The sequence below is a fragment of the Anoplolepis gracilipes genome, chromosome 16 (assembly GCF_047496725.1).
Source record: "Anoplolepis gracilipes chromosome 16, ASM4749672v1, whole genome shotgun sequence".
NCBI classification, from domain to species: Eukaryota; Metazoa; Arthropoda; class Insecta; order Hymenoptera; family Formicidae; genus Anoplolepis; species Anoplolepis gracilipes.
The window spans coordinates 6,469,656-7,046,371 of NC_132985.1; the positions used below are offsets into that span (position 1 = coordinate 6,469,656).

Consider the following 576,716-nt stretch of genomic DNA (forward strand, 5'->3'; position numbering starts at 1 on the left):
GGTGAGTGCCACATAACCCGACGCCTCTCGTACATAGAGCGACGGGTATGCGTAAATGCATTTCCCTCTCGTTAAAAAAAATATTTAAACATAAAAAATGTATAACGCTTCTAATAAATAAAACTATTTCGAAATCGATAAAATATAAGAATCATATAAAAATTAAAACAGATCTCCGTTTCGCGGAATCGACAGTATTTTTATATATCAATATGTACATAAAAAGTCTTGAAACATAATCGGTTCATTAATAAGATTTTTAAATATAGCGCACCGCGAAATATAAAAAATGTCTAACATTTAAGTAATAAGATATATTGCAAAAATATTGCGATTGTTCGCATGACATAATGCGAAAATCATATAAATTTCTCCTCTAGACGATCATACAATATAAATGTGAAATAATTGATTATTACTGCTAATGAATAAAACTCTTTTCAACTCTTAAAACTCGATTCTTTAACAAGGTAAAAGAAATGCAGTTCACAAGTAATAACATATCTCTTAATTTCTTATTTTCATTTCTTATTAGGAGAATATATTTCGCAAAAAGGTATGCTGCAGTAGTTATTATGCACATCGAACAATAATAATATGCCGTCAAATATTTTAGAAAATTCCTCTCTGAATTATTAGAAAATATTTTGCGAGAAGAGATCGTGAAATAATTCAGTTCAGGCGGTACGCTAGGAAATTTTTATTCTGAGTTACTAGGAGAATATATTTCGCAAAGAAGGTATCGCTCTGCCGCCGACCTTGCCTGTAGCGATACCTTCTTTGCCAAATATGTTTTCCTAATCATTCAGAAGCGAATTTTCGAGCGTTTTAAAATACATTACTGCTTATGAAGTACATTGCCGATATCTATGTAAAATATTTTATTAATAAAAATTGAACTTTGGAGGGTATTAGAAGATACATATTATTAATCGCGTACAAGTATATGTCAATTGCATAATCGACATTAATACATATATATATATATATATATATATATATATATATTACTTCATAATATATGTATATATATATACTATATATATAATATATATATATATATATATATATATATAATATATATATATATATTATATATACTATATATATATATATATATATTACTTCATAATATATGTTAAAGTAAAAAAAGATCACGCGCAGTTACAATTAATAATATGTAATAAAATATTAATGAATGTATATGTTTCGTACTTTTGAGATCCACAGTTATGGATCTAGCACGGACACGAACCATAATTTGTGGATCTAGCACGGACGCGAACCGCTGGAAAGTCGATCCAGCTAGCGCCACTGTACCGCGGTGAAAATAGGTTCCCTCAAAAACGGCTTCATGGCGCCTCTCAGGCTTCTCTCTGGCAACACATACAATTTTACCGACAAGATTTTTAAAACAACAGGGTTAAAATCTCGGCTAGGCAGGGTTCGAGTCTTTGCTAAGTTGAATCGGAGAGAAATCTGAGAGAGGTCAAGCTGCCGTTTTTCATAAGACGCTTTTTCCTTGCAGTCGTTAGTGTCAACTGGATTCATTTTAGAGCGGGTAGAACTAAATGGTCAGATTCATTTATCGGTGCCACATGGTTCCTCTCAGGTTTCACTCTGCTAATTGGTTTGGATTTCTGCTGAATGGAATTTGAGTTTTTACTAAATAAAATGCGAAACGCTTTTTAAAAAATTATTCTACACATTTAATTAAATAATTTATTTTTCACTTGTTGTTTTTTTGTGCTATCGAGTGTTATAATTGTTATTTGTACAAAAAATATACTTTTCTAAAAAATACTTTTATTATAGTATATATACACGTATATTATTTTAATATCACGTTAATTCATTATTTATTATTATAATTTCAAATTTTATATATATATATATATATATATATATATTTTTTTTTTTTCAAATATATAGGTACCTTTAGTATTAATTCTATGTGATATTAATTCATTTAAACTGAATTGGGAATGTTAAAAAATATATAAACGAATAGAATAATAAATCATAACAAAGTTTTTCATCGATATATAAATACTTTGTCGAGTTTGGCAAACAATTTTTTAGTCGTGCTCTTGACACCAGATGTACGCATTGTCGAAAAGTCGCTGCCACGGCGATGAGGCTTCCAAATTCCACTCTGTTGGTTTCCAAGGCCATTGCCACATTTGCGTACACCTCTCCGGATGCGGCATCATCGCCAGATGTCGACCGTTTTTAGAGCAAACAGCGGCTATGCCATTTGTACTGCCGTTCGGATTCATAGGATACTGTTCAGTAGGGTTGCCGTAATCGTCCGTATATCTATATAAAATATAAAAATAATTATATTATATATTTTCATTTATTTTAATTATATATTTTTAAAATATCTTTCTCTAAAATTAAACTTTAACAAAAATTCAAATGTCTTACAATGATAATTTTTTTTCTTCTTTTATATATATTTTCGTGAAAAAGATCGTCTTTTCTACGCAACAACTCGCGTAATAAATTAACTGATCAGAAAGAAAATCATTCACTTGTTTGAATTATATTACATCAGAATATAAAAGCGTACCTGATTGGTAAGCAGTTATTTTCCTTGAGAGATTCTAGAACTTCCTCGCGGAAAGTGAACCTGCCCTCTCCATGAGCTACCCATATGCCAAGAATGCTATTCTCCATTCCTTTTAACATAATCGACGGCGAGTTCTCGATCTTAACTGTGCTCCACCTACATTCGAATCTCTCGGAAAGATTATGATCCAAATAAATTCCGCCGCCTGTATTTTTTTCAATATCTTCGTCACCCACCCATCCTAGCAGACTCATCAATTGACAACCATTACACACTCCCAGACTGAAAGTGTTTTCGCGAGCGACGAATCGCCGTAACTGCTCACGTAGAGATGGATGGAAGAGGAAGCTGGCTGCCCAGCCCTTGGCTGAACCACAGACGTCAGCATAGCTGAACCCTCCGGGGAAAATGACACCTCTGAAGGTATCCAAGGTGACATAGTCCTTCAGCAGATCTTGCATTGTAACGTCCCAAACTTCGAAGCCAGCTTGCAATAGAGAAGCGACCATCTCTCTGTCTCCGTTGATACCTTCTTCTCTTATCACGGCTACTTTGATATTCTTTGGCAGATTCTTTAGTAACCAATGAGACTTGAAAAGATCGAAATTCAAATGGTAAGCAGGAACGGTTCGCTCCCGTAGTTTAGAGAATTCCTCTAAGGCACACGTGACGTTTGTCTGATGACACTCCAGCTGGTAACTGGTCTCTTCCCAAATGGTCATCGAATCGATTACCGTAGTTTTTAGCGCGACAAATCCATGCACCTTGACGACCACTTCCGAGTTCATTCCGAAGCCCGCGGATTTCCCGATCAAGTACACGGGGACTTTGTAGCGCTGAAACATGCCCATCGCTTCATCGTGATGTTTCTCGTCGACTTCCAGTATCCAGCCAACCTCCTCGGCAAACAAAATGTTAATGGCAGATGCAGTCTTGTGAGTTATGTTGACATTTATCCCTGAGATTCCGGCAAAGCACATCTCTAGGAGGCATGTGATCAGTCCACCGTCGCTGACGTCATGACCGGCGAGGACTTTTTCGTTGGCGATTAATTGTTGCGTGGCGTCGAAGGCGTTTCTGAAAGTCTCCGCGTCTTCAACATCCGGCACGTCGTCGCCCAATTGACTGTAAACTTGAGACAGAGCCGTCCCACCGAGCCTACTCTTCCCGCGAGACAAATCAACAAAGAGCAAGTAACTCTGCCGTCCCGCAGCGGGACCCTTGAGGTCCGGGGTGATCACTCGGCGAATGTCTGGACATGGCGCGTAGCAGGACACGACGAGAGTACCGGGTGCCTTGACAACATCACCGTCGACCCGCGTGGCCATGCTGAGTGAGTCCTTGCCACCGTCAACCGCGACTCCGAGTTCCTTCATCAGCGAGCACATCGCCGAGCAGGCCTCGTAGAGGGCCGCACCTTCGCCCAGGAGTTTCGCCGGCCACATCCAGTTGCCGCTGCACTTGACGTCTTGCAGACTCGTGATACGCGCGAACACCAGGTTGCTGAGAGCCTCAGCAACTGTCATTCGAGCACCGGCCGCTTCGTTCACCAACCCCTTGATCGGCTGCTCGCCGATGGACGTCGCGATGCCTTCTTTGGAAAAGTATGAAACAGCCACCACTGCAACGTCCGCCAGAGGAGTGTGTAATGGACCGACACACTGTTGCTGGGCCACTAAGCCTGTCACGCAACGGTCCACCTTATTCGTTAGATACCTGAAAGTACAATATTTTGTCAGTGTTGATTTTTTTAATAATAAACGAAAAAAATAATATAAATTATTAATAAGGTTTTTTTTCTTTCAAAAATAGAAACGCATGTGGCAAATGGGAGGAACCCTAGTTTACGGAGAAATAATGAAGTTCTATTATAGAATGTAATGATGAAATAAAATATACCGCTTGCTAGCCACCGAAGGTAACCGAAGAACTCTGTCCAAGGCGCTGCGAACTGTTAATTCATCGGGCAAGTTCATGGGAAGCCTCTGCGGCGATATCGTATCCAGGTTGAAAATTTTACGGGGCATTTTTCCAAGAATAACTTCTAACTCCAGATTCACCGGATACTTGCTGTCGTCCAGGTTATCGTCTTTATCTTCAAAGTACCTTGACACCTGTTTACGATCCTCCTCTTCGGAAACGATGATCTTTCCGTTTCCAGTAACAGTGCCGACGAAATTGATGGGGCACTTTTCACGCGCGGCGATTCTCTTCAGTAAATCCTCGTCCTCCGATTTGCATAGAATCGCGTTGCTCTCTTGATACTCCGCGCCCCAGAGTTCTAACGTACTGATACTGGGGTCGCCGAGGTCGAAATTCTTAGTAAAGATGACGGCACCAGCAGGCTCCACCAGTTCCTTGAGGACGTTACCGTTACCGCCAGCGCCCTGATCGTGGATACTGAGGATCGGATTATCGTCACCCATTTCCACGCATGCACGCACCAAGCGATTTAATTTCTGCTCCATTTCAGGATCGCCACGCTGTACGGCACCAAAGTCCAGTTCGATGCTGTTGTCACCCTGCACCTCCACAGAACTCGCCGAACCACCACCTACGCCGATTCGATAAACGGGTCCACCGATCTTGACCACCTCCATTCCTCGTTTTGCTGGAACCTGACAAAATATAGTAAATAATATAACACTATGTTTTTTCAAATAAAAAATTAATTGATAATAATAATTTATAACAATTATTATTATAATAATTATTAATTATTATTAATAGATAATTATATAATAATAATAATCCCCACAAAATGACAAAAATAAAAAATTTCTTTGAAATTTTAAATATAATATATATATAATTATAATAATTTATATATATGTAGATTTTAAGTTAAACACACATGTGAAGATTAGTACATTCATTTATACTTATAATAAACAATTTTTCAAAAATTCCATAAAAATATGTTATCAATATATCAAATATAATGGTAAGAAAAAACAAAAATTAATTATTTATTTCAATGCGTAATGCAAACAAAAATGTGATTTCTTACTTTTAACATTATGACTCAATATGATAGTAATAAAGAGCAAGAAATGATTAACATGATTTATAAAAATTAATAATTAATAATCCAGAGATAAACGTTTTAACAGAATTAATTGTTGTAAAAGATAGGGTATCCGTGCAATACTTAAATCCAAGAATCTTGCCTTATTAGTAAAATTTGCGTCCATCGTTCCTAATCCTCCACTAAACATTATAGGCTTGATCCATTCTCGTCTAATTCCCGCGTGATTAGTCGCTCCATAAGAACGCGCAAAGCCAGACACAACAGGCTCCCCAAATTTGTTCCCATAATCGGAAGCGCCATTACTGGCTTCGATTATTATCTCTAACGGCGATGCCATGTTACTGGGATAAACTGCATCCTTATCCTCCCATGGCAAATCATAGCCTGAGACAGAAAAATAGAGATAATGTATCGAAAACAATTCAAATAGTTAAATATTTAAATAAAATTCGAATAGCTAAATATTTAAGTAAGAGTAGTCTTTTAATAAATAGGATATCTGATAACTGTGTAATCACTTATTTATAATCTGTGAAAAAATCAGCATTATATACAAGAATTGAGATTTAATTTAGTTTGTTATAATTATAAAAATATAATTATACCTGAAATATTAAGATTGCCAACACTGTAACCTGCAGTGCCTGCTATGTAATTTCCTCCTCTGCCAATTCCTTGAATGTCTCTTAATCGCCCTCCGGTACCCGTCGTTGCACCACTATTGCAATATTATATCATATTAATACATAAGAATAATAATAAATAATAATAAATAATAAATTAATCACTCATGAAATAAGCTGATAAATGATTAACATATAACAAATAAAAAAAAAGAAAAAATTAAAAATCCTACAGATTAACTCAAAATTATAAATTAAAATATCTTAGATTTAAACTGTTTCAAGTGTTTCAAATTTGTTATTAATATCATTTAAAAGGTTTAAAGCTCTCATATAATTTTTTAAAAAGATACAAAAACACATAGCATGCACATATGATTATAAGTATTCATTTCTTAGTTTAACTCTTTTGAAATTTTATTTATTCATTATGTAAATTTACCTAAAAGGTGCCACACCAGTCGGAAAGTTGTGCGTTTCCGCTGTAAAAATGAGATGCTGCTTGATGGTTTCCAGATAAAAATTGCTACACTTGCAGGTTTCTCGAGGACGCATAACAGGGATTTGAAATCCTTCTATAGCACTGCTATTGTCGCTAAATTTAATCACATTGTTCGGATTTGAATAATTTTGCGTATCTATAATCATGTCGATCAAGGATTTTTCTTCTTCTTTGCCGTCCAAAATAATGCGTCCCTTGAAGAACCAGTGACGACTATGTTCGCTATTAGATTGAGCAAGGTCAAAGCACTCTACGCTTGTTGGATTGCGTTTTAATTTTTCAAGAAATAATTTTGTGTAAAAGTCTAAATCCCAGTCGTCAAATGCCAAGCCTGCAAAATAAATTTATAGAATAAAAGAATTGTACAATTTGACAACAGAGACAAAAATTAGAACAAATTATTCATAGAGGGTGAAAATTTGCACTCCCATCCGCTAACATGATAGAAATATAAATTGTACAAATTCTTCATCACTTCCGAGAATTAGATTTATTTAATTTCTGCCATTCATTTTTGAGCTCTTCTCTATTTTTATAATAATAATATATTTCTTAAATTTTACTTTAACAGATATAATTTTTTGCTTTTAATTGAAAGTCTTAAAAGCCTTTAAACTAAATTTTCTTTAACCACACTACTCACCTAATTTCAAATTAACTTCTTCCAAAGCTTTCCTGCCTTCTTTCATTAAATCAACTTCAAACCACTTCTCTGGTCTAAAGCCATGATCAAATGTTTCGATGGATTTTACATATCTGCATTCTGTCATTCTGTCTCCCAGTACATCTACAATCTATGGAATAATATGTGTAATGTTATTTCAAATAAAGCAGATTAATTATATATTAAGTAAATTTAATAGTTTCAATCACACATCACTGTCAAGAAAATATAAAAAATACACACATACTTTGCTTTCTACTTTCTTGTCAATTGCTCCTTTAAACTTGATGCAATACCTGGTTGCCACTTCTATTCTCGTGACTTTATTCAATTTCACAGATTTACAAATGGAAACTACATTAGTGGAAAATGCTGTTGAGAAGTTCAACCTATAGCAGCAGAAAATTGTCTTATTATAAATATAATATTATTATATTTTGTTAAATGTAATAATTAAAATAAAATAATTGTTTTATAACAAATAAATGAAGAATTAATTTTTGGAGCAAAAAATTAAATAATTATTAATATGAATTTTTTACCTGGGTCCAATTTCAATGACAATAGCATGATCTGGAGTATTTTTGAACACGCTGTCATATTGCAAGCATTTTGCTTCGAAAGGAGGGGACAGGATCCACTTTAATATCCTGATTTCCTCTTCCTGGAGCGGTTCTGTGACTTCCACGTAATAACACAATTCTGTCTCGAGATCGGTCACCGAGGTCTCGATTTCCGACACCCTGTGTAGTTTGCTCCTCAGCTGACCCGCCTTCAATCCGGGAGCCTTGTAGAACCTCAAGATCTCGCACATGTTTCAAATGGAGGTACAATGATGAGAGTGGGAAAGAGACGCTGATAAATTTGTACGACAGACATGCAGGAACTATTCAAGATTAGGGACCCCCAGCTGCGATGTTGCTTTTTCTATCTCGTTACTCGACGATAAATGAAGATGCTATCGCGTAAACTACTTTGCAAGAGATGTTTGTTATCATTCATTATGATTTTCTAAGTGTTATCCATTCTCACATTGAGAAAAAAAAGGGTCAACATGATAGGACAGTAGATTACAAAACCAAGCCAATGACTTGCCCTCCCTGCATAATAATTCGATCAGCAGGTCAATTCAACATTTTTCGCGCTACTTTTTTTTTAAATATATATATATATATATATATATATATATATATATATATATATAATTTATTCTTTTAACATATAACCATTCAATTTAATTTACTTCTTTTAATTGAATTAAATTCTGGCATAAATAAAATTTTAAAGTAAAAACAAAATTCGAAAAAATTCTTATTTATAATTATTGCGATAATCAAAAATTATATATTTTATATATTTAAAATTAAATTAATATATTTTTGATTATCACAATATAATTATAAATACTATTGCATAATAAATTTTTTTTATTAAGTTATATTAAAAATACGAGGTTTAAAAAATGTTTTCAAAACTTTTTTAAAATTTTATTTGTGCCAGAGTCTTACTTTTTAATTAAAAGAAATTAATTAAGTTATATGTTCGCGTAAAAAAATTACGTAATTTATCATATATTTTATAAAAGGTTCTGGTAAATTCTTAATATTTCCATATTTATGGAAAATTAATGGTAAAAAGACAAAGAATTGAAAAATTTTATGAAAGAAAAGTTCAAAAATCAAAGAATTGAAATGATTTCAATGTCTAAAGAGAATATGTATAATGTATGTACGTATGATGACGAAAAGGTCATTGATTGCTATCGTTTGTTTGTCGTTTTGTGACGCTCGTATAAGGCAAACTGTGTCAGTAATTGCTTCACAATTGCTTCATCGACGTTGAAAATATAATATAAGGTTATCATGAAGTCAAAAGAGAGGTAACGTCTTTAAATATAACACATCTGAGTTTTATAAATTAATATATATCAATATAAATTTAATTAATTAATGTATCTATAAAATTAAAAAGCCATATATATATATACTAGTGAGCCATAGAAAACTAACATAATTTTTGTAAATACTATATATATATGCATATATAAAATTGTTACAGCATATAAAGTATTATATCGTCATAAGAATTAAGCGTTTCTTTTTTATATTTGATGTTTTTTTCAATTTTTTTTTTCTTAATATGTCAATAATTTTTCATGATAGGTTTTGTACATGTAAACAAGAGGAGTTACACAATTCGATAATTGTTTTAATACAATAATAATAATAATAATAATAATAATAATAAAATATTATCCAATAATGTTATTAAATATTTTATACATATATAATAGTATCGCATTTGTAATGGTTTTTTATCTTATCATTAAAAATTATTAGTGTTTCATAGTGGCAAAGATTTTATGTAAGTAGACGAGTCCTTTATATACGCAATTTCTATAATAAGGAAAAGAAAGGAAAATACACAGAAGTTTTTCATATTTAATCATGCTAATAAAATTTAAATTTTATTCGCAGAAAGAATTTCGTTTAACTTTCTTTGATTTTTTTTTCTGTATGTTCTTTTTAAAAATTCAGCACGTTTGTAAATATTCCAAGATTCAGCCATACTTATCAATCGTCTCGGATCATGGTGTGAAAAGTAAGGAAATTGCGAGTAAAAGTGCAAATAAGCAATTAAATTCACATAAATGTTGATTATCTATTTGCTGATAAAATTAATATAATTTATGAAACAGATTTAAAAAATAAATATGTCCAAAAATTATGTAAATGTGACATAAAATATAGATATATATATATCATAATAGCTGTGTTAATACTAATCATGCTCTATTAGATCAGCGCAAGAAAGATCTATTGTGTTTTTTAAATAACGCTAGAGATGGAATTACTCAGTTTTAAATAATTGGTTATCAATATATTTTTCGCATCACAATTTTTTTTCTTAAAAATTTTGCGGACTTAATATTATTTAAAATATTTTAATTGAAAAATAAGAAAATCTTTATATCTGACAATAATCTGAATGCGATGCAGGACGTATGTTTTATGTCTCTATTTATAATTTATATGCTTTATTAAATTACAATGATTTCAATGATAAAAAGTCACTTACATAAATATTAGATGCAAAGAATATGCATTTTTTTCAATATCGCTAACTTCAAGTATTTTAGAATAATTTTGTTTCATAAGAACAATACTGGTTACAGAGATCAATGTTACATTGTAAAGATAATTTGTTATACTTTAATATAACATCAAATTTATTAAGAATATCCCCAAAAAATATATGATTGATAATATACTTTATAATTTAATTAAATTACTGAAAGAATTAGTTCATTTACATTCAACATTTTTGTCAAATGATTAATTTTTTAAATCTTTAGGTTTTTAAATTTTTAATTTGAAAATATTTAAATTTTAAAATCCTTATTACTCTAGGATTTGTAGGTATTTTTAAATCGTAAAGCTTTGTTCTTTAATTATTTTACAAAATCATTTATTTAACAAATAATAAAAGGGAAAAGAGAGGGAGCCTATCAAAATTTTAAATCTTCATAAAAAAATAATTTTTTAAATCGTAAAATGAATAAAATAACAAGATTATGCTAGTGATACACATTTATCTGAGACATATTTTGAGATATCCTGCATGAATTTGCACGAGCGTCTCACGCGTGTGTGTGTATGTGTGTGAAATTTATTTAAGTACGTAAACTACTGTCTACTTTATAAAAAATTGTATGTTTATACTTCTAGATTTTTGGATTCTTATATTCTAGAATCCTTGTATCCTTAAATTGTTTAATTATTAGATTTTTAGAGAAAGTAGATTTAAAAATCTTAGATGCTAAGATAATTTCAAGTGTTTCGCACTTGAATTGTGGAAACCATATTTTGTGCAAAACTTTGAAATTTGACAACTTTTTTTTTTTCATCAACAAGTTAATCGTCTCAAGACTTCTTTCATCTGGTTGACAAAATTCTTTTATAGATATTCTATGAATATCAAATACATTTTATAATCACCACTTGTAAACAGCAGCTTTTAATTTTGTAAAAATGTTAGAAAATCGCACTTTTTATGTGATTTCTCTTAATTTCTCGCAAAAGGAGATTTTCCTACATTTCTGGTATGAAAAATCGAATATTCACAAGCTATCAATAATTTCCATTTTACTATTTTTGAAATAATCGAGATGTGAAATCCAGATTTATATGTTGCAACACATTGATTTATGCACGAAAAACTCGAAAAAATTAACAATAATTAATTAATAATAATTATATTAAAGTATACAGATTCTTCGCGCATAACTTCGCTATCCATCTTTGCACGTACATATAAATCGGACTTCTTAAATAATAATAATAATATAATAATATAATAATAATAATATAATATATAATAATAATATACAGGACTCGCAATTCGCAAAATAACAACGTAATGATGTACAAAAAGTTGCGTCTGATAGATTAGTGCAGATTATGTAAATCTATTTACATAAAATCTTTGGCAAAATCTCATCCATATTTTGGTGAATACACAGGAATGAAACAAAAGTTAATCAGCTGTTTTATTTTCATAAAAACTTTTGAAAAATTTAACAAAAAATAGCATGCATGATATATAACATCTTAATTAATCGATATTTATTGTTAAAAAGATACATGATTCATGAAACATGATATCTAATATAATCATTATTCATTACATTATATTAATAATAATTATATTACTCACATACACATATATATATATATATATATATATATATATATATATATATATGCATATACTAATCATGTTCAGTAATCTGAATTAAGTCGATATATTGTTCAGTACATCAGCAAACGCTTTTCTTCCGTAATTTCTCTTATCTTGAAGGATTATTTTGAAGGAACTTTATATGTAAACAATCTATACAAATTTGGCAGGACATGAAAAATCACATTGCATAAGAAATATGCTTTCGGCGTTTTACAAAGTAATATAAAAAAAGATCATCTAGAAAAAGAGATAATTTGTTGAACACAGATTTGTAGTATATATCGTATTTCATAATTTATTTCTGTATGCATTGAATCGATCTATTGAAAGTGGTAACAATATATAACTACATGTTGTCATTGATATATTTTTCCCAAAAATTTTATCAGATAAATAAAACAGCTAATGACTTGTTCCTCTCTTCTGTATATATATATGTAGCATTATTATCCGCAGTAAAGAATTATATGTCTCACACATGTATATATGTATCGTCCGCGTTTTTCAGTTTGTTTTTCTACAAATAATTCTGATCTCTTTCGGTATATGAGAACGTTCCAGCACCGCTCATGAAATGCACCAAGATCAAGAAGGATATGATCAACGGAAAGTATCCTCAGTTGTGTTTCAACCGACACTGTCGCCCATCATTTCAGTTTCTCCTTCAGGCTTCAGATTTTCCGTATTCGAATCTCCAATCGTTTCTCCGTGTGCATCGACGAACTCCTGTTAATATGTAATAAAGTATATTACAAAACGTAATATAAAAATATATATAAGAAATTATATAAAATAAAATAAAATAAAAAAATATATAAAAAATTAAGAATGTTATAGACTAATCATAGTCTATTATTCGTTTTGACCTAATCTACCTTTTCAAAATTGCTCGAGTGTGATCAATCAATTGGCCTACTGTTTACTGTGTAAGAAGTTCTTTCGTGTATGTCTCTGATGTCTAAGATTCCCAGGCTCTCACTGCAGCCACATTGGATTATAAATAAAGTCAGATTGTGTGTGTATGTTGTGTGATGGTAAACATAAATTATTTTGTTAAATTTTTTTTATATCAGATAGAATAAATCTATAAAATCTACCTCTCTTCACAGAGGTGGAGCAGTTCATGAATTAATTGTCATAGATTTGGATAAATGTCATAAGGCCAACTTTCGCTGGAAATCTAAGACATATACACATTGAATTATACATGCATTTACTAATGAATAAAGCTGAAACGAGAGTGTTTGTGGTATATTTTACTTATTTATACCATCATTGTGAATGGTAAAAAATTTTATGTGATTTTTTTATTTGATTCTGTAATAATCTAGTATTATTTATTGATTATAATATAAAGAAATGGGAGATTAAACTGTCATTTCATAGCAGAATTTAATAAATGGATGATAGAAATATTTTTGCAAATTGTTGGTATTATTGCAAATGTTGTTTGAAAACGCTATATAAAACTTTTTAAAAGTTATATAAAATAACTAAATATCAAAAAAATATATAATTATAAATATTACATAATTCGTAAATTATATAAAGTAGATGTAATATATCAAATATAATTAATTTACTGACAATAAAAGATATCTCTGAAAAGGGTCAATAACATTTCCAGTCATTTCCTTTACTATTAACTTTGATGAAACAGAGTAGTTTTATATTCTATCTATTAAACAAGAAAATAACTTTGAGAATAATTACAAAAACAGTTTCTATACTTTTTATATAAATAATACTTAAAATATACATTATAGTTTCTGTTAATTCATTGAGTAATGAATATAAAAATGCAATTTAATGCAACAAGTATATTTAATGCAAAATAAAATATGATAAAGTTAAAAAATCTTTCTTACATCACGAATGGTATCATCGGTGCAACTGTCTTGATGTGCGACATCATCTGTAAAGACAACATATTGTACATTATTGGACTATTTTATAATGATTTAAATACATTTTCTTTTTAATATGTTTCAAATTTATCAACGAACTATTAAGGGAAAGATAAACTGTGTTTGAGATACCTATCATATTTTTATAAAGTTATTACATAGACATATTGCAATTTTTAAATAATTTTAGGGATAAAATTAAAATAAATGGAGTACTAACCAGTCGCTGTTTGTGTGTGAGTTGTCGTAGTTATCACTTCCGAAAATTCACGGCGCTGTACGTCGGTGTCAAGTGCATGTATTCGCTCTCTACTTCTGCGCAATTCTTTTCGTAATTTTTCTCGCTCTTCTTCTCTCTCCTTTATGATTTCCTGCAATTCACATAAATTTAATAAAATAATGAAAATTTAAATAAGCCAGATAGAAATAAACTCTGTTTATTTAGCAAGTAATGTAACTGTTTATTTTAGTTGTGTTTTCTTGCCATTTTCACAATTAAATGTGTATTCTAGTTTTGGAAGAAAAAAAAAAGATGCAAACACACATAATAAATGCAACCAAAATATAAGAATGTAGATCATAATTCTGCTATAGAACAAAAATAATATGAAAATATTTTATATGTTTATTTTCTACACAGAAAACATATAAACATAAACACACACAAACACTGTCTCAATCTTTTTCAATAAAATAAAATTAAACTATTGCAAGAATTATATTTTATATATACATATATTAAGTGGTAATTTAAGAATAATTAAGATTTTGGGGAAAAAAGTCTTCAATTTTATACATAATATCAAATATTTATAAAAAAAACGATAATAGAGTCACGAGTGTGTGTAAATGATCTTTTTACATAAAAGTTAGATCAAATATTTATAATATAACTTCTCCGTCTTCTTTCTCTTACAAGAAAAATTGTTTAGATCAGAGAAAGAAAATTTGCTTTATAATTGCTTTGTTGTTAGTAGCATCTTTTTAAATGTATTCTGTTTTTATACTTGTATCTATACTGTTATTTACCAAGAGTTGTGACAGTTGGGAGAGCTGGGACGTAAGATAATGACACATCGGATGCATCACCCCCATAATCGATTGTTGAGGATGCGAATGATTTCGTAGTGTAGGACAACCGGTAGCTTCACACGCAGCGGGAGATGATAATGTTGATGCTCCACACGATGCAAATATCGTTTCCGTTTCGCTTACATTTAATGCGGAGTTCAACATCCCCACTAAATGATCAGCTGTAGGCAAAGATAAAATGTTGCTGCAGTGAGTGTAAATTTTTTTTATTCTCCCTCTTTCTCCATATAAATTATTAAATAAACTGCTAATTACATTAGTAATACTATTAGTAATATATGCTGTAATATAAAATTATATATATTTTTGTGCATTTTAATTAAATAAATAAAAATTAGTCAATTTTCAAGTCTTCTTTGAGATTTATCATTTTTTATGTATTTCTGCTTTCGACAATATATATTAATTTAAATTCAAACGTCCTGTTTGGTAAAATATATATTTTTCTTTAAAATATTTATTATTATTTATTTTTTAAAGTATTAAAAGACTTCAAAAAAAAGTTTGCCTCTTAATCATACTTTGGCTAATAGCAGCAAGTATAAGTTCAGCGGGTTCTTTTTCTACAGCAGATGGTTCAGATGCTATATCTGCCACATGCTCGAAATCTTCTTTAGGAATATTTAATATATCTGCCATTAACACGTGCTTCTCAAGCAGAGCCTGTTTGATTATTTCATCCTTACGTCTCAGAGACTCTGAAAAATATCAAGTGTCTATAAATATTTTTTATTATTATTAAATTGTGTCTTGTTTCAATAAAATTGCAGGAGTGCAAATTCTTTAGATTTTATGTTGAAAATTATTAATTGATAAATATATAGATTTGATATACAATATACTCGACACCATAATTATATTAGAGTCTATATAATTGCAATAATTTTTGCAATATTATTCAAATTATGTGTAGTAAAAATTATATGAAATGTCAGCAATACTTAATAATTTTGTTTTAAAAAGAGTTAAAATAATTTAAAATTAAATTAAAAAAGAAGCTTTACCTATTGGTGTAAGGACTGGCTCTGCAATGTGCACTGGTGGTACCTCTACATGAACTTCCAGTGGATCTATTAATGAGAGCTGAGTGCACGTGACCATTCGTAATGGCTCTGCTACACCTATATGTACAAAAAAAAAGTATGAGCCATCTTAAAAATAAATTAGTTATTTTATTATTAATTTATTATTATTATAAACTATTAGAAAAAAAAGGTTTTGTATTATATATATAAACATTTTTTTAATTTATAAGTTAAAGTTTCCGATTCTATATTGTAGATATATTTAATTGAGAAGCATTTTTTATACTATATATCTCGAAATAAATAAATGTAACGTAAAAAACCATTTACAAAAATTTTTACAAAATTTGCATTAAATATAAATGTAAGACTATTTCTTCAGTTCCTGAATTAATGTTTGCAGTTGCCAACTGTGATAAGCTGTCCAACTTTTATTGGATAATCAACATTTTTAGATATTACAGTAATGTTTTACTCAAAGTACAACCTGTGATTGGCGACTCAACAGTCGATTGCTGTTGCATCCGTTGTTGCGTTTGTTCAGTCGTGGGAGTTTCCGTAGTTGTGGTGGTTTCCGGAGTAGTCTCCTCGTCTTGCTCCTGCATACCGGCAGCAGCGTTTTGTCCAAGCTCCCTCGATTCTCTATTCTGTGATTGAGCCTTCTCGATTACGCTGTCTGCTTCCGAAGGCGATCCGTCCTCCATCGTATTTGTCGGTTCCTCCGGGAGCATAGTAGGCGGCGTTGGTCTTCTACCCTGGCGATCGCGCGCCTTATAAGCTTCCACGGCCTCGGAGATGTGCTTGCACCACAGTTTGCGCTCCGCGGAAGACGGCGCCACCAGATTGTACATCTGCGCGCCGTTCTGGGAAGTATTGACCAGGTAGAGCGAGTCCTTCTCGGCGGCGTTGTGTCGTACGAGTACGGTGGACAGCTTGACGATCGGACTGAGCACGGAATTGCCCGCCTGATTGGTCGTGTTGATAAACTTAAGCAGATACTTGTCGTCCTGTCGATGCAGGAAGAAGATCGTATCGTCCAGCAATACCACATGCAGATCCACTGGCTTTGGTACCGAGCGATTCTGCATCGATCGATTCGGTTCGGCCCGCCGCCACTGCAACGGTCCCTCGTAGATCAGCTTACGCTTTGTGATGTCGAGGTGCTTGAACTCCTGCACGGTCGGGTGATCGAATTTGTCGAAGGCCGATCGATCGATCGTACGTTGGATCTCCTGGAGTCGCTGATGGTCCTCAGCCTCCCTCACTGCCTGGTTAACACGACTTAATATCTCTTTGCTGCGCTCGAGACTACGTAACACGGCCGCCTTCTCTCTCTCATCACTGTCCGGAGTGTATTTGGCGAGGTTCTCGAATAGCAGCGGGTACTTGGTGAGTCGCAGCATACCGGTAGGTATATAATCCTTCAACTGAAGTCGGCGACACAGCGGATTCGCTTCGACCTCGTTCAGGAAAGCGTTCAGCTTGGAATCCTTACGTCGACGGTCGCGCAGAGCGTCCAGAGCAACTTGTTGCTTGGCACAGTAGGCCGACGCGGTCCTCTCGAATGCCTCGCCGGCCTCGCCGTCGAACATTTCTAGCAGAAGTTCGCCCACGTTGCCCACACATGGGTTTTCCTTCTTCTTTCGCTTCATCGACTGATTGAAACGCGAATGGATCATCAGCATCTCGTCCAGATTAGAGAATAGCAGCTGAATCTGATCCAACGGCAGCACTTGGGACTCCAATAAAGGTTTGTGGAAGACGTGCGAGAGCACTTTCAACGCGCGAACGTGAGAGCGTTCGGTGTGAAATAATTCTGGGAAGAGATTTTATATATTTTTTTTTTATTAATGTGGCTTCTCATATCGATTTTAAGAATAAGATTATTATTTATTTACCATTAATAACATCCTGTCTCTTTTTCTCGGAATTGCTAAGCTGTGCAAGAACGTCCTCGGTGACAGCCTGACTCCAATCTGGCGGATCGGCTTCGACGTCAACATCACTGTCCCACGAGGTTGAAGCGCTTGCCGCCGATGTGGTGGGATGTACCTGTTCCAGGCTGGTACTGGGACTATCCAGACTCCTGGTCGACAGGCTGCTGTTTGACGAACTGCCGGCCGAATTCCCAGGGAAGATTCCGGAAGGCTCGCAATCGCTGGAACCGACTCTATAGTCAATCGTTAGCAATTTATGCATTTTTCTATCAACTAATTGTAACAGTTTAGTATCTTTCGACGTAGTTCGCACTATCATATCGATTTTACCAGTAGGATATACTTGACATTTGTGAAAGAAGCCATAAAGAACCTCTGATGTCGCTAGATCTTAAAAATTAAATTCTCTTTTTTCTAGTTCTTGGCTTTTCGAGAAACTTGTTTTAAGAGTTTCATATATATGGACGTTAAAAAATACAATAAATTCAGAAATTTTTTCCGTCATAATATATTTAAAATTTGTTTCTTATTTCTTATATCAAATATTACAAATTAATTCACATTTTTTTGGCTAACTTGTAATTTTATTTTTATATAATCTTTGATATATATATATAGAAAATATAAGAAAATTTTGATATTCTTCTCAACAGAAATAACACTTTTATTATCATCTTTTTTTTTACTTAGAAAAGAAAAAAAAACAGAAATAATAAAGAACTTTTAATTTAATTAATAAATAATTTTTTACTTCATTAGAAACAACTGCTATGTTTTTTTCTAAACTAGGGTGTGTATCAAATCAAATCTTGTAAAAAAAAAAGGCTTAAAAATTCCCTGAGCCTCCAGATATTTTCGTTCAAAATTTGAGATAAAAATATTAAAAAATTTTTTTTATATTTAATTGTCTTTAAAATAAATTTTTTTATCGCATGCATTTTCTAATATTTTTACTCATACAAAGGAAAAAACAGCCAAGTTTTAGGCTAGATTTGTAAATGTTCTGGAAAAAAAAGAAAGAAAAAATTAAATAATTTTTGTAAGATAAGCAATTTTTATTTGCATAGAATTTTAATTTTTTTTTATCATTAAAAATTACAAAAATTCTGTACTGCATATTCAATATTTTTGTTAAAACATCAAGTATATTTTAAACACATAATTTTCTTAGCTGGCTGATTGTTTAGAATATTGAATGACAGCAAAATTATCAAAGAATTTTTGAAAAAAATTTCTGAATCCTAATAAAATCCCATGAGGTTTCCTTGATTTTCCAGACACAAAAGAAATCCCTGAGAATTCCAAAAAATTGTTTTTCCCCGCGCAATGAGTATTGGAAAAAAATAAAGTACCTTTCGGACCTCGTACGTCGCTCATTAAGACAGCGCAGATGATCGCGCGCAGCGATGGTAGTGGTGGCAGCGTCGTCACTCGGGGAAATAAGTATTTCGGCAATGCTTTCGTCAGCGTCCGAATAACTCTTGAGGGTGGCGGCGGCATCAGCTGACCGATCCGAACGTGGGGTTGCCGCCGCCGCCACCGGCTCGGGATCGTCGGGGCTCTCGTTATCGTGAGAGACAAGACGAGGGCGGACGCGTCGCGAACTGTGTTGCCTCATTTTTTTTTATACTCCCTTTTAGTCCTCCGAGGGCTTCATCGACACGTCACGAAACACGAAGAGTGTTCACACGTTTTGCCCGTGCAATTATGCATTCAGCATAAATATTCGCGATTTATACGCTACTATAATATTTTAGATTAAATTTCACACATTCATGAAATAATACCGTTTTTAGATGAGATATTTAAAATACTTAGATTAATGGATTGATAATAAAACAGCAAGATTTGAAAGGTCACTGGTTCAATATTGAAGACTCTATAACAGTGCAGTGACATTTTCAATCTAAATTGTCTGTGAGGTAACGTTCCCAATAAAAAGAGACCTTTAAAAGAAATACAAAATGTGCAGGGAATAGTCACGAGTTGTATATCTTTCTTTTTAATACATTTGATAGAAATTTTTTCATAAAAAATGTTAACAGAACCTAACATTGAGAGAATAATAATTAATTTTTAATAAATGTCATAGAATTTTTTAAAGAACTTTTTTGATATATAATAAATATTACTCTTATTAATATTTTAAATATTTATTTTAATATATAATGTGTGTCTTATTATTTAAACAATTTTCTGCTTACATAAAAAAATCAATTATAAAAAGGTTTTAAAGCTTTATAAAGAAGCTATTTATATTAATAACTATTAATTTTTATATGTTTATTTTTAAAATAAACTAATTAAATTAAAGGCTCTTGATATTATTGAATAATAAAATTGAAACAATTAGGCAATAAAAAACGTGAAATAATTTCAAACGATAATTCAATTAATTATTTATTCATGATCCATACGTTTCGGACGACTCCTTTCGGGGCTATTTCAGTGATTTAAAGATAAAACAATTATATAAGATAATATAAAATTAAAAATAATACAAGAACTGATAATAAAATTACTATATATACATTTTCATCAAGATATTCATTATGTAACTTATCTCAGCCGATCCTCACATGACTAATGCAAGAAGCCTCCTAAACGGTACAAGACATGAGGAGAGCTGCACTAATGAAAATAAAGGGTATTTTCAAACTGTCAAGAGTAAAATTTTAAATAAATTTTCGATAAACTAAGGGCAACTTACTCAGACCGGGAAGAACAGCAAAGACAAGACAACCAATATAGAAATGATAGAATATAACGAATATTTCGAATAAACGTTCAATGTCAAAAAAACATAAACGACAAAATAATGGATTCCAATATACAAAAAAAATGTATTAAAACAATGTCATATCAAATCTTCGAAACGTGGATCATGAATAATTAATTGAATTATCGTTTGAAATTACTTCACGCTCTATATCCACGTCGGTTCTTTATTGCCTAATTGTTTTAATTTTGTCTTATTTTTGTCCCATGTTATTTATCTTGATTATAAAGAAAAGATTGTAACAAACTAAAGAAGAAAATCGATTTTATTCAATAATTAAAGAATTTATCAATTATTTAATAAAATTATTCTTTTGCATTAATATAGATAATTTCATTAATATCTTGTAAAATCATTAGCTTTCAAATTTTAATAAATTTCTTTTTTATTATTATATGTATGAATCACCAGAAAAGTTATAAATTTATGGTTACTGGAAGGCGAGACAGATGAAATCATGAATGGAATAAATATTAATAATAAATATTAAATAATATATTATAATAATAATGTATTAAATATAAAATTAATATATATATATATATATATATATATATATATATATTAATATTAAGTAATATATTATTCTCATTCATTCTTACTTTATGGATAAAATATTAATATTGATAATATTAGACTTTTCACTTGATTCTGCAACGTTAAATCTTTTTAATATGTTTATCGAATGTTTCTAATGATGAATCAATAACAAAAGAATCTCAAATTAAAAAGCAAAATATTCATGTTTATCACAAATTTTAATTGATCAGTAATTTCAGTTTAATTTAATCCTAGTCTTCGTTTAATCCAGTTTCATTTTAGTCTGCTCTAGTCCAGTTCTCTCTATTTTCGAAGTTTATTAGAACTTTCTGTCATTTTATGACACACCAAAGTGTTATAAAAGTTGTTGTGTTTTTTTAGCGTCAAAATAGTCAAAACAACGTCATTAAATCGTGCCGCGAAGGAGTTATCAAAATTGTGCCTCCATAAATGATAAGAAAGTTTTTAAATAAGCATATATTTATGCAAGATATGCAAATTTCTAGGCGGAAGCTAAAGGCACTCAATAATACATATATAAAGAAAGAATCTCTCTCTCTCTCTCTCTCTCTCTCCCTCTCTCTCTCTCTCTCTCTTTTTTAAGCAAGCGCATTTTGCACTAGTGTGTCTAAAAAATCCATGGCCAAAGAATTGCGTTTAGTAAAAGACACGCTGTACAATCGTATTGATTCGAGGGTATCGATCGCTTCGGAAATAAAAGCCAAGACATATCCGTGCTCTGACATCATTCCATTTACCAGCGTGCACCCATATTAGAGGAACCTGATAAAAACGGATCTTTTTTTTTCCCGTTCATACAATCTCTTATCGATTCTTTAAAATAGGACTAAAATAAAGCGAGAGAGCTCTCTCGTAAAAGTCTTCAGCCTACGAGTATAATCGCACAGCATGAAATTTTAGATTTTTTTTTATTGTCAATTAACATGATGTGTTTTATTTTCTTAAATAAAAATTGCGTTTATTTATCCATATAAATCTATATAATTCATTATATTTATCTTCTATGATTACGGAAAGAGAGAGAGAGAGAGAGAGAGACAGATACAAAGGTCTCTTTAATTTTCTTCATTCAATCGTGATTTATATAACCTTGATTATTATATAATAAAAACAATTTTTTTTTAAATCTAAATTCCTCGTTTTTCTTTTTCAAGATGCGATGCATTTTGAGCTTAATGTGGAAAATGTGGAATAAAATTTCAATTCTTGTGTCATAAGTGTGATCTCACTTTAATTAAAAAAATAAAATAAAATAAAATAAAATAAAATAAAAACGTTTCATATAATTCAAATTTTTTAACCACACGCTTAATCTACGTGCACAATAATTTTATAAAGGCAACTAAGTACATAATAATTAAGTACAAAATAAAATAAGTTTCATATTTTTCATAGAATTAATCCAACAGAAAATATTAATCATTTTTTATATAATATTTCTGATATGTATTTCAAGAGGGAAATAATATAAAAATAAAATAAATTATATATTTTTTAAATGTGATAAAAAAATAATATCTAGTGTACGTAGCGTTTCTTTTCCTTCTTTTTTTAAATCGTCTTGAGATGTTCAAAATGTGAAAGCAAACACCGTGCAACAAGTACCGATAGACTTGTCATTCACCAAACGAAATTACGAGCATTATTATATACACGAGTTCTCTGGCCGCAGTATAAATAACCGCGTGTATCATACAGCCTTTTGCAATTTTGTCATGAGTTTCGAAATACGCTATTTATTAGTGTAATATTAATCCTCCCATATCGATTACTAATACTTGGAAAATGATAATCGTGCATATCTTTCGAATTTAAATATTTAGCCGGACGTGCCTCAAATTACTTCCTTAATTGACTTTCAGAGATAAAAATGAAAAGCTCTACAGTGTTTTAGTCGCGATGTTCGATTTAAAAATATTCTCGCGCTGATCAAATCAGAATTAATTTGGAATAAAGTAACAAATTTTGTCTCGATAAAAAAAAAAAGTTTTAGAAAAGATAAGAAAAATAGTTTTTAACGACAGAAATTTTTTTAGGATTTTTAAAATAAATTGTTATTAGTAATTTTTTTTAAAGCTGAGACATGTGCTTATTTTGAAATAAAAAAAAAAAAAAAAAAAAAAAAAAAATCAAACAAAAGATGGAAATACTCTTCAATGACGTCTGCGAAAATTTATTATTTCTATATTAATAACGATTATAAATTAGCAACGAGAGCTTCTCGATCAATTATTTACTCAACATTTACTTTCCATTGCAAAATTCTAAATTTCAGCAAGCATATATACAGAGTGAGTCATTGCAAACAGAACACTTGCATATCTCTCTTAGGTCTAAAGATACGACAAGATGTATAAGGCATAACTGAAATGGAAGATTCTAAGCTTTTTTAATAAACATTCTAACACACATGTACAAGCTGAATGTATATAAAATAATTTTATACCTTAAATAGATCTCTGTCCCCCCTCCCTTCTTGTATAATTTTAAATTTCTGTGTTATTTTCGTATTTATAATTTGGGTGATATAATTACAGCTTAATCATGTCAAATGATATGTGTACATCAGCTGTAATGTAAAAAGTGCAAGGAATAAAAATCCGTGAAATTCTAAAAGAAACATTGATTATTGAGAAAAAAAATAGCCATCACGTTTATATTCTTCCTAAATTAAAAGATATTTAAAATATTTTTAAGGAGATTTAACTAGTGTTAGTTGTCTATAAAAAAAAATCCAAGAGAAATTTTCAATTAGTAAGCTTTTTAAGACTGAAAATCTTTAATAATCAAATCGTGTTGTCATTAAACAATCATATCGCTTTAAATCTTCCCGGAATCTGCGATCATAGTTTCCTTTAATTTTATTAATCCACAAATCTTCCCAAAGGGCGCACAGTTTTTTTTTTTTTTTTTAATTAAAAAACGAACAGAAGGAACGGCGTTGATTCATATTGACTCGGAAATTGAGTCAGCAGGAGCCACTGGATGCGAATCGAAAACTGCATGAGAATTGAAATCGGTAAATTTAGAACGACTTTTACCGTCGGCAATAATTAAGAAAGAGATTACAAAAGCGAGGCGCACAAAAGCAGAGAGTCTCCGGACGAGAAGTGCTTTGGACGTAAGACGTCGGGTCGAATTTTCTGGCTTGCCAAACGGAAAAAGCGGCCGTTTCAAAAGCGTTCCGAAAGCGTGGGTGTTTCGTGCGCTGTCGAAGCTACGCAATAGCCATCCGCGGAATTGAACGTCACACTGAAGGCCTTCCGAACGAAAGCTCTGTATACACCTTCGTACGACAAGAAACGAGTCTGCGCTCTCTGCACGTGTTCATTATGGAAAACTGATGGGGGAGGTGGGGCGGGGAAGGGGGGAGGGGGGGGGAGGGCCGACGCTGCCAAAAATTCGTCCATCTGCGTTTCGTACGACTTTAGCTTTCACGCGGAGCTTTCAAGCCTAGGTCTAATCACTCCCCGGTTCAACAGCTCCATTTTTAACAGCTCGGTCCAATTCATCGTCGAACTCGAATTTCACCACGACTTGCTTCCCCGATCGATAATATGATAGTGCGAACATTTTACGCGCTTTTTACACGCGTGACGAGTTGCACTGAAAACAGTTTCGAATTTTTTTTTTTTTTTTAGCCGTTGCATACTTTTCGCACTTGGAATTTTAAATAAACACATTCAGAGAGAAAAAGAGTAAAAGGAAAAAAATAATTTGATCTATTTAACTGTACATCGATACTGTCTAGTTTGTCGATAAACAAGACACTTGTCATTTGTCAGCTGTAAAATTGTTTGTTACGACACACCTCGTATTTCTATCATGACAGTAAAAATTAATATTATTATGATTTATAATATTATCTTGATTTTTCAAAATGGTCTATAATAATACAGTTTTGTGCATTAAAAACTTGTAGCCTTTTGCCACAATTAATTATCACACAAGGAACTTAGTGTATCTTAATCGATGCATAATCAAATAAATGCATATCACTGTCATATATTCAACATTATATTTTCGGAAATTATGTAATCAATGAAAAATGATATAATCAATAAAAAAAGATTCTATATTTTTCACTCTTTATGTTTTTTTTTTTGCAAAAATTCTGAACTGTAGCACTTCATCGATTATATCATTTACTTGATACCATTATATTTTTAAGTCTGAATAAATATAAAAGTTTGTTAAAATATGAAAAACTTATATGTAACTCCGTTAAAAAAAAAGAATAAATATTATTATAAATAATATTTCTCTCCTTTCAGAAAAATTGTAAAACGTATAAAAAAAATGTATTTATATCACTTTATATGTAAATGTCACATAAATACGTATATTGCTTAATGTTTCACATTTTACTGTGAATAATGTGTAGCGAGAAATGCTTTTTATGGAATATACCTCATGGTATTTGCTACAAATTAAATAAACGACGTTAATTAGGTTAATTGATCTTAAATTATAAATCAAATGAGACATCAATTTAATAAATTAGTTCAGTTAATGCAATAAATAATGGAATTTAACTACGTCGTAATTATCTTAATTTGATCATTTGTAAGAGATGTATTTGTGAAACGTATCAATTTTTTTTTTAAAACGCGGTATACGAGAGATTTTGAGAGATTAAAATTCTTGCTTCCTCACCATAGCCATAACAAAACTTATAGCATTCGAAATATTGAACCAGTTCTTTTCTACAGATCGAAATTAATTAATTTCGTTGTGTGTCAGCCTTTTCCCTTCCCACTTATGTTGGATAATTTTTAATAGATTGAAAAAGTATATGCAAGAAATTCTATTTAGCTCGATAAGATATTATATAAATACCTATTTTATATCAAGCACAAGTTATAAAAAAAGCTAATTTCTTGCAAAAACAAAGTCCTATTTTTCGTTTCTCATTTTAATTTAAAGATAAACAGTAAATATAGGAAAATGCAATAGCATTGTCTTAATCATTACATCTTAGTATCGCATGATTTTTTAAGCTCTATTTATAATCAAACGCTCGAGAACAGTTGTGTTCATATATATAACACTATAAATATTTATTATAAAAAATACTCACTTTGTTTTCGAGAGATTCGGATCGCTAGTCTTCCTCTTTTCTCTTAGTTGCCGCTGCAAGTGAAAAAAATATGCAAATTTTAATTATAAGTTTACTCAAGTTATATATAATTATAGCAGTTTCACTTCTAAACATGTACTAGCGCATAATATTCGTGTTTAATACATTTTTCGCGATAAATTTCTCTCGGAGTATCGAAGGAATATTTTACAATTTACAATCTCTTAATTTCAGTAATTAAGACAAAATAATAAAATAAGAGACTACAAAATATTTTTCGTTTCACAATAAAAAATATTTTAAAAGTTTATATTTTAATATTAATATTTTAAAAGCTTATATAATAATATTCGTTTATTACAGAAAAAATTGAACATGTGTGCCTCTATGTAATAAAATTAGTAAGAGAGATAGTGTCCAAATTTAGGACACACGCGTTATTTTATCGGGTTTCTACCCGTCAATGGATAGTAAAAATTACTAAGATAATTTTTTTAAACAAAAAATTCTAACATGATAAAATCGAGATATGCAGACATATTTGTATGGTATGTAAAAATAGATTGTTAAATATATTATATGTCTGATTTAAATAAAATTCTTTGCATTATATACGGTTTTTGATGAATTAAAAGTGTAATAAAAATTCAATATTTTTGAATTGTAGTATTATATAATAATTGAATTAGCTTTAATAAATAATGTACTTTTAGTTACCTTATGGTGTATCCGCTCCTTGTAACTTTCAGACCTGTTGATGTTTGACGTCTTTGGCTTACTGGAAATATTTTGCTGGACCCTAAGTAATCGTAATTAACAAAGCGTAAATCTTTTTACTGTCCACGACGCAAACAAATCGGACACATAAAGTAATGAATATTCATTATCAATATACTCGCGATATTGTTACGTAAATAAATAATGATCTGAAAAGTAAACAATTTTTGAGAACATTACGTACTAAGGGAAATTCAAATAGAAGAAAAATTCTAATTAAATTTAGAATCTAAAAATGCAGAAATTCATAAATTCTAATGGTTCAGTCGCAATTCAATGCTTCGTGAGATTATGTGGACAGAATATAAAAAACAAAACACATACATATATACAGCATATGATACAAAGAGTGCCCGGAAAGTAATATGTATATACATTTTCTAAGCTTCTTAAATTTATGAATAATTTCTGTCATCTGATAAAAGTATAAAATCATCGAATAAAAGTATAATTTTCGCACACACCTTGAACATAATGATGGATAATATCAGAATAAGAATAGAATAATTTGTCTGATCCGCCGCAATCAAGCTGCAGAGTGATATTACAAAGACTCGCGTATTTTATGAAACTTCATATGAAAAAATAAATGATTTAAAACTATGACATGTACTCAATCTATTTAACAATATTCAGGATAAAATAATAAATAAGAAATAATTATATATTATAAATGAGAAATGATTTTAGTAACAAATAATCTCTTCTTTTAAACTTTTCTTTATCCGATTCTGAAATATATTCTTTTTCTCAACTATCTGTTTAATATGATTTAATATCTAATCAATATTAATTATTGAGATATTAAAAAAATAACTATTAAGAAAATATTAATTTAATTAAAAAATAAATAGTTAAAAATTCGTAAATAAATCACATAATTTACAATATTTAAATAAAATTTTCAGACATGATAAAAATAAATCCTTGTATTACTTTCTAGGCACGCCTTGTAAATTCGATAAAAATATCTATATTTTTGAGTCAATAGATCTACGAAAGTTAGTTTATAAAATTGGAACAAATAAAATATATAAAAACATAATCAATTTAAAAATCTAAAGACATTATATACATTAATTAAAACAAACGATTGTACAATGATTAATTATTAAACTTGGGAAAATAAATAAATATATATTAATATGTTTTGTAAAGCAATATTTTTGTGCAAAATTAGCAATATGAATAGAAAAATAAATAAACAGACAAATATGTCACTATCTATTATAGATACATACATCTCGGAAATATCTTCTCGTGATGAAGGATTGTCCATGTTTTCGGTATCGTTAGCTCCTAAACCAGAAATTCGTGCCCTTTCGCAACTGCTGCGAGCATTTCCGGCTATGCTTGAGCGCTGTTCTCCTAGAATTACAAATTACAACGCAGAGTTGAAATTGAGATTGTAAACAAAAATATTATAATATAGATACACAGTTTTTAATTAAACGTTATTGCTCAATTTGTTTATTATAATTGCATGTTATTATATAATAATCTTGAAAATTTCTCTTAATTCTAACGTATGTGTGTATGAGATTATCAATTAACTTATTATTGCCGGCAGTATCTTATATCGTATCTACAGGAATATTTCACGTACAAATTATTTAATTAAAGTCACACATACACTATATATTGTTTTATACACATATTTTTTCCACTAGTTGAATTTTTTTGTATATTTCTAGTTAATGTGTAATTCTTTTTTTCGTATGTCAATAAATTTAATAATTAAAATTTACAACTTTATTAAACGCATTATTGTACTTTATCTCTTAACATTATTACACTTATTATTACTTGTTATACATTCTTTTGTACAATTTTCTCATTCTTCGTAGTTATAAATTTTTCTTATATATAACAAATAAAAATGTGTGTGTGTGAAAGAAAAATACAAGCACTATTTACTGTTTGCCAAAGTTATTTGACAAATCATATGATGGCAGGAAGCAGAAAAAGAAACAGAAGACAACAGAAAGACAAACGCGCGAGCAAAGATCTGGTGGAAGACTGATTTGTTCAAAGCTCGGTTATTCCGCGAGATAATACACTGATATTATTGACAGCGATATATTAACAAGGTCATATTATCCAATAAAGAACGCATTCAATTTGACATTTTTCTCATGTTTAATTACTTAGGTATAATTATGATAGTTCTGCTTATTAATTTTGAAAGTGTTGTAAAAATAATATTTTATAAGAATAATTATTATTTAAAATTAAAATTATTATTTCTTATTTATAAAAATAATTATTATTATCAAGAGACGCAGTAACCTCTCGCGTTTAAATATATATAATAACGCTCCCACGGAAGGAATACGAACAGTTATTACTGACTATAAAATTGATAATGATCATAATTTTGATGAGATGGAAATTTCAGACACTAAATGCATCTATAAAAGATTAATTTCGAAAATGATACATATTAAAAGACAACAAACGATGTCAATTTATAAACTGACACAACGGATTTAATCTTATGTATACAGAGATAGTAAATAAGTTTTCAAAACTGATTGTAAATGTCAAACTCGAGAATAAAAACGATCATATATTTATGTATATCACCTTCAAATGTCAGTTGTCAAATGATTCTACTAACTAATCTCATATACTAAGAACTTGTGCAACTCTTCGTTTAATTTCCTGATGCTAATATAATTAATTAATTATATATAAGGTACATTTTTCTTTCACTAACTTAGCAATTATCTTTGTTATGCGTTCTTTTTGATTAAAAGATTAATCTTTTAATTCTAGGACTTTTACTTTGACATATAAATCTGAATTATTTGCATAATAAACTTTTTGATAAACTTGTGATAAACGCATTGCAATGATAAATAAATATTCATCATACTATCTTTTTTTAAATTGGACGACCTAACAGATTTTAATTTAACTTACGACATTAATTTTGATTGATTATTTGTGACTTCTTATTAACTTTATCTAGTTCTTATCTTCATATTACCGTTATGTTTATTAATGTTTATTTATTCATATAGTTTTAATTACTGACATTCATTTTAATAATTAATTAACTTTATGACTAACTAGTTTTTATTTATTTGTACTGCACTTGAAAATGGTTCAAACAAAGGACCGAAATTATTGCGTTGATTTTGTAATTACTTGATTTATTTTAATATAAACTCATGCGCTTTAATTATCGCGCTGGCTTTAATTTGCTCTTTTTTTATTGTACTTCCTTTATTATTCGGAATATTAATTCTAAAAAAATGTTTATATGATTATTAATAATAATAAAATTCTCCATGACAGTAATGTTACTGCATATTTATTATAAAAATAAATATATAAAAAAGAATTTAAAGGAATAAAAGGTTTTTTCGATCCTAATTTAAGAATAACTATTTTTTTTTAAATAAAGTAATTTTAAAAAAGAAGTTGTACTAAAAAAAAATAGTTAAATTTTTGCATGCATTAATACCACGATAAAAACAATTGATTAACTTCTATATATTGTAGATATATATTTTAAAATGTAAAAGCTAGAAATTTATATTTAGTTGAATAAATATAAACATTATAGATGCTGCACTTTATTTATATTTTATTTATTACATTTTTGTTGTTTTAATTGTATAAGATTGCATTTAAAGTTTCAGTAAAAAAAATATTTGTTAAATTTTATCTATTCTAGTTTTAATTAAGAAATTTCATTTTATTATTTGTTTAAAACAAAAGTAAGAAAAAACAAGAAAAAGATAATGAGTGAAAGAGAAAAGAAAAAGACTCACCATTTTCTCCATCCGTTAGTGTACCAGAATCGTCTTCATTTCTTTTGATTTTATCTACTGTAAAATAAAACAAAGTAATAGATTTTTTTCAATAAAAATAAAGATAACGCAATACAAGCCAAAATTTTGATATTAGTGTGCAAATATCTTTTTATTAAAACCTTATTATTTTAAATTTTTTATATAGAATACTTTGAAATCGAAATTTTCCAATGTTATTGTGATAAGTTTTAGCTATTATTTTCACAAAAGAAGGAAACAGTTTACGAATGTAAAAATGCAAAACATAAATAATTTCAATTTTTAGAAAATGTGAAAAATGTTTGACTAAAAAAAATTTGATTTTAAGAATATTTTTTTTCCTATTAAACAATTATATGTATTAGCATTAGAAGAGAGAGGCTAGAATTAATGGTCGAGATATTCCAAGAAAAATAATTTTTTCTTATTTTAATAGATTATTTATTTGCACACGAATTTATTAGCATTTTGGCACATATTGTTTTTATTCACATTAATTTTTAATTAACGAGCTATAAATTTTATTGTTTTATATAATCTAAAACTGCACGTGACTCTAGTTTTGAAGTTTAACTTTGTTATGTGAGAAGTTCAATGTATAAAACAATATTTATTTTTAGCAAAAAATACATGCGCGCGCATACATGGCAAAAAGCCATATTGCAATAACTAATAATCAAAAATATATATATATATATAAAAATTAAGCATTTACACACGTGAAATAGTATGGTGTTTATATATATATATATATATATATAATCAAAAGTTTAAAATATTCGATAAATCTATTGTTTTTGTCTGCCGATAATTAATATTTATTGTAAATGGATCCGATTTAAATAAAAATGGAAAACTGATCTTACAATGTAATATATGGTTCTGAGAATGATGGTGATGATGGGATGGGGGTTTCCTCTCCGGTCGAATCTTCTCCATCAGTTTACTGATTCTGTCATTGGCTCTTTCTTTTCGTACCAAAGGACCCGGGCAATTTTCCTCTACTACGCGAACACATTGTCGATGTACGCTGAGAGAACAATCTGTCAATCAATTAATGAACAATTATTATATATATTGTATATGTAATATCATTATATTATGTATATAAAGAAAACTATATCAAATATATCGAATTATATAAGTTTCAAAAGGAGAAAGAAGTTAATTTCATTATGTCGTAATAATAAAGCAAAAGTATCAAAAAAAGAAAGACTAAAGTAATATTTGATTTTAAAATTTTGTACCATAAACTTTTTTTCGATAAAAAGAAATCAATATTAATTTTTATATAAATAATAAAGAAAAATAAAGAAAGTAAATTTGTGAGAGAATTGGTCTCGTGTACATTGAATATAATCTTTTAAGTATTATTTTAAAATTTACAATTTTGTTCATCTTTTATTTTTATAAATTATTAATTAATTTAAAAATCTATTCTTTATTAACAAAAAAGAAGAGATCAATAATCTTAATAATTTTAAGTAATTCAAAATGAAAGATTTTTAAAAACAAATTTTCAATAACAAACTTTGCTTGAATAACTAGCATTTCTCTTATATCGTTAATCATAATACTGTATACCGAGTATGTTTTCTATAATGATTTCAAAATCAGTAATTTATGAAATAAATAATGAATAATTCATAATATAAATAAATGTAAATAACAATTGCATTCCTTTACTATTACAGGAGGAACATATATTTGATTCATAAAAAATGCTAGAGAAAAATCTATTTTTCGGAGTTTTGTAAATATATCATTATAAATTTTACGTACCACTACACAAATATCCTTGAGGACCGATACCACCAATGATAAGTTGACAATGATTGCAGTAAGTTATCGTGAAGTATTGATGTGCCACAAAATGATGTCCTCTGATCGTCATTTTACGCGTTTTTCCAGTAAGCAGCCGTGCTTTAATGTTGGATTTGTCTTTCGCGACGAAAGTAGGCACCCGATCGGACCACACCGGTCGCAATTGAAATATCTTTATCAATATCGTAGCCAGACCAGCTGCCGTCGTGAATAGCCGCAAATCCACTTGTTCCTTCTCTATATCTTCTCTGAAATTTTGCATAATTTTTCCGCATATTATTATTTGACGCAATAATGTACATTTTACAAAAATTAATAAAATATATATCTTAAGATATTTAGTTTTTTTTTTTATTTATTACTCATCACTCAGTTTCTATTGCACGTCAATTAAAATCTAAGCACCAAACAAACAATTGTAAATCTTGATTTTCAAATTTAAATATTGATTAAACATTTGTTTTGATTGTAAAATATTCTCTCTCACTCATCAAATATGATATTATAGTTTATATAATATATTACACTATATTCTGCTTTTTATAAACATATAAAACACCTTTAATTTAATATTGTGTCTCATTAAAAAAAATCGTTAAAATTCTAGGCAAAATAATCTTACAAATAAGGTTCCATCTTTGGCAGCAAATATGTCTCAATAATTTTTGTTTCACGTGCTTTGTCAGATATGCTCTCATCGAGTGAAATATCGGTCGGACCAAAGATCGTGGCCAATCCTGCAGTTCTTTTTTGCTGGAAATGTGTCAATTGTTCGTTCAATTCTTCCTTCGCTCTATTACGTGCCTTCCAAAATATCTGTAAAAAAATATTAAAATTTTGTCATTAAATTTATTGTGTTTGTTAAACTTAAAAGAAAAAATTGTCAATACTTAGAGTTTAAACTCTATTGTGCAAAATAAAAAGCGAGTTTTAAGAAAAAACGATTCTACTTTTGTAGGACAAATTATTTAGATTTTCATGTATGTTTTTGAGATGAATAAATTGTGTTGAAGTTTTCTGACATTTTTCACAACAAATAAAATTAGTTTACTCAATACTTTAACATACCTTTCTAAGAATTTCTTCTTTATCAAATTCTTTCAAGAGAACATCATCTATTTCATTCGCAACATTTTCATCTACATTATGCAGACGTAATGGCTAAAATAAAAAGTATTATTTATTACATCAAAATCAACATTTAAGTACAAATATCAAAAATAATAAGAATTTGAATTTTGTTTAATAAGATAAAGGATCCTTAGAATACACATTTAGATTGTAAAATTGTTTTATAAACAAGGTAATTAAAATATATACAAACTCTAATTACATATTACAAAAGATTATTACAATCATAAATATAAAGAACGTAAAATAAAAAAATATGTGTAAAAAGAGAATTACAAATAATTCTAAGATTTTTTTTTTATTATTTATCAAATGAAAGACTTACCGCACCAGGTACTAGAAAACTAGAATGAATCTCGTATGCCCATTTTCTCATTTCTTTGGCATTTCCCTCCTTGTATAAATCCGTTATCAAATAAAATAACTGCAAAAATATATTAATAAATGTTTTATAATTTACATTTTTACATATAATTTTATACACAATTGCGTGTTATATCTTTAGGTATAATAAATAATCAATAATTATACGTACCAGGCTAGAAGGATCGCTATTAGATAAAACGTAATTAATAAATACAGAAAGATGTGCATGATGTCCCCACAGCCTGGATAAAGATTGGAACGGTCCGTGATCTTCTAACTGACCCTGAAAATATTAAAAAGTCAACATCTGAAGTTCTTGTTGGAAAGTATTTCATACACAAATTTTTAAATAATATCTTACAATTTCTTGGTCGCTAACATCATCTTCTTCCATTGACATAATTGGCTGTTGGAACGCTGGCAATCCAGGAATGATATCAGTTGCAAGTGCCTATTACAAAAAAGTTCTTTTACAAAGAAATACATAAAACAGCAAAAAATAATATTTACATAATAATTATTATTTTATATTGTTATATATAGATTAAAATTTATTTTACTTATTGAAAGTAAAATAAAAAAATTAATACCTTTTTATTTAAAATTCTCAAGTCTACCATACTCTTGTAAAAAATTATCAATTAAAACATATATACAATATGTATTAAACTCGTAAAAAATATAAATGTTCAAGGTTTCTGATCCCTTATTGATTACATAAAAGTGCAAAAATTAAGTAAATTTTAATAGTGCAAGACTTTTTATAATTTTTATAGTTTTTCTTGCATCTACAGTCATAACATCTAATATGATCAAAGTCAAGAATAAATAAGAGCTTAATAAGTGATATAAATTAAAATGTATAAAATATTTACATCGTTTGGTGTAGATGAAAAGATATCTTGTCCTAAAATGGGGGCTGGATATGGTGGCGGGGGTGTCCCCGGTGGTGTAATACGCGGTAGTTCATTGATATCGATATCATTGTGTCTGATGTGTCTCGGAGGTGATAGATCATTCATTGATTCTGATGCGATCAAGCGTCTACTAGCTTCTGACGGAGATATCGCTGTAGTTCCTAATTGTTCCGGACTTGATTTTGTTCGCTGGTGTTTGGAAAGCGCGTTTGAGGCGCTCAAATTGGCATCCTGGGAAAACTGAAAATTATATGTATAAAATGCATTACGCAAATAATTATTAATATATCTATGTATATAAAATTATTTTTCATAAAAATATTTATATAATTAAATTTCATTACACATAAGATCAATACTTATTAAGCTCTAATTTATATTTCTTTAATAAAACATTTAGAATCCTTTCTTAATTTTAATTTTCAGTTTACTAGAGTTTACGTGTTTGAATTACAAAAGTAGATTGTAAAAAATTATTTAATTAATTATAAATAATCAGTGTGTAAGTTAATCTTGAACACTCTGTGAGGTGAAAACTGACAGTCAGTTTTAAAATCTAGAATTTTCAAACTCTTAGATTTTTCCTTCACTATCTTATTATGTACGTATATTTATCAGCGCAAAATATAAAACAATGGGTATTAATGTAATCGGTATCGGATGATTAGGCTACTTACAGAGTTAGGAATACTGTGACTGACGGTTGAGGGCATTAAATGAGTCAACAGATGTCGGTCCAGCTCCGGCTGGGTTGTATTTTGCGTGTTCGCGGAGGGTGGAGGTCTGGGAGGCAAAGGCGGTGGAGAGAGACTTTGCATGGATAAGGATTTACGCGACGGCAGTGGGGGTGGCACGTCTGCGCCACTGCCGTTATTTGAGAGTAGGTAATAGCCCGAGGAGCACGAGGTGTTTGTTACCAACGAGCAAAGCTGTAAGACACAACAAAAGATTGCTGTTACCGAAAAGGCAAAGCTGTAAGACACAATGATGGGTTAGCAAAAGTGGGCGAAAGCTTCGGTGCATTCATGGTAGATCGATATACAGGTTGATTTGTTGTCGATGGTACAACTGAGAAAGAGATCATTAAAAAAAAGATGTATAAAATAAAATTTTTTTCCTATTTATTTTGTTTTCAAAAAAATCAATTTTGTGTGTGAAAATTGAAAATTAATATACTATTATTAAAAATTAATATAATAATTAATATATTTGTCGCTACTAATATGTCATATTGTCACAAAGTTTAGACAATTCTCAACTATCTTGTAACATATATCTGTCTAATGTATTTAATAATGGTTGTTAAAATATATAAATAAGAATATTAAAAATCTTTTATGAAAAAAATAACAGATTAATAAATTATATAATATTTAATATTTATATAATAATAAAATATTAATTGTATAATAAAAATAAGAGAATTAAATTAAACAATTAAAATTTGACAAATTATAAAATTGTAAAATATTAAGATTATTTCTACTTTTTTTTAAAGTAGAGTGTATTATATTTTTATTCATATTTTGAAACATAGAACTCCAGCCATTGAAATAAATTTGACCTATAATTCAGATTATTAAAAGTAATATAACATAAACAAAGAAGATATTTATTTTTCGATTTTTTGAAAATAAAATTTTGTATAAAAAGAAAAAAAAAAAAATTTTACATTTACGAAAAATGTTTACATTCAGAATTACTAACTTTCCAGTTGTACCTTATAACAGACCACTCTGTATTAACCCATTTGCCACATTGATAAGATTAAATGTCAAATTTACAGGCGTTTTCTTAGAGCCTTGGCTATAAAAATATACAGAATACGAACAAAAGAACACTAGCTCGGGATTTGAGTAAGAAATTCAATTCTTAGTAAAAAGTTCAAATAAACATATAATTATTATTCCTTATTGCTCCTATTAAAAGATTTTGAATTCTATATTTCTTGTGATTGTTTTATTTATCATACAAAATATAAATCATACGAGATATAGATATGTTATTATTTATTAGAATTAAAGATATAAAAAATTTTTTTCATACTATGTAAAAAATGACACATTAAAAAAAAATGTTTGAAATTTTTTAGTGATAATATTTTATGAAAGCATTTTAAGATATATATATATATATATATATATATATATTATCATATGTGTGTGTGTGTGTGTGTGTGTGTGTTTTACAAAATGCTATGTTACATTTACTTAATCTGATTAAATTATCAAACTTTTTTGTCATCACCAAAATAATATCGATAAATGCATTCATTAATTTTCAGTAATAACAACTACACGTTATATTGCATATAGTTTTTTAATAAGCGCGTATTTATTTATAGATATATATTTATTGGAACTTCTTAATTTAAAATTAATTTTTGTCTTTAATTTTACAAGCTAATACTTTTTCATTTAATTACAACCTGTATTTTCGAATTCTTAGATGCATTAGATACCCAGATAACCTGTCGAGAACAGATTTTGCAAAGTGTCCGCTACAAATTTCGTCGGCAAGATGGCTACGAATTTGATACAGGATTTGGCAATGCAATGCTGGCAGAATACCGATAGAAAAGTTCGACGTCACAAAAATCAAGCAGATTTTAACATACTTGCAACACAAGTTTAATACAAATTAATGGCAGTTTCTGCCAAGCAACTTAATGCTGTTGATACAAGGTGTCTACTCAAATTTTGTAAAAAAATTCCCTAGGAGTTTCATTCAAAATTCCAAATAAAGAGAATATAGAGTGAAATTTTCTAAAATAAATTTATGTGTTTTTTAATGTTTCTTACTCACAATATGAAGAAAAAAACACAAAGACACTCAAGTTTCAAGTATTACATTTATAAATGTATTGAAAAAAAAAAAAAGATTAAACTTTTTAAGAATTTTTAACTTTCATAACATTTTCATTTTTTATTACTAAACATTAAAATAAAAAGTTTTTACTGCATTTTCAATATTTTAAGATATTGAACATATAAACAGAAATAAATATATACAGGGTGTCCTGATAAAGCTGGGCAATCCACATAGGCATGCGTAGAGGAGATAAAAATAACCCCATAAATTCCTATAAAATTTTTTTCTATAATGCATTTCTACTGAGATATTCGTCTCTAAAAATTAAATTTGAGAATCGTTTAATAACTTTTATATTACTTTTTAGATCTTAATAATGTATAAGAACTTTTTTTATTAGTATTTAAGATCTTTAAAATAGTGTGATAGATTTTTTTATATCATCTCAGAGAACCAGAATCGGATCACCTGTAAGTGTTTTAACTTACAAAAGTTTAAGATCTACAAAGTAATATAAAACTTATTTAAGAAAAATGATTCTCAAATTTAAACTTTAGAGACAAATGTCTCGGTGGAAATGCATTATAGAAAAGAAATTTTATAGAAACTTATGGGGTTGTTATCTGCTCTACATGCCCACGAGTGATTGTCCACCTTTACCAGGACATCCTGTATATATAATTTACAGTATTAAAGTAAAATTATTATAGAGAGATTTTTTTTATAAATTTCCTGAGAATTGCAGAATTTTTGTTTTTCCAGAGAGTATACACCTTGTACAATTGTTGGTATACTGCCAACATTTCCCTTACTAAATTGGTTAACGTTCCTATCCAATAAAGGTGCATGACAGATAGTACTAATGTTTTGAAGAAACTTGACGTACGAGGGAACGGTCTAGAGAAACGCGAAATGAATATATGCAGACCTGATCGTTACTCGTGCTAATTGCTGTGAGCTGTTCTTGCAGGGTGCGCACTCTTCTTTCGGCACCCGCTAGCTCTGTCTGTAGAGTCGTGACGTTGACGTTTCCGCTACCAGTGCCAGCCTTCGCCAACTCGCTCCGTAACTTATCTACATAACTTTGTTCCTTCTCCAACATAAGCTGGAATGTGTGAACTCTTTGTGTCTCCAATTGTCGCTTCTTTTCAAGCTGTAAAAAAATAAGGATAATAATTTGTTAATTTATATATTTCGTAAATATATATAAATATATAAATTAATTATATAGAAAAATAAAATTAATTATATACATAAATTAATTATGTAATAATTGCATGATTTATTTGAACTTTGAATCATATAGTTTTTGCTTATTAAAATGTTACTTTATAAAATATTTCTGCATTTTCTCTTTCTGTTACTAAGGTGTTTTAAGTATATTATAAATATGTTTTAAAAGAGATTATTGCTTAATTTCATTAATAGTTTTAAAGTAAGTTTAGCAATATAGTTATCAACCATCATTATAGATAAAAATAAATTCATAAACTGTTAATTACTAGAAACTAGCATGCATACTAGTCATGAATATCTATATCTATGACGTTGGTTCGCTAGCAGTTAGCAAAACTATATAATTAAATAAACTATGTTTCATATGTACATTTATACATTTAACTCTGATCTAATGCAATTTAATAAATTTATTTTCCTTATTTGAGTAGTATGTACACGTAATAAGTATAAACTGCGCGTTCCATTCGGAAAGAGAAAGGAATCGATACTGCCTTCTCTTTCCTCAACATAAAAGTTAAAGAGAGATAACGACACTCGGGAGAGATTACGTTCTCGAATATCTGCAGACACGTCGCTTACGATTAAGATAGGGAGCGTATGGTCTCTAGATTATTACATTTATAATTCGAGCCAAAATATATCTCCAACAGTTATAGCGTCTTCTCTTCATCTCGTTCAATAACCTCCTTCACAATAGCTCGCACTTATATGACTGAAGAAACCGGAAGGTACCGGACTGGAGGAGGAGGGGGGGGGCACACTCTTCTACTTACATCGACTGGTTGTGGACCCGTGATTCGAGCATTACACGAGGCACCACCCGCGGGTGCGGTCGACGCTCTGTGAAGAGAGATGGTCGTCTGCGAGGGTGACATGTTTCCGGCCGCCGACAAGCTGACTGGACGCTGATGCTGCTGCTGACTCGCCGCAGCAGCAACTACTCCGACTTGAAGACCGGAAGCTGTCGTTGCTGTTGCTGTCGCTGTCACTGCTACCGCGCTGCTCGTCGCCACTGGTTTCTGTTGCACTGTTAATACCACTTGCGTCGATGCTGCAACAAAATTGAATGAATCCTCTCAGACATGCTGTATCATACGTATAAAATACATAAATAAAAAATAAACTTTTGATTTACAACGTTTTAATCTTATCACATTCAGCCCTCCACTTTTTCATATTCTTTGCTTTCTTTTTTTTTATTTTTCATAGTGTTTTGTATTATTTTCTTGTCACTCACTTTAATATTATATACACATCTCATCCAGCGATTTATCTTATTTGGAATAATTTTATATAAAGCAAAAAGATTATTGTAAATTATTGTAATATTAATTTGTCACAATGCCATTGTTGTATATTGATAAAGCACACTGTGACAACAAGGTTTTTTTCTTTGTGTAAGATTAGATCCAAAAAGAAAAGGACCGAGTATAAAGTATTTTTTTTCTTTCTCGCTAACACTCTAGATATATTTAAAGAAAAAAATTCCAAGATAAATTCTATTTTTTTAATGTTTGTAAAAAAATATAGTCTTTATGATTGTATTAAATTGTTTATTTATTATTCTATTTTTCTGTCTTTTGTTTCAATTTTCTAATAAGCATATAGCTAAAATTTTAAAATATAGAAATTATTAAATTTACTCTTTATTACAAAATTATCCTCTAATATTAGTACAGCTCTAATATTAGTACAGTTCAAAAATAAAACAAAAATTTTCAAATTCAATTTATATACAATCTAATAAATAAATGTAATATGTTACAAGAGAGTGACATATGAAATACTAAAATTATTGCAAGCAAATAAAATCACTGTCCACAATATAACATTATTGAAAAATATTGTATAAATGATAAACACGCGTCAGAAAATAAACTTGAGTCATCTCTGACATAAGTTTAGAGACACACACATGAGCGTATATACATATATATATATGTATACATATTTATACAAAGTATTTCCATTGTAAAGTTAACAATTACCAGACACAACTTAAATACCATATGTCAACAATTAAAAATTAAAAAAATGTGTTTTAAGCCACGAATCATGCCGCACACAGTATTACGTGATTCTGAGATATATCTATAAAACATACACGTATAAATACGATGTTAAAAGCTCATGTATGCATACGTCACACGTCTGTCCGTGGTCGAGGTGGAATAGACGACTGACACGGTCACTGCTATAAACTTGCATGCTTACATCATTGAAAATGAGTCTTATACTTTGAATTTTCGTGTGTGTATATGTGTATTTGTGTGTGTGTGAGGTTGTGTAAAATCCCGACGTACAATAATTCTTTTCATAAGAAAATCTTGATTAAAAAAAAAAAAAAAAAAAAAAAAAGACACTTATATAACTCCTTCCTTATTATTCACAAAATAAATAATACTTATAAATATTAGGATATTCCCAATAATATACATAAAATCTTCTAATATGTAAAACTACAATATATATAAAAAGATATAGAATTATATAATAATTATAAAATACACACAAATATTTCTTTCTAAAATATAGTTCATTCTATGTACATTTCATACATTACAATATTATAAACACATATCTTGATAATAGAAAGTAAAAAGGGAAAAATATTATACACCCATAAACAGTACCTCGCATCAATAATATATCTCAATCTAATAAAACAAAGATTAAAGAAAAACAAAAAATACTTACATTTTATGAGGTGGACCACATCCGTGTGTGTAGACTGCATCACGTTGACTCCATTAACCTTTAATAAAAATAAAGAAAAAAAAAACTCATCACATCATATGTATTTGAATAATAAAGTTATATTATTTTTAATTTCTATAATTCTTGATTTTTCTTTCTTTCTCTCTTTCTCTCTCAAAGAATTGCATTTTAAGCAATTTAAATATTAATAAAATTCTATATGCACATGAAATAATTAATAATCAAACTTCTATATTCTTTATGCATTTTTACTTTGTTCTAATGCTATTTCACATTTTCATGATTTTATGATCTTAAAAGAAATCATAGAATAAATGTTGCTGTGTGCATAATTAATGTTAATTAATTATATACATTATGTTTATGCCTTAAATTTTTGGAAAATAATAATCATTTAAAAATAGACTATCTCGTATATGGTATAAACTTTCAAAAAACTTACAATTTTGTTCATATTTTCAAAAAAAACCAAAAAAGAAAATAAAAAACTTCTGCAGCATGGCACACTGAAACATTACTCCAAGAATATTATTCTTTATATGCAAAATTAAAACATTTAATAATCTTATTAAAATTCAATATATCTATACAGATTATTGTACAAGTTAAAAACTTGACAATGTTAAAATATTATTGAAATTTGTTTATGATCTGATAATGTAGATTATTTTATAATATATTTATATATGCCACAAAAAGTTGTGACAACCACTTGTGTATTATAATAACAAAAGGATTGAGTAAAATCCTTAAAATTTATTCAAAACAATTTATTACCCATAGTCATATTTAAAGTTTAAAATCCTATTTCAGTTTTTGTAATTGTTCAAAAACTTGATTTACATTTTGACATTTCTGTGCCGGAAAAGAAATCTAAATTAACCGAAGGATCTTACCATGTAAAATCTGGATATAAATTTCGAAGGATTCACAATATACATATATATCTACAAATATGCTATTGGCTGTAATGATGTAATGCAAGAAACAACACGAGCACAAGATAAAAACAATCTACATGCAATTATATACATCGAGTGTTCCAATGTATAAAAGAAACTTTTCCACAGTGTAAATATAAAATTGTACACAGCTATAATGAGAGATAATTGAAGTAAATAACACGTATTAAAGGAAAAGTAATCAACAATCTAATAATTAAAAAGACCTTTGCTATTCCTTCCTATTAAATTTCAATAATTAACTCATTTTTATTCACCTTGATTATCTTATCACCCGCATGAAGACCGGCTCTTGCTGCTGCACCACCTGCAAAAATCATATTGCATACTTGTAAACAATCAAAGTCTGTATATGTAAAATTAAGGTAGATTCGAAAATAAGGGTTTCTGTTTTATTATAACTTTTATTTTCATCTTATGCACAAATTGAATTTATTTTATTAAAATAGAAACTAATAACTACTTTTTAACAATTTCAAAAAGATTGTCCCATCTTGGCACGACTTTGAAGATTTTCTTTTTTGGATAAATATCCAGCTCTTGATGTTTAAATTATTCTGTACTCCTATCAAGAAGACAATTCAAAAAGAAAGCGCTTCTCTCTAGAGACTTTTGTAATTACTTGATTAAAATATTACAAAGTATACTACAGCCTGGATCTGAGAGCTGTCATTTTTGACAATTTCGAATCTTTGAAGTTGTCAAAAATAATAGGTCTAGTTTGCACTGCTAAAGAAACACCTTGAAAGACGATTTCCAACTAATGCAACAATACGGTTCAAACAACATCAAGAGCCGGATCTTTACCAATAGAGAATATCTTCAAACTTCAAAGTGAGATCAATTTTCTTGAAGCCTGATATTAAAAAGTAGTCATTATTTTATATTTTAACACAGTAAGTGTCCAATTTGTGTCTAATAAGTGGTAAGTAAAAGAGGGAACCTTTCTGATCCACCCTAATACATTAATAATAATAATAATCATATATGTGTTAATAATATTATGCAAATGTTAATGCAACTGGAGTCTTAATGCAAACCTTCTTTGACAGACTGAACGTAGACCGGGTTGTCGCCGGAAACTTTCATTCCGAATCCAGCATCGTCCTTGTATATAACAAGAGTGGCGATAGGTGCTGGTTCAATGGCTCCACCACTGATGGCGCCTGCCTGACCAGCCCCGACGCTGCGTCGCAGCGCTGCCGTTCCATTCATCCCTTCTTTGAGCTCCACCCCGCCTCACCTCTGTTGCTACCGACCTGTGATAATTCTCACAATATATACAGAACATTTTTTCAACAAGCGTACAAGATAAACAATTCATTAGGCATGTTATATCGATTTAAAAAAAAAAAAAAAAAAAAAGAGGAAAAAGAAACGATGTATCAAAGATCCTATTTTAAAGAATACTTTGATCAAACTCTAATTTGTGAGATAATAATTTAACGTGAATTTAAAAAATTATCAATTTTATTGTTTGATATAAGCTTAATTAATCGGTGATTAATTCATTAGAGTATAGAATTGTCTAATGTAATTCCTAATTTTGTCTCTCTTTCTACAACACATGTATTAAATTAATAATTCTATTAAAATTAATTTTTGTTTATTTATTTGAAGTGGCATTAATATTGAATACTAATGTATATAGCAAGAATGGAAGAATAATAAAGCAATAAAGATAGCAACAAATCAATACAAATTATCTCTGACAAGTCAAAGCTAAAATATGAAATAAAAATAGAATTAAAATAAATGATGGAAAAATATTGGTTTCTTTTTTTTTTTAGAAAAGTTCAAGTTTGGCTGTCAAAACCAGTACAAGCCATGGGCACAAGTATTTGTGTCATATAATACTTATATCTCTCATACAGTTATTTATGTTTATTCTCCTCTTTCATGAAGATCTGAATAAAGATTTTAATCTTTATTCAGATCTTCAGTAGATTGGCAATTATATAATTAACGAACAATTAATTGCCAATCTAAATAAAGGTCAAAACTGTAGTTCCATTACAGAGCACAAATTTACATAGTACTATATGAGAGGTGTATTTTAAATACTATATAGCATAAATACTTAATTCATGAGTATATACTAATCCACATCTCTTTCTTTCATCCTTTCTTTTTCCCAAAAAAAAAGAAAAAAAAAGTATATTCTTACAATATATTTTATATAAAGCAAAAATTTTCAAGATTTTAAGCTCTTTGATCTATGTACATTTAAAACAGTAAAAGCACATGTATAATGTCAAAATATTTATAGATAGCCAATTACTTAATAAAAATATATTATGTTATAAGTAAAAATAAAATAAAAGCAATAATATGTTTAATATATTTAATGTGTTGTCTTGTCTATATCAAACTTATTTACAAAGAATTGCATTTTTCGAATATTTTATGAAATGCAATAAGTAATTTTATTTTAATTTTAAATCTTCTTTTTTCAAAAATTATTTTAAGCCTATAAATTTAGTATTACGTTAATAAATTAATTCATGTATGTGTAATTATTTAAGAATTGTTTTATATGTGTGTTTATATATATATATGCATGTATCTGTATTTTTTATTCAAAATAACTTGCTGTGAAATAAATTGTTACATTATTTTTTACATTTGTTACAAAATACACTGTATATACATCTTTCTAGATTTATATAGCAATTGTAAAAAAAATAGAAAATTGCAGAAAAGTAGAATAAAGTAGTTCTTCCTGATATATTAAATTTATCTAGTAATTGATATAATAATTTAAATAATTGGCAATTTTAAAATATATATACACACAAATATTATAAACCTTAAAAATCTAGTACAATCTAATACATTTTTTAGTAATTTTAAAAATTGAAAAAAAAAAAAAAAACAATATTGCAGAGCATTATATATATATATATATATATATATATATATATATATATATATATATATATATATATATATACAGGAGTGTTATACTTTAACATAAAACATTATATATATTTAACATTGTACTAATTGCAAAAATATATCATTTTTAGTTTAATCACACCCTATAGACATAAATAATATTTGTCTGTTATATTATAATATTCTAGAAAAATTTTGTAATGTCAAAACATATTGTACCTTTTGTATAATAATTATAATAAAAATTTTTTAAATGTTATTAAGAGAATGCTATAGATACTGACAGATTGTTATTATAACTTTGTAACAAAAATGTTTCAATAAGAATATTTAACAAGATGCCCATACAAGTATGATACATTTTGTCCACGAGAGCTTTCCAACAAAAAAACACAGGTAGACACAATGTCATGCAATCGACTTACAAATAAAAAAATTTTTTAATTTTAAACATTTTTTTATTTGATAACCATTCATGCAACATTTTGCCTATATATATTTTTTCGTGAAAGACTCGTTATTTATTCCTACATATTTATAATCATTGTGTATATACACACACGTATATATATATATAAATATGACACACATATAGAATTATATTCAAGCCATTTATTACACTTTATTTCAAAAAAGCTAGTATATAAGCTTTAAAAATCAACAAGAGATACATTTTCTTTTGCTTCATAATATAATTATTTTGCACATTAGATTTTCTATAATTTAATTTCCAAAGTTGTAATATTCAAAATATGATATAGTAAATAAATAATCTATACATACAAAATGATGAGTGTGATGCGAAGAAAGAAATTTTATTCTATATACAAATATTTTCATAGTAGAAATTATTTGACTGCTACACACACACACACACATACACACACACACACACACATTACATAGTTGAAAGAAATTACAAATGTCACGTTTAAATAACATGTGTCATTTTTCCATTAGAAATTATAAATATGTACAACAAGCTTAAAAAAAAAAAAAAAAAAAAAAAAATACGACATAAAAATATTAATTTAAAAAATTGCATAAAGTATTCAAGAATGTAGTGATATTAAATATTCAAAAATCTCGATATAGCAAGAAAATAATGAAAACGAGATTTAGAGCTCTTGGAATTAGAACGTCTCGCGGGAACAGGTCTCTGAAAATTATACATTTCAAAAATCAGTAATATGTGCGTGTGCGAGGGATATAAGCAAGGTCAACAAGACGCGCGAGGTGCTCGGTCAACTGTCGAAAAGGAACGCGTAAACGACAAAAAAAATTGATTACAAAGTAAAAAAAAAAAAAAAAAAGAATGTACGACGTGGGTGCGATTACCTTTCATTTAATCTATACTTGACGGCAGCGAGCAAACACTAATAAGAAGCTTCAACAGGAGACGACGGACGAGGCGAGATGAGGATGAGACGAGACGAGACGAGACGAAACGAGACGAGACGGAACGAGATGGGGCGAAAGGAGACGAAAGGAGACGAGAGAAGACGAAACGAGACGACGCGACCCACGACACAAGACGAGAGACGAAGGGATGGTTTATCTCGTAAAATAAAAGAAAAGAAACCAGGGTGCCGTCGATGCGCGCGCAAGAATCCCTCCGTCCGAGAGCGAGACAGGCCCAGTAAATATTGTATCACGTTGTCACAACAAAAGGACACTCGACGAACATGGCTGGTGTGACGGGCAATCGTTCCGCCTTTCACGCGCACAGCATCCACACCGCGGGGCGTTGCAAGTAACGATCCAGGAAGCCGATCCCGGATGCCCGAGACGCGAGACTCGCGAGAAGCAGCGGCCCGCGGGGCCGCTACGCGAACGAACGGAGCGCGACTTCTTTCGCGAAATACGCATCGATCTCGAGGAGGAATTACGCTACTAACAAGTGACAGCCATCTTAGCGATGCACAAGCCACTACCACAGTACACGGGATGTCATTATGGCGGATTCACATCGCGCTCCACCGCCGACGCCTTGACAGCCAATGGGAAGCGCCAATTGTAACTGACATGTTTGTCCCTAGAAAATGAACTCTTTTATTGGCTACCGTGGACGTAGAACTCAAACTTTTTCACTAAATCTATCGACAGACCTGTTATATTTTTATATTTTTGACAGTTGTGTCAAATGTAAATTTTACAAAAATTTCTCATGATAGTAACCAATCAGATAGCCAAGCGCGTGCCCGCTTTAGAGAGAGAGAGAGAGAGAGATCTAATATCTTATTGGTTATTTTGTTCCCTTCCAGAATTCAAAGGGGACAAAATAACCAATGAGATACTAGCAAAAGAGACAGACAGAGGCCTCAGGTGTAGTATCTCTCTCTCTCTCTCTCTCTCTAAACCGGGTGCGCGTTTGGCTATCGCGATGCTCAGTCCATTCTATATGTCGATGGCATGTATATATTCCTTACTATGCCTATGGGTGCGACATAAATTCGAATTTTTTCAAATTTTTCACAATCAAATAACATTAATTATTCATCGAATCGTTCTTGATCATTAGAATTATTTTCATAACTTTTATATTACTAAAATTAAATTAAAAATATAAAAGCATAATTATATATTTTTTCATAAAAATAACTATATGTTTTCTTTATACCATAAATTGATTTCTTTCGTTATCATTCTGTGCATAAAAGTATTGAGATAATGTAATTGAGAAATAAATATTTGATGAGATATATATTTTTATTTATAATTTATGTAAAATTATGTTAAATTAAAGTATAAAATATCTCGTAAATTGATTAATTTTTGACCCTTATAACTTTTTACGCCAAATATTGCGAGGAATCAATTTATATTTATATATAAAAATTTTTTATATATTTAAATGATCAGGATAATTCTACTTAAAAAAACTAAATTTTTTTACATGATCTTGGCATTCATATTCAAAATCAAATTAATATCTATCCTTTTTTTCTCCTTCGAATCAAATAAAAACATTTTTTTTTAAGATTCCTTCATTTCCATATATTCAATTATATATTATTATTATTTAAAATGAAACACTTTGTATATATCTGTAATTTTAAATTTACGGTTACTTTTACATATAATCACACACAAGATAAGAGTAGAAAAAATTTTAATTAGAGAAAAACAAATTTGATATAATTACGGTAAATATAAGGTATGTATATGTTAAACATAAATATATGTATGCAATGTTACATAAATAATTAAAAGAACAAATATATTGAACGTTTCCATTTCTTTCGAGCCATTATTTAAAAAAGGATAAAAAAAATCGTAAGGTAATGTAATGTCCAAATTAGGTCCGCCAACAAAATGATATCTGGATGGCTTTGAAATGTCATAAAAATTGACGTGAGAAATAATGTTAATACGCAGGATGTCTGTGCAATTTTTTGGCGAGCATTTTGGCCAACTAATATCCTCTTCCTTGCCAAACGTAATGCCAATGCCCAATATTTTGTAATTTATTAAGCTTTTCGGCTCCGACAATTTCGAATAAAGGACATCCAAGTGCATGGACGTAAGTAATCCTGAACACAGGATTTGTTTCCCGATTGTATGCGCGGAGACAACACTTTGCGGTATCCTATCGAACATGATCCGCAACCAGTCGGTTGTGTCTTTCTTCACGACATTACCCAATTTGGAAACATAAGCGTTGTTACTCGCATTTAGCAAAGAGTCCATCATCAAGAGACGCATAGTCAGATTCTGTAGTTCCATGCAAGATAACGCGGTGAAATTTTTTATTAATAAACTGGCAGAGCATCTCAATTTAACATCTTCACCGAACGCAATGATATGCCTGTTGATTCGATCGCACTCTCCATTTTTCCCAGCCAAGGGCAATGTGAGAAATCCATTAGTTTTGTTGAAGAAGATCTCGTCGCTTTTATTAGCACGAGAAGTGCCAGAAATGATGGGTTTACCCATTATATAGCCAGGATTTCCGCTACGAGCAAAAGCTCTTGTTTCATTTGCATCTATCCAATTGTATTGGACCTCGAAATATTGATAGAAAGCGTGAGAAGTATCGGCTATATCGAAATATGCGTCGATATTGCTGATACCAGCGGAACCATTATGAGTGATTACATATTTCAGGCTCTTTACAATATTGATACAGGTAAAGTTCGTGCAAAGGCTTGTTATCCTGGTTCCATTGCATTCGGAAAATGAGTTTTGACAGTAATGACTCCTCACTGACAAACAAATATTACTTTGACATGCCTAAAAACACAATTTTTGAAATTAATTCTAGTAAATGTACAGTAAAATTTATCATTAATTTTATCAACAATTGTTTTCAAATTCTTATTCTATTATTGCAATAATAATAACAGAGTGAAAAAATATAAATTTCTTAATATATTATTAATAATAATTTATACAAATTTTTTCTCTCTTAAGTTTATATTTCATACAAGATAATATTATATACACATTATCAAATTGTGTTAGTATAATGTTGTGTACTATAATATAGTACATTTACCAATTTCCTCTAAAATTTTTAAAAATTTGAAAAAAAAGTATTAATTTATAAATTTGATTTATATGAAATGTATTCGTTATATGCATATTTTAACACATAAATCTTTTTATTTTAAAACTATACCTGTTTACGAACGAATGTGTCGTTAAATAATGGTAGAGACTTAATAACTGTAAAATTATTGAATGTCGTGGTGAACAAATATCGATTCATATTTGTCAAATTATTTTGTATGCACGCGCTTTTCCAATTTTCCAAATACCTTAAAGTCTTTTTAAACGAACATATTCCAGTAAATCCAGATTGTAAGAGATCTGAAACAATATATATTTCATTAATAAATGTTATATAATAATTTATATGCTCGGTAAAATAAAATTGCACGTGCGCGATTCCATATTATTTGACAAATGTTCTATTTCAAAATAATGTGGGGTAGAAGTTGAATATATATGTTGAGAAAATCTCAAAATAAAAATATATAAGACAAAGGCTTTAATTAATCAAATATATTTATTCGTGTTATACATTATTTATATAAATTAAAATAATTTTTAATAATAAAGACTAATAAAAGAGCCAGGAACAGTGCATAATCAATTTGAAACTCTCTCTTGCATAATTTATTTATAGATCATTTACACTAGATTTTGAGAAATGTAAATCTTTCTAATTTAAGGTTTTAAATATCCTCGAGAAATTGCCTCAAGCGAGAATTGATAGATACGAATATAAAGATATAAATGTTATCTTACGAGAAGATAAACTGAATATTAAGACGCGAAAAACTTGTATTTCTCACTTTTTTGGTTGATTGTTCTCGACATTATTCAAACTTCAAAAGAAATTTCGATTTAGAGAGAATTTTTTAAAAGTAGGCTTGAATTGTTTATAATAATTTATAATAGTTTATAATTGAAAAAAAAATCAGATTAATTTCAAAATTCTTACAATTAAATGCACATCATTATAATTGCATCTTTAATTTTTCGAGTTCATTATTATGACAAATATTATGATAATTAGAGCTTTTATCACCGAATCTGCTCCTTCTTCTTTCTCTTTTATTTGTTATTCATAAAAATAGCCGTATCATATTTTTAATATAATATACTTATTACCTATTGTTTCAATAGATTTATTATGTAATTTCCACAATATATCTCCATGTTGATAAGATTTAGACAAATTGTACTTGGGTAATCCTATATTATCTTTCAGTTTCCATTTATATTTTTTCTCTACCATTTTCTGCAGATCTTTTTCACTGTTTAGTTTCTGAAATAAAAAATATTAATAGTAATAAATTAAAAATTTATATGTAACATCAGAGAAAGTTAAAATTATATTTTCTGTTATCAATGTATTAGACAATTATATAAAAGATTTTACAAATTTTGGATTATATTAATAGTAATCAAGTATAAAATATAATGTTTTTTTTCTTTATATAATTTATTAGAATCCATATTAAATTCGCCTTAGAAAGTGAAATATTTTGGCCAACAAAAATTGTTCAGCAAAAAGTATCCATTTTTCTTTAAAAGAAATTGATTAGTAAATCAAATTATTCTTCTAAAAGCAAATATTTTTTATTAATTTTTTATTAAAAAATGTATGACTTTAATTATCCTTTATTAAAGTATGTACGACAGTGCAATTAAGTTACAAGATGTAAGAGCTTTGTAAGAGTATGTAAAAATGAAGAAGAGACCTTTAAAAAAACTATTTTATTTGTATGTAATTTACTTACTAAGTCGTTGTCGGCGTTATATGTTGATGGCAGATTGTCATATAAAATGCAAAATAAATTATTTCCCAATTTTTCAAGAATAAAAGCTGTGTTGTTTCGTTGTATGAAATTACGATTGTAACAATACCGACTGTCGTAAAGCTCTACATGATAATTTTTACAGTGCGAAAAAGCAGACAAATGAAACTGATTGCAATCTCTGTCGCAGCAGCAATTGATATCACAGGAAAATTTCTGTACAAATAAAAATGGAAGATTATAAGATAATAAAATCATAATAGAAAGCTAATCCTTATAAATATTGATCAATTCTTTTTTAAAAAATATCTAATATTTCTTTATATTATATATACAATCATTATTAATATTAAAATGTAAATTAAAATAATTATACTAAATAGAATAAATAATACTAAAATATTTCTTTCATTTATGTAATACATAATTCGATATTTTATAACAAAATCAAATATTTATATATGTGCCTACAATCAAATTACACTCGCATATTTCTTTTTCTTCGAGTATGAGAACGTCATCGTCAACCGGATGTACAGCTGGCGAAGATGTTGTCATTAAAGTTGATTCCAATTCTTGTTGCTCCGTTACATTTATTCTTGAGGATGTTATCTCTACGGGAATGGCAGTGGAGAATGAATTATTCTCTTCTATATTATTTGATGAATCTTCGAAATAAGATGGATTTTGCGTGTATGTAGTTGAATCTACTGATTCGCCGCAATCTGTATCATTTACACAGCTTAATGTATCTTCAATTTTTGTTACATATGCCATATTGATACATGCTAGAAATAGCATTAGCGAAAAGAACATTTTGCTGCAATAAAATATATTGATACTGTTCAAATATATTATCGCAAAATAATTATTTGAAACATCTCTTCTTTTTATACAAATGAAACATTATTTTTCATAATTTTAATATTATTTCTAGAATTCTGCTTTTTATAATTAAAAACCGACTGGTTATTGTATGTAATTTGTAATTGTCTTCACAATTGTCAGTTTACAGCTGGCATCCGAATTTATCGAAATTTCTTGCCAGAATATGCAAATTAACGATTATTGTTCCCACACTTTGTGTAAATATTTCAAATCTATCTAATGTGTTGATCAAAACACTTGGTGACTTCAATTGCAAAGTTCGTCCCAAGAATTTGTCATACAGTCTGTCTTTCCACGTACCTATACAAAAATTATTATACTGACAGAATAATAATAATAAGTTATTATGCAAAATTAAAAAATTGTTTCAAATTGTGCATACCAATAGGTTTCCACGTGTGACATTCTAATACGTGCAAGCCAGGAGATAATGGGACATTGTGTACCCCATACGAAAGAAATAGTATCCTTCCATAATTATCTCTACAAAACACTTGCAATAATAATTTCGGAGAATTTTGTAAAGTCTGAGTTGTATAATGCAAGTCTATAGGATGATCCCAGACCGGATTATTAGTATAAATATCGCAACTCTCTTGTGTTTGTCCCTCTTCTTGTCCTGATACAATTTTCCAACCATTACCTAAGCAGGTAACAATAAAGGTATTTCTTCGTATATTTAATAATTATTTCTAAAATTATGAGACTGTTTATCTTACCAACATAAAAATTCCACTTGCAGAGTAGATGTGATTGTTTAAAATTCTTCGCAGACGAAATGTGCCCAATTATATGCAATTCGGCCATGCCATAAAATCATACTGCTATGACTTATAAAATTAAAAAAAAATAGGAAATTATTTATAATAAATCTATCCACTAATTGTAAGATTTTGACTAAAGAAGATTTGCAGGGCTCGCATGAAAGATGAGATTACTTTGAATTTTGTAAAATGTCACCTGTAGAATCAAGAGAAATCAGTTTTAAAAAACATAAAATTTCCTGTAAAAATATTTGTAATAATACTCATATACGATGAAAAGTAAATGTAAATATTAATACAATTATAAATTAAAGATGATGTTTTTTACTGTCATTCACATAAATACCTATATATATATATATACATATATACATATATATTTATTTTATTTAAGAGATAACTTCTATTTCGTAAAAAAAATTTGAACTTTTTAAAATGGTATCTTAAAATCAAATTTTTAATTTTTATCTAAAAATTTTGTCTTCAGGAATGTATAAAAGATAATGTTTCCAAAAAGTTTGAGTTCTTTTTTAGTTTTAAGTTCTCGAAATTTATATGTTTTAAAAAAATAATATAAAATCATTAACTGATTAAGTGATTCGTTTCGCGCACATCAATTTCGAAAAAATCCTTTTAAGAAAAATGATTTGAATTGTATTGAGTTTAATGTTTTTAGTTTTTCTTTGATGTAATACATGGCGAATTTTTTATAATCTTAAATCCTCAATAAATACAGGTACATGTGGATGCATGAAAATTTATAAAGATTCAATGATATATATATTTTCTTGAAAAAAAATGAAAGAGAAAAAAGTATTTCAGAATAACAAAACAATAATATAAAGCAAGTGTTTTACAAAAACAAAAGATTTACAGATGTATATTTATATTGAAACTTGACGTTTCTAAATTTGACATGTGTGCAAATGTTGCAATAATTGCTTTATAAATACATAATAAAATATAAAAGAACTACCTTGAAGCGTTTTATGCATATTTTTATGTCTATATAAATATATATAAAATTACAGTCACTAAATCATATATATATATATCGAACTCTCTATGTGCACTATATAGAGTATTCAGTAATATTACATAAAGACATTCACTGAGAAATAAATGAATTGTATGATAAAATAATATGTTTTTAATAAAATGTCTTTGTATAAAAATATTCATTATTACCAATTTTTCCAACAAACTGCGAAAAGAAATTGCTTTTATAATGTATTGTTTTAAACTTTTAAGATCTTTGTCGGAATGAAATTGTTAAATTATATTTATCCACAGCAACAGTATTTTGTTTCACATTTTTGACTATCATTCAATTTATAAGATAGCTGTATTTCTTTTTAACTTGATATTAAATTAATGATGTAGAAAAATAAATTGAAACATAACTAACAATGAGATTATTTTATGCAAAGTATTTTAAATCTTTCCAATAAAATTCTACAATCAAAATGATTTTTACAAATAAAATGATCGAATCCTTCTACTTCACGACCGAACGTCTGACCGATGCACGATCACGATGCACACTCCAATTCCAATGTTGACACATGTGTCGTTATGACTACCAATTAGTAACAACAGATGCTTGTTCGCTTTGTTTGCCATTCGACACTCAAATTCTTAGATTTCTGCTTGGTTAATCAAAGTGTTCTCAGTACTTAGTCTCAAAATAAATACACATTTATCTACATTTCTTTACAGAGCTCTGTAGCAGAAAACTCATAATTAAACACAATGTCACATGACTGGCTGTTAAATAGAAAATAAACGTGTGTTCGGAACTTTAAAAATTCATAAATATATATTCGTTGAATGTTTATGATAAATTATCGTAAAATCAAGGAAGGGGAAGAGGGAGATATTTGTAATATTTAATATTGAATATAAGGGACTAGAGATTATTTTAGAGAATCTTTGACATTAAACATGTGTTAAAAAGAAAGTTTAAATTGAAACATTTGTGGAATTCAGAGATGGGCATTATTCGAATGTATTCTTATCTAGCTTGATATATTATAAAATTTTATTTGTATTATTTGTACTATTCACTACTCGTATTATTCAATTTGCATTATTTTCTATTTGTGATATCTACTATAGTTTTTATCATGTATATTTTATAAGATTTCCTTTTTTATTTAGTTTCTTTTGTCATTTTTCTAATATCTTTTAAAAATAAAATGTTTCCAATAATAAATATGCAGTAGCTTTATTTATCACAGTTATATAAATAATCGTTATTTGTATAAAATGATTATTATAATATTTGAGAATGTGTGCGATAATATTGTTCATATAAAAAATAATAAAAAGTAGTAAGGACATTAGTGAAATAATTATTTAAATAAAAACTTATTTAAATAATTATTCAATCGAATAATTTTTGAGTAAAATTTGTCATTTATAAACAAATTATCCTTTATCTCTATTATTCGAATAAAATTTTGCCCGTCTCTGGTAGAAATCTGACATTTGCGATAAGTGTCGCACAAACTTATATCGAAAAATCTCAAATAAAAAGTGTGATATATATATATATATATATATATATATATATATATATGAGAGGGAGTTATCAAAATGTTATCAAAGAGCTTGGTTAATTCCATTTAATTATATTTTACTCCAAAACTATGTCATGAAGAGCGCAGTATGCGTTATTTTATTTTATTTTCTGAAAAAAAATACACACTGACTTAAATGGCAAACATGTCATTAGCTGTCGCCCACACACAATTCTTGTTTTTCTCGTTTCTGTCACTACTTAATTGTAATTTTTGTATTCCTTTCGTCTCTCTTTCTCTCTCTCTCTTTCACACAGCCATTCATTCAACATTGCTACTTCTCTTTTCTTCAATCAGATCATTCAACTGTTATATGCTTAAAGTTTAGTTAATGATATTCATTAACTAAATCGTTTTTTAGTTAATGATTGTTAAGATTATTGTAGGATTATTAATTAGTAATCATTAGAATATAATATAATTGATGTACACATGTATCGTTGCGTGTCTATAATGGAGAATGTATGAATACCGGGATCCTTGGATTCGAACATTTATATATTATTATTTGGAGAGAAAGTCATCGATTTTTAGATATTTGCGTTTTTTTTTTGTTTCGTTAATTTCATTACAATTTTCTTAAAATTCTCGCGTTCTCTAAAATTCATAGGTAACAAATATCCGTATCCATATGTTTCGCGAACTTTTTATTAGGTCCATGAAATTTCTAGGTCCTTGGATTAAAAATCCTCGACTCTTTAAATAGCTAGAGCCTCGAATCCTTGGATCCTTGTATTCTTAGATTCTTGGATCCGCGAATCCTATGATTTTTTCAGTTTTCGAATAATTTTTGCATCCCATCCTCTCCTTTACATTTTTCTATGTTTCCTTTCCGATTGGAAGTATGTTTATGTACATTATTCGTAATTCATACTACACGTCTCATTTTTTTTAACCGCTCAAACATGACGTAATGTCCGCCGCACGTATTTTCCATACGCGTGTATCACGCATTCATTTCATAATTTTATACGCGCGCGCACGTTTATGACGTGTGTGTGTATGTGTGTGTGTGTGTGTGTGTGGTGTATGTGTGTACGTGCGCTCGCGCATAAAAGTATGTTTCTCTCATGTACACAAGTCAATTTTCATATATATTATATATATATATATATAGTGTGTGTGTGTGTGTGTATATGTGTGTGTGTGTATAATATGTATACATATATGTATAAAACGTTCCAAATAGAAATAATATTTGCCGACTAAATAATTCGGGCAAAAATTTCGTTACTTTTTTTTTCTCTTTCTTAAAAACGTACAACAATAATTCAGTCTAATACGTTCCAAAGCACCAATTTATAATTATAGTCGACCATAAATATTTTTTTTTTTTTTTTTAAATCTCTCGCCACATCGAGAAGCATATCAATAAATTTTCCATCCGTTTACTTTTTCACTAAAAGAGACTAAAATCGAATTGCACCTAATGCAAATATAGAACTCATGTCGAAAGTCGATGAAGAGCTTTCTCTTTCTTTCCTTTTCTTTTCTTTTTTTTTTTTTCTTTCTTTCTTTCTTTCTTTCAATCGTCCGTCCGTGTGATTAAATTTTCTGCACGTAAATTAATGAATACGCTCGTAAATATAAACGCACTTCTTCTGAATGTAATGAAAGAATGCATCAAAGGTTCATGAGATATCGTGGATTTTCCGCAGCAGGAATTTATACCAAGGATGTGGTCAAGCGTTTCTAGTATCGCCGAAATATGCGGTGGATATCGAGAAAGATTTAGCATCAAGAAATTACACGATCTTAAGGAGATTTAAGGAAATAAGAGTCCAACGATACTAAAAGATCTGTGCGCTCATGTATATCGTTTTTCGATTAATTATGTGCGTGCGCTTGTATCATTGTGTTCCCCCTGTAAGTATAAACGTGAATGTTTTTACATGAAAGTACTAGTAGTAGTATAGCGGTAATAGAGTAATAATATGATAGTAGAGTGTAATAGCGATAGAGTATCTCAATAATAATAATAATAATAATAATAATGATAATGATAATAATAATAATAATAATAATAATAATATGTAGCGGTATTCGCGCGTATAAAGTCTAATATTAGTCATAGTTAACAGCAGTAGTCGTCGTAGTTAATAATAATCGTAGTAAGAGAGTTTCATGCAAGCAACAAATGACAATTTGCAAGGCTGACACCGAATTTCGTTTTTCATTTGATAATTCCTGGATGCTAGCCGATAATTTGCGACACAGACACTTGCCAAGTGCAAAGATTTATTTTTTTTCCTTTTTCCTTTTTAGTGCGAAAAAAGCGACCGAAGTTTCTCAGGGATCTCAAATTTTTGTTTTTTCCTTCAAGGGTCTCCCAAGATGACTTTTAAGATATTAAATACATTTTAGATCCTAATAGTAAACCGAAGAAACTGCGACAACAACAACAACGTACCAAGTCATTATAACTGAATCAAGTCATCGTTAAATTTTGAATAATTTTTTCCCCAAATTATATTTGTATTTTTTTTTTTGGAGGGGAAAAAGAAAGACTTTCTCGATCGAGTTTGTAATAGAATATAATATAAATGTGTTCCATCTGCGAAGTGTCTTGGCCTGGTTGTCATCTCAAGATCTTCGATCGCGTTTACAATTTTTCCGATAGACAAGATGAACAGACACAGAGATATGAGGCGCGTAAAAATGTTTAGTGCACTTAACTGATTACGAATGTGAGCGCATATTTGTGTATATACATGTGTGAATATATCCATATATTAAATATATATAAATATATATATATATATATATATAAATATATATATATATATATAAATATATAATATATGGATGTATTACAATTTTTAAAAAAACACAGAAACTCGATTCTACACTTGGCAGTATTCTGAACAATCGCCCAACAGGCGTTTAATTGTTTCACTTTATCGCGCTTTGTTTTTTTTTTTGTCTCACATGCGGTTCTTAAATCTCGAAAAAGATGACAACATCTCAACAAGACGAGAATGACGTAGACGGTAAACGTCCTTGGCAGTGATCGTAGAATTGCGTGTTCATTTTTGTCGTTTCTTATGCCATTTTTCGATCGCTTTATTAAATTGTGTTTTCGTGTCATGCGATTTTTTTAACAATCTTTTTCTTGCAACTAAGCAGCATGTAATATTATAAGCATCGTTAAGTTCGAGGAAAGTAAAGCGAGATTAGCTGGAACGCGTTTTATGTAATATAACTTGTCGCATAGCTTGGATTCCTATATCCTTGGATTGTTAATATTCTTTAAATTCATGGTAATCAAATTACAAAGTTATTTTATTGAATCCTGAGATATTTAATTTCTTTTTTGTTTTCAAGTTCTTAGATTTCTTGAGTTTGAAAATCTTTTACTTTATTTAACTATAATTTTTTGAGATCCTTGAAGTATGTCAATTCTTTCGATTCTTGAATTCTTGTACCTGCTAGATTCTTTTTTTCTTTTTTTCTTTTTTTTTTTTTTTTTTTTTTTTAAATAGTGAGTAAGAGAAATAATTATTCAAAATTTGTTTTATCACAATATTATTTAAATTATATTATTTTTTTAAATTATTATATTATTTAAATTATAATATTATTAAAAAAATATTTGTCAAAATACTAGATAATATAGAGAAGACAAATTTTGACTCGAGTTTTATCTTACTTTAATTTTTTACAATCTTTTCTAGTGAAATAGTTTTGTTATTACTTTTATATACATTTATAATGTATATGTATATGTATATGTATATATATATATATATAAATTACATAAATATATATGTATATATATGACTGTATATATATATATATATATATATATATATATATATATATATATATGTATATGTACATATGAAATGTATTACATAGATATACATATACATACGCGTTAATTTTCGTTCGCATTTAACTAGCGAAATATTTACTACACAATAAAATTGCATATAAGTAGTATATGTATGAGAAGTATTTTATACTATCAGGAATCTATTAAATTCAGATTTGAAAAATAAGAATCGAAAGGACTAAAAAATTAAATATTTGTGAATTCAAGGATTTAATTATTCGAGGGATTAAGAATCCGAGAATCTTGGAATCCAAGAATCTAAGAATTCGAGTATGTCGAGGATTCAAACTCTTAAGAATAACGGGAGCCTTAAAAATCTAAAGATCCAAGAATCCAAGAATTCTTTGTCATCGTTTGTATTCATTCTTTAATTCTAATCATTAGAGATTAAGTGTGTTATTATATTCTGTTATGATTTCTGCAAACTATAAGAACTTTTTGCACAATTCTTATTTAACTCTCATCTTACAATCCTCGCGTTTTATAATTATTATTTTTTTTCAAAATGTTCTATCAACTATAGCCATTCTTAATAATTTACTTTCGCAGTCTATTCTTTATGTCTCCCACCTATCTTGCCCTTTCTCTTTCACTCACTCACGCACTCTCTCTCTCTCTCTCTCTCTCTCTCTCTCTCTCTCTTTCTCTATCTTTCTTTTTTCTCTATCTTCATCGTTATAACAACAATGCGCCAAACTCGCTTGATTTCACTTACAATTTTCATAGCAAGTGCTTTTTCTTTTTCATTAAAAGATTAAGACGGACGGTTAATTTTCACGTATTTTTCTTTATTTTCTGTTTGTGGTGAGCCGATATCCGCTGCTGAAGGCACAAGGCTTTGCACTAGAACTCGGTCACCTAGCTCATTCATCTACGACCTACTACCAAACTAGCCTCGCGTTCTTATAGAAATAAGATTTATGGAAGATTTAAATCTCAAGCGGGAGCATATATATATATATATGTATATTTATAACACATTGATTAATCAATATTTCAACAAAAATATCATAAATATAAACTTTATAAATTTTGATAAAACTATTTAGACAAACATTTTTTTCAACCTTATTTTTTTAATAATATATATTCTATAACTATTTCAATTTTTACAACATAAAAAATATATACATAAAAGAATTTATTTTTGAGAACCTAATAAATATAACGTAAAACATTTTAACAATGATAATAATAAGCAAGTAACTAATTATTCTTTTAAAAGTGCAGCCGCTCGAGAATTAATTCAAGTCAACGAATTTCATCACTTTTGTTTTACTGTACTTCTTATATTTTATTGTATTTCTAAATAATCGATCGCCACGTCGGTTTCTCTCGCTCGATTGCTTTCGTTATTTCCATCAATTTGGAATGAAAGGTGATCGATTTGTCTCAAGCGTAATCATGTATCATGCGTCATTTCTTAACTATCTTATAAAATTTAATCTTCGATTGTTTATAACGAATGGAGGAAGCCGACTTTAAATTTCGATTTATTCCATCGAAAATTGTGTAGCGCAAATAGTAAATAACATTCGACAAAACAATTCTGAAATTTTTTAATTTCTTGAATTCATCGATTCTCAGATTCTTAACATTCCTTCAAATCGTAATTTTTTTTCCAGATAATAGCATATAGAATAGATCACACACACAGACACACACCCACTCATACGCATACACAAAAGTGCGTGCACACAAATAAAACGTAATAGATGCGATAAATCGTAAATTATTATTATACATCATTCGCTGTACAATTTTCGACTCAATAAACGATAATTCAAAATTGGTTTACTCTATTTACTTAAAATATATATATATTTATATATCTTTTCCTTAATAAAAAAAATATTATGTATTCCCATATTTCTGTTTGAGAACAATCGGAGTGTCTTATATCAGTTGCCCCATAAAAAAGACATCATATTCTTCACGAATATCGTTATATTTCCTCGCATATCTTTGTAGGACGTCCCGCATATATACATATATATTTCATTTTTATATATTTTAAAAACATATTTTTTGTTAAAATTTTAGCATAAACGGTGTATGTGAAAAAATAAAAATAAAAAAAAAAAAGAAATATTATAATACATGACATAAAATATTCTTCTGTGCCTTCTGCATTACTTATTTTACGAATATTGTATTTTCGTAAAAAAAAGTAATACATATCAAACAGTTATCTGTGTTTTATAACATTTAAACATGTTATATCCCGTAAAAAATATATATCTCGCGAAAATAATTTCATTTTTCTAGCCTTTTTATCTTTTTTTTTTTTTAGGGGGGAAGGGGACGTCCTAAACATTTTTATGATCTGTATTAGTAAAAATATTAATATATAGAATTCCAAGACGCGTTATCCTGCTGCGGTGTAGATCCTTTTCAACCTTTGACTCTAATTTTCTGGCCTTCGCTCTAGTCTCTCTCTCTCTCTCTCTCTCTCTCTCTCTCTCTCTCTCTCTCTCTCTCTCTCTCTTTCTTTACGTCCGCGCACACATGCATGCTCCTCTCGCACTCTCTCCCTCTCTCTCTATATGAACAATGTATATGCTAGCAAGATATATTATGCTGTATGTGTATGCGTGATATAGACTCTATGGTATTGTTATGTATCGTTTTCTTTCTTTAACTTTGCGCTCCATTTGTGCGACGCTGCTCAACAGCGAACACTTTACAGGCTTTATTTCATCTTCGCTCTCTGTTTACAGTCAAAACTTGGGAGAATATCGTATTACTGTTGACTAAAGATTTTAATTCTCGAACTTTCTTTTTTTTTATTATTATTTTTGCGAGCGGTATCGCCGATTACTTAAATAATTACTCTTCACCACATTATCACGATTCTTCTATTCTCACCCTGTTACTATATCCTTCTATTTCTTTCCCTCTCTTACATTAACCACACTTGTCACTATTCATTTTTCTTATGACAAATGTGATTCATCCAATATATCAATACCTTATATCATATAATACATTACATTTACATATCGATTGTATGTAAGGATGTATCCAGGTAGGAGACATAGCGATAAAATGTAAATTGCAGGTAGCTTTCTTTATATATCTTCATTCTCTGTACTGTTCTCTATGTATCACAGCCTGGGCCGCGCCACTGCCTTCTCTCACAACAGCGTATAATCCTTTGCTCTTGTTGATGCTTCCTCTCCCGCTCCAGGTCGAAATGCACACGTTTCCAATATGCAGGGCTTTTTCTTCGTCCTCGAGCCGGCCCTAAATGACTCGCGTGGATTTACTTACGCGAGTATCAGAATATATGTGACTTTGCGAGCAAGAGAAAGTACCGGTACGGCTGGCTCGTGGCTCAAAGTGAGCAACTCGATTTAAATAGAATCTTTGATAGATGAATACTATGGAGGTTAAAGATTTTAATAGATAGATAGCTAGATTTCTCCAAAGATCAGTTTCTATGGATCATACTGATTTGATATCACGTTCAAGTTGTTGATGTTACGGATCTTTGGTAGAGGCTAAAGCCTCAATTCTCTGAATCCTCGTTTCGTGGTACTATGTGGATCAACTCTTTTATCACAGGTGTTTTTTTTCTTTTTTTTTTAAATTGTGTATATCCTCATTAATACATTCTCATCATTTGCATCATTTTTATAAATCCTTGATGCAATTCTCTCTTTCACAGTTTCACATCCGCATATCTGAATCTGTGGAATTACGATTCGTTTTGCGTCACACGCGAGTGCAGGGCCGGCTTTATGCTTATTTTTACATCCTAACCATATAAAGATCGATTATTCCAGGATGATACCTAGAGGTGATCGATCATCGAGAAAGAACAAATGATCGTAATGAATCTAGAACAGCGTCTGATACAATATGTTGACTTGCGACGGTGAGGCAGTGGCATAGTGGTGCACTAGTACAAGAGTCGCGCAGGCCGTTTTCCACGTCCATGCGTCCATCGACGCCGTTGTTGCTGCTGCTGCTGCTGCTGATGCCGCTGCCGCTGCTATTACGACGTCAAAAGATTTGTTCAGCCGACCGGCGCAATTGCCGTTAATCGGCGACTGGGAAACTAGGGCGCTACGTCCCAGATTTCGGCGAGGAAAACTGGCAGCTTCTTGTTCTTAAATTTCAAGTTCAAGCACATCTCACTGTTTTGATTGCCAAGAGTTCTAAGTTCGGTTAAAACTGACAGGAGCTTAGCGAAGATTAAACTGGACTTTGGCCGACGATTATCCACGTACGCTTTCAGCGTCTTCAAATAGATCTCTTGAAGCTTCTCCACCTTTCTGCTTTCCAACAGACTGGGTCTTTCTGTAAAGCAATAATTATTATTAAATTTTAATTATGTGAAATAATAGAAATAATGAGATTGGCACACTCAAATATTATTATTGCGTATGTGTTCCTCAATTGATAAAAGACAGGAGGTCTCATTAAATAATGAATTTCATTAAAAGATGTCATCAATTCTCTCCACACATTTTCCGTAGAATATTTAATATATTATATTTTACAACTAAGTTTAACTTTAACTTATCTTTATAACTAAGTTTTATATTTAAATTCTGTAAAAATGTAGAATCTACATACAATTAATAGTTTTATGACTTATCCTTCATCAGTTATAAAATGCTTAATTTATGAGAAAAGTTCTCTTAAATCGTTAATTGCTCAGCAATTATTGAGGGCTACGTATTTTTATAAAAAAAAAGATAGACTTCAGTTTTTTATCAAAGAATCCGAGAATATTAAGAAATAAGGAAAACAATCATTTTTTTAGATAAAATATTGAATAATAAAGAATATAATGTCTCACAATTTGCTTCTTTAATTTGATATATAATTGATGACAAAAATTATTAAAATTAAAGTTTTAAATGTATATAGTTCTATAAAGTGACAAGATATATTGCATATAAAATATAAAGATTATACAAGAACAAAGGAGTGTACTTATAAAGTTAGTAAAATGAGTTAGTAAAATAAATAAAACGAATACATATCTAAAACTTTTTTAATTCTTCATTTTAGAGAAAAAAATTTTTAAATATTGCATATACTTGTTGCAATCAATTAAAATCTTTTATATATATATATATATATATATATATATATATATATATATGTATGTATATAAAATTTATACATGTATATAAAGATATGTAGAACAAAATTTAAGCATCATTTTTAATTTTGCTGCAACTATTTAGGATCGTTATCTTTTACAATTAAAAAAAAAAAAGATGGTCGTTTCAACCTTTTAAAAATTTAAAAAAAATAACGTGTTGAATTCATTTAGAAATAAAAGATGGACATTCAAAAAGAAAAAAAACTTTTAATATAAAAGATTAAAAAAGAATATTTTTTCAAAAATTCTTTCTCTTTTTAACATTCTTGTTATTTTCATATTATCTAGTATATAATTTAAAAAAATATTTTGTTTTTGTTTTTCACAGTAACAAATGTATAAATCACTCCATTCGAGTGCGTATATGTACAAAAAGCGAAGATTTTTTTCTGTCGCGATATTAGAGCGTTAAGCTAAATAAAAATATCGATTTATAAAATAGTTTTTATAATACAATACTAACGCATTGAGTGAATTAAAATTGTTATTCTGTAAAATATTTTTATATAAGAATAAATTTCTGTCCTTTTGCTAAGGCACTGTTTATTTGTAAAATATAAAGATTATTGAAAGAGATTTTAAAGAAAAGAAAGAAATGATTATTGATGATATTTTATACCATTATATATGAACATCTCTTTTATGGACATATTTAAAATCTAATATATATTGGAAGTTAAAGCCTAATTGTGGTTAATCGCTAAATTATTTTAACTATTTATTTATATAACGATATTTGATCATGATAAATATATAGACGGACCTGAGAAAATGACGATAGCGGTGAGTAAAGCGTACTCGGCATTGTTGACCCTCATAGTATACATTTGACGGCAGAATCGTAAAAGATCCTCGATGGTGTCTCCCATTCCGGCGACATTATAGCTCTGACGCGTGTATGGTTGATTGTTGGCAAAAATGATGCTATCGGTTTGCACGTCGTACTTTCTTGCCATTCGCAGCATCATCACTTCACTGGAACATGCCTTCAACAGGGTAATCTGATCTTCGCGCATCAGCTCGTTGAAGCCGGGTAACCTCTTCGAGAACTCAACGATCAATTGAACGGTCAGAATTGTAATTTCAGTGATGTGCCTGAAACTGTAGTCACTCGGGTCTTCGCCTTCCATTGGTGTATTCTGAAAGAGATCAAACGCGTTACGTTAAATGATAAATTGCTTATCGTACTAATCGTTAAACACATGAAATTAAAAATCTGTACAGGACCTAACATAATTTATATAATTAGATATAAATTGATATATACATATACATATTTTTATTTAAAATTGCAGCCTAGATTTTTGTAAATTCAGTTTTTTTTTTTTTTTTTTTTATAAAAAGTCTGCAATGAACGTATAAGAAAATTAATAATAAAAGATAGAAGGATTTATAGGCAATACATGCAGTCTACAAGAGGCAGAATACATACGGTAATCCTTTTCAGATCGTCTTCGCTTGGTTGCTCAAATTCACATTGAAAAGCTACGAGCCTATTTATTAGTTCCTCTTGTTCAGGACTAACAGGCTTGACACAACTATGACAGCTGACAGGAGTGAGAATGCCACTACTTCCAGACATGGACAACGATTCGGATTCCGCTGGCTCGACTTTTAAGCTCATCTGGTCACCCATTCCGGCGCTGCCTGGTGAACCATTCATCGTCGTACTGTTTGGTTTGTCCTTTTCCTGCACAACAACACATTATGATATAAGTAAATGATAAGAAAGTAAAGGTACCAAAAAAATCATAAAAATAGGAAATTAAATATTTAAGTGATTTCGCATGCAATTTAAATTTTTATTCTAAAGCAGTGGAATTAAATAATTTATTTTCTTTCTACTCGTTCTAATTTTTTATATAGATTTAATACAATTTGGCTTTTAAAATTGAACATTTTAATATTTTTTCCAAAATATTAACTATTTACATAAAGCTTTGAGGCAAAGTATAAGTGTTATAAGAAATTAAAAATATTTATAAAGGAAATTTCTTTGAAAAAAAAAAGAAAAAAAATATAACGACACCTCCTCAAAAGGGACATTGTATAATATAAAATATTTGATGGTTGTGTGTTCTACCTTCTGCGCTTTCTTCTCCTTTCTCTTTACCGCACATTGGTACTCGGGTACAACGCATTCCGGTCTCATACCGACCGTCAGGCATTTCTTCAGTCTGCACTCCTGACACTTACGGCGCATATACATGTCGATTTCGCAGCCGTTGCCATACTTGCACTGGTATACAGCGTTCCTGGTGATGCTGCGTCTGAAAAATCCTTTGCAACCCTCGCACGTCAGGGCGTTGTAGTGATAACCAGACGCACGATCGCCGCATACAAGGCACAATTCTTCCTGTTGCCGTGGGGTAGGTCCTTTCCTTTTCTTTGAGTCACATCCTTCACTACTACCACCGCTTCCACCCCCGCTGCCACCGCCACCTCCGCCGCCATTACCCCCGGAATTATTTCCATAGCCGTTTATTGAACCCGACTGAGACAGTTCGTCCCTACCTGAAATAGAAAATATAAGTTTATATTAACAACAGATATAAATATGTTTGATTGAGGCAATTATATGTTTGTTGCAGATTATATGTTTATTGCAATTATCAATAAGTGTAAAATCTTCTTTTTTTTCCTCTTTAATATAAATTAAATAATAGACATTTTCCCTAATTGATTTTGTTGCTCATATATAATAATGTGAATAGAAATTGATATACTGGGGTATATTTTTGATGAGAAAATATTATATCCAACAATAAAGTTCTCAAATACTTGCAAATTTTAAATTAACTTACACACATTACATACATTAAATTTGAAATTAATTTATATTGTTCTGTAGTATATTATAACAATTAATTACAATTATTAATTCATTATAATATTTTGACAAACAAATTAAATTGATAAAAGTTCTACGTGAAAACACAACTTTGAAATTTCGCAGGTTATTAAAAGCCAACGCCAGGATGTATGTCAGTTTCATAAATAATAAAGTTTTCCTATAAAATCGATTTCTCGTGCATAGGGCATTGAAATTTCTTATGTCAAGTAATATAAATTAAATCTCATTTTTGAAATTCTAATTTGTCCCTCTTTATTCTTCTGGAGAGGATATTAATATTAATAATATTTTGCTCATGGATGTAGTATTATAATTTTTAATGTGTATATTATATATATATATATATATATATATATATAATTTTTTCATAAACATTTACAGACTTTCTAGTTGGTGTCTTACAAATAATAATCATATACATTTTTAAGTAAATATAAAGCTGAATTAATCCATAGTAATCCACCAATGTAATAAAAACACTTAAATAAATTAAATAAATTATTTCTAAATAACTAATTTTTTTTTCAACGCAAAAACATATTTTAATATATTTATTTTATATATTTAGGCATTGGCTTTTGAAAAAGATATTTAAACTTTTTCCAAGCAATTATATTATTTTTTTTATACAATTATAATCTTATATATTATTAGTTTTCTGTTTATAATATTAATTTAAAAAATAAGATTATATGATATATTATAATAATAATTAAAAAATTAAGATTAAGTGTTTTACTAGAGATTGATAACGTATAATATTATATATATAATGTATATGTAATAGCCAAAATATCTCATGTCGAATATTACTATTACTCGAAAATGGCAATTGTAATATCTACTAAGATATCTAATAAGAACATATATGCGTAGCAACTCTCCCTTCCTATCAACTAGATAGACGAACAGGTTTCCGTAACCTTTATAGCGATATCGTTACGCGTCTCTATTACCTCTTTTATCTATTTCCATTCGCCGAGTGAGGCGTAGGCAAGTTAGAAGTCATGGTCGGTGAAAGTATGAACACACAACTACAGATATATGTATATGTTTCGATACATAAAACATACATATATATATATATATATATATATATATATATATATATATATATATGCACGGTTGCATTAAGTATAAACAGTGCCTACCTATATATATATATACATATACAAACATATGTAAATACGTGAGGCCAGGGAGCTTGACAACAATATACTATCTTACAAAAAAATCAGGGTTATTAAAATTAGAAAGAGACAGGGAGATATTTTTGATCAGATCTCTGTGTGTGTCTCTCTCTCTCTCTCTCTCTCTCTCTCTCTCTCTCTCTCTCTCTCTCTCTCTCTCTCTCTCTTTACACACATTAGATAGCATCTGAACTAAAAACATTTCTCATCGGATATTTAACGATAAAAGCGAGCTCCTTTGGAATATGCTTTGGTTTTATTTATTAATTCAAATTAAGTTGCGAATTTTATTTTATCTTTCTCAAATAAAGTGGAGACGCAGAGAGAAGCGTGCATGTGTAGCCAATGTTTTTGACTATGATACTATAATGGTATCAGCCAATCAGCGAATCCCTGACAAAGATAGCAATCCACGCACAACGTGTATGTACGTGTCCTTTTCTATGAATTGGGTCATTCCCCCACCCTTGAAGGCTCACTTGTCAGTATGTTATGGAGCTCAATGTCTGCATGCGGGCGGATAAAAATTGACTGATGATAAAGTCAGCCTAAACTAAATAATCGTGCTATTTTTATCATAATCGATTACTGTCTGTATATATTACTATTTATCTGTTTTTTTTTTTAATTGTAAAATATAAACGCATATTACAGAAAATCTTTCTGTACCACAAACATTTAATCTAAACTGTATAAGTCACAAATATAATAAGGGATGAGCATAAATTATTTATAAATTCAATTCAAAGTACCTTTTTGTCCATTTTTTATATGGTATTTCGGTTACTATTTTTTTTTTTTTTCAAATCATTAAATCATCTCCCTTTAAGATTCTCTCTCCTCTTTCTTATTCTCTTTCCCTATCTCTCTCTGTTAAAAATTATTAGTTTACTCTTCAGTGATTCATGATTTTTATATTCTTGGAATTTCTTATAGCCTATATAATCTTTACAATTAAATAATATATTGATAACTTGCAAGATAAATAATAAATTGAGAAAAAAATATTTATAATTGTGTATTTTTTTCTTGCATTGTTCATTTCCATCATACATTATTTTTATAACGATAGATTTTCTTTCACTTTAAAGTTAGTTTTGGTCTAATGAAGACATCGAAACAAGGCACAAAGACCTTTATAATGCATTTCGCATAATTAAATATAATGACAAGTAATTCTGTAAAAAACTAAATTTCACATAAAAAGGAAATAGAGGTAACAAAAAAATTATTCTTCGGTTATAATCAAAATTAAAACTTCGACAGAACTTTAAAAATGTTTCTCAAAGTTTGACGAAGTAATAATATTATTAAAACTTATAAAAGTACAATTAACATAACGATCTCTTTTCCTTTACAATAAAAAAAAAAAAAAAAAAAAAAAAAAAAAAAAAAAAGAGTTATCCCACAACATATTATTATCTCATAACAATGAACTGTTCATCTCGACATTAATCGAACTATCTGTCAGGTGTTTTCTGCAAGTGATAAGAAGATAAATATTTATTGGAAAATAATAAAAGGAGCGAATAGAACCGAGGCGATTATTAGTACGCGAGCTTGTAGAATGCAAATTATTCGCAAGGTAATTAATAAATATTTCGGAAGCAGACTCGAATGCAAATTTCGAGTTTTACGATCGGCAACTGCGCGTGTGTTTCTAGACTACAAGCCCAGAAAGACTCGACGCGCGAACTCGACGCACGGTTGCTGGCTTCAATATTCCTCAGCAAGGTTTCCATGTTGGTTAGTACCTCTCTCTCACGACATAGCAGTGAGCGGCCTTGACTCTGGCTCTCTTGGTGAATATCTATACAAGCGGACACACACAGCCACTCGTGTCCTCCTTGTTCTCTTGTCTTACCTAACAAATGGCGAGTTTTTCCCTCTCTATTTCTCCCACCGCATCGCACTGTGCTGAGAGACGAAAGCTAAAACAGGCCAGTGAACACTGCCTCGTTTCCTTCCAGAGATCAGAGGAGATGGTAGACTGGTTAAGCGAGCGTGCGAAAAGAGGAAATGGAAAGACGTAGACGTAAACCCGTACGAGGCGGAGAAAAAAAAAGAAACAGATTCACGTGTTGGAATCCTTGGAAAATATCTACACGCTAGACGAATTTATAGATTAATGATATATTGCTTCCTACAGAGAATAAATATTGGAAAGAAGAAGCAGATGAAGGGTGTTTTTGTAACCACCAAGTCCCTTCTTGGCAGAAGCTGAAGAAATAAAGAAATATATTGCTTCCTACTGATTTTTTTTTTTTTTTTTTTTTCTTCAATTTTACGAAAGTCACAAAGCATTAATTTATTTCTGTCAATGGGAATGTTACAGTACCAAGATCACCGAAAGGTCTTACACCTGATATCTGTGACACATCAACAGGTTTGTTTTATTGAACTATTTGTTTTCAACGAAAACATGAGAAAAAGTAATAATTTGACGTATAACTTTTGAAATTTTAACATTCAATATTTTAGTTCAATTGAATATCCGAATATTAGATATTCAATAAAAAGATGTTAAATAATCTATTACAAATGTTTCGGTTTACTTGTATGCATAATATTTAATTTGTCAAAAGCTTTCTATTTTTTAATAACAGTTAAAAACATCTTAACATAAATCTGTTGACGTTTTCAGAAATAATAAAATGTTAACATATTAGCAAACTTTTAATTTTACAAGGAATAATGTTATTACGACCAGCCTCTATTTGGGATATACTTTGTATGATGAATTTTCTAAAAGTGATGTTAACAAACTCTTGTCAAGGGACTTAAGATTTATGAAGTTATTGAGTAAGAATATAAGCAAGTGGAGTTGGAAAAACATTTTAAATTTAATGATTAAAATGTTTAAGATTTTTAATTATTTTCTTTTTATAAAAGAATATACATTAGCATTTATGATATAGGATACAATTGTTTAAACTTTTCACTTTTAACTTTCTAATATAATCTCAATATAATAAAATAATCAATAATCAAAATTCTTGAGAAAAATACTTTATATTATAAAATAACCATCATATATCAATAACTGTCAACGTCGAGTATAAGTGTTCAAAAAGAATTGAGCTCGTATTCGATTGGCAATGTAATTGTGATTGCAGAGAATAATGATCAATTCTCTTTGCCAATTTGAATTAAACCGCATTGTCCAAAAGTCTGCTTGACTTTTACCTTGAATTTACTTCATGACATTTTGTTAGCAAAATATTATATTCTACCGAGTATTTTGCCGATAGTATGATAATAGTGTGTCAAATCTGTTGCTTTTCTGCTTTTGTAGCGCAAGAATCATGCAAAATCTGTTCTTGATAAGCTTGGCTCTGTCTAGGAAATTTAATAATACCGAGCCAATTTTCAAGTACTTTATAGTATCATTAAATTATATTGACCCCCTTCTTGTCTTACAAATAGACATGTGCAAATGAGATTTCCATTAATCTGACATTCTTAGAAGAAATTAAATTTGGATGTATAACATTGGTAATTTATTAATTATTCCAAATTTATTGTTCCTAAGAATTAATAGAAAATTTATGTTATATTAAAGACTATGATACTGACTTAACATTGTATATTTTCACTTCTGAAAAACATGGTGTATTAAATAAATAGCAAATATAACGAATAAATAAACAAACAAATATACTAGAATTAATTGCCATCGAGTTTTTTAAAGGCACATTATTTTAGAATTTAATGCTCGCAAAATAAGTTTGTGGAAGTGGTACATCTCGAGAGTATTAATTCGAGAAAGAATTAATATCAAACTCGAGTAATTAGTTGCTTGAATTAATGTAATTTATTCTTGTAACAATATGAGCGTTGAAGAGGACTTTCAATTATTTTACGAACAAATATTTTAGAAATTAAGATATTTCGGTAACAATTATAATTCGGAAAACAATTTGAGATGTCAATTGTCACTTATCTTCTTTTAACTATTTTATTATTATATTGATTATAGATTCTGATGTTTTGATGCGTCTATATATACAATATATATATATAAATTTAATATTTTTCAAATCTGTAACTTATCTTTAAATAGTTAATTAGCAATTTATTCTGGTATATTTATTTTTTACCTACGATTTATTATAAATGTTTTCCGGAAATGGAGGTATATTTAAGTCAATATTATCTTTAATATTCATTTCTTCTTAATTGATAAGAACAAGTTTAGGTAATATGGATTAACAATAAATTATAATTTAATTATGTCATATATACATTCAAATTTAATTTCTCACAGTAGACATGTCGGGATAAAGAATTAGAATTAAAATGTCCTTTTAATTTTGATAGAGCTTTTTGATATGTTTTATAGAAAATTCAAAATAAGTATGATACACATACATACAATATGTGTGTATATATATATACACACACACACACACACACACATATGTATATATATTTTTACAGAAGTATTTAGTAGCATGTTTAGAAATTGAGATAATTGAAGCTAATTGAAAGCATATCGATTTTGATCGATGAGTATCATCGAAACTGATTTATGAATATTTATATAAAAAGGTTTTTTTATTATTATTATTTTCATTACATTTAGATTTTTAAATGCCACAAAATTGTATCTGTAACATTATTATCATAAATTTTGTAAAGAAAAAGCATTTTAAAAACGTGAATTTATTCATGTAAAAAACCATGTTTTATTAAGTTAATTTCGCGCAATCATTTTAAATGTAAATGAGCTGTAAACGTGATTGCGTACTCTTTACACGATTTTATAAAGATCAAGTGAGTTTTTTAGCTACATTTAAAAATTTTTTAAATTGTCAAAACGTACATAATGAGTCCAATAATTACTCACGCAAAGATATAATATTATAATATTAAATATTAATATTAAATATTATAATAATATTATAATATTAAAATTCCATCATCAGGAGGATCGATTGAATTTACCTTGGATCGAGACAGGAAACGGTGAAGCTCGATGATTGTTATTTGTTAATTCCGCGGTGTTGGTGGTGACAGTACGATAGTGATTAGTGTTCGGTTGTGTCCTAAGATCGACACCCCGATGACAATCTAAATCCCAAAGTTGGGGATTCTCTTCACGCACCGGGGCGCTCGAATCCGCTTGAAATCTCGACGAGTACGTATCGCTACTCGACACTTCCGGACTAGATTCCTGAAAACTTCCGGCATATCTTTTGATGAATCTGCTGTTAAACCCAATTGGTGGTCCCCGTGGCATTGTCTGCAGCATCTCACCGTTCTCCTTCACCTTTCAATATTTCTTTTCACCGTCTATTATTTAGTATCAAACTTCGATGTTTCGCGATCAATATTGAAAATCGTCCTTAATAAACACGCCATCCAGAAGGCAATTATGAGTGAATATAATGAATCACATATGGATTATTGTTCCGAGTTCTTTGCATCCTTCACGGAATCATCACTTTTTCTTTCGTGTAAAATCCTGAAGAAAAGGATCAAATATTGAAAATCCAGCTTCTATCCAAAGTTTCTCCCACATTTGTTCAGTTTCGCGTACAACACTCCGCGAATAGGAGAATTACATGAGTTATATATGAATGGATTTTAGAATACATAAATATATATTCGAACAGCAAAAAAGAATAAATTGTAGAATACAACAATTTAAGTATACAAGAATCAGATAAAATTCTTATTTCTTTCTCTGAAGAAGATCTAAAGGGTCAATTTTAAAAGAGTCGAAAGACGTAAAACTTCGAGCATATCGTATAATTCGTTCTTATATTCCATCAAAAAGTTCTTTTAGAAAAAGAAGCAACAATTTTATGAAAGATAAATCAAGAAATGTTTGATCAAACCTCTTATATAATGCCAATTATAAAAAGATAAAGAAAACAAAGGATATGTAATAATATCAATATATAACGCGTCTTATGGAACAATTGACAAATTTTGATTAGATTATTAAGAAATAAAATTTCAACAAACATTATTATCTGACGCTACTTTTTAATTTGCAAAATAAATGACTTCAAATTTTAATCATTGTTTAAGATTTATAAAATTTATTGGTGTGTGTGTGTGTGTGTGTGTGAAGCTAGCGTATCATTTTGTGGAAACTCATAAATAATTAAGAGTTCTGACTTTATTTTCAATAGTTCTGGCGATTAAAGCAAGATCTTACCTTCACGCAGCATCTTACCTTTTTCAGGATATAATAATTAATTAAAAAATTATCTAATTATTTTAAAAGTCAGAACTCTTTTGGAAAGGCATTGTACAAGCCCAGAACTATATGAGAACTGTTTTATATTAAGCAGAACTTTTGATAATCGACCGACATCTCACCTCGATATCTGTATCTATGGGACTCCTTGTTTTTTATTTTACCTTAATTAATATTTTCCTGCTTTTAGATGGCAGAACTCTTTTTAGAACTCATTTAGAACTATAGATCTTTTAATTTTCTACAATTACTGACAGCAAACATTTTTTTGCTTTAATCGCCAGAACTATTTGTTTAAATTATCAGGAACTCTAGAACTATTGAAAATAAGGTCAGAACTCTTAATTATTTATGAGTTTCCACGAAATGATACGCCAGCTTCACACACACACAATTTATTGTTATACCTAGTTAATTTAAGTCAGCTGAAAAAGTACTTTATAATAATGATATTCGCATTTATCTTCGAATGTTTTCCAAGATGCTTTAAATGTCAGTGTTAAATAAACTTTAATTAATTTTTTCCAGATTATTATAATGAAATCAACGAACGAAGTGATTTTACTCACATGGGAGTTTAATAACCCACCATTCCACGTCATTATATAATTAGTAAGATTCAGAAATTGATGCTGAGATTGAATTCTAAAGTTTGAATAGAAATAAGAACGATGTTGAATTTCTTATATTTTCATTTATAAAATTTGATGAGGTGGACAAAATATTAAGCGTGTCTTATTTCTGCTTAATTGTCAGTAATGTTTCGGAAAAAAAGATATAATAGAAAAAAGAATATAATATAAAATTTTTCCAATTTAAGCAAATAAAAAGTAATTGTTTTATTTGACTGCATGTAAATATATTAGGCTCGATTTTGCATATATATATATATATATATATATGTATATTATTTAATTATCATCTAATATGATTTCGATTTTTTTAAAAGAACGTAAAAATTTGAAAATAATGTAGATTTTTTAATATTATTTAGATTATTTTTCTAAATATGCTTCGCGTAAGTTTTAATTGTATAATTTCTTGTATTAAGATATTTCTAACGTATAAGCAAATGCACGCATATGTAGATTCGATACAAGGCAGACTAAATAATAGGCAATTAAAAATTTTATGTTTTACACGTACACACATTTTATAATTAAATGTTATACAAAACTTTGTATAATATTAAGTATATAAAATTAATATTAAGTATATAACTTTGCATAATATTATATAAATATATAATTTAACTGAATAAGTACAATGTATAAAATTCTACAAGAAAATTTTATTAAATATTTTATAAAGTAGTATATTAATTGTATATTAATATTACATATTAAAAATAAAAATTTTAAATGATTATATCAAAAATTAAATACAGTTTAAGGAAAAGAATTGTAAAATTAAAAGATTTGATTTCTGCGTATGATAAACATGTGTATTATATACAAATATCTATATATTTTTGTGTGTTCGTGTGTTGGATCGATTATTAAAATGATTTTTAATAATAATATTTATTTGTATTTTAAATATATTAGATTTTTTAAATTTTACTAATTATATAAAGACTGGCCCATTGAGTTTTGAAAATGTTAGAAATTCTTTGCGAAAGGGACTTTCAGTCCAAAACTTCAAAAAATAAACCATCAGAGAATATTTTATATTTTAATTTAATATTATTATAAAGCTTTTTAGCAACATATTTTGTGCTCAGTTTTACTATAAATGAAAAAATAAATATCCCGAGCAGATATATCATCATAAATAATCATATACATATCTAATTAAGATCAATGTTTTCTTAATAAAAAGATGATGAATATAATAACATAATTTCCAAATAAAAGTAATTAAAAAAAATTTGTATGCGATTAATTTTCAAGAAAGCTAATTAAAAATATATATCAAAATAATATAATCAATTTCAAACAGAATTTTAACAAAATTTTAATTTAATAAAAACAGTTATAAGAACGTATAAAATTAAAAATTGCGGTTAATAATGATCTTTCTTAGAGTTTCGTATCAAATCAATTTGAAAACTCTACGTCAAATTGATAAAAAAAAAAAAAAAAAAAGAAATATATATTTTAAAGAATCTCCGATTACATTATGGAATATAACTCTGCATAATTTATATATTATGACTATTCCGTAAAAATGTTTAGAGACACTTGAAAACTCATGCGTAAAATTGTCATGAATCACAAAATATTCCCACATGAATGTAACGAGCATAAAGTATTAAAGTAAAATAAAGTAAGTAAGAGTTATGCCAATGAAAAAAAGAGAGAAATGTGAACAAATATGCAGCTTGATTGATATATATTATAAAAAGGTTGTAAGAAAAATAAAAGGCAAGAGAACACTTGCACTATTTTCAAATAACGGCAAGTAGATTTGACCGCGATCTCTCCTCGTGGAAGTTGTGTAAGATAGAATATAAGGAAAGTACCGGGGTCAGCATCTTTCTTCGCTCTACTTTTCCATTTATGATTGAACATCTTTACCATTCGTTCGAATTTGTCGTTATTCTTTCTTCCTATCTCTATTATTTTTCATATATCTCTTTTAGAAAAAATTATCTGCGTACGTTTTATCACGTGTATTATATTATTTTTAATATTGCTTTTTATTACTTCAAATAATATATCCATTTTTATTTATATGGAAAAATCGACATATAAGTGTTGATTATTAGAATCATCTTCGTACATTATAAATTGAAAGTTTTCTTTAAAAAATTTTCCAAATATCACAAAAATATTCTACAGTTATCTGGTACGTGCTCGTTTATCCATATCGCTCTCTATTTATCTTTCTTTATGTTTTTTCCACTTTAGTATCTCTTTTATTGTTTTTCTTGTAAAATAAAAAGTGTAATATTACGAATTTCAGATTTCAAATATTCATAAAATACAAGTAAATATAAAAATTTAAGAGAGAAATAATACAAAATAAAATTCTAACAAAAATGTATAATAAAATATATCAATAATAAATACAAAACAAATTTCGAAAATAATACAAACACACTGGCGCAAATTATATATTATTATTTCTATACTCTGGTTATAATTATGTATCGAATATCAATTGAAACGGAAGTGAATGCGAAGTGAAACAGAAATGAATGAAAGAACGGCAAACGAGCAACTGCTTTTTTCTCGAGTATTCGGGTCAGTCCAAAGATTCTAAGCGAAGCAGCTGCTGCTGCTGCATCATCGCGTGCAGTGTGTACGTGTGTCTATTAGTGGGGGTGTGGATGCATTAACACACGCACATAGACACGCAGGTAGACACATTCTAGGTAGACACGCGCTAAAACATGGCGGCAAACTCATCATCATGTATCACGGTTTCTGAACCAGCAACAATATCGGCGTCTCTCGTCGTAGAATATTTGACAAACCAGAGTTGGCCACGTATAATTACTATTTTCAACATTTTAAGGCCATCTTTAAATTACCTCTAATTGTTTTTGCGGAATGTTTACAATATATATAGATTATGTAGAAGACATTCCGTTATAATCGGCGATTTTAAAGTATAGATTTTTTGACCTGAGATCTATCTTTACCAGTATGGGGTTTCTTTGATCTGAGATCTTTACCCAGTATAGGATTTTTTGACCTGAATTCTTTACCAGTATTGACCAGCATTTTGACCTGAGGCTCTCAAACTGATCTGTTAAAAATTCTATAAAGATCATTATTAAGCCGCTATTTTTAACAATTTTGTTATACCTTTCATTTGAAATTTTTAAAAATTTTTTAGATTTTTTTAAAATTCATACATGATTCACTGATCCTTTTTCTGCGATTGTTAAAGAACCCTCTGTACTTGGTTATAATTCTTTGTAAATATTTGGATACCTTGGTACAAACGCGAGAGGGATTACATTGTGACGTACACAAATTTACTATTGCTCGTGTATACACATGCACATGCACACACATGTACGTGTATCGATCAATCGACATTCACTGACGCAATAATATTCATCGGAATTGCAAACTGTAATGGACACACACGAGCGTCAAAGTCGCAACACTGACGGTTCACCTTCGACTGAAGCCAGGCGGATCGCACGAATCGCTCACTCGAGAGAACGAGTAGAGTGGACGGACACAAGGGAGAGCTAGCGGGCACCAGTGGCAGCGGTTTGCCGATGCTGGAGCTGGAGTGGATTCGTCTTTGGAACTTTCACTGTCAACGCGCATCCCACGCTGTGGTATGCTTTTCGTGCCTAAATAAATTTTCTCTCTCTCTCTCTCTCTCTCTCTCTCTTCTACTTATGTGTACGTGCGTGTTTCCTAATACTCATTCCAATACTGTTTCATCTCATAATAGGAATTTGGGTCCTCTGAATCTCGTCGATTTAATTAATTACAATAGCAATTTGTCGTCTCTTTCTCTAAATTCTGGGGATAAACTGAAAATGGAGTTAATTAATATTAATGTAATATAGGAATCTCTGTGAGATTCCTAAAAGGTTACTTCTTCATTGATTCCTTAACATCTGGCTTAGAGATCTAAGTTGAATTAATAATGTAAGAATTTTCGATCTGTGTGCTAAAGTTTGCAGCAAATATACCTACTGCATTTTTTGATATCATTTTCCCTAAAGTTTAAAACGCAACTTTGGGCGCGCGTACATTTTTACGAGGTTTCTTAAATCATTTAACGTAACCGTTAGGTTTACACCTTCTCTAGTTTGGTTTTGAACTAGAAAATCAACAACTCTTGAAAAAAAAAAAAAAAAAAAAAAAAAACTTGTCAAGAACACCCTGGTAGGGATAACTAATCCATCTGACGTCATCCACCTGTTACATACTGCGCGCAAAATTGGCGAGTGAATATAAGGCAACTTGTACGTACACACACACGCACACATTCTGTGCGAGAATGCGTTGCGCATGTCAGGATAGAGTTACGAACGCGGGGGAGCATTGAAACGGGGCTGAGAGCTACTATCTAGCCGGGGGCTACCGGGGTGGGTCATGGTCAGCGAAAGGAGGACAACCCTCGGTGTATCCAGTTGCAAGCCTGGGTCGACCGTGCCGTAAAAAGAATATTTTGGGACCATGTGTGTCGAGGATTTTCTGCCCGAAACGTAAAAATATGACAAAAGATCGTTTGACTGTTCCGGTTTTGCTCAACCGCTCGCTAGATTAGTAGTGGTGGAATTTTTCGTGTCCCTTTGAATTCGTGCAGTTAATGTATACTAATAGTCTCTCACTCATTCATTTTCCTCTTCTTTTCGTTTAAATTATTGGACCTTATCTCTTACAGCGCCTGTTATAAAGTACATTTAAACTTACGAATTCTTTGACCAATTTCGAACTTTTTCCTTTACAAAAAATACGTATTTTTTTTAATTATAAATAATTAAAAATAAAAATAAAAGTTTTTGAAAACTTAATTTCAAAAAAAAAAAAAAAAAAAAAAAAAAAAAAGGATTAAAATTATATCCTCAATTTTTAGTAGATTTTATTAGAACTGTAATTTAAACTTAGTCTTAATTAATAAAAAAAAAAATCCGAAATATATTATAATTTTATATACAATAATAAGTATAATATGTGGTACTTTATTTCCTAATCTTTTCTTTTTCATAAATATGTACGTTCTTGACACGTGAAACGGTTGTCTCTCGAATAATCAAATTGCAAATATATGTATATTGTAATATACATTTTTTGATATTGAATGGCATGTATAAAAAGTTATTTACAAAAGGGAGTTGTTGAAATATGAGAAATAATGAAATAAAACAACGTACGGTCAACAGTCGGGAATAAAAAAATGCATTCAATCTAAAAATCGAACGTGCAAATGAAGGTAAACATTAATCGAGTATCAATTCATATTGATACACATAAAAATGACACAATCAGTATATTTTGTCATGTTTAATTTTCTGGACAATTATTTTCGTCGTCTAATTAGTAACTCTCAAACAACATTCATACGAGATATAAACCAGGATTATATATAATTTGCATTTTAAGGAATATAATTCATAAAACAAACAATTTCCGCGATACATGATGAGAATATGCGTTCACTGATACATGTTAACAAGTCCCTCTTATTATGGCTGGGAAGAACGCATGTTTAGTATTTTCGCACAAAAGATTCAAATCAAATTGTTTATGGTAATTATGAATAATAAATAATTATATATGCAAAGAAAATAAATATTATAAATATACATTTTTTAACAAGTATAATTAATTTAATCGAGAAAATATTTATATAAAAAAAGATGAACAAGATTAACAAAAACAAGTAAAAAATCGAACTATATTTTAAATAAATAAATAAATAAAAGGAGAAGTAATAAAAAAAAGCTACAAATTCTAATGTAAATACAAAATCCACGAGGTGAGAATGTAATTGAAATTTAGATTGGTTTGAATAAGCAAAAAAGCAAGTTAAAGTAAATATTATTTATATTTATATTATAAATATTAATAAAGTAAATTAAAATATAAAACCCATTAGATAAAAGTATATAATAGTTAATAGATGAAAATATATGTTATCTAAATATGCAGTTAAAAAACAACCATTTTTATATTTTCTACTTAATATGTAAGTGGATTAATCGGTATTATCGTTTTGGTTTCCAAATAACAAAGAAGATATTGTAAAAAACTAACACTTCTTTCTCATTCATACAAATTATATCGTTTAATGAAATCAAAAGCGTAGAGAGAGAGAGAGAGAGAGAGAGAGGGAGGGAGGGAGGAAGAGAAAGACGCTTGTTTAGTTCGCCGTATTTATATAAAATTATTAAAAAAGAAAAAGATCTAAAAATTTACAGACAGCCAAGTTTTCTATTTTTAAAATTTTCTCGTCACGAACCACCTCCGTAATAACATAATTCATCTTCTTAAACCTTCGGAAATTAAACTTTTTTTAGCTTGTTCTCTTGTCATTTTATATTTGTCATAATACACACCCACGATATAGAAAATGGAGAGAAACTTCAGAATCCAGGAGATTGTTTTGTTCGAATGCATTAAGAATACCAAGATTCAATTTCGCCCACATAAATAAACAAAAGATATCAAGTTAACAACGCATATAGGCTCCGCAAAAGCAATCAATTAATAAAGGTGAATTTAAAATGATTGACATTAAAATAAAAAACAACATGAAACACAAAAAAGTAAAATTCAAATTTAGTTTAAAATTATAATATATATTTTTTTTTTTTTTTTTTTTCCCGTTGTTTCCGGACAAGTTAATTTGCAGACATATTATCTGGATAATTTTTATCCATTCCCGTATTATGCATAATCTTTGAGAAATTCTCTGATTCTTTTTATCTGACAAATCACATCGTATATACACGCGCATGTTCAATCAGTATTCCGTCTTTAGGATCCTTGACATCTGCATCCTCCTTTTCTTTCGCTCGTTTCCCCTCTCTCTCTCTCTCGCTCTCTCGCTTTTTTCCCTACTGAGAACGCACAATTCTCTCACTCGCTCGCTCTCTTAATCAAGATTCTCGGCTCAAGGCCGAGTGTGGGCGCGGGAGGCACACCCGAGAACGTTAATGCACAACTTTGATCGACGATCCGCACGATGACGCTGACGTTAGCGATTCTGTTGCAATTAATTACGACAATATGATTTCAATGAAAATGGTAATGTGTGGGCTATAACGTCACACTTCATACATACAAGATCACAGAAGGTCAATTATGTGTATTCAAAGTTCCTGCATTAAATATAAAAAATTATTCTGAAATATAAATATATATATATATATACTTTTTAATTAATTATAATTAAGCAATTTATGAATGTAATCATTTTTTGCTGACGAATTGATATTTTATAAAGTTTAAAGATCATATTAAATGTATTATGATAAAACTAAACATTATAATACATTTTAGAAATCATTAATTTTATATTTTCATATTTTTAGTAACATTTATTAGGTTTTACAATATAATTTAAAAAATCTTTCTGTATCTCTAGATTTTATAAATTAGAAAATTTTTTCTTAACAATTAATCAGCAAATCTATTTTCTACGTGTTAAAATAATCGGATCATGATACGTTGAAAATAATCGCAAGACATTACCAATCTAAATTTTTAAATCATAAATACGTTTATAAATCTTTCCAACATTCATAAAGAAAATTGGAGATATTATATTACACAATTATTTTATAAAATTTAATAAGATCATATTAAATGTATTATGATAAAACTAAACATTATAATACATTTAGAAATCATTAATTTTATATTTTCATATTTTTAGTAATATTTATTAGGTTTTTTAATATAATTTTAAAAATCTTTCTGTATCTCTAGATTTTATAAATTAGAAAATTGGAGATATTGTATTACACAATTTTTCACATTCTTTCCTCACTTATTCAAATCAAAATAATAGTGATATTTTTTTACGTTTGTGTATAGTCGCTTATAAAAAATTTAATCTACACATTCTAAATATTGAAAATCTTCATATTGAATCTACATATTAAATATTTTCACAAAATTCGATTTTCATTAAATTGAAAATAATGAAAAAAAATACGAGAATAAAAGGATCTTAAGAATCCAAAAAGTCAAACATTCAGACAAAACTATTTCAAATTGACATGTAAGATTATTTGAGAATAATGTTTAAATTTCTAAATATAACCATTAATTATTTGTATAAAAAAAAAAATTACATTTTTAAACATATAATATATTATATTCATTTTTTTTGGTTCTTTATATTTAAAACATTATTTATTATAATTAAAAATTATAACAAATTTACTTAATACTTTCTCGTACTTAACAATTGAATCGTATGTTGGTTGGTTGGTTAAAACTTTAAACAACAATTTTTTTTTAACGTTCAAACAAACATTGTGAGACATCGTTTTGTCCGATATATGAACGGGCGGATGGTATTAGAACGCGAAGTCTATCGCGGCTGATGGCGAGCAAACCGGACACGATTACAGAATCTCGTGAAGCTTCGTTGAACACTGCGAGGCCTCCGACACGCATCGAGGCTTCATCGTTTCTTTTGCTCGCTCTCACTCTTTCTGTGCAACTCATTTTTGTTTCCAAGCTGCTACATAAGCACTAATTCGAGTTACATGCTTCTAGAGTTATCTGGTTGAAAGTTTCAAGAGACATACGGTAGTGTCTCGTGCTAAAAGTCACATGAGTAACAATATTGCGAGATGGACTATGTATCTTATTTATACTCGATCCGTCCGAGTTAAGAGTATACATCTCAGATTATCAGATCTCAGTTCACGACTAACGCGATTGAATTCTTAATAGGCTTAATCGATAACCTGGCTTTCAATTCTATAAAGAAAGAATCAATTTTATCATCTGTGTATAATACTCTATGCGCAAGAATATTACGATGTAAAGTCTGTAAATGTAGAATTTTTTTTTTTTTTTTTTAATTCTATAGTTTTCTATATTTTTTTGAAAAGCGTCTTGGTCATTATTTTGAACAAACGTACTCTTATAATTTCCAACAAAATTCTGCTAATGATCGATATTATATGTCGATCGTAATCCAATTGAAATCAGAGTGCAGTTTAAATCATAATTCAATTCGAAATTATTTATCAGATTAATAAATTTTGAATTTAATCATCTTGTTGTTATGATCTACATCTGTGTATGAATGTTATTTATTTATATTATACAATAGCAGAGTAAAGTATCAAGAATTAATTACATACATATGAACGTAATATGAATTTTCGTTATTGATACGAATAGATTAGCAAATAATTTATGGAAAATATAACTTTTTTATTTATCACGTATCATATCTTGAAGAGACACGGTTTAGTTTCATATATGTTATTTCTACAGTATAGAATATGTCATTAAAAGTCAAAACTTTTCCTGCTATATAATGAATTATAAAAGAATCATTAATGAGACACTATTAATGTTTTTTTACTAAAATGCAGATATCGAATGGTGGTAAAAAATCTACATAATTTCTTGCTCCTGACAGTATATGTAATTCGATGTGCTGTCAATTAGTAAGAGTATTATTAAATAATTTAATTGAAATGTAGACTTTCTAATCGTAAAAAGTATAGCAAAGTAATTATATATATAGAGTGAGAAAGAAAGAGTAATAACATTGGCAAAGAGAATTCTACCGTCGTATTTTGTATATTGTGTACATGTACATATATACATATATTTTATATGTAATATATTCTCATAATTTTAAATCTTTTTAGAAAAAAGCGCCGCACATAGTGAGCACGTGCACATATGTTTTGAACAATTTTGTGTCACGTATTGTGGAATTCAGTTTAATAACGTTATTGGAATAAAAAAATATATTCGAATTTAAAAAAAAAAATTGGAAATTATAAAATAATAAATTAAATAAAAATTATTCGGAAAATTGTCTGTGTAAAACAATATCAAAATTATATTTTTTAAAACAATGTAAAATGTTATACGAAATATTATATGTTAAAAAAGAGAGTACGTTTATAAAATGCACGGCTACAATTAAATATCAATAATCCTAGTGAAATATATAACACATTACACGAACATTATATGTAATACTATTCATCAGGTAAATCAAAAAGGTAAAGCATTTTGTTTACGCAACGAAATGTATTAATTATAAATACTATAAATGTCTCTTCCACTTCATATCTTGAAATATCATTACATCCTAAAACAGAATGATAAAGATACTATTTCAGAGAGATTGTCCGGCGGATAAAATGTTTGTATTTGATACAATTGTTCTTTATTCTCAAATATATACAAACGCACCATCTTACATTTATCCTCCATCATTTATACTGTAAAGCGAAATTTTCTTTTCTAATAAACTTGTAATGAAATTTGACAACATAAACAAAGGCATTAATTTTTTGCGCTTTACAACCGCAGCATATATAAATAAAATACAACAACGTTTAAACTCCATATTCCCCTAAAACTGCAAATTATTTCTCAAATATTTAAAAAAATAAATATTAAAAATTTCCTTCGCGTGTTAAATAGAAAAAAAAAAAAAAAGATAATCGCATAAAAAGGAGTTTCTAAAAATTGTTGCATTTATATAATCGGGATCTTAATTCTCTTGTATAACTGATAATTTCTGTGTATAATTGAGATGTACGAGAAACGTTGCTTGATATCGATTTCGACATTGAGAAGAAATTGCAACGGGCAATGTCACAAGGCGACGAGGAGCTCGTCGGGCCGAGTTAAGTGGCCGAACAAGAGGTAACTCTATCGAGGACAATGCTCCTTCTCAAGGATATCCACTCTTCTCGATAGAGTCGAGAGAGACAATCGCGAGATCGGGAATGCTAACGCACACATGCCAAATTTATTCATTGACAAGATTCGTGATCTTAACAGGAAAACGAGAAGCATAATAGATACGTCTCAAGATTTACTAAGATTGCATTTATATACATCTTGAAGAATATATGTGATGTCCAGCGTATAGTCGGCGGAAAAAAGCTCTTGTATTCTTTGTTTCTTTTTCTTTAGGGAAAATATTTCTTCACGCTTGTTATTTTAACGGGTGCGTAGAAATATACTTTATTTTATCTTTTTTTTTTTCAAATACGTGAAACGTCTTTTCAATATTTTCTCTGACATATGTTAACAGTATTAACATGCATGATAGATATTTTTTTATTATAAAAGAGAAAAAACAAAGGGAGAAGGCCTGAGGGGGATCTCATCCGGTCAGCTGACACAGTAGTCGATAAGAGCGTAATAATAAGACGGTATCATGTATAAAAGGTGTGAATGCCACCTGACATCAAATCTCAGGAATTTTTGCAGATTATTGAAGAAGAGATAGTCGAGTAGCGACATAGTGGCGCCATCTACTTTTCGTGATAAAAATGACAAAAGTTCTTGGAATATGACAACAGATGGCGTGCATCGTGTTATCAGATGCTATATATGTATATAAAAAAATAAAAAAAAAAAAAAAAACACTGGAATGCGCTTATCCATATATTTTTCGTATAGAGAAAAAGAAAGTTGAGAGAAAGAGAGTCGCAGGGAGTAACCGTGTTTTTAAAGCGCATGCGCACTGAGAGCCTTGTAGAGACCTTGTCAAAAATTCAAGCAAATGTACATTTTGATAAACCGTCTCGTCTGGTTTAGACATTTATATTCCATTACAAGGTCCTCATCGTTAAAACATTATTCTTATTCTCTCGGGCATTGACTCACATAAGGAATGGCGAAAAAGCTTCCTGTCATCGAATTTATTTTTAAAACAGGGTCTCGTTAATACATTAACGAATGTAAACAATTGTTTATTTACTAATATGTAATGCAGATTTCCTGAATATGATTAAAAATAAAATGACTTTGATTCCTCCCCTACCCTTGCGTTCTTCTTGCAACTCTTATAATCTGCAACATTTTACTTCTTGAAACAGAGAGTACTCACCTATTTTACCGTTGGGACTATATGGATCGTAACTGCCTGTGCTCATGGGACTCGCGTATCCATTATTGCTAACTTGCTGTTGATGCGGACTGGAGTGCGCTACAGGAGGTTGCTCCGGCAACTGCTGTTGAGAGGCAGAGGTATAGACCACGTGCTGACTATGCAGAGAACTCTGCGGTGATTCCGGACTGTTTGTCGTCAGCCAATCGTCCGCTCTTGTCGTCTTATTGCTATTGCCGATACCGGCGAAGAGGCTACTTCCGGTACTGATCGGTCCAGCAGCCAAAGCGGGCGACGTCGACGTCCCCGCCAGGTGATCGGGTCTCTCGGACTTAACTGTCAAAGATGCGGCACCGCTGACAACGGAGGCGATCGCGGCAACGCTTGCAGCAGCGGTGCCATTAGTGGTGTCGAGACTCGAGTCGCCACTGGTGTCCATGCTGGAGGTTGTCGTTTCTGTCGTCGTCGTCGTGGTGGTTGATGAATTAATTGTTCCTTTTAACCTGGATGAGGCTGCCAGGACGACATCCCCCGTAACAATAACCTCCGACCCTTCATTATATCGCGCTGCTACGTTGCCACTTATTAAACTGGCCACCGTGACGGGAATCTTACTTACAACAGTCCCGTGATATTAAATGCTTTTTCTAGAGACTTTTTTTTTATCGTTTATATAGTTTTGAATTTGCCTAATTATAACTTATCTTTTTCTTAATTGCTTTTCTCAGTGATAAAACATATTTTTTTTCGGTAAAAGTTTGCCGTATTGCAAATTCAATCCTTAATTCTTTCATTTAAAGAATAAGAAAAGTTCGTGTCGATATATCGATCGTTGAAAAATCTTCAAAGGAAGAAATCAATGATTTCATATCATATTTGATATTAAATTAATCAATCGATTTCAGAGATTGAGATTTATATTGATGAAAAAGTTAAGTAATCACAGCCTTTTTTTTTATCGCCTCTTGACGCGATAAAATGCGCGAAAGTTTGCTGTAACTTCATAGTTGAAGTCGTTGCCTGCTACTGCCTCGAGATATCTGCACAACACAAAAGAAATAGATTCCTTAGTTGACATCATTGCTCGACATGATTCAACTGTTATTATTTAATTATGCTTTCAGTTTAAAAAATTCTCAAAAAAAAAAAAAAAAAAAAAAAAATAGATTAATCGACAAATAATTTTTATTTATGAGGTTTCAACAAAAAACAATCTTTTTATATATACAAATATAACATTTTTAATATTTAATTATTTTTAATAATTTTGTTTTAATTTTTCATCTTATATTCGAAAACACAATCAAATTTTTTTATATTTTTTTTTTTTCAATTTGCAAGACAAGTCACTTCAATATACACATATGATATATATACATCTGTGTGTGTGTGTGTGTGTGTGCGTGTAGGGACAATCAAGTAAATATTTACATCGGGAGTACTCGAGGTCATAATCTTGACAACACTGTCAATGTCAAGATCATTCGAATGACTCTTAAAGCAAATATTTACCAAAATTTGCTGACAATTGTAATGTTGTTTTGTTTTGAATAAAAAAATGATTTTTATTCGTGTTACCGTTTTATGTAATTGCTTTTTTACAATTTTGTCTACCCTTTTTGTATTTTTTACATATTCAGTTGTAACTTTAATTTGTTTTTTTTTTTTCTTTTATATTAAAATGTTACTTTGCTTTTTTTGTCAATATTGTTCTCGCTCAAACTTGGCAAATAATTTTGATTGTCTTCGATAGCACTCGAGGAAAAATTATGGCTGAATCAAAACTGAAGAGAAATATATAGGAAAAGAAAAATAGAGATGAAACGGCTGAAGAAGAAAGTTATAAAAGGGAAAGAAGAAAGATAAATAAGAGAAAGAAAAAAAAAGAGGAGACAAGAGAAGCAAGAGAAAGATTACGAGGCAAGGACAAGGACGAAAACAGAAGAAATAGAAATAGGAGCCAACGATGGTGCTGGAATACCGGGAATCGAAGCAGGAGGAGGGAGAAAGAAGAAGGGGTAGTCGAACAAAAAAAAAAAAAAAAAAAAAAAAAAAAAAAATATATATTGAATATTTGACGGAGAAGTTACATTCCATTAAAAAAGTAATGGTGTATTATTCGAATAGTACTTGAAAACCATACAAGTTTCGTATTATCGATCTAGTTACCCGTTTTCCTCCATTTCTCCCCTCATCCCCTCGCGACAGGATTCAGTGCGGAGGAGGCACCTAACCTTCGATGACCTAACCCTGACCCACCCTATTGGTCGACATGGCAATCCGTTCCTTTCCATTTTACACTAATATTTAACATCGTGATAATCTTTAACCTTTAATTTTTTTTACTCCAGATATTTATTAACACAATTCCTAGACTCTGGATATCATACAAATGAATTTGTATCGCAGAGGACTATTGTGTAATGTATTGTGATACTACAAATAAACAAGTGTTGTGAATGATTTGAAGATAAAATACATAGATAACAATACGTCATCCTTCAACTAAAATTGTTTTTCATAAATAAAATAAAATAATTTATTTTGAAAATTAATTTGCGAAAATACTTGCGACAATTAAAAAAATTATCAGAGAGTCGAAATTTTTCGGGCAAAAATTCTAAAATACATGTAATATTTCAGAATCTAAACTCTCTCCCGATTCCCTACAGTTATCTATGAGTTTTGTAAACTGTCCTACATTATATAATACAATTTCCGCGCGCTTATTCGTATATATTTCTCGAACAGAACCGCGATTATGCGCAAGCGTGATATTTCTGGGCCACCTTATACATACATCCACACATCTATAGATGGTCTTTTTCTCTCGTCTCACTCTCTCCTGGTAACTAGGGCATCGGATCGATTCTGCAACGGCGACACAGACGCCACCATCACTACTGACACTACTAACGCCATCACCACTAACACCACTACTATCACCACCACCATCATCATCACTACTATTACAACATCATCAATATCATCATTATCGTCACTATCATTATCATCGTCGATTATTGACATCAAAACTTGACGTGATATTGGTTCGATATCTTGATCAAATTTACGAAAGTATGAACAAACCAAGGGTTTAGATTCCCCTCCCTCAGAAGAATCAAACGGATTTTAAAAGGGTTCTTTTGACAGCATGAATAAAGTTATTTTCAATCTTATTTCAATTAAATTAAGACCTATTTAAATTAAATCTCACGAAATTAATATTCACAATTTTGCGATAGAAAATCGCAGCGAAGATAAAAAATTTTTAATATAAATGTAATATTAAAATCTTGAAGTATTTAGGGCACGTAATTTGCACTAATTTAAGAGTAGTTTCTTGCACATGTGTGTGAAAAAGGAAGTAGAAATATTTTTTTTACGCAATTGAGAAAAAAAGTAATAAAAAAATGTTTAAAAAATGTGAAACAATGTTTACAAATATAAGTAATATACATTAACTACATATTTCCTTTTTAAATCTTACGTTATATATTACAAGGACTTTATAAGTTATCTAAATCAATACAAAAATTTAACGACTATCTCAAGGATTTTTTAAAAAAGAAGTCTATCAAATGTTTAAGAATTTTTAAAATATTTTTCTATATATTTTTATCTTCTCCTTTAGATATATTTATTCTAAAGTTATTTTTTCCCTATAAATATATTTTAAATATGCTTATATAAAATCGTAAACTTTTAAATTTTCATTTGTAGTTCATTTTAATGGAAATACATATATTGTATTATACTTTTCTAAGTTAAGACACTCTCGACGGTGAAACGTGGTACCTAGTTCATACCTATACATATATATACCGATTTGACCTAAATGCAAAATTTGTTCTTGATCTTTACAAATGTATATTATTACTTTGATACTATAAAAATTTTTACAACCAAGGAACTCTCTATGCTTTTATAGATGATACCAGAGAAGCAACAACAATCTCAGAATGCCAGGATTTTGCCTACAAATTTTATGTCCAATAATAAGCTACACAAAACGAAAACAATGAATCAAATAAAAAAAAATATATATATATACATGCATATATATATATATATATATATATATATGCATGTGTAAAGCGTCTAGCAAAGAGAAGGCGACTGTGCTCTAGTTGCAATGCGCATGCACTCTGCGTGCGAAAGTCAGCGAGCAACGACGTAACCATCACGGCTGACGCCGACGCCGACGCCGACGCCGATGCCGACGCCGACGCCGACTCTGACGCTGACCCAGACGCCAACACTGATGCTAATGTCGCCAGGGCGCAAGAGAGAAATCGATTTCCGTTCTATCGTAGATTCGCTTTTTAGTGAGACCATTGACTACATTTATTTACTAAATGTATCGGTACATAAACAGTATTTATAATCGAGAACAGTCACAGCTTAGTTTCAACCTTCAATTAGCGATATAATTTAGTGATATATTAGCGTATGATTCTTCTTTAAATAAAAAGAAAGGTTTAAAATTTTGGAAGCTTTTATGTCGCTGTAAAAATATTGTTTTATTTTTATATTCTTTTTATTCCTTATTATTATTATTATTATTTGAAGATTCTTTTAACTTATAAAAAATTAAACAAAACAAATTAATTACTTTGATTTATGGTTAGAATAAAATATAGTTACAGTTGTATAATTATATAATAAATAGTTGTAATAAAAATAAATTATATATAAATTACAATTTTTACAAGAAATAATAATAAATTGACATAAAAGAAAAATCAGTTTTAATAAAAATACAGTAATAAATCAAAGTAATTAGTTTTGTTTAATTTTTTATAAGTTGAAAGAATTTTCAACTAATAATAATAAGAAATAAAAAAAATATAAAAATAAAACAATATTTTCACAGTGACATTTAAAAGTTTCCATAATTTTAAGCTTTTTTTTCAACAGTATCAATTAAACAGACATTAATGAAACTAGAATATTAATTGACTTAATATAATGATGGAATTGTTAAAAAAATATTAAAATCAAATAAAAAATGTGAAAATGAGAACATATTTTATTGGAAAGTCTAAAGTTAATCGTATACAAAATGGAACTATCAAATCAGACAATAAAAGATTATGTCAGCATTTTTAATTAGTATTAGCTTTGATCGCTTTATAAAAAGCATTGTAATCTGAGAGAGCAAACACACACACACGCAAAATTTGTGTAAATTAAAAGTAAGTACACAAGAAGTTATTAAATTAAACTGTTTAAAAATTCCACTCAGAATTTGAAATTCAAAAATAAAAATCTAATTATTGTACATTTCAGATTGTGCTACGAGAATTATTCAATATAAATTGTTTGTAGAAACTTATATTTCTCTATTAAATACATGCTTTACTATTTATGTGTTTTCATATATTTTATGTATCTTTTATTTTGAAAAAGTCAACCTTAAATATACTATATGTAATGCATATACCAAATATATAATATATGTGATCTTGCATATAAAAATAAAAAATTTAATTAATTTAAGAAAGTAAGAATCTCCAAGAAACTAATAGAAATATTCAAAAACTCAAGAATACAAAAATCTAAGAATCCAGACAAAATTGTAAAGGAAATAAGTCGCAAGTGTATTTTATTTGTACGTGGTACAGAATCTTCATTGAAAAATAATCATATGAATGTACACTGACTCCTTGGAAAAACATGAAAAACCTAGAATTCTCAGAGGAAATTCTCTCTTTCTGTCTTTTTTTTTTTTTTAATACCTGAAGAAATTATGGAATTTTATTGGAACTCAGGGAATATTTAAAAAAATTCTCTCTTTGATAATTTTGCTCTTACTGTAAATTATAAATATATATTTATCTCTGTTTATATATTCAAATTTTAACAAATTATTGAATATGCAGTACACATTCTTTATTTTAATTTTTATTAAATAAATTGAAAATGTTATGAAAGTTAAAAATATTTACCTTAACGAAAGCTATTCAACGTTTTGAGTACACTCGTAAATCTGACAGTTGAAACTTAAATGGCTTTGTGTTTTTCATGTGTGTGAAAAGTATTAGAAAATGTGTACAGTAAAAAAATTTATTTTAGAAAACTATACCAAAAATCTTTAAAATATTCTCTTTATCGGGAATTTTGAACGAAAATACCTGGAAGGTCAGGTGATTTTCAGGGAATTTTTCTGAGTAGACATCATGATAACAAGTTATCTAAAAATCAAGTATGTAATCAAGATTAGAAGCATCTAGAAATGTGTGAATGCGCTACAAGTTTGATCCCATAGGAATGTAGTTGGCCATGAGTGGAAAGATGCACGAGGAAAAAAAGACGAGGAAGAGTAAAGAGGAATAGTCTATGTTTCGCCGTTTTCCGTCAGCAACTACGAGCAGCGAAAGTAAGAACCAGCGGTCATAATCGGCCTTGAACCTAGCAACAGGATCGATGATCTCATCCCCGAATGCGTTCTAACTAAACATGTTAACTTGGAGAAATTTGCGCATGAGCATCATCATGTGAGAAATTAGTATTCCACGATTGATTATTTATTGGCGATTAATTGTTATTGTATATGCAAACATTAACGAATTATATAATTTAAAAAAGACTGTAAAACAAAGAGTTGTGTAAGAAATTCAGAACAGTAAACAGAGAACTGATAAAAATAAAAGAATATTTTAAAAATATTATATAAAATAAAAAAATATGTGAAATTAATTAACTATTAATAGCTGATTTAAGCAATTCTTCCGAGAAAAAAATAGTATAATATGATCAAATGTAAATATGCATAATTATAATTATGACAAGGTCGGATATATATAATTTGATGTGATCATACGTCATCATATCTTTTCATAACTAATTAGGTATATTTACATCTGCTCATGTTGTACCATTTTTTCTCGGATCAGATTAATCTGGCAGGATTGAAAATAAATTCTATATATTAAATAAAATTATATTCATTTTACAAATAGCATATATTGGATAGTTTAAAAATACATATGGATATACGCAAGAAGAATACCCAATCGTAATTTACTACCTAAAAATTTTTTCTTTCGTGAATTTCCTCTATAAAACTGTATTGCAGTACAATGAAATGCTTTTAGCCTCAGCGACAGAGACGAGTGTGTGCATTGTTTAAATATGACAGTATATTCGCCTCATATCGCGTCATGTTGCGTTGCACCGAGCATTTGTGAAAACTGAAGTAAAACAAAAATAATATACATAACAGAGATGCAAAAGATAAATGTAAAATCATAATCAGACTGCTTTTCAACGAAGGAAAAGAGATTGGAAAACTTGATATTTTTTTCCTTTTTTCATTGAAATAACATTTATCTAGTTCACTCAAGTTACCATAACATGCTCCCCTCCCTCTTTTTTCATTCACGTATAAAACATACTGTATGCAAAATATTTGTTGGCAATCATTTGTTAGAATCTGTTGTACTTAAGTATTGTTCGCCTACTTGTCGCATGATATAAATGTAGACATATATAACTTAAGATAAGTTAATGATATTATGGTATGTGTCATTTAAAAACTATTGGCGTTGTAACATGCATTAAAAAAAAGCATTTTTTTATGAATTAAAATTTAAGGTTGAATTTTAAGGTGTATAAAAATTATATATTAATTATATTATTAATTCTCCTAGGTCACATATGGGTCACAATGTCCTGTCGCTGTCTCCAAGTGATTGAAAAAAATTTACATACATTTCTTGACATTTGTAAAAAATGGTCATGTAAGCTAAACTTAAAAGATAAATAAACTAAGGTTAAAAAGATAAATTTTAAACTCTTTTTATTAAGGCTTTTGGAATATTCTATTGTTAAAATATCGATATAAAGTCAAGATGACCCATAAGTGACCTTTAGGGGTTAATATGCGCGTCGCGTCATTCGTGAAATGTTTTTTCTCTCACAATATCAATAACTTGTCAAAGGAAAATGTAACAGAGAGAACTTCTCAGTTCGATTTAGTAGAGTCTTACGTTATTGCAATGGTAATTCAACTTTCGGCAACCTTCTATACACAAATGACAAGAGAAATTAATAGATTTAACAATAAAAGCTTATTTATTAAAGATTAAAAAGAACATAATACCTAATCGTTGTTAATTAAACAAATAATGGACTAATAATTTATTTTTGGAATTTGGTTTTCATAAAAAATTTACTACACATTACATGATAAACTCCAAACTTAGAGAATATCGGAAGAGATAAAGGAGAATGAAGCTATTAGGAATAAGTAATAAGCATTCATTAATAATGATGTACGTTAAAATTTAATGGCATGAATACAAGATAGGAATGTGTGCGATAAAATGAACAAATTTACAGCGTTCATCTCCGAAAAGTCGAAGTTCAACAATCCGAAAGTTTACGTTAACTGGCTATAGCAGAAAACAAACTTGCTATTTCCAGCACATAAGAGGAACGAATCGCTCCAAGGATTCTTGCTTGTATAGCCTCGATCGATAACATGATCTTACCTGTTCCATCCACTCGCACTTTCGCGAAACGAAAGAGAAAGAGGGACCGGTTTTCCATATCGGCCATAACGGATGTGAATGTGGACAACTTGGCCGTGCTAAGTGTATGCCAGCAGGTTGGCTTTCTAACTTGCAGTGCAACCATTGTATCTCAATATTTATTGTCCGTGTAATATATGTATATAGTTAACTTTTGTATAAATAAAAACGATTGTATATAAATGTGTAGAACGATATAGATATATATATATATATAAATAAAAAAATAGATCAATGTATTTTTACGGTGGGAATTTAATAAATTCACGTTTGGGGTAAAATCGCTTCTTTATAACATATTATAATAGTATAATATATATAAATAAATATATATTTGTGTGCCTGCAATTCTGTTTACGCAATACTGATCATTGAGGGGAAAAAAAAGAAACTGCAGTAATAGTTTCAAATAGATAAGTTGAATCGAGTTGAAACAAAACGCTATACAGTGTGCATGTGCCGACAATATAGCTAGGAGGATATTGATTTTCAGATATAAATAGTCTGTAGTATCTATTATTCAAAATGCTCTCAACCTTGTTGGGTTGATAGTACTAGCCGGTGATGCTCAACAAGAGATTTTTTTAAAGAATTTAAATATAATAAAAAAAGAAAAAAAAAAAAAAAAAACTAAGGAAGTATACAATTCCAAAATTTTTACAACGATTATTTTTTGGACTATATAAAGGAAAAGAGATTTAGAATGTTGATAAAATTATTATTACGTATATATATATATAATATATTATATGTGTATAAAATTTTCTAAAAATAAAGGAGCAATTTTGGAATAATACTGGCAAATAAATTACGGTTAAATAAAGAATTCGCAATAATAAGAAAATATAATTAGAGAGATGAGAGAAATAAATAGAAAAGTAAAAAGGAAAAACGGAGGTAAATTAATGATGAAAAGAATTGATAACTTCTTTTATCAATCAGCAATAATCCCGCACTAGAGAAAAACATCTTCGTAATAATCTATCTTTTTGAAAAATTCTTTCAACAATCATTTCTGGATATGTGTGTTTTGAAGAGAGGGTCATTATAATTTTCTGCGTTTATTGTATATTTAATTCAGAATAAAAATACTTTTAATTTGTTTACTTGTGAAATTGCGTGCGGTAAAAGTTTGTTGATTTTGATTTTTGGGAAAACAGGAGAGGAATATTCTTGGAAAACAAAAATTAACCAACTCTCTGCCCACAGTACGAGCTGTCCAATTGTTGTGCATTTGCATAAACGCAATTACGCACACGATACTGTCATCTGCGCCTGTTATTACATGATTTGCTTATTATAACATAACAGAGGGAACGTGACATTTATGTTTGTGAAAGTACGCATGGTACGCCGAAATATCAAAAATTAATAAAGATTAAAGATTTAAATTAAAAAATTTCTACTATAAAATCTCTAATATTTTATATGACCTTTTCTGTAAAACACACACTGGTCAGAAATTGTTGTTGGAAAAAATTTTCAAGCTAGATTATTATGAAGATGTTTTTTTAGTGCTGAATTTTTGCTGGTTTATGACAAAAGAAGTTACCAATTCTTTTTTTCATTGATTTATCTCCGTTTTCTTATTTATCTCTCATCTCTCTAATTATATTTTTTTATTCCTCACTTAATTGTAATTTATTGTATTCGCCAGCATTATATTCCAAAAATATATTTCATATATTTTCATATATAGGTTTTAGAAAAATGTTGCTTGATAATAGCCAAATAATAATGTTTCTTATTGCTTTTAAATTACAAATTTACATTTTTACTACCAATATACACCTAGCTTTCCTATACAAAAAATTTTAGTTTTATTTATCAACCCTTACTCCGTATTGTTATTATTTTTGGCACCGTCTAACTGCACAGGTGGGTCAGTGTATTTTCGATAAGTTTATTAATATGTAAAAGTGTTTTAAAAAAAAATCTGAAAAAATGTATATACCTTCTTTGAACATTCCAAACAAAGACTAAAATAATGAATTTGAAAAATAATTTACTTAAATATATTACTTTATGATTATTTGTTTTCGAGAAATTGACGTTGTTAGAAAAATCACAGACAAAAATGATCCATCAGTACGGAGTAAGGATTAATTAATTTGGAATGAGAGAGATGCTAATACTTTAATATCAGATTTATTAAGTTGAAATATTTTGGAAATGTATGGGAAATATATGCGTTTAGATGGGGCGCTCTCGACAAAGTGCACATGTAAATGGCATTATTGATGATATTGGTGCAGTCTGGCAAGAAAAGAATTACATCCAAGCGAAGAGTGGGAGAGAAAGCAAGTATAGCCAACTATCTAGGTCAGAAAACAAGTGTCGCAACTCGCGACGAATATGCTGTTGGTACGCGAATAAGCGCGTACGTTTACATCTACGCGTGATCAGCAAAACGATCGCATCGAGTCACTATGACCCCTAACTATTAAAGTGTTCAAATGTCATAATAATTATACATAGTCATCTAATGCAATATATATTATCAAACTTAAAATATATTGTAGAACACACACACACACACAACACACAAAATAATATATTGTAAAAGACGTATAATAATAATAAAATAATAAATAATATAATAATAAAAAAACCTTGTACAAAATGTTTTAATAAAATATACAGTACATAAAATATGTTTTTAAATTAAGATACATAAATTGCTTGATTGACATGAATCGTGAATATATCGAGTCTAGAATGAATTTAATCGGAAATGTCTGTTCAGCTGTAAACGTGACATTTTATGTAATATTATTCTGTCTTTTGCATTTTTGGTCATGTATTGCACTTTTGTCTTTATTCTCCTACTATTTGGTAAAATTATAATTTCGCTAATGAACTCTATGTCTGTATAATCAATGTGAAATAGTGTACACGTACATGTATGTATATAGTGAAAAAGAAAAAATTTATTAGTTTATTTTCTGTGAAATTTGAGTTAGTTTTAGCTAGTCAAGAATAAAGATATCGAAAAGTCAACCGTATAGTTCTTAAATAATTTTGTATTTTACATTTGTAGTAAGAATCTCAAACGTTCACAAATTTTTATAAATATATATATATAAGTCTGTAAAAAATTGTATAATATCAAATTAATATAATATAATACATCTCTAAATCTTATAATAATAATATTATATAATTAAATATATATATATATATATATATATATATATACAAATTTAGTATTATATACAGTTTTCTCTAATTTTAAAAGTGCCTTTTTATTATTTAATTTACTGACATTAAGTTTGTCTTCTTCTTTTTTTAACAAATCAAAAATAATATATAAATAATATAAATAAATATAAATAAAATTTGAAAAAGGTCAATATCATGAAATTTAAAGAAATACGCTAATCAATATCCTGTATGTATATTTATGTATGTATATTTAAAGATACGCTGATGATATTTTCACTTCTATTACAATGACTAATGTTTTTCTCCAGATTCAAAATATTTCAAGTGCTATTTTTCGTACTACTAATTCAAACGATGAGTTACTTAGTCCTCCTTCACGAAAACCATTTGAAATGCAAGCAATGTGCTCACGCACGCGCCCAAAGAAAAGAACGCGAATGAAATAGTCACGTAAACAACGGACAATGACTTCACATTGTCCTCGCGCCAAACAATTCTCGTGGATCCGTTATTTCTGACAGAGAACTTCGGTTTCTTTTTCATATTAATTTCAAAGTAGAATGTAAATAATATCAAATAGAAATGCACCAAATTTCAAAACCAACTTGCAACTTCATCTCGATGTACGAGTTAAATAAACCAAAAAATTATTCAGACATTTTCTTTTCAAAATTACAAAAAAGGATATATTTAAAAAAAAATTCTATTGATTATAATTGAGTATTTTATATATAGGCGTCGTATGTATGTGTGTATATATATTTATATATATATATATATATATATATATATATATATATGTTTTATGTATATAAAGTTGCAGAGCTAAAAGAGAATTTAATTTTAAGGCTAAAGGAATCTATTTAAATCTGCTTTTGTAAAGCATCTCATGTTTAAAGTTTAAATGTTTGTAAAGCATCATATGTTTAAAAATTGTAAGTTTTGTCAACAGGTTTAATTGCACACATCCCCAAAATTTCTAATATAAATTTCAGAAATAATTCGCGCGAAAAAAAAAAAAGAAACAAATTTATTAAACACAGCATTTGATTTTAAGTAAATGCTTAATAGTTTTCTGTGCTTAAAAATAGTAACGTGAAATATATTGGCACGCGATATATCAAAGTCAGCATTGCAATATTTGACATTTTCTCAATTTCAACATTTTTAGTATAATTTTAAAGTCGCATTTTAATAAAATTGGCAGTATGTAATGAATAAATCCCGAATATATAATACATATATATAGATATACCATCAAGTAGAAATTACATCAAAATCAGTGAACTTACAAAAACTTTTCTGTATTTCCATTACATTCTCTTTTTCCACTTCTCTTCAATCTTTATCGTTTTTTTTTTATCATTTATTTATTTATTTTTTTTACTTTTATATGTTATCAGTTAATTAACTCATTGCGCCACTGCTCTCTATTATCATTTAATATTACCATTAACTATAATAATTATTATTATTAATAGATTAATATTATTATTTTTCTTATAATTATTATAATTGTAATGATTATTATTACTGGTATTATTGTTATTGTTGCTGTTACTATTATTATTATTATTATTAAACACGTTATTATCGTACAGTTTTCTTATAAATATATTTATGCGTAAGTACTCTATCTAGTCTCTCTCTCTGTCTCTCCCTCTCCCTCTTTCTTTCTCGTTACCCTTGTTTCTATTATTACAACGCTTCGCTTCGCTCAGTTGCTTTTTATCGCGCGATCGATGGCGAGTCGCTGCTCTTCGACAGGGTCTGGCCTCTCACGGAAGGTCACAAGTCGTTATCATCTTCTCGAGTTTCTCCGCTTATAAGTCATATTGCCCTGATTTGCACATTCCCCCCTCCCCCATCTCTGCTGACCACGTAACCTTCCCCACAAATTTATCAGCTTCCGTGAAAAATGTGTTTTTTATAAACAAAATACTTAAATATTATAAAAAAAATATATTTTGTCAGATTTCTTTATGCACATAAAGTTTATATTATATATACCAAGTCATATATTTTTCCACATATTTGGAAAAAAAAAAAAAAAAACTTGATTTTACGCCTCTTTATTTTTTTGTCGATTCTTTTTTTCTTTTTTTTTCAATTGTGGATAGAACTCTTGATAACTTTAAGCTTAAATTAATGTTCTGCATTGAAAATGAAATTAGAATTCAAAATTAAATAAATAATAAGCTTTCGCAACGAGTAAAGCTCTATTCTAAAGTTATGATAGAGAGACTGAGCATTTCCTTTATTTAAAAATTTTTCCTCAATCTTATCCACGTGTAGTATAGAATGAAATATTACGGGTACAATTTTGAGTTATGAAGGATATAAACAAAAGTTTCATGTTAATAATTTGATGTATATAACCATATATAGTCATGAGATAAAATATGAATAGTGAAAACAACATAAGAAGAAAATTTTAATTTAGAGAAAAGTGTCTGTTTTAGAATAAAGAAATTTGTATTTTTATCTTTAAAACATATGTCAACTTTGAACTTCATATACAAGGTGACAATTAGAAAGTAGCTGAAATTATTCGACTGTTATTTAAAAACAAATTAACAGAATTTAAAAAAAACCGTTTTGAATACAAGTCACTTATAAATTTTATTTAATATAAAAATTATATAAAGTATTTTAATATAATTAAATTTTACATAAAAAAAAAAATGGTAGGCAACATTTAATTACTTTATATAATTTTGTATTTTGTTAACAAAATTGACAGATTTCTTGTACTCAAAATAGTTCGATTTTAAAAATTTTATCCATATGTTCCCAAAATAACAACAATAGTTTCAGCAATTTTAATTGTCACCCTGTATGCAATTTTTTAATTGTTACCTGTAAGTCTCTAATACAGACAAACTGTGTCTATATACATTGTCCGCGAGCAACGTACGCGAACAGTAGGTACATGAATGTCTGCAAACTCTGTACGCGAACAAATATTTTGTACGCGAATAGCGTTTTTCGCTCGAAATGAAAAACACCGGACAAAAATCCATAGGTAAGAACGTATTCGCAAATAAATGTTTTTTTTTTTTTTTTTTTTTTTTTTTTTTTTTTTATCAAGCAGTAATAATTGTGTTCTCCAATCAGACAGTTTCCTAAAAAGACATACGAAAAATATCGTCCAAGAAAATATCGTTCAGTGAATGCTGACATTTACGAATTATTATACGCAGATTGTATGTATAAATATATATAAATATATATATAGATATACAGATAATAAGATAAAAGTATTATTTGACTTCAGCATCGTTTTATCTAATAAAGTTTCATATAATAATTGAAATATAATAATAATAATAATGTAAATACATTAAATGAAATACAAATCAATCATCACCCGATTCAATAAAATGTGCTAAATATGTTGACCTTTTATTTTACGCGAAAAATACAGAGTGATAAGAGTAATGAATTTTACTTCGTACAAACAGTTTAATGCTAAATCTACGCACTCTATGCACATTTTATAAAACATAAACAAAACATAATAGTAGATTTTGTTTGCTTTGCAAAATAAAGTTCACTATTTATTGCCCCATTATATTTTACGCATAAAATGATGTTTTCAGCATCCATCGTACGATGTTTTCCTTGTGAAGCGAAATTCATCACATCGTGATAAGACAAACACAAATGTATATATGTATACAATTATAAAAATAATAATACAAACAAGAATAACGAAAAACACTTAACATTTTCGTATTTATATCTCTAAAACTGAAATTTGATTAAAACAATATTAAAATTAATCAGTATTCTTATCTTCACATGAATGTATCGTGTCAAGGTTATCAAAAGTATGTTTGCCTCTTCTTCTTATGTAAATAAATAAATGCCAAATCGATTCCTTGATCCAAGAATTCGCCTCTCAATATCGACATCAATTTAGACACACAGCTCGTTCTTTCTTATTAATTTTCTATATGCATATAATAGGAATATTTTAAACATTCTTTCGAAACTATAAGCTTTTCTTTATCATAAAGTGTCAAAAAAAAAAAAAACATGAGATTTCAAGACTGATATTTATATAAAGCAGCAGTTGTCAGTCACGTACCCTTTACATTAAATTTTCTAATTTAACATAATTTTTTATTACTTAAAATACTGTAAAAGATGCATATATTCAAAAATAATTTCTAAATGTTTAAACATTAAAAAAAAATTATTTTTGCACCATAATGGTATTATTAAGATTTTTATTGTTGAGGATCTGAAAAATCTGCTATTATTTAATCATACGAGTCTAGAACTTCTTTCAAAGAATAAATTTTTTTTTTTTTTTTAATTTGAACGGATTCAGTATCCGCGACTCGTTTAGCTGTCAAATAATCTAGTGTGTTTCTTAATGTCTGCGATGAATTTTTTTAAAGATGTAATTTATATTTTTTTCTCCCTTTTTTATATTCCCATTTACATATAATCTGTAGAGGAATTTTTCAAGAGTAACTTTTTTCAGTTGGTTTTTATTAAAGCTCGAGTTTTTGCATCTAAAACGCTGTTTATTCTCCATCGTAAAATATGAATGAAATTAAAACACCCGATCGAAAAGGATTAAGGAATGTTTGCAAACTTTAACGGACAGAAAGCCACAACATAATTATTGTTTTTCTGAGTCATCGAGCATGTTCATAACGATAAGCAGAAGTGACAAAGAAAGTAGATTATTAGAGTTGAAAAAAAAAAAATTTATTAACCCTTTGAGTCACGAATTTTTCTAATTGTCAGTATTTTGTAAAATTTGGTATATAAGGGTTTTTGGGGTCGCTGATTACAGAAATTTTACTTCCGCCATATTGGATCCCTATATTAAATTTTTTTTCCTTTAGATTCAGATTTTGCGATCTAAAAAAACCTTCAGAGAAAAAATTTAAAAAAGAATACAACTGTTACTTTCAATTTAGAACAGAAAATATTGTTTTTTATATATTTTTTATCAAAAAGAAAAAAGGATTTAACAAAAACAACACGGTGGAAAATTCTAAAAAAATTCTGAAAAATACTTTAGAGTGTACTAAGATTATAAAAAAATTGCCGTATTTATTGTCATAATAGATTAGTAGAAAATACATTTTTTCGTAAAAAAGGACTAATTTTGACAGTTTGTTTATATATGGTATTTTTGCAATTAACAATTAATGACTGTTGCAATTTTTTTTACACTTATTGATGTTCTGGAGATTCTGCAGAAACAAAAAATCCGGTATTTATTGATAAAAAAGTAGTTAAAACAATAAAAAAAACTACGAAAAAAAAGGTGGGTCTCTGGGTGACCCAAAGGGTTAATATTTATATTAACAGGTTAACAGTCAAACGAAATTTACGATTTCTTGATACAACCCTTAATCAATCACGCGAATTACGTGAGTATCACTGATTTACAGTTAGCACCTCGAGAGAATTTTCAGTGCGCTTATTAAATAGTAATTTCCATTTCCCTTGTCACTTCTCACGATTTTTCAGTAAGCTGCCAACACTATGTCCCTCATTTTAATTCTCCTTGTACCGCAATATGTTTTCCCATTCGACATCGTCTGCGCTTTATCTCCGGCTGTTCTCGAGAAATGTTCGGTCAGATGTGCTAGCAATGCGACAACGACGTAGTTGGTAGTGGTAGTGATGATGAATAGAGGTGGTGAGAGAGGGTGATGGTAGTGGTGGAGCTAGTGATGGTGGTGGTAATGTTGGTGAGGATGGTAGTGGTAGTAATAACGGCAGTGGTGGTAGTGGTTGGTGTAGATGGTGGTGGTAATGGTGATGGCTGTGGTGGTGGTAGTAATGATGGTAGTGGCAGCCAGTGATGGCAGTGACGGTAGCGGCCAGAGATGGTTGTAGTAGTAGTAATGGACGGCTGTAGGTTGTGTAGTGGTGATGGTGATGTGTGCGATGACGGTGGTGGCACAGAGAGACAGACAAAACGGACACAATGTTTTCGCTTTGGTCAATAGTGACCGAGGGAAAGCGTCGCGTTCGCATTGCAATACATGATTATTACAGTCATCCGTAAAAACATGCGACACTACAGACTCGGCATGGCACATAGCGAGAATATAGGGCGACTGTAGACAGCTGACACAAATGCAGAATTTACGAACTGACTTCTTCAGTTGATAATAATACGGAGTGTTAAAAATGAACATGTCACAGAAATTGGCCTTTTTTTTTTTTTTCTAATATTCCGAAGATGTCAAAGTCATCAAGTTTTATGGTAGCAAAAAGTGTCAATACTGATAATTGTAGTCTGTATACTATTTACAATTTTGTTTGCAATTAATAAAACAGTAGCTTTCGGTATCCCAAAATATATATATAAAATCACATCAATTTTTACTCTGCTATAAATATCGGATTTTTTTAATAATTTAAGAGACATTTGTACAAAAATGTCACTCACACACATATACATATGTCCCATACATATATACTGCGAATTTATCTATAAAAAAAATCAATTATTATTAATCGATGAATTATAATATATTAAAGATTTTTAATAAAATCTGTACATTAATATTGATAGAATTATTTCGAAATAAAATCAATTTTCATAAATAGAAATTTATAATTTTTTATCATATTGAAATTTAAATTCAAAACCAGGTACATCTTTTCAAGAAATGTAGACTCGGCATCATAATGCCTTCCAGTTTCAGTTTAGACATTTTTCAGTTGCATCATATCTAAATATATATGTATTGTACATTATATGATTTAGAATAGTTTGACAATTTGACACATTTTTAAGTGTTTGCATAAAATGAAAGACAAAACACACCCAAATAAAGCATAAAAAATTAATAAGTTATACAATACTAAATTAATTAAAATATAATATATAATAAAATAGTTTTGAGTAAAAACAAAAAGAAGAAAAATATATAATTTTAGGTTTTTAATCAATCATAATACATAAATATATTTAGACACGTGTTCGGTTGAAGAATGTTCGAACTTGAAGCTAGAAGAGAATAAATTACGAGTAACGTGTATATGATATCCTATATCGAAAATATGTACGTTCTCGCGAGATGTTTCTGGTTCGAAAGCGACACGACATATCAATAATTGGATCGCGATCGTCGCAATCGCGGCTATCGAGCATATAGCGAGCACGCGGTCACTCGCTCCGTTCTTGCGGTGAGTCAATGTGTGTATGTATATGCGAGAGCTAAAAATGATACGTTGCACGGGGAGTGACGTCATGACGAGTCAGCTCCTCGGCCGATGATCGACACGGCGTGGCGTGCGCGCGATGTGGCGACGAGTACATACGTGTATATGCGAATATTTACGTCAAACACTGATACCAAATTTGCAGCAAGTTGGAGAAAGAGAGAACATTTCGTCAAACTGTCGTTATTAAATTCTTGCGAACTGACATCTAATTGTAAAACTGCACCCTGCATGTAGGTTTAAATCTTAAATATTTTAGAGCTTTCTGACAGGGTGTCTACTGAAAAATCTTGTAAAAAAAATTCCCTAATTTTCTTGGTTATTTTTGTTTAAAATTTCAAGTAAAAAGAATATTTTCAAGACTTTTTAATACAACTTTCTCTAAAATAAATTTTTTTATTATATGCATTTTCGAATGTTTCATGAGAAGGAAAAACACCGAGCCTCTTAAGTTTCAATGCTAGATTTATAAATGTACTACAAAAACTGAATAACTTTCATAATTTTTCTATTATATAAAATTTTAATTTCTTTATTCATTAAAAGTTACAAAGAGTATTTGATGTAATGACTGTATGTACTTCATATTTAATATTATGTCGAGATATTAAACATATAAACAAAAAAATATATATACATATATTTATACAGGACAAACTGAGACGTCAAGTTCACGTTGTCTTACTTCATCTGCCGACGATTTTTTAAGCATTTCTTTTGCTATACTTTAAGAGTTTCACAATAGTTATACAAAAAGTTCTATATATATGCGTAAAAATTATTAGAATATTAATTAAACAATTAAATTGTTAAATTAAATGCTAGTCATATTTCGAGAATTCTATAGATTATCGAGACTTTGTGTTATTCTGTAGTTACTTTTAATTTTTAGAATTATTAAAATTTTTATCGAGACATTGATCGTATTTCGATAGTTCTATCGACTTTAATGACATTTCATGTCAATCTATAATCACTTTTAACTTTTAGAGAAGGTCTATGAGTAATTATGAGATTTTTATGCGTAAAAATTATTACAATATATTTATTAAACAAATTAGATTAGCTGAGACACCAAACATACAAATACTGATTGTGAGATGAGACGCTAGTTATATTTCGAATGTTCTATCGACTTTAAAATCAGATTTTGTGTTATTTTTTTTTTGTGTCGTTCTGCAATCGCTTATACTTTCTGAACAAAGTTCTAAATATGCGTAAAAATTGTTAGAATATTTATTAAACAAATTAGATATCGAAACGCCAGTATAACATGAATCTCATTTACGTCCACTGTCTCGGGCGATCTTATTTATATAATTATCTAATATATAATATTCTAATTATTTTTACGCATAAAACTTTTTGTAAAACTATTGCAGCATTATCAAGTGCTTAAAACTTGGCAAGAATGCTAAAAAAAGAATTGACGTGTCGAAGGACAAAGTGAGAGACAGTGTGAACAATCTGGTGTCTCAGTTTGTCCCGATTTTTTCCCAGTTTACTCTTTTAATAGCCAGCACTATTTGTTCAATCTATATACCAAGAATTCTAAAATTATTGAAAACATATGCACAATTCATTTATCATAGACGAGTGGAGATACGAGCGTCTCAGTACGTTCGGTATCTCAAACGATTTAATTGTTTAATATTCTAATAATTTTTATAGATAGAACTTTTTGTAAAATTATCGAAGAATATATAAAATTTTCAAGCACTAAAAATCTGATACGAAAAGATAAAAAAAATCTTTAACAAACAAAGCAAGACACAGTAAACTATCTCAGCTTGTCTCGAGCCATTCTTTTTGTTTAATAGTCAGAACTATTTGTTTAATTTTATCAAGAACTCTAGAAAAATACTTTATTAAAAATAAAGCCAAAGCTCTCAACAATTAATGAGTTTCCACGAAGTGAGACGCCAGTTTTACATATACAACTGACTGTTTACAAGATGAAAAGTAAAATTATCAAAAAAGGAATTTTCGAAAAAATTCCCTGAATCCCAATAAATTCCATGAGATTTCCCTGATTTTTCCAGATACAAAAGTTTGTATAAATAGCAAGACGTAAACAAATTTTTAAATAGAAAATAATTGCTGTGTAACAATGATAAAATATTAATCATTTTATTTTAGGCTGTTTGCCACCACACTAGAAATAATGTGTAAAAAATAAGGTTTCTCTGGCAAAGATTTTTTTTAACTTGATAACAATTTTTTTTCTAGAATCACTTAAAAATCCTAACAATTCTTTTAGAAGCATAAACCTTTTCGAAAAGTTATGTAAATATATAATCGATAATGCACCAAAATAATTTTGTGATTTAAACGTGATATGCTTAAATATATTTTAGTGTGATTGCATTTTTAAACCATATCGAAGCATGCGTGTTATAAAATACGGTCAATGAATCATAACTTATGAGTCTTGGAAACTGATAAGATGATGCATTATCACGCAGTGCCTTTGATATTAACATCAAAATTCAAATAAGTTAACGATCGAGTAATTTCTAGAGAGAGGTAGAGAGAGAGAGAGATCTTGATACTATATCAATTTTTTTAAACAGTTTATTTTTATTTAAAAAAATATATAAAAAAGATATAAATATTCAATGTGTATGTATTCTGCTATTTTTCATTCATTTCTTTTTTATATATCTTTTTTTTTATTCTTCGTATTAACAATTTTATATTTTTTTTTTACTTAATATATTCTTTTTTGTCCTTGATAACATGTTAGCTAATTCTTAATTTTTGCTGATCAAACAAAAATTTAGACAAACTACTTTATAAGAGAGAGAGAGGAAAGAAATGTATAGCTACATTCATTAACATTCATGCATAACGTATATTATTTATAATGTAATTCAGATATATTTTGAATATAAATCTTTGCGGTTTCTAACTATTTTTTAAACAAACTTTGCAATGCTTAGCACTGTAAATGCACATACTATTTAGTACAGTACTTTTTCAAAATTATTTAAATTATGTATTTACTACATTTTGCTTTTACAGTATTTTTACTTGTGTCATACATAAACGCAATGTGAATATAAATATAACTTTGCAGGAAAATATATCTATAGCAATGTGTCATTATCAATGTAACAAATATGTTTAAAATGTCATGCATATAATGGGTTAAGAGAATGTGTAATTTATGATAAGCACAATATATTAAATATATATATAAATTTATGATAAGCATAATGATCAGTCATTCTGTATACAGAATTTAAAAAAAATTTCATATTTTGATGAAATAAAATAAAATTCAAATAAATTTTTGATGACATTAATACTTGACATTGAATAAAGACAAAATTGGTTTCTTTTACGTAAAGGACGAATTTATTATTCGTTCATTAAAGTGTTAAAAATTTATTTCTGATCGCAAATCTTGACTTCGTCCTTTATTCATTGTTAGTTTTTAACGTAAAAAATTTATTGCTTCTATTTCTTTTAATCCTAAAATATATTCTATAATTAATACACACTTTTGCAACGTACCATATATAAGAATTAAAAGTTGTCTGTTATTTACTCTACAATTCAGTGCTGATATTTTTTTAAATATTATTTTTTGATAGCACTATTAATTTTGAGATTGGAGCGAGAAAATAGCAATAAAAATTATAGTATTACATGTATATCTAAACTTAATTTCTCATAATCGAGAACTCATAAATTAACGTAGAGGTAGCTTAATATGCCTACATTTCATCTTCACGTTTACTTTATTTTTCAAACAGATATGATAACAATTAATACAGAAAAATATATTTGTTTTAAGATATTTTCTCGAATAATAATATAAAATATAAAAAGTAATTATCTTCCTCGACAAAATATGTAAATCTTTTAATTTTCAAGTCAAGAAATCATTCTCAAGAAATAAAAAATAAAAAAATGAATTTTTAAAAATCTTTCTTACAACATAAATAAAATTTAAATATGTTGCTGCAAATCGAGCACTGATCATATACAAAATCATTTTCTTTAAGCATCATTATATATATTTTACTTTAATGTACAAATTAACAAAGAAACATAAAAAAACAATATAAAAAAGTATATACAAAAAATTATTCTTTAAGGTTTCAATTTTTATAACATCAGATGCTATTTCTATTTTATTAAATGGGATTTCTCAATTTCCACAGCTTAAATTTTACTTTTTACTTCTTATCTGTATGTAAAATAAATAAATATAAAAAAATATAGAAAATTATATCTTCAAAGCAACAAATAATTTTCTTTTATTTTTTATATTTATTTATTTTACATACAGATAAGAAGTAAAAAGTAAAATTTAAGCTGTGGAAATTAATATCTAATAAACTAATATCTAATTAAATTTCTGTTAATATAATTGTTGATCCACATGAGATTATAGTTGATTATTTAATCTACAAATCATCTTTTTCTTAGGGTTTTTATAAAATTGAATTATACTATTATTATTGCAAAATTACTTGATGTTTTAAAAAAATATAAATAAAAATTAGCAACTATTATATCACTTTGATGTCTCAGGTTCTTGAAGTTATATTTGATAATTTTTCGGGCAATAGTTTACATGTAATTTTTTTAACAAGATTAAGAAATATTTGATTTAATTTATGAATAGAAAAATTACTTGAAACTAATATTATCATAAATATTTGATGTAGAATAATTTATATTAATTAATAGTGTATTATTGTGCGTACTACTAGTATACGAATTATTATGCGTGCAAAATCCTCCCAAATACATTGCACAATCAATGTATACATTTCTAATCGGTCATTGCATCCCAATCTTTTCGAGTATTTGTACAAACATCGTAAGACACGAGTATATATAACGTAAACTCGTTAAAGGAAAATATTTCTCGTGAATTCTTCTCAAATTTATACACTTATATAAACTTATTAAAGATTAATAATTTTTATATGCTTGAGCGTAAGAATACAAATGGGCATAAAAATAGGCTCATACAATTTTAAATTTCTTAATTATTATTAAAAATAAACGAGAGAAAGAGAGAGAGAAATGTTATTTCGCACGATTGTTCGATATCGTTAAATCGATGCGTTAATAATTTTCAACGATTGCGATTGTTTTGCCAATTCAACGACCGTTTTGTGTATCTTTGCCAACAATAAATTTTCAGACATCTTGAACGTCAACGAATTGTATCTCGCATTTGTGCGATCGGAAAGTTCTCGTGCGACGCGTCCTCGCGCGAAGGTCGCGCCTTCGTGCGAGTGAATAGCAAATGTGCGAGAGAGAGAGAGAGAGAGAGAGAGAGAGAGAGAGATGCAGAAAGAAAGGAAAAGAGGTGGGAGAAAAAGGAGGAAAGATAGAGAGAGAAAGCTGAATCAATCTTTCCATATATAATATCGATACAACGACTTCTAATCTCCGATTTCAGAATTCAGATAATTGTCTGCTTAAGTAACTCTTATTCAAATATACAATAGGTATATTTGGAATGTGTGTGTGTGTGTATATATATATATACATATATATATGTCACAAGTGTGTACAATTTATTAGAAATTGAAAGGTGGGTACTCACACATAACAAGATAGCGTAGAAATTTTAGGCAGGATTTTCCGGTCCTCGAATTCTCTCCGATGGCACTCTCATATGCACTTACACACGTGTAACACGTCACTTATTTGCTCTTTTCTTTTATACCGCACCACGTATATACGCAGGGATACGCAGGATGAAAAAGCGCGAAATTCGGGTAGGTATATCGGATCCCCTGAAGAGAGAAGCAAAGAGAAAATAGTCGCGAATCCACAAACAACGTCTGTTTAGCCTCGCCTCTCGCGAAAGCGCGACTGATCGCTGTCTTCGTTGCACTCTTTACCATTCGTCACCGTCCGAACATATTCGTCTCTTACTCTCTCTCTTTCTCTCCCTCTCCCGCATCTTATCACCCATCCACTTTCAATTCTCTCTCTCTCTCTCTCTCTCTCTCTCTCCCTCTCTTTCTCTCTTTCTCCCCTTTTTTATCGTCTCTCTGCCCCCTTTACTTTCTTTTTCGTCCGAGCCTTTATCCTCTTTTCCATCTTTTTCTAGTCTCAAAAGCGCATTTCTGTCTTCGATTGTCCAAAGAGGATGGAGAACCGTGTTACGTACGATAAAGAGAGACAGACTGATAGACAAACAGAAAAGGATAGTAAGTAGAGACAGACGGAGGGAGAGGAAGAGGAAGAGGAAAGGGAGAGAGGGAGAGAGAGAGAGAGAAAGAGAGAAAGAAAGAGAGAGAGACGCACGTTAATTTGACGAGAAACAATGCTATAAAGAAAGGACGTTCTTCTTCGAAGAAAATGCAATGACACACGCACGTCACAAACTCCAATTCGACCGCTATGAGTACAAGCACGCGACTGCAGTGTTCGTACATGCTACGGAGTGACTCGCGACTCTGCCATCGACTTCGACGGTGGCGCTGCCGGTGGCGGCAGATGGAAGCGGCGCGCGCCAAATTTGATCGTCCCGTGAAGGAAGGGAAACTGACGTGACATTGCCATCTGACATTACCGTTGTCACACAACGATCAAAATAAATGCTCTTATTTATCGCGTGAAAAGCACACGATTAGGAATTTTATTCCGTCAAGATTAAAGGTTGAAGAGAAAAAGCAAAAATAATAATGAAATCAAATAAATTCTTTGATAGTATTTTTATAATTTTAATTATCGATTGCCACACCACAATCAAAATAAATATTCTTATTTATCGCGTAAAAAGCACACGATTAGGAATTTTATTCCGTCAAGATTAAAGGTTGAAGAGAAAAAGCAAAAATAATAATGAAATCAAATAAATTCTTTGATAGTAATTTTATGTTTTTAATTATTAATCGGAATTAAAAAAGGCCATTGAAAATAAAATCTAATAGTCAAGTTTATTCTGGAACTAGTTTTTTTTCCCACCTTTCGAAATCGCTTCTCAATTCCTATTATTCTGTTCTAATGGCACATGTGTAGAATGAAAATGTTATCAGGGTTTCTTTGTCTATCTCATGCTACGCATGTTAAATGTTAATGTGATAACGTGAAATGACTTAATGCATGAAGGTAACATTAGCTGCCAATGTGAACAAATGTAATTTTGATTTCTAACGTAAGAAAGACGAGTTGACAAGTTATACCGACTTTATTAATTTATTTCGATTAATCTCAATAAAATTACTAATATAGTTATATATTCTAACATCTTTTATGAGCTTTATTATTTACAATTTTATAAGATTCTCTCTCTCTCTCTCTCTCTCTCTCTCTCTCATACCTTCTTTTAGGGACAATTATAGAAAATAAAATATAATAGCAAAATTAAATGTCTTTATATAATTTTCTATGTGTAACAATATAATAATAAAATCGAGAAATTATAAATATATAATCTAAAGGCTAATAAATAATATATTTGTCATTGTAATCTTTAAAGAACATTAATATTACAAAAAATAGTATTTTAATAAGAGATCAATTATAAGAGTATTTACGGTTATCAGACTCAAAGTAAAAATAGTTTTATAACTACAATAGAAAAAATGCGTGATAATAGTAATTTGCGCTTGTTTAACATTGCAAATACAATAAAATTAACAAGACCTTTATTCTTTAAACACTCGTTATGTTCATAACAATAGGTATACATGACTACATAATGGCAAAGTCATCAAAATTATATTCTTGTTAGATCAAATTTTATGGCAGTCAAAAAATGTCCATTTTACTATATCTATCAAAGTTTTATATGTGTCTTATTTTCTTTCTATACTAATAAAAATCTAATGTTATTTAATATTAACATGGTTTCAAGGCATTATCAATGCAAGTAAAATAAAATGTATAAATATTCCTTATTAAAAATTGATATAAATCTTATTTATATATATGATGATTTTTATTCAAAAAATATATATCAGTGAAAGATTGAAAAAAAATTGATATGTCCTTAAAAAGTGTTTAAAAACTTTGTTTATAAATAACTTTTCGTTATCATTCATTAATTATTCAATTAAGGCACGAAAATTAAAAAGGCACTTTATCTCTCTCATTGCACTTTCTTACGAAGTTATTTTATAGTTAGTTTATATCAGTTTATGCATTTTGATTTAAAAAATTCCAATTATCCAGAGTATATAAATAAATTAAATATTATATAAGTATTCAGATTAGATAAATAAACTTTTGATATTAAGTTTTTAAAATTGCAAAATAAAACTTATTTTTTTATCTTCTCATTGCACAATTATTAAAATATTTTGCAAAATTTTTTAATAAATAAAAAAAATTCGATTATATATATAGTCACAGTTTTGATATGTATAATATTGATCAAAACTGTTTGGCATCACTACATATATGTGATAGTGCTATGACATAAGGGGCAAGCATTTATATTAACTACGTCGCGTTCTGTTGCAACGTGATGTCTACAAACGGTGCAGATCCACGCGATACTGAGATCCATCAGCGGTTTGCCTGAGATAATGCAAGCCGGGAACCTGGTGGAGCAATTAGGACACACGATGCACCAATCGGGTACCAGGGTCTCGCAGTTGACGCATTCTGCTTTATTATTGCGGCAGTCCTTCGGGGTGTGCTTGGTGAAGATGTTCACCGCCAGTTCTTCGTACTCTTCTTTTTTCGCTTCCGAGATCGTCTCGAGCCCCTCCAATTTTATAAAGGCCTTCGAACAGGTAGCAAACGCGTGACTAACGGCGCTTGATAATGCCAATAGACAATAAATGTCTTCTACCTCTAGAATATCCTCATAATCTCTCAACCGTAGGGCCGTCTTCATCGCGGCGTCGAAATTGCCGTCGTATAATTGTCTGTGTGCAAGCAAAAAGAAGTGATACGCTTCGGCACCTCGCCAGGCATTTTCTATGATTTTGGTATCCTCGTTGCTTTCAGTGAGGCCCATAACGATGTTGCTGCGACCGCCCTTTATCGCCGGAACGCTGTTGATATGATCCTCAATCAGTAACGCTGCGAGAACATATATCTTTTTAACGCGCAAAGGATGCGACTTGGACTTGGCTTGTTCCTCGGCAAGACGAAACAGTAATTTAGCCGCTTCCAAATTATAGTTGGCTTTCTTGTACAGCTCGATCGCCTGAAGACGTTTGCCATTTGATAATAAGTGATTAGCGTATTTGTTTAGTAACTCACCAATCTGCGCCATTTTGTAAGTTTTCGCCAGATCAACGGCTTGATCCCAGTGATTCAGACGCACGCATGTATCCACGGCAAGTTTCACATCGCCGTATTTGATATAGGCTGCCACTGCTTGCGAACTCATCCCTACCGAAGCCAACATTCTTGCTACGGTTTTCAGGATAGGACTCTTGTCCGGCAACTGATCCACTGTTGCCGCCAGTTGATGGAAATCCTCCAATTTGTAATAACATTGAATAAGTTTCTCCAGATTCCTACCCTTCTCGTAGTATTCCTTCGCGCTCTCCCAATTTTGTCTTTCGGCAAAGTGATCGGCAATCTTGTTGTACGCGTGCTCCATCTGCTTGTCCGAACCTCCGATGCCCATCTTCATCAGCTGCACCACTCGGAAGTAGTCACCTAGTTTCTGACGCAATGCAATCGCCAAGTCTCTTCTGTCTATGTCTAAATACAGTTTCTCGGCCTCGTCGTAATTGCCAAGAAACGCTGCTACTTCGGCCTTCTTCAACTGGTCGTTATGCACATTCTGCAAACGTTTGATAAACTGTATACCTAGATAATCTGTGCATCTTACCATAGCGTTTTCTGCCGTTTCTAAATCAAGCTTCATCAACGCGGATTCAGCCAGTAAACGCCACAGACGTGGATGAGGATTATCTTGGATGAAATTATTGGCCTCCTTCAAACCTACTTTGGCCAACAACTCTCTCGTGTCTCTGAGAGATTTTACTTCCAAATCGACAATCAATTCTTTTCGCGTCTCCTCGGGTTTCAGCATGAGATCATCTAGTAAAACGCAACGTATCTCCAAATCTTGGAATGCACAAATGTATCCGGAGCAGGCTATAGGCTCTTCAGGGTCCAGCCCTCTCAAAACATACATTCTAGTCTTCTCCATAATCGCCAAGAGCGCGGGATTGTCTTGTGCCCAACACATGGCCCATACATCCTTTCTCTCAAATTTGGCTACATCTTCGTTCGCGTCTCCGTCTCGCGAATTGGGCGTTTTTTGCGGATCCAGATCCAACATGGTGAGAATACCGTTAGCATCCATGATGGAGACACGCGTAGAGTCACAATTAATGGCGAGTCTGTGTAATCTACGCGCTGTATTGTATCTATTCATGAGCGTAACTTGTGGCAAGGAATATCGTTGGATCATCCCCGATTCTCTGCCAACTAAAAGAACTTTCTCAGTGGCGTAAATACAACAAATTGGGTCCATGCTAGCTTTCGTGCTGATGGGAGTCTCGAATGTACCGTCTTTGTCTAAATCCTGAATAACTTCTGTCACGCCGGTCGGCGTTTCGTCCACATGATAGATCTTGTATTTGCGCATTCTGCTGGGGTGTAACGTTGAATTACGGGGCGTGCGAAAGTGCCATACCAGGAAATTATTTTTGGACGCAGCCATAACCATGTTGCCAGTCATAGTGAGATATAATGGCTCTAGATCCATGAATTTTGAATCTATCGGTGTAGCAATAGTGTTACAAACGAGCAAAGCGAATTGTTCAGTAGCTTGAGTAGGATCGTTTCTCACGGAGAGCACGCAATGCTCCCCGTATGAGGCTATCGATATCAAGGAACGCACATACTTAGTGCAACACGTGTTGTTGCTCGTGTTCCAGAAAGTCACGCAAATGCCATCCTTGTTGACCTTCTCGTTTGTGAAAACAACCGTGTTACTGAAATAAGTCCATTTGTAATCCAGACGAATATTTGCGAAATATATGTGCGAGTCGACAGATAAGGCGACTCTGAGAGAAGCTTTCTCCCAAGTACAACACGTTACTTCTTTGCCTGGTATCTTCAAAGTCCTCACGTGCTCGCCAAATGGTGTATAAAACTGTATGACATTCATGTCCTTTGTTTCTCCATTACTGAGTAACGGCATCATACCCGTTACCGCCAATAAGGAGCCGCAACTGTTCCAGCAACACCACGAAGCAGTCACACCAGTTTCCATCATAATCGGGTTGTCGTCATTGGTATCTCGCATTAATTGTATCATGCCATTGCGATAGCAGATAGCAAGAGTAGGGCAGTCTATTGCAACGTAACCATTTCTTCCGTCGTACCATTGTAGTGCCACTATGATCTGAAACTGAGAGGTATTGAATGAAGGTATACTCAGTTTTGTTAGGAATACACCTTGATTATTGTAGAGATGAAGTTCCCCGTTTTTTAAACCGAATAGAAGTAATTTTCCATCCGGAGACCATTGTACGGCAGACAGGGATACATTTTTCAGTTCTTTACCCCAGATCCTGTTACCATCGACAGAACCGACAATCACAGCTCCATCTTCATAGACTATACATATCTTTTGACCATCGCAACTCCACGCCATTCCTTTTACTACAGACTTGTTGCGATTGTTTATCATTTCTTCATACCACGACCCTTTGTACAGCATCCAAACAATTATAACTCCATTTTGATCACTCGAGGTCAACTTCTGATGCGCTTCATTCCATGTAACCACTTGAACATGACCGTTGTGGCCCTCTAGAGGCTGATTCATGCTCAAATTACTTGCCGCAGCCAAGCCTCGAGCTTTTCCTCCACTATGTGAGCTATTAACATTGGAATCCACTCGTAACACCTTCAACAGACCATCCTCTCCTCCGACAGCAATGTACCCATCTCTTTGATTCCATGCTATGCAGTTTAATCGGAAGTTGTTTGGTATGGAGATTTTCTTACTTAGATATACAAACATTGCTGGTTTATGTCAGTTATGTTTTCGACAATTTTTGCACAGAATTCGACGCATTGGGCTCTGAAATCAAAATATCATATTTTAATGTAATACATTAATTTTCTCATAATAATTATGTTAATTTTATAATTTTATAAGAAGCGATTTGTAAGCGAAAGAATTCAAAGTAAGCTTTCAGGATAATTTATTCACATTGTTACAAAAGAAGTTTCGTACTTTATTACGAAAAGTGTCACTCGATAAATAAACAGTTATAGTTTTATACTTGACACAGCACTCTTGATAGGACCATCATAACAGTAAACACTACATATTGTCAAGTTTTCCTTAGCAACGCGGACAATGTGTGTTCATACGTAGATAGGCTATGGCTGTCATAAATTGGACATTGGACGCAATGTGAACCCGCCATAAGTCAGGTGAAGACGCAGCTTATCAAAATTAATTTTTCGAACTTTCGATTGCAATTATAATTGTTGATTATTGTTGGTCGAATTTTAACGTTTGTTTGATTATTAATTTAATTATTATTAACAAAATAAATATGAGTGTAAAATTACCCAATAGAAATTTATTTTGTTTTTTTTTTTTTTAATTATTATAAGTCAAATTGATCGAGATTAAATTGTTGGTTTTAATTTGCTTTCAAAAATAATTGTCAATGGTCTAAGGATAATTCTCAATCGTACTGCGCATGCGCAGCATGCTACTAAAATTATAAAAATAATTAATTTCACATAACGGCTGGTCATCTTCAGTAGCACCTCGTCGGTGCCTAACCTGATCTTGGTTGGTGTGGTGTATCTGATTTAAATACGGAGCCTTTTATCCACAACTGCGCCATCAATTTCGTAATTTATTATGACTCCGATATTTTACAAATAAATATTTAACTGTCATTTTTATGGAAATGACTCATTTTAAGACGTAATATATGCACGATTTCATTCTTGCAATTCCATTCTGGATGGACGTTTGGTCGACGTAGCTGGCATCGACTCTATTGTCACCTGAGAGAAAGCTTGAAAGGTTTTAACGGACAAATTTCATGAACATTAAACTCTCGTGGTTTCTATTTGTGAAATTGTGAAGTAAAGATCATTGCACAATATGCGTTGCACGACCTGCAATGAAAAATTTTGGAACATGATTCTGAGACACGAGAGATAGATTAGAAATTTTATTAGTAGGTACTCTATTAATTTATTATATATTATTAATTTATTAATTATACTTTCTATAAATATTAATTTATTACCTATAAAACAATTTAATTACAATCTTGTTTTTACACAAGATTGTAATCTTACGCATAGATGAGATATTAATTTAAAATACGATAATTTTTATCGTCACAATTATTTTAAGCATAACAGATAAATCAAAATTTTACAGGTTCAAATTGATTTGTTCAAGTAGACAAGCACTTTGTTGGATGAGATTATATGTGGATAAAATGATGCACTACGGGTCATGGAGTCAATATCAAACAGTATTGAATAATCATCAATACACATATGTCGACACAATGCCATTTTATCAACATCGTGATCACGAACGTCATCAATTAAATGAGGAGGAAAACGAGCAGGGTGGTGATGAGACACATGACACAATGACGCCTGCTACTTCTGGAGAACGTAGTTCTAGCGCAGATCTGTTTAGATTAGAATTTGCAGCCGCTCAATGGTCTAAGTTAGTCTCCAATGCGGAAGGCCTATTTACAAAACTCATGACAAATAATATCTTGCCACACACCGAACAAGATCAAATTGAGCAGTGGCTGTGCATGAAACAAGAGTACGAGGAATGTATAGCCAGCGATGAGACTACTAGTTTGCAAGGATATACAGAGAATACAAGGAGATCGTTGGAACGTATTGAGGAAGTAACCGAAACTGATGAGAAAACGGATGAATCTGCGAATCAAGTAAAACTTAAGCTTAATTCCAATTGTACCTCCAGTTCGGAGAGCGAACTATCCGAGGCCGAAGAGGACGAGGACGAAGACGACGAAGAAGATCAAAGTGATGTAAGCTCAGAAAGTCCAGATTTTTTAGAAAAACTGGATGAATTTATGAATAAGTTTAAAATAGAGACAGATATAATTGTCGGCTCTAAAAAGGACGATTTTAGAGAAACAAACATTGGGCTTACATCTCCTCCGGTGACAAGATCCGTGAATAATAATTATGTACCAGTAATTCGTCCTATTCCGTTAAGGAATCCAAATTCTAGGAGAAATTCTATGCTTCCTGGTTCTGACATGTGTAATGAGGTATTAGTCTTCAACGACAGTTTGAAACCTTGTCCGAATCAAATCCTTGAGAACCACACGTCAGAATATACCAAGCCATGTGTGTTAAATAATCGTGAATCGGACATTAACATTAATGATAATGTTATAAACGATAATTTCCTTGCGATACAAAATGACAATTCACCAGATTTGTTACTTGATACTCTGAAAACCTCAGAGATATCTGAACCCATTAAAGAATTGAAAGCCCTAACATTAAATAATGAAGCGAAGCAAACACAAGTGAAGAGGATTCAATCAAATTTGGATGGAGCGCATAAACGTATCGAAGAACTGCAGACGACAATTAAGATTAAGCAACGTTTTATAGCGGATATGATTAAGAATTCTGATACGCGAACTAATGCGAAGCAAAAGTTCCAACGTAAACGTAGTAAACTGGAAGAAGAGTATTATAATACAAGAACGCAATTAGCGCAGGCAGAAAATGCTTCTATGTATAGAGAGCCTGAAGAGAAATCGCACAAGAAAGAAATTGAACTAATGAAAAATATGGCGATAAATTACGAGAAACGACTGATGGATATTGATATGATAAAGCAAATTGCAGGTGATTCGGCGAAAAAAGTTTTGGAGCTTGAAGCTTCACTGAATACTTCCAAGAAGCAGATGGATAAATTGAAACGGCAACTAAAACGGGAAGAGGAGCGTAAAAAGCAATTGGAGGAAGAACTTGCAAAGGATCAACAGAAGATTCGCGAGCTCGAGGAGAAGTACAACTTGACTGCTTCCAAGTTGAAGGAAATGCAATCGGAGAGCGAGGATGAGAAACATAATACAAAGTCGAAGATTGATTGCGTGGATAAGAAGAAGAACTTGTTAGATGTAAATGCCAGGATATCTCATTTGGACCACATTTTGAAAGAAAAATCTATGGATTTGGAAAGAGCCGCCGACACAGACGAGAAGGAGGCGCTACGGCACGAGATTAGAAATTTGAGGCACACCCGGGACTGTTTGGTGGACGAGAAATGCGATTTGGATGAAAAATTTCAAAAGGAAAGGACTCTGACTACGGTCGAGGAACGTAAATTGTTGGAATGCGGTGAAACCATCGAGGCCATCGACGCAATGATTGAGCACAAAAACGAAATGATCTGCGGACGTAAAGACTTCGACGAGGGTCAATCTCAACGCGAGAAGGGCGAGAGGATGCTAATGGAACGCTTGAAGAAACTCTCTCACGGTGAAATAATAACGTTATTTATGAAGTACTTTCGCAAGGTAATTGACTTGAAGGAGAGCTCGAAAAATCTAGAGGTTCAGATAACGGAGCTGGAGGCGCACATCGCGAATCAGGATTGGCGGCTGATGGAGGCCGAAAGGCGAATGGTCCTGATGCAGAGGCAGTACGAGGACAAGTTGCATCATGTGTTCAGGCACTTTGCGGAGGAGACAAGTAGCTCCGGTCACGATAGATTGGACAAGGATTCCACACTCGCGAGGTACAAGAAGGAGAACAGGACTCTGAAGAAGCGATTGGCGGACGTCGAAACTCTCCTCAAAGGTACGACACCACCGCGTACAGCTAGTCCTTGTAGAGCTCTTCAGCAGGGATTAAAACAAATCGCGCCGACCACTACTCGCTCGACAACCAAGGTAACGAGGCAGCGAAACAAGCTGATAATTCAAAAGACGACCGACTGCGACAAAAAGAAGAAGTGAGCTTGTTAAGAAACGTTAGTTTCTTTTTTGTTGCATTTTGATAGTGATTTGTACAAATCTTTTTTATTATACACTTGTTTTATATATCCTATATTTCTACTCAGTATCTTTACATAAGTATTCAAATGCAACAGACTGTATAGAATTAAGTTTCTCCTTTTTAAATTGCAGTGAAAAAAATAATCTTATAATTTATATAAATTATATAATGTGTGACAAGTTTTAGGCGTGAACAGTAATTACTTATTCTGTATTTTTGTAGAATATCAATTGTTATGTCATAAGAACATATTAACTTAACACTTTGCCAGATGTACCAGTACGTCAATATTGGTACATTTGTGTCAAGAAATTAGATAGATGTTAACATTAGATATTTGTTTATAGGCAACTAATTAGTTTGGCGATAATTACACTCGTTAAGAGGTGAAATTCATATTTACAGAGACGGATCTACTATGTACATTTAATTGCATGCAATTTACCCACGTTGTATTTATTACAGGGTATACGTAGCCGTAATTCCAAGCTCATAACTATTAATATTTAAGAAAATAATATCCAGGAATCTCGTTCGCAAGCTGTACTTGCATGCTGCTTGTAATATCGTATTATTATTAGCAACTAAGCATCACGTTCATGACGTAGTGAGATATGGCATGATTGTTTCGTGACAGGAAAGGTTGATGCTTACACGTCTTGCGAATAGCGATGCTCAATTATATACATTAAATAATAGCATTTGAATTAATTTTAGCCAAGTAATTCTTAAATGCGGATGCGACGCAATCAAGAAATTATAATATTATTTTACTTGTGATTAGGCCATCAAAAATCTAGTTATTGACTAGCAGTAAATCTGATTATAATAGAATGGAGTCCTATAATATCGCCGATTCTGCCCATCAATTGCATTTTTTGAACGCGACTATTGATACAACACGCATAATATCTCGTTACACGTCCAATTATGTTAATATTGATTATATATTGGAGAGATACACATTCGAGATGAACATTGATCTCCGTATTATTAGTTCTGTCGAATTATTTGTCAAATTATTATATTTATTTTATATATATCATTTGTGACGAGTCTACTCATGAATTTTCCTTTTCTTTTATGTACTTGAAACTTTAAGTATGTCACTTTTACACAAATTATTCTAGATATATAAAAGAATCTGTTTTAAACATATTTTATTTATATTTTATAAGTGAAGGAGAGAAGGAAAGAGAGAAAGAGAGAGACAGGAAAGATGTATGTATATTATATATATATAAAATATATAATATATAAGAGAGATTATATGTACTTTATGATGTTAGGAACTTGTAAAAGCGAAGTGATTAGAGAATTAATTTTGTCAAATGTATAGAATAGTCTTGATTGTTTGGCATAACATTAGTCACATATGATTCTAAGTTAATTAATTAATTAAGATATCCACTTCCAATATAATTTATTGTAATTTTGTAAATAAATTGATGCTATGTATATATATATATATAAACTCTCGTTTTTTCCTAACTGGTTAATTTCTCGAACACATTAATAATCTATTATAAAACAAATATTTATCACAAATTTGTGTTCTTTTATTAAATATGATATTTATAGATCTGTGTCATCCAGATTAAATATAATATAATTAGTGAAGGTGTAATGGCTTTAGGCTTTCTAAATTAAAATAAATGTATTTTATGGTTTTGATATAAATATATAAGGTGTTTCATATACCTCTTGGAGTGTCTTTTAATTAATAAATTTAAAAAGTCAAAAATTTTGAAATGTTTTAATTTTTCAAAGTTCTTGACTTTTGAAATTTATAAATTAAAGATATAAATATATAAGATGTTTCAAACATCTATCAGAGTGTCTTTTAATTTATAAATTTATAAATTTAATTTATAATTTTTATATATATTTATAAATTTATAAGTTAAAAATATAAATCAATAAGATGTTTCAAACATCTCTATCGGAGTGTATTTTAATTTACAAATTAATTTATAAATTAAAAGACCCTCCGATAGATATTTGAGACATTTTATTAATTTTTATCAATATATTGCTTTATTAAGACAAATAATAATCTCTTATCAAACTTTTGTTAAGGAAAAACTAAAGTCATGAAATGACAGATATATAGGACTGAACAAATACATCCAGATTTCGAAGTGTACACAGAAAAAAAGTAAGTGTCAAATCAAAACTTATATACTCATATAAACGCGTTCATTGTTTCATATATACGCAACAATTTATAATCTTCATAGAAGAATTTAAAAATCTTAAATTTCAACAATATTATAATCTTATTTCAATATTACAATTGTCATTTCAAGAATAAAATAATTATTTTAACTCTAAGAAAATTATAATCTTCGATTTGGACATGTGTTATTTTTCTATCCAACATTTTTTCCTTTCCATTCAAGAAAATTATTTTTAAATAACAAGAATATATTTTTTTTAGTTGAACTACATAAAATATCTTCATCCAAGCAGATTTTTTTTATTTAACGCAATATAATCTCATTTGAAGATTACATTTTGAAATTAAAGATATTGTCAAAGTAAGAATATTCTTTTTTTCTGTGTATTTACCAGTAATATCATATGTTTCACTCTCAAACTGTTATCAAAATTGATGGGATAAAGTCAGGCAAAGGGAAACGTAAATGGACCTCTGCAGCATCGATATCTATACTCAGGATGACGAATCGGGCGATCAACCACGTTTCCGAACGTGCGAATGCGCACACTATATATCAATATGCAAATCGTCGTCCCAAATTTGCGCTTGCTAAGTGGCCGAGAAGTATATTTCACGGTACAATGGCCACGAATTGGTAGCTGCATCCTGAAGACGCGCATAATTTCCTGACGTGTTTGGTACCGATGATCGATCCGAGATCAATTCTTATATAGTGTGTCCAGCACCGTTATCATGCTCGGCACGCGTGAAAACAGGATGATCCAGATTTCGAAAGAATACGAGACACTACATTGTGTGTTGGACCGCATCATCGGACACAATAGCGGAATTGAACTCTATTTTTTTGTATTATTTTTGTATTATTTATAGACGATGATCTTCTCGTCCGTATCGCTTTTATTCGCGCATATAAAGACACAAACAGCCTGAATTCTTTCCGCATTCAATAAATAAAAGTCTTTATGTAATCCCTATGTTATGATAAGACTAAGCCGTTCAACAGCTTTTTACGCTTGTAACTTTTTTCCTTTTACAGGAGCTCCTGCGATCGCGAATTTCCGATCCTCCGATAAATTTCAAATTTAATGTCTACGCGATCAGCTGGTGTGTCAATTAAATTATACCAATGCAGATTCGAAGTGTATTCCTTATTTTGGTTTGCTCTCATGTTTTTTTTTTTTTTACTATGAATCGGTCTCATTATGTGTATGAGTGTGTAATAATACGTGAATCTTAAGAGGAGCGGATATCTTTGAAGCAAAAAATGGGTGTGCTAAATATGTATAAATGAATTAATTATTTAGTATTATACTAGTTTCTGCATGGATTAACAAGATTTTTTTGATTTTATTATGATTCAACTCACATGCGAAATTCAAGATGCTATCAATGGCATTCTTTTTCTTTAATTATTTTTTGTTGATTAAACTTCTGAAAGAAGCCAGAAAAATTTTATTGACAAAGCGACGGTAAAAATATAAATTTTCGGCTCTTTTCAATTTTCATTTACATGACAAGTAGACTTTTTTGGCAAAGTTTATGTTTAGTTGTACAGAAATTAATTACAAATAATTAAAACAATTTTTTTGACATCTATATTTGTTCTTGAAAAAATCGTGGTAAACAAAAAATTTATTGCTGTATATCTTATTGAATAAACTTTCTTGCAATTTCAAATATCTCAATTTTTTGTCTAAATTTATGTGAAAACTAATACTATAATAAATAAATTTTATATTTATATTTGTCGAGCAATTTTTTGCATTTTTTGCGGCTTCAAAATATTCATTCCCTTAAGCTATTAAATCAATTATTTTGCTTATTGAATCAAATAGTATAAATGCCTGTACAATCTATTAAATAATTATCCGACTTTGGCAATATAACGAACACTGCCGTACTGTAATTTCGTATTCTCAACAAAGCTAATTTATATTTTGATTCCTAATCTTGGAGTTATCTTTATTTTGGGATGACTTTCGCTAATTGCTTGTTTTGTTTGCAGGAGTTTATTTATAATTAAATTTATTTATAATTATTTTTACGTTCCATTATAATGCACGTGCACTTAAATCTCTGCGCGTTTCTTTTTGCTCGCGTATATGGCCTCTCTTTCTTTTAATTTTAATTATTTTTAGTGAACTCGTGCCTTTGTCCAATTTAATTCAACACTATTACATTACTCGTTAATATTTCTTACATTGCTTCAGCGACCCTTATAAGTATTACATATACAGTGCCGGCCAAAAATATATCACCTTTTAGTATTTTTGAGTATAATTTTATTCAAAGTGCATGGATATTTATAATATCATAATATATGTTTTGATAGTAAATACAACTTAGCGAATAAAATATTTTTCATAAAATAATATAAAAACTTAATTTTAATAATATAAAAAATTAATTTTATAAGTAAGTAAGTTAAATTAAATTTATGCTCAAAAATCCTAAAGGTGATATATTTTTGGTCGGTACTGTAAGTAACAAGTCTTTTCTCTTTTCTTAAAACAGGCCATTTCCGCGTGGGAAAAAATGTTTCACGGAAGAGCCGCATTAATTGAGTTTCGAGAAAAGTGGACGAGAGCACGGCAGGGTAAACTCGAGATTCGAAATTCGAAATGACAGAGAGAATTAACTTTCGCAATTTTTGTACACGCACGACTCGTCAAGGGACTGTCACGAGATCGTCGGATTTACTTTAATAATTCACGACTTGTCGATGCCATACATTTTCCCTCGAGAAACATGATGTTTATCGTTCATTCAAACATCAGTTATATTGTAATTATCTTTTTACATGTGTTTTCACGGGAGGTGGAATAATATATATGTACGTGCATAAGAAATGCAATCGTCAACGATATGGACTGAGTAAATCGCACGTCCGCGTATACTATAATTTACATCAGGTAATTACAATCGTAACACGATATTATTGTCTGAACCGGAATGTAAAATCTTCGTATCATGACGCATCTCGAGACTCTCGAAATTTCACGGGTCCACCGGAGCAATGATCCAATTTACAATTCAAAGGATACTAAAATACCGACTTTCAGCACACAAAGTATTTCTTTCGTGATGAATAATGCGAATTCCAAGAATTTATTTGCGGCACGGTATTTTCTTAAATTTAAATCGCTATTAATTATACATCATCTCTTCCAATTTATATATTACAGGGATATTACTAGCTTTTGTATAGCTAAATAATAATTATTTATAAATTATAATAAATTTATAAATAATAAATAATTATTATTTATAAATTATATAACTCAACGGAAAAGAAAGATATTTACAATGTGCTTGAATTTCTTTAAATTCTTGCATTTTGTATTAATACAAATTATTTTTTATTATCTTATTTTTTTTATAGATATGACAAACATGTGTTTTTGACAAACTATCTTACGGAATTTTATTATTAAAATTCTTATATACGCTTTATCTATGATGTTGAAAGAAGCATCTTCAACCAGTTTCCGTAGTGTAGTGGTTATCACGTGTGCTTCACACGCACAAGGTCCCCGGTTCGATCCCGGGCGGAAACATTTTTTGTCGTTTCACGCAATTTTTTTTTTTACAACTTACAATTTTATATATTTTTATATACTAGATCTTTAAGAGCGTTTTTTTTATGCTAAAAATAATTTTAAGCGTGCTCATTAATTACAGAGCTTGGCTCTTATTTGCCATTTTCATTATTTTTGTATTTAATCTCTACGAGCCTCTTCTATTCGTTTTATATATTTTTCTTCATCCAATGCCTTGTAAGTTGCGTAATTTACAATAATAATAGAGTGTCCTTATATTTTTCAAATGCATTTTATACATATATATGTTATATATGTTCAAGCACACATACTAATGAGACGATTTTAACGAACGTGAGTTCAAGTTGTCAGGATGGCCGAGCGGTCTAAGGCGCCAGACTCAAGGTTCACACCTTCTCGGTCAAGACCGAGTTTTCCGAGCTTTCTGGTCCTCTCTGAGGGCGTGGGTTCGAATCCCACTTCTGACAAATTCTTTTGCACTTAACAACATTATAAATAAATAAGTGTTAATAATTTTGTTAAAAGAAATTTTTTGTTGCAAAATGTTTTGTATTTTATTTGCATTTTTTTTATTAAGAAAAAAATTTTGTGAGTGATAACTGATTTTTTTGGACATGATGTATCTTATTTGTCGGAAATACGATATTTATTTGGGCAAATTTTTTATATATTGATTAATTTTAATATATATTTTATCGTATGTATGTAAGTTATATGGATCATTGGAACAGTCACAAGCAAGTGTCAGGATGGCCGAGCGGTCTAAGGCGCCAGACTCAAGGTTCGTAACCTTCTCGGTTCAAGACCGAGTAGATGGGCGTTCTGGTCCTCTCTGAGGGCGTGGGTTCGAATCCCACTTCTGACAAAATTTTTGCATATAATATGTTTGCAATTATTATTTTTGCGTCAATAATCGATAAATACGCGATCAAAAGCAATAAATTAATCGCAAAGTATATATTAGTTAATTTTTGTCAGTTCGATTCCCTCTATGAGATCAATATTTTTTGTTCAAAAAAACCTTTTTTTTTGTCTTTTATAATATATATTTATGTATATAATATTTATCGCATATATATTACATTCATAGTTATTATAATTGTTCACATAATAATTATATTGCTACAGATATAAGATAAAATAATTTTATTTATTATTATATTATATTACAGTCTTTTCTAATGGATTTTTGCAAGATTTTTACAATATAGTATTATAGAAAATTAACGACATAATATTTTTAATATATAAAAATATTTATAATATATCAATTTTTATATCTGATGTACAGTTAGTTCAATACTTCTTCAACTTTCAAGAACACGCTTTCATAATCCGGTATGGTCTAGTGGCTAGGATACCTGGCTCTCACCCAGGAGGCTCGGGTTCGATTCCCGGTACCGGAATTTATTTTTTTTTTTCATGTAAAAGAAATTATATTTTACTTTTATTTTTAAATGTGTATAAGTATTATAATTTTACAATTATATATAACAGTGTAAAAGTTATATATTAAAAGTCTTGTAACAATTATTTTCAAGTATTTTCCGCTCTTACCGGCCGTGAATCACAAAAGCATCGTTATATAAATCCAACACGATACTGCTATAAAATATAATGTGTGTAAATCGTCTTACAGTAAAACACACATCATTAAATTTGCAGGTTGCAAGTCGCTTATTTCCTTAAGTGGAAAAAAATGATAGATCATTTTAGACGCTTGTCAATCGCGACTTGGTAAATTATTCCCGTATATTTGCCTCTGTTATCGTAGAGAGCAAAACAATCTGTCAAGCGACTGAAACGAATCGAATCAGGAGATTGCGGGGAAGTCGTATTGCGATGCAATTACCGGTACTTTAGTAAATTATCGACAGGGAGGAATAAGCGAGGGAAACGACGCACGTGTGTCGCGACGTGCGGGAGAGTCTATAATTCGAAGGAACGACAATAAAATCGTGCGTACGGTTTATCATGGGTGATTTTTCGAGGGGAGCGAAAGTATTAATTCAAACAACCCTCGATGCAACGCTTAAATATATACGCCGAGGAGGCTGCCCACGCGACATAGGTGACCTCTTATGCCCTAGCACGTGTCGCTTATCTGTCATACGAAGTAGAGTCGCAGAGAAATGTCACGAAGGAAAGCCGGCAGCCTTTTGAAGCAATTCCGAAAATTAAATTCTTTGCACATCACTTATCTCAGGTGAGAATCTTATTAGATATTTACTTTTTATTCTATTTTTTATATTATATTATTACACATGGATGTGATTCGATTATTTTTATAAAATTTTTAAAAAATATATAATATTTTTTTAAATAATAATAATTGTCTCGCGTTAATCGATTAATATTGCGATTTACAAATTTTATGAATTAATTTCAAAATTCGTTTCGCTTGTTTATATCATCCCTTAACATTTTACGTTCATCAGGTACGTCGGCTTATGGGCTCTTGACTCCGATTCGTCCACATTGTCGAAATGTTTGTACTTCGTGTATAACAAATTTGTTCTGATAATTATGTTCATCTTCATGGCGACTCTGCTGGCTGACATTTGTGCAAACTTCAACGATCTGTCGATCTTTACGAACGATGGATGCATCTTTGCCGGGATCTCTGTCGTGTTCTTTAAAGTAATGATCTTCCAAATTCGTCGTGAGCAGATCGTACAATTGCTCCGTGAGTCTGTCGACGGCTGCGAACAACTCTGCAAGTTTCCCGGTAACTGAAGAATTACTGTTTTCCGTGTAACAAATATTTAAATAAACCAAATTCATGGAATTTTGATAGAAAAATCCAGAAACCTTCACGGAAAATATGTTGTGTGTAAATATTTCGGAATTTTCTATTTTTATGTGTATCATCAAAATTGTGTAATTCTTAAATTGTGTAATTCTTAAATTAATATTAAATTATTATCTATACAAAAGATATGTATAAAATGTTATATAAACTGCTGTAAGGGTCCAGTCTACCCTAATTATATGAAATATTTATTTTTAGAAATTTTTTTCAATTGATCTTTGTGACGTTTTATTTTTTTATCGATGTTTAAGTATTTTATAAATCTTGGATATTTAACTTTTTTTATTCAACGTAAAATTTTATTTTTTTAAAAATATTTTAGAAAAATATTAAATATTAATTTTTTAAAATTCTAATTAGGGATCATTCAGCATTCCAAAAATATCTTACGCAATAAAAGATTGAGTTTTTTTAATTTCAGACAATTACATGAGAAATAATATATTACATCATCATTCTTGAGCATGTTACACACAGAACAAAAAATATCCAGGACTGACAAATATTGATAAAACCATACAAAACGTTAAAAAGATTAATTTTTAAAATTCTTCAAAAAAAAAAAAAAAAACAATTTCTAAAAATCATTTTTCTTCATATTGCTAGACTAAAATTTTAAGTCACATATAAATGTATAATCTCTGTTAAGTAAACATGATGACAGGACAGTGCGTAATTTCTCGGTTTAATGAGATCCGTCTGGCGAAAGGGACAGTGCAAAAGGGCCATCTTTCAGTCTGTCGAGTTCTCCGTTAATTCAGAACCACTTGAATAATTTTTTCCTCTGTCAGTCCTTGTCGCGATTTATCTCCTTGACACGCTATTAAAGCGTTCACTCGCGCAGAATTACTCGACAGTTTGCATAATCACGCTTGATATATACATCTGCGGTGACACGTGACGTTTCTTTGAAACCGTATATCATGTTTCACTAATTCTAATATCGCATCGCAGAAAACCCCACACCAGCAATATTGACCATGACTAAGACTGTACTTTCCCCTTGAATCCTTATCGTCTCGTCCGGTCCGTGAACTCCATCTGAAATGCATTATTTCAATTAATTTTTCTTCCCATATTTATGCTGCTAACTACGCGATTATAATTGACTGATATTTTTCTTTATTTAATTACATTACTCAAGTTGGCCCCGAGGATGAAATTCTGAAGAAGTACCTGCTGTACTCTCGCGTGATCTTTTACGGGTTCAGCACGATAGCCGTTTGTCTCATGATCGGCCTGCTCTTCCTCGTGCCCGTGGAGGACGGCGGACTTCCGGTGAGGGCGCAGTACCCCTTCGACACGACCAAGTATCCGGGGCACGCAGTCGGCTATTTCGTCGAGGCCTGCACGGTCTCCTTTGGATTGACCGCCATCATGGGGATAGACAGTCTGCATGCCTTAAACCTTTGCAATCTGTTTCTCGTGCAGCTGGAAATCTTGAGCGAGCACTTCAAGAGTTGCGGCAGCAACTACGGGATGATCGACCAACGAGAGGCTTTAGACGCTCGTTATAAGATATCATCTACGGTGGAGGAAAGGAATGGCAAAAGAGATAATTACAAGCTGGACGAGATCCGTCGTTGCAGCAGTGACGACTTTGTCAAGCGGTTCAGGAGATCTATCCGCCACCATCAACGTCTGCTCGCTGTAATAGACGACTTCAACAAGGTCTTCAGCTCCAGCATGTTCGTTCAGATGGTCTCGAGCACCTCGATGATTTGCCTAACCGGCTTCCAAGCCGCTTTGGTAAGCCATGATAAGTCAAAGTGCCGTCAGATCGTGATTAGAGGCTCACTTCTTTTTTCAGCCTAACCAGGCTGAGGGTCAGAGCTCCAACACCTACAAGTTTTTGATATACCTGATGGCGGCCTTCTCGCAGCTTTTCTTCATCTGTTGGGTAGGGAATGAAGTGACACACCAGGTGCGATTATAAATATATTGTATTTTTTTCATTAATTATTTATGTCACTTTGAATTATAAGACAGATGACATAAATCATATGATGTATTTTAATGTCATATCAAGTACATGATCGGAATATTTTGTATTTATATTAAAACGATAAAAGTGTAACATTTACTCTCATGCTCACCATCCAGTATTAATATAATGTAATCAAGGAAAAGTTAGAAAGTTAATACGATATAAATTACATTTTAATATACATATATATGCAATCTCTTTGAGAAATTACAACCTATAATTAACACGATTCGTTATTAATTTCGGAATACATGTAATTAACTTTCTCATCGCATTGAATTAATAATCTTGTAGAGCGCTTCGCTGACGCAAAGTCAATGGTTCTCGGGATGGAGTGATGAACTTTCCGCTAAAACCGGACGTCTGATAAATGTATCCATGATATTAGCAAAAAAAACGATAAATCTAAAAGCGGGTGTCTTCTACGTCTTATCTATGGAAACATTCATCGCGGTGAGTTCATATTGAAAAGATGCAACTATGACCTTTTGTACGCTTAGACCGGTATATCGCGTGATACGACGAAAAAGTTTAATATCGCGATAATTAAACGCAATTAAAATCATCCGATCATAGATGCTCAGCGAGCACACACAAAATTTAATTTATAGAGATTGAAACGGATTTTTCTCTCACGCGATCACACGGACTTTCCATCTGCGAAATTTAGCTTTGATTTAGCGAGATATTAGTAAAAAAAAGTATGATTTAAAGATTCGAGATAACTTACACTGTAAAAAATTGCCTGAGAGTTTAATGACACTGTAAAAAATAATTGGAGACAAAAAGTTTTTATATAAACATACCTACACAGAAAAAAGAATATTCTTATTTTGACAATATCTTTAGTTTCAAAATGTAAATCTTGAAATGAGATTATATTGCGTTAAATAAAGAAAATTTGTTTGGATGAAGATATTTTATGTAGTTCAACTAAAAAAAAATATATTCTTGTTATTTAAAAATAATTTTCTTGAATGGAAAGGAAAAAATGTTGGATAGAAAAATAACACATGTCCAAATCGAAGATTATAATTTTCTTAGAGTTAAAATAATTATTTTATTCTTGAAATGACAATTGTAATATTGAAATAAGATATAATATTGTTGAAATTTAAGATTTTAAAATTCTTCTAAGAAGATTATAAATTGCTGCGTATATATGAAACAATAAACGCGTTCATATATGAGTATATAAGTTTTGATTTGACACTTACTTTTTTTCTGTGTACACTTCGAAATCTGGATGTATTTGTTCCGTCCTATATATTTGTCATTTCACGACTTTAGTTTTTCCTTAACAAAAAGTTTGATAAGAGATTATTATTTGTCTTAATAAAGCAATATATTGATAAAAATTAATAAAATGTCTCAAAAATCTATCGGAAGGTCTTTTAATTTATAAATTTATAAATTAAAATACACTCCGACAGAGATGTTTGAAACATCTTATATATTCATATCTTTAACTTATAAATTTATAAATATATATGAAAATTATAAATAAAATTTATAAATTCATAAATTAAAAGATACTCTGATAGATGTTTGAAACATCTTATATATTTATATCTTTAATTTGTAAATTTCAAAAGAACTTTGAAAAATTAAAACATTTCAAAATTTTTGACTTTTTAAATTTATAAATTAAAAGATACTCCGAGAGATGTATAAAACACCTTATACATTTATATCAAAACCATAAAATACATTTATTTTAATTTAGAAAGCCTAAAGCCATTACACCTTCACTAATTATATTATATTTAATCTGAATGACACAGATCTATAAATATCATATTTAATAAAAGAACACAAATTTGTGATAAATATTTGTTTTATAATAGATTATTAATACGTTTGAGAAATTAACCAGTTAGAAAAAACAAAAATTTATATATATATATACATAGCATCAATTTATTTACAAAATTACAATAAATTATATTGAAAGTGGATATCTTAATTAATTAATTAACTTAGAATCATATGTGAGTAACGTTATGCCAAACAATTAAAACTATTCTATACATTTGACAAAATTAATTCTCTAATCACTTCGCTTTTACAATTTTCTAACATCATAAAGTACATATAATCTCTCTTATATATTATATATTTTATATAATATACATACATACATCTTTTTTCTATGTACCGTTCAAATTTTTTGATAGAATTTTCAAGAAGAATGTCTGAATTTTCAGACGTTCTCTTGTATTTTTAGTAAAATAACTTTGATGATTAAAACAGATTGTCTGAAATTACTTTCAGACATTCAAATATGAAAGGAGGGTGGGCAAAATGTGCTGATTTTTGCTCAGAAAGTGTAATTATTTATATCATAGTTTAGTTTTATAATTTGTTTTACTAAAAACTAAAGAAACATTTTAGAAATGCTAAATTTAACATAGTAAAATCAATATAATATAAAAATTAGAAAATAAATAATCAATTTTATAATTTTATGAATAATTATTCAAGAATCTTAAGTCTTATCAGATATGCAGCTTATAAAAATAATTAAATCTTGAGGCAAGAACTTTGAAAACACAAAAAGAGATATTTCGACTTTATAAAACATTAGCGAACCCGATCAACCAAGAAACTGACAAGATTAAAATTCTGATGACGAATAAAACGAGACGCTATACAGTATAATGCGAAAAGTAATATAATAAAATAAGGCTCCAGGCAAAGGTCTACTATAAAAAACTTAACTGTAGGCCCTTAGGTGGAACCTCTATGGTAGTAAAGTAAAAGTCCATTTTAAGATATTTAAAACTGTACAATGTATATATAGTTGCATCTGATGAAGCTTAAGATTCTTTGAATAAATAAATTGACTATTTATTTTTTAATTTTTATATTATATTGATTTTGCTATGTTAGATTTAGCATTTCTAAAATGTTTTATTTTAAAGTGTTTCTTCAGTTTTCAGTAAAAAGAAATTATAAAACTAAACTATAATATAAACAATTAAATAATTGCAACAAAATCGAAACTAATGGAATTAATATTAAAAATGACTTATTTCGACCATTTAAGGCGAATTTTGACCACTTTCCCACGGACTTGGACCAATAAAACGGATATTTTCGTATTCAGCAGTTCAAAAACTATAAGAAAATATATCTAATTTACCTTACACTTTCTCCTTCTTTCAGACAAAAATGTGTCTAAATTCTTCAATTCTTTATATCATTTATATTATATTTTTTACTTTAATTTTTGATATTATATTTTTTACATTATCAAGTCATTAATAAATTATTATATTGATGTGTTATATGTTCGTATCGATGCTGTGCATGTGTGACTTTTTTTTTTGAAAGACGATTCTGCTTTTCCTTACTTGCGGCAGTGCCAATATTTGTAAGAATATCGGAACAAGAAATGAACGTCTCACAAGTGATCGTTATGAATAATATAATATTCCGTAACAATCTGAGAAGAATAAAGAGAACAAAATCTCTCGCAAAGAGAGGCGATACGCGTCTCCGCCCATCCGTTGTGAACAACCATATATTAAATCGATGGCCGTGCGATTGTCCGATAGTAAAATGCCTAGAGACAAAACGTCAAAGTATAAACTTTTAATGGTCGAGCACTCGTCCGTATTCTCTAGTATTCACCTATGTATTCGAAATAATTTATAATCGATCAACTTTGAAAGTGTGATGTAATCGCTACATAATTGCTCCATTAGATTTTTTATAATTTCGTATAATTTCTTACAATTAATTTTTTTTATCGTGCATTTGTCAGTCGCAATTTTCCCGCTATTTAAAATCGACAATTCATCTCGAACATCTTTTGTAGATCCTGAAAGGCTCGTATTCCTTCTTCGCTCTGCTGAGCACCATGCAGTCAGATGGCAATCAGTGAATCCCTCGACTCTAGTTATCGCGTAGCAACTTCTGAAGTCGAGCACTAGTGAAGTGTATATTGGAGTAACACCGAGTAAAAACCGGCTGCAACACGTGCATCGCTGATTCAGAACACTGAATTTATGTACCATTATCATTACGAGGTTTGTACAAAGTATATCGAATATCTTGTTTAAATTTCGTCAAATGAAGTTGTTGGAATATAAGAGAAAATTGATATCAATGAAGACTTGAATATTTAAAATTACAATTTTTAGAGAAACAATTATAGAAACTATTATAATAATTAACATATGTAGCCTTACGATTAATAGTAGGGAAATATTTTAATTGATATATCTTTTTAATTTTAGATATTTCCTCGGCTTATTAAAATAATAATATCGGACACTCTGATAGAATAATGTCCCTCCAATTTGTGTAATAAAAGTATATAAAAAATATATAGTATTGTATATATTATACAAGAGGAAACGTGATTGAATTTTTCACAACTTATCGTTATTCATAATTTATAGTTGAGCTATTTATTAGCGATGAATGTAAGTCGCACAGATTTTGCGAAACACGTCTTGACTTCGCTGACTGTTCAGTGTTAGAATCACCGGAAGACCGTGGAACAGGTTGGCGACAGTTTTTACGATTATGGATCCGCCGAAAACAGGATCCTATTCTCGAGTCGTCAGGCTTCAACGGCGACAACTTGACCAACCAATTACAATTGTAGTTGTCGGATCTGACCGCTGGCTGCTACTCTCGCCGTGAATTATCAGATAGTGATCAAGATTGATAGCGATCAAAATCCGTATAGCTTGGTCGATCCAGTCGAGTCTGATTGTCAAGCATATCTTGTGCACGTGCATAGGTGAATGCACAGGAAGTGATCGCTCTAATTTTTTTTTTTTTTTTTTATAATTATCTTCTAAGTATAAGATTGAAATTTTCAAACAATTCGAAACACTTGTCTATATTATTCTTGATAAAACTTACTTTAGACAATCTATAATTTGCGATCAAATCTAAAAATAAAATCCTATTTATAATTTTATATGTCACAAGTGTCACATTAATTGTATCCTGATATATATTTTATACATATATTGCAATTTAATTTACATGTGTGATTAATATTTCTACATTAATATATTAATATATCTATAAAATTAATATTTTATTTTAGATTTTGCAAATTATAGTTTAAGATAAGTAGGCTTAAGAAAAAAGGATTTGAATCAACTGGCCTTTTTTTTACAATAAAATTTCATAAAATAAGTCACATGTGGAGATAATAATATATTTTGTATTAATTACGTTAATAATTGTTTAATAAAAAGTAGTTTGTATAATTTTAATTAATATTGTTTGAGTAAAGCCAGTTCATTTAAATTCTTTTCTTTTACCAAGCACTTTGTGTAATCACTGATTGCGACAAAGTTGGAATTTCAAACCATTTCCCATAAAATCTGAGGCCGTATAATTTACGCCATAGCACATGATCGCGAGGACAAAAATCGAAAATGAAATTAGCTTTCCTATCGCGATTCTTAATGAACTTAATTAAACCCACTTTGCACGCGCGCGATTAATCGTCGCTTTTGACACGCTTAATTAAGTATTCGTGGTCGGTGTTCGTCGCGATTCATCGATAAACACCGGCGCTTGATAACTCATGGAAATCGTGCAGATCCCCGTGGGTAGGACCGCCTTATTCTCGACTTGCAAATAAAATACACGTGGACACTATCGCAGGGAGAGATCGACACGACGGCTGGTTAAATCCCGAAAATCCAGTTGCGATCTCTACGACCTCAACTTGCGATATACAAGGTCATAATTTAATCTCTCCAGTATTAAATATTTATACTGAAGAAGTCTACTTTATTTATGCACACACGCATAGGTACAAACGCACGCAGATCTCTCTTATTTTTCTAATTTTTTTCTCTATTTATTATATAAATTATATTTAAAATTATTTTTTTTAATTATTTCATTTTTTATTGTATATGTAATTTTATATACGAATATTTTTTTCAATTTTATCAATTCTATTTTAATGTACAGTATATATAAAAGTGTATAAAAATAACTTATCATTTTATATTATAAAAAAATAAAAAAAGAATTCTATATATATTATAGAACAATAAGAAAAATATTATATACATATATTTGTATAATTATATATATAAAATAAAAAAAATAATTAAAGTAAAATAATTTTAAAGATATAATGTTTTTTCTTTCTTTAACAAGTTCAAGAAATTAAGCCTATATAAAAAGCACGTGCTGTTTGCTAGTTTTTTCAAGAAATTATTTTCTTCTTTAAAAAATTCTGAGCAATATTGTGTTTAATCATTGTGTTGAATTATGATTACACAAAAAAAAAAAAAAAAAAAAACAAAAAATAAAATAAACGCGATAATTTTTTCAAACAAATTCAGTTTTCGTGCCTCGAGATACATAAAATATAACTTTTATATATATTTTTTAACATTATTATTAATTAATGATATTTTTTAATTTGTCAAAATATATAAATTTAAAGAAATCCGTAAAGTGATTCGAATACTTATTAACGAAAAATTGAGATTTAAAGAAACTTTATTCGTAAATACCTAAGTAACTAAATAATCTCTTGATGAATGCAAAATAAAACTCTGTGCAACAAATGAATTTCCATAAAGAGCATAAAAAGAACGATGATGAACTTTTAATAAACATTTTTAATAATAATGGAAGTTTACGATAAAAGGAAATATCCAATACAAAGAGAATATCAAACGCAAGCAATTTGACATTGCACTTTAATAATATATCTCTTAATATTTCAACAATATTTATTCTTTCGTTAACATTTTAATAAGTTCCCGCGTGGATAAGAAATTTTTCTGCTTAATTTTCCTGCACGAAATAAAACATTTTTCATATGTATTACGTCACGTGTCGCGAGACGCGACCGCGTGTTGCTGACGTCAGTGTCTGACGTCTGACAGTGCGTGCATCGTGCATAAGAGAAGCTCTCCTTTAAGTAGGTCATCATTGAAGCTATCTCCTTTATTTCCGCGCGTTACCGAGGTTAGTGTCTGATAGTTTACGGTGCACAGTATTTGTGATCACTGCAAAGTCTTCGAATTGTGCGTAGAAACGAGTATCGAAAGGACTGAATATTAAACGGACAATCGTTGTGCTAGTTAAGTGATTCGCGCCGCCATAAGCGAATCTGGTATCAGCTGATATCTATCAACTAAACGTAAGTAATTCCTAATGCTTTTAACAGTGCGTTTTGCATGTAATTTGTAGGCGAGAGAAATCTCCACTTGCTTATTTGCTTGTGGAAGAAAATCCAATTAATCTCCGATTAATATTAAATTTAGATTCATTTGAGATAAAATTCATCTCTATCTAAAATTAAGATTCTAGTAATTCTTTTTATTGATTTTCTTTTCTTTCTGCGGCCAATATTTTGCTTATTTAAAGCAAGCATATCGTTAAAAAAATTGAGACACGGGGGATCGGTTATCATACACTCATCTGTATCGCAGTAAACAGGGGATTAAGCGGTAGCCAACGGCAATTAACGAAAGACCGGGTCTTGATTATCACCTGTTTCTGGTCGAACGGAACTTCACCTTCGTAGATGCAGACTTCCAGAGGAGGAGAGGAGGCTGGCGATAATACGTACCTTGGGATGTGTGCATGATTATTATGAGCGAAAAGGGAGAGAGAGTGCCCTGGAGCACTTTGCGAGTGCACCACGAGTGCGTTTTTCTCGACGTGAACTAAAAATTCTCGACGGCTCTCTCGGAGGGGAGGTTCAGAAGTCAATCAGCGTGTCCGCTAATATCTTCCGTTTCACGGGCATTTGTTACGACATCTTTTTCAAATGGTGCATCGCGTGATTATAGCCCTCGTGCAAGTGGAATTTATCGGCCGACGCGACCATCCGCTTATATCGCATGATGTGTAATTGAATTTTTTTAAATCTTGCTTATACGCACGCTTGGACCGGCCTACGCAATATATCGCGTTGCTAGTTTCATGAATGATTAAATTGATGTTTATATATAATTTAGATTTAATTAAATTTTATATGTTTCTCACACAATTGATTTTATAAATTATATTTAATTAAAAAACACTCATTTCATTAAATCATTAGATTTAATTTATGTTTAAATTATATTTAATTGAAAACATTTTTCTTGCGTAACTGATTTATATAATTTTTGAATTATATAAATTATATAAATATAATTTATATAATTTATATAATTTTAACTGACATATATAATTTTTTTTTATATATAGAATATATCTTTTTTTTGTATTTTATACAAACAAATTTTTGTACATACACATTTGTTATGCGATGGCATTTATATATAATACAAGAAAATATGTTATTTATATATTTTCAACTTCTGCTTCATTTTTGTGGATACGACCTTTCTTACAGATTTTAATCATGATAAATTAATCGCGTGAAAATGATTCTTGGACGATCGACATTTCAATTTATCAGCACGAATTGATAAGGAAATTATTGTACATTGTCCTCGATTTCTTACGCAAAGCGGTTCTCATGCACTGCGATAATACTTATCTAGTTTTACTTGTATCCCCGGAATTACATTTCACCGATATTTTTAATCTTTAAACCGATTTATATTATTTTACAAATAATTTTTATAACTTACATGATTTCTTGTGGAACCCGTGATTATCGTTATTTTGGAAAAATTATAGATGACACAGACATTAATTATAAATACACATATAAGTTATATTTGTTTCTATATTTAAATAATTTTATTTTTATTGGTAAATATATTTTATATTTTTGCAATATATTCCATAATATCGTACGTTTTTTGGAATTCACATAAATGCAGAAAGAATGTAGGATTTTAAGAACTCATTTATATATAAAATTAATATCTAATACAAGAAAAGGTTCATGAATTTAACATTGCGCAAAACACTTTTAATCTTTTTTTTTTAAATATAAAATTAATAATTAATCTGTAAGTTTTAAAATAAAGATTTGCCCTGTAGAACAAGCTTAATCTCAAAACCGTAATTGTTATCTTATTTCAAAACTAACTCTTTATATTAATCGTATTTTTACAGTAACCGATAATTTTATAAAACTGTACAAAAAGATTCATGAAAATGAAAATTTTAATTCTACAGAGCAAATATTTACTTTAACTTACAAACTAATTATTAATTTTATATTTTAAAATACAAATTCATAATTCTCGAAAAGTATTAACTTTTGATAGATGATCCTAGAGCTCTGTTTTAACTCCAAGCCGAAGTTTATTCCGCGATAACGTGAGAGGTGCAAATTGTACGTATATAGTATACAACGATCGGCCAATTAACTCGTGTACAATGACGTTGATATATTGGCGCGAACATCAGCAAAGTCGTTTGACACATTACTCCATTCAGTACGTTCAATATAAATATTCTGGTTAATATTTTCGTGTCACCAAGTATAATTTATAATTAAAATGTAAATCGAGGCGGCGCGAAAATGCAACTCATTCCCTTCATTACTTATTCGCGAGTCAATATTATAATGTTACAAAATGTACAGCATACATACCAATTAAGTAATTAGTTAACATCGATAAATGATGTCAGGAAGAATTCAAATTGGAAAGCTACTTTTACATCTGCAAAATGTGTCAAACAATGACACACATTGCACGGGGCTTTCAATTAATTGTTAGATTAATGTTACAAATTGAAAAATATTGTTTCTAATAAATATTATAATAATTTCTGTTGCTCTACGTTATTAATTATTAATTCAAAAGCGGGCTAATTTAATTAGGTTTACAATTAAAAACGAGATTATAAAATGTATGTAATATACCCGTCATATATATTTATTATATTTATATATAAAATATATATATATATATTTATTTTATATTTAAATTTTTAATATACATATTATATTATTTTATATATGTAAATATATATATAATGTTTTGACAAATTTAAAGTTACTTCTTTCTCAACTAATCTAAAATTTTATTAGATAAGATCGTTTTTTTCACATTCTTTTTTTACATTTTCTCTTTTAAATTAAATATTTTATATTTCTTTCTTAAATTCAAATTTCCTGAAGTTCTAGCTACGTATGGCTAAACTATGTGCTTTCGTACGTATGGTACTTGTCAGTTGAAAATCTAATCCTTCTCTAGGCAATGAATCGCTCACTTAAGCATTAAGTCTGACATTCGTCTCTTCGTGCAGTCCAATGAACTTCAACTACATTTCAGGTTTCGTGTAAAGTGGTAAACGTAACACCGGTGGTTCTGTCAATCACCGCGAGATACTTGGCATTATGCGCGAGACAGCAAAGTGGGCATACGCCTTCAAAGTCGAGCCAGTCACGCATAATGGACTCTATCTCGTTTTCTCGCGCGATGCGAGAGAGACGAGACGTCTGTGTTCCACCTCGCATTTCTCTGGCTCTCGCAAATCCCGCCGGCGTTCGCTTCCTAGACAGATGGTCGCTTTGCCACATGTTGCCTAACTGTAGACTGCCTTTAAGTACCATTCCTGCCGGTGGTATCGAATACTTCTTGCCGGTGATCATTGTGTAGCATCTTACGGCTAACGTTGCATGAGTTTCACGTTTGCGTCAAGTTCTACCGTGGAAAATGCGACCGTTCAAGATCGTTTCCGGTATATCTTCTTATATATGTAAAGAGATTAAGAAAATATTTATGTATATATTTTTGATATAATTTTATCAGATTTTTATCATAAACGTGATAGTCTCTTCTTTTTCAAATATCGATATTTTGCGAATCTAGATATATTTATTTTATAATTTGTCAAGGTGTATATATCAGCTGATTTGTTGTTCATCCTAAAACATTGCTTTATAAAGTACTTAAGAATGTTTAGTACCTATTTTTAAAAATATAGGAATTTAATAATTTAAAATTTGCACAGACTGTTCTGATACATGTTCAGAGACTTATAAAAAAACCTGGAGTTGATTCACTGAAGCAATCAAAAGTTATAAGGATTTTAATTTCCAATGAATTTACCCGTCGATATTATTATAAATATAATTATTTTGTCGAGCTAATTATAAGTAAAAGTATTAATATAATTATAAATATAATTATTTATATAAATAAGTATAAAAATAATTATTTCTGTCCTTTTTAGCCCTTAAATTGATACGATTACAGATTTTCTATCTTATAAAAAACCTGTGATCGTGTTGCTTTAAGAGCTAAAATAGATAGAAATAATAATAGGAATTTATTCAAAATTTGCAAAAGTATAGTTTAAATATAGAGGAAATATTTGATCACATAATTTTGGTCAAGTACTGACTAGTTCAAAAGATATTGAATATAATTTTCTCAATTTCGTCCTATTATCCGAGATGACATATTATTTATTGTGAAAACGTGGCAACATAACATTCAGCTGAGCCTTCTTTTGACATTTTAAATAATATATTTTTTCATCTGAAGAAGCCTCTATATACAAACGTGTAAGCGAGAAGCGACTAGGCCTCATATGTCAATTTGCAATTTAACCAACTTATAAAAAATTACTATATTGCCACATTTCATTCTTCTCGGGGAAATGACAAATTATTAAAATTATCAAAGAAATAGTTAAAAATCTTCTATATTTTGTCATTATTCGCTATTATAATTTTTATTCTGACATTTTAAATTACTCTGTACGAGTAAATTCTTTTATTTTTATAATTCAAATTTTGTGCTGTAATGTTGAAATCGAGATACCGTCAATGATAAAAGTTTCTCACTATAATTTAAGAAACACAAAAATTCTCCGAAAAAAAAGCAACAGAAGTTAGAAAATACATTTCTACACTCTAGCTATGAATAAATAATAAGATTTTATGCAATCTTTATAATAATCATATACTAAGATATATGAGAAAAGTATATATTCGTCAATTTCGATTACTTTTGCTCCGATTGTAGGTGCTAAACATCCTTAACGCTTTATGAAATAATTTTATCAATGCCAAATATTCTATTTAAAAATTTTTTAATTTTAATTTATTATTAAATAATTTATTATTATTATTGATTATTAAATATGGGTACATCGTGGGTTTTCACTCTAAATTATTCGAATCATACATCTATTGCACCTTTTATACATGCCATTTGTTTTTTAATATTTAAATTATTTGATCCGTCAATTTGTACATTACTTAATCAATTATTCAATACAATAAATCAAAATTTTCAGATTTTATTCTTTCTTAAATGACAGTCATGCGGTGCGGTTATTTATACGCGGTCGTTCCCTTGTCATTCCTGCGGCGAAGCTCGAACAGGTAGCGAGTAGCGAGACACATTCCATGTGTCATCCCATTACTCTTCGGGAAGAACGCGAGAAGAACCGAGAAACACCAGATGATCGTTCTTTACGACTGTTACAATTACCGATCATTAGTTTGTACGATTAATTAACTCTCACGATTAACGACTTAAGAGAGATAACAGGTTTTTTTATCCAAATACATGTGTATTTCGTGCGATATAATTATTAAAGTAAGAATCAAAGTAATATAGAGAGGGATTATTATAGGATCGTTATTTTATTACAACGTTTATTGATAATAATTATTTTCAGTGAATGTTTACGTTAGTATATTTTTCTCAATAATTTTAATTTTGACATATATATGTTATCAATTATGACGTTAACAATAAGTAAAAGATTTAGCAGTCGCTCATTGTTTATTAAAAAATTATCATAGTAATTCAGGTTCAGGTAAATCAACATTTAAATCTAGAATAATTAATAATAAAAATTCCATACTGAACAAAATTTATATGGTTATTATTATTCATATTATATATATATATATATATATATATATATATATATATATATATATATATGCACATTTATTGTTAAACAAATATCAAATTTTATTATTACAAAAAATGTACATAAATATATTGTAACTCGAGAAGCTACTACTAAAGTATTCACACTCTATTGCATTGGCACGTATCATTTAATATTAGTAATGATATTAAATGACTCATATATAATGAGCTCATTTGATGTGTTGAATAGTGTGTTTGCCTGTTTTTGCAATATTTCATATTTTATTTAAAGTTAAATTAGATTAAAATTTAATTAAATTTCGAGAGAACCGTGCAAAATATCGCGTAAACGTTGCTCAACGCATTCAATGCATTTAATCGGTATTTAAGACTTATAAAGCTTGTTTAATTGGTACCGCGTTGATGAGCTGACTAAGATAACTTAGCTCGATTTTCGTGTGATAAAAGAGGTCGGTCCCTCCATTTTTATCCATCAGAAATGGGTTTCCTTTCTCTCTTCTCACGTCTACCGTCTACCTGTCATTATGATATCTTATAACACTCTAGGTGTCTTGTAACGAATCGTGCCTAAGTAAAGAATTCGTTCTGAGATGAGAGTCGAGGTGAATGGTGAATCCTATTCAATCTCACCGAATGGTTTGCACGTATGATTGTAATGAACTATATTTTCGTGCCACGGATTCAATCGAGAATTTGAGAAAAGGAAGGGGTCTGGAAAATATCTGGAAACGGCGTAATAATCTCGAAATATAAAATGTATTTATTATTTATTTGTATACTTACGGAATTATCTTCGCAATTATGTGATGATTTTTTTCCTTTTTATGCCTCATTAACTATATTTATATTATTTTTTACATATTAAAAATTTATAATTATTTAGATTATTATTATATATTTATAATTAGGCTTATACATTTAATAAACAAAAATTAAATTTTTATTTATTTATAAATGTTTTATTCATGTCTTTTATTCAGTGTTTTATAAAGCTTATATATAAAAACTTTTCGAAGAAATTACATACGTTTTTTAGTAAATATACATATATATTTAAAAACAAATAAATTCAATTCTATGCGCACAATAATTTTTTTTTGCAATATTAATAATTTTAGGCACTATTTTAATATTTAAATATATTTTTATAATTATATTTAAAAAATAAAAAGTTTAAGTTAAAAGTATATAATAAAATAGCTTAAATAATATTTATATTACATATCAATTTGTAATTATGTCCTTGAAATGGAGAAAAATTAAAAATGAAAAAAATTATTAGTAAATACTTAACTGTGGAATATAATAATTACTCAATTATTTATGATATATACATGAGAATACACACTGTAAAATAGAAATTAATATTAATGATGTATCACTTGGTCACTTAGTGTATTTTCTCAAATATTTACGCAAAATACATACACAAGAAAAAGCAATTTAGAATATATAAGATTATATCATTTTGATAAATTTAATATTAAATATATTCGAATTGATGAAATAACGAAAAATAAATAAAAAAAAAGAAGAATTAAATAAAATTGTAACTATATAAAAACTACTTTTTTAAATTATGTGTAAATCTTTCATTTAAATTTTAAAAAATTTTTAAATTCTCTTTATTCATATTTCATAAATGATAAAATCAAAAGGCAATGTCTATACATTAATGTGTGAAACAAAAATGAATTTGTATTTATAAATATATTAAATAAGATTTTTTAAAATATTTTATTGCATCAGATTTTTCCTATTTTTTTCAAATAGAATTGACATCTTGTCTTATACAGTCTTTCACAGTTAAACATATAAAGTGGTGCAAAAAAATGTTGCAAGGAAATTTTCAGATACGAAATTCAATAAGCTATCAAACATGGTTTCGATACCAAATGATAATCTCTCATTACATATTACTTTCACCTCTCGTCACGGTAACTAAACAATGTATGCGAGCGTTTTATGATCCGTTAAGGATTTAAAATCACTTTGACGCCAGCAAGAGATAGGCGTGCTTTCCATATTATATCAGCAACCAGGTATAGTGCGATATAAGAAAGTCATAAATGCACTTTCGGACGCGACAAAATAACGTTCGACATTATTTCGGATAATTCACAACCCACTTTTGCGCGAGAATCTCCAATAATTAGCGCACGTCATGCTATAAATATCTTCGGCGACGGATTGCATTAACGGGACACCGTAAAACGCAGCAGGGGAAGCATCATAGTCGAAATTTTAATAACGGTTAATAGCGATTAAATTCCGGGGCGGAGGGGGGGGGGTGAACTTATGGATTAAAACCTCCTCCTGCGTGCATGCGAGAGCGCACGAGCGGGCAATTTTTCACTTATCTCGCACATTTCATCTAACGGAGACATAAATCCGACGTTGAGACCCGGCGTCGTTTGTACATATACACTGCCGCGTTCCTTCAAGTGGTTCGCCCGCGAAATACGGTCGTACCCTCTTTTTCGTAATACGTGTCCCATGGACCGGCCGCATCCTTCCTCGTTCGTCTCCGCACTTTCGTCGTATTTCGACTTTGCTCGAACGCGATTCCTGCACGCGATTCCGCGAGTTTAACACCCGAAAATACGACACTCTCGGGAAATACCACGCGCAGATTTAAAAGAATGTTTAGCATCTACAATCGGAGCAAAAAGTCGTCGAAATTGACGAATATATACTTTTCTCATAATATATCTTAATATATAATTAGTATAAAGATTGCATAAAATCTTATTATTTATTTATAGCTAGAGTGTAGAAATGTATTTTCAAACTTCTGTGGCTTTTTTCGCAGAATTTTCGTGTTTTTTAAATTATAATGAGAGACTTTTATCATTAACGGTACCTCGATTTCGACATTACAGCACAAAATTTGAATTATAAAAATAAAAGAATTTACTCGTACAGAGTAATTTAAAATGTCAGAATAAAAATTATAATAGCGAATAATGACAAAATATAGAAGATTTTTAACTATTTCTTTGATAATTTTAATAATTTGTCATTTCTCCGAGAAGAAAGAAATGTGGCAACGTGGTAATTTTTCATAAGTTAATCAAATTGCAAATTGACATATGAGGCCGAGTCGCTTCTCGCTTACACGTTTGTATATAGAGGCTTCTTCAGATGAAAAAATATATTATTTAAAATGTCAAAAGAAGGCTCAGCTGAATGTTATGTTGCCACGTTTTCACAATAAATAATATGTCATCTCGGATAATAGGACGAAATTGAGAAAATTATATTCAATATCTTTTGAACTAGTCAGTACTTGACCAAAATTATGTAATCAAATATTTCCTCTATATTTAAACTATACTTTTGCAAATTTTGAATAAATTCCTATTATTATTTCTATCTATTTTAGCTCTTAAAGCAACACGATCACAGGTTTTTTATAAGATAGAAAATCTGTAATCGTATCAATTTAAGGAATAAAAAGAACAGAAATAAATATATTTATACTTATTTATATAAATAATTATATTTATAATTATATTAATACTTTTACTTATAATTAGCTCGACAAAATAATTATATTTATAATAATATCGACGGGTAAATTCATTGAAAATTAAAATTCTTATAACTTTTGATTGCTTTAGTGAATCAACTTCAGGTTTTTTTATAAGCCTCTGAACATGTATCAGAACAATCTGTGCAAATTTTATTAAATTCCTATATTTTTATAAAATAGGTACTAAACATCCTTAAGGGCCCAGTCTACTCTAGCGGTATGAAAAATTAATAATTTTTAGGAATTGTTTTTGAGGAATATTAGAAATTGAGTTTTTGATACTTTACATATTCATAGTTTTATTGATAATTAAATGGATCGTTTAGTATTTTTCAATCTGGAATATTTAATTCTTTTTTATTTTTTAATTTTTTTGTTCAGTATCGAGCTTTTGCGCGTAGCGTTTTCAAAAATGCATAGTTCAGCGATGATGACATGCTGTTCCTCGTGTTTGAAATAAAAAAATTCTATCTAGTATTATTCCATTTAATTTTAACTGGAATAAAAAAAAGTCATTTAGTCTTATTTTGTTCAACTGAAATGAAAAATTCCGTTTAGTTTTATTAAAAAAAAAATTAACAACTAACAAAGTAGTGCCATTTTAAAATTACATGTTTTAATTTGGCTGAAATTTATTCATTTCTTGAAAGTTAATTATTCCGCAGAATATTTTTGGATATTAAACCTAATAAAAAAATAATAAAATAGTGTTATTTTAAAATTAGATGATAAAGTAGTATTATTTTAAAATAGAGTTTTAATTGTGCTGAAATTTATTTATCTCTTGAAGCCAGAAAAATATTAAATAAAAAAATGAAATAAAATATAATCAGTATAATGTTATTCTGCTTTTTGGTCCGAAATGAAAAACCTCTAGTTCTATTACATAGGATATTTTTAGGATATTAAATCTAATTTTATTAAAAAACTGAAAAATAACAAAGTAATTTATTTTAGAATTAGATATTTCAATTTTGCTAAAATCTGTTTATTTCTTAAAGGTAAAAAGAGTATTAAATAATTTTTTAAATTCTAAGTAGATTTAGTATTAAATTATAATCTAATTAAATTCTAATTAGATTTTGTGTTAAACAAAAAAGCTAAAAATCCAGGATTAAAAAATATTGATGTATTGTTTAAATATCGACAAAAACATAACACGAGCAATTTTTAATATTCTTCAAAAAAAAATCTTAAAAATTCTCAATTTTTTTATACTGTTAGAGAAGACTCTTAGGCTAGATTCTTAATAAAGATACAAGGAAGGCGGACGAGATTAACCGGCGGTAACGAATTTTTGACGACGATAAGCGCGCGTACATCCTCCTTCTGCTCTCTTGTTCTGTCCTTAATCTTATCCCGAAAATTAACAGTCCACGCAAGATGGGCGCGGACAAACCAAGGGCGGAAGCGACGACGAAAAAGAAAAAGGAAAAAAAAAAGAAAAGTAAAGACAGATCGCATCCCGTCCCGCGCGCGACGGTGACAAATTGCCGCATCTCCTACATCTTGCATTAAAAAAAAGAAAGAAAAAGAAAAAGAAAGAGATCCGACATCCCCTGTAGCCGCTGCGTTTCCATGTGGGACACGAATTCGCACTTTCTCGGCACGCGGAAGGGAAATAAAAAAGTGACAGAGGCGCGCGCGCGCGCGCGCGCTCGCGAGAGGTGGAGGACTCGTTATTGTGCATAAATCTCTCAGATTACTCGAGATTTATGGCTTTTTCGTACATACAAGCCGTATACGGTGCTGCCTTGCGTTCAGCCGCTTCCTCGCCGCTTCTTACGCGCTCTTTCCCTATCATCCTCCGACCTCTGGACCCCGGCTTCTTTTCATCCGCGCGCGAACGTAAGTCTTCTTACGACAGGAGCGACTTTAAATGACGAACGGAGCCGTTTAATTTATAATGTATATGTCAAGTGTTTGTACCGGTGCGACAAGTTATAAGAGCAAGGATTAGAGATGCTTACAAGAAAATTAAACAGGTTTAAGATTGTCGGTCATGCGTTTTATATATATATATATATATATATATATATATATATATATATATATATATATATTGCTTTTTAATATTTAACTAGATATTTAAATTATTTTTAAATTTAGATTATTTAAATAGAAAAATAATTGGGAAAAAAATAGGCATCAAGAGCTGAATGACAATTGTTATGTAATGGAAAAAGAAGGATAATAAAAATAAGTAATTAAAGTTGAAAATAAAAATAATAATTAAAAATTAAAATTAATAAAATTATGTTTTTTAATTTCAATATTGTTAGCCTATATCTATGGAACACGAATATACTTTCTATTTTTATTAATTTTAATTTTTAATTCTTATTATTTTTATTTTCAACTTTAATTACTTATTTTTATTATCCTTCTTTTTCCATACATAACAATTGTCATTCAGCTCTTGATGCCTATTTTTTTCCCAACTATTTTTGAATTTATGTAGAGCTAGATTAATACACGATTTTATTTAAATAGATTAATATTTAAATAAATAAAATAGATAAAATTGCACTTGTAGCTTTATTTTATGAATATCCCTCCTATATGTATATATTAAATGGCTTATATTTTTTTTTTCACTCGTTTTCATCCCCGAGAAGCTTTATACAAGACAAATATCCTTATTTAGTTTTCTTTTCCAAACAATGATGAAAATTCCTAAATAATCTTTTTGTGCTGCACTTATTTCTATTCTAAAAATTATACTCGCCTTTTGTTTTTCTTCTCATCGAGGAATCTCTATTTAAACAATTCTTTTTTATTGCAGCCTTTTTGATTGATCGAAAATACTGTGATTAAAGCTTACTATTACGAGGCGTTTGATCCAAATCTAATAAATTCACTTGCGAAATAATTCTCTCTTTCTCTCTCTCTCTTTCCCGAGAAATCTTTTCAAAGAGACCGACAATGAGCCTAAAGCTTGACCGCGACCCCAATATCTTTTTTTTTTTTTTTTTTTATATATTACATATTCGAATGACCCTCGTCCTTTGACATGGGGGAGGGGGGCGGGGGATCATCGTTTATCGCATTCCGGTAAATTCCGACTTAAAATCCGACGAACGTTATCACGGCGTTAAATTTCAATCAATTTTAGGGAGGGAAATAAAGCGACGAAAAGTCATCGCACGGTTTATCGGGGTTATATCGGGAATGCTTTCGCGAAAGAGAGGAGGGTCGATTATCCATTAATTACTTTCCGGGTGGCCGATTTTTGTATACCAATATATTCTTACCTTCCCTCTTTCTCTCTCTACTGACGAAAGCCATCTGCATAGCCGGTTAAACGAATGAAAACTGTACCTCTAATTGCACGGCGGGTGGGCCCCGGGTGCCCCCCCCTCCCCCTCGTCGAACATTGACGCTTCTTCTGCGCCCCCGCTCTTGTTCCCCTTCAAATGGCCTGCCAATATTATCGCAGGCCGTGGAATTTGATTTTACGTCAATATTCATAAGTTGCGATCGGGACGGGGAGACGTCATTAAAACGCCCATGAAATTATCAGGGGGCACGTTGTAATTACTTTAAGGTCTTATTGCAATCTCATAAACGACGTGCTGCGATGACACGTCCACCGGTGAACTTTCGTCAGATCTTTTGAAAAAATACAGTATGTTTAATATATATATATATATATATATATATATATATATATATATATATATATATAGGCGGACATAAAATTTTTTTTAAATTTTTTAAAGCTGCGAATGATTATGGTTAATTGTCCCTATAGTAAAAGTAATAGTTTTTATTTGATAGGCTTAGGTAAAATGATTGTATAAAAGAAATTAAAGTAAACATTAAGAGAGATATGACACACTGTAAAAATTGTCGAAGAATTCAGATACATTTTTGTCTGAATTTTCAGATCTGAGTGTTTGAAACTAATTTTAGATAATCGCTCTTAATCGAAGTCATTTTTAAGTTTAGAAGAATGTCTGAAAATTTAAACACTCTTCTGAAAATTTTGTTAGAAAAAAAACAAATTACATTGCATATATTTAAAAAAATTAGGTGTCAAAGAAAAGTACAGAAAAAAATGCATATAACGTTAATATTTTTAAAGTATGTGCCAGTATTCTTGTAATTAGCACGAGATGAGTACAGTCATTTCATTTTATGAACACGACTGCCTTCTTCTATGGGTATCGCGAGGGGCAGCTGGAAATTTCGGCAGATTTATGAGACATTACTGAGTTTCTCGAATATTATGTAATTTCATTGAGATTTTATGATTCCCAAAGAAACTTGTTAATATTTATTCAAAGCATAAACAGCAAGAGATTGACAATAATTTATATACCCTTACAGTGTGTTGTAAAGCCAGCGAAACGTTTTACATAAATGATAATTTGCGTACATTTTAAAGAAGCAAAATTTAAGACTTTTATTATTCGACATTAACACTTCACGCCACTGGACTTTGCAATTAGGATGAAAATTTCATCACTGATGCAAATTAATCCAGATTGGAAAGGCTGAGCAAGAATGCTTTGTTACGCTCTGTCGTGCTGGATGAATGGTTACGTGTCGATCCATGAACGACGAGATGGTCACATTTATTTTCCCAGCTAGCACGGTCAAGGTGGCACGAGTCGTGCGAAAGTCGACCTCCTTTCGAATGTGTTTTCACAGCACACTATGTAATCTATTTGCATATTCTACTTTGACAAGTTTGTCCGATCAGCTGTTTCCTCGAAAAAAGTGACAAATTTTTTTAACACACACTGTAAACAATTATCTAAGAATTTAGATACATTTTTGTCGGAATTTTCAGGTTTGAGAGTCTGAAACTAATTTTAGACAATCTCTCTTAATCAGAGTCATTTTTAAGTTTCAGAAAAATGTCTGAAAATTCAAACACCCTACTGAAAATTTTGTTGGAAAATTCGGACAGTGTGTCTGTAAGAAAACTTTAGACACTTTGTTTGCAGTTTATGGTAATAATTTACTTCAGGCAAAATGTCAAAAATTTTTTTACAAATTATTCGAATTTTTAGAAGAATGTTTGAATTTTCAGAAAAATGACTGATGATTGTCCTGAGCATTAAAGTCATTTTTAACATATACATATCAAAAATTGCCGAAGAACTCAGATATATTTTTATCTGAATTTTTAGATTAATATAAAATAAATAATTCTAAAAGTAATTTTAGACAATCTGTTGTAATCATCAGAGTCATTTTTTAAATTTTTAGAAAAATGTCTAAAAATTCAGACACTTTTCTGAAAATTCGGATAATGTGCTATAAAAAAAACTTCATATTTTGTCTGCAGGTTTATTACAATAATTTACTTTAGTATCTGAAATTTCATAGAGACACACTGTCCGAATTTTCAGACAGATTTTTAGAAAAATGTTTCAATTTTTAGACATTTTTTCTTTTCAGAGAAATAACTCTGATGATTGTTTTAATCATTAAGGTAATTTTTAATATACATTATAAAAAACCGAAGAATTTAGACACATTTTTATTTGAATTTTTAGATTTGTGTGTCTAAAAGTAATTTTAGACAATCTGTCTCAATCATCAGTCATTTTTTTGAAAGTTTAGAAAAATGTCTAAAAATTGTCTGCAGTTTTATGGCAACAATTCACTTTAGGCAAAGTGTCTGAAATTTTCATACGGACACACTGTCCGAATTTTTAGAAAAATGTTTGAATTTTTAGACATTCTATTCTTTTCAGAGAAATAACTCTGATGACTGTTTTAATTATTAAGATAATTTTTAATATACATTGTAAAAAAACCGAAGAATTTAGACACATTTTTATTTAAATTTTCAGATTAGGTCTTTGAAAATAATTTCAGACTACCTGTCAGAATTATTTTTCACAAAAATTAAAAGTTAGGCATCCAGAAAAAAATTCAGTGTACCTGAATTTTAAGACAATTTAAAAATAATTGAATAAGAGACTATCATTGAGCAATTCAATAATACCTTTCCTCGACCCATGTATCCGACTCGGACGCGATGCGCGTAACGCGCACCGGAATAAGGAAGTGCTTCCTCTCGCTCTCCGGCGCAGGTGCGACGAGGAAAAAACGACTCGTTGCTAGTCGCTGAGAGAGACAGAGACAGAAAGAGAGAGAGAAAGAGAGAGAGAGAAATAACTGTGTGCAATAGCGCGGTTAGAAGAGGAGGCCGGAGAGCAAGAGTGGCGCGAGAGCCACGGAAGAGCGAAGGGAAGGAGTCGCGGGAGCGAGCGAGAGACGACGGAAGAGCGACGAAGAAACAGCTGTTCTCTTGGCAAGGACGAAGACGGCGGCGGCGGCGCTTCGTGTCGTAGGCACCTCTCTTGTGTGGTGCCTCTCGCAGCCACAAACTACCCGACCATCACGCTGCACGGATCCACCACGAAACTCATCCTACTGGTCTCTCTCTTGGTCTACCCCGCCACGCGACACCTGTCAAAGTCCTGTCAAAATACTACTCGTTCGCGCTCCGATCCCTTCGCCACCCTTTTCGCGGGATCGCAACTCGGCAATCAATCACGGAGATGGATCTTTGGAATTGATGGATCACACGCACGCCGATCGAAATTCTGCAGAACTTCGGACGAGACGGCGTGATTTTCTAAATTCTCGCATGCGCCATCGATAATGGGGGATTGAAGTGAAGAAAAGAGATTTGAGAAGAGCGTGCTGATATTGAAACGGAAGCGTGATGGATCCGGTAAAATAGAAAAAGAGCCAAATCTGTTGAGAGATGTATTTTGAATTTTATTGAAAATTATCATCGTATCGTATCGAGATTATTGCTTTCTTTAGCGAGAGAAGGAATAAAAGGAGATCCGAATTGCTATGTTTACATAAAAAAATTTTCAACAAGCATTAAAAATAGAAAGGATAATTCTTTTCACGAAATAATTTGTACTCTTTTTATACGAAGGAGACCTGATATTTTACTACAATTTGACGTAATATATTCATACATCTTGGATCTATTTAAACTCTTATACAAATAAAAATAGAAGAAAAGAAGAAAAGTACTTTGCAAGAATAATCTATTTTTCATCGTCAAATCAGTTCGCCTTTTGGACAAAGTTCAGCCATAAATGTTCGATTATGTCAACGAAACGCAACTTTTTCGTATTTCGCGGAAAATGTACAAATCCTGCTATTGTAATTGAATATTTTCTCGTCGAAAAGTGCAACGTATAATTCATCTTTCATGCTGTTTTCAAAGACTTACACGTAAACATTAAACGAGTATTTGAAGATAAATGTCGCGATGTAAAGTAGCTTTTATAGAATCACGTTCGTGTTAAGATACCGTTAATTGACTAGTGTGTTGGACTATTGACAATTAATAGAAAAATTGTGAAGGAACATGTGAATTAAATCTGAAAATTAACCGGCGTAACTGTTGAGATGCTGAATCTAAAAGAAACTGCAACCCGCGCTCATTATCGTTCCTGACAAACGTCGTCCACGTGCTGCAAAGATCATTGATCATCTGGCTGTAGTGTCTAAAACGGCTGATGAAACTTACCGCATGGCCTGTCACATCCAGCTGACATTTAACAGGTTAGTGTTAGGTAGTCATCTTCCAAGATTTTTCTGACCTATGTCCTCGAGATATATATTATACTGGGAAAATAAAAGTCGCTGCAAAATAGTACTTTATTTATCGTCAACTTTATACATATTTGACAGAGGTATATATTTAACTTGGGCAATTTTTTACAGCGTATATTTTACATGTATATAAAAAAATTTATATATATATAAAATTGCCTAGAATTCAGGTACATTTTTGTCTGAACTTTCAGCTCTGGGTGTCTGAAAATAATTTCAGACAATCTGTCTCAATTGTTAGAGTTATTTTTCTGAAAGATAAAAAAAGTCTGAAAATTCAGACACTCTTCTGAAAATTTGGACAGTGTGTCTGTAAGAAAATTTCAGACACTCTGTCTAAATTTTCAGACATTCTTCTAAACTTTCAGAAAAATAACTCGGGAGATTAAGATGGTTGTATGAAATTATTTGAAACACTTGGATCTGAAAATTTAGACAAAAATGTGTCTGAATTCTGAAGCAATTTCTTAGAATTATTTTTGTAAAAGATAAAAAAAATATCTGAAAAGTCAGACACTTTCTGCAAATTTGGACAGTGTGTCTATAAGAAAATTTCAGACACTCTGTCTAAATTTTCAGACATTCTTCTAAACTTTCAGAAAAATAACTCGGGAGATTAAGATGGTTGCATGAAATTATTTGAAACACTTGGATCTGAAAATTTAGACAAAAATGTGTCTGAATTCTTAAGCAATTTTTAGAATTATTTTTGTAAAAGATAAAAAAAATATCTGAAAAGTCAGACACTTTCTGCAAATTCTGTCTGAAAATTTGGACAGTGTGTCTGTAAGCTCTAAAATTATTTATTATTTCGTATAAACATATATCAGCCGCATGTGTACAATTGAAATTTGTAAGTCTTCTGCATATATGGTGAGCTACCGACAATAATTAGAACTTACCATCACAATTTGCGCTTCCAGATTGACATGCGATTGATCGTCTCCAATTACGATACCGTTATCAATCATTTCGAAATATTGCGCACTCATTATTTCGTATCAGTTGGCGAAATTTCGAGTGATTATTCCGATCATTCAAAACCGTTTTGATTCCAATTGGTGGCCCGGTTCAAGGCTAACAGCAAGAATTTCTTTTACTATCATGCAATGTTCTTCCAATATATACATTTTTTAAAATATTTTTTTTTTAAAAAAAGTTTAATATATATATATATAATAAATAAATTTTTGAAAACATATTTAAAGTTAGCGAATAATATACAAAAATTTTTATCGAGTTAGACAATAATTGTTGCAGTAAATCAGCCGCTTTGTTTCTTTTATTCAGACTATCTGTTTAATTTAAGCAAGTGACATTAATCTTTTCTATGCCTATTTAGTTTGCTTCAAAGATCTCATAAAATCTTGAATGTAACTTCAATTTGAATTTTATGCAGCGGGGTTTTCTTAGACAAAGATGAAAAATAAAATAATACATATTTTCGTTGAGTAATTTTTTCATAATTTTAATAGCATTTTTATATATCAGGATGCTAAAAAAACTTAAATAATTTATAGCTTAATTAACGTACTTTAATTTAAATATTGTACATATATCGGGATGGATAATTATCTCTCTTGTAAGATATGGACGTACATAAATCTCTTCTTCGAATGTTCGATTGATTTGCTCTTTGATTGATTTAGAACTTCTTCCTTGAGACATTTAGAGAATTGTATAGCATATACGCTTGATCGATGATTGTAAAATTCTTGATTTCAAAATTCTGGTTGTCACTCTTCAAACTTATCTCGCTGTAACAGCGTAAAACAACGTTAAGGCTATAACAGTAATATTCATTTTCGATGGCTCTTTAAACGTATAATTTTAATTTTTCGAAACTTGTATAACATGATAACACAGTTGTTGCGTTGTATTTTGTTTATTTATTAATTAAAAAATATATATTTAAAAGATAATTTAAAAATATATATATTTAAAATATATTATAAAATAAAAAAATATATGTATATTTTAAAAGTTTTATATAAATATATTTTCAAATTTATAAATAAATAATAAGTAATTTTTGCTGGTGGATTTTAAAATTAATTTTAAACTTGTACTTTGTTTATTTATTAATTAAAAAATATATATTTAAAAGATAATTTATAAATATATATATTTTTAAAATTTTATATCAATATATTTTCAAATTTATAAATAAATAATAAATAATTTTTGCTGGTGGATTTTAATATTAATTCTAGAAATTCAATACGCACCTGCATTGGCTGAACTTATAAAACCAGTTCAATTGTTTGTCTGCTGTATATATACATTTTTTAACGTTTCTTTTACATTCGGACTTTTATATTTCATTGTGATTCTTAATTATCAAATGAAGTAGGTCGTACTTTATTAGGCTATTATTCTGAATAGAGCGAAGAAGAAAGGAATAGAGATACTGCGCAAAAATCTCTTTAGTAATTATTTCGAAACCGGATCGATGACGATGACAAGTGTGTCGATACCCGGGGTTGTATCGAATACCAAGTATTCTATCAGTCATCCAATCTTTGCTTAATTAGCGTATCTTAAATCCGTTTTAAAATAACACACTTTGCGCTAACTACAACAGATTCTTGAAAGGTTTACGATGATGTCGTATTTTTACCAGTTCGTAAACTTTTTTTCTCGCGACGAATGTGGGAACAACTTCTGATTTCCGATTGCGTAGAAATGGCCTTGCAAGGCCATGTAGAGCTCGGGAAACTTGTCTACGTACACACCCACTTTATTCTCGTGGAACAAGATGAGATATATATTGTGGTACCAGGTCGTGATCTCAGCTGAAGAACAAGGTATAATCGTGCTTCCTTTAGTCCGATAGAACAGATGGCCGTCTCGCGTCTATGCTCCAATTCCCTCGATCACGATCACTTTTTGCTCCTTTTCGTTCATTTTCCGTCCGTTCTTACAATGTAATATCGTTCTTGATATATCTCCTCGATAAACGTAATTATTGAAATCGAAAGTTTGTCAGATTGTTTGCCTAATAAAAGTAGTTAATTATAAATATATAATTAACAATATGAATCTATATTGATATATTTTATTTATATTTTTCGTTTATCTTGTTTTTTTTTTTAATTTCTTAATATTATTAATTTTTTTATAGTGTTACAAATTGGTTTGTTTCGACTTAAACTATTATATACAAATATTTAATATTTATATTTAATATTTATAATTTATAATATTTAATAATTTATTTGGAAAAGATCGGGTAAAGTGGGGTGAAAGAATTCTTTTATGATACACCGTCGATTTTGTTCTTTGCAAAATGAAAAAGCAATTATCGAAAAGAAAATTCTAGACACTTTGTCTGCAGTTATTTTTTACAGTGAAAATTGCACAAGAATTTAGACACATTTTTTTCTAAATTTGCAGATCTGAATGTCTGAAAGTAATTTTAAAAAATCCATCTTAATCATTAAAGTCATTTTTTCTGAAAATTAAAAATGTTGAAAATTCAGTCTAAAAATTTAATGTATCTGGAAGAAAATTCTAGACACTTTGTTCGCAGTTATTTTTTACAGTGAAAATTGCATAAGAATTTAGACACATTTTTTTCTAAACTTTCAGATCTGAGCGTCTGAAAATAATTTTAGAAAATCTTAATCATCAGAGTTATTTTTCTGAAGGTGCAAAAGAGTGTCAGAATTAAATCACTCTTCTGAAAATTTGGCAGGGTGTCTGTAGGAAAATTCTAGACACTTTGTCTGCATTTACTTTTTACAATGTTTATAGCATTTTTTTTAATGCAGCAAACATAAATTTCAATAAAATTCACAAATCTGTAATTAACGATATATATCTATTGGTATATTTCATTTAAATTTCTTATTCCGCTCTCGTCTTTTCCAAATTTCCTATGGTATCATTAGTTCATTTCGACTTAAGCTGTTTATAAGTGTTTTATCATTACGAGTAGTATTCAATAATCTTGGAGAAAGATCAGGCAAGCTGATAAAAATATTCATATACATATAATTTAAGGAAAGGGCTATAATTCCTCCCCCTCTCTCTCCGCATTTTGAAAGAAATCTGTAATCCATCATATTTGCTGTAATGCGGTAATTTCACGTCATCCTGTGTACTTACCCGAATATGCGTAGTTTCCAAATTATCCTCGATTTACTTTTATCAAGTACCTACGCGCGCACACATGTCCATGCATTAAGCTCTTCGCGACCATATAAAGTATAAACGTCAGCGCGCGTCGAATGGCGGTTATTTTTGCCGAAAAATGTTAATCGTCCGAGAAAGGAGGCAGGCATAAGAGAGAGAACAGTTAAAGGCGGTTGGTCGCGAACGGCTGTCGTTCTCTCTTGAACCCGCAATCAAATTTTTGGCCAGCGAATCGCTCTCCGCCAAGGACCTCGTTAAAATCGCCAGCTGCCACGGTTCCGTTGATCCCTCGAGCTTTTTTCCTTCCTTTCTCTCCCAACCACCGTGGCGTGTCTCCGTTTTCGCGCCAGCTCCTCTCTCTCTCTCTCTCTCCTCCTTTAATTTTAAATGCGACTGCGTCCGCGCATCACGTATAACACGAAAACCCACCTTCTGCTCACGAATACCGGGCGTCCATCCATCAATCGATGCCGCCGGTCGAATCGTATACTAATTTATCGCGAGGCACGCAATTAGCCGAATTTAAAGGCCCCTTGTTATGGATGTCTCGCGTGGTTCCCCGTTGCTCCTTATTCCTTTTCCAGGAGAAATCTTTTTTACGCCGAGATTGCATTTGCAACGCGTTTCTTTTATTCCAGGGGGACACCCAACGGGGAAACATTGTAACGATCGCTGACGATTTATCGTCCGGAGTATCCGTATCTTTTGTCTTGCGCGATTCTGAACGCACGGAGCGTATATATATATATATATACTCTTGAATAGATTTCACGGTCTTTTCGTGGGAATTCGCGGGACCGTAAAAAAGCGACACAGAAAAGCGCATCTCAAACTCTCTCTCTCTATCTCTCGTCTTGGCCGATGCGATAGAGTACGACGTGCATTCCATGGCTTTGTGATTTTTTTACTTTGCGCTTGATCGCTTACGGCAAAACTGGCGTTTATTATCGGGGCGAGGGGGCAGAGGGGGGCCTTGTCAGACTGTCTCGCTACAAGAGATGTATTGTGATACTTTTACGGTAATAGATTGATTATTTGAGCCGATTTGTTTCTCAAATTATGCAAATTGAATTTAATTTTAATTTTAAAACATTGTACGAAGAACAAATTTAAGGATGTTTAGCACCTATAATCGGAGCAAAAAGTAGTCGAAATTGACGAATATATAATACTTTTCTCATATATCTTAGTATATGATTATTATAAAGATTGCAAATAAAATTTTATTATTTATTCATAGCTAGAGTGTATTTTCGAACTTCTGTTGCTTTTTTTCGGAGAATTTTCGTGTTTCTTAAATTATAATGAGAAACTTTGATCATTGACGATACCTCGATTTCAATATTACAGCACAAAATTTGAATTATAAAAATAAAAGAATTTACTCGTACAGAGTAATTTAAAATGTCAGAATAAAATATGTAATAGTGAATAATGACAAAATATAGAAGATTTTGAACTATTTTTTTGATAATTTTAATAATTTGTCATTTCTCCGAGAAGAAAGAAATGTGGCAACATGGTAATTTTTCATAAGTTGGTCAAATTGCAAATTGACATACAAGGCCTAGTTGCTTCTCGCTTACACGTTGTATATAGAGGCTTCTTCAGATGAAAAAATAGATTATTTAAAATGTCAAAAGAAGGCTCAGCTGAATGTTATGTTGCCACGTTTTCACAATAAATAATATGTCATCTCGGATAATAGGACGAAATTGAGAAAATTATATTCAATATCTTTTAAACTAGTCAGTACTTGACCAAAATTATGTGATCAAATATTTCCTCTATATTTAAACTATACTTTTGCAAATTTTTGAATAAATTCCTATTATTATTTCTATCTATTTTAGCTATTAAATCGCGACACGATCACAGGTTTTTTATAAGATAGAAAATCTGTAATCGTATCAATTTAACGGCTAAAAAGGACAGAAATAGTTATATTTATACTTATTTATATAAATAATTATATTAATACTTTTACTTATAATTAGCTCCACAAAATAATTATATTTATAATAATATCGACGGGTAAATTCATTGCAATTTAAAATCCTTATAACTTTTGATTGCTTCAGTGAATCAACTCTAGATTTTTTTATAAGTCTCTGAACATGTATCAGAACAATCTGTGCAAATTTGATTAAATTTCTATATTTTTAAAAATAGGTACTAAACATCCTTAATTTTGAATAAAAGATGTGTTGAATTTTATTTAAATTGTCACGGGACAGTTTTTTTGAATTACTTTAGAAAGGAAAGTATTTTATTAATATAAATTTTATTACAAGCACTAAATATATTTTTTGTCATTTTATTTTATTTATAAAATAAAATGTAAAATTAACTGACACAATATGCTGGGATATCATTTTGGCAATTAGACTCTTTTATCTAAAACAGACCATTTTATTGCTAATTAACAGTATAAGTTTAATTAAGTTATGATAATTAACTTCTTACGCTTTATTTCATATTCGTTATACTTACGAAATTTTACAGTAGCCCTTAGGGAGACTTGGAAAGTTCCTAATTAGAATCATATTTCATCATCGTAGTTTTATCGCGAAATCGTGGAAGCGTCACATTTTTACAAGGACTAAATCAGACAACCTCACGCATTTTTGCATTAATCATGATACGTTATTTCTTTTCGGTGCGTAAACTCGTACAAAGTTATTCTCTGCTGATTTCTATGCGAGAACTATAATTGGCAATTCTGAAGAAATAAAAAGACACCAGAACAATTCACATCGCGCGGATTACATTCGATTCATTTAATACGTTCGATTTAAATTTTTCTGACACAAACATATTGATTGCAATAAGAAGTCAAAAGCTTGAATATAAATTTATCGCTTGTCAGATTGGAAAAGAAGATGATACGCGGATATTACTTTCATCATCTTTTGAAAACATGAAAGTAGATGGCGATCAACTATTTGAATAGTCACTCAAATTAAAAGATGATCTATTTATCTTGAAGAATGTTATTGTTCCTCCTTCTTATAAATATATCCTTATATTATTTTGCTTCTAAAATTAAATATCTTATATATATATATACTTGTAAAATATTTACAAAAATATTTGATAATTAATTATAATCTTGTCCAAAAATTTTTAAAAATATTTACTATGTTGCATTTTTAATTTATTTGAATAAAAAATAAATCATTTTTATAATTTCCTTTTTTTTGTATTTTTTTAAAAATAATTAAAAAGCATTTTTTAAGACATATTTAAAATAAATGATCAATTATGTTTGACAATTTTTAATCTTTAACAGCTAAAAAAAAGAAAATTAAATGTCACAATTAGCGATACGTAAAAAAGTGACGTAAGATTTTTCGAATCAATAAAAATCTATATTACTTTTATTAAAACTTATTATTACTATTATAACTTAATTAATTTACTAACATTAGCATGTGTATATTATTTTTAATCAACTTTGCGTGCTGCATTAAATCTTATATCATATTTTATACCCACCAAAGAAGTATACATATATATACATAAAGTAGGTACTTTTTCTGTAATTTTTATTGCATTCGCGATATTATAAAATCACGGCGATATTTATCCTTATAATTAATGGCTTGCCTAATCTTCCTTGTTTTTTATACGTCAAAGTACCTCGCTAAATGAGAGATCATTATCCTTACTGGATTCGAAACGACATCTGCTACGTCACGGGATCATTATCGCGCTTGCCACGTATGTTTCGCATCATATTATATATTCGGCGATTTTATCGCGCGTGACAATATGTCTTCTTTAAGATACGTCAGATGACGGAGTGTGAGGTATCGCTGACCCGACCCTCGTACTCTCGGAGATTTATGGGATTCGAAAAAAAAGTCCAGGCACCGCGGCATAATTTTCAACGGTTATTATTCATCGGATACCGACTTCTGGTAGTCGATTCCTGCTTCATATTAAGCGTTCACCGACGCAATTTGTCATCCTGTGCGTGCGTGTTGCTGAAGCGCCAGACCCGCGATTCTGGAAGCTCGAATAAATTATGTATCCTGTACAATCCAGGTCATCACTTCAATTCGGATTAGGAGGACAGCATAGGAACTATATCGGAAAAAGAATTCCTGCCTTTTTATCATCGATTGCCAGAAGTAACGGAAATGCTTTCACTCATTAGGCCAGCGACTTAATTGCGTGCTCGATATAATTGACGAAGAGGCGTAATGGCATCTTACTTACCTTGCGAGTTTAATGACTTATTATTAATAAGTGGCAAGCTGAGAGCGAGGATAATTCTATATAAATTTTGTCGTCGGTATCTTCAGTGGAATTATACGTAATAAGCCGTAATCGATTCAAGTGTGATTACAAAATCTGATATTAATGGATCACGAGGTACATGAGGTCAAAGTCAGTCAAGATAATTGTGAGGAATGGATGACTTTATTTAGCGAATGCTGAAAGTGTTTCACGATATTAAGCTCGTAATAACAATTATATTTTATCATTTAATGACAACTATAAAAAATTGCTTTCTTCATGTATATATAAAAATTATATAATTGTACAATTTTTCATAAACATTAAAATAAAATTAATATCAAAATTATTGTGAAATAAAATATATATATATATATATATTACAATTTTATAATTATATTTTAATACAATTATTATTCTGTTATTACATGATAGAATAGCGTCACGCTTACTCTTCGCTGTCATTATTAATCTCGGCATCATTATCGCGCGTTATATTTTATATCTAACAAAGTGTATCGTTTATATCTATAATTAGAATTTTACTAATTAATCATTAAATGTTGCCTTTAGTCAGCCGAGTATCTATATATAATCTCTCTTGGATATATATTTTAATGATTCAACAAATTACTTGTTTACCACGAAATTTCTCACGATTTCTATTTTTTATGCTTTAAATAACGGAAAATAGAAAGTCTACCTTTGACACTTTCGCGTTCGCGAGGATGAAATTGCCATTAGGCAGTAACAATGATGATGTAAATTGACCCTTTGGCGGGCCGAAATTCTTTCTTCAATATTTCAATGAGTAGTTCTTACAACATCGCGATTATACGTAGTTAAATATGAATTATATAGTTGCAGGACGAAAAAAATCCTACAAAAAAACGTGCTCATCTGCTCTCGTGTAATTACATGTTCATTATTACTGCGCCGCATCGGAAAAATCTACCGCAACGAGAGAGAGAGAGAGAGAGAGAGAGAGAGAGAGAGAGAGAGAGACTGAGAGAGGGGAGGGGGGAATTAAAGATCGTATCGACGGGCCTTCGAAAACTCGATGATTGATTTCGTTTACTCGCGCGATATCGGGCTCCGGGATACGCATGCAACGACCGGTACCAAGTAATTACAAAATTGTGATTTACGGTGAGTAATTACAAAGTTGGCTACCTCGGTGATGGATTAATTACCAGAGTTATTACGACGTTCTTTCCGCGCGCGCGCGCGAGTTTACGGGAAGGAAAGCGCCCAGGTTCTCGTGACATGCTATTAACCCCGACCCATTGCAAGGCTTAATCTTGGTCTTGTTGCACTACGGAATTTCACTGACGCGCGGCGCGCGCATTATTTTACACATGGGACAGCTAACGAGACGTTTCAATCGTGATGAAGCTCGCATAAAGATGTCGAGGGGTCTCAAAGAGATGACGCGAAATGTATGAGAGAAAGAATGAAAAACTATTTAGCGAAAATTGTATGCGTTTATATGAAAGATAAGTATTGAATGAATCACGGCGGAGACAATCGTAATGAAAAAAAAAATTCTTATAATTTTCTAGACAATTTTAGGAATTTTTCTTAATTTAAATTCATGAAGAATTTAAAAAAAATCAGATTTTTTAAAAATAATAAAATAAGATATGCGAGAATATTTTACATTTATACGTATGAGAAATTCTTTGAAAATTTATTTACGAGAAAAATATGAAATATCTCCGTATTACGCAGAATATTTATATTTTAAATTTTAATGTGTTTTATTTAGTGGGATATTTTTTAATCTACGATTTATCAGCTTTTATATTTTGCCCTGTCTTTGAGTGCATTTCATTTAGCGATTTGAATATTTAATCACGTTATTATGATGTTACGAGGGAAATATTTCGCGAAAATTGAATAGGTTTTTGCATTCATAAAGGACGAGATAAAAATATGGCAGCTATAAACATCATCATTTTACTGAGAATCAATTTACTTGCTTTATCTAACAAGTCATCTTCTAAACAAATTTATCTACCGAGATTGCATCCACCTTTCGCGCAAAACTTTTTCTCCTGCCCTTTCGTCGTTCCTGCTTGCAAAGTACCGTCGTGAATTGATTAACTGACGGCGATTAATTAATCACGCGCCCAAGCATAAGAACACCGCCGGTTCGAGTTAGTTTCGCAAGTCTCTCTGCGAGCACGCGCGTTCGCTCTTCTGGTAGCTTTGATGAATCAACGAGATTTCACGTGCCGGCCATTAAAACGTAAGCTTAATCGTAAGGTCTCGAGATGCGTGAGTTGCTCACTTAACGGGTGCTCGCCATATGGGGGGGGTATTATTAAGTCACGGTTAGGGCTTTCATCGGTAGGACTCTTCCCCCTTCCCCCTCCCCCCCCCTCCTCCTACCGCCCTCGCTCGATTTAGCTCTTCGGATTCAACGTGAATGAGGGGAAAGCGAGGTTTCAATTGGCACGATCAAAGAATGACGCTCGTTAAGTCGCCCATAATTGCGGCTCTCTGTCGCGGCTGCAACATGTGCAGGAGACAGTGAGGGATGCATAAGGTATTATACTTTATGGTACTTGACAGTCTCACCGAAGGCTGATTGAAAAAGACGCGTGATTAATGATGAAACGAAATGTCGTATCAACGTTGCTGATGGATTACGATCGGTGGAAATGTATTTAATGAGAATACGAGATCAGCGAAATGCCAGTATCTTTAACGCGCTGCAAATATACATATATTATGGCGGGAACACATTTTTACGAAATATATCGTTTCTCCGTGTTTGCAAGTGCGTACAGCATGACGGTAACATGCAGTTATCTTTACAAATTATTCCATGCTGTTCTACAAGAAAGTAACAAGTGCGAATTATGAAGAAGAAAAAGTGTGATATAGAAAAACGTAGGGTAAAATAATTCTATTGATATATAATTTATACACACACATATTATTTTAATGCAATAATTTCTTAATAGTAAATTATTTTTATAAATAAAACTGTTGTAAAACAGATAACATAAAAGAGAGACAACGTAATAATTCATAATAATAATCTTTAAGCTAATAATAATAATAATAATAAATTTAATATTAATTAATTTTTAATAATAATAATCTTTATTGTATAATTTGGTACATTAAATTGTGTGAGCGATGATGGATAAGCGCTGGTAGCAACAAAGGGCGGAGCGATATGACAGCTGTCAGCTGATATGATGTCCGACTCGTACATACATAAAGAAATACGTAAGTGTGTGAGTAAAACTGAGAGAAGACAAATGTATGAGATATCAATTAACACAAAATAACTAACGAAAGTCTTAAGGATGTTTAGCACCTACAATCGGAGCAAAAAGTAATCGAAATTGACGAATATATACTTTTCTCATATATCTTAGTATATGATTATTATAAAGATTGCAAATAAAATCTTATTATTTATTCATAGCTAGAGTGTAGAAATGTATTTTCGAACTTCTGTTGCTCTTTTTGGAGAATTTTCGTGTTTCTTAAATTATAATGAGAAACTTTTATCATCGACGGTAGCTCGATTTCAACATTACAGTACAAAATTTGAATTATAAAAATAAAAGAATTTACTTGTACAGAGTAATTTAAAATGTCAGAATAAAAATTATAATAGTGAATAATGGCAAAATATAGAAGATTTTGAACTATTTCTTTGATAATTTTAACAATTTGTCATTTCTCCGAGAAGAAAGAAATGTGGCATCGTGGTAATTTTTCATAAGTTAATCAAATTGCAAATTGACATATGAGGCCTAGTTGCTTCTCGCTTACACGTTGTATATAGAGGCTTCTTCAGATGAAAAAATAGATTATTTAAAATGTCAAAAGAAGGCTCAGCTGAATGTTATGTTGCCACGTTTTCACAATAAATAATATGTCATCTCGGATAACAGGACAAAATTGAGAAAATTATATTCAATATCTTTTAAACTAATCAGTACTTGACCAAAATTATATGACCAAATATTTCCTCTATATTTAAACTATACTTTTGCAAATTTTGAATAAATTCCTATTATTATTTCTATCTATTTTAGCTATTAAATCGCGACACGATCACAGGTTTTTTATAGGATAGAAAATCTGTAATCGTATCAATTTAACAGCTAAAAAGGACAGAAATAGTTATATTTATACTTATTTATATAAATAATTATATTAATACTTTTACTTATAATTAGCTCCACAAAATAATTATATTTATAATAATATCGACGGGTAAATTCATTGCAATTTAAAATCCTTATAACTTTTGATTGCTTCAGTGAATCAACTCTAGGTTTTTTTATAAGTTTCTGAACATGTATCAAAACAATCTGTGCAAATTTTATTAAATTTCTATATTTTTAAAAATAGGTATTAAACATCCTTAAATTAGGTTTTAATCACTTTGTTAATTATCACCTTGCTCGGTTTTACATTTTTTTTTCTGGACAACAGTTATTTCTCCATCTGCCCGTAAATCCTGAAGTTTCGCTCGCCCAGCTAATTCGTTATCTGTTATTCTCTCTCGGCGGAACCCCTTTCGTTTTCTTCGTAGTCGTAGCTTCGTATAATAAAGTATGCATTTACACATCGGGACTAGACTAGTTGAAACGGAAAGTGTGCGCGCTCATGGAATGAGCCATATTTTACGATCGTGTTATCTCGAAATGAATCTTTGTTCACAGATGTTTCGACGGAACTATTAGGATATTTTTTAATATTCAATATAACAGAAATTTCTAAAAATAACTGTTCTTATTTATATTTTCTCATAAATGATGTCAGCTCAGTTTTAATTAAGAGAGTAGATTTTTTATTTTATCTTTTACCATCAAGTTCCGACACATGGCATTTGCATATCTGCAATTCTGAAGAAAAGATTCTTTACATTCTTTTTGTCATCACTTGTACAGCGCGAAAGTTTATGTTTCCTCGAATGGTTTATGTATCCGTTTTCACAAGCAAGAACAGGAGCTCGTAAAAAAAAAAAAAAAAAAAATCCGAGGGAATTAGCGCACGTCACGGCGCGATGATCAATCGAACACGCACATGTGCGCTTTTTTATATCTGGCACGCACAGATACCGGCGAACGCATAATTGCCGCGTACACGCGTGGGATTCGCTATGTTGTATATTATGTAATATATACCTGGAACGCGCTCATTATCTCGATCGACGGCTGCAAGTGAATTTCCGCACAATTAGATTCTGCGTATAAAACTAATCGTGTTTAACTTTAATAAAAAAAAAAAAAAAAAATATTTGGTCTCTTCGATTTTTTAATCACGCAGAATTTTAGGAGGCATTTTGTCCAAATTGTAGACAGCGAACTGAAGAAGAATAATTTAATTTAGATTCGAGTAAATGTTAAATCTCGAAATAGAAATGTCAAAAAAAACCAAATGCTTTTCGTTTTTCATGAAATATGGTTTATTCTAAAATATTCTTTTTCATAATTTTTTTTTTATATATGTATTTTCTTAACATCTTTATTAATAAGCTTCCTCCGTTCACAATTCACAAATGTAAGCATGAACTAAAAACTAATTTGCCGCAAAAGTCTCATTTATGGATTGAAATTATTTTCGAAAAAAAATAATTTAAAAAAAATTTAAAAGCTTTCATTTTTTTATTACATTAAAAAAATAATCCAAAAAATCCTAAATTTTTTTTCCTAATAAAAAACCCAATTTTTTCGCATCTCCATCTTCAAAATATTTTACTTTTTTAAAAAATGCGTAGATATATACTCTTAATTTTATATTCTGTGTCTCAATCTTTTATAAAAAAAAAAAAAAAAAAAAGTAAAACCCTATCAAGACGTTTTCTTTAAAGAGACTTTCGTCGAGGAGTAGCCGAATCGATAATTACGATCGAAGGGAGTGGGGATCGTGTTAGCAGTCGCGGAATGAAGTTATTTCGGGCGGAGATCCGCATCGACAAAACGAAGGTTATTAAATACGAGATGAGAGAGAGAGAGAGAGAGAGGGAGGGGGAGAAGGGGAGAAGACGTAGCTACTCCAATAAAAACGAAACCGAGTCTCTATTTCTCTTTTTTTCCTCGCAGCTTTAATAAGGCGCGGAGCGTGAATAATGCGGATGCAACCGCACTAGAATTAATATATACGCAAAGGAAGCGTCATGGCCACGTGGGCAGGGGCATAAATATTAATTAATGGACCATTATTATGCCGGCATAGTGAGTTTTACTATGGCTGGATGAGTCCGCGCGTGCTACCGTTGCTGCTCCGTCGTCGTCGATATATAATAAAGTGTTAATATCGATGATATATAAAAAAAATGTCGTCGATATATATAATAAAGTGTTAATATCGCGAGAAGGAAATTTTTTTTTAATCGCATCCCATGTCGGCGACATCGAATCGTATTCGCCATAATCGGATAAATATATTCTGTGGAAACGCGTTGGGATACGCATTGAATTATTCAATGTTGGGGGAATATCGGCTGATTAATTAGTCAAGATTAGGTATTGATAAAATTACCGATTCAATGTCATCAATATTTTTTGATTATATTGAACTACCGTAGCAAAAGGTGTCTTTAAGAGAATTTAGTGAATATGTTTTCAGAGGTCTTTAAATATCATTTTCATTCAATATTTATAATCTGTTTGCAATACAAGTGCATTTTTTTTTGTGCATAAAAATATTTAAATAATTATTAAGATTTAATGACTTAAGTGGCTGAAGAGGTACCAGTAGTGCCGAAACGTATCACAATATTTTATGTAATCATTGAAGAAATATACTACAGTCTACATCCAAAAACCTGTGTTCGGTTTAGCTTTCATTGACATTCTTAATTTTTCGGTACAATAATTAAATAAAATATTTAAATAATTACAAATTTTGTAGTGAATATTTGTAAAATATAATACGTATATATAATTATTACTTATTGAATAAAATCATGATTTCTCTTATGTGTTATTTCGCTTCATTAATATGTTTCACGATTATAAAAATTATATTATAATTTTTACAATCATATTTATTAAATATTAATAAATATATATAAACATGATAATAAAGGCATATCTTTTTACAGCAAAAATACGCAAAGAGAAGGTTTGGTTAATATAGGTTGTTATATTTATTATATTTTATTGTGTCTTTTCACGGTTAAAAACAATATATCGACATTTATTCTCGCTTAACAATGATGCTCGGTACCCGTTACGTCCATTTCGCCACGCAATTTCATCGGCCGAGGATTGTTCCGTTGATTGAATAAAGGAGGACACATCTCTCTACGGCATTGGTTCCGTGTTAGCAGTAACACTTCCTAGAGTTAAGGCCGCATTACCGATGTCAAATAAATTAGCGTACACAGAGCCGGGGAGCAATCGAGAGGTACACACCTAAGATCGCAAACAGCCCCGTGGGCCAACTAATTTGTGACGTGTCACGTAGCCGCGTCAGCGATGCACAATTTGCTTCTTGCGACCAATCGCTAAATTGCTCTTCATCATCCGGCCGTGAGTTGAAAGCCGATCGATACATTAAGTCGCGATGGTATTCAAACGGTATTTTCGATCATTCTGTGACAATAATGTCGGAATAAACGTGATTTATACCGTGATTATACCGTTCTAAGCGATGTTTATGTATTCAAAATTAAGTAGAAAATGTGACGTTTCCTTAGCCTTTTATAATTTAATTTTCAAGAATTTCTTAATTATCACTGTAAAAAATTCAGACAAATTTTTGTCGAAAGAGCAAACAAGTTAGAATTCAAATTTCAGGCAAGCTGTCTTAATCATCAGTCATTTTCCTAAAAATGTAGAAGAATGAAAATTCAAATATTCTGAAAAGACACTTTGTCTGAAATTATTTTTGACAAGAAATGACTGATTGAAACTTCAGACAAATATAGAATTTTCAGACAGAATGGAAAAAAAAGAAAATTTTTAGAAGAATGCCAGAGTTTTTAGATATTTTTCTGAACTGTCAGAGAAATGACTGATGATTAAGATAATTTTACAAAATTACTTTCAGATATCCAGGTCTGAAAATTCAGATAAAAATATGTCGGAATTCTTAGGTAATTTTTTAATATTACACAGAAAAAAAGAACATTCTTATTTTGATAATATCCTTAGTTTAAAAATGTAAATCTTGAAATGAGATTATATTGCGTTAAACAAAAAAAATTTGCTTGGATGAAAACATTTTATATAGTTCAACCAAGAAAAATATATTCTTATTATTTAAGAATAATTTTCTTGAATGGAGAGGAAAAAATGTTGAATAGAAAATAACACATGTTCAAATCAAAGATTATAATTTTCTTAGAGTTAAAATAATTATTTTATTCTTGAAGTGACAATTGTAATATTGAAAAAAGATTATAATATTGTTGAAATTTAGGATTTTTAAATTCTTCGAACAAGATTATAAATTGTTGCGTATATATGAAATAATGAACGCGTTCATATGAGTATATAAGTTTTGATTTGACGCTTACTTTTTTCTGTGTAAGAATAATTATATTTGAATGAAATATAAATATTGATAATTTATGAAGAAACATTATCAAGATTTTTTAAGGATGTTTAGCATCTACAATCGGAGCAAAAGTAGTCGAAATTGACGAATATATACTTTCTCATATATCTTAATATATGATTATTATAAAGACTGCAAGAAATCTTATTATTTATTCATCGCTATATTATTTATTTATCACAAAGTTTGAATTATAAAAATAAAAGAATTTACTCGTACAGAGTAATTTAAAATGTCAGAATAAAAATTATAATAGTGAATAATGACAAAATATAGAAGATTTTTAACTATTTTTTTGATAAATTTAATAATTTGTCATTTCTCCGAGAAGAAAGAAATATAGCAACATGGTAATTTTTCATAAGTTGGTCAAATTGCAAATTGATATGAGGCCTAGTCGCTTCTCGCTTACACGTTTGTATATAGAGGCTTCTTCAGATGAAAAGATATTTAAAATGTCAAAAGAAGGCTCAGCTGAATGTTATATTGCCACGTTTTCACAATAAATAATATGTCATCTCGGATAATAGGACGAAATTGAGAAAATTATATTCAATATCTTTTGAACTAGTCAGTACTTGACCAAAATTATGTGATCAAATATTTTCTCTATATTTAAACTATACTTTTGCAAATTTTGAATAAATTCCTATTATTATTTCTATCTATTTTAGCTCTTAAATCAATACGATCACAGGTTTTTTATAAGATAGAAAATCTGTAATCGTATCAATTTAAGGGCTAAAAAGGACAGAAATAATTATATTTATACTTATTTATATAAATAATTATATTTATAATTATATTAATACTTTTACCTATAATTAGCTCCACAAAATAATTATATTTATAATAATATCGACGGGTAAATTCATTGGAAATTAAAATCCTTATAACTTTTGATTGCTTCAGTGAATCAACTCCAGGTTTTTTTTATAAATGAACATGTATCAGAACAATCTGCGCAAATTTTATTAAATTTCTATATTTTTAAAAATAGGTACTAAACATCCTTAAAGTTTATTTAAAGTCTTTTCATCGTATTCTGTTTGAAGGCGAGTTAAAGTCAAGTTTAAATACGTCATCATCAGCGAATAAATCGAATATAAAAGTTAGCAATAGCGAAGGTAGAAAATATTATAAGAGGCTTCGTGGAGCGTAAACGGCGAATTCCTTGGACTCTGGACGTGCCGCCAGTATAATTTCCGTGCCGTTGTAGACGGGATCCGATTGGCAGATTGCCAAGACTTCCGCGGCGTCCATAAGTTAGATTTAACCATTTCTTGCCTTTGCGGAATGTCATGCGCGTGCTACCGGTAGCCACAATCACTCGGAACATCGCGATGTGTCGTCGTGATTGCGGCACCTGTTACGGAGAATTCTCTAATTCTCTAATAAATATTCGAAAAAATTTCATTCGCATAAAGAGACGACACCGCCGTATTTCCCGAACGGCCTGAAAAGAGAGGATTCATTAATTATCGCGTCGCCTACTTGCTGATGTCCCTCTTAAAACTCGCGTTCTAATTAACGGCGGTATATTTTGTCGATTTAACTAATGAATTATTTCTTATACGTTTGTTTACCCCGCGTTTTTTTTTTTACTAATTTATAAATTACTAATAAAGTATTATTAAACGAGAAATGCAAATTTTTGTAAAAGTCGCGGTGGATGCATACAAGTAATAATTAAACTGGCTCCAAGTTGAAGTCAGGAAACCGTAAAGGAAAATACACACGACACTTTGAATTTTTTTCACACGATAATAAGCATTAACAAGGTAAATCATTAAAATCATATATATCCAACGTAATGAGACGTAGGATTTACATGGGATAAACATCTTTGATAGTCGTATAAATTCCGAATAAAAAGTAAAACAGTTATCTGGGGCGGCTTAACGGTCGAGTGGCAGGAAAAAAATGGCATCACATTTCATTTCGTGTGTAAGTTATCGTTATTTTTTTTTTCACCCAGAGGCGGCCCTAGTCGCAGCTTGTGAAAGAAAAGAAAATTAAACTATAGCAGACCAAGTTAGTAAGAGCGAACGTGTGCGTTCGATCGAGCGTGTTTATTTCTCGATTAGTACCGGTCATCAGTACCGGAACGAGATTATCTTGGAATAGGAACTATCTCCCACCTTGATATTCTTCGTATTCTATGATCAGAGTTAAATTGGCTTTCGTAGATTTTCGTTATTAGCCTTCGTGGATCACTTTTTCGTGATTGCACCTTAGACGCACAGATATTTGACAAATCAGCTGATTTTGACATTTCTATTGCACAGCTGATTGATTTTATTGTTTCCCTCTTTTTCTGTCTTACGTGTGAATATTATGTAATATGAGTCAGCTAATTTAACGAGTTATAAAATGTTAAGAATTTATTTTTTTCTTGAATAATAATTTAAATGATTAATTAATTAATTGATTGAAGTAAAATTATAAATCTAAAATTTTCACATATTTAAAAAAATAAGACTGATTTTTGTTTTGATATAGTATTTGTGAAACTAAAGTTTATTCGTTACTTGTCTTGTAAAAATAACAAATGGCAGATTGAAACGTGTGCAATTTAAAATTCATATCATTGGCAAACTTTGATCACTTATAATTCAAAAATTATTATAGTCCCAATATTTTAGATATTTTTCATTCCGTTTTACCTTTTGAATACACTACTAAAATATTCTATGAAAGTTGTGATATTCTGTATAACAAATGTATTAAAAATTAAGCAAGTGAGAAAAAGGGAGATCTTTAATATAAATCTGCCGTTCGAATTTGGCGATTGATCCTGTCCGCATCAATTAACATCGCATTCAGAATTAAAGTTGTTCCGGCTTTGCGACAAAATATATTGATCGTGTTTCGTGTTAACAAGTTTCGTTTCACCATCCTTGTTCGTTTGAAGTATTATGACTAGAGTTGTTTCATTCGGTTGAATCTCGGTGATTTAATGGATAAATATTCTCTTTTGGAGAAATATCTCTTGAAGAAGCGGAACGACAATGTTATCACGTTTTTGTGAGAGTGATTGAAAAATGTTAAATTTATTCCGAGAATAAGATTTACACATGCATACTTTTTAAAGATTCATATTACCGCGTAAATGGCTAAGAAAATTCTTTATAATTAAAAAAATAATTTGCATAAGTCGATTCTTTACATAGTTCCTTTGATCAAAAAGGAATTTGTATTGAGGATTATACCGTCGTAAATAATCGACGTCCATTGTATCGTACATTGTATCTAATTATATCAAGGTTTTATAACGACACTTTTTATGTAAAGCTTTTAGAATTAATGAATGATACCGTACGCTTGTTCATATCTATTCTATGCTGAATGTAATTGCTACTTAATTTCTCATTTGGACTCCAAAGGAGAAGCTCTCTTTTCATCGTCTACAAAAAATCGACGCGGGTGATCGGCTCGGGTGTTTTATATCACGGCACGTGTGTGTTTCGGCTAATTTTTCTTTTTTTTTTTTTTCCATCCATGCCACACGCGAAGAGAAACACATTCTCTCTCGAGATTCACGGTGTTTTAACGACCGTTAAAATCTACCGGATCCCGAGCGAATTCCTGAGCAAATTCGGCGACATCGTTAAAGAGTCGTCTTTTGATTATCGCTTAATAAAAAATGCCCGTCAACAACAACAACGTGGTAGTCGAGATAAAATTCACGTGAGAACCAGGACCGTCTTTTAGTCGAAGATCTTCCTTTCTCAATACACAATAGACTACCGGTTTAGAAAACCAGGGGAAAAAAATGGCCTAGTGCTCTCGAAAACATGCAAGTAGAGCACTTAATAATACGGTTCATTTGTGTTTGAGATGTCAATTGTGAACGATTTGTTACGTCGGTATTAATCTCGAGCAGGCAATTCACATCTTTAAGAATGTTTAGTACCTATTTTTAAAAATATAGGAATTTAATAAAATTTGCACAGATTGTTCTGATACATGTTCAGAGACTTATAAAAAAATCTAGAGTTGATTCACTGAAGCAATCAAAAGTTATAAGGATTTTAAATTGCAATGAATTTACCCGTCGATATTATTATAAATATAATTATTTTGTGGAGCTAATTATAAGTAAAAGTATTAATATAATTATTTATATAAATAAGTATAAATATAACTATTTCTGTCCTTTTTAGCCGTTAAATTGATACGATTACAGATTTTCTATTTTATAAAAAACCTGTGATCGTGTCGCGATTTAATAGCTAAAATAGATAGAAATAATAATAGGAATTTATTCAAAATTTGCAAAAGTATAGTTTAAATATAGAGAAAATATTTGATCACATAATTTTGGTCAAGTACTGACTAGTTCAAAAGATATTGAATATAATTTTCTCAATTTCGTTCTATTATCCGAGATGACATATTATTTATTGTGAAAACGTGGCAATATAACATTCAGCTGAGCCTTCTTTTGACATTTTAAATATCTTTTCATCTGAAGAAGCCTCTATATACAAACGTGTAAGCGAGAAGCGACTCGGCCTCATATGTCAATTTGCAATTTTTAAAAAATTACTTATAAAAAATTATCATGTTGCTACATTTCTTTCTTCTCGGAGAAATGACAAATTATTAAAATTATCAAAGAAATAGTTAAAAATCTTCTATATTTTGTCATTATTCACTATTATAATTTTTATTCTGACATTTTAAATTACTCTGTACGAGTAAATGCTTTTATTTTTATAATTCAAATTTTGTGCTGTAATGTTGAAATCGATGTACCATCAATGATAAAAATTTCTCATTATAATTTAAGAAACACGAAAATTTTTCGAAAAAAAACAACAGAATCGAAAATACATTTCTACACTCTAGCTATGAATAAATAATAAGATTTCATGCAATCTTTATAATAATCATATATTAAGATATATGAGAAAAGTATATATTCGTCAATTTCGACTACTTTTTGCTCCGATTGTAGATGCTAAACATTCTTAATAGCTTTGGATGTTAAATGGATTTTTAAATAAATATTTTGCAGAAGAAAAATATGTATAAGATAATTAATTGACTGGCTTTATCGAATATTTGACAAATCACGTGCATTGCCTTTAAAATATTTCAGAGACAACTTTGTTTTCGTTTTCCACCATCTTGATTAACGAGTGGAGAACTCCTCCATTTTTACGAAATTTTCAACAAGAAATACACCTGCGAGAGCGAAACCAGCCCTGCTGGGAATGGAAAAAGGAACAGTGATATCGGTTATAGGCCTGGGGAGCATGTCAGTGTCGCGATTACAAGACATGTAACGCCGCTTTAATTAATGCATTGACACGAACGTGGAAATTGCAGGCAGTAAACGGTGCTGGACTTGTTCAGGTCCGCCATGTTTCTCGAGGATTTATGTCGACGGTACGCGTGGACGGAAGGGCTCGAAAATTAAAAATTCCTCCGCGCTTGTCATCCGGGTCATCAATTTCCAGTATCGTAAAATTGCCCGTCTTCGGCACCGATGACAGATAAGTCGTAATATTTCGTCAAAAAATTCCGAAATTCAGCGTTAAACGATCATCTCGATCGCCGAGATCTAAAGAAATCGGCGCAGGAATCGGTGTTGATATGTTTATTACACGAAAACAAATCCAATAGTGGAAAGTTGGTCGAATACCGTAATAATCTTAGGAATCTAATTTTAGGAATCATGTATCTTATTTTACTTAGGAACGAACTGTCCGTTAACTGAATAAAAAAGACATTCACTCTGGGTGGATGTTTTCTAACTATTCCGTTACACGACACTATCCCAAAGTTAATGATTTATTTATTCTGCATACTTAGAATATTATCTATTGTATCTAATTATTCCGTTACACGACACTATCCCAAAGTTTAATCATTCTTTTATTCTGCATATTTAGAATATTGCATAACATTCTAATGTCGATTTTCTTACATCTATATATAATTTGTACATGTGTGTAAACGATTTATCTATTCAAGCAAAAATTGATTTTTAGAATTTTTTTGATGTATTTAATTAATATTTGAATATAATATATTATTATATATTTATTATATTTATATATGCCTATTAATATCTATTATAATATTAATTTAATATAATATTTTTTAATATTATATATAGAGAGATTTGATTTTTTTTTCGATAAATATCCACTTCCGTAACATGTTTATAAGTGCATAATTCTACGATGTAACATATGCTATAACTATTTGAAATGTAAAATTTGATCTAGTTTTATTCTATATAGTATTTACGCAATAATGAAAGTAATTGTATTAGAAAAAAATTGAAACTTATCAAAATAGCGTCATTTTGAAATAAAATATTTACTTTATTTAAATTTTTTGAAAATCGGAAAATTATTAATTATTATATTTTTTAATTTTTATTAAATTTAGCATCCCAAAAAGAGTGCTTTTTTTTTTAACTCTGACATTAAATTCTTTTTGTATTCTAATTTCTTTATAAAAAAAAATATATATATATTTTTTCCTAAGATTTCTTCGAAATCTCTCTTTTTCATTCTTCCTATTTTCCATAAATTTTGAGATTTTAAGCATATATGTGTACCTCATGAATATGATAATAATTTCTAAGATATTTATTGGCTCTGATCGCGCGCGGTCCTGATACAAACTGTCGTCGTAATAAGCGGCGAGATCGCTTAATTCGGCCGTTCGGAAATTGCGCCTCGTACGCAGGTGTACGCAGCTATTCAGCGAATGTGACCGGGACTATTAAGCAAATCGTCGTTAGGAAGGGGACGAAGAGACAGAGAGAGCGCAGGTAATCGCTCACTCAATTAGTCTCGTGATAAACTTCTCACGCTCGCGCAAGCGACGCGGCTCATTACTGATCGGTACAAAATTCATCTGGGCGTCGTTTATGCTCTCGCTTGGCAATGATTAAGGGTAGTTAAGGATCCAATTTACTATAGAAGTATGAAAAATTGACGATTTTTAAGAATTTTTTTTAAGGAATATCAGAAATTGATTTTTTCGCGTTTTTATATACATATACTATATTTTTATTGATATTTAAATATTTTTTTTGTTAAAAAAAGCTAAATTCAAGATTTAAAAATAAACATCAATAGTACTAAATCTAATTAGAATTTAATATTTTTAATATTTTTTAGAAATTTAATATTTAATATAAAAATTTTAAATTTAATATATAATAGTTTTTTGACCTTTAAGAAATGAATAAATTTTAGCAAAATTGAAATATATACTTTTAAGATGACCAATTTATTATTCTTTAATTTTTTTAGTGAAATTAAATTCAGTATCTATATTCTAAAAATATCCTGTAATCAAGTTTTTTCATTTCAGACAATTAAACAAAATAAAATTAGACCAATTTTTTTCATTTCATTTTTATTTAAAAATTTTCCGACATTTAAGAAATGAACAAATTTCAAAATTAAAAATCTAATTTTAAAGTAACACTACTTTGTTATTTTTTAATTTTTTCATACAAAATTAGGTTTAATGTCTCAAAAATATCCTATAGAATAAAACTAGACTGAGTTTCTTCATTTCAGACAATGAAATGGAATAAAACTAGGGCGAGTTTTCTTATTTTATTTTATCGTTTAATATTTTTCTGACCTTCAAGAAATGAATAAATTTTAGTAAAATTGTTAATTTTAAAATGACATTACTTTATCATTTTTCAATTTTGTCGAGTAAAATTAGATTTAGTGTCTCAAAAATGTCCTATAGAATAAAACTAAACAGACCTTTTTTATTTCATTTCTTATTTAATTTTTGACGATCTTTAAGAAATGAAAAAAATTTAAGCAAAATTGAAATGTTTAATTTTTAAAATTAATAAAATATATAAAATATCCTACGGAATAAAACTAGACATAATTTCGTCATTTCAGACTGCCTAAAGGCTTGTATCAAACAAAAAGTACCTAAATATCCAACATTTAAAAATACTAACATATTGTTTAAACATCGCTAAAATTATTTATAAAACTTTAAGAAGATCAATTTTTAATATTCTTAAAAAAATTCTAAAAATCGTCAATTTTTTATATTTGAGTAGATTGGATCTCCAGATCTTTTATATCGCTTTTTTTAACCGTATCAGCGTTGATGTAGCCTCGGGTTGTGATGCCCTGTTATCTCGGCAAACGAGGCAGAGGGGTCTGTAAGGAGGCACGGATTATCCGTTAACTAAGGAATATCTTCTTTAAAGTCACCTGCCTCGTTACGCGTTCATCACTATAGCGGATCTACGTATCGGGTGTGCAATCTTATTGCAGGTCGCGCGCCACGAGAATTACACTCGATCCTTCCCCCCTTTTTGAGATGATCCGATAAGATCGCATACCTCGTTCGAACAACGAAGTAATTTCGACATGTGGTAGCTTAATAAAGACCTTCCCCTGGGAACAAATGATAAATAAGCTCGTCATTTTCCTCGTCTAATAAGGAATCTCGCGGATGCCGCGTAATTTGCATCGCTTTTTTTTTTAACCGTATCAGCGTTGATGTAGCGTAATTTGCATAATTAATTTCGTTTTTTAATGCTACGTTGTATTTGCCATGCATTTATTTGTTAGGAAATTCAAGGCGTAATGTTAGAATGAAAAATTTGTCCCTTTACTTTTAAATATAAATGCGAATTTGTTATATGATAGGAATAAGATTGTATTTTCTTTTTATTTTTTTTTTTTTTTTTTACCAAATTTTGTTTTCATACCATTCGATATTACTCGCGTCGAAATAAGCAGTGGAAGATTAAAAAAGAAACAGATAATCATACACTCGGAGCGCAAACAACACGTTCGCGAAAGGCCGGGATGGCCTATAATCCTCGACTCCTCTCCGCGAATTTACGACCGGCTGTATCGATTGGTAGCGACCATAAATATCGTTGATCGAATCCACGTATATTGAAAATACGAACGTAAGAAATAATAAAAAAAAAATATATATATATATATATACACACGTGATACCTGTGTGTTCGGACACGATGCGATACATATTTGAAATCTTTGTAAGCTGTAACACTTTTGACATTCTTGCCTCTTTTCATCAAAAGCTGCAACAGCACTTCCTTGATTTTAAGAGATGAAATTTTTCAGATGGGTTAACTTTTTCTTCTTTTATACTATTTTTTAAAAATTTCTAGATATCAAAATGATAGATATTTTTAAAAAATTTATAGATATCAAAATGTTATCATTATATTAGTTTTATATATATTATATCTTATATAATTATATATATACATATTGATTGCTTGTATTTTTTAATTTAACTTGTTATTATATTATTATGTTATTTGTCTTTCTCTTATATTAGTATCATTTTTTTCTCTTTCTTTCGATTTTATCATATTTATCTTAACAACTTTATTTTATGTACTTTTTGTTCATTTTCTGTACTATAAACAATTTAATCCAAAGTTATATGAATTATATATAATTCATATAACTTTGGGATGATTTTTTTTATAGTACAGAAAATTATTAATTATTAAATTTTTTATATTTATTAGATTTAGTATTAAAAGTGTATTTCTTTAGAAACCACTTTTTTGGATTTTTCATTTCATTCTCTGTATCATAAAAAATTTATCCCAAAATTATATGAATTATGTATATAAAATTTAATAATTATAATTCTTCAAAAAAATTAAAAAAATTTGAACAAAATTGAAATATTCGAGATATGTGCGATCGATGAACTATGTACGATACGTTCGATGATATATGCATCCTATGGAGTTCGAACCTTCCCTCCCCCCCTCCCACCCCTGGTCATCTCTTCCTCTTCTGCTCATACATGTATGTCCTGTTGGTTCTCATCGTGGATGCATGTAATGACACCAAACGATCGCGAATGCGTTAACCCCGGACGCGGTACGCGAGCCACGTGGATTGGTCGATCGACGTCGAGTTGCCCTGACCAATCAGGAAATTATCTCGTCGTTCGTGATCGGCGATGCAGGAGGGCCGTCGATCTCTCGAAAACGGGAACGCATGCGATCGGCATACGGAGAGAATACGGAGGTGACGTGAAGGGACTGTCCGTGGAACGACCGCTTGTGGGAACGTGATCTTAAAGGGATAATTTTTTGATTAAGGTATCTGTTTATCCTAAGAAAAAATTGAGAATTTTTAGGAATATTTTTCAAGAATATTAAAAACTGATTCTTTTGACGCTTTTATTATCGTCAGTATTTATTAATATTGGATGTTTGATTTTTTTTTCAATAAATATCAACTTTATACTTAACGTATTGAAAAGTACATAATGTCCGTAATGTAACTTGCCGTTCCTCGTGTAATTGTTTGAAATGTAAAATTTTGACCTAATTTTATTCTGTAGAATATTTATGGAATATTGAATAATATTTTATTAGAAAAAAATTTGACAAATGTCAAAATGTCAAATGTCAAAGTGTCATTTTGAAATATTTTAAATTTGTTCAATTTTTTTAATTTCTTGAAGATTGGAAAATTATTAAATTTTTTATTATTTATCCGATTTAGCATTCCAAAAAGTAGTTTCTTTAGCTCTAGCATCAAAGTGTGCCGACATACGAAATATTCTCGATATTATATTTTTCTCAACACATAAAAATGTATTCAATATATGATTATTTAATTTCAGGATGAATTTATTGAAACATAGGAAATGAACAAAGAAGTAAAATTAAACTATTTGTAAAATTTTATTTCTCGAAATCAGGAAAATATTGTAGCTCCTACTGAAAAGAAACGAGAAAACTGTCAGAAGTGATTTCAAATAAATATTTAATATCAGAGTTTAAACAAAACCAACTTATCATTTATTTCCGTATCCTATATTTTTATAGATATAATTTTTTATAAAATCTCGACATCACCGGAAGTTTATCCTTTAAATGGCTGAACGATTCTTTTATTATATCTCGCACGCTCCACTTTACACGTTCGCTTATAAGCGCAAGTAAACTGTTACTTTCATCGTTCTACTCGTCCGAGTCGCTTTCATGAGCTATGATTTACGGTTAATAGACAGAGATCGCGTGCTCGCACGCGTACATACGGCGTGGAAAAACAAACCGACCAGTCGGATGCAAATTGCGCGACCACAGCGGGGACCACGCAGGTCCTCGAGTATAGAGAGGAAGATAAACGCACGCCGGATCTCCTTCGGCGCTTCCACGACCCGAAGGGGAAACATCTGACCGAGAGTTAAATGCAAACCGAGTCATTTTCCAGTTACGCATGCCTGCATGGCACGCATAATATTTTGCGCATTCCAAGAGAAAGAGAGACGGAAAATGATCATTTGCTTTAGCTTTAAGGATGTTTAGTACCTATTTTTAAAAATATAGGAATTTAATAAAATTTTAAACAATGGGTTAATTAAAAACGACCTGACTAGCCAAAATTATTCAATTTATTTACACGACGTTTCGACCATATGGTTGTGGTCCTTTTCAAGTGTAACTACAAAGAAAATAAATAACGGATCAAACATTGATATATGGATACAATTTTTACCGGATTTAAGCCAAACAATACAACATAATGGCGTTAATATTAAATATGTCACTTAGTTAAAAACAATGGTTATTAATTTTGAGATGAACACAAACAAGGAGACACGTCATGTCAGCATGAGTTTTTAATCGAAACAGTTTCGTTTAAAAACTCATGCTGACATGACGTGTCTCCTTGTTTGTGTTCATCTCAAAATTAATAACCATTGTTTTTAACTAAGTGACATATTTAATTATTCCATCATTAAGTTCTACCTTTAAACATGTCCCATTGGATTCTTTCTTCTCTTTCTTAATTTACGTGTGAGTAGACTAGTTTTATAACGCCATTATGTTGTATTGTTTGGCTTAAATCCGGTAAAAATTGTATCCATATATCAATGTTTGATCCGTTATTTATTTTCTTTATAGTTACACTTGAAAAGGACCACAACCATATGGTCGAAACGTCGTGTAAATAAATTGAATAATTTTGGCTAGTCAGGTCGTTTTTAATTAACCCGTTGTTTATAATTAAATACTAGCGACTTTAATAACTTATAATTTTAATAAAATTTGCACAGATTGTTCTGATACATGTTCAGAGACTTATAAAAAAACCTAGAGTTGATTCACTCAAGCAATCAAAAAGTTATAAGGATTTTAATTTCTAATGAATTTACCTGTCGATATTATTATAAATATAATTATTTTGTAGAGCTAATTATAAGTAAAAGTATTAATATAATTATAAATATAATTATTTCTGTCCCTTTTAGCCGTTAAATTGATACGATTACAGATTTTCTATCTTATAAAAAACCTGTGATCGTGTTGATTTAAGAGCTAAAATAGATAGAAATAATAATAGGAATTTATTCAAAATTTGCAAAAGTATAGTTTAAATATAGAGGGAATATTTGATCACATAATTTTAGTCAAGTACTGACTAGTTCAAAAGATATTGAATATAATTTTCTCAATTTCGTCCTATTATCCGAGACGACATATTATTTATTGTGAAAACGTGGCAACATAACATTCAGCTGAGCCTTCTTTTGACATTTTAAATAATCTATTTTTTCATCTGAAGAAGCCTCTATATACAAACGTGTAAGCGAGAAACGACTAGGCCTCATATGTCAATTTGCAATTTGACCAACTTATGAAAAATTATCATGTTGCTACATTTCTTTCTTCTCGGAGAAATGACAAATTATTAAATTTATCAAAGAAATAATTAAAAATCTTCTATATTTTGTCATTATTCACTATTATAATTTTTATTCTGACATTTTAAATTACTCTGTACAAGTAAATTCTTTTATTTTTATAATTCAAATTTTGTGCTGTAATGTTGAAATCGAGGTACCGTCAATGATAAAAGGTTCTTTAAGAAACACGATAATTCTCCGAAAAAAAGCAACAAAAGTTCGAAAATACATTTCTACACTTTAGCTATAAATAATTAATAAGATTTTATGCAATCTTTATAATAATCATATATTAAGATATATGAGAAAAGTATATATTCGTCAATTTCGACTTTTTGCTCCGATTGTAGGTGCTAAACATCCTTAAAGTTGAGTCAATCAACAATTAGAGTTAATTAGATTATGTTATTCTTTAAAAAATCATCCTTTTCTTTAGATCAAAATTTTTTCCTATACATGATATCAGAAATAATTTATCTAACAAGCATTAATAATTTTATTTTTTTATATATACTTTTGTAAATACTTTTAATTAATTAATATTAATTTAATATATATATTTATTATACTTTTTAATTTTAATTAAATTAATTTTATATTATATATTTTTGTAAATAAGAGAAGGGAATTAAAAATAACTGAGAGAGTAAATTAATGATAAGATAATATTAAAATTCAATTAAAAATTAAATTAAATTAAATAAAAGAAAATTAAATTGAAAATTAATTAAAAATGAAACTGGGAAAAAGACTTTGAATTTATAGCTGTCTATATTGCAAGGAAAATAAATAAGCTTGAATTATATAAATACTACTAGTATTGCTGGAAGATTACAGATTACAATATGGATATGCTGTAGAACGATAAGAAATTTTGTTAGAAGCTTTGCATAAATAAACGTGGAAATCGATGAGATTAGTATAATTCTTGGTGTATATACCGGTCTAGAGTTGAGGGACCGTTTGGGCTTCTCTTCTCGTGAGAACCGAAGGCGCGCGGCCTCGAGGGGTTGACGTGAATTTCCATAACGCGTCCGTTAGTAACCGTCGTCGATTGCGGATAATTGGTCGCGGATACATACGTCGCTCGGGAGAGACGACTCCGTTTTGCGTTTCCGTAGAGGTGCCCGGAGGATTTTTTCCAACGGCGGGATTGCGGGTAATAATAATCGGCGGCATGGTTGAAAACCGCAAACGCTGGTCTCCGCCACGCGTCTTGTATCCATCTTTCTTCCAGCAGGTGCTTCGCAGGGATTTTTGCGTCGGCTGAATTACGGATAATCAACTTGTCCCCCCAGCTGCTACGTAAACGTTCTAGCCTTTTGCCGACCGCGCTAATTTGGCGGGATCGGACGATCGGCGATGCGGAAAGCCGGACTTTTCACTCGATCTGCTTGAACGCATTACGTAATTCGGTGGTGTGTTATTGCGGAAAATATTCGCTGACATATACCGCACAATCGGGGCCAGGGTGCAATCAGTAACACGCAACATGCTGTAAACCGATGTAATGACAGATACCGCGATTTAAATATGTAACTGTGATAATTTCGATGATTTCTCGTTTATCAAGATTTTCTTTTTTTTTTTTAGAATTCTTTTCACTCTGAATGTTAAAAAGCATTATTTTTTTTAACAATTGTATTTAAACAATTCTTTTTAACAATTATTATGTATTTTACATTTATCGATTTATAAGTATTTTTGTGCGTATATTTTTTATTTATATATTTATTTTAACTTTTTGTCAAGTATATCAGATTTAATATAATTTAAATTTTGTAATTTATATATATTAAATTTTTATAATTTTTTTTTATTCTAAAGAAATATTTCAATGTTTTTCTTTTTAACTTAATTGTTGCATTTTTTAAATGTCTTTTGCCCCCCCCCCCCCTCTCCAAAATTTATTATAATATAATAATATGTATTTTGACTTTGTTAAGTGTATATCAAATTTAATACAATATAAATTTTAAATATATATAGGGTAAAGAGAACCTTTCCCATTTTGCGATTTTCGCAATAATTATTGAGAAATTAATTAAAAAATATCGACCAATTCGTGTGAGTATTAGCACGTGGCGAGAAAAGTCAGCTCGCTGTCACGTGGTTTTGTTAGTCGATATTTTTAAATTAATTTCTCAATAATTATTGCGAAAATCACAAAATGGTAAAGGACTTTTCTGTTCAGTTTAATACGCTCTATCTACACACGAGCGTTGATTCAATCTTTACCGGGCACCCTGTATATAAAACTCAATGCAAAAGATTTTATCCAAAATATATATATAAAATATGTACAATATATATATAAAATACAACGCAAGAAATTTTCTCTTATTCGACGCTCAAGTTGGAAATCTTTACGCCACATTAGCACCTCCATCAAAGGCTCGTACACATTATCTTCTCTTCACAGTTATAATTGGAAGTTAGATATCGACACAGTTAAATCCAGCCCACGGCGGAACCATGCGTCCGTTTGTGTATCGTTCCCTCGCGCAGCCGGATCGAATATAATTGACGGTTGAGATTCGCGTTACTCACTTTCATCGGCGCTTCGAGCGATCGTTTTATAGCGCAATGTCGGACATTCCCTCGGCGACGGTATTGTGAACAGCCGTGCAAATATTTCTTCCACTTCAGAGTGCCGCACGTGGTGGTCCCCGGAGGCTTCCCCCCTTTTCTCTCGCTTTCTTCCTCATCCTGTCACATCGGATGGTTATTCCTTCTTCCCCTTCCTCCCCCCCCTCCCCGCTCCCCGAAGTACCTGCAATGCTTACCGATCCTTCTTCCGATCTGTCTTCTCGAGATTAGCCTAGACTTTTTTTTTATTCGTTTTATTATACCAGAGATATTATTATACAGGATAGTCGCAATTAATCACGATCGTAAATTTTACTGTAAAAAATAACTGCAGAATTTTCAGATGTCTGAATTTTTAAACATTTTTCTGAACTTTTAGTGATCTGATGATAATTGAGACAGATTGAAATTATTATCAGACACTTGGAGCTCTGAAAATTTAGGCAAAATTGTATTTAAATTCTTACAGTGTCTGATTACTTTTATAAGAATGCAGAGTATCAATCTCGGTATATAATTATTAAATTAATTATAATTATTAAATCTCAAAGTCGAAATAATTAAAACCTTTTACTTCTTCTAACCTGAATTGCAGTTGGAACGCGTGATTGGAAAGTAGTTTGAAACACTCCGTATATGACGTTCAGACATCCCTGAGATCCTCATTAAAATACCTTCGTTAAATTAAAACGAATGGTGACTCAACGAGAATTCGAGCGGACATTATAAGTAATTCGTCAAAATGCTTTGGAGGTTCAAGAAATTCGATTTTTTTCCTGAAGAATATATCTTTCAAATTTTATTGAAAAATTCGCAAAATTGATTTTCAAAATTGATGTGACGGGTAGCTTGAAAACTATTGATTTCTTAAAATTTCTTATAACTTCATTTTTCAAAATAAAAGCTAACATTTTTTTTTTATACAGACTCTACGTAGAATTAACAAATTAATAATTAATATTTTTCAGACCTTCAAGAAATAATTAAATTTCAGCAAAATTAAAATATCCAATTTTTACCAAAATGACACTGATAAAATATCCAACTCAAAAAACCATGTTTCGCGATTTTAATGCGATCGAGACACGCAGTTGAATCCTATAAATCTTTTTCACATTTAACAAATGAATAGAATTGAATCCTTCAAAATTTCAGATGGATAATTTTTACATCTCAATTCGAGAGATCCGCAAATCGTCATCACGATTACAAAATCAGCAGTTAAACAATTAAACTGGACACTGCAAAAAAAAAAAATAATTGCAGATGAAATGTCTAAAATTTTCTTAGACGGACTGAATTTTTAGATATTCTTCTTAACTTGTAGACAAAAATTATACCGCCTTAAAGTTGCGAAAAATATGAAATTGAAATATCTTCAAGTTCACGACAGAACTACAATATTTCTAAATCTGACAGAGAACTGAATTCTTAGTGGAGCAATCAGAACTCTGATTATTTTGAAAATTGTTGATAATGATTTTATGCCAATTTTACATATGTCCAGATTTGAAAATTCAGACAAAAAATGAATTTCTTACAGTAAACTTTAAATTTAATTATCTTCGGCTTCGCTATTTCTAACTGTACGCTTAATTAAATAAAACGTGATCCAACTCGTTAGCAATCTACGATGAGCATTATATCACTATGAACGAATGGAGAGATGTTGATGATTCCTAACGACATTTCTTTCCAATGATAGCGCGCTTGTTATAGACGATTTATTGGCCATAACGATATTTCGACGACTCTATTGAATTAATGACGACCTTTCGAGCTTGATTCTTGCTGGCTGTATTTATCAGCGATCGTCCGAGACTATCGCGACTATCGCGTTGGAGGGTCGGAGCGAACGTGGAAGGTGGAAGCCGAAGGTTCCGTGGTCGACTCGTAAATCTCCCAGCTCATAAAAGTCCGGGTCATGATGGTCAGGTATGTCTTAATCGAAGAATCCCTCCGAGAGTCGAATTACGAGCGAGGCAATTTCACGGAAAAGTGAAATCACTGTTGGACGAGAGTCGAGGTGACTCCTTTTTATGTCTAATTGATATGGATAATTCGACGCTTGCCTTTAACGTTTGCATCGCGAAGACGATAAGAATTATATTGATGGCCTGGTGTTTCAAATGATAATCAAAAAGAAATTTATTGAATGAAAAATATCTTTTTTTTCAAGGGCCCAGATTATAGCCGTATAAAAAAATCGATAATTTTTAGGAATGTTTTATCAAATTTTTTTATTACTAATTGACCTTTTGACATTTATTGATGTTTTACGTTTTTTAAATATTATTTTTTAAATATTAATAAAAACTCGATTTTTGAAAAAAGACTAAAATTAAGAAATGGCCTTTTTAACATGTTCCATTCGAGATTCAATCATCAAACTCTTAGAGAATATTCTTTTTATATGTCTCAATACTCTCAAATTTTTTCAATTTTTTCGAGTTGGTGCAACATAGAATAAAAAAAATAAAAATCCTCTCATTTATTATTTTTTGATAGTAAGACGTAAAATTATTTATTTTTTTTGCAATAATTATAATAATTGTAATAGTAATAATTACACTGCAAAATAGAAATATTTTTTATGCAAAAACAATTTTCACAAATACAACTTTTAAATTGCTTTTGCATTAAACATATTTCCATCCTGCAGTATAATTAGAACTATTACAATTATTATAATTACTATTATAATTATTACAAAAAAATAAATAATTTTCCATCTTATATTATCAAAAAATAATAAAAAAGAAGATTTTCCATTTCTTTTATCATGTTGCACACACTCGGAAAAATTGAAAAAATTTGAGAGCATGGAGACATATAAAAAGAGTATTCTATGAAAGTTTGGTGATTGCCTCAAATCTCGAAAGGAACATGTTAAAGAAGTCACTTCTTAATTTCAATCTTTTTTTAAAAATCGAGCTTTTGTTCGAGATTAATAAAAAAATATTTTTTTTGTGTCTTTTGTTGATAAATGTTCAAAAAAATCGATATGGGATAATTTTAAATATTTACAGAAAAGAAAAATAAAAACTGAAAATGACGTTTTTCTCGATAACCCAGAATATAATAGAGTGAGGAAGCTGAATTTTTGAGGAAAATTTTGTTTTACAGTGAGAATATGACAGACTAAATGTTATTTGAAAGCTCGTCGGGGGCATTTTTAGTATGCTTATCCAGCTATAGCCTTTAATTATTTCTTGAAGGTCTGAAAAATATTAATTAATAATTTTTTAATTCTATATAGAGTTTGTATGAAAAAATGTTATCTTTTATTTAAAAAAAAATTAAAATTATCCAGTTTTCACGCTATCCGTCACATCAATTTTGCGAATTTTTCAATAAAATTTGAAAGACATGTTCTTCAGGAAAAAATCAAATTTTTTTGAACCTCCAAAATAGACTGAACCCTTAATCGGATTCTCATCTTAATTTCTCCCGTCATCGTCGGAGATGTAACGGTCGAAACCGCCGGTTGTCGGTTTCCGCATCGTGAAAAATCCGACGACCCGGTACGGATTCCGCGTCGGGACCCATTAGCGAACGACAGGAGAAAACGTTAATAACGTTTCCAGGAAAGGTCCCGTACGCATCCTCGTGGCGGGACTCGTCCCTCTTCATCATCATCATCATCATCATCATCATCATCGACGTCGCCTTCGCGAACGGTCGTTCCTTTTTATCTGACGAAACGGTCCTTCATTTACACGCGGCCGCTGGCCATTAAATTGCCGGTCGGGATATGACAACCGTCCGCCCCCCCTTCCTCCCCCCTTCCCCCTCCCACTCTTCTTCTTCTGTCGGGGAACCGAGCGCGAGTTTTGGCACCTTCGCAAAATAAAAACGTGTGAAGGCGATTACCCCGATACGAGATAAGTGATTTCAACTGGGCAATTTGAGAGACGTTAAAAGCACAGAAATGGACGAAAAAATGGCGGTGTCAATGAAAGATTTCTTGCCGTCCGTGTATATTCCTTTGCCGGCCGAATCGTGTAATTTGATTGTAATTTACGCTAAGGATGAATTACAAGGCTCATCATGCAAACCGTAAACGAGTTTTGGTGCAAATACACCGCTGAATCACAGAGAGATGCACTTAAGTATCGCGAGCAGCCGTGTATCAAACAGTAATTGCAACGCGACTAGTTCATTTTTGTACTTTTTTCTTTTTTTTGGTCTTGATGCAATATAACTTTGGGAAATTTTCGATTTTTCTCATGCGATTATTTTATTTATTTCCTCTTAATTTGGACGTTAAGGATGCTTAGCACCTACAATCGGAGCAAAAAGTAGTCGAAATTGTCGAATATATACTTTTCTCATATATCTTAATATATGATTAGTATGAAGATTGCAAAAAATCTTATTATTTATTCATCGCTATATTATTTATTCATCACAAAATTTGAATTATAAAAATAAAAGAATTTACTCGTACAGAGTAATTTAAAATGTCAGAATAAAAATTATATAATAGCGAATAATGACAAAATATACAAGATTTTGAACTATTTCTTTGATAATTTTAATAATTTGTCATTTCTCCGAGAAGAAAGAAATGTGGCAACATGGTAATTTTTCATAAGTTGGTCAAATTGCAAATTAACATATGAGGCCTTGTCGCCTCTCGCTTACACGTTTGTATATAGAGGCTTCTTCAGATGAAAAGATATTTAAAATGTCAAAAGAAGGCTCAGCTGAATGCTATGTTGCCACGTTTTTACAATAAATAATATGTCATCTCGGATAAAAAAGACGAAATTGAGAAAATTATATTCAATATCTTTTGAACTAGTCAGTACTTGACCAAAAATATGTGATCAAATATTCCCTCTATATTTAAACTATACTTTTGCAAATTTTGAATAAATTCCTATTATTATTTCTATCTATTTTAGCTCTTAAATCAACACGATCACAGGTTTTTTATAAGATAGAAAATCTGTAATCGTATCAATTTAACGGCTAAAAAGGACAGAAATAATTATATTTACAATTATATTAATACTTTTACTTATAATTAGATCCACAAAATAATTATATTTATAATAATGTCGACAGGTAAATTCATTGGAAATTAAAATCCTTATAACTTTTGATTGCTTCAGTGAATCAACTCTAGATTTTTTTATAAGTCTCTGAACACATATCAGAACAATCTGTGCAAATTTTATTAAATTCCTATATTTTTATAAATAGGTACTAAACATCCATAAGCGTTTTCTATTGCATAACTATATTTTTTATAACATTTGTGAGAAATTAACACATGGCAAGAATTTAGAGAGATGTGTTTGATTGCGAGGGATTCTGAAATATTAGTTTTTAGCGGGGACGTGTTTTTCGATGAATCGATGATCTCAGGCGGGAGATTTATCCCTCCGTCATTCTTGTTATCTTGCTTGGCTGTGAGATTAAAAAATTTTCCGCAGAAATTATTATACGCAAGAATATCGAATGTATTCATCGTACGGTACTCCGTACAATGTATCAAACGTTCAGTCTTATGCGCTTACTTTAAGCAGCGATGATCCTCCGAATGTATTCGTCTTTGCGTCGTTGCTGCGATTTGTCACGAGAATTCCGTAAAAGATTCTCACCTTTCTCGCATTAATTTCGACTGTTCCCAATCGAACATTTCTATTATTAATATCTCTACCTTGTCCCGCACATTAATTATATACAACATAATCTATCAATAGAAATTTTCCTTGGATTTTCTACCGCTTAATCAATTTTTGATAATATTACATTGATCTCAGAGTTTTGAATTTAAAAATTAATTATTCCAATTTAATATATTTTGAATCTTGTTCGGAAAAGATTGATTCGAAAAGATTAGATTTATAAGTAACTAATAAATAAATATAATTATTAAATTTAATTAAAGTGGAATAATAAGAAGGATTAGAATAAATAATAGAATAATTAGAAATTAATTATTAAATTAATTAGATATACTCTTTAAAATTAATTACAAAATTAATTAAAGTAAACACGATTATGTTTCGTGTATTTTTGATGTTTCTCAGTTTCGAGAAAACATTTGTACCATTGTACACCTTTATCTTGTTTTCTATTAATTATACAATATACAGTGTAAAATATAACTACAGATAAAGTGTCTGAAATTTTCTTGCAGACACAAAATCTATCCAAAATTTTGGACAGAATTTTTCAGAAGAGTGTTTGAATTTTTATTTTTCTGAACTTTTAGAAAAATCACTCTGATGATTAAGACAAATTGTCTGAAATTACTTTCAGAACCAAGTCTAAAAATTCAGACAAAATTATGTTTGAATTCTTAAGGAATATTTATAGTGTAATAGGAAATGTGTTAGACTCTCTGGAATTAATTACGAATAATTACGATGTAAATACGAGAAGCTTGCGGATGTAATACAAGCCTCATTTTCTTATATCGGTAATCATGACACTTTCTTCTCGTTTCACACACGTGTGTATCTCGTTAGCAACACGTGTAAATCTCTCATTGTCAGTGTCTTGTAGAATTCTCCCATCCTGCTAGAAAATAACGCAAAGCGGATTCACAGATTTACGCGTTCACCTAGACTGGCATTATCATCTATCAGGACATCATCATCATCATCATCTATCATACATGTATCGCTAAATTAAACCCACCCAGCGTGATAGATCGCGAATGAGAAGGGCGGAATTGTAATTCGTGTAATTATGGGAGCGATTACATTTGCAATTTGCCTGGCGATTCGAAACGATTCTTGCGTGATTTTTGCGATTTAACTAGACCACACAGTGAAATCATCGTTCGAAATCGATCGATAGAGATAACGCGAGATTCGATAAATCATAAGTATATTGATACTTCCAAGAGAAAGATAGAAAGTTATCCACAATTTAATCTATGTTGATGATAAGTTAATCAAACGATACTTCCAATTGATCAGTCTATCGAGGATCTATAGAAATGTGAAACGTCTAATTTCAGATACGTGTTATTATCTCGCGTGACGCGAGAGATTCGCTGATTAATTAGATTTGACTTAACGAGGCTTGATGATCTTAATGAGGCATTAATTCTAACGCAAAAGATACAACGGTTTTTTCGGTAAATAAATCACTGGTGAGTAAGTGTAATAGATCTTAACGCGGTGTAAATTATTGAAGCACTTTCTTATTTTATATCTTTTTTTATATATAAACTAGGTAAATTTTTCCGAATTAAAATTAAGAATCTTTTCTCATACAATGTTAAATAACACTATATAATATATTGCAATCATAAAAATAAAAAATATTATTTCGCTACTCGTCATATTTTGGCCTAAAGGTTTTTAAGGATGTTTAGCACCTACAATCGAAGCAAAAAATAATCGAAATTGACGAATATATACTTTTCTCATATATCTTAATATATGATTAGTATAAAGATTGCAAATAAAATCTTATTATTTATTCATAGCTATAGTGTATTTTCGAACTTCTGTTACTTTTTTTCGGAGAATTTTCGTGTTTTTTAAATTATAATGAGAAACTGTTATCATTAACGGTACCTCGATTTCAACATTACAGCACAAAGGTTGAATTATAAAAATAAAAGAATTTACTCGTACAGAGTAATTTAAAATGTCAGAATAAAAATTATAATAGCGAATAATGACAAAATATAGAAAATTTTTAACTATTTCTTTGATAATTTTAATAATTTGTCATTTCTTCGAGAAGAAAGAAATGTAGCAACATGGTAATTTTTCATAAGTTGGTCAAATTGCAAATTGACATATGAGGCCTAGTCGCTTCTCGCTTACACGTTTGTATATAGAGGCTTCTTCAGATGAAAAGATATTTAAAATGTCAAAAGAAGGCTCAGCTGAATGTTATGTTGCCACGTTTTCACAATAAATAATATGTCATCTCGGATAAAAAAGACGAAATTGAGAAAATTATATTCAATATCTTTTGAACTAGTCAGTACTTGACCAAAAATATGTGATCAAATATTCCCTCTATATTTAAATTATACTTTTGCAAATTTTGAATAAATTCCTATTATTATTTCTATCTATTTTAGCTCTTAAATCAACACGATCACAGGTTTTTTATAAGATAGAAAATCTGTAATCGTATCAATTTAACGGCTAAAAAGGACAGAAATAATTATATTTATAATTATATTAATACTTTTACTTATAATTAGCTGCACAAAATAATTATATTTATAATAATATCGACAGGTAAATTCATTGGAAATTAAAATCCTTATAACTTTTGATCGCTTCAGTAAATTAATTCCAGGTTTTTTTATAAGTTTCTGAACATGTATCAGAACAATCTGTGCAAATTTTATTAAATTCCTATATTTTTAAAAATAGGTACTAAATATCCTTAAGATGACACAAAGACTGTAGAGCCAAAGTAAATTGTTTACATAAACATATTGTCCTCAATTGTAATTATTTATGCATTACACATATATTCATTTGGAGAGAATTATTACTATAGAGATATTAAAATATTTTTGTATTTTTAGATAAAAAAAATTTTATCTTATTACAATATTTTAATTTTGCAAAATAAATCCATCTAATTAGAAATTACAACTGCGGCTGTTATTAGGATTATTGAATAAGAAATATTGTGGTTTTCTAATTTACGGTAAATTTAGCAACACGACTATTGTGGTGGTGTGGTTGTTGAGAAAGTTTGACAACAAGCTTGAATTGCTTTGATCGCGGGAGCAAAACCGCAAGATTCTCCAGCAACTATTATATAGCCACGAACTATGCTACAGTAAGCTAACTAGGACTGTAAATTTTATAGGAGTCAGTACAGTTTGAAGTCTTTAAATTTTTCTTTTTTTAGTACTCCATCCTTTTATAAAATAAACAATGCAAAGTATATAATCACAAATTAAAAACAAAATTGTGTTTTTTTTAAATAATACACACAACTGATTCTAAAAATAGTATTTATACCATCTATCTCCGCCTGTGTAATAAATTTCAATGGCTTTCACAGCTCTATAGTCGGTTTAAATCTCTCCTCTGCGAGTTCTCGGTTTGGAAGAAACTAGTGGTTTTGTTCTCTCGCAGCTAATAATATATTACGCGGAGCGTGGGCTGGACAATACGTCAACGATTAGAGCTACGGCTGAGGATGATAAATCTAAGCCTTTTCCTTTTCTTTCTCGTCGCACGTAAGGAAGATGCATACGCGGGACTTGCTATACCTCTCGTTGCATAGCTTACCGCTATGGCAACGTCAACCTGTTCATGCGTGTCGTTGTTCATGTGTGTAAAAGCGAGAACCTACAGATCTTGAAATGCAATTTCTGCATGCGAACGCCGAGCGGATTCCTCGTAGGAAGAATCACAATCGATTTATAGGATTTATAGTTACCGGACTCTCCGAGGTAACTTAAAATCTCAAATTGTGAAATTATTATTATAAATTTAAGGGAGAGAAATATTATAAATTTTTAATATTTATTAGTACAAAAAATTGTACCTTTCTTTTTGAACTTTATTGTAAAAAATTGCTTAACAATTCAGACGTATTTTTTGTCTAAATATTGAGATCTGAGTGTCTGAGAAGAATTTCAGACAATCTGTCTTAATCCTCAGAGTCATTTTTTTAAAAAGAATGTTTGAAAATTCAGAAAATTCATGCAGTTATTTTTTACAGTTTTTTATTATAAAAATATGACTGACTGAAACTTCACAAAGTAACTGAATTTTTCTTACAGATACACTATCTGAATTTTCTAAAAATTCGAGCACTTTTTTGACTTTTCAGAAAAATGACTCTGATTAAGACAGATTGTCTAAATTATTTTCAGACACCCAGATCTGAAAATTCAGACAAAAATATCTGAATTCTCAGGCAGTTTCTTACAGTTACTGTTAATTTAAGAAATAATTTTTGTTTCGTTTTTTTGTTGAAATATTTTCCGCTACTGCAAAACATCTTAGCCTTCTACAGGTCTTCACCTGCTTGTATTCTCCATCGAATAGCTACGGTGAGTACGTGCGTTTGTAGCAGTCTGTACGATGATGATGCCGCAAAATGCTCGCGGACGGTGAGCGACGAGTGTGCACAGGGGGTCTATGAGGATAATGACCGAGTAGGATAATTCCTAATCCTTGGGGCACAAATATCCCTCTTGGCGAGAGTCTGACCGGTGTACGTGAGAACGATTTGAGGTTCGTTGGAATATGATTTCACTGTCGGAGATGAAGTACTTGAAAATGATACAAAAACCTCACTTTCGGTAAGTCGTTAACTTTGTAACGTAAAAAAATTCCCGTATCTCCGATAATATTATCAGAGACGAGCGAATATATTATAATATGTTATAAATAAATATTAAAATATAAATATAAATAAATCTATTATAAATAAATGCATATAATAAATTATAAATGTATATTATAAGAAAGAAATGAGACTTTACGAAATATCATAAGATATAATTATAATATTACAATATATAATGTCTAAAGTAAAAGAAAAATGAAAAAAGAAAGGAGATTTAAGGATGTTTAGCACCTACAATCGGGGCAAAAAGTAGTCGAAATTGACGAATATATACTTTTCTCATATATCTTAATATATGATTATTATACAGATTTAACTATTTCTTTGATAAATTTAATAATTTGTCATTTCAAATTAGTACAAATTCAGTACTAATTAGATCAGTTTTTATTTTTCATTTTTAATGGTTTTTATTACGATAGTTGAATATTAAGTTAGCAGGACCACATTTTTTTTTTTTTTTTAATTGGCACGGGGTACAAATTAGTACAAATTCAGTACTAATTGTATCTGTTTTGTTTCATTTATTTTTAAAATTTTTTCTTTTCGTCCTGCTAGCTTAATATTAAGTTAGCAGCGCCACGATTTTTTCCGAATTGGCATGGGGTACAAAATTATTTTTGGTGGTAGAAAATAGTACAAAATAAGTACTAAATAATCCATTAGGTCCCATTTGATTTTGCCCTGCGATTTGGTCCTGCCAGCTTAAGAGAGCTGATATTCTTACGTGTAGTTTATCATAAGAGTTAATCAATTATGTTAACAATTGCTAATTATAAAGATTATAATTAGCTAATCGTATTTTAAAGAATAATACGGTTCATATAAAGTACGCATACCTATTCCTTCGAATGTCGCCGTACATATGACAAGAGCAACAGCGAGCTACGTCTGTAAAGGTCGAGCGCCGAACACCGTGTGACGATGTAAGATAACAAATTCCTTATGCCTATAAAATAATATACGTAGGTATGCCTTTATATCCTTTGTAAAAAATAGTGACGCGTCCTTGTTTGTATCCTTGGTATGCGTGACGTAGGAAGACACGGCATAGGACATAGTGGTGGGAAAGGACCGCCGCGCCGCGTCGCGCAGAAAGCAGAGAGCCGAGAAAATTATTATTGTTCAGCCAACGCTCGAGAGTTAACAAGTACGTATTCGACATACATATGTCGTTTATATCAATAAAGTTTTTCTGCCTCATTGTCAGTAGCTTTTGATATACGATCTATCTGATTCTTTTGTAAAGCTAGTTTTACTTACAACACCTTTCGTTCTCGAGTTTCGAATTAATTTTATTAATAAATGAGTGTATTACAATTTTTCGCTTCATCATTTGATCCTGCGATTCGTATTATCTCGAAATGATTAATATATTACATCATCTCAATCCGCGAAAAAGCATCTAAGGTATATTTAAAGATTATTATTAGAGAAATATGTGTCGCCCGTAATAAAATAATAAAATTAATAGTTAATAATATTAAATGGAAATGGCGAGAAGTATTGCTATGATATATTCGAACTAAGAATCGCAACTAGATACTAGATATGATGAAAATCATAAAAATTAAACATACTTAGCATCATACGTTTTCAGATTTCCTCCGATTTGCATGTAAATGTAATTTTCAGATTAAACGTATAATAATATACAAATTAGCTCTGTTAAGCTGGCAGGACCAAATTAGCAAAATCAAATGGGACAAAATCTAATGGATTATTTAGTACTTATTTTGTACTATTTTCTACCACCAAAAATAATTTTGTATCACCGAAAATAAATTTGTCCTCAATGAAAAAAAATTATTTTTTATTTTTTAAGCGTTTTTATTACGATAGTTGAATATTAAGTTAGCAGGACCACAATTTTTTTTTAATTGGCATGGGGTACAAAAATTATTTATTTGATTTTGCTGATTTGGTCCTGCCAGCTTAAGAGAGCTCTCTGAACATGTATCAGAACAATCTGTGCAAATTTTATTAAATTCCGATATTTTTAAAAATAGGTAAACATCCTTAATATAAATGTCGTGTAAAAAATACATATAATTCCAAATTGATTTTGCGACAGAATTATTCCAAGAAGAAGGTCCTTCTCGGCAACAGCATTCGCGAAGTAAGATTGGAAATGTAGGTTCCACTGATGTATGAGATTGATAGCAGAGTTAAGACAGAAACGAAGCCAAACACTTGTCTTTCTTCAAGAGCAGGTCTCTCGCACGTGCGGAAGTATGGGAACGATAATAGCATCAGAACGTTAGGTGGCGACAATCGAGGAGTATATCGCGGAGAACTCACTCGGGAATGCGCCATCGTGGCCAGACAATACCGCTTTGGTACTTCTAATCCTTGCGGTGGTACAAGCTCGCGCAAACAGATCCCCGTCGCGACTACGTCCAGATGCAATGTAATCGCCTGCATTTGTAATCGTCTCGCTTCCGCCATTAGCGCCGAGTGCTTTGCAGCAGACGAGCTCGCTTTTAGAATCCGCATGAACAAGTCGAGCACTGTTCATGCACTCCGAGAGTCGCTAAAGGATTCCTCCCCCCCCGCCCACCCCCCTCGACTCCCCCATGGCAGGCTTTTTTCTCGTTTTGTCGCGCTCTTCCCGGAGTGAGCAGAAACGAGGGCGATTATCTTCTGAGACACATTTTTAAGTACTAGATCCCAGATTTACTGTCGCGAGGTTCATAAGAATTCGCGACGACAAGAGAAAAATATTTAGAGTACTTTTTTTTATATAAAATTAAATTTGTGTTTAAATTAAAGCTTAATTTATATTTTTTGAACATTTTTTTTAGTATTATTATTTTATATTTTTATTTATTATTATTTATTTTATATTATATTTATTATTAATTATTTTGGTTTAATCTTGAAATATTGTTATTTTTTTCATTATTATGATATTTCGAAAGATGAAAACTTGCATTTATATCTTTTTAAAATATAAAATTGAATATATATTGTTCAAATAATTTTCAATTATCTTCATTTAGCGTTGGTTCTCTAATTCTGATTTGAATTTACATTTGATTTAAATTTAAGAATACATCTGAATAGCAGTACTATTTGATAAGCTCGTAAACTTCTCTCTCTCTCTCTCTCTCTCTTTCGTCACGTTTGAATTAATTATACATGAAAATATTCTCACTCGTGGAGTTTATTTATAATACGTTTGATCTTCGAATCGGAATTTGCTATTTTTAGCCGATAACCTTTCGGGTTTATTATCTTCGAGATCAACATATTACACGTTACATTCGACCGTTAAATTCGGCGAGCGTTTAATGATACGAGTACTATCCTGACGATGTCGCATCTAAGATCCGTGACTCTCGGTCAGACATTTGCATCGAGTTTCGATTAATCGCCGACGTACTTTCGCGTCTATTTGGTCGAGATACGTTACGATCAATTATTTCGAACATCGATATACTTATGCAGGAGGATCAAAGCTGCCCGACCCGTAATTGACGCTCGTCCGACCTCCCACGACCTCCTCGTCCCTTTAGTCAATTATATTCCGCGTGCGTTGACGAGCTTTCGACGATATTTTTTATCCCATGAGGTACCAAAATTCGTCTCAGCCGAGGAATCCACCTCCAAGGAGCTTTCACCTGAAGGCTCTCCCTCTGGTCGATGTATAAATATAATTAAATCCAGTCTTTTATCTGCGTCATCTCTCCCCCTCCCATCCTCTCTTCATCGTGAGCCTAATTATCGCCAGTTACGAGATGTCACTTCACCTTTCGAGATTTATATAGAAGTCGCGCTGGACTTGTCAGTTAAATGGCTTTTCATCCGCGACAAATATTATCGAGCGAAATTTACGACGACGTTACTTTATCAGCCATGTCGAATGTTTACTTTCGTCGTCGTGAGAGTCATTTCATGATTACTATTACGACAGGAGTCATCGGAGGGAAGAAGAGAGAAAAACGTTGTTGCCTGCTTTCTTGCCAAAAGTAACGAGCGATATTATTCGTGCTCTGGCCTCGGGACTCTCTCGAGATTCAGCGGTCGACTAATTCGCGATGAGAGATCAGCATGATTTAAACGCCACGTCAGCCTCGAAGGTATCCCTGCTGATGTCCGATACAAGTCAAATACGGTCAATGATGCATCTCTGCAGCTTCCATCTCCATTACAAATTAGTCGGACTCGGCACAAAGGCACCGTACGCCATTCCAGAAGGATATTCTCGAGTGCACGCACACGCACGCACGCACGCACGCACGCACGCAGGTACGCATGTACGACGTGTACAAACGGATACGGCCGTTTAAGCCGGCGGTTATATGGAAAATTGATGATCGGATAGGATTTACAAGGGACCCGATCGAGGAACAGATGAGCCTAAGATTGATGTGTGTGAACTCGCGTCTTTGGATTTAGCCCAGGAAGAAACTTTGGGTACACGCGATCAATGAAAGCGCGTCTTATCAAAGCTTCGAAACAATGTGAAAAATAAACTGCTGACGAAATGTTTGAAGTTTTCTTACAAAGGCTATCCGAATTTTTAGACAGAATTTTCAAAAGGATGTCAGAATTTTTATTTAACAATAAGTTGAAATATTCTTTAGAAAAATGACTTCTTATCGTCAGACAAAAATGTGTTTGAATTCTCTCAGACAATTTTTTTACAGTAAAAAGAAACTGCAGACAAAGTGTCTGAAATTTTTTACAGACATATTTTTCAAATTTTTAGACAGAATTTTTAGAAGAGTGTTTGAATTTTTATTTAACAATAAGTTGAAATATTCTTTAGAAAAATGACTTCTGATGGTTAAGACAGATTGTCTTTGATGTTACTTTTATTTAGATAAAAATGTGTTTGAATTCTCAGACAATTTTTTTACAGTAAAAAATTTTCATTGCAAAATAAACTGCAAAGTGTCTGAAATTTTTTACAGACATACTTTCCAAAATTTTTAGACAGAATTTTCAGAAAAGTGTCTGAATTTTTATTAAAGTTTAAATATTCTTCTGAACTTTTAGAAAAATGACTCTGAGGATTAAGACAGATGATTGTCTTTGATGTTACTTTTGTTTAGACAAAAATGTGTTTGAATTCTCAGACAATTTTTTTACAGTAAAAACTTTTCATTGTAAAAAAAAACTGTAGACGAAGTGTCTGAAATTTTTTACAGACATACTTTCCAAAATTTTTAGACAGAATTTTCAAAAGAGTGTCTGAATTTTTATTAAAGTTTAAATATTCTTGTGAACTTTTGGAAAAATAACTCTGATGATTAAGATAGTTTTGTTTTTGATGTTACTTTTATTTAGAGTTGAAAATTCAGACAAAAATGTATTTGAATTCTTAGACTATTACAATAAAAATTGTTTATTGTAAAAAATAACTGCAGACAAAGTGTGCCTGAAATTTTTTACAATCCAAATTTTTAGACAGAATTTTCAGAAGAGTGTCTGAATTTTCAGATATTTTTTTGAATTTTCAGTAAAATGACCTTGATGATTAAAATAGATTGTCTGAAATTATTTTCAGACACTTAGATCTGTAAATTTAGACAAAAATACGTCCGAATTCTTAGGCAATTTTTTTCACAGTACTTGCGTTATCTATTACTGTCGAGAAGTTCAAATAAATTAAGTCTATAAATTTTTTGCCTCTGATCCATTAAAAAGTATATTTTGCTCATAGATTGTTAAATTCTGTCCGTTTTGATCGATCTTTCAATATTCCAAATACAAATATCAAGAACATTAATCTGCAAAATATATTAGCCTGCATAAATTTCAGGAGAAAATTAAAGTGTCAAAAATGCGTTTGACAGATGTTCTTGACTTGTCAAACTTCTCTAAACGCACGTTATAATTATTACTATCTTAGTGACAGCTACTCAATTATTCTTCGATCGTTAGGGCGCGAAGGTTTTGAACCGAAGCTTCGAACAGCGAGCAATAACTGGTGGAAGGCTGGTGTTTGCGATTAAAAGCGATCCTGCGTTGCTTCTAATGAACATCGATCTACCGTAATTACTCTCGAAGCGCGCGTGCACTTGGTGGAATGCATCCACGGTTAGAGGATGATCCTCAGCCGCGAATACATCATCGCAACTTCCATATCATCCCCGGTTAGATGTTTTTTTTTTTCTTTCCGCGATGTAAGTAACTACTTGACAAGCGTAAAAAATTTAAGCAAATATGCACTCAAAGATCTTCTCGCGGATCACATTGGGAAGCATTAAGGCGATCAGTCATAGTCACTCTTGACCGTTCGAGCCTCCCTCATTAGTGTCAATGTTATTGAAGATTATGGAGAGATTATTCCATATGATAGAGAGTCATTTAGGATCAATTTGTACCACCTTCGATCAGGGCAGACGGATAAAATTTAGGGATAAATGATAAATTACTAAAGTAGAATTAATTGATTCAATTCTATAAACAATTAAAAGTTTTATAAAAAAGGATTGAGCGATTAACTCTTGATGTCTGAAAGTATTTTTAGATATACTTAATCATCAGAGTCATTTTTCTAAAAGTTCAGAAGACTATTTGAACTTAAATAAAAATTCAGACACTCTTCTGAAAATTTTGTCTAAAAATTTTGGAAAGTATGTCTGTAAAAAATTTCAAACACTTTGCAGTTTATTTTACAATGAAAACTTTTTACTGTAAAAAAATTGTCTGAGAATTCAGACACATTTTTGTCTAAATTAAAGTAACATCAAAGACAATCTGTCTTAATCCTCAGAGTCATTTTTCTAAAAGTTCAGAAGAATATTTAAACTTAAATAAAAATTCAGACACTCTTCTGAAAATTCTGTCTAAAAATTTGGAAAGCATGTTTTTTAAAAATTCAGACACACTTTGTCCGCAGTCATTTTTTACAGTGAAAAGTTTATCGTAAAAAATTGCCTGAGAATTCAAATACATTTTTGTCTGAATTTTTAACTCTAGATAAAAGTAACTTCAAAGACAGTCTGTCTTAAATCCATCAGAAGTTATTTTTCTAAAGAATATTTCAACTTATTATTAAATAAAAATTCAAATACTCTTTTTAAAATTCTGTCTAAAAATTTGGAAAGTATGTCTGTAAAAAATTTGGAGACACTTTGTCTGCAGTTTTTTTTGACAATGAAAACTTTTTACTGTAAAAAAATTGAGCGCTCTAAAAATTTTATTTCTTATTCTATTAATCATGCAATTTCTGCACGATTTTTTTTGTTACATAAATAACAATTTTTTATAATTTTGTAAAAAATTATTTAAAAAATCCGAAAAAAACACATTTAATAAAATATATGAATTTAAAGGAAAATTTTTATAATTTGAAGAAGATTATTTGCATTACCAGTTCCTACGCTTTACATAAGATCGTTTGTGTATGTATGTATTAGGCGAGAAAGGTTAATGACAACTTCACAATCGGTTAATTATCATATTTTCATTTTACATGATGACAATAATCGCTTTTGTTCGACAGAAGAAATATTCATGAAAGTCAAAGTTTAATAACATATGTAGTCCTCTTTCTTTCTACACATGTTTGCTCGCACGCATTATCATTCAATGCGTAATGATAATGCGCGATGTGCGTACCGGTTTATGCCATCGTTCGAAGAGAAACACCGATTATTGCACTCGTATAACGAAATGAGAATATGGCGGCCGCAAAAAAAGAAAAAAAAACCAATGATGACGCAAAATAACACGCGATTTCGCGATAATATCTTAATTCATCGCAAGCACACCCTGGATACACGAAAGTCATTTCGACACGCGGTCCCGTGTACCCAATTACGTACAGTTAAATGGAATGACGCGTGCTTTGTCGATGCTCCCGAATGGGATTTCGGGGAGATGATGCTGAGGAATCGAGGGTGTCGAGTCAGCGTGTTTGGCCATTAAAGTTCGCACCCCGCAACGCCATCGATCAAAATATAAATCGCTCGCCTCGCGAGAGCTCCGGAGAGCTCGGTATCACCGAACTTCATCGTGTTAACTTCATAAGCGGAGGATCGCATAAGTGGTTCCCGGAATAATTTACGAGCGTGCCCTTTTCGAGTGCCGTGTCCGGTTGTCGACGGATAATGATGAATAAGTACTACAACGGCGGCGCTTATTGAACTGTTAACTTTCGAATAGCGAGAGAAAAGGAGAATCTCGATGAGTCGATTAATATTGTTGATGAGAAAAAAAAAATAATAGAAAAAACTTGGCATATTTATAAGCTCAATATATACATGCGCTAACAAAATTAGTCTCTTTAATACTAGACATAATGTAGACATCATTAACATATCATGACTGATTGATAATTTTCAATTATCTAATGCTGCGATAATAAGTTTGCTTATAAAATGTTTATTTTAAATATTTATATAAATTAATATTTAAATAAATAATTATAATTCATATTTAAGGATGCTTAGCACCTACAATCGGAGCAAAAAGTAGTCAAAATTGACGAATATATACTTTTCTCATATCTTAATATATGATTAGTATAAAGATTGCAAATAAAATCTTATTATTTATTCATAGCTATAGTGTATTTTCGAACTTCTGTTACTTTTTTTCGGAGAATTTTCGTGTTTTTTAAATTATAATGAGAAACTGTTATCATTAACGGTACCTCGATTTCAACATTACAGCACAAAGGTTGAATTATAAAAATAAAAGAATTTACTCGTACAGAGTAATTTAAAATATCAGAATCATAATAGTGAATAATGACAAAATATACAAGATTTTGAACTATTTCTTTGATAATTTTAATAATTTCTCATTTTTCCGAGAAGAAAGAAATGTGGCAACATGGTAATTTTTCATAAGTTGGTCAAATTGCAAATTGACATATGAGGCCTAGTCGCTTCTCGCTTACGTTTGTATGTAGAGGCTTCTTCAGATGAAAAAATATTTCAAATGTCAAAAGAAGGCTCAGCTGAATATTATGTTGCCACGTTTTCACAATAAATAATATGTCATCTCGAATAATAGGACGAAATTGAGAAAATTATATTCAATATCTTTTGAACTATTCAGTATTTGACCAAAATTATGTGATTAAATATTTCCTCTATATTTAAACTATACTTTTGCAAATTTTGAATAAATTCCTATTATTATTTCTATCTATTTTAGCTCTTAAATCAACACGATCACAGGTTTTTTATTAGACAGAAAATCTGTAATCGTATCAATTTAAGGGCTAAAAGGACAGAAATAATTATATTTATACTTATTTATATAAATAATTATATTTTTAATTATATTAATACTTTTACTTATAATTAGATTCACAAAATAATTATATTTATAATAATATCGACGGGTAAATTCATTGTAATTTAAAATTCTTATAACTATTAATTGCTTCAGTGAATCAACTCCAAGTTTTTTTATAAGTCTCTGAACATGTATCAGAACAATCTGTGCAAATTTTATTAAATTCCTATATTTTTAAAAATAGGTACTAAACATACTTAAAAGATTATAAAAATTATTATTAACAAATAGTGTAATGTTTGAAATGTTGGAGAACAAAAGCAAAAAAAAAAGATTTTATGTAAATCAATAATTTATTTTTAAAATAAAAAAAGAATTACGTCTAATAATGATTGTGTAATTTGATAAACGTATTTTGTTTTAAATACTTGTATAAATCTTCCCTTTTTTCTTGTTTATATATGTTTTATATATATATATATATATATATATATATTTTCTATATTTTACTTAATAAATAAATATTATTATATAATTCTTTGATTTTATAATGATTGTAATGTCAAATTTTTATTAGACTTATGCAACACAACAGAATAATCTTGATGCATGAACTTTGAGATGAAAGAACATTTAAGATTAGCAAAAAACAGGTATTAATTATACATTAATTATAATAATAATTAAATTATATACGCGGATTTTTTTAAATACTATCTACAAGAAATGATCGAGCAGGACAGAAACATCTGTAAAAATAGGGTAGTCGATTTGAGATAAAATATAAAGTGCATATGTTCTATAGTACAAGGACAGATATTCTTAAATAAATCATTAAAAATGTTTTCCCTTAATTTTATTTTTTTTTTTTGCACACATTTATTTCGTTTGCACGATACTTCTCTCTACTTAATATTTGTACCGACAAGATGCTCGCAGTGAGAGAGAAGACGGTCGTTTCAGATCTTAAACATCCACACAGATGTAGTCAATACAGATTTAGCGAAATGAAAATATGAATGAGAAATCGTGGCCATTTATTTAAAGTATTTACTAAAGTACAGCATATATAAAAAAGATGTAAACAGCAATACTTTCCCGTATCTTTTCAAGCAATGTTATTACAATTATCTTTCGTACACTTTCGTACTAATCAAAAACACATATATACTTTCTGCTTGATACATGAAAAAGATATTTCACCATTTCTTACCTCCTGAAGAGTAATAAAATATTCTTATCTGTCGCATTTAGTAAATAGTTAATTGGAAAACGCGACAACAGTCTTGAAATGTTGCATAGAAAAAATAAAAAAGGATAAGCTGTAATCTTGATTTGCCAACAAACATTTTCTGTGAAATATAATTACTTTCTCTTTTAATACATATATTTATTAGCGTTTTTGGAAAATTTGTACGATTGCAAATATTAAAATTAAGAGTTTGATTTTCTCAGATTTATTTATTATATTAAAAGATTTTTTTTTCGAATGTAGAAGTGGTGCAAACTTTAAACAAACTGTATAGTCACATGCAGATAATAACAATTAATATTATAATTTAAAAAACAGAAAAATATTGAATTCTAAAAATAATGTATATATTTTTTGTGTCAAAAAGTTCAAGGATCCTCTCGGGAGGAGAAAAATTTGATTTTAAATTTTGGCTAAAATTGTCTAGCACTCTGTATATTTCTCTTTTTCTGCATTCATAAAATATTTGTCACTTGAAAAAAATCCCAAAAAGACGAAGAAAAAATGATGGGAGAGAAGTTTCTTGAAAATTTGTCGAATTTATTTCGAAACTGACTGTTTATTGGCGAACAAATGTGTGATCGTTTCGACCGACGATGACGATGATATCGACAAGGGTGATCGATGGATGAATCGCGCAAAGATGGTCCTATCGAACGCGTTGAAACGATGGAGAGGGAGAAGGGGTGCTAGAACGGGCAGGGGCCCCGATCTCGGGGTTCATTGCCACCGATTGCGAGGGGGCCGATCGGCCGAGCGGGTACGACCGTTAAATATTACGTTCCCGTTCATTTACATACTTACGTGTGCATGCGTGCGTTATAAGGGTGCGGTCGCCGGCGACGCATTATAATTTAGCGCGCGCGCATAAGCGGCGATGATGACCGGTCGGCCATCGATAACGAATGGGGGAAGAAGGGTGATTGAATAAACAGTGTTTAACCCTTCGCACGTCGGGACGATTGTTGCACGGAGGCGGTGAAGAGGTGCGTTTCTCGGTAACTTGCTATCGGTCCCAAGAATCTGTGCTCCGATGCTCCCGATGGCGGTGGAATCGAGAAGCCTGGAAAAAGTGCATAAGCAAAAATGCCTTACTTGTACATGTTTAATTATTTCATAATAAATAATTGTTTTGTCTCATATCAAGGGTTCAGTCTAGTTTGAAAAATTAATGGTTCCTTTTAAATATTACAAGTTGACGTTTAACCTTTTGACGTTATACAATATATTTTTATACATCAGTATTTTTAAGTCTTAGATATTTAGATATTTTTTTTTCTCTTAATACCAGCCTATGTGGTTTTTAGAAATGCATAGTTTGATTGTATGACATGTTCAATGTAAAAAATAACTGCAGGCTAAGTGTCTGAAGTTTTCTTTTCTCAGACACACTGTCCGAATTTTTGGATAGAATTTTCAGAAGAGTGTCTAAATTTTCAGATATTTTTTTGAACTTTTAGAAAAATGGTTCTTAAGACAGGTTGTCTAAAATTACTGTCAGATATGAAAATTCAGACAAAAATATGTCTGAATTCTTAGGCAATTTTTATATTGTTCCTCATGTAATTACCTGAAATAAAACAAACTCGATTTAATTCTGTAGGATGTTTTTGGGGTGTTAAATTTAAATTAGAGATTTTAAAAAATTACTATTTTTCTTACTGTTAAGAAATAAAAAATTTTAGCAAAACATGAGATATTTAATATTATTAGAATTTTTTATTACCTTTATAAAATGACACTACTTTGTTTTTACCAATTTTTTAAAAATAAAATTAGGTTTAGAGTATCCCAACAAAAAAATATCAAAGTTTTAAAATACTTGTACTGTTTAAACATTAACAGAAACATTTAAAACGCCTAAAAGATTGTTATTAATTTTGATGACGTTTAAAAAAAATTTCTAAAAATCATGAATTTCTCGTACTGTTAAAGTAGAAACTTTTAAGGATGTTTAGCACCTACAATCGGAGCAAAAGGTCGAAATTGACGAATATATATTTTTCTCATATATCTTAATATATGATTAGTATAAAGATTGCATAAAATCTTATTATTTATTCATAGCTAGAGTGTAGAAATGTATTTTCAAACTTCTGTTACTTTTTTTCGGAGAATTTTCGTGTTTCTTAAATTATAATGAGAAACTTTTATCATTGACGGTACCTCGATTTCAACATTACAGCACAAAATTTGAATTATAAAAATAAAAGAATTTACTCGTACAGAGTAATTTAAAATGTCAAAATAAAAATTATAATAGCGAATAATGACAAAATATAGAAGATTTTGAACTATTTCTTTGATAAATTTAATAATTTGTCATATCTCCGAGAAGAAAGAAATGTAGCAACATGGTAATTTTTTATAAGTTGGTCAAATTGCAAATTGACATATGAGGCCGAGTCGCTTCTCGCTTACACGTTTGTATATAGAGGCTTCTTCAGATGAAAAGATAGATTATTTAAAATGTCAAAAGAAGGCTCAGCTGAATATTATGTTGCCACGTTTTCACAATAAATAATATGCCATCTCGGATGATAGGACGAAATTGAGAAAATTATGTTCAATATCTTTTAAACTAGTCAGTACTTGACTAAAATTATGTGATCAAATATTTCCTCTATATTTAAACTATACTTTTGCAAATTTTGAATAAATTCCTATTATTATTTCTATCTATTTTAGCTCTTAAATCAACACGATCACAGGTTTTTTATAAGACAGAAAATCTGTAATCGTATCAATTTAAGGGCTAAAAGGACAGAAATAATTATATTTATACTTATTTATATAAATAATTATTATTATAATTATATTAATACTTTTACTTATAATTAGAGTCACAAAATAATTATATTTATAATAATATCGACGGGTAAATTCATTGGAAATTAAAATCCTTATAACTTTTTGATTGCTTCAGTGAATCAACTCTAGATTTTTTTATAAGTCTCTGAACATGTATCAGAACAATGTGTGTAAATTTTATTAAATTCCTACATTTTTTAAAAATAGGTACTAAACATCCTTAATTGTGAACAAACAAAATTCGCTTAAAGTGAAAGAAGGGAAAAGCGCACTTTCTTACATCTTACATTCTTTGCACTCTTCACGAATAAACTGTCAAATCATCGAACTGGCCAATAAATATTATTCTTGGTTCCCGTCACCTTCTTCACCATGCGACTCTTCCATACGCAGGTGTATTTAGACAGTTCTCTCGTGTTCTCAGGTGTATTTAAACAGTTCGCGTATGGGTTTACACAGCGCGCCTCGCGACTTGCTAGGAACAATTCTGTGCGGCTCCTAAAGAAGTAAGTAGATAGGTGGATAGGGATTGTGTTCGAGTATGGAGACGATTTGTTTGCACCTGTCGGATTGTCGTGAGACATAGGGAGGTAGCCGACGCGGAATCCCAGAGTTGGCTCGAATCAAAACCATAAAACAAGCTAGCTCGAAGAACTGTCCCCGAATAGGCGAGGGATTTTTAAATATTGAAGGGCCTCCTCTCTAACGGCAATCAAAGTGTCACCGCGACCACTGTCACCATATGCGATAAATAATAGCGGATAAATAGACACTAGGTTAAAAGACTAACGCGGTTCCATTGGAATCTTTTTTCAGCGTTTCTTTAAGTCGTACTTTTCATTCAAACATAGCCGTCAATTGTGTGATATCTTGATCGGCTGTAACTTTAGATGGGATTTAAAAAGTCTCAGATATAAAGTCTAAGACTATAAAAAATTGCCTGAGAATTCAGATACATTTTTGATTTGAATTTTCAGATCTAGATATAACTTCAAAGACAATCTGTTTTAATCATCAGAGTTATTTTTCTAAAAGCTCAGAAGAATAATTGAATAAATAAATTCAGACACTCTTTTGAAAATTCTGTCTAAAAATTTGGAAAGTACGTAAAAAATTTTAGACACACTTCTGTCGCACTTATCTTTTACAATAAAATTGCCTAAGAATTCAGACACATTTTTGTCTAAATTTTCAGATCTCGGTGTCTGAAAGTAATATTTAAAAAATCTGTTTTAATCATCAGAGTTATTTTTTTGAAAGTTCAGAAAAATGTCTGAAAATTTTCAGCCACTCTACTGAAAATTCAGACTGTTGAAAATGTCTAAAAATTCGAACAGTGTGTCTGTAAGAAAACATTAGACACCTTGTCTGCAGTTATTTTTACAAGAATTAATTTCCACGGTTAGTGCACCTTTTCCTATAATTTTTTGATTGAAAAAAATGAAGGACATATTTAACGCGTACCTCGGGTCCTGATTCGTCGAAAACACGCTTTCGTTTCTCGTGTAACAAGCGCTGCAAGGTTGAATAATGCATGCATATGTTGGACGGCAGCCATGCACAATTTTTGTTGGGTGGATCTCTCGGATGAGAGACGCCCGTTTAATTTATGTACGTTTAATGTTTTTGATGGGAGGGGATCCTGCGCGCGTTTTTTTCGAGTTCCGCCTGGAACTGGCTTTATCAGAAGTTAAGCGGCGCGCACTAATTTGTATGATTGGATCATAAATCGCGAAATGCGAAACCGCTGCCCTAGCTCGCGCGGGGCCCCGGCCCTGTGTGTGTCTCGGACCCATAATTCCATCGGTTTAAATTCGCCATTACGGTCTGTTTATCGCCACCCCGATCGCGTTAAATCATGAGAGCGATCACGCGTTCGTTATCCGAATTATGCTTGTACTTTCACATTAAATTAATTAACATCGACGTATTTATCGCGTACTCTTCCGTCGTTCGAGAAAATCATACGCAAAGAACAATGTTCGTCGAATTTTGCAAAGTGAAAAATATTAAACATTAATCCTTGGCGTTTTACTTTGAGCTTTTTTTTTTAACTGCGGGAGCATCATTTACCACCTGAGCTGATATATAGCAAAATTGCATGTATAAGTAATGTCGATGTTTAATTCAGTATCGGTTTTTTGGTGTTTAAGGTCTACTATAGTACGTAAAAAATTTTTAAGAATTTTTTTTGAAGAATATTAAAAATTGATTCTTTTTTACATTTCACGCATGGTTTTTTTTTTTTTAAACAGCACTGAAAGGTATTTAGAAGAGATCAGTTTCTAATATTTCTCAAAAAAATTCCTAAAAATTGTCAATTTTTATTTTTCACTTTTGAATATTTAACTTTTTTTTAATCAATGATGCGAACTTTTAGCATGTTTAGGAATGCATAGTTTGAATGTGTGACATATTGCTGCTCGTATAATTGTCTAAAATGAATAGATCTAGCTTTATTCTGTAATATCTTTATGGGACACTGAAAATAATTTCATTAGAAAAAAATTAAAAAGTAACAAAGTTGTGTGCTTTTAAAATTTGATATTTTAATGTTGTTAAATTTGCTTTCTTGAAAGTTAGAAAAATATTAATTATAAATTTGTTTTATTAATTATAAGTTATATATTTTTTTATTAATTATGAATTATGTTAATAATTAATTTTTTAAATTATATTTAATTTTCGTATTTCTTCTAAAAAAATATTCTCTTTTATTTAAAAAAAAAATAAAAATAAAAATTATTCGATCCATTAGTTTTCAAGATATCCGTCACATCAATTTTGAAGATAGTGTTTTGAGAAAAACGCATTAAAAATTTTACAAACCCGTTTGCATATTCACAGGTTATTTTATTCAAAGCCTTACTTTTAAATTTTAGCTTTTTTTTATAACTCTATCAATTTTGCGAATTTTTCAATAAAATTTGAAAAACATTCCTCAAATATTATACTTTTAAAAAATATAAAAACACTGATTTTCGGATTCTAAAATAGACTGAACTTTTAATCGACTTGCGCTCGTTAATTCTGCGTTGATTTCGTTCTTCATTAAATCAATAAAGCATGCACATCTTCTCTTGGGATAGCGTCAGATTCGTTTCTTGGGAGAATTTGATATGATTTATCGACGTATTTGGCGTTGCTTATAACTATCAATTTTTCAAATTTTTCAATAAAATTAGAAAAACATTTTCCTCAAATATTATACTTTTAAAAAATATAAAAACACTGATTTTCGGATTCTAAAATAGACTGAACTTTTAATCGACTTGCGCACGTTAATTCTGCGTTGATTTCGTTCTTCATTAAATCAATAAAGCATGCACATCTCCTCTTGGGTTAGCGTCAGATTCGTTTCTTGGGAGGATTTGATATGATTTATCGACGTGTTTGGCGTTGCTTTTAATTCGCTTTCGAGACGACGACGAGACGCGGGACGGAAGTGCGTGATCCGAGACGGACGCACGTAGCTGGTTGCAGGCGGTGCAGCAAGATTCTGACTTGATTTGCGATATGGCCGGCTCGCAGTATTATTATGGACTGTAAAGCATTCGCCAAGCTCGAAAAATCGACGGCACCACGAGCAAGGCGGGATATTCGACCGTTTCTGCTTGCGAAGGCCCGTTCAGATTCGACAGACTGTATACGCCAAAGCGAAAAAGAGGGATAATAAATTTGGCAAACAGTATCATATCTAGGGCAAGATCTACTTGGCTGGGGGATATTGAAAAAGGAAAAAGAAAATATTAAGACTCTCTGTCCGCACACATCGCATATCAATGTCAATGTAAATAAAAAGTTATCTCGATGTCTCTTTCGTCTTATAACGTATATAATTATCAGAATTCTTTTCTCTCGCATTCTTTCGATAACGTATCTCTGTACTTGTACAATATAAGACGCCTATCACGTAGAATACTTGTATGTGTAGAACATATATATATATATATACTAAAAATAAGAGATGCTATTGTAGTATCATTTTTTAAAAAACATATTTTTTAATATTGCATAATTTTGATATTATTGTGTTATTTATATTATTTATATTTATTGTGTTATTATATTATATGTATATTTTAGTTATTTTGTTATATATCATTTTATTATTTTGTTACATATTTTATTTTTATAATACAGTAATTATAGTTATAATAATCGTTAAACCTAATATATCGAGGAATGTAATGTTGTATCTAAATCTATCTAATTTTGAGTAATATTTGTTATATTTTTATATATTTTAAATTAGAAATGTACCAAAATATTTTTTGGAAATTGTCCTTGTTCGGAAAAATTGACAATAGAGATTCTCTTTTTCCGATTAAAATGTCAGGGGAGATGGAAGGATAATAGATCTGTTACAATCGTGATAGAGATGGCACTACCGATATTCGCATTCGTGACGTTATAAAGTAGCAGGTGCAATCGTGAATTGGCAGCTTTCACACGGATGCAATATTGTCCGATCGAATCTCGATGCTAAACAAATCAGTCCGGGTCATCGGCATCGAAAATCGCATTGAGCGAGATTGCAAGTCGGCCGGCGAAGAAGTACCTGCGAAGTCAACGGCGGCTTTGCCTTATTAAAGGGACCGAAAGAAGCGAGAGATAGCGAGAGAACTCTTTTGCTTTCTCGTGTGAACGTGCGTGAACGAAGTCCGGTGAAAAGGCAGGCGGAAGTTAATCTCACGTTGTGAGCAGAAACATTATCGGGCCAATTATCGATTTTGACATATTTATAACAGTTTAAAACAAGCCACGGAATTAAGTTATACAGGTCTTAAAAAGTATATTTACCGTAAAAATTGCCTCAGAATTTACAAATATTTTTGTCCCAATTTCTAGATCTGAATGTCTGAAAGTAATTTCTTAATCATAGGTATTTGTCTTAATAATTAGTCATTTTTCGAAAAATTTAAGAAACTGTCTGAAAATTCAGACATTCTTCTGAAAACTCAAATAATGTAAGAAAATTTCAAATACTTTGCCTGCAGTTATTTTTTACTGTAAAAAATTGCCTAAGAATTTAGACACATTTTTGTCTAATTTTTTTTGTTTATTTGAGAGTAATTTTAAACAATCTGTCTTAATTATTAGAGTTATTTGTTTTGAAAGTTGAGAAGAGTGAAGAATTCAGACTCTCTTCTGAAAATTCTGTTTGAAAATTCGAATAATGTAAGAAAATTCCAAATACTTTGTCAGTTATTTTTTACTAAAAAAATTTCCCAAGAATTCAGACATATTTTTGTCTGAATTTTCTGTGTGTTTGAAAATAATTTTATAGACAATTTGTCTTAATTATTAGAGTCATTTGTTTGAAAAATCAGAAGAATGTCTGAAAATTCAAACACCTTTCTGAAAATTCTGTCTGAAAAACAGTGTGTTTGTAAGAAAACTTCAAACATTTTGCCTACAGTTCTTTTTAGAAAAATGACCTGAAAATTGTTCTGAAAATTTTGTTTAAAAATCTGGATAGTGTGTCTTAATAATTAGTAATTTTCTAAAAATTTAAGAAACTGTCTGAAAATTCAGACACTCTTTTGAAAATTTAAATAATGTACGAAAATTTCAAATACTTTGTCTGCAGTTATTTTTTACTGTAAAAAATTGCCTAAGTGTTTAGACAAATTTTTGTCTAAATTTTCAGATCTTGTAATTTTAGGGAATCTTAAGCATCAGAGTCATATTTTCTAAAAATTTAGAAAAATTACTGAAAATTCTTCTGAAAATTTTATTTGAAAATTCGGATAATGTGGCTGTAAAAAAACTTCAGACTTTGTCCGCAGTTATTTTTTAAAATGATTTGACGTTATTGTATATAATAGTTGTTTCGCAAACTTTTTTAAAGCTAAAAAAATATATAAATATAACTGTTTCTGTATCTTCAAGAATTTTCATTAAACAGCAATTTGTAATCTTTTTTTGTATGATTCTGTAATCACTCATGTCGCAATCATTTGATCTATGTACTTGTCCGCTACTAGTGAAGCGTATCAAGCGTACATACGTCAGATTTATCCTTCAATACCACATTGTTTTAACGGTACAGGATGTAAAATCGTTTCGACTAGCATCTAATTTCTTATACGTTTATTCACCTGCATATTCATTAATTACACGATATTTATTTTGCTTTTACTAATTTCATTTCATACTGAGAATATAAATATTTCGCCAGATGGATATAAATTAGCATCCTCTCGGATTTCTCTCAGGTTTAATATTAATTAATGAAATTATTGCACACATATACAAATTAGCTGTGGAGTTTGGTGAGTAACGTAATTTGTAAAATACTTTCCGATGACATTTGTTCGACATTGTGTATCGATGCAATAATTTTTGCTCGTTTGACAGTAATTCTAAACGACGTTTACATAAATAGCTTCTGTAAAAAATGACAGCTCTATTCGATATACGAGTGGCTTCTGTCTCATAACTTAATACACCGTTAGCTAATACGATCCTCGGAAGAAATCAGGGGACACCGAATTTATGAGTGTGAGAGAGGAGGGCAAAAGAAATGGAGAGAGAAAGAGAAAGAGAGAAATATATATTATATATTTTTATATATACAATTTAAATATCATTACATATATATTTATTATATTTTTCTATATCATTTTTATATATAATTACATATATATTTAATTTAATTTATATATATTTATATATAATATATTTAATTTAATTTATATATTTATATATATATTTTATATATAATTACATATTTATTATATATTTATTTAAATATAAAACATAGTAAATTTGTTCGTACAACGCGACAATTAGCCGAGAAAACAGGCGTGAATGGGAGAAATAACGATACGGTCTTTATTTTCTTTTTTTTTCTGCCAGTCCTTCGATTTTAATATTAGCGTCATTCTCTCCGCAACAACGTATTTAATTGTAAGAAGGATTTATAAAATAACGGTACGAGAGAGTATATACAGTGAACTGCACGACGTCTCGCATAGAAGTATATTATCGCAGATGGTTGAGGAGTCTTTGTATCGGAATTTTTAAATCCTCCGCTCTCGGAGGATACAGTAACCACACATTGCACCTCATCGGCACCTACTTAATCTCTGTCTCGAATAATCGTCCGTATATCCACAGCCAATTTCGGACGTTCCGCTTGCTGACGCGTGCTGTTTTATCTCGTGACGTGTCAATGGTCTACGTGCCATTTGTGGAATCGCTTCGCGATTTTACGCTTATTATTGGCTCAACTTCCGTCTATAATATTTTTTTTTTATAAGTAAAGAGCTAATTACCACTATTATAGTTTATTCCTTCGGGCGTTTGTTGTTTTTCAATTTGATAACATTTTGATGAATTTCGATTAACTTGCAAGAATCAAATAGAGGTAAGTAAATAAATAATAAATAAATAATAATACAATAAATAAATAGCATAATAATAATAATAATAAATAACATAATAATAATAAATAATAATTCTAATAAATAAATTTTGGATAAATAAATACATTTTTTATCAATTATCGACTTTGACATATTTATAACATTTTAAAACAAGCCACAAAATTAAGTTATATAAGTCGTAAAAAGTATATTCACCATAAAAATTGTCTAAAAATTTACAAATATTTTTGTCTCAATTTCTAGATCGGGATGTCTGAAAGTAATTTCTTAATCACAGATATTTGTCTTCATAATTAAAGTCATTTTTCTGAAAGTTTAAAAAACTCTCTGAAAATTCAGACACTCTTTTGAAAATTCGAATAACGTAAGAAAACTTTAAATACTTTGTCTGCAGTTATTTTTTACTGTAAAAAATTGCTTAATAATTTACAGACATTTTTTTCTCAATTTTTTTGTCTGTCTGAAAGTAGTTTTAAACAATCTGTCTTAGTTATTAGAGTCATTTGTCTGAAAGCTCAGAAAAATGTCTGAAAATTCGAATAATATAAGAAAATTTCAAATACTTTGTCAGTTGTTTTTTATTGTAAAAAAATTGCCTAATAATAAGTAAATAAATTTTGGATAAATAAATAAATTTTAAATAAATAAATTTTTGGATAAGAAAATTTTTGAATAAATAATGCGATAAATAAATTTTGGACACATTCATCTTTAAATGCAGATAGTCGCACCTTCTATGTAAATCAAGGAGATGTGTCATCAGTACAGCGTGTTAAGACGAAATCACGCGGGGAATCCTGACACAAGACTCGTAAAATCCGGCACACTAAAGCGCTTAAGCGATGAGATGGGGGAGGAAGGGGATTAAGACGAATTTTTATAGCATCCCATCTTGCGATACGACTCACTCGGTCCTGGATTGTCGCGCGGGTCCTTTATCGTCGTTAAGAGCCTCGTCCTTTTTCTCTTCTTTCTCTTTTTTCCTCTCTTATAACCGACCGATATGGCGGGCGAAAAAAAGCAGAGAACGAGGAGACGACAAGGGGGCTGCCGTGACGACGAAACGACATCGACGCTCCTCTTGAGGCCGCAAAATTACAGCGTAAAACCCTCAAGGGGAGTACAAGGCCCCGTCACGATTAATTAAATATTATTGTAAAAACCGTTTTACAAAATAGTGTTACTTTAATCTGTCGAAAAAATTATTTTAGTTTAAAAAATCTATCATATAAATATTTTAAAAAATTTGTTGCGTAAAATAGTTGGTTAAATTTTCTCTAAAAAAATAATGATATAAAAAATCAACTAAGATTTTAAATTGAAATGACGGAAAAAACTGTTAGTTTAATTTATACAAAACAGTGTGATATTAGTTTAAAAGAATCTGTTGTAAATATCTTAAAAAATTTGGTGTTTTAATTTTCTACGAAAATAATAATATTAGAAATTAAAAATTTACCGAGAAATGAAAAATTAATACAAAAGATCCTGTGTTGCGATTAATCAGACTGTCATGCGCAGTCTCTAACGCGTTGAAGATGAAGGCTTGCGTGCTGCTGAAGATCAGTAGGTACGCTAAATGTTCGCCGCTGACGTGTAAAGTAACGCTTGTAGTTGATTTCACGTGCTTTTATTCCTTCAGGGCGGTTGAATCGACTTGGATTTCGTGAGAGAAGTGTAACACGCCTCGGGCCAGCTGTCCAGAATTTCGAGGCCGCAAGAACGCGCGTGAGTCTTCGGAGGATCTTGTATTTCACGAATTCATCGTTTAACTGACGCGGACTCTGAGATATCGATAATGATTCTGATAATAATTTGCGGTTGTACAGATCCTTGCGAGAGATTCTCTTAGACAGGAGACAGGTGGTTACATCGGCCTTTCCTCTCTTTCTCTCTCTCTCTCTCTCTCTCTCTCTCTCTTTCTCTTCTTCTTCTCTCTTCTCTGCTGATGCCATCACAAATGGCGAAGGTGTTGTATTGGATGGCAATTTTTTGCTGTTTATCGTATAATCAAAAACTTATAGAATATCATCGACAGATGTCTAACAAAACGAAATGTCACGTCAAACAAGAGTCATGTCGTGTCAAACACGAGTTTCGCTCACTTATCGGGGTGGAGCAACAGATTTCTTTGGAATTTTAATTAATAATAAATCATTATATTGTATGCGGCCAACTTTCAAAATCCTTCCATGAAAGTTGGCATATTTTATAATTAAAGTAAAATTTTATTTATAAAACATGTCGAAATATCTTATATTCTTATTCGGACTTATATTTAGTCTTACGGTCAGTCTTATAGTCAAAAAATATTGAATTTAGAAAAGCGAGAATTATATTAAAAATAATATATAATATTCTACAATATTCTATAATTATAAATAAATCGTACAATCAGTAGATTTGATGCATTTAATTATTTTTACAAAACAGAGGGCATTATATAATAATGTGTGATATATAAAAGAATTTTTTCGAGTTTGCAATATGTCAAAATGATTATTTTGATAGCGTTTTTAATATTCAACACTCCGGCCAGGATTCACTTGCAATATGTTATAAAAAAATTGTAATAATTAATTTTTTAATATACTATATAACACATAAATAATAAAACTTATTAATAATGGTAATTATTAAAAAATTATTAATTAATTATGATTATATTCTAGTGATATATTGGAATAATAAAACAGGTGAAATACCCGAATCACGCGAGTGCAACATGCTAGTTTTCGCTACATAAATTACGATTATAACATTTGTTATGTACGGTATTCGTTGCGAGTGGTTATATTCAAGATCCATTATAATCACTGTCGATCGACGCGGTCGGCTGGTCCGAGCTTGAAAGGGGCTCTTAAAACACGCGATCAACTCTCGCAAGATTGATGCGGTAGCCGGCAATATTGCCGTTGCACGCCCACAATTTGTCGGTCGGGTATTTATCGTAAACGTCTCTTTAACAATGTAACGCGCTGTCCGCTTCTACATCCACGAGGATCCAGAGTGCGTAAATCTTGGAGTACGGACCGACAGATATTCGCAATAAAATGAAATTAGGTATCGAAATTTCGACGACGAAACTCGCACTCGACCTGGCGCTGCACTTAACACGTATACGTTATGCAAATCACAAAATCCGAGCAAACGTGCATAATATGCAAATCGTATCGAGACCGAATGTCAATGCACGTCGGCTCCACGAAAGTCGACACGAGATCGGATTATGTCGAAATGACTGATATATCTTTGTGTTAGATAATCTCGAAAAAGTTTAGACTTATATTATTCATGTAATTTCAAAGAGTTGTAAATAGTTTTTATTAAAAAATAGAGAAGAAATATTTTATTTAATTATATATATATTTCTTTTGTTAAATTTATATTAAATTAAATTATTAAATTTAATTATTTATATATTTTTTATTAAATTTTATATTAAAAGGAGAAAAAAATAGAGAGTTATATATTTTATTATATAAATCCTGCGTCAATTTATATACACATTCCTATGTTTTTTCAATATGAAAATAAAAATAAAATATAGAAATAAATAATAAATAATGTATGTGTGTATGTTTAAATGTGAAATGTTTTAAGCTTATGAAGATGTTGTCGTCGTAAAAGAAAGAAAGGTCGAGAGACTGTACTCACGGGACGAAAGTTCAAACGTACATTTCGAGCGCATCTGTCATCATAGGCGTAAGATGACCGAGAAATTGATTCTGTCAGAATAAGAAATTAATATCTCCATCATCGTCGAGATGGAATTCAATCATCTTCCGTCATAATGAAAGAGTGTCATTAGTTATTTAAATTCCTAGCAATTCGCGTGATAAAGATTTAATAGACAATTCCAAATGGCTTTTTCGTTCGTACACCGTGTCTTTGGAATGTCTACAATTTGTTGGAATAAAAATATCGCTTGAAAATTTGGAAGATTTTTACAAGTCTTAAATATTGTGAGAAATTGTCTGAGAACTCAGACACATTAAAAAGTTATGATGGGCTAGATAGCTCAATCTTAAGCTATCTAGCCATTATAAAAAATTGCACTTACATAAATAAAAGCAAAAAATTAATAGTACACAAATTTTTTGCTATTTTTTTGCTATATTTTTACTCACAAAAATATTTCTATTGCTCCAACTGTTAAAAACTTAAGCTGCACACGGTACGATTTTTCATACTAAATCGTATACGAGACATTTAATTAACTGTCATACTGTTATGCAACTTGAAATTATGTGTGTTGCGTGCTACTATACGTCCTAGTATGCTAGTTTTGGTGCCTTTTTTTACCACGTGATTTCTTGCTAGCTGTAAACGATAATAACGATAATAACTGTCAAAACCGCGAAAAATTAAAATAACCAAATAATTTTAGACAAAGTGTCTGAAGTTTTCTTACAGACACTGTCTCGAATTTTCAGACATTCTATTGAACTTAAGAAAAAAAAAAAAAATGACTCTGATAATTAAGACAGATTGTCTGAAATTACGCAGATCTCAACATTCAGGTAAAAATGTGTCTGCATTTTTAGGAAAATTTTTATACTATTCCAAAAAAACGTATGCATTTCTTCTCTTTTTCTTTTCACAATAAATGATTTAAAATCGCGACGTTATCATTGATGGGATTAAGTTAATAGACACATTCTTTGGAAACCAAAACACGATATAAATACCGAAGGAATTTACAGCCTGAGTCTCCACTAATTTTGACGCGCTTTCTTAATTAAGGGAGAAATCCGTGTTTAACGATATTATTTAGAAGCGAGGCAGGTGGGGGGGGGTGGAGGGACGAGACACGATTTATCGTTATTATCCCTAATTGACCAGCGTTTATGTTTTATTAAACTCTTGTACACCGCCGTGACTTGCGATTGAAATCATGCGTAAGTAAGTGCGTTCAACGAGACGCGTTCGCACGACGCATATCCGTCACGTACGAGCGAAGACACCTTTCGCGGTCGTCCGTCTTGAGAAACAGGTTGCCTTGGGAGGTACAACGACTCGAAGAAACACGGGATTCTGAGCCGAAACGAGCGAAAAAGGGGAAAAAAGGCCCCGAGACCGGGTAAGACGAGAAAGAGAGAGAGAGAGACAGACGCGGAAAACGTATTACGCATAGTAACGATCTATTTAAAAGCGGACACCGGCAAAGGCCGCCGGCAATTAATTAGACACTTTTGGACAATTTAATTATCAACTTTTACGAGCCGTGCGCGAAAAGCCGACGCCTTCCGCGATCGAATCTCGAAAGGAATGCCGAAATAATCGTGGATATCGGCAGGAATCCGGAATAAAAGACCTGCGCGTAAATAAAAATGCAACCTCTTTAATTGCTCGGCGACAATTCTCCTGCTCGGTTAAGGAAGGAAAAGAGTCTGTCGAAAATAAATAAAATTACGATCTATGGATAACTTGGCGAAATAAAAATCAATTTTATAATACATTCCAGGAATATCTGTAACGATAAAAAGGCGTATTTTACGAGACACGAGAAACATTTTCGTATATTCTTATGTATGTACGATAATAGGTTGCCAAATTTCACATTTTCATCGTTGTAAAATAAAAAAAAAAAAAAAACAAAATAAGAAACACGAGAAATAGAGAGGATAAATAAAAGAATTAACAGTTGTCAATATATTATATTATTGTTGCGTTTTTTTGTTGATTTTAATTAATTTTTAAAATTTATTCATCTCCGTACTGTCATTCATTTACAAGCATTTGCGCAAAAAATGTGACACTCTTTTATTGAACTATAAGAACACAAGGAACTTAGTATTCATTTTTCAACGTCATTGATCGCTAATCAGACGCACAGAAAAAGTGCAACAATAAATCTCAAAATTCGACTTGAACAAACACGCTTCACGGATTTTCATCATTTTTTTTTTTTTATTATAAATGCTTGATTAGACGTCGAGATTCGATAACGTAAAATCGCATACATTATGTTCCCGTGCGTATGCAACATTTCGGAGCTCGCGCGCAGTCATCAAACCTCGTATCAATGCCATCGGGACATAAATTCTTATTCGCGATCTATTCCGCTAACGGGAGAGATGCAAATTTTTACTTCTCGTTTATAAAATTTTAATGCTCGGAGGCGGTTGGTTGCAATAAACACCGCAGTATAACGATAACATTTATAATAATAATACCGTAATAATGATAATAGATGTTTGACAAATCAACATTTCAATCAATTATTTAGCCATTTTGATTCCCAAGAATTATCATTTTTCAAAAATATAGGATTCTTCTCAGAAAAAATATTTTGCAGGACATTTGTGTTTTTAAGTATAATTGCGGGATTTATTTTTTTTAGTAGATTAAAAACTTGACACAGTTTAGTTTTAAATTAATTGGCTAAGAGTTCAAATACATTTTGCCTAAATTTTCAAATCTGGATATCTGAAAGTAATTTCAGATAATCGGTCTTAATTATTAGAGTCATTTTTCTAAAAGCTCAGAAGAATATTTGAATAAATAAATTCAGATACTCTTTTGAAAATTCTGTCTAAAAATTTGAAAAGTACGTAAAAAATTTTAGACACACTTCTGTCTGCACTTATCTTTTACAATAAAATTGCCTAAGAATTCAGACACATTTTTGTCTGAATTTTCTGTGTGTTTGAAAATAATTTTATAGACAATTTGTCTTAATCATCAAAGTCATTTTACTGAAAATTTAAGAGAATGTCTGAAAATTCAGACACTATTCTGAAAATTTTATTTAAAAATTTAGACAATGTGTTTGTAAAAAATTTCAGACACATTTTGTCTGCAGTTAATTTTTACGGTTAAATTATCTAAGCATTCAAACATTTTTGACTGAATTTTCTGAATTTCTGGAAAGTAATTGTAAACAAAATCTGTTAATTATCAGAGTTATTTTTCTAAAGAAGTGAAAGAAAAATGTCTGAAAATTTAGATACTTTTCTGAAAAATTTTATCTGAAAATTCGGACAATGTCTGTAGAAATACTTTGTCTATAATTTCAGTCAATTATTTTTTTTCTTTCGTTACAGATAATTAGTACCTAAGGAATTATTTCCAGCGACTCGCATTTAGGTTCGAATTTTTTCCTAATTTTCTACCTTGCTGGTAAAAATCAAAATGCTTATTGTTGTGTTAAATTCACAAAAGAGACGAAATTCTTTCGTATCGCGGCCTTTAAAAGGCGCCGGTTCATATTTCGATGCACTGAGGAGAACCGAAGGAATCGCACGGAATACTAATAAATGTACCGCTCTTTTCGTGGCGGCGGTAATTGCGAGGGCAAAACGCGAAAACGCCGCTATTAACATCGGGTTCGCGTGTATTTATGCGATAACGGGGTTTCTCGCTTATACCCTGTGTATGTTACAATCGCCGTCGTCGGTTTTGGGGTTTCGGATCCTGGTCTCGAATTTGCGCCCGTGTCTGCGCGTCGGTAATTTAAGCATGATAATTTTTGATACGTCGAAACACACCGCTATTTTTATGCCGAAATTGATTCCTGGTCCTCCCATGCGATATTAATTCTACTACTTTTTCTTAAAATCAACTGTGTATTTTTTACACCAATTAATTCTTCTTATTATTTTGCTCGTAAAAGTATAGAGGTGAGATAATCAAAAATAAATATTTTACAAGCTATTTCCTAGTTTACGTGAAATTATAATGTATATCTCATAAAATATTCAATTTTTAGCTATTATGCTGAATATAAGAAATAATTATTATAAAAAATAATAAGGTGATTCTATTAAAAAAAATTAAAATTTAAAAAATTTTTGTACTACATTTTTTTATAAAATTTTTTTGTTTTCGAGAAATATAATAATTTTTTTTCTCGTAGCAGCAGTCAAGATAGTACCGTCAACTCGCCTCACTTTTAACGTTTCTTAAAAGTAAAATTTGCATTTGAGTATGATTGAGTTTCGTTATCTAATTAGATTATATCGATTAAATTACTGTTTACGGTGATGTGATGACTCGTTTATCGAAAATTTCATTTTTGTCGCGGTGATTTCTTCGTAAAATTAAATTAATTAATTATAAATACTCTCGAGCTTTATTTCAAATAACAATCAACCCGAATTGGTTTTTTTAATCTCAGATTTATAAACACATATTTTCTCTGACGCGTAGTAGGCTCCATAATCGAATCTTTTCGAAACCTATCTATAAATTCCACGCATGTTGATGAAAAACTGGCTTCTTCGACATTGATGTCACCACCTCTAGAAATCACTGCTTTCTATCATTATTCAGCTATCATTTTGTTTATTGACCGTGACTGTTGGCACTTACGAAATAACTCGCGCGTATGACATACGAACGCGTACTTACGCAGTTCGCACCATCTAAATCACTGTAATTTGTCGGTTGAAAATATGCAGGTACATGTACAAATTGGTCGAATTGCACGGCACGTTGAGCGCGGGAATGACGCATTTCTCCTTATTTCTAAATTTTAGACGCAATTCGAGTCGCATAAAATTATAGAAATTACTTGGATAAAAAATGAAACGTGTATTACGTTCTTGACACTTTCGTATCTTTATTATTTTATATCGATATCGCCGCTCGAAAAGGTGAATAATATTCTACTAAACTTGTCTGCCTGATTAAAAGATAAGTAGTAAAATCTTTACCAGCAAAATGTTGCTTTAGGCAAGAGTTGTGATAACATCGTTTCACATCGTTAGGTACGTTATTGATTAATGTTATTCAAAGTTCCCGTCAAATAATATTATTAAATTAATTATTACGGGTTTAATCTACTTTAAAGAATCATCATTTTTTTATTTTTTATGAAAGTATAATGTCTGAAGAATATTTTTCAAATATCTATATAAAACTTGAAACACGTTTATCTCAAACATTTTTTTTTTTCAAAGTTGACGTGATAGATATTTTGAAAATTAATAGATTAAATAATTTTATTTCTTTTTAAATAATAAAGATTTTTTTAGAGATACTAACAAGAATATAAAAAAATTAATAATTAATATTTTTCTGACACTTTCAAGGAATGAATAAATTTCAGCAAAATTGAAATACATTATTATATATGAATAAATAAATAAATAAATATTATTATATATAAATAAATTTCAGTAAAATTGAAATATATAATTTTAAAATGACACCACTTTGTTATTTTTTTCTAATAAAATTAGATTCAGGGATATTCCATAAATATTCCTGCTGAATAAAAGTAGCTCGAGTTTATTTATTTCAGATAATTGCACGAGGAATAACGTTGTTACATTGTCACATCACGCATTTTTAAGGATGTTTAGCACCTACAATCGGAGCAAAAAGTAGTCAAAATTGACGAATATATACTTTTTTCATATATCTTAATATATAATTATTATAAAGATTGCATAAAATCTTTATAATTTATTATTTATTCATAGCTAGAGTGTAGAAATGTATTTTCGAACTTCTGTTGCTTTTTTCGGAGAATTTTCGTGTTTCTTAAATTATAATGAGAAACTTTTATCATTGACGGTACCTGGATTTCAACATTACAGCACAAAATTTGAATTATAAAAATAAAAGAATTTACTTGTACAGAGTAATTTAAAATGTCAGAATAAAAATTATAATAGTGAATAATGACAAAATATAGAAGATTTTGAACTATTTCTTTGATAATTTTAATAATTTGTCATTTCTTCGAGAAGAAAGAAATGTGGCAGCATGGTAATTTTTCATAAGTTGGTCAAATTGCAAATTGACATATGAGGCCTAGTCGCTTCTCGCTTACACGTTGTATATAGAGGCTTCTTCAGATGAAAAAATAGATTATTTAAAATGTCAAAAGAAGGCTCAGCTGAATGTTATGTTGCCACGTTTTCACAATAAATAATATGCCATCTCGGATAATAGGACGAAATTGAGAAAATTATATTCAATATCTTTTAAACTAGTCAGTACTTGACCAAAATTATGTGATTAAATATTTCCTCTATATTTAAACTATACTTTTGAATAAATTCCTATTATTATTTCTATCTATTTTAGCTCTTAAATCAACACGATCACAGGTTTTTTATAAGACAGAAAATCTGTAATCGTATCAATTTAAGGGCTAAAAGGGACAGAAATAATTATATTTATACTTATTTATATAAATAATTATATTAATACTTTTACTTATAATTAGATCCACAAAATAATTATATTTATAATAATATCGACGGGTAAATTCATTGGAAATTAAAATCCTTATAACTTTTGATTGCTTCAGTGAATCAACTCCAGGTTTTTTTATAAGTCTCTGAACATGTATCAGAACAATCTGTAAAAAATTTTATTAAATTCCTATATTTTTAAAAATAGGTACTAAACATCCTTAAGTCATAAACGTTGACTATAATGCTTTACCTTTACAACATCATGCCATTTCGTTTTTTGCATAGGGAAAAGATTATAAAGTTTACATTACCTCTTTTTAAAACGAATTACAGCTCTTTTCCTGCGATCGTCTCGCTAGATTAGTGTCTCGCGAGATTAGATGCTGGGTGAAAAAGCGCAGAAATTCAGGCTAGGTCTCACGTGACGTTTACCGGAGAGTAAAGAGCCGTCCCGCGCGACCGCAGGTATATCATATTATATGTATCGTACTTTGAATCTTCTTGGCGGGCATAATGCGCGCTTTAGAGGACGTCGTTATGTCTCGCGCGAGCATCCATATAAATTGCATGCGCACGCGCGTGCGCACGAGACCGAACCAATAGAGCAAGAAACACCGGCGGGCTTAGGAACTTGACGTTATGCGCAATCGAGCTGATGGCACGCGTAAGATAACACGTGTGTTGCACGCGTTGCAACGTGCGGAACGCAACCCGACGTGCGGGACGCGAATCGAACGTGTGCATCTAGTGCAGGTGCCGACGGACTTTAAAGAGGTACATGCATATATTGTACATACGAAGAAGTCTCGTACTTCCTGCAACGCCAAGTCGCGCTTACCGTTGTTTAGCGTAATTTCCCGTAAGCGCTCTTACAAATAAACACTGCAAAAAATTCCTTAAGATTCAGATATATTTTTGTTATTGAATTTTTAATTGTCTGAATGTAATTTCGGACAATATGTTTTAATTATTAGAATTATTCTTCCGAAAGTTTAGAAGAGTGTCTGAAAATTCAGATATTCTTGGAAAATTTGAACGATGTGTCTGTAAGAAAACTTTAAACACTTTGTCTGAAGTTTCACTCAATCATTCCTTACATTTGTAAAAAATAACTGCGGACAAAATGTCAAAAACTTTTTTTTACAATTTATTTGAATTTTTAGACACTCTTCTGAAAATTCAAACATTTAAAAAAAATTCTGTTGGAAAATTTGGACAGTGTGTCTGTAAAAAGCTTTAAACACTTTGTCTGCAATTATTTTCTACATTAAATATAATCGAGACATTTGTGTGTGTGCGTGCGTGAGACGATAATTAAATTATAAATTTTTTCACGATGACTAAATTGAGAAAAGATAGACAAATCATGACGACGTGATAGGCTGACTGGCACCTTTCTATTTTATCTCAACTTTGAACGTGTTATACGGTAAATCGGCAATAAACAGATTTCGGCAGTCAACAGATGTATCAGCATCTCATTAAAGTGTCGATTAGAGTATCCGAATTTAACGCTCATGAATTTTTGAAACACTAGTGACGCACTCATGTTTAATATATGTATTTACGAGCAGCAGTTGGCGTTTACGATTTATAGCCATTCTGACCATATAACTATATTTTTTATGATCGACTACATAAAATCCATCAATTTTCTCCTTCCAGGTATCTTGGGTATTCGTTCGATCATCGAGAAAAATCGGGTAGTTTGTCGCTTCACACGAATTTCTAAGTAACATTTTAATATATGGGTATTACTTTTCTCTTACTAATTGAATTCCGAGGCGGGGATTTTTATAGACACATTTGGTGTGATACGATGAATTCATTTAACAGACCTACTTCTCCCGGACTCTTTTGAAATTTTATTTTATTCGTCTCGTTTTAAGGAGGAACTGTGAACCAATCAGTTATGTAATAAATCTAATACATTTTGAGATTCTTCATTTTGACAAAGACTTTTAAAATACAAAATTAAAAATTTGCCCTGTAAAATTAAAATTTTTATTTTTATGAATTTTTGTATCCTACAGTTAAAATTATAGTGCAGTCATTATAAAAAAGTTAGTTAAATATCAGATAATATTTATAATTTTGAGATTAAATTATATTTTACAAAATAAATGTTCACTTTAATTTACAAATTATTATTAATTTTATTAATAGTAATTTATGTTAATTTAATAAGTTCTTTGTTTGTCAAATGTCATGAATCTTGAAATGTGTTAGATTTATTAACTTTTAACATATTTGATCCCTCCAATTCTTCTTTACTCTACAATTAAAATTATGATACAATTATTATAAAAAAGTTAGCTAAATATCAGATAATATTTATGATTTTGAGATTAAATTGTATTTTACAGGCTAAATGTTTAATTTAGAAATTAATATTAATTTTTATTAATTTAAAAAATTCTTTGCTTGTCAAATGTCATGATCCTTCAAATGTATTAGATTTATTAATTATTACCGTATATGATTTGTCTAATTTTTCTTTAATATCTGACACGTAAAATGTCATATCTGTCTGAAGAGAAAAAATTTTTCTATCGAAATCATGCTTTCTCCCACACTATCTTTTTATTACCTTTTTCTTTGACAGCCGAGAGGCATTTAAGCGTACGTCAAAGTAATTTCAGGATGAGCGAAGATGGATAAAGAGGAAAGAAAGGAGAAAATTTAATCAAAGTGCAATCCGGTTACAAAGTGCAAGATGCGTCTCACCGTTAATACATTATTAACACAATTTCGCGGAGAGCTTGCGCTATAATTATCGCGCACTCGTTAACATTTACTCGCGCTAAGATTTTAATAGTTAGACTTTGGACGCGACTCGATTAATATAATTAGGATGGCATTATAATAATTTCCGACATCTGCCGTTGTGAAGGTACCTTAAGCAAAAAGATTATTATTATTATTATTATTACAGAAAGAATGATTATACGCATGTTGTAGGCGAATAACTAATCATTTGCAACGCTTATTAAATTTCTTAAAGACAAGCGGATCGCGCGATGTAAACGATTATTAAGCGAAATTTTTTAATTGAATTCTAATAACACCCTATACAAAATCCGATAAGTAATATCAAAATTTTATCGAGCCATTTTGTTACGTGCTTTTTTTAATTTGCATAAAAGATTTACGTTAAAGGGTACGTGACCTGATGATAAATGATAGGATTAAGCAGATGTCAAAAATCTGGTTATTTCTAAGGAGGATTAGATGTCAATAACGGGCCTTTGATTAATTACGACGATCGTGTTTTTTTTTTTCGATCAAACAGATATACATATTCATATCTTTCTTTGCGGGCCAACTTCCGAAATTGCGGTTGTCGTCGGAGACCAATGAAATTATTTAGATGACGAGGCATAATCCGTCGATCAGCGATTTATCAATCGATAGAGGCGCTAGATTATATATGTATAATCAAGCCCGATATAGTCACGACTGAATTTGGCAATTAATATAATTTGACAGAAATTAACAGAACTCTCGACGATCATCGTCTTTGAGTTCATCGCGACTATCGAGTCGCAAGAAGATGGATTTGTGCCTCGTGAATTTCTCGCGAGCCACGTAGCAGCATCGATTACGAAACATAAAAAAGCGCGGGAAACATCGAAGGTTCGCGATTCTGTGTACCCGAGGCCTCAAGGTTAATTGCAATTTTACTTAACGACCGTAATCATAACACTTTCCAACCGGTATCGTATGTCAAAGAAAATTCAAATTATTACTTTAATGGCTAAATGATTCTAATGGCTAAATTAGTATCCTTTCGCGTTATATTCCTTAGACGCTTCACGCTTGCACGTGAGCGATCCCAAAACAAACTTATAAGAAGTCCATCATATTGCTGTCTCATGTACGGAATTATTATAGTTCATTAGTGATGCAAAAAATATAGTTTTTCTTTTTTATATATCTCATGTGCTTTACATATGTTACATATATTTTTTCGCAATGATGTTACGTTCTCGACGTGTACAAGGAAGTCTGTTGACAAATCCATGTTTATGACCAAGCAATGGACAAGGTGTGATGAAAATAAAAGTCTCTCGCGTAATATAAACGGAATTAAAACTGATTTTTAATACTCTCGGGATTTTTCATGACACAAATAATCGTAAAATTCCCGCCGTCAATTCTATTTACGATCTACATTTATGTATTTATTTATTTTTGCAGAATGCTGTGGGGAAGATGCGTTCTCTAGCTCTCGTTCTTGCGAGCTGCTTCCACCTCTTGCAAATCGTTGTTTACTGTCAAGAATTGTCGGTCATCAGGCACTCCGATGGAGATATTTTTACCATCGAAGGTAAATACATGTATATTTTCTCTATTATCGGTCTAATTATCATCATCGTGCTTTGATTTGCAAAAGAATAAACCAAATTCTGCAAATCGAACCGATGACTGAACAAATCGTATTGAGAATGCGGCAAATGTAGAAAAAAAGAACAGATTTTTTTGTATTATTTTTCATTTTGTATTACTTTTATATTAAAAAGTTGTTTTAATTTTACAAAATCTGTCTTAAGGATGTTTAGTACCTATTTTTAAAAATATAGGAATTTAATAAAATTTGCACAGATTGTTCCTGATTTGATTATTGAATATAATTTTCTCAATTTCGTCCTATTATCCAAGATGACATATTATTTATTGTGAACACGTGGCAACATAACATTCAGCTGAGCCTTCTTTTGACATTTTAAATAAGCTATCTTTTCATCTGAAGAAGCCTCTATATACAAACGTGTAAGCGAGAAGCGACTAGGCCTCATATGTCAATTTGCAATTTGACCAACTTATGAAAAATTACCATGTTGTCTCATTTCTTTCTTCTCGGAGAAATGACAAATTATTAAAATTATCAAAGAAATAGTTAAAAATCTTCTATATTTTGTCATTATTCACTATTATAATTTTTATTCTGACATTTTAAATTATTCTGTACGAGTAAATTCTTTTATTTTTATAATTTAAATTTTGTGCTGTAATGTTGAAATCGAGGCACCGTCAGTAATAAAAGTTTCTCATTATAATTTAAGAAACACGAAAATTCTCTGAAAAAAGCAACAGAAGTTCGAAAGTACATTTCTACACTTTAGCTATGAATAAATAATAAGATCTTATGCAATCTTTATAATAATTATATTAATAATCGTCAATTTCGACTACTTTTTGCTTTGATTGTAGGTGCTAAACATCCTTAATCCTTAGAATCATTTTTCTAAAAGTTTAGAAAAATGTGTCTGAAAATTCAGACACTCTTTTGAAAATTTTGTCTAAAAATTCGTACAGTGTATTTGTAAGAAAACTTCAGATACTTTGTCTACAGTTATTTTTTACATTTGGCCTACAATTTTCAGATGTTTGTATTTTCTGAGTTAATTGCAATTTTCAGATGTAGGTGTCTAAAAGTAATTTTAAACAATCTATCTTAATTATCAGAGTCTTTTATATAAAAATTCAGAAAAATGTCTGAAAATTTTGACAATTCTGTTTGAAAATTTGAATAGTGCGTTTGTAAGAGAACTCTAGACACTTTGAAATTATTTTTTACAAGAAATGACTGATTAAAACTTCAGAGCAAAGTGCCTGAAATTTTCTTACACCCTGTTTGAAATTTTAGACCAAAATTTTTCAAAAAAGTGTCTAAAAATTCAGACGTTCTTTCAAATTTTTCAAAAAAATAATTCTAATCCTTACGACAAATTGTCTGCAATTACTTTTAGATTTAAAGATATTCAGACAAAAATGTTTGAATTTTTAGGCAGAATTTTTTACAGCGCATTTGCTTGATTTTTCTTGTGACGCTTTAGAACTGATGACATTACAACATTGCTGGTCTGATTCGACTTTCGAGATGCGCGCTCGTGAAACGACCGATTCGCGTCGCACAAGTCCTCGCGTGATTTTCACGGTATACGGAAGCAAAGTGTGATTCGAGAGCGACGATTTTGTGCCACACAAATTGTGACACAACCGCGCTTACGTGAAATAAAAAGACGCCCGTAACGGATTAACTGCGAAATTACGATGTAACGGTTTGACAGCTGTCCGACCTGTCCTTGCTCGGTTCGATTATACAGCGTGTCCTGACGGAACATGCGACGCCGTTCATACGTCACTTTTTCGACAATTTTGCATTATCGAGAGATCCACGCGAATCACGTTTAACATACAAACACAATTATTGATTCTCGAGAGAATTGTTAATTAACCGTTGACGTATGATTTACTTTAATGCGTGACACGCGCAACGTGATAACTGAAAACAGAAAAATAAAAGAAATTTTAAATGTGTAATCAATGAATAATAAAATACTACTAATTTTATTATTAAAAGTATTAAATTACGCATATTGAGATATTTTAATCTGTCTACTTTTTAAAATTTGGAATCATCGCATTATTATTAAAAAACAATTAATAATTCATTGACGGCTTATAAAAGCATTGTAAATCAATAAAATTTTACTAAAAGAATCAGGTAATGATTGTTTTAATTATGTTAAGATATATATATGTGAGATAAATTTATAGGAATATATTTTATTTAAAAAATATCTAAATATTTTACTAAGAATCTTATTCAATTTTTATGAATTTGTCATATTTTAACTGTAGAAATAGTATAATGTGTATAATTTGGAATTTAAATATTAATTATACGTTTTATTTTAGATATGAGTGTGTGAAAGTTTCTTCAAAAAAATAGTAACCTAATCCAAGATAAATAAAGTTCTAAAAAAAGCTACATCTTGCAAATCTTATGTACGATTATTACCGAGAAGCAGAATGAATATTTATTTCTGAAAATATTATTGAAATACTAATATCTGATAAAATTTGCATTAATTGGTGACATTTTTGCCGCTTCAATTTAAGAGAATAGATAAAACCGTTACATTGAGTTTTAAATAAAAACAATGCAATCTATATAAAATAATCGTGTGTAAGATACACGTGTCGAGATAAAGCTAACAAGTTTATAAAACTTGTTACAGGTTCCTGTACAGAAGCCTGTACAGTGCTCAGCAGCGGCACCGCCAGTCCTTACTCCCGGAGTTCCTCGAGTTCCTCGAGTTCCTCGAGCCTGCTTGTGCCGAACAGCTCCTGCACGTGCCAGTGTAACTTTGATCTGCCGATATTTCGGGAGGATCTTCACATATGCGTCAATGATATCCACGGTAAGTATAAAAACTCTTACCGAGCCACTCTTAGTTGATGAATTGTGAAATCACTTGCTATGGAGCAGCAAGTTGTGGCAAGTCATCGTGCGAACGTTAATGATTTCCGATTGCGTCTTCCGTTACTTCCTCTTGGCCAGCTGGTCCAAATCAAGTAGCAAAAACCTTGAATAAAGTGAATCACAACAGTATTCATCAACGCAATTAATCTCAGCTGAGATACTTGACGCGTAATCGCGTGTCCTACGGACTGTTTGTCTTGAATCACTGCGCAAAATAATCGTAAAGTGTCTGAATTTTCAGACAGAAGAATGACTCTGATGATTGACAAATTATCTGGAATTAATTTTTGACACCTAGGTCTGAAAATTTAGACACGATATGTCAAAAATTTTAGGCAATTTTTTACTGAAAAAATAACTGCAGACAAATTGCCTGAAGTTTTTTTTACAAACACGCTGTCTTTCAGACAGAATTTTCAGACTAGTAGCTGACTTTTCAGACATGAAAATTCTGAATTTTAAAAAAATCGAGGATTGAGAGGGATTATCTGAAATTAATTTCGGACACCCAGATTTGAAAATTTAGACACGATATGTCAAAAATTTTAGGCAATTTTTTCCTGGAAAAATAACTGCAGACAAATTGCCTGAAGTTTTTTTTACAAACACGCTGTCTTTCAGACAGAATTTTCAGACTAGTAGCTGACTTTTCAGACATGAAAATTCTGAATTTTAAAAAAAATCGAGGATTGAGAGGGATTATCTGAAATTAATTTCGGACACCCAGATTTGAAAATTTAGACACAATATGTCAAAAATTTTAGGCAATTTTTTCCTGGAAAAATAACTGCAGACAAATTGCCTGAAGTTTTTTTTACAAACACGCTGTCTTTCAGACAGAATTTTCAGACTAGTAGCTGACTTTTCAGACATAAAAATTCTGAATTTTAAAAAAAATCGAGGATTGAGAGGGATTATCTGAAATTAATTTCGGACACCCAGATTTGAAAATTTAGACACAATATGTCAAAAATTTTAGGCAATTTTTTCCTGGAAAAATAACTGCAGACAAATTGCCTGAAGTTTTTTTTACAAACACGCTGTCTTTCAGACAGAATTTTCAGAGAGTGTCTGAACTTTTAGACATTTTTAAAACTTTTTAGACATTTTTCTGAATTATCAGACAAATAATCCTGATGACAGATTGCTTAAAATAACTTTTAGACAGATCTGCAAATTTAGAGAAAAATGTGTCTGAACTTTTTGGCAATTTTTTAGAGTGAATTATATCGTCGTACTTTATCGTTGCGGAAAACGGAAGCGCGAAATGTTTCTTGTAAACCGCAAGAAAAATCGTGATATCGATCGACGTTGAAAATTTCGGGGTACAGAAACGCGCGGAGATTGTATGTAATGAAGCTAATTATTTTCTCAGGTACATGAAGGTAAAATGAAATATTACCGCAGGATTCCGCGACAACAGTCGGGTTCAATTGCTTCGCACTGTCGAATATATAATTATCCCATGCCATAAAAAACATGAGGGGGAATGTATGATTATGTCTCGTATCCAATACGGTGCCCTCTTTTCCCGCGCGATATTATTAATAATAATAATAATAATAATAATATCGCGATATTATTTATTACACCGTCATTAATTTTCGCGCAACCAGACCAGGTAATCGAAATATCGTCCGCGTTAGGTGGTCGTCGTACACGGTACCGACGTACGCACCAGGTGTAGCCTCCCCGGAAGTGTGTCGTCTCTCTTTCCCCTCCAGTTCACCCAATATCGGCAATATCTCCGGAGTACCGTTTTTTTTAACCTGACGGTCGTCCTGGATTGGCCGCCGCGGGCAGAGGTGAGGCCACGCAAAAATGACGTATCCCGCTCGACCAATGCAATTTCGGGCGGCATTAATGTTTATCCTACATGCGTGGTGGTGAACGTCACGCGATTAAATCGCCGACCGGGCGGACGAATTTGGATAATTTCCCTCCCTCTGTATTTTGCTCCTCGTCCTCATCCTGATCCTCGCCGTCGTCGCTGTCGATCGATTTTTCTCCCGATTTTTTAGGGATCTCACTCGAACAATTTTTGGGAATTGGCCTAAGTGAATACCGCACTTATATGAAAGGAACCGCCTTTTACGTCGTTAAAAACTGCGCGAAGGAACGTAATTGTACGATGAAGGAGGGCTGAGGTGACGTATGTGCGTGTGTGCGTGTGTGTGCGTGTATTTGTACGTGCACGCAGCGGGGTACCATCGCGTGCGTGTACTGCTGGGGTGGTGGCTGATGAATTGCCAGGTGTGCGTTTTGCTCCTTATAATTTATAAGGGAAACCCACATTCTCTGGCGTGGTTCGATCTTTTTGCCGATAAATTCGCCGATTTATTCTGGTAATGAAATCGCGGCGATGATGTTTTTCTGCGAGTATGAATGAATAATGACTGCTTCAGCAAATCGTTGATATATCTCAAAAAATTGAAATTAATATGAAATTAATTACGTGAACAAATAAATAAATAAATAAATGTTGTTTATAAAAAATGACCATTTGTTTATTAATATATTAACTACATCTTTTTGCATAAAATTATTGATTCTTGTCTCAATTATAAATTCTTATTTCAAACATTCAGGGATGTAAATATGTATCTCAAGTTGTGATTATTTGATAAGTTTTAATCTCTATTAAAATATCTTGTTGTCAATTCCCTTGAAAAAAATGTGAAAAATTTAGATTTTTTTTTTAAACCTGGAAAAATCAAGGAATTTTTATGAAATTTTATTAGGAAAGTTAAACAAAATTTTTATTTGATTACTTGCTCTTATATTGTGAGCAATCGATAAACAAAGGTGTGAATTATGTTTAAAACATATTAGATATTTTAAACACATAATTAAAATATTATAATATATTAGATTAACATTATTAAATCTATAGATATCATTATATTAGAAATTTAACAAAAAATTAACACATTGTAAACAAAATAACTGCAGACAAAGTGTCAGAAGTTTTTTTTATGAATACACTGTCTGAATATTCAGACAGAATTTTCAGAAGACTATCTGAATTTTTAGACATTTTTCTAAAAGTTCAGAAGCTGTCTTAATCATCAGAGTTATTTTTATGAGAAATGATTTAGATGATTAAAACAGATTGTCTGACATTACTTTCAGATTTGAATAATCAGCTAAAATATGTCTGAATTCTTAGACAATTTCTTTCGCAGGATATTTTAAAGACTTTTTTTCGGTGCAACTTTCTAAAACAAGTTTTATTATTTTTTTATTGTACGTGTTTTCTAATGCATTTCCACTCGAACGAAGGAAAAACATGGAGCCACTTAAGTTTCAAGTGTTAAATCTGCAAATGTACTAAAAAAAAACTGAATAGCTTGTATACATATATATATTTTTGTTATTATAATTTTTAATAAGAAAAAAAGTAAAAATCCGCAAAGTAAGAAATGTATATTTTGAAAGTTAATCAGTTTTCTCAGTGCATTTGCAAATCTAGTATTTGAAACTTGAGTGACTCCATGTTTTTCTTTCGTACAAGTGAAGAGCATGAAAAAACGCATACGATAAAAAACTTGTTTTCTTTATTCTCTTTTGAACAGAAATACTCTGAGATGAAAATCAGAGAATTTTTCTATAAGATTTCTTATAAAATTTTTATAAATTTCTTTATAAGATTTGAACACACAAACACCCTCAATATTTTCACACATGTCTTTGATCTAGGAATAGAACGTCTTATTTAAGGATGTTTAGTACCTATTTTTAAAAATATAGGAATTTAATAAAATTTGCACAGATTGTTCTGATATATGTTCAGAGACTTATAAAAAAACCTGGAGTTGATTCACTGAAGCAATCAAAAGTTATAAAGATTTTAATTTCCAATGAATTTACCCGTCGATATTATTATAAATATAATTATTTTGTAGAGCTAATTATAAGTAAAAGTATTAATATAATTATAAATATAATTATTTCTGTCCTTTTTAGTCGTTAAATTGATACGATTACAGATTTTCTATCTTATAAAAAACCTGTGATCGTGTTGATTTAAGAGCTAAAATAGATAAAAATAATAATAGGAATTTATTCAAAATTTGCAAAAGTATAGTTTAAATATAGAGGGAATATTTGATCACATAATTTTGGTCAAGTACTGACTAGTTCAAAAGATATTGAATATAATTTTCTCAATTTCGTCCTATTATCCGAGATGGCATATTATTTATTGTGAAAACGTGGCAACATAACATTCAGCTGAGCCTTCTTTTGACATTTTAAATAATCTATTTTTTCATCTGAAGAAGCCTCTATATACAAACGTGTAAGCGAGAAGCGACTAGACCTCATATGTCAATTTGCAATTTGTACAATTTATGAAAAATTACCATGTTGCCACATTTCTTTCTTCTCGGAGAAATGTCAAATTATTAAAATTATCAAAGAAATAGTTAAAAATCTTCTATATTTTGTCATTAATCACCATTATAATTTTTATTCTGACATTTTAAATTACTCTGTACGAGTAAATTCTTTTATTTTTATAATTCAAATTTTGTGCTGTAATGTTGAAATCGAGGTACCGTCAATGATAAAAGTTTCTCATTATAATTTAAGAAACACGAAAATTCTCCGAAAAAAAGTAACAGAAGTTTGAAAATACATTTCTACACTTTAGCTATAAATAAATAATAAGATTTTATGCAATCTTTATAATAATCATATATTAAGATATATGAGAAAAGTATATATTCGTCAATTTCGACTACTTTTTGCTTTGATTGTAGGTGCTAAACATTCTTAATTGCATTATCGACCTTTTCTCATACAAATATAAAATATTTTATTGCTCGAGAGAAACAAATTTCGCATCGCGTACCGCAAGCTCTACCCTTCATCTGGCGATCGAGCGGATTTCTCAGCGCGCGGGGATACCGTTCTCAATCGAACCGCGTCATCGGAAATGATTGCTCCAGCTGTTCGAGCGAGCTCCGTCTGTCCGGTGCGTTTCTAAATCGGTTGCTATATACGCGGCATTAAAGCGGTGCAAGGTGTCAGAATGAAGCGAGCCGAGTGATTTGCGAGATTCACGAGATTGAAATGAAATTGTTAATTAAAATAATTCTTAATTTTGATTATTGACATATGTATGTACATGCTTTATCCTCAACATTTCGATTGCATGATTAAGGATAATCGTATTATATAAATATTATAAATACAGTTACAAATGTATAATGATGTTATAAAAAGTAACAGAGGTATAAGTATAACGCAGTGATTGTATTAGTTAAATTCAGTGATTTTTATTACGGGCTGTACAATTCGAAGAATATTAATCAGGATTACGGAACCTTGATTTTTCCAAAGTACCTGGGGAATTAACCTTGTGATTATTTATTGAAACAGTAGCGGATACGCTTGCCACTTTCAATAGGCTTTCCTTTGAACGAATCGAGACCATATGTTTATTAATTCTGATTTATGACTCTTACGATTCTCGAATATAGATCTTTCCTCTCGCCTCTTTTTTTTTTAATTTTTATCACATTTAATATTAAAATCTTGTTAATAATTTTGGCAAGCAAGATCGGTCTAAAGTGCACTGATAAAAACTGCGCTATAACATTTGTTGGAATAATCATTCATCACTTTCTTGGTATATTTCGTGTACTTAATATACTCTTTGAGCATTCGAAGAACTATTCAGATTATAAATAATGAATTCCTCGTTATGTGATTATTTATCGTCAACAATCCATTATCGTCCATTATTGCCGCATCCGCGGCTGTCTCAGGCGCATTAAAACACCCCAAATTATGTACCGATCGTTCGCCCCTCGATCGTCGCGAGCACGCAACACCGGCTTTTTAACCACTTACCGCGTCGATTTTTTCCTCGCGTCCTGTTACACTCCTCTGCGATATAACTTATGTCGCATATCATAAAGACCGCGTAAAATACGTATAACGGCAGCGGCGGCGAGAAAGAAAGAGAGAGCGGACGTATCGAAATTAAGGGCCTAGTCTATTTTAGCAATATGAAATTTCATAATTTTTAGGAATTTCTTTTGAAGAATATTAAAAATTAATAAATCCCATTAGCTTTTTACACATTTTTTATTCATGTTAAATATTATGTCAGTACTTTTAAATCTTGGATATTTAGTTTTTTTTTTAACTTCCGCGTAACGTATTTGAAAATGCATAGTTTGATGAAATGACATGCTAATATAATAGTCTAAAATAAATAAACTCAGTCTAGTTTTATTTATATTTATAGTATTATTTTTATATTATTATTATCTATATCATTATTTATTTAGATTCTATATTTATTTATAGGATCTAAATAAATAATGATATAAATAATAATGTAAAAATAATATTATAAATATGATAATAAATATGAATAAATAGTGATGAAAATTTAAAGGATATTTATGGAATATTAATTTTATTAGAAAAAAATTGAAAAATAACAAAATGAAAATATCATTTTAAATTTGATATTTTGATTTTGCTGAAACTTATTTACTTTTTTTTAAATATTAAGTATTCATTTTTTAAATTTTATTTAGTTTCAATATCAACAGAAGCTCTCTTTTATTTAAAAAAAATTAAGTATTCAGTCTATTAATTTTCAAGTATCATATCAACTTTGAAAACAGCGTTTTGAGAAAAACTCGTTTGAAATTTTGCGGACTTATTTGAAGACCCGCGCTATTCAAAATTTTATAACTATATCAATTTTTATACGAATTTTTCAATAAAATTTGGAAGACATTCTTTAGACATTATACTTTCAAAAAATATAAAAAATTGATTTTTTTGTCTCTCTAAAGTAGACTGAGCCCTTAATGTTACATGTTACCATACTCGTGTTACATTGGTGGTAATCAGTTTTGCTTCGAAGCAGCGAATGGTCGATTTCTCCTGTACTTATTGGTCGTGAATTGTAATTCATCGATTACGGAGTGATTTATGAGCATCGTGACAAGCGCGAAATCCAAAAGGAGAATTTGTAGTACATATATGTATATATTGTAAAAATATATCATTACACACATACACACATTTATAATATATACAGGTATAATATATATAATATATATCTAGTAGTCATGAAAAGAGAAAATTTTTATTTTTATTACAAGTCTCTTTTTTTCTTGCATTTTTATTTTTATTACAAGTCTCTTTTTTTCTCGCATTTTTCAATTCTGTATATATTTGATAGAAATAAAATTGCGAAGACAGCTTGTCTCGTGAAGAAGCAGCGTCGCCCTGTCATTTGTCCCGCTATCATTAATATTAATAATATTAATAATCTGCTTATCGCGCAGCGGGCGCGAACGGAGTTGTCCGTGATCTTTTAGCGGAAGACCCTGCGCGAATTTATGAGCGGTCGATGATTAAAAATGTTTCGTGGAAGCGAACGAGTTTTTGAGAATGTGCTGAAATATTTTCTGTCCTGGGTCATTATTAGCTCCGTAATTTCTTGGTAAGCAACTCGGTACATCCTACATGTTGTACAACGATAAATGATAAGGCATCAGGAATTTAGAGATTCTACATTTATTTATAGAATATTTATTAGAGATATTAAACCTAATTTTCTTAGAAAAAATTGAAAAATAACAAAGTATTATTTTAAATTTGATATTTCGAATTTGCTGAAATTTTTAACATACGCATGTTAAACAGAAAAATAGTCATCTCAATATAATTTTAATTTATAATTATAATTATATATAATTTAATAATTATTAATCATATATAATATACATAATATACAGGGTGTCCCATTTTAATTCCTCCAGTCGAATATCTCGAAAACCAAGCCTGGGAGAAAAAAATGTTTCAGGCAAAAGTTGTATGGTTTCGAGGGGGCCATAAGATGGTACCATTGGTCTGACCTTGAAGAATCATTTGAAGGTCACGTGAAGGTCACCTCAATTTTTTTAAATGTCATCCCCTATTTTTTGTTACATATTCTTGCAGCTGACTTTGAGAGCTTTCCAAAACACTATGATAAAATGTTTTTTCATTAAACACTTTTCGAGTTATAAGGCTTCAAAGTTGCAATATTTTAACATAAAATACAAGATATCTCGTAAAATATTCATTTCTCGATTATCTTACCCTAATACTTTTATGCACAGAATAATGAGACGAATCAATTGATGTAAAGAAAACACATAGTTATCTTTAAGAAAAAAATCTGAATTTGCAACTAGCAGTTACACATTTTTACTTTGACATAATTATGTGTTTTAATTACGCCAATTGATTCGTCTCGTTATTCTGTGCATAAAAGTATTAGGATAAGATGATCGAAAAATGAATATTTACGAGATATCTTGTATTTTATGTCAAAATATTGCAACTTTGAAGCCTTATAACTCGAAAAGTGTTTAATGAAAAAACATTTTATCATAGTGTTTTGGAAAGCTCTCGAGATAAGCTACAAGAATATGCAAAAATATATAGGGTGTTCCATTTAAGAAATTCAAAATGACCTTCACGTGACTCTTCAAGGTCAAACTAATGGCACCATCTTACGTCTCCCTAGAAACCATACAACTTTTGTCTGAAACATTTTTTCGAATTTTCCATATTTTTCGAGATATTTCACTGGAGGAATTAAAATGGGACACCCTGCATATTATATAACTAATGTTAGATTAAATTTTTTTATGTATTAAAAGCTATATGAAATTACACAACTATTAAATTTGTTTGATTTTTTAAAAATGCGCAAAACTTGTCACAGATTATTTTAAAGTATCTTTATTATGTTATTACATTTCACCTTGAGATTGAAAAGCGCGCGAATCGCGAATACAGTTGGCGACAGATGCAGCTACGCTGCTATTTTATCAGGCTCTCAGATTATACAGCCTATATCTCGCAGCGTCTTGAATTGGAAATTAGTCAAATTGATCTGATCGGCATTACTCTTTGATTAAGCACAGGTAGGATTTCAATCTCGACATCTCAACCGCATTAATGCCGACGAATTAATATTGAGTTTCGTTCAATAATCAGTTTCGTAATGTATGATATTCCAAGGCTCATACTTGATGTCGATTTGCAAGACATGTGTTTTCGAAGATTCAATAATCATACATTAGAGGACTTTACTCTCAAGACTTTCGTGCGCGCGTAAAACAATCTAATTATAACTCTCGATTGCATTGAATTGAGATTAGAAATCTCGATGAAACGTCGTTAGTGGAGAGATATGAATTAAAAAATTTATTTTTATACAACATTAATGCAAACGACTATAGCGTGTATCATGGTGGAGATTTTACGGCACGATGAGCGCATCAAGTGGCCGTTAATGAATACAGGGAGATTTATTTACGTCATTAATCCGATAAATCACCCTTGGTCCCGGTGTCCGCCAGTAAACGTCATGTTTCCGTATCAAAGACGGAATTACGATAATCAAAACGTATGAGAATCATCTCTCAGGGAGAGGGGTTTGTTGCTGCCGGGAGGAAAACTAACCCACGTGACCTCGGCAGGCAACCTTGCCCCAGCGCGCGTCATCAATCTCTAATTTCATCGCACCTGCAACAGGTAACCGTCGCGCGTGTGTGAAGCAGGCCCAGGTAGACGAGGAAAATTGTGTTCGTGTGCGAGCAAAGTTCCTCGAGACCCTGACCCAAGCAAGAAACGGATCCTCGCCTATAATAACGCTTGGAAAGTATCAAGAAAAGAATGACGTTAAGCTTCTTACACTCCTCGCGTAGATCATCAAGCTTTGAATATATTTGAATGTTAGGGTAAAGAATTGCTCTGGAAGAATTCAGACACATTTTTGTCTAAATTTTCAGACCTAAGCGTCTGAAAATAATTTCAGACAATCTAAATCATCAGATTTTCTGAAGATTCAGAAAAATCTCTGAAAATTCAGACACTTTTCTAAAAATTTTGTTTGAAAATTCAGACAATTTGTCTGGAAGAAAACTTGAGACATTTACATATGCAGTTATTATTTACAGTAATAATCACTGATAATATAATATTTGAAAATACAGAAATATTTCTGAAAATTCTGTTTGAAAATTTAGACAGTATATTTTTTTTTAAATTTCAGATATTTTCTTTGCAGTTATTTTTTGCAGTGTACCTAAGAATTCAGACATTTTTAGATCTCAATTATCAGAGATCAAGCTTTGAGTATATTTGAATATCACTGTAAAAAATTGCCTAAGAATTCAGATATATTTTTATCTGACTTTTCAGAGATCTAAAATAATTTCAGACAATTTAAATCATCAAATTTTTTGAAAATTCAGAAAAATGTCTGAAAATTTAGATATTTTTTTGAAAATTTTGTTTGAAACTTCAGACAATATGTCTGGAAGAAAATTATTATTATTTACAGTAATAATCATTGATAATATAATGTCTGAAAATACAAAAATTCAGAAATTCTTCTGAAAATTTGGACAGTGTGTTTTTAAAAAAATTTCAGATATTTTCTTTGCAGTTATTTTTTGCAGTGTACCTAAGAATTCAGACATTTTTAGATCTTAATTATCAGAGATCAAGCTTTGAGTATATTTGAATATCACTGTAAAAAATTGCCTAAGAATTCAGATATATTTTTATCTGACTTTTCAGAGATCTAAAATAATTTCAGACAATTTAAATCATCAAATTTTCTGAAAATTCAGAAAAATGTCTGAAAATTTAGATATTTTTTTGAAAATTCGGACAATATGTCTGGAAGAAAATTATTATTATTTACAGTAATAACCATTGATAATATAATGTCTGAAAATACAGAAATTCAGAAATTCTTCTGAAAATTCTGTTTGAAAATGTGGACAGTGTGTTTTTAAAAAAATTTCAGATATTTTCTTTGCAGTTATTATTTGCAGTGTAATCTAAGAATTCAGACAGACTTTTAGATCTGTCTAGAAAAATAGTTTTAAATATTTTATGTTAATTATCAGAGACCAAGCTTTGAATATATTTGAATATCACTGAAAAAAATTGCCTAAGAATTTAACTTTTAGATCGAAGTGTCTGAAAATAATTTCAGACAATTCAAATAATCAGAGCTGATTTATTTCTAAAAGTTTAACAAAATGTTTGCAAATTCAATATATTTCTGAAAATTCAAACAGTATGTCCATAAGAAAACTTCAAACACTTTGTTTTATTTTTTATATTAATGATTACTTTATAGAAGATACGAAAATTCAAGCATTATTTGGAACTTTTAGAAAAATGACTTTGATGATAAAGACAGATTGTCTAAAATTACTTAGATCAGACAATGTAATATATTTTAGTAATTGTTAACACGTTTATTTTCTTTCTCCCTTCAACACTGAATTGTCCACGAATGAAAAAAATATTGAATACTTTGATTCTCGTAAAGGGTGATGATCGAAGAGAGAGGTCAAGTATTTAAACATTTATATAAATCTTCATGAGAGCTATTGGCGAAGTATGAATCGATGTCGAAATAATATCTACATTTAACGCGCGTGCGTTTAGAATTGTCTAACAATATACCTTAACAACCTGACAGCTTAATTTGTCTACGTTGAAGCGTAGTACTAAACGTAGTAAGAGCCACGTGAGTATCGGAGAAAGAGCCTGGGCATGAATAGTGGTGTCTATCGCGCTTCTTATCCATTGAATCGAATCGATGAAATTGAAAATAGGTATCGTGTGTTGCAATCAACGAGCAGTCCAAGGCAGACTGTCGGTTATCCTTTCGCTCGGCGAATTGCTCCCCGCGAATGATAATGGAACGCAAGACCGGTAATTTCTGCGATGAGAGTCCGCGCGTTTATTAAAGCAAACTCCATCTCATTCCATCATATATTACGATGCTCTCTCAATACTCGACGGACGTTCCATTGCGATCGTCTAGTATTTACCTACCTACCTTGATGCTAGTAATTATCTTGTTCCCTCCCTGTAGAAATTAACTGTTTTCTACTGTATTACTTGTGTGTAAATAAGCTCACGCAATTGTCATTTCAAATTTCATCACATTTCTCCATTACGTGTGCGCGCAGAGATATAAATAGAAACAAAATTGGTTTTTCTTACATGTATTTAACATCAAAATCTCTTATAATCAGTTTTCTCTCTGTGCAAAAAAACGAATATAATAACATTTTATATAAAAAAAAAAAACTAATTCTTTTCGAAAACAATTGGATTAATGAGATTTTTGTGTTTAAAATGATATCAAAGACAATATAATTCGGGTAATTTTCAGTTAGAATAATAAAAATTTTTGTTATGCATTTCGAAAATTATTTGAATGATTTCGTGTTTGGATTAATTTGCCGCAAAAGTTTGTTTAATCCATTAAAATTATATTTTTGAAAAAATATAAAATATAAACGTATAAATTTTAGTTTCTTTATTATATTAACAGAAAAAAATTAATTTTTTTCCCAACGTTTACATTTTTTACATCTGTATTATATTAACATAATTTTATTGGCAAAACAAGAAAATTCTATTCATGAAACTTTGCGATCATCGAATTTCTCTTATTTACCTTTAGCTCAACATATTACTATTCAACTCGCTGCACAAACAGATTTTTGACACCTTAAGAAGTAGAGACCGGAGAGTTGTCTATTATTATAGTAAGCAAATCGTGAAAGTCCAGTCGTGCATCTTCATCACGCATCTGCATTTAGCTTTCCTAATGTTCTAATCAAGGATACATAAACACAAGATGGTGAATAACCAGACAAGAAATAATTAGTTTCATGTACAAGCGACCGATGCTGAAACTCATTTGCGGCGCGCGATCGTTTCGACTCTCGTTTCTTGCATCACTTTATGCCTTCTCGAATCGTCGGACACGGAAAACACATCGCGGCCCTAATTTATGTCCAATCCTTTTCTTACAGTTACCTCGATTCGTGAGAGAAGTCACGAGAGAGATCCTCGAGCTCGTGTGTTTAACGCGAAAGGTACCGTTTGCTAAACCAATTCGCAGTCTCTCCTAATTAAAGGGCTAACGTTGACATTCTACAAAATGATGCAATTATTGGGGATCAATTGTCGCCTGAAAACCGCAAATGCGTGTAAAGTTTCCCGGCTTTGCGAATAATTCTGATAATTCTTACTTAAAAGCATAATAAAAATTTTTGTTTTGCACTTAATTAAAAATTATTAAAATCATATGCATGATTTGTGTTGGGGTAATTTACCGCGTCATTAAAATAATTTTTGAAGAAAGATAAAAAAGATTAAGAAGTTTATTTTTTTTTTATTATATTAATTAAAAATGTGAAGAAAATAATATTATATTTAAAAAATCGTTTTTCTTTAAATTTATAGTTATCTGTAATATAATTTATGTTGTATTCCAACTTTAATAAATTAATCATTAAATTGTTTTCAAAAAATTAAAATATAAAAAGTAAAAGAAATTCACTTATAAAATGTTTACATTCGTAAATTGCGAATAAATGGAGAAGATAGATTCTGAGAGACTTTTTAGTACCCTTTAATGATAATAAAGATGTTAAAAATACATATATATGAGAAAAGGATTTATTTTTTTCATAAAAGGAACTATATTATATATTATATAAAAATTAAAAAATTTTTTTTCTATTACATCTCTGCAGAAAACTTTTTTATCAGATTTTTAATTGTGTAGTATCTTTTTTTTTCGTAAAACGATTGGGACTCTCTGTCGACTATAAGCATGCGATCTTAACCTTCCATCTTGCCGTCAAGAATTCTCCGCGACTCATCGTTACTTCTCCCCGTAGGCTACGGGAGTTCACCTTGGAGGGTCATATGCGGAGATTTCACCTCGTGACTCGTACATTTTGAACGTTCTTGCTCGTCCGGAACCGCTCCAGTAATGGTGCAATCGTGCGAGAGAGTACGTGTTTCTGTTATATATAGCGATTTCTGTTATATAAATCTAATCCTCGGCAATCTTATGCATCGCTTATGCGTTTCATGTTTCTGGCACCTGGTGAGGTCTTCACTATCGTGATCACTACGTGCGGATTTTGATATTCTTCCTGAAGAAATAATATCGCTCAGTACAACATTTGCCGTACAATGATGATAATATTTTTTTAATGCCAAATTTTATTGAACAAAAATTAAATATCAATCAATGCTGAGATTGTTTTATTGCAAATTCTATATATCCGGGGAAAGTATTTTAAATATTTTGTTTAAATATGAAATATTTAAATAAATTTATAAATTATAAAGATTGCATAAAATCTTATTATTTATTCATAGCTAGAGTGTAGAAATGTATTTTCAAACTTCTGTTGCTTTTTTTCGGAGAATTTTCGTGTTTCTAAATTATAATGAGAAACTTTTATCATTGACGGTACCTCGATTTCAACATTACAGTACAAAATTTGAATTATAAAAATAAAAGAATTTACTCGTACAAAGAGTAATTTAAAATGTCAGAATAAAAATTATAATAGTGACAAAATATAGAAGATTTTGAACTATTTCTTTGATAAATTTAATAATTTGTCATTTCTCCGAGAAGAAAGAAATGTGACAACATGGTAATTTTTCATAAGTTGGTCAAATTGCAAATTGACATATGAGGCCTAGTCGCTTCTCGCTTACACGTTTGTATATAGAGGCTTCTTCAGATGAAAAGATAGATTATTTAAAATATCAAAAGAAGGCTCAGCTGAATGTTATGTTGCCACATTTTCACAATAAATAATATGTCATCTCGGATAATAGGACGAAATTGAGAAAATTATATTCAATATCTTTTGAACTAGTCAGTACTTGAGCAAAATTATGTGATCAAATATTTCCTCTATATTTAAACTATACTTTTGCAAATTTTGAATAAATTCCTATTATTATTTCTATCTATTTTAGCTCTTAAATCAACACGATCACAGGTTTTTTATGATAGAAAATCTGTAATCGTATCAATTTAAGAGCTAAAAAGGATAGAAATAATTATATTTATACTTATTTATATAAATAATTATATTTATAATTATATTAATACTTTTACTTATAATTAGATCCGCAAAATAATTATATTTATAATAATATCGACAGGTAAATTTATTGAAAATTAAAATCCTTATAACTTTTGATTGCTTCAGTAAATCAACTCCAGGTTTTTTTATAAGTTTCTGAACATGTATCAGAACAATCTGTGCAAATTTTATTAAATTCCTATATTTTTAAAAATAGGTACTAAACATCCTTAAATTTTCTTTACAATAGAATCGCGTTTATAAAACATTTTAACTATTGATTTGAATTTTTATTGATTTCTTTAATCAAAATCAATGATTCTTTTGAAGAATCTGGATTTCAATTGAGTTCTAGAAATTTGTTCTCAAAGGGAATTACGAGTTTACAGTTCTAGCGGACCACCAATCTCGATATTGCGATGTTGTGTGAAAAAAAATAATAGAAGGACAGACGCAATATATAATCAAGATAAAGGAAATCGAATCGCGCGCGCGCCTTCGATCGTTTCGTACCGCTCATAAATTATGGTTTATTCCAGAGGTGGAGACCATCGTGGCAGATGGTTGGTATATTATACGGATGCACAGCCACGACGACGACTGGTGCCGATCAAGGAGAGACGAGTGCATTTGCGTTCGATGAATATTAAAGATCCAGTCTGTTTTAGAGAGTCAAAAAAAGCCATTTCTTATTTTATGAACGTATGATGTCTGAAGAATATTTTTCAAATTTTTTTGAAAAACTCGCAAAAATTTGACAAAGTCAAATAAGACTTTTAATAAGATAGCGCATAAGCGGTTAAGTTTGCATGCAAAACTTTAAATGCATTTTTCTAAAAACATTGTTTTCACAGTTGATGTGACTTGACAATTTTTGGACCAATTAATTTCAATTTTTTTTATTTAATAAATTAAATTTAAATAAAAAGAATTTTTAAATAAAAGAGAATAATTTGACAATAGGATAATCATATAATTGTCTGAAATAAATAAATTCAGTCTAGTTTTATTTATATTTATTTATTATTATATTTATATCATTATTTATTCAAACTCTATATTTAGTTATAGGATATTTAAGAGATATAGAACCTAATTTTATTATTAAAATTAAATTTTAATTTTACTGAAATTTATCTTTTGTTGAAGGTAAGAAAAATATTAATTATAATATTAATTTTTGAGGATACTAAAATTAAAAAAGAATTTAAAAAATTAATATTATAATTAATATTTTTTAAAATTATAATTAATATTTTTCTTACCTTAAAGAAATGATAAATTTCAATAAAATTGAAATCTAATTTTAAAATGACACTATTTTGTTATTTCCCAATTTTTTTCTAATAAAATTAGGCTCAGTATCTTATAAATATAAATAAATAATGATATCAATTTAAATAAATATAAATAAAACTAGACTGAGTTTATTTATTTCAGACAATTATATGATTATCATATTGTCAAATTATGTACTTTCAAATACGATAAATTATTGACTAAAAGGAAAAAAGGAGCTAAATATGTAATAATAAAATTATATATTTTATATTTAATAATAAAATTTAAAAATATTGATGTATTGTTTAAATATTAATAAAAATATATTTAAAACATTAGAAAGAGATCATTCTTTATAATATTCTTTAAAAATTTTTTTCAATCTATCAATTTTTTATATTGTTACAGTAGACTTCTTAATCGCATATAGCGTGTCACCATTGCATTGTACAATAATTAGCAACGATAATGACAATGGCAATTGAAAAACGATGTAATGACAAAGATCATTGAGATACTATGTTCTTTGTGGTAAGAGATGCCTAAATCATCGAGATGCTTATGTGCAAGATGAAAATCGCGTTCTAAGAGCCAGAGCGGTGATGTATGTATTATATGGGGTTGAATTGATGATGAATTGAAGATGAATCAGCAACGGTGTTCCACGAAAATCGTAAACGAATTAAATTTTATTCTCATTCACTCTAGTGTATATACATACAGGGTGTCCCATTTTAATTCTTCCAGTGAAATATCTCGAAAAATATGGAAAATTCGAAAAAATGTTTCAGACAAAAGTTGTATGGTTTCTAGGGGGACGTAAGATGGTGCCATTAGTTTGACCTTGAAGAGTCACGTGAAGGTCATTTTGAATTTCTTAAATGGAACACCCTATATATTTTTGCATATTCTTGTAGCTTATCTCGAGAGCTTTCCAAAACACTATGATAAAATGTTTTTTCATTAAACACTTTTCGAGTTATATGTTAAGACTTCAAAGTTGCAATATTTTGACATAAAATACAAGATATCTCGTAAAATATTCATTTCTCGATTATCTTACCCTAATATTTTTATGCACAGAATAACGAGACGAATCAATTGGCGTAATTAAAACACATAATTATGTCAAAGTAAAAATGTGTAACTGCTTGTTGCAAATTCAGATTTTTTCTTAAAGATAACTATGTGTTTTCTTTACATCGATTGATTCGTCTCATTATTCTGTGCATAAAAGTATTAGGATAAGATAATCGAGAAATGAATATTTTACGAGATATCTTGTATTTTATGTTAAAATATTGCAACTTTGAAGCCTTATAACTCGAAAAGTGTTTAATAAAAAAACATTTTATCATAGTGTTTTGGAAAGCTCTCGAAGTCAGCTGCAAGAATATGTAACAAAAAATAGGGGGTGACATTTAAAAAAATTGAGGTGACCTTCACGTGACCTTCAAATGATTCTTCAAGGTCAGACCAATGGTACCGTCTTATGGCCCCGTCGAAACCATACAACTTTTGCCTGAAACATTTTTCTCTCCCAGACTTGGTTTTCGAGATATTCGACCGGAGGAATTAAAACGCGACACCCTGTATATAATTTTTCAAAAAATACATATCGTCATATATATTAATTATTATACTCGATTTATCATTTGTAGTGTTATATCACGTGTAGAGCATTAGTTGAATAATAAATTTTTATTTGCGAGATAAGAGAAATTAAATGCGCGAATAATTGCGTGACGATTTATGATCTTTCACGGGAAACGAAATATGCGCAAATTATTTGAATGTTGCAAATGGGTTATAAATAGCATGAGGACATAGGCGCGTCGAGAAGTAATCAGAAGATAAAGAGGATGAGAACGGAAATTTCTCAAGCTTTAGCACCGCGCGATGCTTTCTGGAATTTTCGTTCTCAGGCTGTACTGGTGCAACTAATGTGCGAACAAACGTCGCGATGAAGGATCTGTATCTATTTATCTTCCCGTATCTATTTATCTTTGTATAGAAAGATGTTTCATTGTGTTACAATTAGGCTTTTAGATCTACGGGAATGAAGAGTGAATGATTTCAAGCAATGATTTCATCGCTGTGTTTCCGATTCGGTCTGATTCACTGTAAAAAAAAATTGTTGCACTCATAATTATCCTTTTTATATCTTTTTAATAATATTAATATTATTTATAAAATGAAACGGAGGGAGCCAAACCTGTTTCTCTCTGATTAACGATTTGTATTCTAGTGGAACAGGTATAGGTTTTGTGATCATCGATTAATGCTCAAGATTGATAATACAAGGACTAGTACCGTAAATTCTGCGCGGCCAATATTCATGGTGAACATGGGAAAATATCGTTTTACCTAATGACTCAATGTCACCGCGCACGCATTAGAATCCATTTTCGTTCCTCGAAGCGTGGCATGCGAATTTTGCGATAAACGCAAGTAACATTCTTCTGCGAATGTTGTCTGGAGAAAAAAGGTCGCGAGAATTGATGGAGGGTCGTTATAAAGGAAAATCAAGGTTCGCGGAGAGGCTCAACCCTCTCGATCAGCCTTTCCCAAGCTGTTGACTTGACAAATGCCCGTGCGACACGTGGTCCACAAAGATACCTCGATCAATGAGCCGAGACGCTATTAACACACTTGCTGTCACGTCGTGACGATGAATATTATTTCGCACGATGACGATTATTATTTCGCTTCGAATAACAAATAGGTCTTTATGGGAAAGAGTTTTTGGAACGTTTTTTCTGTTGAACGAAACGCTCGTTCCACTTTGTCGAGGAATCTCTTCGGTGAGTCAAGCAAAATTCAGAATCAGCTGTTCGCGAATTAATTATGTTTTTTTTTTATTCTAGAGGATTTCTGAGCGCAAATTAATTGTGTGTAAAAAGTTGCTTAAGAATTCAAACACATTTTCAGATCTGGATGTCTAAAATTCAGACAATCTGTCTTAATCGTCAGTCATTTTCTGACAATTATTAAACTTTTATAAAAATGTCTGAAAATGCAGACACTCTTTTGAAAACTTAGTCTGTGAGAAAATTTCAGACACTTTATCTGCAGTTATTTTCTTTTTTTTTACAGTGTACTGTATTTATTTTTAGAAATGTCGTAGACTCTGTCGCGCGTTCTTCGAGAATTACTTGTTTTCGAGTATTCTAGAATCAAAGTGAGATCGACGTTGGTTTCTTCGGGGACCAAGCGGTCGTGTCAAGCGTGCGGCTCTTTCCAAGGCCACGCGTGCCTATTTTATAATCAATAAATAAGCGATTCGTGAAGATAACTTGCCGCCACCGAAGGCAACGGAACCGGGAAAGCAAGCGTGCATGGCATTTAGTTGCATTGGCAGGTTAGTAGAAGAAGTACCGCAAGAAACAATAAACAGCGATGCCGATTTCTCCTCCGGAGAGAGAAAGGCAGACGATGTCGTAGTACTCGATCCATCTTCTATTTCTGGACACTTTCAAGTTTGACAGCTTAAGTCTTCCTTAATTTTTCCTGTCACAGAACACGTGCTTCTATTTTTTACTCTTTATATTTGTATAAAAAATTACATTGTAAAAAATAACTGCAGACAAAGTGTCTAAAGTTCTCTTACAGACACGTTGTCTGAATTTTCAGAAAAATGACTCTGATGATTAAGATTGTTTGAAATTATTTTTAAGGATGTTTAGCACCTACAATCGGAGCAAAAGGTCGAAATTGACGAATATATATTTTTTTCATATATCTTAATACATGATTAGTATAAAGATTGCATAAAATCTTATTATTTATTCATAGTTAGAGTGTAGAAATGTATTTTTTAACTTTGGTTACTTTTTTTTGGAGAATTTTCGTGTTTCTTAAATTATAATGAGAAACTTTTATCATTGACGGTACCTTGATTTCAACATTACAGCACAAAATTTGAATTATAAAAATAAAAGCATTTACTCGTACAGAGTAATTTAAAATGTCAGAATAAAAATTATAATAGCGAATAATGACAAAATATAGAAGATTTTTAACTATTTCTTTGATAATTTTAATAAATTGTCATTTCTCCGAGAAGAAAGAAATGTAGCAACATGGTAATTTTCATAAGTTGGTCAAATTGCAAATTGACATATGAGGCCTAGTCGCTTCTCGCTTACACGTTTGTATATAGAGGCTTCTTCAGATGAAAAGATAGGTTATTTAAAATGTCAAAAGAAGGCTCAGCTGAATGTTATGTTGCCACGTTTTCACAATAAATAATATGTCATCCCGGATAATAGGACGAAATTGAGAAAATTGTATTCAATATCTTTTGAACTAGTCAGTACTTGACCAAAATTATGTGATTAAATATTTCCTCTATATTTAAACTATACTTTTGCAAATTTTGAATAAATTCCTATTATTATTTCTATCTATTTTAGCTCTTAAATCAACACGATCACAGGTTTTTTATAAGATAGAAAATCTGTAATCGTATCAATTTAACGGCTAAAAAGGACAGAAATAATTATATTTATAATTATATTAATACTTTTACTTATAATTAGCTCTACAAAATAATTATATTTATAATAATATTGACGGGTAAATTCATCGGAAATTAAAATCCTTATAACTTTTGATAACTTATAACTTATACTTATACTTATACTTTTATAACTTTTTATAACTCTAGGTTTTTTTATAAGTCTCTGAACATGTATCAGAACAATCTGTGCAAATTTTATTAACTTCCTATATTTTTAAAAATAGGTACTAAACATCCTTAAGATTGTTTGAAATTATTTTCAGACGTCAGTTGTCTGAAAATTCAAATCAAAATGTGTCCGAATTACTTACAGTTTACTGAAGGGAAAATCAACGTGTTAAAAGAAAGAGAGGTGATGTAGAAAAAAAATATTAATTCAAAACTTAATATATTTGACTTTTATATATTATTTTGAATACTTTTAAAGAGAATAATGAAAATTTTTATACGCTCGAGAAAATATAATATTATTATTTATATTGCACGATAAAGTCTAGTATTTTTTCTTTCAACGATAATACGGAGAACGTACCTTCAAAGTATCATTGCTTTATCAAACGATATTTCAATATTAATTTCGCGATTCAATCAAACGAATGACACTGCAATCTCCTTGCGTGTCACTCTCAGCAACAGGTGTCAAGGCCATTCGCCAGGCGATACGCCATCGGTAGCCGGAAGCTGGCGCTTGCCAGCTTGAATGATAATGATTTGCCGTAGTTACGTAGTTAGGATTCTTTCCTGACGCATAATGCGTCACAAGTCGAGATACACAATCAGAGATGTTGGCAGATTGAAAACGTAATGCTGGAATCTCTCTGCGTTATCGCACACATTTGACGACGCTTAGCGCGAAGATTATTACGGAAACTCGAGAGAATCATTAAATCGACCCTTCGTGCAAGAGATAATTTACGGCTTTGTCGAGTGAAATTACACGATCGTGATGGAAATTGGTCGAGTTCAAGGTACGTTTCAACGGAATGCTAAGGTTTTAACTGATCGTTAAGAAAACGTTCGGTTCGTTTATTCTTCAACGTCTTCTCGCTGTCATCACTTTATAATCGATGATCTTACGCAGATGCGTAGTATAGTATACACTGCGCGTTCAGGTTCGCAATTATCGCCAGGATAGGCAGGAAGCGCAGAAGGATCTCGCTGAACGCTAACCAAGTACGTGTTAAACTAATTTGCCGATCATCGCAAAATTATCGCCGCGTGTCATCGAGTAGCGATAAAATCTGCTTTGCGATATATAACGCATATAATTTCTTATACACACATTATGTATTTTCATCATTCCAGAAGAGTGTAATTAGAGATGTAAATAGAAAAAAGAGTAAATTTATCGTTTTTTTTTAAATAAAAAACGTTTTTTTTTGCGAAAATAAAACAAATTTTTTTTATGTATATGTATTTTTAACATCTTTACTATCATCATATCAATCTTTTATAATCGACTTTCTCCATTTATTGTAATTTTTATAACAAGTGAATGGGATAAAATTAATTTTTTAAATCATTATTTTGTAAAAAAATATAAAAAATATATAAAATAAAATAAATATAAACATTTTTTTTTAAATTTACGTATAGTAAGAGAAATATTTGAAAGAAAAGGACCGAAAATTTTATTGGTTAATTAATATGTATGTATTTTTAATATCTTTACTATCATTAGAATATCAATCTTTTGTAATCGGTTTTCTCTGTTTATTGTAATTTTATAAGTGAACGGAATAAAATTAATTTTTTAAATCATTATTTTAAAAAAAATATAAAAAAATTTTTAAAAATATAAACAGATATAAAATAAAATTAATTAAAAAATTTTTTTTAATTAACGTATAGTGCAAGAGAAATATTTGAAAAAAAGGACCGAAAATTTTATTGGTTAACTAATATCATTCAAGAAGTTGCTGAAACTAAGTTATATTCCGTTTATCAGAGTTTCACAGAGTTTACATCGATTAGAATTATATACTTAATAAAATTCGTCCGTTTTAATTTAACGCCTTGATTGCTATGCAAATTCAAATAGCTGTCACATATTTCGAAAGCACATATCACTGAAGCGAATTTTTCCTCGAAGATGGTCCTTTTTTATTATGTTTATCTTTACAAGTTCATAAAAAACGTATGTACCTTTTTCACTACGTGGTAATAAAAAAATACCGGTTTTCTTCTATACAAATGTGTGTTTAATTTATGTCATTCCGTAAACTCTTTATAAAATAGCAAATATTTAGTTACAGCAACTTCTTAATGGCTACCTAAAAACACGACCTATAATTAATTATTTCAATACCGGTAGAGAGAAACATGGCAAAAAAAGAATACGGAAAGTATACGGGATCCGGGTGCACGGCTAACTGCAAGCAATCAGCCTTGACCAGGGTCAGCGATAGCTTTCGCGCGAGATGACATTATCTATCACCTGGAATCTATGGAAAGCCGGACACTAGTTTCTAGTTTGGTGGATTCGTCGTCGGCGGGAGGTCAGAGTTCAACCGCGGCCGGGACTCGCCGTCGCTGACCCCTGCTCGCGCGGGGTGAACTCGACGGTCGTTAATCAGCTGATCGCTATCCGATTCGCTGATATTCCGGATCCCGTAGTCGCGGGGATATCGTCAGGGGAGTTTAAACAGCCGTAAATCGAGAATCTCGAGCCGCCGCGACTTTCGGTTGGTATTAATTAGGTTTATCGCCTTAACTTAGGCGATAAACGTAAATCGACTCGGACATTGTTTTTCTAGCGGCTTGAGAGACCGGTATATTAACTTCTTCGCCGTTCCCGTGAAAGTTTGCGGTGAATGTCTTGGGATTATCAGTCCGACAAGTGAGGTAAAAATTTATGAATTGACAGGGTGTCATATAGATTATCAACAATTCTTTTTCTCATGCAAGCAAGTTCCTTCAGCGAAGCTGTATCGAACACTGCGAGAATTCATATAAATATATAAAGATTTGCTGTTGAGTTATGTACTGTTATCAGGCTTGTCTTATCTATCGATTTTTCCATTAATTTGAAATCGACTTTTAGATAGAAATGTCAAGATTGTCGATACAATTTGAGTAATTGTATCGACAATCTTGTATTATTCACGAATATTCTTGGCGATATAAATAGATATCGAAATCTTATTTCTATTTTAATTTCATTAATTAGATAGTGTGTAACGATTAAGAAAAGGGGAAAACGACTAATGAAAAGAAACACAAAGATATCCGCTTATACGATATACATGTACTAATTGAAGGAATTCTAAATAACATTGAAATTAGGAATTAAATTAACAGACACCTCGCCGATGACTTTGACATTGATATATGTTGTAGAGGGTACACTCCTAAGTAACACATAATATTGATAAAAAATTATTTTCTTTAGATTAGAAAATATTTTCTTATTGATTAGAAAATATAATTTGTAGATAACAATATATAAAATATAAAATAATTATTTATATCTTAAAAGAGAAACATCTTCAATGATCTTGATTTTAGTATGTGACAAAATTAATTAACATTTTTTATGCTTTAATTTTTCTCTCTTTCTTTCTTCTTCTTCTTCTCCTTCTCCTCTTCTCTTTTTTTATTTTTTTGTATAGTTTTTAAAATATTTTACTAAAATATAATGTCAAAAATATCATGTGTATATTATACGTATGTAAAAGAAAAGCTTTATATAAATTTGTAATTTCCTGCGCGAAATAAAGTTTACCCAACATCACTTGGCGTTTTTAATACGAATCGAGATTTATAATTACTCATAAAATGTCCAATCTTTTATGTAACAAAAAACATAGTAAAAAAATAAATCTGCTAAATGTTAAAAATTTACTATGTAATATAATATATAATTAATATTACAAATATGTATTTATTTTTAAATTAATTAAATAATTAAGCCTTAAATATTTTGATTACATTACAGTTACTCGTTTATTGCGGCTTGAAAGTTAAAATTTACAATTTAAGTTTGAAAACATTTTATTTTTTCTGGTTTTTTTACGTTTTTTTTATCTGAATATGCTTTCATGCGTTTTTAAATAAGAAGGGTTAATTAAACAGCAAAGAATAATTTTTGTGTTTAAGAAATTATTTGTCTTCCTTGATAATAAAAGAAATTGAATGTGTCCTATTTTCCTTTTATATAAATGTTATCGTATATTAAAGAGTGTTCAAGATTAAATCGATTTGATAATTTCACTATATTCACAGAAATCTTTTGTATAAACAGATACATATTATTGTTTTACATTCGAAGAGCACAGTCAATCTAATGATCGTGTGCATAAACAAAGTGAGGCAAATAGCGATATACATATCTCTCTCTTACGGTACGTATTTATTTGTACTTTTATTCTTTCACTCAATAAAAATAGCCGAACAAAAATCGTTAAATTGATTAATTTATTTAATCAAATATTACAATAATTAAGATTGACGGGCTGCGTTTTTCTAGATCCATTTATACAATTATAATTTCAATTCGTCCATACATTTATTATGTAATTTAAACATTAATAATACATTGTAAACAATAAAATATTACGAAACAAAATAAAACAAAAGAAAAAGAAAAATAGAATATTTTATGTTAACATATACAGAAAATGATAAAATGTTCAGGAATTTATTTAGCAACTAATATATCTTTCCTTTTTTTATGTCCCTTTCTTTTTTTAAATTTTTTTTTTTCTCTCTTTCTTTTTCTTTTTTTTATTTTTTGCTTTTTTACGCTTGTCTTTCATAATTATTATAATCTTTTAAATCCATGCTCGGAATTAATTGCTCTTTTCGGGCCGATTTTTGAAGCGACGTCTTCTATTCTGTCACTAGCGTTCGAGACTTGACGGCCGATCGCTATACTTTAGGTACGTCTCTGTAAGAAATAACATATATTGTGATCCGTATGTTACGCTACAAATCGTCATTAAAATTTTTCTCGCTAAATAAGTTTGATTTTTTATTTTTTTAATAATTATAAATAATAAATGAAGTTATATTAATAAAAAGTAAAATAATAGTAATAAATAGCAAAGAATAAATAATATAACAATTATATATAACAAATCATATATATATATATATAAAATAGCTTTAAGAAACATAATAATAATAGAATTTTTAATATATTTTCTTATAATTTGTTTTATTTATTTTTATATATTATTTATTATTATTATATTTATTATTTATTAATGTAATTTATTTAATTTTTCTAATTATTTATAAAAATAAAAATTATATAGCGAGAAAAATTTTAATGACGATTTGTGCCGTAACATACGGATTCTAATATATTTTTTATAGAGACGAGTCAGAAGTATAGCGATCGGCAGCTTATTGTCAGCCAGCGCTTCAAAAATCGGCTCTAAAAGAGCAACTAACTCCGAGGAATGTTTTAAATTGTATTTACATCTATTTGTGGAACATTGAAACATGAATATACAACCAGATAATTTCGTCAACAATAATTGTTCGAAGACAATAAAGTTATTGTCATTATTATACATAAAAGCTAAATTTTATATAACAGCTCGTTTGTGTTTATATATTACAATAATGTATACTTTCTCGACATTGTCTTTCCGTTTATAAAAAAAATCTTAAATTTAAAGGATCGTCATTTATATTACAAAAACGACAGATGCCGTTCCTTTTCGAAATATCTCGCATCTAATTGGAAGTTATTCATTAAGCATAAATTTAAATGTTAAAACTTATTGTTGGTAATGTTAAAAAATGTTAACATGTTTGCGTCAACATTTCATCACAGAGCATTTCGGAAACAGATCAAAATTTGTCAGATATAAAATACTAATTTAAAAAATTATTTGATTAAAACTATTTGATTAATTGTTAATCTCTTTATCAAACATTGACAAAAGTTGTTGTTTATTATACCGATTTTTATGATAAAGTGCAATTTTTACTGCAAATCCAAGAAATGTCTTTACAGTGCCTCATATCAAATCCTTTCAGCCATTCATACATTTCGCACCAACTTGATGGAATATTTTTCATTTTATTTTCTTGAGCAAAATAATGAACACGTTTTGACAATTCCATCAAAATGCAAGTTCTGCAATAGCAAGAGTTCGATTGTCTCTGACTATTTACCCACGTTTTTAAAGACTGGAAAAGCGATTCTTCTTGCAAATATGAGAAATGAAATTCTCTACCCTGTCCAGTTTGTCTGTCATATTGATATGCCTCTCCAAGCTTATTACGTGTTGCTATTTCTTTGTTGAGAACACTTAAACTAAGAAGACTGCTGTCTTTTAAAACATCCGATATCTTCCTCTTGTAAACTACACAATTCTTTACTGCTTTCTCATATACTGCTTTTTTTTCCAAATGTTGAAATGTTTCTTTTAAATGCGATACTGTTTTGTCTAGTACATATTTTTCTCTGTCGTTAAATGAAGATCTATCTACATATTCATGGCTTAATTTTTTATAAATTTCTGGTTCCATCTTATCCCTTATTTTGACATAATCATTAATCAATTTTGGTAATAGGTCCATGGAAGTAAGCTATCAAAAAGAGTTAATATTAAAATATATTACCTTACATAATTACATAATTAATGAACAAATTGCAATAGAACAAATTGAATATTATAATACATGATGGATTTTCATGGTGTAAATCTTTTATCTATAATTTATCCATATTTAGAAACTAGATAATATATGTTTGTTATTTAAATTATATATGTATAAAATATATATAACAAAAATTTCAAAGTTTATAAATAATTTCGAAATAAGTTTTTCAAAGATTAAAACGAACATAAAGTACAAAAATGAAATACTTACCGACAGAGAGAGAATATATATAAATCACACCGCAATTATATGTGGACAAAATCCTCTTTATTATTAAGAAACAAAGCGTGAACTTTTTCTGATTGTGTAAGAACTACGACTGAAGCAATATCACGAAACGAACAAATTTAAGACTGGCAATATTATGTTAGGAAAATATAAATACGAATAGGATTCAAAGCTGTTTATATAAACATATCATGTTGTTTTCTGCGTTTTATAAGATGTGTTTAAATTTTACGACAACTGTTTGTTTTAAATAATAATTGATAATGCCTCTTTACATAATATATTACTTTACATTATATATAATATATATAATTATTTTAATAAAATAATAAAATCAGTTATTATTACGTTATTTATTTTCAATTTTGTCAATCGAAAGAAACTATCTAATATGATTTTTGTTTTGTTGCCTCTGACATTTTATTTATGCCAGTTACAAGTACATACGTAAAAGCGTTTTTTTACTACATATCATACATATATATACATATCGACAAGTACATGTGTATTTAACTGTTTTACAGTAGTAAGCTTATATCAACTTTTATAATATTATACATATTTAAATTTCTTTGATCAATTAATATTTAAACGATGCTTAGTAATAATTATATAACTAAAATAAAAATTTTAGTAAAAGATATATATATAAGTATTTGAATTTAAGAAATACAGTTAGTTGTGAAATTGATTGAATATATGTAATGTAAAGAAACATAATGTAAAGAAACAAACACAGATATCCATTTTTAAACATGCAAATATGCTAATACGAGCTTTAACATTTGTTTGATATGAAAATATTAATTGCTATATTATATTGCAAAGGTTTCACGTATTAAATATAACGAGTACGAAGGCTTCGTAATTTTATTTAGATGGAATTATAACTAGTTTATTAACTAATTGTATTTTTTTTTTGTATAGTTTTTAAAATACTTTACTAAACTACATTGTTAAAATATCATATGTATAAAAATAAAATTAATTAAATAATTAATAAGATACTCTTAAATGTTTTGATTACATTACAGTCACTCGCTTATTACGGCTTAAATGTTAAAATTTACAATTCAAGTTAAAAACATTTTATTTTCTGTTGTTTTATTACGATTCTCTTAGTTGACTGTATTTTCATGCGTTTTTAAATGAGAAGAATTAATTAAATAGTAAAAGATAGTTTTTTTTTTAAAGGATTATTTAGTGTTTTTCAATAAAACTTGTCCGCTTTAGTTTTAAAATTGAAAAATGTATGAATATAAATTAAATTATCTTTGTTGAATAATTTTATTGTCTTCTTTGATAATAAAAGAAATTGAAAGCATTCTATTTTTCTTTTATATAACTGTTATCATATATTAATGCATTTGATAATTAAACCAAAATGATATATTTATTATACTTGGTACAACTTTTGTATAAACAGATATTATTGTTTTGCATTTGAAGAACATAGTCAGTCTATTGACCGTTTAAATAAACAAAGTATGAGACAAATAGCGATATATCTTAAAATACATATATAAACATATTTATTTGTACCTTCATTTTCTCACTCAATAAAAATGGTCAAATAAAGATTGTTAAATTGATTAGTTAATTTATTCAAATATCACAATAATTAAGATGACGAGCTGCGATTTCCTAGATCTATTTACACAATTAAAATTTCAATTTATACATTTTTTATGCAACTTGAATATTAATAATACATTCTAAACAATAAAATATTACAAAAGAAATTAAAAGAAAAAGAGAAATAGAGTATTTTATGTTAACATATACTGAAATTTATAAAAAGTCCAGGAATTCATTTAGCAACTAATCTTTTCTTTTTTTATGTTCCTTTCTTTCTTTTTCCAGTGTTTCTCACTCTCTCTCTCTTTTTTTTTTCCTTACTTTTTTCTCTTCTCACTCTTGTCTTTTATAATTTTCTTTCTATAAACTTTTTAAATTGTATTAGATTTATTTGTGAAACATTGAAACATATGAAAATACAACCAGATAATTTCATCAAGAATTATTGTTTGAAAGCATTAAAAACATTGTATATAAAACCTAAATTGTGTATAAAAGCTCGTTTGTGTGTATAAATTACAATAATATATAAATTATTGACATTTTCTTACCATTTATAAAAAAATTTACTTTAAATTTAAAGGATCGTCACATATATATTTATATAAAAACAACTGTTTTTTTTTTAAATACCTCCCTTCTAATTGAAAGCTGTTTATTAAATATAAATTTAAATGTTAAACCATAGTGACGTGGAAAATAATAGTAACGTTAAAAATGTTGACATGTTTATGTCAACATTTCATCACAGTGCATTTCTGAAACAGATCAAAATTTGTCAATTATAAAATACTTTTTTAATAAACTATTTGAGTAAAACTGTTGGATTAATCGATAATTCCTTTAACAAACATTGGCAAAAATTGTTGTTTATTACATCGATTGTTTACCTGATTTTTAAGATAATAAGCAACTTTCACTGCAAATGCCAGAAATTTCGCTACTATGCCTCATATCGAAAACTCTCTCAGCCATAATACACTTGCTTTTTCATCTTTTTTCCAATCTGATGGATATTTAATTTCTAGTTCCTATAAATTATAGATAAAAGATTTAAAACATGTAATCGATCATATAATACTCAATTTGCTATAATACAATTTGCTTGTTTATTAATTATGCAAGGTAGTCCCATTTTTATGTTAACTTTTTTTGGTAGATTATCACAATGGACGTATTCAGAAAATCGATTAATGATTACTTAGAAATAATGAATAAGATTGAATCAATACTTCTAAAATATTTAAATAATGAACCTGATGTAAATAAGTTTATTAAGTAAAGAAGAACAAATGATGCTAGAAGCTATGAAAGGAGATATTAAATATGAAATCGAAAATCATATCATATAAAATATGAAATTATTACGTCAAAATAAGGAATAATAATAAAGCAGCAATTAATAAAAGATTAAATAATGAATTTATAGACATTAGAAGTTTATTATTAACTGCTGAGGAAATAGAAATACTCAACGAAACAGTAGAGTTTTTAAAAAATATACAACAATATCTTCAGATCATTATACGAGAAAGCAGTAGACGATTATGTATCTAAAAAAGCGACAAAGAAACAAATTTTAGAACGGGAAGAAATTAATAAGGATTATTTTAACAGAGAAGTAAAGAAACGTAGCTGAGCTCGGAGAGAACTATCAATATGTGTGACATAAAAATAAGAAACCGCAGATTTAATTTTTCATATGTGCATGCAAGAAACATCGCTTTTTAAAAAAGTTTTTAAAATATTTGGTAGAAAGTCGAAAGCAATCGCAATCTTGCTGTTGCATAACTTGCGTTTTGACTGAATTTTCGCCACTTGTATACAAATTCGTTAAAGAAAATAAAATACTTACAGAATAAAACAAACGGCAAATATATGTAGACAAAATTCTCGTTATTATTAAGATATTGTACGGAGGGTGAACATTTTTCGATTGTGTAGAAAAAACGATTAAAAGAATGTCACAAAACGATTGAATTTAAAAGTAGCAATATTATATTAGGAAAATAAATATGAATCAGAATTTATAATTATTGACAAAATATTTAAATTTCTATGAAACAAAAAACATAATAAGAAAAGTAAAGATTTGTAAAAAATTTATTAATATATAATTAACTTTATCAAATCTAAGATAAGTAATATTATAATTAATTTTATAAATATGTATATATTGTAAAAATAACTATGATATTAAATACTATTAAATATTTTGATCACATTGCTAGTCATTGGCTTATTGTGACTTGAAAGTTAAAAATTATGAAAAAACTGTCATAATAATTTTTCTATATTTGTGAATGAATTATATTGATTAAAGAATCTATAAGCAAATAGTTAATTATTATTTTATATCAAATCATATTTAATCTATAGTTATGTGGATAAACAAAATATAAGACATAGAGAGTGATGCATGTTTAAATACAGTAATTTTTTTTCTGACGCCATTAAAAATAGCGATTGTTAAATTGAACATTTTATCTATTCAAATATTACATAAATTATTATTGTTGAATGGCGACTTTTTATATGTATTTGCGAAAATATAAATCCATTAACATTTATTGTGCAGTACATCAACATTAATAAAAAAATAGAAAAAATACATTAGTAAACGAAATATTACAAAAATAGAGTAAAGCAAAGAGAAAATAATAGAGTATTTGGTACTATCGTTACAGACAAATAACACATACAGAAAATGTTAATATATCCAAAAATTTAATTAAACTTACAAATATAATTTTCCTTCTTTTTTTCCTCCTTTCTTTCTTTCTATTTTTCTCTTTCCTTATCTACATTTGTTTTACATAACTTTTTGTAATAATTTAAAGGTCTACTTGTAAGCATTAAAACATAAGAAAATACAACCAGATATTTTTAACTAATTATTGTGCAAAAGCAATAAAGATATAGAGTCTATAAAAGCTCGTTTGTGTTTATAAATTACTAATAATAATATTTAGTTTCTCTCGGCATTTTCTTTCAGTTTATAAAAAACATCTTAAATTTAAAGGGTCGTTATTTATATTACGAAAACGACAAATACTGTTTCCCTTTACTTCGCTTCTAATTGAAAGCTGTTCATTAACTATAATTTTAAACGTTAAAAAATGTTGACATATTTGTGTCAATATTTCATCCAATAATCAACGCAGTGCATTTTTAAACAGCTGAAAATTTGTCAATTATAAAATAGTAATTTAAAAAGTTATTTGTTGAAAACTATTTGATTTAAAAATTATTTAATTAATCGATAACGACTTAATGAAACATTGACAAAGTTGTTGTTTATTACATATGTTTTTTACCCGGTTTTTAAGACGAAATATATATAATACTTCTACTGCAAACGCTAAAAATTCCGCTATTATGCTACATTTCCAACTCTTGCAGCTATAATGTATCTATTGTATTACGTTTATTGCAATCTAGTGGACATTTTATGTTATTTCGTTCGGCGAAATTGTAAGCAAGTGTTGTGAGCAAAATATTTCTGTTTCTCAAAATTGTTATTCTTGATTCTTTTCTTTGTTTTATTTTTTTGTATAATTTCAAAAATATTTTACTAAGGCATATGTTAAAATATCACATGGATGAGAATGAACTTAATTGTTTAAATTAATAAGTTAATCTTAAACGTTTTGATTATATTACAGTCTCGCTTATTGCGGCCTAGAATTTAAAATTAACAATTCAAGTAAACCATTTTCTTATTTGTCCATATTTTTATGCGTCTTTAAATAAGAAGGATCAATTAAACAGCAAAGGGTCTTTCTGTCTTTAAAGGATTATTTAGTGTTTTTCAATAAAACTTGTCCGCTTTAGTTTTAAAATTAAAAAGAATATGAATATAAATTAAGTTATCTTTGTTGAATAATTTTGTTTTCTTTTTTTAATCAAAGAAATTGAAACGTTCTATTTTTTTTTTATATAAATGTCATCGTATATTAAAGAGTGTTGAAGAGTAATTCGATTTGATAGTTTTACAATATTCACAGAAATCTTTTGTATAAACAGATACATATTATTGTTTTGCATTCGAAAAGCACAGTCAATCTAATGATCGTGTGGATAAACAAAGTGAAGCAAATAGCGATATACATATCTCTCTTACGGTACGTATTTATTTGTACTTTTATTCTTTCACTCAATAAAAATAGCCGAACAAAGATCGTTTCATTGATTAATTTATTTAATCAAATGTCATAATAATTAAGATTGACGGGCTGCGCTTTTCTAGATCCATTTATACAATTATAATTTCAATTCGTTCATACATTTATTATGCAACTTAAACATTAACGATACATTGTAAATAATAAAATATTACGAAACAAAGTAAAACAAAGAAAAAGAAAGATAGAATATTTTATGTTAACATATACAGAAAATGATAAAATGTTCAGGAATTTATTTAGCAACTAATATATCTTTCCTTTTTTTTATGTCCCTTTCTTTTTTTTTAATTTTTCTCACTCTCTTTCTTTCTTCTTCTTCTTTTTTATTTTTTTCTTTTTTACACTTGTCTTTCATAATTCTTATAATCTTTTAAATCCATGCTCGGAATTAATTGCTCTTTTTGGGCCGATTTTTGAAGCGACGTCTTCTATTCTGTCACTAGCGTTCGAGACTTGACGGCCGATCGCTATACTTTAGGTACGTCTCTGTAAGAAATATATTGTGATCCGTATGTTACGCTACAAATCGTCATTAAAATTTTTTTCGCTAAATAAGTTTGATTTTTTATTTTTTTAATAATTATAAATAATAAATGAAGTTATATTAATAAAAAGTAAAATAATAGTAATAAATAGCAAAGAATAAATAATATAACAATTATATATAACAAATTATATATATATATATATATATATATATATATATATATATATAAAATAGCTTTAAGAAACATATTAATAATAGAATTTTTAATATATTTTCTTATAATTTGTTTTATTTATTTTTATATATTATTTATTATTATTATATTTATTATTTATTAATGTAATTTATTTAATTTTTCTAATTATTTATAAAAATAAAAATTATATAGCGAGAAAAATTTTAATGACGATTTGTGCCGTAACATACGGATTCTAATATATTTTTTATAAAGACGAGTCAGAAGTATAGCGATCGGCAGCTCATTGTCAGCCAGCGCTTCAGAAATCGGCTCGAAAAGAGCAACTAACTCCGAGGAATGTTTTAAATTGTATTTAGACCTATTTATGAAACATTGAAACATGAAAATACAACCAGATAATTTCGTCAACAATAATTGTTCGAAGACAATAAAGTTATTGTACATAAAAGCTAAATTGTATATAAAAGCTCGACTGTGTTTATAAATTACAATAATGTATACTTTCTCGACATTGTCTTTCCGTTATAAAAAAATCTTAAATTTAAAGGATCGTCATTTATATTACAAAAACGACAGATGCCGTTCATTTTCGAAATATCTCGCATCTAATAGGAAGCTATTCATTAAGCATAAATTTAAATGTTAAAACTTATTGTTAATGATGTTAATAAATGTTAACATGTTTGCGTCAATATTTCATCACAGAGCATTTCAGAAACAGATTAAAATTTGTCAGATATAAAATACTAATTTAAAAAAAATTATTTGATTAAAACTATTTGATTAATTGTTAATCTCTTTATCAAACATTGACAAAAGTTGTTTATTATACCGATTTTTTATCTGATTTTTATGATAAAGTGCAATTTTTACTGCAAATCCAAGAAATGTCTTGACAGTGCCTCATATCAAATCCTTTCAGCCATGAAATATCTGTTCTTTTATGCGTTTTCCACTCTGGTGGAATATTTTTCATTTTATTTTTTTGAGCAAATTGGTAAGCAAAAGTTGACAATTCTATCAAAATGCAAGTTCTGCAATAGCAAGAGTTCGATTGTCTCTGACTATTTACCCACGTTTTTAAAGACTGGAAAAGCGATTCTTCTTGCAAATATGAGAAAATAAATTCTCTACCCTGTCCAGTTTGTCTGTCATATTGATATGCCTTTCCAAGCTTATTACGTGTTCTTATTTCTTTGTAGAGAACACTTAACCTAAGAAGACTGCAGTCTTTTAAAACATCCGATATCTTCCTCTTGTAAACTACACAATCCTTTACTGCTTTCTCATATACTGCTTTTTTTTCCAAATGTTGAATTGTTTCTTTTAAATGCCATACTGTTCTGTCTAGTACATATTTTTCTTTGTCGTTAAATGAAGATCTATCTACATATTCATGGCTTAATTTTTTATAAATTTCTGGTTCCATCTTATCCCTTATTTTGACATAATTATTAATCATTTCTGTTAATGAGTCCATGGAAGTAAGCTATCAAAAAGAGTTAATATTAAAATATATTATCTTACATAATTACATAATTAATGAACAAATTGCAATAGAACAAATTGAATATTATAATACATGATGGATTTTCATGGTGTAAATCTTTTATCTATAATTTATCCATATTTAAAAACTAGATAATATATGTTTGTTATTTAAATTATATATGTATAAAATATATATAACAAAAGTTTCAAAGTTTATATATAATTTCGAAATAAGTTTTTCAAAGATTAAAACGAATATAAAGTACAAAAATGAAATACTTACCGACAGAGAGAGAATAAATCACACCGCAATTATATGTGGACAAAATCCTCTTTATTATTAAGAAACAAAGCGTAAACTTTTTCTGATTGTGTAAGAACTACGACTGAAGCAATGTCACGAAACGAACAAATTTAAGACTGGCAATATTATGTTAAGAAAATATAAATACGAATAGGACTTAAAGCTGTTTATATAAACATATCATGTTGTCTTCTGCGTTTTATAAGATGTGTTTAAATTTTACGACATCTGTTTGTTTTAAATAATAATTGATAATGCCTCTTTACATAATATATTACTTTACATTATATATAATATATATAATTATTTTAATAAAATAATAAAATTAGTTATTATTACGTTATTTATTTTCAATTTTGTCAATTGAAAGAAACTATCTAATATGATTTTTGTTTTGTTGCCTCTGACATTTTATTTATGCCAGTTACAAGTACATACGTAAAAGCGTTTTTTCACTACATATCATACATATATATACATATCGACAAGTACATGTGTATTTAACTGTTTTACAGTAGTAAGCTTATATCAACTTTTATAATATTATACATATTTAAATTTCTTTGATCAATTAATATTTAAACGATGCTTAGTAATAATTATATAACTAAAATAAAAATTTTAGTAAAAGATATATGTATAAGTATTTGAATTTAAGAAATACAGTTAGTTGTGAAATTGATTGAATATATGTAATGTAAAGAAACAGAATGTAAAGAAACAAACACAGATATCCATTTTTAAACATGCAAATATGCTAATACGAGCTTTAACATTTGTTTGATATGAAAATATTAATTGCTATATTATATTGCAAAGGTTTCACGTATTAAATATAACGAGTACGAAGGCTTCGTAATTTTATTTAGATGGAATTATAACTAGTTTATTAACTAATTGTATTTTTTTTTTGTATAGTTTTTAAAATACTTTACTAAACTACATTGTTAAAATATCATATGTATAAAAATAAAATTAATTAAATAATTAATAAGATACTCTTAAATGTTTTGATTACATTACAGTCACTCGCTTATTACGGCTTAAATGTTAAAATTTACAATTCAAGTTAAAAACATTTTATTTTCTGTTGTTTTATTACGATTCTCTTAGTTGACTGTATTTTCATGCGTTTTTAAATAAGAAGAATTAATTAAATAGTAAAAGATAGTTTTTTTTTTAAAGGATTATTTAGTGTTTTTCAATAAAACTTGTCCGCTTTAGTTTTAAAATTGAAAAATGTATGAATATAAATTAAATTATCTTTGTTGAATAATTTTATTGTCTTCTTTGATAATAAAAGAAATTGAAAGCATTCTATTTTTCTTTTACATAACTGTTATCATATATTAATGCATTTGATAATTAAACCAAAATGATATATTTATTATACTTGGTACAACTTTTGTATAAACAGATATTATTGTTTTGCATTTGAAGAACATAGTCAGTCTATTGACCGTTTAAATAAACAAAGTATGAGACAAATAGCGATATATCTTAAAATACATATATAAACATATTTATTTGTACCTTCATTTTCTCACTCAATAAAAATGGTCAAATAAAGATTGTTAAATTGATTAGTTAATTTATTCAAATATCACAATAATTAAGATGACGAGCTGCGATTTCCTAGATCTATTTACACAATTAAAATTTCAATTTATACATTTTTTATGCAACTTGAATATTAATAATACATTCTAAACAATAAAATATTACAAAAGAAATTAAAAGAAAAAGAGAAATAGAGTATTTTATGTTAACATATACTGAAATTTATAAAAAGTCCAGGAATTCATTTAGCAACTAATCTTTTCTTTTTTTATGTTCCTTTCTTTCTTTTTCCAGTGTTTCTCACTCTCTCTCTCTTTTTTTTTTCTTACTTTTTTCTCTTCTCACTCTTGTCTTTTATAATTTTCTTTCTATAAACTTTTTAAATTGTATTAGATTTATTTGTGAAACATTGAAACATATGAAAATACAACCAGATAATTTCATCAAGAATTATTGTTTGAAAGCATTAAAAACATTGTATATAAAACCTAAATTGTGTATAAAAGCTCGTTTGTGTGTATAAATTACAATAATATATAAATTATTGACATTTTCTTACTATTTATAAAAAAATTTACCTTAAATTTAAAGGATCGTCACTTATATATGTATATAAAAACAACTGTTTTTTTTTTAAATACCTCCCTTCTAATTGAAAGCTGTTTATTAAATATAAATTTAAATGTTAAACCATAGTGACGTGGAAAATAATAGTAACGTTAAAAATGTTGACATGTTTATGTCAACATTTCATCACAGTGCATTTCTGAAACAGATCAAAATTTGTCAATTATAAAATACTTTTTTAATAAACTATTTGAGTAAAACTGTTGGATTAATCGATAATTCCTTTAACAAACATTGGCAAAAGTTGTTGTTTATTACATCAATTGTTTACCTGATTTTTAAGATAATGAGCAACTTTCACTGCAAATGCCAGAAATTTCGCTACTATGCCTCATATCGAAAACTCTCTCAGCCATAATACACTTGCTTTTTCATCTTTTTTCCAATCTGATGGATATTTAATTTCTAGTTCCTATAAATTATAAATAAAAGATTTAAAACATGTAATCGATCATATAATACTCAATTTGCTATAATACAATTTGCTTGTTTATTAATTATGCAAGGTAGTCCCATTTTTATGTTAACTTTTTTTGGTAGATTATCACAATGGACGTATTCAGAAAATCGATTAATGATTACTTAGAAATAATGAATAAGATTGAATCAATACTTCTAAAATATTTAAATAATGAACCTGATGTAAATAAGTTTATTAAGTAAAGAAGAACAAATGATGCTAGAAGCTATGAAAGGAGATATTAAATATGAAATCGAAAATCATATCATATAAAATATGAAATTATTACGTCAAAATAAGGAATAATAATAAAGCAGCAATTAATAAAAATTAAATAATGAATTTATAGACATTAGAAGTTTATTATTAACTGCTGAGGAAATAGAAATGCTCAACGAAACAGTAGAGTTTTTAAAAAATATACAACAATATCTTCAGATCATTATACGAGAAAGCAGTAGACGATTATGTATCTAAAAAAGCGACGAAGAAACAAATTTTAGAACGGGAAGAAATTAATAAGGATTATTTTAACAGAGAAGTAAAGAAACGTAGCTGAGCTCGGAGAGAAATATCAATATGTGTGACATAAAAATAAGAAACCGCAGATTTAATTTTTCATATGTGCATGCAAGAAACATCGCTTTTTAAAAAAGTTTTTAAAATATTTGGTAGAAAGTCGAAAGCAATCGCAATCTTGCTGTTGCATAACTTGCGTATTGATTGAATTTTCGCCACTTGTATACAAATTCGTTAAAGAAAATAAAATACTTACAGAATAAAACAAACGGCAAATATATGTAAACAAAATTCTCGTTATTATTAAGATATTGTACGGAGGGTGAACATTTTTCGATTGTGTAGAAAAAACGATTAAAGGAATGTCACAAAACGATTGAATTTAAAAGTAGCAATATTATATTAGGAAAATAAATATGAATCAGAATTTATAATTATTGACAAAATATTTAAATTTCTATGAAACAAAAAACATAATAAGAAAAGTAAAGATTTGTAAAAAATTTATTAATATATAATTAATTTTATCAAATCTAAGATAAGTAATATTATAATTAATTTTATAAATATGTATATATGGTAAAAATAACTATGATATTAAATACTATTAAATATTTTGATCACATTGCTAGTCATTGGCTTATTGTGACTTGAAAGTTAAAAATTATGAAAAAACTGTCATAATAATTTTTCTATATTTGTGAATGAATTATATTGATTAAAGAATTTATGAGCAAATAGTTAATTATTATTTTATATCAAATCACATATTTAATCTATAGTTATGTGGATAAACAATATATAAGACATAGAGAGTGATGCATGTTTAAATACAGTAATTTTTTTTCTGACGCCATTAAAAATAGCGATTGTTAAATTGAACATTTTATCTATTCAAATATTACATAAATTATTATTGTTGAATGGCGACTTTTTAGATGTATTTGCGAAAATATAAATCTATTAACATTTATTGTGCAGTACATCAACATTAATAAAAAAATAGAAAAAATACATTAGTAAACGAAATATTACAAAAATAGAGTAAAGCAAAAAGAGAAAATAATAGAGTATTTGGTACTATCGTTACAGACAAATAACACATACAGAAAATGTTAATATATCCAAAAATTTATTTAAACTTACAAATATAATTTTCCTTCTTTTTTTCCTTCTTTCTTTCTTTCTATTTTTCTCTTTCCTTATCTACATTTGTTTTACATAACTTTTTGTAATAATTTAAAGGTCTACTTGTAAGCATTAAAACATAAGAAAATACAACCAGATATTTTTAACTAATTATTGTGCAAAAGCAATAAAGATATAGAGCCTATAAAAGTTCGTTTGTGTTTATAAATTACTAATAATAATATTTAGTTTCTCTCGGCATTTTCTTTCAGTTTATAAAAAACATCTTAAATTTAAAGAGTCGTTATTTATATTACGAAAACGACAAATACTGTTTCCCTTTACTTCGCTTCTAATTGAAAGCTGTTCATTAACTATAATTTTAAACGTTAAAGAATAGTGACGTTAAAAAATGTTGACATATTTGTGTCAATATTTCATCCAATAATCAACGCAGTGCATTTTTAAACAGCTGAAAATTTGTCAATTATAAAATATTAATTTAAAAAGTTATTTGTTGAAAACTATTCGATTTAAAAATTATTTAATTAATCGATAACGACTTAATGAAACATTGACAAAGTTGTTGTTTATTACATATGTTTTTTACCCGGTTTTTAAGACGAAATATATATAATACTTCTACTGCAAACGCTAAAAATTCCGCTATTATGCTACATTTCCAACTCTTGCAGCTATAATGTATCTATTGTATTACGTTTATTGCAATCTAGTGGACATTTTATGTTATTTCGTTCGGCGAAATTGTAAGCAAGTGTTGTGAGCAAAATATATCTGTTTCTCAAAATTGTTATTCTTAATTCTCTTCTTTGTTTTATTTTTTTGTATAGTTTCAAAAATATTTTACTAAGGCATATGTTAAAATATCACATGGATGAGAATGAACTTAATTGTTTAATCTTAATAAGTTAATCTTAAACGTTTTGATAATATTACAGTCTCGCTTATTGCGGCCTAGAATTTAAAATTAACAATTCAAGTAAACCATTTTCTTATTTGTCCATATTTTTATGCGTCTTTAAATAAGAAGGATCAATTAAACAGCAAAGGGTCTTTCTGTCTTTAAAGGATTATTTAGTGTTTTTCAATAAAACTTGTCCGCTTTAGTTTTAAAATTAAAAAGAATATGAATATAAATTAAGTTATCTTTGTTGAATAATTTTGTTTTCTTTTTTTAATCAAAGAAATTGAAAGCGTTCTATTTTTTTTTTATATAAATGTTATCGTATATTAAAGAGTGTTCAAGATTAAATCGATTTGATAATTTCACTATATTCACAGAAATCTTTTGTATAAACAGATATGTATTTTGTATAAACAGACATTTTATTTTTTCTGGTTTTTTTACGTTTTTTTTATCTGAATATGCTTTCATGCGTTTTTAAATAAGAAGGGTTAATTAAACAGCAAAGAATAATTTTTGTGTTTAAGAAATTATTTGTCTTCCTTGATAATAAAAGAAATTGAATGTGTCCTATTTTCCTTTTATATAAATGTTATCGTATATTAAAGAGTGTTCAAGATTAAATCGATTTGATAATTTCACTATATTCACAGAAATCTTTTGTATAAACAGATACATATTATTGTTTTACATTCGAAGAGCACAGTCAATCTAATGATCGTGTGCATAAACAAAGTGAGGCAAATAGCGATATACATATCTCTCTTACGGTACGTATTTATTTGTACTTATATTCTTTCACTCAATAAAAATAGCCGAACAAAAATCGTTAAATTGATTAATTTATTTAATCAAATATTACAATAATTAAGATTGACGAGCTGCGTTTTTCTAGATCCATTTATACAATTATAATTTCAATTCGTCCATACATTTATTATGTAATTTAAACATTAATGATACATTGTAAACAATAAAATATTACAAAACAAAATAAAACAAAAGAAAAAGAAAAATAGAATATTTTATGTTAACATATACAGAAAATGATAAAATGTTCAGGAATTTATTTAGCAACTAATATATCTTTCCTTTTTTTATGTCCCTTTCTTTTTTAAAATTTTTCTTATCCTCTTTTTCTTTTTTTTATTTTTTGCTTTTTTACGCTTGTCTTTCATAATTATTATAATCTTTTAAATCCATCCTCGGGATTAATTGCTCTTTTCGGACCGATTTTTGAAGCGACGTCTTCTATTCTGTCACTAGCGTTCGAGACTTGACGGCCGATCGCTATACTTTAAGTACGTCTCTGTAAGAAATATATTGTGATCCGTATGTTACGCTACAAATCGTCATTAAAATTTTTCTCGCTAAATAAGTTTGATTTTTTATTTTTTTAATAATTATAAATAATAAATGAAGTTATATTAATAAAAAGTAAAATAATAGTAATAAATAGCAAAGAATAAATAATATAACAATTATATATAACAAATCATATATATATATATATATATATATATATATAAAATAGCTTTAAGAAACATATTAATAATAGAATTTTTAATATATTTTTTTATAATTTGTTTTATTTATTTTTATATATTATTTATAATTATTATATTTATTATTTATTAATGTAATTTATTTAATTTTTCTAATTATTTATAAAAATAAAAATTATATAGCGAGAAAAATTTTAATGACGATTTGTGCCGTAACATACGGATTCTAATATATTTTTTATAGAGACGAGTCAGAAGTATAGCGATAGGCAGCTCATTGTCAGCCAGCGCTTCAGAAATCGGCTCGAAAAGAGCAACTAACTCCGAGGAATGTTTTAAATTGTATTTACATCTATTTGTGGAACATTGAAACATGAATATACAACCAGATAATTTCGTCAACAATAATTGTTCGAAGACAATAAAGTTATTGTACATAAAAGCTAAATTGTATATAAAAGCTCGACTGTGTTTATAAATTACAATAATGTATACTTTCTCGACATTGTCTTTCCGTTATAAAAAAATCTTAAATTTAAAGGATCGTCATTTATATTACAAAAACGACAGATGCCGTTCATTTTCGAAATATCTCGCATCTAATAGGAAGCTATTCATTAAGCATAAATTTAAATGTTAAAACTTATTGTTAGTGATGTTAATAAATGTTAACATGTTTGCGTCAATATTTCATCACAGAGCATTTCAGAAACAGATTAAAATTTGTCAGATATAAAATACTAATTTAAAAAATTATTTGATTAAAACTATTTGATTAATTGTTAATCTCTTTATCAAACATTGACAAAAGTTGTTGTTTATTATACCGATTTTTATCTGATTTTTATGATAAAGTGCAATTTTTACTGCAAATCCAAGAAATGTCTTTACAGTGCCTCATATCAAATCCTTTCAGCCATCTATATATTTCGTACAAACTTGATGGAATATTTCGAATTTCATTTTCTTGAGCAAAATAATGAACACGTTTTGACAATTCCATCAAAATGCAAGTTCTGCAATAGCAAAAGTTCGATTGTCTCATACTATTTACCCACGTTTTTAAAGACTGGAAAAGCGATTCTTCTTGCAAATATGAGAAATGAAATTCATTACCATGTCCAGTTTGTCTGTCATATTGATATGCCTCTCCAAGCTTTATACGTGTTGCTATTTCTTTGTTGAGAACACTTAAACTAAGAAGACTGCTGTCTTTTAAAACATTCGATTTTTCCTTGTTGTCAACTTCACAATCCTTTACTGCTTTCTCATATACTGCTTTTTTTTCCAGATGTTTAAATTTGTCTTTTAATTGCGATACTGTTTGGCGTAGTATATATTTTTCTTCGTTGTTAAATGAAGATGTATCTACATATTCCTGATTTAATTTTTTACAAATTTCTGGTTCCATCTTATCCCTTATTTTGACATAATCCTTAATTAATTTTGTTAATGGGTCCATGGAAGTAAGCTATCAAAAAGAGTTAATATTAAAATATATTACCTTACATAATTACATAATTAATGAACAAATTGCAATAGAACAAATTGAATATTATAATACATGATGGATTTTCATGGTGTAAATCTTTTATCTATAATTTATCCATATTTAAAAACTAGATAATATATGTTTGTTATTTAAATTATATATGTATAAAATATATATAACAAAAGTTTCAAAGTTTATAAATAATTTCGAAATAAGTTTTTCAAAGATTAAAACGGACATAAAGTACAAAAATGAAATACTTACCGACAGAGAGAGAATATATATAAATCACACCGCAATTATATGTGGACAAAATCCTCTTTATTATTAAGAAACAAAGCGTGAACTTTTTCTGATTGTGTAAGAACTACGACTGAAGCAATATCACGAAACGAACAAATTTAAGACTGGCAATATTATGTTAGGAAAATATAAATACGAATAGGACTTAAAGCTGTTTATATAAACATATCATGTTGTCTTCTGCGTTTTATAAAATGTGTTTAAATTTTACGACAACTGTTTGTTTTAAATAATAATTGATAATGCCTCTTTACATAATATATTACTTTACATTATATATAATATATATAATTATTTTAATAAAATAATAAAATCAGTTATTATTACGTTATTTATTTTCAATTTTGTCAATCGAAAGAAACTATCTGATATGATTTTTGTTTTGTTGCCTCTGACATTTTATTTATGCCAGTTACAAGTACATACGTAAAAGCGTTTTTTCACTACATATCATACATATATATACATATCGACAAGTATATGTGTATTTAACTGTTTTACAGTAGTAATCCCATATCAATTTTTATAATATTATACGTATTTATATATATATATATATATATATATATATATATATATATATATATGTGTCATTACATATATTAAGGTACTCGAGAAAACACTGTCTTGACAGTTTTATTATATTTATTAAGGAATTTATTAAAGAATCTCTTCTATGAATATGTGCGTGTACATATAATTGTTGTTTTACATTCAAGCATATATTTAATTTAATAATTATGTGAATAAACAAAATATAAGACATATAATAATGCATTTTGAAATATATAAATATAGTAATCGGTATCCTTTTTTCCTAACGCTACTAAAAATAGCGATTGTAAAATTTTATTTATTTAAATGTTACATAGATTACATGAATTATTACTGTCAAATCGCGACTTCCTACATTTATTTGCGCAAATATAAATCCATTTACATTTATTATTCGATAAATGAACATTAATAAATAGAAAAAATACATTAATAAGTAAAATATTACAAAAATAAAGTAAAATAAAATAATAAAGTATTTTGAATTATCGATACACAAATAACTTATAGAAAATGTTAATATATTCAAAAATTTGTTAAATCTACAAATATAAATTTTTGAACACAAGAAAAGCTTCTTTAAAACAAATATACTTTACTTCTTTTTTTCTCCTCTTTTCTTTTTTCTGTGTTTTTCTTTCTCTATCTACATTTATTTTACATAACTTTTATATAATTTTATAATATTTAAAGTTTGATTTGTAAACACTAAAAACATAAAAATACAACCAGATATTTTCAACTAATTATTATTTAAAAGCAATAAAGATATTGTAGAATCTAATTGTATATAACAATTCGTTTATGTTCATAAATTAAAATAATATAGTTTCTATTACTATAATAAAATAATATTAGTTTATAGTGACATTTTTTCTTTCCGTTTGTATAGAAAACATCTTAAATTTGGAGGATCGTCATTTATATTAAAACCAAAAGTTTTAATTTGTTCTTTTGTAATTTTGAAATAACTTTTTAAAAGATTTAAACGGACGTAAAGTACGAAAATAAAATATTTACAAAATAAATCAAACTGCAAATGTATGTTGACAAAATTCTCGTTATTATCAACATACTGTACGGAGCGTGAACTTTTTCTGATTGTGTAGAAAAAACGATTAAAGTAATGTCACAAAACGATCGAATTTAAGACTGGCAATATTATATTAGGAAAATAAATAGGGTATCAATTCAATGCCTTCTACATAAACGGTACATGTTTTCTTCTGTGTTTGAAAAAATGTGTTGAATTTTGCGATATTTATTTGTGTTAAATAATTGATGATGCTTTTTTATATAATATATTACTTTAGATTATATATATAATATATATATATATATATATATATATATATATATATATATATATATATATAATTATTTTAATATAAGATTTAAATAAATTATTATTATTTGATTTATTTTAAATTTCGTCAATGTAAAGAAAATATCTAATATATTTTTTGTTGTTTTGGTTTCGATATTTTATTTGTACCAATTACATGTACATATGTAAGAGCGTTTAATTAAATTTTTTGACTGCATATTATACATATATACATGTTGACAAATGCATTTGTATTTAACTATTTTATAAGATTAATACCATAGTATCAAGTTCTATAATATTATACGTATTTTAATTTTGTTGATCGACTTATGTTTGAATGATGGATAGTTTATTAATAATTATATAAGTAAAATAAAAATTTTGTTAATACATATTTGTGCCACATAAACATTTGAATTTAAGAAGCACAGTCAATTGTAATATTTATTGAATATATATGACGTAAAAAATATAACATAAGCACATATCTATTTTTAACACATAAATATATTAATGTACGAGCTTTTACATTTGTTTGATATGAAAATATTGATTTTTATATAATACTGCAAAAAATCACGTGTTTAAATATAACGAATATCAAGACTTCGTAATTCTATTTTTATGGAATTATAAATAATTTATTAAGTAATATTATTTAAACATTGCTAAATTCTCTTAATAACAATTAGATTTTATGCAGATCGAAAGAAAGAAATAATATTAAGACTTTTATTATCATTTAAGACACAAAGTAACATATACAGGTACCATTTAGATAATCACAACATTCAGATAAAAAAGAATTATTTTCACTAGATTAGAAAACATTTTTTACAGATTAGAAAATGTAATTTGTAGATCACATTATGTAAAATGTAAAGTAATTATTTATATATTTAGAGAGAAAGATCTTCAGTGATCTTAATTTTAATGTATGTGACAAAACTAATCAACATTTGTTTATGCCTTAATCTCACTCTTTTCCTCTCTCTCCTTCTTCTTTTTCTTCCCTTGTCTTTTTTTTTTTAATTATTTGTCTTCCCTTGTAATAAAAGAAATTGAAAATGTTCTATTTTCCTTTTATATACATTTTATCGTATGTTAAATTGTTTGAGATTAACCGATATGATAATTTTATCATATTCATAGAAATCTTTTGTATAAACAGATACCTACATATTATTGTTTTGCATTCGAAGAACACAGTCAATCTAATGATCGTGTCAACAAACAAAGTGAGACAAATAGCGATATATCTTACAGTACGTATTTATTTGTGCCTTCATTTTCTCACTCAATAAAAATAACCGAATAAGGATTCTTAAGTTAATTAGTTCATTTATTTAAATATCACAATAATTAAGATGACGAGCTGCGAGTTCAAATATATGTAGACAAAATTCTCGTTATTATTAAAATATTGTACGAAGGGTGAACATATTTTGATTGTGTAGAAAAAACGTTTAAAGGAATGTCACAAAACGATTAAGTTTAGGAGTGGCAACATTATATTAGGAAAATAAATATGAATCAGGATTTATAATTACTAGCAAAATATTTAAATTTCTTTGAGACAAAAAACATAATAAAAAAATAAAGATTTGTTAAGAAGCGTTAAAAATTTATTAATATATAATTAATTTTATATATATGTATTTATCGTAAAAATAACTATGATATTAAATACTATTAAATATTTTGATCACATTGCAGTCATTGGCTTATTGTGACTTAAAAGTTAAAAATTATGAAAAAACTGTCATAATAATTTTTCTATATTTATGAAGGAATTATATTGATTAAAGAATCTATGAGCAAACTTTTCTTTAAATAAGAAGGATCAATTAAACAGCAAAAAGTAGTTTTTGTCTTTAAAGGATTATTTAGTGTTTTTCAATAAAACTTGTTCGCTTTAGTTTTAAAATTAAAAAGAATATGAATATTATATATGAAATATATTATATGAAATTAAGTTATCTTTGTTGAATAATTTTGTTTTCTTTCTTGAATCAAAGAAATTGAAAGCGTTCTATTTTTTTTTATATAAATGGTATCGTATATTAAAGAGTGTTTAACATTAAATCGATTTGATAATTTTACTATGTTCACAGAAATCTTTTATAGAAACAGATACATATTATTGTTTTGCATTCGAAGAGCACAGTCAATCTAATGATCGTGTGGATAAACAAAGTGAGACAAATAGCGATATATCTTACAGTACGTATTTATTTGTACTTTTATTCTTTCACTCAATAAAAAAAGCCGAACAAAGATCGTTTCATTGATTAATTTATTTAATCAAATGTCATAATAATTAAGATTGACGGGCTGCGCTTTTCTAGATCCATTTATACAATTATAATTTCAATTCGTTCATACATTTATTATGCAACTTAAACATTAACGATACATTGTAAATAATAAAATATTACGAAACAAAATAAAACAAAAGAAAAAGAAAAATAGAATATTTTTTGTTAACATATACAGAAAATGATAAAATGTTCAGAAATTTATTTAGCAACTAATATATCTTTTCTTTTTTTATGTCCCTTTCTTTTTTTTTAATTTTTTTCACTCTCTTTCTTTCTTTTTCTTCTTTTTTATTTTTTTCTTTTTTTACGCTTGTCTTTCATAATTCTTATAATCTTTTAAATCCATGCTCGGAATTAATTGCTTTTTTTGGGCCGATTTTCGAAGTGACGTCTTCTATTCTCCCACTAGCGTTTGAGGCTTGACGGCCGAGCCGCCGATCGCTATACTTCAAGCGCGTCTCTGTAAGAAATATATTGTGATCCGAATGTTACGCTACAAATCGTCATTAAAATTTTTCTCTCTAAATAAGTTTGATTTTTTATTTTTTTCATAATTAACAAATAATAAATAAAGTTATATTAATAAAAAATAAATATAATAGTAACAAATAGTAAAAAATAAATAATATAAAAATTATATATATATATATGTACATATATATGTAAAATAGCTTTAAGTAACATATTAAAAACAGAATGTTTTCTTATAATTTATTTTATTTATCTTTATTTATTATTTATTATTATTATATTTATTATTTATTAATGTGATTTATTTATTATTTCTAATTATTTAAAAAAATTAAAATTATGTAGCGAGAAAAATTTTAATGACAATTTGTGCAGTAACATACAGAGTCTAATATATTTTTTATAGAGACGGGTCAAAAGTATAGCGATCGGCAGCTCATTGTCAGCCAGCGCTTCAGAAATCGGCTCGAAAAGAGCAACTAACTCCGAGGAATGTTTTAAATTGTATTTAGACCTATTTATGAAACATTGAAACATGAAAATACAACCAGATAATTTCGTCAACAATAATTGTTCGAAGACAATAAAGTTATTGTACATAAAAGCTAAATTGTATATAAAAGCTCGACTGTGTTTATAAATTACAATAATGTATACTTTCTCGACATTGTCTTTCCGTTATAAAAAAATCTTAAATTTAAAGGATCGTCATTTATATTACAAAAACGACAGATGCCGTTCATTTTCGAAATATCTCGCATCTAATAGGAAGCTATTCATTAAGCATAAATTTAAATGTTAAAACTTATTGTTAGTGATATTAATAAATGTTAACATGTTTGCGTCAATATTTCATCACAGAGCATTTCAGAAACAGATTAAAATTTGTCAGATATAAAATACTAATTTAAAAAATTATTTGATTAAAACTATTTGATTAATTGTTAATCTCTTTATCAAACATTGACAAAAGTTGTTGTTTATTATACCGATTTTTATCTGATTTTTATGATAAAGTGCAATTTTTACTGCAAATCCAAGAAATGTTATTACAGTGCCTCATATCAAATCCTTTCAGCCATCCATACATTTTGTACCAACTTGATGGAATATTTCGAATTTCATTTTCTTGAGCAAAATAATGAACACGTTTTGACAATTCCATCAAAATGCAAGTTCTGCAATAGCAAAAGTTCGATTGTCTCATACTATTTACCCACGTTTTTAAAGACTGGAAAAGCGATTCTTCTTGCAAATATGAGAAATGAAATTCTCTACCCTCTCCAGCTTCTCTGTCATATTGATATGCCTCTCCAAGCTTATTACGTGTTGCTATTTCTTTGTTGAGAACACTTAAACTAAGAAGACTGCTGTCTTTTAAAACATCCAATCTGTTCCTGTTATAAACTACACAATCCTTTACTGCTTTCTCATATACTGCTTTTTTTTCCAGATGTTGAAATTTGTCTTTTAATTGCGATACTGTTTTGCGTAGTATATATTTTTCTTCGTTGTTAAATGAAGATGTATCTACATATTCCTGATTTAATTTTTTACAAATTTCTGGTTCCATCTTATCCCTTATTTTGACATAATCCTTAATTAATTTTGTTAATGGGTCCATGGAAGTAAGCTATCAAAAAGAGTTAATATTAAAATATATTACCTTACATAATTACATAATTAATGAACAAATTGCAATAGAACAAATTGAATATTATAATACATGATGGATTTTCATGGTGTAAATCTTTTATCTATAATTTATCCATATTTAAAAACTAGATAATATATGTTTGTTATTTAAATTATATATGTATAAAATATATATAACAAAAGTTTCAAAGTTTATAAATAATTTCGAAATAAGTTTTTCAAAGATTAAAACGGACATAAAGTACAAAAATGAAATACTTACCGACAGAGAGAGAATATATATAAATCACACCGCAATTATATGTGGACAAAATCCTCTTTATTATTAAGAAACAAAGCGTGAACTTTTTCTGATTGTGTAAGAACTACGACTGAAGCAATGTCACGAAACGAACAAATTTAAGACTGGCAATATTATGTTAGGAAAATATAAATACGAATAGGACTCAAAGCTGTTTATATAAACATTACATGTTTTCTTCTGCGTTTTATAAGATGTGTTTAAATTTTACGATATCTGTTCGTTTTAAATAATAATTGATAATACCTCTTTTACATAATATATTACTTTACATTATATATATAATATATATAATTATTTTAATACAATAATGAAATCAGTTATTATTATGTTATTTAGTTTCAATTTTGTCAATCGAAAGAAACTATCTAATATATTTTTTGTTCCGTTGCCTATGACATTTCATTGAGTTTTAATTTGCGCCTGTTCATAAATTATAATAATACAGTTTCGACACTTTTTTTCTATTTATAAAAATCATATTAAATATAAAGACTCGTCGTTTATTATATTTAGAAACAATAAATACTTTACTTTTATATACCTTTTAATTTAAAGCTGTTCATGAAGCTTACATTTGAATGTTAAAAAAATAGTAAATGTTGACATGTTTGTTATTAACAAAGAAATTTTCACTGATTCTTGAATTTCCGGAATAGATTTGTTGGTTTTAAAATTAATTAATTATAAAATATTAAAATTTGTTGGTCATAAAATATTAAAATTATGTGACAAATCGGAAATAATTTCTCCATCAAACATCGATAAAAGTTGTTGTTTACTATTCATCTATTTTTTTCTAACAAGGCACAGAGCAGCTAAATCTGCAAAAGTTAAATATTTCATTACTGTGTCTTATTATGTCAAACTCTTGCAGCCAAATTATATCTGCCGTGTTATATATTTATTTATATTTATAACTATATATAACATTATATTTAGAAATAAAATAATATATCAATCAATCAATAATATCAAACTGCATGTCATTTGTATACTTTTAGCTCTTTAGGTAAATTTTCTTTACGTAATATAATTCTTTCATATAAAGATAATTGCACATAGCGATATCTTATTATTATTTTTTAAAGCTTTAAAAATGTGTAAATAAAGATATAGATATATAGTCTCCGTCTTTATAGGTATTGATATTATTTTATTTCTAAATGTAATATTAAAAATAATAAAAAATAAATATTTTAAGCATTAATATAATTAATATAATTAATTAATTTTTATCATTAGAAATAGTATGATATTATTATAAATAATAATAGTGACTTCATCATTATACATTAAATATTATTATCTTACATTAAAAAACATTAGCATCTGCAAATTGCAAAAAACAACGTGATTTTCTATAATCACACGTATTTCGTGGAATTAACTTGTCCTGTAGTAAAGAATAGAGAAAATTTAAATGACACGCGTTATATCGTGACTGCAATTGCGCGAAAAGTTATTGTCCGACATCGTGCATTCGAGCATCATCACTTGCGCGCAGAATCCTGATGTATAATTTATAAATGAAATCGCATAGGGCTTTTAATACCAGGGAATATAAATTCGCAGCGCGCGATGTCTCGGAAACGGACTTCCTCGAACAGGTTCTGCGAGAGTCTCGCTTCTCGCGGCTCAAGCTCTGTGTAATTAAATCCCGATAGTCCCTTTACCGAGGGAGTCTCACCCGCCGCCGGGGGATTTATCGCGCTCTTTATCCAATAATGTACAATGTAAATTAGAAATTGCAAAAACACACACGCAACTTCTCGCTGAACGTTACGCGCCGCGCGAAATTGGAGGGTATTGAATTTTATGCTCTCGTCCCGGGCTCGATACCGAAGATTAATTCGAGGAAGGCGTTTGCATAATCAAATATGCGGTTAACCGAATTTGTGAACTCGGACTTTCGAGAGAGAGAGAGAGAGACTGGTAATAAATACTGCCCGATTAACATCTCCCTCTTCCGCGAAGTCGAGCTTAATACAGAGTTTCAGAAGCAAGAGCTATATGCATGAGATGCTGTATTCTTTTTAATATGAATAATAAATATCGCGTAAAAATTTCTTACCCCACATTACGAATATTACATGGAAATGTTTCATGTTACACATACAAATAGAACGTCATCATTGCAATTTCTGATAATACACGCTGTAATAATTACGTAATGATTTTGTGGCTCTTCAAAAGCGATATCTGTCTCTCAAGTCTCTCAATTTAAGGATGTTTAGCATCTACAATCGGAGCAAAAAGTAGTCGAAATTGACGAATATATACTTTTCTCATATATATTAGTATATGATTATTATAAAGATTGCATAAAATCTTATTATTTATTTATAGCTAGAGTGTAGAAATGTATTTTCGAACTTCTGTTGCTTTTTTTCGGAGAATTTTCGTGTTTCTTAAATTATAATGAGAAACTATCGACGATACCTCGATTTCAATATTACAGTACAAAATTTGAATTATAAAAATAAAAGAATTTACTCGTTCAAAGTAATTTAAAATGTCAGAATAAAAATTATAATAGTGAATAATGATAAAATATAGAAGATTTTGAACTATTTCGTTGATAATTTTAATAATTTGTCATTTCTCCGAGAAGAAAGAAATGTGGCAATATAGTAATTTTTCATAAGTTGGTCAAATTACAAATTGACATATGAGGCCTAGTCGCTTCTCGCTTACACGTTTGTATATAGAGGCTTCTTCAGATGAAAAGATAAATTATTTAAAATGTCAAAAGAAGGCTCAGCTGAATGCTACGTTGCCTCGTTTTCACAATAAATAATATGTCATCTCGGATAATAGGACGAAATTGAGAAAATTATATTCAATATCTTTTGAACTAGTCAGTACTTGACCAAAATTATGTGATCAAATATTCCCTCTATATTTAAACTATACTTTTGTAAATTTTGAATAAATTCCTATTATTATTTCTATCTATTTTAGCTCTTAAATCAACACGATCACAGGTTTTTTATAAAATAGAAAATCTGTAATCGTATCAATTTAACGGCTAAAAAGGATACAGAAATAATTACATTTATAATTATATTAATACTTTTACTTATAATTAGCTCCACAAAATAATTATATTTATAATAATATCGACGGGTAAATTCATTGCAATTTAAAATCCTTATAACTGTTGATTGCTTCAGTGAATCAACTCCAGGTTTTTTTACATGTCTCTGAACATGTATCAGAACAATCTGTGCAAATTTGATTAAATTCCTATATTTTTAAAAATAGGTACTAAACATCCTTAATATTTTTTTGCTGCGTAAAATACAAATAATAATAATAATTTTTTTTCATACGTTGCGGAAAAACGAAAATATTTCTTTTCTATATCTCGCGGCGCGAAGATTACGCGTTGCGTTACATTCGAGGAGCACGCATCTCGTGCAACTGCCGGTACAGAAATTCGATAATAAGCCCCAACATGATTATAGTGCGCGTCTTGTCAAAGACACCTTGTTATGTTGTTTTCTGTGATTTTTCTTTCCCTCGAAAAAAAAAAAACAAAACAAAACACAAATCGTGTTCAATACATTTTGCGCGATCCTTTCCCCTCGCGGAATTCGCGTTCGTGCAGGCTCCTCGCGAGATTTTCGGGATATAAGCTACAGGGATACTCTCGCAGTTTATTCAAATGAGCAAAACAGCGGGGCTGGCCAGAGGGGGGGGGCGATATTTTGGACTAAATTATAAGCTGTCTCACCGAAATTGTTGGGTAAAATGAACATGCACGATTGCACGGAATAAAAAAAGTAGCCGACATCGTCAGAGACACCTTAATTCTGTATTTTTATGAAAAAACACTTGTTTCGAGAGTTTACAGACTTTTTCTTCGTATATTCTGTTGGCTTGTTCTGCCTTTGCGACTGGGTCAACGAATTGCACGCGAGATTTATTTAACGTTTTAGCAATAAGAAATTTTACCTAATTTTGAGATATAAAATGTCAACATTTGCTTGTTGATGTTATACGGATTATAAAAGAAGCATTTTGACATTTTATAATGTCAACTTGTTGACTTCCTTCAAAAATAGAGATAGAATAACTTTTATTTTAAATATTTTAATTACTATTTATTTTATTTTAAATATTATGTAAATTATTATTTTTATTGATATTTGAAAAGCCAAGAAGATCAATTTCTAATATTTAAAAAAATTTTTAAATCAATTTTATTTTTTGATACTTTATTTTATTTTAAATTATTATTTATTTTACTTTAAATATTATGTAAATTATTATTTTTGATTAATGATTATTACATATCCATGGATATTATCTAACAATTAACTGTATTAATCGATACAATAAGTGTATCATAAATGCTTATTATATTTTGCCCAATTTTTTTTTTAATATTCTTTTATATTATATTTTTAGAATGCAACGTTGCGGGATTTGTCAGCAACAACGGTTACGTGGAGAGAGTACCGTATGTCTTCCTACCACAGCGAGGGCAGATAATATATCCGCACGCAGAGATTCGCTTTGAAGGTAAACTTTCATAAACTTCTTCAGCTTTAGCAGCGATTAGTTCGACGACGCAAATATTTTTATTTTGCTGTGTACAAGAATAATACTTTTATACTATTTTGACAATATAAAAAAAATTGATCATTTTTAGAAATATTTGTAAAGAATATTAGAAATTGATTTTCTTGACTTTTTTTACATATATTTTTATTGATATTTTATTTTAAATATTATGTAAATTATTATTTTTATTAATATTTGAAAAGCCAAAAAGATCAATTTCTAATATTTAAAAAAATTTTTTAAACAATTTTATTCTTTGATATTTTAAATTATTACTTATTTTACTTTAAATATTATGTAAATTATTATTTTTATTGATATTTAAAAAGCCAAAAAGATCAATTTTTAATGTTTAAAATCAATTTTACTGATAGAATACACTGGGGTTTAATAGAATTGGATTGTATTCAACATAAAATGAATGTGTGCAAAATGTAAAATGATTGGCATTACAAAGGAGAGAATTAGAGCGAATCGATCGCACAGTTACATATTTTTTCCATCCTTTTTCAAGATATTATAAGAAGCGAAACGGAAAATTTTAGAGTACAGCCTTCATAAAAATTCTCTTGACGCGCTTCTCTCCGGAGAAGAGCCCCGTCGGCGTTCATTTCGCTCATTATCTCCCGCCTCGTTTCGCTCACTGACGATCGTTCTTAACACTGACATAAATTACTTTCCGAAACTAGGTGTGACCACTCCTGTATGCGGGATCGCCGGTGCCCAGCAATTGGGAAGGGTGGGATGGTCCGAGCTGAGAAATCTTTCCGACACCGAGCCGCCCTTCAGATTGTTCCGGGACGAGGGCAGAACATTCCTGCAGGTTGGTGGGAACTTGACGCGGAATAACTTATTACTGTGTCATTACACGAGTGTGTAAGATGGCAATTAGTCGCGTAAGTAACAGCGGATGATGGCGGGTCCCGGAGAGAAATATGGTGTTTACGATGCCGAACGGCGTGTAACCCGGAGATCGCCCGATTCAATCGTCTCAGATACCGAGTAGTAGGAGAGGTACATATAGCGATAGAAAACGGGAAGCTTAAATGGCGCCGGAGGTGTCTTCAATTACCGTAATTAGCTCGCGCGAGAGTGTCGCTCGAGGGGAACCGAGAGAATTTCCTATTTCGATCTAATTTTCATTTTATACACTTGACTGGTTTTACTACTTCCTTCTGTATTTTATATATCGGCACGCGAGACCAACTCGTTATAAAAATGTAGGAAAATGTGTGTGAAGTTTATGCGACGTAATCTTTGCCGATTCTTCATTTCACATGGTATATCAATCACTTTAGTGGATCGGTGAGGCCGGATTGAGAGATGCTGCGGAAGGACGGGTCGTGACAGCTAAGCTAGTCTGCAGAGACGCCTCACCCAAGTCCACCTTTACCGGTGTTTTTACCCCGTGCGTCGCCTTCAGAGTGGCCGGTTCACCCTCGAAAAACAGTACGTAATCCCAAGTGGCACATATTCCTTTCAAAAATGTTTCTGCGAAACGTTTTAGAACCGGCTTTTAAAAACGTTTCTGATTGATTAAAATGTCCACTTAAAACACGTTAAGGGAAACGTCATTTTCTATAACAAAAAAAAAAAACGTTTAAGAAACTGTCAAAATACGGTTTTTTTCCTTTATTTGTGACAAATTTGTTTATTCACAAATTCAATAAAATAATGCATATATCGATATAATCCATCTATTTTCATCATGTTTATCTGGGGATCGTTTTAATAAGTACAGTCTTAATAATGTGTATATATATATATATATATATATATATATATATATATAATTTTGAATTAAAAAATTAATTTTTGTTCCATTTATAGAAACGTAAAAAATACGTTTCTTAAACCATGATTTTAAAAATATTTCTGTTGAAACGTTTCTTATTGACGGTTAAAAAATATTGGATATGTTTAGAAAACGAACATGTGCTACGTGGGGATATTTAATAACACATTTTATATGAAACACACTATATATCATATTTTTCATTCGACATACATTTGAAGAAATGATTTTTTCGTTTTTGATATCTTTTTCTTTTTCTCTTCTTTTATATCTTTTATATCTTCTTTTTCTTCTATATCTTCTTCTTTCTCTTCTTTTTTGTTATAACGTCTAGGTCTCCCCGATTGTTTTTTCCTTTGGGATAAATTCATTCGCTAATTTTTCCACATATTTTGTATGGATTATTAAAATATACATTTATTTTATAAAATAAAAGCCGATTTACATATATAATTTAATTTTGTATGAATAAAAAAATGATTCACGCTGAAAATATTTTTCTCTATATGACAGACGTACGCGAAGTGATGTTCGCATCGACATCCCAAGTGTCTCAAGGTCTATCAGCTACGGAATACATTGCCATTGGGCTCTCTTCCGTCATCTTGGCTCTCATATACGTAGCCAGCGTATCGTTATATTTGCACAGCAGAAGGGTAAAGAGAAAATCCATTGAGGAGGCGAACATCACTCTCGACGGCGGTCGAGAGGGTGGTGGGTTGGTCAAGAATAATCCGTTGCTGACTGCTACGAGACACTTTGAAAGCGACACGAATAGCGGACTTACCGAGAGCGATTTAGGCGATGATCTGCCACCGAGTGATAATGAACAAGGTTTTGAAAACGTAAGTAAATTGATTTTTTTTGCCCAATTTATTCAATTTTTATTCAAGCAATCTGCGTTTTTAGTTTATACTTTAATAAATTGCCTAAGAATTCAGATATATTTTTGTTTGGATTTTCAATTTCTGAAAAATAATTTCAGACAATTTAGTCTTAATTATCAGAATCATTTTTCTTTTAAGTTTCTTTTTTAGAAGAATATCTGAAAATTGTAAGAAAACTTCAGACACTTTGTCTGCAGTTATTTTTTACAGTGTAAATGACTATTTTATCGGAAAGTATACATCATATTCATACATAAATATATTTGTTTTTACACAATCGGGAATTACGAGAAATTGTAATTAACGTGTCAGAGGGAGATTGTAGATACATTTGTTTCGTCACGTAATTGGGCAAGCTTATACGTCGTCCCGAGGTGATGTTACACGTGCTTATTGAAATGCAAAACACCACCGGCAGTGAAATTATTCGGTTATCTCTTTGGGATTCGCGGTAGAGAAACCATTCATCTCCGCCGGATCACCGCGCGCGTTTAATAATGCATCCAATTAGCGCATTAGTTTTGCGCTCCGTTAGTCCGTGCCATCCCAACTAGACGAGGTGCATCCCACTTTTACATCGTGCCGCTTGTCGGAATATCACGCACCACGATTTCAGTGCGTTCTACCAACCGCTTCCACGTAGTACGATTCTTTTCTGAAACAGTTCTGAGCGTTGCGTTCAAAGATTTAGTCCTTGAACAAGCGTTTGGGTCAATATTAGTTGACCCAAATATTGATCAATCATAGGAAATAAAAGGATTTAGTGCGAAAGAGAGCTAACTTCGTAATTTTGTAAGGTCTCTTGCGAAGAGGTCCTCAATTCATTGTGAATCTTTGAATTGACAGTGGGTACACTTTTTCCAGCAGATAACTTCGGCGATTATTCATCCACACTGCGTGTATCTGGAGCAATCGGAAGGGCTCTTCTCCGCGGGTTCTATTCTGGGCGAGAGGCTACCGGAAGAGGATGTACGGGTCGTGGAGACGGCTGACAACCCGCATCAGCAGGATGTACCGGTTCTTCCAGGTGCTCAACGGAGGAAACTGTACTTCAATCCCGCGTACTTCGATCGACAGCTATTGCTGGTAAGTTGTCGCTTAATGGGACGGGGATGATTGAAGGAAAGTTGCTTATCCATATCATTCGTGCAAGTCATTCGCGCGAGTTTAACGTTTTCGAACTCTGGAATGTTTTACTAATGGCTCCTCTGAGGTCTGCTCGCTTCTACGTCTACGTCTACTTGACCAGCGACAAGATAATTTGAAAACAGCCTGGCATTTTTTTAGGCCCCACCTCCGGCCGCTATCGAGTTCCTACTCAAAATCCGAGAAGTCATCTCCATCGCCAAGCACAAGATGGCCGCGAAGAGATTCGTTCCTACTCTCAATGGTATTTGTTTTTCAAAACCGATATATCCTGTTGTATGAAATAAATGAAATAGATTTCTGAAAATTGCTTTTAATTTACTATTAAGAGTAATTAATCTCTTTTTTTTTCGCTTCATTATTATCGTCGTCATCATCATCATCATCATCATCATCACGCAGGTATTCCAGAAGAAGAGAGCAATTCCGATCGATGCGAGTCGGCAAAGTCGAGCAGACATCAGCAGAGAACAACACCCAGCTCCGTCCAGGGTGGCTCGGCCGCGAAATCACGCAGGTCCCAACGATGTACCGGATGCCCCGGCTGCAGCAGCGACTCCCCACGACAGCTGCCCTCGCTTCCCATGTCCGAGTTGTCGACCCATGGTGAGAGCAAGGTGCGCGCCTGGCTGGAGGATGTGCGGCCACCGCGACGTAGCTGGCGAGACGCCGAGGACACGCGCAGAAATTTTCAGGAGAACGCGCGGACGTTTGCCAGAAACCTGGAGTACCTAAAACAGTTGGCGAGACGCGACTTTGCCGATCCGGACGATCGCACGAGTCTCGCCGGCAAATCGATCTCCTCGTGGAAGGACAATCCACCGATGTTGAGAACCTTCCAGAATATCACTGTTAAAAGCGAGATTCTTGGAAACGATGATCGCAATAGCGCGTCCAGACGATCGACTAGGTCCATGTTTGACAAGTCCGAGTATGATCGTTACGGTCGTGGCACGCGGATGAACGGAACGACGTTCCAATTCACCGCTGGCGACGACGCGATAAACGCCAAGGTCCGCAAGGCCATCGAGAATTCTTTTATCAAGCAACTGGAAGAGAGCGCAGCCATAGAAATCGGGATGAAAGAGAGCGCAAAGGAGGACAAAAACATTAAGAGCGAGGACGAGTCGGCGAAGACGGAAAGATCATCGTCCAGTAACACTGAAAGATCGGAGAAATCGGCGAAATTGCAGCCGTCGCAGAACAATCCTGCTCCGAAGAGGTCGAGGAAGTCGAAGGCGCCGAGTGTGCCGCCGTCCAAGAAAAAGGAGCTTCCGGACATGATTAACGAACTACCTGGCGCGAAGAACACCGCGAAACGTATCATGGACGCCGTGATCCGCGAGATGGTGGATGTAAAAGCGTTGGATCATCACACGAGGTCATCCGATCGCACGACAGTCAGTAGTTACGAGGTGGACAGTCTCGAGCGTTCCAAGTGCAGCAGGAAATCGTCAACGTCGCCGGATCAGTCGTCAACGGACAATCAATCGAGCCCGGCTTTGTCGACGGCGCTGCCGATGGACGAGGAGCTGACGATGCAAAACGCCGTGATCAACACTCAAACCGGCGAGATGACAATGTCAAAACTTAACAATCAGATCCTTGTCCAAAGAAACTGCTACAACAGTTTACCAGAATTGATCAGCAGCCAGCGGCCGGAAGCATACGCGCTGGTGAGTGAAGTCTACGTGAATGACGGTTACGCCAGTCCAGCTTGCAGCGACGATAGCGGCCCGGAGATCCAGTATGAGCCGGAGAATCCAGGTCACTTGACCATCAGAGTACAAGACTCGCCCGAGAATTACGTCAAGCTTGACGAGTCCGAATACGAGCCGGATACGCTTGATCGGAAGCCGATGAAGCTGCGAATCAACGACGACATGCAATATGAACGCTCAGAGATGGTCAATGAGGTTTACGTGGACTCGTTGGAGCGGCCAGCACAGATCCTGCTCAGGAGCAAAGGTAGTTTCCGCGACGATAATTCCTCCGCGACTCGGCAACGCGGAAGTCTGCGAGAGATCTACGAGGCAAAACTCAAATCAAATTTGAAGGAATCGCACTTGATATTGCAAAATCACGATCCGAAATGTCAAATGAACGAGTCGAGTGACGGTACCCTATCGTGGAAGAAGTGCAAGTATCTGACGCCGGACAGTAGGCAAGCGAAACGGCAGCGGCAACCGCATAATCAGCCAGACGTGGTGCCATTGCCACCCACGGAGGAGATCTATCAACGGCCAAAGCCGCCGCGACGCGTTGAAGACGCGAAACTGCTGCTGCCACCGCCACCGTCGCCGTCGTCGTCGTCGTCGTCATTTCCGTTAAAAAACGTCCGGGACAGGAGACCTGTCGAAGCGGGTGACCCTACGGCCAGCAACGGCGCTCCTGTCCCGAAAGTCAACGGATATCATGTAGGGAACCAGACGTGTCTTTGCGCGTCGCAGACTCAACCTCTCGCGACCGAATACCAGGCTTACAATGAGAACTTGATGGGATTGGCATTCCTCGACGAGAAGATGGACAACCGTACCGTAACAAATGGCTGCAGCGATTGTCCGTGCGAGACACGAATCGAGATCGAAGATTCCAAAGACAGGTACAGGTTCTACGAAGACGCCGAAGAGGAGGTTTCGCGTGGAACAAGGACACCGCGAGAGAAACGCCCTGCCACAAGCTTCTCTCATTATAGAAGCTCCGCGAAGACTAGGATACGATCGTGGAGCGTCGATGATCATCGTCGAGAGGACCAGAACAAACTGATCAATGGCAGCAGAGCACAGAGCGGTTCCAGAACGAGACACCTGATGAAGAGTCTCTCGAGGAGTTGTGATTCCGGGAACGCGAACAATGGGATGCTACCTCTAATGGCGGACAATCGGCGCGGTCACGTCAAGGTTGAGGACAGTGGCTATCTCAGTAGCACCGACAGCACCGGCTCCCGCAAGCGACTGCTACGTCACGAGGTGAGCAGCGTGTCCGAGGAGACCGACGAGACTGAGTCGGTGTGCGATGGTGCCGAGAGCGAGAGCGGTGCCGAGAGCATCGGCACCGACAGCGTATTCTTCGGCAACTTTCGCAAACTGTCAGAGATGTCCAAGAGCGCCGATTCCGGCGTGGATCTGCACGGGAAGAATCCATCGCCGTATTATCATCAGCCGTTTTTTGCCGCGAGAGGTGACACCGCGCTAGTCCTGGAGAGAGCCAACTTTAGCACCAGCGACAGCGAGACTGAGAGCCTCGTCACCGTCTTGCCGCCCTGTAGCAGTCATTGTAACAGTTTGGTATCATAACGGAAGCCGATGGATTTTTCAAAGATCCTCCGGAAGGATCTATGATGACACTCATCATCATCATCATCATCATCAATCAGCTATACGGTTGTCCACTGCTGGACATAAGCCTCCCTAAAGATTTCCAGTATGTGTAGATGCGCTTTAGATCATCTGACCATCGAGTGGGTGGTCTACCTCTGCTGCAAAAAGCGTGATCTCGCGGTCTTCATTCGGTTATCTTCTTGGTCCATCTGCCATCATTCGTTCTGGCTAAGTGACCCGCCCAGTTCCATTTGAGACTTGATATTCTTGAAATGGCATCCGTGACTCCACTTCTCCTTCTCACTTCTTCATTTGGAACTCTATCTCTCAGGGATATAAGCCCAACATTGTCTTCTCCATGCTTCTCTGCGCTACTCTTATTTTGTTGGCCGTTTGTTTTGTTAGAGTCAGTGTCTCGGCTCCATAAGTTGATACAGGTAGAACGCATTGGTCATAGACTTTTCTTTTGAGACACATGGAACTATCGGATCTTAGTCTTCCAAAGGCTGCCCAGGTTAGACCTATTCTTCTGCCTATTTTACAGCTTGTCCCTGCCCAGTCTAACTTCGTGTCCCAAGTATTTGTACAAATATACTTGTTCAAGATTTAAGTTAGACTTTCATTGACAACCAAGTTTGTCATGAACTTTGTCTTACCGATGTTGATGTTCAGTCCAACTTCTTTGGATGTCCAAAGCTCCAGCTCACTTAGCATCTCTTTTGCTTCTCCGAAATTATCCGTAATTAATATCAGATCATCGGCGAAGCAAAGATGACCCAGCTTCTCACCCTTAATGTTGATACCGCGGTTCTCGATTTCAGTGCGCTTGAACATGTACTCCAACAGGTTGGTGAATAATTTGGGGGAGATGACATTACTCTGCCGTACACCCCGCTCTATTTTAAAATCGGACGTGTCTTCATGGAGTCTAATGGCAGCTTTCGCTCCAAGAAGCAAAATAATCGGTTATATTTTCTGATTTCTCACTAATCAGAAGAGTCATATTTGGTTTGATCATCAGGTTGAACTTTTTGAGAAGGAAATTCTTGAAATCTTGTCTATTTTTGTTAAAATCGTTGACAAAAATATCATTACACAATTCAATTATTACATTATGTAATTATGGCTAATAATTTAAACGTCAGAATTGTGTTTCAAGTGACATCTAATAAACTACATCTATCTCTAAGATATCTGTAAATTAAAATACATTTTTTAAATTAATTATTAAGATTTATAGAATATTTTTTACTTTTAATATTTAAATTTGTCACGTTGAAAGATTAAAAAAATCTTTTTACGTACTTTTTTATTACGCAATTTTTTCAATTTTTTAGAAATTACGAAAAAACTTAAGGTAATGTAAAAAATCTGAAAACAAATTAATTAAAAAATTTTAATGCATACTAATGTAACAGATCTGCAATTTTTATTCAGATATATGTATGATGACCATGTTTGCATCAGATAAACATGATGAAGATGATGTTGGCAGTATACGTTAAATATTATTTATAAATTTTATATTAAATATTATTTATAATATTAGAATCATTGTAAAGAGAAAAGAGAGAGAGAGATAGAGAGCATTCAATATATTTCTCCGTTTCTCGTAAATTTGAAGATGATATAATAATCGTCGAAATATATTTTGCAGTAAGAATATCACAAATTGTGAGAATTTCTCATTAATATCGGCTCTGTTTTTAGCCTACTTTTTGTCATCGTTACATTTACGTCATCGATGTAAAATTACGTTTAGAATGTAAGTAGAAATCAAAAACTTTTGCCATCATACAGTAGATAGAATATTCTATATTAAATTTAATATTATTAGGCTGACAAAAAAAAATGCGTTATTAAACTTTGGAATTTTAGTAAATTGAAATGTCACATAAATTCTGAATCTTTACAGGAAAGTTCTAAGGCCAGTATAGAGAAATTAATTTTAAAATAGATTATAATTTATGATAGTTTTATAAGTTTATTTACAATAAAATAGAAAGCGCTATGCGCTTAAAAGTTCATCAAGCGGGTAATTGATACTTGTTCTTGTTGTTCATTTCACAGAACTAAGAATTGAGACTTTTTTATGCGCTTTTACTATTTTTTATATATTAATATCATATCTTCGAGTAAATTATACACGAAAATTCAAATATTCAAACAAAACACACACACACACACACACATACGTCTAGCTTTTAATATTTATTAAAAGAAAATTTAATGTAAAGCGTCACATAAAAAAGACTAGAAATTTATTATAAATATATTTTTATATTATAAAATAGTTAATTATTATATTCGTAAAGTAATTTTAAATGATAACATATATATTAATATATTTATTTCTTTATTTATTATTTAGATATGTGCAATAAAAAAATCCAAGGTGATAGCGTTTTTATCGTAGATAATGATAAGAACATATATTTATGGATTCTTTTTTAATGCAAATTGTAATTTTTATTATCAAAATTATCGCAGTTATGGTAATCGATATGCTAGACGCATTATCGGCCGGAAGTGCAATATTAGTTTATAATGAAGGAAAAACTGCACAAATCATAAATTAAATAAGTAAGTAGTTTGCACGGATACACTGATACGATAGAGTAGAATTATTCCAAAATAATGAGTATTCACAAAATATGCCAAGATATCTTCTACAAGGTAATGACAGTATAAAAATTAAATAATTAATTAATAAGACAAATTATTTTATTATGAATATTTTGAATAAACATGTATTCCTAAGATGTTTTAAGAAAAAGATAATATGGAAGAATAAGCAATGTAAATAAGCAAAGAATAATGATATCTTACCAAAAAGGTATTAATATCCTTTATATTCTCCAGATAATACGTTATAAATAATTATAATTGCTAATTGCTATGACCATTATTGTTATTGTTTTCATTCTTTCTTTCGAAACTGTTATTACAGTTTTTAAGAAATAGTTTATAATATGATTGACACTTCTCTTTATTGATGAACAGTTAATTAATATACAGATAAGAAGAAAACTATGTATAATCTTATACAGGGATTATATATATTTTATATTAATTTATTAACTGAAACACACACACACACACACACATTCGCTTCGGGAGACGAGATATGTCGTCTTTTTATACAAAATCACCCTAAGCGAATGTGTTGATATTTTCATACTTCTCTTTTGTTGAAAATCCTTGTACTTAAGATACATTTGTCGTTAGTATTTAAAACAATTTTACATAAATTAAAAATATTATTTTTTTTGCGAAGTTATATAAATATATATATTTTTATGTTTGTCATTATCTTTTTTAAAGTTTAATATATTTAATGATTATATTAAATTAATATATTATAAATTAATATATATTTCTGTATATTGTTTAATAAAATTGTTGTAATATCAGAAGCGCACGCTTCCATGTACCTGCCAAATGTAAATATTCGAGATAGATTTTAATATATACTGTTAAATGTATTTATATATATTATGCTATTTAATATCATTTTACAGGCGCAATATACTGTTTCAATATAAAAAAAATATATATTTTATAGAATGTTTATACAAAATACAATATATATGATATATTTATACAAATATGCCGTTACGATCGTACATATTTTCGAGAGTTTCAAAACGTTTAACAGAGAATATTATATTAATTTATTTTAATTATTTTAAATTTTAGCATAAATTAATATATTGTATGTTATTTATGAATTTAATAAAAATTATATATACTTGTGCACACACATATTATGTATATTGTTATGATCTTTAGAATTCACAATGAAATGTGCACAATGCCAACATTTCCTGAGTTATGAATAAAAATATGTTACATAAATTTATTAGTAATTATTATTTATTAATAATTATTCTTTTTTATAAAGTTTATATATAACTATTCGAGAACTAAGTTCTGTGTACATTATTCAAGTACTCACGAGCGATCGTAACGTTAGCATAAAAGATTTCATGGGAACAAATTTTGATAATTGCTCGAGCATTTTGGCGCGGGTAAGCTGGTGTCGGTAGGTTTTGGGTGCGTCAAAAAAAAAAAAAAAGCGCTTCGCACAAAATAAAGTATGTATTATTAAAGAGATATTTGAGAAAGCTTCGTTAATGAAATATCAAGCAAAATGTATGTGTCCTAACTTTTTTTTATCGCGTTATACGATTATATTGTTGAGTATTCCACAAAAAAACGACGTTGTTATCCTAGTTACAAGAAGCATTACATTGTGATTGTACATACATGTTTGTAACAAATTCTTAATATTTAATAATAAAAATTGTTAATGGGAAAAAGATGCAAAATGTCTAATTAAATACATATTAATTATGTATCCGTAAATGTGTGAAAATTTGTATTTTCTCCACATTTTTCCTACAATGAAGAATACATATATATCTTTGTCATCTTTGTTTTTACAATCATAATTCTTGAATTAATGTCATCTTTTTATCATATTTTTTTAGGATTATTTCTAAAGTTTAACAATTTCTAATGCAGAGATATAAACTCTATTACAAATTTTACTTTATTTTAAATTGAATTTAAAAAGAGAAAGTAAAAAAAAAAGAGAATCCAAATTTTTTTTATCAATTTTTTAATTTAATTCTATTCGTAAGTATTACTGTTTCTATGTATTTTTATAAACATATATACAGGATGAGTAATTTTAACCAATTTCAGTCATTTAGATCAATCTCGTCTAATTATTCTGTGCACAACAGTAAGGTAAAATAATCAAAAAATGAATATTTTATACAAGATATTTTATGTCAAAATGCTGGAACTTTTAAGCCTTAAAAAATTCTTAATAAAAAAACACTTTATTATAGTGTTTTGGAAAGTTCTCGAGGTGTGCTACAAGAATATATGTTTATTAAAAAATATAGTGTTCCATTTAAAAAATTAAAAATGACTTCTACGTGACTTTCAAACGACTAGTCAGGGTCAAATCAATGACACTGTCATATGTTCCCCTCGAAACCATACAACTTTTGTCCGAGTCATTTTTCTCTAAAACGCTTTGGTTCTAATATAATTGCATGCGTTAATTAAAATGACTCACCCTGTATAACAAAAGTATATAATGATAAGTTATAAATAATTTTGTATCAATAAAGATAGCGTTTCTTAAAACTTTTTAGAATTATTATTATTATTATATATAACGTATACATATTATATTTATTATACTCATTTAAGCTATATTGTTTTTCTCTTCTATACTTTCTATGGCTTTAGAAGATTGGTGTAGAATTTCTGAAAGAGTTTCGAGTAATTCATTTTTATAGTCAAATATTTGCTTTGAATTTAAGTCGTGTTCAGCAACTCCTTGCTTTTCTAATGAGTACTGTACTAATGACCACATAATATCCCTGAATTGTAAAAGTGCATTAGCAGTCCTAGAAAAAAATATAAGATTTAATAACAATCGTATAAAAGAATAAAATATTTGGGCAAATTGGAGTAAACACATACATAAAAAAATAAAAAAAATATATATATATAAATACTCACTTGTTATCACAAGAAAATCTTAAGGTCTGTCGTTGATTAATCCGAATTACAATTTCTATTCTATCATCGTTTTTCTGAAATTCAAAACAAATTATAAATTGCATAATATTATCCATTATACATACATAGATACATTTGTACACATATAAATGCATGTATATAACATTTAATTGTACAATTATTTCTTACCTCATAAAATTTAATTTCTCCTTGACTGAAAAGTAATACTGTTAGAGGTGATATCATGCTTGTTTCACGAATTACTATACTGCGTCTCATTTCGCAATGCGCAGCATTAAAATACGTCAAGTAAGGAGCTGGCCAAACTTTTCGCTTATAATTAACACTTTCTCCGGAAATAACAGCTTTGGAACGATCCCTGTAAAAGTAAAGTTACAAGTGAGATTACAACAACTCGCCTTTTTGATTTATAAATCTACAGTTATGTAGAATTTTTGCTTACTGAGTTCGGAGTTCATTGACGCCCTTTCTCAGGATTCCATTTTTAAATCCAATGTCTCTATGTTCTAACAATTGTTGCGTAGCAGAATATAACAGAGCTCGTACTAATTCGTCATTATTCTCATGTGTATTTGTTACATCGTCAAAATCATTATATATTGTATGTTTGTTCAACAAACGGCTTTGAATTAGTTGCTGAATAAACGTATTTCGTATCTCTATAAAATTATGATTTTAAGATAAATATATAAATTGAATTATATTAAATTATATAAATCCAAACAAAAGAATAATTAAAAAGTTATAATATATGATACTATTACTTACGACTTAGCACTTCCATTCTGTTCTGGCGAAGCCTCATTTGTTTACAGAACCTTGGTATTAAATGTGAATTCGTGGTATTGTGTTGGAACCATTGTTTATATATCCATGCTAATGCAATATGGTCGCTGGATGGATGGTACAATTTTTTATTTTCTCTAATTTCAGATTTGTGCTCCAGCACACCATAAAAGAGGGTGTTTTCACCATAGAATGCACTAGCTATCGTTACAACAGGCTGCATGCAGCTATTGTAAAACAAAAAAATATTCATTAATATGGAAAACTAACATGAAAAAAACATAATGTGATATAAATTTACATAAACATTTGACATAATCTAACATAAATTGACAAACAAAAACACATCTAAAATATATTATTTTTTAAACTTATTTATAAATATTATTATTTAATGTTATAATTACAATACTTAAATATGTAAATGTAAATATATACATAAATATATAAATAATAATTAATATATAAATATAAATAAATATATGAATTAATAAATAAATAATAATATATTAACATATATTAATATATATTATTATTTAAACTTACTTGAAAATGGAGGAGTATACCAATGCTTTACTAAATTTAGGATGCGTCGGGAATAACGCTATTCGTTTACCCAATGCTGTAAGATTCTCGTTCTCATCTAAAACTCCGAGATATATTAAATTCCTTACCGCTTTGTGTATTGAAACTGGATTAGGCGGTTCCAACAAGCCACTCAGAAATTTCTCTGCCTTTTCGTTCGTGTACGTTTTAGTGTCGAGAACTACTTTTTCGAGAGGATTGCACAAGACTTGTGGCAGTGGATGCGGCTCCAATTTTTCATAATCTACTTTTGTGATTATATGATAACTTTCACCAGGCTTAACTCGCCCAGCTCTTCCTTTTCTGCATTAAAAAAAAAAAAAAAAACATCTCAATATAAATAATTTTTTTTTATATATAGATATCTGCAATTTTGAAGACCTTTTTTCATGTATATAGATATGCGAATAATATAATATAATTTTATTACGGCACAATATATTTATTCTCCATAATTACCTCTGATGAATGTTCGCTTTGGAAACCCAGCGATTACTTATACACAGTAAATCTTTATTTTCATTCCATCGAGACTCCTTTCGTATGGCAGAGTCTATAACGTAAACTACATCACTGACGGTGATGCCAGTTTCAGCAATGTCAGTGGCCAAAATAATCTTCCGTGTGTCCTGGGATGTATGCTCGAAAATCTTGCGCTGTGCGTCATGCGATACTTTGGAATGGATTGGTAAAATTAGTTGCTTTTCCATTTCAAGCGGTAATAACTCGAGTATATCCTGCACTTTTGTAATGTCATTCCATCCAGGTAAAAAGCACAAAATAGCACCTGGTGGTTTATTCTGGGAGATCCATTTTATAATCTGTACCACTTTCTCGTAATCAACCAAAAGCCTTTCGTTCTCGTCATCGTTACGAGGATAATATCTAAACAATTGATATTTATTGATGCTTGGTAACCTTTCGATATCTTCCAGGAAATGCATTTTTACAGGATACAGTCTTCCGGGTACTTTAACAGCGGGACAATTAAAGTATTTTTGAAACATGTGCGCGTTTATAGTCGCCGACATGATCAGAATTTTCAAGTCAGGGTTCAGTTTGAGGGCTCTCTTGAGCAGAATCATTAACATGTCGGTATCAATTTGACGTTCGTGTGCCTCGTCCAAAATGACATGCGAACATCCCTCCAAACTGGGATTGGTCTGCAATTTTTTCAGCAGTATACCTGTAGTGCAAAAGAGTATCCCACCGAGTTGTTTCGGCCGTACTTGTTCCAATCTCACTTGAAAACCCACGACGTCCCCCACTACTTCTCCTCTTTCATGCGCGATACGATCCGCCAGAGAGATCGCTGAGATTCTACGTGGCTGCGATACCAATATATTACAATTGGTAGCATTTCCACTCCGTGCAAAATTATCCATGATAAACTGAGGTACTTGAGTAGTCTTGCCACAACCAGTATCACCTTCTATCAATAAAACCTGATTGTTTTCCAACTTAGAGAGAATTTCGTCCCTATAAAATAATATAAAATAAATATTAAAATATAAAAATAAAATATATAAATATAAAATAAATATAAAATAAAAATATATAAATAAATATATAATATAAAATAATAATACATAATAAAATATAATATAAATAATATAAAATAAATATATAGATAAAATAAAATAAAGATGGTATGTATTTATTGTACCTAAATTCGATGATTGGTAAATTAATAGCTTCATCCTTACGTCTTTCCAATAATCTTTGTTCCAATGTTTTATTACGATCATGAATATCCATGTAATTCGTTTCTTCAAGAAGTGGATGTTGGTTATATGTGTTTGGTTGCAACAGATTATATGTAACTTGATTGGTGTTTTCTTGCATTGTCATACTCCGTATTTTCTGAATATTATCATAGTACACATTAAAATTCTTAAATATATTACACAAATATTATAGTGCTTTACTTATACATAAAAAAATTGTAACTGCAGAATATTACCGTTTCATAAGTCTCGATCAAGTCTGTCATCTTGTCCAAAAGTTCAGAAGTAACACTTAAATCAATGGGCTTTATTTGTATGTTTTTTACGACATTGTTGTCATAGATGATTGGTTTACCGTTTTTCAATTTGCCATTCATTTCTAGCCACTGTAAACACTTAAAAGCTGCAGTCTTAAAAGCTACTCCTTTGGTTTTACTGATACTTTTAAAAGACATCACTGTTGGCCATTTGACATCCAATGTACTCTCCCATACTATAGACTTCTTTACTTTTATTTCCGTAAAATGTGAAGTTAGTACTGTTTGATCATTAAATTCATGACTGATTATTGTGTAAATAGACGTTAGAGTAGATTTGGGATCTGGATACAACCGTTCTAATCCTAAAATTTTGATTTTATTAAGCAAAATAAGTTGACAAAAATATATAGCTAGAAATAAATTATATAAGATATATATTTTTGTAAATTTACTTTTAAAGTTACAATCACATATTTAAATTAGAAATGCTTTGCTTTTATAATTTAATTTTTATTTATATATATGTATATATCAGATTCTAGAATAATTTCATTTTAAACGTAAAAAAGTTTATACATACTTTTTAAGGAAACCTTATTACTTTTTTGAAGTTCAAATTTATTGTAATTGTCTTCTAAATTATCAAAAGTTTCCTGCAAATTAAAATTTTTGCTGTTACCTTTAACAATTAAAATTTTACTATAGTTGATCATATATTGCTTACCTGTTTTAATTCAATATTTGAATGTAAATTGTCCGTATTTGCTACATTTTTATATGTGAAGTCCTTTTCCTAGAATATTGAAACAATAAAACAGATATTTGAAAATATTATCTTTAAAACTACTTGCACAAAGTTATACTTTTAAATTTACCTTAGATAAATCATTTTGATCCTTCACAGAAATACAGTACTGTACTGCACTACAAACATGCGAGTCTTTAATCACATCCTTGTATAAATACGATACACGACAATGCTTGAGCCTATATAACAAAATGATCATTACACATTTATATTTACGTTAAAGATTATTAATGCAATGTAGTAATTACTAATTAAGAATGCTAATTAATAATATTGATGAATAAAGCTGAGAATGATATAAATAAATATCTACTGTCATACCATTTATATGTCGATCTTTGTCCAGCAAGCATTAAAAATGTTCCTGACATGTTTGTTGTAGTGTATCTATCTATAATTTATGTAATTGTACATATATGCCAAACTCGCGTTTTCTGAAAAAAAGATAAATATTTCCAATTTATATTTAAAGCAAATTATGCTTAATTAAAAAAAAAAAATAACACGAAAAATTCATAATTCATCCATTTCGGTTGTCGAATAAAATTCATGTGGTCGCAAAGTTTGTTTTCATTTAGGTTAAATACGAACACGTTTATCTCTCGCGATGACAATAAAAATTAACGAAACGATTATGACAGCACTTACAAAGGAAATAGCGTGAAAATATTTTTATTCACATCAAGTGTCACTGACACGTGTTATTTTTCTTTAATTACCGGTTTTTTATGTCTACGATGTCCTAACCTGACAATCGAGTGATGTTCTCACAACAAAAGTTGCGTGAAATATACAACGTGACACGTGGACAAATAATCCGATTTTAGCACAAATGACAAGGAATTTATCAGTCGTAAAAATATAAAAATTATATTCGCTATTGGTGGAAATAATCTCGATAAATAAAGTTTTATATTCGATACATTCATCTATTACTTAACGTATCATTTACATTTTTATTGATGGAATATTTTTGCGCATCACCCTGTGTGTATTTTAGGTTAGGTTAGGTTAGATCAGGCCAGGTTAGATTAGATTACATCACGGAGGATGGAGTGGCTCAGCCGCTGTAAAAGCGGCAACAAATTCTTAGTGTTATAAAGACATGCTTTTAACTGTCACAGATCCGCTTCACTTTGGCAACGTCATGAGTAATTTCACTGAAAATGTGCAAGGCTTGAAGAAACCTTTCATGTCAATTTTATAACTGTCAGAGAGAAAAGAGAGGTTATGCTGCACGTGAGCTTACGTTACGGACCTGACACTCGTGGATCTTTACGTATATATTAAAATAAAATGAATGAAAAGCCGTGTCGTGCTTGTACGGACTTTAGGACCTGGGCGAAACGTCAGAAGGAAGCCTACGATTCGGAGAAGGTAAACCAGTAATTCGTAAAATAATTTCTTCATCACGTAATAATCTCATCTTGTGTCATCAGATTCGGTAGGAAAATTTCTACTTTTATCTTTTATATATTTTATTATTTATATATTTATATCTATATAATTTATATATATATATATATAATGCATTTATATATATATATATTTTATTTTTTACAATAATAATTTTATGACGTCATTATAATCTTGATGTAATTATTATTTTAAAAATTTATCTTCTGTAGGAAGCACAGAAAAAACAAGAGTACACTCCAGCTGCTGGTACTACTGGTACTCGAGAAGATTGCCCTTTAGATAAAGATGAATTAGGTTCAAAGTCTTGGGCTTTTTTACATACTATGGCTGCTTATTATCCTGATAAGCCGAATGAAAAACAGAAGGCTGACATGAAGAATTTCTTTCACATATTTTCCAAATTTTATCCTTGCAACATATGTGCGGAAGATTTGCAAGAACAGTTAAAACACTTGCCACCAGAGACTGGCTCGCAAGAAAAATTGAGTCAATGGCTATGCAGAATTCATAACGAGATAAACAAGAAGCTTGGAAAACCAGAATTTGATTGTAAATTGGTGAATCAAAGATGGAGGGATGGCTGGCTGGATGGCTCTTGTGATTGATGATAAATAACAATAGTAATTTTCAAATGTACAATGGGACCTGAATACAAGTATGGATTGTTGTATAGATAATTATTAATATATCTTTTCATTGAACACAATTTACTGGCTTTAGATTCAGTTGCGTAATATGTGTATATATATATATATATATATATATATATATACACACATTTTTATATTTTCTATATATATGTGTATATATATATATATATATATATATATATACACATATATATAGAAAATATAAAAATTGGTAACAACGTTCCTAAAAAGTTTTTCAATTTTATATCTTTTCCTGAAAAAATAGGATAAACTATTTTTTACTATGTTAAAATAAGAAACAGTCCGAAATTGCATCATGCACTTTATTATAAATAATATCTTTGTGACAAGATAAGATTAAAGTTTTGTAGATTCGAAATTTTTGCCACTGTAGGGTAGCAAAAAATTCAGTATTATTATTAACATTATTTGATTATCTATAAATTAGGGTATCTATTTTGATAGGACTCAATGCAAGAATGCGTATATTGCATATACGCATCATTGCATATGTATGGTAAAAAAATATATTGATATCACAAATATTGCTTTTCTTCAGTAACCTCTTCAATAAGGGTGCGTTCTGCCAGTGATGGCTCTTTCCTATCTATTACTTCTTTTCTATCGTGTGTGATTAAGATAAGCTGGTGTCCGTGTGATAGTAAATGCCGTGACTGCAGTTCGAGAACCAGGCTCGTAGCTGTGATCCTGTCCATGACCACCTATGGGCACAACTTGACATGTCCTAATGTGGAATGGAAAACGCTTATTGTTCACAGATGGTCGAGTTACGTATAAAAACGTTATGTGACCCAAGAAGACAATGCAAAGGGAACTTCCTTTGGCGACGCTTTCTCTCACCCATTGATCCACAACTAGAGTGATGGTCAATATCTATAAAAGACAAAAATATTTTTATAAAATATATAGAATGTTCTGTTCAGATAGGTACGCAAACACACACAAGTGGTTAGAAATTATAATACTTTAAAACTTGATGTATGAATTTACCGTTAGCGGGTGACAGAGGAACCACATTGATCCCAAGCTGATCAGGGAAAAGTAAAAATGGAGCTTTGTGTTCAGCTTTCTAATGGTCTTGAAACAACGGGTGACAAACACGAACCAGGCGATTAATTTCAATGCGATTAATCCGTAACCCGGTGGCGATTCGTAAATGTACAGCACTAGTCCGGGGTCGAATATCTCAGACTGATATATGTACAGCGACATTTGACAGAAGGCAGTAACACTGGTAAACAGCATGAGCCATCGGACTTGGGACGACGTGAGGACACTTTTCGTAACCGTGTAGCCTAGCGCGAGCAGCAACATGAGCACCGTGTACAGAGTTTCCGAGGACGCTGCCGAGAGCTGGGCCAACAGATGAGCGTTCTCGGCTGGTGCTCCTCTCAGACCGAGATTAACGTAGCTGTAAATGTCGCACAGCAAGCCGAATAACTGACACAACACAGAGATCATGAACAATTTGTAGGATACGTGCAGCAGCCTCCTAGAGCGTAGTTGCAGAGCTACGTAAAAACTAAGCGTGGTGACTATCACGTAGATACAGGCGGCCGCTATCAGCAGCGGCAGTATATCTGCAAAAGGAGATTAAGGGCACGATTAAGGAACGCTACTCTGAGTCCCGTCGAGTATCGTGAAGGTCAAATTACTTGCAGAATTCGTCCGCGGAGAAGTGCTCCTTCCAGAATGTACCCGTCGGCGCGTTAGTCAACGATATCCAGTACGTGACATTCAGACCTGTCTTGGAAGAGCAGTCGGCTAAAGCTATGAACCACCATCTCGGCCGTGCCGAGATGAATCTCCTCTGGCTGTCGCATCGAACTATACCATCGTCGCCCTCCGCGCATCCCGATAAGCGTAACGACGTGTTCAAGGGTATTATTTGACCGTAATCGATGTCGAGGATACTCTCTTTTTCTCGACACGTCTTGTTGGAAGGGTAGACGGTGGGCCATTGATGTGGTCCGTCATAGTAGAGCAGCAGATTCAATTCGCGCTCCTCGCCTCCTAATTGAAAGTTGTATCGGAAAGTACCGCGTTCCGTCAGAAAGCAGAATCTCGCGAGGAATGACCAATTCTGAAAATTCGTTTCCATTATCTATGGTTGTACCATCAATTTGTTAATCATCAAAGCTTTTATTATTTTATTGAACAATAACAGCATGAAAAAAGAATTAGTTCTTTATCATTCAATATTATTGTCTATTATATTAATTATATAATTATAAATTAAAAATATTTTTTATATTGTTTTATTGACAGTTTAGAGACCTCTATTATCTGTCATACAAAGTAAAATGTGTGCATATTGATCATGGAATTTTTAATTGTTGATTTGCCGAAATTTTTAACACAATATTCTAAATTGTATCATAAGAAAAAATGCAATTAAATTTTTAGTGATTAATTCTCGCGCAATTTATATATCAATTCACATAAATTTAATGAAAATTTATTCAGTCATATTTCAGTTGCAACAGAATGTAGACAGCATACAATATTTATAAAATATAACATATATTTTAATTATAAATTTTGATAAATATCTATAATTATTTGAATATTTTATAAATATTCATTAAAACATTTTATAAATATTTTTGTAATCTTAGATTGAACAGGTCATAAAAATTTATCATAAATATTTGACAAATATTTCTAAAACTATTACTACAAATATTAATTATAAATATATAAAATATTTAATTTATATATTAATAATACAGTTTTTATGACTTTTTTCTATTAAATGTACGCAAAATATACATACATAATATTTCAGAAAAATCAAAGCAGTAAAATTATTTATACATTAATCACACAAATATCATGTGCTGTCTGAGAGACGATTTTCTTTGCGCGTAATAGTATTGACTATGCAAAGTTGCCCGCAGAGGGATAGATCGAAGCTTCGCTATAAAATCGCGCTTGTTAATCAATCCGTTGGTATGCAATTACCTCGCGTGTCACCAAATCACCACGGAGTATCTTGGCATCGACGTTTCGCAGCAACGGATGCAGATGCGCGATCGAAAAGAGCAGTAATAAAAATGCCAGTTTTGAATTTCGAGTGCGCGACGCTCCTCGTGCGACTATTCCTCCGCACATAACTACTGTGATCGTTACGGACGCACACTGTCAGCGGTGTCGGGCAAGCACCTTGATCAATATTTCTCGCTGCCGTACGACTTGTATAACGAGCATCGATTTGATTGTTTGCATAAAAAACAGGCCGGCGTTAGCGAAATTGAAAAAAAAAACGCGGTTTGAAATTTTTTTATCCAGTTTTATATCTTCCTTATTTTCCTGCAATTTTTCTATTTTTAATATATTTAAATACACACACACACACATATATATATATATATATATATATATATATATATATATATATATTGTTTCTTTACACGCACTTTGAGAAGAGCGAAATGCAAATTGTAACAATGTAATCTAAAAACATAAATCTTAAAAAAAAATCTTGGACTTGTTTACTTGTGTGTGTTAGTCCTTTACAGTTTTTACATTATGTAAAATGAAATAGATATTGATTCGAGAAGGCAAATGAAAGCTAAAGTAGACAAATGCAGTTAAAATAAAAAGAGGGCGGGAAAATTTTTGGATTAACGAGAGGAAGCTACGTATTTACGCTTTTAAATCGATTACGCGCTCTGAATGACTCGAATGTCCCTGACATTTGTGTGCAACATCGCTTGCGCGACATGTACTATGCATGTGCAATGCGTCATTTTCTCGCTAGTTTAAATTGATTATTTGCGATGCGGCGAGAAAAAACATAATTCATTTGTCATAATATAATGTTAAATCAATCTTTTTACAGAGAAAAAATATATTTTTTTTTTATAGATAAGCGACACATAATTTATCATTTATGCATTTTTATGTAACTGGTTTAAAAGTTTCTCGCTTATTTATATCATTTATTTATTTTATATATACAAGAAAATATATAATTAAATTAAATTAAAATTAAAAGATTTCAGTTTTTTTTAGAACGAAAAAGTTTTTTAAAAAACAAAACAAATTAATAACAAATTGTGTGTGTATGAATATTAAATCAAATTTTAAAATTTAATTTTTTTAAATATTAATTTATCCCGAGCAAATTCTCTGTTCTTAATTTTCCCTTAGCTTTCTTCCTTTATTCCAACAGCACATGCGCAGAATGTCGGTGACCTACACTCGGCTGGGTTTAAGAAGCATACATAATTTTAATGTTATGAGCATACTCTGTCTTTATTCAACTTTCAGTAGGTAACAACAATAGAATGGATGCTTTTAGTGCGCTTAAGCATGCTCCTTAAACCCAGTTCTTTATTGTTAGATTGGGATTTTTTTTACATTTATTAAATTAGATTTTACAAAGTTTAAATTCAGGAGATTTATTTATGAAGGCATTACGATAATTATAAGTCGTAAAAATTTTAAAATATCATTTATCGAATCTTAAATGTAATGTTAATAATTGAATATTACATATAAATTTTACTTGACTAAATTTTACTTTTTGTTCTTTTTTACAATTTAATTAAAAAGAAAATTTTTTACAGATTTTATAAAATAAAATATACTTATTAGCATATTTATAAATTAAAAATTAAATTTTTGATATGCTTTTACAAATCTTTTCATAATTAATCGGAAAGTATTTCATAATTAATATATACATAATATACATAAATAATCAAAATATACTTGTGATATACGTATGATTGCTTTCTCTTGATCGATTATTTTTATACGTAAATTATATTAGAGAATGTCTCAGTGTGCGAATTCATTTTTATTAAATGATGAATTGTTTAAATTGTAAAATAATAAATTTATTTTTCTTTGATAAAAAATATTCTTTATTTAATATAAAAAAATATTAATTAATTTTACTAAATACTATTTAGAGATTTTTACATATTAACAAACTTATAAAAAATGTATGCCCTAAACAATTAAATAGCGAATAAATGAAGGATTTCTATTATATAATTATTTGAATGTAATATATTATTTGAATGTAATATATATTACCATTTCTTGTGTATGTTACTTTGTCTGTTAATATATAAGCCTTAATATTATTTCTATTTTTCAAATTTAGACGTAATTTTATTTAATTTACGTTATTAAGAAAATTTGGCAGTATTTAAATACTATGAGTTAATAAATTCCTTATAATGTAAATAGTATGAATGAGAAATTTGTGGAATTTTTTGCAATATTATACTAATTATTATATTATTAAAATATAATAATAATATTACAATATTATATAATTATTACATATGACATTATTGTATTAATACAACAGTTAAATACATCTGCATTTATGTTATATGTATATATAATATATAATGGAAAGCTTAATTTTTTAACGTTTACAAATATATATATATATATATATATATATATATATATATATATATATACATATAACTAACATAACGGATTAAATGCCAGAGAGGTTGAAAACAAACACGTAAAAACAGTCTTTTTAAAACGCAGAAAAAAACATGTATTGCAGAATAAACATGTTTAATATTCTATATTTATTTATAATGATATTGCCAGTTTTAAATTTGATCAGTTTGTGACATTGCTTCAATCGTTATTTTTGCACAATCAGATATAAACGCTCCGCCGTATCTCAATAATAAAAAGAATTGTGTCTTGATATACTTGTCGTTTGATTTATTATGTAAGTACAATATTTTATCCTTTTACTTTGTTTTAAAGATTTTTTAAAGAGTTACTTCGAGAAATATATATATTAAAAACATTTCGAAATTTTTGTATGTCATATATATAATTTAAAAAGAAACATATATTATCTAGTTTTTATAAATCATAGATTTGAGCACCGTAAAAAATCGATTATACTTTCATTTTGTTATATTACTATTTTTCTTTTTCCATAATTATTCAATGTAATTTTATTTCTGTATTAATTTTCTTTGGTAGATTATGGTTGAATTAAGGAAATGCGTTGATGATTATCTGAAAGTAAGGGATGAGATCGAACCAGGATTAATTGAAACTTTAATTAAAGATGAATCTATGGAAGAATCTGTGGAGTACTTACCAGTAAGTGATAAAAAAAAGGATATAATAAAATTAACAGTAACAATTTTGAAAAACAAAAGGAAATATCTTGATGAAAAATCAAAATTAGAAACAGCAGTGAATGATTATATATCTAAAGAGGGGTCGATAAGCCAGATTGCAAAAAACTACAAAATATCTTATAACGTTTTATGTAATGAAGTACGGAAGCGTCGTGATCTTGGAGAAAAATATCAATATGACAGGAAAATAATAGGAAGAAAATTTAATTTCACATATCAGGAAGAAGAATTTCTTTGGAAGGTTTTAAAAGAAACGATGATAGAATTGCAATCTTGCTTCTGTAAGACCTGCGTTTTAATAGAATTGTCAATCCTGGTCTACAAATTTGCCAAACAAAATAATAAACAATGTTTAGCACTTTGGGAAGTTATTAGAAGAGCAGATTTAGGATGGCTGAAAGAGTTTGAAATAAGGCACAGTAACGAAATTTCAGACTTTTGCAGTAATAGTTGCTTTTTCGCTTAAAAAAAGCAGACGAATAATAAAACCATAACTTTTCTTTGTTTCGAGAAATTATCGTTGTTAAATAGTTTAAATTTTTTTACAGTTAACAAATTTTGATCTGTTTCGAAAATATGCACTCTGGTGAAATATTGACACAACACGCCAGTATTTATTATTTTTTTATTTATATTTAAATTTATACTTAATAAAAACAGTTTGAGGCGTGAAATATTTAAAGAAGAAACATCTATCGTTTTTATAAGTGACTTTAAATTTAAGATGTGTTTTTATAAACGGAAAGAAAATGTCGAGAAATATGTACTATTCTAATTTATAAACACAAACAAGCTTTTATATATAATTAGGTTCTACAATATATTTATTGCTTTTGAACAATAAATAATTGTTGTTGAAAATATCTAGGTATATTTTTATATGTTTTAATGTTTTACAAATTTTTATAATATCTAAATATTATAAAAAAGGTTATAAAAAATTATGTATAATAAGCGTAAAAGAAGAGAAAAATTATACTTGTTAAATGAATTCCTATTAGTACATATTAACATTTTCTATATATGCTACCTGTCAATATTGTTAACCCGAAATACTCAAGGTTTTTTTTGTTTTTTGTTTTGTTTTGTTTTTATAATATTTTATATTAATCTTTATGCATAATAAATGTATGAATAAATCAAAGTTATATTTGTGTAAATAAATCTAAGAAATTTCGGTCCGTCAATCTCAACTTCTTGTACTATTTGAATAAATAAACTATTCAATTAAACAATCATTATTTTAATGGCGTGAGAAAAAAAGAGTACAAATTAATATATTTATATATGTGTTTAAAAATGTATCTCTATCTGTCTTATATTTTTTATATATACAAAAAATATAGTAAAATTATTACGACAGTTTAATCGAGCACCTTAATATATGTAATAACATTTATGTATAATAATAGATAAAATCGACAGAAATAAATCTAATTTTTCTTACTATCAAGAAAGATTACAAAATTATTTAATAAAGATAACGTAATTTTTATATTTATATCCTTCATATACTTCAATTTAAAATCGTAAGCTTATAAGTTTTGTTAAAAGACACTAACAATAAGTAATTTTAAAAAATAAAAGCTCTGTTGTTATTTAATTAAACTTTAATTATTACTATTTAAAAACATATGAAAATTAGAAGAAATTATAATCGTAGAAAAGCAAGCAAAAAATAGAAAAAACCTTTTTTGTATTTAAACACTTATTTGTAAAAAGAAAATCTACTCAGATATTTTCAATAATAATTATTTATTGTTTAAAAGCAATAAATATATTGTAAAGTCTAATTGTATTAAGTTAACTTTTAAGTCACAATTACGCGAATTACTGCAATGTGATCAAAATAAGAAGAGTAACTTATTTAATTGGTTAATTTAAAAAAAGATACATCTTTATAATATTAAATATGTATCAATAAATTTTTAACATTTCTTAACAGATCTTTATTTTTATTACTATGTTATTTGTTGAATAGAAATTTAAATGTTTTGCCAATAATTATAAATTTTAATTTGCATTGAAAAGGTGATGTTGGGTAAACTTTATTTTGCGGAAAGTTGCAAACTATAATAAGACGTTTCTCTTTTGCACATGTGTGATATTTTTAACATTACATTGTACTTAAATTTGTAAGTCTTTTTTAATTAAGTTTTATTAAATAATAAATAGTTTAAATTGCAAAATATTAATCTCTTATTTTTCTCTCTTAATATTTTTTTTCATCATAAAAAAAAGAATAAAAAAATTTATTCGTTTGTTAAGAAATTTTATTATTAATAAAATTAATACATATTTATTTAATTAATTAATTTAATTAATTAATATAAAAATGAATAAATGTTAATTTTACTAAATAATTTTTAGAGTTTCGTATTTTAACAATTTTATATAAATGTATTAGAAAAAAAGTATGGCTTAGAAAATTATATAGCTAAAAAATGAGAGATTTTTATTACGTAACGATTATCTGAATGTATGTTATCAGTTCTTATATATATTGCTTTATTTTTGTTAATATATTATAAAACCTTAATATTATTTCTATTTTACAAATTGGCGGAGTATTTAAATAGTATTATAATAGTTAATAAATTATTTATAATTCTATAAATAATAAAATTGCGAAGTCGTGATACCCGTTATACGTAAATTCTTTGCAATATTATATAGCATCTGTTTTCATATTAAACAAAAGCTCGCGCATTAATACGTTATATGTTTAAAGATAAACATGTGTTTATTTACATTTATTCGATCGGTATCACAACTGAATGTGTTGTTTAAACGCAAATGCTTATGTAGCATGAATTTCTTTACAAAATTACATTCTTATTTTATTTATATAATATAATTTTTATAATGTTAATATGTATACGATAAAGGTATATAACATAATAATGGAGTTTATATTATATTTATAAAAAGAAATAAAATATTTACTTACTGTAATCAATTATTACATTTATATGTCCATCTTCCTCTACATATATTATTTTAAATGTATATTCAAAACTTGCGTGTCTACATCGTTAGATTGTTGACAATTTTACTTGACGTAAGACACATCCTTTATATAAAATTAATTAAGAGTATCTTATAATTCTTCATAAATTTTTACTTAGTTATTAATATTGCTCCGAATAATATCTTGCATATATTAATAAATATAAATATAAATAAATATGCATATATAATAATTTATTAATAAATATATCAATAAAGCTACGTTCAAATATTAGTTGACAAACGAAATTTAAATTTAAATTACTATAGAATTTGATACTATATAATATGGTACTATACTATTATACGACGATAAATATCTGTGCACTTGTTGTTATGTATATGTGAAATATATACTCGAAATTTTAATTTGTTACATACAAGTAATTGGCACAGTTAAAATGTCAAAGGCTGAAAATCAACCACATTATTTGAGACGCAAAAAAAAAACATATTGCTTAAAGTTCTTGAGTTAATATCATATTTATTTTTCTAATATAATTCTGCCAACCGTAAGTTCTGTCATTTTGTGACATTGCTTTAATCGTTATTTCTATACAATATAAGAAGTATAGTATCTTAATTGTGAAAAGAAATTTAGATTTCTAGATTTATTTGCCGTTTGATTTATTTTGTATTTTATTTCCGTACTTTGTGTTTACTTTAATCTTTTAAAGAGTTATTTCGAAAATATTTAAAAACATTTTGCAGCTTTAGTGTTTTATATATTTTATACACACATTATTTAAATAAAAAAGGTCTATTAAATAGTTTCTATAAGTTGTAGACAAAAACAGATTTAAACACCATGAAAATCATAATAATATACCTAATATTTATTTTGCTAATTGCAATTTGTTTGTTTCTTAATTATGCAAAGTGGTTTTATTTCTATATTAATTTTCTTTGGTACATTATCTCAATGGAAATCAGAAAATTGATAAATGATTATCTTAAAATAAAGAATAAGCTCGAGCCAAAATATCTAAAGTTTTAAATAAAAATATATCTGTGGAAAACGTAACAAAAAATGTTGAAGAAATGCTTTTTATGAGATTAACAACAACACTTTTAAAAAACAAAGAGTAATACTTTAATAGAAAACCAAAATTCAAGGCAGCAGTAAACGATTATATATCTAAAAAAAAGAGGATCGTTGCAGCAAATTGCAGAATATTATTCCGATATTTCTCTTACAAGGAAAAATATGGAAGTGTCCCCCTCAGATTTTAATGAGCTTTCAATATGTTGTAATAATAGGTCAAAATAGAAGACACATTGTTTTATACGTGCTCATACGGCTGTTAAGGGGATGAAACACCCTCTTGAAAAAAATCCTCCATTTGATCAAGAGATTACTGATTAAAAATAATTAAAATAAAAATATAAATATTAAGTATTATACAGATTATTCAATAAATGCCTTAAATAAACTTGGAAGCTGCAATAATTTACACTTAGTGCTTTGCTTAATCGTATCTTACAAATTGTGTTTTTTTCTATACTCATTTGATTTCTTTTTTTATTTTTTAATTATGTGGAACAATAAAAAGTATTCTCTCGGTTTCAGCATTAATGAGAATGAGATAAAATTATTTGTACTAATTTTTCTAACCTTGGAAGAGAGAGAGAGAGGGAGAGAGAGAGAGAGAGAGAAAGAGAGAGAGAGAGAGAGAGAGAGAATCTGTTTTACAAGATCCTTAAAAAAATATATATCTATTAATATTAAGAATAATACATTTATTTATTTATATTTATATTTTTCTATGCATTTTGAAAAACAGTTTTTGAAGAACAGTTCTTTCTATCTTTCTCTTTTTTTTTCTCTAAAATCGCTAAAAAATACCTTACAGGCTGCGATCAAGACTATGAATGGTTCGAAATATTATTCTATCTTTGTTCTATATTTTATGAGAATAAAGATAGAATGATGTGTCGAAGCATTCGTAAGTCTCGACCGCAGATTTAGTTTAAAAGAGAAATCATCTGAAGAATAAAATAGTTTCAGGTTAATAAAGAATAAAGTAGTTTCAGTCTTAATATGTGAGAATATAAATGAGATTTTATCTTACTAATTTTTTATTTAACATTTGGAATTATATTAATCGCAACGATAAGAAAAAACAATTTTACATGTGGACATTTGTTATTTATTAAAACTTTGACAAGTTAAATATAATCTTTATTAAATTTATAAATAAAGTATTTTAAAAAAATCATGTAAAAAAAAGAAAATATTCTTTTTTATTAAGAGGGTTTATAAAATATACATATTGAGAATACAATTTTTCGGTATTTTAATCCTCAGATAAACAAAAGTCAGTCGTAAATCACATCTGTTGATTCATGCTGAGAAGAAAAGTGAAAAAGAAAAGCCATAGATTTATCACTATATAGACAATCTAGTTGTAAAAACAAGAAATAAAAAATATGGATTAAAGTCTCGCAACGATTTGTCCTTCACTACTCAGATATTCGTTAATAATTAATATTTCATGAAAGAAAAGAATCGTGGCATTCATCGTGACGTAATAACGTGCCATGCAGATTTTCAAATAGATGAGAGAGTATCTGTTCGAAACGGTTATCAATTAAAAAAATATTAAAACGAAATCATAAATTTAAAGAAGTAGTGAAAAGTAATTGGTTTAGAAGTTTTAATCTAGAAAGTTTTTTCAAGAATTTATAGGATGTGCCTTCCACCGTTGCTAATATGTATTGATTTATCAGAATAAAAGAATGTTTATTCTTTCTTCCAATGTCAGTCAAATACTTTGAAGCATTTTTAACTGAAAAAGAATATACCTGAAGTCTGCAATGACTATACAAGCACACAAAAGTCACTGTAGTTTACAGACGCAACGCGACAGTGCTAGGTGCTACAAGAAACTTTGTGAGCTCATGTGTATAAGTTATATAAACGAAATCAGATAAAAACCAATAAATAAATCACGTTGCGAGCTTTTTTGTCCATCGTTAAATTTTTTTTTCGATGGCTACGATAACAAGCTTGCCCGCCGAAGTGATTGAAATCATTCTGGGAGACGAAAATGTTAGTATTGAAGATGTCTTGAGTTTTAGTTCCACGTGCAAAAGATTCCAGGAGATAAGACTAACTAATAAGTTTTGGGCAACGAAATTTTATCAGAGGTATGTCTCTTTGTTTATAAATTTTTATATATTATTCTACTAATTTTTACGCATAGAACTCTTAGCAAAAATTTCTATAGTATAACTCTTAAGCTTTAAAATTTGGTAAGAAAAGTTAAAAAAATGGTTGCAGAACAAAGTGAAGCGCACGTGCATTTAGTTTGTCCCGAGTATTTTTCTTAATGAATAAAGCTATTTGTTTAATTTATAAAAAATTATGAAACTATTAAAAATAAAGCCAGAATTCTCCAGAATAATAAGTTTTTACGAAGTGAGAATATGCGAGCGTCACACGCATCTTTCAGTACCTATATTTCTTTAAATATTATTTCTAAAGTTATATTTATATTTTTTAATGAAGTATTATACACCAATAATAACTTGAAAATTGAAAATAGGTTGGTAAAAAAACAGGTCAATAAGATAAAATATATAAAGAAACAGAATAAATTTTTATTACCCTTTTTATTTTACATAACAGATAATGTTGAAATTTTTAAACAAATAAGATTTATGATGTTTACTTTATATCAACAATAGTTAATTTTAATTTATTAAACATTTTAAGACGTTAAGTTGATTGCTAATTTTAAAATAAATGTTGATTTAAATATATGTTCATAATAATAATTTTAATTAAATCGCACACATAGAAAAGTTTAATTTACTTCATATAATTTACATAATTTTATATAAACTTTCTGTTCATACTTTATGATTTCTACAATTTTATATTCTACTATCACTATATACAATCAATTTTATTTATTTGGAAATTGTAAAGAGAGATTGAGTTTTATTTCTTATAAAATTTTACTTTAGTTTCTATTTTTATTCTTACTTTAATGAGATGCGCAGAGAATTAAAATATATTTATACATTTATTTTTTAATCGATTTTTCATTAAAACTTAATTTAAATTGATTAACTTAAACTTGATACAAGATTATTGCAGCAAAAGCGTTTCAATAATACGATTATATTTTGAGTGTGTGTGTCGCTATTCGCTATCTATTACTATTGTGATCATTTTATTCAATTTGGTTTAAGATATTAATACATTACAATCTTTATCTTTATTAAATAAAAAATTAATGTTATATTTATAATGTTTCTAATTTGTCCCAAATATTAATGTAGTTAAAAAATTTATATTTGTACTTTAGAAAGTATATTGTTTATAGTTTATGTCTGATAATATGGTGTTGTTTTGTATAATATTTGAGAATTTATTGTCTCAATTTTAGATGTTCTTCTGCGAGAAAAAAGTATAATACGGAGAAACAAAAGAAAATTTTTGACCATTCCAATTTTGAACAACAAATTAAAGAAGGTATAAAATATGTCAAAAAAATTCAGTATTATGTATCTTTAATGGCAGAGAATGATTTATGCCACGATGACAAAGAAGAATTGGAATATCTTCTGCGTTCCATAGCCGAAAATTCGAAATCTCAGATTTACTTATTTGTTGCAGATGAGTTAAATAGAATCGTTTCTACACAATCGTCACGGTAGAATTCAATCAATTAAATATTAGCATTACAACTATTAATACAGTTATTGTACATTCTGAATGTGTAAATATATTTTAGGAAACCCAGTTGCAATTTAACAAGTGCATATAACTTTGGTATAATTATTCGATGTCTAAAACAATATCGATTAATGTTCAAGCGAAACAAATTTATAAACATGCCAGAAAAAAAGCAGCTTTTAGAACGGCTACTTACTATTGTAGCACAATATTTTGACCCACATATATCTTTTTCCGTTATGAAAACGTGTTTTGATAATATTACGGAAGAAGTACTATCTCACCTTAAAACAAAATATCCTGGACATTCAATATTTTCAACATCTCCTGATCAATTTTCTGATTGGAGAAACAATAATATCAAGGACAATTTCTGGGATGAGACAGAAGCGAAAGAAATTATGTGCATACTTCAAAAATTCGTAACTTCTGAATTTTATGATTATAAGTTAAAGCAACTATTGATAACATTAGATCCACATAAAAACCGTGTACATTCCGTAAGTTATTTTAGATTATGTATATATAGTTATTTTAGTTACTTTATATTATAATTATAATTTGTTATGCGCAGTAGAAGCATAATTATGTTTTTATATCTTATAAAATAAAAAAAAACATGTGCAATAAAATTTTATTAACATAATTTATATATTGATATGTCTAGCTTTTACTTTATTTCGATGAGTCTCTACGATCTCTTATATATCACACCGTAGCCAGAAGGCTTGGCATACGCTGCGTTCTGAAGCCAGACGAAATACCAGATGAAGACAGAGAAGGTATTGCTATCATATGGCAGCCAAAATAGTGCGTATAATTTTAATTAAAAAATTTGTTAATTTTGTTTTTAATATTGGCATAATTTTTTTAAATCATAATCAGCAACTCATACAGTTTTATTATCTATTTAGTATTTAGATATGTATTAATTTCAACACTCTTCATATTCTATATTAAATCCAGAAAATCTGGATTTAGTATTTCTTGCAAATGTTTCTATGATTCTATTAATGAGACAGCATAAATTTCTTTTCACATTTTTCCTCGTTGAACCATAATCACAGATTTGAGTGTATTCAACCATAAGGTACAGTTAACTTTGTCTAACGATAGTTTAGGGAATTTTCTTATCGAGACAAATGTTATGTACAGTGTGAAATCATGATCAGAGATTTACGTGATCTCAGGGATAGAATCATAGAAAGAATTGCAAGAAATAGATATTCTGATTTAGTATTTGGATTTAGTACAGAATATAAAAAGTGTTGAAATTACGAGATGTGTCATGCCGTCAATATGTCATGTCGAAATTTATTAAATGGATAAAGAAGTTTGAGTTGATTATTATTAAAAATTGCATATTAATATTTAATTTGTGTTATTTATAAATATCGACTAAAACCCCATCATTTATTTTCGGACACTTTGTATCTATATATCTATATACATAAATACATATACTATATATATACGATATATATACGATATATATATATATATATATATACGATATATATTGTGTGTATATATATATATATATATATATATAAACACACAACCACAAACACACATACACGCACACGCACACGCACACGCACACGCACACGCACACGCACACGCACACGCACACGCACACGCACACGCACACGCACACGCACACGCACACGCACACGCACACGCACACGCACACGCACGCGCACGCGCACGCGCACACGCACACGCACGCGCACATATATGACATATTTTTTTATTCTTTTTAGTGATAATACAGAAAATTTGAATAATGCAAACTATTTTATGATAGTGGAAGATTACACAAATGTAACAGATACATTTTTTAAAATTGTTAGAGGGAGATATAACTATTTATCTCGTGAAGCTCTATTTAATTATGTGCAGGTTGGCAATTTTTTTACATATAGTTTTTATATGTATTTTTTATTAATTTTAATAATTAATTAAGATAACAATAAATTATAGATCTTGATCTAAAATCTAAATGATACGTTATGCCCATGACTATAGTAAAAATCATTTTACAATTTTTCACACAAAAGTTATAAAAAGAACTATGATTTCCTATCATTTTTGAAGTATATTTTTTATTATTTTTTATTCTTTACTTTAACTACAACTTTTTAGATTATTTTTACATAAAATTTTGATGTATGAAACATATAATTTTTGTGATCAAAGTACAAAATTTGAACTATGTTGGACATAGTTTTTCATAAATGAACTTAGAAAGTTGTGATTTTTACGATAATCTATTTTGATTTACTATTTTACTTATAAAAATGTTTGTTTGAAATTGTACAAGCTTGTAAAACTTTGTAAATATTTTTTATAACTTACTACAACTTACTACAACTTTGTCCAACTTATCATGAATTTGTTTTACCATTTTCACAAATTTGTAATTTGTTGATGAAAATTTTAATTTTTCCTAAAAATATGTGAATTGTTGTAATATTATTTTTATCAAAAGATTTAATAAATTTCATAAGCAATGAGTAAAAGTATAAATAAATATTTTCATTTTTATATCTGTAATTAAAATTTTGTTACTATACGTTTTTTAGATAATAGCTTTTATAATACATGATTATGACTTTGATAACATATATGGTCTAGAAGAATATGAATGGGAATTAAATATTATTATAAAAATAATACAAAATGGAGATATTAATATTACAAAACCAATAAAGGTAACTTATCTAGTATCTAATAATATAAACTAATATTCATATAATGAATGTGTAAAAAATTATACAAATTATAGTTATCTATCCGCTAAAAAAAGTGGACAAATAAGAAAAATTTATAAAATTTCAAATGTTTATAACACATAATATTAAAAATTATCATATAAAGGTGATTAAAAAATGAATATGAAGATTTAAGTCTGTATTTTGAGACTCTTTTAATGTCGACTACGTAAGATGATTAGTTTTTTAATGACAGATGACATAATAAAATCCATATTTTTTTAAATTAACATAACTCAGCGAAAAATTACATATTAATTTCTGCGATAATGCATTTTGAAGGGAAGAAATTGAATAACTTTCATGCGCTTTGTATCTCATTGAGCTCAATTGATTCACGACTGCAACTCATTAACGTGGATTTTCCATTATCCGATGTTGTATTTTATTATCCACTATAAAAGAATTAATCATTTCACGTAATCAGCATTAAAAGTTTCTCAAAATACAGAGTTCAAGTTTTATTTTCATGTTTTAATCACTTCGATACAATAAATATTAATTGTCTTATAGCATTTAAAATTTCATAATTATTTCTTATTTTTTTAATGTACTTTTTTCTAATGTAACTTTTTTATAGCGGAATGTATATTTAAGCTATTATATTAATTAATTTAGAAACAGCTCAACAAAATATTGATTATATTCTGCTATTGTATTTTTCACACATACGCATACTCACACGTACACGACATGCACGCAGGTTAGATCTGACATCGTAAGAACAAAACCAAAAATAAGAAATGAAAAAATCAAATTTGCGATTGGTATGATTGTGAAGTATCTTTTCAAAAATGTATTGTCTCATATTGGAGACTGTGGTTTTCAAGTATATCACTTTGGCGTAATAATAGGTTGGCATTTTAAATGTGAAGCTGCGTTTATAAAAGAATCATTGAGTTCTATAGCTCCATATCTGGCTGAATGTGAAAATCAGCACATTTGTTCAGGGCAATGTGAAAAATTTAATCAACCCCATTACCTAATTCTCATCGATAAAGATAAAATATGTTATGTACAACAGGGTATGAATATGAGTAACATACTTATGCATTATATATATATATATATATATATATTCTATTATTTTTAATTTGTACAATATAAAATATATTTTATTTTAGATGATTTATCAATATATCAACCAGAGTGGATTGATAATGTAGAGATAGGACGATATTTTTCTACATTCAATGGCACCCATTATGTACCAAATAAAAGCCTGGCAGAAGAGTATCCAAATGATATAGAAGCAATTCCCAAAATACTTCTCAATATTAATTAATATTACTATAAAATGTACAAGTTGTAATAAAATATTAAAATTATGCATAGATGTATTTTAATATTAAAGTGTTTTTAATATATTATGGTGATGCGCTAGAGATTGTAGAATTACATATCGTAGCAAAAAAAGAGTAGATAGAACTACTTATCGTAAAAGATATTAATTCTTATATCATACGTGAGTCACAATTTCGACGAGAAAGAATCTGTTTGTTGGTCACCTTGCAATTCAGATTGAAGTACACCTGTACGTTTTGGTTCTTGTCAACCAAAGCGATATCAATGATTAAACTTATATATCGGCATCTCGAGATTTTACGTGGTCTTTGTGTCTTTTTTTAATGGGCATTTGCCATTTGTCAGATACTTCTAGGCATCCTTCTCAGGATACGGGTATCGGGGAACCATTGATCGTAACCTTTTACTCGCGGTTCAAGAGATTTCGCATCTAATCGGCATTGTAATAAAATGTAATGTAAACGTATGCTAAAAAACCGATTGCATTATTTTTTTCTTACTAGGAGATGAAGATGCCAAGAAGTTTAAATATATTACTGGACAATAGCTACTGGATGAATATATTCAAGCATGAGTGTGTGTGTGTGTGTGTGTGTGTGTGTGTGTGTGTGTTGTATAGACATATGTTGTATATACAGGGTGTCCAGTAATAATTGTCCCGCCTCTCATGGGCAGATAGAGCAGGTTAAACTGAATAGAAAAGTCTTGTATTATTTTGCGATCTTTGTAATAATTAACAAGAATTTAATAAATTACTGTGAAAATATAAAGCTTTTAATGTTTACAAACAAGCAACTAGAAACTAGGCGAATAAGAGACAACCAAGTTAATGCGTCAATTTCGCAGAAAATAATTTTTTAATTTTGTAATATCAATCATAATTATATCATTATTATCAAGTTAAGAAAGAAATAATTTTTCAAGCAGATCAACTACAGAAAAATTATTAATAACGTGTATTTTTTATTCAAGTATACGTTTTAGTCAGAATAAATAAAAATAAATAATAAATGCAAAAGCTACTTATAATAGAAATAAAAATATAATGTGCACGCATTATATTTTATTATCTTCTCTTAGTTTGATTGATTAATCATTAAAGTTTCTTCAAAGTTTTGCTAAATATCTGAATTCTTTCAGCTGTTTCTTTATTTGGTTTTTGTAATTTGAGTTCAAAATATGTGTAATAATTTATCAATGTCTCTCTATTTCTTGCTGTAGATAAGATTTCTTTTACTTAAAATAAATTATTTTAATATTTATTGTCAACGGAGAGAGTAATTTCTCCTACTATAGAAGTTTGCCACAATTTCTAGCTATTAACGTAATTATAATAAGATAGTTATATAATATATACAAAAAAAATAAATAAATATAATAAACAGAAATTAAATAATTAAATATGCTTAGGCTTATAAAATTTAACTCAGAATCAATCTTTATATATTGATCTTCATAATTATAAGTAATAGAAGAATTTTCATATTTTTTAAAATTAATTTCCATGTGTTTCTTTACGTAAAATAAATAACTTTTTTTTTAAGATAATCAATATAAAGATAGTAATTTTACTTTATAGCGTAATAGAATCTGATACGATATAAATTGTTTTCAACATAACTGTGCAACAAACGTTTGTCTGAAAAGACTTCAGATGTAAGAAAAAATCAAAATTTAGTTAAAAAATTTTAGCATATAGTATTGTGCAAGAGATACATAATTATGTAATAAATCATATAATAAAATAGTTTGTTATAATCCTTTATGTTATACATTTTAACGTATTATTCATATTATACATTTGACACAACACCATTCAATATTATTAAATGTAGCAGTTTTGAAAAAGTCATAAAAGCTGTTTTATATTTGTCTTCCAAAATTGCGATGGGTTTAAAAAAAGTAAAAAAATGAAGATATAACTAACAAAAATAAAAAAATAGAAATTTTTAAATCATAATTTATATGTTAAATGTTGCCCGACAAATGGTGATTCTACAACATATATCATAAATAGATTAGTCTAACAATAAGAAATGTTTAGTCTAAGAAATGTTTAAATGGTATATACATTGATAAATGAATTTAATGACAAAAAATGGAAACGAAAGACCAAATAGCCAACATGATCTCAGGGTATCTAAAAGACATTGTTTGGAGGAACAAATACATAAGGACAGAAAGCACGGTCAGAATATATCAAAAATGCATCAATAATGACCTATGCGGAATAGACCAGGGCATGGATTATATAACTTTGAATGAAATTTTTCACTTTTCACTTTTCGCTCAGTCTGATTCCATGTGAATTTTTTCACGGAATAATGCAATTATATAGCTAAAAACGAATATAAATATATAATATTTTTCTGTGTATTTTGAAAAGCAGATTTTTACAGGACAGTTTTTCTTTCTATCTTTTTCTTTTCTTTCTCTAAAATCGCTAAAAGGTTCCTCACAGGCTGTGGTCAAGACTATGAATGGTTCGAAATATCATTCTATCTTTGTTCTATATTTTATGAGAACAAAGATAGAATGATGTGTCGAAGCATTCGTAACGCAGTCTCAACCGCAGCTTTAGTTTAAAAGAGAAATCATCTGAAGAATAAAATAGTTTCAGGTTAATAAGGAATAAAGTAGTTTCAGTCTTAATATGTAAGAATATATAAATGAGATTTTATCTTATTAATTTTTTATTTAACATTTGGAATTATATTAATCGCAACGATAAGAAAAAACAATTTTACATGTGGACATTTGCTACTTATTAAAACTTTGACAAGTTAAATATAGTATTTATTAAATTAATAAATAGAATATTTTTAAAAAATCATGTAAAAAAAAAAAATATTCTTATTTATTAAAAATATTTTTTATTAAGACGGTTTATAAAATATACATATTGAGAATACAATTTTTCGGTATTTTAACCCTCAAGTAAAAAAAAGCCAGTCGTAAATCACATCTGTTGATTCATGCTGAAAAGAAAAGTGAAAAGAAAAAGCCATAGATTTATCGCTATATGTATTGACCTATTAGAATAAAGGAATCTTTGTGTTTTTTCTTCTAATGTCAGTCAAATACTTTGAAGTATTTTTAACTTAAAAAAGAATATACCTGCAGTCTGGAATGTCTAGAAAAGCATACAAAAGTCACTGTAGTTTACAGACGCAACGCGACAGTGCTAGGTGCTACAAGAAACTTTGTGAGCTCATGTATAAGTTATATAAACGAAATCAGATAAAAACCAATAAATAAATCACGTTGCGAGCTTTTTTGTCCATCGTTAAATTTTTTTTTCGATGGCTACGATAACAAGCTTGCCCGCCGAAGTGATTGAAATCATTCTGGGAGATGAAAATGTTAGCATTGAAGATGTCTTGAGTTTTAGTTCCACGTGCAAAAGATTCCAGGAGATAAGACTAACTAATAAGTTTTGGGCAACGAAATTTTATCAGAGGTATGTCTCTTTGTTTATAAATTTTTATATATTATTCTACTAATTTTTACGCATAGAACTCTTAGCAAAAATTTCTATAGTATAACTCTTAAGCTTTAAAATTTGGTAAGAAAAGTTGAAAAAATAGTTGCAGAACAAAGTGAAGCGCACGTGCATTTAGTTTGTCCCGAGTATTTTTCTTAATGAATAAAGCTATTTGTTTAATCTATAACAAATTATGAAACTATTAAAAATAAAGCCAGAATTCTCCAATATAATAAGTTTTTACGAAGTGAGAATATGCGAGCGTCACACGCATCTTTCAGTACCTATATTTCTTTAAATATTATTTCTAAAATTATATTTATATTTTTTAATGAAGTATTATACACCAATAATAACTTATTAAAAATTGAAAATTGGTTGATAAAAAAACGGGTCAATAAGATAAAATATATAAAGAAACAGAATAAATTTTTATTACTCTTTTTATTTTACATAACAGATGATGTTGAAATTTTTAAACAAATAAGATTTATGATGTTTACTTTATATCAACAATAGTTAATTTTAATTTATTAAACATTTTAAAACATTAAGTTGATTGCTAATTTTAAAAAAATGTTGACTTAAATATATGTTCATAATAATAATTTTAATTAAATCGCACACATAGTTAGAAAAGTTTAATTTACTTCATAAATTTTACATAATTTTATATAAACTTTCTGTTTATACTTTATGATTTCTACAATTTTATATTCTACTATCACTATATACAATCAATTTTATTTATTTGGAAATTGTAAAGAGAGATTGAGTTTTATTTCTTATAAAATTTGACTTTAGTTTCTATTTTTATTCTTACTTTAATGGGATGCCCAGAGAATTAATATATATTTATACACACACATTTATTATTCAATCGATTTTTCATTAAAACTTAATTTAAAGTGATTAACTTAAACTTGATACAAGATGTTTACAGCAAAAGCGTTTCAATAATACGATTATATTTTGAGTGTGTGTGTCGCTATTCGCTATCTATTACTATTGTGATCATTTTATTCAATTTGGTTTAAGATATTAATACATTACAATCTTTATCTTTATTAAATAAAAAATTAATGTTATATTTATAATGTTTCTAATTTGTCCCAAATATTAATGTATTTAAAAAATTTATATTTGTACTTTAGAAAGTATATTGTTATAGTTTATGTCTGATAATATGGTGTTGTTTTGTAGAATATTTGAGAATTCATTGTCTCAATTTTAGATGTTCTTCTGCGAGAAAAAAGTATAATACGGAGAAACAAAAGAAAATTTTTGACCATTCCAATTTTGAACAACAAATTAAAGAAGGTTTAAAATATGTCAAAAAAATTCAGTATTATGTGTCTTTAATGACAGAGAATGATTTATGCCACGATGACAAAGAAGAATTGGAATATCTTCTGCGTTCCATAGCCGAAAATTCGAAATCTCAGATTTACTTATTTGTTGCAGATGAGTTAAATAGAATCGTTTCTACACAATCGTCACGGTAGAATTCAATCAATTAAATATTAGCATTACAACTATTAATACAGTTATTGTACATTCTGAATGTGTAAATATATTTTAGGGAACCCAGTTGCAATTTAACAAGTGCATATAACTTTGGTATAATTATTCAATGTCTAAAACAATATCGATTAATGTTCAAGCAAAACAAATTTATAAACATGCCAGAAAAAAAGCAGCTTTTAGAACGGCTACTTACTATTGTAGCACAATATTTTGACCCACATATATCTTTTTCCGTTATGAAAACGTGTTTTGATAATATTACGGAAGAAGTACTATCTCACCTTAAAACAAAATATCCTGGACATTCAATATTTTCAACATCTCCTGATCAATTTTCTGATTGGAGAAACAATAATATCAAGGACAATTTCTGGGATGAGACAGAAGCGAAAGAAATTATGTGCATACTTCAAAAATTCGTAACTTCTGAATTTTATAATTATAAGTTAAAGCAACTATTGATAACATTAGATCCACATAAAAACCGTGTACATTCCGTAAGTTATTTTAGATTATGTATATATAGTTATTTTAGTTACTTTATATTATAATTATAATTTGTCATGCGCAGTAGAAGCATAATTATGTTTTTATATCTTATAAAATAAAAACAAACATATGCAATAAAATTTTATTAACATAATTTATATATTGATATGTCTAGCTTTTACTTTATTTCGATGAGTCTCTACGATCTCTTATATATCACACCGTAGCCAGAAGGCTTGGCATACGCTGCGTTCTGAAACCAGACGAAATACCAGACGAAGACAGAGAAGGTATTGCTATCATATGGCAGCCAAAATAGTGCGTATAATTTTAATTAAAAAATTTGTTAATTTTGTTTTTAATATTGGCATAATTTTTTAAAATAATAATCAGCAACTCATACAGTTTTATTATCTATTTAGTATTAAGATATGTATTAATTTCAACACTCTTCATATTCTATATTAAATCCAGAACATCTGGATTTAGTATTTCTTGCAAATTTTTAGTATTTCTTGCAAATATTTCTATGATTCTATTAATGAGATAGCATAAATCTCTTTTCACATTTTTCCTCGTTAAACCATAATCACAGATTTGAGTGTATTCAACCATAAGGTACAGTTAACTTTGTCTAACAACAGTTTAGGGAATTTTCTTATGAAGACAAATGTTATGTACAGTGTGAAATCATGATCAGAGATTTACGTGATCTCAGGGATAGAATCATAGAAAGAATTGCAAGAAATAGATATTCTGATTTAGTATTTGAATTTAGTACAGAATATAAAAAGTGTTGAAATTACGAGATGTGTCATGCCGTCAATAGGCCATGTCGAAATTTATTGAATGGATAAAGAAACTGTTTGAGTTGATTATTATTAAAAATTGCATATTAATATTTAGTTTGTGTTATTTATAAATATCGACTAAAACCCTATCATTTATTTTCGGACACTTTGTCTATATATCTATATACATATATACATATACTATATACATACGATATATATATATACATAAACACATAACCACAAACACACATACACGCACACGCACACACACACATATATGACGTATTTTTTTATTCTTTTCAGTGATAATACAGAACATTTGAATATTGCAAACTATTTTATGATAGTGCAAAATTACACAAATGAAGCATATACAATTTTTAAAATTGTTAGAGGAAGATGTAACTATTTATCTCGTAAAGCTCTATTTAGTTATGTGCAGGTTGGCAATTTTTTTACATATAGTTTTCATATTTATTTTTTATTATTTTTAATAATTAATTAAGATAACAATGAATTATAGATCTGGATCTAAAATCTGAATGATACGTTATGTCCACGACTATAGTAAAAATCATTTTACAATTTTTCACACAAAAGTTATAAAAAGAACTATGATTTCCTATCATTTTCGAAGTATATTTTTTATTATTTTTTATTCTTTACTTTAACTACATCTTTTTAGATTATTTTTACATATAATTTTTATGTACGAAACATATAATTTTTGTGATCAAAGTACAAATTTTGAACCATGTTGGACATAGTTTTTCATAAATGAACTTAGAAAGTTGTGAATAATTGTGATTTTTACAATAATCTATTTTTATTTACTATTTTACTTATAAAAATGTTCGTAAGAAGTTATACAAGCTTGTTAAACTTTGTAAATATTTTTTATAACTCACTACCACTTTGTCCAACTTATCATGAATTTGTTTTACTATTTTCATAAATTTGTAATTTGTTGATGAAAATTTTAATTTTTCTTAAAAATATGTGAATTGTTGTAAAATTATTTGCATCAAAAGACTCAATAAATTTTATAAGCAATGAGTAAAAGTATAAATAAATATTTTCATTTTTATATTTGTAATTAAAATTTTGTTACTATACGTTTTTTTAGATAATAGCTTTTATAATACATAATTACGACTTTGATAACATATATCGTCTAGAAGAATATGAATGGGAATTAAATATTATTATAAAAATAATACAAAATGGAGATATTAATATTACAAAACCAATAAAGGTAACTTATCTAGTATCTAATAATATAAACTAATATTCATATAATGAATGTGTAAAAAATTATACAAATTATAGTTATCTATCCGCTAAAAAAAGTGGACAAATAAGAAAAATTTATAAAATTTCAAATGTTTATAACACATAACATTAAAAATTATCATATAAAGGTGATTAAAAAATGAAAATGAAAATTTAAGTCTGTATTTTGAGAAACTTTTAATGGCGACTACGTAAGATGATTAGTTTTTTAATGACAGATGACACAATAAAATCCATATTTTTTTAAATTAACATAACTCAGCGAAAAATTACATATTAATTTCTACGATAATGCATTTTGAAGGGAAGAAATTGAATAACTTTCATACGCTTTGTATCTCATTGAGTTCAATTGATTCACGACTGCAACTCATTAATGTGGATTTTTTATTATCCGATGTTTTATTTTAATCCACTATATATTTACATCCACTATAAAAGAATTAATCATTTCACGTAATTAGCATTAAAAGTTTCTCAAAATACAGAGTTCAAGTTTTATTTTAATATTTTAATCACTTCGATAGAATAATTATTAATTATTTTATAGCATTTAAAATTTTATAATTATTTCCTATTTTTTTAATGTATCTTTTCCTAATGTAACTTTTTTATAGCGGAATATATACTTGAGCTATTATATTAATTAATTTATAAACAGCTCAACAAAATATCGATTATATTCTGCTATTGTATTTTTCACACATACGCATACTCACACGTACACGACATGCACGCAGGTTAAATCTGACATCGTAAGAACAAAACCAAAAATAAGAAATGAAAAAATCAAATTTGCGATTGGTATGATTGTGAAGTATCTTTTTAAAAATGTATTGTCTCATATTGAAGACTGTGGTTTGCAAGTATATCACTTTGGCGTAATAATAGGTTGGCATTTTAAATGTGAAGCTGCGTTTATAAAAGAATCATTGAGTTCTATAGCTCCACATCTGACCGAATGTGAAAATCAGAAAATTTGTTCAGGGCAATGTGGAAAATTTCAACCCCACTATATAATTCTCACCAGAAAAAATAAAATAAGTTATGTACAACAGGGTATGAATATTAGTAACATTCTTATGCATTACATATATGTATATCTTCTATTATCTTTAAGTTGTACAATATAAAATATATTTTATTTTAGATGAGTTGTCAATATGTCAATCAGAGTGGATTAATAATGTAGAGATAGGACGATATTTTTCTACATTCAATGGCACCCATTATGTACCAAATAAAGGCCTGGCAGAAGAGTATCCAAATGATATAGGAGCAATTCCCAAAATACTTTTTAATAGTAATTCTTTAAACATTCAGTGCTGTGGAGAGTAAGGAGGAGAAACAAAATAAGAAGTAATAAAATAATGTTAATTGATATAATTCAATAAATATAATTCAACATATAAAATAATTTAGTACAAAACACCGTATAACATTAATTGATGAAATCGTTAAGAATAACAAGGCAATAGCGAACGTTTCGAGCTCCATTTGAACCTTCTTTGGCGCAGTGATATAATCGTAAAGCAAGTCATAAATATAAAATTACAAATAATTTCAACAAACGAAATTGATCTTAGCAGAACGCAAAACACAATGTTTAGTATAAAAAGCGGTAAAAAACAATCGCTAAAAATTATTGTTGCCGGTATGTATAATCCTCCATGGTTAGTGGGCCACGAGAAATTAATAAAAGAATTCCTAATAGATTCGTGACTAGACTGCAATGCCGGTTGAATCCTATGTTGGCATGGTTAAATAATTATAAATTATAAATAAACCAATAGGTCGAGTCACTAAACTGTACAATCAATCAAGTATTTACTTACATTGTCAAAATGTTCGGCAATAAAATCGTTAATTAGAAAAACCATAGCGATGTTTAAGTGTCAAACTGTTATTGTCAAAATTCTTTCAAGTAGTCAGAATAATATACAGGGTGGGCCATTTTTAACAGTATGGTAAATTTTCTCGTAAACTAAGCGAAATATCAAAAAGTGTTTTAGACAAAAGTTGTATGGTTTCAAGGGAGGCATAAAATGATACCATTGATTTGACCTTGAAGAGTTATTTGAAGGTCACATGAACGTCATGTTTAATTTTTTAAATGGGCACCCTATATATTATTGTATATTCTTATACCTTATCTCAAGAGCTTTTCAAAACACTGTAATAAAATATTTTTTCATTAAACACTTTTCGAGTTATAAGGCTTCAAAATTGCAATATTTTGACATAAAATACAAGATATCTCGTAAAATATTTATTTTTCGATTATCTTACCTTAATACTTTTATGCACAGAATAATGAGACAAATCAATTGGTGTAAAAAAACATATAGTTATCTTTAAGAAAAAATCTGAATTTACAACTAGCAGTTACACATTTTTACTTTAACATAATTATGTGTTTTAATTACGCCAATTGATTCGTCTCATTATTTTGTGCATAAAAATATTAGGGTAAGATAATCGAGAAATGAATATTTTACGAGATATCTTGTATTTTATGTCAAAATATTACAACTTTGCCTTATAACTCGAAAAGTGTTTAATGAAAAAACATTTTATCATAGTGTTTTGGAAAGCTCTCGAGATAAGCTACAAGAATATGCAAATATATATAGGACGTACCATTTAAGAAATTCAAAATGATTTTCACGTGGCCTTCATGTGACTCAAGGTCAAACTAATGGCACCATCTTACGTCCCCCTAGAAAACATACAACTTTTGTCTGAAACATTTTTTCGAATTTTTCATATTTTTCGAGATATTTCACTGGAGGAATTAAAATGGGACACTCTGTATATTACTTGTCTATAGCGATAGCACAAAATACTCTATTTCTTTTTCTTTGTTTTACTCTGTTTTTGTAAAATATTTTAATTAATGTATTACTAATGTTTATTCACAATAAATATGTAAATGTATGTTTAATACATATTTGCGTAAATAGATTTAAGAAATTGTGATCAATCGCAATTTTAATGACATTTAAATAAACAAACTGCTCAAATTAACATTTGCTAATTTCAATAATGTGAAAAAGAATGATACAAATTAATATGTTTATGTACTTAAAAATATACTCTTCCAAAAGAATATAATTATAAATATTTAGTTAAAGTAGTCATTATATATATTCAAATATTGTGATACAATGTGTATGTTTAGGCTTAAATATAAATTTATCTAATAAAAGACGTTCCTATAGATATTTGATGATTAATAAGATTGTGTATTATAGTTTATGATGTAATGTAACTATACAATTGAACATTTTAACTACAAATCACACAATATTTACTTTTCGTTCTTCTGAAACAAGAATTGAAATACAGATGAATATGAAAATCGACTACTGCAAACATTAACATATATCGTATGTACATATTGAAAAGAAAAATGAATGTACATACAAATATGTATTTTAATATTACAATGCACCGCTCCAATAAACCTCGTGAAAAGCACATTAGAGTATCACATTAAGTAGGCAAATTATCTCTAAATCTCTAAAATCTTGAAAAAGTTGAGTTGATAACGATGCGCGAAAATGTTCTTCCGTTTCTTTTTATTTTCCTTGCGTCTCTTTCTTTTCTCCATCTATGATCAAGTTTTCTGCGAGAGATTTTTTCTTTATTTTTAAAAGACCAGACATTAACATATATATTTTATTTACGTCTATTATTTATATTTAATATGTACATTTGTAATATTTTTTTTGACCTGCGCGCAAATGTAGCAAAAAATTAAAAATTTTGATCGATATAGATGTCCAGATAAGATTCGGATGAGAGTGCGATATTTTTTCTCACCTACGCTTGATTAAAGGATTAATAAACTCACGTGTTTATATTTTTTTGACATTTTCGAACCGCACGAAAATGTTTCGCGCACATAAATTAAACTACAGACTTTAATTTTTTACATCTCTCTCTTTGATTGTAAGATTTATTTCTCTTGTGCTGCGACTTATAGAATGTCGATTATGTAATAATTGGTGTAGTGGTTTATTAGAATCTCTCATTGAAATTTATTTAGATTTGATACTAACAATAAGACAAGAAATATTTGTGCTCTGTGCACATTAATCAGTTTCATAAAAAAATTAATTTTCTATAAAACTGGCGCACTATCATCGGCAGTTGGTTCTTTTAAATATTAAAAAAAAAATTTAAATATCTTATATAATGTGTGTAAGTAATATTGTATATATAGTATGCTTGTAAATAATATTGTACAAAGCATTATTGATATAATAATAAAACAAGAAAGCTGCAATAAAACTTATATATAAAATTATTACATAATCGACATTCTGCAAGTCATAGCACAAGAGAAATAAATTTCACAATCAAAGAGAAAGATGTAAAAAATTAAAAAAGTCTGTAGTTTAATTTAAATGTTCATATTTAAAACGGTGATCTGTCATATGTGCGAAACATTCTGAAAGCTGTACAGCAAATTTTCGTGCTGTTCAAAACTGTCGAAAAAATATAAACACGTGAGTTTATTTCCTTATTTGTATTTATTTGTCTTTGTATTTAACCCGAGAAATAAATATCAAGCGATAGATACTGACAGTTAGAAGTGAGAAGTCAAAAGAACAAGTAACTAAATCATTGGCAGTGACAAACAATATTTATTTAACTCTCCTGACAAAGAATAAAATATTAAAAGTAAGAAAATTATATATTTAATGCTAAATTATATACATATTTAATATTTTTATTTTATATTGTTTCATATGTATATTTATAATTTTTATACATTAGCATTTAAAAGTTCATTTAAAAAACGATGTTTTAGTTAGTATAAAAGTTTACAGTGGAAATCGTAAAAAAATGCTCTTTTACATCATCAACAAAATGTGTGCACGCGTGTGTGTGTGTGTCTGTGTGTGTGTTTCTGTGTGTGTGTGTGTGTGATAGAGAGAGACAGCTAAAACTATTTTTATTTGCTATTACAAATAATAGAAATAATTTCATAAAATTTATTTACATTTTTACGTTTTTTAGTCATTTAATATTTAGTTTATTATTATTATTTTCATAAATTGTTAAAATTTTATTTAAAATTTTTAACTATATTAATAACTTTTTTCATTTAACTCCTGAAAAATTTAATTTTAGACTATTTAGAATAATTTTTGAATCAATTAATTTAACTATACACCTCTTTATTTTAGCAATTAGTCTTATTGCAAATATAATTGTAGGGCATTTACTTTCAGGTTCTTCAGGACAAATAAGATTACTATTTTTGTAATTAAAATCTTTTTCAATCATTTAATTTAATTTTATTTTAGAACTATTAGTTTTCATTTAATGTAAAAATAATCCATTTTATTAAACATAAAATATTTAATACTAATTTAAATTAATATTAATATTCGATTTTAATTAAATATAAAAAAATTGATTTTATATTCCTTTTTTTTAATAATAAATACATTTAATTTAATATCTTCAGAAATAACTTTTTGATAACTGTTTGATTACGTAGATATATATATATATATATCTTCATGTAATCAAACATATGTATAAAGTGGCATACAAATGAAGTATTTTATTTCTACATTTAGAGAATATATTCTGTTATATATATATATATATATATATATATATATATATATATTTATACATATATATTTTGTTACGTCCGCGGAACGGTATCATTACCGAACGCGCGCGACGCAACTATTTGACTTTTTTTTTTACATTCGCGCACACGCAATAAAGAGAGACTTCTTTAAATACACAACTATCTTTATAAAAATAATAATTATACAGATTATAATTATAATGCTTATTAGTAATCTTTCTTGATGGAAATCCAGAACAAGACTCTCTTTTTAAAATAATCGTCTCCATGCGACGCTTCTTCGATTGTGTCTTCAACTTATATTATATTAATTTTTTATATATTGATTATTGACTGTTATTGACTATATGATATATTAATTATTGACAATATATTGATTTTTCTACTTGGCTGAGAGAGAGAATCAATCAATACTTCTTTTTTTAAAATGGAAGATACAGACGTCACGGATGCAACAATATATATATATAAACATATCTATATTCATAAAAAAGCAAACATTTTTCTGACACAAGAAATTTTAATTTAATTTTCAGATTACACATTAAAGCAATTTAATTATTGTCGAATTTAAATCGAACGAAAGCGAAAACAAGAGCAAGTGAGGAATAAGTAAAATGACTAATAATAAATTCAAAAAATCTAATTTGTAGTCTTTGTAGTCTTTTGTATCGCAGTTAGTTATTCGTATAAAAATCGATTAATTGATAGATAATTGTATGAGCTGTATATTTTTCCAAACAATAACTACTTAAATATTGTTAAAAATATTTAATGCTTTTTACATTATAATTTAAAATTATTTCTTTTCGTCAAAACGTTTTACTATATAAGCTCTGCATAATTTTTTTTAAACACTGTAACAACATTTCAAGATTAACATTTACAGAGTTAAAATTTACATAAGTTTTATATTATAAAAAAAAATTAAATTTCCGCGTTCAGGTCTCTTTTCATACAAAATATACGAATTCTTGCAGCTATAGCATATAATAAACAATCTATCTAAAGTGGCATAAATAAAAAAAATTATTTTTTCAGTGTTTCCGAAGAGGCAAAGTGGTGAATACCGTATTGAATTCCGTTGTCATCTTTGTAATAGGTACCGTGTATTTCGATATTTAGAAGAATTACAAAATCACTTGACGCAGACTCACAGTTCTCAGGGTTGGTAAAAATTGTTTTTTTTTTTTATAATATGTTTTTTAAGTTATAGACATGTTTCAAACGGCGCAAAAAACCATTTTAATATAAAGAAAAATAAGTTTACGTATTTAAAGTTTATAGTGTTATATAATGTTTAAAGTGCCATATAAAATTTTATAAAATTGTAGTTTAAAAAACCCAGATTTTCGGTATTAATATTTTTTTTTCTGTACAGACTTTTGTAGTTATAACATGTAATACCTAAAGTGACATAAATAAAAAAATTATTTTTTCAGTGTCTCCGAACAGCCAAAATGATGATGACAGTAATGACTTCCGTTGTTATCTTTGTCCCAATCAGCCTGTATATCAAAATTCAGAAGAATTACGAAATCACTTGTTGATTCACAATAGATGGGGTTGGTAAAAATTGTTTTTTTTTTTTTTTTTTATAATATGTTTTTAATGTTATAGACATGTTTCAAATGGCGCAAAAAACCATTTTAATATAAAGAAAAATAAGTTTACGTATTTAAAGTTTATAGTGTTATATAATGTTTAAAGTGCCATATAAAATTTTATAAAATTGTAGTTTAAAAAACCCAGATTTTCGGTATTAATATTTTATTTTCTGTACAGACTTCTGTAGTTATAACATGTAATACCTAAAGTGACATAAATAAAAAAATTATTTTTTCAGCGTTTACGAACAGCCAAAATGATGACTTCCGTTGTTATCTTTGTTCCAATCAGCCTGTACATCTAAATTTAGAAAAATTACAAAATCACTTGTTGTTTCACAATATGCTGGGTTGGTAAAAATTGTTTTTTTTTTTTTTTTTTATATAATATGTTTTTAATGTTATAGACATGTTTCAAATGGCGCAAAAAACCATTTTAAAATAAACAAAAATAAGGTTACGTGTTTAAAGTTTATAGTGGTATATAACGTTTAAAGTGCTAGATAAAGTTGTATAAAATTGTACTTTAGAAAACTCAAATTTTCGGTGTTAAAATTTTTTTTCTGTACATATTATACAGTGTTTTGTAGTTATAGCATATATAACATATTATCTGCCTAAAGTAGCATAAATTAAAAATATTGTTTTCTTTTAGTTACCCTCCATTCTGAACATCACTAGGAATTTCCAAGTACAATCTCGAGATCAATGAACAAACGCAATTAGGCGCTTTATATGGTATAAAACTACTTTCTTCTTTTAAATGTGTATTTTATGTTTTAGATATTTTAAGTAGAATCGCGGAAAGAAATCTTGTTACAAAAACAAATATATATTTAAAGCATATTTAAAATTTAGTGTATTATACAACGGTTAGAGTGTTATATAAAAGTTTTGTAAATTATAGTTTAAAAAATTTTCTTCTAGGCTGCTTTTAACGGGCGAAAAAATGCTACATCTAACGGTTGCATTATATGAGTAGCATTTAGGTATAACGCTATTAATTCGATACCATTTTTAATACAAAATTGCGATAATGGAATTGTTAAATGGGAACAATGGCCATAGACATATAAAATAACAGGACGAGGAATCTCATTTTGTAAAAGCTATGGATGAAGTATATATTCAAAAAAAGTTTCCGCTGTCATCCAGCCTTTATCAGATTTTCCAATGCCCCAACTATCTGGTATACTTTGAGAAATACTATACGGAATTCGTTGATAAGGAAACATAATCATAGGAAGAGGCAATTGACCATTAGCATTTGTCATGAAAAGAACTGTTGTTTTACTTCTGCAAACCGCATTCTCGTACTGTCTCTGTTACAGATGCTCGATTATAAGAAAGATTTTGTGAAATTCTTGATGTAATTTCTGAATGTCGTTTTAGAAAAGATTCGCACCAATGACGTCCAGGTCGTTTATCCTTGAATGGTGTATCTCGTGCCAAATTTTTTATCAATAATTGCACACTATTAATTAATAGACTTTTTGTAATACTTAAAACAAGACAATTTACATTTAAATTAGAAATTCTATAAGTATACTTAATTCTATAACAAATTAAAGAATCACAAAGAAATCAAGTGTCTTGCATGTTACAAACACTCGCATGTAACACTTAATAGGTTAAGAGGTCTATCGACTGTCACAAATTGGTACAAAATCATGAGTGACCCTATTACTGAGTTAAATATACTTAAATATAATTTATAGATTAAGAACTCGTATTTGTATTAATTTTTTAAATTCTGGAAATATAAATTACGATATTGATGCTATTTCTTAATTTAATAATGATTGATATTTATAAATTACATGTTTTCTTTAAAAATAGAAACGTTTTTATTGTTTTACATCATTTTTATTAAAAAAACATATATTTTGTGATATACTTTAGCTTTAGATATTTATTGTTTATTTACTTTTAATTTAATAATAGCTAGAATTAATCGACGGAAGGAACTATCGATATAGTCGTCGTCTCATAAGATATTAGTGAGTAAGTGCTCAATTTGCCATCGTTGGCGGCATGCTTATAATTATAATATTTTAGCGTTTACAAAAATGTTTAATTTTATTTAAAATTTGTTGTAATAAATAATACATATAATTTTGAATACCAACACGTTTTTTAGAATAAACATTAATCTATATTAATTGACTAATTGAGAAAAAAAACACGATTGTCACAAATTGGGACACTGTCAATAATTGGGACAAAATTTACCTTATGTCGTGAATATTCTGTGAAAATTTTAAGTTTTTTCAAATTCATTAAAAGATAAGATACTTATAATGATATCTGTCAACTAAACGCGCACACGTGTCACGCAATTTTCCTCCTGTGTATATTCGTATTCGTTTTCTACCGTTAAGCTGTATTCTCTATTGTGAACATATTTAATTAATATTTTGCTCTGTTGTAAATTTTTATAAAAAATGATTTTTATTATTTTAGAGTAAAATAAATCTATATTTTTCTCTTTTATTTTGTAACGATAACATAAACATTGTAATATAATATAATATAATAATTTGAAACTAATTTAATATAATTTAAATAAATTGTAAAAGCGTTTATTTTATCTCTTTCTCAAAAGATGCGTGAAATTTCGAATTTATCGAAGTATTAAAGCTTTTTTTCCGCGATGTTAATTGGATATCTCGTTTGTGTGCGCTGCGACTTGCTTCTTTCGTCTCGCTTGCAGCTGTCAAATTGTTATGCGAATTTTGACAGTTTGTCTGACAGTTTAGAAAATATAAAGATAAATTAAGACAAAAAATAGAAAAGAAAGAAAAAAAGAAAGAAAGAGTAGATTAAAGAAAATAAAGAAGAGAAAAAGAGAGATAAATAAAAAAAGATCCATATGTCATAAATGTATATATATTGTATCTATATATATAAACAGAAAAATTAAATTAGAAATTAGATTAATAATAAATTTTAATTAATAATAAATTTTTACTTCTTATAAATTTTTTTGGGTAAATGTCTGTAATTTAAAATTTAAATAAAGGAGGGTGTTTGTATAATAGGTATTTAGTGTAAAAAAACTCACATTGCTACGCGGGACATTCTTGCACAAAAATGTGTTGCCATCCGATCACTCCGGAATAATCTTTTATATTTTTATCAAAACATTAACTGTTCTTCACAATGGTAAGAATACGAATGACAAAAATAACCGTTTTTATGTATTATGTTTTTTGTTTTCCATGCATGACCCTCAAATCAGCGGGAGCTTGTTTATTACTTCAGTATATATATATCTGGAAAACATTCTGTATCTTTTTGTAAATTAAGGCCGTTTTTTTGTCGTTTAATATGTAGTATTTCAGAAAATAATCTTTTGTTATAGTATGCTTCTCTATCTAATATTCTTACTTCAGCCCAATCATGATTAAAATCATGATTTTCATTTAATCTGTGTTCCGTGATAACAGACTTATTTGCTGTATTTTTATTTATATGTTTTTTGTGTTCGTTAATTCTAGTATTTCATTTCCTACTGGTTTGACCGACGTAGGATGCATCACAGTCCTTACAGTCGATTTTGTACACCACGTTCGTATTCGAGTAAGTTGGGACAACGTCTTTATGTGTCTTTACAATAGTATTCAATTTATTGAGGCTGTAGTAAGACAATGTCGTATTGGTTCGTTAATTTTTTTGTTAGTGAACGGTACTGTGAAATAAGATCTGGATTCTTTTTTGTTAACCCTGCTATCAACAACATTTTTTGATCCATGTATCAAATATTTGAGTCTGTGCGTAACATTGGTAAATATAAATTTTAAAGGATATCCATTCATGAGTAAAATATTGATAGCTAATTTGATATTCTCGCGATGGTAATTAAGATGCAACAACAAGAAGGCTCTGTCAACCAAGTTAAAGATTGTAACAATTATTTTATTTGTCGGATTCCTTGTAACCTTAGTATATGTTTCATCATCATATGTTTTAACACTGCATTTATTTTTTTAATGTATTCAGTTTTGTCCAGAGCAACCGTGATGTTCCCCTTATCTGCCCTTGTGATGATAAGGTTACTGTTTTCCGCGAGAAATTTTCGTGTATCGTTATTAAGTTTAATTAATGTATGGTGTGTCTTCGGGAGCGGGTATTGGTAGGATGGTAAAGAACCAATAATATTAGTAGACCTATTCCTAACAATAGTGCGTTTATTAGTTGGTAATTTTTTAAAGCTATTTTCGTAATTAATTATAAATTCAGTTGTCAATTTGGTTTTGTTTGTCAATGGTAAGCTGAAATTACCCCCTAACTGTAGGATACATTTAATGTTTTTTGGTATTTGTGTTGACAAAATTATTGAACAAGGATGGTTCAATGTCAACGACAATATTGTCGGTATTCTGTTTAAATGAGTGTCGGTCATGTAAAGAGATATTCTGGATAAGTGATGTTGTCCTAATATTTGGTCTCAGTGGTGATTGGCATTATGGTATAATTTGTAAGCTGATATATGGACTATAATATGCCTATTCATCTACAATAAACTGTTGGTTGTTGGTCGTAAGAAATTTAATCATATTCGCTTATTTTTCTCTAAAATCAACTATGATTGACTAAATTTCTTACGACCAACAATCAACGATTCATTTTCAAGACGAGATTTAAGCTAGCCTGTACCAGAACCTACGCATTGAAAAATAAAGATTAAAATTTGACTGATCAGAACAAAAGAAACTAATATTTCTTTATCCTGATTTGTTAAACTTTATAAATGTATTATAATAATAAGTAGCTTAATTATATATATATTATTTATATATCAGTAAATTACTTTTATTAACTTTTATTACTAGTATAGTTAGTAATACATGGTAAAAAATATAAATATTTTTATTTAGCATTTTTACATACAAAATAGGAGAAAAACAGTTACATTTTATGTCGGTTAAGTTCATAAATTGAAAATAAATAAAAATATTAATTTTACATTATTAAAATAATTATCATCAAAATAAATAACTTTTGCTTTAACATTTTTTAAACAAAATAGAAAAAAAAATAAATATTGAATAAATCTTAATTAATAAATAAAAAATTAAAAAACTATTAATAAAGCAATAGTTTGTCTTTATTTAAATTATATAAACTCCTTGTTGAAAAAGTAATATAAAATGTATTTATACTATTTATTTGTTCATTGTGAAGAACAAAGTTCTGATAGTTCTGGAAAGATTATGATTTCTATACATATGTATATCTTATATATATATAGACATAATATTTCCAGAACCAGAAATTTGTTCTTCACAATAAACAAATAAATAGTGTAAATACATTTTATATTATTTTTTCAACAAGAAATTTTCTTTATATATGATGTGATACACTCAACTTTACTTAGAGGTTTGTTAGATGTCTATTAGATGTCGAGAGCTAATTTGCAGCTCAACCGAGTATTTTATAAACATACCATCACTATTATATGAATATTATTTTAAATATGTCTAAAAGAATGCAATGACATAAAATCACATGACATCTAATTCAAATATTTTTAGACGTTTTAGACTAGATGGCTCCGACATCTAATAGAGATGTATGCGATTTCACGTTTCTCTCTGGGAAAGTATAATAATACTTTAATTTATATCATCCTACCGTGTAAATTGAGTGAGTAAATTTTCAATCTCATCTATATCGAAAGAAACTTCTTATCTTTCAATATCAAAAATACTGATCCCATATCTTTATTTAACTCATATATGTAATTGAAATGTGTTGAATTATCAATTGATATGTGGACAAACAAATAAAATTTTTTAACATTTTCAGTATTCCGTAATCGTCTTATATAATTAATGCCCATTTCTATAAAGTTTAAACTTTTTTTGCTTTCCTGTTCATTCCCTTGAAACGCTTCTTGTTCATTTTCCTTAAGCTTCTTGTTATAGTGTTTTCTCGCTCTAGACCATCTGAAATGGAAATAAATAATATTATCATAAATTTTAAAAGAACACTAAACTATTGCATTGGTAATAAGTTTTCAAAGAATTATATTGTTCAAATTGTATAATATACAGAATTAGTCAAAATATCAACTTTCTTGTTTTATTTTAATACAAAATAAGGCGTATGGTATATAATCTTCAATTTGAAATGTAATTAAAATTTACACATTAACAATATAAAATTATATAAACAATAAACAGCATTATAGCCATTTTCTGTAAATATAACAAATTAACTTTTATTCCATGTATTATTAAAACATCAATTTAATGAGTTATTTAATAACGTAATAAAATAAATTTAAATAATTCTATTATTAGAACTGACTAATAAAAATAAAGAACCAGAAAGGTAAATACGAGTTTACTCTAAAAATTTTTTGCTTGTTAAAGAAATACAAAATTTAACTAATATTCTTTCAATTATTTAAAGACTAAATTTAATTCATGAAAAAATTATTTAAAATAATTGCTTGCGCTCTTTATGTGATTTAACATTTATTGATCCATTTCTTAATTTTTTTATATTGTATATTTTGTTTTTACATTTTTTATATATTTTGCTTTCATAAATTATATATTTTGCAAAGTTAATTGTATAATTAATATGTTAGTAAAATCAAATTGCGAAAAAATACTTAATTAAGAAGTAATTACCTCTAAAAAAATTTTTTTTCCATAAACTTGTATTTTGCAACGTGTTGAAATTTTTTGCACACACACTAAAGTTAATGACATCCTCAATGCTGATATCATTGTAGCCAAGTAAGATATCCATCACTTCTTCAGGTAAGCACGTTATCGTAGCCATGATGAAAAAAATTTAGTTAAAAATTTATTTAAACAAAATAAAATAATTTAATTTAAGAAGATTGAAGCAAGCTATTCGCGTCTCATTAATTTCCTGTTTGTAGTCAGACGAAATCTACTGCAAAACTTATATTTTTATGTATTTTCCAATTACCAGGAACACGTGTCATATACACTACACTTCTCTACACTCTCTGTCCAATTCTATTCTGAAATTTTCTGTAAACCTAAAGGTTCTCCTACTATACAGTTGCAACGTAATTATGCGCACAATATGACAATTTTTCTGAAGCCAGGTAATACTTGTGAAAAAACCTTTCAGTTTCGAATTTCAAAGAAATTGCCTGTCTTTTGTTACGCTCTATTGTAAATTTCTATAAAAACTGATTCTTATTGTTTTACAGTAAAATAAAGCTGCTTTTATTTTTTCTGTTTCCATTTTTCTTTTATTTATATTTTTCTCTTTTATTTTGTAGCGGTAACATGTCCCTGGCATAAAATACATATTTAAAAGAAAAGTTACATTTCGAAGTATTCATAAAATTAGCTTTCAACTTTATTTAAAACAATTTTTTTATATTATTCTTGTCGTGAAAATAAACTAATAATTTATCGACATATGCGTCACACAAAGTATATAAAATTAATTTTATTGGAAAATTTGAATATTTAAGATTTTAATAAAATTAAATCTTTTACTTCTTTAAAAATTCTTAATTTATTTATAATATCTTTGTAAATATTGTTTTTGTACCATTTAGAGGCACATGAATTTGAAATTGTTCTAATTTGTGACATATGTTATATCTGTATTATTGATAGGTGATAGGCATATAAATGTTTCTATTATTGATACTGACACGTCGTAGAAATGTAGGATACGTCTCTTTACTGAAACATAATAAAAATAAATAGACATAAAATAAGCATAATTTTTAATACAAAAGTAATACAATGTTATTGTAAATTATTATAAGGAAAAAGTAATATAACGTTATATATGTATAATAATATATAAAATATATAATATATATAATATATATAATATTAAATAAAGTTGTATTATAGAAAATTATACTCAGCCAAAAAAAAAGCTGGAAGAGATTTCCGTGGACAATAATGGCGACTTGTTGGATATACAAAAGCAAAGAAAAATACAAGTCAATTGGACGTATTCCAGGGAGAAACGTGAAATCGCATAGATGTCTATTAGATGTCGGAGCAATTAGTCTAAAACAACGTCTAGAAATATTTGAATTAAATATCATGTGATTTTATGTCATTGCATTCTTTTAGACACATTTAAAATAATATTCATATAATAGTGATGATATGTTTATAAAATACTCGGTTGAGCTGCAAATTAGCTCTCGACATCTAATAGACATCTAACAGACCTCTAAATAAAATTGAGTATATCACATCATATATAAAGAAAATTTCTTGTTGAAAAAGTAATATAAAATGTATTTACACTATTTATTTATTGTCAACGGAGAGAGTAATTTCTTCTACTATAAAAGTTTACCACAATTTCCAGCTATTAACGTAATTATAATAAGATAGTTATATAATACACACAAAAAAATAAATAAATACAATAAACAGAAATTAAATAACTAAATTTGCTTAGGCTTATAAAATTTAACTCAGAATCAATCTTTATGTATTGATCTTCATAATTATAAGTAATAAAAGAATTTTCATATTTTTTAAAATTAATTTCCACGTATTTCTTTATGTAAAATAAATAACTTTCTTTAAGTTAATCAATATAAAGATAGTAATTTTACTTTGTAGCGTAATAGAATCTGATACGATATAAATTGTTTTCAACATAACTGTGCAACAAACGTTTGTCTGAAAAGAGTTCAGATGTAAGAAAAAATCAAAAATTTAGTTTAAAAATTTTAGCATATAGTATTGTGCAAAAGATACATAATTATGTAATAAAGCATATAATAAAATAGTGTGTTATAATCCTTTATGTCATACATTTTAACGTATTATCCATATTATACATTTAACACAACAACATTCAATATTACAGTCGGACCTCTTATCCTACGACATTCTCAGTCCGGAATCTTTCCCTTAAACCTCTGATCCTACGACAAAAATTTGAGAGTAGGGGTATAATTTCCCTTTCGCGGTCGTAGCATGAGCGGATTTTTTGTCGTAGGATAAGAGGTTTCGTAGCATAAGAGGGTCGTAGGATAAAAGGTCCGACTGTATTAAATGTAGCAGTTTCGAAAAAGTTATTAAATCTTTTATATTTGTCTTCCAAAATTGCGTTGGATTTAAAAAAAAAGTAAAAAAAATAAAGACATAACTAACAAAAATAATAAATAGAAATTTTTAAATTATAACTTATATGTATAAATGTTGCCCGACAAATGGTGATTCTACAACATATACCATAAATAGATTAATCTAACAATAAGAAATGTTTAGTCTAAGAAATGTTTAAATGGTATATACATCGATAAATGAGTTTAACGACAAAAAATGGGAACGAAAGACTAAATAGCCAGCATGATCTCAGGGTATCTAAAAGACATTGTTTGGAGGAACAAATACATAAGGACAGAAAGCACGGTCAGAATATATCAAAAATGCATCAATAATGACCTATGCGGAATAGACCAGGGCATCGATTATATAACTTTGAATGAAATTTTTCACTTTTTACTTTTCGCTCAGTCTGATTCCACGTGAATTTTTTCACGGAATAGTGCAGTTATATAGCTAAAAACGAATATAAATATATAATATTTTTCTATGTATTTTGAAAAACAGATTTTTACAGGACAGTTTTTCTTTCTATCTTTTTCTTTTTTTTTCTCTAAAATCGCTAAAAGGTTCCTCACAGGCTGTGGTCAAGACTATGAATGGTTCGAAACATCATTCTATCTTTGTTCTATATTTTATGAGAATAAAGATAGAATGATGTGTCGAAGCATTCGTAACGCAGTCTCGACCGCAGCTTTAGTTTAAAAGAGAAATCATCTGAAGAATAAAATAGTTTCAAGTTAATAAAGAATAAAGTAGTTTCAGTCTTAATATGTGAGAATATATAAATGAGATTTTATCTTATTAATTTTTTATTTAACATTTGGAATTATATTAATCGCAACGATAAGAAAAAACAATTTTACATGTGGATATTTGTTATTTATTAAAACTTTGACAAGTTAAATATAGTCTTTATTAAATTTATAAATAAAGTATTTTAAAAAAATCATGTAAAAAAAGAAAATATTCTTTTTTATTAAGAGGGTTTATAAAATATACATATTGAGAATACAATTTTTCGATATTTTAACTCTCAGGTAAACAAAAGTCAGTCGTAAATCACATCTGCTGACTCATGCTGAGAAGAAAAGTGGAAAGGAAAACCCATAGATTTATCACTATATAGACAATCTATTTGTTAGAACGAGAAATAAAAAATATGGATTATAATCTCGCAAAGATTTGTCCTTCAGATATTCGTTAATAATTAATATTTCATGAAAGAAAAGAATCGTGGGATCCAACCTGACGTGCTATTCAGATTTTCAAATAGATTAGAGAGTATCTGACCGAAACGGTTATCAATTCGAAAAATATTAAAACGAAATCATAAAGTCATAAATCCAAAAAAAGTAGTTAAAAGTAATTGTTTTCGAAGTTTTAATCAAGAAAGTTTTTTCAAGAATTTATAGGATGTGCCTGCCACCGTTGCTTATATGTATTGACCCATCAGAATAAAGGAATCTTTGTGTTCTTTCTTCCAATGTCAGTCAAATACTTTGAAGCATTTTTAACTGAAAAAAGAATATACCTGCAGTCTGGAATGTCTAGAAAAGCATACAAAAGTCACTGTAGTTTACAGACGCAACGCGACAGTGCTAGGTGCTACAAGAAACTTTGTGAGCTCATGTGTATAAGTTATATAAACGAAATCAGATAAAAACCAATAAATAAATCACATTGCTAGCTTTTTTGTCCATCGTTAAATTTTTTTTTCGATGGCTACAATAACAAGCTTGCCCGCCGAAGTGATTGAAATCATTCTGGGAGACGAAAATGTTAGCATTGAAGATGTCTTGAGTTTTAGTTCCACGTGCAAAAGATTCCAGGAGATAAGACTAAGAAATAAGTTTTGGGCAACGAAATTTTATCAGAGGTATGTCTCTTTGTTTATAAATTTTTATATATTATTCTACTAATTTTTACGCATAGAACTCTTAGCAAAAATTTCTATAGTATAACTATTAAGCTTTTAAAATTTGGTAAGGAAAGTTGAAAAAATGGTTGCAGAACAAAGTGAAGCGCACGTGCATTTAATTTGTTCCGAGTATTTTTCTTAATAAATAGAGCTATTTGTTTAATCTATAAAAAATTATGAAACTATTAAAAATAAAGCCAGAATTCTCCAGAATAATAAGTTTTTACAAAGTGAGAACATGCGAGCGTCACACGCATCTTTCAGTACCTATATTTTTTTAAATATATTTACTAAAATTATACTTATTTTGTTTATTAAGCATTAAACACTAATAATAACTTATTAAAAATTGGGGTTGGACGGTGGTCGTGCACCCTGCGGCGCTGAAACTCGCCTGAGGCGAAGAGTACGCGTAAACGCAGGTTCGAGTTCACCCAGACCCAGTAGGAATAAGAAAATTTTAGTCGTAAGGTGGGCTGTGCACGCTGCGCCGCCGAAGCTTATCTGTGATCACTAGTAGGGTGGAAACGCAGACTCGAACCCACCCAAACGAATTAGATTTATAAGTATATAGGTATAAGATAATAATGTAATAGGTAAAATGTATTTAGGAAAAATGAAAAATAAAGGTTGGCCAAAAAACCTCTGTGGCGATAAGGTAGGGACTTAAAAAAAAACCCAAGGTATAATCTATTAAAAATTAAAAATAGGTTGGTAAAAAAACAAATCAATAAGATAAAATATATAAAGAAACAGAATAAATTTTTATTACTCTTTTTATTTAACATAACAGATAATGTTGAAATTTTTAAACAAATAAGATTTATGATGTTTACTTTATATCAACAATAGTTAATTTTAATTTATTAAACATTTTAAGACATTAAGTTGATTGCTAATTTTAAAAAAATGTTGACTTAAATATATGTTCATAATAATAATTTTAATTAAATCGCACACATAGTTAGAAAAGTTTAATTTACTTCATATATTTTACATAATTTCATATAAACTTTCTGTTTATACTTTATGATTTCTACAATTTTATATTCTACTATCACTATATACAATCAATTTTATTTATTTGGAAATTGTAAAGAGAAATTGAGTTTTATTTCTTATAAAATTTTACTTTAGTTTCTATTTTTATTCTTACTTTAATGGGATGCCCAGAGAATTAATATATATTTATACATTTATTATTCAATCGATTTTTCATTAAAACTTAATTTAAATTGATTAACTTAAACTTGATACAAGATGTTTGCAGCAAAAGCGTTTCAATAATACGATTATATTTTGAGTGTGTGTGTCGCTATTCGCTATCTATTACTATTGTGATCATTTTATTCAATTTGGTTTAAGATATTAATACATTATATTCTTTATCGTTATTAAATAAAAAATTAATGTTATATTTATAATGTTTCTAATTTGTTCCAAATATTAATGTAGTTAAAAAATTCATATTTGTACTTTAGAAAGTATATTGTTTATAGTTTATTGCTGATAATATGGTGTTGTTTTGTAGAATATTTGAGAATTCATTGTCTCAATTTTAAATGTTCTTCTGCGAGAAAAAAGTATAATACGGAGAAACAAAAGAAAATTTTTGACAATTCCGATTTTGAACAACAAATTAAAGAAGGTTTAAAATATGTCAAAAAAATTCAGTATTATGTGTCTTTAATGGCAGAGAATGATTTATGGAACGATGACAAAAAAGAATTGGAATATCTTCTGCGTTCCATAGCCGAAAATTCGAAATCTCAGATTTACTTATTTGTTGTAGATGAGTTAAATAGAATCGTTTCTACACAATCGTCACGGTAGAATTCAATCAATTAAATATTAGCATTACAACTATTAATACAGTTATTGTACATTCTGAATGTGTAAATATATTTTAGGGAACCCGGTTGCAATTTAACAAGTGCATTTTACTTTAGTATAATTATTCGATGTCTAAAACAATATCGATTAATGTTCAAGCGAAACAAATTTATAAACATGCCAGAAAAAAAGCAGCTTTTAGAACGGCTACTTACTATTGTAGCACAATATTTTGATCCACATATATCTTTTTCCGTTATGAAAACGTGTTGTGATAATATTACAGAAAAAGTACTATCTCACCATAAAACAAAATATCCTGGACATTCAATATTTTCGACATCTCCTGATCAATTTTCTGATTGGAGAAACAATGATATCAAGGACAATTTCTGGGATGAGACAGAAGCGAAAGAAATTATGTGCATACTTCAAAAATTCATAACTTCTGAATTTGATAATTATATGTTTAACCAACTATTGATCACATTAGATCTACAAAAAAATCGTGTACGTTCTGTAATTTATTTTAGATCATGTAGTTATTTTAGTTACTATAAATTATAATTATAGTTTGTTATGCGCAGTAAAAGCATAATTATGTTTTTATATCTTATAAAATAAAAAAACATGCCCAGTAAAATTTTATTAACATAATTTATATATTAATATACCTAGCTTTTATTTTGGTTCGGTGAGTCTCTACGATCTGTTATATATCACACCGTAGCCAGAAGGCTTGGCATACGCTGCGTTCTGAAGCCAGACGAAATACCAAATGGAGACAGAGATGGTATTGCCATCATATGGAAGCCAAAATAGTGCGTATAAATTTAATTAAAAAATTTGTTAATCTTGTTTTCAATATTGGCATAATTTTTTAAAATAATAATTAGCAACTCATACAGTTTTATTATCTATTTAGTATTTAGATATGTAAGGGAACGTGGGATAGAACGGCACTTAAAATAATCTTTTCTTATTAATTTCATGTCTATGTAAATATTGATTAATTATAATTTTTTATATGATTAAAAGTAAATAAATACGTTTTGAGGCTTAATGAAATATAAGTCCACAAAATGTTTTTATTTTTATACTAGAGGAAGAAAGAGAGTATACATAGATGCTGTCTTTCAAAATTAATACCAAAAATTATTACATTAAAGGATATTTTTCCATGTTTTAAAGAGAAAAATATTTATTATAATAAGAAAATTGTTTTTATTTATTAATTTATAGTTATCATTTAAAAATACAAATCTATATTCTTATGTTCTATATATCATATTATAATATACAACTTTTAAGAAGTTTTAGACATCAATGTTAATGAAATAAACAAGTTTTGGAAGTAGTCCATTATACCCCGCATGAAAAGTATATCACGAAAATCTAGGCTTTTAATAAATCAATAATCTCGTCTATTTAAACTATTATTTTATAATAAACTTGTGTTTTTTTTTATAGTGGATATTCCAAAGAATATTTTTAGTAAAAAAAAGATTGATTTATTTTTTTTTTATATGTTGAAAACTTGCTCAATGCTTACGTTGGCCGTTCTACCCCACGTTTCCCTACTAATTTCAACACCCTTCATATTCTATACTAAATCCAGAACATCTAGCGTAATTCTTGCAATTGTTTCTATGATTCTATTAATGAGATAGCATAAATCTCTGGTTTTCACAACATTTTTCTTCTTTGAACAAGGATCACAGATTTGAGTTTATTCAACCACAAGATACAACTAACTTTGTCTAACGACAGTTTAAAGAATTTTCTTATGGAGACAAATGTTATGCATAGTGTGAAATCATGATCAAAGATTTACCGTGATCTGAGGGATGGAATCATAGAAATAATTGCAAGAAATAGATATTCTGATTTAGTATTCGAATTTAGTACAGAATATAAAAAGTGTTGAAATTACGAGATGTGTCATGCCGTTAATAGGTCATGTTGAAATTTATTGAATGGATATAGAAACTGTTTGAGTTGATTATATATTACTAAAAATTTCATATTAATATTTAGTTTGTGTTATTGTGTAATCAGCATTAAAAGTTTCTCAAAATACAGAGTTCAAGTTTTATTTTCATGTTTTAATCACTTCGATACAATAATTATTAATTGTTTTATAGCATTTAAAATTTCATAATTATTTCCTATTTTTCTAATGTAACTTTTTTATAGTGGAATGTATAACTTGAGCTATTATATTAATTAATTTAAAAACAGCTCAACGAAATATCGATTATATTCTGCTATTGTATTTTCCACACATACGCATACTCATATGTACACGACATGCACGCAGGTTAGATCTGACATCGAAAGAACAAAAGCAAAAATAAGAAATAAAGAAATCAAATTTGCGATTGGTATGATTATAAAGCATTTTTACATAAATATATCGTCGCGTATTGGATGCGATTGGTTTCAAGTATATCACCTTGGCGTAATAATAGGTTGGCATTTTAAATGTGAAGCTGCGTTTATAAAAGAATCATTGAGTTCTATAGCTCCATATCTGGCCAAATGTGAAAATCAGCACATTTGTTCAGGGCAATGTGAACAATTTATCAACCCCACTACATAATTCTCACCGGTAAAGATAAAATATATTATGTACAACAGGGTATAAATATTAGTAACATTCTTATGCATTACATATATATCTTCTATTATCTTTAATTTGTACAATATAAAATATATTTTATTTTAGCTTTATTAATATGTCAACCACTGTGGATTGATAATGTAGAGATAGGACGATATTTTTCTACATTCAATAGCACCCATTATGTACCAAATAAAAGCCTGGCAGAAGAGTATCCAAATGATATAGGAGCAATTCCCAAAATACTTTTCAATATTAATTTTTTAAACATTCAGTGCTGTAGAGAGCAAGAAGGAAAAACAAAATAAGAAGTAATAAAATAATATTAATTGATATAATTCAATAAACATAATTCAACATATAAGATAATTTAGTACAAAACATCGTGTAACATTAATTGATGAAACCGATAAGAATAACTAGGCAATAGCGAACGTTTCGAACTCCATTTGAACCTTCTTTAGCGCAGTGATATAATCGTAAAGCCGATAAGAATAACTAGGCAAGTCATAAATATAAAATTACAAATAATTTCAAAAAATGGAAATGATCTTAGCAGAACGCAAAATACAATGTTTAGTATAAAAAGCGGTAAAAAACGGTAAAAACAATCGCTAAAAATTATTGTTGCCGATATGTATAATTCTCCATGGTTGGTGGGCCACGAGGAATTAATAAAAGAATTCTTAATAGAGATTCGTGACTAGACTGCAATGCCGGTTGAATCCTATGTTGGCATGGTTAAATAATTATAAATTATAAATAAACCAATAGGTCGAGTCACTAAACTGTACAATTAATCAAGTATTTACTTACATTGTCAAAATGTTCGGCAATAAAATCGTTAATTAGAAGAACCATAGCAATGTTTAAGTGTCAAACTGTTATTGTCAAAATTCTTTCAAGTAGTCAGAATAATATATAGGGTGGGCCATTTTAAACAGTATAGTAAATTTTCTCGTAAACTAAGCGAAATATCAAAAAATGTTTCAGACAAAAGTTGTATGGTTTCAAGGGGGGCCATAAAATGGTACCATTGATTTGACCTTGAAGAGTTATTTGAAGGTTACATGAACGTCATGTTTAATTTTTTAAATGGGATATCCTATATATTATTGCATATTCTTGTAGCTTATCTCAAGAGCTTTCCAAAACATTATGATAAAATGTTTTTTCATTAAACACTTTTCGAGTTATAAGGCAAAGTTGTAATATTTTGACATAAAATACAAGATATCTTGTAAAATATTCATTTTTCGATTATCTTACCCCAATATTTTTATGCACAGAATAATGAGACAAATCAATTGGTGTAAAAAAACATATAGTTATCTTTAAGAAAAAATCTGAATTTACAACTAGCAGTTACACATTTTTACTTTAACATAATTATGTGTTTTAATTACGCCAATTGATTCGTCTCATTATTTTGTGCATAAAAATATTAGGGTAAGATAATCGAGAAATGAATATTTTACGAGATATCTTGTATTTTATGTCAAAATATTACAACTTTGCCTTATAACTCGAAAAGTGTTTAATGAAAAAACATTTTATCATAGTGTTTTGGAAAGCTCTCGAGATAAGCTACAAGAATATGCAAATATATATAGGACGTACCATTTAAGAAATTCAAAATGATCTTCACGTGGCCTTCATGTGACTCAAGGTCAAACTAATGGCACCATCTTACGTCCCCCTAGAAAACATACAACTTTTGTCTGAAACATTTTTTCGAATTTTTCATATTTTTCGAGATGTTTTACTGGAGGAATTAAAATGCGACACTCTGTATATTACTTGTCTATAGCGATAGCACAAAATACTCTATTTCTTTTTCTTTGTTTTACTCTGTTTTTGTAAAATATTTTAATTAATGTATTACTTATGTTTATTCACAATAAATATGTAAATGTATGTTTAATACATATTTGCGTAAATAGATTTAAGAAATTGTGATCAATCGCAATTTTAATGACATTTAAATAAACAAACTGCTCAAATTAACATTTGCTAATTTCAATAATGTGAAAAAGAATGATACAAATTAATATGTTTATGTACTTAAAAATATACTCTTCCAAAAGAATATAATTATAAATATTTAGTTTAAGTAGTCATTATATATATTTAAATATTGTGATACAATGTGTATGTTTAGGCTTAAATATAAATTTATTTAATAAGACGTTCCTATAGATATTTGGTGATTAATAAGATTATGTATTATAGTTTATGATGTAATATAATTATACAATTAAACATTTTAACTACAAATCACACAATATTTACTCTTCGTTCTTCTTAAGGATGTTTAGCACCTACAATCGGAGCAAAAAGTAGTCGAAATTGACCAATATAAACTTTTCTCATATATCCTAATATATGATTATTATAAGGATTGCATAAAATCTTATTATTTATTCATAGCTAGAGTGTAGAAATGTATTTTCGAACTTCTGTTGCTTTTCTTCGGAAAATTTTCGTGTTTCTTAAATTATAATGAGAAACTTTTATCATTGACGGTACCTCGAGTTCAACATTACAGCACAAAATTTGAATTATAAAAATAAAAGAATTTACTTGTACAGAGTAATTTAAAATGTCAGAATAGAAATTATAATAGTGAATAATGACAAAATATAGAAGATTTTCAACTATTTCTTTGATAAATTTAATAATTTGTCATTTCTCCGAGAAGAGAGACATGTGACATGGTAATTTTTTTATAAGTTGGTCAAATTGCAAATTGACATATGAAGCCTAGTCGCTTCTCGCTTACATGTTTCTATATAGAGGCTTCTTCAGATGAAAAAATAGGTTATTTAAAATGTCAACAGAAGACTCAGCTGAATGTTATGTTGCCACGTTTTCACAATAAATAATATGTTATCATCTCGAATAATAGGACGAAATTGAGAAAATTATATTCAATATCTTTTGAACTAGTCAGTACTTGACCAAAATTAAGTGATCAATATTTCCTCTATATTTAAACTGTACTTTTGCAAATTTTGAATAAATCCTATTATTATTTTTATTTTTTTTAGCTCTTAAATCAACACGATCACAGGTTTTTTATAAGATAAAAAATTTCACAATCAAAGAGAAAGATGTAAAAAAAGATGATGTTAAAAAAGTCTGTAGTTTAATTTAAATGTTTATATTTAAAACAGTGATGTGTCATATGTGCGAAATATTCTGTAAGCTGTACAGCAAATTTTCGTGCTGTTCGAAAATGTCGAAAAAATATAAACCCGTTGGTTTATTATTATCTTATTTGTATTTATTTGTTTTTGTATTTAACCCGAGAAATAAATATCAAGCGATAGATACTGACAGTTAGAAGTGAGAAGTCAAAAGAACAATTAGTCTTATTGCAAATATAATTGTAGGGCATTTACTTTCAGGTTCTTCAGGACAAATAAGATTACTATTTTTGTAATTATAATCTTTTTCAATCATTTAATTTAATTTTATTTTAGAACTATCAGTTTTCATTTAATGTAAAAATAATCCATTTTATTAAACATAAAATATTTAATACTAATTTAAATTAATATTAATATTCCATTTTAATTAAATATAAAAAAATCGATTTTATATTCCTTTTTTTTAATAATAAATACATTTAATTTAATATCTTCAGAAATAACTTTTTGATAACTGTTTGATTACTAGAAGATATATATATATATCTTCATGTAATCAAACATATGTATAAAGTGGCATACAAATGAAGTATTTTATTTCTACATTTAGAGAATATATCTATATTCTGTTATATATATATATATATATATATATATATATTTATATGTATATACATATATATTTTGTTACGTCCGCGGAACGGTATCATTACCGAACGCGCGCAACGCAACTATTTGACTTTTTTTCTCACATTCGCGCACACGCAATAAAAAGAGACTTCTTTAAATACACAACTATCTTTATAAAAATAATAATTATACAGATTATAATTATAATGCTCATTAGTAATCTTTTTTGATGGAAATCCAGAACAAGACTCTCTTTTTAAAATAACAGTCTCCATGCGACGCTCCTTCGATTGTCTTCAACTTATATTATATTGATTTTTTATATATTGATTATTGACTGTTATTGACTATATGATATATTGATTATTAACAATATATTGATTTTTCGACTCGGCTGAGAGAGAGAATCAATCAATACTTCTTATTTTAAAATGGAAGATACAGACGTCACGGATGCAACAATATATATATATAAACATATCTATATTCATAAAAAAGCAAACATTTTCCTAACACAAGAAATTTTAATTTAATTTTCAGATTACACATTGAAGCAATTTAATTATTGTCGAATTTAAATCGAACGAAAGCGAAAACAAGAGCAAGTAAGGAATAAGTAAAATGACTAATAATAAATTCAAAAAATCTAATTCTCGCCTTCTAGTCTTTCATATCGCAGTTAGTTATTCGTATAAAAAATAGATTAATTGATAGATTATTGTATGAGCTGTACATTTTTCCAAACAATAACTACTTAAATATTGTTAAAAATATTTAATGTTTTTTACATTATAATTTAAAATTATTTCTTTTCGTCAAGACGTTTTACTATATAAGCTGTGCATAATTTTTTTTTAACATTGTATCAACATTTCAAGATTAACATTTACAGAGTTAAAATTTACATAAGTTTTATATTATAAAAAAAATTAAATTTCCGCGTTCAGGTCTCTTTTCATACAAAATATACGAATTCTTGCAGCTATAGCATATAATAAACAATCTATCTAAAGTGGCATAAATAAAAAAAATTTTTTTTTTAGTGCTTCCAAACAAACAAAATGAAGACTGTGATAACTTCCGTTGCTATATTTGTCCCAGAGTATCTGTATATCAAAATTTAAAAGAATTACGAAATCACTTGCTAACTCACGATTTACCGGGTTGGTAAAAACTGTTTTTTTTTTTTTTTTTTATAATATGTTTTTAATGTTATAGACATGTTTCAAACGGCGCATAAAACCATTTTAATATAAAGAAAAATAAGTTTACGTATTTAAAGTTTATAGTGTTATATAACGTTTAGAGTGCCATATAAAGTTTTATAAAATTGTAGTTTAAAAAACCCAGATTTTCGGTATTAATTAATTTTTGTCTGTACATATACAGACTTTTGTAGTTATAATATGTAATACCTAAAGTGACATAAATAAAAAAATTATTTTTTCAGTGTCTCCAAACAGGCAAACTGGTGAAGACAGTAATGACTTTCGTTGCTATCTTTGTCCCAGTGAACCTGAATATCGAAATTTAGAAGAATTACGAAATCACTTGCTGATTCACGATTTAAAGGGTTGGTAAAAACTGTTTTCTTTTTTTTTTTATAATATGTTTTTAATGTTATAGACATGTTTCACACGGCGCAAAAAACCATTTTCATATAAAGAAAAATAAGTTTACGTATTTAAAGTTTATAGTGTTATATAACGTTTAGAGTGCCATATAAAGTTTTATAAAATTGTAGTTTAAAAAACCCAGATTTTCGGTATTAATTATTTTTTTTCTGTACATATACAGACTTTTGTAGTTATAACATGTAATACCTAAAGCGACATAAATACAAAAATTATTTTTTCAGTGTTTCCGAACAGCCAAAATAGTGATGACAGTGATGACTTCCGTTGTTATCTTTGTTCCAATCAACCTGCATATCGAAATTTAGAAGAATTACGAAATCACTTGCTGATGCACGGTATAAAGGGTTGGTAAAAACTGTTTTTGTTTTATAATATGTTTTTAATGTTATAGACATGTTTCAAACGGCGCAAAAAACCATTTTAAAATAAACAGAAATAAGTTTACGTATTTAAAGTTTATAGTGTTATATAACGATTAGAGTGCCATATAAAGTTTTATAAAATTATAGTTTAAAAAACCCAGATTTTTGGTATTAATATTTTTTTTTCTGTACATATACAAACTTTTGTAGTTATAACATGTAATACCTAAAGTGACATAAATAAAAAAATTATTTTTTCAGTGTTTCCGAACAGCCAAAATGGTGATGACAGTAATGACTTGTGTTGTTATCTTTGTCCCAGTCAACCTGAATATCGAAATTTAGAAGAATTACGAAATCACTTGCCGATTCATGGTATACAGGGTTGGTAAATACTGTTTTTTTTTTTTTCTATAATATGTTTTTAATGTTATAAACATGTTTCAAACAACGCAAAAAACCATTTTAATATAAAGAAAAATAAGTTTACGTATTTAAAGTTTATAGTGTTATATAACGTTTAGAGTGCCATATAAAGTTTTATAAAATTGTAGTTTAAAAAACCCAGATTTTCGGTATTAATTATTTTTTTTCTGTACATATAGAGACTTTTGTAGTTATAACATGTAATACCTAAAGTGACATAAATAAAAAAATTATTTTTTCAGTGTTTCCAAACAGGCAAAATAGTGAAGACTGTAATGACTTGTGTTGTTATCTTTGTGACAGTCAACCTGTACATCGAAATTTAGATGAATTACGATATCACTTGCTGTTTCACGGTTTAAAGGGTTGGTAAAAACTGTTTTTTTTTTATAATATGTTTTTAATGTTATAGACATGTTTCAAACGGCGCAAAAAACCATTTTAAAATAAACAAAAATAAGTTTACGTATTTAAAGTTTATAGTGTTATATAACGTTTAGAGTGCCATATAAAGTTTTATAAAATTGTAGTTTAATAAATTTAAATTTTTGGTATTAAAATTTTTTTTCTGTACATATACAGACTTTTGTAGTTATAACATGTAATACCTAAAGTGACATAAATAAAAAAAATTATTTTTTCAGCGTTTCGGAACAGGCAAAATGGTAAAGACTGTAATAGCTTGCGTTGCGCTTTTTGTCCCAATCAACCTGTACATCGAAATTTAGAAGAATTACAAAAGCACTTGCTGATTCATAATTTCCAGGGTTGGTAAAAATTGTTTTTTTTTACAATATGTTTTTAAAGTTTTAGACATGTTTCAAACGGCGCAAAAAACCAAACCATTCAAAATAAACAAAAAGAGGTTAACGTGTTTAAAGTTTATGGTGTTATATAACGTTTAAAGTGCTATATAAAGTTCTATAAAATTGTACTTTAAAAAACTCAAATTTTCGGTGTTAAAATTTTTCTTCTGTGCATATTATACATATTATCTGCCTAAATTAAAAATATTGTCTCTTTATTTTAGGAATTCTTATATTAAATTACTTGTCAAGAAAAGGAAAATTCTCTGAACATCACTAAGAATTTCCAAGTACAATCTCGAGATCAATGAACAAACGCAATTAGGCGCTTTATATGGTATAAAACTACTTTCTTCTTTTAAATGTGTATTTTATGTTTTAGATATTTTAAGTAGAATCGGAAAAAAATCTTGTTACAAAAACAAATATATATTTAAAGCATATTTAAAATTTAGTGTATTATATAACGGTTAGAGTGTTATATAAAAGTTTTGTAAATTATAGTTTAAAAAATTTTCTTCAGGCTGTTTTTAACGGGCGAAAAAATGCTACATCTAACGGTTGCATTATATGAGTAGCATTTAGGTATAACGCTATTAATTCGATACCATTTTTAATACAAAATTGCGATAATGGAATTGTTAAATGGGAACAATGGCCATCGACATATAAAATAACAGGACGAAAAATCTCATTTTGTAAAAGCTATGGATGAAGTATATATTCAAAAAAAGTTTCCGCTGTCATCCAGCCTTTATCAGATTTTCCAATGCCCCAACTATCTGGTATATTTTGAGAAATACTATACGGAATTCGTTGATAAGGAAACATAAACATAGGAGGAGGCAATTGACCATTAGCATTTGTCATGAAAAGAACTGCTGTTTTACTTTTGCACACCGCATTCTCGTACTGTCTCTGTTACAGATGCTCGATTATAAGAAAGATTTTGTGAAATTCTTGATGTAATTTCTGAATGTCGTTTTAGAAAAGATTCGCACCAATGACGTCCAGGTCGTTTATCCTTGAATGGTGTATCTCGTGCCAAATATTTATCAATAATTGCACACTATTAATTAATAGACTTTTTGTAATACTTAAAACAAGACAATTTACATTTAAATTAGAAATTCTATAAGTATACTTAATTCTATAACAAATTAAAGAATCACGAAGAAATCAAGTGTCTTGCATGTTACAAACACTCGCATGTAACACTTAATAGGTTAAGAGGTCTATCGACTGTCACAAATTGGTACAAAATCATGAGTGACCCTATTACTGAGTTAAATATACTTAAATATAATTTATAGATTAAGAACTCGTATTTGTATTAATTTTTTAAATTCTGGAAATATAAGTTACGATATTGATGCTATTTCTTAATTTAATAATGATTGATATTTATAAATTACATGTTTTCTTTAAAAATAGAAACGTTTTTATTGTTTTACATCATATTTATTAAAAAAACATATATTTTGTGATATACTTTAGCTTTAGATATTTATTGTTTATTATTTTTAATTTAATAATAGCTAGAATTAATCGACGGAAGGAACTATCGATATAGCCGTCGTCTCATAAGATATTAGTGAGTAAGTGCTCGACTTGCCATCGTTGGCGGTATGCTTATAATTATAATATTTTAGCGTTTACAAAAGTGTTTAATTTTATTTAAAATTTGTTGTAATAAATAATACATATAATTTTGAATACCAACACGTTTTTTAGAATAAACATTAACCTATATTAATTAACTAATTGAGAAAAAAAACACGATTGTCACAAATTGGACACTGTCAATAATTGGGACAAAATTTACCTTATGTCGTGAATATTCTGTGAAAATTTTAAGTTTTTTCAAATTCATTAAAAGATAAGATACTTATAATGATATCTGTCAACTAAACGCGCACACGTGTCACGCAATTTTCCTCCTGTGTATATTTGTTTCCTACCGTTAAGCTGTATTCTCTATTGTGAACATATTTAACTAATATTTTGCTCTGTTGTAAATTTCTATAAAAAATGATTCTTATTATTTTAGAGTAAAATAAATCTATATTTTTCTCTTTTATTTTGTAATGATAACATAAACATTCTAATATAATATAATATAATAATTTGAAACTAATTTAATATAATTTGAATAAATTGTATAAAAGCGTTTATTTTATCTCTTTCTCAAAAGATGCGAAATTTTGAACTCGAATATATCAAAGTGTTGAAGCTTTTTTTCCGCGATGTTAATTGGATATCTCGTTTGTGTGCGCTGCGACTTGCTTCTTTCGTCTCGCTTGCAGCTGTCAAATTGTTATGCGAATTTTGACAGTTTGTCTAGCAGTTTAGAAAATATAAAGATAAATTAAGACAAAGAATAGAAAAGAAAGAAAAAAAGAAAGAAAGAGTAGATTAAAAAAAAATAAAGAAGAGAAAAAGAGGGACAAATAAAGAGAGATACATATGTCATAAATGTATATATATTGTATATATGACGTATCTATATATATAAACAGAAAAATTAAATTAGAAATTAGATTAATAATAAATTTTAATTAATAATAAATTTTCACCTTTTATAAATTTTTTTGGGTAAATGTCTATAATTTAAAATTTAAATAAAGGAGGGTGTTTGTATAATAGGTATTTAGTGTAAAAAAACTCACATTGCTACGCGGGACATTCTTGCACAAAAATCAATTTTTTTTTCAATACCAATCAACAAAACTACAATAGAAATAAAATGTATAAATGCTTTTAAGGAGGGGCAAGTCTTTTTTAAGAAGTTGTAAATAACAAAATTACATAAATAAATTTATTGAACATTTTTCATTAAACCGTCATGAGGCCGGAACCCACTGTCTATGCATACACGCAATTTCTCATAACAATTTAATAAAAAATGTCCGATAATGAATTATGATGTGAATATAAATGGATATTGATTTATTCAATCTTTTTTCGTGAATCAGTGTATGCAGTAAATCCGTGACTGATTGTGAATAAATCAGTAGACTGTCGGACACTCGTGTCTAGAAATACATTACACAAGTGTGAACTTTAAACAGAGCATTAGATGCGAATAAAATTAATGAAATTCACTTTCGTGGTGCACGTATAAGAGGCAGATACTTGGGCAACACTTGTCAAAGACGATACGAATTACATCTCAGGGAGAAACGTGAAGTCGGATAGATGTACATTACGGCTATTCGACACGTCTAAAATAGGTTGACATTCGCATCTAGATAGACGTCTTCGTGGTCTCTTTTAGACGCATCTTATAGACGTCTTACAGATGTATCTATAAGACATATTTTAGACGTATAATTCATAAGCTGATGGACTATAATATGCCTCATCTACAATGAACTGTTGGTTGTTGGTCGTAAGAAATTTAACCAATCATATTTCATTATTTTTCTCTAAAATCAACTATGACTGGACTAAATTTCTTACGACCAACAATCAACGATTCTTATTATTTTCAAGACGAGATTTAAGCCAGCCTGTACCAGAACCTACGCATTGAAAAATAAAGATTAGAATTTGACTGATCAGAACAAAAGAAACTAATATTTCTTTATCCTGATTTGTCAAACTTTATAAATGTATTATAATAATAAATAGCTTAATTATATATAAATTATTTATATATCAGTAAATTACTTTTATTTCCTTTTACTTTTATTACTAGTATAGTTAGTAATACATGGCAAAAAATATAAATATTTTTATTTAGCATTTTTACATATAAAATAGGAGAAAAACAATTACATTTTATGTCGGTTAAGTTCATAAATTGAAAATAATTGAAAATATTAATATTTTACATTATTGAAATAATTATCATCAAAATAAATAACTTCTTTGCTTTAACATTTTTTAAACAAAATAGAAAAAAAAGAAATAAATATTGAATAAGTCTTAATTAATAAATAAAAAAATAAAAAACTATTAATAGCAATAGTTTGTCTTTATTTAAATTACATAAACTCCTTGTTGAAAAAGTAATATAAAATGTATTTATACTATTTATTTGTTTATTGTGAAGAATAAAGTTCTGATAGTTCTGGAAAGATTATGATTTCTATATATATGTATATCTTATATATATATATATATATATATATATATATATATATATATAGATATAATATTTCCAGAACCAGAAATTTGTTCTTCACAATGAACAAATAAATAGTGTAAATACATTTTATATTACTTTGTCAACAAGAAATTTTTTTTATATGATGTGATACACTTAACTTTATTTAGAGCTCTGTTAGATGTCTATTAGATGTCGAGAGCTAATTTGCAGCTCAACCGAGTATTTTATAAACATACCATCACTATTATATGAATATTATTTTAAATGTATCTAAAAGAATGCAATGACATAAAATCACATGACATCTAATTCAAATATTTCTAGACGTTGTTTTAGACTAGATGGCTCCGACATCTAATAGACATCTATGCGATTTCACGTTTCTCCCTGGGATACGTCCAATTGACTTGTATTTTTCCTTGCTTTTGTATATCTAACAAGTCGCCATTATTGTCCACGGAAATCTCTTCAAGCTTTTTTTTGGCTGAGTGTATAATTTTCTATAATACAACTTTATTTAATATTATATATATATATATATATATATATATATATACTTTTTCCTTATAATAATTTACAATGACATTGTATTACTTTTGTATTCAAAATGCTTATTTTATATCTATTTATTTTTATTATGTTTCAGTAAAGAGACGTATCCTACATTTCTACGACGTGTCAGTATCAGTAATAGAAACATTTATATGCCTATCACCTATCAATAATACAGATATAACATATGTCATAAATTAGAACAATTTCAAATTCATATGCCTCTAAATGGTACAAAAACAATATTTACAAAGATATAATAAATAAATTAAGAATTTATATTATTTATTTATTATTAAATTATTAAATTAAGAATATATATAAGATATACATATGTATAGAAATCATAATCTTTCCAGAACTATCAGAACTTTGTTCTTCACAATGAACAAATAAATAGTATAAATACATTTTATATTACTTTTTCAACAAGGAGTTTATATAATTTAAATAAAGACAAACTATTGCTTTATTAATAGTTTTTTAATTTTTTATTTATTAATTAAGATTTATTCAATATTTATTTTTTTTTTCTATTTTGTTTAAAAAATGTTAAAGCAAAAGTTATTTATTTTGATGATAATTATTTTAATAATGTAAAATTAATATTTTTATTTATTTTCAATTTATGAACTTAACCGACATAAAATGTAACTGTTTTTCTCCTATTTTGTATGTAAAAATGCTAATCAAAAATATTTATATTTTTTGCCATCTATTACTAACTATACTAATAATAAAAGTAAAAGTTAATAAAAGTAATTTACTGATATATAAATAATTTATATTTAATTAAGCTATTTATTATTATAATACATTTATGAAGTTTGACAAATCAGGATAAAGAAATATTAGTTTCTTTTGTTCTGATCAGTCAAATTCTAATCTTTATTTTTCAATGCGTAGGTTCTGATACAGGCTGGCTTAAATCCCGTCTTGAAAATGAATCGTTGATTGTTGATCGTAAGAAATTTATTCAATCATAGTTGATTTTAGAGAAAAGTAAGCGAATATAATTTGTTAAATTTCTTACGACCAACAACCAACAGTTTATTGTAGATGAATAGGCATATTATAGTCCATATATCAGCTTACAAATTATACCATAATGCCAATCACCACTGAGACCAAATATCAGGACAACATCACTTATCCAGAATATCTCTTTACATGACCGACACTCATTTAAACAGAATACCGACAATATTGTCGTTGACATTGAACCATCCTTGTTCAATAATTTTGTCAACACACATACCAAAAAACATTAAATGTATCCTAAAGTTAAGGGGTAATTTCAGCTTACCATTGACAAACAAAACCAAATTGACAACTGAATTTATAGTTAATTACGAAAAATAGCCTTAAAAAATTACCAACTAATAAACGCACTATTGTTAGGAATAGGTCTACTAATATTATTAGTTCTTTACCATTCTACCAATACCCGCTCACGAAGACACACCATACATTAATTAAACTTAATAACACGATACACGAAAATTTCTCGCGGAAAACAGTAACCTTATCATCACAAGGGCAGATAAGGGGAACATCACGGTTGCTCTGGACAAAACTGAATACATTAAAAAAATAAATGCAGTGTTAAATGATGATGAAACATATACTAAGGTTACAAAGAATCCGACAAATAAAATAATTGCTACAATCTTTAACTTGGTTGACAGAGCCTTCTTGTTGTTGCATCTTAATTACCATCGCGAGAATATCAAATTAGCTATCAATATTTTACTCATGAATGGATATCCTTTAAAATTTATATTTACCAATGTTACGCACAGACTCAAATATTTGATACATGGATCAAAAAATGTTGTTGATAGCAGGGTTAACAAAAAAGAATCCAGATCTTATTTCACAGTACCGTTCACTAACAAAAAAATTAACGAACCAATACGACATTGTCTTACTACAGCCTCAATAAATTGAATACTATTGTAAAGACACATAAAGACGTTGTCCCAACTTACTCGAATACGAACGTGGTGTACAAAATCGACTGTAAGGACTGTGATGCATCCTACGTCGGTCAAACCAGTAGGAAATGAAATACTAGAATTAACGAACACAAAAAACATATAAATAAAAATACAGCAAATAAGTCTGTTATCACGGAACACAGATTAAATGAAAATCATGATTTTAATCATGATTGGGCTGAAGTAAGAATATTAGATAGAGAAGCATACTATAACAAAAGATTATTTTCTGAAATACTACATATTAAACGACAAAAAACGGCCTTAATTTACAAAAGATACAGAATGTTTTCCAGATATATATATACTGAAGTAATAAACAAGCTCTCGCTGATTTGAGGGTCATGCGTGGAAAACAAAAAACATAATACATAAAAACGGTTATTTTTGTCATTCGTATTCTTACCATTGTGAAGAACAGTTAATGTTTTAATAAAAATATAAAAGATTATTCCGGAGTGATCGGATGGCAACACATTTTTGTGCAAGAATGTCCCGCGTAGCAATGTGAGTTTTTTTACACTAAATACCTATTATACAAACACCCTCCTTTATTTAAATTTTAAATTATAGACATTTACCCAAAAAAATTTATAAGAAGTGAAAATTTATTATTAATTAAAATTTATTATTGATCTAATTTCTAATTTAATTTTTCTGTTTATATATATATAGATACAATATATATACATTTATGACATATGGATTTTTTTTTATTTATCTCTCTTTTTCTCTTCTTTATTTTCTTTAATCTACTCTTTCTTTCTTGTTTTCTTTCTTTTCTATTTTTTGTCTTAATTTATCTTTATATTTTCTAAACTGTCAGACAAACTGTCAAAATTCGCATAACAATTTGACAGCTGCAAGCGAGACGAAAGAAGCAAGTCGCAGCGCACACAAACGAGATATCCAATTAACATCGCGGAAAAACAGCTTCAACACTTCGATAAATTCTAGTTCGAAATTTCACGCATCTTTTGAGAAAGAGATAAAATAAACGCTTTTATACAATTTATTTAAATTATATTAAATTAGTTTCAAATTATTATATTATATTATATTAGAATGTTTATGTTATCGTTACAAAATAAAAGAGAAAAATATAGATTTATTTTACTCTAAAATAATAAAAATCATTTTTTATAAAAATTTACAACAGAGCAAAATATTAATTAAATATGTTCACAATAGAGAATACAGCTTAACGGTAGAAAACGAATACGAATATACACAGGAGGAAAATTGCGTGACACGTGTGCGCGTTTAGTTGACAGATATCGTTATAAGTATCTTATCTTTTAATGAATTTGAAAAAACTTAAAATTTTCACAGAATATTCACGACATAAGGTAAATTTTGTCCCAATTATTGACAGTGTCCCAATTTGTGACAATCGTGTTTTTTTTCTCAATTAGTCAATTAATATAGGTTAATGTTTATTCTAAAAAACGTGTTGGTATTCAAAATTATATGTATTATTTATTACAACATATTTTAAATAAAATTAAACACTTTTGTAAACGCTAAAATATTATAATTATAAGCATGCCGCCAACGATGGCAAATCGAGCACTTACTCACTAATATCTTATGAGACGACGACTATATCGATAGTTCCTTCCGTCGATTAATTCCAGCTATTATTAAATTAAAAGTAAATAAACAATAAATATCTAAAGCTAAAGTATATCACAAAATATATGTTTTTTTAATAAATATGATGTAAAACAATAAAAACGTTTCTATTTTTAAAGAAAACATGTAATTTATAAATATCAATCATTATTAAATTAAGAAATAGCATCAATATCGTAACTTATATTTCCAGAATTTAAAAAATTAATACAAATACGAGTTCTTAATCTATAAATTATATTTAAGTATATTTAACTCAGTAATAGGGTCACTCATGATTTTGTACCAATTTGTGACAGTCGATAGACCTCTTAACCTATTAAGTGTTACATGCGAGTGTTTGTAACATGCAAGACACTTGATTTCTTTGTGATTCTTTAATTTGTTATAGAATTAAGTATACTTATAGAATTTCTAATTTAAATGTAAATTGTCTTGTTTTAAGTATTACAAAAAGTCTATTAATTAATAGTGTGCAATTATTGATAAAAAATTTGGCACGAGATACACCATTCAAGGATAAACGACCTGGACGTCATTGGTGCGAATCTTTTCTAAAACGACATTCAGAAATTACATCAAGAATTTCACAAAATCTTTCTTATAATCGAGCATCTGTAACAGAGACAGTACGAGAATGCGGTTTGCAGAAGTAAAACAGCAGTTTTTTTCATGACAAATGCTAATGGTCAATTGCCTCCTCCTATGATTATGTTTCCTTATCAACGAATTCCGTATAGTATTTCTCAAAGTATACCAGATAGTTGGGGCATTGGAAAATCTGATAAAGGCTGGATGACAGCGGAAACTTTTTTTGAATATATACTTCATCCATAGCTTTTACAAAATGAGATTCCTCGTCCTGTTATTTTATATGTCGATGGCCATTGTTCCCATTTAACAATTCCATTATCGCAATTTTGTATTAAAAATGGTATCGAATTAATAGCGTTATACCTAAATGCTACTCATATAATGCAACCGTTAGATGTAGCATTTTTTCGCCCGTTAAAAGCAGCCTAGAAGAAAATTTTTTAAACTATAATTTACAAAACTTTTATATAACACTCTAACCGTTATATAATACACTAAATTTTAAATATGCTTTAAATATATATTTGTTTTTGTAACAAGATTTCTTTCCGATTCTACTTAAAATATCTAAAACATAAAATACACATTTAAAAGAAGAAAGTAGTTTTATACCATATAAAGCGCCTAATTGCGTTTGTTCATTGATCTCGAGATTGTTACTTGGAAATTCCTAGTGATGTTCAGAATAGAGGGTAACTAAAAGAAAACAATATTTTTAATTTATGCTACTTTAGGCAGATAATATGTTATATATGCTATAACTACAAAAGACTGTATAATATGTACAGAAAAAAAATTTTAACACCGAAAATTTGAGTTTTCTAAAGTACAATTTTATAGAACTTTATCTAGCACTCTAAACGTTATATACCACTATAAACTTTAAACACGTTAACCTCTTTTTGTTTATTTTGAATGGTTTTTTGCGCCGTTTGAAACATGTCTAAAACTTTAAAAACATATTGTAAAAAAAAACAATTTTTACCAACCCTGGAGATTATGAATCAGCAAGTGCTGTTGTAATTCTTCTAAATTTCGACGTACAGGCTGATCGGGACAAATATAACAACGGAAGTCATCATTTTGGTTGTTCGAAAACGCTGAAAAAATAATTTTTTTATTTATGTCACTTTAGGTATTACATGTTATAACTACAAAAGTCTGTACAGAAAATAAAATATTAATACCGAAAATCTGGGTTTTTTAAACTACAATTTTATAAAATTTTATATGGCACTTTAAACATTATATAACACTATAAACTTTAAATACGTAAACTTATTTTTCTTTGTATTAAAATGGTTTTTTGCGCCATTTGAAACATGTCTATAACATTAAAAACATATTATAAAAAAAAAAAAAAAAAACAATTTTTACCAACCCCGTCTATTGTGAATCAACAAGTGATTTCGTAATTCTTCTAAATTTTGATATACAGGCTGATTGGGACAAAGATAACAACGGAAGTCATCATCATTTTGGCTGTTCGGAGACGCTGAAAAAATAATTTTTTTATTTATGTCACTTTAGGTATTACATGTTATAACTATAAAAGTCTGTACAGAAAAAAAAATATTAATACCGAAAATCTGGGTTTTTTAAACTACAATTTTATAAAATTTTATATGGCACTTTAAACATTATATAACACTATAAACTTTAAATACGTAAACTTATTTTTTTTTATATTAAAATGGTTTTTTGCGCCGTTTGAAACATGTCTATAACTTTAAAAACATATTATAAAAAAAAAACAATTTTTACCAACCCTGGGAACTGTGAGTCCGCGTCACGTGATCTCGTAATTCTGCTAAATATCGAAATACACGGTACCTATTACAAAGATAACAACGGAATTCAATACGGTATTCACCACTTTGCCTCTTCGGAAACACTGAAAAAATAATTTTTTTTATTTATGCCACTTTAGATAGATTGTTTATTATATGCTATAGCTGCAAGAATTCGTATATTTTGTATGAAAAGAGACCTGAACGCGGAAACTTAATTTTTTTTTTATAATATAAAACTTATGTAAATTTTAACTCTGTAAATGTTAATCTTGAAATGTTGTTACAGTGTTTAAAAAAAATTATGCAGAGCTTATATAGTAAAACGTCTTGACGAAAAGAAATAATTTTAAATTATAATGTAAAAAGCATTAAATATTTTTAACAATATTTAAGTAGTTATTGTTTGGAAAAATGTACAGCTCATACAATAATCTATCAATTAATCGATTTTTATACGAATAACTAACTGCGATACAAAAGACTACAAAGACTACAAATTAGATTTTTTGAATTTATTATTAGTCATTTTACTTATTCCTTACTTGCTCTTGTTTTCGCTTTCGTTCGATTTAAATTCGACGATAATTAAATTGCTTCAATGTGTAATCTGAAAATTAAATTAAAATTCTTGTGTCAGAAAAATGTTTGCTTTTTTATGAATATAGATATGTTTATATATATATATTGTTGCATCCGTGACGTCTGTATCTTTCATTTTAAAAAAAGAAGTATTGATTGATTCTCTCTCTCTCAGCCAAGTAGAAAAATCAATATATTGTCAATAATTAATATATCATATAGTCAATAACAGTCAATAATCAATATATAAAATATTAATATAATATAAGTTGAAGACAATCGAAGAAGCGTCGCATGGAGACGATTATTTTAAAAAGAGAGTCTTGTTCTGGATTTCCATCAAGAAAGATTACTAATGAGCATTATAATTATAATCTGTATAATTATTATTTTTATAAAGATAGTTGTGTATTTAAAGAAGTCTCTCTTTATTGCGTGTGCGCGAATGTAAAAAAAAAAGTCAAATAGTTGCGTCGCGCGCGTTCGGTAATGATACCGTTCCGCGGACGTAACAAAATATATATGTATAAATATATATATATATATATATATATATATATATATATACAGGGTCCGCCACCAAAATCCGGACAAATTTAAATTTGAATTTCCTATCTTATTTAACTTTGGCGGGGGGTCGTTGTTATCGTTACGTCAATTCAAATATTTTCAATAAACGTGCATAATCTCAAAATGTCCGAACAAATAAGATCGAGTGCGGAATATAACCGAAGAGCGGCGATAATAGAAAGTCTTCGCGCTGGACATTCTCAGACCGAGTATATTCGGTTTTTCGGTTACCCAAGATCGACTGTATATGATGTTGCGGCTAAATTTTTTGCTTCGGAGAAGTCCACAGAAGGTTCTGCAAACCCGACGAGGAAGAGGCACTCAAAAGAAAAGTCTGTAAGAACTCCAGAAATTATCGCAAAGGCTCAACAGCACATTTTAGAGGACCCTGGGCAGTCTCTGACAAAAATAGCTAGAACTTTGGATGTGAGTGACACTACAATGCGTCGAATTGCTGAAGAGGACCTACGTTATAAATCCTATGTAATAAAAGTTCGCCAAATGCTTTCCGAGACTGCTAAAATGAAGAGAGTTGCTCGCTGTCACTTGCTTCTGAATTCGCTGAAAAACGAAGCTGCGAGACGCATAAAGTTCTTTTCGGACGAGAAAATTTTTTCTGTCGATGCCAAGGTAAACCGAAGGAATGATCGTTGGCTCGCTCACGATCCTGATGAAGTCCCCGTAATAGCTAGGACGAAATTCCCGGCCTCTGTTCACGTCCTAGGCGTCGTCTCTAATGAGGGTCACATTATGCCGCCACATTTCTTTAAAAAGCACGAAACTGTTACAAAAGAAGTTTATTTACACGTTCTGACGAATGTTGTGAAGCCGTGGATAGATACTGTGGTCCCCGCAAGACCGTACGTCTTTCAGCAGGACGGCGCGCCTGCGCACACGAGTCACTTGATTCAAAACTGGTTGTCGGACAACGTTGACATGTTTTAGTCTAAAGAATTCTGGCCTCCGAACAGTCCAGATTTGAATCCGTTGGACTATTTCGTGTGGAGCGTTGTTGAACGAGTGACCAACAAGTCGAGACATCCTAACCTGACCTCTCTCCAAGCGGCTATTAAGGCGGCGTTCACAAATATGGACAAGGCTGTATTGCAGAGAGCGTGCCAGCGCTCTCTTTAGGCCAAGGATCGAAGCAATTATCGATGCAAAAGGCGGTTATATAGAATAATTTTATTCTAAAAGAATGTCATTATGAATGTGTAAAAAGTTTTTTCCCTAATTCTTACATTTTGATAAATAAAATTTTGCTTAAACAAATTATTCATTTTGTCCGGATTTTGGTGGCGGACCCTGTATATAACAGAATATATTCTCTAAATGTAGAAATAAAATACTTCATTTGTATGCCACTTTATACATATGTTTGATTACATGAAGATATATATATATATATATATATATATATATATATATATCTACGTAATCAAACAGTTATCAAAAAGTTATTTCTGAAGATATTAAATTAAATGTATTTATTATTAAAAAAAAGGAATATAAAATCGATTTTTTTATATTTAATTAAAATGGAATATTAATATTAATTTAAATTAGTATTAAATATTTTATGTTTAATAAAATGGATTATTTTCACATTAAATGAAAACTGATAGTTCTAAAATAAAATTAAATTAAATGATTGAAAAAGATTATAATTACAAAAATAGTAATCTTATTTGTCCTGAAGAACCTGAAAGTAAATGCCCTACAATTATATTTGCAATAAGACTAATTGCTAAAATAAAGAGGTGAATAGTTAAATTAATTGATTCAAAAATTATTCTAAATAATCTAAAATTAAATTTTTCAGGAGTTAAATGAAAAAAGTTATTAATATAGTTAAAAATTTTAAATAAAATTTTAACAATTTATGAAAATAATAATAATAATAAACTAACTATTAAATGACTAAAAAACGTAAAAATGTAAATAAATTTTATGAAATTATTTCTATTATTTGTAATAGCAAATAAAAATAGTTTTAGCTGTCTCTCTCTCTCTCACACACACACACACACACACACACACACACACACACACACACACACACGCGCGCGCGCGCGCGTGCACACATTTTGTTGATGATGTAAAAGAGCATTTTTTTACGATTTCCACTGTAAACTTTTATACTAACTAAAACATCGTTTTTTAAATGAACTTTTAAATGCTAATGTATAAAAATTATAAATATACATATATAAAACAATATAAAATAAAAATATTAAATATGTATATAATTTAGCATTAAATATATAATTTTCTTACTTTTAATATTTTATTCTTTGTCAGGAGAGTTAAATAAATATTGTTTGTCACTGCCAATGATTTAGTTACTTGTTCTTTTGACTTCTCACTTCTAACTGTCAGTATCTATCGCTTGATATTTATTTCTCGGGTTAAATACAAAGACAAATAAATATAAATAAGGATTTAAACTCACGTGTTTATATTTTTTCGACAGTTTTGAACAGCACGAAAATTTGCTGTACAGCTTACAGAATGTTTCGCACATATGACAGATCACCGTTTTAAATATGAACATTTAAATTAAACTACAGACTTTTTTAATTTTTTACATCTTTCTCTTTGATTGTGAAATTTATTTCTCTTGTGCTATGACTTGCAGAATGTCGATTATGTAATAATTTTATATATAAGTTTTATTGCAGCTTTCTTGTTTTATTATTATATCAATAATGCTTTGTACAATATTATTTACAAGCATACTATATATACAATATTACTTACACACATTATATAAGATATTTAAATTTTTTTTTTAATATTTAAAAGAACCAACTGCCGATGATAGTGCGCCAGTTTTATAGAAAATTAATTTTTTTATGAAACTGATTAATGTGCACAGGGCACAAATATTTCTTGTCTTATTGTTAGTATCAAATCTAAATAAATTTCAATGAGAGATTCTAATAAACCACTCCACCAATTATTACATAATCGACATTCTATAAGTCGCAGCACAAAAGAAATAAATCTTACAATCAAAGAGAGAGATGTAAAAAATTAAAGTCTGTAGTTTATAATTTATGTGCGCGAAACATTTTCGTGCGGTTCGAAAATGTCAAAAAAATATAAACACGTGAGTTTATTAATCCTTTAATCAAGCGTAGATGAGAAAAAATATCGCACTCTCATCCGAATCTTATCTGGACATCTATATCGATCAAAATTTTTAATTTTTCGCTACATTTGCGCGCAGGTCAAAAAAAATATTACAAATGTACATATTAAATATAAATAATAGACGTAAATAAAATATATATGTTAATGTCTGGTCTATTAAAAATAAAGAAAAAATCTCTCGCAGAAAACTTGATCATAGATGGAGAAAAGAAAGAGACGCAAGGAAAATAAAAAGAAACGGAAGAACATTTTTGCGCATCGTTATCAACTCAACTTTTTCAAGATTTTAGAGATTTAGAGATAATTTGCCTACTTAATGTGATACTCTAATGTGCTTTTCACGAGGTTTATTGGAGCGGTGCATTTTTTTTTTTTTGTGTAATATTAAAATACATATTTGTATGTACATTCATTTTTCCTTTCAATATGTACATACGATATATGTTAATGTTTGCAGTAGTCGATTTTCATATTCATCTGTATTTCAATTCTTGTTTAAGAAAAACGAAAAGTAAATATTGTGTGATTTGTAGTTAAAATGTTCAATTGTATTGTGTTTTGTTAATGTAGTATACATTTAAAATTAAAATTTTATATATATATATATACATATATACAGGGTGGCTCATTTTAAACAATACGGTCACTTTTCTCGTAAACTAAGCGAAATGTTGAAAAAGGGTTCAGACATGTATTGCATGGTTTCGAAGGGGCTATAAGATGGTGCCATTGGTTTGACCTTGAAGAGTCACATGAAGGTCACGTGAAGGTCATTTTAAATTTCTTAAATGGAACACCCTATATATTTTTGCATATTCTTGTAGCTTATCTCGAGAGCTTTCCAAAACACTATGATAAAATGTTTTTTCATTAAACACTTTTCGAGTTATAAGGCAAAGTTGTAATATTTTGACATAAAATACAAGATATCTCGTAAAATATTCATTTCTCGATTATCTTACCCTAATATTTTTATGCACAAAATAATGAGACGAATCAATTGGCGTAATTAAAACACATAATTATGTTAAAGTAAAAATGTGTAACTGCTAGTTGTAAATTCAGATTTTTTCTTAAAGATAACTATATGTTTTTTTACACCAATTGATTTGTCTCATTATTCTGTGCATAAAAGTATTAAGGTAAGATAATCGAAAAATAAATATTTTACGAGATATCTTGTATTTTATGTCAAAATATTGCAATTTTGAAGCCTTATAACTCGAAAAGTGTTTAATGAAAAAATATTTTATTACAGTGTTTTGAAAAGCTCTTGAGATAAGGTATAAGAATATACAATAATATATAGGGTGCCCATTTAAAAAATTAAACATGACGTTCATGTGACCTTCAAATAACTCTTCAAGGTCAAATCAATGGTATCATTTTATGCCTCCCTTGAAACCATACAACTTTTGTCTAAAACACTTTTTGATATTTCGCTTAGTTTACGAGAAAATTTACCATACTGTTAAAAATGGCCCACCCTGTATATTATTCTGACTACTTGAAAGAATTTTGACAATAACAGTTTGACACTTAAACATCGCTATGGTTCTTCTAATTAACGATTTTATTGCCGAACATTTTGACAATGTAAGTAAATACTTGATTGATTGTACAGTTTAGTGACTCGACCTATTGGTTTATTTATAATTTATAATTATTTAACCATGCCAACATAGGATTCAACCGGCATTGCAGTCTAGTCACGAATCTATTAGGAATTCTTTTATTAATTTCTCGTGGCCCACTAACCATGGAGGATTATACATACCGGCAACAATAATTTTTAGCGATTGTTTTTTACCGCTTTTTATACTAAACATTGTGTTTTGCGTTCTGCTAAGATCAATTTCGTTTGTTGAAATTATTTGTAATTTTATATTTATGACTTGCTTTACGATTATATCACTGCGCCAAAGAAGGTTCAAATGGAGCTCGAAACGTTCGCTATTGCCTTGTTATTCTTAACGATTTCATCAATTAATGTTATACGGTGTTTTGTACTAAATTATTTTATATGTTGAATTATATTTATTGAATTATATCAATTAACATTATTTTATTACTTCTTATTTTGTTTCTCCTCCTTACTCTCCACAGCACTGAATGTTTAAAGAATTACTATTAAAAAGTATTTTGGGAATTGCTCCTATATCATTTGGATACTCTTCTGCCAGGCCTTTATTTGGTACATAATGGGTGCCATTGAATGTAGAAAAATATCGTCCTATCTCTACATTATTAATCCACTCTGATTGACATATTGACAACTCATCTAAAATAAAATATATTTTATATTGTACAACTTAAAGATAATAGAAGATATACATATATGTAATGCATAAGAATGTTACTAATATTCATACCCTGTTGTACATAACTTATTTTATTTTTTCTGGTGAGAATTATATAGTGGGGTTGAAATTTTCCACATTGCCCTGAACAAATTTTCTGATTTTCACATTCGGTCAGATGTGGAGCTATAGAACTCAATGATTCTTTTATAAACGCAGCTTCACATTTAAAATGCCAACCTATTATTACGCCAAAGTGATATACTTGCAAACCACAGTCTTCAATATGAGACAATACATTTTTAAAAAGATACTTCACAATCATACCAATCGCAAATTTGATTTTTTCATTTCTTATTTTTGGTTTTGTTCTTACGATGTCAGATTTAACCTGCGTGCATGTCGTGTACGTGTGAGTATGCGTATGTGTGAAAAATACAATAGCAGAATATAATCGATATTTTGTTGAGCTGTTTATAAATTAATTAATATAATAGCTCAAGTATATATTCCGCTATAAAAAAGTTACATTAGGAAAAGATACATTAAAAAAATAGGAAATAATTATAAAATTTTAAATGCTATAAAATAATTAATAATTATTCTATCGAAGTGATTAAAATATTAAAATAAAACTTGAACTCTGTATTTTGAGAAACTTTTAATGCTAATTACGTGAAATGATTAATTCTTTTATAGTGGATGTAAATATATAGTGGATTAAAATAAAACATCGGATAATAAAAAATCCACATTAATGAGTTGCAGTCGTGAATCAATTGAACTCAATGAGATACAAAGCGTATGAAAGTTATTCAATTTCTTCCCTTCAAAATGCATTATCGTAGAAATTAATATGTAATTTTTCGCTGAGTTATGTTAATTTAAAAAAATATGGATTTTATTGTGTCATCTGTCATTAAAAAACTAATCATCTTACGTAGTCGCCATTAAAAGTTTCTCAAAATACAGACTTAAATTTTCATTTTCATTTTTTAATCACCTTTATATGATAATTTTTAATGTTATGTGTTATAAACATTTGAAATTTTATAAATTTTTCTTATTTGTCCACTTTTTTTAGCGGATAGATAACTATAATTTGTATAATTTTTTACACATTCATTATATGAATATTAGTTTATATTATTAGATACTAGATAAGTTACCTTTATTGGTTTTGTAATATTAATATCTCCATTTTGTATTATTTTTATAATAATATTTAATTCCCATTCATATTCTTCTAGACGATATATGTTATCAAAGTCGTAATTATGTATTATAAAAGCTATTATCTAAAAAAACGTATAGTAACAAAATTTTAATTACAAATATAAAAATGAAAATATTTATTTATACTTTTACTCATTGCTTATAAAATTTATTGAGTCTTTTGATGCAAATAATTTTACAACAATTCACATATTTTTAAGAAAAATTAAAATTTTCATCAACAAATTACAAATTTATGAAAATAGTAAAACAAATTCATGATAAGTTGGACAAAGTGGTAGTGAGTTATAAAAAATATTTACAAAGTTTAACAAGCTTGTATAACTTCTTACGAACATTTTTATAAGTAAAATAGTAAATAAAAATAGATTATTGTAAAAATCACAATTATTCACAACTTTCTAAGTTCATTTATGAAAAACTATGTCCAACATGGTTCAAAATTTGTACTTTGATCACAAAAATTATATGTTTCGTACATAAAAATTATATGTAAAAATAATCTAAAAAGATGTAGTTAAAGTAAAGAATAAAAAATAATAAAAAATATACTTCGAAAATGATAGGAAATCATAGTTCTTTTTATAACTTTTGTGTGAAAAATTGTAAAATGATTTTTACTATAGTCGTGGACATAACGTATCATTCAGATTTTAGATCCAGATCTATAATTCATTGTTATCTTAATTAATTATTAAAAATAATAAAAAATAAATATGAAAACTATATGTAAAAAAATTGCCAACCTGCACATAACTAAATAGAGCTTTACGAGATAAATAGTTACATCTTCCTCTAACAATTTTAAAAATTGTATATGCTTCATTTGTGTAATTTTGCACTATCATAAAATAGTTTGCAATATTCAAATGTTCTGTATTATCACTGAAAAGAATAAAAAAATACGTCATATATGTGTGTGTGTGCGTGTGCGTGTATGTGTGTTTGTGGTTATGTGTTTATGTATATATATATATCGTATGTATATAGTATATGTATATATGTATATAGATATATAGACAAAGTGTCCGAAAATAAATGATAGGGTTTTAGTCGATATTTATAAATAACACAAACTAAATATTAATATGCAATTTTTAATAATAATCAACTCAAACAGTTTCTTTATCCATTCAATAAATTTCGACATGGCCTATTGACGGCATGACACATCTCGTAATTTCAACACTTTTTATATTCTGTACTAAATTCAAATACTAAATCAGAATATCTATTTCTTGCAATTCTTTCTATGATTCTATCCCTGAGATCACGTAAATCTCTGATCATGATTTCACACTGTACATAACATTTGTCTCCATAAGAAAATTCCCTAAACTGTTGTTAGACAAAGTTAACTGTACCTTATGGTTGAATACACTCAAATCTGTGATTATGGTTTAACGAGGAAAAATGTGAAAAGAGATTTATGCTATCTCATTAATAGAATCATAGAAATATTTGCAAGAAATACTAAAAATTTGCAAGAAATACTAAATCCAGATGTTCTGGATTTAATATAGAATATGAAGAGTGTTGAAATTAATACATATCTTAATACTAAATAGATAATAAAACTGTATGAGTTGCTGATTATTATTTTAAAAAATTATGCCAATATTAAAAACAAAATTAACAAATTTTTTAATTAAAATTATACGCACTATTTTGGCTGCCATATGATAGCAATACCTTCTCTGTCTTCGTCTGGTATTTCGTCTGGTTTCAGAACGCAGCGTATGCCAAGCCTTCTGGCTACGGTGTGATATATAAGAGATCGTAGAGACTCATCGAAATAAAGTAAAAGCTAGACATATCAATATATAAATTATGTTAATAAAATTTTATTGCATATGTTTGTTTTTATTTTATAAGATATAAAAACATAATTATGCTTCTACTGCGCATGACAAATTATAATTATAATATAAAGTAACTAAAATAACTATATATACATAATCTAAAATAACTTACGGAATGTACACGGTTTTTATGTGGATCTAATGTTATCAATAGTTGCTTTAACTTATAATTATAAAATTCAGAAGTTACGAATTTTTGAAGTATGCACATAATTTCTTTCGCTTCTGTCTCATCCCAGAAATTGTCCTTGATATTATTGTTTCTCCAATCAGAAAATTGATCAGGAGATGTTGAAAATATTGAATGTCCAGGATATTTTGTTTTAAGGTGAGATAGTACTTCTTCCGTAATATTATCAAAACACGTTTTCATAACGGAAAAAGATATATGTGGGTCAAAATATTGTGCTACAATAGTAAGTAGCCGTTCTAAAAGCTGCTTTTTTTCTGGCATGTTTATAAATTTGTTTTGCTTGAACATTAATCGATATTGTTTTAGACATTGAATAATTATACCAAAGTTATATGCACTTGTTAAATTGCAACTGGGTTCCCTAAAATATATTTACACATTCAGAATGTACAATAACTGTATTAATAGTTGTAATGCTAATATTTAATTGATTGAATTCTACCGTGACGATTGTGTAGAAACGATTCTATTTAACTCATCTGCAACAAATAAGTAAATCTGAGATTTCGAATTTTCGGCTATGGAACGCAGAAGATATTCCAATTCTTCTTTGTCATCGTGGCATAAATCATTCTCTGTCATTAAAGACACATAATACTGAATTTTTTTGACATATTTTAAACCTTCTTTAATTTGTTGTTCAAAATTGGAATGGTCAAAAATTTTCTTTTGTTTCTCCGTATTTATACTTTTTTCTCGCAGAAGAACATCTAAAATTGAGACAATGAATTCTCAAATATTCTACAAAACAACACCATATTATCAGACATAAACTATAACAATATACTTTCTAAAGTACAAATATAAATTTTTTAAATACATTAATATTTGGGACAAATTAGAAACATTATAAATATAACATTAATTTTTTATTTAATAAAGATAAAGATTGTAATGTATTAATATCTTAAACCAAATTGAATAAAATGATCACAATAGTAATAGATAGCGAATAGCGACACACACACTCAAAATATAATCGTATTATTGAAACGCTTTTGCTGTAAACATCTTGTATCAAGTTTAAGTTAATCACTTTAAATTAAGTTTTAATGAAAAATCGATTGAATAATAAATGTGTGTGTATAAATATATATTAATTCTCTGGGCATCCCATTAAAGTAAGAATAAAAATAGAAACTAAAGTCAAATTTTATAAGAAATAAAACTCAATCTCTCTTTACAATTTCCAAATAAATAAAATTGATTGTATATAGTGATAGTAGAATATAAAATTGTAGAAATCATAAAGTATAAACAGAAAGTTTATATAAAATTATGTAAAATTTATGAAGTAAATTAAACTTTTCTAACTATGTGTGCGATTTAATTAAAATTATTATTATGAACATATATTTAAGTCAACATTTTTTTAAAATTAGCAATCAACTTAATGTCTTAAAATGTTTAATAAATTAAAATTAACTATTGTTGATATAAAGTAAACATCATAAATCTTATTTGTTTAAAAATTTCAACATTATCTGTTATGTTAAATAAAAAGAGTAATAAAAATTTATTCTGTTTCTTTATATATTTTATCTTATTGATTTGTATTTTTACCAACCTATTTTTAATTTTTAATAGATTATACCTTGGGTTTTTTTTTAAGTCCCTACCTTATCGCCACAGAGGTTTTTTAACCAACCTCTATTTTTCATTTTTCCTAAATACATTTTACCTATTACATTATTATCTTATACCTATATACTTATAAATCTAATTCGTCTGGGTGGGTTCGAGTCTGCGTTTCCACCCTACTAGTGATCACAGCTAAGTTTCGGCGGCGCAGCGTGCACAGCCCACCTTACGACTAAAATTTTCTTATTCCTACTGGGTCTGGGTGAACTCGAACCTGCGTTTACGCGTACTCTTCGCCTCAGGCGAGTTTCAGCGCCGCAGGGTGCACGACCACCGTCCAACCCCAATTTTTAATAAGTTATTATTAGTGTATAATGCTTAATAAACAAAATAAGTATAATTTTAGTAAATATATTTAAAAAAATATAGGTACTGAAAGATGCGTGTGACGCTCGCATGTTCTCACTTTGTGAAAACTTATTATTCTGGAGAATTCTGGCTTTATTTTTAATAGTTTCATAATTTTTTATAGATTAAACAAATAGCTTTATTTATTAAGAAAAATACTCGGAACAAATTAAATGCACGTGCGCTTCACTTTGTTCTGCAACCATTTTTTCAACTTTCCTTATCAAATTTTAAAAGCTTAAGAGTTATACTATAGAAATTTTTGCTAAGAGTTCTATGCGTAAAAATTAGTAGAATAATATATAAAAATTTATAAACAAAGAGACATACCTCTGATAAAATTTCGTTGCCCAAAACTTATTTCTTAGTCTTATCTCCTGGAATCTTTTGCACGTGGAACTAAAACTCAAGACATCTTCAATGCTAACATTTTCGTCTCCCAGAATGATTTCAATCACTTCGGCGAGCAAGCTTGTTATCGTAGCCATCGAAAAAAAAATTTAACGATGGACAAAAAAGCTCGCAACGTGATTTATTTATTGGTTTTTATCTGATTTCGTTTATATAACTTATACACATGAGCTAAAGTTTCTTGTAGCACCTAGCACTGTCGCGTTGCGTCTGTAAACTACAGTGACTTTTGTATGCTTTTCTAGACATTCCAGACTGCAGGTATATTCTTTTTTCAGTTAAAAATGCTTCAAAGTATTTGACTGACATTGGAAGAAAGAACACAAAGATTCCTTTATTCTGATGGGTCAATACATATAAGCAACGGTGGCAGGCACATCCTATAAATTCTTGAAAAAACTTTCTTGATTAAAACTTCGAAAACAATTACTTTTAACTACTTTTTTTGGATTTATGACTTTATGATTTTGTTTTAATATTTTTCGAATTGATAACCGTTTCGGTCAGATACTCTCTAATCTATTTGAAAATCTGAATAGCACGTCAGGTTGGATCCCACGATTCTTTTCTTTCATGAAATATTAATTATTAACGAATATCTGAAGGACAAATCTTTGCGAGATTATAATCCATATTTTTTATTTCTCGTTCTAACAAATAGATTGTCTATATAGTGATAAATCTATGGGTTTTCCTTTCCACTTTTCTTCTCAGCATGAGTCAGCAGATGTGATTTACGACTGACTTTTGTTTACCTGAGGGTTAAAATATCGAAAAATTGTATGCTCAATATGTATATTTTATAAACCCTCTTAATAAAAAAGAATATTTTCTTTTTTTACATGATTTTTTTAAAATACTTTATTTATAAATTTAATAAAGACTATATTTAACTTGTCAAAGTTTTAATAAATAACAAATATCCACATGTAAAATTGTTTTTTCTTATCGTTGCGATTAATATAATTCCAAATGTTAAATAAAAAATTAATAAGATAAAATCTCATTTATATATTCTCACATATTAAGACTGAAACTACTTTATTCTTTATTAACCTGAAACTATTTTATTCTTCAGATGATTTCTCTTTTAAACTAAAGCTGCGGTCGAGACTGCGTTACGAATGCTTCGACACATCATTCTATCTTTGTTCTCATAAAATATAGAACAAAGATAGAATGATATTTCGAACCATTCATAGTCTTGACCACAGCCTGTGAGGAACCTTTTAGCGATTTTAGAGAAAAAAAAGAAAAAGATAGAAAGAAAAACTGTCCTGTAAAAATCTGTTTTTCAAAATACATAGAAAAATATTATATATTTATATTCGTTTTTAGCTATATAATTGCACTATTCCGTGAAAAAATTCACGTGGAATCAGACTGAGCGAAAAGTAAAAAGTGAAAAATTTCATTCAAAGTTATATAATCCATGCCCTGGTCTATTCCGCATAGGTCATTATTGATGCATTTTTGATATATTCTGACCGTGCTTTCTGTCCTTATGTATTTGTTCCTCCAAACAATGTCTTTTAGATACCCTGAGATCATGTTGGCTGTTTCGTCTTTCGTTGCCATTTTTTGTCGTTAAACTCATTTATCGATGTATATACCATTTAAGCATTTCTTAGACTAAACATTTCTTATTGTTAGATTAATCTATTTATGGTATATGTTGTAGAATCACCATTTGTCGGGCAACATTTATACATATAAGTTATAATTTAAAAATTTCTATTTATTATTTTTGTTAGTTATGTCTTTATTTTTTTTGGAAGATTTTTTTGGAAGATGGAAGCAATTTTGGAAGACAAATATAAAAGATTTAATAACTTTTTCGAAACTGCTACATTTAATACAGTCGGACCTTTTATCCTACGACCCTCTTATGCTACGAAACCTCTTATCCTACGACAAAAAATCCGCTCATGCTACGACCGCGAAAGGGGAATTATACCCCCACTCTCAAATTTTTGTTGTAGGATCAGAGGTTTAAGGGAAAGATTCCGGACTGAAAATGTCGTAGGATAAGAGGTCCGACTGTAATATTGAATGTTGTTGTGTTAAATGTATAATATGGATAATACGTTAAAATGTATGACATAAAGGATTATAACACACTATTTTATTATATGCTTTATTACATAATTATGTATCTTTTGCACAATACTATATGCTAAAATTTTTAAACTAAATTTTTGATTTTTTCTTACATCTGAACTCTTTTCAGACAAACGTTTGTTGCACAGTTATGTTGAAAACAATTTATATCGTATCAGATTCTATTACGCTACAAAGTAAAATTACTATCTTTATATTGATTAACTTAAAGAAAGTTATTTATTTTACGTAAAGAAATACGTGGAAATTAATTTTAAAAAATATGAAAATTCTTTTATTACTTATAATTATGAAGATCAATACATAAAGATTGATTCTGAGTTAAATTTTATAAGCCTAAGCAAATTTAGTTATTTAATTTCTGTTTATTGTATTTATTTATTTTTTTGTGTGTATTATATAACTATCTTATTATAATTACGTTAATAGCTGGAAATTGTGGTAAACTTTTATAGTAGAAGAAATTACTCTCTCCGTTGACAATAAATAAATAGTGTAAATACATTTTATATTACTTTTTCAACAAGAAATTTTCTTTATATATGATGTGATATACTCAATTTTATTTAGAGGTCTGTTAGATGTCTATTAGATGTCGAGAGCTAATTTGCAGTTCAACCGAGTATTTTATAAACATACCATCACTATTATATGAATATTATTTTAAATGTGTCTAAAAGAATGCAATGACATAAAATCACATGACATCTAATTCAAATATTTCTAGACGTTGTTTTAGACTAGATGGCTCCGACATCTAATAGACATCTATGCGATTTCACGTTTCTCCCTGGGATACGTCCAATTGACTTGTATTTTTTCTTGCTTTTGTATATCTAACAAGTCGCCGTTATTGTCCACGGAAATCTCTTCGAGCTTTTTTTTTGGCTGAGTGTATAATTTTCTATAATACAACTTTATTTAATATTATATATATATATTATAATATATATTTTATATATTATTATACACGTTATATTACTTTTTCCTTATAATAATTTACAATAACATTGTATTACTTTTGTATTCAAAATGCTTATTTTATATCTATTTATTTTTATTATGTTTCAGTAAAGAGACGTATCCTACATTTCTACAACGTGTCAGTATCAGTAATAGAAACATTTATATGCCTATCACCTATCAATAATACAGATATAACATATGTCATAAATTAGAACAATTTCAAATTCAAATGCCTTTAAATGGTACAAAAACAATATTTACAAAGATATAACAAATAAATTAAGAATTTTTAAAGAAGTAAAAGATTTAATTTTATTAAAATCTTAAATATTCAAATTTTCCAATAAAATTAATTTTATATACTTTGTGTGACGCATATGTCGATAAATTATTAGTTTATTTTCACGACAAGAATAATATAAAAAAATTGTTTTAAATAAAGTTGAAAGCTAATTTTATGAATACTTCGAAATGTAACTTTTCTTTTAAATATATATTTTATGCCAGGGACATGTTACCGCTACAAAATAAAAGAGAAAAATATAAATAAAAGAAAAATGGAAACAGAAAAAATAAAAGCAGCTTTATTTTACTGTAAAACAATAAGAATCAGTTTTTATAGAAATTTACAATAGAGCGTAACAAAAGACAGGCAATTTCTTTGAAATTCGAAACTGAAAGGTTTTTTCACAAGTATTACCTGGCTTCAGAAAAATTGTCATATTGTGCGCATAATTACGTTGCAACTGTATAGTAGGAGAACCTTTAGGTTTACAGAAAATTTCAGAATAGAATTGGACAGAGAGTGTAGAGAAGTGTAGTGTATATGACACGTGTTCCTGGTAATTGGAAAATACATAAAAATATAAGTTTTGCAGTAGATTTCGTCTGACTACAAACAGGAAATTAGTGAGACGCGAATAGCTTGCTCCAATCTTCTTAAATTAAATTATTTTATTTTGTTTAAATAAATTTTTAACTAAATTTTTTTCATCATGGCTACGATAACGTGCTTACCTGAAGAAGTGATGGATATCATACTTGGCTACAATGATATCAGCATTGAGGATGTCATTAACTTTAGGTATGTGTGCAAGAAATTTCAACACGTTGCAAAATACAATAAGTTTATGGAAAAAAAATTTTTTCAGAGATAATTATTTCTTAATTAGGTATTTTTTCGCAATTTGATTTTACTAACATATTAATTATACAATTAACTTTGCAAAATATATAATTTATGAAAGCAAAATATATAAAAAATGTAAAAACAAAATATACAATATAAAAAGGTTAAGAAATGGATCAATAAATGTTAAATCACATAAAGAGCGCAAGCAATTATTTTAAATAATTTTTTCATGAATTAAATTTAGTCTTTAAATAATTGAAAGAATATTAGTTAAATTTTGTATTTCCTTAACAAACAAAAAATTTTTAGAGTAAACTCGTATTCACCTTTCTGGTTCTTTATTTTTATTAGCCAGTTTTAAAATAGAATTATTTAAATTTATTTTATTACGTTATTAAATAACTCATTAAATTGATGTTTTAATAATACATGGAATAAAAGTTAATTTGTTATATTTACAGAATATGGCTATAATGCTCTTCATTGTTTATATAATTTTATATTGTTAGTGTGTAAATTTTAATTACATATTAAATTGAAGATTATATATCGCACGCCTTATTTTGTATTAAAATAAAACAAGAAAGTTGATATTTTGACTAATTCTGTATATTATACAATTTGAACAATATAATTTTTTGAAAACTTATTACCAATGCAATAGTATTAGTGTTCTTTTAAAATTTACAATAATATTATTTATTTCAATTTCAGATGGCCTAAAGCTAGAACACTATAACAAGAAGCTTAAGGAAAATGAACAAGAAGCGTCTCTCAAAGGAATGAACAGGAAAGCAAAAAAAGTTTAAACTTTATAGAAATGGGCATTAATTATATAAGACGATTACGGAATACTGAAAATGTTAAAAAATTTTATTTGTTTGTCCACATATCAATTGATAATTCAACACATTGCAATTACATATATGAGTTAAATTAAAATATGGGATCAGTATTTTTGATATTGAAAGATAAGAAGTTTCTTTCGATATAGATGAGATTGAAAATTTACTCACTCAATTTACACGGTAGGATGATATAAATTAAAGTATTATTATACTTTCCCAGAGAGAAACGTGAAATCGCATACATCTCTATTAAATGTCGGAGCCATCTAGTCTAAAACGTCTAAAAATATTTGAATTAGATGTCATGTGATTTTATGTCATTGCATTCTTTTAGACATATTTAAAATAATATTCATATAATAGTAATGGTATGTTTATAAAATACTCGGTTGAGCTGCAAATTAGCTCTCGACATCTAATAGACATCTAACAAACCTCTAAGTAAAGTTGAGTGTATCACATCATATATAAAGAAAATTTCTTGTTGAAAAAATAATATAAAATGTATTTACACTATTTATTTGTTTATTGTGAAGAACAAATTTCTGGTTCTGGAAATATTATGTCTATATATATATAAGATATACATATATATAGAAATCATAATCTTTCCAGAACTATCAGAACTTTGTTCTTCACAATGAACAAATAAATAGTATAAATACATTTTATATTACTTTTTCAACAAGGAGTTTATATAATTTAAATAAAGACAAACTATTGCTTTATTAATAGTTTTTTAATTTTTTATTTATTAATTAAGATTTATTCAATATTTATTTTTTTTTTCTATTTTGTTTAAAAAATGTTAAAGCAAAAGTTATTTATTTTGATGATAATTATTTTAATAATGTAAAATTAATATTTTTATTTATTTTCATTTTATGAACTTAACCGACATAAAATGTAACTGTTTTTCTCCTATTTTGTATGTAAAAATGCTAAATAAAAATATTTATATTTTTTGCCATTTATTACTAACTATACTAATAATAAAAGTAAAAGTTAATAAAAGTAATTTACTGATATATAAATAATTTATATTTAATTAAGCTATTTATTATTATAATACATTTATAAAGTTTGACAAATCAGGATAAAGAAATATTAGTTTCTTTTGTTCTGATCAGTCAAATTCTAATCTTTATTTTTCAATGCGTAGGTTCTGATACAGGCTGGCTTAAATCCCGTCTTGAAAATGAATCGTTGATTGTTGATCGTAAGAAATTTATTCAATCATAGTTGATTTTAGAGAAAAGTAAGCGAATATAATTTGTTAAATTTCTTACGACCAACAATCAACAGTTCATTGTAGATGAGGCATATTATAGTCTATATATCTTATAAATTATACGTCTAAAAGACGTCTTATAGATACATTTGTAAGACGTCTATAAGATGCGTCTAAAGGAGACCACGAATACGTCTATCTAGATGCGAAAGTCGACCTATCTTAGACGTGTCGAATAGACGTCTAATGTACATCTATCCGACTTTACGTTTCTCCCCGGGTTATGGACTATCGTACACATTGCATAGTTAATGTGTACATTTTTCAGAAAAGCTGTTTACGAACAGCTAACGGAAAAATATCACAATATCCAACTCTTTAACGTATTGAGGCAATATAAGCTGCTGGTAAAATGGAGTAAATTTGAAAAGCAACCTCACAAAGTGCAAGTTTTAGAACGAATTGCTACTATTATGGCACAAATGTTCCAGCTTGAAAAAGATGTATTTTATTCGACCGTAACAGCGTCACTAGATAATATAGTATCAGAAGTACTGAATAGCCTCAGAGAGAAACATCCCGGCCATTCAATATTCTTAACGTCTGCAAAAAATTTTTTTTATTAGAAAAACAATAATATCGATGATAATCATTGGAATGAAGCAGAAGAAACACAGATTATGGATACACTCGAGGAATATACATATATTTGGCAAATTAAACTTTTGTCGAAACAAATCAGAAAACACCGATTGGAATACACTATTAAAATACAAATGTATAGATAATGTAAGTAGAATTAATTTTATCTAATATATTATAAAAATATTGCCAATTATCCCATAAACATGACTATATGTTTGTTGTAATCTTAAAAATACTTTCCCTTTAATTAATATCTGCATTGTAATTTCTGACATTAGGTCTTAGAACATAAATGTGGTCAAGAAATTATAATATATATAATATATCATAGCGTTGACCAGAAGACTTGGTCTACGTTGCGATATAATAATTGAATATTCCGATAAACGTATCTGTTTGTTTTGGAAACCGAGTTAGTAAGTGTAATATCAGATTTGAAATTATTTGAATATTTCAGTATTTTTATTCCGATAATACACACATATATTATTTTTTTCTTGTTTACAGTACCACAAATAGTTCAGAAAATGTAAGATATTTTAGAATAAGTTCTAACAAATTCCCAAATTGTTTTATCAAGCAAGAGCATTTTATAAGATATGAAGTAATAACAGCAAAGAACGTAAGTAATTACTCATATTTAATTTTTATTAATTTTAATGTTAATTAATAAATTTATAATATTAATATCAAACAGAAAGATTTGCCCAATGTATAATTTTCGTGTTTGTAATTGGAATCTTATTTACATTTAAACCATTTTTCATTTATGATAGAAATACTCTTGAATTTATTTCAGTTTAATCTTGAATATTTGTGGGAAAGAGGATCAAATTTGTTGGAAAACCGTAGAAATGATAGTTTCAACTGGGATATAAATTTAAAAGATCGGAGTATGAGTTTAAAAAAGTTTGGACTACACTATGCTGTAAGTAAGCGTTACCGCATATTAATAATAATAACCAATCTCTCTGCTAACACAATAATGAAGCTTCTCTTTGATAATACATACAATTATATTATAGGAATATAATTATAGGAATTATAATTATCTATAATTTAACTGGCTGTAATTTAATTTTCTACAAACGCTTATTTAAGAATAACTTGACAAGAAATATCAATTAAAGTTTGAACTTACATTTTCAGTTTCACATAAGTATGGACAATTTTGAAATGCCAATTACAAGACCAGAAGAAGTAAAATTTGCGGTTGGAATGATTGTAAGGCATAGTGATGAATCTACAGACTGTTTTGCAGGCGTGATAATTGGATGGTACCGATATGAAGACAGATATTCGGTTAAATTCCGCGTACTAGATAGACGATATTATCCTAATATTTTTCCAATAAAGATCTGTACTAATACAAAGGAACAAACACATTATTTAATTCTTACCGAAAATAATGAAATGTGTTACGTGGGAAAAGGTATGAATTATCATTATAAAGACATGTCTTTATTTTAAGTTACATTCTTTTTTCATTTTTCTCATCCTTTTGTTTATATACTGCAAAATAATATTTTATTTTATTTTAATTGATCTTGTCTTCTTCCTTTTTAATTTAGATATTTTATTTATTTCAAGTATTATTATTATTATTATTTATCGTATTTCTTTTATTATTATTCAATTTTATTTATCATTAATTGATTTTTGATTTACGGTTTCTATATTTTATTATAGACGCTATAACCTTAACAACGCCGAAATGGATAGAAAATAGTGAAATAGGTCGTTACTTTGACAAATTCGAAGGCACTTATTACGTACCAAACAAAACGCTGGAAAAACGTTACCCGCATGATTCTGCTGTAACTGTTGCTAAAACTGTCACATAAACAATATCAGAGACTTTATATATTATAAATGTAAACATAAATTATGTGATATTATATGTTATATTTGAAATATGCAATGCTTTTATTAAATTTATAAATGGCATAATTAGATTTTTCAAAAACTGAAGGGAGAGAAGGGATTTCGAAAAATGTAACATTTGCAAAAAAAAATCTGATCATGCAATTTTAAAGTACATTCAAAATCATAAAACTTTTATTCGAAATTTCTTTTTATATTTCACCGTTTCGACGGTATTTGTTAAAAAAATAAAATAATGTCTCCTATTTTGACCTAGACTATTCAACATATTCAAAGCGCATTAAAATTGGAGGGGGACACTTTCATACCTTTCTTTGTTAGTATAACTTTTGGTAAATACTATTTAGCAGAAAGTGATTTTCGATTAGTATCGTAGGTAAATATGCAGTATTATATAATATTACATTAGAATATGATATAAAAATAAATATTTTGTTTGTGTGATTTGGAATTTTTATATAAAAATCTTAATCCTTTACGAGTAATTGCGAGAGTAATAGAAATATTTTTTTATTCGAGGACAAAGAAATTTCGCAAACTGTCGCTTAATTTAATTCTAATAATATATTTATAATTTAATATTATTTCTTTTTCTCTTCTTCGTTTTCTTTAACTTTTTAATTAACTTTTAAATTTCTGATAATAGAATTAACCATTTGTGTACAAAATGTCAAAATCATTACAATTATTATATTAAATATATACATATATATGTATATATACATATACTGTATACATGTACACTTCTACTTTATATAAATTTTAAATTACAACTTAAGAGAGATATTGATATATCCAATTATATTACATTTATTTGATATAATTATTCTTTATTATTTACATAATAATTACGTATTTCAACGATATTATTTTCGATAATAATTTTAAAAAATAAAAGAAGATTTTGTCAAGTTTTTAATATTTCAATTTTATTATTTTATTGTTGTATAATTTACCATATAAAAAATATAATAATCAATAAAGATACAAGCGATATAAAATTGTAGATGTACATAAAATAGTGTTGATTTTAACACAAAGAATTATTAAATTATTTATAAAAATTGCGCTAAATAAAAAAATTTCGCAATTACATAATGTATTACTCAATATAATATATATATAAAGTATTTATTATGTACTCACGTATTTACTCATTTTTACGAATCATGTCATTTTAAATTACTGTTAATATTGCTAAATATTGAGTTTGATAAAAGTATACAATATTTTAATTATTTATATTCTACTAAATTTAGATGGAAAATCGAATACTTTTATCATAAAAATATCAAAATGACACTCGTTAGTTGCAAATATATTATCTACTTTTTATTTAGACATGTAATATTGTAAAATACACTATATACATATAAGTATTATACAATATTGCATATTATTATATTACAATATATTAAATAATGTACATTTTATATATATTTATATATCATCAGAACGCCAACAGAATTATAACAAAACTTGTTAAAATAATTAATCAATAAATTTTAGTGATAAAAATTGAACAGACTCTGCTGACGTACCTTGGCATTGATAGTAAAAATAAAAAATCCGTAGCTTTAATTCATTTGCTTACAATAGCGACATGCTATTTTTATACCTACAATAAAGTTTTTGTCATAAGCAATAATAAATTAAGAAACAGGCACTTATAAACTCTTCCTTCTTCTAAATTTCATTTATCTTGATGTAAGTTTAACTTGAATGAAATATTTGCTGCAAATTTATTTTTTACAATTATATTACATTAAATGAAAATTTATGTAAAATTTTGTATAATTTCTAATTTCATTATTATGCATTTATCTGAATTTTTTAAGCACTTATACTCCGATATTATGATAAAGCTAAAAGACGTCAACTGTTATCATAATTATATGATGAAATTGAATATTGCGTTATTGAAGAGAAATGACACGTAGCTCAATAACATTGTGATAAGATTTTATTTTGAATATTATGATTGATAATATAAAGAGTATATCAAAAACTAGTTAATATTTATCAATTTTAGAATGAGTCACAATTGAAAATGCAAGCCTCTTTGCAGTATAATATGTTTTCTGAGCCTATTGATGCGACAAGTAATGACTTTACATTCTTTCCTTTCAATGATTGCAAATGAGCGAGGTGATTAGCATTGTTAATGTACATTTTTTTATCAACTAGATTAAAATAATATCTAAATAAAGCTCTTGTAAAATATGCTGTCCCTCTTTTTGCTAAACAAATAATTACGTTGTATTTCTACATCAGTTATATCGAAGTAATTAGCTAAATAATGACAAACAGTGAATAAACGCGATATTTTGCAATTCACTGAACACAACTGATAACGTGAAAAAAACTTTGAATTTTATTTATTTCTTGCGCATAACGCAAGAAAACTTTGTATACAATTTTCTTTTTGTATAGAGAAATTTAAAATAAAAAGTTTATTTTATATATTTTATAGTATTACTTTTGATTTAGTTATACATAGCAGATACATATTAATTATATTGTAAATAATTCAGAAATTGATTGACGTAGAAACACACATAGTTATTCCTAAGATAAAATTGCTTATTGCAAAATCATTCAAAGATTACATAAGCAAAAAGGAAAGATTAGTCATTATAAGTTTATTTGCGTTTTAAAATAGAAACCTGTCGATGTTTTTATGCATATATTGTTTCTTATATGCAATATTATGTATATGTAATACTTTATAAATAATATTATACGTAATACTTTATATATAATATCATAGAGGTCAACTTGTAATCGTTATTCGTCCACTTCGAAGAATACTAACTATTAAGCGTTGTTCAGAAAATCGTGAGGAACGTTCCTATTTTTTAGAGAAGTTTTGTTGAAGTTCAGCTACCAACTGGCAAGTAAGACAAATAACGCAACATTCTGGAGTTGAAGATGTAGCTACCCTTATTCTGTAGGGATTTCTTCATCACCGAGTAGCTTGGAAGGTAAGAAAAATTTCCCGAAAAGCAAAATATCTCGGGTTCGATTTCAGTCACTCGTGCTTCACATTTTTTTTCGAGTTTCACATAAATATTGCTTACAAACAATCATCTTTCGGACTGACAGATGTTGTAAATGTCTTACATTGTGTACGACAGTCGCTACCACGGATGGATGTGTGGTATAGCGTGTCTAAACCAGTAACAACCTCCATTACATACACTTCTGTTTCATTACTTGAATGACTTATGTAATATTAATGTAAAAATGATAATATATACATATACAGGGTGTCCCATTTTAATTCCTCCAGTGAAATATCTCGAAAAATATGGAAAATTCGAAAAAATGTTTCAGACAAAAATTGTATGGTTTGACCTTGAAGAGTCATATGAAGGCCACGTGAAGATCATTTTGAATTTCTTAAATGGAACACCCTATATATTTTTGCATATTCTTGTAGCTTATCTCGAGAGCTTTCCAAAACACTATGATAAAATGTTTTTTCATTAAACACTTTTCGAGTTATAAGGCTTCAAAGTTGCAATATTTTGACATAAAATACAAGCTATCTCGTAAAATATTCATTTCTCGATTATCTTACCTTAATACTTTTATGCGCAGAATAATGAGAGAAATCAATTGGTGTAAAGGAAACACATAGTTATCTTTAAGAAAAAATCTGAATTTGCAACAAGCAGTTACACATTTTTACTTTAACATAATTATGTGTTTTAATTACGCCAATTGATTGGTCTCGTTATTCTGTGCATAAAAATATTAGGGATCAGTTTCACTGATATACAGAATTTTCAATTTTGGAAGCACTTATAGACTGATGCTATGTTAAGTCTAGAGAAAGACAACAATGCTGTGCTGAGTTATCATAATTATGTGAGGAAATCGGATGCCGTATTATTGAAGAAAAGTGACGCATTGTGTTGCTTCAATTACATTGTAACGGGATTTTATTTTGAATATTTAGTTCGCAAAAAAGGATAATAAAAAATAGTTATTAATGAATAATTCAAGAATCAATTGATATAAAAAACCACATAGTTGTTTTTAAGACAAAGTATATAGTTGCTTATTGCAAATTCATTTAAAATTTATGTGAGCAGAAAAAAAAAAAAATAATAATTATTGTAAATTCATTTATAAAACTACGTCTTAAAGTAGATCTTAAAGTAGGTAACTCGATGTTTTTATTGCACGTGTGAGCATGCAACGTTTCTCTCATACGCAATTTTATATAATATTTTATCTAGTGGAAGTTTACTATGCATTTTTCACTCACAAAGAGTAGCGACTATTCAGGAAGTGGTTGGGAATGACTGTATCCTATAGAAGAGACTGACAAGACTTTGATCTAGCAAAGTTCAGTTATCAATTACTGTATCAAAAACACGCAACGTTCTGAAGTCACATTGCAGCTATTTAATATGGATTTTTCAGTATGTGCATGCAGTCGCGATAAATCGATTGTGAGAGATTCATCAAACTTACCGTCACACACCGGACCATTCGCTCTCTTTGGAGTAATACTTTATTACTGTGTAAGATGACATTAGACAAGAGATTAGAATAGTTTAGATGATAAGAGGAGTTCCTCGAAAAGATTTCGGGTTCGAGTTCCGATTCAGCCACTCGTGTGTCACATGATTTTTCGAGTCTACAAAAACATTGTTTAGAAACAATCATTTTTTGAAAGACTGAAAGATTTTCTGAATGTCTTACACAGAGTTTAACAGCCACTGACAGGGATAGATAATTGCTACAACGTATCTAGGTCAATATCATCCTTTACTACATATACTCTTGTTTGTCATTATTTGATTTTTTTTATATAAGTGATTGACGTAGGACTAATAATATAAGCACACTTACGATTATGATCTCTTAGTTCTTTGGAAAATACTGATGAATGCAGATACTCAGTCAGATATTCAGTGCTCATATATATATACAGTAATCGTGATTTGTAGAAATAAATATTGCAAACAATCAATAGTTGATTTCTCAGATTCGTAGAGTTTGGTAAAAAAGATAATATTCACAATTGTATAAATTATTTATAAATCCAAAATTTGTCAAAAGGGTTTGTACATTTTTATAATACATAGATTATTTGATAAGTTAATTTTTAATTAAAATAAAATACAAAATTATCATTTTATTTAGAAATGATTTGTTAAGTCATTTTTTATAAAAATATAATGTATAAATATTATTTATTACAAGAGCTTTTAAAATAAAACAGCTAAATTAAGAGCTCTCAATATTATTAAATAATATAATTAAAACCAAATTAGGTAACGAAGCGTTTCTGGGAAAAAGATTAATATCTAACAATAAGATGACTTATATAAAGTGCAAAAAAAATGTCTTGAATCTCCAGAGCAATACTATAAAATTAAATAAAGCATTTAACAATTATCGAGACCAGCTATCGAAGATTTGATATGTTATTGTTTTGATATGCATCTTATTATTATGAATCTATTGTTTTGTCTCTGCTGTTCTTCTCGGTCTGAATTTGTTGCCTTTGGTTCATTATTTTAAATTAATTTTTATTTTAGTTTTTGACAGTTTTAACATGTGCTTTTGGTTTTTATTAGTGTATCTCTCTTTGTCACGTTTTGAACCGTTTAAGAGGCTTCTTGCATTGGACATTCGTGGGAATCGGTTGAGATAAGTCACATTGCTTGCATATTGACAATCAGACAAATGTATGTACAATCAGGCAAATGTATGTACCGGCCAAAAATATATCACCTTTAGGATTTTTGAGCATAAATTTAATTTAATTTACTTACTTATAAAATTAATTTCTTATATTATTAAAATTAAATTTTTATATTATTTTATGAAAAATATTTTATTTGGTAAGTTGTATTTACTATCAAAACATATATTATGATATTATAAATATCCATGCAATTTAAATAAAATTATATTCAAAAATACTAAAGGTGATATATTTTTGGCCGATACTGTATATTGATTTTATTGTCAGTTCTCTTATTATTTATATTGTTATTTTAATTTTTTTTATCTCATTTGATTGTTTCTATATTTTTTTTAAGTCACTGAAGAAGGCTCGAAAGGAGTTCGAAAAGTATGGATGATGAATAAATATTTAATTGAATTATTGCTTTGAAATTATTCACGTCCTACATCCGTGTTGGCTTTTCATTGCCTAATTTTGTTTTAAAAACTTTTGAGTTTCAATGTTTAAATGCTTTTATCAAATCAATCAAATAATACTGTAAAATTGAAATTTTATTAAAGAAAATCGATTTATAAAAAAAATTATATAGAATATTTTCTATAAATGTACTAATAAAGGATTTCTCTTAATCTGCGCAAAGAGAAGAAAAAAATAATAAAACTAAACTAAGTTATGGTTTCTCCAGCAAGTTCAGTATTTCATATATTAATTTCTTCCAATTCGATTGCCTTCTTTCTCATGTATTTTATAAGAAACTTATAATTTAAACGAAAATAAATATCATTTGCAATATTTCGAACTTTTTATTATTTTAATCAAATGTTATCGAATTTTGTAATTGTAATAAAATGTAATGCTTATATTTATGTGTTTCAGATAGAACTTACGATGATCGCGGAATTAATTACTACTTTCATCGTTACTTTGATCATTATATATACTTATTATAAGTATGTGTTGTTTAATTTTTGGCGCAAAAGAGGTGTTTTTTATTTAGAGCCTGTTGTGCCAACAGGTAACATCGGATCCTTAGTGACTAACAAAGTAACATTAGGTGAGTATCTTTTCTTATTGTTTAATGCATTTATGGGTGAGCAAAAAGTATTGAAACCCTAAGAAATCTCGGAAAATACAAATTTTAGAGAAAAATATTTTAAACAAAAGTTATATGGTTTCAAGGGCGCTGTAACATGGTACCATTGATCTTGGATAGTCAGTTGAAGGTCACGGGAAGGTCACCTTCAATTTCTTATATGGAACACTCTATTTTTCATTGCATATTTTTGTAGGTTACTCTCAAGAGCTTTCCAAAACACTATGAAAAAATATTTTTTTATTAAGAACTTTTCGAGTTATAAGACTTATTGAAAGTTCCAGCACTATGGCATATATAATACAATATATCTCCTAAAATATTTATCTTACTTTAATAATTTTTTGCACAGAATAATAATACAAATCAATTGGTTGACAAAAATTCGATACTTTTTTTTCACTCTAGTATAACAAAGTGTGCTATTTTTTTCTCATTACTCTCTTCTTAACCTTATTTGAGACAAAAAATAGTGGATTTGAACAAAAGAATTTTCTTAACAGGCGAGTTTTTTTACGACGTTTATATAAAATATAAACATTATCGTGCCTTTGGAATATATACATTTTTCAAACCAAATTTGGTAATCACCGATCCTGATCTTATTCGAATAGTTTTGACAAAAGAATTCAAAAGTTTCCATGATCGCGGGATGTTCTGCAACGAAAAGATTGATCCATTGTCTAGTCACTTGTTCCTATTGTCTGGGAAGAAGTGGCGGAATTTGCGCGTCAAAATGACACCCACCTTTACATCGGGAAAAATAAAACAGATGTTTGCGATTCTGAAGATGTGCGGCGAAGAATTGGTGAGCAGCCTAGAAAGCGTGGCTCAAACAGGAGATTGCATAGAAATAAAAGATTGGTTTGGAAGGTAAGATTCAAAAAATTCTTATACAGGGTGTCCGGTAATTCGTAAAAACTTTCTCGCGTACAGATAGAGCGGATCAAACTAAGCAAAAAAGTTCTGTATTGTTTTGCGATTTTCGGAATAATTATAGAGAAATTAATTAAAAAGTATCAACCAATCGGTGTGAGTATTAGCACGTGGCGAAAAAAGTCAGGCCGCTGTCACGCGGTTGTTAGTCGCACGCATATAACAGTGGGCTGTTTTTTCGCAAATTGCCAACATGTTGGCGCAAATTGGTCGATATTTTATAATTAATTTCTCAATAATTATTACGAAGATTGTAAAGGAATTTTTTTGCTTAGTTTGATCCGCTCTATCTGTACACGAGAGATTTTTTACGAATTATTGGACATCCTGTATATATAGATATAAAGAAAAATTTTTTTTATTATTAATTTATTAAAAATTTGAGAAAAATAAATTTGTAGATATACAACCGATATAATTATGTCGACAGCTTTTGGCGTAAAATCCAATTGCATAAAAGAAGGCGACAATGAGTTTCGATATTATGGAAAAAAAATTTTTGAAGTGCATATGTTTTGGATAGTCTTATTTGTGTTCACGCCGCAAATACTAAATTTCTTTTCCATCCCTTTAACTGATAGAGGTATTATCAAATTTTTTACGAAAATATTTCGAAACAATGTGGAATATAGACAAAGGCATAACATCGTCAAACATGATTTTTTTAATCTGCTCATTCAACTTATGGAAAAAGGCTATGTTGAACCCGATGATGTGAAAGATATCGATAAATCTTGTAAATATATAACTATATATTTGTTTTATATTAATGATTCTTATTTTTCTATCATACTCATCTTGTTCTTTACAATAAATTTTATTTTTGAAATAATGCGTATTTCTATGTACGCTGTTTCTCCAACATACAGAACATCAGTAAGTTGGGTTGCCTATCTGACAATCAGCAGGGGCATGCTTTACCTCCCATAATCGAAAATTAATAAAATCAGAGGATCGATTATATAATTTTTTCTTTGTGAAAAATGAAAAAATTACGTAATTGATACCTTAATGAAAATCTGGTAAGGAATGAGGAAACTGAAATTGGCTTTTAACATACAGTATAATTGTAATATTTAATAATATAAATAAAATAAGATAGATAACACAATTAAAATATATAATAACACAATTAACACAATTATTATATTTTATTTCCTATTTTATCTGTGTTATTATATTTTAATTGTGTTATCTACACGAAGAAAATTTTATATTAAAAATTATTATGATAAGTAGTAACTGTGGACTATTAAAAACATTTCAAGTTAAAATGCTGTGTAAACCTGTAAAAATTGACATAATTTACGTAAAAATTACATTATTTACGTCAATTTTTATAGTTTTACGTAGCATTTTAACTTGGAATGTTCTTAATGGTCCGCAGTTACTTCATATTATAGTTATTTTTAATGTAAAATTTTCTATGTGTATGTTATTTTATTCATATTAATAAATATATTACAATTATACTGTATGTTAAATGCCGATTTCAGTTTCCTCATTCCTTATCGGATTTGCATTTAAGGTATCAATCATGTAATTTTTTCACTTTTCACAAAGAAAAAATTACGTAATCAATCCTCTGATTTCATTAATTTTCGATTATGCGAGGTCGGTAAAACATGCCCCGGCCGATCGTTAGATAGGCAACCCAATTTACTGATCGTATGTTGCGGAAGCACCCTGTACATATTTCTTATTTTAATTAAATATAAACAATGATACATATATAAAGAATATTTCTAAAAGAATCGAGATTATAATATAAAATATTTTATTTGTATATAGCACCCACAAACATAAATAAGCTCACTTTGTTAGAAGCGATTGCGCAAGCTTATGTCTTTTTCGCCGCTGGCTTCGAAACTTCTTCGACGACAGCAACGTTTTGTTTATACGAATTAGCTCAACAACAGGACATGCAGGACAAACTTCGCAAGGAAATTGACGAAATATTAAAAAAACATGGCGAACTGACGTACAATGCTGTGAACGAAATGACATATCTTCACAAAGTTATAAACGGCAAGTTTATTGTCTGTAAATAAAAAAGTCGGGATCAATTACATTTTTATTAATTTCCTTTACAAATCGATTAAAAATTTTACTTATAATCAAAGATTAATTATTAGATTTAAACATAATACATTTAAATAGATTTAAATATCTGTATATTGATATCTCTTGACTTATAATATCTAACATTTTATATGTTATATAATGTATAATAATTAAATATACATGTTCAATAGTAACTGATTATATATTTCGAAGTATTATTTTTATACTTTTTTATATATTGCAGAGACAATGAGAAAATATCCGCCTGCACCTATTTTGAATCGCATTTGTACCGAGGAAATAGATCTTCCAACAACAAATATTCACGTGCCAAAAGGGATGGTAATCACTATACCGATACTTGGATTACAACGAGATCCATCGATATATCCAGATCCCGATAAATTTGATCCTGAACGATTTAATGAAGATAAGGTAGCAGCCAGACATCCTTATACTTATTTGCCATTCGGAGAAGGACCACGAGTTTGTATCGGTGAGGATAAGTAAACCTTTTTTATTTAATTTATAAAAAATTTTTTACTTCTTGTCATTAGCTATTTTTTCTTTTAATTTTTTATATTATATATGGTTCTTTTAATTTTGTATTAAATTAACAGTGGAGGAAACCTTAATTAATATTAATCTTTCAAAACCCGTTATATAAGGATTTAAATATTTTATTTATTGTACACTTGTTTATTGTATTGTAAATATATATATATATATATATATATGTTTTTTTTTTTTAATATTTAAACATGTATTTTTAATATGTATTTGTTGTAATTAAAAATTCTTTGTAAAGTTTACAGCAAGTGATTTATCTAATGCATTATCTTATCAATATATGAGTATTATCACTATTATCTTATTAATAATAGTTTTACTATTATTATACTTACATTACATACTATTAATTTTCAGGTTCAAGATTTGGCTACATACAAACTAAGATTGGACTTGTGAGTCTTCTATCAAGATACAAGTTCAAACTTAATCCTCGAACTACGGTTCCGATCATTTTCAGTAAAAAAACCGCCATACTTGCAGCCAAAGATGGTATATATCTTAATATCGAGCTGCGATAATTATTAGTAAGTTTTAAATATATCTGTTTATTTAGCTAAAATATCATAATTACAATTTTCCTTATAGCGTTATATTTTACTCTTATTATTTATATTATCGAAGGAAAATTATGAGTAATTTTTAGTTTAGAAAAATAATTATTACAAATAATTATATACATATAATTATATATTTAAATATTTATATAATTTTCTTGAGTTATCGAGAAAAATGTCATTTTCAGTTTTTATTTTTCTTTTTTGTAAATATTTGAGATGATTCCATATCGATTTTTTTCTGAATACTTATCAACGAAAGACACAAAAAAATATTTTTTCATGAATCTCGAATTAAAGCTCGATTTTTCGAAAAAAAGATTGAAATTAAGAAGTGGCTTTTTTAACATGTTCCTTTCGAGGTTCAATCATCAAACTTTTAGAGAATATTCCTTTTATATGTCTCAATACTCTCAAATTTTTTCAATTTCTTCGAGTTGGTGCAATATAGAAAAAAAAATTTATAATCTTTTTTTTTATTATTTTTTGATAATACGACGGAAAATTACTTATTTTTTTGTAATAATTATAACAGTAATTATAATAATTGTAATAGTTATACTGCAGAATAATTTCTGATTTTAGTATTATGTACTTATCTGAATTTTTAAACACTTATAGGCTGATGTTATGTTAAATCTAGAAGACAATAATACTGTGTTATTATAATTATGTGACAAAATCGAATGTCGGATTATTGAAGAAAAGTAACGCATTGTGTCGCTTTAATTACATTATGACGACATTTTATTTTGAATACTTAGATCGACAATATTTATTAATTTTGAAGTGACTTAGTTATTAAAAACTAAAAAGCAAGCCTTTTTGCAGTATAATATTTTTTTTAGCTTATTAATGCGATGAATTTATGACCATATAATCTTTCCTTTTAATGATTGCAAATGAGCCAGGTGGTTCACATTAGAGTTTGTTGATGTACTTGACACTTCTTTATCAGATAGTATTTAGATAGCACAAGATACTATCAAAATAAAAGAATATTGTAAACAGTACTTCTTCTCTTGAACAGATAATTATATTGTAATTACACCAGTTATTGAAGTAATTAGCCAACTAATGACAAAAATTGAATAAGCACGACATTTTGCAATTCACTGAACATAGTTGATCAAATCTTGAATTTTTTTTACTTATTTTTTGTGCCTATTACAAGGGTACTTTATATACAATTTTTGATGTGGAGAAATTTAAAATTAAAAGTTTATATATTTTATAGTAGGGTAAAGGTGTCAATTATGAGATACTTTTTTTAAAAGCTTACATTTTCTTTAATTGTAATTTTTAATTCAAAAACTTTACGTGGTTTTATAGCTAGTACATTCAAGTTTTGCCACTAAAAAGCATTAATAGCTCAAATGTGTATTTTATTTGCTACAATGATTTTTCTTAGGCTTGAAGAATTCGTTTGTTTTGAAAAAGGTATCTTAATATGTGAGATAGTAAGGTTTTTAAGGAAATTAAATGCAGAAAAACACACTTTCAATTAAAAGCCGTTTCATTAATTTTTATTACATAAATGTAACATCACAGGTACTTTCTATTATTAGTTAAATAATATAGAACTGTACTTCAGAACAGAAAACAAAAGCTTTACTTTTCGGTGCCAAAAAAAATTATAAAATATTTTTAAGATATTTTTTATATCTTGTGTGTATCTATAAAAGTCTATAAAATTAAAATAACATATCTTAGAGATTCAAATAAAAATTTATCTTTCTAACAAAGAGCGCAGAAAAATATATTGCAATATTAACGTTTTTTAACATTTCAAAAGAACAACAAAAAATAAGTCTTACTTTTGGCATAAAAAAATTTATATCTTTCAAATATTTTTTATATCATGCGTCTATAAAATTAGAATAACATATTTTAGAGATTTAAATCAAAATTTATCATCCCAACAAAGAGCACACAAAAAAGTATTATAATTAACGTGTTAAATATTTTAAAATAAAAAAACCAACAAAAAAAAATAGAAATTTACATTTTTGATAATTCATTATCTTACTTGTGGGAGAAAAGTCCTAATATGGGGTATTTCATAATATTTTATTATTGTGTGTAAAATGACATTAGGCAAGAGGTCTCCGAATAGCTCAGATGGTAAAGAGAAATTTCCCGAAAAGCAAAACGTTTCTAGCTCGATTTCCGATGCAGCCAGTCTTTGCATTATTTTTCAAGTCTGAAAAAATATTGTTTACAGTCATATTTCAGGCTGAAAGACGTTGTGAATGACTTGGTAGAGTACGTAAAGCCACTACCGCAGACAGATAATTGCAACGACGTTTGTGGGTCATTATCATCTTCCGCTACGTACACTATATTGTTTTTATTACTTGGATTTCTTATATAAGAATCAATCAATCAATAATAAAAAAAAAATGAAAAATTTAATCACATCTGTATATAAGCGCACTCGCGATTACGATATCTCCCAGTACTTTAGAACATATTAATAAGTGAATGTACAAGACATGCAGTAATCGTGACATGCAAAAATAAATCTTGATAGCAATCGAGTTCGCAAATCGCTTCGATTTTGGAGAGAAAGATCATTTTGAACAAACGTTCTTTTGTAAAAAAGGTATTGATAATTGTATAATTTTTTTATATAAATTCAGAATTCTCCAAATAATAAGTTTGCATATTTTTGTAATAATAGATTATGTGTTATCAATTTTTAATAAAAATATAATGCAGGATTATCATTTTAGTTATTTATTATTAAAATTACAAAAAGATTATTTGTTAAGTCATTTTTTAATAAAATTATAATGTATAAGTATTATTTATTTTACAAGAGTTTTTTAAGTGCTAATGTTTAAATATCTTCATCAAGTTAATTCAATAATACCGTAAAATTAAAATTTTATTCAAGAATATCAATTCATATTTAATTATGTATAATGGAATATTTTCTGTATTTGTACTAATATGATAGTTCTCTTAATCAAGATAAAAAGAGAACAAATAACTAATAAAATTCATCTCCAATTACTCTAATAAGTTCAATGTTTAATATATTAATTTCTTCTAATTCGATTAGATCTTTTCTTATGTACTTTACAAGAAATTTATAATTTAAACAAAAATGAATATCTTTGTAATATTTCACATTTTTTATAAATTTAATCAAGTGTTATCGAATTTTGTAATTGTAATGAAATGTAATAAAGTATTTATTTTTATTCGTTTCAGACAGAAGTTACGATGACACTCGTAGTATTAATTGTTATTTTCATTGTTGCTTTGATTATTATACATACTTATTATAAGTATGTATTGTTCAATTACTGGCGCAAAAAAGGTGTCTTTTATGTAGAGCCTGTTGTGCCAACAGGTAACATCGGATCCTTAGTGACTAACAAAGTATCAATAGGTGAGTCTCTATTCTTACAGTATAGTGCACTTACATATTTGTATGTGCAATCTTTTTATCCTGTTCTTTATCTTATTTGAGATGAAAAATAGTGTAGTTGAGCAAAAAGGAACTTCTTCACAGGCGAGTTTTTTTACGACCTCTACGTAAAATACAAAGATCATCGTGCCTTTGGAATATATGCATTTTTCAAGCCAAATCTAATAATTACTGATCCTGAGCTTATTCGGGTAGTGCTGACGAAGGAGTTCAAAAATTTCCATGATCGCGGAGTATTCTGCAACGAGAAGGTTGATCCATTAACCGGTCATTTGTTTGCACTGTCTGGGAAGAAGTGGCGGAATTTGCGCGTCAAAATGACACCCACCTTCACTTCGGGAAAAATAAAACAGATGTTTGCGATTCTGAAGATGTGTGGCGAAGAATTAGTGAGCAGCCTAGAAGACGTGGCTCAAACAAGAGATTGCATTGAGATAAAAGATTGGTTTGCAAAGTAAAATTAAAAAAAAATCCTTATATACAGGGTATCCCATTTTAATTCTTCCAGTCGAATATCTCGAAAACCAAGCTTGGGAAAGAAAATTGTTTCAGGCAAAAGTTGTATGGTTTCAAGGTGGCCATAAGATGATACCATTGGTCTGACCTTGAAGAGTCATTTGAAGGTCACCTAAATTTTTTTAAATGGCACCCCATATTTTTTGTTACATATTCTTGTAGCTGACTTTGAGAGCTTTCTAAAACACCTCGATAAAATGTTTTTTCATTAAACACTTTTCGAGTTATAAGGCTTCAAAGTTGCAATATTTTGACATAAAATATAAGATATCTCGTAAAATATTCATTTCTCGATTATCTTACCCTAATATTTTTATGCACAAAATAATGAGACGAATCAATTGGCGTAATTAGAACACATAATTATGTTAAAGTAAAAATGTGTAACTGTTAGTTGTAAATTCAGATTTTTTCTTAAAGATAACTATGTGTTTTAATTACACCACTTGATTCGTCTCATTATTCTGTGCATAAAAGTATTACGGTAAGATAATCGAAAAATGAATATTTTACGAGATATCTTGCATTTTATGTCAAAATATTGCAACTTTGAAGCCTTATAACTCGGAAAGTACTTCACGATAAAACATTTAATTATAGTGTTTTGGAAAGCTCTCGAGATAAGCTAGAAAAATATGCAATAATATATAGGGTGTTCCATTTTTCATTTTTTTTCATTTGTTCCAAATGAAAATTCAAGGTCAAACCAAGGGTACCATTTTATGGCCCCCTCGAAACCCTACAACTTTTGTCCGAAACTTTTTTTCCGGCAACGCTTACTTTTCGAGATATTTCACTGGAGGAATTAAAATGGGACACCCTGTAAATATAATTTTTTTAATATTATAGTAATTTATAGAAAATAAATTTGTAGATATACCACGGATATAATTATGTCGGCGGCTTTTGGAGTAAAATCCAATTGCATGAAAGAAGGCGACAATGAGTTTCGATATTGGGGAAAAAAAATTTTTGAAAAGCATCCCTTTTGGTTCGCTGTATTTGGGTTCATGCCCCAAGTACTGGATTTCTTTTCCATCCCTATAATTGACCGAGGAGTTACCAAATTTTTGACGAAAACATTTCGGGACAATGTGGAATATAGACAAACGCATAACATCGTCAGGCATGATTTTATGAATCTACTCATACAACTTATGGAAAAGGGCTATGTTGAACCCGATAACGTCGATATCGATGAATCTTGTAAATATATAACTATAATATATATTTTATTATTATTATTTCTTATTTTTTTTTTATTGCGCTTGTCTTGTTCTTTGAAATAAATTTTATTTTTGAAAATAATACGTATTTCTACGTACATATTTTTTATTTAAATTAAATATAAGTAATGATATGTATATATTTAATATTTCTAAAAAAATCGAGATTATAGTATAAAATATTTTATTTTTATACAGCATCCACAAACATAAATAGGCTCACTTTTTTACAAGCGGTTGCGCAAGCGTTTGTCTTTTTCGTCGCTGGCTTCGAAACTTCTTCGACGACAGCAACGTTTTGTTTATACGAATTAGCTCAACAACAAGACTTGCAGGACAAACTTCGCAAGGAAATTGACGAAATATTAAATAAACATGGCGAACTGACGTACAATGCCATAAACGAAATGACATATCTTCACAAAGTAATAAACGGCAAGTTTTTGTGCGATAAGATCGGGACTAATTATATTTTTATTAAATTCCTTTTACAAACAGAACATATTAAAAATTCTACTAATAATTAAAGGTCTATACACAACATATACAGTGATATTTCTTGCCTTGTATATTATATTTAATATTACATCCAATACTATCCAAATATATTTCGGAGTATTATTTCAACACTTTCTTTTTATATATTGCAGAAACTTTGCGGAAATATCCACCTATACCTATTTTAAATCGCATCTGTACCGAAGAAATAAATCTTCCAACAATAAATATTCACGTGTCAAAAGGGATAGCAATCATTATACCGATACTTGGATTACATCGAGATCCATCGATATATCCAGAACCCGAACGATTTGATCCTGAACGATTTAACGAAGATGAAGTAGCAGCCAGACATCCTTATGCTTATTTGCCATTCGGAGAAGGACCACGAGTTTGTATTGGTGAGAATAAGTGAATCTTTTTACTATTTAATTTGTACAAAATCTATTATTCTTGTTATTACAAACTTCTTTTAATTTTTTATATTATATATTGTTCACAGTAATTTCTTATTAAATTAGCAGTGAGAGAAACATTAACTAATATCTAAATTTCAAAACCCATAAATATAAATAATTAAATATATTGTACATTTATTTATATTGTATTGTAAATATATATATGTATATATATTTTTTTTTAAATATTTAAAAATATTTTTAATATATATTTATTATTTTATATTTTAATATATATTTCTTGTAATCAAAAATTCTTTGTAAAGTTGACAGCAAGTGAATTACCTATTCATATCATTATCTTATTAATAACAAAAATAAAGTCTTATAATTATATCATAAATTCTTATTGTCATTATTACTTACTATTATTAAATTTTAGGTTCCAGATTTGCCTATATGCAAACTAAGGTTGGACTTATAAGTCTTCTATCGAGATTCAAGTTCAAACTTGACCCTCGAACTACGGTTCCGATAATTTTCAATCAAAAAAGCTTTGTACTTGCGGTCAAAGGTGGTATATATCTTACTATCGAGCCACGTTAAGAAGATATTAAGTACTTTTGAACATTTCAGTCTATTTATCTAAAAAATATCATGTTGGATATTCAATTCGTCGCGCAATCATCGCCCGCGCGAACGTCTTTAGGCTTGTTTTTTTATTCCCGCACTTCTGAACTGGTGCAGTAAGTTAAAAGGAGAAAAAATATATTTGTCTCATTCTATCTTATTGCACTAGTTCAAAAGTACAGGAATAAAAAACAAACCTTTTGTTCTGTTAACAAAAGAGAAGCTCTGTACGGACACGCGTATTCTTTTCACACAGTCATATATAGATATTTTTCTCAATTATTTTCTTTTAAGTATACAAGGTGACCCATTTTAATCTACCACCCCAAATTTGCATTTTACAAGAAAATGTTTCAGACAAAAGTTGTATGGTTTCAAGGGGCCCTTAAAATGGCACCATCAGTTCGACCTTGAAGAGTAACATGAAGATCAGAATAATGAGACAAATCAATTGGCATAATTAAAACACAATTATGTTAAAATAAAAATGTGTAACTATTAGTTGTAAAGTCAGATTTTTTTTTAAAGATAACTATGTGTTTTCTTTATACCAATTGATTTGTCTCCTTATTATTCTGTGCATAAAAGTATTAGGCTATATTTAACTCGAAAAGTATTTAATGAAAAAAACATTTTATTATAGTGGTTTGGAAAGCTCTCGAGATATAAGCTACAAGAATGTGCAAAAATATATAGGGTGTTCCATTTAAGAAATTCAAAATAATCTTCACGTGACTTTCAAACGACTATCCAAGGTCAAACTGATGGTGCCACTTTAAGGCCCCCTTGGAACCATACAACTTTTGTCTGAAACAATTTCTTGTAAAATGCAAAGGAACAGAAATATTTGAGGTGATAGATTAAAATGGCTCACCCTGTATATAGAGTCAAAAAACGAAGAGATTCATAAAACAAGTGTATATTCAAGACAAAATATACAAAATATAGCCGAGACCCATTGTCTCAACCGATTCAATCACACGAGCAGCATCTTAGGCGGGGTATGTATGGGTTATTGAAGATCGCAAAGCCAAATTCGATCTCATTCTTTCCATTAATCCATCAGAGCTAAAACAAATCAAAGACTGTGAGATTTCCAAGGACGTTTGGGAAAAATTATATATATATATGTCGTAGGCAAATGGCTGCATTAGAAATTGAACTAGAGATCGTTTGCTTTCCAGAGACCTTCTCTTACAATCTGAGCTACTCAGATCTCTTGCTTAATATCATTTTATACACAGTAATAAAATATTACGACTTCAAAAAAGACGAATGATCCGGCGTCTAATAATGAGTCTGGTGGGTCTCTCACTAGTTCATCGTAACTGAATGCACATTGGCATACTGTATATTGGCAGTACGGAGAAATCTACACTGGATACGGATAGCTGCAGTATTATTTCAGAATGTTTGAATTGCGTTTGCCAATTTTTTTTGCCATTGGTAGCTGAACTATGGATGTTAGGTCAGAGTCCCACAAAACTCTTATAAATAATACAAACATTTTCCACTTCCTGAATAACGGTTAGTAGTTAGTACTGTTCGGAGTAGGTGAATACCTGTGTTACAAACTGGCCTTTATATTATGTAAGATATTACATAAGATTGCATATAAGAAGCATTGTATGTTTACGTGTGGAACAAAAACATTGAGTTAGTTATTTTAAAACGTAGTTTGATAAATGAACTTACTAATCTATTTTTTGTTTATGTAATCTTTGAATAACTTTGTCAATAAACTAGAGGGAGGCATTGATGCAATTTTTTTTATCAGCTAAAAGAATTACTTTGCAGACAGTTTAAGATAAAATAATAGTTTAAGATAAGATAATAGGTTAACAATAAGTTTACAGGCTTATTAATCTATAACAAAAATTCAATTAGGATATGTAAGAAAAAAAACAAAACTTTAAACTTAACCTATTACTTTTATCTTAAACTGTATGCAAAGTTTTTTAGTTTATCTGCAAAGTTATTTTTCTCTAGGCATGAGACACTTTGAAAAAGGCGCGGACACTTTAATTCTTGAATGATTTTAATATTTATATATTTAGAAATGAATTAAAATTATTAAAACAAGTTATATTATATATATATATATATGTATTAAAATACATAATATATATTATATAAAAAATAAAAACCTCACAATACAAATTAATAACAAATTTAAAAAGCGAGTGATAAACATGTTTTATTAAAAAAATTGCTTTTTATGCTTTTTTAAATTAAGATTTTTTTTTCATCAATTAACTGATTAGAAAGAAGAATGCTCTTGAAAAATACAGAATTTTGACATAGCAATACAAGTTTTGAATACTACATTTCTCAAGATGTCTATGTTTAAGAACATTACAACAATAAATACTTTAATAGCGACTGGATTGATGAAGCTCATACATATCATTTTGTCCCCATAAGCTTGCATTGATAATAATATCTATAGCATATTTCTATAAACTTGCAAATTTTGAATTGATTTTCAGTATATTTCAGTTAATTATCTTATTAATCCTATTAAACCAAAATACTTGAATCTTTTCACTATTTTTGCTTTACAAAATAATCTTTATTTCTATTTTCCTAAATAGTGTTCAGACAAATGCCTAGGAAAATAACATTTGAACAGAAATAAATAAATAAAAGCCATTTGACCAGCCAGATAGCATCTGCCTAGTCAAAAGCTATTTTCCTAAAATAACCACTTGCTTACAATATATATATATATATGTTTCTCCCACTGCTAGTTTAATAAAAGACTACTGTAAACGATATATAATATAAAAAATTAAAAGAAAAAGTTTGTAAACAACAAGAAATAACAAATTTTTTAAAAATTAGATAGAAAAGATTTATTTACCCTCACCAATACAAACTCGTGATCTTTCTCTGAATGGCATAAAGATGTCTGGCTGCTATCTTATCTTCGTCAAATTGTTCATAATCAAATTTATCAGGATCTGGATATATCGATAGATATATATATTATATACAGGGTGGTTCAAAACAACTTGGTGTCTTTAAAATGACATATTCCTGAGTAAATTCTGAGACAATTTTTCCTTTTACAAAATTTATTTTGTAAATTTTTAAATAATTATTGTGTAATATTATTAACTGTCTAAAAGAGCCATTTGTTTCACGACGCGTTGCACCGTCCTTGCGCGTTATACTCGGCTCGTAAATAACTAACTATTTTTAATTATCACTCAGAAACTAAGCATCAAACAAAATTTTGTAAAAGTAAAAATCGTCTTAGAATTTGCTCAAGAACATGTCATTTTAAGGACACCAAGTTGTTTTAAATCATCCAGGATATAAATATTGTTTTAATATTTAAAAGTTTATTTTAAGTATGTATTTTTTTAATTAAAAATTTATTTTAAAGTTGACAGCAAATAAATTATCTATCAGTATTTTATTAATAACAAAAATAAAGTCTTATAATTACATTATAAAATTTTTCTGTTATTATTACTTATTATTATTAATTTTCAGGTTCGAGATTTGTGAATTTTCTATCAAGATTTAAGTTCATACTTGACCCTCGAACTATAGTTTCGATAATTTTCGACCAAAAAAGCGTTGTACTTGCGACCAAAAATGGTATATATCTTACTATTGAGCCACGATAAGAAAATAATAAGTACTTTTGAATATTTAAGTTTATTTATCTAAGAAATATCATATATATCGCAATTACAATTTTACTGTTTTGTATTATATTTTATTCTTATTATTTGTGTTATTGTTGGGAAATGTTGTGTAACCTTTATAAGTAATTTGTAGTTTTAGAAAAATAATTATAACATATATTTTATATATAACTATATATCTAAACATTTACGTATTTAAATAAGTGTACATTTTTCTCTACTTTTTAACTTTGTGTTATTTATGAATAATTTCAATGTACATTTTTAAGTTAGTGTCAAAATTAAAATCTGTCAAAACCTCTATAACTCGAACTGGAAATATTCATTAACTCGAATTATTTTTTTATCCCTTTAAGATTTGAATTATCGACATTCGACTGTATTGAAATAAAATTACTAAAATAAAACATAAATTAATTAAAAATATACAAAGAGTGTGCACATAAAATTTATTTGCATTTTATATTCTTATATTTGCAACAACAATATTTTCAACATGTATGTATTTTTAAATATTGAATACAGAGACATTGATATCTTTCTTTTCCTCATTTATATCTACTCGATCATGCTCGCGAAAAATCAAACAATCACGTATATAAAAAAACATAAACATCAATGCATTCTCTAGACATGTGATTGATTAATTTCTTCGATTCTTTATTGTCTGAAATTAAATGCATTTGGATATATATATATATATAAATGTTTTCTTATAGGGAGCCACCCCCGATTCCAATGACCTTGATATATGTTGTAGAGGGTACACTCCTAAGTAAGGCATGCTTTGAATTTTGCGGCGGTCTCATTTGGTTTCTGAGATATGCGACTTTGAAATATTACAAAATTCCTACATACATGTGCAATAGTACTAATAATTTTCCTTTTTATTCGCATGGAATAATATAAATATGAGTGAGGGAATATTTTCATATCATACACACACACACACGGGGGGGTTGCAAAATGGGTCTTTGCCCTCCCCCTGCACTCACCCCGTCCACCTCGCTTCGCATGAAAAGTTGCAAACCCATGGGAACTTTGCTTGCAACGTACATGCAAAGCGAGGTGAAGGGGGTGAGAGGGGGGCCTAGGGCCCCCCTTGCACCGTCGTGTGTGTGTGTGTGTGTGTGTTATAAAAATATTCCTTCGCTCATATTTACATTATTTCATGCTAATAAAAATAAAAATTATTAGTACTATTGCATATGTATGTAGGAAAATTATAATATTTTAAAGTCGCATATCTCAGAAAACAAACGAGATTGCTAATCAAGTTATTAGAAAAAATTGATCAGAACTTTCCTTTTTATAAGGAAATATATCAAGGTCAACATCATCGGCGAGGTGTGACTTTTTCTAGATATTTACCGTCTGCAATTCATGGAACATAACATTAATGGTATCAAAAATGAATTTTAATGGGTACCCATAAATCTTCTTCTTTTTTCACGATTCCTTTTTTACCCCATTTATCGGATAAATTCAATAATATCGTTAGAGACACCGGCTCTTATTTCAGTCTCAACAAACGTATTAAAGCACACAAGGATAAGACACCAAGGTATTCTAATACCCACGTGGTGTATAAAATTAAATCTAATGATTGTGACGCATCTTACGTGGGACAGACCTGTAGGAAACTTAATACTAGAATTAAGGAACATAGGCAACATATTAATCGGAACACTAACACAAAATCCCTCATAACTGACCATAGGATCAATTTAAACCACGATTTTAACTGGAACGAGACCGAAATCTTAGACATAGAATAAGCGACTGGTTTTTGAAATGCTGCATATTAAAAAACAATATAACAGCCTCAATTTGCAGACAGATACCGAATATTTATCCAAAATCTATAATAACATTCTAAAAAACTCTCTGCCCCGCCAAGCCGGTATTAACAAGTATAAATAGCGTGCGTACAGTTGAACAGCGACATTTGTTTGCCGGTTCTTAGTATTGGTATACTACTAAGCCTACGGTCCTTACCTTATATAAGTTATTCAGCATGTAAGTTGAATTAATGTTAAATTATTTTATTTTAATTCAATTTTATTAATTTATTACATTATCATATTCTAATGCTTTAAATTTATTTATTTTTAATTATACTCAATTTTATTAATTTATGAATTCTAATATCTAATGTTCTAACTTTAGGATTTCGAGTTGTAAATGACTGTTGCTGTCCTACTTAAATTTTATATCACATATTTTAAATTAGCGCTTAGTTTTACGGAATTCCAACTTTTTCAGATTTGTACATCTATTAATTTAATTTGGTAGCCTCTATTCTTTACCAACCAGTACAAGAGGTTTATTGTACGTTGTCATAATATTACAGACCGCGCATACGGTCGGAATGAGAGGAAGAATTTTGATACTCAGTTTTTATCATTATTTATAAACTTTTTATATCTTTGACTACTCTGCGTCTAAAATTTTGACTATGTATCTTATTTATTATTGCATCTACTTTTCGCTTATTCTTTGCGCTGAAGAGGGCCGAATGAATAATCAGGCCAAAACGTTCGAAGTAATTTAACCTATTATTGTTCATTAATACTGTACTTTTATTTTTGATTTTAAAGATTTCCGTTGCTCATTGATGTAACAATAAATTATTTAATTATTTAGTTACTTCAAATTTACATTGTTATATTCGACTCTTTCACGCCTCTAGTACTAAGTTATTATTTATTTAATTACTGAGCCTTTTACTAATTATTTTGAAATATTAAATAATTATTTTTTAATTTAATATATATTTAAATTTTTCTCATAATATAATTATAAAAAATATTTAATGCAAACTTATTTTCTATATTTATGTTACATTAAATGAAAATTTATGTTAGATTTAAAATAATTTTTGATTTAAATATTATGCATTTACATGAATTATTGAAGCATTTATACGCTGATGTAGAGAAAAACAACGATCTGGGTGTTGAATTATCATAATCATATGGTGAGATCGGATGGCCGAATATTGCAGGAAGTGACACATGACTTAATAACATTTTGATTATTATGAATGTTTTGATTTTAAATACTTGGATCGAATATAAAAAGGATAACAAAAAATAGTTATTATTTAACGATTCTGGATTTAATTATTACAAATACAAGCTCTTTTGCAGTATAATATATTTTTTGAGTCTATTGATGAAACAAGTTACAACTTTATTTATATTCTTTCCTTTCAATGACTGCAAATGAGCCAGGTGATTTATATTAGAGTTTGTTGATGTAGTATATAAAATATTTTTATCAGAGTATTTAGATAGCATAAGATACCTAGATAAATATCTTGCAAAAAGCTTCTTTTTCTGAATAAATAATTATATTGTGAATTACGTTAGCAAAGTAATTAGCCTAATAATAAAAAGTGAATAAGCTTGCAAGATAAATATCTAGAAAAGGTCACACCTCGCCGATGATATTGACCTTGATATATGTTATAAAGAGGAAAGTACTGATCAACTTTTCCTAATAAAACTTAAATGGCTGTCTCTTATACTTTCCGAGATTTTTAATGGTAAATGTTTCCTTATAGGGAGCCACCCCCGATTCCAATGATCTTGATATATGTTGTTTGGTTTCTGAAATATGCATATTATATTTCTGAGAATATGTATGTAGGAAAATTATAATATTTCTAAGTCGCATATCTCAGAAACTAAATCGTCAATTAAGTTATTAGAAAAAATTGATCCGTATTTTCCTCTTTATAACATATATCAAGGTCAACATCATCGGCGAGGTGTGATCCTTTCTAGATATTTACTTTGCAGGCTTATTCACTTTTTTAGATATTTACCGCCTGCAATTCATGGACCATAACTGATAACGTGAAAAAATCTTACCCTTGTTGTACGCCGCATGGTCCGCGGTGACTTTTATGTTCGATTTGTGTACGTATATATATATATATAAACGCACGCATATGTATATACGTGTGTATGTCGTATATATACATGCATGTTGTGTTTACGCATATATGTGTCGTGTACGACTTTGATCTGTCTATCGTTACATTCATAGTTCAGTTATCAATTACTATATCAAAAACACGTAACGTTCTGAAGTCACGTTGCAGCTATCTACCTAGGGAGAAACGTGAAATCGGATAGATGTCTATTAGATATCGGAGCCATCTAATCTAAAACAACGTCTAGAAATATTTGAATTAGATGTCATGTGATTTTATGTCATTGCATTTTTTTAGACACATTTAAAATAATATTAATATAATAGTGATGATATGTTTATAAAATACTTGGTTGAGCTGCAAATTACCTTTCGACATCTAATAGACATCTAACAGATCTCTAAATAAATAGTGTAAATACATTTTATATTACTTTTTCAACAAAGAGTTTATATAATTTAAATAAAGACAAACTATTGTTTTATTAATAGTTTTTTTAATTTTTTATATAATAATTAAGACTTATTCAATATTTATTTCCTTTTTGCTATTTCGTTTAAAAAATGTTAAAGCAAAGAAGTTATTTATTTTGATGATAATTATTTTAATGATGTAAAATATTAATATTTTCATTTATTTTTAATTTATGAAATTAACCGACATAAAATGTAACTGTTTTTCTCCTATTTTGTATGTAAAAATGCTAAATAAAAATATTTATATATTTTTTGCCATCTATTACTAACTATACTAGTAATAAAAGTAATTTACTGATATATAAGTAATTTATATATAATTAAGTTATTTATTATTATAATACATTTATGAAGTTTGACAAATGAGGATAAAGAAATTTTAGTTTCTTTTTTTCTGATCAGTCAAATTCTAATCTTTATTTTTCGATGCGTAGGTTCTGATACAGACTGGCTTAAATCTCGTCTTGAAAATGAATCGTTGATTGCTGGTCGTAAGAAATTTAGTCAATCATAGTTGATTTTAGAGAAAAATAAGCAAACATGATTGGTTAAATTTCTTACGACCAACAACCGACAGTTTATTGTAGATGAGACATATTATAGTCCATATATCAGCTTATAAATTATACGTCTACAAGACGTCTTATAGACAAATCTCTAAGACGTCTATACGATGCGTCTAAAAGAGACCACGAAGACGTCTATCTAGATGCGAAAGTCGACCTATCTTAGACGTGTCGAATAGATGTCTAATGTACATCTATCCGACTTCACGTTTCTCCCTAGATAATACGAACTTTTTAGTATGTGCATGCAGTCGCGATGAATCAGTTGTGAGAGATTCATCAAACTTACTGTTAGACACCGGACCATTCGCTCTCTTTGGAGTAATACTTTATTACTGTGTAAAATGACATTAGATAAGAAGTCAGAACAGTTTCGATGATAAGAGGAGTTTCTCGAAAAGATTTCGAGTTCGAGTTCCGATTCAGCCATTCGTGCGTCACATGATTTTTCGAGTCGTACAAAAACATTGTTTAGAAACAATCATTTTTCGGACTAAAAGATGTTGTGAATGTCTTACACAGAGTATGACAGCCACTGACACGGATAGATAATTGGTGCAACGTATCTAGGTCAATATCATTCTTTACTACATATACTTTTGTTTGTCATTTTTTGATTTTTTCATATAAGTGATTGACGTAAAAATAATAATATAAGCACACTTACGATTATGATCTCTAAGTACTCTTTCAATAAGCCACTTGCACGACGTAGCACAACACAGTGACGCGCTTCACTATACTCACTCGAAACGTCATTTTCCTTTCCGGGTCAAATATATAATTTTTAAGGTTATAAAAAATATTTTAAGCAAAAAAGAATTAGATTTTCTTAAAGTGTCAAGGTGGTGTTACTCCTTAAACTTAACCTATTATTTTTATCTTAAACTGTCTGCAAAGTAATTTTTTTAGCTAATGAAAAAAACTGTTATAACATTTTTTCTTATTAATCTATAAAAAAAATTCAATCAAGACATGTAAGAAGAATAACAAGCCTTTAAACTTCACCTATTACTTTTATTGAGTGTTATTATTTTTCGACCAAACTGGTTAAAAAAGCTTTATTGAGTCTTAAATTGGCTTTACAATCGACGATGTTCCGACCCTTCGTTTGGGTCCTTTTCAAGTCTCCCACGGCCTGACTCTTCAAAAAGTTAGAAACACATTCATGCTACATAACACTTAACGTCAGCGCAAAGACTATTACTTTTATCTTAAACTGTCTGCAAAGTAATTTTTTTAGCTAATGAAAAAAATCAATGTGCCCCATTTCCCCCTATAAGAATGATAATATAGTCATTTTTACATGTAAGTTCACTCGGAATTACGATATCTCTCAGTATTTTGGAAAATATTAATGAGTGCATATACAAGCAAGACGTGTTTGTATATGCGCAGTAATTGTGACATGCAGAAATAAATCTCGCAAATAATCGATTTTTGAGAGAAAAATTACATTGGGCAAGCTTTTCGTTTAAAAAATAATAATATTGACAATTACATAAATTGTTTATAAATTTAGGATTCTTTAAATTAGTTTGCATATTTTTATAATAACAGATTATTTATTAAGTCAATTTTTAATAAAAATGTAATGCAAAATTATCACATTACTTAAATTACGTCCTATAAACTTCATGATTTTTTCCTTCCGAGAGGCATTTATAAATACTTAGATATCTAAGCGATACAATAAAATATTAAACCGTATAAGAACTGTTGCTGAGACTCCAAGGGTCCTACGTTTCACACATAATAAAGTTTCTAACAAATATCCGACAGGCGAGACCAAATTTTTAAAATAAGATAACAGATCCCCAGGGAGAAACGTCAAGTCGGATAGATGTACATTAGACGTCTATTCGACACGTCTAAGGTCAACTTTCGCATCTAGATAGACGCCTTCGTGGTCTCTTTTAGACGCATCGTATAGACGTCTTAGAGATTTGTCTATAAGACGTCTTGTAGACGTATAATTTATAAGCTGATATATGGACTATAATATGTCTCATCTACAATAAACTGTCGGTTGTTGGTCGTAAGAAATTTAATCAATCATATTTGCTTATTTTTCTCTAAAATCAACTATGATTGACTAAATTTCTTACGACCAGCAATCAACGATTCATTTTCAAGACGAGATTTAAGCCAGCCTGTATCAGAACCTACGCATCGAAAAATAAAGATTAGAATTTGACTGATCAGAAAAAAAGAAACTAAAATTTCTTTATCCTCATTTGTCAAACTTCATAAATGTATTATAATAATAAATAACTTAATTATATATAAATTACTTATATATCAGTAAATTACTTTTATTACTAGTATAGTTAGTAATAGATGGCAAAAAATGTATAAATATTTTTATTTAGCATTTTTACATACAAAATAGGAGAAAAACAGTTACATTTTATGTCGGTTAATTTCATAAATTGAAAATAAATGAAAATATTAATATTTTACATCATTAAAATAATTATCATCAAAATAAATAACTTCTTTGCTTTAACATTTTTTAAACGAAATAGCAAAAAGGAAATAAATATTGAATAAGTCTTAATTATTATATAAAAAATTAAAAAAACTATTAATAAAACAATAGTTTGTCTTTATTTAAATTATATAAACTCTTTGTTGAGAAAGTAATATAAAATGTATTTACACTATTTATTTAGAGGTCTGTTAGATGTCTATTAGATGTCGAGAGATAATTTGCAGCTCAACCAAGTATTTTATAAACATATCATCACTATTATATTAATATTATTTTAAATGTGTCTAAAAAAATGCAATGACATAAAATCACATGACATCTAATTCAAATATTTCTAGACGTTGTTTTAGATTAGATGGCTCCGATATCTAACAGACATCTATGCGATTTCACGTTTCTCCCTGGGGAAGGAATGCTAGAAACTGAGCCTTGCATAAACATTCTCAGGACTTTCTAGCATACTCGAGAATTTGCCAAATAAATAGAGTCATCATAAATCGAAATTACTGTTTAGACTAGAATCGTAAACCAAAGATAAATTGAAGAATGTGGTATGAGGGCTCGCCTGATGAACCACTTCAAAACAACAGCTGCCTATGATAAAATTATTAAAATAGGATAATAAGCGATAACTTTCTTTAACGATATCAAACTTTCTATTGATCAAGACGCAAAATCTTGTAACGAAATTTGTACTAATAGACGAGAGCCTCTGAGGCTCGAAATCGAAAAGAAATAAACTCCTCCAAGTCCACGGAAGTGTTAATTAAAACTCTAGTTCCTCTAATTGTCCAATGACGAGAAGATATTAAATTTCTAATTTAAGCGAGAACAATCAAATTTTTATTATCGTGATTGTCATATCGCACTCTTGACAGTGGCGTAGCCAGGGAGGGGGGGAGGGTATAGGGGCTCGAGCCCTCCCCAAAGATTTCAAGTTTTAGTGACTTTTCTTGAGAAAAGTCTATGAACTCCAGCCATAGAAATATTTTTACTCCCTCCCCCCTCAAAACTTAAGTCAGGCTACGACTCCTGACAATCTAGTTTTTCTTTCAATTTTACTTTAAATATAGCATAGCCTTGGGAATTCCTTTTCGCAATCGCAGCTCTCATTTTACTGTCGTTCGCATACGTCAACAAATAATGAGTTTTTTTAAACAAAATTTATCTTCTTTTCTTTCAAATAATATAACAATTTATTAAAATCACAGTATTCGTTTCTTTTTCCATTCTTCATTGTTGAATACCAAAATAATTAATAAAGAATTGCTCGAAGAATACAAAATTAGAAAAGACAAATAAATCTTTTGGCTTGGTGAATGTTAACTATTTAATTTTAATTTACATGCATGTTTTGTTATCTTATAAATTTAATTTAACGCATGTGCGAGCGTCGAATATCCTTCTAACTGTCTTCAATATACACTTTTTACATTTAGTCACTTATATGTTTTGATATTCATTCATTCTTTTTGTTAAGCCCAGTCATCTACAATAAGTCATTAGTCGTAATCGTAACATGCTTGGTCATAAGTTGGAAGTCATAAGTCGTTAATCGCAAGAAATTTGCATTCACAATTAATCGTATCAGATAATCAGATTGCAATAGTTCAGCCAATCAGAGATAAAATAATTTCCGTGGCGGGAGACCAAGTGCTACGTACTATGTGGTCATTGGTCAGTCATAGTCTAATCCTAAGTCGTAGATCATAAGAGATGGCATTTGGCCAATCGCTTATGACTGCCGATTATAGACTTGCGATTGCCTTACGATGAGCTTCCAACTTGTTTCCGACATCTGACTAAAGACTAATGACTCATTGTAGACTGGGCTTTACTGTATTAATTGCACATTGTAATAATCAGTCAGAACATAGATTTAATGTTAGAATTTCTCCCGCATTTTTCTGATTGATGATCTTCGAATTCGTCATCGTAACATCCGCGATAATAATTACAAATACAATCACCTACATATTACATTAGTAGTATTTATAGTATATTGTTATAATAGAAAGGCTATTCACTATAAATAAACATGTATATGTATGTAAAAACTGGTGCATCAGAAATACACCGCGACCGGAGCGATAATCGCGCGAGTTACTAACGTAGCGAGTCACGTGCGTCCAAGGCCGTATACGAACACAAAACCGGACAGCTCTCAAAAAGGTGTATCAAAAAGATACCGCTGAATTGCATAAAAATGCAAGCGAAAAATTTCGACCTTGAACTTTCTCGCCTGCACTAAGACTCTACTCTGCGAATTCAGCAATCTAACCATATTTGGTCACGTTGTTAAGGGATCCCCTCCAAATAACCGTTCAGTTCGGGGATAATAAAACCACTCGCAATTAAGCAGTCACCAATAACGCAGCCAGATAATTGCTCGTCTGAAATAAGTAGACGCGTACAAGATACCGCTCTCTTAATTAAGCCCGGTCTACAATGAGTCATTAGTCGTAATCGTAATATGCTTGCTCATAAGTTGGAAGTCATAAGTCGTTAATGGCAAGAAATTTGCATCCACAATTAATCGTATCAGATAATCATATCACAATAGTTCAGCCAATCAGAGATAAAATAATTTCCGTGGCGGGAGACCAAGTGCTACGTACAATCTATGTGGTCATTGGTCAATCATAGTCTAATCCTAAGTCGTAGATCATAAAAGATGGCATTTGGCCAATCGCTTATGACTGCCGATTATAGACTTGCGATTGCCTTACGATGAGCTTACAACTAAATTATTATGTTTAATTTAATAATTTATATTTAATAATTTAATTTAATAGTTTAATTTAATAATAACTCATTTAATTAATTAATCTCTAGTCTCCTTAATCCGAAATCGGTTCCGTCCTATGTAACAAGGATTTAATTCCCTTATCAAAAAGCGATCATCGAACGAACGACCTACTAACCATGTAAAAAGAACCTTCGAGGCCTTTGACAAGTTTAAGACCTCTGCATAGTTCGAGGTGGAAACGTTTGAGAAAAGAAGCGCGTTTCGATACGGGTAAGTCGTGTCCTTCCATTGACTCATTCTTTTTCGAGTCTGGACGTAACACTTATTTAATATTAAAATTGTAAAAAGGTTATTTATCAAGTCTTTTTTTAATAAAAATATAATGCAAAAGTATTAATTATAACAGGAGTTATTAAGTTCTAATCTTTAAATACCTTCATCAAGTCAATCAAATATAATAATGTAAAATTAAAGGTTATTATAGCAAATGGTAAAAATAAAAATAATTAAAGGTCATGAAAAGTCAACGCGGATGTAGAGCGTGAGAAAAAAAATTTTCCTTTTTACCGATGATTCAATTAATTATTTATTTAAATCCATACGTTCTAGACTCATTTACAAGCCTTCTTTAGAGACTATAAAGCACATTCATATAAAATAAAAATTACAATACCAGACATCGATAATAGAATTACGATACATACATTTTTTTAAATGTTCGTTACGTCACTTATCTCAACCAATATTTCCAAATGTCTAATGCAAGGCGCCTCCTGAACGGTACAAAACGTGAGGGGGATACACTAATGAAAGTAAAACATATTTTTTCGACTGTTATCTCCAGAGCGATACTGATAAATTCAATAAATCTTGTCTAACAATTATTGACAATCTGTCAAAGATTTGATTGCTTTGAGTATTGCTTTGATATGTGTCTTTTGTTTATTAGAATCTATTTTTTTGTATTTTTCTCTTTGACATTCAATGTTTATTTGAATTACTCGATTAATTCTATCAGTTATGTATCGGCGGTGTTTCTTGTCTCTGCTGGTCTTCTCGGTCTGAATAAGTCGCTTCTGTTTTATTTTATCGTTTTCACTTTTTTTCAAATTTTAACTGTTGACAGTCGAAAAAATATGTTTTACTTTCATTGACTCTTTTCTCATAGATTTTGCAAAAAACTTATAATTTGAACAAAAATGAATATCCTTGCTATCGTATTTTTTATGATTTTAATCAAATGTTATCAAATTTTATAGTTGTAATAAAATGCAATAAAATGCTTATTTTTGTTTCAGACAAAACTTATGATGGTACTCGCGAAATTAATTATTACTTTCATCGCTGCTTTGATTATTATATATACTTATTTTAAGTATGTGTTGTTCAATTATTGGCGCAAAAGAGGTGTTTTTTATATAGACCCTGTTGTGCCAACTGGTAATATCGGATCCTTAGTAACTAAGAAGGTATCAATAGGTGAGTATCTTTTTCCAAAGTATAATGCATTTATTTGTACGTGCAATCTTTTTACTCCCTTCGCTTTTTTCTTTATTTTATTTGAGACCAGCAATAGTGGAATTGAAAAAAAAATTTTTTTAACAGGCGAGTTTTTTTACGACCTCTACGTAAAATACAAAGATCATCGTGCCTTTGGAATATATGCATTTTTCAAGCCAAATCTGATAATTACTGATCCTGAGCTTATTCGGGTAGTGCTGACGAAGGAATTCAAAAATTTCCATGATCGCGGAGTATTCTGCAACGAGAAGATTGATCCATTGACCGGTCATTTGTTTGCACTGTCTGGGAGGAAGTGGCGGAATTTGCGTGTCAAAATGACACCCACCTTCACTTCGGGAAAACTAAAACATATGTTTGCGATCTTGAAAATGTGCGGCAAAGAATTGGTGAGCAACCTAGAAAGCGTGGCTCAAACAGAAGATTGCATCAAGATAAAAGATTGGTTTGGAAGGTAAGATTAAAAAAGAATCCTAGCATACATACATATATACAGGGTGTTTAATTTTAATATTCCCAGGCAAATATTTCGGAAAATAATGAAAATTCGAAAAAACGTTTCAGACAAAAGTTGTATGGTTTTGAGGGGGACATAAAATAGTGCCATTAGTTTGAAGAGTCACCTGAAAGTCACGTAAAAGTCATCTCCAATTTTTTAAATGGGACACCCTATATATTTTTGCATATTCTTGTAGCTTATCTCAAACTTTTCCAAAACACTATAATTAAATAATAATATTTGAAGGCTAGTTAGTGCCGAACTCTGTATAAAATTTCACATTAAGAATAACATGGGAATATCGAACGTTTCGTATACTATAATTAAACATTTTTTCATTAAGTACCCAAGTAGCACATATTCGTTTCAAAAACGTTTTACAAATGTCTCTGCGAAACGTTTTAGAACCGGCTTTTAAAAACGTTTCTGATTGGTTAAAATGTCCACTTAAAAAACGTTAAGGGAAACGTCATTTTCTAACAAAAAAAAACGTTTAAGAAACTGTCAAAATACGGTTCTTTTCCTTTATTTATGAAAAATTTGTTTATTCACAAATTCAATAAAATAATGCATATATCGATATAATCCATCTATTTTCATCATGTTCTGAATCTTTTGTCGAGATTACATCAGAAGTCCAACTGACAAAAAAGACATAATTTAAATTATACTTTTAGTACTTGTTCTTTTAGGCTTTATATGCATGTTATGAAAACTTGAATACGAATTATAGTTAAGTCTGAACACGCCACGTAGCGACAAACAAAGAAACACGTATATTATAAAATAGATCTTTTTTGTCTTGTCGAAAAGATGATCAAAAAGACATCTTTTCGTCGACTAAAATTAATTATGACTTTTAGAAGACATCTTTTAAAAAAATGACTTTTTTGTAGGTAGAAAAATATTCTTTTAGACATCTTTTAGCCTTGTCAGAAAGATAACTTAAAAAAGACATCTTTTCGTCATCTTTTAATTTTCTGCGCTATCTGGGGATCGTCTTAATAAGTACAGTCTTAATAATGTGTGTGTATATATATATATATATATATATATATATATATATATATATATAATATATATAATTATAATTTTGAATTAAAAAATTAATTTTTGTTCTATTTATAGAAACGTAAAAAATACGTTTCTTAAACCATGATTTTAAAAATGTTTCTATTGAAACGTTTCTTATTGGTGCTTGACAGTTAAAAAATATTGGATACGTTTAGATAAGGAACACGTGTTACCTGGGTAGTTTTCGAGTTATTTGAAATTCATAGTACCGCCGGCATTAGCATTATTCAAGGTATACCACGTGGAGGTTGCTCGGTCGGATTTATACCTCTTTTTGTGTATGTGTGCGTGCGTGCATGTATGTATGTGTACATGCGCGTTTTTTTTTATAACAATTGTTCAAAAGTACCACCATTCTGATTGATACATAAATGTAATCTTTCAAAAGCATCAAAGGTTTTCCTTAACATGATTTCTGGTATATTTCTGCATGTGTTATGCACTTTCTCTAATCTTCTGGTGTAGTGGGTACTGCTGATACACGACACCTTTCCTCACTACAGCAGAAGATATGAAGGAGCCCATTTGCCTGGGGAAATTAAAATGAAACATCTTGCATATATATATGTATATATGCTGAATAGGGGACCCAGCCCCGATGACCTTGACATATGTTGCCAAGGTCACTGTCCTGAGTAACATTCAAAAGGTTTTAGCCGTCGCTCGTTGTTTATTAATCTCAATCTCTCGTGGGCATGTCGAGCAGCAAAAAATAACCCCATATGTTCCTATAAAATATTTTTCTATAATGCATTCCTACCGAGATATTTGTCTCTAAAATTTAAATTTGAGAATAATTTTTCTTAAACAACTATTATATGACTTTGTAGATCTTAATAAGGTATAGGAAATTTTTCTATTATTAAATAAACATCTTTAAAATAGTATGATAAATTTTTGATATCATGTCGGGGAGCCAGAATTGGATCACCTGAAAGTTTTTAATTTACAAAACTTTAAAGCCAGTGGGTTTATTTATTTTTAAATTATGTTTTTAGATTCTTCATATCTTTCTCTAAGAGAAAGGTATTTATGTTTCACTGCGTTAAAACTGTTTTCGAGAAAAACTCATTTAATCGATAGAAAGTAATTTTTCTTTATTCGTTATAATTGAATAATGATTGTCAAAATAATACAAAATTAGAGTTTTATATATGTATATATATATATATATATATATATATATATATATAAAACCTATATATAAACCTATATATATATATATATATATATATATACATAAAATGTATATATATATATATATATAGGTTTATATATAGGTTTTATATATATATATATATATATATAAAACCTATATATAAACCTATATATATATATATATAAAACCTAACCTTTTAATATTATCCTAACTTGTTAAAAATTTAGGGAAAATAAATTTGTAGGTATACAACGGACACAGTTATGTCAACAGCTTTTGGAGTCAATTCCAATTGCATAGAAGAAGGCGACAATGAGTTTCGACAATGCGGAAACAAAATTTTTAATGTGCATCCCTTTTGGATCGTCTTAAATAGATTCACGCCCCAAATACTGAATTTCTTTTCCATCCCTATGATTGACCGAGGAGTCACCAAATTTTTGACGCAAATATTTCAATACAATGTGGAATATAGACAAACGCATAACATCAGCAAGCATGATTTTATGAATCTACTCATACAACTTATGGAAAAAGGCTATGTTAAACCCGATAATGACGATATCGATAAATCTTGTAAATATATAGCTATTTCTTTTAAATTAATAATTTTTATTTTTCTATCGCGCACATCTCGTTTTTTAAAATAAATTTTATTTTTGAAAATAATATGTATTTCTATATTCGTACATTATACATATTTCTTATCTTAATTAAATATGAGTAATCATACGTATATATTGAATATTTCTAAACGAATCGAGATTATAATATAAAATATTTTATTTGTATATAGCACCCACAAACATAAATAGGCTCACTTTGTTACAAGCGGCTGCGCAGGCTTTTGTCTTTTTCGCCGCTGGCTTCGAAACTACTTCGACGACAGCAACGTTTTGTTTATACGAATTAGCTCAACAACAGGACATGCAGGACAAACTTCGCAAGGAAATTGACGAAATATTAAAAAAGCATGGCGAACTGACGTACAATGCTGTGAACGAAATGACATATCTTCACAAAGTTATAAACGGCAAGTTTATTGTTTGTATAATAAAATCGAGACTAATTATATTTTTATTAAGACCTCTTTACAAACAAATTAAAAATTCTACATATAACCAGAAATTTATATACAATCTACACATTGATATTTCTTGACTTATATATTGTATTTATATAAACATATATTACATCCAATATTTGAATATATGTATCGTTTGGAGTATTATTTTACACTTTTTTTATATATTGCAGAAACTATGAGGAAATATCCACCTCTACCTATTTTAAATCGCATCTGTACCGAGGAAATAACTCTTCCAACAACAAATATTCACGTGCCAAAAGGGATGGCAATCACTATACCGATACTTGGGTTACAACGAGATCCATCGATATATCCAGATCCCGATAAATTTGATCCTGAACGATTTAATGAGGATAAAGTAGCAGCCAGACATTCTTATGCTTACTTGCCGTTTGGAAAAGGACCACGAGCTTGTATCGGTGAGAATAAGTATACTTTTTTATTTAACAATAAAGATTAAAAGGCTCCCAAATTAAAATTACAGGAAATATAAAAAGGCCTCTAGAGCCAGGCGCCAAGTTTAGGAGCGCAAATAAAACAACAATTTAATACAAAAACAATCAAACTTTATTCACAAATCTTTCAATTCTCTTTTTGATCATTTTCAATGATAAAATTCAAAAGTGTTACAAAAAGCGCCCATGCTTTCGCAATTACATAAAAATATAAATTTGAATCTCCCAATGGTTTCACACTGTGTAATTTAGAATCAATGGTGCATGCTTAATGCACTCCTAAGGTCAACGCTATAATGGCGAGAACAAAAAAGAAAATGTTATAATTGCCGGGTGCGGCGCTATAATCCGGACAAAATTCGATTTGAAATTCTCGCTATATTATAATTCTGCCGGATGCGTTACGTGGCACTAATGTAGACACATATGTATGTAGGTAAAAAAGTTCGTAGATAAAAAATAGCGGAACAGGTGTTGCATAGTGCAGCGATAATCGAAAGCCTTCGCGCCGGACGGATACCACTTGAATAATCAATTTCTTTGAATACCTATCAATAGCTACGACATGGTGCAAAAGTATACGACTTTAATGTATGATGGATTTAAGATTTAATATATATTTTTATGGAAAAAACTTTTTTTGTCCGGATTCTAGCGCCGCACCTGTGTAACATAAGACTTACTGTCATTATTATTTATTACTATTATAATAATTTTCAGCTATGAGATTTGGTTATATACAAACTAAGGTTGGAATTGTGAGTCTTCTATCGAAATTCAAGTTCAAACTTAATCCTCGAACTACGGTTCCGATAGTTTTCGATCCAAAAAACATTGTGCTTGAGGCCAAAAATGATATATATCTTACCATCGAGCCGCGACAAGAAAGTGATAACTGCTTTTAAATATTTCATTTATCTAAAAAATATTATATCTCACTTTCTACAATTTTGCTTTTTGTGTTACATTTTACTGTTTTCTATTATATTATTTTAATATTATTATTTGTATTATCGGTGGAAAATGTTGAGTAACGTTTATGAGTGACTTTTAGTTCTATATCAGACAGTTGAAAGATTATCGATTTTTTGGAATTTTAACATGCGTTTACACAAATTTCTTAATATGACACACAATTTGGATCCTTTATGAAATTTTTTGTGTGAGAAGAAAGTTATTTGTAGATCTATTTTCCATGGTAAGGAAAAGTTCTGCTCTTAAAGTGCAATTTAGAAAAATAATTATAATATATATTCTTAATATAATTATATGTCGTAAGATTTAAATAAATATTGTATTGTATAATTTAATAAATAAGTATTTAAATAAATATAAATCTGTTTTTATTTTTTAACTTTGAGTTATTCATGTATAATTTCAATGTACATTTGATAAAATTCCTGTTTAGGATAGGATGCTCCAATAACCTTCATTTGATGACATATGTTGTCAAGATTATGACCCTAATAACCTTCAAAAGGTTTAACCGTCGTTTGTTATTTGTTAAAGAATTATAAACAAAAAAAGTTTTATTCTAAAAAAACTATAGTTTTTCGACACCGCGTACATTTGAGAATTAAATATATGATCTGCTATACAGAAATATAACGTATATATCTAACATATAGCAAAGCTCGCTATTTTGTGTTGATTTCTGCGATCAAATATGCTATGAATCGAAGAGCCAGTGTACCATAAATTTCTATATCAGACAGTTGAAAGATTATCGATTTTTTGAAATTTTAACATGCGTTTACACAAATTTCTTAATATGACACACAATTTGGATCCTTTATGAAATTTTTTGTGTGAGAAGAAAGTCATTTGTAGATCTATTTTCCATGGTAAGGAAAAGTTCTGCTCTTAAAGGGCAATTTAGTAACCGAGCATATGAAATGCTGATAAACTCAAATACATTTTGCATGGTGGGTTATTGCATGGGAAAGAAAAGTAAAGACTGAGAAAAACGGAGAGATGAGATGATTAATTACAGAAATGTATGTATATATAATGGCTTAGTAATATTAGGAATAAAAGATCCCATGGAAATTTAAGAATTATTTAAACTTAAACGAGAGAAAAAAATAAAAAAAAGAAATAAAAATTTATTTAATTGTACCCACTCGTTGTCGACAAATGTGGACGCAGGTAAAATGAGAATGGCTCGGGTCAACGAATACTGATTTCCAATTATCCATGAAAAACTTGATAACAGACATCCATCTGTGAATTATGACAAGTCACACTCACACTACAAGATTAAGTTTAAGCTAAACTTATTTTCACTGACAAGGAAAAAGTTGGAAATGTCCCCCTCCGATTTTAATGAGCTTTGACTATGTTGTAGCCTAGGTCAAAATAGAAGACACGTATTTTTTTATAAGTGCCCATACGCCCGTTAAGTGGGTGAAACACCCTCTTGAGAAAAATCGATTTTTACATTTCTGAGCGAATATTAATTTCTGTTATCTTGCTGTTTACATTTTTGACACAATAATGCATATATGTTTTGCTGTAGTCGTAAATAAAACTATATTGCACTAATTTATCTCGCAGTTACATGTCATGAGGCGGATAAAGCGCGTGTATAGTGATATATAGAGATATTTTTAATTTATTTTTGAAAAATGCGACTTTGGAATACAACGTTGTCATATATAGTTGAATTTGTCTTTAAATGAGCTATAAGTTTTGCTATAAGACAAATTTTAAAATTTTCAAAAATTGAAAGGGAAGGGGAGGGATTTCGAAAAATATAACATTTTTGAAAAATCTGATTGCACGGTTTTAAATTACATGAGAAACCATAAAACTTTTATTTGAAACATTTTTTTTTATATCTTATTGTTTCGACGGTATTCACTCAGAAATGTAAAAATCAATTTTTCTTAAGAGGGTGTTTTACCCCCTTAACAGCCGTAAGAGCACATATAAAAAAAATACGTGTCTCCTATTTTGATCTAGACTACAACATAGTGAAAGCTCATTAAAATCGGAGGGGGACACTTCCAACCCTTTCCTTGTAAGTCACATATTTTGAACTCACCTATATCTTATTTTTATCTGAGCATATGAAATTTTATTACTTATGGCACTGTGGGGCACTTTGATACGTATCAATGTGCCCCGTGTGGTGTAATACAATTTCAAGTGAAGTTTTATAGTATTAATCAAAATTTATTCATTCTATTTCATAAGAATATTTTGAGATTCTACAAAAAAAAAGGCCGATAAGGTTAAAATTAACGAAATGTTGACATCAAACAATGACAAAATAGGTACTTTCATGTTCAAATCATTTCATATTTTTTAAATTTTTATTTTTAAATTTTATATTTTATAAATTTTCTGGTAAAATTTTATGTTATTGAAGATATAATTTGAATTGTTTTATATTTTTAATTATTAGATTAAGCGAACCAAATGTGTGTTTATTTTTATTTTCAAAATAAATAATATTTAAATAAATACTCTATATATATATATATATATATATTATATATATGTCGTAGGCAAATGGTTATTTTAGGAAAATAGCTTTTGACTAGACAAATGTTATTTGGCTGGTTAAATGGCTTTCATTCGTTTATTTGTGTTTAAATACTATTTTGCTAGGCAAACGGCATTTATCTGAACACTATTTAACATAGAAATAGGAAAATAGAAATAAAGATTATTTTGTAAAGTAAAAATGGTGGATATTTAAAAATAAAAATTTTAGTAGTTTGTTTAAAAATATACTTTTTTGATATTTTATATTCCTATGCAAACAATATATTAATACATAATCCTGTTTTCAAATATAATACATAATATATTATATGTTATATAAAAAATAAAATCTTCACAATACAAATTAATAAAAAATTTAAAAAGCGAGCGACAGTTTATGATAAATATGTTTTATTGTAAAAATTATCTTTTTATGCTTTTTTAAATTAAGAATTTTTGTTTCGTCAATTAACCGAGGAATTAGGAAGAACAATGCTCTTGAAAAATACAGATTTTTGACATTTCTTAAAATATATATGTTTAAAAACATTACATAACGATAAATACTTTACTAGCGACTAGATTGATTAGGCTCATACAGCGGGTTTATTTGAAAAGTTTCTACCCTGTTTATTTTGTGAGTGATTAATTTTTGCGAAAAATACCGAAAGACATCAATTTTGTTTTTGAGGGAAACGTATAAATACAATAAATGCAACGGTATTACTTCATCGTCTTCGCAGGGTAGCTACCCCTTCAAAATCTTAAATGACAATAGGGGTCAAGTGGCATATCATTTTAAAGATCTTTTGATTCTCTTTACAACCGCGATTATTCTTTTTTTTTTAATTTAAGTGAATATTTTTCGAGAAATCGTACTAGAAAGTTTCAGATAGAACAAAAAAATTTTACACGCAAAGATACAATTTAGAGTAAATTTATTTATTTTATATGTTATTTTAAATGTTCGCCGTTATTAGCTAAATAATAATAAAAACGATTCTCAAACTCTAAGCGAACATTTTTAAAGATATCTGTTGGAATGGCTCTACATTCCTGTACAATTCTTTGACACAAATCATTTATATTGTCTACTCGTGTTTTATACACAACAGATTTTAAGTGTCCCCACAGAAAGAAGTCTAGAGGAGTTAAATTCGGAGATCTTGGTGGCCACTCGATAGCTCCTCTTCTACCGATCCATCTCTGTGGGATGGTGCTCCTCCACATTATGTGTTACCAGCTCGACAGTGGTTAAATGACAGATTCCCACAGAGATGGATAATAAGTAATACCGTTGCATTCATCGTATTTATGCGTCCCCCTCAAAAACAAAATTGACGTCTTTCGGTATTTTTCGCAAAAATTAATCGGTCACAAAATAAATAGAAAACTTTTCAAATAAACATGCTGTATATAATTTTGTCCCCATAAGCTCACATTAATAATGATATCTATTATATATATCATGTTTCTATAAACTTGCAAATTCTTGATTGGTTTTTCAGTATATTTCAATCAATTATTTTATTAATTCTACTAAGCCGAAATGCTCGAATCTTTCCACTATTTTTGCTTTACAAAGTAATCTTTATTTCTATTTTTCTAAATAATATTCAGATAAATGCTGTTTGCCTAGGAAAATAGTATTTGAACACAAATAAACGAATGAAAGCCATTTGACTAGCTAGATAGCATTTGCCTAGTCAAAAGCTATTTTCCTAAAATAACCATTTGCTTACAACATATTAAAATTATTAAAACAAGTTATATATATATATATATATATATATATATATATATATATAAAATATAACTTGTTTTAATAATTTTAATTCATTTCTAAATATATAAATGTTAAAATCATTCAAGAATTAAAATGTCCACGCCTTTTTCAAAGTGTCTCATGCCTAGAGAAAAATAACTTTGCAGATAAACTAAAAAAGTTACTTTGCAAACAGTTTAAGATAAAAATAATAGGTTAAGTTTAAAGTTTTGTTTTTTTTTCTTACATGTCCTAATTGAATTTTTGTTATAGATTAATAAGCCTGTAAACTTATTGTTAACCTATTATCTTATCTTAAACTATTATTTTATCTTAAACTGTCTGCAAAGTAATTCTTTTAGCACATAAAAAAAATTGCATCAATGCCTCCCTCTAGTTTATTGACAAAGTTATTCAAAGATTACATAAACAAAAAATAGATTAGAAAGTTCATTTATCAAACTACGTTTTAAAATAACTAACTCAATGTTTTTATTCCACACGTAAACATACAATGCTTCTTATATGCAATCTTATGTAATATCTTACATAATATAAAGGCCAGTTTGTAACACAGGTATTCACCTACTCCGAACAGTACTAACTACTAACCGTTATTCAGAAAGTGGGAAATGTTTGTATTAGTTAGAGGAGTTTTGTGAGACTCTGACCTAACATCCATAGTTCAGCTACCAATTGGCAAACGCAATTCAAACATTCTGAAGTAATGCTGCAGCTATCCGTGTCCACTGTAGATTTCTCCGTAGTGCCAATATACAGTATGCCAATGTGCATCCAGTTACGATGAACTAGTGAGAGACCCACCAGATTCATTATTAGACGCCGGATCATTCGCCCTTTTTGAAGTCGTAATATTTTATTACTGTGTATAAAATGATATTAAGCAAGAGATCTGAGTAGCTCAGATTGTAAGAGGAGGTCTCTGGAAAGCAAAAGATCTCTAGTTCAATTTCTAATGCAGCCACTCATGCTATACATTATTTTTCAAGTCCACAAAAATATTATTTAAAAATCATCATTTTTCGAGCTGAAAGATATTTATATTTTATAAAAAGTATGACAGCCACAGATTGATAATTGCTTATATAATAATCAATTAATAATAAAGAAATGATAAGATAATAATATAGTTTGATAGTTACTTGTTTGTAAACACTAAAGAGCCTTATATATATATATATATGTGTGTATATACATATACAGGGTGTCTCAAAACGACCGTATCACCTCTGGGGTGCAGGTAGAACGGGTTAAATGGAATAGAAAAATTCTGTATCATTTTGCAATTTTCGCAATAATTATTGAGAAATTAATTTATAAGAATCGGCAAATCTGGCGCGGGTATCAGCGCACCGCTAGGCCAGTTCTAATTAATAATTCATTTATTGTTATCTTATCAACGCTTCTCGTCTATGTTCCTGGTAACTGCGAGGCAGTGGAGCCTACTTACGCCCACGCTCGCTTATAGTGACGTATATATTCGAAATGATAAGATAATAATATAATCACTTCTATTATTATCTTATCATTTTGAATATATACTTCTATGTATATAAACGTGCTCGCAATTAAAATATCTCTCATTGTCAGTGCATTAACATTAGAGAGTATTGATAAGTGCATATAAACCTAATTGTAAGACACGCAGGTCGCATACAGTAATTGTGACATGTAAAAATAAATCTTACAAATAATCGATTTTAGAAAAAAAGATTAGTTTGGACAAGTGCTCCTTTATAATAAAAGTATATTTACAATTGCATACATTTTTTATAAAAGTCCTAATTTTTAAATACTTTCATAAAGTCAATTAAATGTTGTCAAATTTCAATTTTATTTAAGAAAATCCATTTATAAATAATTATTTATAATAGAATATTTTCTACATTTGTATTAATAGAACAGTTCTCTTAATCAAGGTAAAAAGAAAAAAACTAATCAAATTCAGCTATGATTTTTCTAGCAACTTCAATGTTTAATATTTTTACTAATTTATTTAGCTCCTTTCTCATGTACTTTACAAGAAACTTATAATTTAAAATGACTACGATAAATAATTACAAATATCGACATATTTCTTAGTAATATGTTGCAATTTTTATAATTTTAATCAAATCTTATCAAAGTTTATAACTGCAATGAAATGTAAGAAAATAGTTATTTCTATTTGTTTCAAACAGAAGTTACCATGGTACTCGCGGAATTAATAACTATTGTCATCGTTGCTTTGATTATTATATATACTTATTCTAAGTATATATTGTTCAATTACTGGCGCAAAAAAAGTGTTTTTTATGTGGAGCCTGTTGTGCCAACAGGTAATATCGGATCTTTACTGACTAGCAAAGTATCAGTAGGTGAGTAATCTTATAATACCATGCATTTATATGTACGTGCAATCTTTTTACTCTGCTCGATTCCTTTTTTATCATATTTGAGACGTGAAATAGGGAAATTGAATAAAAAAATTTTTTTAACAGGCGAATTCTTTTATGATCTCTACGTAAAATATAAAGATCATCGTGCCTTTGGAATATATACATTTTTCAAGCCAAATCTGGTAATCACCGATCCTGATCTTATTCGAGCAGTGCTGACAAAAGAATTCAAAAATTTTCATGATCGCGGATTTTTCTGTAACGAAAAGGTTGATCCATTGACCGGTCATTTGATAGCACTGTCTGGAAAGAAGTGGCGGAATTTGCGTGTCAAATTGACACCCACCTTTACTTCGGGAAAAATAAAACAGATGTTTGCAATTCTGAAGCTGTGCGGCGAAGAATTGGTGAGCAGCCTAGAAAGCGTGGCTCAAACAGGAGATCGTATCGAGATAAAAGATTGGTTTGGAAGGTAAGATTTAAGAAAAATCCTTGTATACATATATATATATATATATATACATTTTTTAATACTATAGTAGTTTACTGAAAATTCGGATAAAATAAATTTGTAGGTATAGCACGGATATAATTATGTCGACAGCTTTTGGAGTAAAATCCAATTGCATAGAAGAAGGCGACAATGAGTTTCGATATTGGGGAAAAACAATGTTTGAAGAACATCCCTTTTGGTCCGTCTTATCTGCGTTCATGCCTCAAGTATTGGTTTTTTTTTCCATCCCATTCCTTGACCGAGGAGTCACCAAATTTTTTACGCAAATATTTCAAAACAATGTAAAATATAGACAAACGCATAACATCGTCAAGTATGATTTTATGAATCTACTCATACAACTTATGGAAAAAGGCTATGTGGAACCCGATGATGTCAATATCGATGAATCTTGTAAATATATAGCTATACATTTGTTTTAAATTAATAATTCTTATTTTTCTATCGCGCTCATCTTGTTTTTTAAAACAAATTTTATTTTTGAAAATAAATGTGTTTCTATATTTGTACATATTTCTTATTTTAATTAAATATAAGCAATGATACGTATATATTGTATACTTCTAAAAAAATCGAGATTATAATATAAAATATTTTATTTGTATATAGCACCCACAAACATAAATAAGCTCACTTTGTTAGAAGCGGCTGCGCAGGCTTTTGTCTTTTTCGCCGCTGGCTTCGAAACTGCTTCGACGACAGCAACGTTTTGTTTATACGAATTAGCTCAACAACCAGACTTGCAGGACAAAATTTGCAAGGAAATTGACGAAATATTAAAAAAGCATGGTGAACTGACGTACAATGCTGTAAACGAAATGACATATCTTCACAAAGTTATAAACGGCAAGTTTATTGTTTGTATAATAAAGTTGAGACTAATTATATTCTTATTGAATTACCTTTACAAACGAATTAAAAATTCTACTTACAACCAAGAATATGTACACAACTTACACATTGATATTTCTTGACTTATATATTAGTTTTAAATAAACATATATTACACCCGATAGTATTCAAATATTTGTGTGTGGTATTATTTCTACAATGTTTTATATATTGCAGAGAGTTTGAGGAAATATCCACCTGTACCTATTTTAAATCGCATCTGTACCGAGGAAGTAACTCTTCCAACAACAAATATTCACGTGCCAAAAGGGATGGCAATCACTATACCGATACTTGGGTTACAACGAGATCCATCGATATATCCAGATCCCGATAAATTTGATCCTGAACGATTTAATGAGGATAAAGTAGCAGCCAGACATCCTTATACTTTTTTGCCCTTTGGAGAAGGACCACGAATTTGTATCGGTGAGGCAACAATAAGCGTACTTTTCTATCTAATTTGTAAAAAAATTTGTTATTTCTTGTTATTTACAAACAGCGAAAACTTAATTTTTTTATAAATGTAAACAAAGCTATTATAAAAATGAAATGTAGAAAAGTTTTTAACAGGGGCAACTCTTTATTAAATAGTTATTATCAAGAATAGTGTTGAGTACAACGTAGTGAATAGAAGCGCAAAATTACACTCTGTCTTTTGTTTACATACACATACCATTGAGTCAGATTATATACTGAGCAAAGTTTTCCTACCATTTAATTGTATGAATTATTATATATATTAAAAGCGCCCACCGTTTATTAACTATCGTTATATGAAAAATTACCCGAGTTTTCAACTTTAAAACTGAATTAAAAGTTTTAATGTAAAATCTCAATTCAACCCATTCAAGCCTGAAAAACATATTGAGAAACTCTTTTGTTTACAATTTTTACTTTATTACCTCAAATACTCATTTTTCCCTATTCTGTTGGACCATTATACAGTTATGTCTTTTCAACACATATAATGTGCGTTCAATGAGTAATATATTTTTAATATATACAAAGATGTGTATAATAAATAAAAATTTTTTTGTTTATAACTTTTTAATAAACGTAACATTTTGTTAACGTAATTAGCATGGGCTCTGTTGTTTCCAACTCTTAATTTTTTTTATTTATAATTTTTTAAAAAAGACTTACCCCTCTCTAAAAATTTTTCTACATTTCATTTTTGTAATAGTTTTGCTTATATTTATAAAAAACGGTTGAGTTTTTCGCTAGGGTATCATTTATATACATTTACTACATTAATTAATACTTATATTTCAAAACCTGTAGCATAAAGAATTAAATATTTTATTTGTTGAATTGTTAGTATATATATATAGTTTTAAAAATATTTAAAAATCCATTTTTAATATGTATTTTTTGTATTAAAAATTTTTTGTAAGGTTGACAGCAAGTGAATTATCTACCATTATCTTATTAATAACAAAAGTAAAGTCTTATTATTTTATCATAAAATTTTATATCATTATTACTTATTACAATTATAATAATTTTCAGGTTCGAGATTTGGTTATGTACAAACTAAGGTTGGACTTGTAAGTCTTCTATCGAAATTCAAGTTCAAACTTGATCCCCGAACTACGGTACCGATAATTATCGATAAAAAAAGCTTTGTACTTGCGGCCAAAGATGGTATATACCTTACAATCGAACCGCGAAAATAATAAGTACTTTTGAATATTTTCAAAGAGCTCTTCAAGATCAAACCAATCGTACCCTTTTATAGCCCCCTCGACACCAAACAACTTTTGCGTGAAACATTTTTTTCTCCCGGACTTGGTTTTCGAGATATTCGACTGGACCGATTAAAATGGCCCACCCTGTATATACAAGGTGTTGGGAAATTAAACCGACAATTTTTCAGAGGTTGTTGGGGATACCAAAAAGATCATTTTTCGCAAGTGAACTTAGGGTTGGAAACGTGTCGTTACAGCGCTATGGCCCACAGAGTGTTCGAAAAAAGTCGAAAGAAAAACTGAATAACTTTAAAACGGCTGATCCAAAGTAGATAATAATGTTTTGAAGAGATTTCGAGGAGGGCTACAAAAATATGCGATAAAAAATAGACGGTTTTATTTAAAAAATTCAAGGTGATCTCGACCTTAGCGACGTTTCTAACCCTAGGTTCATTTGCAAAAAATGATTCTTTTGGTGCCCCCGACAACCTCTGAAAGTTTGTCGTTTTAATTTCCGAACACTCTGTATATATATATATATATATATACATATATATATATATATATATATATATGTATATATATATATATATATATATATATGTATATACATATTACTTTAAAAATATATAAATTTTTTTAATGTGTTTTTCTTGTAATCAAGAATTCTTTGTAAAGTTGACAGTAAGTGAATTATCTACCATTATCTTATTAATAACAAAAATAAAGTCTATAAAAATAAAATATCATATATTACACTTCCAATTTTGTTATTTATGTTACACTTTACTGTTTTGTACTATATTTTATTCTTATTATTAGTATTATCGTTGGAAAATATTCAGTAACTTTTAATTGTAGAAAAATAATCATAGTATGATTTTGTATAATTAATATATTTAAATATATATGTATTTAAATAAATGTAACTCTTCCTTTACTTTTTAACTTTGAATTATTCATGTATAACTTCAATATACATTTTCATATTAGTATTAAAATTAAATTCTGTCAAAACTTCTATAAATCAAATTTTTTTCGTCTCTCTATAAGATTTGGTAATTTGAAACATTTATTAACTCGAAATATTTTCTATTAAGATTCGAGTTAACGAGATTCAACTGTCTTGAAATAAAATTATTAAAATAAAAATAAAATTAATTAAAAATATGCAAAGAGAATGTATATAATATTTATTTACATCTTATATTTTTATACTTGTAACAACAGTATGTATTTATATATTATTAAAAATTGAATGCAGAGAATGATATCTTTTTCTTTCTCATTTGCACCTGTACAATTATGCTCGCGAAAAATTGAATGTATATCTATTAAAAAAAAATGTAAACATATATGAATTTGACATTACTATAGACACGTGATGGTTCAATTTCTCAGTGACTTCTTATCGCATGAAATTAAATGCATTCGGAATATAATTGAGATATGCATTAACAGCATCGACAGGAGTAATTGACAAGAAAAATTTCAGCATCATAGTTCTTAACATTGAGAAGTAAACTCTCATTCGTTGATATTGATGAGTCCGTATACGCATAAACACAATTACATTTCAAGAGAGACAAAAATAGCGATATTGCGTTCCCAGTTCGGTCCCGCTGTGACTGAAAATCTATAATTCATGTACATTATAAATATTATATTATAAATATATATATATAAATTAATAAATAAAGGACGGCAGTAAGAAAAAGAATCCTACAGAAGAGTAGACTTAAAAAACATGCACTTTTGATACACATGCAGATATTGTTTTTAGATTTTAAATAATTTTTTACTTCAATGTTATGCATTTACCTGAATTTTTGTAGCACTTATACACTGATCTAGAAAAAAACACTGATATGATGACTGTGTTGAATTATCATAATTATATGGTGAGATCGAATGCCTCAATATTGTAGAAAAGTAACACATGAGTTAATAACATTGTGACTATTTTGAATATTTTGATTTTGAATATATGGATCTACAAGAATAATAAAAAAGAATAATAAAAACAATTATTATGTATCAATTCTGGAGTAAAACTCATTGTCAGTTATTAACCTTTTCGGTACCAACGCCGATTATAGTACGCATCAACGTAACGAACATCACCTCGTGTTTTAAAGCATCGTACAAATTTATATTATTAGTTGTCTGTTAATTATTATCAACGATTCTTACTAGTTTTTTATTGTTTCATTGTTTCTATTTAAATTGATTTATTAACTTTAATTCCGGAGTCTACAGTACAGAGAAAGCTTACTCGCGGTAAGCATACGTACGCGAGAAAGGGAAAAATATAAGCCCTTTTGCAGTATATATTTTCTAAGCCTATTTATGCGAGATACTTTATATTCTCTCTTTTAAATAACTGCAAATGAGCCAGAATTTACATTAGAATGAGGTACATTAGAGTTTGTTAATGTACTTGTAACTTTTTTTATCAGCTAGATTAAAATAGTATTTTGATAAAAAACTTGTAAAATATGCTGTGCCTTTTTAATGAACAAATTATTATGTTGTATAATTATATCAGTTCTCAAAGTAATAATGACAAAAAGCGAATGAATAAACGTGTGTTTTACAATTCATCGCACACAATTGATAGAGTAAAAAAAACTTTGAATTTCATTTATTTCTTGCGCATATCGCAAGTAAATTTTATATACAATTTTTCTTGTATAGGAAATGGTGAGATAAAATGCCTCAATATTGTAGAGAAGTAACACATAAGTTAATAACATTGTGACTCTTTTTAATATTTTGATTTTGAATATATGGATCAACAATATAAAGAATAATTAAAACATTTATTATTTATCAATTTTAGAGTAAAACTCATTGTCAATTATTAAGCCTTGTATAGGAAATTTTATAACATTATTTTTGATTTAGTTATACATGGCAGACATATATTAATTATATCGTAAATAATTCAGGAGGCATTTGGTATAGAAACACATATAGTTATTTATTTATAAAATAAAATTACTTATTGTAAAGACACTCGAAGATTACATAAACAAAAAAAAAGATTAGCCATTGTAAATTTATTTATAAAATAACGTTTTAAAGTAGATAACTCGGTATTTTTATGCAAATGTGATTGCATACATTGTTCCTTATATGCAATCTTATGTAGTACCTTATATATAATAGTATAGAAGTCAGTTTGTAACCGTTTACACCGTAGAATACTACCTACCAACTTGTTCAGCAAATGGTGAGGAATTTTTGTATTCTTTAGAGGAGTTTTGTAGGGTCTTAGCTTAACATCCATAGTTCAGCTATGAACTTACAAGTAAGACAAACACAACGTTCTAAAGTCACGCTGTAGCTGTCCGAATCCAATACGGATTTCTCCATCCTGGCAGTGTGTGCATCCAGTCGCGATGAACTAGCTGCGAGAGACCCATCAGACTTATTGTTAGACGTCAGACTATTCGCTCTCTTTCAAGTCGTAATACTTTGTTACTCTGGGTAAAATAACATTAGACAAGAGGTCTGAGTAACTCGGATGATAAGAGAAATTCTTCAGAAAATAAAAGATCTCGAGTTCGATTTTAATGACCCGTGCTTCACATTATTTTTCGAGTCCACAAAAATATTGTTTACAAGCAAATATTTTTTTGAATGAAAAATGTTGTAAATACCTTACACAGAGTGTACGACAGCCGCTACCGTGAATGGATAATTGCTACAGTATGTCTGGGACAATATCATCCTCCAAAACATTATATGTACTTTTGTTTCATTTCTTATATACGGTATATTTCAATTAATTCCCGGATTAAATTTTTAAATTTAATACTAGTAGCGTAATTTGTCTGTACTTTTGGGAGTATGGAGAGGGAACTTATCACGCACTGCGTGTAAAATTTCAGCAAGTTATGTTCAAATTCTCGCAGTGTTCAAACGTTTCGCATGAACGATGTTTGTGACATGCGGTACTTATTGTAAAATAGATATTAATATGGAGCACCGTGTTGTAATTAAATTTTGTTTTAAAGCCGGTTTGAATGCGACAGAAACGTCCGCCAGACTATTTTCTTTTTCCAAAGATAAAGTTGCAGTTGAAAGGAAACCGATTTAACGCGATTGAAGACTATCCAGAAAGCAATAACTGAGAAGCTAAAGATTCCGCAAGAAGAGTTTACCCATGCGAAACTTGAAAATGCGAATCGATCAATGCAAAAAATGGAGACTTCTTTGAATAATAAATATCCTAAATAACATGTTTTTCAATTTTCCAAGCATGCAGAACTTCTCGATTACTGCTTTTTAGATGTCCTCAATCGTGTTAAATCGGTTTTCTTTCAACTACTGCTTTATCTTCGGAAAAAGAAAATAGTTTAGCGAACGTTTCCGTCGCATTCAAACTTTGAAACAAAATTAATTTGCAACACGTTGCTCGATATTAATATCTATTTTACAATGAGTAACACACGTCACAAACACCGTTTATGCGAAACGTTTGAGCGATGCTTGAATTTGACGTAGCTTGCTCAAACTTTACACGAAGTGCGCGATAAGTTCAATATAGTTTCGAAAGTACAGGAAAATTGCGCCACTAATATTGAATTAAAAATTTCAGTCCAAGAACTTTAGGGACATACCGTGTATAATAATCAATCAATGTAAAAATGGTAATAGTCACTTTTACGTATACGCGCACTTGCAATTACAATATTTCTCAATACTTAAAAAAATACTGATAAGTGCATATACACCCAGGACGTGCTCATATATATGCAGTAATCGTGACAGCAGAAATAAATCTTGCAAACAATCGATTTTTGAGAGAAAGATCACTTTGGGCAAGCTTTCCGTTTTAAAAAAGATAATATTATATTAACAAAATTACATAAACTTTTTTATAAATACAGGATTATTTTTATAATAATTGTTGATTTGTTAAGTCCATTTTTAATAAAAATATGATGTAAAATTATCATTTTATTTATTTATTATTGAAAGAATGTTTGTTAAGTCAATTTTTAATAAATATTTAATGCGTATTATTTATTTATTTATTTATTCAAAAGAGTATTCAAATTCTAATGTTTAAAAGTTTTCATCAAATCAATTAAATAATGACTAAAATCTTAGTGAAGAAAATCGAGTTATAAATAATTATTATAATAGAATATTTTCTATACTTGTACTACTAGAGCACTTCTCTTAATTCGGGCAAACAGCAAAAAACACTAATAAAACTCAACAGTTATGATTTCTCTAGTAAGTTTAATGTTAAATATATTAATTTCTTCTATTTCAATTGGCTCTTTTCTCATGTATTTTGGAAAAATTAATGTAATATTTCGAATATATAAGATTCCTAATATTTACAAACAAGTAACTGTCAACTTGGCGAATAATATTCGCCAAGTTGATAGTTACTTGTTTGTAAAAATTAATATTTTTGAAATATTTCGAATTTTTTCAAGTGACTTTAATCAAGTATTATCAAATTTTATGATTGTAATAAAATGTAATAAAATACTTAATTTAATTTGTTTCACACAGAACTTATGATGGTACTCATGGAATTAATTGCTATTTTCATCGCAGTTTTGATCATTATATATACTTATTATAAATATGTGTTATTCAATTACTGGCGCAAAAAAGGTGTTTTTTATGTGGAGCCTGTTGTGCCAACAGGTAATATCGGATCTTTAGTGACTAGCAAAGTATCAATAGGTGAGTATCTTTTGCCATAATATAATGAATTTATTTATAAGTGCAATCTTTTTACTCTCTTCGCCCTTTTCTTTTTTTATTGAGACGAGAAATAGTAGAATTGAACAAAAGAATTTTTTAACAGGCGAGTTTTTTTGCGACCTCTACATAAAATATAAAAATCATCGTGCCTTTGGAATATATATATTTTTCAAACCAAATCTGATAATCACCGATCCTGATCTTATTCGGGTAGTGCTGACAAAGGAATTCAAAAAATTCCATGATCGCGGATTATTCTGCAACGAGAAGGTTGATCCATTGACCGGTAATTTGGTTTCACTGTCTGGGAAGAAGTGGCGAAAATTGCGCGTCCAAATGACACCCACTTTCACTTCGGGAAAAATCAAACAGATGTTTGCGATTCTGAAGATATGTGGCGAAGAATTGGTGAAGAGCCTTGACAGCGTGGCTCAAGCAGGAGATCGCATCGAGATAAAAGATTGGTTTGGAAGGTTAACAAAAATTCTTGTATACATACACATATACGCTACGCATAAAAATATAAGGAACACTTTTTATATGTCGAAAAATGGGTTATTTTCATACTGTTACAACTCAGTGAAAAATAATGTGTAGAAAAATTAAAAAAAAAAATATTTTGAAGGTTGAAGTTTTAACTTTAACACGCTATCGATAGTTTAAAAAATTTTTGTATTTTCCTTATTTTATGCTTTAAAAAGGAACACATTGCTTTGTTCCTTAAAATTATGTATCTTTGAAACTCTGCGGCTTGATGAGAAAAATTATCTCGATGAATTTAAGTCAAGTTTCATAAGGTACAGTGTTTTCCTACAAAATGCTTTCTTTAAAACTTTCCTACGACCTTTTTGACCGAATTACATGATTTAAAAACTAAACCTATATTTTTCAGAAATATTGTCGATACTCGGTGAAAAATCATTGCAGGAAAATTAAAAAAACAAAGTATTTTAAAGCTTAAAGTTTTAGTTTTAACTTGCTGTCAATAATTTTTAAAAATATTTTGATCTTTTTAGTCCTATTCTCCAAACAAGAAACACTGTTCTTTTCCTTAAAATTACATATTTTTGACATACTGCAGTTCTTAAAAACTATTTTTCTCGAAAAATATAAGTCAAGTTTCTTAAAATACAACATTTTTTCTACAAAATGCTTTTTTTAAAATTTTTCTATAAATTTTATTATAAATACAGGTTTAGTTTTTAAATTATGTAATTCGGTCAAAAAAAATCGTAGGAAAGATTTAAAAGAAGCATATTTGTAGGTATAAACATTGTACTATATGAAACTTGACTTAAATTAATCAAGACAATTTTTCTCATCAAACCGCAAAGTTTCAAAGATACATAATTTTAAGGAACAAAGCTATGGGGTCCTTTTTAAAGCATAAAATAAGGAAAATACAAACATTTTTGAAACTATAGCGCATTCAAGTTAAAACATCAAACTTTAAAATATTTTTTTTTGAACTTTTCTACATGACTTTTCACCGAGTTGCAATTGTTTCAAAATAACCCATTTTTTGACGTATAAAAAGTGTTCCCTACATTTTTGTGCGTAGTGTGTATATATATAAATGTAAAGAAAAACTTTTTAATACTGAATTATGGTAATTTATTGAAAATTTGTAGGTATACCACGGATATAATTATGTCGATAGCTTTTGGAGTCCAATCTAATTGCATAAAAGAAAGCGACAATAAGATTCGATATTGGGGAAAAAAAATCTTTGAATTGCATCCTTTTTGGAACGTCTTTTCTGGGTTTGCGCCCCAAGTAATGGATTTCTTTTCCATCCCATTCCATGACCGAAGAGTCACTAAATTTTTTACGCAAATATTTCAAAACAATGTGGAATATAGACAAACGCATAACGTCGTCAGGCATGATTTTATGAATCTACTCATACAACTTATGGAAAAGGGCTATGTTGAACTCGATAATGTCGATGAATCTTGTAAATATATAGCTATACATTTGTTTTAAATTAATAATTTTTATTTTTCTATCGCGCTCATCTTGTTTTTTATAAGAAATTTTATTTTTGAAAATAAATGTGTTTCTATATTCGTACATTATACATATTTCTTATTTTAATTAAATATAAGCAATGATACGTATATATTGTATACTTCTAAAAAAATCGAGATTATAATATAAAATATTTTATTTGTATATAGCACCCACAAACATAAATAGGCTCACTTTGTTAGAAACGGCTGCGCAAGCTTTTATCTTTTTCGCCGCTGGCTTCGAAACTTCTTCGACGACAGCAACGTTTTGTTTATACGAATTAGCTCAACAACAGAACTTGCAAGACAAACTTTGCAAGGAAATTGACGAAACATTAAAAAAGCATGGCGAACTGACGTACAATGCTTTAAACGAAATGACATATCTTCACAAAGTTATGAACGGCAAGTTTATTGTCTGTATAATAGAATCGGGAGCAAATTATATTCTTATTAATCTTTGAGATTAAGTTCCATTTACAAACGAATTAAAAATTCTACTTATAACCAAGAATTTATTACACAACTTACGCATTGATATTTCTTAACTTATATATTATTTTTAAATAAACATGTATTACACACAGTAGTATACGAATATATATTTCAGAGTATTATTTCTACACTTTTTTTATACATTGCAGAAACTATGAGGAAATATCCACCTGTACCTATTTTAAATCGCATCTGTACCGAGGAAGTAACTCTTCCAACAACAAATATTCACGTGCCAAAAGGGATGGCAATCACTATACCGATACTTGGATTACAACGAGATCCATCGATATATCCAGATCCCGATAAATTTGACCCTGAACGATTTAATGAGGATAAAGTAGCAGCCAGACATCCTTATACTTTTTTGCCCTTTGGAGAAGGACCACGAATTTGTATCGGTGAGGCAACAATAAGCGTACTTTTCTATCTAATTTGTAAAAAAATCTGTTATTTCTTGTTATTTACAAACAGTGAAAACTTAATTTTTTTATAAATGTAAACAAAGCTATTATAAAAATGAAATGTAGAAAAATTTTTAACAGGGGCAACTCTTTATTAAGCAGTTATTATTAAGAATAGTGTTGAGTACAACGTAGTGAATAGAAGCGCAAAATTACACTCTGTCTTTGACTTTTGTTTACATACACATACTATTGAGTCAGATTATATACTGAGCAATGTTTTCCTACCATTTAATTGTATGAATTATTATATATATTAAAAGCGCCCACGGTTTATTAACTATCGTTATATGAAAAATTACCCGAGTTTTCAACTTTAAAACTGAATTAAAAGTTTTAATGTAAAATCTCAATTCAACCCATTCAAGCCCGAAAAACATATTGAGAAACTCTTTTGTTTATAATTTTTACCTTATTACCACAAATACTCATTTTTCCCTATTCTGTTGGACCATTATACAGTTCCACGTGTCTTTTCAACACATATATAATGTGCGTTTAGTGCGTAATATGTTTTTAATACATACAAAGATGTAAATAATGAATGAACTTTTTTTGTTTATAACTTTTTAATAAACCACGAACGACGTTTAAAACGTTACTCAAGACTACAACATGTCAACATAATTAGCATGGGCTCTGTTGTTTCCAACTCTTAATTTTTTTTATCTATAATTTTTTAAAAAAGACTCCCCCCTCCCTAAAAATTCTTCTACATTTCATTTTTGTAATAGTTTTGTTGATATTTATAAAAAAAGGTTGAGTTTTCGCTAGGCTATCATTTGTATATATTTACTACATTAATTAATATTTATATTTCAAAATCTGTAGCATAAAGAATTAAATATTTTATTTGTTGAATTGTAAATATATATATATATATATATATATATATATATATATATATATATATATATAGTTTTAAAAATATTTAAAAATCCATTTTTAATATATATTTCTTATAATTAAAAATTTTTTGTAAGGTTGACAGCAAGTGAATTATCTACCATTATCTTATTAATAACAAAAGTAAAGTCTTATTATTTTATCATAAAATTTTGTATCATTATTACTTATTACAATTATAATAATTTTCAGGTTCGAAATTTGGTTATGTACAAACTAAGGTTGGACTTGTAAGTCTTCTATCGAAATTCAAGTTCAAACTTGATTCCCGAACTACGGTTCCGATAATTATTGAAAGAAAAACCTTTGTACTTGCGCCCAAAGATGGTATATATCTTACAATCGAACCGCGAAAGTAATAAGTACTTTTGAATATTTTAGTTTGTTTTTCTAAAAAATATTATACAGGGTGTCTCGGAACACCCTTAACAACGCTCGTGAGCAGGTAGGGCACAGTAAACTGAGCAAAAAAGTCTTATACCATTTTGCGACTTTCGCAATAATTATTAAAATATTAATTAAAAACGCTTAGCGAACAATATTATACATATCTACAAGATGTCCGGTAATAATCGCCCCAACTCTCTAGGGCAGATAGAGCAAGTCAAATTGAACATAAAAGTCCTGTATTATTTTGCAATTAGCGCAATAATTATTGAACTATTAATTAAAAACGCTCAAGGTGTGCTGAGCGCTATATGCGCCGCGCGCTTATACGCTGAGCCTTTTTAATTAATATTTTAATAATTATTGCGAAAATCGCAAAATGATAGAAGACTTTTTTGCTCAGTTTACTGTGCCCTACCTGCTCACGAGCATTGTTAAGGGTGTTCCGGGACACCCTGTATATATATCACAATTACAATTTTGTTTTTTTGTGTTATATTTTACTTTTTTGAATTATATTTTATTTATACTTTCGTTATTTGTATTATCAAAAATCATAGAAAAATGTTAAACATATAAGTAACAGGTAACATTTTATGAGTGACTTTTATGAATTAATTTTACAAAGATAATTATATACGAACATAATTATATATTGTATTATTACGTAACTAAATATTTATGTATTTAGAAATATAATTATATATAATTAAATACAAATCCTTCTATATTTTGAAATTTTGAGTTATTCATGTATAATTTCAATGTATATGTATTTTATATTATTGTCAAATATCAAATTCTGTCAAAACCTTTATAAACAAAATTCTTTTTTGCTCTCGAAAACTCGAAAAGTTGGTAACTCGAATTATTTTCTATTTCCTTAAGATTCGACTAAATTAAAATAAAATTAGTAAAATAAAAAAATAAATTAATAGTATTCATAGAGAGTGTATATAAAATGTATTTACATTTTATATTCTTATATTTATAAGAAAGTAAGAAGTTAATATATAATTATTGGCATAACATCGAATCTTGATACAGAATACATGATGATTTTACATACTTTTTATATTATAAAAGAATTTAAATGTATTTGCGATTATAAAATTTTTTTAATAAAAGTTTCTCGAATTTATTAATAATTTTTTTAGTATGAAAAGAAAACTATTAAATATTTAAGTAATTATTAACAATAAAATTGAATTCTTATCGAATATGATAATTTAACGAATTTTGTGTTACTGTACATATTCTTTCAATTTCGTCTAATTTGCAATTTTTACAAAAGATATACAATACATATAATGTTATATATATATATGTAAACAAATATCTATACATGTATACATACGTTTCACGCGGCCAGCATTTACCTTAGCCGCAATACTGAGGCGCGTGAACATTTTTGCCCAGTAAAAACTAAAGATTGAGAAAACATCAAATAAATACCGACAAATGTCGACATCGATTTGACATCTTCTTTTCAACCGATTATTTCTCCGGAAATTCACTGGAAAGCAATGCTGAGAGAATCCCATTGTGCCGGCGTTCAACCTCGAGGTGATCGAACGCGAAACGCACGTGCCGGCGCTGGCGCCTCAGTAGAAACACGTGCTCGCACTGACAGTACGCCCGCCGGATTCGGATGAATGACTCACAGTTGTCGAATTGTCACGGGTCACGTACGCGGTGCTCACACTTCTTTTACTACACAATGCATGACATCAAGGAAAAGGAAGAGTAAGTAGTTATTCTTATAATCAAGAATTTTTTGTAAAGTTGACAGTAAGTGAATTATCTACCATTATCTTATTAATAACAAAAATAAAAGTCTTATAATTTTATCATAAAATTTTACTGTCATTATTACTTATTACAATTATAATAATTTTCAGGTTTGAGATTTGGTTATGTACAAACTAAGGTTGGACTTGTGAATTTTCTATCGCGATTCAAGTTCAAACTTGATTGAACTACGATTCCGATAGTTTTCGATAAAAAAAAGCGTTGTACTTGCGGCCAGGGAATGTATATCTTACTATCAAGCCGCGATAAGAAAATAATAAATTCTTATTAAAGTTTTTTATTGTTTCATTGTTTCTATTTAAATTGATTTATTAACTTTAATTCCGGAGTCCGCAGTACAGAGAAAGCTTACTCGCGGATACGTACACGATAAGGAAAGAATTAAAAATACAAGCCCTTCTGCAGTATATATATTTTCTAAGCCTATTTATGCGACAAATTACTTTATATTCTCTCCATTAAATAACTGCAAATGAGTCAGGATTTACATTAGAATGATTTATATTAGAGTTTGTTAATGTATTTGCAACTTTTTTATCAGCTAGATTAAAATAGTATTTAGATAAAAACCTTGTAAAATATGCTGTGCCTCTCTACTCAACAAATAATTATGTTGCATAATTACATTAGGTATCAAAGTAATAGTCAAATAATGACAAAAAGCGAATAAATAAGCGTGTGTTTCACAATTCACCGCACACAATTGATAATGTGAAGAAAACTTTGACTTTGATTTATTTCTTACGCATATCGCAAGTAAACTTTATATACAATTTTTCTTGTATAAAAAAATTAAAAATAAAAAGTTTATATATTTTATAATATTATCTTTGATTTAGTTATACATGGCAGACATATATTAATTATATCGTAAATCATTCAGGAATTAATTGGTATAGAAACACATGTAGTTATTTTTAAAATAAAATTACTTATTGCAAATACATTCAAAGATTACATAAATAAAAAGGAAAGATTAGCCATCGTAAATTTGTTTGTAAAATAACGTTTTAAAGTAGATAACTCGGTATTTTTATGCAAATGTGAGCAAATATTTTTCCTTATATGTAATCTTATGTAATACCTTATATATAATAGTAGAGAGGTCAGTTTGTAACCGTCCACACCGAAGAGTACTACCTACTAACTTGTTCAGCAAATGGTGAGGAATTTTTGTATTCTTTAGAGGAGTTTTGTAGGGTCTTAGCCTAACATCCATAGTTCAGCTATCAACTTACAAGTAAGATAAACACACCTGTGTGAAGTTAGCCCCCCAATATTAAAAAATTCAAAATTTTCTTTTTGCTAACGTTTGCCCATCGTTTGCCCATGAATGCCCCGTTGAAATTTTCGTTTGCCCTCTTTTAATTTAAAAAATATAGGCAAAACAAATTTTGGAAGGCCAACTTTACATTAGCCCTCCAACATTGAAAAATCTAAAATTTTCAACAGAAAATTAATTTGCAATACGTTGTTCGATATTAATATCCATTTTACAACGAGTAACACACGTCACAAACACCGTTCATGCGAAACGTTTGAGCGCTGCTTGAATTTGACGTAGCTTGTTCAAACTTTACACGGAGTGCGCGATAAGTTCAATATACTTTCAAAAGTACAGGCAAATTGCGCCACTAATATTAAATTTAAAAATTCAGTTCAAGAACTTTAGGGACATACCGTGTATAATAATCAATCAATGTAAAAATGATATTATAGTCACTTCTACGTATACACGCACTTGCAATTACAATATTTCTCAGTACTTAAAAAAATACTAATGAGTGCATATACACCCAAGACGTGCTCATATATATGCAGTAATCGTGACAGCAGAAATAAATCTTGCAAACAATCGATTTTTGAGAGAAAGATCACTTTGAGCAAGCTTTTTATTTTAAAAAAGGTAATATTATATTAACAATTACATAAACTTTTTTGTAAATACTTTTTTATAAATAAGTTCTTCAAATAAGTGCACATTTTTATAATAATAGATTATTTGTTAAGTCAATTTTTAATAAAAATATAATGCAAAATTACTATTTTACTTATGAATTATTAAAATTATGAAAAGATTATTTGTTAAATCATTTCTTAATAAAATTATAATGCGTAGGTATTATCTATTAAAAGAATTTTTAAGTCTTAATTTTAAAATATCTACATAAAGTCAATTAAATGTTGTCAAATTAAAATTTTATTAAAGAAAATCGATTTTATACATAATTATTTATAATAGAATATTTTCTATACTTGACTAATGGGACAGTTTTTTAAATCAACGCAAAGAAAAGAAAAAACTAATAAAATCCAGCAATAATTTTTCTAGCAACTTTATTTAGCTTTTTTCTCATGTATTTTACAAGAAACTGATAATTGACTGATAAAATGACTACAATAAATAATTACAAAAAGCGACAAATTTCTTAGTAATATTTTGTAATTTATATAATTTTAATCAAATGTTATCAAAGTTTATAACTGTAATGAAATGTAATAAAATACTTATTTCTATTTGTTTCAAACAGAAGTTACGATGGTATTTGCGGAATTAATTGTTACTTTCATCGCTGCTTTGGTTATTATATATACTTATTATAAGTATGTGTTGTTCAGTTACTGGCGCAAAAAAGGTATTTTTTATGTAGAGCCTGTTGTGCCAACTGGTAATATCGGATCCTTAGTGACTAACAAAGTATCATTAAGTGAGTATTCCTATAATATAATGAATTTATTTGCACGTGCAATCTTTTACTTTGTTCGCTCTCTTCTTTATTATATTTGAAACGAGAAATAGTAGAATTGTACAAAAAAATTTTTTTAACAGGCGAGTTTTTTTATGACCTCTACATAAAATATAAAGATCATCGTGCCTTTGGAATATATACATTTTTCAAGCCAAATCTGATAATCACCGATCCTGATCTTATTCGAGTTGTGCTGACAAAAGAATTCAACAATTTTCATGATCGCGGAATATTCTGCAACGAGAAGGTTGATCCATTGACCGGTCATTTGATAGCACTGTCTGGAAAGAAGTGGCGGAACTTGCGCGTCAAAATGACACCCACCTTCACTTCGGGAAAAATAAAACAGATGTTTGCGATTCTGAAGCTGCGCGGCGAAGAATTGGTGAGCAGCCTAGAAAGCGTGGCTCAAACAGGAGATCCTATCGAGATGAAAGATTGGTTTAAAAGGTAAGATTTAAAAAGTCCTTGTATACATATATATATATATATATATATATATATATATGTATATATAATACATTTTTTAATACTATAGTAGTTTATTGAAAATTTGGGTAAAATAAATTTGTAGGTATACCACGGATATAATTATGTCGGCAGTTTTTGGAGTAAATTCCAATTGCATAGAAAAAGGCGACAATGAGTTTCAATATTGTGGAAAAAGAATTTTTAAAGAGCATCCCTTTTGGTCCGTCTTATCTACGTTCATGCCTCAAGTATTGGATTTCTTTTCCATCATTATGCTTGACCGAGGAGTCACCAAATTTTGGACGCAAATATTTCGAGACAATGTGGAATATAGACGAACGCATAACATCGTCATAGATGATTTTATGAATCTACTCATACAACTTATGGAAAAGGGCTATGTTGAATCCGATGATGTCGATATCGATGAATCTTGTAAATATATAGCTATACATTTGTTTTAAATTAATAATTCTTATTTTTCTATCGCGCTCATCTTGTTTTTTATAAGAAATTTTATTTTTGAAAATAATGTGTTTCTATATTCGTACATTATACATATTTCTTACTTTAATTAAATATAAGCAATGATACGTATATATTGTGCATTTCTAAAAGAATCGAGATTATAATATAAAATATTTTATTTGTATATAGCATCCACGAACATAAATAGGCTCACTTTGTTACAAGCGGTTGCGCAAGCTTTTATCTTTTTCGCCGCTGGCTTCGAAACTTCTTCGACGACAGCAACGTTTTGTTTATACGAATTAGCTCAACAACAGGACTTGCAAGACAAACTTCGCAAGGAAATTGACGAAACATTAAAAAAGCATGGCGAACTGACGTACAATGCTTTAAACGAAATGACATATCTTCACAAAGTTATAAACGGCAAGTTTATTGTCTGTATAATAGAATCGGGAGCAAATTATATTCTTATAAATTTTTGAGATTAAGTTCCTTTTACAAACGAATTAAAAATTCTACTTAAAACCAAGAATTTATACACAACTTACGCATTGATATTTCTTAACTTATATATTATTTTTAAATAAACATGTATTACACCCGTTAGTATCCCAATATTTATTTGTTGTATTATTTCTACAATTTTTTTATATATTGCAGAGAGTTTGAGGAAATATCCACCTATACCTAATTTGATTCGCATCTGTACCGAGGAAATAACTCTTCCAACAACAAATATTCACGTGCCAAAAGGTATGACAATCACTATACCAATATTTGGGTTACATCGAGATCCATTGATATATCCAGATCCCGATAAGTTTGATCCTGAACGATTTAATAAGGATAAAGTAGCAGCCAGACATCCTTATACTTTTTTGCCATTTGGAGAAGGACCACGAATTTGTATCGGTGAGGCAACAATAAGCGTACTTTTCTATCTAATTTGTAAAAAAATCTGTTATTTTTTGTTATTTACAAATAGCGAAAACTTAATTTTTTTTATAAATGTAAACAAAGCTATTATAAAAATGAAATGTAGAAAAGTTTTTAACAGGGGCAACTCTTTATTAAACAGTTATTATCAAGAATAGTGTTGAGTACAACGTAGTGAATAGAAAGCGCAAAATTACACTCTGTCTTTGACTTTTGTTTACATACACATACCATTGAGTCAGATTATATACTAAGCAATGTTTTCCCACCATTTAATTGTATGAATTATTATATATATTAAAAGCGCCCACCGCTTATTAACTATCGTTATATGAAATTTCCCGAGTTTTTAACTTTAAAATTAAATTAAAAGTTTTAATGTAAAATCTCAATTCAACTTATTCAAGCCCAAAAAACATATTGAGAAACTCTTTTGTTTATAAGTTTTATTTTATTACCACAAATACTCATTTTTCCCTATTCTATTGGACCATTATACAGTTCCATATGTCTTTTCAACACATATAATGTTCAGTGCGTAATATGTTTTTAATACATACAAAGATGCGTATAATAAATGAAAATTTTTTTGTTTATAACTTTTTAATAAATTACGAACGACGTTTAAAACTTTTTGAACGTTACTCAAGACAACAACATGTCAACGTAATTAGCATGAGCTCTGTTTTTTCCAACTTTTAATTTCTTCATTTATAATTTTTTAAAAAAGACTTGCCCCTCCCTAAAAACTTTTCTACATTTCATTTTTGTAATAGTTTTGCTTATATTTATAAAAAAAGGTTGAGTTTCCGCTGGGGTATTACTTATATATATTTACTACATTAATTAATATTTATATTTCAAAACCTGTAGCATAAAGAATTAAATATTTTATTTGTTGAATTGTAAGTATATATATATATATATATATATATATATATAGTTTTAAAAATATTTAAAAATTCATTTTTAATATGTATTTCTTGTATTAAAAATTTTTTGTAAGGTTGACAGCAAGTGAATTATCTACCATTATCTTATTAATAACAAAAGTAAAGTCTTATTATTTTATCATAAAATTTTATATCATTATTACTTATTACAATTATAATAATTTTCAGGTTCGAGATTTGGTTATGTACAAACTAAAGTTGGACTAGTGAGTCTTCTATCGAGATTCAAGTTCAAACTTGATCCCCGAACTACGGTACCGATAATTATCGATAAAAAAAGCTTTGTACTTGCGGCCAAAGATGGTATATACCTTACAATCGAACCGCGAAAATAATAAGTACTTTTGAATATTTTAGTTTGTTTTTCTAAAAAATATTATATATATATATCACAATTACAATTTTGTTTTTTTGTGTTATATTTTACTCTTTTGAATTATATTTTATTTATACTTTCGTTATTTGTATTATCAAAAATCATAGAAAAATGTTAAACATATAAGTAACAGGTAACATTTTATGAGTAACTTTTATGAATTAATTTTAGAAAGATAATTATATACAAATATAATTATATATTGTATTATTATGTATCTTATTAAGTATTTGCATATTTAAATATATAATTATATATAATTAAATACAAATCCTTCTTTATTTTTTAATTTTAAGTTATTCATGTATAATTTCAATATATATGTATTTTATATTATTGTCAAATATCAAATTCTGTCAAAACAAAATTTTTTTTTGCTCTCGAAAACTCGAAAAGTTCGTAACTCGGATTATTTTCTATTTCCTTAAGATTCGACTGAATTGAAATAAAGTTAGTAAAATAAAAAAAATAAATTAATAGTATTTATAGGGAGTGTATATAAAATGTATTTACATCTTATACTTTTATACTTGTAGCAACAGTATGTATATATTATTAAAAATTGAATGCCAAAAATAATATCTTTTTCTTTCTCATTTGCACCTGTGAAATTATGCTCGCCAAAAATTGAATGTGAATCTAGTAACAAAATTGAATTTTGTCAAAACCTCTATAAGTCGAATATTTTTCGTACCTCTATAACTCGAAGACTTTGTAACTCAAAATATTCGCTAATTCGAATTATTTTCTATTCCTTTAAGATTCAAGTAAGTTAGCGAGATTCGACTGTATTGACATAAAATTATTAAAATATAAAATAAATTAATTAATTAAAATATACAAAGAGAGTGTATATGAAATTTATTTACATCTTATATTCTTACATTTGTAATAACAGCATGTATGTATTATTAAAAATTGATCAATCATGCTTACGAAAAGTCAAACGTATATCTAGTGAAAAAAAATGTAAAAAATATATATGAATTTGACATTACTATAGACACGTGATGGTTCAATTTCTCAGTGACTTCTTATCGCATGAAATTAAATGCATTCGGAATATAATTGAGATATGCATTAACAGCATCGACAGGAGTAATTGACAAGAAAAATTCCAGCATCATAGTTCTCAATATTGAGAAGTAAACTCTCATTCGTTGTATTGATGAGTCCGTATACGAATAAACACAATTACATTTCAAGAGAGACAAAAATAGCGTTATTGCGGTCCCAGTTCGGTCCCGCTGTGACTGAAAATCTATAATTCATGTTGTTTGGGCCGTGGTTGTATTGTTATGGCCTGTATGAGTGTTTGGGCCGTGGTTGTATTGTTACGGCCTGTATGAGTGTTCGGGAGTCAGGGATCTTTGGTCAAAGTCACTTTATCTAGACGTTACTTTTTCTTATATATTTCCTTGACAAATACAGTCTACGTTACAGAGGCACGAGTGTCTTGTTGAACAAATGTTGCCATACTGATTTTCGCTCGTTATTATAGGTCGATCCCGACCTTCGCGTATAGATGTCAGGGTTATCAGATCTTAGATAATACAGTTAAATTGGACACAACATTCTGCCCCCCTTGAAAGATACATATTCTTTCAACTAAATTTATATTCATTTGCCGAGGTAGAATCCTTCATTTACAATCGGTTTGCCTTTGCTTGTAAATTATCAATTCCATAGCTAATACGTAAACCTAATAACGCCAATCTTAGTTGTCTAAAATGAAATAACGTAAATAAAATGTCTGGATTCGATAACTCAAAAAAAAAAAAAAATAAACGCGAATACAATATGTGGTTTACTTAAATATACTTGTCTTACTTAACTAATGCAGAACGACCTGAACACCATATAATAATGTCGTGAACGCAATATAACCATGTCTTAATCGACTAGATTGTTTCAGTTTTTTCCATAGGTAGAACGCATAATTTAGCTATAGCGCGCTTATATAGTCCGCGACTGGTTTTAACAGTAACTATTCGGATAAGTCCGTCTGCTCCAGGATGTATTTCCACCACTCGTCCTAATGGCCATGCTATCGGAAGTGCATTTTCATTCTTTAGAATAACCATTGTTCCTGGATGTATATTTACCGGACTAGACTGTTTCCATTTGCCTCTTTCTTGTAATTGTGTAATATATTCTTTTGACCATCGCGCCCAAAAGTGTTGTCTCATCTGAGTTAATAATTGGTAACGCGTTAGACGATTCGCGGGTACGTTCGCAATATCCTGATCTGGGATCGCGGTCATTACTTCGCCTATTAGGAAATGACCCGGTGTCAACGGCTGCAAATCGGTCGGATCATTAGACAATGGGTAAGAGGCCTTGAATTGAGACAGGCTTCAATAGAAGTTAGAACCGTGTAAAGTTCCTCAAAGCTCATCGGCGTTGGTCCAATAACCTTGCGCATATGCATTTTGGCAGATTTTACCCCTGCTTCCCATAATCCGCCTATGTGCAGTGAATACGGGGGAATGAACTTCCAGTCAATCGACTGCTCTGTCAGATATTCCTGTATCTGACTCTGCGTCGCCTCCTTTAATAGACAATCTTTTAATTCCTTAAGCTGGTTGTTTGCTCCCACAAAGGTGGTGCCATTGTCCGAATATAGCACCTTGCATCTGCCTCTTCGGGCAATAAATCTTTTTAACGCTTTGAGAAATGATGTTGTATTTAAATCAGGTTCCAATTCAAAGTGTACCGCCCTTGTAACTAGACAAATGAAAATCGATAAGTACGCTTTACTATTTTTATTACGCGATATTTTTATAGTAAATGGACCTGCGTAGTCTACCCCTGAGTATAAAAACGCTCGCGATGATTGCGTCACCCTTATTGCAGGCATATTGCCCATTAATTGTTTCGCAGTTACCGGTTTAGCGCGAAAACAAATTATACAATGCCTCAATACGCTCCGTATTGTCTCTTTACCTGAAATAGGCCAATATTTATTGCGCATTATTGATAAGACCTGCATGCAAGTTCTTATAATGTATCTCTCTAATTATTAATTTTGTGAGATGGTGTTTTTTTTGGTAAAATAATGGGGTGTTTTTGAGTGAATTCTATAGGAGCATTGCGTAACCTTCCCCCCACACGAATAATGCTCTCCTCGTCCAAAAAAGGATGCAAGGGCAACAGTTTACTCTTGGAATGTACTTGCGATCGATTACAAAGATCATGTAACTCTTGTGTAAAGCTGTGTCTCTGACAACCTGAAATGAGTACCTTCATGGATCGTTCGATTTCTTCTACTATTAACGGCTTTGCTTCTTGTGTACTATGTTTGTCTTTAAACCGTAAACAGTATGCGATTACCCTTCTTAATCTTGACAATGATGAAAATTTTTTAATGATATTTAGAAATGCGTCTTCTTTCTTTGTATGCACCATTAAAACTGTCGTTCGTCTTTCAATCATTTCTGCTTGCCTGCCTTTATTGCTGAATGGTGTGAACGTCGTGCATCGCTGTAAAAATTGTGGACCTTCCCACCATATCCCTTTATCTATCAGCCTTTCCGGGTTTACTCCTCTCGATAGTAGATCAGCTGGATTGTCTTTAGATTTAACATGATACCATTTTGTACCTTTTGTTTTACGTTGTATCTCACCCACTCTGTTTGCCACAAATGTTTTCCATTCTGTGCTATCTCGCGCGATCCAAGACAAAACTATGGTTGAGTCGCTCCATAAGTATACTTCATCTATATGTACCGTTAACATTTGCAGCACTCTTTTGCTCAATTTGGCTAATAATAGTGCCCCGCATAATTCTAGTCGTGGCAGCGACACTTTCTTGACGGGCGCTACTCGTGACTTAGCACATAATAATTTGACCATATATTTTGTACTCGTATTGATTTCTTTTGTACGAAGATATATGCAAGCACCATAAGCTGATTCAGAGGCATCACAAAATCCATGTATTTCTATCCTCGCAGGATTATCACACAGTATCCTTCTAGAAATGGATAGTTGTTTTAGCTTGTAAATTTGCGTTTTCCAGTGAATCCATTTTTCCTTTATCTCGGTTGTAATTTCTTCGTCCCAGCCACATTTTAATAGCCACAGCTGTTGAATAAGTATCTTTTCTTGCAATACTATAGGACCTAAAACTCCCAGCGGATCGTATATTTGTGCCACACTGGCTAATATGTTACGCTTTGTGACCTTATCATGAAGATTCATTTTAATACGATACTGAAAGTTATCAGTCGTTGTATTCCACTATAAACCGAGTATCTTAGTGGATTCGCATGGAATGATAATTCTTTCTTGACTACTACCTGGACCCTTTATTTCTGGTGTATTTGATGTCCATTTTCTTAGCTCAAATTTGGCGGATTCCAGTATATTAGTGACGTCTTGTTTGAATTGTATAAGCGCCTTCACAGTATCCGCTCCTGTAAGTAGATCGTCTACGTAGAAGTCCCTTCTTATAATTTTGCTAGCGTTTTCGTACTGGTGTTTCATTTGCTGTGCTATCTCTTGCAGACACCGAATAGCTATAAATGATGGACATGCCGTAAGTGATGGTGTTGAGCTCAAACACACGTATGGGCTCTTCATTATCCCATCTCCACAAAATACATTGTAATTTACGATCATCTTCATGTACCAGTACCTGACGATACATTTTTGTGATGTCAGCTGCTATAGCGTACTTATGTTGCCGAAAGCGAATGAGAATGGCAAACAGATTATCTTGTATAATTGGTCCTACCATCAGTATATCATTTAGTGATTTTCCGGATGATGTTTTGCTTGATGCATCAAATACTACCCTTACCTTAGTTGTAGTGTTTTCCTCCTTCCTTACTACGTGATGTGGAATAATGTATATTTGCTTCTTGTATTCTTTACTATTCCGAATTTCGGTCATATGTCCCAGCCTTAAATATTCCGTCATGAATGCGTGATAACATTCCTTCAACTCTGGTTCCCTTTCTAGTTTTCTTTCTAGAATTTTTAGTCGCCTTTCTGATGATTTGTATGATTTTTCTAATTCCTTTGTCGTATCTTCGAGTGGTAATCGCACTACAAAACGACCTTCTTCATTTCTCTGGTACGTAGAAAGAAAATGCTCTTCACAATGTGTTTCTTCTGTTAACCGTTGTATTGGTAGTTTCACTTCTTCAATTTTCCAGAAATTTTCTAATTGGTGCTGTAACATACTAAGCGAAACTCCACAGTATGCTTCTTGATTTGGTTGCTTTACATTGCCAATATGCATGGGACCTGAAATTATCCAACCCAATATGGTTTCTTGTAGAACCGGCTCATTTTTGGATTGACGTATTTGTCTGCTGCACATGAGCTCCCAGAATATAGATGCACCTAATAGTATATCTATTCTTCCTGGAATAAAATAGCTTGGATCAGCTAATGTTATGTTCGGAGGTATATGCAAATGAGTTTTGTTAACCTTAAACATTGGCAAGCGCTCAGTGATTTGATTGATCACCAGGAACGGAACTTTAAACCGACATGAGTTAATTCGAGATTCAATTGTAGCATGTATCCTTTGAATCGTATTGACCGCTGTGTTGCTAATGCCCATAATAGTCGTGTGAATAGATTTTGGTTTCAAGTGTAATTTTTCGCTCATATCTCTTGTCATAAAATTGAATTGCGATCCACTATCGAGTAGAGCCCTATATTCGTGTGGATTTCCATACTGATCGCGAATATAAATAACGGCTGTCGCGAGAAGCACTTGAGTTGATCCCTTTACACTACAATGATTAAGAACCATGGACTCTTCTGAATTTGAGGCCAGAGCCACTTGTGTTGTCTGATTAGTATTATTCGTTTGTATTTCATTTTTGTCTGATTTTTCATTAACAGCCAGGTCTGTTCTATGCAATAATGTATTATGGTAACCCTTACACGTTTTACAACTATTTGATTTGCAATTTCTCCCATGAAAGGTCCTTAAACATTTTATACATAGCCGTTTTCGCTTTACTTCTACTAATCTGTCCTTCACGGCCATTTTTAAGAATACTTAACAGTCTTGTATTCCATGATTACCGGAACATGTTACGCATGACGAATCGCTTGAGGATACGTACGATTGACTTAAATTTTTATGTTGATTCCCGCCTGATTTATTATCTCTTTTATTATGATAAATAGCACCTTGTGAAATTTGATTTGCACGATTTACCGCTTCTAAAAATACACTACGATTGATAAGGTAGTCTGTGAAATCGATTAACGTCGGAAACTCATCTATTGCTGACCGTTTTGACTCCCATTCTCGCCGTGAGCTCTTATCAATTTTTGGTAAGCTAATGTGTATAATAATCGTACCCCAACTATCAACCGGTTGGTCGAGTTTTGCCAGCAATTTCGTATATTGAGATATATTGTCTGCTAATTGTCTAAGATCTGCATGCGATTCTTTAGTGATAGCCGGCATATCTATCAACATTTAGATAAGATGCTGCACAATTAGTCGTTTGTTCTCGTATCTCTTTTTCAACAAGTTCCATGCTAGCGTATAATTGTCGTTTGTGATCTCTAACGCATTGATGACCTTGGCAGCTTCACCTGCTAATGCAGATCTTAGATAATGCAGTTTTTGTACATTAGGTAATGCCGCATTCGAATCAATAAGAGACTCAAACAAATCGCGAAACGGAATCCAACGCTCATAACTTCCGTCGAATTTCGGCAAGTCTATATTAGGCAATTTTACAGACGGTCGCACTATCACCTGTGGTCCTTGTGCAACTGGTATAGCATTAATCTGAGCGATTTGAGGAACGGGCATTTGTTCAGTTATGGACAATTTACGCATTCGAAATTATTTCATGAAAGCAACCTTCAAAACTAATTCTTTCTGCTTCTTGTTCAACCGATCCATCTACGTCTTCAATTTTATTTTGAATATAATCGAACTCTGTCCATAACTGTTCAGCCTTTTCGAGTCGACTATTCAATTCTACTTGTTTATTAGGATCTTCATTAAGTCGCGCAAGAAAGTTTTTAAATGTAGTAAGCTTCGCTCGAATTCTACCCCGTTGTCTAATTAACTGTGCTATTTGTTCCATGTCGAACGTTTATTGCTATACTTAACTTAAACTAACCTTAATACGCAGTTTTATTGTTAGTGTACAGACTATATTTACGTATTTGGTCAATCGTGCCGTCTTCACAATGAGCTTGATTCCGTGGAATGTGCAAAATTTTCGTTTCTCGCCCTGGTAGAGAGAGAGAGAGCGTCGTGCGTCGTCCGTAAGAGAAAGATGGCTATAGCTCGCCTGAGCTAGAGAGAGAGCGCACCGTGCGTCGTCCTTAAGAGAAGGACGGCTATAGCTCGCCTGAGCTAGAGAGAGAGAGCGCCGTGCGTCGTCCGTAAGAGAAAGATGGCTATAGCTCGCCTGAGCTAGAGAGAAAGAGCGCCGTGCGTCGTCCTTAAGAGAAGGACGGCTATAGCTCGCCTGAGCTAGAGAGAGAGAGCGCCATACATAGTCCGTAGGAAAGGGACGGCTATAGCTCGCCTGAGCTAGAGAGAGAGCGCGCCATGCGTCATCCTTAAGAGAAGGACGGCTATAGCTCGCCTGAGCTAGAGAGAGAGCGCGCTGTACGTAGTCCGTAGGAAAGGGACGGCTATAGCTCGTCTGAGCTAGAGAGAGAGCGCCGTACGTAGTCCGTAGGAAAGGGACGGCCTTAGCTCACCTCGTTACTCGTGTAATCGCGAGAAATGAATTTGTCTGGCTGTAGATTTTCTGCAACGACTATGATGTTCGTGAATCCTGATGATTCCTTACACACGTAATGGCGGTTCGTTCTATTGAACATTCCACATTCTTTGTGTGGATCCGGCTCGAAGGACCAATGTTTGGGCCGTGGTTGTATTGTTACGGCCTGTATGAGTGTTCGGGAGTCAGGGATCTTTGGTCAGTCACTTTATCTAGACGTTACTTTTTCTTATATATTTCCTTGGCAAATACAGTCTACGTTACAGAGGCACGAGTGTCTTGTTGAACAAATGTCGCCATACTGATTTTCGCTCGTTATTATAGGTCGATCCCGATCTTCGCGTATAGATGTCAGGGTTATCAGATCTTAGATAATACAGTTAAATTGGACATAACACATGTACATTATAAATATTATATTATAAATATATATATATATATAAATTAATAAATAAAGGACGGCAGTAAGAAAAAGAATCCTACAGAAGAGTAGACTTAAAAAACATGCACTTTTGATACACATACAGATATTGTTTTTAGATTTTAAATAATTTTTTACTTCAATGTTATGCATTTACCTGAATTTTTGTAGCACTTATACACTGATCTAGAAAAAAACACTGATATGATGACTGTGTTGAATTATCATAATTATATGGTGAGATCAAATGCCTCAATATTGTAGAAAAGTAACACATGAGTTAATAACATTGTGACTATTTTGGATATTTTGATTTTGAATATATAGATTTACAAGAATAATAAAAAAGAATAATAAAAACAATTATTATTTATCAATTCTGGAGTAAAACTCATTGTCAGTTATTAACCCTTTCGGTACCAACGCCGATTATAGTACGCATCGACGTAACGAGCATCACCTCGTGTTTTAAAGCATCGTACAAATTTATATTATTAATTGTCTGTTAATTATTATCAACGATTCTTACTAAAGTTTTTTATTGTTTCATTGTCTCTATTTAAATTGATTTATTAACTTTAATTCCGGAGTCTGCAGTACAGAGAAAGCTTACTCGCGGTAAGCATACGTACGCGATAAGGAAAGGGTTAAAAATATAAGCCCCTTTGCAGTATATATTTTTTAAGCTTATTCATGCGACAAGTTACTTTATATTCTTTCCTTTAAATAACTGCAAATGAGCCAGAATTTACATTAGAGTTTGTTAATGTACTTGTAACTTTTTTGTCAGCTAGATTAAAATAGTATTTAGATAAAAACCTCGTAAAATATGCTGTGCCTTTCTACTCAACAAATAATTATGTTGCATAATTACATGAGGTATCAAAGTAATAGTTAAATAATGAAAAAGCGAATGAATAAGCGTGTTTCACAATTCACCGCACACAATTGATAACGTGAAGAAAACTTTGAATTTCATTTATTTTTTACGCATATCGCAAGTAAACTTTATATACAATTTTTCTTGTATAAAAAAATTAAAAATAAAAAGTTTATATATTTTATAACATTATCTTTGATTTAGTTATACATGGCAGACATATATTAATTATATCGTAAATCATTCAGGAATCAATTGGTATAGAAACATATGTAAATATTTTTAAAATAAAATTACTTATTGCAAATACATTCAAAGATTACATAAATAAAGAGGAAAGATTAGCTATCGTAAATTTGTTTGTAAAACAACGTTTTAAAGTAGATAACTCGGTACTTTTATGCAAATATGAGCATACATTTTTCCTTATATGCAATCTTATGTAATACCTTATATATAATAGTAGAGAAGTCAATTTGTAACTGTCCAAACCGAAGAGTACTACTTACTAACTTGTTCAGCAAATGGTGAGGAATTTTTATATTCTCCAGAGGAGTTTTGTAGAGTTCTAGCCTAACATCCATAGTTCAGCTATCAACTTACAAGTAAGACAAACACACCTGTGTGAAGTTAGCCCCCCAATATTAAAAAATTCAAAATTTTCTTTATGCTAACGTTTGCCCATCGTTTGCCCATAAATGCCCCGTTGGAATTTTCGTTTGCCCTCTTTTAGTTTAAAAAATATAGACAAAACAAATTTTGGGGGGCCAACTTTACACTAGCCCCTCAACATTGAAAAATCTAAAATTTTCAAAACAAAATTAATTTGCAACACGTTGTTCGATATTCATTTTACAATGAGTAACACACGTCACAAACACCATTCATGCGAAACGTTTGAGCGCTGCTTGAATTTGACGTAGCTTGTTCAAACTTTACACGGAGTGCGCGATAAGTTCAATATACTTTCAAACGTACAGGCAAATTGCGCCACTAATATTGGATTTAAAAATTCAGTTCAAAAACTTTAGGAACATCAATCAATGTAAAAATGATAATATAGTCATTTCTACGTATACGCGCACTTGCAATTACAATATTTCTCAGTACTTAAAAAAATACTGATGAGTGCATATACACCCAGAACGTGCTCATATGTATGCAGTAATTGTGACAGCAGAAATAAATCTTGCAAACAATCGATTTTTGAGAGAAAGACTTTGGGCAAGCTTTCCATTTTAAAAATGATAATATTAAAAATTACATAAACTTTTTTATAAATACAGGTTCTTCAAATAAGTGCACATTTTTATAATAATTGTTGATTTGTTAAGTCAATTTTTGATAAAAATATGATGTAAAATTATCATTTTATTTATTTATTATTGAAAGAAAAATTAATGTTTGTTAAGTCAATTTTTAATAAAAATTTAATGCGTATTATTTATTTATTTATTTATTCAAAAGAGTATTCAAGTCCTAATGTTTAAAAGTTTTCATCAAATCAATTAAATAATGACTAAAATCTTAGTGAAGAAAATCGAGTTATAAATAATTATTTATAATAGAATATTTTCTATATTTATACTACTAGAGCACTTCTCTTAATTCGGGCAAACAGCAAAAAACACTAATAAAACTCAACAGTTATGATTTCTCTAGTAAGGTCAATGTTAAATATATTAATTTCTTCTATTTCAATTGGCTCTTTTCTCATGTATTTTGGAAAAATTAACGTAATATTTCGAATATATAAGATTCCTAATATTTATAAACAAGTAACTGTCAACTTGGCGAATAATATTCGCCAAGGTGATAGTTACTTGTTTGTAAAAATTAATATTTTTGAAATATTTCGAATTTTTTCAAGTGACTTTAATCAAGTATTATCAAATTTTATGATTGTAATAAAATGTAATAAAATACTTAATTTAATTTGTTTCAGACAGAACTTACGATGGTACTCGTGGAATTAATTGCTATTTTCATCGCAGTTTTGATCGTTATATATACTTATTATAAATATGTGGTATTCAATTACTGGCGCAAAAAAGGTGTTTTTTATGTGGAGCCTGTTGTGCCAACAGGTAATATCGGATCTTTAGTGGCTAGCAAAGTATCGATAGGTGAGTAACTTTTTTACAGCATAATGCATTTATTTGTGTGTGCAATCTTTTTACTCTATTTGCTTTCTTCTTTATCTTATTTGAGACAAAAAATAGTGGAATTGAAAGAAAACATTTTCTTAACAGGCCAGTTTTTCCACGATCTCTACATAAAATATAAAGATCATCGTGCTTTTGGAATATATGCATTTTTCAAGCCAAATCTGATAATTACTGATCCTGAGCTTATTCGGGTAGTGCTGACAAAGGAATTCAAACATTTCCATGATCGCGGAATATTTTCCAACGAAAAGATTGATCCATTGACCGGTAATTTGTTTCTATTGCCCGGGAAGAAGTGGCGGAAATTGCGCGTCAAAATGACACCTACCTTCACTTTGGGAAAAATAAAACAAATGTTTGCGATTGTGAAAATGTGCGGTGACGAATTGATAAGTAGTGTAGAAAACGTAGCACAAACAGAAGATTGCATCGAGATAAAAGATTGGTTTGGAAGGTAAGATTAACAAAAAAATTCAACGACTTCGTCCCGATATTTTTCTCTCCTACATCTGTTTAGTAGGATAAGGAGGAGTTTCTAAAATTCTCAAAAATGAAAATAATAATCTTGGTAAAATACACCAAGAAAAATATATACTCTGTGCACTCATCAATTTCGCAGAAAAAATTATTTATACGAAATTGACGCATCAACATCCGCGTTGGCTCTTATTCGCGAATTTCCTAGTTGTTTATTTAAAAAAAATCCCTTTGTACACACACACACACACACACACACACACACACACACACACACACACACACACACACACACACACACACATATATATATATGTGCATATATATATATATATATATAAGTATAAAGAAAAATTTTTAATATTATGGTAATTTATTAAAAATGTCGGGAAAATAAATTTATAGGTACACAACGGATATAATTATGTCGATAGCTTTTGGAATCAAATCCAAATGCATAGAAGAAGGCGATAATGAGATTCGATATTGGGGAAAAAAGATATTTGAAGTGCACCCCTTGTGGACCGCCTTATCTGCGTTCACGCCCCAAATAATGAAGTTTTTTTCTATCCCTGCAACTTCCCGAGGCGTCACCAAATTTGTTATAAAAACATTTCGGGAAAATATGGAATACAGACAAACGCATAAGATCGTCAAGCATGATTTTATGAATCTGCTCATACAACTTATGGAAAAGGGCTATGTTGAATCCGATGATAAAGATATCGACAAATCTTGTAAATATATAACTATAGATCTGTTTTAATTTGATAATTCTTATTTTCCCAACGCGCTCATCTTATTCGTTAAAATAAATTTTATTTTTGAAAATAATACGTATTTCTACATATATTTATACGCATTACTTATTTTAATTAAATATAAGCAATGATACACATATGTATATTGAATATTTTTAAAAGAATTGAGATTATAATGTAAAATAATTTATTCGTACATAGCAACCACAAACGTGAACAAGCTCACTTTATTACAAGCGATTGCGCAAGCTTATTCCTTTTTTGCCGCTGGCTTCGAAACTTCTTCGACCACAGCAACGTTTTGTTTATACGAATTAGCTCAACAACAGGACTTGCAAGACAAACTTTGCAAGGAAATTGACGAAACATTAAAAAAGCATGGTGAACTGACGTACAATGCTTTAAACGAAATGACATATCTTCACAAAGTAATAAATGGCAAGTTGATTTTCTCTGTAATAAAATCGGGATCAATTACATGTTTATTAATTTCTCTTACAAACGAATTATTAACAAATCTGCTTATAACCAGGAATTTATACACATTGATATTTCATGAATTGTATATTATATTTAAATATACATGTATTACACACAGTAGTATCCGATTATATATTTCAGAGTATTATTTTTACACTTTTTTTTTATATATTGCAGAGACATTGAGGAAATATCCGCCTTTACCTATTTTAAATCGCATCTGTACCGAGGAAATAAATCTCCCAACAACAAATATCCACGTGCCAAAAGGGATGACAATCAGTATACCGTTACTGGGATTACATCGAGATCCCTCGATATATCCAGAACCCGATAAATTTGATCCTGAACGATTTAACAGAGATAAGATAGCAGCCAGACATCCTTATGCTTATTTGCCATTTGGAGAAGGACCACGAATTTGTATCGGTGAGAATAAGTAAACCTTTCTATCTAGTTTGTAAAATCTTATTTTTTGTTATTTTTCGTCTTTTAATTTTTGTATATATTGTTCACAGTAATTTTTTATTAAATTATCAGTAAGAGAAACATTAATTAATATCTATATTTTAAAACGCGTAGCATAAAAAATATTAAATATTGTACATTTATTTATTGTAATGTAAATATATATATATATATACTATGGTTAAAATAATATCGTCAACCTAATATTAAGCATAGACTTTTAAATATAAAAAAAAAATATATATATATATCTTTTTTTTTAATACTTAAAAGTCTACTCTTAATATTAGGTTGACGATATTATTTTAACCATAATTATTGAAGAATATTTAATAAATAAGTATGATTTAATTTAAGAAGAATTATACATATGATTTCTTGGTAAATGTCTATAATTGCTACTGCAGCGAAAAATCAATTTTTTCAATACTAATCAACAAAACTACCATAGAAATGAAATGTAGAAGCTGAAGAAATAAAGATATTATTTAACAATTAGGTATATATAACATTGTTTCAACGTCTATTATACGTGTATTAAATGATATATATACGTAAATAAATTTATTTATGTAATTTTGTTATTTACAACTTCTTAAAAAAGACTTGCCCTCCTTAAAAGCATTTATACATTTCATTTCTATAGTAGTTTTGTTGATTGGTATTAAAAACAAAAATTGATTTTTCGCTGCTTGAATTGATCTTATCTGATTTTAGTTACTGAATATTGAAATATATAGAGCTTTATTAATTTTTAATAGTTATTGGATTAATTATGCATAATTATATTATTAAGATATTATAAATATATTTTAATTGTATTTTACGTAGAAATCTTATCAACCTTATACATTTTTTAAAAAATTCTAAAAAAGAAATTTTATATTTAATTAATAAATTATCAATTATGTACTATAGATGCAGCAGTAAATATTATCTTTAAACTATAATATATTATTATATGTATATGTTTTTGATAATTATAGATTCTTTATAAATTCTATAGCAAGTAAATTATTTACTATTAATTATCTTATTAATAACAAAAATAAATTCGTATAATTGTCATAAAGTCTTATTGTTTTTATTACTTATTAATATTAATTTTCAGGTTCGAAATTTGGTTACATACAAACTAAGGTTGGAATCGTGAGTCTTCTATCGAGATTCAAATTCAAACTTGATCCTCGAACTACGGTTCCGGTAAATTTCGTTGAAAACCACGCTTCGCTTACAGCCAAGGATAGTATATATCTTACTATCGAGCCGCGATAAAAATTAACAAGTACTTTTAAATATTTCAGTTTATTTAAAAAATATCATATATTACAATTATAATTTGTCGTTTACTATTATATATTTTGTGCTTTTTTATTGTATTTTGTTATTTGTAATATCAAATGAAAATGTTGAGCAACTTTTATGAGTAATTCTTATTGTTAGTTTTATAGACATGTAATTATATTTAATTATAAATCTAAATATTTATGTATTTAAATAAATGTAAATCTTTTCCTACTTCTCAACTTTGAATTATTCATGTATAATTTTAATACACATGTTTATGTTAAAGTCAAAATTGAATTTTGTCAAAACCTCTATAAGTCGAATATTTTTCGTACTACTCTATAACTCGAAGACTTTGTAACTCAAAATATTCGCTAACTCGAATTATTTTCTATTCTTTTAAGATTCAAGTAAGTTAGCGAGATTCGACTGTATTGACATAAAATTATTAAAATATAAAATAAATTAATTAATTAAAATATACAAAGAGAGTGTATATGAAATTTATTTACATCTTATATTCTAACATTTCTAATAACAGCATGTATGTATTATTAAAAATTGATCAATCATGCTCGCGAAAAGTCAAACGTATATCTAGTGAAAAAGAATGTAAACATATATGAATTTGACATTACTATAGACACGTGATGGTTCAATTTCTCAGTGACTTCTTATCGCATGAAATTAAATGCATTCGGAATATAATTGAGATATGCATTAACAGCATCGACAGAAGTAATTGACAAGAAAAATTCCAGCATCATAGTTCTCAACATTAATGAACTCTCATTCGTTGATTGATATGTCCGTATACGCACAAACACAATTACATTTCAAGAGAGACAAAGACAGCGTTATTGCGTTCGAAAATTCCCAGTTTGCTCCAGCTGGAATTTGAAATCTATAATTCACATTACGTACATTATATATTTTATATATATATATATATATATATATATTATATATTTATGTGTTTTGTACTAGAATAAATGTATTTACATATATTTTTTATGTCTTTTACTTAATGCTTGGCTCTTACGCGGTTTAGCAGTCACTGAATATTGAAACCTATAGAGCTTTATTAATTAATTATTATTGAATTAATTAGGAATAATTATAGTTTATTAAAATATTATAATTATATTTTAGTTAATTATATTTAAAAATTTAATCTTAAATATCAACTTTAAATATTTTTTGAAAAATTCTAAAAAGGAAATATTTAATTAACAAATTATTATTTGTATATATATAATAAAACTTCTCTCTGTATATACACATATTTCAGAGAGAAACCTGAGAGGCATCATGTCCCACATTGTTCTTGAGATGCTTTTTCTCTGCAGTACAGTGGTGCTAACTGACATGTCAGTTTTATAGCCGAAACTACGTAGCTGGATCTACTTTTCGGTGCCATAGTAAAACGACCGATTGGTTTGTGTCTGTGCTAGACACAATTGTGGATCTCAAAAGTATGAAACATATACATATACATATATATATATATATATATATATATATAACACATATATATCATGACGTTACCATCTCGCGCGTCCACCGAACCTCTCCGATCGTGAGTTGGAGATGAAATCGGGGTGAACTCGGCGTGAACGATTATGCCAAGTCTGCTAATTGCGAAAATCTCCAGAAAGACGTTTTTCGGAAGTAATACGTTTTTATGTTATTAATACTTTTTTTCTGCAATTTTATTTTCAACACGCGTTTATTGCTCGGCAGCTTTATCGAAGAAAATAAACATTAACGGAAAAGGAAAACATTCTGAACATCCATTCTTAGGATATAAGACGACCTTGAGGGATAAAAAAGCGATTTAACTGGCGAGAATCAGCCCGACACAGCGTGATCGGAAAGAATCGGAATGCGCAAAATCCACAGAACGATCCTCGCGCAAGGAACCAGGGCTATATGGATTTGCACCCCCAAGAGGCGTCCCGCGGACTTTTTTTGGCGAAGAAGTTGGCGTGTCACGACTGGCTATTATCATCGACGATGGATCCTAATAATATTTCCGATCGAGATAAAAGATTCCGACCTTAGCAAAAAGCTCCTCGAAGGAATTTCGACAGATTTGGCGTGTCGTAATCGGGGGTGCGTATACTGTCGATACTTTCTTGAGGGCGCGACTCGCCAGCGAGACGGCGTGTCGCTACGTAATTGGCCATAATTACGCACCCCGTGTGCGCAGGATTAATCGGGCTATCGATCCGGGATAGAAGGATCCGCGATCAGTCTGGTCCGAGCACTTGATTGAGGCGAATCCTGGAAACCCCATCGAGCAGAGAGAGCCAAGGAACTCAGGCAAAGGACTGCAGGACTCTCGTGAACATGTATTGTGCCGGTGAGTTATCTGCACAGATTTCTATATATTACTAAGTGCATTTAATAATTAATATAATTAGATAATTTTAGAAATTTAGAAATTTTTATTTGCGGCAGAAAAAACACTTTTAAGGGGTGAAATTACTACCGATATATAAAGCGGTTTTTACGAAAAAAAAGCTTTGTATAAAACATTTTTTGATATCTCTTATAATTTTCGAGATATAGCGAGAAAAGGAAAAAGCCGTTTTATATGTATATAAGGGATGATGTCATCTCTTAAAAATGTTTCTCCGCCGCAACTGAAAATTTGTAAATCCATTTATTTGTTCATTTTCTAAACGTTTTAAAAAAATTTCAATAGGTTTTTATATACCTTTCTTCATGTTTCAATATTGTTTTAGAATGTCTTAGTAAAATATCTTTTCTCGAAAAATAAATGTTGCAAACATTTTAAAGGAGATCGTTTCTTTGTTGGATGTTTGGTTGAAATGACCTTTCTTTTTTTTCAATTGGCTTTGTCCTCAGTTTCTTTCTTTTCTTGCACTCCTTTACGAGATTTCTATAACTAAATTGTTATATTAAATGTATATTATTATAGACTGTTATAATATATATATTATTTATTTATTATTTCAAAAGGAGAAAATTAAAAATTGAAGGAATAACACGCTATACAAAGTAACGTATTTAATATGTTTCAATAATGTTTCTTTGTAACGTGAATTGTTTTAGAGATGTATACAGAAACATTTTAGAGAGGTAACATAAACGGTTAATGTCCGCATTAGATACTTACATATAAAACGTTATAGAAACATTTCGTAATAATAACACTTCATGAAATAATACATGGATTAATACATTTATTTATTTAATTGTATAAGTATAACTCGCAATTTATTAAAATAATTATTATTTTAATTTAACATTTATATAAAACATAAAGTAATAGAAATTGAAGATTACAAACTCTCTATGAAAAATATTTTATTTGAAACGAAACATAGATGAAGCAAAAAAAACATCTTTCTTATTATCATAGAATAATATTAAAGTATTACGTAATATATAAATATTTATATCGATAATATTAAAATAGTATTTAAAATAATATAAATATTATATAAAATAATTATTGCCATTATATAAATATACTATTTTAATTTGAATTAATTATCTAATTATTAATTTCATGTATTAAATGCTATAGAAAATAAACTTGTGGAATAAAAAGTCAAATTTTTTTGTTTAAAAATAAAAATGAAAACATTATATGTTATACGTCTTTTCTTGCATTTTCATTCCTTGTATTATCACGATTTAATCGCAGGATTGATTGTCTGAACTATACTTTCAAAATCTCTTCAAATTATGCTTCTGTTATAGTAGAACAAATATTTTTTATGGCATCTGAAGAAATGAATATTTATAAGATAAAAAAATCAAATAAATAAAAAATAGAATATATGTAATATATGGGGAAACAATATTTTGTATGCAACTTACTCTTCATGCACATAATTAATTTCAAATGTTTTAATTTAAAATTATTTTTGCTGCAGTCTAAGAGCACTTTGAAGCTAGATTATTTGTGAATAATTTTTGCAATATTCTTTTTATTGCATCTTTCTCAATTGTTCCACCAATCATATAGTTAACATATTAATCTAAATTATTATTTTTTATTCATGATATTCCTAACGCATTAAATATTTAAAAACAGAGATAAAATTGTACATACCGGCTGTGACTGTGTGTTATCTGAAAAATATTATTTATGTTTTATATTGCTTATTAATATTATCTAAAAAAGAATTATCTTATATGAAAATAAAATAACACTCAAGAGAATAATTATATTCATTTATCAAGCACAAAAAATAATTTCCATAATTTCCAAGAAAATATTTTATACCATTTTCATTTTTTTTCTAAAATGCGAAATGAAACTTTTTTATTTCTTAATCCACGGCCTAATTGAGATTCCGATTCGATATTGCTTTTGTCTTCCATTAACCTTCTCTCCTTTTGGAGAGCACGTTCATATGAATCTATAAAAATTAATTTTTTTCAAGATGTCATTAATATTTTGCACACACACAAAATAAAAATTTATGTACATACGAGGTGTCAAAAGTTCCAAGCAAACTTTGTGATTTGATAAAAAATCTGAATAGAAAGTTTCCTTTAAAACATATGTAAAAATTCCTTGAAAAATTCTTACAGCGATATGTAAGCATAAAAAATGTTTATATTAGGCAATTTTCCTTGCAATGCAACGGGACCTGTATATAAAAGAAATTGTCTAAATTCTGTTGCTTTCCAATGTTCTGCATCTTCTATAGCTCTTGGTAGACGACAAAACTTCTCAGAGATATATTTTCGGAAAATTTTCATAGTTTTTGATATTGAATTTATATCATGATCATTTAATTTTAATTGACTTATTCCCTTTTTTCCAGACCAAAATAATATAAGTGTTTTCATAATACCAAGGCATACTAAATGCATATAATCGAGCGGCACATTACTAACTAAACCAATTCCTATCTTTTCTAAAGGAGTAGAACCTTTATGATGTTCTTGTTGTGAATGTAAAACAAAATTTTCATTAGTTCTTAATGTGACATCAAGTTCTGGAAATGTCATTTTGCCTCTAAGATATTTACTCTTTTGCGTACATTTATTGCAACAAAAATACCGTCTATGAGATTTTATTGATAGAACAAATGCTGTAGCAGGTACATCACAAATAATTTTTGTTAATATTGACCTAACAACTTTATTCTTTATAGTAATACCATTTTCTCTTAAAAACAAATATTCTTCCACAAATAAATTTAAAAAATCCATTACCGATTCTGGTTTTTTTAATCCATGATAAATACCTACAATTAAAGGTTCTGAAATTTCTAATAAATCAATTGACATTAAAATAGGCCGAAATTGACTCTTTGATGATTTGCTCAATAGTAAGCCATCAATATTAATTGTTAACAGAAAAATTATTAAATTCTTTGTTAATGTATTTTATATATATATATATATATATATATATATATTTAGATAAAGAATTTTTGAAAGCATTAAGTGTGCACTAATAAAGATAACACAATTAAGTATTAAAGATTGAAAAAACTTGCTGTCATTAATAATTTTATACCAATTTTATTCTATTTTAATTATTTAATACAATGTTTGGATACTAATAATAATTTTTCTTTATTACAGTATTCGAACGTTAATTTTAATTGTTATAACAATATAACAATCTTTTGAATCAATTCAGGAGATACTTATTAAAATATACGTATGTATACCTATTTATTGGATTATCATATTTGTATCGCAATGTTCTAATTTCTCGACAATTCAAATGTATTAAGCAATTAAAATAAACTAAAATTTGTAAAAATTATTATAACAGCAAGCTTTTTGCATTAAGTTTTTTTATTCTTTAATATTTTAATTGTATTAATTGTGTTTAATTATGTATACATATATATATATATATATATATATTAATACATAAAATGCTTTCAAAAATTCTTTATATAAAAACATATTTTGTGGGTACACGGAGAAAATTTTATATTAGTTTATAATACATTTTTATATCATATTTTACTATTTTTTTATTATCGGTGGGCCATCATGACTTTATAGAATAAATTATAAATCACATAGTAAAATTTAAAACTAAGGCACTTATTTAACATATTTTACTATTTTACCACAGTAAAAATTTGCAACTGTAAAGTAGCGTTTAGCATCAGGAGTAAGATTTAAAAAAATAGGTTGCTAACTTTACACTTGATGTCAAGATTCTGAACAGCTCATTTGCTTTGTTTTTAATGAAGAACAACATTTTGAAATCTGAAAAATGAATGTTTTTTTTATGAGTTATTTTTGAGACTCATTTATTTAAATATTATTAATTGCATTAAATAATATTAATATTATTATAAAATATAAATGAGGGTTTAAGTGTGCATATATATTTTTGGATAACACTTGAATTTTTTTTTATTACTAAATATACATATTTCATCCCATTATAGTAGCCTGTAGAATAAATAGTTTTTATAATTCATATCGTGTAGTTTTACTTAAATGTATGGAAATTTAAAAAGAATAATATTTATTCTTTTTTAAATTATACTCATTTTTGTAATATAAATTTTAAAACTTTTTGTTTCAAAGTGTGCCATTTTTACAAAAATTATTATAATTTAATTTGCTGATGTTTAACGATTAACAATGCGTTTCATACATGTTGAAAATCCGTATTACTCTATTCGTTGCAAATTAATTACTATAATAATTGATTATGATTCTTACGCCAAACACATGTAAATCTGGCGAGTTTTACAATTGCAAGAAGGACTATAGGACTACATATTAAAATATTTGAGGCCGATTCATGTCTAATGGACAAACTTTCTGTGAGTCGCCCAGAAAATACATAACACGCCAATCAAGCTGGTGGAAAACAAAATGGAGATACTACCCACGCACGATCCGAAGACTGTATAATTGTCATCGAATTTGATACAAGGAACAATTGCTTGTATCATTAACGACAGCTCTCCTCTTCCTGTTCTGATCGTCCTGTTCTCTCAAAGTTCCGACCAAATACTTGGAAGTGTGTGAATTCATCAGCCTCCTTTGCCGTCGACATTAGCGGCAATCACGAGACTTTTATATCAACCAATCACGGTTGTAACGTATTTTAACAAACGCACACCATTGAAGAAGCTGGGAGCAACCTCATCGCCAGATAAAAATCACAATTTCTATTACAGAAACAATCTTCAACAATCAAATGATTGCGGCATTGTCGCCAACCAACAAATCTATTATGAAACATACTTTCCATTCAAAATCAAATACGGCGGAAAGTATGATATTACGGTAGCGCATGATGTCGAAAGTGCCATACTCGCCTAACTGTTGATTTATGTGGCTCAAGTCAAGTTATCACCTTGCACGACAATAAAGACTACCTAATATTGGTTAATAATATTAATTAATAAATATTGGTGATCGTAGCACAGTGTCTTGTGTATCTTCTGGGTCGAAGAACCTAGATTCAAATCTGATAAAAAACTTTGGACTCATTTGATTGTCACCTCTAGAGACGAGATAGTAAACTGCGGACCGCAGATGTAATATATATGGACAGGTCACCAGCTTCGGAAAAGCAAGGAAGAATATAGTGGCAAATCGAAATTTTTATCGCTGACGGATCGACGAAGATAAATCAGTGGACATCCGTCTTCTTGACGAAGGGTCCATCGCCTTATCATTACAAGGAACCGGTTACGATGTACATCACGTTTGGTCATGGAAAACGGATACCAAAGTCCATTGAGTGAAACTTGGAGCACGCAATGATAATGAATACAACGAACATATTATCTCTCATCATATCGACCTGTTCGATCGTCTTTGCTCTGGGTGTAGCGTATTTTATCGATCAATATAGAAGATTATCCAACAGTTTTCTGCAGTTCGCCAATAGTCATTACAACACGAGGCGGGATCAAGCTATCTTCGCAAGGCACAATAAATGATTTAGAAGAAAATTTAGGAATTATTTTAAAAAGAATATTTACATGTTAATAATTAAAGTTGTGCTAAGACACTATTAATATAATCATTTTGAATATGTACATAGTTACATAAGCTGCGCTTAGGATAGTTGCATAAACACTTTTCACATCCTTTATATACGTTGTGGAAATACATGTATATATTACAAACAATCAAGATGATTATCTGGCGTGTAGAGAGGCCATTGCATAAATTGCTTTCTTAATATAAAGAAACCAAGACAGCTACAGTTAAATAAAGTTTCATCTAACAATAAGAACGAAAAAAGATACCAGCAATTATATAGTAAATATTTTTTATGATTCGCGAGATTGTGAGATATTCGAGATATTTAGAGATTTACACATTTGACGAGATGCATTTTTAATATTGTATTTATACGACTTGTATATATAAAGGAACTTTTTTTTAAATCTGATTCGTTGATGTGAAAATGAGTTCTTAGTATTATTGTATGAAAACTTTTCTTATTGAAAATTATATAAATATTTTAATAAATAAGTCTACAGACAGATATAAGTTTATATTTTGTGCGAAGAATAAAATAGATTACATTTTTTTCTATTTATGGCTCTAGGTATTTTGTAATTTCCGATATATCAAATATCTAAAATTAGTATATTTTTGCGAAGTATTTTAAAAATTACAAGTTCTAATCGCAAATGTTCTAGTTCTGAATTTTACTCGATAGTCGCGAACATCGCATGGCTTTAATTTGTGCATACGTATACGTATATATTTATATATTTAGTAAAAGTATATTAATTTAACAAATTTGATGTTTCAGAAGTTAGCTAAGGTCATACAGTTCTCACGACTCTATACTTGTCTTATCAAATGTAATTCAGAACTTCAACATTAATTGATTAGGACTTGATTACTTTCAGAACAAATTAAGAAAGGAAAGGGTGAAGAGAAATTTTTCAAGAAAAATCTCGAATTAAAATTTATTTAATGTTGATATAAAATTGCGAAAATTAGAATTAGTATTAGTTTTTTAAATCTTATAATATATAATTATTTTGTAAAAGTATATTAACCCTTACTTCATACTGATGGGTCATTTTTGTCTGTGATTTTTCTAACAACGTCAATTTCTCGAAAAAAAAATTATAAAATAATATATTTAAGTAAATTATTTTTCAAATTTATTACTTTAGTCTTTATATAAAATGTTCAAAGAAGGTATACACACACACATTTACATATAAATAAACTTATCAAAAATACGCCGACCCACCTGTACAGTTAAAAGGCGCCATAAATAACAATACAAAGTAAGAGTTAATTTAAAAAAAATTTATATCTCGGTAATTCTAATAATTAGGGTTATCATAAATTTTTAGGATTATCTTCGTAACTCTTAAAATACTAACTAAATTTTGCGCGGAAACTATTGAAATTCCTCAAAATAATTTCCGCAGCGAGGTTTAAAGTCGAATAACTTTAATTATTATTTGAATTGCGTTGAGTATTGAATAATAATTTAATTATCTTGTAAATTTTTTAATAAAAATATTAACCACATATTCTGAAATTGTGACAATAGGCAAAATCTAAACATCATACGAAACGGCAGAAAGATTGTAATTAGTTATCAGAATGAATTTATATAATTTTTTTACGTAATATCCAACAATATTTTTTATCAAGAACTCTAGTACACTTAAATACCAAGAAAATGAGCTCAGAACTATTTGATCTTAAAATCGAATGTAAAGTTAGCATTCTATTTTTTAAATGCTAATTATAAAGATGTTAATCGCCGAAACTTTTTTGATTCTCTAAAAACGGGACACACGATATTTGTATTTTTACATTCTATTCAGTTTATGGATTACTGAAAATGAATCAAACATGGCATAGAAATGTTCAATATAATAAAATAGAGTTAAAATACATATTTTAATAAGTTTAGATTGTTTCAATTTAAAATAAAAAAGGATTTTTTAATAAAAAAGGATTATAGTATTTTTTTAAATTTACATAATAATTTTACATAATTTTCTTTAATAAGTTTGTTTACAAATATAATTTTCAATTCTTATAATTAGAAACATATACTTAATATCTCCTAGTTTGATTAATTTATATCTATTATCTTCGATTATAGGAATTACATGTATGTGTTTTACTTGCGATTTCGATTCTCGTTGAAAAAATATTTTTGTATGGTCAACTCTAAAGCACTGTAATACAAAATACAAGGTGTCTTGTCTTTCAAAACAGAATTGGATTGATCCATAAACAGTCGATTGAGAGTTTATATTTATCTGCACTGTATAATTATTTGTTTTTGTAATTTTATATGCTTTTGATGTATAAATTTCATTATTAATTTTTGCTCGAGCATAAAAACACACATCTTTTTATTTATGTTTGGAAAGTCCTTCTCAAGAGCAACCACATTTAGTTGCTAGTATAATTTTATCGATGCAATTAAAACTGCTGCTAAATATGAAATTCATGAAGATTCAGTTTGAAAAATAAAGCGTAATAAAAAATTTGAATCGATAAAGCAAGAACTAAACCTACAAAGAAAATCATCGTATCCTATTTATATGGTAAGTATAAAGATTTGGACGATCAATTGATAAAATGGTATGTAGAGCAGAAAGAATCGGGAAATAAAATTACCCACGAGTTACTGCGTGAGAAAGCAAAAGAAATACAAAATAATATTGGGGCACCATCACCAACAAACCTTACGGTATGGCTGCAGTGTTTTAAAAAACGTTACAATATTCAATTACACATTTTATCTTTTTTTATTATCTGCTCTAGTAACAATTGCTTAATTGGTTACTCGAGCAGATAATAAAAAAAGATAAAATTTTATCAGGGATGGTTAGAGATAAAACCAACGAACTTATGGATAAGTTTGGTGAATCATCAACAAATGCTGCAAAAAGAAAGTGGCTACGTAGATTTCAAAATTGTCATGAGATTCTAACAAAACCTGATATTTTGCAAAATTTCGATAAAAAAAATGATGCGACCAATCTACCTGATTTGGATGAACAACTACTTACTTGGTTAATAGAACGGAAAAATTCAGAAGATATAATTTCACACAAAATGCTTATACGTTATAATAATCGAAGGTTTCGAAATAGGAATGAGATTTTGCAAAGGGATGATGATACCGATCAATCTGATGCTAAAACGTTTATTCAAGAATTCAGTCAGCGATTAGAGAAGGAAAATATTAGTAGGGGTAAAGGTCGATTTTTCTAATTAAACTACAAACAATAAATTTAGAAAGTATTTAATGCAGGAAATAATTTTATAACGAATTGATATCGTTAGGTACTTATTTTTGATGATTTTACTTATATATATTTATATTATGTCATCTGGGTACATCTTTAAAAATTTAATATTTTCTAAATCTATTTGCAGTATCTTCGAGCACATAATTAGCACATAATTCTAGTGTATTCGTTTTTTTATTTGCGATTCGTTAGAACTGTTTTCCAGAAGTGGGGGTGCTGGTTTAACGGCAAGTCAGCACCCCCATCTTTAATGTTATTTTCCTATTGAAGTGTAGAAGCACAAAATTTGCGCTTAGGGCAACTAATTAGCACTTAATTTTGCATTATATCCGAATCCGATTTTTCATGGTGGGAGTGCCAGGTTAATGAAGGTGTCAAACCAGACCTTATATGGAAAACTCTTCTTCATCTCTTGCTAGAACATGCAGATTTGTTTACTTGATGTCGGTATTTTTAATTAATAAAAGTTTCTTAAGCTCTACGTTTAAAATATTCATATTTTATTTTACGCGTGTGAAATTAATAATATAATAAAAACTTAAATGTTATTAACAAAAAAAAATTTGTAAAATAACAAATTTATTTTGAGTCTCATCCGCATAAATATAATTTTTAAATGTTTTCAATTTCTAATTTAATATCTTAAACTCATTTTTTCGCTTATGTTTAAAAAAATAAATATATTTTAATCGACAGAATTAGAATTTTAATGTCTTTTTAATATTAACATTTAGCCTACCGTCTGAAATGAGAATATGCAGAAAAGATTACATACTAGCCAAATGATGACACTTTATGGAACACTAATCATTTTTTATGTAGCTGTTATAATCAAAATTTCTACAAGCAATGAAGTCAAAATGTTACAACTGTACTCAGTCTATCCTACTAAATTCGTCAAATTGAGAAACTCATTATAAACTTCAAATATATATGTGAAAAAGTTTTATTGAATATTTTTGTGGCACAAATTATATTACAATACAAGTGTTTTCTTTGCATGATAAATAACAAATATGTTTTCAAGTTTAAATATACATGGAACATATAATTTAGAGCTTTAGAAAATTTAATTTTATAAAGGCTGCCAGATCTATACAGAATAGGACTTTAAGTCAATAAAGACCAATAAAGGTACAAATAATGGCACCATCTTATGTCCCCCTAGAAACCATACAACTTTTGTCTGAAACATTTTTTCAAATTTTCCATATTTTTCGAGATATTTCACTGGAGGAATTAAAATGGGACACCCTGTATGTATCACACTTACAATTTTGCTTTTCGTGTTACATTTTACTGTTTTGTATTATATTTTACTTTTATTGTTTGTATTATCGTTGGAAAATGTTATGAGTAATTTTTATAAGTAACTTTTACAATTAGTTTTAGAAAGATATTTATAATATAAAATTATATATAATTATTATTATATCTAAATATTTACATATTTAAATAAGTGTAAATCTTTCTCTACTTTTTAATTTTGAGTTATCCATGTATAATTTTGATGTACACTTTTATATATCAGTGTGAAAATTAAATTCCATCAAAATCTCTATAAATCGAATTTTTTCGCGTATATCGTCCAACGTCTTCTGTCTATCCGACCGATATTTTTTTGTCTCGCGATTAATACACGAAGAAAAGAAGGGAAATAAAATAACAACACGCAAATTCGAAATATAACCGAAGCTAACATAACGCGGATTATTACAAAATTATTATTATTAGAGCCCCACATTAATTAAATAAATTATTAAATTAAACATTAAGAAAAGATGAATCGTGAAATCTACCAGACGTAACAAAATCTGTATGTATTAGTTGAATGAGAAAAGTATCTTTTTTGTTTCTTATTTGCATCTGCACAATCATGCTCGCGAGAAATCGAACAATTACGTATATCTAGTATAAGAAGAATATAAACATATAGCATCATTTAGTAGACACGATTGATCAATTTCTCCGATTTATTATCGTATAAAATTAAATGCATTGGGAACATAATTGAGATATGCATTAAGGGTCGAAAGGAGTAACGGAGAAATTCCAACGTCATAATTCTCAATTTTGAGAAATGAACTCTTATTCGATGCATTGATATACCAGTGTACGCACAAACACCATTACATTGCAAAAAAGATAAAAATCCCCAAAAAAATGTTACACGTGTAAGTAACACTTAACATTTTATAAGTAACTTTTATAAATTAGTTTTAGAAAGGTAATTATGTACGTATAATTATACATTATTATATATCTAAATATTTACGTATTTAGATATATATACTTTCTAAATCTTTCTAAAATAATTCATAAAAGTTACTTATTAAATGTTAACTGTTACTTACACGTGTAACATTTTCTCTTTTGATTTTTGATGATATAAATAATGAAAGTAAAATGTAATAGAAAAGAGTAAAATATAATTAAATACAAATCTTTCTGTATTTTTTAATTTTGAGTTATTTATGTATAATTTTAATGTACATTTTATATTATTGTCAAAATCAGTTTCTGTCAAAACCTCTATAAATGGTATTTTTTTTCGCTCTCGAAAACTTGTCAACTTGGTAAATTGAATTAATTTCTATTTCCTTAAGATTCGAATTAGCAAGGTTCGACTGTATTAAAAATAAATAATTGAAAAAAATAAGTTAATTAAAAATATTCAAAAAGAGTGTATATAAAATTTATTTACATTTTATATTTTTATATTTGTAACAATAGCATATATGTATTATTAAAAATTGAATATAGAGAATGATGTCTTTCTTTTTCATTTGCATCTACGCAATCATGCTCACGAAAAATCAAACAATCACGTATACATAGTATAAAAAAACATAAACATTTGACATCATACTACATCATTTACTAGACACATGATTGATCAATTTCTCCGATTCCTTATCGTATGAAATTAAATGCATTCGGAACATAATTGAGATATGGATTAATGGTCGGATTAGTGGACAAGAATAACGGAGAAATTCCAGCGTCGTAGTTCTCATATTAAAAAATAAACTTTTATTTGATGTATTGACATGTCTGTATACGCACAAACACCATTTCATTGCAAGAAAGATAAGGATGACGTTATTGCCTGCATTGATTCTCAATTCGGACCAGCTGGGATTGAAAGTCTATAATTCATGTTAAGTACATTATAAATATTGTATATATATGGATTGAATGGAGATTGTGTATTTATATTGTATATTCATATATTTCTTTATTTATTTATGGTTCCGTGCATGTGAAGATTTCGGAGACATAACGTTAAATGCCAGGACTTTTATTTATCGGGCACGGTATCAATTTGTTTAAATATATATGTGACAAAAATCAAATTAACTTCTACACGTTGTATAACAGGACTGATATTCATGATGATACAAGCTGAAATGGCAATATACATTATTGCAGAAGAAAAAAATTAATAATACAGAAAATCAGTAAAAAAACGACGGCAGTAGGAGAAAATGTGATACAGAAGAGTAGACGAAAGGAAACAAACAACAAAAATAAATTAAGAAACAGGCATTTATATAAGTTCTTCCTTCTTCTAAATTTCATTTATGTTGATGTAAGTTTAACTTGAATGAAATATTTGACATGCAAACTTACTTTCTATAATTATTACATTAAATAAAAATTTATGTAAAATTTTCTGAATAATTTCTGATTTCAGTATTATGCATTTATATGAATTTTTGCATTTATACACTGATATTATGTTAAATCTAGGAAAAGACAACGATACTGTGGTGAATTATAATAATTATGTATTTGGTGAGATCGGATCCCACATTATTGAAGAAAGTGACACACTGTGTCGCTTCAATAACATTATGACGAAATTTTATTTTGAATATTTAAATGGACAATAATAAAAAACAGTTCTTATCAATCCTAGAGGGACTCAGTCACTATTAAAAAAGTTCTTTGTAATAAAATATATTTTTTAGCCTATTGATGCAACGAATTTATAACCATATATTCTTTCACATTAGAGTTTGTTGATGTACCTAAAACTTTTTTATAGTACCTAGATAGTACAAAATACTATTTACATAAATACTTTGTAAAAAGTACTGGTTTTTTCTGAACAAACAATTATATTGTAATTACAGCAGTTATCAAAATAATTAGCCAGATAATGGACAACAATTGAATAAGTGATATGATATTTTGCAATTTCGTTGAACATACTTAATTGATAACGAGAAAAAACCTTGAATTTCATTTATTTCTTGCTCATATCGCAAGAAAACTTTGTATACAATTTTCTTTTTGTCTAGAAAAATTTAAAATAAGAAGTTTATACATTTTATAGTATTATCTTAGATTTGTAACAGAAATAATAAAATATTAATTATATTGTAAATAATCAAGAATCAATTGATATCAAAGAAGTTGACAAGACAAAACAAAGTATGTAGTTGTTTATTGTAAAATCCTTCAAAGATGACATAAGGAAAAAGAATAAAGATTAGTCATTTCTCTTTAGCGTCATAATACTTTATTACTGTGTATAATATGACATTAGGCAAGAGATCTGAATAGTTCATTTGGTAAAAGGAGCTCCCGGAAAAGCAACAGATTTCTAATTTAATTTCCAAATCAGTCACTCTTGCATTACAATATTTTTCAAGTCCGAAAAAATATTGTTTACAAACAATCATTTTTTGTGTTGAAGGATGTTCTGAATGCCTTACACAGAGTATGACAGCTACTGCCACGGATGAATAATTGCTACAGCGTGTCTCAATCAGTATCATTTTCTCCTACATGCACTTTTGTTTTCATTACTTGGATTTTTTTAAAGATTACTTTGATCAAGAGTGTGCTCCTTTGTAAAAAAGGTATTGATATTTGCAATTGCATTAATTTTTTTATAAATTCAGGATTCTTTAAATAACTTTACACATTTTGATAATAATAGATTATTTATTAAGTGAGTTTTTAATAAATAATATAATGCAAAATTATCATTTTGCTTATTACTAAATTAGTAAAAAATTATTTAAAAAAATATATATAATGCATAAATATTATTTATTACAAGAGTTTTTAAGTCCTAATGTTTAAATACCTTAATCAAATAATGCTGTAAAATTAAAATTTTATTAAAGAAAATCGATTTTATACATAATTATTTTTATAATAGAATATTTTCTATATTTGACTAATAAAATAGTCTTTTTAATCAACGCAACGAGAAGAAAAAACTAATAAAATTCAGCAATAATTTCTCTAGTAAGTTCAATGTTTAATTAATTTCTATTTATTCGTTTAGCTCCTTTCTCATGTATTTTACAAGAAACTTATAATTTAAAATGACTACAATAAATAATTACAAAAATCGACGAATATCTTTGTAATATTTTGCATTTTCTATAATTGTAATCAAATGTTATCGAATTTTATAATTATAATGAAATGTAATAAAATACTTATTTCTATTTCCTTTAGACAGAAGTTATAATGGTACTCGCGGAAGTAATTGTTACTTTTATCGCTACTTTGATTATTATATATACTTATTATAAGTATGTGTTGCTCAGTTACTGGCGCAAAAAAGGTGTCTTTTATGTAGAGCCTGTTGTGCCAACTGGTAATATCGGATCCTTAATAACTAGCAAAGTATCATTTGGTGAGTATTCCTATAATATAATGAATTTATTTGCACGTGCAATCTTTTACTTTGTTCGCTCTCTTCTTTATCATATTTGAAACGAGAAATAGTAGAATTGAACAAAAGAATTTTTTAACAGACGAGTTTTTTTACGACCTCTACGTAAAATATAAAGATCATCGTGCTTTTGGAATATATATATTTTTCAAGCCAAGTCTCGTAATCACCGATCCTGATCTTATTCGGGTAGTGCTGACAAAGGAATTCAAAAATTTCCATAATCGCGGTATATTTTCCAACGAGAAGGTTGATCCATTGAGCGCTAATTTGTTTGCACTGTCTGGGAAGAAGTGGCGAAATTTGCGCGTCAAAATGACACCCACCTTCACTTCGGGAAAAATAAAACAGATGTTTGCGATTCTGAAGATATGTGGCAAAGAATTGGTGAACAGCCTTAACAGCGTGGCTCAAGCAGGAGATCGCATCGAGATAAAAGATTGGTTTGGAAGGTAAGATTAACAAAAATTCTTGTATACATATACATATACGCTACGCACAAAAATATTGGGAATACTTTTTATACGTCAAAAAATGGGTTATTTTTATACTGTTGCAACTCAGTGAAAAATCATCTGTAGAAAAATAAAAAAAAAAATATTTTGAAGTTTGAAGTTTTAACTTTAACGCGCTATCGATAGTTTAAAAAATTTTTGTATTTTCTTTATTTTATGAATTAAAAAAAAACACATTGCTTTGTCCCTTAAAGTTATGTATGTTTGAAACTCTACAGCTTGATGAGAAAAATTGTCTCGATGAATTTAAGTCAAATTTCATAAGGTACAGTGTTTTCCTACAAAATGCTTTTGTTAAAACTTTCCTACGACTTTTTTGACCGAATTATATAATTTAAAAACTAAACTTGTATTTTTCAATAATATTGTCAATACTCAGTGAAAAATCATTGTATGAAAATTGAAAAAAAAGCATTTTAAAGCTTAAAGTTTCAGTTTTAACTTGCTGTCGATAATTTTTTAAAATATTTTAATCTTCTTAGTCCTATTCTCTAAACAAGAAACACTGTTTTTTTCCTTAAAATTACATATTTTTGACATTCTGCAGTTTTTTAAAATAATTTTTTTCGAAAAATTTAAGTCAAATTTCATAAACTACAACATTTTTTCTACAAAATGGTTTTTTAAAATTCTCCTATGACTTTTTATTATTTTATAAGCTTCAAAATGCTTTTTTTTAACTTTTCTACAATGATTTTTCACCGAGTTGCAACAGTTTGAAAATAACCCATTTTTTGACGTATAAAAAGTGTTCTCTACATTTTTGTGCGTAGCAGATATATATAAATGTAAAGAAAAACTTTTTAATACTGTATTATGGTAATTTATTGAAAATTTGGGGAAAATAAATTTGTAGGTATGCCACGGATATAATTATGTCGACAGCTTTTGGAGTCCAATCTAATTGTATAAAAGAAGGCGATAATGAGTTTCGATATTGGGGAAAGAAAATCTTTGAATTGCATCCTTTTTGGCACGCCTTATCTGCGTTCATGCCTCAAGTATTGGTTTTTTTTTCCATCCCATTCTTTGACCGAGAAGTCACCAAATTTTTTACGCAAATATTTCAAAACAATGTAAAATATAGACAAACGCATAACATCGTCAGGCATGACTTTATGAATTTACTCATACAACTTATGGAAAAGGGCTATGTTGAACCCGAAGATATCAACGATATCGACAAATCTCGTAAATATATAACTATATATTTGTTTTTAATTAATAATTTTTATTTTTCTATCGCACTCGTCTTGTTCTTTAAAACATAATATATAGAATATGTAGCATTTTTTAAACTAATACGTATTCCTACGTATACATTTACGTGTATTTCTTTTTTTAATTAAATATAAGCCATATGTATATATTAAAAATTTACAAAAAATCGAGATTATAGTATAAAGTATTTTATTTGTACACAGCATCCACAAACATAAATAGGCTCACATTTTTACAAGCAGCTGCGCAAGCTTTTATCTTTTTCGCCGCTGGCTTCGAAACTTCTTCGACCACAGCAACGTTTTGTTTATACGAATTAGCTCAACAGCAGGACTTGCAAGACAAACTTCGCAAGGAAATTGACGAAATATTAAAAAAGCATGGCGAACTGACGTACAATGCTGTAAACGAAATGACATATCTTCACAAAGTTATAAACGGCAAGTTTATTGTCTGTATAATAATAAAATCGGGAGCAAATTATATTCTTATTAATCTTTCAGATTAAGTTTCCTTTACAACCAAATTAAAAATTTTACTTATAACCAAGAATTTATACACATCTTGATGTTTTATAATTTATATATTATATTTAAATATACATGTATTACACACAATAGTATCCGAATATATATTTCAGAGTATTATTTTTACACTTTTTTTATACATTGCAGAAACTATGAGGAAATATCCACCTCTACCTATTTTAAATCGCATCTGTACCGAGGAAATAAATCTCCCAACAACAAATATCCACGTGCCAAAAGGGATGACAATCAGTATACCGATACTTGGATTACATCGAGATCCATCGATATATCCAGATCCGGATAAATTTGATCCTGAACGATTTGACGAAGATAAGGTAGCAGCCAGACATCCTTATGCATATTTGCCATTTGGAGAAGGACCACGAATTTGTATCGGTGAGAATAAGTAAACCTTTTTGTATCTAATTTGTAAAAAATTCGTTATTTGTTTTTTACAAATTTCTTCTTTTAATTTTTTATATTGTATATTGTTCACAGTAATTTTTTATTAAATTAATAGTAAGAGAAACATTAATTAATATTTATATTTCGAAATTTGTAACGTAAAAAATTCAATATTTTATTTATTGTATTGTAAATATATATATATATAAATGCATTTTAGAAAAAAATTTTATAGAAATTTTTGGGGTTATTTTTATCTACTCTATGTACCCACGAGAGATTGCTCACCTTTTCCACGACGCTCTGTATACATATTGCTTTAAAAATATTTAAAAATCTATTTTTAATATATTTTCTTTATAATTAAAAATTTTTTGTAAAGTTGACAGCAAGTAAATTATCTACCATTATCTTATTAATAACAAAAGTAAAGTCTTATAATTATATTATAAAGTCTTACTGTCGTTATTACTTATTAGTATTAATTTTCAGGTGCGAGATTTGGCTACATACAAACTAAGGTTGGACTTGTAAATCTTCTATCGCGATTCAAGTTTAATCTTGACCCTCGAACTACAGTTCCGATAATTTTCGATCCAAAAAGCACTATACTTGCGGCCAAAGATGGTATATATCTTACTATCAAGATAAGAAATTAATAAGCACTTTTTAATATTTCAGTTTATTTATCTAAAAAATATCATATATGTATCACAATTACAATTTTGTTTTTGTGTTATATTATATTTTATACTTTTTTATTATATTTTACTTGTATTATTTATATTATCAAAAATCAAAAGAAAATGTTACACGGATAAATAACAGTTAACATAATACATAAAGTAACTTTTAAAAATTATTTTTAGAAAGATAATTATGTACGTATAATTATATATTATTATATATTATTATATATTATTATATATCTAAATTTACGTATTTAGATATATATACTTTGTAAAATAAATCTTTCTAAAATAATTCATAAAAGTTACTTATAAAATGTTAACTGTTACTTACACGTGTAACATTTTCTCTTTTGATTTTTGATGATATAAATAATGAAAGTAAAATATAATTAAATACAAATCTTTCTGTATTTTTTAATTTTATTCATGTATAATTTTAATGTACATTTTATATTATTGTCAAAATCAGTTTCTGTCAAAACCTCTATAAATGGTATTTTTTTTCGCTCTCGAAAACTTGTCAACTTGGTAAATTGAATTATTTTCTATTTCCTTAAGATTCGAATTAGCGAGGTTCGACTGTATTAAAAATAAATAATTAAAAAAAATAAGTTAATTAAAAATATTCAAAGAGAGTGTATATAAAATTTATTTACATTTTATATTTTTATATTTGTAACAATAGCATATATGTATTATTAAAAATTGAATATAGAGAATGATGTCTTTCTTTTTCATTTGCATCTACGCAATCATGCTCACGAAAAATCAAACAATCACGTATACATAGTATAAAAAAACATAAACATTTGACATCATACTACATCATTTACTAGACACATGATTGATCAATTTCTCCGATTCCTTATCGTATGAAATTAAATGCATTCGGAACATAATTGAGATATGGATTAATGGTCGGATTAGTGGACAAAAATAACGGAGAAATTCCAGCGTCGTAGTTCTCATATTAAAAAATAAACTTTTATTTGATGTATTGACATGTCTGTATACGCACAAACACCATTTCATTGCAAGAAAGATAAGGATAACGTTATTGCCTGCATTGATTCTCAATTCGGACCAGCTGGGATTGAAAGTCTATAATTCATGTTAAGTACATTATAAATATTGTATATATATGGATTGAATGGAGATGTGTATTTATATTGTATATTCATATATTTCTTTATTTATTTATGGTTCCGTGCATGTGAAGATTTCGGAGACATAACGTTAAATGTCAGGACTTTTATTTATCGGGCACGATATCAATTTGTTTAAATATATATGTGACATAAAAATCAAATTAACTTCTACACGTTGTATAACAGAACTGATATTCATAATATACATTACGTAGGTCGAAATCCTCCGATTTTTGATTAATTTTACTAGACTAAAGCCCGACTACACACAGACATTATTATAAATTAAGTGAGACGTAAATATGTATCCATTTATATTTTTTTTCTAAATAAATAAGGACAGACACATATCTAATTGTAAGATTTTTAAAATCAAAATAACGTTGGTGTAATCAGCCGTAAATTATATGATCTTCATCAACACTGATTTCTTCGTAACTCTAGAAAACTAATGTTATTTTGCGATTATACATATCGTGGAAATCGAACCTCACATTTCACGTCGCAGAAGCAAAGTTTGAATTTAGCTACATTAAAAAAAAATATGTGGTTCAAAAAATTGCAAATTAATTTTTTTTAACAAATATGTATTTTTTTACACCAATTGATGTGTCTCATTATTCTGTGCATAAAATATTAATATTATTGATTGTATGTATCTATTATTTTTATCATTTTATTATGTTAAATGATAAAAATAACAGATACATACAACCAATATACAGGATGTCCCATAATTCGCGCCCCACCCGTCAGGTACAGGTAGAGGGAGTCAAACTGAACATAAAAGTTCTCTACCATTTTGCGATTTTCGCAATAATTATTAAAATATTAATTAAAAACGCTTAGCATATGCTGAGTGCTTTATACGGCGTGCGCTCATATGCTAAGTGTTTTTAATTAATATTTCAATAATTATTGCGCAAATCGCAAAATAGTAGAGGACTTTTGTTCAGTTTGACCTGCTCTATCTACCCTAGGAGAGGTGGGGCGATTATTACCGGACATCTTGTAGATATGTATAATATTGTTTGCTAAGCGTTTTTAATTAATATTTTAATAATTATTGCAAAAATGGTATAAGATTTTTTTGTTCAGTTTACTGTGCCCTACCTGCTCACGAGCGTTGTTAAGGGTGTTCCGGGACACCCTGTATAGTATTATCTTTGATTCAGTTATACATAGCAGGTATATTAATTATATCTAAATAATTAAAGAATCAATTAATATAAAAAAACACAAAGTTATTTTTAAAACAAAGTATGTAGTAGTTTATTGCAAAGTTGTTTAAAGATTAAATAAGCAAAAAAAAAGATTAGTTATCGTAAGTTTATTTATAAATCTGTATCTAAAAGCGGATAACTCGATGTTTATTGCACACGTTTGTATTCTTTAAAAGTTTTGTTGGACCTTGACCTTTTAGAATTCAGCTATCATTTGGCAAATAAGTTAAAACGCAATATTCTGGAGTAATGCTGTAGTTATCTATATCTAGTATGGATTTCTATATCTTGATTTTCCTATATGATACTCAATCATTATAATAATAAGTCACTTTTATATATAGACGCACTCACAATTAGGATATCTCTTAGTATTTAAGAAACGTTTGAACAGTGCATGTGCAACCAAGACGTGTTCGTATATATATAGTAATCGTGACAAGAAGAAATAAATCTTGCAAACAATCGCTTTTGAAAAGAAAGATCACTTTGAACAATCGTTCATTTGTAAAAAGGTATTATTGACAATAATTGCATAAATTTTTTATAAATTCTGGTTTCTTCAAATAAATTTCTACATTTTTATAAAAATAGATTATTCGTTAGGTTAATTTTTAATCAAATAATAATGCCAAATTTTCATTTTATTTATTTATTATTAAAGATATTAAAAGATTATTTGTTAAATCATTTTATAATAAAAGTATATAGCATAAGTATTATTTATTACAAGAATTTTTAATGTTTAAACCCTCATCAAGTCAATGATATAATGCTGTGAAATTAAAATTTTATTTTAATAAAATCGATTTATAAATAATTATTTATAATAGAATATTTTATTTTTAAAGATCACATTGGCAGACTTTTGTCAAAATGTAATATTGACAATTGCGTAAATTATTTTTAAATTCAAAATTTTTCAATTAAACTTGCACATTTTCATAATAATACATAGATTATTTAATAAGTCAATTTTTAATAAAAGTATAATGCAAAATTATTATTTTATTCATTTGTTATTAAGAAATTATTTGTTAAGTCATTTTTTGATAGAAAGTATAATGCGTAAGTATTATTTATTACAAGAGTTATTAAGTTCTAATCTTCAAATACCTTTATCAAGTCAATCAAATATGATAATGTAAAATTAAAATTTATTAAAGAAAATCAATTTATAAAAAAAGTTATATGGAATATTTTCTATGCATGTACTAGTGAGGCACTTCTCTTAATCAGGGCAGAGAGAAAAAAACCTAATAAAACTCAACAGCCATGATTTCTCTAGCAAGTTCAATGTCCAATATATTAATTTTTTCCTATTCGATTAACTCTGTTCTCATAAATTTTGTAAAAAACTTATAATTTAAACAAAAATAAATATTTTTGGAATATTTTGCATTTTTTATGATTTTAATCAAATTTTATAATTGTAATGAACATAATAAAATGCTTATTTTTTATCCTGACAGAACTTACGATGATATTCGCAGAAATAATTGCTACAGTTCTCGTTGCTTCCATCATTATATATACTTATTATAAGTATGTGTTGTTCAATTACTGGCGCAAAAAAGGTGTTTTTTATGTAGAGCCTGTTGTGCCAACTGGTAATATCGGATCCTTAGTGACTAACAAAGTATCAGTAGGTGAGTATCTTTTCCCATACTATAATAAATTTATTTATAAGTGCAATCTTTTTACTCTCTTTGCCCTTTTCTTTATTTTATTAAGACGAGAAATAGTGGAATTGATTTAACAAATTTTCTTAACAGGCGAGTTTTTTTGCGACCTCTACATAAAATATAAAAATCATTGTGCCTTTGGAATATATACATTTTTCAAACCAAATCTGATAATCACCGATCCTGATCTTATTCGGATAGTGCTGACAAAGGAATTCAAAAATTTCCATGATCGCGGAGTATTCTGCAACGAGAAGATTGATCCATTGACCGGTCATTTGTTTGCACTGTCTGGGAGGAAGTGGCGGAATTTGCGTGTCAAAATGACACCCACCTTCACTTCGGGAAAACTAAAACATATGTTTGCGATCTTGAAAATGTGCGGCAAAGAATTGGTGAGCAACCTAGAAAGCGTGGCTCAAACAGAAGATTGCATCAAGATAAAAGATTGGTTTGGAAGGTAAGATTAAAAAAGAATCCTAGCATACATACATATATACAGGGTGTTTAATTTTAATATTCCCAGGCAAATATTTCGGAAAATAATGAAAATTCGAAAAAACGTTTCAGATAAAAGTTGTATGGTTTTGAGGGGGACATAAAATAGTGCCATTAGTTTGAAGAGTCACCTGAAAGTCACGTAAAAGTCATCTCCAATTTTTTAAATGGGACACCCTATATATTTTTGCATATTCTTGTAGCTTATCTCAAACTTTTCCAAAACACTATAATTAAATAATAATATTTGAAGGCTAGTTAGTGCCGAACTCTGTATAAAATTTCACATTAAGAATAACATGGGAATATCGAACGTTTCGTATACTATAATTAAACATTTTTTCATTAAGTACCCAAGTAGCACATATTTGTTTCAAAAACGTTTTACAAATGTCTCTGCGAAACGTTTTAGAACCGGCTTTTAAAAACGTTTCTGATTGGTTAAAATGTCCACTTAAAAAACGTTAAGGGAAACGTCATTTTCTAACAAAAAAAAACGTTTAAGAAACTGTCAAAATACGGTTCTTTTCCTTTATTTATGAAAAATTTGTTTATTCACAAATTCAATAAAATAATGCATATATCGATATAATCCATCTATTTTCATCATGTTCTGAATCTTTTGTCGAGATTACATCAGAAGTCCAACTGACAAAAAAGACATAATTTAAATTATACTTTTAGTACCTGTTCTTTTAGGCTTATATGCATGTTATGAAAACTTGAATACGAATTATAGTTAAGTCTGAACACGCCACGTAGCGACAAACAAAGAAACACGTATATTATAAAATAGATCTTTTTTGTCTTGTCGAAAAGATGATCAAAAAGACATCTTTTCGTCGACTAAAATTAATTATGACTTTTAGAAGACATCTTTTAAAAAAATGACTTTTTTGTAGGTAGAAAAATATTCTTTTAGACATCTTTTAGCCTTGTCAGAAAGATAACTTAAAAAAGACATCTTTTCGTCATCTTTTAATTTTCTGTGCTATCTGGGGATCGTCTTAATAAGTACAGTCTTAATAATGTGTATATATATATATATATATATATATATATATATATATATATATATATATAATTTTGAATTAAAAAATTAATTTTTGTTCTATTTATAGAAACGTAAAAAATACGTTTCTTAAACCATGATTTTAAAAATGTTTCTATTGAAACGTTTCTTATTGGTGCTTGACAGTTAAAAAATATTGGATACGTTTAGATAAGGAACACGTGTTACCTGGGTAGTTTTCGAGTTATTTGAAATTCATAGTACCGCCGGCATTAGCATTATTCAAGGTATACCACGTGGAGGTTGCTTGGTCGGATTTATACCTCTTTTTGTGTATGTGTGCGTGCGTGCATGTATGTATGTGTACATGCGCGTTTTTTTTTATAACAATTGTTCAAAAGTACCACCATTCTGATTGATACATAAATGTAATCTTTCAAAAGCATCAAAGGTTTTCCTTAACATGATTTCTGGTATATTTCTGCATGTGTTATGCACTTTCTCTAATCTTCTGGTGTAGTGGGTACTGCTGATACACGACACCTTTCCTCACTACAGCAGAAGATATGAAGGAGCCCATTTGCCTGGGGAAATTAAAATGAAACATCCTGCATATATATATGTATATATGCTGAATAGGGGACCCAGCCCCGATGACCTTGACATATGTTGCCAAGGTCACTGTCCTGAGTAACATTCAAAAGGTTTTAGCCGTCGCTCGTTGTTTATTAATCTCAATCTCTCGTGGGCATGTCGAGCAGCAAAAAATAACCCCATATGTTCCTATAAAATATTTTTCTATAATGCATTCCTACCGAGATATTTGTCTCTAAAATTTAAATTTGAGAATAATTTTTCTTAAACAATTATTATATGACTTTGTAGATCTTAATAAGGTATAGGAAATTTTTCTATTATTAAATAAACATCTTTAAAATAGTATGATAAATTTTTTGATATCATGTCGGGGAGCCAGAATTGGATCACCTGAAAGTTTTTAATTTACAAAACTTTGAAGCCAGTGGGGTTATTTTTAAATTATGTTTTTAGATTCTTCATATCTTTCTCTAAGAGAAAGGTATTTATGTTTCACTGCGTTAAAACTGTTTTCGAGAAAAACTCATTTAATCGATAGAAAGTAATTTTTCTTTATTCGTTATAATTGAATAATGATTTTCAAAATAATACAAAATTAGAGTTTTATATATGTATATATATATATATATATATATATAAAACCTAACCTTTTAATATTATCCTAACTTGTTAAAAATTTAGGGAAAATAAATTTGTAGGTATACAACGGACACAGTTATGTCAACAGCTTTTGGAGTCAATTCCAATTGCATAGAAGAAGGCGACAATGAGTTTCGACAATGCGGAAACAAAATTTTTAATGTGCATCCCTTTTGGATCGTCTTAAATAGATTCACGCCCCAAATACTAAATTTCTTTTCCATCCCTATGGTTGACCGAGGAGTCACCAAATTTTTGACGCAAATATTTCAATACAATGTGGAATATAGACAAACGCATAACATCAGCAAGCATGATTTTATGAATCTACTCATACAACTTATGGAAAAAGGCTATGTTAAACCCGATGATGACGATATCGATAAATCTTGTAAATATATAGCTATTTCTTTTAAATTAATAATTCTTATTTTTCTATCGCGCACATCTCGTTTTTTAAAATAAATTTTATTTTTGAAAATAATATGTATTTCTATATTCGTACATTATACATATTTCTTATTTTAATTAAATATGAGTAATGATACGTATATATTGAATATTTCTAAACGAATCGAGATTATAATATAAAATATTTTATTTGTATATAGCACCCACAAACATAAATAGGCTCACTTTGTTACAAGCGGCTGCGCAGGCTTTTGTCTTTTTCGCCGCTGGCTTCGAAACTACTTCGACGACAGCAACGTTTTGTTTATACGAATTAGCTCAACAACAGGACATGCAGGACAAACTTCGCAAGGAAATTGACGAAATATTAAAAAAGCATGGCGAACTGACGTACAATGCTGTGAACGAAATGACATATCTTCACAAAGTTATAAACGGCAAGTTTATTGTTTGTATAATAAAATCGAGACTAATTATATTTTTATTAAGACCTCTTTACAAACAAATTAAAAATTCTACATATAACCAGAAATTTATATACAATCTACACATTGATATTTCTTGACTTATATATTGTATTTATATAAACATATATTACATCCAATATTTGAATATATGTATCGTTTGGAGTATTATTTTACACTTTTTTTATATATTGCAGAAACTATGAGGAAATATCCACCTCTACCTATTTTAAATCGCATCTGTACCGAGGAAATAACTCTTCCAACAACAAATATTCACGTGCCAAAAGGGATGGCAATCACTATACCGATACTTTGGGTTACAACGAGATCCATCGATATATCCAGATCCCGATAAATTTGATCCTGAACGATTTAATGAGGATAAAGTAGCAGCCAGACATTCTTATGCTTACTTGCCGTTTGGAAAAGGACCACGAGCTTGTATCGGTGAGAATAAGTATACTTTTTTATTTAACAATAAAGATTAAAAGGCTCCCAAATTAAAATTACAGGAAATATAAAAAGGCCTCTAGAGCCAGGCGCCAAGTTTAGGAGCGCAAATAAAACAACAATTTAATACAAAAACAATCAAACTTTATTCACAAATCTTTCAATTCTCTTTTTGATCATTTTCAATGATAAAATTCAAAAGTGTTACAAAAAGCGCCCATGCTTTCGCAATTACATAAAAATATAAATTTGAATCTCCCAATGGTTTCACACTGTGTAATTTAGAATCAATGGTGCATGCTTAATGCACTCCTAAGGTCAACGCTATAATGGCGAGAACAAAAAAGAAAATGTTATAATTGCCGGGTGCGGCGCTATAATCCGGACAAAATTCGATTTGAAATTCTCGCTATATTATAATGCCGGATGCGTTACGTGGCACTAATGTAGACACATATGTATGTAGGTAAAAAAGTTCGTAGATAAAAAATAGCGGAACAAGTGTTGCATAGTGCAGCGATAATCGAAAGCCTTCGCGCCGGACGGATACCACTTGAATAATCAATTTCTTTGAATACCTATCAATAGCTACGACATGGTGCAAAAGTATACGACTTTAATGTATGATGGATTTAGGATTTAAGATTTAATATATATTTTTATGGAAAAAACTTTTTTTGTCCGGATTCTAGCGCCGCACCTGTGTACCATAAGACTTACTGTCATTATTATTTATTACTATTATAATAATTTTCAGCTACGAGATTTGGTTATATACAAACTAAGGTTGGAATTGTGAGTCTTCTATCGAAATTCAAGTTCAAACTTAATCCTCGAACTACGGTTCCGATAGTTTTCGATCCAAAAAACATTGTGCTTGAGGCCAAAAATGATATATATCTTACCATCGAGCCGCGACAAGAAAGTGATAACTGCTTTTAAATATTTCATTTATCTAAAAAATATTATATCTCACTTTCTACAATTTTGCTTTTTGTGTTACATTTTACTGTTTTCTATTATATTATTTTAATATTATTATTTGTATTATCGGTGGAAAATGTTGAGTAACGTTTATGAGTGACTTTTAGTTCTATATCAGACAGTTGAAAGATTATCGATTTTTTGGAATTTTAACATGCGTTTACACAAATTTCTTAATATGACACACAATTTGGATCCTTTATGAAATTTTTTGTGTGAGAAGAAAGTTATTTATAGATCTATTTTCCATGGTAAGGAAAAGTTCTGCTCTTAAAGTGCAATTTAGAAAAATAATTATAATATATATTCTTAATATAATTATATGTCGTAAGATTTAAATAAATATTGTATTGTATAATTTAATAAATAAGTATTTAAATAAATATAAATCTGTTTTTATTTTTTAACTTTGAGTTATTCATGTATAATTTCAATGTACATTTGATAAAATTCCTGTTTAGGATAGGATGCTCCAATAACCTTCATTTGATGACATATGTTGTCAAGATTATGACCCTAATAACCTTCAAAAGGTTTAACCGTCGTTTGTTATTTGTTAAAGAATTATAAACAAAAAAAGTTTTATTCTAAAAAAACTATAGTTTTTCGACACCGCGTACATTTGAGAATTAAATATATGATCTGCTATACAGAAATATAACGTATATATCTAACATATAGCAAAGCTCGCTATTTTGTGTTGATTTCTGCGATCAAATATGCTATGAATCGAAGAGCCAGTGTACCATAAATTTCTATATCAGACAGTTGAAAGATTATCGATTTTTTGAAATTTTAACATGCGTTTACACAAATTTCTTAATATGACACACAATTTGGATCCTTTATGAAATTTTTTGTGTGAGAAGAAAGTCATTTGTAGATCTATTTTCCATGGTAAGGAAAAGTTCTGCTCTTAAAGGGCAATTTAGTAACCGAGCATATGAAATGCTGATAAACTCAAATACACGGGTTATTGCATGGGAAAGAAAAGTAAAGACTGAGAAAAACGGAGAGATGAGATGATTAATTACAGAAATGTATGTATATATAATGGCTTAGTAATATTAGGAATAAAAGATCCCATGGAAATTTAAGAATTATTTAAACTTAAACGAGAGAAAAAAATAAAAAAAAGAAATAAAAATTTATTTAATTGTACCCACTCGTTGTCGACAAATGTGGACGCAGGTAAAATGAGAATGGCTCGGGTCAACGAATACTGATTTCCAATTATCCATGAAAAACTTGATAACAGACATCCATCTGTGAATTATGACAAGTCACACTCACACTACAAGATTAAGTTTAAGCTAAACTTATTTTCACTGACAAGGAAAAAGTTGGAAATGTCCCCCTCCGATTTTAATGAGCTTTGACTATGTTGTAGCCTAGGTCAAAATAGAAGACACGTATTTTTTTATAAGTGCCCATACGCCCGTTAAGTGGGTGAAACACCCTCTTGAGAAAAATCGATTTTTACATTTCTGAGCGAATATTAATTTCTGTTATCTTGCTGTTTACATTTTTGACACAATAATGCATATATGTTTTGCTGTAGTCGTAAATAAAACTATATTGCACTAATTTATCTCGCAGTTACATGTCATGAGGCGGATAAAGCGCGTGTATAGTGATATATAGAGATATTTTTAATTTATTTTTGAAAAATGCGACTTTGGAATACAACGTTGTCATATATAGTTGAATTTGTCTTTAAATGAGCTATAAGTTTTGCTATAAGACAAATTTTAAAATTTTCAAAAATTGAAAGGGAAGGGGAGGGATTTCGAAAAATATAACATTTTTGAAAAATCTGATTGCACGGTTTTAAATTACATGAGAAACCATAAAACTTTTATTTGAAACATTTTTTTTTATATCTTATTGTTTCGACGGTATTCACTCAGAAATGTAAAAATCAATTTTTCTTAAGAGGGTGTTTTACCCCCTTAACAGCCGTAAGAGCACATATAAAAAAAATACGTGTCTCCTATTTTGATCTAGACTACAACATAGTGAAAGCTCATTAAAATCGGAGGGGGACACTTCCAACCCTTTCCTTGTAAGTCACATATTTTGAACTCACCTATATCTTATTTTTATCTGAGCATATGAAATTTTATTACTTATGGCACTGTGGGGGCACTTTGATACGTATCAATGTGCCCCGTGTGGTGTAATACAATTTCAAGTGAAGTTTTATAGTATTAATCAAAATTTATTCATTCTATTTCATAAGAATATTTTGAGATTCTACAAAAAAAAAGGCCGATAAGGTTAAAATTAACGAAATGTTGACATCAAACAATGACAAAATAGGTACTTTCATGTTCAAATCATTTCATATTTTTTAAATTTTTATTTTTAAATTTTATATTTTATAAATTTTCTGGTAAAATTTTATGTTATTGAAGATATAATTTGAATTGTTTTATATTTTTAATTATTAGATTAAGCGAACCAAATGTGTGTTTATTTTTATTTTCAAAATAAATAATATTTAAATAAATACTCTATATATATATATATATATATATATTATATATATGTCGTAGGCAAATGGTTATTTTAGGAAAATAGCTTTTGACTAGACAAATGTTATTTGGCTGGTTAAATGGCTTTCATTCGTTTATTTGTGTTTAAATACTATTTTGCTAGGCAAACGGCATTTATCTGAACACTATTTAACATAGAAATAGGAAAATAGAAATAAAGATTATTTTGTAAAGTAAAAATGGTGGATATTTAAAAATAAAAATTTTAGTAGTTTGTTTAAAAATATACTTTTTTGATATTTTATATTCCTATGCAAACAATATATTAATACATAATCCTGTTTTCAAATATAATACATAATATATTATATGTTATATAAAAAATAAAATCTTCACAATACAAATTAATAAAAAATTTAAAAAGCGAGCGACAGTTTATGATAAATATGTTTTATTGTAAAAATTATCTTTTTATGCTTTTTTAAATTAAGAATTTTTGTTTCGTCAATTAACCGAGGAATTAGGAAGAACAATGCTCTTGAAAAATACAGATTTTTGACATTTCTTAAAATATATATGTTTAAAAACATTACATAACGATAAATACTTTACTAGCGACTAGATTGATTAGGCTCATACAGCGGGTTTATTTGAAAAGTTTCTACCCTGTTTATTTTGTGAGTGATTAATTTTTGCGAAAAATACCGAAAGACATCAATTTTGTTTTTGAGGGAAACGTATAAATACAATAAATGCAACGGTATTACTTCATCGTCTTCGCAGGGTAGCTACCCCTTCAAAATCTTAAATGACAATAGGGGTCAAGTGGCATATCATTTTAAAGATCTTTTGATTCTCTTTACAACCGCGATTATTCTTTTTTTTTTAATTTAAGTGAATATTTTTCGAGAAATCGTACTAGAAAGTTTCAGATAGAACAAAAAAATTTTACACGCAAAGATACAATTTAGAGTAAATTTATTTATTTTATATGTTATTTTAAATGTTCGCCGTTATTAGCTAAATAATAATAAAAACGATTCTCAAACTCTAAGCGAACATTTTTAAAGATATCTGTTGGAATGGCTCTACATTCCTGTACAATTCTTTGACACAAATCATTTATATTGTCTACTCGTGTTTTATACACAACAGATTTTAAGTGTCCCCACAGAAAGAAGTCTAGAGGAGTTAAATTCGGAGATCTTGGTGGCCACTCGATAGCTCCTCTTCTACCGATCCATCTCTGTGGGATGGTGCTCCTCCACATTATGTGTTACCAGCTCGACAGTGGTTAAATGACAGATTCCCACAGAGATGGATAATAAGTAATACCGTTGCATTCATCGTATTTATGCGTCCCCCTCAAAAACAAAATTGACGTCTTTCGGTATTTTTCGCAAAAATTAATCGGTCACAAAATAAATAGAAAACTTTTCAAATAAACATGCTGTATATAATTTTGTCCCCATAAGCTCACATTAATAATGATATCTATTATATATATCATGTTTCTATAAACTTGCAAATTCTTGATTGGTTTTTCAGTATATTTCAATCAATTATTTTATTAATTCTACTAAGCCGAAATGCTCGAATCTTTCCACTATTTTTGCTTTACAAAGTAATCTTTATTTCTATTTTTCTAAATAATATTCAGATAAATGCTGTTTGCCTAGGAAAATAGTATTTGAACACAAATAAACGAATGAAAGCCATTTGACTAGCTAGATAGCATTTGCCTAGTCAAAAGCTATTTTCCTAAAATAACCATTTGCTTACAACATATTAAAATTATTAAAACAAGTTATATATATATATATATATATATATATATATATATATATATATATAAAATATAACTTGTTTTAATAATTTTAATTCATTTCTAAATATATAAATGTTAAAATCATTCAAGAATTAAAATGTCCACGCCTTTTTCAAAGTGTCTCATGCCTAGAGAAAAATAACTTTGCAGATAAACTAAAAAAGTTACTTTGCAAACAGTTTAAGATAAAAATAATAGGTTAAGTTTAAAGTTTTGTTTTTTTTTCTTACATGTCCTAATTGAATTTTTGTTATAGATTAATAAGCCTGTAAACTTATTGTTAACCTATTATCTTATCTTAAACTATTATTTTATCTTAAACTGTCTGCAAAGTAATTCTTTTAGCTGATAAAAAAAATTGCATCAATGCCTCCCTCTAGTTCATTGACAAAGTTATTCAAAGATTACATAAACAAAAAATAGATTAGAAAGTTCATTTATCAAACTACGTTTTAAAATAACTAACTCAATGTTTTTATTCCACACGTAAACATACAATGCTTCTTATATGCAATCTTATGTAATATCTTACATAATATAAAGGCCAGTTTGTAACACAGGTATTCACCTACTCCAAACAGTACTAACTACTAACCGTTATTCAGGAAGTGGGAAATGTTTGTATTAGTTAGAGGAGTTTTGTGAGACTCTGACCTAACATCCATAGTTCAGCTACCAATTGGCAAACGCAATTCAAACATTCTGAAGTAATGCTGCAGCTATCCGTGTCCAGTGTAGATTTCTCCGTAGTGTCAATATACAGTATGCCAATGTGCATCCAGTTACGATGAACTAGTGAGAGACCCACCAGATTCATTATTAGACGCCGGATCATTCGCCCTTTTTGAAGTCGTAATATTTTATTACTGTGTATAAAATGATATTAAGCAAGAGATCTGAGTAGCTCAGATTGTAAGAGGAGGTCTCTGGAAAGCAAAAGATCTCTAGTTCAATTTCTAATGCAGCCACTCATGCTATACATTATTTTTCAAGTCCACAAAAATATTATTTAAAAATCATCATTTTTCGAGCTGAAAGATATTTATATTTTATAAAAAGTATGACAGCCACAGATTGATAATTGCTTATATAATAATCAATTAATAATAAAGAAATGATAAGATAATAATATAGTTTGATAGTTACTTGTTTGTAAACACTAAAGAGCCTTATATATATATATATATGTGTGTATATACATATACAGGGTGTCTCAAAACGACCGTATCACCTCTGGGGTGCAGGTAGAACGGGTTAAATGGAATAGAAAAATTCTGTATCATTTTGCAATTTTCGCAATAATTATTGAGAAATTAATTTATAAGAATCGGCAAATCTGGCGCGGGTATCAGCGCACCGCTAGGCCAGTTCTAATTAATAATTCATTTATTGTTATCTTATCAACGCTTCTCGTCTATGTTCCTGGTAACTGCGAGGCAGTGGAGCCTACTTACGCCCACGCTCGCTTATAGTGACGTATATATTCGAAATGATAAGATAATAATATAATCACTTCTATTATTATCTTATCATTTTGAATATATACTTCTATGTATATAAACGTGCTCGCAATTAAAATATCTCTCATTGTCAGTGCATTAACATTAGAGAGTATTGATAAGTGCATATAAACCTAATTGTAAGACACGCAGGTCGCATACAGTAATTGTGACATGTAAAAATAAATCTTACAAATAATCGATTTTAGAAAAAAAGATTAGTTTGGACAAGTGCTCCTTTATAATAAAAGTATATTTACAATTGCATACATTTTTTATAAAAGTCCTAATTTTTAAATACTTTCATAAAGTCAATTAAATGTTGTCAAATTTCAATTTTATTTAAGAAAATCCATTTATAAATAATTATTTATAATAGAATATTTTCTACATTTGTATTAATAGAACAGTTCTCTTAATCAAGGTAAAAAGAAAAAAACTAATCAAATTCAGCTATGATTTTTCTAGCAACTTCAATGTTTAATATTTTTACTAATTTATTTAGCTCCTTTCTCATGTACTTTACAAGAAACTTATAATTTAAAATGACTACGATAAATAATTACAAATATCGACATATTTTTTAGTAATATGTTGCAATTTTTATAATTTTAATCAAATCTTATCAAAGTTTATAACTGCAATGAAATGTAAGAAAATAGTTATTTCTATTTGTTTCAAACAGAAGTTACCATGGTACTCGCGGAATTAATAACTATTGTCATCGTTGCTTTGATTATTATATATACTTATTCTAAGTATATATTGTTCAATTACTGGCGCAAAAAAAATGTTTTTTATGTGGAGCCTGTTGTGCCAACAGGTAATATCGGATCTTTACTGACTAGCAAAGTATCAGTAGGTGAGTAATCTTATAATACCATGCATTTATATGTACGTGCAATCTTTTTACTCTGCTCGATTCCTTTTTTATCATATTTGAGACGTGAAATAGGGAAATTGAATAAAAAAATTTTTTTAACAGGCGAATTCTTTTATGATCTCTACGTAAAATATAAAGATCATCGTGCCTTTGGAATATATACATTTTTCAAGCCAAATCTGGTAATCACCGATCCTGATCTTATTCGAGCAGTGCTGACAAAAGAATTCAAAAATTTTCATGATCGCGGATTTTTCTGTAACGAAAAGGTTGATCCATTGACCGGTCATTTGATAGCACTGTCTGGAAAGAAGTGGCGGAATTTGCGTGTCAAATTGACACCCACCTTTACTTCGGGAAAAATAAAACAGATGTTTGCAATTCTGAAGCTGTGCGGCGAAGAATTGGTGAGCAGCCTAGAAAGCGTGGCTCAAACAGGAGATCGTATCGAGATAAAAGATTGGTTTGGAAGGTAAGATTTAAGAAAAATCCTTGTATACATATATATATATATATATATATATATACATTTTTTAATACTATAGTAGTTTACTGAAAATTCGGATAAAATAAATTTGTAGGTATAGCACGGATATAATTATGTCGACAGCTTTTGGAGTAAAATCCAATTGCATAGAAGAAGGCGACAATAAGTTTCGATATTGGGGAAAAACAATGTTTGAAGAACATCCCTTTTGGTCCGTCTTATCTGCGTTCATGCCTCAAGTATTGGTTTTTTTTTCCATCCCATTCCTTGATCGAGGAGTCACCAAATTTTTTACGCAAATATTTCAAAACAATGTAAAATATAGACAAACGCATAACATCGTCAAGTATGATTTTATGAATCTACTCATACAACTTATGGAAAAGGGCTATGTGGAACCCGATGATGTCGATATCGATGAATCTTGTAAATATATAGCTATACATTTGTTTTAAATTAATAATTCTTATTTTTCTATCGCGCTCATCTTGTTTTTTAAAATAAATTTTATTTTTGAAAATAAATGTGTTTCTATATTTGTACATTATACATATTTCTTATTTTAATTAAATATAAGCAACGATACGTATATATTGTATACTTCTAAAAAAATCGAGATTATAATATAAAATATTTTATTTGTATATAGCACCCACAAACATAAATAAGCTCACTTTGTTAGAAGCGGCTGCGCAGGCTTTTGTCTTTTTCGCCGCTGGCTTCGAAACTGCTTCGACGACAGCAACGTTTTGTTTATACGAATTAGCTCAACAACAGGACTTGCAGGACAAAATTTGCAAGGAAATTGACGAAATATTAAAAAAGCATGGCGAACTGACGTACAATGCTGTAAACGAAATGACATATCTTCACAAAGTTATAAACGGCAAGTTTATTGTTTGTATAATAAAGTTGAGACTAATTATATTCTTATTGAATTACCTTTACAAACGAATTAAAAATTCTACTTACAACCAAGAATATGTACACAACTTACACATTGATATTTCTTGACTTATATATTAGTTTTAAATAAACATATATTACACCCGATAGTATTCAAATATTTGTGTGTGGTATTATTTCTACAATGTTTTATATATTGCAGAGAGTTTGAGGAAATATCCACCTGTACCTATTTTAAATCGCATCTGTACCGAGGAAGTAACTCTTCCAACAACAAATATTCACGTGCCAAAAGGGATGGCAATCACTATACCGATACTTGGGTTACAACGAGATCCATCGATATATCCAGATCCCGATAAATTTGATCCTGAACGATTTAATGAGGATAAAGTAGCAGCCAGACATCCTTATACTTTTTTGCCCTTTGGAGAAGGACCACGAATTTGTATCGGTGAGGCAACAATAAGTGTACTTTTTCTATCTAATTTGTAAAAAAATCTGTTATTTCTTGTTATTTACAAACAGCGAAAACTTAATTTTTTTATAAATGTAAACAAAGCTATTATAAAAATGAAATGTAGAAAAGTTTTTAACAGGGGCAACTCTTTATTAAACAGTTATTATCAAGAATAGTGTTGAGTACAACGTAGTGAATAGAAGCGCAAAATTACACTCTGTCTTTGACTTTTGTTTACATACACATACCATTGAGTCAGATTATATACTGAGCAATGTTTTCCTACCATTTAATTGTATGAATTATTATATATATTAAAAGCGCCCACCGTTTATTAACTATCGTTATATGAAAAATTACCCGAGTTTTCAACTTTAAAACTAAATTAAAAGTTTTAATGTAAAATCTCAATTCAAGCCTAAAAAACATATTGAGAAACTCTTTTGTTTACAATTTTTACTTTATTACCTCAAATACTCATTTTTCCCTATTCTGTTGGACCATTATACAGTTATGTCTTTTCAACACATATAATGTGCGTTCAATGAGTAATATATTTTTAATATATACAAAGATGTGTATAATAAATAAAAATTTTTTTGTTTATAACTTTTTAATAAACGTAACATTTTGTTAACGTAATTAGCATGGGCTCTGTTGTTTCCAACTCTTAATTTTTTTTATTTATAATTTTTTAAAAAAGACTTACCCCTCTCTAAAAATTTTTCTACATTTCATTTTTGTAATAGTTTTGCTTATATTTATAAAAAACGGTTGAGTTTTTCGCTAAGGTATCATTTATATACATTTACTACATTAATTAATACTTATATTTCAAAACCTGTAGCATAAAGAATTAAATATTTTATTTGTTGAATTGTTAGTATATATATATATATATATAGTTTTAAAAATATTTAAAAATCCATTTTTAAAATGTATTTCTTGTAATTAAAAATTTTTTGTAAGATTGACAGCAAGTGAATTATCTACTATTAATATTATCTCTTATTAATAACAAAAGTAAAGTCTTATTATTTTATCATAAAATTTTATATCATTATTACTTATTACAATTATAATAATTTTCAGGTTCGAGATTTGGTTATGTACAAACTAAGGTTGGACTTGTGAGTCTTCTATCGAGATTCAAGTTCAAACTTGATCCCCGAACTACGGTACCGATAATTATCGATAAAAAAAGCTTTGTACTTGCGGCCAAAGATGGTATATACCTTACAATCGAACCGCGAAAATAATAAGTACTTTTGAATATTTTCAAAGAGCTCTTCAAGATCAAACCAATCGTACCCTTTTATAGCCCCCTCGACACCAAACAACTTTTGCGTGAAACATTTTTTTCTCCCGGACTTGGTTTTCGAGATATTCGACTGGATCGATTAAAATGGCCCACCCTGTATATACAAGGTGTTGGGAAATTAAACCGACAATTTTTCAGAGGTTGTTGGGGACACCAAAAAGATCATTTTTCGCAAGTGAACTTAGGGTTGGAAACGTGTCGTTACAGCGCTATGGCCCACAGAGTGTTCGAAAAAAGTCGGAAGAAAAACTGAATAACTTTAAAACGGCTGATCCAAAGTAGATAATAATGTTTTGAAAAGATTTCTAGGAGGGCTACAAAAATATGCGATGAAAAATAGGCGGTTTTATTTAAAAAATTCAAGGTGATCTCGACCTTAGCGACGTTTCTAACCCTAGGTTCATTTGCAAAAAATGATTCTTTTGGTGCCCCCGACAACCTCTGAAAGTTTGTCGTTTTAATTTCCGAACACTCTGTATATATATATATATATATGTATATACATATTACTTTAAAAATACATAAATTTTTTTAATGTGTTTTTCTTGTAATCAAGAATTCTTTGTAAAGTTGACAGTAAGTGAATTATCTACCATTATCTTATTAATAACAAAAATAAAAAAGTCTATAAAAATAAAATATCATATATTACACTTCCAATTTTGTTATTTATGTTACACTTTTACTGTTTTGTACTATATTTTATTCTTATTATTAGTATTATCGTTGGAAAATATTCAGTAACTTTTAATTGTAGAAAAATAATCATAGTATGATTTTGTATAATTAATATATTTAAATATATATGTATTTAAATAAATGTAACTCTTCCTTTACTTTTTAACTTTAAATTATTCATGTATAACTTCAATATACATTTTCATATTAGTATTAAAATTAAATTCTGTCAAAACCTCTATAAATCAAATTTTTTTCGCCTCTCTATAAGATTTGGTAATTTGAAACATTTATTAACTCGAAATATTTTCTATTCCTTTAAGATTCGAGTTAACGAGATTCAACTGTCTTGAAATAAAATTATTAAAATAAAAATAAAATTAATTAAAAATATGCAAAGAGAATGTATATAAAATTTATTTACATCTTATACTTTTATACTTGTAACAACAGTATGTACTTATATATTATTAAAAATTGAATGCAGAGAATGATATCTTTTTCTTTCTCATTTGCACCTGTGCAATTATGCTCGCGAAAAATTGAATGTATATCTATTTAAAAAAAATGTAAACATATATGAATTTAACATTATTATAGACACGTGATGGTTCAATTTCTCAGTGACTTCTTATCGCATGAAATTAAATGCATTCGGAATATAATTGAGATATGCATTAACAGCATCGACAGGAGTAATTGACAAGAAAAATTTCAGCATCATAGTTCTTAACATTGAGAAGTAAACTCTCATTCGTTGATATTGATGAGTCCGTATACGCATAAACACAATTACATTTCAAGAGAGACAAAAATAGCGTTATTGCGTTCCCAGTTCGGTCCCGCTGTGACTGAAAATCTATAATTCATGTACATTATAAATATTATATTATAAATATATATATATATATATAAATTAATAAATAAAGGACGGCAGTAAGAAAAAGAATCCTACAGAAGAGTAGACTTAAAAAACATGCACTTTTGATACACATGCAGATATTGTTTTTAGATTTTAAATAATTTTTTACTTCAATGTTATGCATTTACCTGAATTTTTGTAGCACTTATACACTGATCTAGAAAAAAACACTGATATGATGACTGTGTTGAATTATCATAATTATATGGTGAGATCGAATGCCTCAATATTGTAGAAAAGTAACACATGAGTTAATAACATTGTGACTATTTTGAATATTTTGATTTTGAATATATGGATCTACAAGAATAATAAAAAAGAATAATAAAAACAATTATTATGTATCAATTCTGGAGTAAAACTCATTGTCAGTTATTAACCTTTTCGGTACCAACGCCGATTATAGTACGCATCAACGTAACGAACATCACCTCGTGTTTTAAAGCATCGTACAAATTTATATTATTAGTTGTCTGTTAATTATTATCAACGATTCTTACTAGTTTTTTATTGTTTCATTGTTTCTATTTAAATTGATTTATTAACTTTAATTCCGGAGTCTACAGTACAGAGAAAGCTTACTCGCGGTAAGCATACGTACGCGAGAAAGGGTTAAAAATATAAGCCCTTTTGCAGTATATATTTTCTAAGCCTATTTATGCGAGATACTTTATATTCTCTCTTTTAAATAACTGCAAATGAGCCAGAATTTACATTAGAATGAGGTACATTAGAGTTTGTTAATGTACTTGTAACTTTTTTTATCAGCTAGATTAAAATAGTATTTTGATAAAAAACTTGTAAAATATGCTGTGCCTTTTTAATGAACAAATTATTATGTTGTATAATTATATCAGTTCTCAAAGTAATAATGACAAAAAGCGAATGAATAAACGTGTGTTTTACAATTCATCGCACACAATTGATAGAGTAAAAAAAACTTTGAATTTCATTTATTTCTTGCGCATATCGCAAGTAAATTTTATATACAATTTTTCTTGTATAGGAAATGGTGAGATAAAATGCCTCAATATTGTAGAGAAGTAACACATAAGTTAATAACATTGTGACTCTTTTTAATATTTTGATTTTGAATATATGGATCGACAATATAAAAAATAATTAAAACATTTATTATTTATCAATTTTAGAGTAAAACTCATTGTCAGTTATTAAGCCTTGTATAGGAAATTTTATAACATTATCTTTGATTTAGTTATACATGGCAGACATATATTAATTATATCGTAAATCATTCAGGAATCAATTGGTATAGAAACACATGTAGTTATTTTTAAAATAAAATTACTTATTGCAAATACATTCAAAGATTACATAAATAAAAAGGAAAGATTAGCCATCGTAAATTTGTTTGTAAAATAACGTTTTAAAGTAGATAACTCGGTATTTTTATGCAAATGTGATTGCATACATTGTTCCTTATATGCAATCTTATGTAATACCTTATATATAATAGTATAGAAGTCAGTTTGTAACCGTTTACACCGTAGAATACTACCTACTAACTTGTTCAGCAAATGGTGAGGAATTTTTGTATTCTTTAGAGGAGTTTTGTAGAGTCTTAGCCTAACATCCATAGTTCAGCTATCAACTTACAAGTAAGACAAACACACCTGTGTGAAGTTAGCCCCCCAATATTAAAAAATTCAAAATTTTCTTTTTGCTAACGTTTGCCCATCGTTTGCCCATGAATGCCCCGTTGGAATTTTCGTTTGCCCTCTTTTAGTTTAAAAAATATAGGCAAAACAAATTTTGGGGGGCCAACTTTACACTAGCCCCTCAACATTGAAAAATCTAAAATTTTTAAAACAAAATTAATTTGCAACACGTTGCTCGATATTTATATCCATTTTACAATGAGTAACACACGTCACAAACACCGTTCATGCGAAACATTTGAGCGCTGCTTGAATTTGACGTAGCTTGTTCAAACTTTACACGGAGTGCGCGATAAGTTCAATATACTTTCAAACGTACAGGCGAATTGCGCCACTAATATTGGATTTAAAAATTCAGTCCAAGAACTTTAGGAACATACCGTGTATAATAATCAATCAATGTAAAAATGATAATATAGTCATTTCTTCGTATACGCGCACTTGCAATTACAATATTTCTCAGTACTTAAAAAAATACTGATGAGTACATATACACCCAGGACGTGCTCATATGTATGCAGTAATCGTGACAGCAGAAATAAATCTTGCAAACAATCGATTTTTGAGAGAACGATCACTTTGAGCAAGTTTTTTATTTTAAAAAAGGTAATATTATATTAACAATTACATAAACTTTTTTATAAATACTTTTTTATAAATAGGTTCTTCAAATAAGTGCACATTTTTATAATAATAGATTATTTGTTAAGTCAATTTTTAATAAAAATATAATGCAAAATTACTGTTTTACTTATGAATTATTAAAATTATGAAAAGATTATTTGTTAAGTCATTTCTTAATAAAATTATAATGCGTAGGTATTATCTATTAAAAGAATTTTTAAGTCTTAATTTTAAAATATCTACATAAAGTCAATTAAATGCTGTCAAATTAAAATTTTATTAAAGAAAATCGATTTTATACATAATTATTTATAATAAAATATTTTCTATACTTGACTAATGGGACAGTTTTTTTAATCAACGCAAAGAAAAGAAAAAGCTAATAAAATTCAGCAATAATTTTTCTAGCAACTTCAATGGTTAATATTTTTTCTTATTTATTTAGCTTTTTTCTCATGTATTTTACAAGAAACTGATAATTGACTGATAAAATGACTACAATAAATAATTACAAAAATTGACAAATTTCTTAGTAATATTTTGTAATTTATATAATTTTAATCAAATGTTATCAAAGTTTATAATTGTAATGAAATGTAATAAAATACTTATTTCTATTTGTTTCAAACAGAAGTTACGATGGTATTCGCGGAATTAATTGTTACTTTCATCGCTGCTTTGGTTATTATATATACTTATTATAAGTATGTGTTGTTCAGTTACTGGCGCAAAAAAGGTATTTTTTATGTAGAGCCTGTTGTGCCAATTGGTAATATCGGATCCTTAGTGACTAACAAAGTATCATTAGGTGAGTATTCCTATAATATAATGAATTTATTTGCACGTGCAATCTTTTACTTTGTTCGCTCTCTTCTTTATCATATTTGAAACGAGAAATAGTAGAATTGTACAAAAAAATTTTTTTAACAGGCGAGTTTTTTTGCGATCTCTACATAAAATATAAAGATCATCGTGCCTTTGGAATATATACATTTTTCAAGCCAAATCTGGTAATCACTGATCCTGATCTTATTCGAGTTGTGCTGACAAAAGAATTCAACAATTTTCATGATCGCGGAATATTCTGCAACGAGAAGGTTGATCCATTGACCGGTCATTTGATAGCACTGTCTGGAAAGAAGTGGCGGAACTTGCGTGTCAAAATGACACCCACCTTCACTTCGGGAAAAATAAAACAGATGTTTGCGATTCTGAAGCTGCGCGGCGAAGAATTGGTGAGCAGCCTAGAAAGCGTGGCTCAAACAGGAGATCCTATCGAGATGAAAGATTGGTTTAAAAGGTAAGATTTAAAAAGTCCTTGTATACATATATATATATATATATATATATATATATATATATATATATATATATATATATGTATATATAATACATTTTTTAATACTATAGTAGTTTATTGAAAATTTGGGTAAAATAAATTTGTAGGTATACCACGGATATAATTATGTCGGCAGTTTTTGGAATAAATTCCAATTGCATAGAAAAAGGCGACAATGAGTTTCAATATTGGGGAAAAAGAATTTTTAAAGAGCATCCCTTTTGGTCTGTCTTATCTGCGTTCATGCCTCAAGTATTGGATTTCTTTTCCATCACTATGCTTGACCGAGGAGTCACCAAATTTTGGACGCAAATATTTCGAGACAATGTGGAATATAGACGAACGCATAACATCGTCAAAGATGATTTTATGAATCTACTCATACAACTTATGGAAAAGGGCTATGTTGAATCCGATGATGTCGATATCGATGAATCTTGTAAATATATAGCTATACATTTGTTTTAAATTAATAATTCTTATTTTTCTATCGCGCTCATCTTGTTTTTTATAAGAAATTTTATTTTTGAAAATAATGTGTTTCTATATTCGTACATTATACATATTTCTTACTTTAATTAAATATAAGCAATGATACGTATATATTGTACATTTCTAAAAGAATCGAGATTATAATATAAAATATTTTATTTGTATATAGCATCCACGAACAAAAATAGGCTCACTTTGTTACAAGCGGTTGCGCAAGCTTTTATCTTTTTCGCCGCTGGCTTCGAAACTTCTTCGACGACAGCAACGTTTTGTTTATACGAATTAGCTCAACAACAGGACTTGCAAGACAAACTTTGCAAGGAAATTGACGAAACATTAAAAAAGCATGGCGAACTGACGTACAATGTTTTAAACGAAATGACATATCTTCACAAAGTTATAAACGGCAAGTTTATTGTCTGTATAATAGAATCGGGAGCAAATTATATTCTTATAAATTTTTGAGATTAAGTTCCTTTTACAAACGAATTAAAAATTCTACTTAAAACCAAGAATTTATACACAACTTACGCATTGATATTTCTTAACTTATATATTATTTTTAAATAAACATGTATTACACTCGTTAGTATCCCAATATTTATTTGTTGTATTATTTCTACAATTTTTTTATATATTGCAGAGAGTTTGAGGAAACATCCACCTATACCTAATTTGATTCGCATCTGTACCGAGGAAATAACTCTTCCAACAACAAATATTCACGTGCCAAAAGGTATGGCAATCACTATACCAATATTTGGGTTACATCGAGATCCATCGATATATCCAGATCCCGATAAGTTTGATCCTGAACGATTTAATAAGGATAAAGTAGCAGCCAGACATCCTTATACTTTTTTGCCATTTGGAGAAGGACCACGAATTTGTATCGGTGAGGCAACAATAAGCGTACTTTTCTATCTAATTTGTAAAAAAATCTGTTATTTTTTGTTATTTACAAATAGCGAAAACTTAATTTTTTTTATAAATGTAAACAAAGCTATTATAAAAATGAAATGTAGAAAACTTTTTAACAGGGGCAACTCTTTATTAAACAGTTATTATCAAGAATAGTGTTGAGTACAACGTAGTGAATAGAAAGCGCAAAATTACACTCTGTCTTTGACTTTTGTTTACATACACATACCATTGAGTCAGATTATATACTGAGCAATGTTTTCCTACCATTTAATTGTATGAATTATTATATATATTAAAAGCGCCCACCGCTTATTAACTATTGTTATATGAAATTTCCCGAGTTTTTAACTTTAAAATTAAATTAAAAGTTTTAATGTAAAATCTCAATTCAACTCATTCAAGCCCAAAAAACATATTGAGAAACTCTTTGGTTTATAAGTTTTATTTTATTACCACAAATACTCATTTTTCCCTATTCTATTAGACCATTATACAGTTCCATATGTCTTTTCAACACATATAATGTTCAGTGCGTAATATGTTTTTAATACATACAAAGATGCGTATAATAAATGAAAATTTTTTGTTTATAACTTTTTAATAAACTACGAACGACGTTTAAAACTTTTTGAACGTTACTCAAGACAACAACATGTCAACGTAATTAGCATGAGCTCTGTTTTTTCCAACTTTTAATTTCTTCATTTATAATTTTTTAAAAAAGACTTGCCCCTTCCTAAAAACTTTTCTACATTTCATTTTTGTAATAGTTTTGCTTATATTTATAAAAAAAAGGTTGAGTTTCCGCTGGGGTATTACTTATATATATTTACTACATTAATTAATATTTATATTTCAAAACCTGTAGCATAAAGAATTAAATATTTTATTTGTTGAATTGTAATTATATATATATATATATATATATATATATATATATATATATATATATATATATATAGTTTTAAAAATATTTAAAAATTCATTTTTAATATGTATTTCTTGTATTAAAAATTTTTTGTAAGGTTGACAGCAAGTGAATTATCTATCATTATCTTATTAATAACAAAAGTAAAGTCTTATTATTTTATCATAAAATTTTATATCATTATTACTTATTACAATTATAATAATTTTCAGGTTCGAGATTTGGTTATGTACAAACTAAGGTTGGACTAGTGAGTCTTCTATCGAGATTCAAGTTCAAACTTGATCCCCGAACTACGGTACCGATAATTATCGATAAAAAAAGCTTTGTACTTGCGGCCAAAGATGGTATATACCTTACAATCGAACCGCGAAAATAATAAGTACTTTTGAATATTTTAGTTCGTTTTTCTAAAAAATATTGTATATATATATCACAATTACAATTTTGTTTTTTTGTGTTATATTTTACTCTTTTGAATTATATTTTATTTATACTTTCGTTATTTGTATTATCAAAAATCATAGAAAAATGTTAAACATATAAGTAACAGGTAACATTTTATGAGTAACTTTTATGAATTAATTTTAGAAAGATAATTATATGCGAATATAATTATATATTGTATTATTATGTATCTTATATTAAATATTTGCGTATTTAAATATATAATTATATATAATTAAATACAAATCCTTCTTTATTTTTTAATTTTAAGTTATTCATGTATAATTTCAATATATATGTATTTTATATTATTGTCAAATATCAAATTCTGTCAAAACAAAATTTTTTTTTGCTCTCGTAAACTCGAAAAGTTCGTAACTCGGATTATTTTCTATTTCCTTAAGATTCGACTGAATTGAAATAAAGTTAGTAAAATAAAAAAAATAAATTAATAGTATTTATAGGGAGTGTATATAAAATGTATTTACATCTTATACTTTTATACTTGTAGCAACAGTATGTATATATTATTAAAAATTGAATGCCAAAAATGATATCTTTTTCTTTCTCATTTGCACCTGTGAAATTATGCTCGCCAAAAATTGAATGTGAATCTAGTAACAAAATTGAATTTTGTCAAAACCTCTATAAGTCGAATATTTTTCATACCTCTATAACTCGAAGACTTTGTAACTCAAAATATTCGCTAATTCGAATTATTTTCTATTCCTTTAAGATTCAAGTAAGTTAGCGAGATTCGACTGTATTGACATAAAATTATTAAAATATAAAATAAATAAATAAATTAAAATATACAAAGAGAGTGTATATGAAATTTATTTACATCTTATATCCTTACATTTGTAATAACAGCATGTATGTATTATTAAAAATTGATCAATCATGCTTACGAAAAGTCAAACGTATATCTAGTAAAAAAAAATGTAAACATATATGAATTTGACATTACTATAGACACGTGATGGTTCAATTTCTCAGTGACTTCTTATCGCATGAAATTAAATGCATTCGGAATATAATTGAGATATGCATTAACAGCATCGACAGGAGTAATTGACAAGAAAAATTTCAGCATCATAGTTCTCAATATTGAGAAGTAAACTCTCATTCGTTGTATTGATGAGTCCGTATACGCATAAACACAATTACATTTCAAGAGAGACAAAAATAGCGTTATTGCGGTCCCAGTTCGGTCCCGCTGTGACTGAAAATCTATAATTCATGTTGTTTAGGCCGTGGTTGTATTGTTATGGCCTGTATGAGTGTTGGGCCGTGGTTGTATTGTTACGGCCTGTATGAGTGTTCGGGAGTCAGGGATCTTTGGTCAAAGTCACTTTATCTAGACGTTACTTTTTCTTATATATTTCCTTGACAAATACAGTCTACGTTACAGAGGCACGAGTGTCTTGTTGAACAAATGTTGCCATACTGATTTTCGCTCGTTATTATAGGTCGATCCCGACCTTCGCGTATAGATGTCAGGGTTATCAGATCTTAGATAATACAGTTAAATTGGACACAACATTCTGCCCCCCTTGAAAGATACATATTCTTTCAACTAAATTTATATTCATTTGCCGAGGTAGAATCCTTCATTTACAATCGGTTTGCCTTTGCTTGTAAATTATCAATTCCATAGCTAATACGTAAACCTAATAACGCCAATCTTAGTTGTCTAAAATGAAATAACGTAAATAAAATGTCTGGATTCGATAACTCAAAAAAAAAAAAAAATAAACGCGAATACAATATGTGGTTTACTTAAATATACTTGTCTTACTTAACTAATGCAGAACGACCTGAACACCATATAATAATGTCGTGAACGCAATATAACCATGTCTTAATCGACTAGATTGTTTCAGTTTTTTCCATAGGTAGAACGCATAATTTAGCTATAGCGCGCTTATATAGTCCGCGACTGGTTTTAACAGTAACTATTCGGATAAGTCCGTCTGCTCCAGGATGTATTTCCACCACTCGTCCTAATGGCCATGCTATCGGAAGTGCATTTTCATTCTTTAGAATAACCATTGTTCCTGGATGTATATTTACCGGACTAGACTGTTTCCATTTGCCTCTTTCTTGTAATTGTGTAATATATTCTTTTGACCATCGCGCCCAAAAGTGTTGTCTCATCTGAGTTAATAATTGGTAACGCGTTAGACGATTCGCGGGTACGTTCGCAATATCCTAATCTGGGATCGCGGTCATTACTTCGCCTATTAGGAAATGACCCGGTGTCAACGGCTGCAAATCGGTCGGATCATTAGACAATGGGTAAGAGGCCTTGAATTGAGACAGGCTTCAATAGAAGTTAGAACCGTGTAAAGTTCCTCAAAGCTCATCGGCGTTGGTCCAATAACCTTGCGCATATGCATTTTGGCAGATTTTACCCCTGCTTCCCATAATCCGCCTATGTGCGGTGAATACGGGGGAATGAACTTCCAGTCAATCGACTGCTCTGTCAGATATTCCTGTATCTGACTCTGCGTCGCCTCCTTTAATAGACAATCTTTTAATTCCTTAAGCTGGTTGTTTGCTCCCACAAAGGTGGTGCCATTGTCCGAATATAGCACCTTGCATCTGCCTCTTCGGGCAATAAATCTTTTTAACGCTTTGAGAAATGATGTTGTATTTAAATCAGGTTCCAATTCAAAGTGTACCGCCCTTGTAACTAGACAAATGAAAATCGATAAGTACGCTTTACTATTTTTATTACGCGATATTTTTATAGTAAATGGACCTGCGTAGTCTACCCCTGAGTATAAAAACGCTCGCGATGATTGCGTCACCCTTATTGCAGGCATATTGCCCATTAATTGTTTCGCAGTTACCGGTTTAGCGCGAAAACAAATTATACAATGCCTCAATACGCTCCGTATTGTCTCTTTACCTGAAATAGGCCAATATTTATTGCGCATTATTGATAAGACCTGCATGCAAGTTCTTATAATGTATCTCTCTAATTATTAATTTTGTGAGATGGTGTTTTTTTTGGTAAAATAATGGGGTGTTTTTGAGTGAATTCTATAGGAGCATTGCGTAACCTTCCCCCCACACGAATAATGCTCTCCTCGTCCAAAAAAGGATGCAAGGGCAACAGTTTACTCTTGGAATGTACTTGCGATTACAAAGATCATGTAACTCTTGTGTAAAGCTGTGTCTCTGACAACCTGAAATGAGTACCTTCATGGATCGTTCGATTTCTTCTACTATTAACGGCTTTGCTTCTTGTGTACTATGTTTGTCTTTAAACCGTAAACAGTATGCGATTACCCTTCTTAATCTTGACAATGATGAAAATTTTTTAATGATATTTAGAAATGCGTCTTCTTTCTTTGTATGCACCATTAAAACTGTCGTTCGTCTTTCAATCATTTCTGCTTGCCTGCCTTTATTGCTGAATGGTGTGAACGTCGTGCATCGCTGTAAAAATTGTGGACCTTCCCACCATATCCCTTTATCTATCAGCCTTTCCGGGTTTACTCCTCTCGATAGTAGATCAGCTGGATTGTCTTTAGATTTAACATGATACCATTTTGTACCTTTTGTTTTACGTTGTATCTCACCCACTCTGTTTGCCACAAATGTTTTCCATTCTGTGCTATCTCGCGCGATCCAAGACAAAACTATGGTTGAGTCGCTCCATAAGTATACTTCATCTATATGTACCGTTAACATTTGTAGCACTCTTTTGCTCAATTTGGCTAATAATAGTGCCCCGCATAATTCTAGTCGTGGCAGCGACACTTTCTTGACGGGCGCTACTCGTGACTTAGCACATAATAATTTGACCATATATTTTGTACTCGTATTGATTTCTTTTGTACGAAGATATATGCAAGCACCATAAGCTGATTCAGAGGCATCACAAAATCCATGTATTTCTATCCTCGCAGGATTATCACACAGTATCCTTCTAGAAATGGATAGTTGTTTTAGCTTGTAAATTTGCGTTTTCCAGTGAATCCATTTTTCCTTTATCTCGGTTGTAATTTCTTCGTCCCAGCCACATTTTAATAGCCACAGCTGTTGAATAAGTATCTTTTCTTGCAATACTATAGGACCTAAAACTCCCAGCGGATCGTATATTTGTGCCACACTGGCTAATATGTTACGCTTTGTGACCTTATCATGAAGATTCATTTTAATACGATACTGAAAGTTATCAGTCGTTGTATTCCACTATAAACCGAGTATCTTAGTGGATTCGCATGGAATGATAATTCTTTCTTGACTACTACCTGGACCCTTTATTTCCGGTGTATTTGATGTCCATTTTCTTAGCTCAAATTTGGCGGATTCCAGTATATTAGTGACGTCTTGTTTGAATTGTATAAGCGCCTTCACAGTATCCGCTCCTGTAAGTAGATCGTCTACGTAGAAGTCCCTTCTTATAATTTTGCTAGCGTTTTCGTACTGGTGTTTCATTTGCTGTGCTATCTCTTGCAGACACCGAATAGCTATAAATGATGGACATGCCGTAAGTGATGGTGTTGAGCTCAAACACACGTATGGGCTCTTCATTATCCCATCTCCACAAAATACATTGTAATTTACGATCATCTTCATGTACCAGTACCTGACGATACATTTTTGTGATGTCAGCTGCTATAGCGTACTTATGTTGCCGAAAGCGAATGAGAATGGCAAACAGATTATCTTGTATAATTGGTCCTACCATCAGTATATCATTTAGTGATTTTCCGGATGATGTTTTGCTTGATGCATCAAATACTACCCTTACCTTAGTTGTAGTGTTTTCCTCCTTCCTTACTACGTGATGTGGAATAATGTATATTTGCTTCTTGTATTCTTTACTATTCCGAATTTCGGTCATATGTCCCAGCCTTAAATATTCCGTCATGAATGCGTGATAACATTCCTTCAACTCTGGTTCCCTTTCTAGTTTTCTTTCCAGAATTTTTAGTCGTCTTTCTGATGATTTGTATGATTTTTCTAATTCCTTTGTCGTATCTTCGAGTGGTAATCGCACTACAAAACGACCTTCTTCATTTCTCTGGTACGTAGAAAGAAAATGCTCTTCACAATGTGTTTCTTCTGTTAACCGTTGTATTGGTAGTTTCACTTCTTCAATTTTCCAGAAATTTTCTAATTGGTGCTGTAACATACTAAGCGAAACTCCACAGTATGCTTCTTGATTTAGTTGCTTTACATTGCCAATATGCATGGGACCTGAAATTATCCAACCCAATATGGTTTCTTGTAGAACCGGCTCATTTTTGGATTGACGTATTTGTCTGCTGCACATGAGCTCCCAGAATATAGATGCACCTAATAGTATATCTATTCTTCCTGGAATAAAATAGCTTGGATCAGCTAATGTTATGTTCGGAGGTATATGCAAATGAGTTTTGTTAACCTTAAACATTGGCAAGCGCTCAGTGATTTGATTGATCACCAGGAACGGAACTTTAAACCGACATGAGTTAATTCGAGATTCAATTGTAGCATGTATCCTTTGAATCGTATTGACCGCTGTGTTGCTAATGCCCATAATAGTCGTGTGAATAGATTTTGGTTTCAAGTGTAATTTTTCGCTCATATCTCTTGTCATAAAATTGAATTGCGATCCACTATCGAGTAGAGCCCTATATTCGTGTGGATTTCCATACTGATCGCTAATATAAATAACGGCTGTCGCGAGAAGCACTTGAGTTGATCCCTTTACACTACAATGATTAAGAACCATGGACTCTTCTGAATTTGAGGCCAGAGCCACTTGTGTTGTCTGATTAGTATTATTCGTTTGTATTTCATTTTTGTCTGATTTTTCATTAACAGCCAGGTCTGTTCTATGCAATAATGTATTATGGTAACCCTTACACGTTTTACAACTATTTGATTTGCAATTTCTCCCATGAAAGGTCCTTAAACATTTTATACATAGCCGTTTTCGCTTTACTTCTACTAATCTGTCCTTCACGGCCATTTTTAAGAATACTTAACAGTCTTGTATTCCATGATTACCGGAACATGTTACGCATGACGAATCGCTTGAGGATACGTACGATTGACTTAAATTTTTATGTTGATTCCCGCCTGATTTATTATCTCTTTTATTATGATAAATAGCACCTTGTGAAATTTGATTTGCACGATTTACCGCTTCTAAAAATACACTACGATTGATAAGGTAGTCTGTGAAATCGATTAACGTCGGAAACTCATCTATTGCTGACCGTTTTGACTCCCATTCTCGCCGTGAGCTCTTATCAATTTTTGGTAAGCTAATGTGTATAATAATCGTACCCCAACTATCAACCGGTTGGTCGAGTTTTGCCAGCAATTTCGTATATTGAGATATATTGTCTGCTAATTGTCTAAGATCTGCATGCGATTCTTTAGTGATAGCCGGCATATCTATCAACATTTAGATAAGATGCTGCACAATTAGTCGTTTGTTCTCGTATCTCTTTTTCAACAAGTTCCATGCTAGCGTATAATTGTCGTTTGTGATCTCTAACGCATTGATGACCTTGGCAGCTTCACCTGCTAATGCAGATCTTAGATAATGCAGTTTTTGTACATTAGGTAATGCCGCATTCGAATCAATAAGAGACTCAAACAAATCGCGAAACGGAATCCAACGCTCATAACTTCCGTCGAATTTCGGCAAGTCTATATTAGGCAATTTTACAGACGGTCGCACTATCACCTGTGGTCCTTGTGCAACTGGTATAGCATTAATCTGAGCGATTTGAGGAACGGGCATTTGTTCAGTTATGGACAATTTACGCATTCGAAATTATTTCATGAAAGCAACCTTCAAAACTAATTCTTTCTGCTTCTTGTTCAACCGATCCATCTACGTCTTCAATTTTATTTTGAATATAATCGAACTCTGTCCATAACTGTTCAGCCTTTTCGAGTCGACTATTCAATTCTACTTGTTTATTAGGATCTTCATTAAGTCGCGCAAGAAAGTTTTTAAATGTAGTAAGCTTCGCTCGAATTCTACCCCGTTGTCTAATTAACTGTGCTATTTGTTCCATGTCGAACGTTTATTGCTATACTTAACTTAAACTAACCTTAATACGCAGTTTTATTGTTAGTGTACAGACTATATTTACGTATTTGGTCAATCGTGCCGTCTTCACAATGAGCTTGATTCCGTGGAATGTGCAAAATTTTCGTTTCTCGCCCTGGTAGAGAGAGAGAGAGCGTCGTGCGTCGTCCGTAAGAGAAAGATGGCTATAGCTCGCCTGAGCTAGAGAGAGAGCGCACCGTGCGTCGTCCTTAAGAGAAGGACGGCTATAGCTCGCCTGAGCTAGAGAGAGAGAGCGCCGTGCGTCGTCCGTAAGAGAAAGATGGCTATAGCTCGCCTGAGCTAGAGAGAAAGAGCGCCGTGCGTCGTCCTTAAGAGAAGGACGGCTATAGCTCGCCTGAGCTAGAGAGAGAGAGCGCCATACATAGTCCGTAGGAAAGGGACGGCTATAGCTCGCCTGAGCTAGAGAGAGAGCGCGCCATGCGTCATCCTTAAGAGAAGGACGGCTATAGCTCGCCTGAGCTAGAGAGAGAGCGCGCTGTACGTAGTCCGTAGGAAAGGGACGGCTATAGCTCGTCTGAGCTAGAGAGAGAGCGCCGTACGTAGTCCGTAGGAAAGGGACGGCCTTAGCTCACCTCGTTACTCGTGTAATCGCGAGAAATGAATTTGTCTGGCTGTAGATTTTCTGCAACGACTATGATGTTCGTGAATCCTGATGATTCCTTACACACGTAATGGCGGTTCGTTCTATTGAACATTCCACATTCTTTGTGTGGATCCGGCTCGAAGGACCAATGTTTGGGCCGTGGTTGTATTGTTACGGCCTGTATGAGTGTTCGGGAGTCAGGGATCTTTGGTCAGTCACTTTATCTAGACGTTACTTTTTCTTATATATTTCCTTGGCAAATACAGTCTACGTTACAGAGGCACGAGTGTCTTGTTGAACAAATGTCGCCATACTGATTTTCGCTCGTTATTATAGGTCGATCCCGATCTTCGCGTATAGATGTCAGGGTTATCAGATCTTAGATAATACAGTTAAATTGGACATAACACATGTACATTATAAATATTATATTATAAATATATATATATATATAAATTAATAAATAAAGGACGGCAGTAAGAAAAAGAATCCTACAGAAGAGTAGACTTAAAAAACATGCACTTTTGATACACATACAGATATTGTTTTTAGATTTTAAATAATTTTTTACTTCAATGTTATGCATTTACCTGAATTTTTGTAGCACTTATACACTGATCTAGAAAAAAACACTGATATGATGACTGTGTTGAATTATCATAATTATATGGTGAGATCAAATGCCTCAATATTGTAGAAAAGTAACACATGAGTTAATAACATTGTGACTATTATGGATATTTTGATTTTGAATATATAGATCTACAAGAATAATAAAAAAGAATAATAAAAACAATTATTATTTATCAATTCTGGAGTAAAACTCATTGTCAGTTATTAACCCTTTCGGTACCAACGCCGATTATAGTACGCATCGACGTAACGAGCATCACCTCGTGTTTTAAAGCATCGTACAAATTTATATTATTAGTTGTCTGTTAATTATTATCAACGATTCTTACTAAAGTTTTTTATTGTTTCATTGTTTCTATTTAAATTGATTTATTAACTTTAATTCCGGAGTCTGCAGTACAGAGAAAGCTTACTCGCGGTAAGCATACGTACGCGATAAGGAAAGGGTTAAAAATATAAGCCCTTTTGCAGTATATATTTTCTAAGCCTATTCATGCGACAAGATACTTTATATTCTCTCTTTTAAATAACTGCAAATGAGCCAGAATTTACATTAGAATGATTTACATTAGAGTTTGTTAATGTACTTGTAACTTTTTTTATCAGCTAGATTAAAATAGTATTCTGATAAAAAACTTGTAAAATATGCTGTGCCTTTTTACTGAACAAATTATTATGTTGTATAATTACATCAGTTCTCAAAGTAATAATGACAAAAAGCGAATGAATAAACGTGTGTTTTACAATTCATCACACACAATTGATAGAGTGAAAAAAACTTTGAATTTCATTTATTTCTTGCGCATATTGCAAGTAAACTTTATATACAATTTTTCTTGTATAGGAAATGGTGAGATAAAATGCCTCAATATTGTAGAGAAGTAACACATAAGTTAATAACATTGTGACTCTTTTTAATATTTTGATTTTGAATATATGGATCGACAATATAAAAAATAATTAAAACATTTATTATTTATCAATTTTAGAGTAAAACTCATTGTCAGTTATTAAGCCTTGTATAGGAAATTTTATAACATTATCTTTGATTTAGTTATACATGGCAGACATATATTAATTATATCGTAAATCATTCAGGAATCAATTGGTATAGAAACACATGTAGTTATTTTTAAAATAAAATTACTTATTGCAAATACATTCAAAGATTACATAAATAAAAAGGAAAGATTAGCCATCGTAAATTTGTTTGTAAAATAACGTTTTAAAGTAGATAACTCGGTATTTTTATGCAAATGTGATTGCATACATTGTTCCTTATATGCAATCTTATGTAATACCTTATATATAATAGTATAGAAGTCAGTTTGTAACCGTTTACACCGTAGAATACTACCTACTAACTTGTTCAGCAAATGGTGAGGAATTTTTGTATTCTTTAGAGGAGTTTTGTAGAGTCTTAGCCTAACATCCATAGTTCAGCTATCAACTTACAAGTAAGACAAACACACCTGTGTGAAGTTAGCCCCCCAATATTAAAAAATTCAAAATTTTCTTTTTGCTAACGTTTGCCCATCGTTTGCCCATGAATGCCCCGTTGGAATTTTCGTTTGCCCTCTTTTAGTTTAAAAAATATAGGCAAAACAAATTTTGGGGGGCCAACTTTACACTAGCCCCTCAACATTGAAAAATCTAAAATTTTTAAAACAAAATTAATTTGCAACACGTTGCTCGATATTTATATCCATTTTACAATGAGTAACACACGTCACAAACACCGTTCATGCGAAACATTTGAGCGCTGCTTGAATTTGACGTAGCTTGTTCAAACTTTACACGGAGTGCGCGATAAGTTCAATATACTTTCAAACGTACAGGCGAATTGCGCCACTAATATTGGATTTAAAAATTCAGTCCAAGAACTTTAGGAACATACCGTGTATAATAATCAATCAATGTAAAAATGATAATATAGTCATTTCTTCGTATACGCGCACTTGCAATTACAATATTTCTCAGTACTTAAAAAAATACTGATGAGTACATATACACCCAGGACGTGCTCATATGTATGCAGTAATCGTGACAGCAGAAATAAATCTTGCAAACAATCGATTTTTGAGAGAAAGACTTTGGGCAAGCTTTCCATTTTAAAAATGATAATATTAAAAATTACATAAACTTTTTTATAAATACAGGTTCTTCAAATAAGTGCACATTTTTATAATAATTGTTGATTTGTTAAGTCAATTTTTGATAAAAATATGATGTAAAATTATTATTTTATTTATTTATTATTGAAAGAATGTTTGTTAAGTCAATTTTTAATAAAAATTTAATGCGTATTATTTATTTATTTATTTATTCAAAAGAGTATTCAAGTTCTAATGTTTAAAAGTTTTCATCAAATCAATTAAATAATGACTAAAATCTTAGTGAAGAAAATCGAGTTATAAATAATTAATTATAATAGAATATTTTCTATATTTATACTACTAGAGCACTTCTCTTAATTCGGGCAAACAGCAAAAAACACTAATAAAACTCAACAGTTATGATTTCTCTAGTAAGATCAATGTTAAATATATTAATTTCTTCTATTTCAATTGGCTCTTTTCTCATGTATTTTGGAAAAATTAATGTAATATTTCGAATATATAAGATTCCTAATATTTACAAACAAGTAACTGTCAACTTTGCGAATAATATTCGCCAAGGTGATAGTTACTTGTTTGTAAAAATTAATATTTTTGAAATATTTCGAATTTTTTCAAGTGACTTTAATCAAGTATTATCAAATTTTATGATTGTAATAAAATGTAATAAAATACTTAATTTAATTTGTTTCAGACAGAACTTACGATGGTACTCGTGGAATTAATTGCTATTTTCATCGCAGTTTTGATCGTTATATATATTTATTATAAATATGTGGTATTCAATTACTGGCGCAAAAAAGGTGTTTTTTATGTGGAGCCTGTTGTGCCAACAGGTAATATCGGATCTTTAGTGGCTAGCAAAATATCGATAGGTGAGTAACTTTTTTACAGCATAATGCATTTATTTGTGTGTGCAATCTTTTTACTCTATTTGTTTTCTTCTTTATCTTATTTGAGACAAAAAATAGTGGAATTGAAAGAAAACATTTTCTTAACAGGCCAGTTTTTCCACGATCTCTACATAAAATATAAAGATCATCGTGCTTTTGGAATATATGCATTTTTCAAGCCAAATCTGATAATTACTGATCCTGAGCTTATTCGGGTAGTGCTGACAAAGGAATTCAAACATTTCCATGATCGCGGAATATTCTCCAACGAAAAGATTGATCCATTGACCGGTAATTTGTTTCTATTGCCCGGGAAGAAGTGGTGGAATTTACGCGTCAAAATGACGCCTACCTTCACTTTGGGAAAAATAAAACCAATGTTTGCGATTGTGAAAATGTGCGGTGACGAATTGATAAGTAGTGTAGAAAACGTAGCACAAACAGAAGATTGCATCGAGATAAAAGATTGGTTTGGAAGGTAAGATTCACAAAAAAATTCAACGACTTCGTCCCGATATTTTTCTCTCCTACATCTTTTTAGTAGGATAAGGAGGAGTTTCTAAAATTCTAAAAAATGAGAATAATAATCTTGGTAAAATACACCAAGAAAAATATGTACTCTGTGCACTCATCAATTTCGCAGAAAAAATTATTTATACGAAATTGACGCATCAACATCCGCGTTGGCTCTTATTCGCGAATTCCCTAGTTGTTTATTTAAAAAAATCCCTTTGTATACACACACACACACACACACACACACACACACACACATGTGCATATATATATATATATATATATATATATATATATATAAGTATAAAGAAAAATTTTTAATATTATGGTAATTTATTAAAAATGTCGGGAAAATAAATTTATAGGTACACAACGGATATAATTATGTCGATAGCTTTTGGAATCAAATCCAAATGCATAGAAGAAGGCGACAATGAGATTCGATATTGGGGAAAAAAGATATTTGAAGTGCACCCCTTGTGGACCGCCTTATCTGCGTTCACGCCCCAAGTAATGAAGTTTTTTTCTATCCCTGCAACTTCCCGAGGCGTCACCAAATTTGTTATAAAAACATTTCGGGAAAATATGGAATACAGACAAACGCATAAGATCGTCAAGCATGATTTTATGAATCTGCTCATACAACTTATGGAAAAGGGCTATGTTGAATCCGATGATAAAGATATCGACAAATCTTGTAAATATATAACTATAGATTTGTTTTAATTTAATAATTCTTATTTTCCCAACGCGCTCATCTTATTCGTTAAAATAAATTTTATTTTTGAAAATAATACGTATTTCTACATATATTTATACGCATTTCTTATTTTAATTAAATATAAGCAATGATACACATATGTATATTGAATATTTTTAAAAGAATTGAGATTATAATGTAAAATAATTTATTCGTACATAGCAACCACAAACGTGAACAAGCTCACTTTGTTACAAGCGATTGCGCAAGCTTATTCCTTTTTTGCCGCTGGCTTCGAAACTTCTTCGACCACAGCAACGTTTTGTTTATACGAATTAGCTCAACAACAGGACTTGCAAGACAAACTTTGCAAGGAAATTGACGAAACATTAAAAAAGCATGATGAACTGACGTACAATGCTTTAAACGAAATGACATATCTTCACAAAGTAATAAATGGCAAGTTGATTTTCTCAATAATAAAATCGGGATCAATTACATGTTTATTAATTTCTCTTACAAACGAATTATTAACATTCTACTTACAACCAGGAATTTATACACATTGATATTTCATGAATTGTATATTATATTTAAATATACATGTATTACACACAGTAGTATCCGATTATACATATATTGCAGAGACATTGAGGAAATATCCGCCTTTACCTATTTTAAATCGCATCTGTACCGAGGAAATAAATCTCCCAACAACAAATATCCACGTGCCAAAAGGGATGACAATCAGTATACCGTTACTGGGATTACATCGAGATCCCTCGATATATCCAGAACCCGATAAATTTGATCCTGAACGATTTAACAGAGATAAGATAGCAGCCAGACATCCTTATGCTTATTTGCCATTTGGAGGAGGACCACGAATTTGTATCGGTGAGAATAAGTAAACCTTTCTATCTAGTTTGTAAAATCTTATTTTTTGTTATTTTTCGTCTTTTAATTTTTGTATATATTGTTCACAGTAATTTTTTATTAAATTATCAGTAAGAGAAACATTAATTAATATCTATATTTTAAAACGCGTAGCATAAAAAATATTAAATATTGTACATTTATTTATTGTATTGTAAATATATATATATATATGTATATACTATGGTTAAAATAATATCGTCAACCTAATATTAAGCATAGACTTTTAAATATAAAAAAAATATATATATATCTTTTTTTTTAATACTTAAAAGTCTACTCTTAATATTAGGTTGACGATATTATTTTAACCATAATTATTGAAGAATATTTAATGAATAAGAATGATTTAATTTAAGAAGAATTATACATATGATTTCTTGGTAAATATCTATAATTGCTACTGCAGCGAAAAATCAATTTTTTCAATACTAATCAACAAAACTATCATAGAAATGAAATGTAGAAGCTGAAGAAATAAAGATATTATTTAACAATTAGGTATATATAACATTGTTTCAACGTCTATTATACGTGTATTAAATGATATATATACGTAAATAAATTTATTTATGTAATTTTGTTATTTACAACTTCTTAAAAAAGACTTGCCCTCCTTAAAGGCATTTATACATTTCATTTCTATAGTAGTTTTGTTGATTGGTATTAAAAACAAAAATTGATTTTTCGCTGCTTGAATTGATCTTACCTGATTTTAGTTACTGAATATTGAAATATATAGAGCTTTATTAATTTTTAATAGTTATTGGATTAATTATGCATAATTATATTATTAAGATATTATAAATATATTTTAATTGTATTTTACGTAGAAATCTTATCAACCTTATACATTTTTTAAAAAATTCTAAAAAAGAAATTTTATATTTAATTAATAAATTATCAATTATGTACTATAGATGCAGCAGTAAATATTATCTTTAAACTATAATATATTATTATATGTATATGATTTTGATAATTATAGATTCTTTGTAAATTCTATGGCAAGTAAATTATCTACTATTAATTATCTTATTAATAACAAAAATAAATTTGTATAATTGTCATAAAGTCTTATTGCTTTTATTACTTATTAATATTAATTTTCAGGTTCGAAATTTGGTTACATACAAACTAAGGTTGGAATCGTGAGTCTTCTATCGAGATTCAAATTCAAACTTGATCCTCGAACTACGGTTCCGGTAAATTTCATTGAAAACCACGCTTCGCTTACAGCCAAGGATAGTATATATCTTACTATCGAGCCGCGATAAAAATTAACAAGTACTTTTAAATATTTTAGTTTATTAAAAAATATCATATATATTACAATTATAATTTCTCGTTTACTATTATATATTTTGTGCTTTTTTATTATATTTTGTTATTTGTAATATCAAATGAAAATGTTGAGCAACTTTTATGAGTAATTCTTATTGTTAGTTTTATAGACATGTAATTATATTTAATTATAAATCTAAATATTTATGTATTTAAATAAATGTAAATCTTTTCCTACTTCTCAACTTTGAATTATTCATGTATAATTTTAATACACATGTTTATGTTAAAGTCAAAATTGAATTTTGTCAAAACCTCTATAAGTATATTTTTCGTACTACTCTATAACTCGAAGACTTTGTAACTCAAAATATTCGCTAACTCGAATTATTTTCTATTCCTTTAAGATTCAAGTAAGTTAGCGAGATTCGACTGTATTGACATAAAATTATTAAAATATAAAATAAATTAATTAATTAAAATATACAAAGAGAGAGAGTGTATATGAAATTTATTTACATCTTATATTCTTACATTTCTAACAACAGCATGTATGTATTATTAAAAATTGATCAATCATGCTCGCGAAAAGTCAAACGTATATCTAGTGAAAAAGAATGTAAACATATATGAATTTGACATTACTATAGACACGTGATGGTTCAATTTCTCAGTGACTTCTTATCGCATGAAATTAAATGCATTCGGAATATAATTGAGATATGCATTAACAGCATCGACAGGAGTAATTGACAAGAAAAATTCCAGCATCATAGTTCTCAACATTAATGAACTCTCATTCGTTGATTGATATGTCCGTATACGCACAAACACAATTACATTTCAAGAGAGACAAAGACAGCGTTATTGCGTTCGAAAATTCCCAGTTTGCTCCAGCTGGAATTTGAAATCTATAATTCACATTACGTACATTATATATTTTATATATATATATATATATATATATATATATATATATATATATTATATATTTATGTGTTTTGTACTAGAATAAATGTATTTACATATATTTTTTATGTCTTTTACTTAATGCTTGGCTCTTACGCGGTTTAGCAGTCACTGAATATTGAAACCTATAGAGCTTTATTAATTAATTATTATTGAATTAATTAGGAATAATTATAGTTTATTAAAATATTATAATTATATTTTAGTTAATTATATTTAAAAATTTAATCTTAAATATCAACTTTAAATATTTTTTGAAAAATTCTAAAAAGGAAATATTTAATTAACAAATTATTATTTGTATATATATAATAAAACTTCTCTCTGTATATACACATATTTCAGAGAGAAACCTGAGAGGCATCATGTCCCACATTGTTCTTGAGATGCTTTTTCTCTGCAGTACAGTGGTGCTAACTGACATGTCAGTTTTATAGCCGAAACTACGTAGCTGGATCTACTTTTCGGTGCCATAGTAAAACGACCGATTGGTTTGTGTCTGTGCTAGACACAATTGTGGATCTCAAAAGTATGAAACATATACATATACATATATATATATATATATATATATATATAACACATATATATCATGACGTTACCATCTCGCGCGTCCACCGAACCTCTCCGATCGTGAGTTGGAGATGAAATCGGGGTGAACTCGGCGTGAACGATTATGCCAAGTCTGCTAATTGCGAAAATCTCCAGAAAGACGTTTTTCGGAAGTAATACGTTTTTATGTTATTAATACTTTTTTTCTGCAATTTTATTTTCAACACGCGTTTATTGCTCGGCAGCTTTATCGAAGAAAATAAACATTAACGGAAAAGGAAAACATTCTGAACATCCATTCTTAGGATATAAGACGACCTTGAGGGATAAAAAAGCGATTTAACTGGCGAGAATCAGCCCGACACAGCGTGATCGGAAAGAATCGGAATGCGCAAAATCCACAGAACGATCCTCGCGCAAGGAACCAGGGCTGTATGGATTTGCACCCCCAAGAGGCGTCCCGCGGACTTTTTTTGGCGAAGAAGTTGGCGTGTCACGACTGGCTATTATCATCGACGATGGATCCTAATAATATTTCCGATCGAGATAAAAGATTCCGACCTTAGCAAAAAGCTCCTCGAAGGAATTTCGACAGATTTGGCGTGTCGTAATCGGGGGTGCGTATACTGTCGATACTTTCTTGAGGGCGCGACTCGCCAGCGAGACGGCGTGTCGCTACGTAATTGGCCATAATTACGCACCCCGTGTGCGCAGGATTAATCGGGCTATCGATCCGGGATAGAAGGATCCGCGATCAGTCTGGTCCGAGCACTTGATTGAGGCGAATCCTGGAAACCCCATCGAGCAGAGAGAGCCAAGGAACTCAGGCAAAGGACTGCAGGACTCTCGTGAACATGTATTGTGCCGGTGAGTTATCTGCACAGATTTCTATATATTACTAAGTGCATTTAATAATTAATATAATTAGATAATTTTAGAAATTTAGAAATTTTTATTTGCGGCAGAAAAAACACTTTTAAGGGGTGAAATTACTACCGATATATAAAGCGGTTTTTACGAAAAAAAAGCTTTGTATAAAACATTTTTTGATATCTCTTATAATTTTCGAGATATAGCGAGAAAAGGAAAAAGCCGTTTTATATGTATATAAGGGATGATGTCATCTCTTAAAAATGTTTCTCCGCCGCAACTGAAAATTTGTAAATCCATTTATTTGTTCATTTTCTAAACGTTTTAAAAAAATTTCAATAGGTTTTTATATACCTTTCTTCATGTTTCAATATTGTTTTAGAATGTCTTAGTAAAATATCTTTTCTCGAAAAATAAATGTTGCAAACATTTTAAAGGAGATCGTTTCTTTGTTGGATGTTTGCTTGAAATGACCTTTCTTTTTTTTCAATTGGCTTTGTCCTCAGTTTCTTTCTTTTCTTGCACTCCTTTACGAGATTTCTATAACTAAATTGTTATATTAAATGTATATTATTATAGACTGTTATAATATATATATTATTTATTTATTATTTCAAAAGGAGAAAATTAAAAATTGAAGGAATAACACGCTATACAAAGTAACGTATTTAATATGTTTCAATAATGTTTCTTTGTAACGTGAATTGTTTTAGAGATGTATACAGAAACATTTTAGAGAGGTAACATAAACGGTTAATGTCCGCATTAGATACTTACATATAAAACGTTATAGAAACATTTCGTAATAATAACACTTCATGAAATAATACATGGATTAATACATTTATTTATTTAATTGTATAAGTATAACTCGCAATTTATTAAAATAATTATTATTTTAATTTAACATTTATATAAAACATAAAGTAATAGAAATTGAAGATTACAAACTCTCTATGAAAAATATTTTATTTGAAACGAAACATAGATGAAGCAAAAAAAACATCTTTCTTATTATCATAGAATAATATTAAAGTATTACGTAATATATAAATATTTATATCGATAATATTAAAATAGTATTTAAAATAATATAAATATTATATAAAATAATTATTGCCATTATATAAATATACTATTTTAATTTGAATTAATTATCTAATTATTAATTTCATGTATTAAATGCTATAGAAAATAAACTTGTGGAATAAAAAGTCAAATTTTTTTGTTTAAAAATAAAAATGAAAACATTATATGTTATACGTCTTTTCTTGCATTTTCATTCCTTGTATTATCACGATTTAATCGCAGGATTGATTGTCTGAACTATACTTTCAAAATCTCTTCAAATTATGCTTCTGTTATAGTAGAACAAATATTTTTTATGGCATCTGAAGAAATGAATATTTATAAGATAAAAAAATCAAATAAATAAAAAATAGAATATATGTAATATATGGGGAAACAATATTTTGTATGCAACTTACTCTTCATGCACATAATTAATTTCAAATGTTTTAATTTAAAATTATTTTTGCTGCAGTCTAAGAGCACTTTGAAGCTAGATTATTTGTGAATAATTTTTGCAATATTCTTTTTATTGCATCTTTCTCAATTGTTCCACCAATCATATAGTTAACATATTAATCTAAATTATTATTTTTTATTCATGATATTCCTAACGCATTAAATATTTAAAAACAGAGATAAAATTGTACATACCGGCTGTGACTGTGTGTTATCTGAAAAATATTATTTATGTTTTATATTGCTTATTAATATTATCTAAAAAAGAATTATCTTATATGAAAATAAAATAACACTCAAGAGAATAATTATATTCATTTATCAAGCACAAAAAATAATTTCCATAATTTCCAAGAAAATATTTTATACCATTTTCATTTTTTTTCTAAAATGCGAAATGAAACTTTTTTATTTCTTAATCCACGGCCTAATTGAGATTCCGATTCGATATTGCTTTTGTCTTCCATTAACCTTCTCTCCTTTTGGAGAGCACGTTCATATGAATCTATAAAAATTAATTTTTTTCAAGATGTCATTAATATTTTGCACACACACAAAATAAAAATTTATGTACATACGAGGTGTCAAAAGTTCCAAGCAAACTTTGTGATTTGATAAAAAATCTGAATAGAAAGTTTCCTTTAAAACATATGTAAAAATTCCTTGAAAAATTCTTACAGCGATATGTAAGCATAAAAAATGTTTATATTAGGCAATTTTCCTTGCAATGCAACGGGACCTGTATATAAAAGAAATTGTCTAAATTCTGTTGCTTTCCAATGTTCTGCATCTTCTATAGCTCTTGGTAGACGACAAAACTTCTCAGAGATATATTTTCGGAAAATTTTCATAGTTTTTGATATTGAATTTATATCATGATCATTTAATTTTAATTGACTTATTCCCTTTTTTCCAGACCAAAATAATATAAGTGTTTTCATAATACCAAGGCATACTAAATGCATATAATCGAGCGGCACATTACTAACTAAACCAATTCCTATCTTTTCTAAAGGAGTAGAACCTTTATGATGTTCTTGTTGTGAATGTAAAACAAAATTTTCATTAGTTCTTAATGTGACATCAAGTTCTGGAAATGTCATTTTGCCTCTAAGATATTTACTCTTTTGCGTACATTTATTGCAACAAAAATACCGTCTATGAGATTTTATTGATAGAACAAATGCTGTAGCAGGTACATCACAAATAATTTTTGTTAATATTGACCTAACAACTTTATTCTTTATAGTAATACCATTTTCTCTTAAAAACAAATATTCTTCCACAAATAAATTTAAAAAATCCATTACCGATTCTGGTTTTTTTAATCCATGATAAATACCTACAATTAAAGGTTCTGAAATTTCTAATAAATCAATTGACATTAAAATAGGCCGAAATTGACTCTTTGATGATTTGCTCAATAGTAAGCCATCAATATTAATTGTTAACAGAAAAATTATTAAATTCTTTGTTAATGTATTTTATATATATATATATATATATATATATATATTTAGATAAAGAATTTTTGAAAGCATTAAGTGTGCACTAATAAAGATAACACAATTAAGTATTAAAGATTGAAAAAACTTGCTGTCATTAATAATTTTATACCAATTTTATTCTATTTTAATTATTTAATACAATGTTTGGATACTAATAATAATTTTTCTTTATTACAGTATTCGAACGTTAATTTTAATTGTTATAACAATATAACAATCTTTTGAATCAATTCAGGAGATACTTATTAAAATATACGTATGTATACCTATTTATTGGATTATCATATTTGTATCGCAATGTTCTAATTTCTCGACAATTCAAATGTATTAAGCAATTAAAATAAACTAAAATTTGTAAAAATTATTATAACAGCAAGCTTTTTGCATTAAGTTTTTTTATTCTTTAATATTTTAATTGTATTAATTGTGTTTAATTATGTATACATATATATATATATATATATATATTAATACATAAAATGCTTTCAAAAATTCTTTATATAAAAACATATTTTGTGGGTACACGGAGAAAATTTTATATTAGTTTATAATACATTTTTATATCATATTTTACTATTTTTTGTATTATCGGTGGGCCATCATGACTTTATAGAATAAATTATAAATCACATAGTAAAATTTAAAACTAAGGCACTTATTTAACATATTTTACTATTTTACCACAGTAAAAATTTGCAACTGTAAAGTAGCGTTTAGCATCAGGAGTAAGATTTAAAAAAATAGGTTGCTAACTTTACACTTGATGTCAAGATTCTGAACAGCTCATTTGCTTTGTTTTTAATGAAGAACAACATTTTGAAATCTGAAAAATGAATGTTTTTTTTATGAGTTATTTTTGAGACTCATTTATTTAAATATTATTAATTGCATTAAATAATATTAATATTATTATAAAATATAAATGAGGGTTTAAGTGTGCATATATATTTTTGGATAACACTTGAATTTTTTTTTATTACTAAATATACATATTTCATCCCATTATAGTAGCCTGTAGAATAAATAGTTTTTATAATTCATATCGTGTAGTTTTACTTAAATGTATGGAAATTTAAAAAGAATAATATTTATTCTTTTTTAAATTATACTCATTTTTGTAATATAAATTTTAAAACTTTTTGTTTCAAAGTGTGCCATTTTTACAAAAATTATTATAATTTAATTTGCTGATGTTTAACGATTAACAATGCGTTTCATACATGTTGAAAATCCGTATTACTCTATTCGTTGCAAATTAATTACTATAATAATTGATTATGATTCTTACGCCAAACACATGTAAATCTGGCGAGTTTTACAATTGCAAGAAGGACTATAGGACTACATATTAAAATATTTGAGGCCGATTCATGTCTAATGGACAAACTTTCTGTGAGTCGCCCAGAAAATACATAACACGCCAATCAAGCTGGTGGAAAACAAAATGGAGATACTACCCACGCACGATCCGAAGACTGTATAATTGTCATCGAATTTGATACAAGGAACAATTGCTTGTATCATTAACGACAGCTCTCCTCTTCCTGTTCTGATCGTCCTGTTCTCTCAAAGTTCCGACCAAATACTTGGAAGTGTGTGAATTCATCAGCCTCCTTTGCCGTCGACATTAGCGGCAATCACGAGACTTTTATATCAACCAATCACGGTTGTAACGTATTTTAACAAACGCACACCATTGAAGAAGCTGGGAGCAACCTCATCGCCAGATAAAAATCACAATTTCTATTACAGAAACAATCTTCAACAATCAAATGATTGCGGCATTGTCGCCAACCAACAAATCTATTATGAAACATACTTTCCATTCAAAATCAAATACGGCGGAAAGTATGATATTACGGTAGCGCATGATGTCGAAAGTGCCATACTCGCCTAACTGTTGATTTATGTGGCTCAAGTCAAGTTATCACCTTGCACGACAATAAAGACTACCTAATATTGGTTAATAATATTAATTAATAAATATTGGTGATCGTAGCACAGTGTCTTGTGTATCTTCTGGGTCGAAGAACCTAGATTCAAATCTGATAAAAAACTTTGGACTCATTTGATTGTCACCTCTAGAGACGAGATAGTAAACTGCGGACCGCAGATGTAATATATATGGACAGGTCACCAGCTTCGGAAAAGCAAGGAAGAATATAGTGGCAAATCGAAATTTTTATCGCTGACGGATCGACGAAGATAAATCAGTGGACATCCGTCTTCTTGACGAAGGGTCCATCGCCTTATCATTACAAGGAACCGGTTACGATGTACATCACGTTTGGTCATGGAAAACGGATACCAAAGTCCATTGAGTGAAACTTGGAGCACGCAATGATAATGAATACAACGAACATATTATCTCTCATCATATCGACCTGTTCGATCGTCTTTGCTCTGGGTGTAGCGTATTTTATCGATCAATATAGAAGATTATCCAACAGTTTTCTGCAGTTCGCCAATAGTCATTACAACACGAGGCGGGATCAAGCTATCTTCGCAAGGCACAATAAATGATTTAGAAGAAAATTTAGGAATTATTTTAAAAAGAATATTTACATGTTAATAATTAAAGTTGTGCTAAGACACTATTAATATAATCATTTTGAATATGTACATAGTTACATAAGCTGCGCTTAGGATAGTTGCATAAACACTTTTCACATCCTTTATATACGTTGTGGAAATACATGTATATATTACAAACAATCAAGATGATTATCTGGCGTGTAGAGAGGCCATTGCATAAATTGCTTTCTTAATATAAAGAAACCAAGACAGCTACAGTTAAATAAAGTTTCATCTAACAATAAGAACGAAAAAAGATACCAGCAATTATATAGTAAATATTTTTTATGATTCGCGAGATTGTGAGATATTCGAGATATTTAGAGATTTACACATTTGACGAGATGCATTTTTAATATTGTATTTATACGACTTGTATATATAAAGGAACTTTTTTTTAAATCTGATTCGTTGATGTGAAAATGAGTTCTTAGTATTATTGTATGAAAACTTTTCTTATTGAAAATTATATAAATATTTTAATAAATAAGTCTACAGACAGATATAAGTTTATATTTTGTGCGAAGAATAAAATAGATTACATTTTTTTCTATTTATGGCTCTAGGTATTTTGTAATTTCCGATATATCAAATATCTAAAATTAGTATATTTTTGCGAAGTATTTTAAAAATTACAAGTTCTAATCGCAAATGTTCTAGTTCTGAATTTTACTCGATAGTCGCGAACATCGCATGGCTTTAATTTGTGCATACGTATACGTATATATTTATATATTTAGTAAAAGTATATTAATTTAACAAATTTGATGTTTCAGAAGTTAGCTAAGGTCATACAGTTCTCACGACTCTATACTTGTCTTATCAAATGTAATTCAGAACTTCAACATTAATTGATTAGGACTTGATTACTTTCAGAACAAATTAAGAAAGGAAAGGGTGAAGAGAAATTTTTCAAGAAAAATCTCGAATTAAAATTTATTTAATGTTGATATAAAATTGCGAAAATTAGAATTAGTATTAGTTTTTTAAATCTTATAATATATAATTATTTTGTAAAAGTATATTAACCCTTACTTCATACTGATGGGTCATTTTTGTCTGTGATTTTTCTAACAACGTCAATTTCTCGAAAAAAAAATTATAAAATAATATATTTAAGTAAATTATTTTTCAAATTTATTACTTTAGTCTTTATATAAAATGTTCAAAGAAGGTATACACACACACATTTACATATAAATAAACTTATCAAAAATACGCCGACCCACCTGTACAGTTAAAAGGCGCCATAAATAACAATACAAAGTAAGAGTTAATTTAAAAAAAATTTATATCTCGGTAATTCTAATAATTAGGGTTATCATAAATTTTTAGGATTATCTTCGTAACTCTTAAAATACTAACTAAATTTTGCGCGGAAACTATTGAAATTCCTCAAAATAATTTCCGCAGCGAGGTTTAAAGTCGAATAACTTTAATTATTATTTGAATTGCGTTGAGTATTGAATAATAATTTAATTATCTTGTAAATTTTTTAATAAAAATATTAACCACATATTCTGAAATTGTGACAATAGGCAAAATCTAAACATCATACGAAACGGCAGAAAGATTGTAATTAGTTATCAGAATGAATTTATATAATTTTTTTACGTAATATCCAACAATATTTTTTATCAAGAACTCTAGTACACTTAAATACCAAGAAAATGAGCTCAGAACTATTTGATCTTAAAATCGAATGTAAAGTTAGCATTCTATTTTTTAAATGCTAATTATAAAGATGTTAATCGCCGAAACTTTTTTGATTCTCTAAAAACGGGACACACGATATTTGTATTTTTACATTCTATTCAGTTTATGGATTACTGAAAATGAATCAAACATGGCATAGAAATGTTCAATATAATAAAATAGAGTTAAAATACATATTTTAATAAGTTTAGATTGTTTCAATTTAAAATAAAAAAGGATTTTTTAATAAAAAAGGATTATAGTATTTTTTTAAATTTACATAATAATTTTACATAATTTTCTTTAATAAGTTTGTTTACAAATATAATTTTCAATTCTTATAATTAGAAACATATACTTAATATCTCCTAGTTTGATTAATTTATATCTATTATCTTCGATTATAGGAATTACATGTATGTGTTTTACTTGCGATTTCGATTCTCGTTGAAAAAATATTTTTGTATGGTCAACTCTAAAGCACTGTAATACAAAATACAAGGTGTCTTGTCTTTCAAAACAGAATTGGATTGATCCATAAACAGTCGATTGAGAGTTTATATTTATCTGCACTGTATAATTATTTGTTTTTGTAATTTTATATGCTTTTGATGTATAAATTTCATTATTAATTTTTGCTCGAGCATAAAAACACACATCTTTTTATTTATGTTTGGAAAGTCCTTCTCAAGAGCAACCACATTTAGTTGCTAGTATAATTTTATCGATGCAATTAAAACTGCTGCTAAATATGAAATTCATGAAGATTCAGTTTGAAAAATAAAGCGTAATAAAAAATTTGAATCGATAAAGCAAGAACTAAACCTACAAAGAAAATCATCGTATCCTATTTATATGGTAAGTATAAAGATTTGGACGATCAATTGATAAAATGGTATGTAGAGCAGAAAGAATCGGGAAATAAAATTACCCACGAGTTACTGCGTGAGAAAGCAAAAGAAATACAAAATAATATTGGGGCACCATCACCAACAAACCTTACGGTATGGCTGCAGTGTTTTAAAAAACGTTACAATATTCAATTACACATTTTATCTTTTTTTATTATCTGCTCTAGTAACAATTGCTTAATTGGTTACTCGAGCAGATAATAAAAAAAGATAAAATTTTATCAGGGATGGTTAGAGATAAAACCAACGAACTTATGGATAAGTTTGGTGAATCATCAACAAATGCTGCAAAAAGAAAGTGGCTACGTAGATTTCAAAATTGTCATGAGATTCTAACAAAACCTGATATTTTGCAAAATTTCGATAAAAAAAATGATGCGACCAATCTACCTGATTTGGATGAACAACTACTTACTTGGTTAATAGAACGGAAAAATTCAGAAGATATAATTTCACACAAAATGCTTATACGTTATAATAATCGAAGGTTTCGAAATAGGAATGAGATTTTGCAAAGGGATGATGATACCGATCAATCTGATGCTAAAACGTTTATTCAAGAATTCAGTCAGCGATTAGAGAAGGAAAATATTAGTAGGGGTAAAGGTCGATTTTTCTAATTAAACTACAAACAATAAATTTAGAAAGTATTTAATGCAGGAAATAATTTTATAACGAATTGATATCGTTAGGTACTTATTTTTGATGATTTTACTTATATATATTTATATTATGTCATCTGGGTACATCTTTAAAAATTTAATATTTTCTAAATCTATTTGCAGTATCTTCGAGCACATAATTAGCACATAATTCTAGTGTATTCGTTTTTTTATTTGCGATTCGTTAGAACTGTTTTCCAGAAGTGGGGGTGCTGGTTTAACGGCAAGTCAGCACCCCCATCTTTAATGTTATTTTCCTATTGAAGTGTAGAAGCACAAAATTTGCGCTTAGGGCAACTAATTAGCACTTAATTTTGCATTATATCCGAATCCGATTTTTCATGGTGGGAGTGCCAGGTTAATGAAGGTGTCAAACCAGACCTTATATGGAAAACTCTTCTTCATCTCTTGCTAGAACATGCAGATTTGTTTACTTGATGTCGGTATTTTTAATTAATAAAAGTTTCTTAAGCTCTACGTTTAAAATATTCATATTTTATTTTACGCGTGTGAAATTAATAATATAATAAAAACTTAAATGTTATTAACAAAAAAAAATTTGTAAAATAACAAATTTATTTTGAGTCTCATCCGCATAAATATAATTTTTAAATGTTTTCAATTTCTAATTTAATATCTTAAACTCATTTTTTCGCTTATGTTTAAAAAAATAAATATATTTTAATCGACAGAATTAGAATTTTAATGTCTTTTTAATATTAACATTTAGCCTACCGTCTGAAATGAGAATATGCAGAAAAGATTACATACTAGCCAAATGATGACACTTTATGGAACACTAATCATTTTTTATGTAGCTGTTATAATCAAAATTTCTACAAGCAATGAAGTCAAAATGTTACAACTGTACTCAGTCTATCCTACTAAATTCGTCAAATTGAGAAACTCATTATAAACTTCAAATATATATGTGAAAAAGTTTTATTGAATATTTTTGTGGCACAAATTATATTACAATACAAGTGTTTTCTTTGCATGATAAATAACAAATATGTTTTCAAGTTTAAATATACATGGAACATATAATTTAGAGCTTTAGAAAATTTAATTTTATAAAGGCTGCCAGATCTATACAGAATAGGACTTTAAGTCAATAAAGACCAATAAAGGTACAAATAATGGCACCATCTTATGTCCCCCTAGAAACCATACAACTTTTGTCTGAAACATTTTTTCAAATTTTCCATATTTTTCGAGATATTTCACTGGAGGAATTAAAATGGGACACCCTGTATGTATCACACTTACAATTTTGCTTTTCGTGTTACATTTTACTGTTTTGTATTATATTTTACTTTTATTGTTTGTATTATCGTTGGAAAATGTTATGAGTAATTTTTATAAGTAACTTTTACAATTAGTTTTAGAAAGATATTTATAATATAAAATTATATATAATTATTATTATATCTAAATATTTACATATTTAAATAAGTGTAAATCTTTCTCTACTTTTTAATTTTGAGTTATCCATGTATAATTTTGATGTACACTTTTATATATCAGTGTGAAAATTAAATTCCATCAAAATCTCTATAAATCGAATTTTTTCGCGTATATCGTCCAACGTCTTCTGTCTATCCGACCGATATTTTTTTGTCTCGCGATTAATACACGAAGAAAAGAAGGGAAATAAAATAACAACACGCAAATTCGAAATATAACCGAAGCTAACATAACGCGGATTATTACAAAATTATTATTATTAGAGCCCCACATTAATTAAATAAATTATTAAATTAAACATTAAGAAAAGATGAATCGTGAAATCTACCAGACGTAACAAAATCTGTATGTATTAGTTGAATGAGAAAAGTATCTTTTTTGTTTCTTATTTGCATCTGCACAATCATGCTCGCGAGAAATCGAACAATTACGTATATCTAGTATAAGAAGAATATAAACATATAGCATCATTTAGTAGACACGATTGATCAATTTCTCCGATTTATTATCGTATAAAATTAAATGCATTGGGAACATAATTGAGATATGCATTAAGGGTCGAAAGGAGTAACGGAGAAATTCCAACGTCATAATTCTCAATTTTGAGAAATGAACTCTTATTCGATGCATTGATATACCAGTGTACGCACAAACACCATTACATTGCAAAAAAGATAAAAATCCCCAAAAAAATGTTACACGTGTAAGTAACACTTAACATTTTATAAGTAACTTTTATAAATTAGTTTTAGAAAGGTAATTATGTACGTATAATTATACATTATTATATATCTAAATATTTACGTATTTAGATATATATACTTTCTAAATCTTTCTAAAATAATTCATAAAAGTTACTTATTAAATGTTAACTGTTACTTACACGTGTAACATTTTCTCTTTTGATTTTTGATGATATAAATAATGAAAGTAAAATGTAATAGAAAAGAGTAAAATATAATTAAATACAAATCTTTCTGTATTTTTTAATTTTGAGTTATTTATGTATAATTTTAATGTACATTTTATATTATTGTCAAAATCAGTTTCTGTCAAAACCTCTATAAATGGTATTTTTTTTCGCTCTCGAAAACTTGTCAACTTGGTAAATTGAATTAATTTCTATTTCCTTAAGATTCGAATTAGCAAGGTTCGACTGTATTAAAAATAAATAATTGAAAAAAATAAGTTAATTAAAAATATTCAAAAAGAGTGTATATAAAATTTATTTACATTTTATATTTTTATATTTGTAACAATAGCATATATGTATTATTAAAAATTGAATATAGAGAATGATGTCTTTCTTTTTCATTTGCATCTACGCAATCATGCTCACGAAAAATCAAACAATCACGTATACATAGTATAAAAAAACATAAACATTTGACATCATACTACATCATTTACTAGACACATGATTGATCAATTTCTCCGATTCCTTATCGTATGAAATTAAATGCATTCGGAACATAATTGAGATATGGATTAATGGTCGGATTAGTGGACAAGAATAACGGAGAAATTCCAGCGTCGTAGTTCTCATATTAAAAAATAAACTTTTATTTGATGTATTGACATGTCTGTATACGCACAAACACCATTTCATTGCAAGAAAGATAAGGATGACGTTATTGCCTGCATTGATTCTCAATTCGGACCAGCTGGGATTGAAAGTCTATAATTCATGTTAAGTACATTATAAATATTGTATATATATGGATTGAATGGAGATTGTGTATTTATATTGTATATTCATATATTTCTTTATTTATTTATGGTTCCGTGCATGTGAAGATTTCGGAGACATAACGTTAAATGCCAGGACTTTTATTTATCGGGCACGGTATCAATTTGTTTAAATATATATGTGACAAAAATCAAATTAACTTCTACACGTTGTATAACAGGACTGATATTCATGATGATACAAGCTGAAATGGCAATATACATTATTGCAGAAGAAAAAAATTAATAATACAGAAAATCAGTAAAAAAACGACGGCAGTAGGAGAAAATGTGATACAGAAGAGTAGACGAAAGGAAACAAACAACAAAAATAAATTAAGAAACAGGCATTTATATAAGTTCTTCCTTCTTCTAAATTTCATTTATGTTGATGTAAGTTTAACTTGAATGAAATATTTGACATGCAAACTTACTTTCTATAATTATTACATTAAATAAAAATTTATGTAAAATTTTCTGAATAATTTCTGATTTCAGTATTATGCATTTATATGAATTTTTGCATTTATACACTGATATTATGTTAAATCTAGGAAAAGACAACGATACTGTGGTGAATTATAATAATTATGTATTTGGTGAGATCGGATCCCACATTATTGAAGAAAGTGACACACTGTGTCGCTTCAATAACATTATGACGAAATTTTATTTTGAATATTTAAATGGACAATAATAAAAAACAGTTCTTATCAATCCTAGAGGGACTCAGTCACTATTAAAAAAGTTCTTTGTAATAAAATATATTTTTTAGCCTATTGATGCAACGAATTTATAACCATATATTCTTTCACATTAGAGTTTGTTGATGTACCTAAAACTTTTTTATAGTACCTAGATAGTACAAAATACTATTTACATAAATACTTTGTAAAAAGTACTGGTTTTTTCTGAACAAACAATTATATTGTAATTACAGCAGTTATCAAAATAATTAGCCAGATAATGGACAACAATTGAATAAGTGATATGATATTTTGCAATTTCGTTGAACATACTTAATTGATAACGAGAAAAAACCTTGAATTTCATTTATTTCTTGCTCATATCGCAAGAAAACTTTGTATACAATTTTCTTTTTGTCTAGAAAAATTTAAAATAAGAAGTTTATACATTTTATAGTATTATCTTAGATTTGTAACAGAAATAATAAAATATTAATTATATTGTAAATAATCAAGAATCAATTGATATCAAAGAAGTTGACAAGACAAAACAAAGTATGTAGTTGTTTATTGTAAAATCCTTCAAAGATGACATAAGGAAAAAGAATAAAGATTAGTCATTTCTCTTTAGCGTCATAATACTTTATTACTGTGTATAATATGACATTAGGCAAGAGATCTGAATAGTTCATTTGGTAAAAGGAGCTCCCGGAAAAGCAACAGATTTCTAATTTAATTTCCAAATCAGTCACTCTTGCATTACAATATTTTTCAAGTCCGAAAAAATATTGTTTACAAACAATCATTTTTTGTGTTGAAGGATGTTCTGAATGCCTTACACAGAGTATGACAGCTACTGCCACGGATGAATAATTGCTACAGCGTGTCTCAATCAGTATCATTTTCTCCTACATGCACTTTTGTTTTCATTACTTGGATTTTTTTAAAGATTACTTTGATCAAGAGTGTGCTCCTTTGTAAAAAAGGTATTGATATTTGCAATTGCATTAATTTTTTTATAAATTCAGGATTCTTTAAATAACTTTACACATTTTGATAATAATAGATTATTTATTAAGTGAGTTTTTAATAAATAATATAATGCAAAATTATCATTTTGCTTATTACTAAATTAGTAAAAAATTATTTAAAAAAATATATATAATGCATAAATATTATTTATTACAAGAGTTTTTAAGTCCTAATGTTTAAATACCTTAATCAAATAATGCTGTAAAATTAAAATTTTATTAAAGAAAATCGATTTTATACATAATTATTTATAATAGAATATTTTCTATATTTGACTAATAAAATAGTCTTTTTAATCAACGCAACGAGAAGAAAAAACTAATAAAATTCAGCAATAATTTCTCTAGTAAGTTCAATGTTTAATTAATTTCTATTTATTCGTTTAGCTCCTTTCTCATGTATTTTACAAGAAACTTATAATTTAAAATGACTACAATAAATAATTACAAAAATCGACGAATATCTTTGTAATATTTTGCATTTTCTATAATTGTAATCAAATGTTATCGAATTTTATAATTATAATGAAATGTAATAAAATACTTATTTCTATTTCCTTTAGACAGAAGTTATAATGGTACTCGCGGAAGTAATTGTTACTTTTATCGCTACTTTGATTATTATATATACTTATTATAAGTATGTGTTGCTCAGTTACTGGCGCAAAAAAGGTGTCTTTTATGTAGAGCCTGTTGTGCCAACTGGTAATATCGGATCCTTAATAACTAGCAAAGTATCATTTGGTGAGTATTCCTATAATATAATGAATTTATTTGCACGTGCAATCTTTTACTTTGTTCGCTCTCTTCTTTATCATATTTGAAACGAGAAATAGTAGAATTGAACAAAAGAATTTTTTAACAGACGAGTTTTTTTACGACCTCTACGTAAAATATAAAGATCATCGTGCTTTTGGAATATATATATTTTTCAAGCCAAGTCTCGTAATCACCGATCCTGATCTTATTCGGGTAGTGCTGACAAAGGAATTCAAAAATTTCCATAATCGCGGTATATTTTCCAACGAGAAGGTTGATCCATTGAGCGCTAATTTGTTTGCACTGTCTGGGAAGAAGTGGCGAAATTTGCGCGTCAAAATGACACCCACCTTCACTTCGGGAAAAATAAAACAGATGTTTGCGATTCTGAAGATATGTGGCAAAGAATTGGTGAACAGCCTTAACAGCGTGGCTCAAGCAGGAGATCGCATCGAGATAAAAGATTGGTTTGGAAGGTAAGATTAACAAAAATTCTTGTATACATATACATATACGCTACGCACAAAAATATTGGGAATACTTTTTATACGTCAAAAAATGGGTTATTTTTATACTGTTGCAACTCAGTGAAAAATCATCTGTAGAAAAATAAAAAAAAAAAATATTTTGAAGTTTGAAGTTTTAACTTTAACGCGCTATCGATAGTTTAAAAAATTTTTGTATTTTCTTTATTTTATGAATTAAAAAAAAACACATTGCTTTGTCCCTTAAAGTTATGTATGTTTGAAACTCTACAGCTTGATGAGAAAAATTGTCTCGATGAATTTAAGTCAAATTTCATAAGGTACAGTGTTTTCCTACAAAATGCTTTTGTTAAAACTTTCCTACGACTTTTTTGACCGAATTATATAATTTAAAAACTAAACTTGTATTTTTCAATAATATTGTCAATACTCAGTGAAAAATCATTGTATGAAAATTGAAAAAAAAGCATTTTAAAGCTTAAAGTTTCAGTTTTAACTTGCTGTCGATAATTTTTTAAAATATTTTGATCTTTTTAGTCCTATTCTCCAAACAAGAAACACTGTTCTTTTCCTTAAAATTACATATTTTTGACATACTGCAGTTCTTAAAAACTATTTTTCTCGAAAAATATAAGTCAAGTTTCTTAAAATACAACATTTTTTCTACAAAATGCTTTTTTTAAAATTTTTCTATAAATTTTATTATAAATACAGGTTTAGTTTTTAAATTATGTAATTCGGTCAAAAAAAATCGTAGGAAAGATTTAAAAGAAGCATATTTGTAGGTATAAACATTGTACTATATGAAACTTGACTTAAATTAATCAAGACAATTTTTCTCATCAAACCGCAAAGTTTCAAAGATACATAATTTTAAGGAACAAAGCTATGGGGTCCTTTTTAAAGCATAAAATAAGGAAAATACAAACATTTTTGAAACTATAGCGCATTCAAGTTAAAACATCAAACTTTAAAATATTTTTTTTTGAACTTTTCTACATGACTTTTCACTGAGTTGCAATTGTTTCAAAATAACCCATTTTTTGACGTATAAAAAGTGTTCCCTACATTTTTGTGCGTAGTGTGTATATATATAAATGTAAAGAAAAACTTTTTAATACTGAATTATGGTAATTTATTGAAAATTTGTAGGTATACCACGGATATAATTATGTCGATAGCTTTTGGAGTCCAATCTAATTGTATAAAAGAAGGCGATAATGAGTTTCGATATTGGGGAAAGAAAATCTTTGAATTGCATCCTTTTTGGCGCGCCTTATCTGCGTTTGCGCCCCAAGTACTGAATTTCTTTTCCATCCCTATAATTGACCGAGGAGTCACCAAATTTTTGACGAAAACATTTCGAAACAATGTGGAATATAGACAAACGCATAACATCGTCAGGCATGACTTTATGAATTTACTCATACAACTTATGGAAAAGGGCTATGTTGAACCCGAAGATATCAATGATATCGACAAATCTCGTAAATATATAACTATATATTTGTTTTTAATTAATAATTTTTATTTTTCTATCGCACTCATCTTGTCCTTTAAAACATAATATATAGAATATGTAGCATTTTTTAAACTAATACGTATTTCTACGTATACATTTACGTGTATTTCTTTTTTTAATTAAATATAAGCAATATGTATATATTAAAAATTTACAAAAAATCGAGATTATAGTATAAAGTATTTTATTTGTACACAGCATCCACAAACATAAATAGGCTCACATTTTTACAAGCAGCTGCGCAAGCTTTTGTCTTTTTCGCCGCTGGCTTCGAAACTTCTTCGACCACAGCAACGTTTTGTTTATACGAATTAGCTCAACAGCAGGACTTGCAAGACAAACTTCGCAATGAAATTGACGAAATATTAAAAAAGCATGGCGAACTGACGTACAATGCTGTAAACGAAATGACATATCTTCACAAAGTTATAAACGGCAAGTTTATTGTCTGTATAATAATAAAATCGGGAGCAAATTATATTCTTATTAATCTTTCAGATTAAGTTTCCTTTACAACCAAATTAAAAATTTTACTTATAACCAAGAATTTATACACATCTTGATGTTTTATAATTTATATATTATATTTAAATATACATGTATTACACACAATAGTATCCGAATATATATTTCAGAGTATTATTTCTACACTTTTTTTATACATTGCAGAAACTATGAGGAAATATCCACCTATACCTTTTTTAAATCGCATCTGTACCGAGGAAATAAATCTCCCAACAACAAATATCCACGTGCCAAAAGGGATGACAATCAGTATACCGATACTTGGATTACATCGAGATCCATCGATATATCCAGATCCCGATAAATTTGATCCTGAACGATTTAATGAAGATAAGCTAGCATCCAGACATCATTATGCTTATTTGCCATTCGGAGAAGGCCCACGAGTTTGCATCGGTGAGAATAAGTAAACCTTTTTGTATCTAATTTGTAAAAAATCTGTTGATATTTGTTTTTTACAAATTTCATTTTTTTAATTTTTTATATTGTATATTGTTCACAGTAATTTTTTATTAAATTAATAGTAAGAGAAACATTAATTAATATTTATATTTCGAAATTTGTAACGTAAAAAATTCAATATTTTATTTATTGTATTGTAAATATATATATATATATATATATATAAATGCATTTTAGAAAAAAATTTTATAGAAATTTTTGGGGTTATTTTTATTTACTCTATGTACCCACGAGAGATTGCTCACCTTTTCCACGACGCTCTGTATACATATTGCTTTAAAAATATTTAAAAATCTATTTTTAATATATTTTCTTTATAATTAAAAATGTTTTGTAAAGTTGACAGCAAGTAAATTATCTCCCATTATCTTATTAATAACAAAAGTAAAGTCTTATAATTATATTATAAAGTCTTACTATCGTTATTACTTATTAGTATTAATTTTCAGGTGCGAGATTTGGCTACATACAAACTAAGGTTGGACTTGTAAATCTTCTATCGCGATTCAAGTTTAATCTTGACCCTCGAACTACAGTTCCGATAATTTCCGATCCAAAAAGCAGTGTACTTGCGGCCAAAGATGGTATATATCTTACTATCAAGATAAGAAATTAATAAGCACTTTTTAATATTTCAGTTTATTTATCTAAAAAATATCATATATGTATCACAATTACAATTTTGTTTTTGTGTTATATTATATTTATGCTTTTTTATTATATTTTACTTGTATTATTTATATTATCAAAAATCAAAAGAAAATGTTACACGCATAAATAACAGTTAACATAATACATAAAGTAACTTTTATAAATTAGTTTTAGAAAGATAATTATGTACGTATAATTATATATTATTATATATTATTATATATTATTATATATCTAAATATTTACGAATTTAGATATATATACTTTCTAAAATAAATCTTTCTAAAATAATTCATAAAAGTTACTTATAAAATGTTAACTGTTACTTACACGTGTAACATTTTCTCTTTTGATTTTTGATGATATAAATAATAAAAGTAAAATGTAATAGAAAAGAGTAAAATATAATTAAATACAAATCTTTCTGTATTTTTTAATTTTGAGTTATTTATGTATAATTTTAATGTACATTTTATATTATTGTCAAAATCAGTTTCTGTCAAAACCTCTATAAATGGTATTTTTTTTCGCTCTCGAAAACTTGTCAACTTGGTAAATTGAATTATTTTCTATTTCCTTAAGATTCGAATTAGCGAGGTTCGACTGTATTAAAAATAAATAATTAAAAAAAATAAGTTAATTAAAAATATTCAAAGAGAGTGTATATAAAATTTATTTACATTTTATATTTTTATATTTGTAACAATAGCATATATGTATTATTAAAAATTGAATATAGAGAATGATGTCTTTCTTTTTCATTTGCATCTACGCAATCATGCTCACGAAAAATCAAACAATCACGTATACATAGTATAAAAAAAACATAAACATTTGACATCATACTACATCATTTACTAGACACATGATTGATCAATTTCTCCGATTCCTTATCGTATGAAATTAAATGCATTCGGAACATAATTGAGATATGGATTAATGGTCGGATTAGTGGACAAGAATAACGGAGAAATTCCAGCGTCGTAGTTCTCATATTAAAAAATAAACTTATTTATTTGATGTATTGACATGTCTGTATACGCACAAACACCATTTCATTGCAAGAAAGATAAGGATAACGTTATTGCCTGCATTGATTCTCAATTCGGACCAGCTGGGATTGAAAGTCTATAATTCATGTTAAGTACATTATAAATATTGTATATATATGGATTGAATGGAGATGTGTATTTATATTGTATATTCATATATTTCTTTATTTATTTATGGTTCCGTGCATGTGAAGATTTCGGAGACATAACGTTAAATGTCAGGAATTTTATTTATCAGGCACGGTATCAATTTGTTTAAATATATATGTGACATAAAAATCAAATTAACTTCTACACGTTGTATAACAGGACTGATATTCATAATATACATTACGTAGGTCGAAATCCTCCGATTTTTGATTAATTTTACTAGACTAAAGCCCGACTACACACAGACATTATTATAAATTAAGTGAGACGTAAATATGTATCCATTTATATCTTTTTTCTAAATAAATAAGGACAGACACATATCTAATTGTAAGTTTTTTAAAATCAAAATAACGTTGGTGTAATCAGGCGTAAATTATATGATCTTCATCAACACTGATTTCTTCGTAACTCTAGAAAACTAATGTTATTTTGCGATTATACATATCGTGGAAATCGAACCTCACATTTCACGTCGCAGAAGCAAAGTTCGAATTTAGCTACATTAAAAAAAAAATATGTGGTTCAAAAAATTGCAAATTAATTTTTTTTAACAAATATGTATTTTTTTACACTAATTGATGTGTCTCATTATTCTGTGCATAAAATATTAATATTATTGATTGTATGTATCTATTATTTTTATCATTTTATTATGTTAAATGATAAAAATAACAGATACATACAACCAATATACAGGATGTCCCATAATTCGCGCCCCACCCGTCAGGTACAGGTAGAGGGAGTCAAACTGAACATAAAAGTTCTCTACCATTTTGCGATTTTCGCAATAATTATTAAAATATTAATTAAAAACGCTTAGCATATGCTGAGTGCTTTATACGGCGTGCGCTCATATGCTAAGTGTTTTTAATTAATATTTCAATAATTATTGCGCAAATCGCAAAATGGTAGAGGACTTTTATGTTCAGTTTGACCTGCTCTATCTACTCTAGGAGAGGTGGGGCGATTATTACCGGACATCTTGTAGATATGTATAATATTGTTTGCTAAGCGTTTTTAATTAATATTTTAATAATTATTGCAAAAATGGTATAAGATTTTTTTGTTCAGTTTACTGTGCCCTACCTGCTCACGAGCGTTGTTGAGGGTGTTCCGGGACACCCTGTATAGTATTATCTTTGATTTAGTTATACATAGCAGGTATATTAATTATATCTAAATAATTAAAGAATCAATTAATATAAAAAAACACAAAGTTATTTTTAAAACAAAATATGTAGTAGTTTATTGCAAAGTTATTTAAAGATTAAATAAGCAAAACGAAAGATTAGTTGTCGTAAGTTTATTTATAAATCTGTATCTAAAAGCGGATAACTCGATGTTTATTGCACACGTTTGTATTCTTTAAAAGTTTTGTTGGACCTTGACCTTTCAGAATTCAGCTATCATTTGGCAAATAAGATAAAACGCAATATTCTGGAGTAATGCTGTAGTTATCTATATCTAGTATGGATTTCTATATTTTGATAATATGTGCCGTTACGATAACTATCCGTATCCAGTACGGATTTCTTCGTTCTGGTAATATGTGAATCCGGTTACAATAAACTAGTTATGAGAGACCCACCAAACTCATTATTAGACGCCAGACCATTCGCTCTTTTTGCAATCGTAATACTTTATTACTCTGTGTAAAATGACATTAGACAAGAATCTGAGTAGCTTATGGTAAGAGCAGTTCCCCGGAAAGCAAAAGGTCTCAGGTTTGATTCCTGATTCAGCCGTTTGTAATTTACATTATTTATCGAAAAAATAATGTTTACCAACAATCATTTTTCAGATTGAAAGATGTTGTGAATGCCTTACGCAGAATACGACAGTCATTGCCACGTATGGATGAGTGCTACAGTATGTCTGCGCCAGTATCATCTCCCGCTACACTCTTGTTTCATTTCCTGATTTTCCTATATGATACACAATCATTATAATAATAAGTCACTTTTATATATAGACGCACTCACAATTATGATATCTCTTAGTATTTAAGAAACGTTTGAATAGTGCATGTGCAACCAAGACGTGTTCGTATACATACAGTAATCCTGACAAGAAGAAATAAATCTTGCAAACAATCGCTTTTGAAAAGAAAGATCACTTTGAACAATCGTTCATTTGTAAAAAGGTATTATTGACAATAATTGCATAAATTTTTTATAAATTCTGGTTTCTTCAAATAAATTTCTACATTTTTATAAAAATAGATTATTCGTTAGGTTAATTTTTAATCAAATAATAATGCCAAATTTTCATTTTATTTATTTATTATTAAAGATATTAAAAGATTATTTGTTAAATCATTTTATAATAAAAGTATATAGCATAAGTATTATTTATTACAAGAATTTTTAATGTTTAAACCCTCATCAAGTCAATGAAATAATGCTGTGAAATTAAAATTTTATTTTACTAAAATCGATTTATAAATAATTATTTATAATAGAATATTTTATTTTTAAAGATCACATTGGCAGACTTTTGTCAAAATGTAATATTAACAATTGCGTAAATTATTTTTAAATTCAAAATTTTTCAATTGAACTTGCACATTTTCATAATAATACATAGATTATTTAATAAGTCAATTTTTAATAAAAGTATAATGCAAAATTATTATTTTATTCATTTGTTATTAAGAAATTATTTGTTAAGTCATTTTTTGATAGAAAGTATAATGCATAAGTATTATTTATTACAAGAGTTATTAAGTTCTAATCTTCAAATACCTTTATCAAGTCAATCAAATATGATAATGTAAAATTAAAATTTATTAAAGAAAATCAATTTATAAAAAAAGTTATATGGAATATTTTCTATGCATGTACTAGTGAGGCACTTCTCTTAATCAGGGCAGAGAGAAAAAAACCTAATAAAACTCAACAGCCATGATTTCTCTAGCAAGTTCAATGTCCAATATATTAATTTTTTCCTATTCGATTAACTCTTTTCTCATAAATTTTGTAAAAAACTTATAATTTAAACAAAAATAAATATTTTTGGAATATTTTGCATTTTTTATGATTTTAATCAAATTTTATAATTGTAATGAACATAATAAAATGCTTATTTTTTATCCTGACAGAACTTACGATGATATTCGCAGAAATAATTGCTACAGTCCTCATTGCTTCCATCATTATATATACTTATTATAAGTATGTGTTGTTCAATTACTGGCGCAAAAAAGGTGTTTTTTATGTAGAGCCTGTTGTGCCAACTGGTAATATCGGATCCTTAGTGACTAACAAAGTATCAGTAGGTGAGTATCTTTTCCCATACTATAATAAATTTATTTATAAGTGCAATCTTTTTACTCTCTTTGCCCTTTTCTTTTCTTTTATTGAGACGAGAAATAGTGGAATTGATTCAACAAATTTTCTTAACAGGCGAGTTTTTTTGCGACCTCTACATAAAATATAAAAATCATTGTGCCTTTGGAATATATACATTTTTCAAACCAAATCTGATAATCACCGATCCTGATCTTATTCGGGTAGTGCTGACAAAGGAATTCAAACATTTTCATGATCGCGGATTTTTCTGCAACGAGAAGGTTGATCCATTGACCAGTAATTTGTTTCTATTGCCCGGAAAGAAGTGGCGGAAATTGCGCGTCAAAATGACACCCACCTTCACTTCGAGAAAAATAAAACAGATGTTTGCGATTCTGAAGATGTGCGGCGAAGAATTGGTAAACAGCCTAGAAAGCGTGGCTCAAACGGGAGATTGCATCGAGATTAATGATTGGTTTGGAAGGTAAGATTTAAAATGTCTCTTTATATATATGTATACAAGGTGCGCCGCTAGAATTCGGACAAAATTCTCGCTATATTATAATTCCGCCGGATACGCTACGTGGCATTAACGTAGACACATATGTGAGTAAAAAGTTTGTAAATAAAAATAACGGAACATGTGTTGCATAGTGCAGAATATAATTAAAAAACAGCGATAATCGAAAGTCTACGCGCCGGACGGATGTTCCTTGAAAAAATTAATTTTTCGGATACATCTGATCAATAGTTACGACATTGTACAAAAGTATACGGCTTCAGAGAAGTCTGAAGAAGAATCCGTCACCTCAGCAAAAAAGATACATAAGCGGCAGAGAAGTTCGATTATCTTATTTTAATACTTTTTAGCACATAATAATAATCATAAAGAGAGTACATGGTTGTTTCTTTAAAAAAAATTGAAAAATTAATATTACGAGATATTTCGTATTTGATGTCAAAATATTGAAACTTTTAAGCCTCATAATTCGAAAAATACTTAATGAAAAAATATTTTATTATAGTGTTTTGGAAAGCTCTCGAGATAAACTACAAAAATATACAAAAATATATAGGATGTCTCATTTAAAAAATTAAAGGTGACCTTCAAACGACTATCCAAGGTCAAACCAATAGCACCATTTTATGGCCCCCTCGAAACCATACAACTTTTGTCTGAAAAATTTTTTTCTAATACCCCATTCTTTCGAGATATTGTACCGTCCCGGTACTTTTTGTACACTCTGCATATATAATATATATATATATATATGTATATATATATATATATATATATATATATATATATATATATATATATATAATACATGTATATATAAAAAAAAATTTTTTAATAATCATAACTATCATAACTTGTGAAAATTTAAGGAAAATAAATTTGTAGGTTTACAACAGATATAATTATGTCAACAGCTTTTGGAGTCAAGTCCAATTGCATAGAAGAAGGCAACAATGAGTTTCGCTATTGGGGAAAAAAAATTTTTGAAAATCATCCCTTTTGGATCGCTTTAAATGCGTTCACGCCTCAGATACTGAATTTTTTTTCTATCCCTGTGAATGATCGAGGCGTCATCAAATTTTTTACGAAAACATTTCGGGACAATGTGGAATATAGACAAAGGCATAACATCGACAAGCATGATTTTATGAATTTACTCATACAACTAATAGAAAAGGGCTATGTTGAGCCCGATGATGTCAAAGATATCGACAAATTTTGTAAATATATAACTATATACTATGTTTTTAATTAATAATTCTTATTTTTCTATCGCGCTTAACGTGTTTTTGAAATAAATTTTATTTTTGAAAATATTACATATTTCTACGTACATATTCCTTATTTTACTTAAATTTAACCAATGATACGTATCTATTGACCAATCCTAAGAGAATCGAGATTATAGTATAAAATAATTTATTTGTGTACAGCATCCACTAACATAAATAAGCTCACTTTGTTAGAAGCGGTTGCGCAAGCTTTTGTCTTTTTCGCCGCTGGCTTCGAAACTTCTTCGACCACAGCAACGTTTTGTTTATACGAATTAGCCCAACAACAGGACTTGCAAGATAAACTTCGCAATGAAATTGACGAAATATTAAAAAAGCATGGCGAACTGACGTACAATGCTATAAACGAAATGACATATCTTCACAAAGTTATGAACGGCAAGTTTATTGTCTGTATAATAAAATCGGGAGCAAATTATATTCTTATTAATCTTTCAGATTAAGTTCTCTTTACAACCAAATTAAAAATTCTACTTATAACCAAGAATTTATACACATCTTGATGTTTTATAACTTATATATTATATTTAAATATACATGTATTACACACAATAGTATCCGAATATATATTTCAGAGTATTATTTCTACACTTTTTTTTATACATTGCAGAAACTATGAGGAAATATCCACCTATACCTATTTTAAATCGCATCTGTACAGAGGAAATAAATCTTCCAACAACAAATATCCACGTGCCAAAAGGGATGAAAATCAGTATACCGATACTTGGATTACATCGAGATCCATCGATATATCCAGATCCGGATAAATTTGATCCTGAACGATTTGACGAAGATAAGGTAGCAGCCAGACATATGCATATTTGCCATTTGGAGAAGGACCACGAATTTGTATCGGTGAGGATAAGTAAACTTTGTTGTATCTAATTTGTAAAAAATCTGTTGATATTTGTTTTTTACAAATTTCATTTTTTTATTTTTATACTGTATATTGTTTATAGTAATTTTTATTAAATTAGTAGTAAGAGAAACATTAATTAATATTTATATTTCAAAATTTGTAACATAAAAGATTAAATATTTTATTTATATTTTATTTATAGTATTGTGTATATATATATATATATGTATATACATATATATATATATATACATATATATATATATATATGTATATACATATTGTTTTAAAAATATTAAAATTTTTTTAATATATTTTTTCTTGTAATTAAGAATTCTTTGTAAAGTTGACAGTAAATGAATTAACTGCCATTATCTTATTAATAACAAAAATAAAGTCTTATTATTTTATCATAAAATTTTACTGTCATTATTAATTATTACAATTATAATAATTTTCAGGTTCGAGATTTGGATATGTACAAACTAAGGTTGGACTTGTGAGTCTTCTATCGCGATTCAAGTTCAAACTTCACCCTCGAACTACGGTTCCGATAATTTTCGATCAAAAAAATATTTTACTTGCGGTCAGGGATGGTGTATATCTTACTATAGAGCCGCGATAAGAAAATAATAAATATTTTTGAATATTTCAGTTTATTTATCTGAAAAATATCACATATTAAACTTACAATTTTGCTGTTTGTGTTACATTTTACTGATTTATATTATATGTTATTCTTATTATTTGTATTATCGTTGGAAAATGTTGAGTAACTTTTTTGAGTAACTTTTAGTTTTAGAAAAACAATTATAGCATAATTTTGTATAATTATGTCTAAATAGATATATATTTAAATAAATGTAAGTTTTTTCTATTTTTTAACTTTGAGTTATTCATGTGTAATTTCAATGTACATTTTTATGTCAGTGTGAAAATTAAATTCTGTCAAAACCTCTATAACTCGAAGATTTGGTAACTCGAAATATTTATTAACTAGAATTATTTTCTATTCCTTTAAGATTTAAATTATCGAGATTCAAATATATTGAAATAAATATATTAAAATAAAAAGTATATTAATTAAAAATATCCAAAAAAAAGTGCATATAAAATTTATTTAAATCTTACATTCTTATATTTGTAATAACAACATGTATGTATTATTAAAAATTAAATGCAGAGAATGATATCCCAGTCAGAAATGAAAAGTCAAAAAGATATCGAATCGATGTCGATACTCTCAGAATTCATCAAAATATCATGGCGGCTATATTCGGTTGGCGTTCAAATAATACTAATATCGATTCGACATCGAATTAGTATCAGTTTTCTCAGGTGCTATTCACTGCATGCTTATTAATAATCTATTAATGTGGATAACGGGAATATATCTTTTGATTACATTTGTTATATTTAATAATTTTGTTTTTGTGTTTGTCAATAAATTTTAATTTTGATTTCTTATATAATTAATAATTACTATTTAAGTCACGCGGGATAACCATAATATTATTAGTAAAAATATTTACCGAACATTTATATATATATATATATATATATATATATATATATATATATATATATATGGACATGGATATATGGACTATTTACGAACGACAGCGCTATAACACATACTTATATTGGGCGCATTCAGCGCACAAAACAGTTGCGGATTTACGCGCTGAATGGTCTATGATCTGAAGCGCTCTCACAACATGTTGCGGTAGCGGACGCCATTTTTTCGAGCGAAAAATTTTATGCTACATTAACGCAACTGTTGGGTGCCCGTTGTTACATGTGACATCAAGTCATAATAGAGCAATGATGGATACCTATTATGAAAATCTATATATTTATAATGGACTAACTTATAATATCGTGGATTTGTTGGAGGTGCATAAAAAATTAAAAAATGGTATATAAAATTAAAGTATTATTTTAAATAAAGTAATTATATTAACTTTATTTTTAATAAAGTTATATAGTTATATAACCTTAAATAATAAATTTCACGTGTAATTTAATTGTGTATATCATACAAACGCACGAGTTTAAGGAATATTTATAAAAATAATTATATATTTCAGACCATATTTTTTTCCAAACTTATATGAAAAATAATATAAGCTGTTTGGAAGTTACCGGTTCCAATGATCTTTCAGCTCTGCCAGAAAGTGAACAAGCAAGCAGTGAGTAAAATATTTATGATATATTATTTTAAATTAAATTTAAATGATTAAAATAATTAAGTTTTGAATCACGCAATAAATTTAAACTGACATCAATCATCCGCATCTTTTATGCGCACCCTTAAATATATATACAATAAATTAATTATTAATATTTGATTACACTTGTAGAATATGTTTTATTATGCAGATTCAACAGAAGAAGACAATAAATATTCATGGACAATAAACAGAACAAAACTATTGTTAGAACTATACAAAGAAAAAAAAAATAAGTTTCGTGACCCCAAAAAGAAAAGAAACTTGTGGACTGAAATTCTAAGAGAAATGAGCAAAAATGGCTATACAAATTTGACGGAAGACGCACTAGATCGAAAATTGCGAAATCTGAAAAAAACTTTCAGGACAATTAAGGATAATAATCGAAAAAGTTCGACGGGACGAGGACGAATTTCATGGGAGTATTACGACACATTCGAAGATATATTTTCAGATGATCGAACAATAAACTTTAGACCAACGATTTCTTCCATTAATTCTACTGCAGCTTCTACATCTCCATTATCATTATCTACATCAACAGAGTCTTCTGCATTAACATCCACCACATCTGTGCCTTCGATGAATACTACTGTTACACTGCCTTTAAGAACACCATCTCCTGTATCGGCAAGGTATGTGTATAATTCAACACCGATAAGGACATCCACGGCTTCAGCACTGACGAGGACTTTGACAAATTCTTCATCAGATTCTTTCGATTCGTTTATTGAGAATCCATTCGACGAAAATATTAACTTTCCTTACAGTGTAGCAGCAGGACATTCCAGTGAATCTGAATCTGCTTTTGGATTTCTTCCGGCTTCTGAATCTACTTCAAAAACTCCACGAAAGAAAGTAACTCAAAAGGAGACATATGATTTGCGAAAAAAATTGTTTTCTGTGGAAAATGAACGAATCGAAATTCTAAAAGATTTAAAAAAAAGCATAGACGACAATAACAAAATTCAGCAAGAAAGAAACGATCTTTTAAAAAAATTAATAGAAAAAATGTAAAATTACCTAAGAGAAACAGAAAAATCAAAATAATGTTTAAAACATTTTTTTTTTATTAAACTCACTGCGCAATAGAAAAGCTGTGATATGTACCGCAAACGTACAAAGATAAAAGAATATATATATATATATATATATATATATATATATATATATATATATAACTTATATTGACTAATATAATTAATGTTAAAAAATTTGAATTAATTTAAGAAATATTTATTAGAAAATAAGATTTTATATTTAATAAAAATAAACAATTTATGTAGAAATTATTTGTTTACAAATTATTTACAATGGCATTCCTTCTTTCTATTGCTTGCTGCATTTGAGTTCTATTCTGAACTGCATTTTGCTCATTAACTTCAATTGCAGAAGCATCATCATTGTCAATTAATTTTTCATTGTAGTCTTCTATTTCTCCATTGTCAATAATAAAGTTGTGTAGCATACATGTAGCTGCTATTATCGTATTTCCAAATTCTGCATTGGAAATGTCTAAATATTTCAGGCGTCTAAATTTGACTTTTAATAGTCCAAATGCTCGTTCGATGATTGAGCGAATGGAACTGAGTCTGTTGTTGTAACGAACATGAGCTACAGGAAGATGTCCATTATCTCGAAATGGAGTTATTAAATTTAACATTAATGGATATGCGCAGTCTCCGATTAAATATTCTTCTCGAAGAAGTGGATTCTCTTGATCTGACAACATTTGAAAAAGTCTACTGTTTCTAAACACACGTGCATCGTGCATGCGCCCTGGCATACCTATGAACACATCTATGAATCGCGCAGAATGATCACAAACCCCTGGAAGAAATTTTATTTTCAATTTAATGATGTCTTTTAGTGGATTGCACAAAATTTTCAAATAATACCTTACCTTGTAATATTATGGAATGAAATTGTTTTCTATTAAAATAATCATTTGCATTTTGAATTGGCTGCTTTATTGGTATATGGCAGCCATCAATTGCTCCCACAACATTTTGAATGCCGCGTGAACGTTCTGCAAAAACCTGTAATATGTATATAAAGATTATAGAATACGTAAAAAAATTAAACTTATAAAACACACATTGAAATTCTCACCTGCGATGAAATAGCTTGACGTACAGCGTCTGGCCATTGAACATATTGTGGCATTAATTCTGCCAAAGCACATATTATTGATTTGAATATACCATGTCCTGTGCTTGTTGGTATATCAAACCGATCTCCAACTGCCAGGAAAGATTCTGGCTTACTTAGTAACCAGATAGTAAATAATATTTTTTTATCCATGGAGATATTGGCATTTGACTTATCGCCTTGCATATGATTTCCAACTACATTCAACAATACCTGTTACAGATAAATATCTGTTAATGATGAATTTTTTTTCATATAAAATTACATATGTATATATTTCACAGTAAATTATAAATTTATTAAGAATTTTGTACATACCTCAAAAGTTAATCGAGTCATTCGAAAATGCTCCTTGAATTGATCGTCTGTGTATGTCGGAACCGTCAATTCAAAATATTCTGCATTTCGCGCTTTTGCAGCTCGATGTTGTCTAGGGCGTATGCAATTCTCATCATTAGGTTGGATGAGATTATCGACAATATGTCGTACAATATTCATATTTAGCCCATCATCAGCCACAAATTGTAAAAATATATTTTCATGCATATCTGTCACTAAACTTTTATATGTCCTATCAGATGTAGTATTGAGCGCTCACTCAACAAAACATTCAGCGAAATTAAACGCTGAAAAATAGAGCGATGTCACAACTGTTTTGTGCGCTGAATGCGGCCATTGATTACTCCTTACTCCTATTACTGTCTCGCTCGCTCCTATTGCTATCTCGCTCACTCTCATGCCGACTGCGTTGGTAATATTTTTTTTAGTTCTTTCAAGGCGACGCTCAAAATCGCGCATGAGTTCGCCGAAGACTTCAGCATCCCTTTAAACCCTTGCAACCCTCGCAACTGAAAGACGAGAGTACATTTCAAATGTGTAATGACAACGCAGCAAACATTACAAAGCTCCATTATGTTGCAGTTTTATTTTAAAATGTAATTCAATCGCGATCATTAAACAAGATTGTAGAGCCGTGAATAAATAATTAACGGGGTGTGTCTACTCAAATTTTGTAAAAAAAAAAATTTGATTTTTCAGATATTTTTGCTCAAAAATCTAGATAAAGAGAATATTTAAAAAATTTTTTGGTGCAATTTTCTAAAATAAGTTTTTTTATTTTTTTAATGGTACGTTTTTTTATCACTAAAAATTACAACAAAGAGTACCGTATTTTTTTTAAGAATGGACATATTTTATAAATACCAGAGATAGCTCTATATTTATAAAATATTTTAAAGATATCATTTATAACTTGACTCTTATTGTTGACTGCTTACAATATGTATAAAAGAAAAATTATCAACGAGAAAATTTTTGAAAAAATTCTATGAAAATTCTTTAATTTTTTTTTATGTGTTAAAAGAAATCTCTGAGAAATCCAGGTTTTTTAAAAAAAAGTAGAGCTTTAATTAAATTTTTCGCTTTGGAAATTTAATCCTAGAAAAGTTTAAAGATAAAGCGAAGAGTATATATCGGAAAAGAATTATTTGCTACATCATGACAATTATTCTGCTATCGACTCGCATGAAAGATAAATCACGATTGACTTTAGTTCAGCGATAATGATATTTACAGCATCATTAGTTTCTTTCTATGTTGTATGCAGTTTTATGCAATTATTCTATTTTAGTTATATGGTTGGTTGCCAAAATTGTACCACTTGCAGAGGTTTTAAAAAAAACGTATCCGCAGTAAATATTGTTGTATAAAAACATTTCAAACAAATATAGAATATCACAAACGGATCATAGATTAATCAGTTTTTAATCCATTTTTATTAAGTTTGTATACGTTATAAAGAAAAAATTGAAAACTGGTCCAAATTAAACAACCTTACCCTACTATAAAATATATATGTATATTTCTTTTTTTTTCTATATTAAAAAATAATATATAAAGTTTTCTTGCAATCTACGCAAGAAATAAATAAAGTTCTTTTTCACGTTATCAATTATGTTTAGTGAATTGCAAAACTTCACGTTGTTGATGCATTTTCTGTCATTCGTTGGCTAATTATGTTGATAACTGATGTAATTACTATATAACTATTTAATATATAAAGTTTTCTTGCAAGAAAACATTATATATTATTTTTTGGTATAGAAAAAAATGAGAAATATACATATACATTTTATAGTATTATCTTTAATTTAATTATATACAGCAGATATATTAATGATATCATAAATAATTCAGGAATCAAATGATATAAAAAAACACGAGTTTATAAAAAAAAAAGTGTTTGTAAGAAAAACTATGTAGTTGTTTTGCAAATT

The 576,716-nt window shown here is 29.0% G+C and overlaps 38 protein-coding genes, 3 long non-coding RNA genes, 4 other non-coding genes and 3 pseudogenes across 79 annotated transcripts in view; 28 read left to right on the forward strand and 20 right to left on the reverse strand.

Moving 5' to 3' along the window:
- Positions 1-1,912: 1,912 nt before the first annotated feature.
- Positions 1,913-8,437, reverse strand: Pfas (phosphoribosylformylglycinamidine synthase). The gene is made up of 9 exons (XM_072908802.1): positions 7,938-8,437; positions 7,643-7,784; positions 7,375-7,525; positions 6,672-7,062; positions 6,212-6,324; positions 5,746-5,990; positions 4,475-5,193; positions 2,576-4,291; positions 1,913-2,319 (listed from the first exon to the last, which is right to left on the reverse strand). The coding sequence occupies exons 1-9, from the start codon at positions 8,207-8,209 to the stop codon at positions 2,079-2,081; spliced, it is 3,990 nt and encodes a 1,329-aa protein (XP_072764903.1). The 5' UTR covers positions 8,210-8,437; the 3' UTR covers positions 1,913-2,078.
- A 3,995-nt stretch (positions 8,438-12,432) lies between these two features.
- Positions 12,433-47,893, reverse strand: Rhogef2 (Rho guanine nucleotide exchange factor 2). Of its 6 annotated transcripts, XR_012048288.1 has the most exons (29): positions 47,304-47,892; positions 44,108-44,326; positions 43,325-43,374; positions 42,085-42,142; positions 40,161-40,438; positions 39,077-39,301; positions 36,015-36,266; positions 35,296-35,577; positions 34,782-34,871; positions 34,590-34,703; positions 34,380-34,478; positions 33,992-34,084; positions 33,546-33,739; positions 32,882-33,171; positions 31,966-32,142; positions 31,079-31,135; positions 28,538-28,664; positions 27,237-27,318; positions 26,520-26,572; positions 18,061-18,332; positions 16,650-17,978; positions 16,142-16,258; positions 15,659-15,835; positions 15,075-15,298; positions 14,266-14,416; positions 14,007-14,053; positions 13,236-13,318; positions 13,014-13,116; positions 12,433-12,864 (listed from the first exon to the last, which is right to left on the reverse strand). XR_012048288.1 is itself a non-coding variant. In XM_072908798.1 (27 exons), the coding sequence occupies exons 2-27, from the start codon at positions 44,280-44,282 to the stop codon at positions 12,766-12,768; spliced, it is 5,112 nt and encodes a 1,703-aa protein (XP_072764899.1). In that variant the 5' UTR covers positions 44,283-44,326; positions 47,548-47,892; the 3' UTR covers positions 12,433-12,765. The 6 variants fall into 6 exon arrangements, 5 of the variants coding, with proteins under 5 accessions (XP_072764899.1, XP_072764900.1, XP_072764898.1 ...); XM_072908798.1 differs by lacking the exons at positions 13,014-13,116; positions 13,236-13,318 and having other exon boundaries at positions 47,548-47,892; XM_072908799.1 differs by lacking the exons at positions 13,014-13,116; positions 13,236-13,318 and having other exon boundaries at positions 18,061-18,320.
- LOC140674890 (uncharacterized) lies at positions 29,710-33,171 on the forward strand. The gene is made up of 2 exons (XR_012048289.1): positions 29,710-29,994; positions 32,794-33,171. It is a non-coding gene; the product is annotated as an uncharacterized lncRNA (long non-coding RNA).
- Positions 47,894-49,060: 1,167 nt separating the features above from the next.
- Positions 49,061-53,053, reverse strand: LOC140674489 (tectonic-3). 3 transcript variants are annotated; one of them, XM_072908054.1, is made up of 5 exons: positions 52,706-53,053; positions 52,217-52,450; positions 51,585-51,741; positions 50,587-50,777; positions 49,061-50,198 (listed from the first exon to the last, which is right to left on the reverse strand). In XM_072908054.1, exons 1-5 carry the CDS (start codon positions 53,048-53,050, stop codon positions 49,134-49,136), a joined length of 1,992 nt encoding a protein of 663 aa, XP_072764155.1. In that variant the 5' UTR covers positions 53,051-53,053; the 3' UTR covers positions 49,061-49,133. The 3 variants fall into 3 exon arrangements, with proteins under 3 accessions (XP_072764155.1, XP_072764157.1, XP_072764156.1); XM_072908056.1 differs by having other exon boundaries at positions 52,723-52,887; XM_072908055.1 differs by having other exon boundaries at positions 52,717-52,887.
- A 190-nt stretch (positions 53,054-53,243) lies between these two features.
- Positions 53,244-56,061, reverse strand: LOC140674490 (B9 domain-containing protein 2-like). 2 transcript variants are annotated; one of them, XM_072908057.1, is made up of 4 exons: positions 55,075-56,061; positions 53,842-54,082; positions 53,505-53,765; positions 53,244-53,422 (listed from the first exon to the last, which is right to left on the reverse strand). In XM_072908057.1, the coding sequence occupies exons 2-4, from the start codon at positions 53,927-53,929 to the stop codon at positions 53,244-53,246; spliced, it is 528 nt and encodes a 175-aa protein (XP_072764158.1). In that variant the 5' UTR covers positions 53,930-54,082; positions 55,075-56,061. The 2 variants fall into 2 exon arrangements, with proteins under 2 accessions (XP_072764158.1, XP_072764159.1); XM_072908058.1 differs by lacking the exon at positions 55,075-56,061 and having other exon boundaries at positions 53,842-54,099.
- A 6,711-nt stretch (positions 56,062-62,772) lies between these two features.
- On the reverse strand, positions 62,773-113,511 carry Ecr (ecdysone receptor). Of its 4 annotated transcripts, none has more exons than XM_072907772.1 (7): positions 113,354-113,511; positions 112,644-112,836; positions 88,158-89,197; positions 67,509-67,939; positions 66,858-67,115; positions 66,189-66,564; positions 62,773-64,608 (listed from the first exon to the last, which is right to left on the reverse strand). In XM_072907772.1, the coding sequence occupies exons 3-7, from the start codon at positions 88,594-88,596 to the stop codon at positions 64,367-64,369; spliced, it is 1,746 nt and encodes a 581-aa protein (XP_072763873.1). In that variant the 5' UTR covers positions 88,597-89,197; positions 112,644-112,836; positions 113,354-113,511; the 3' UTR covers positions 62,773-64,366. The 4 variants fall into 4 exon arrangements, with proteins under 4 accessions (XP_072763873.1, XP_072763874.1, XP_072763876.1 ...); XM_072907773.1 differs by lacking the exon at positions 113,354-113,511 and adding an exon at positions 112,945-113,006; XM_072907775.1 differs by lacking the exons at positions 88,158-89,197; positions 112,644-112,836; positions 113,354-113,511 and adding exons at positions 74,417-74,936; positions 79,565-79,939.
- An 893-nt stretch (positions 113,512-114,404) lies between these two features.
- On the reverse strand, positions 114,405-119,373 carry Oseg4 (intraflagellar transport protein Oseg4). 4 transcript variants are annotated; one of them, XM_072907968.1, is made up of 3 exons: positions 119,214-119,373; positions 116,267-119,057; positions 114,405-116,083 (listed from the first exon to the last, which is right to left on the reverse strand). In XM_072907968.1, the coding sequence occupies exons 2-3, from the start codon at positions 118,995-118,997 to the stop codon at positions 115,446-115,448; spliced, it is 3,369 nt and encodes a 1,122-aa protein (XP_072764069.1). In that variant the 5' UTR covers positions 118,998-119,057; positions 119,214-119,373; the 3' UTR covers positions 114,405-115,445. The 4 variants fall into 4 exon arrangements, with proteins under 4 accessions (XP_072764069.1, XP_072764067.1, XP_072764065.1 ...); XM_072907966.1 differs by having other exon boundaries at positions 114,405-115,781; positions 115,851-119,057; XM_072907964.1 differs by having other exon boundaries at positions 114,405-119,057.
- Positions 119,374-119,624: 251 nt separating this feature from the next.
- Cos (kinesin-like protein costa) lies at positions 119,625-124,067 on the forward strand. Of its 2 annotated transcripts, none has more exons than XM_072907970.1 (2): positions 119,625-120,187; positions 120,393-124,067. In XM_072907970.1, the coding sequence occupies exon 2, from the start codon at positions 120,433-120,435 to the stop codon at positions 122,980-122,982; it is 2,550 nt and encodes an 849-aa protein (XP_072764071.1). In that variant the 5' UTR covers positions 119,625-120,187; positions 120,393-120,432; the 3' UTR covers positions 122,983-124,067. The 2 variants fall into 2 exon arrangements, with proteins under 2 accessions (XP_072764071.1, XP_072764070.1); XM_072907969.1 differs by having other exon boundaries at positions 119,627-120,183.
- Positions 124,068-128,688: 4,621 nt separating this feature from the next.
- Positions 128,689-128,761, forward strand: Trnav-cac (transfer RNA valine (anticodon CAC)). Its single transcript has one exon. It is a non-coding gene; the product is annotated as a tRNA-Val (tRNA).
- A 349-nt stretch (positions 128,762-129,110) lies between these two features.
- On the forward strand, positions 129,111-129,231 carry Trnal-caa (transfer RNA leucine (anticodon CAA)). The gene is made up of 2 exons: positions 129,111-129,148; positions 129,187-129,231. It is a non-coding gene; the product is annotated as a tRNA-Leu (tRNA).
- Positions 129,232-129,507: 276 nt separating this feature from the next.
- On the forward strand, positions 129,508-129,629 carry Trnal-caa (transfer RNA leucine (anticodon CAA)). Its single transcript has 2 exons — positions 129,508-129,545; positions 129,585-129,629. It is a non-coding gene; the product is annotated as a tRNA-Leu (tRNA).
- A 469-nt stretch (positions 129,630-130,098) lies between these two features.
- On the forward strand, positions 130,099-130,170 carry Trnae-cuc (transfer RNA glutamic acid (anticodon CUC)). Its single transcript has one exon. It is a non-coding gene; the product is annotated as a tRNA-Glu (tRNA).
- A 481-nt stretch (positions 130,171-130,651) lies between these two features.
- LOC140674551 (odorant receptor 83a-like) lies at positions 130,652-137,863 on the forward strand. Its single transcript, XM_072908162.1, has 7 exons — positions 130,652-130,970; positions 131,203-131,492; positions 132,721-133,325; positions 133,387-133,500; positions 133,858-134,016; positions 137,387-137,597; positions 137,808-137,863. The coding sequence occupies exons 1-6, from the start codon at positions 130,897-130,899 to the stop codon at positions 137,450-137,452; spliced, it is 1,308 nt and encodes a 435-aa protein (XP_072764263.1). The 5' UTR covers positions 130,652-130,896; the 3' UTR covers positions 137,453-137,597; positions 137,808-137,863.
- An 18,367-nt stretch (positions 137,864-156,230) lies between these two features.
- Sha (shavenoid) lies at positions 156,231-302,052 on the forward strand. 4 transcript variants are annotated; one of them, XM_072908159.1, is made up of 10 exons: positions 156,231-157,431; positions 235,044-235,173; positions 237,872-238,054; positions 293,556-293,669; positions 294,401-294,534; positions 295,010-295,160; positions 296,020-296,351; positions 297,258-297,479; positions 297,681-297,783; positions 297,942-302,052. In XM_072908159.1, the coding sequence occupies exons 2-10, from the start codon at positions 235,059-235,061 to the stop codon at positions 300,833-300,835; spliced, it is 4,248 nt and encodes a 1,415-aa protein (XP_072764260.1). In that variant the 5' UTR covers positions 156,231-157,431; positions 235,044-235,058; the 3' UTR covers positions 300,836-302,052. The 4 variants fall into 4 exon arrangements, with proteins under 4 accessions (XP_072764260.1, XP_072764258.1, XP_072764259.1 ...); XM_072908157.1 differs by lacking the exons at positions 156,231-157,431; positions 235,044-235,173; positions 237,872-238,054 and adding exons at positions 285,457-285,655; positions 286,505-286,613; XM_072908158.1 differs by lacking the exons at positions 156,231-157,431; positions 235,044-235,173; positions 237,872-238,054 and adding exons at positions 285,457-285,655; positions 286,505-286,613 and having other exon boundaries at positions 297,261-297,479.
- On the reverse strand, positions 276,205-282,698 carry LOC140674696 (uncharacterized). Of its 3 annotated transcripts, XR_012048269.1 has the most exons (4): positions 282,467-282,642; positions 281,827-282,181; positions 276,445-276,585; positions 276,205-276,312 (listed from the first exon to the last, which is right to left on the reverse strand). It is a non-coding gene; the product is annotated as an uncharacterized lncRNA (long non-coding RNA). The 3 variants fall into 3 exon arrangements; XR_012048268.1 differs by lacking the exons at positions 276,205-276,312; positions 276,445-276,585 and adding an exon at positions 280,125-281,726 and having other exon boundaries at positions 282,467-282,635; XR_012048267.1 differs by lacking the exons at positions 276,205-276,312; positions 276,445-276,585 and having other exon boundaries at positions 280,125-282,181; positions 282,467-282,698.
- On the reverse strand, positions 286,494-289,260 carry LOC140674552 (uncharacterized). Its single transcript, XM_072908163.1, has 2 exons — positions 289,101-289,260; positions 286,494-288,815 (listed from the first exon to the last, which is right to left on the reverse strand). Exon 2 carries the CDS (start codon positions 288,804-288,806, stop codon positions 288,189-288,191), a length of 618 nt encoding a protein of 205 aa, XP_072764264.1. The 5' UTR covers positions 288,807-288,815; positions 289,101-289,260; the 3' UTR covers positions 286,494-288,188.
- Positions 302,053-304,941: 2,889 nt separating the features above from the next.
- On the reverse strand, positions 304,942-311,535 carry LOC140674521 (ATP-dependent RNA helicase DHX30). Of its 3 annotated transcripts, none has more exons than XM_072908111.1 (14): positions 311,338-311,535; positions 310,912-311,024; positions 310,658-310,769; positions 310,507-310,575; positions 310,363-310,435; positions 309,759-310,144; positions 309,462-309,658; positions 308,255-309,274; positions 307,757-308,098; positions 307,193-307,437; positions 306,867-307,083; positions 306,593-306,782; positions 306,404-306,477; positions 304,942-306,288 (listed from the first exon to the last, which is right to left on the reverse strand). In XM_072908111.1, exons 2-14 carry the CDS (start codon positions 310,959-310,961, stop codon positions 306,084-306,086), a joined length of 3,180 nt encoding a protein of 1,059 aa, XP_072764212.1. In that variant the 5' UTR covers positions 310,962-311,024; positions 311,338-311,535; the 3' UTR covers positions 304,942-306,083. The 3 variants fall into 3 exon arrangements, with proteins under 3 accessions (XP_072764212.1, XP_072764213.1, XP_072764211.1); XM_072908112.1 differs by having other exon boundaries at positions 311,310-311,535; XM_072908110.1 differs by having other exon boundaries at positions 311,239-311,535.
- A 60-nt stretch (positions 311,536-311,595) lies between these two features.
- On the forward strand, positions 311,596-312,715 carry Alr (Evr1_Alr domain-containing protein Alr). Its single transcript, XM_072908113.1, has 2 exons — positions 311,596-311,967; positions 312,219-312,715. The coding sequence occupies exons 1-2, from the start codon at positions 311,887-311,889 to the stop codon at positions 312,612-312,614; spliced, it is 477 nt and encodes a 158-aa protein (XP_072764214.1). The 5' UTR covers positions 311,596-311,886; the 3' UTR covers positions 312,615-312,715.
- A 565-nt stretch (positions 312,716-313,280) lies between these two features.
- LOC140674619 (transmembrane protein 145) lies at positions 313,281-315,827 on the reverse strand. The gene is made up of 4 exons (XM_072908280.1): positions 315,645-315,827; positions 314,340-314,763; positions 313,671-314,260; positions 313,281-313,553 (listed from the first exon to the last, which is right to left on the reverse strand). Exons 1-4 carry the CDS (start codon positions 315,792-315,794, stop codon positions 313,281-313,283), a joined length of 1,437 nt encoding a protein of 478 aa, XP_072764381.1. The 5' UTR covers positions 315,795-315,827.
- Positions 315,828-324,700: 8,873 nt separating this feature from the next.
- Positions 324,701-330,629, forward strand: LOC140674604 (uncharacterized). Its single transcript, XM_072908254.1, has 9 exons — positions 324,701-324,982; positions 326,230-326,315; positions 326,460-326,496; positions 326,578-327,019; positions 327,187-327,329; positions 328,283-328,421; positions 329,105-329,233; positions 329,997-330,318; positions 330,418-330,629. The coding sequence occupies exons 1-9, from the start codon at positions 324,825-324,827 to the stop codon at positions 330,576-330,578; spliced, it is 1,617 nt and encodes a 538-aa protein (XP_072764355.1). The 5' UTR covers positions 324,701-324,824; the 3' UTR covers positions 330,579-330,629.
- A 3,140-nt stretch (positions 330,630-333,769) lies between these two features.
- LOC140674516 (F-box only protein 21-like) lies at positions 333,770-339,833 on the forward strand. 2 transcript variants are annotated; one of them, XM_072908103.1, is made up of 8 exons: positions 333,770-334,058; positions 335,317-335,583; positions 335,665-336,106; positions 336,274-336,416; positions 337,196-337,334; positions 338,019-338,147; positions 338,926-339,244; positions 339,336-339,833. In XM_072908103.1, the coding sequence occupies exons 1-8, from the start codon at positions 333,901-333,903 to the stop codon at positions 339,521-339,523; spliced, it is 1,785 nt and encodes a 594-aa protein (XP_072764204.1). In that variant the 5' UTR covers positions 333,770-333,900; the 3' UTR covers positions 339,524-339,833. The 2 variants fall into 2 exon arrangements, with proteins under 2 accessions (XP_072764204.1, XP_072764205.1); XM_072908104.1 differs by having other exon boundaries at positions 333,969-334,058; positions 335,286-335,583.
- Positions 339,834-342,605: 2,772 nt separating this feature from the next.
- LOC140674608 (uncharacterized) lies at positions 342,606-369,839 on the forward strand. Of its 4 annotated transcripts, none has more exons than XM_072908260.1 (10): positions 342,606-342,874; positions 365,201-365,265; positions 365,704-365,823; positions 366,111-366,233; positions 366,519-366,641; positions 366,921-367,043; positions 367,328-367,450; positions 367,730-367,852; positions 368,116-368,228; positions 368,415-369,839. In XM_072908260.1, coding segments are annotated over exons 2-9 (792 nt in total). In that variant the 5' UTR covers positions 342,606-342,874; positions 365,201-365,264; the 3' UTR covers positions 368,172-368,228; positions 368,415-369,839. The 4 variants fall into 4 exon arrangements, with proteins under 4 accessions (XP_072764361.1, XP_072764363.1, XP_072764362.1 ...); XM_072908261.1 differs by lacking the exon at positions 342,606-342,874 and adding an exon at positions 355,952-356,380; XM_072908262.1 differs by lacking the exon at positions 365,704-365,823 and having other exon boundaries at positions 342,609-342,874.
- Positions 346,318-347,025, reverse strand: LOC140674748 (uncharacterized; annotated as a pseudogene).
- A 5,073-nt stretch (positions 369,840-374,912) lies between the features above and the next one.
- LOC140674886 (uncharacterized) lies at positions 374,913-376,357 on the forward strand. Its single transcript, XR_012048287.1, has 2 exons — positions 374,913-375,064; positions 375,384-376,357. It is a non-coding gene; the product is annotated as an uncharacterized lncRNA (long non-coding RNA).
- LOC140674885 (uncharacterized) lies at positions 376,011-382,150 on the reverse strand. 4 transcript variants are annotated; one of them, XM_072908792.1, is made up of 7 exons: positions 382,006-382,150; positions 379,122-379,186; positions 378,555-378,680; positions 378,168-378,281; positions 377,776-377,886; positions 377,399-377,482; positions 376,011-377,211 (listed from the first exon to the last, which is right to left on the reverse strand). In XM_072908792.1, coding segments are annotated over exons 2-6 (378 nt in total). In that variant the 5' UTR covers positions 379,123-379,186; positions 382,006-382,150; the 3' UTR covers positions 376,011-377,211; positions 377,399-377,456. The 4 variants fall into 4 exon arrangements, with proteins under 4 accessions (XP_072764893.1, XP_072764894.1, XP_072764895.1 ...); XM_072908793.1 differs by lacking the exon at positions 382,006-382,150 and adding an exon at positions 380,534-380,671; XM_072908794.1 differs by lacking the exon at positions 382,006-382,150 and adding an exon at positions 380,198-380,335.
- On the forward strand, positions 376,523-377,230 carry LOC140674750 (uncharacterized; annotated as a pseudogene).
- On the forward strand, positions 379,851-380,673 carry LOC140674884 (uncharacterized). The gene has a single exon (XM_072908791.1). It carries the CDS (start codon positions 379,852-379,854, stop codon positions 380,671-380,673), a length of 822 nt encoding a protein of 273 aa, XP_072764892.1. The 5' UTR covers position 379,851.
- A 2,827-nt stretch (positions 382,151-384,977) lies between the features above and the next one.
- Positions 384,978-391,073, reverse strand: LOC140674751 (uncharacterized). The gene is made up of 8 exons (XM_072908515.1): positions 390,795-391,073; positions 388,918-389,185; positions 388,395-388,836; positions 388,085-388,227; positions 387,167-387,305; positions 386,354-386,482; positions 385,257-385,575; positions 384,978-385,165 (listed from the first exon to the last, which is right to left on the reverse strand). Exons 2-8 carry the CDS (start codon positions 389,055-389,057, stop codon positions 384,978-384,980), a joined length of 1,500 nt encoding a protein of 499 aa, XP_072764616.1. The 5' UTR covers positions 389,058-389,185; positions 390,795-391,073.
- A 6,873-nt stretch (positions 391,074-397,946) lies between these two features.
- Positions 397,947-399,662, forward strand: LOC140674752 (F-box only protein 21-like). The gene is made up of 6 exons (XM_072908516.1): positions 397,947-397,962; positions 398,104-398,234; positions 398,326-398,440; positions 398,618-398,746; positions 398,968-399,250; positions 399,508-399,662. The coding sequence occupies exons 4-6, from the start codon at positions 398,714-398,716 to the stop codon at positions 399,660-399,662; spliced, it is 471 nt and encodes a 156-aa protein (XP_072764617.1). The 5' UTR covers positions 397,947-397,962; positions 398,104-398,234; positions 398,326-398,440; positions 398,618-398,713.
- A 2,834-nt stretch (positions 399,663-402,496) lies between these two features.
- On the forward strand, positions 402,497-417,800 carry LOC140674753 (uncharacterized). Its single transcript, XM_072908518.1, has 15 exons — positions 402,497-402,686; positions 404,137-404,237; positions 405,300-405,430; positions 406,289-406,466; positions 407,009-407,378; positions 407,843-408,177; positions 409,233-409,469; positions 409,750-410,001; positions 410,433-410,593; positions 413,852-414,032; positions 414,156-414,525; positions 415,462-415,793; positions 416,012-416,248; positions 416,464-416,715; positions 417,155-417,800. The coding sequence occupies exons 3-15, from the start codon at positions 405,413-405,415 to the stop codon at positions 417,316-417,318; spliced, it is 3,087 nt and encodes a 1,028-aa protein (XP_072764619.1). The 5' UTR covers positions 402,497-402,686; positions 404,137-404,237; positions 405,300-405,412; the 3' UTR covers positions 417,319-417,800.
- Positions 417,801-422,953: 5,153 nt separating this feature from the next.
- LOC140674754 (uncharacterized) lies at positions 422,954-448,328 on the forward strand. Its single transcript, XM_072908519.1, has 15 exons — positions 422,954-423,020; positions 431,316-431,499; positions 432,528-432,708; positions 432,835-433,204; positions 435,727-436,058; positions 436,279-436,515; positions 436,740-436,991; positions 437,748-437,930; positions 441,635-441,772; positions 444,486-444,662; positions 444,786-445,155; positions 445,259-445,590; positions 445,807-446,165; positions 446,214-446,517; positions 447,601-448,328. The coding sequence occupies exons 3-15, from the start codon at positions 432,537-432,539 to the stop codon at positions 447,765-447,767; spliced, it is 3,393 nt and encodes a 1,130-aa protein (XP_072764620.1). The 5' UTR covers positions 422,954-423,020; positions 431,316-431,499; positions 432,528-432,536; the 3' UTR covers positions 447,768-448,328.
- A 2,658-nt stretch (positions 448,329-450,986) lies between these two features.
- LOC140674755 (uncharacterized) lies at positions 450,987-465,547 on the forward strand. Its single transcript, XM_072908520.1, has 16 exons — positions 450,987-451,014; positions 452,963-453,029; positions 453,318-453,494; positions 453,619-453,988; positions 455,147-455,472; positions 455,696-455,932; positions 456,172-456,423; positions 457,585-457,747; positions 457,801-457,837; positions 460,693-460,753; positions 462,123-462,299; positions 462,422-462,791; positions 462,916-463,247; positions 463,470-463,744; positions 463,937-464,195; positions 465,341-465,547. Exons 1-16 carry the CDS (start codon positions 451,012-451,014, stop codon positions 465,505-465,507), a joined length of 3,273 nt encoding a protein of 1,090 aa, XP_072764621.1. The 5' UTR covers positions 450,987-451,011; the 3' UTR covers positions 465,508-465,547.
- Positions 465,548-467,449: 1,902 nt separating this feature from the next.
- Positions 467,450-469,751, reverse strand: LOC140674756 (uncharacterized). Its single transcript, XM_072908521.1, has 4 exons — positions 468,662-469,751; positions 468,345-468,494; positions 467,995-468,275; positions 467,450-467,887 (listed from the first exon to the last, which is right to left on the reverse strand). Exons 1-4 carry the CDS (start codon positions 469,749-469,751, stop codon positions 467,450-467,452), a joined length of 1,959 nt encoding a protein of 652 aa, XP_072764622.1.
- A 259-nt stretch (positions 469,752-470,010) lies between these two features.
- LOC140674757 (uncharacterized) lies at positions 470,011-471,558 on the reverse strand. Its single transcript, XM_072908522.1, has one exon. It carries the CDS (start codon positions 471,556-471,558, stop codon positions 470,011-470,013), a length of 1,548 nt encoding a protein of 515 aa, XP_072764623.1.
- A 441-nt stretch (positions 471,559-471,999) lies between these two features.
- Positions 472,000-472,341, reverse strand: LOC140674758 (uncharacterized). The gene has a single exon (XM_072908523.1). It carries the CDS (start codon positions 472,339-472,341, stop codon positions 472,000-472,002), a length of 342 nt encoding a protein of 113 aa, XP_072764624.1.
- Positions 472,342-475,043: 2,702 nt separating this feature from the next.
- Positions 475,044-480,324, forward strand: LOC140674869 (probable cytochrome P450 6a14). 2 transcript variants are annotated; one of them, XM_072908756.1, is made up of 7 exons: positions 475,044-475,100; positions 476,519-476,699; positions 476,826-477,195; positions 477,624-477,955; positions 478,181-478,417; positions 478,637-478,888; positions 480,039-480,324. In XM_072908756.1, exons 1-7 carry the CDS (start codon positions 475,098-475,100, stop codon positions 480,200-480,202), a joined length of 1,539 nt encoding a protein of 512 aa, XP_072764857.1. In that variant the 5' UTR covers positions 475,044-475,097; the 3' UTR covers positions 480,203-480,324. The 2 variants fall into 2 exon arrangements, with proteins under 2 accessions (XP_072764857.1, XP_072764858.1); XM_072908757.1 differs by having other exon boundaries at positions 475,064-475,178; positions 480,039-480,323.
- A 2,097-nt stretch (positions 480,325-482,421) lies between these two features.
- Positions 482,422-500,633, forward strand: LOC140674870 (probable cytochrome P450 6a14). Of its 2 annotated transcripts, XM_072908758.1 has the most exons (8): positions 482,422-482,579; positions 496,160-496,325; positions 496,936-497,116; positions 497,238-497,607; positions 498,527-498,861; positions 499,095-499,331; positions 499,566-499,817; positions 500,319-500,631. In XM_072908758.1, the coding sequence occupies exons 3-8, from the start codon at positions 496,948-496,950 to the stop codon at positions 500,483-500,485; spliced, it is 1,530 nt and encodes a 509-aa protein (XP_072764859.1). In that variant the 5' UTR covers positions 482,422-482,579; positions 496,160-496,325; positions 496,936-496,947; the 3' UTR covers positions 500,486-500,631. The 2 variants fall into 2 exon arrangements, with proteins under 2 accessions (XP_072764859.1, XP_072764860.1); XM_072908759.1 differs by lacking the exons at positions 482,422-482,579; positions 496,160-496,325 and having other exon boundaries at positions 496,937-497,116; positions 500,319-500,633.
- Positions 500,634-503,237: 2,604 nt separating this feature from the next.
- LOC140674868 (probable cytochrome P450 6a14) lies at positions 503,238-509,913 on the forward strand (annotated as a pseudogene).
- Positions 509,914-515,523: 5,610 nt separating this feature from the next.
- LOC140674871 (probable cytochrome P450 6a14) lies at positions 515,524-520,100 on the forward strand. Its single transcript, XM_072908760.1, has 7 exons — positions 515,524-515,707; positions 516,143-516,319; positions 516,443-516,812; positions 516,922-517,253; positions 517,477-517,713; positions 517,936-518,187; positions 519,286-520,100. Exons 2-7 carry the CDS (start codon positions 516,151-516,153, stop codon positions 519,450-519,452), a joined length of 1,527 nt encoding a protein of 508 aa, XP_072764861.1. The 5' UTR covers positions 515,524-515,707; positions 516,143-516,150; the 3' UTR covers positions 519,453-520,100.
- Positions 520,101-522,619: 2,519 nt separating this feature from the next.
- LOC140674662 (probable cytochrome P450 6a14) lies at positions 522,620-527,659 on the forward strand. The gene is made up of 8 exons (XM_072908383.1): positions 522,620-522,733; positions 523,294-523,399; positions 524,049-524,225; positions 524,348-524,717; positions 524,864-525,195; positions 525,418-525,654; positions 525,892-526,143; positions 527,313-527,659. The coding sequence occupies exons 3-8, from the start codon at positions 524,057-524,059 to the stop codon at positions 527,477-527,479; spliced, it is 1,527 nt and encodes a 508-aa protein (XP_072764484.1). The 5' UTR covers positions 522,620-522,733; positions 523,294-523,399; positions 524,049-524,056; the 3' UTR covers positions 527,480-527,659.
- Positions 527,660-529,419: 1,760 nt separating this feature from the next.
- On the reverse strand, positions 529,420-530,378 carry LOC140674759 (uncharacterized). Its single transcript, XM_072908524.1, has 4 exons — positions 530,315-530,378; positions 529,965-530,245; positions 529,786-529,857; positions 529,420-529,707 (listed from the first exon to the last, which is right to left on the reverse strand). Exons 1-4 carry the CDS (start codon positions 530,376-530,378, stop codon positions 529,420-529,422), a joined length of 705 nt encoding a protein of 234 aa, XP_072764625.1.
- Positions 530,379-530,437: 59 nt separating this feature from the next.
- On the reverse strand, positions 530,438-531,717 carry LOC140674760 (uncharacterized). Its single transcript, XM_072908526.1, has 2 exons — positions 530,680-531,717; positions 530,438-530,464 (listed from the first exon to the last, which is right to left on the reverse strand). The coding sequence occupies exons 1-2, from the start codon at positions 531,715-531,717 to the stop codon at positions 530,438-530,440; spliced, it is 1,065 nt and encodes a 354-aa protein (XP_072764627.1).
- Positions 531,718-531,756: 39 nt separating this feature from the next.
- LOC140674761 (uncharacterized) lies at positions 531,757-533,953 on the reverse strand. The gene is made up of 3 exons (XM_072908527.1): positions 533,845-533,953; positions 532,132-533,382; positions 531,757-532,034 (listed from the first exon to the last, which is right to left on the reverse strand). The coding sequence occupies exons 1-3, from the start codon at positions 533,951-533,953 to the stop codon at positions 531,757-531,759; spliced, it is 1,638 nt and encodes a 545-aa protein (XP_072764628.1).
- A 12-nt stretch (positions 533,954-533,965) lies between these two features.
- Positions 533,966-534,307, reverse strand: LOC140674762 (uncharacterized). The gene has a single exon (XM_072908528.1). The coding sequence runs from the start codon at positions 534,305-534,307 to the stop codon at positions 533,966-533,968; it is 342 nt and encodes a 113-aa protein (XP_072764629.1).
- Positions 534,308-537,192: 2,885 nt separating this feature from the next.
- On the forward strand, positions 537,193-542,418 carry LOC140674470 (probable cytochrome P450 6a14). Of its 2 annotated transcripts, none has more exons than XM_072908017.1 (7): positions 537,193-537,238; positions 538,671-538,851; positions 538,978-539,347; positions 539,751-540,082; positions 540,308-540,544; positions 540,731-540,982; positions 542,135-542,418. In XM_072908017.1, exons 1-7 carry the CDS (start codon positions 537,236-537,238, stop codon positions 542,296-542,298), a joined length of 1,539 nt encoding a protein of 512 aa, XP_072764118.1. In that variant the 5' UTR covers positions 537,193-537,235; the 3' UTR covers positions 542,299-542,418. The 2 variants fall into 2 exon arrangements, with proteins under 2 accessions (XP_072764118.1, XP_072764119.1); XM_072908018.1 differs by having other exon boundaries at positions 537,202-537,316.
- A 2,117-nt stretch (positions 542,419-544,535) lies between these two features.
- Positions 544,536-564,098, forward strand: LOC140674837 (probable cytochrome P450 6a14). 2 transcript variants are annotated; one of them, XM_072908689.1, is made up of 8 exons: positions 544,536-544,693; positions 558,275-558,440; positions 559,049-559,229; positions 559,351-559,720; positions 560,882-561,216; positions 561,450-561,686; positions 561,921-562,172; positions 562,688-564,098. In XM_072908689.1, exons 3-8 carry the CDS (start codon positions 559,061-559,063, stop codon positions 562,852-562,854), a joined length of 1,530 nt encoding a protein of 509 aa, XP_072764790.1. In that variant the 5' UTR covers positions 544,536-544,693; positions 558,275-558,440; positions 559,049-559,060; the 3' UTR covers positions 562,855-564,098. The 2 variants fall into 2 exon arrangements, with proteins under 2 accessions (XP_072764790.1, XP_072764791.1); XM_072908690.1 differs by having other exon boundaries at positions 559,462-559,720.
- A 1,987-nt stretch (positions 564,099-566,085) lies between these two features.
- Positions 566,086-576,716, forward strand: part of LOC140674763 (uncharacterized) — a 23,292-nt gene continuing 12,661 nt past the window's right edge. Inside the window, 8 exon segments of the mRNA XM_072908529.1 lie at positions 566,086-566,237; positions 567,195-567,371; positions 567,499-567,868; positions 568,790-569,124; positions 569,338-569,574; positions 569,807-570,010; positions 570,013-570,054; positions 570,520-570,680. Of these exon segments, the coding sequence (XP_072764630.1) occupies positions 567,203-567,371; positions 567,499-567,868; positions 568,790-569,124; positions 569,338-569,574; positions 569,807-570,010; positions 570,013-570,054; positions 570,520-570,680 (1,518 nt within the window). The 5' untranslated portion in view covers positions 566,086-566,237; positions 567,195-567,202.
- On the forward strand, positions 571,141-573,428 carry LOC140674838 (uncharacterized). 2 transcript variants are annotated; one of them, XM_072908693.1, is made up of 4 exons: positions 571,141-571,976; positions 572,149-572,250; positions 572,441-572,924; positions 573,060-573,428. In XM_072908693.1, exons 1-4 carry the CDS (start codon positions 571,883-571,885, stop codon positions 573,304-573,306), a joined length of 927 nt encoding a protein of 308 aa, XP_072764794.1. In that variant the 5' UTR covers positions 571,141-571,882; the 3' UTR covers positions 573,307-573,428. The 2 variants fall into 2 exon arrangements, with proteins under 2 accessions (XP_072764794.1, XP_072764792.1); XM_072908691.1 differs by having other exon boundaries at positions 571,144-571,976; positions 572,441-573,425.

What these genes read in the sequence shown, in the direction of transcription:
- Pfas (XM_072908802.1), bottom strand. Translation starts at nt 8,209, where the DNA reads ATGTGCGAGATCTTGAGGTTCTACAAGGCTCCCGGATTGAAGGCGGGT. An exon ending in AGAAGTTAATTTGAAATTAG is followed by an intron (nt 7,063 to 7,374) that starts GTGAGTAGTGTG and finishes TTTATTTTGCAG; the next exon opens with GCTTGGCATTTGACGACTGG. An exon ending in AATAACTGCTTACCAATCAG is followed by an intron (nt 2,320 to 2,575) that starts GTACGCTTTTAT and finishes TATTTTATATAG; the next exon opens with ATATACGGACGATTACGGCA.
- Rhogef2 (XM_072908798.1), bottom strand. Translation starts at nt 44,282, where the DNA reads ATGAATGGAACGGCAGCGCTGCGACGCAGCGTCGGGGCTGGTCAGGCA. An exon ending in CGGGTGATAAGATAATCAAG is followed by an intron (nt 42,143 to 43,324) that starts GTGAATAAAAAT and finishes TTTTTATTAAAG; the next exon opens with GTTAATGGAGTCAACGTGAT. An exon ending in TTAGCACGAGTAACGATCAG is followed by an intron (nt 36,267 to 39,076) that starts GTCTGCATATAT and finishes TGTGTCTTACAG; the next exon opens with CTTTGCTCGTTGGTAACAAA.
- LOC140674489 (XM_072908054.1), bottom strand. Translation starts at nt 53,050, where the DNA reads ATGTTCTTTTCGCTAATGCTATTTCTAGCATGTATCAATATGGCATAT. An exon ending in ATAACGCCGACAACGACTTA is followed by an intron (nt 51,742 to 52,216) that starts GTAAGTAAATTA and finishes TTTTTATTTCAG; the next exon opens with AAACTAAACAGTGAAAAAGA. An exon ending in ACACATTCGTTCGTAAACAG is followed by an intron (nt 50,199 to 50,586) that starts GTATAGTTTTAA and finishes TTGTGTTTTTAG; the next exon opens with GCATGTCAAAGTAATATTTG.
- LOC140674490 (XM_072908057.1), bottom strand. Translation starts at nt 53,929, where the DNA reads ATGGCCGAATTGCATATAATTGGGCACATTTCGTCTGCGAAGAATTTT. An exon ending in CAAGTGGAATTTTTATGTTG is followed by an intron (nt 53,766 to 53,841) that starts GTAAGATAAACA and finishes TTACCTGCTTAG; the next exon opens with GTAATGGTTGGAAAATTGTA. An exon ending in TCACACGTGGAAACCTATTG is followed by an intron (nt 53,423 to 53,504) that starts GTATGCACAATT and finishes ATTTTTGTATAG; the next exon opens with GTACGTGGAAAGACAGACTG.
- Ecr (XM_072907772.1), bottom strand. Translation starts at nt 88,596, where the DNA reads ATGGACACCAGTGGCGACTCGAGTCTCGACACCACTAATGGCACCGCT. An exon ending in ACGATCTGAAAAGGATTACC is followed by an intron (nt 66,565 to 66,857) that starts GTATGTATTCTG and finishes GATCTCTTTCAG; the next exon opens with AATACACCAATGGAAGGCGA. An exon ending in CGCTATCGTCATTTTCTCAG is followed by an intron (nt 64,609 to 66,188) that starts GTCCGTCTATAT and finishes ATTGCTTTACAG; the next exon opens with AAAGACCCAGTCTGTTGGAA.
- Oseg4 (XM_072907964.1), bottom strand. Translation starts at nt 118,997, where the DNA reads ATGTTTGTATATCTAAGTAAGAAAATCTCCATACCAAACAACTTCCGA.
- Cos (XM_072907970.1), top strand. Translation starts at nt 120,433, where the DNA reads ATGAGATTATATGTGGATAAAATGATGCACTACGGGTCATGGAGTCAA.
- LOC140674551 (XM_072908162.1), top strand. Translation starts at nt 130,897, where the DNA reads ATGTCACGAAGGAAAGCCGGCAGCCTTTTGAAGCAATTCCGAAAATTA. An exon ending in TTGCACATCACTTATCTCAG is followed by an intron (nt 130,971 to 131,202) that starts GTGAGAATCTTA and finishes TACGTTCATCAG; the next exon opens with GTACGTCGGCTTATGGGCTC. An exon ending in GGAATGAAGTGACACACCAG is followed by an intron (nt 133,501 to 133,857) that starts GTGCGATTATAA and finishes ATAATCTTGTAG; the next exon opens with AGCGCTTCGCTGACGCAAAG.
- Sha (XM_072908157.1), top strand. Translation starts at nt 285,458, where the DNA reads ATGTTCTATTTTCCTTTTATATACATTTTATCGTATGTTAAATTGTTT. An exon ending in AAATAGCGATATATCTTACA is followed by an intron (nt 286,614 to 293,555) that starts GTACGTATTTAT and finishes TTATATTTTTAG; the next exon opens with AATGCAACGTTGCGGGATTT. An exon ending in CGCAGAGATTCGCTTTGAAG is followed by an intron (nt 293,670 to 294,400) that starts GTAAACTTTCAT and finishes TTCCGAAACTAG; the next exon opens with GTGTGACCACTCCTGTATGC.
- LOC140674552 (XM_072908163.1), bottom strand. Translation starts at nt 288,806, where the DNA reads ATGGACCCATTAACAAAATTAATTAAGGATTATGTCAAAATAAGGGAT.
- LOC140674521 (XM_072908111.1), bottom strand. Translation starts at nt 310,961, where the DNA reads ATGTCAGGAACATTTTTAATGCTTGCTGGACAAAGATCGACATATAAA. An exon ending in GTCAATGAACTCCGAACTCA is followed by an intron (nt 306,783 to 306,866) that starts GTAAGCAAAAAT and finishes TTACTTTTACAG; the next exon opens with GGATCGTTCCAAAGCTGTTA. An exon ending in AGATTTTCTTGTGATAACAA is followed by an intron (nt 306,289 to 306,403) that starts GTGAGTATTTAT and finishes ATTTTTTTCTAG; the next exon opens with GACTGCTAATGCACTTTTAC.
- Alr (XM_072908113.1), top strand. Translation starts at nt 311,887, where the DNA reads ATGAATGAAAAGCCGTGTCGTGCTTGTACGGACTTTAGGACCTGGGCG. An exon ending in AAGCCTACGATTCGGAGAAG is followed by an intron (nt 311,968 to 312,218) that starts GTAAACCAGTAA and finishes TATCTTCTGTAG; the next exon opens with GAAGCACAGAAAAAACAAGA.
- LOC140674619 (XM_072908280.1), bottom strand. Translation starts at nt 315,794, where the DNA reads ATGTGCGGAGGAATAGTCGCACGAGGAGCGTCGCGCACTCGAAATTCA. An exon ending in CTTCTCCGCGGACGAATTCT is followed by an intron (nt 314,261 to 314,339) that starts GCAAGTAATTTG and finishes CTCCTTTTGCAG; the next exon opens with ATATACTGCCGCTGCTGATA. An exon ending in TCCTCTGTCACCCGCTAACG is followed by an intron (nt 313,554 to 313,670) that starts GTAAATTCATAC and finishes TGTCTTTTATAG; the next exon opens with ATATTGACCATCACTCTAGT.
- LOC140674604 (XM_072908254.1), top strand. Translation starts at nt 324,825, where the DNA reads ATGGCTACGATAACAAGCTTGCCCGCCGAAGTGATTGAAATCATTCTG. An exon ending in GTTTCTACACAATCGTCACG is followed by an intron (nt 326,497 to 326,577) that starts GTAGAATTCAAT and finishes AATATATTTTAG; the next exon opens with GAAACCCAGTTGCAATTTAA. An exon ending in CTCTATTTAATTATGTGCAG is followed by an intron (nt 328,422 to 329,104) that starts GTTGGCAATTTT and finishes TACGTTTTTTAG; the next exon opens with ATAATAGCTTTTATAATACA.
- LOC140674516 (XM_072908103.1), top strand. Translation starts at nt 333,901, where the DNA reads ATGGCTACGATAACAAGCTTGCCCGCCGAAGTGATTGAAATCATTCTG. An exon ending in ATCATATGGCAGCCAAAATA is followed by an intron (nt 336,417 to 337,195) that starts GTGCGTATAATT and finishes TATTCTTTTCAG; the next exon opens with TGATAATACAGAACATTTGA. An exon ending in AATAAGTTATGTACAACAGG is followed by an intron (nt 339,245 to 339,335) that starts GTATGAATATTA and finishes ATTTTATTTTAG; the next exon opens with ATGAGTTGTCAATATGTCAA.
- LOC140674608 (XM_072908260.1), top strand. An exon ending in GCTAACTCACGATTTACCGG is followed by an intron (nt 365,824 to 366,110) that starts GTTGGTAAAAAC and finishes TTATTTTTTCAG; the next exon opens with TGTCTCCAAACAGGCAAACT. An exon ending in GCTGATGCACGGTATAAAGG is followed by an intron (nt 366,642 to 366,920) that starts GTTGGTAAAAAC and finishes TTATTTTTTCAG; the next exon opens with TGTTTCCGAACAGCCAAAAT.
- LOC140674885 (XM_072908792.1), bottom strand. An exon ending in GTTGATTCACAATAGACGGG is followed by an intron (nt 377,887 to 378,167) that starts GTTGGTAAAAAT and finishes TTATTTTTTCAG; the next exon opens with CGTTTTCGAACAACCAAAAT. An exon ending in GCTGATTCATAATCTCCAGG is followed by an intron (nt 377,483 to 377,775) that starts GTTGGTAAAAAT and finishes GTTTTCTTTTAG; the next exon opens with TTACCCTCTATTCTGAACAT.
- LOC140674884 (XM_072908791.1), top strand. Translation starts at nt 379,852, where the DNA reads ATGTCCGAACAAATAAGATCGAGTGCGGAATATAACCGAAGAGCGGCG.
- LOC140674751 (XM_072908515.1), bottom strand. Translation starts at nt 389,057, where the DNA reads ATGACAGAGAATGATTTATGCCACGATGACAAAGAAGAATTGGAATAT. An exon ending in GTTTCTACACAATCGTCACG is followed by an intron (nt 388,837 to 388,917) that starts GTAGAATTCAAT and finishes AATATATTTTAG; the next exon opens with GGAACCCAGTTGCAATTTAA. An exon ending in ATAAAAACCGTGTACATTCC is followed by an intron (nt 388,228 to 388,394) that starts GTAAGTTATTTT and finishes TGATATGTCTAG; the next exon opens with CTTTTACTTTATTTCGATGA.
- LOC140674752 (XM_072908516.1), top strand. Translation starts at nt 398,714, where the DNA reads ATGAGTTTAAAAAAGTTTGGACTACACTATGCT. An exon ending in AGTTTGGACTACACTATGCT is followed by an intron (nt 398,747 to 398,967) that starts GTAAGTAAGCGT and finishes TTACATTTTCAG; the next exon opens with TTTCACATAAGTATGGACAA. An exon ending in AATGTGTTACGTGGGAAAAG is followed by an intron (nt 399,251 to 399,507) that starts GTATGAATTATC and finishes ATTTTATTATAG; the next exon opens with ACGCTATAACCTTAACAACG.
- LOC140674753 (XM_072908518.1), top strand. An exon ending in AGGACCACGAGTTTGTATCG is followed by an intron (nt 410,002 to 410,432) that starts GTGAGGATAAGT and finishes ATTAATTTTCAG; the next exon opens with GTTCAAGATTTGGCTACATA. An exon ending in ATAAAAGATTGGTTTGCAAA is followed by an intron (nt 414,526 to 415,461) that starts GTAAAATTAAAA and finishes ATAAATTTGTAG; the next exon opens with ATATACCACGGATATAATTA.
- LOC140674754 (XM_072908519.1), top strand. Translation starts at nt 432,537, where the DNA reads ATGATGGTACTCGCGAAATTAATTATTACTTTCATCGCTGCTTTGATT. An exon ending in AGAAAGTGATAACTGCTTTT is followed by an intron (nt 437,931 to 441,634) that starts AAATATTTCATT and finishes TATACACAACAG; the next exon opens with ATTTTAAGTGTCCCCACAGA. An exon ending in GTGTTACCAGCTCGACAGTG is followed by an intron (nt 441,773 to 444,485) that starts GTTAAATGACAG and finishes TGTTTCAAACAG; the next exon opens with AAGTTACCATGGTACTCGCG.
- LOC140674755 (XM_072908520.1), top strand. An exon ending in ATAAAAGATTGGTTTGGAAG is followed by an intron (nt 453,989 to 455,146) that starts GTTAACAAAAAT and finishes GAAAATTTGTAG; the next exon opens with GTATACCACGGATATAATTA. An exon ending in ACTAACTTGTTCAGCAAATG is followed by an intron (nt 460,754 to 462,122) that starts GTGAGGAATTTT and finishes TGTTTCAAACAG; the next exon opens with AAGTTACGATGGTATTTGCG.
- LOC140674756 (XM_072908521.1), bottom strand. Translation starts at nt 469,751, where the DNA reads ATGAATCTTCATGATAAGGTCACAAAGCGTAACATATTAGCCAGTGTG. An exon ending in GGACGAGGAGAGCATTATTC is followed by an intron (nt 468,495 to 468,661) that starts GTGTGGGGGGAA and finishes GGCCTATTTCAG; the next exon opens with GTAAAGAGACAATACGGAGC. An exon ending in CTCAGGGGTAGACTACGCAG is followed by an intron (nt 468,276 to 468,344) that starts GTCCATTTACTA and finishes TCATTTGTCTAG; the next exon opens with TTACAAGGGCGGTACACTTT.
- LOC140674757 (XM_072908522.1), bottom strand. Translation starts at nt 471,558, where the DNA reads ATGGCCGTGAAGGACAGATTAGTAGAAGTAAAGCGAAAACGGCTATGT.
- LOC140674758 (XM_072908523.1), bottom strand. Translation starts at nt 472,341, where the DNA reads ATGCCCGTTCCTCAAATCGCTCAGATTAATGCTATACCAGTTGCACAA.
- LOC140674869 (XM_072908756.1), top strand. An exon ending in GGCTAGCAAAGTATCGATAG is followed by an intron (nt 476,700 to 476,825) that starts GTGAGTAACTTT and finishes TTTTCTTAACAG; the next exon opens with GCCAGTTTTTCCACGATCTC. An exon ending in TCTTCACAAAGTAATAAATG is followed by an intron (nt 478,418 to 478,636) that starts GCAAGTTGATTT and finishes TATATATTGCAG; the next exon opens with AGACATTGAGGAAATATCCG.
- LOC140674870 (XM_072908758.1), top strand. Translation starts at nt 496,948, where the DNA reads ATGGTACTCGCGGAAGTAATTGTTACTTTTATCGCTACTTTGATTATT. An exon ending in CAACGATATCGACAAATCTC is followed by an intron (nt 498,862 to 499,094) that starts GTAAATATATAA and finishes ATTTGTACACAG; the next exon opens with CATCCACAAACATAAATAGG. An exon ending in TCTTCACAAAGTTATAAACG is followed by an intron (nt 499,332 to 499,565) that starts GCAAGTTTATTG and finishes TATACATTGCAG; the next exon opens with AAACTATGAGGAAATATCCA.
- LOC140674871 (XM_072908760.1), top strand. Translation starts at nt 516,151, where the DNA reads ATGGTACTCGCGGAATTAATAACTATTGTCATCGTTGCTTTGATTATT. An exon ending in ATAAAAGATTGGTTTGGAAG is followed by an intron (nt 516,813 to 516,921) that starts GTAAGATTTAAG and finishes ATAAATTTGTAG; the next exon opens with GTATAGCACGGATATAATTA. An exon ending in TCTTCACAAAGTTATAAACG is followed by an intron (nt 517,714 to 517,935) that starts GCAAGTTTATTG and finishes TATATATTGCAG; the next exon opens with AGAGTTTGAGGAAATATCCA.
- LOC140674662 (XM_072908383.1), top strand. Translation starts at nt 524,057, where the DNA reads ATGGTATTCGCGGAATTAATTGTTACTTTCATCGCTGCTTTGGTTATT. An exon ending in TCTTCACAAAGTTATAAACG is followed by an intron (nt 525,655 to 525,891) that starts GCAAGTTTATTG and finishes TATATATTGCAG; the next exon opens with AGAGTTTGAGGAAACATCCA. An exon ending in AGGACCACGAATTTGTATCG is followed by an intron (nt 526,144 to 527,312) that starts GTGAGGCAACAA and finishes AATAATTTTCAG; the next exon opens with GTTCGAGATTTGGTTATGTA.
- LOC140674759 (XM_072908524.1), bottom strand. Translation starts at nt 530,378, where the DNA reads ATGCCTGCAATAAGGGTGACGCAATCATCGCGAGCGTTTTTATACTCA. An exon ending in CTCAGGGGTAGACTACGCAG is followed by an intron (nt 530,246 to 530,314) that starts GTCCATTTACTA and finishes TCATTTGTCTAG; the next exon opens with TTACAAGGGCGGTACACTTT. An exon ending in GCGGATTATGGGAAGCAGGG is followed by an intron (nt 529,858 to 529,964) that starts GTAAAATCTGCC and finishes TCTCAATTCAAG; the next exon opens with GCCTCTTACCCATTGTCTAA.
- LOC140674760 (XM_072908526.1), bottom strand. Translation starts at nt 531,717, where the DNA reads ATGAATCTTCATGATAAGGTCACAAAGCGTAACATATTAGCCAGTGTG. An exon ending in ATCGCAAGTACATTCCAAGA is followed by an intron (nt 530,465 to 530,679) that starts GTAAACTGTTGC and finishes GGCCTATTTCAG; the next exon opens with GTAAAGAGACAATACGGAGC.
- LOC140674761 (XM_072908527.1), bottom strand. Translation starts at nt 533,953, where the DNA reads ATGCCGGCTATCACTAAAGAATCGCATGCAGATCTTAGACAATTAGCA. An exon ending in CCAACCGGTTGATAGTTGGG is followed by an intron (nt 533,383 to 533,844) that starts GTACGATTATTA and finishes TGCATAGAACAG; the next exon opens with ACCTGGCTGTTAATGAAAAA. An exon ending in ACTGGTACATGAAGATGATC is followed by an intron (nt 532,035 to 532,131) that starts GTAAATTACAAT and finishes CATCATTTATAG; the next exon opens with CTATTCGGTGTCTGCAAGAG.
- LOC140674762 (XM_072908528.1), bottom strand. Translation starts at nt 534,307, where the DNA reads ATGCCCGTTCCTCAAATCGCTCAGATTAATGCTATACCAGTTGCACAA.
- LOC140674470 (XM_072908017.1), top strand. An exon ending in TCTTCACAAAGTAATAAATG is followed by an intron (nt 540,545 to 540,730) that starts GCAAGTTGATTT and finishes CATATATTGCAG; the next exon opens with AGACATTGAGGAAATATCCG. An exon ending in AGGACCACGAATTTGTATCG is followed by an intron (nt 540,983 to 542,134) that starts GTGAGAATAAGT and finishes ATTAATTTTCAG; the next exon opens with GTTCGAAATTTGGTTACATA.
- LOC140674837 (XM_072908689.1), top strand. Translation starts at nt 559,061, where the DNA reads ATGGTACTCGCGGAAGTAATTGTTACTTTTATCGCTACTTTGATTATT. An exon ending in AACTAGCAAAGTATCATTTG is followed by an intron (nt 559,230 to 559,350) that starts GTGAGTATTCCT and finishes ATTTTTTAACAG; the next exon opens with ACGAGTTTTTTTACGACCTC. An exon ending in ATAAAAGATTGGTTTGGAAG is followed by an intron (nt 559,721 to 560,881) that starts GTAAGATTAACA and finishes GAAAATTTGTAG; the next exon opens with GTATACCACGGATATAATTA.
- LOC140674838 (XM_072908691.1), top strand. Translation starts at nt 571,883, where the DNA reads ATGATGGATACCTATTATGAAAATCTATATATTTATAATGGACTAACT. An exon ending in GCATAAAAAATTAAAAAATG is followed by an intron (nt 571,977 to 572,148) that starts GTATATAAAATT and finishes TATATATTTCAG; the next exon opens with ACCATATTTTTTTCCAAACT. An exon ending in AGAAAGTGAACAAGCAAGCA is followed by an intron (nt 572,251 to 572,440) that starts GTGAGTAAAATA and finishes TTTATTATGCAG; the next exon opens with ATTCAACAGAAGAAGACAAT.